This window comes from Perognathus longimembris, chromosome 4, assembly GCF_023159225.1.
Source record: "Perognathus longimembris pacificus isolate PPM17 chromosome 4, ASM2315922v1, whole genome shotgun sequence".
NCBI classification, from domain to species: domain Eukaryota; kingdom Metazoa; phylum Chordata; class Mammalia; order Rodentia; family Heteromyidae; genus Perognathus; species Perognathus longimembris.
In genome coordinates this window covers 91,114,058-91,644,701 of record NC_063164.1, presented here as the reverse complement: position 1 = coordinate 91,644,701, position 530,644 = coordinate 91,114,058, and the positions used below count along the sequence as shown (strand labels likewise).

Sequence of the window (530,644 nt, the reverse complement as noted above, 5' to 3'; positions counted from 1 at the left end):
TAGTAGTGTTCCCTTTTGGCCACATCTCTGTATCTATTATTATTAGTTTTCTTGATAATGGCCATTCTAACTGGGATGAGGTGGAATCTAAATGTTGCTTTGATTTGCATTCTCTTTATGACCAGAGATGTCAAACATCTCTTCATGTGTCTTTTGGCCATTCTTGATTCTTCTTTGGATAAGTCTCTTGTTAAGTCTTTAGCCCATTTTTTGGTTGGGTTGTTGGGTTTTGTTTTTGGGTTTGTTTGTTTTTTTTTTCTATTTGTTTGGGGGAGTTTTTGTTTTGTTTTGTTTTGTTTTGTTTTTTTTGGCCAGTCCTGGGCCTTGGACTCAGGGCCTGAGCACTGTCCCTGGCTTCTTTCCGCTCAAGGCTAGCACTCTGCCACTTGAGCCACAGCGCCACTTCTGGCCGTTTTCTATATATATGTGGTGCTGGGGAATCGAACCCTGGGCTTCATGTATAGGAGGCAAGTACTCTTGCCACTAGGCTATATCCCCAGCCCTGTTTTGTTTTGTTTTTTGCCAGTCCTGGGCCTTGGACTCAGGGCCTGAGCACTGTCCCTGGCTTCTTTTTGCTCAAGGCTAGCACTCTGCCACTTGAGCCACAGCGCCACTTCTGGCCGTTTTCTACATATGTGGTGCTGGGGAATCGAACCCAAGGTTTCAAGTATGCGAGGCAAGCACTCTTTCCACTAGGCCATATCCCCAGCCCTTTGGGGGAGTTTTAATTTTTCGAGCTCTGAGTATATTTGAGATAGCAAACCCTTATCTGATACTAGCAAAGATCTTCTTCCATTCTGTGGGCTTTCTATTTATCTTGCTATGTCCTTTGCCATGCAAAAGCTCTTCAGTTGTGTTGAGAGCCGAGCTAGCAGCTAAGCTCATCCTGACCTCTGGCTGTGCTGATGTCGCCAAGATGTCGGGAGCCAAACTTGCAGCTAGGTTCATTATCACCTCTGGCTGTGCTATTATCACCAGGATATGCTAGATGCAAAGATATTTGTCCACAGCCACTATCTGGAATTGCTTTGTTACCTTGTGTTTACTGTAATCAAATGTTGTAAACTTCTAAGCCTCTTTGTGTTCTGGAATTTTAACAACCCTATGCTATCCCTGGTTCCAAAACTGCATATAAGCTGGGAGTTGAGAATAAACTGCTGCTGCAGTCTTGAGTTTCAATCTCGAGATGCAGACCTCCTGTACCCTATCTTTGCCTCTTGTCTTTTTTCTCTTGTCTTGTATTTTTCCTTTTCCTTAATCCTCACCGCCCCCATTCAGGATTCCCGTTCACTGCCGGCTGGCTCGGCAGGCAGTTGGATGCAATCTCATTTATCTTGTCTTTCTTTTATTTGTTGTGATTCTGGATCTTTACTTAGGATGTTTTGACATGAGCCAAGGAGCCATAGTGTTTCCCCTATCCTTCCTGTAATATTTTCAGGGTATTTGGTTTTATATTGAGGTCTTTGGTACATTTGGAGTTGATTCTGTTGCAGAGTGATATATGAGGATCTAGCTTCAATTTTCTGCATGTGGATAGCCATTTCTGCCAGCACCATTTGTTTAAGAAGCTGTCTTTCTTCTATCCTGTGTTTTTGGCTCGCTTATCAAATATTAGGTAGCTATATGTCTATAGGTTCATTTCTGGGTCTTCAATTCCATTGGTCCTCAGACCTAGTCTGGCTTCATTAACAAGTTGTTTTTATTACTACAGCTTTGAAATAGAGTTTGAAAGTTGGTATTGATATTCCTGCAGCACTGTTCTTCCTGCTAAGAATTGTTTTTGCTATTTGGGGTTTTCCTAGTATCTCATATGAATTTTTTGATTGCTTCTTGTAAATCATTGAAGAATGTTGTTGAAATATTGGTGGGTATTGCATTGAATTTGTAAATTTCTCTGGACAGTATTGCCATTTTCATAATGTAAATCCTTTCCATTCAGGAGCATGGGAAGTTTTGCCATTTCCTTAAATCTGCTTTAATTTTGTTTTTCAGGTTTTTAAAGTTTTCATCATGGAGGTCCTTGTTTGTTAAGTTAATTCATAATTATGAGTTCATAATTCAGGCTATTGCAAATGGAATTGCTTTCCTGATTTCACTATCACTCTTCTCATGGTTGGCATACAGAAAAGCAGCTGATTTTTGTGGACTAATTTTATACCCTGATACTTTGCCAAAGATTTGGGATAGCTCAAGTAACTTGGGAGAGGAATCTATGGGGTTCTTTAAATGCAGGATCATGTCATCTGTAAAGAGGGAGCGTTATACTTCTTTTTTCTTCATTTGGAACCCCTTTATGTCTTTCTCTTGCCTTATTTCTCTATCAAGGAATTCCAGTACTATAGTGAAGAGGAGTGGAGAGAGTAAACATCTTTTTCTTGTTCCTGATTTGAGAGGGAATGGTTTTAACTTTTCACCATTAAGTATAATGCTATCTGTATGTTTGTCATGTACAGCCTTTATTATATTGAGGAATGTTCCATTAATTCCTAGCTTCTCTAGAGATTTTTTTATCATAAAGGGGTGTTGAAACCTGTCAACTCTTTTCTCTGCATCTGTTGAGATAATCGTGTAGTTCTTGTCTTGCTTCTGTTAATGTGTTGAATTACATTAATTGACTTGCATATATTAAACCAGCTTGTATCCCTGGAATGAATCCCATTTGATCATAGTGTATGATTTTTTTTTGTTAATTGTTGAAGTCAGCTGGTCAGAATTTTATTGAGAAAGTTTACATCAATATTTAACAAAGAAATGGGTCTATAGTTCTCTTTCTTTGATGAGTCCCTAACTGGCTTTGCAATGAGGCTTATGCTGGCTTCCTATAATGAGTTTGGTAGTGATCTTTCACTTTCAATTTCATTGAAGAGTTTGAAGAGTATTGGAGTGAGTTCTCCTTTGACGGCCTTATAGAATATAGCTGTGAATCTATTTGGTCCTGCCTTTCTTGGATGGGAAGTCTTTCATTGCCATTTCTATTTCATTACTTGTTATGGGTCTATTTAGTTGGTTTAAATCTTCTTGGTATAGGTTGCGTATATCAATATTTGCTAGAAATTCTTCCAGATTGTTCAATTTGTTAGCATAAAGATTTGCAAATTTCCTTTACAATGCTCTGGATCTTGCTTGTTTGTGTCATGATGTTCCTGTTCTTGTCTCTATATTTATTTGGATGTGTTCTCTTCTTTTTTTGGTTTTAGGCTCTGTCAATTTTGTTAATTTTTCAAAGAATAAACTCTTTGTTTTGTTAATTCTTTCTATGGTTTTTCTGGTCTCTAATTCGTTTATTTCTGATTTAATTATTTGTTTCTGTCTACTGGTTTGGAGTTCGGCTTGCTCCTCTTTTTCAAGGAGCTTAAGGCACGTCGTTAAATTGCTGATTTGAGATTTCTCCAATTTGTTGATGTAGGCACTCAGAGATACAAATTTTCCTCTGAGTACTACCTTTCTGTGTCCTGGAGGAGCTAGTATTTTGTGTGTTCATTTTGTTAAATTCCATAAACATTTGAATTTCCTTTCTGATCTCTTCAGTGACCCACTGGTCATTCAATAATGTGTTGTCTAGTCTCTATGAGTTAGAAATTTTTCTATGGTGGCTTTTGGTGTTGAACTGTAATTTTATTCTTTTTTGGTCTGACAGAATGCATGGAATGATTTCAGTATTTCTGAATTTTCACAGATTTGCTTTGAGACATAAAATATGATCTTTTTTGGAGAATGTTCCATGCACTGCTGAGAAGAATGTATATTCTGGTGCTGCTGGGTGAAATATTCTGTAGATGACTGGTAAGGCTAGTTGGTCAATGCAATTGTTTAGTTCTGAGGGTTCTCTGTTGAGTTTTTGCCAGGTTGATCTATCCAGAGGTGAGAGTGATGTATTAATATCACCAGCAGTCAGTGTGTTTGTATCTATGTGTGTTTATAGGGTAAGTAGTATTTGTTTGATGAATTTGGGTGCTCCAGCATTTGGTGCATAGATATTTAGAATGGTTATGTCCTCCGTAGGAATCCCTTCTTTATCTCTTCCCACTAATTTTAACTTGAAGTCTATTTTAGCTGATATTAGGTTTGCAACTCTGGCCTAATTATGGGGGCTGTTTGCTTGATAGATTTTATTCCAGACTTTCACTTTCAGAATAGGTTTTTTTTATAGGCAATATGTGTCTCTTGAACACAGAAGATAGATGGGTCTTGCTTTTTGATCCAACTAGTCAAGTGATGTCATTTAATTGGAGAGTTAAGTCTATTAATATTGAGAGTTAGGAGTGAGAAGTGTTTGGTAGTTCCTGCCATTTTATCCACCTTCTTAGGGGATATGCCTCATCAATTCTTTCTATATTTATCTAGTTCTCTGGTAAATGTAGTTTCTCTGCCAATATTGTGTTCTTGTTGGTTTTCTATACGTAGTATGTCTTTAAATATCTTCTGTAATGCTGGCTTGGTGGAGCTAAATTATTTCAATTATTATTTTCCTTGTGGAAAGTTTTTATTTGTCCATCAGTTATGAAAGAGAGCTTTGTGGGGTACATTATTCTTGATTGGTAGTTGTTTGCCTTAAATTTGGCATACCCCTTTCCAGGTTCTCCTTGTTTTGATGGTCTTGGCTGAGAAATCTGTAGTTATTCTGATTTTTCCTTCATAGGTAATTAATCTTTTCTCCCTGACAGCTCTAAGAATCCTTTCCTTGGTCTCTTTTGATTCATATTTTGCAGATTACAATGTGGTGGTGAGATGTTTTGTTCTGGTCTGATCTCTTTATGGTTCTAAAGGGGCCCACATAAACAACCACTCAAGGTCATGATGAAGAGAACATTTTTGCCCTGATCGCCTTGCCAGGCTCTTTTTCTTCCCTCAGAAGTTTTATGAACATTGGGTACTATTAACTTCTAGTTCTGTAGCAATGATATAAGGTTGTCAGACTGCCTCCCATCTCTCTGCTTCTCTTACAAAGCAAAAGAACTGGAGCAGTGGGACAGTCCCCATGAAGGTCATCAATCCTTGTACAGCACTGCTGGACCTTACCATATTGTCCCTCTGTTCCTAGAGTGACAAACACGGCTGTGTTTGTTATTACTCAGCCTCAGCCATAAGCATGGCTTTCCACAGCTGGTGAACTCTAAGACCTCATGTAAGAACTCTTGAAGGTTTCACCAGGAATAGAAGATCACCATCTTTTGTCTGTGGCTTGAACTTAGTGCCTAGATGAAGTCTCTGCGCTTCTTTCCTTATTGGTCTATCACTTAATCCACAACTAAATTTCCAGTTTTTTTTCTTTTAGTAGTTAGTTGTAGATAAGAGTCTCACAGAATTTCCTGCCTGGTCTGGCTTCAAATGTGATCCTCATATCTGAGCCTCCTAGGTAGCTAGGTTCAGGTGTAAGCCACCAACGCTTAGCTTTTTTCTCATCCTTTATGTGGGTGATGCATGCTGTGATGGAACTCGGTGTCTTGTCATGCTTATGTAGGTGTTCCACCATTGACTTATTCCCCAGTTCATCTTTTTAATTTTTTTAACTCTAAAATTTGGTCCAGAACTTCCCACACTCATAGGATTTTTGTTTTGTTGATACCAGAACTTGAACTTGGAGCCTTGTGCTTTCTTGGCTTCCTTACTAGATTAGCACACTACATTTCAGCCTTGCCTCTAGCCCTGCCTTTTGCTGTTTATTTTGAATATGCAGCCTAGCAAACTTTTCTTTCCAGGATGGCTTTAAACCACAGTCCTCTTAAATAGCTAGGATTACAGGCATGAGACACTGTTATTCAGCTTCATCCATAGTTTTAATTTTTTTCAGTAAGTATATTGGAAATGAAACATGTAAGGTAACAGTCATTCTCCCTTTTAGGGTATCAATCTCCCATGATTCCTCATATACTAGAAGACTTAGGAGAAACATTCCTCTTGTTGGCCCTCTTGTTTATGGTGCCAGGGTCAAATCTGGACTTGAAGAAGGCCTGGGTCACATCCTCTAACACTGTTTACAGTTGAAGTATACCAGGAGTGGGAGTGTGCAGTATATGGATGAGAGCCACATAGCTGGAGAAGGCTATTTAAGTCCAAAGAGGTAGAAGTCACAGGTTTTATGATCTCCAGGGCTCTGAGGAAAGAGAGCAATCTCCTAGTTCATAGGAAATTACAGCTTCAACCTTAACAGGATTACAAGGTCAGTTAGTATTCCACAAGGAAAATAGAGGCCACTTTGGACAGACCATGAAAAATTAGAGGTCACCTTTGGAGTCTAGGAAGACTCCAAGATGACCCCAGTGATTCTACTCGGGGAATTCATATCACAAGTAATCCTCTCTCCATGAAGGTGAAGCAGACTAGCAATTTGCTTCTGACCAATACCCTATAACAAAGGTATGTTTTGTTGGGTGCTGGTAATTCATGCCTCATAGATACTCAGGAGACAGAGGAATCCTAGCTACTCAGGAGACTTGAGATATGAGGATCACAGCTTAAAGCCAGCCCAGGCAGAAAAGTCTGTGAGACTCTTATCTCCACTTAACCACAAAAAAAACAAAAGTGGAGTTGTGGCTCAAGTGATGGAGTACAAGCCTTGAGTGAACAAGTTAGAGTTTTGATACCCTGAGTTCAAGACCTAAAACCAACACGTATGTACTCACACATAAAGGTGTGTTAGATGAATGATGATGGCTTAAGCCTGTAATCATAGCTACTTAGGAGGCAGATATCTGAGGTTTGAGGTTTAAAGCCAGCCTGGGCAGGAAAGTCCTTGAGACGCTTACCTCCAATTAACTACACACAAAACCAAGTGGTAGAGTACTAACCTTGAGCATAAAATCTCAGGACCTGCCCCAGGACTGGCAAGAAGAAAGAAAGAGAGAAAGAGACAGAGACACTGAGAGAGAGAGAGACAGAAAGAGAGAAAGAAAGATGTGATATATTCTAATGACAAGGGTGTCATCATGATAATTACAAGGATTTTGACTTCCTTTTTTCTCCAAGATTCCATTGCTTCTCTGTTTGTTTGTGTTGATGTAAAGAACAGCTATGTATACCAGATATGAAGCCCTGGAAGTAGCACTGTGGCTCAAGTGGTAGAGTGCTAGCCTTGAGCAAAAGCTCAGGGACAGTGCCCAGGCCCTGAGTTCAAGCCCCAGGACTGGCAAAAAAGGAAGGCAGGAACGAAGGAAGGAAGGAAGGAAGGAAGGAAGGAAGGAAGGAAGGAAGGAAGTTCTGAGAGTGGCCTTCTGCCAACAGCCACTGGGATGAGCTCTTTCCACAAACAGCTCTTAAGGAATTGAGTTCTGCCAACAATCACTGAATCCTGGAACTGAATCCTTCCCTAATCAAGCCTCAGAAGAACCAACCTACAACCCTGGCCAACATCTTGACTGCTGTCTCATGACAGACCTCTAAGTTGAGGCTCCAGTTGAGCTATGACCAGTGTCCAGATTTTTAAAATCTATGGTTTATTGAAGCTATATAGTTGCATTCACTTGTTTTGTAAAAAAAAAATAATAATAAAAGATCGGGACAATTACTGGAAGGCTCAAAGAGTGCATGTCCAGGAGGCTGCTCCTGATCATTTTAGGAACGTAGTGCCCCCAACGTGGTTAAGAGCTAACTACTTACCCTGGATCTGCCTGAAATTGTTGCAAGACATTCTCTCCTGTTTTCAAAGTCTCATGCAAGGGAAAATACAAGTCAAATCTCGAATATCTTCTGATGACATAAAATACAGAGTGCTTTAATAAACAGGAAGGAATATCAACAGAACATAGAGCCAACCTGAGGAGTTCTCTATGGCCAAAGCTAGAACAATTTGGAAAATATTAAACAATAATGGATGATTACTTACAGAATTATATATCCATGATTCCATGTTGATGTAAGTAATAATTCAATTAATAAACTAGTGGCAGAGAAGGGACAGACAGTCCTTGCTTAAGGCAGAATGCCAATTATAAATGTAGAAGTAAAAGAAATACAGACTAGGGCTGGGAATATGGCCTAGTGGCAAGAGTGCTTGCCTCGTATACACGAATCCCTAGGTTCAATTCCTCAGCACCACATATATAGAAAAGGCCAGGAGTGGTGCTGTGGCTCAAGTTGGCAGTGCTAGCCTTGAAGCCAGGGACAGTGCTCAGACCCTGAATTCAAGCCCCAGGACTGGCAAAAAAAAAAATACAAAATAACCAGTGGTGACCACCATATCAATAGCTGGTTGGAGGCAAAATTCACCAAGTGGGACTAAAATTATTAGGCAAACAGGACATTAGCATAATTGAAAGTATCTCCCCAAGACAGTAATCAATTGAAAAGAGGAGTACTAATTCTACATTGGACACAGCCTGCTGATACCATCCATTCATTATACTTTGGATCTGAAATGTTCCCCAAAGGCCAAAGTACTAAAGGCTTGGTTCCAAGTTTGATGCTATTGAGAGGTAAGAGAGACTTGAAGAATAGATCCAAGTCTTCAGGTAATTGACATTGTACCCTTAAAGAGGAAAATGAAAGCTCTAACCCCTTCCTTCCTCCCTCCCACCCCTCCCTTCTTCTTCCATCTTCTTTTTCTCCCACCCTCTCCCTTTTTCTTCCTTCCTTTCTGTGCTTGGGATAAAACCCAGAGCTTTATACATGCTAGGCCAATGCTTTACCATTGAGCTATATCTCCAGCCAGCCACTATTCCCCATTATTCTCTCTGCATTATTCTCTTCTCTCTTTCTCTTTCCCCTTCTCCCTCCCTTCTTTCTCTTTCTCTTTCTGTCCTTTTCCCTCTCCCTCTCTCTCTTTTTCTCCTGAAATACTAGGGATGGAAGCCAGGGCCATGTGCTTGCTTGGAAGCACTCTACCACTTGAGCTATATACCCAGACCCTTTTGTTTGTATTTGGGGTAGGGGACATACTGGGGCTTGAATTCAGGACCTCTCACTCTTCCTTGGCTTTTTCTGTTCAAGGCTAGCGCTCTACCACTTGAGCCCACCTCTACTTCTGACTTTTTGCTTCTTAATTGGAGTTAAGGATCTCACAGATTTTTATGCCTGGGCTGGTTGGTTTTAAATTTCCATCCTCAGATCTCAGCCTCCTGAGTAGCTAGGATTTCAGGTATGTGCCACCAGTGCCCAGCTAAATGCCTAGTAATTTTTGATATATGATCATTTGAGACTAAGTTATAATTAATGTATTAACAAATACAATAAAATAGTATTCTCTTATTATGCAGAACCACCTACCTATAAACCAGGCCTGAGGAATAAAGCAGTGTGTTTCAGTGAACTGGTCACAATGATTGTTGAGACAAGTGTCAATACAACGATAGTAGCTACCATAATAATTTAAGTCATTTGTTTTTACAATGCACTCATGAAGTCAAGACACTTGAAGGCACAATCTCATGTAAACTGTGGGCTCTTGATGATGCCTGATTAACTTTATGACACCATGGGCCCAATAACACTCAGATCTTGACAAGCAGCTGAGGTTGAGTGTTAATTATTCAGGAGATGTTCCTCAATAAGAGAACAAGTATCTTCATAAAGGTCCATAACTTTGCCCCCAAAGCCCCTGAAAGTCTGAGTGGAGATTCTGCATTGAGCTTTACAGGAGTCTCCATCAGATGTGCCAGAGACACTTAGGAACCATTGGGTTTGCTGAATGTTAAGGTTCAACAAAGCTCAACAAAGGCTGAGTCCAGCATAGTGCCTTCACTTGCTCTGTTCTTCACTCAAAATGGAAGCACACAGTAAAGAGATATGAAACAGAGTTAGATAGTGTATCTTGCCTTCAGAATACAGATCAAAAACCAAATGCTTCACCTCCTTATTAGTAGTAGAAATACAGATGAAGGAACTTGTCTTTCATTTGAGAGGTATATCTCAACATACCCCTAACTATAGAAGCTTTAGAAACTTCAATACTGTGGATAATTTCCGGGTTTTGTTGGGATTTCTTTCTGTGATTGTTTTATCAGTTTGTGTGTTGGTTTGTTTTTTGTGGGTTTTGAGGGTTCCTTTTGCTTTTGTTTTTGAGACACAGTTTCACTGTGTGGCCTAGGCTGGTATTGCATTTTTCCTGCCTCAGCCTCACAAATACTGAGATTATAGGCCTGCACCATCATATCCAGTGTCTTTTGCTTTTGTTTGTTTGGGCTTGTTTAATTTTGGTGGTATGGGCATTTGAACTCAGGGACTCATACTGGCCTTGAATGCTCAGCTGGTGCTCTCCTACTTGAGCCACTCCTCCAGCTGTTAAAAAAATTATTGCTATTATAAAGGTGATATACAGAAGAGTTAAGAGTTACATACATCAGGCAATGAGTACACTTCTTCTTAGGCAATGACACCCCTTACCTCACTCTCTCCCAGTTTTTCCCTCCTGTATACACACAAGTTATATAGTTCATTTTCAACATAGTGTCTAGTATCACTGCTGCATTTGTTCACCCTTTGTCCTTCCATTTCCATGCCTCTCTACCCTCCCCCAAATAGATCAAAGAAACAAGACAAAAAGGAAAGAAAACAACAACAAAGAAAAAAAAACCTCTTTTGTTTCTCTTTCCTGGAATTCATTTTGATAAATATTATTTTATATGATCAGATGCACATAGGCATTGTGCCTTTGTATCCCTCTCCTAAGGATATCTATCCTCCTTTGGTCTCACTGTGTGCAAATGTATAAAATCCCCTCCAGCTCATTGCTGGTTATTTTGGAGATTGATTCTCGCAGATTTTTCTGCTTGGGCTGGCTTCAAACCACAGTTCTTTGCATCTCAGCCTCCTGAGTAGGATTATAGATATAAGTGTCAGTGCCTAGCTTCTTTGTGTTCTTTGCTGATCTCTGGTGACAAATTTATATTCAATTAGAGAGAATACACTAGCTACTTGGAAATGGACTGGGACAGAAACTCCAGCTACTATCTGACTCTGAAAGTCACCGCTTTGCTTTTATTGTTTTTAGGTTTGTCTTTGGCAGTGCTGGAGATGGAACCTAGGTCTTGTGAATGCTATACAAGCACCTACCACTAAGTACAAAAGCTACCAGCTTGATTAGTAGAATACAAAATGTTTAGTTTGGGAGGTTAGAGATTCAGGGGGTTAATTTCCCAGCCTTCAGCTGATAGAGCTGCTTATATTGCTCAGATAGTGGCTTGTACACACACTCCAAACTTTTTTGTCATAGCATTCTCTTCTCCTCTCTCTCTCTCTCTCTCTCTCTCTCTCTCTATTTCTCTCTCTTTCTTTCTCTCTCTCTTCCCCTCCCTCCCTTCCTTCATCTCTCCCTCCTGATTCCCCTTCTTTCTCAGGAAATAGGATCAGTTAAGAGATAAGCTTGGTTTTAGTGGTTCATGCCTATAATCCTAGCTACTCAAGAGGCTGAGATTCAGAAGATACTGGTTTGAAGCCAGCAGAAAAGTCCATAGAGTCCATCTTCAATTACCCAGCATAAAAAACTGGACCAGAAACATGGCTCAAGTGGTAAAGTACCAATCAACCCCAAGCAAGCTGAGCAAGCATGAGACCAAATAAGTTCAAACCCATTATGAGAGAGAGTCCACCAATCCCTGATCCCATACAATTCTGTGCATTTTCCTATCCTAAACATGGTCATTTTGTAAGTGGCCATCGATCCCATAGGAAAGCCAGGAAGAGAAGCAGCCACACTACAGGGACTTTTTTTCAAGAGCACTTCTTTCCCATTTAATCAATAGATTCTAAACCTGCAAAGTGGCTATAATGTAAGAATGCAGTGAGGAATAATCATTGACCTCACAACACGGTAGCACAAATCTGTTCTGCAATACCACAAAAAGACCATTTCCCTCACTTGAAGTCAATGAAGAACTGGATGGTTTTCCTATCCAATTCAGTAAAGCCATCAGAGAGAAAATCTTGAGTGACACCATTTTTTTGTGGTGGGGCAAATAGTGGTACAGAAATGACCCCCACGCTACTTGTTGGGCTGTGGAATAAAGTCTTCTGCTATGCATAAAATAGTCACAGCTAATGGGTAGTCTTGTGAGGAATGAGGATCAAATCAAATCCTAGAATCAATTAGATGGAAAGGGCACCATTCCAGCATAGGAAGGAATCTCAGGAGAATAACGTGAGGACACAGCTGCTAGGTATCAGATGGCCCTCTCCCTCAGCAAGCAGCACCTCCACAGATAAACACCTGTCAGAAGCTCTCGGGATCTTTAAAGGGAACCTATACTCATGAGTATATTTGCTATAGAAAAAGAATGAGCAATAGCCCCCTATATGGGCAAACCTTGAAATATAAATAGTTAATGAACAGCAGCAAGGCAAAATTATGAAACTAAAGAAACAAACTGGGTTTCCTGGGAGACAAATGTAGAGAAAGCTAGGAATAATCTAACAGTCAATATTCCCATCTTAGATGTTGCTTCTCTAGAACTTCTCTCCCAGCTGTTCTCAGATTGTGCGTGTGTACATGGGCACCTCCTGGGGTTTGAACTCAGGACCTTACATTCTTGTTTGGCTTTTTGCTCAAAGGTAGTTTACTACTTGAGACAAAGCTCTACTTTTGGCTTTTATGCTGGTTAATTTGAGATAAGAATCTCATGAACTTTTCTGCCCATGCTGGGTTTGAACCTCAACCATCAGATTTCAGCTTCCTAAGTAGCTAAGATTACAGGCATTAGTCACCATTGCCCAGCAGCTCTCAGATTTTTGTTTTGCTATCTAGACAAATTTTCTTGAAATATACAATGTATATATACTTGCCACTACCTTGAATTCATAATTTAAAAATTATAAATATTTCCAGGTGCCAGTTACTCACGCTTGTAACTACTCAGTAGTTGAGATCCATGGATGACAGTTCAATCCCAGTCTGGGAAGGAGAGTCCATGAGATTCTTATCTCCAATTAGCTAGTATAAAAGCTGAAAGTTGCTGGGTGCCAGTGGTTCACACCTGTAATCCTAGCTACTCAGGACGCTGAGATCTGAGGATCAAGGTTAGAAGCCAGCCTGGGCACAAAAGTCCCTGGGAGACTCTTATCTCCAATTAACCACTCAAAAATTAGAAGGAATGAAGGAAAGAAGGAAGAAAGGAGGGAGGGAAGGAAGGAAGGAAGGACTGAAGGAAGGAAGGAAGGAAGGAAGGAAGGAAGGAAGGAAGGAAGATTCCTACATATTTAAGTTGCATACTTTAAAGTAGATTTATGTGGTATAATTCATGTAATAAACAATTCACCTACTTAAAAATGTACAGTTAATGATGTTTAATATATTCACAGAGCTAGGTGCTGGTGGCTCATGCCTATAATCCTAGCTACTTAGGAGACTGAGATCTGAGGATAACAATTCAAAGCCAGGCCAGGCAGGAAAGCCCATGAGACTCTTATCCTCAATTAAGCACTAAAAAAAGCCTTGAGCAGAAAGCTCAGGGACAGCAACGAGGCCTGGAGTTCAAACCCCATGACTAAAAAATATATATATATATATATATATATATGCATATATATGTTTTTTCACAGAATTGTACCACAAATACATTATATATTCATAAATATCTATTTAGGAATATTTTGTCACGCCAAAAGAAACTTCACACTCAATTAACAATCACTCCTTAGTTCCATTTACTAAAATAACTATTCTTTTCCTAGTGAGTTAACCTAGCATTGAAAAAACAATTGCCCTTAAATGTAACAACTTTTGTCAGTGGCTCATGCCTGTAATCCTAGCTACTCAGGAGACTGAGATCTGAGGATCACAGTTCAAAGCCAGTCTGAGTAGGAAAATCCATGAGACTTTTATCTCCAATTAAGCAACAAAAAGATGAAAATGGAACATGGCTTAAATGGTAGAACACTATCCTTGAGCAAAAAAGCTTAGAGACAGCACCTAGGTCCTGAGTTCAAACCCAAGGACCAGAATAAAAATAAATGCTTTAGTGGGACTTTCAATTCTGTTCCATATAAGTCTAGTCCTATGCTAGTATCCTCTTCCTTTGTATTGTTATACATTTATACTAATTCTCTTATTAGAAAATGTCAAGTTGGGGGCCAGTGCTTCATTCCTATAATTCTACTCAGGTGACTGAAATCTGAGGATCACAGTTCAAAGCCAACCCAGGCAGAAAAGTCCACAAAATACTCTTATCTCCAATTAAGAACTCAAACCCAGAAGTGTGCTGTGGCTCAAAGTGGTAGAACACTACCCTTGAGCAAAAGAGTTGAGGGTCAGTGTCCAGGTGCTGGGTGCAAGCCCCATGACCGAGAAAAAAAAAGTCTAGTTCTCCAACTTGGTTCTTTGTTTGTGTGGGTGTATGCTAGTTCTGAGGCTTAAACTCAGGGGCTAGGCATTGTCACTGAGCTTTTCACTCAAGGCAGATGCTCTTCTACTTAAGCCTCAGCTCCACTTCTGCCTTTTTTTGTTGGTTAATTGGGGATAAGAGTGTCACAGACTTTCCTGGCTGGGCAGGCTTCAAACCACTATTCTCAGATACCAGCCTCCTAAGTAGCTAGGATTACAGGTATGAGCCACCAGCATCTGGTTGGGTTTTTTTTTGTTGTTGTTTGTTTTGTTTTGTTTTTAATTAAGGCAGGTATGTAACTCCAACTAGCCTCCAATTCTTGTTTTTCTGATTGTTTTTGTTTTGTTTTTGCAATCCTGGTGTTTAAACTCAGGGATCTACACTTGGTTGGCTGACATTCTTCTACTTGAACCCTGCTTTTTGCTGATTTTGGAGAGGAAATCTAGCAAATGTTTCTGCCCAGACTGGCTTTGAATATGATCCTCTAGATCTTGGCCTCCTTAGTAGCTAGCATTATAGGCATGAGCCATTGGTGTCCAGCTGGCTCAAACTTGGTCCTCTTGCCTCAGTTTCCAAACTGCTGAAGTTAATGTATGTGATGAAACACCAAGCCTCCAATTTTGTTCTTATAAAATTACTCACTAAACACTATGTTGAAAATGAACTATACACCTTGTGGGTAGAGGCAGGAGGAAAACTGGGAGATAGCAAGGGAAAGGATGACATTATCCACAAAGAAATGTACTTATTACTTGACTTACAAAACAGTAACTTCTCTGTACATCACCTTGATAATGACAATAAAAATTAAAAGAATTAAATTTAAAAATATTTTGGACAGGGTGCTAGTGGCTTTTGACTATAATCCTTAGCTACTCAAGAGGTTTAGTTCTAAATATCTTGCTTCAGACCCAGCGCAGGCAGGCAGGGTCTATGAGACTCTTATTTCCAACTAACCAAGAAGAAACTGGAAGTAGATCTGTGACTCAAGTGGTAGCACACTACCTTGAGCACAAAAGTTTGGGGACAGTGCCCAGGCCCCAAGTTCAAGCTCCAGAACTAACACAAAACAAAAACAATAAATACTTTGACCATTTTAGGTTCCTTGTATTTCCACATGAAATTTTTTGGTAACTTTATGAAAAAAAAAATCTACATGAGGACTAGAGGTAAAGGCTAGGAGACTGGAGAGTAGTAACAGGGTAGAGGCTAGGTGTGCTCAGTCATAGAGCACTAGAGCGCTTGCCTGGCATATGTGACATACTAGGTTCATTCTCAGCACTACAAACAAAGCAGAATAAAAAAAAAAACCTTAAGTAACAATCGAGGGGGATGGATTTCAATACTTTATTGACTCTGTAAATTTTACTTTTCAAGATGAAATTAGAGCCAAGTACCAGTGGCTCATGCCTGTAATCCTAGCTACTCAGGAAGTTGAGATCTGAGGATCAAGATTGAAAGACAGCCTAGCAGCAAAGTCCATGAGACTCTTATCTTCAAGTAACTACTTTAAAAAATTTACAAGTGGGGCTGGGGATATGGCCTAGTGGCAAGAGTGCTTGCCTCATATGCACAAAGCCCTAGGTTTGATTCCCAGCACCACATATATACAAAATGGCCAGAAGTGGCGCTATGGCTCAAGTGGCAGAGTGCTAGCCTTGAGCAAAAAGAAGCCAGGGAAAGTACTCAGGCCCTGAGTTCAAGCCCTAGTACTGGCAAAAAAAAAAAAAAATTTACAAGTGGAGCTGTGGCTCAAGTGGTAGAGTGCTAGCCTTGATCAAACAGCAGCTCAGGGATAGTGCCTAATCCCTGAATTCAAGCCCCAGGACCAAGCACACAAAAAAGTAAAAGAAAGGATGGAACTAAATGTTTTTCTCTGAACTATGAATTTTTGCTTTTTATTTTGAGACAGAGTTACGCTATATAGCCCAGATCTCTGTATTTCAGGCCAGCCTGGAATTCTTGCTCTTCCTGCCATTATAACCTCAGCAGGATCAAATGTGTATGACCAGCTATTTACTATATGTGTGTGTGGCAATACTGTGATTTGAACTCAGGCCTCTCACCCTTGCTCCATTTTCTTGCTCATAGCTAGTGCTTTACCACTTAAACCATGCATGAAGCTCTGTCTTTTGTTGTTGTTTTTTGAGACAGTCTCAGGGACCTGTCTGCCTGAACTTGGCTTCAAACCTCAATTCTCTCATCTCAGCTACAATTGAGCAGGTACAATTGTAGGCTTGAGTCACTGGCTTTGTCACTGCTCTTTATTGTTGTTTATTTGCTTTCTGTGTGCCAGACTTGGGGCTTGAACTCTAGGCCTGGGCACTGTCCCAGAACTTTTTGTTCAAGGCTGTAACTCTACCATTTGAGCCATAGCTCCACTTTCAGCTTTTTGGTGGCTACTTGGACTTTCTTGGCTAAACTGGCATTGAACCTTGATCCTTAGATCACAACCACCTGAATAGCTAGGATTATAGGTGTGAGCCACCAGCTCCTAGCTACTCTTAACAGGAGAAAATATGAAGATATTCAAGATGTGGTTAAAAAATTACTACCTTTTAATATTTTAATTTTTTATTGTTATTGTAAATAAAAGTGATGTACAAAGGGGTTACAATTACCTAAGTCAGGTAAAGAGTATATTCCTTTTGGCATAATATCACTCCTTCCTTTCTCCCAGCTTTCCTTCCCAGCCCCACCCACAAGTTGCATAGTTCATTTTCAACCTAGTATCTAGTGAATATCACTGCTGCATTTGTTCACTCCATTTCTGTGCTCCCGTGACTTCCCAAAGACAGATAAACAAACAAGCCAAAACAGAAAAAGAAACAGCAGCAAGAACCTTGTTTCCATTTCCTGGAGTTCATTTTGATAAATATTACTTTATATGATCAGATGTACATATGCATCATGCCTGTGTTCCTCCCTTGAATAAATGAATTATTGCCTTTTGAAACGTAGAATTAGTTCAGGACCATGGGACTGCATTCCTAGCCCAAGAAATCAAATTGTTAATTATTATTTCTTTTCATTTTATTCTTTTTCATTTTTATTCTTTGGCAGTACTGGTGTTAGAACTCAGGCCACCTGCTTTTGAGGCAGGTGCTCTAGCATTAAGCCAGGTCTCTAGTACTCTTCCCCTTCTGGTTATTTTGAGATATATCTCACTTTTTACATAGTGGTCTTCCTATTTTACATTTCTTGTCATAGCTGGGATGACAAGTGCACACTGCAGTGCTGAGCCATTGGTGTTTTGAATTGAAATAGGGTCTTGCAATTTTTTCCCCCTTTTTGCAGTATTGGTGTTTGAATTGAAGGCCTCACATTTGTTAGGCTATGTGAGCCACCTGAACTATGTCTCTAGCCCTGCTTTACCAAGCCGGTGGTTTTGGAGATGAAGTCTTGTGGATGTTTCTTCCTCAGGCTGGTTTCCAACGGAGATCTGGATCTCAACTGCCTGAGTATCTAGGATTATAGGTATGAGCCACTTGACTCAACTTGTTATTGACATTTTAAAAAATGGGATATATTTTCTTGCACTGTTGTTACAAAAAAGAAAGAGAAGTTTCAGTTGTCTCTACCGAGTGCTGTCTTTTGTTTCACATGGAGAGATTTTCTGGCTCAGGCAACTGAGAAAAACTGTGGACTATTCTCAAGGTTTGCTCTCTAGGGAGAGGCTGTTTTTCTAGGTTGCAGAGTAGGGATGTGATGATGTAGTATGCAGACAGAAATGAAGCTGATAGACTGGGATTGTCTCTTCTAAAATGTTACTTTGTTTCAAAAGCTAAGGGGACTTCATTACAACAAATAAAGCTGTGTATTAAATGATAACCTAAGCAATAATAAACTGTTGTGTATTTGTGTGTGCAGGTATGGGGGTTTGAACTCAGCATCAGTTCTCTGCTTTTTCACTCAGAGCTGGCACTCTAGCTCTTGAGTCACATCTTCACTTCTTGCTTTTTGCTGGTTAACTGGAAATAATGGTTCCAAGGATTTTTCTGCTGGAGCTGGCTTTGAACCTCTATCCTCCAGTTCTCAGTCTCCTAAATAGTATTACAGATGTGAACCACTGAGACATGGTTCAATGTAGTTTTACGCAGAAGAAAATTTCTTAGTGGATACATACTGAAGTTAATACTCATATTTACTTTCCAAAGGTCCAGAAAAAAAAAGTGGAATGAGTACAAACATAATCACATGCATATGAAGGCAATGAAGGACACAAAGAAAACATGTAAAATGTTAAAAATTATTTGTGGTTACCAGTGGTGGTCAGGGGGAGTGCAATAGAAAAAAGAAAAGGCCAAGAAATGACTCACAGGGTTATGATTTCAGGACAGCCAAGACCCATCCGGAAGAAGGAGTTACTGATGCTCTGGGCCACTTCAGTAGCTGATGGCATTAAGGAAAACAACTACAGAAGGTATAGCTGGGGCTCAAGTGGTAGAGCACCAGTCTTTAGCAAAAACGCTAAGGGACAGCATTCAAACTCTGAGTTCAAGCTCTTGTACAGTATGTGAAAAATAAAGAAAAGAGAAGAAATAAAACGAAACACAACTACAAAGGTAAGAAGGTGAATGTGATCAAATTGTATGTATTTTTGAAAATAGAAGAATGAAAACCTGTTGAAATTGTTTTAAGAAGGAGGATGAGTGAGATAGATGGAGAGTGTGAGTTAGAATATATTCTAACTCGAAATATGGAAATTCACAATGAATTCCCTTTGTACAACTATGTGCTAAAAAATCTTGAACAGTATTGAATGTAGGCAGATGGAATATTAGAAGCTATTTATTATAATTTCAAATCTTCTGTGCTACTTGAAATATTTTGAAATAAGTTAGGAAAACAAAAATAACACAGTGGCATTCTTTTAATAGTCAACCTAAAGAGAAAGTCAAAATATAACCAAGCATTATTTCTCTTTAAATATAAGCCCAGATAAGATTGGAAATAGATTTGCCACAGACTGGTTGCTTTCCAGATACACCCAACTTCTCTGTTTACCTAAATCCAGGAACTCCACTATGGGAGAACTTGGTTCTGATGGTAAGGCCAAGGCTCAGCCAAAGTAGTTAAGTTTACTTATCTGAGCCAGGCACTGGTGTCTTACACCTGTAATCCTAGCTACTCAGGGGGCTGAGATCTGAGGGTCATAGTTCAATGCCAGCCCAGGCAGAAAAGTCCTCATGAGATTCTTACTTCCAATTAACCACCAGAATTCTGGACATAGAGCTGTGGCTCCAAGTGGTAGAGCACTAGCCTTAAGCAAAAGCGCTCAGGGACTGAGTGCACAGGCCAGAGTTCAAGCCCCTCAACTGACAAAAACAAAGTAAAACCAAAACAAAACAAAGAGACTATCTGGTCATTAAAACAAATAGATAAATGTTGGTAGTGGGCAAGGACTTAGGGAAAACAGACTAAACAACATTCTTGCTCAAAGGACAGCAAAAATGTATCAGTGCACTTAGGGTATATACTCAACAGATGCTCTTTTCTCTAGGATGGCTGGTGATTCAAGCTTCTGACAACCCTACACACATACACATGCACACGGACATACAAGCACACCATTTCATTTCCTGATGTTTCAGGACTGCTCCTTCTCTTCCCTGTTCCTGGGGATCCCTCTAGAGGCCAGAGTGAGCCACTGACATATGAGTAGTGCAAAGGCCAAACTAAATACATTTCTCTTCCAGATGTTCTTTCTTATGCTTGCACCTGACTGGTTGGAGACTTTAGCAGAAGTCCTTTCTGTTCCCAAAGGCAATATTTTGTTCTCATGGGAGATTAGAATTCTTCCAAGGATTGGCCAGGTTCCAGAAGTTGAGTGCTATGTGGATGGGGAAACTGAGGGACAGACAAGCCTAGTTACTTGAGACTATGGATCAGGTGGGCAGGTGTTCAAGAGGCTTGGAGATACACTATATGGCCACTGATGGGGTAAAGTGGGCATGGGACATTTTATGCCTTTGGTCTAGAGGGCTTTGTGTGGTGCTAAAAATTCATGTCATGAACCAGGATTCTAAAAAGAAGTGATGTGGTCAGGGAAGCCCAAAAGGCTGGCATACATGGGATGTGAAACTCTGTGTGTACTATTCTAAACTGCTACTGGCATTACTATAGCTGTTCTTCTAAAAGTCTGGGGTGGCTCTGGGCATTTCAACTTCATTCAGCTGTCCTGAAGTCATGCCCTATGGATCATTTTTTTGAAATCTCTATTAGGGACTCATAGGCTGCACCGCCATAGCAGAGGTAGTAAATGAAGAGGCATCCTTAGGAAGATGACAAGGCAGTTAGGACCAAAGAAGTTCTCAGTTCAACAGAAATTAAAATCTTACTGTATTTAATAGTAAATAGACAAATTGTATTGTTTATTTCTATTTAGGAGTTGCATTTTTGTACAAAACTTTACATATAAATTGTTAGTTTGATTTTCCATATAAAAAGTTGCTTTGATGATGTATGATGATGTAATACTAATTTCTTGTATGACAGTTAAATATGTCAGTTTTAAAACCTAATCTCTAGCTCTGGCTGCCATCTCACAGATATGAATGAATGTTCACCAGGCACGTATTTTGTATTGTTGCACTGTTTACTGCAACTGATAAGCCAAGGAATTGGTATGTTTTAGGTTTATGCACTGTTTCTAAAAGCCATAAACTAATAATAAGAAATTACCAATATAGTAATTAAAAGTATACCAATTTGTTACATTTAGAATACTCCTTTGTTATATATGTCTAAGAAAGTCATAGAGATTATAAATTCGATTTTATGATAAAGGGCCTTTAACATAATATAGCCAAAGTACTAGTAGGTTTTCTGTAAAAAGAATTAGAACAGTTTTACTTTTCTAATGAAGATTCCTTAAAATAAAGTAAAAAAGGGGGGCTGGGAATGTAGCTTAGTAGTAGAGTGCTTGTCTAGCATGCATGAAGCCCTGGGTTGGATTCCTCAGCACTATAAACAGAAAAGGCAGGAAGTGGCACTGTGGCTCAAGTGGTAGAATGCTAGCTTTAAGCAAAAAGAAGCCAGGGACAGTGCTCAGGCCCGGAGTTCAAGCCACAGGACCAGTACAAAAACAAATAAACAAAAATAAATACAATAAAAAAATGGAGATTGACGAGGAGAGTTCTGGTAATAGCCAATGGACAGAAGGTGGAAGAAACAGATTGGACTCAGAACTTAAAGAGAGGATTGAGTCAGTAAGACCATAAATGAAGGAAAGAGAATATGAGTGTGTGTGGCTGGCTTTGAACCATGATCCTCCGATCTCGGCCTCCTGAGTAGTTAGGATTATAGGTGTGAGCCACCAGCGCCAGGTGAGAAAATAGTATTCTCATCTGTTCTCTGCTGTAGATCCTGCTTTGACACTACAGCCCCATCTCAAAAATATTCTTAAGTCCATAAGATAAAATACATAGGGTACCATAGATGACAGATTATATATGTATGTGATTATCAAAATATATTTAAAAATTTTAATTTATATATAATAATATCCTTACTTCTTTTTCTTATTCTGTTCTTTTCCTCCTTTTTTTTCTTTATTGGACAGTCACCCTTTCCCTCACTTTCCCACACCCTGGGTGTGTGTGTGTGTGTGTATGTGTGTGTGTGTGTGTGTGTGTGTGTGTGCATATGCATGTGCACTAGATGGGAACTTGAACTCAAGACCTAGGTACTGTCCCTCAGCTTTTCTGCTCAAAGCTAGCACTCTACCATTTGAGCCACAGCTCTACTTTTGGCTTTTGCTGGTCAACTGCAGATAAGAGACTCTCAGATTTGTCTGTATGTGCTAGTTTTATGCCTTAATCCTCACATCTCAGCCTCCTGGATAGTTAGGATTACAGGTATGAGCTATGGGTGCCCAGCCAATTTGTAAGAATTCTTCATATATGCTGGCTACCTTTTTGTGTGTGCCTGTACTAGAGTTTGAATTCAGAGCCTGGGTACTATCCCTTAGCTTTATAGGTAAAGGCTGGCATTCTACCACTTAAGGCACATCTCCATTTCCAGATTTTTGGTAGTTAATTAGACACAAAAATCTCACAGACTTTCCATCCCAGGCTGGCCTGGTACTAAGATCCTCAGATCTCAGCTTCCTAACTAGGAATTCAGAGCTACTAGCACTTGATTTTCTGATAAATTAAACTCAGCCTGAAGCATAAAGGATAATATAACAAAGTGGGGGCATGGCCAAGTCCTTTTCTTCCTCCCTTTCTTTTTTGATAATTTATTTATTAATTAAACAAAAATTTTTTGACAAGGTGTTGTGAAAAAGGGGTACAGTTACATAGTAGGGCAGCGTGTATCTTACACCCTGTTTTTCTTTCCCTTCCCTAGGTCAGATAGACATATATACAATACAAAATGTACCAAGAAAATATACAGTAGCCACGTGGCCTACGCCAAAGGAAATTCGCCTAGGGCTTTAAATGTATTGCCAAAAATAGACAATATGTCGACAATAGTCTTATATGAACACACATACATAGCTTTTGAGCTATTGTGATCCACTGAGAGGTCAATTTTTGACCTTTATATGTTGAGTAGTTGTTTGGATTTAGTTACATAATGTAGGGTCGCTGACCCAAACCTGTGGGAAATACCATTTGACAATAAGCTTTTGGTTTCACAGACCTGGTCTCTACTGTCTCCTCCTCCCCCCACCTTAACAGTCATATATCAGGGAGATTATGCCCCTTTGTTTTCTGTGTTCTAGGCTTATCTCGCTCAACATTATTTGCTCAAGTTCTGACCATTTCCCTGAGAATACTAATATTTCACCATTTCTAATTGCTATGGTATAGGTACCATATTTTTTGGATCCATTCGTCTGTGGAGGGGCATCTGGGTTGTTTCCATATTTTGGCTATTGTGAATTGTGCAGCGATAAACATGGAAGTACAAATGTCTTTTAAATATCTTGGGGTTTGCTGTTTAGGATAGATGCCTAGGAGTGGTATGACTGGGTCATAGGGTAGGTCTATATTGAGCTTTTCAAGGAACCTCCATACTGTTCTCCAAAGTGGTTGTACTAATTTGCACTCCCACCAACAATGGAGAAAGGTTCCTCTTTCCCCACAGCCCCTCCAGCATTTGTTGTTTCCTGAGTTCAGAGTATAGGCCATTCTAACTGGGGTGAGGTGGTATCTCAGGGTTGTTTTTATTTGCATTTCCTTTACTACCAGGGATGTTGAACATTTCTTCATATGTTTCTTTGCCATTTTTATATCTTCTCTTGTGAAGTCTCTCTTTAGCTCCTTTGCCCATTTCCTGATTGGTTTACTGCGGTTGGAGGGGCTTAGTTTTTTTAGTTCTCTGTAGATGACAGATATTAGGTCTTTGTCTGTTGCTGTGCTGGTAAATATCCTTTCCCATATGGTTGGCTGTCTTTCTAGTTTGGTGGCTATGTCCTTAGCTGTACAGAAACTTTTTAATTTGTAGTAGTCCCATTTGTCGAGTCTCTCCCCTATCTGTTGTGCCCCTGGGACTCTATTCAGGAAGTTCCTTCCTGTGCCTATAAGTTCTAGCATCTTTCCTACTCTGTCCTTCAGTAGTTTCAAGGATTCAGGTCTGATATTGAGGTCCTTGATCCATTTTGAGTTGATCTTGGTGCATGGTGATAGGCTTGGGTCTACTTTGAGTTTTCTGCATATGGCTGCCCAGTTCTCCCAGCACCAGTAGTTGAAGAGACTATGTTTATTCCATTGTATGTCTTTAGCTCCTTTGTCCAATATCAGCTGACTGTAAAAGTGTAGCTTTATTTCTGGATCTTCAATTCTAATCCATTGGTCTTCCAGTCTGTTTTTATGCCAATACCAGGCTGTTTTTGTTATGATAGCTCTATAGTAGAGCTTGAAGTCTGGTATTGTGATACCTCCTGCACTGCTTTTTTTGCATAGAATTGCTTTGGCTATTCTAGGTTTTTTGCTGTTCCATATGAATTTATGGGTTGCTTTCTCTATTTAAGTGAAGAATGTAGCTGGGATTTTGATGGGGATTGCATTGAATTTGTATAACAATTTTGGCAATATGGCTATTTTCACTATATTGGTTCTGCCTACCCATGAGCATGGGCAGTCTTTCCACCTCCTTGTGTCTTCTTTGATTTCCCTTATTAGATTTTTATAGTTCTCATTAAATAGGTGCATCATGTCCTAGGTTAGGTTGATCCCTAGGTACTTTATTCTTTTTTTGGCTACTGTAAATGGAATTATTTCCATAATATCCTTTTCTTCTTGTACATTGCTGGTGTACAGAAAAGCCGTTGACTTTTTTGGATTGATTTTGTATCCTGCTACTTTGCCAAAGTGGTTTATTAGATGTAGGAGTTTGGGGACTGAGTTGTTTGGGTCCTTCAGATATAAGATCATGTCATCTGCGATTAGGGATAGCTTGATTTCTTCCTTGCCGATGTGGAACCCTTTGATATCTTCCACTTGCCTTATTGCTATGGCTAGGGAGTCCAGCACTATGTTGAAAAGAAGTGGGGAGAGTGGGCATCCTTGTCTTGTTCCTGAGTTTAGGGGGAATGATTTAAGTTTCTCCCCATTTAATACGATATTAGCAGTTGGTCTGCTGTATATGGCTTTTATTGTTTTGAGGAATGTTCCATCTATTCCTATTCTCTCCAGAGCTTTTAATAAGTATGGATGTTGTATTTTGTCAAAGACTTTTTGGGTATCAACTGAGATAACCATGTGATTCTTGATTTTAGTTCTGTTGATGTGGTGAATTACATTGATTGATTTACGGATGTTGAACCATCCTTGTGACTTTGGGATGAAGCCTACTTGGTCATGATGTATAATTTTCTTGATCAGTTTCTGGATCCTGTTAGCTAATATTTTATTAAGGAGTTTTGCATCTGTGTTCATTAGTGATATTGGTCTGTAGTTCTCTTTTTTTGTTGGGTCTTTGCCTGGTTTGGGGATGAGTATAATATTAGCTTCATAGGATGAGTTTGGGATTTCTCCCTCTGTTTCTATTTCACGGAAGAGTTTGAGGAGTATTGGAATGAGCTCCTCACTAAAGGTTTTATAGAAGTCGTTGGTGAATCCATCTGGGCCTGGGCTTTTCTTTGTTGGGAGGCTCTTGATTACCCCTGTATCTAGCTGTAAGTGATTGGTTTATTTAGTTGATTTATTTCTTCTTGGTTCAGTCTGGGAAGTTTATACTTCTCTAAGAATTGATCCATTTCTGTAAAATTATTGTTTATAAGTGAATAGAGGTTCTGGAAATAGTTCCTTATGGTTGTTTGAATATCGTGTGTATTTGTTGTAATTTTTCCGGTGGAGTCCATGATTTTACGTATGTGAGTCTCTTCTCTTCTTTTTTCATAAGTCTTGCGAGGGGTCTGTCAATTTTATTTATTTCCTCAAAGAACCAGCTTTTAGTCTTATTTATTTGTTGATTGGTCTTTCTGTTTTCAATCAGATTTATCTCTTCTTTGATCTTTGTGATCTCTCTCCTCCTAGTCATTTTAGATTCTGTCATTTCTTGTTTCTCCAGTTGTTTTAGTTTCATTGTGAGGTTATTCACCTGCTCTGCTTCCATTCTTTTAATGTGAGTGCTGAGGGAAATGATCTTGTCCCTCAGTACTGCCTTAGCTATATCCCATAGGTTTCTTTGTGATGTACTTTCATTGTCATTGTGTCTTATGAATTCGTTAATTTCATCCTTAATTTGGTCTGTTGCCCAAGTGTTAGATAACAGTGAGGAGTTTAGCCTCCAAGAGTGTGTATAGCCTCTGTGGTAACCGTTGTTATTGAGGGTTACCTTTATTCCACTGTGGTCAAATATAATACATGGGATGATGTCAATACTTTTGTATTTGCTGAGGTTCTTTGTGTGGGCTATGACATGGTCTATTTTGGAGTATGATCCATGGGGTGCTGAGAAGAAGGTGTATTGGGTCTCTGTAGGGTGAAAGATTCTGTATAGATCTGTGAGATCCATTTGGGATATGGTGTTACTTAGGTCCTCAGCTCCCTTGCTGATCCTCTGGGTGTTGGATCTGTCTCTTGGAGAGAGTGGAGTATTAAAATCACCCACTATGATTGTGTTTGGGTCTATGTTGTTCTGTAGTTCTGTGAGAATTTGCTTGACATATGTAGGGCCTCTTTTGTTTGGTGAGTATACATTTATAACTGTGATGTCTTGATTCTGGATTTTTCCTTGTATTAAAATGCAGTGTCCTTCTTTGTCTTTTTGAGTTGATTTTAATGAGAAGTCCAGCTTGTCTGAGATCAGGATAGCTACTCCTGCCGTTTTGGTAGGTGCGTTTGCTTGGAAGATCTTGCTCCATCCTTTCATTCGGAGCCTGTTTTTATCCCTTGCTGTAAGGTGGGTCTCTTGTAGACAACAGATGGCAACTTTTTGTTTGTGGATCCACTCTGCCAGTCTGCTCCTCTTTATCGGAGAGTTTAAACCGTTTATATTCAAAGAGATCAAGGATAAGGGTGTTTATTTCCCCTTCCATTTTCCTGTTAGGCTGTTTTTCCTCTCTCTCTTTTTTTCCTGTCTTTAATGAGCTGCTCTTTCTGTTGGGCTCTGGCTATTATAGTTTCTTTCTGTTTCTGTCTGTGTGTCCTGTACAATTTCTGTTGGGTGGGGTTCCCCTCTTAGAAGGCTGGTGTTTTATTCACATACTCCTTTAGATCCTCTTTGCTATGGAAAGATCTGGTTTTTCCCTCGAATATGAATTGTAGCTTCGTTGGATATCTTATTCTGGGTTGGCAATTGTTGGCCTGTAGGACATGGATTGTGTTCTTCCACTCTCTTCGTGCGTGGTAGGTTTGTGTGGAGAGGTCTGCTGTTATTCGGATCCTTTTCCCGTTGTAATAAATCTCTTTCTTTGCTTTGGCTGCACTCAAAATTTGCTCTTTATTCTTGAGATCTGAAATCTTGATTATTATGTGCCTGGGCGAGGATTTTCTAGGGTCTGGTCTGCCAGGCGTCCTATAGGCTTCCGTTACCTGGGTGAGGTCCCTTGTGAGATTGGGGAAGTTTTCTGCAATAATTTTATTGATAATATGTTGAAGCCCTCTGCTCTAGTATTCGGCTCCTTCTTCTATTCCAATTATGCGCAGATTATATCTCTTGTCTTTGTCCACTAGCTCCTGGATTAATCTGCCCTGGAGCTTTACCGTTTCTTGGAGTGTGGTAATTTTCTGGTCCTTATCGGCTGCATCATCGTCCAAGAGAGAGATTCGGGATTCAATATGGTCAATTCTTTGTGCTGTGGATTCAAGCATGGAGTTTATGCATGTCAGGGAGCTATTTATGGTTGCCAGATCAGCTCTGATCATGGAGATTTCTTCTTTTAAAGAGTAGTATTTTAAATCTATTTTTTCATGCATTTCGCTTCTCAGGATGTTAAGGTCTTCTTTAACAGAGGTTTGCACTGTATCCATTTTTGCTTCCATTTCTTTCTTGATTTCCTGAAGGTCCTTCGAGACTTCCATTCTAAACTCCTGGAATTGTTCTCTGAATTTGTTGCTGAGGCTTTCCATCATTTCTGCTATCACAGCCTGAGTTGTTTTTTTATTCTCCATCTCCTCTTCGGTCGTACTGCTTTTTGGAGCTGGTGAGTTGGCTTGCCCTTTGATGTAATTTGTAATATTTCTTTGTGATTTGCACATCTGGAGATCTGTAGGTGGCTTCCTTGTGTTGGCTTTGTGCTGGTTTCCACTGGTCCGTCAGTGGGAGACTTGTTTGTGTCCTAGCTCTGGATTTGAGTTTGGCTGTTGAACCTTACTGCCCAATGGGTGAGCGTGACCATCTCGGTTGTTGCCGGGGTGGTCACCCTCCCTGCGTTTGGGGGTCAGTAAGTTCTGTGTCTTTCTCTGCAGGATAGTGACTTGCCACTGTGTTGTGCTGACCCTAGCGTGCCCCTGGTGGGGGTTTACGGGTACTGACTCAGCATGGCATGGAGGCTTTTCTCTTCTTTGGTTCTTTTTTCCACTTGGTACTTTGGTTAGAGGAGCTCACATCTCAGATTGAGATTTGCCACTGAGAGGCGGCTTGCCCCCCTGAGCGGGCACTGTTGCTGGGAGGCTTTGCCCTCCTGTGCGGTGTGCGCCTATCAGAGCGGTCGCTGCCATTGGGGGGGCTTCTCACCTGTGTGGAGTGTGCCTATCAGAGTGGGCGCTGCCGCTGGGGGGCCCTACCCACCTGTGCGAAGTGTGCCTATCAGAGCGGGTGTTGCAGCTTGCCAGCTTGTGCGTTCCCGCGGAGGTTTGGGCAGGAGATCCTCCTACTGGGGGGCTAGCACGCTGGCCCACTGGCCCTCCGGGGGGCACGTGCGTGTGCACTCTAGTGCTTCCTTTGGGGACATGTTGCCCTGAGTTGTTGGAGAGTGCTTGTGTCCTCTCACAAGTTTGCTGTGGGGGGCGGTATGCGTGGGCCCCAGCAGGATCAAGTGTCCAGGCACGGGTTGGTGCCCACAGACTGAGCTTTTGCTGTGAGGGGAGCGTGTGTTCAGGCCCAGGTGTCCCTGCTGGGCTGGTGTTGCATGCCAGCGAGCCTGTGACTGTTGATCAAAAAGTCGGCGAGGGCCAGGCGCCTCAGGTGGGGCTTCCAATGCCTACCAGTCCCCGGGCCCCTGCTGGGGAGGGGGCAGGGCCGGTGCGGCCAGGTTCTGGCTCCTCTGTTGGGGCTTTGGGGCGGTGGTGCGGGGGGACGCCTTGGCACTGCTCCTTTGTTCCCTCGGGGGAGGGAGGGAGCTCTAGCTTCTTTGTAGGTTTTGGGTCTCTGAGAGCTGGTCTCCAGTGGTGGGGGTGGGGGGGCGGCAATGGGGAACTTACTGATCCTGGGTTGTGTTTGTGTCCCGCGCTGCTGTTGGCCCTTCCGGGGTGGGGTGTTGGGGTGTGGCGACTGGCCATTTGGTGGTGGCGGCCCCGGCTCTCCCCTTCTGCACAACCTGGTTCCCCTGCCGCTCACGTCCGATCCCGGCCGTGCAGTTCCGCACCTCTGGTCCCTCGCCGCCACCTGTCTCGGTCGGTCCGCACTCCCCCTGGGGTCCGTGGAGCTCCTGCTGTCTGGACTCTGCACTCCTGGCATGACTTTTCGGCAGTTGGTTTGCCGGTGCCCAGTCCCCTTTCCCAGCCTGGCCCTGTTCGGGCCAGGGTCAGCAGGTGGGGGGGGGGTACCCCGGAGATTTTCCGGCTCCATGCAGGTTATAGGATCTTCTTTTTTTGTTTTTTCATTTCCTGCCTTTCTCTGTTGCTTCTGGCTGCTGGGTTTGCTGGGTTCTTGATGGGGTGTTGGGTGCTGGAGTTCCTAGCTTGCTATTCCATTGGAACGAGTTGGGGTACCTCCCTACTGTGGCGGCGCCATCTTCCCTCCTTCCTTTCCTTCATTTCTTCTTCCCTTCCTTCCTTCCTTCCTTCTTCCCTCCCTCCCTCCCTCCCTCCTTCCCTTCCTTCCTTCCTTCCTCTTTCTTTCTCCTTCCCTTCCTTCCTTCCTTCCTTATTGTACTGGGTATTTTGAACTCAGGGCCTTACATTTGCTAGACAGTTGAGCCATGTTCCTAGTCCTTTTTGCTTCAGTTATTATTTTTTGTTGTTGTTGTTACTACTTAGTTACTTACTACTTAGTTTTATGGCATTAAAACTTGACAAATTTAACAGTATACAAGCAATTACTTTCATAGATGGACATAAAGAATCTTAACTTAGGAAAAAAATCTTTAGGTTAGTAGTTAATCACAGCCATCTTAATTACATACCAACTTCACTAACCTTACTAATAAGCTCTATCATAAAAAAGACATATTCATACCATCTGCTACTTACATGAACATTTGGTGGTTAGTCTTAATTTCTCCCTTTCTCTATTTTGGAACAAACATTAAGACAACTCTTTTTTTTTCTTGGACTCAGGGTATGGGTGCTGTCTCTGAGCTTTTGTGTGCAAAACTTAGTGCTCTACCACTTGAGCCACAGCTCCACATTTTTTGTGTGTGTGTTTTTTTTTTGTAATTAATTGAAAATAAGAGTCTCACACACTTTTCTGCCCCAGATGGCTTCGAACCTTGGTTAGCAGATCTCAGCCTCCTAAGTAGCTAGGATTAAAGGCATGAGCCACTAACACCCAGCTTAAGACAATTCTTACTTCCCCCAATTTTTTTTTTAAACAGGGCTTGGGCTCAGGGCCTGGGTGCCATTCCTAAGCTTTTTCCACTCAAGGGTAGCATTCTACCACTTTGAGCCACAGTTCCCCTTCAGTTTTTTTTGGTGATAAGAGTCTCATGAAATTTCCTGGCTGGGCTGGCTTCGAACCTCAATCCTCAGATCTTAGCCTCCTGCATAGCTAGGATTACAGCTCTGAGCGACCAACACCTGGCCTTTCTTATGCAAAGAAAACCACTTTTCCCCCCTCAATTTCCTTTCAAGTCTTTCTTTACTAACTTCCTATTTCTTTTTCTTTTTGCCAGTCCTGGAGGCTTGAACTCAGGGCCTGGGCTCTGTCCCTGAGCCTCTTTTGTGTTCAAGGCTAATGCTCTACCACTTGAGCCACAGCACCATTTCCGGCTTTTTCTGAGTAATTTATTGGAGATAAGAGTCTCACAGACTTTCCTGACTGGGCTGGCTTTGAACTGTGATCCTCAGAACTCAGCCTCCTGAATAGCTAGGATTACAGTGTGAGCCAATAGTGCCAAGCTTAAGGTATTTTTTTAAGAAATAAGTATTGTAGGTGGATATAGTGCTATTAGTCTCTGCCCACAGCAGGATAAGGTGAGGAAGATGTGTCTGAAGGGTAAGTTCAGAGCAGCCCTGATGACATAGTGAGATATTGTCTCAAAAAAAAACCCAAAATAAATGAAAACAAACCTTACAGAAGGTAGAGGAAGACCAAAAGCAAGTCTCTGAGCTTGGGAAGCCCACTGGGCTTTTTATACGGCTGCACGGTCTGGGTCTAAGAATGGCTTACAGATCCCAACTGTTATGAGAGCTTGAGCTCAGAGGCCACTACAGGAAAAAGGAACTTGGCTAGGATGGGCACTGGAGTTCTAGCTACTCAGGAGGCTGAGGTCAGAAGATCAAAGTTCAAAGCCAGTCTTGGCAGAAAAGTCCCTAAGACTCTATCTCCAGTGAACTACCAAAAATTTCAAAGACAGAGCCTAGGCCTTGAATTCTGGCTCCAAGTATGACACAGAAAAAGAAGAAAGAGAGAGAGAGAGAGAGAGAAAGAGAGAGAGAGAGAAAGAAAGGGGAGGGGAGGGAGGGAGGCAGAGAGGGAGAAAGGGTAAAGGAAAGAAAAGAGAAAAAGAAAAGAAACCAGGTTGGACATTTCAAAAAGCCAGCAGGGAGACCAGGACCCAGTGAGTAGGCGTGAGACCTGGCCCTGTGCACTGAGTTCCCACTCCTGGTGTGGTGCACTTAGTATGGAGAGCTCCAATAGCACACCTCTCCCAACCTTCACAGACAATCAACTTCAATGTGCCAAGCTGTCTGACATCTTGCTAGTGTCAGCTCTATAACCCAACAGCTAATAGGCTTCTCCAATCTGTCCTATACCTTTGTTTTTGTTCTCAGGCTTTTCCTCCCCTGATGTTCCTAGATCAATGACCTGCTTCCTCTGCCTGGGTCTTGAATCTTATCTCAGTGTCATAGCTTCCCAAGACACAAACTTCTGATAAGACTAGATAGCTCAATACAGAATATCTGAACTGGTGTCAGTTACCAGTGCTAACTAGTAGCAGAGCTGGAAGAGAAATGAGATTACCTAGGAATTTAAATGTGTAGTATGGGAGGTAGAAATGCCCTCCTCCCCAAAACGTACATCCTGATCCCTGGATGAGACCTGTCAATGTATTGCCTTCTGTAGCAAAGGGAAGCTGCAGAAGGATGGAAGGAGTAATCATTGGGATACAACGAGTAGCTCAGAGCACCCAGGCAGGATCACTTTAATTATAAATCCCTAAAACTCTCAAGAATGAGTCAGGTAGTCAGAGTCTTTTGTAACCACATGGCCAGGGGAGTATGTCTCAGCATCTTTGTCATATGCTACTGAGTAGAAAAAAACCATGGGTATCACCTTCACTCAGGGGAGTGGAATGACAGAAGGGAGTGGACAAGAGGACCAGTAAATCACAAGGGACCATTCTCAAGGACGTCTGCTAAACCCAGAATAGGTGCACTTGGGATCGAAACTGTGATTTACAGCACTATCCTGGGGGTTGAGGTAGAGCACTTGCTGAGTTTGTGCAAGGCCTGAGTTCCATCCCCAGCATTGCAAAAACAAAAAATGCACATCAGTGACTTGTGTCTGTAACCCTTGCTACTGAGGAGGCTGAATTCTGAGGATTGTGATCCCAAGTCAGCCCAGGCAGAAAAGTCCATGAGATTCTTATATCCAATTAATCATCAAGAAGCCAGTAGTAAACTAAAATCACAGGCGCTGGTGGGCAATACCAGCACAGCAGGGACACCTGGGCCTGATCACGTTCCCCCTCGCAGTGGAGGCAAGGTCTGAGGGTGCTAACCCACACCCGGACAGTCGATCCCACTGGGCCCCACACATACCGCCCCCCCAACGGACTCGCGGGAGGGCGCAAACACAACCCAACAACCCGGGGCTCGCTCTGGGAGGCATATCCCGCTAAAGTGCCTGTTGTAGTGGACAACAGCGCACAGGAAGGCGGGGCCCCCAGCGACAGTGCCCGCTCTGGTAGGCGTACCCTGCACTGGTGGGCGGGGCCACAGCGGCAGCACCTGCTGCCGTAGACACGCCTACACAGGAGGGAGGGAAGAGCTACAAACCAAACCTGAGAAGCTATCCACAGATCTCCAGATGCGCAAATCACAAAGAAACATAACACAGTTCATCAAAGGGCAAGCCAACTCACCAGCTCTAAAAAGCAGCACGACTGAAGAGGAGATGGAGACTAAAAAAGCAAATGAGGCCATGTTAACAGGAATGATGGAAAGTGTCAGAAATGAAATCAGAAAACAATCCCAGGAGTTTATGTGGGGATGCTGGCCGGATACGTGGAGGGGAGGTTCCCGATTGACCACCCTTCCTCCCGCCCTGGGACCGAATGGCCGGAAGCCACTCCTACGCCTCCTGGGTCCGGAACCGGAAGGAGTAGTTCTGGCTTGGCCCGCCTCCCATCTCTATCTCAGGTCCATGTGGATGCCTCCAAGATGGCGCCGCTGGTGCCCAGGGGCGGTCCTATTGGGGCGTGACGTCAGCCCATGGGGGGAGTCCCAAGATGCCACTCTGGCCGAGACAGCCCAGCTCAGCCAATTAGAGAAGCCTACCTTCCCGCCTTCCCCACCATAATAAAAACCTTCCCCCACCCCTTGGGCGATGAGTTCGGTTCATAACCTCAGACCGTCTCCCTGGAGTCTTTCTTTCTCTGCGCTGATCGCCGACACGTGAGGAGGGGCAGGGACGGGAGACTTCAGTAGTTCACTCTCCTCGGCTAAACACAGCCCAACGAGAGCACGCCTTCACCTTCTGCGGGCAGAAGATAAGGTCGAGTGCTCTCTCGTAGTTTTTTGGAGTTCGGACCATCCTCCCCGAGAATTTGGGGAGAAAGGGATCATTCAGATTCTGACATCTGGCGCCCAACGTGGGGCAAACCATACGGCCGGGAAGTTTGGGGTGTAGTATCCCCACAGACTGCGTTTAGCGATTGGGTTGGAGGAGAGATCCCACCGAGATGGGTCAAGCGCATAGCAAATGGAATGAACCAACGGTTAAGATATTATGGTTCATGGTCAAAAATAGTGGACAGCGCATCTCAGATCCTACCATCAAGCGGATCTGGGAGAAGCTGACCCAGGCCATCCCGTGGTTGGTTAAAGCTAACCCGCTTTCCTGGGAAACCAGGGACCAGATGGGGAGGGAGTTGGACGGCAAGGAAGAGGAGATAGGAGATGATCTCCCTCTTGTGATTTTTCCAATTATCACCTCTCTCAAAGATTGGCTTTCTACAGGAGAGATTCCATTGGGGCAGGCAGAAGCCGCGGAGGAGAACCCTGGGGGAGAAGGAGGAGATCCCCCTGCGGACCTGCAGGAGGAGGGCCTGATGCCCCTTCCTGATGGGCCCGAGGAGGGGCTGCAGGCCGATCTCGATCATGGGCCTAGTTTCCGGGATTCTGGACCAGATGCCGCACTCCCGAGACACATGGCCAGGGAGGGGGGCAGCCGGCAGCCTCTGCCGTCGCCCCCCCTACCCCCTCCAGACAGGTTGCACTGAACCCGCGATGGCCTGCCCTGCTTTCATCACAATCGCCACCAGCGTTGCCGTTTCTGCAACTCGATCAGCCGCTGCCGGACTTTCCACCAGGTATAGAGACGGTAGACTTTGATGTAGCAAGCATCACGGCTGGGTGGGAACCTGAGGAAGTCAAGGAGTTCCGAGATCTTAGAAAAATGGTCACTGAGAAGGGATCGAACTCTCCTTGGGCTCACGCCCTACTCCGTGGCCTGAGCAACCGGTTTTCCAATGCACAAACGTGGGGACGCGTAGGTCAGACTGTGCTAGATAGGAAAGACTACAAGAGGTGGTGTGCATCTTTTAGGAATGCATGCTCTGATCAGGCTGAGAAATTTCTTGCAAACATTCCTCCAGTCCCCATCACCTTCGAGATGATGTATGGGCCCGCCAATCCACGTCACTGACTTTCCACAGGTCCCTCTTCCCGCAGCCTACTGGAGGCGAGTGTGGGCCTTGGGGATGTGGGCATGGACATCCTTAGGGAAGGGACCCTCAAGGACCACGTCATTAGAAATTACTCAAGGGGCGACAGAGGATCTCGTCTCATTTATTGAGAGGGTGGAGGAAAGCATTCAGGTGAAGGCTCCTTGGTCTCAGATAGATGAACTTGTCAGGTCTTTGGTGTGGGACGGAATGGCCCCAGACCATAAGATAGCTTGTGTAGGTATGAAGGACAAACCTCTAGAAAGCTGGATATATGCCTGTCGGAATCTCCATACTCAGACCCGCCTGACACAGGTGCTGACTGCCTCACTTAATGAGGAGCCCGCTTCTGCAACGGCCAATGGGGTAGGCAGAGGGCGATGTTATGGGTGTGGCGGCCGTGGCCATATCAGGAGAGAATGTCCTTCAGGCTCTGTAAAACCTAGTGCCTCATCAGGACGAAACTCTGGCCAAACCAAGTTGCCGCCTAAGACACCTTGCCCCCGATGCAAGAAGGGATATCATTGGCAGAGCGAGTGCAAGTCCAAGTTTGAGGCTGGGGGAAGCCTTTAAACTAGTAGTGGGGCGCCCTCCAGCCCCGTCATCCAAAGGAGGCAGCCAGTCCAACCCGACGACCTGCCTGATGACCAACCTGAGATCCATTGGGTGGTCCCAATAGTCTCAGAAGACAGGCCAAGTATGGTGGTTACTATAGCAGGGAAAAGGTTCCGATGCCTAATCGATACCAGAGCTGACCGGACTGTATTAAGGAAGGAGGAAGTCCCTCCTTGGTGGGATTTGATGCCCGGGCCCCAGACGACAGGAATAGGGGGCGATGTTGCCAGTGAAGTAACTAGGAACTGGCTTGCCTGGACAGATCCGGATGACAAAAGGGGAGAAGTGCGTCCCTTGATAATGACTGGCTTACGGGACAATCTGGTGGGTCGGGATATCTTAGTGAAGACCAAGGCCGTGGTCTCGTCAGGCCGTGACCTGACAGGTGACCCTAATAACCATCAGGGAGTGTCTCCACCTGAGACCTCAAGCCAGGAGACTCCTGTTTCTTCTACAGGGCCTCACCCCCAATCCTAGGGGCCACTGTTCCCACCGTCCCTGCCATTCAATGGCTTCCGGGACCCCCAGTGTGGTTGGAACAGTGGTCAATCCCCTCAAACAAATTAGAGAAATTAAAGGAAATAGTGTCAGAGCTACTGTCCCTAGGGCATATTAGACGCTCACTGAGCCTTTGGAACAGCCCAGTATTTGTTATACAAAAGACCTCAGGTAAATGGAGGATGGTACAGGACCTAAGAAAGATTAATGAGCGAATAGTTCCTGTAGGCACCCCCCTACGGGGGCTGCCATGGATCCCCTCTATTCCTCGGGATCTTAATATTATCATACTTGACATCAAGGACTGTTTCTTTTCCATTCCCCTTAACCCCCAAGACTGTGAAAAGTTTGCCTTTTCCGTGCCCTCAGTTAACCACCAGGGGCCGAACCAAAGGTATGAGTGGGTGGTTCTGCCCCAGGGCATGGCTAATAGTCCTGCCTTCTGTCAACAATATGTGTCACAGGTTCTCCAACCCCTTCAGAACCAGTCAGATATTGTTTTGATCGTTTACATGGATGATATTATTATTGGATCAGCAGATGTTCAAGTGCTAGACTTAGCATATAGCAAGGTACAAACACTCCTACAAAGAGGAGGGCTGCGCATAGCCAGTGACAAGGTTCAGAAAGTATACACCTTTAAGATCTTGGGGGCAGAGCTTAAATTAGACTCTGTGTGCCCCCTTAAACCCCAGTTGTCCTTCAAGCCATCTTATACTACGGTAGAGATGCAAAAATTGCTAGGTGAGATTAACTGGTTAAGACCCTGGCTTCACCTGCCTACAGAGCAGCTGCTTCCGCTCCATGACTCTTTGAAGGGCAAGGCACCCAATGATGTTATTACAATAACTCCATCACTCCAAGCAATATTCCAGAAAGTCCAAAGGGCCCTAGATGTGGCACAGTTAGCTCGCTATAAGCCTGAGTGTCCACTCTGTCTTTGGGTCCTCCCTGGATCAGAGCTTTTTTCAGCTGCCATTACCCAGTCTGGCGAACCCCTTCAATGGGTGCACGCGTCAGTGGGAGGAGCTCCCAGGGTTTATTCCCAGCTGGACCAGCTAGCTGACTTATTAAGGGTAGGGATACCTCCCTGAGGCATTATGGGAAGGATCCTGATGTGATAACCATCCTTTACCAGCTGGTAGATATTGAATGGGTCAGAAGAAACCATAGCAGGGTATCTAATGCCTTAGAGGGCTTCATGGGGACAGTAGATTGCCATTATGGAACTTCGAGGTGGGTGACCTCATTCTCCAAGCTACGTTGGATCCCTCCTATGCTTTTTTCTACCAGGCCTCTTGTCAAGGCTGTAAATGTTTTTACAGATGGGGGACGGGTGGGGTCTTCCGTGGTGGTATGCCCCGCCTCCTCCCCTGCCTGTGAGAAAAAAAACACCCATTATTTTGAGGCCGTTACTGGATCTGCGCAGTTTAAGGAGCTGTACGCAGTGGCCCTGGCACTGACCCATGTCAAACAGCCGATGAACCTGTTTTCTGACAGTTTGTATGTGGTGAATTTGCTACCAAACCTGATGTCCTCATACATCAAATTAGATGAGAAGCCAATAACCCCTTTGATGATCCAAGTTAGATCCCTGTTAAAAGAGCGGGCTGAGCCTATATTCTTGCAGCACCTTCGTGGACACCAAGGACTGCCTGGGAACCTGGCACAAGGTAATCACATGGCCGACCAGCTGGCCACTAATGGGATTGTTATAGCAGTGGCTGTCTTACAGCCTCGAAACCTTCAAATGGCTCAAGGACTCCGTGAGCGTACACATCTAAACTGGAGAGGGTTACATCAGAGATTCCCTTCGGTTCCTATAAAGGATTTAAAAAAGATTATTAGGACTTGCAAGGAAAGTATGCCTTTTGTGCAAGTCCCTCCCCTGCAATCTCCGGGGGTGAACCCAAGAGGGTTAAAACCTAACTCAATTTGGCAGACTGATGTGACGCACTACGCTCCCTTTGGAAGGCTAAAATATATATTTATGTCTATTGACACATGCTCGGGCGCGTGTTGGGCCTCTCTGCATACCGGGGAAAGAGCACAGCATGCTGAAAGCCACTTCTTACAATGTTTTGCTATCCTAGGACTCCCTTTACAGGTTAAAACAGATAATGGACCTTGTTTCACCAGTAAGCCTTTACAGGCATTTTTCCAAACGTGGAGTATTAAACATACCACTAGAATACCTTATAACCCAAAGGGTCAAGCCATAATTGAGAGGCATAATAAGACCCTAAAGGATCAATTATTAAAACAAAAAGCGGGGGAAGCCCCCATGACCAGCTGAGGACAGCGATGTTTACATTGAATATTTTAAATTTCTCTAAGGACCAACCTCTGTCAGCTTTCCAGAGACACTGGTCAAGCCAAACACCCTACTTAAAAGTGGAGGTCCGGTGGAAGGATCCCGACAGGGGCGTGGCGTGGCCCAGACCCACTTATCAGTGCCGGAAGGGGTTTCACCTGTGTTTTCCCCACTGGGGAACCGAATCCAATCTGGATACCGGCTAGAGATGTAAAATATTGTCCATCAGAATGACCACCCAAGGGCACTTGCCCTTGAGGGATGTCTCTCTTTACTCTCTCTAGGAAAGGGAAAAAGAATGGAAACCCTGATGGATCTTCAATGGGGAGACAGAAGGCCTGCCTGTGTACATTGGCGATGGACCAGTGCCAGCTTACGTGCTTCCTGGACATCACCTGGCGTCCCGTGGTGCAATGTTTTGCTGTGGCATCGTCTGCAGCATTGCACAAGGACTAAAAAGATAATTTTGCACACTGTTGTTCCTTCCTTTGCTCCCCCCCTTGCTGCTTACCTTGGGGGCCCCATTGGTGGGAAATAGGAGCTAAAGGGTTTTGACACCTTAATGTTTTATGTGTTTTATGATAAATGTTTGCAATAAGCAAGGAAATTGGCACCTTGCTCCAAATGTTTACTAACCAGTGCCTTAAGCTATCAGCGCCTTGGCTGCTGTGGTCCAACGAAAGCCGCTGGAGCCAAAGCTTGGACCTGTTACTACCTCGCTACTGGAGAGAGGGAATGTTGTCTGCGTCGTCCTGGGTGTCACCAGAACGGACCAGGACTTCTCTATCTCTTATGGACTGAGCCAGATAAGAGATCTTCCATTGCATTGTACCTGTGTTATAATCGCTCATGTGTTAAAACTGTTCATGTTTGCATCTGCTCTATGTTGCAACTGTTCACGTTATGAGTATCTTATGTTCACATTTGCACCCTGCTTACCTTACCCTATGTTAGCCAAAACAGGTCTTCATTTGTGGCGACGACTAGGGCTGTTCGGGTCAACAGTGGCTTTGTTTTGACCAATTGGGAACCCCATGAGGTTAGGCATAATGCCCATTAGGATCCGCTACTGGCCGGGGCCCACAGGCGTGGAGCAAAAGCATCAGGGCTTTCTCTCGAATGCCAATCCCGCTCTCCCCAAATTCTTTCATCGGGCTGGCCGCCGGGCAGGTAAGTCAGCCTGAAGTGCCAGTGCGTTCTTTTGCCTATGACAGGTACGATCTCCCATGGGGGAGGCAACCTAATACAGGCACGCCCTCAAGTAAGGCACCCCTGCTATTTAAAAAAATAAAAGAAGGGGAGATGTGGGGATGCTGGCCAGATACGTGGAGGGGAGGTCCCCGATCGACCACCCTTCCTCCCCCCCTGGGACCGAATGGCCGGAAGCCACTCCTACGCCTCCCGGGTCCAGAACCGGAAGGAGTAGTTCTGGCTTGGCCTGCCTCCCGTCTCGATCTAAGGTTCACGTGGATGCCTCCAAGATGGCACCGCCGGTGCCCAGGGGCGGTCCTATTGGGGCGTGACGTCAGCCCATGGGGGGAGTCCCAAGATGCCACTCTGGCCGAGACAGCCCAGCTCAGCCAATTAGAGAAGCCTACCTTCCCGCCTTCCCCACCATAATAAAAACCTTCCCCCACCCCTTGGGCGGTGAGTTCGGTTCATAACCTCAGACCGTCTCCCTGGAGTCTTTCTCTGCGCCAATCGCCGACATGTGAGGAGGGGCAGGGACGGGAGACTTCAGTAGTTCACTCTCCTCGGTTAACACAGCCCAACGAGAGCACGCCTTCACCTTCTGCGGGCAGAAGATAAGGTCGAGTGCTCTCTCGTAGTTTTTTGGGGTTCAGACCATTCTCCCCGAGAATTTGGGGAGAAAGGGATCATTCAGATTCTGACAAGTTTAGAGCGGAAATCTTGAAGGACACCCAGGAAGCCAAGAAAGAAATGGAAGAAAAATGGATACAATGCAAGCCTGCTTTAAAGAAATGGAAGCAAAAATGGATACAATGCAAGCCTCCTTTAAAGAAAATCACCACATCCTGAGAATTGAAATGCATGAAAAAATAGATTTAAAATACAACTCTTTAAAGGAAGAAATTTCCACGATCAGAGCTGATATGATAACCATAAATAGCTCTCTGACATCCATAAACTCCGCAATTGAAACCATAACACAAAGAGTGGACCATATGGAATCCAGAATCTCTCGCCTGGACGATGAAGCAGCCGACAACAACCAGAAAATGACCACACGCCAAGAAAAGGTGAAGCTTCAGGGCAGACTAATCCAGGAACTAATGGACAAAGACAAGAGATATAATCTGCGCATAATTGAAATAGAAGAAGGAGCCGAATATCAGAGCAGAGGGCTTAAACATGTTCTCAATAAAGTAATTGCAGAAAACTTCCCCAATCTCACAGGGGACCCCATCCAGGTAACCGAAGCCTATAGGACACCTGGCAGGCCAGACCCCAGGAAAGCCACCCCAAGGCACATAATATTCAAGACTACAGACCTCAAGATTAAAGAGCAAATTCTGAATTCAGCCAAACCGAAGAAGGAAACTTTCTACAATGGGAAGAGGATTCGAATAAGATCTGACTTATCCACACAAACTAACCAAGCTCGAAGTGAGTGGAAGAACACCATCCAAGTACTTCAGGCTAACAATTTGCAACCTCAGATCAAATATCCAGCGAAATTGGAGTTCACATTCGAAGGGAAAACCAGATCTTTCCACACCAAAGAAGGGCTAAAGGAGTATGTGAATAAAAAACCAGCCCTACAGCGACTATTAAGAGGTGAACCCCATCCAACAGAGATCGTAAAAGACACACAGACAGAATCAGAAAGAAACTTCAATAGCCAAAGTCCAACAGAAAGAACACCTCACTAAAGACAAGAAAAAAAAAAAAGAGGAAAAAACAGCCCAACAAGAAAATGGAAGGACAAAAAACACCCTTATCCTTGATCTCTTTAAATATAAATGGTTTAAACTCCCTGATAAAGAGGAGCAGACTGGCAGAATGGATTTGCAAACAAAAAGTTGACATCTGCTGTCTACAAGAGACCCACCTTACAGCAAGGGACAAAAACAGGCTTCGAATGAAAGGATGGAGCAAGATCTACCAAGCAAATGCACATACCAAAATGGCAGGTGTAGCCATTCTGATCTCAGACAAGCTGGACTTCTCATTAAAGTCAACTCAAAAAGACAAAGAAGGACACTACATATCAATACAAGGAAAAATCCAGAATCAAGACAACACGGTGATAAATGTATACTCACCGAACAAAAGAGGCCCGACATATGTCAAGCAAATTCTCACAGAATTACAGAACAAGATAGACACAAACACAATCATAGTGGGTGACTTTAATACCCCTCTCTCTCCAAGAGACAGATCCAACACCCAGAGGATTAGTAAGGGAGCTGAGAACCTAAATAACACCATTTCCCAAATGGATCTAACAGACCTATATAGAACCTTCCACCCTAGAGAGACCCAATACACCTTCTTCTCAGCAGCCCATGGATCATATTCCAAAATAGACCACGTCATAGCCCACACAAAGAACCTCAGCAAATACAAAAGTATTGACGTCATCTCATGTATTATAACTGATCACAGTGGATTAAAGGTAACCCTCAACAACAAAGGATACCACAAAGGCTATACACACTCTTGGAGGCTAAACCCCACGCTGCTATCCAACACTTGGGCCACAGACCCAATTAAAGATGAAATCAATGAATTCATAAGCCACAATGACAGTGAAAACACATCACAAAGAAACCTATGGGACACAGCTAAGGCAGTACTGAGGGGCAAGATCATTGCGCTCAGCACTCACATTAAAAGAATGGAAGCAGAGCAGGTGAATAACCTCACGATGAAACAAAAACAACTGGAGAAACAAGAAATGACAGAATTTAAAACGACTAGGAGGGGAGAGATCACAAAGATTAAAGAAGAGATAAATCTGATTGAAAATAGAAAGACCATTCAACAAATAAATAAGACTAAAAGCTGGTTCTTTGAGAAAATAAACCAAATTGACAGACCCCTTGCAAGACTTACAAAAAAAAGAAGAGAAGAGACTCATACGTAAAGTCAAGGACTACACCGGAAAAATTACAACAAGTACACACGATAGTCAAACAATCATAAGGAGCTCTTTCCAAAATCTCTACTCAGCAAAAAACAATAATTTTACAGAAAACGATCAATTCTTAGAGAAGTACAAACTGCCCAAACTGAACCAAGAAGAAATAAATCAACTAAATAAACCAATAACTTACAGTGAGATACAGGAGGTAATCAAGAACCTCCCTACTAAGAAAAGCCCAGGCCCAGATGGATTCACCAACGAATTCTACCAAACCTTTAGTGAGGAGCTAATACCAATACTCCTCAAACTCTTCCACGAAATAGAAACAGAGGGAGAAATCCCAAACTCATTCTACAAAGCTAATATCATACTCATTACCAAACCAGGCAAAGACCCAACAAAAGAAGAGAACTACAGACCAATATCACTAATGAACACAGACACAAAGCTCCTCAATAAAATATTAGCTAACAGGATCCAGAAACTGATCAAGAAAATCATACATCATGACCAAGTAGGCTTCATCCCACAGTCACAAGAATGGTTCAACATCCGTAAATCAATCAACGTAATTCACCACATAAACAGATCTAAAATTAAGAATTACATTGTTATCTCAGTTGATGCCCAAAAGCCTTTGACAAAATATAACATCCATACCTATTAAAAGCTTTGGAGAGAACAGGAATAGATGGAACATTCCTCAAAACAATAAAAGCCATATACAACAGACCAACTGCTAATATCATATTAAATAGAGAAACTTAAATCATTCCCCCTAAACTCAGGAACAAGACAAGGATGCCCACTCTCCCCACTTCTGTTCAACATAGTGCTGGAATCCCTAGCCATAGCAATAAGGCAAGAGGAGGACATCAAAGGGATCCACATCGGCAAGGAAGAAATCAAGTTATCCCTATTCGCAGATGAAATTATCTTATATCTGAAGGACCTAAAAAACTCAGTACCCAAACTCCTACACCTAATAAACCAATTTGGCAAAGTAGCAGGATTACAAAATCCACAAAAGTCAGCAGCTTTTCTGTACACCAGCAATAGACAAACAGAAAATGAAATTATGGAAACAATTCCATTTACAGTAGCCAAAAAAAGAATAAAGTACCTAGGGTTCAACTTAACCAAGGACGTGACGGACCTATTCAATGAAAACTACAAAAATCTAATAAGGGAAATCAAAGAAGACACAAGGAGATGGAAAGACCTCCCATGCTCATGGGTTGGCAGAATCAATATAGTGAAAATGGCCATATTGCCCAAATTGTTATACAAATTCAATGCAATACCTATCAAAATCCCAGCCACATTCTTCACTGAAATAGAGAAACCAATCCATAAATTCATATGGAACAGCAAAAAACCTAGAATAGCCAAAGCAATTCTAGGCAAAAAAAATACTGCAGGAGGTATCACCATACCAGACTTCAAGCTCTACTACAAGGCCATCATAACAAAAACAGCATGGTATTGGTATAAAAACAGATCGGAAGACCAGTGGATTAGAATTGAAGACCCAGAAATAAAACCGCACTCTTACAGCCAACTGATATTCGTCAAAGGAGCTAAAGACATACAATGGAATAAACATAGCCTCTTCAACTACTGGTGCTGGGAGAACTGGGCAGCCATATGCAGAAAACTCAAAGTAGACCCAAGCCTATCACCATGCACCAAGATCAACTCAAAATGGATCAAGGACCTCAACATCAGACCTGAATCCTTGAAACTACTGAAGGACAGAGTAGGAAAGACACTAGAACTTACAGGCACAGGAAGGAACTTCCTGAATAGAGTCCCAGGGGCACAACAAATAGGGGAAAGACTCAACAAATGGGACTACTACAAATTAAAAAGTTTCTGCACAGCTAAGGTCATAGCCACCAAAATAGAAAGACAGCCAACGATATGGGAAAGGATATTTACCAGCACAGCAACAGACAAAGACCTAATATCTGTCATCTACAGAGAACTAAAAAAACTAAGCCCCTCCAAGCCCAATAAACCAATTAGGAAATGGGCAAAAGAGCTAAAGAGAGACTTCACAAGAGAAGATATAAAAATGGCAAAGAAACACATGAGGAAATGCTCAACATCCCTGCTAGTAAAGGAAATGCAAATAAAAACAACCCTGAGATACCACCTCACCCCAGTTAGAATGGCCTATACTCTGAACTCAGGAAACAACAAATGCTGGAGGGGCTGTGGGGAAAGAGGAACCCTTCTCCATTGTTGGTGGGAGTGCAAATTAGTACAACCACTTTGGAGAACAGTATGGAGGTTTCTCAAAAAGCTCAATATAGACCTACCCTATGACCCAGCCATACCACTCCTAGGCATCTATCCTAAACAGCAAAACCCAAGATATCAAAAAGACATTTGTACTTCCATGTTTATCACAGCACAATTCACAATAGCCAAAATATGGAAACAACCCAGATGCCCCTCCACAGACGAATGGATCCAAAAAATATGGTACTTATACACAATGGAATACTATATAGCGATTAGGAATGGTGAAATATTGTTATTTGCAGGGAAATGGTCAGAACTCGAACAAATAATGTTGAGTGAGACAAGCCTAGAACACAGAAAACAAAGGGGCATGATCTCCCTGATATATGACTGTTAACAAAGGGAGACGGAGAGACAGTAGAGACCAAGTCTGTGAACACTGTATATGTGCTTGATACATTGTATATTGCATATGTGTCTACCTGACCTAGACAAGGGATGGAAAAACAGGTTGTAAGATATCACAAGAAATGTACACACTGCCCTACTATGTAACTGCACCCTCTTTGCACAACACCTTGTAAAAAAATTATGTTCAATTAATAAAAAATATATATATACAAACAGAAAAGGAAATTATGGAAACAATTCCATTTACAGTAGCCAAAAAAAGAATAAAGTACCTAGGGATCAACTTAACCAAGGACGTTACGGACCTATTTAATGAAAACTACAAAAATCTAATAAGGGAAATCAAAGAAGACACAAGGAGATGGAAAGACCTCCCATGCTCATGGGTTGGCAGAATCAATATAGTGAAAATGGCCATATTGCCCAAATTGTTATACAAATTCAATGCAATACCTATCAAAATCCCAGCCACATTCTTCACTGAAATAGAGAAACCAATTCATAAACTCATATGGAACAGCAAAAAACCTAGAATAGCCAAAGCAATTCTAGGCAAAAAAAGCAGTGCAGGAGGTATCACAATACCAGACTTCAAGCTCTACTACAAGGCCATTATAACAAAAACAGCATGGTATTGGTATAAAAACAGATTGGAAGACCAATGGATTAGAATTGAAGACCCAGAAATAAAACCGCACTCTTACAGCCAACTGATATTGGACAAAGGAGCTAAAGACATACAATGGAATAAACATAGCCTCTTCAACTACTGGTGCTGGGAGAACTGGGCAGCCATATGCAGAAAACTCAAAGTAGACCCAAGCCTATCACCATGCACCAAGATCAACTCAAAATGGATCAAGGACCTCAATATCAGACCTCAATCCTTGAAACTACTGAAGGACAGAGTAGGAAAGACGCTAGAACTTATAGGCACAGGAAGGAACTTCCTGAATAGAGTCCCGGGGCACAACAAATAGGGGAAAGACTCAACAAATGGGACTACTACAAATTAAAAAGTTTCTGCACAGCTAAGGACATAGCCACCAAAATAGAAAGACAGCCAACCATATGGGAAAGGATATTTACCAGCACAGCAACAGACAAAGACCTAATATCTGTCATCTACAGAGAACTAAAAAAACTAAGCCCCTCCAAGCCCAATAAACCAATTAGGAAATGGGCAAAAGAGCTAAAGAGAGAATTCACAGGAGAAGATATAAAAATGGCAAAGAAACTCATGAGGAAATGCTCAACATCCCTGCTAGTAAAGGAAATGCAAATAAAAACAACCCTGAGATACCACCTCACCCCAGTTAGAATGGCCTATACTCTGAACTCAGGAAACAACAAATGCTGGATGGGGTGCGGGGAAAGAGGAACCCTTCTCCATTGTTGGTGGGAGTGCAAATTAGTACAACCACTTTGGAGAACAGTATGGAGGTTTCTCAAAAAGCTCAATATAGACCTACCCTATGACCCAGCCATACCACTCCTAGGCAGCTATCCTAAACAGCAAAACCCAAGATATCAAAAAGACATTTGTACTTCCATGTTTATCGCGGCACAATTCACAATAGCCAAAATATGGAAACAACCCAGATGCCCCTCCACAGACGAATGGATCCAAAAAATATGGTACTTATACACCATGGAATACTACATAGCGATTAGGAATGGTGAAATATTGTTATTCGCAGGGAAATGGTCAGAACTCGAACAAATAATGTTGAGTGAGACAAGCCTAGAACACAGAAGACAAAGGGGCATGATCTCCCTGATATATGACTGTTAACAAAGGGAGACGGAGAGACAGTAGAGACCAAGTCTGTGAATACTGTATATGTTCTTGATACATTGCATATTGTATGTATGTCTACCTGACCTAGAGAAGGGATAGAAAAACAGGACGTAAGATATCACAAGAAATGTACACACTGCCCTACTATGTATCTGTACACTTTTTGCACAACACCTTGTAAAAAAATTTGTGTTCAATTAATAAACAAATAAAAAAAAAGCCATTAGTAGCAAAAAAGCTCAGGGACAGACAGTGCCCAAGCCCTGAGTTCAAGCTCCAGACCAACACACACACACACACACACACACACACACACAGACACACACAAAGTGGAGGTATGAGTCAAGTAGCAGGATACTATTTTTCGTTTTGTTTTGCCAGTCCTGGGGCTTGAACTCAGGGCCTGAGCACTGTCCCTAAGTCTCTTTGTGCTCAAGGTTAGTGCTCTACCACTTGAGCCAGAGAGCCACTTCCAGCTTTTTCTGAGCAGTTTGGAGATAGGAATCCACCTTGGCTGGATTCAAACTGTGATCCTCAAATCTCAGCCTCCTGAGTACCTAGGATTACAGGTGTGAGCCACCAGCCTAGCCAAACTGTCTTAAAACAGAATGATTAGTGAATGGCAGGTCCAAAGTCTAGTAATGTAAAAGTGGTTGAATCATCTATGTCCTTTAAGTAGTTACTAGAGAAAGAGATGAATTGACCTAGGTGCTGGTGGCTTACACCTGTTATCCTAGGTACTCAGGAAGCTGAGCTCTAAAGATTGCAGTTTGACTGCAGTCAAGACTGCTCAGACGGGCTGGGAATATGGCCTAGTGGCAAAGTGCTTGCCTCGTATATGTGAAGCCCTGGGTTTGATTCCTCAGCACCACATATATAGAGAAAAAAGCCAGAAGGGGCGCTGTGGCTCAAGTGGTAGAATTCTAGCCTTCAGCAAAAAGAAGCAAGGGACAGTGCTCAGGACCTGAGTTCAAGCCCCGGGACTGGCCAAAAAAAAAAAAAAAGACTGCCCAGGCATGAAAGTCCATTAGCCTCTTTATCTCCAACTATCAGAAAGACGAAAGTGGAGCTGTGGCTCAAGTAGAAGATTGCTAGCTTGAGTGAAAAAGCTCAAGGATCCAGGCCCTGAATTCAAGGCCCGGTACAGGAACAACAATAAATAAATAAATAAATAAATAAATAAATAAATAGACAAACTATCACACTGTACCTAGGAAAAGAAAGATTTCTAGATGTGTTTGTGATATATTCAGAAATTATGCATTGCCTGGATATTAAATCCTGTTGATGGAGACATAAAAGTTAGTAATTTTCCAGAGAGGAATACAACTAGACATAGAATAGTGCTGTAACAGAGGTTCTGAAGATCTAGTGAGAAAGAAGAGGAATTTAGAAAAGGATTTTGTGTTGTTGTTGTTGTTGTTTTTTGCTGGTCCTGGGGCTTGAACTCAAGGCCTGGGCACTGTCCCTGGCTTCTTGCTCAAGGCTATCACTCTACCTCTTGAGCCACAGCCACCTCTTCTGGCTTTTTCTGTTTATGTGGTGCTGAGGGGTGGAATCCCTGCTTGCATGCTAGGCAAGCAGTCTAGTAATAAACCACATTCCAACCCTCAGAAAAGGCTTCTTGAACAAGAAATTATTTTTTTTCCAAGTAAATCATCTTCTAGATGATTGCCAAGGGTTGAGGCCTATAATAAAAAGGGCTTCAGGCTAGACCAAAACTGCAGCAACCAAATTATGCAGAGAATCAGTAGAAACAATTGGTATCACACTTCTTCTTCTTCTTCTTCTTCTTCTTCTTCTTCTTCTTTTGCCAGTCCTGGGCCTTGGACCCTGGGCCTGAGCACTGTCCCTGGCTTCTTTTTGCTCATGGCCACTTGAGCCACAGCGCCACTTCTGGCCGTTTTCTATATATGTGGTGCTGGGGAATCAAACCCAGGGCTTCATGTATGGAGAGGCAAGCACTCTTGCCACTAGGCCATATTCCCAGCCCACTTATTTTTTCTTTTAGGACAGTACTGGGGCTTCAACTCAGGACCTAGGTGCTGTCCCTTAGCATATTTACTCAAGGCTGGCAGTCTATCACTTGAGATGCAGCTCTATCTCTAGATTTTTTGTGGTTAGCGATAAGCGTCTCATAGACTTTCCTCCCTGTGTTGGCTTCAAAACATGATGCTCAGACTCCACCAGCTCCTGGATACATGGAAGTAACTGGTCAAGAAGTATAGAGGCACACATCAATGAAATATGGTGATTCTTGAGGTGGGGGAATGTGAAACAAATATGGAGCTGCTAATACTCAGATCTAGGATTCAGGAAAAATATAGGTAAGGCAAATCAATAAAGGTATAATTATCCTTTGCTATATCACAATTCACTTATTGTGGCTTCACTATATCATGGGTTTTAAAAAATGTATCTAATTCTGTATCACAGAGTTTTTGCTATATCACAGGATTTTGTGGTATGCTATGGGTATTTGTATAATATTTATAATTTTAGTTATTTTTACAAATTTAAAATATAAAAAATGTTCATTAAGGTTAATAAGAGAGTGGGAAAGATTTTCTTATTGAGTTTAAGTTACTACACATATGTCACAGTACACATTTTAACCTTCACAATGATGAAAATTATTCTACTCTACATAGCTTACGAAGTCTATGAACTTTAACAATAAAACCATTTCTTCCACTTCCAGTGATACATACATACATTACTTTCCTTTTGTTTAGTAATGTCTGTTGAGAGTGGGAAAGGTTTATAGGAGAGTGGGAAGGGTTTATAAACCTTAAATATACATAAATAATAAAATAAATATAATGCTGCTACTTTGTGGGTTTTCACCTATCACAGTGTCTCTAGAATATAACTTCTGCCATGGGTTAGGACTTTCTGTACTGAATATGTTGCATTCTAGCACCTAAGACTTTTATGCAGATTGGGAAGCTGTAAGAGTGGTTACCATGCAGATAAAATCTGCAAGGGTGATAATTGAAACTGTAGGAGTACATCACACCATTTGAATAGCATAGCATTAAATGAACACTGGAGGCTGGGGACAAAACTCACTGGTATAGCTCTTGCATAGCAAAGACAAGACTCTGGGTTCCATCTCCCAACACTGAAAAAAAATAGACCATTAGAGAATGTTGTATTTGTGAAGAAGAGGAGGTATGTTGGAGCTTGCTTTGGATAGGAATAGAACAAGGAGAGCCCACAGAAAAGAGTGCTGAAAGGGGAATTACTTGTCAGTAAGCTGAACAAGAGATCTGAGCAAAGACCACAGGGGTTAATGTTGAGTAGGTAATGGCCACTTTGGGATAGCCTTGAGAAAGGTGGCAAAAGCAGCATCCAACTAAGTATGGAGAGTGCCAAAGAGAGAAGCTAACATCTAAGTGAGTGAAGTCATCACGGGATAAGGTGAGAAAGAAAATGTGAGAAAGGAAATGTTGGGTGCACACCTGAGACTCATTCTAGCAGCAGTAGTTGGCTAACACACTGTGCATGACAGGAAAGAACACTCTTTCATTCTTTATATTTGGTTGGGCTTGGGGCTTGAACTCTGGGCCTGGGCGCTGTCCCTGAGCTCTTCAGTTCAAGGCTAGTGCTCTACCACTGGAGCCACAGAGCCACTTCTGGTTTTGGCAGTTAATTGGAGATAAGACTCTCAAGGACTTTCCTGATCGGGCTGGCTTTGAACTGCGATCCTCAGATCTCAGCCTCCCGAATAGCCAGGATTACAGGCTCCGGGCTTTGAACCCCTATTTATTCCTGAACTAGTCACAAACTCCAGCTCTAAATAACCACCTGGGAAGGAAAGAGGGAAATACTGAGATCAAAAATTTACTTTGGCAGTTCTGACTAAATCTTGTAAGGTGTGTAAATGCCAACCTGCTAAAGCCCCCCCCACCCACAAAAAAAAAAAGAACACCACTACCATCACCGTCTTTGCTTTGTCATCCTGCCGACCACAGCAGGTGCACGGTTGTCCCGCTCAACTGTGTCCGGAGCCCCCACGGAGGCCGGCCTGCTGGAACCCACCAGAGCTCAGGTCGGCTCGGCTCGGCACAGACCCGACACAGCCGCCCCACACAGCGCGCCCGCAGCTCCCGCGACGCCTCTGCGTTCCGTGGGTGACACCTCGACCCACGCGGCAGGAGAAGTGCATACCGTCCACACCTCCACCACGCCTGAGGCCTTTCGGCCGCCGCAGGCGTACTGCATGACACTTCCCCGTCGCACCGCCCCCACTTCGGGAAAATGAAACTCAGGACTGCCAGGCTGAGGCAGTCTTCTCTTCACTCCGCGAAGAGAAATGGCAGAATTCAGCCCAGGCGGCAAAGGGGTGTGTAGCCTCCGCTGGCTCGCCGAGGCTCCGCCCCGACGCCCGCCACTTTTTTTTCGGCCCGCCTTCCAGGCATGTGGACTACACTTCCCAGAGGCCTCTGCGGTCCTGCGGGGCGGGCCGCCTTCTAGCCAGTTCCCACCAGGAGAGGACTGGCTTTCAGGGGTGAGGGCGGGGCTTGCACCGACCAATCAGTGAGAGGCTCGTTACGGCGGCGGAAGCAGCGGCGCTGGAGTGAGGGGTGGGGGGCCGAGTGCTTGTGCCCCGGCGGCTACGGCGGGTCCGGAGCTTGAGGACGTCGCCCCTACGAGCGGAGGGCGCACGGGAGCAAGCTCGAGGTGGCGTGGCGGCCACTTGGCGCAGCAACCAGGTAATGGCGGGACGGGCGCCCGGGAGGGAGGGGAGGAGACGAGGGGGCGGGGCGGCAGAGCAGGGCTGCAGCGTCCGTCCCGCTGCGCGTCCCTTGAGAAGGGCAGAGGTGCCCCGGCTCCGGCGGCTCGGATCCCGGCTCTTTCGCGAGTTGGGCACGGCGGTTGAGCTGGCGGCAGGGCCCGAGCGTCCTGTGGCGAGGAAGGGGGAAGCATCGAGAGGGGTGGGCTGACCCAGGCGTGGGGGCGTGGCACTCAGGCCTGGGCCGGGTTGGGGACCCGCCGGAGGAGCGCGGGCGGGCGGGCGGCCCTGGGAGTTTGGCTTCTGAAGCAGTTTAAAGTGACTCTCCACATCCGGGCCCTGCGCCCGCCGCTTTCAGACCCGGGCCGAGGCGGGGCCTCCCCGCTCCCCGCCTCCCTTGCCGGGAGCGCCGGTCTTTTCCTGCCATTGGCCCAGCCTCGAGGGTTTCGGGCTGCCCCAGCGAGGCTTGAGCCTAATTGGCTGTCAGTCGGCGGGAGGGTGGGGCGGGCTCAGAACGCGCAGGCCGCTCAGGATTGGTGCTGCGCCTCCAGTGACGCGGGGCCAGTGGACGGGCGGGGGAGATGGGGGCAGGCTGGGGGGGGGGGGAGGGAGGGAGGGAGAATGCGGGCTGGGAGCTAGCGGCGGCCGGGCGGTGGGGTGAGTAGGGCGGCAGGCGGGCGGGCTGGACAGCGGCGGCCCCAGGCGCGCTCCGCCTCGGCACGAGTCCTCCCGGCGTCCCCCTAGCCCGGCGCTGACTCGGGCCCCCCGCGGCACCCCCAGGCTGGCGAGATGGAAGAGGGAGGGGCGGGTGGCTGGCGGAGGCTACAGGTAAAGAGGCACACCGCTGTCTTGTCTTGGGGCTCCGTAGAACGCCTCTCCCCCGGGAGAGGGAATCTCTGACACCCCAAGTGTCTGGAAACCTGTTTCCTCCGTTCTCCGCGGGGGTTCGAGTGGGGTGGGGTTGGGGATGAATCGGGGAAGACCGCAGAGCTTGGCTCCTAAGAGAAAAGTGGGGGGCGATTTTAGATAATGTGGAGGTCTAGGTAGGGTTCCTCTGGCTCAGTTGGGGGGGTGAAGGTGCCTGAGGAAGGTGAAAAGGAGAACCATAAATGGAGGCCTTTGCAAAAAGCATTTGGAAATTCCTTGGCATCAGATCGTAACGTAAGATTTCTAATGCTTTCTTGGGGCTGAATATTTCCTTTCTTATGACATACTCATTACTGTTCTGTTTACCTTGCTGTGAGGTTTGAGTCTTTCAAAAAGACCTGTTATTTCCCATAAAACTTTACACAGATAGATGCGTGTGTGTGTGTGTGCACGCACACGGGTGCGCACCTGCCTGCCTAGTGGTAATAATACCTATCATATGGACAATTCATGATAGTGTTCTTTAAAAAGTACAGCCATCTACAAATATATTAGAAAATCAGAAAATCCTTCAGCACTGTATAAGCAATGTTATTACTAATTTAGCCCATATACACAAAGCCTTCACCCTTTAGATAATGTCTGCATTTACATTGATCACAACTCAATGTCTCCAGTAAATGATGCTGCATTTGCTTTTTGTAGAGAAGATATCATGGGTAGTAAAGATGCTTTATTGTTCAATATTGGTTCTAATTTCAGAATCTAGTAATAATTATGTGACTATGAACTGCAGGTGGAAATGAGTTCTCAACAGTTTCCTCGGTTAGGAACCCCTTCGACTGGGCTGAGTCAGGCACCTTCACAGATTGCCAACAGTGGCTCTGCAGGATTAATAAACCCAGCTGCTACAGGTGAGACGTGTACTATTCTCTGTTGTTTTAAGAATTTTGCCGGTTTCTCACTTAAAAGTTAGCAAATTTCTCCTCAGATTCTGGTTAAATACTAGTTTATTGATTTGAGCAAAGGGTATATTACTATAATTATATAAGGCACTTTTTTTTCTTCTGTTTTAACCACTTCATCCACATATACTAGAGTATATGTGCAACCTATAGTAAAGTATACCTGTAAGAATTTTGTTTTTCATCCAGACCTGGGGCTTGAACTCAGGGCCTGAGTACTGCCCCTGAGCTGCTTTTGTTCAAGCACTCTACCACTTGAGCCACAGACTTCCAGCTTTTTCTACTTATGTAGTACTGAGGAGTTGAACCCAAGGCTTCATGCATGCTAGGCAAGCACTGTACCACTAAGCCACATTCTCAGCCCCCCATAAGAATTTTTGTAGTGCATTAATATGTTCTCATTTAAGTAATGGTACCTTGAGAGAAATCAACAGTATGTAAGAGGAAATTTTGCTTCTGAAGAGTTTACTATCTAGGAAAAGAAGTTTTTAAAAAGTACATATAGGATGGGACTGGGAATATGGCCTAGTGGTAAAGTGCTCATCTCGTATACATGAAGCTCTGGGTTTGATTCCATACCACATATATAGAAAAAGCCAGAAGTGGCTCAACTGGTTGAGTGCTAGCCTTGAGCACAAAAGAAGCCAGGGGCAGTGCTCAGGCCCTGAGTTCAAGCCTCAGGATTGGCCAAAAAAAAAAAGCTCAGGGACAGTGCCTAAGCACTGAATTCAAGCCCCAGGACCAGCATGTGTGTGCACACGTGTATACACACGTACATATACATGTATATCAACTTGGTTCTTGTAGTATATGGTTTTTCAGTGGGGGGGGGGGCAATTTTGTTTCCTTGGGAATATTTGACAATGTTCAGAGACATATCTGGTTGTCACAACTAGGGGGTGCTATTGGTATATGACAGGTAAAGGGGAATGGCTGTTGCTTAATATCCTAAAATGTATCACTCAGCCTTCTTGCTTACTTACCCCTCAAAGAATAATCCAGGCCAAAAACTGTGCTGAAACTGAAAAACTTCAAATGATGTTTTTCTCTATTAAAAAGATGGCATTATAAAGTGAATTAAACTCCCTTTTCTGTTCTTTTTCCCCCTTAACCACCACTCAATTCTTGTGTTCCTTATGGTAAACGACAATTGTCTGATCATAGTGTAAACTGAGTTGAATTTTTTCTCTGTCTCTAAATCTCTGTGTCTCTGTTTCTCTCCTCTTTCTCTCTTGAAGATAGTCTTAATCTGTAACTCAGTCTGACCTCAAACTTTTAATCCTTTAGCCTTAGCCTCCTGAAATGCTGGGATCATAGGTATATGCAATCAGGTTTGGCTTTGTTTTTAGCCATGAATTGTGGCCCTTGTGAAATATTTTAGGCCCATTTCCTTTTGCTTTGCCTACCCCTGCTAACTTCAGTTTTTGTTACAAATTTATTTCGTTCTTTAGACTTGAAGTTATTTTAAGCTACTTTATGCTTACTGCTAGATAGTATCTACTCATATTTTTTGTGTGAATGATGAAAAAAATTCCAGTTTTCATGACCCTGTAACTTTGCTCATTTTCTCCTCTGCCAAACTTTCTTCCTTCCAAGTCATTTATTTGGTTAATTCTTATTTTTCCTTGAGTGTTTATAGATGTCATTTTCTTAAGAACTCTTTGCTGACTCCATCTTCCCTAACAGTTCTGATAGAGACTTCCCTGGAATCAAGGCTACTTGAGAGCTAGGGCCAGGTTTGTCTCGTGCACCTTTGTATGTACAATACTTATTATTTGAAGAGCATGAAATTGTGGTCAACAGTTTCTTATAGAGCCACCTAAGGGTTTGAAAGGTGAACATTTTTAAACTTATTTTCTTTCCAGGAGTGAAACTGCTCATTAAAATAGCTGGGTCCTGGTGGCTCATGTCCATGATCCTAACAACCCAGGAAAATGAGATCTGAGACTCATGCATGGTTCTAGCCAGTCTGGGCAGACAAATATGAAAGACCAAAAAGCCAGAAGTGGAGTTATGGTTCAAGTGATAGAGTACTAGCTGTGAGCAGAAAAGCTGAATTCAAGTCGCATTACAGGAACCAAAAAAGAAATGGGGGAGGTGGTAACAATAATTGTCTTCAAATTTCATTGAAAAAGATATCACTGACTTATGCCAAAAATTTCTTTGGCATAAGAAATTTTGACTTCTGAAAAGTATGAATGTGTGTGTGCATTTATTTTTTGATAACTTTTAAGAAAGAAAGTAGATGTTTTTTCTTGAGGAATTAGGTGGCTATGGTTTTTTGGCTTTTTTTTTTTTTTTTTTTGTCAGTTGTGGGGCTTAAACTTAGGCCTAGCTGTCCTGAGCTCTTTTGATCAAGACTAGCACTCTACCACTTTGAGCCACAACTCTATTTTCAGTTGGTTATGTTTTCTGTATGTGTGGGGTTTTTTGTTTTTTGGATTTTTTTGTCCTGGGACTTGAACTCTGGGCCTAGGCACTGACCCTGCACTCTTCAGCTCAATGCTAGTACTCTACCACTTTAGCCACAGTGCCACTTCTGGTTTTCTGATGGTTAATTGGAGATAAGAATCTCATGGACTTTCCTGCTTGGGCTGGCTTTGAACCCCGCAATCCTCATCTCAGCCTCCTGAGTAGCTAAGATTACAGGTATGAGCCATCAGTGCCCAGCTATGTTTTTTTTTTTAATTTTAATTGCTCATATTACAAGAGATGACTTGAGATCCTAAGCATGCCAGGATTTCAGATATATATTCATAGTTAAGTATAGTTAATATTTCAAAGTATTTTTTTGTTGTTAAAAATCAACTGAAACAAATGCAGATACCAGGAAAAAATTGTAGGTGAATTCCCAAAGAGTCTAACAGGAAATAATCGATACAGTCTATTACAAATCAGTATTCCTGGACAAATAGGTTTAGGAAAAAGTTGTGGAATTGTATGTTTTCTTTATTTATTTTTGTTGGTCATGGGGCTTGAACTCTGGGCCTGGGCACTGACCCTGAGCTCTTCAGCTCAAGGCTAGCCCTCTACCAGAGCGCCATCTACAGTTTTCTGGTGGTTAATTGGAGATAGGAGTTCCACAGCCTTTTATGCCTGGGCTGGCTTTGAACCACTGTCCTCAGATCTCAGCCTTCTGAGTAACTAGGATTACAAGGCATTAGCCACTGGTACCTGGCTGTGTAAAATTTTTATTAGAGGAAAATCTATTTGGAAGAGAGGAGGTTAAAAATCTCTGTAAAATTGAAGCAAAACCAGCCTTATTCAGTTAAAACATGATGTTGTATACAGAAAATCTTAAATCGGAAATGCTCATAGAGTTGGGTGCTGGTGCTCATTTCTAAAGCTCTAGCTACTCTAAAGACTGAGCTCTGGAGATTAAGAGCTTAACCAGCCTGAGCAGACAAATCTGAGAAACTGTTATCTCCAGTTAACCAGCAAAAAGCTAGACATGGAGGCATGACACAAGTGGTAGAGCACCAGCCTTCAGTGGAAAAGGCTAAGCATGAGCACAAGATCCTGAGTTCAAGTCCCAGCACTGAATAAAATGAACTGAATGAAATGCTATTAATAAGTTGTAGTATACAAAGTCAATGTATAACCGTAAGTCTACTGGAAAAGAATGAATTATTTAAATGTCATTTATAATACTATAAAAAATAAAAATATCGATGGATGAACAATATGAATTCTGGAGTCCGAAGACTGACACATTGCTGAGAGAAATTAAAGAACTAGATAGATGAGAAAGTCTAACATTGAATTGAAATACCTTTGAACAACTACTTAAAAGACAGTGAAGGGGCTGGGAATATTGCCTAGTGGTAAAGTGTTCATCTCATATACATGAAGCCCTGGGTTCAATTCTTCAGCACCACATATATAGAAAAAGCCAGAAGTGGTGCTATGGCTCAAGTGGCAGATTGCTAGCCTTGAGCAAAAAGAAGCTAGGGACAGTGTTCAGGCCCTGAGTTCAAGCCCCAGGACTGGCAAAAAAAAAAAAAAACACCCCAAAACCCAACAAAAGACAATGAAAAAATAATAGCATAGCTTAGATAATAAAAAAAATGTCTATCATGTCATGAATTTGAGCACAACTTTTAACACATCACTTCTTCCCAAAATGATCTATAGAGTGGGGAAAAAAATCCTAATTAAAATCTCAGCAGATTCTTTTGTATGACTTGACAGTCTGACTCAAAATGTTATTTGAACTCCAAAGAACTTAGAATGGTAAGGCAATTTTCATCAAGAAAAAACACGTTATAACCTCATTTCAAAACTTACTACAAAACTATACTAATTAAGATGATATAATATTAACATAAAGATAGAAATATAGATTAGTAAATATATTAAAAAGAACCAAGTGGAAGATCCAGAAATAGACCCAGACATATATGGTCAATTGATGTACAAAAGAATATACGTAGAAATGTATCCAATGCCTAAAGTATGAAACTGTAACCGCTCTGTATATCAGTTTGACAATAAAAAATTAAGAAAAAAAAAGAATATACGTAATTCAATACTAAAGTGATAAGACACTTCAACAGTGATAGTGCTAAATACCAGAATATCCATGTGGGGGAAATGAAACCTGATCTTTAACTTTCCCCATACACAAAGGTAAATGCAAAGTGTTTCATAGTCCTAAATATAAACTTCTAAATCTCTAAGATAAAACAGATTGCAAACATGGGGTAAGTAAGAAATAGGACACATAAAACACTAAATAAAAAGAAGCAGTTATAAATTTATAAATGTCTTTAAAAGACATATTTGTAAACAAATCTATGAAATTGTTGTGGGAAGGAGACCTGGAAATATAACAATATAAAAATACCTTTTGAGAAAACCAGAAGGGGGAATGGAACTGTGGCTCAAGTACCCTAAATTCCAGCCCAGGCACATACACCCTCCCCACACATGAAAACAGGATTGCCCCAGTCATTTTTAAACATATATGAATATATAAGGAACTATTATAGCTCAAAAGTAAAAATATTAAAACTTAATTTTGATGAGGAAGGGTAGTGGTATTATGGTATTAGGGTTTGAACTCAGGGCCTTGATCTTGCTGGACACTAAGCACTTGTGCCATCCCTCCAGCCCTTTTTGCTTTCATTGGTTTTCATGTATCCCTGGACCATTTATGCTTGAACTTTATGTAAACACTCATAGCAAGTACATTCCATATAGGTGGGATGACAAGCACACTGTATACAAGTCTTTATTGAAATGAAGTCTCACAAACTTCCTGCCTACACTGGCCTCAGACCATCATCTTGATCTTAGCCTCCTGAGAAAATTAGTTACAAACATAATCCACTACACCTGATCCTAATTTTTTAATGGGAAAAATATTTGAATAGCTAACTTCACCAGAAAAACTATATGAATGCCACAGAAGTACATGAAAATATACTTAATATTTTTAATCCCAGGGCAATACAAATTAAAGCCACAGTAAGAAATGAGTAAATGTGCTTAGTGGTAGAATGCTTGCCTAGCATTGAATGCCACAGAAGTACATGAAAATATACTTAATATTTTTAATCCCAGGGCAATACAAATTAAAGCCACAGTAAGAAATGAGTAAATGTGCTTAGTGGTAGAATGCTTGCCTAGCATGCATGAAGCCCTGGGTTTGATTCCTCAGTAACACATAAACAGAAAAGGCTGGAAATAGCACTGTCCAGTGGTAGGGTGCTAGCCTTGAGCAAAAGAAGCTCAGGGACAGCGCCCAGACCCTGAGTTCAAGCCTTGGGACTGGCAAGAAAGAAAGAGAAATGAGTACCCGTCTACTAGAATGATTAAAATTACACTGAGAATATCAGCAGTGGGCATTGGCTCACACCTGTAATTCTAGCTACTCAGGAGTGTGAGATCTGAGAAAGCTTGAAGCCAGCAACCTAGGCAGACAAATCCAAGAGACTCTTATCTCCAACTAACCAGCAAAAAACCCTACACACAAGTGGTAGAGCACCAACTCTGATTAAAAAAGCCAAACAAGAGTGTGAAACCCTGAGTTTAAGCCTTAGTACTGGTACCCAAGGTGGTGGGGGGCAGGGGACAACAACAAGAATTGGCATAGACATGAAGTAAATTGAACTGTTACTATTGCTGCAATTGCAAGGTGGTCTAGCCACTTTGAGAAATAACTTATTGAAGTAATAGGAAGCGTGTTTCATGATTATGTTATAGTTACACTATATGCTTTTGTGAAAAATTCTAATTTGAGGGGCTGGGAATATGGCCTAGTGGCAAGAGTGCTTGCCTTATATATATGAGGCCCTGGGTTCGATTCCCCAGCACCAGGGACACTGCTCAGGCCCTGAGTTCAAGGCCCAGGACTGGCCAAAAAAAAAAATTTTTTTTTAATTTGACACAAAGAATTGATTATATATAAATTTCTACCTTAGTAAAGTTGGTTGATTAAAAATTAGTAAAAGGAATGACTTGACCAAGATTCATTTAACATATAAATGGTCATGTTTTAAATTAAAACCCTCTTATATAACTATTTAAAGATAACTTAAGAAAATTTAAATCTTAAAAAATCAAGGATGAGGGGCTGGGAATATGGTTTAGCGGTAGAGTGCTTGCCTTGCATGCATGAAGCTCTGGGTTCAGTTTTTCAGCACCACATACACAGAAAAGGCTGGTTGTGGTGCTGTGGCTCAAGTGGTAGAGTGTTAGCCTTGAGCAAAAAGAAGCCAAGGACAGTGCTCAGGCCCTGAGTTTAAGCCCCAGGACTGGCAAAAAAAAAAAAAAAAGAGGGGCTGGGAATATGGCCTAGTGGCAAGAGCGCTTGCCTCCTACACATGAAGCTCTTGGTTCGATTCCCCAGCACCACATATATGGAAAACGGCCAGCAGGGGCGCTGTGGCTCAGGTGGCAGAGTGCTAGCCTTGAGCGGGAAGAAGCCAGGGACAGTGCTCAGGCCCTGAGTCCAAGGCCCAGGACTGGCCAAAAAAAAAAAAAAAAGACGAACATTTACTTTACAAAAGAAGATATACTTGAAGTGCAATGGCCACATAAAAAGACGTTCCACATTCCTGTCATTGAGGAAATACTAATTAAAACCACCATGAGATACAGACACACTCTTACTAGCAAGGTTATACGTCAAGCACTTGTGAGGATAAGGAGCAGCTGGAATTCAGGCACTGCTGTGGAAACATAAAATGGTAAAACTGCTTTACAAAGGTCCATGTCTACTTAACATTTGACCTGAGTTGCCAAAGATCTTTCTTTTTTTTTTTTTTTTTTTTTTTTTTTTTTTGCCAGTCCTGGGCCTTGGACTCAGGGCCTGAGCACTGTCCCTGGCTTCTGTTTTGCTCAAGGCTAGCACTCTGCCACTTGAGCCACAGCGCCACTTCTGGCCGTTTTCTGAATATGTGGTGCTGGGGAATTGAACCCAGGGCCTCATGTATACGAGGCAAGCACTCTTGCCACTAGGCCATATCTCCAGCCCCAAGATCTTTCTTTAAAATAACAATTTTATTGTAACTCATATACCATTTTATTGTAACTCATGGTGATTGTATAAATCAGAATTGTAATTCTGAATTACCTGATAAAAAAGACAGTATGTAGTAAAATAGGAAATCCCATTTGTCTTTTACCCAGTATTTCCACTTCTAGAAACTTTTCCTAAAGAGATCACTGAAATTGTGGTTAAAAAGTTACATACATCTCTGCAGTAGAGTCCCATATACCCTTTTTTAAAAATGATGCAGTATATGTATTCTGTATTAGTACTTCCATTCTTACGTTTCCTAGGTGTGTATATCCAAAAGAAATATTCCTTATGCTCACTGAAAGATACTATATGAGAATATTGGTTACATTACTATTTATAATAGCAAGCCAGTAAATTATTTCAATGCATAGTTTGCAGCTTATTCACACAAAGGTACACTATGGCATTGAGAATGAAACTTTAATGCTGCTTGCAGTACGATGGAACAGTCATAGCTTATGAAAGAAGAGTCCACAGCAGGGTGTATTTGCTATGAGTGCTTATATACCACACTAGCATAGAGTTTTACAGGTTAGGATAGTGGGCATATGTGGGAGAGAAGGTGGAGTATAGCTGAATTGAAAGTATCCAGAAACCAGAAATGTTTTACTCTTGTTTTTGGTGTACTGGAGTTTGAACTCAGGACCCTGCTCTTGCTAGAGCTGGTGCTGTACCGCTGAACCATGCCTCTTGCTCTTTTTTCACTGATTATTTTAGGGTAGGGTCTCACTTCCTGCCCAAGCCACAATCAGCTTACTTTAGGTTTTCCATTCTTGCTGGGAACACAGGTGCTCACTTCTGTGTCCAGTTTCCCTCTATGGAGATGGAGTCTCCATAGTGGGGGGGGGGGGGGGGGAGAGGTCAGCTCCTCAGCCTTATCTCCAAATGCCAATATTGTCTGTGCTGCTACATTAACTAATGTTGGGAAACTGTAACACTCTGTTTCCCCTCTTATATCTTCACTAGTCACTGATGAGACTGGCCGAGATGCGGATGTTGGTGCCAGGGAGCACACATCCTCCAGCAGCTCCCTGCCACCCCGGGAAGAGAAACAGGAACCTGTTGTGGTAAGGCCTTATCCACAGGTGCAGATGCTGCCTGCACACCATGCTGTTGCATCGGCCACACCTGTTGCAGTAACAGCCTCACCAGCACACCTGACACCAGCAGTGCCACTTTCATTTTCTGAGGGACTTATGAAGGTAATGGAGACCTTTCAAATTTTAGACTGAAATCACAGCTTCTTGGGTGGTAGACGTAAGAGGATTATGGTCTGAGGCCACCTGGGCAAAGTTAACTTGAGATCCTATTTGAAAAATAAACTAAAAAACAAAAGAACTCTGGGTGTAGGTCAAGTGGCAGAGCACGTCCTTAGCAAGTGAGGCATTGAGTGCAAGTCCCAGGACCAAGAAAAAAGTATTCACAGTGAATGACAGCTGAAGACTGCTAGTGCTTATTGCAATTTTAACAGAATCTAGGATTCTACTTCATATTTTCTATTTTGCCTGTTTAGCTCTTTGGAACTCAGCTCAGCTGTTTGCAGTGTCTGGCCTGTACTAGTCAGTTGGCATGACAGGGTCTTTGATATTACCCATTTGAATGTGGATGTTATTCAACTTAAGGGCATACTAAGTTCTGTCTTGGAGTGACACTCTTCCAAAAGAGTGATTAATTTGGGGATGTGTGAGTGTATCACCTCTATGGTATTGGAGCTGGGAATTCTGTCATGGGCTCTGAGCTATACAGACTGGGACTTTATTTCTAGCACTGGTTTTTATTATCTGTGGTTCTGAGCAAGTCACTTAGCTTGGCTTTGGATATTTCCTCCCCTGTAAAATGAAAATGCTAGTGCGATAGAAAAGCTGTGGCACTAACAGGTAAGCCATGTAAGGCATACGGCATCTTTCCTGGAACTGTCCAGGTTTGATTTGTGTAATTTTAACTATGAAGTGAAATGTTTCATTAGAACAAGACTACTGATATGTTTCATGTGGTTTTCTATTTGCAGCCACCCCCAAAGCCCACCATGCCTAGTCGTCCCATTGCTCCTGCTCCACCTTCTACCTTGTCACTTCCCCCCAAGGTTCCGGGGCAGGTTACAGTTACCATGGAAAGTAGCATCCCTCAAGCTTCAGCCATTCCTGTGGCAACAATCAGTGGACAACAGGTTTTTGTTTTCTCTTAAATTGCTGATTTTTGAACTAAGATGCCATACTATTGATCATTATTTATTGAATGTTAGTATTACAGTAGGCAGTGTTCTAATAAAAGTTTAAGTGCTCAGTGATGTCTGGACAGAGAAAGTAGTAGATTCGAAAGAGGAGTAGGGAGTAAAAGCCAGCCTGAATAGTGGTAGCATAGCTGATATTTAATGAGTGTCTGCTATGTGCTAGGCATTACCTTTGTTACCTTCAGTGTGAGACACACTGTAACCTTCCATGTCCTTGAGGAGACAGAGTCCACACTGTCTTTCATTAGAGGAAGATAACACTGAAGAGTTGAACATTACCATGCCATATAGCGGCATCACTGAGCAGTGCTCCTCTAGGATTTTCTTGGAGGAGAGCATATGTGTAACTTTTAGGTTTCCTGTACTTGTGAAGGTCTATATTGAAATCTCTTGTTTTTAACTTAAAATTTTTATAGTTTTAAAATCCTACTATATGTAGTTGACTCATTAAGTATTTAAAATTAACTATGAAAAAACTAAGTCCCAGAACACTTTCCCTTTGTTTAAAAAAAAAAAATCATGCCTTATGCTGGTTTTGGGGGGGGGATTTTTGGTTGTTGTTGTTATATTGCTATTGCCAGAGTCTTGGAATGCCACCTTAGAAGCATTGATATCAGAAAATTGGAACATTTAAAGGGTAAACTGAAGAAGGGCTACATTAACTTAAAAATCTTTGGTAGCATAAAGAACAATGGATGAAGAGAAGTATTAAGGAAATAAGAATGGAAGAAAATTAGCTATTGGCCAGGAAAGAGAAAACAAGTATGAAAGTTCATTGTTGTATATGAGTTTCTAAAAGTAGAAGTTCAAGTATGTCAACTTTTACTGAACCTAGCAACTATGGAGGCCTCCTGAATGCTTTTTTTTCTTTCTCTCTAGTCCTGGGGCTTGATCTCAGGGCTTGGGCATTGTCCCTGAGCTTCCTTTGCTCAAGACTAACATTCTACCACTTGAACTACAGTGCCACTTCTGGCTTTTTCTGTTATGTGGTACTGAGTAATCAAACCCAGGACTTCATGCATGCTAGGCAAGCACTCTATCACTAAGCCACCTTCCCAGCCTCCTGTATACTTCTTTTTTTTTTTTTTTTTGGCCGTCCTGGGCCTTGGACTCAGGGCCTGAGCACTGTCCCTGGCTTCTTCCCGCTCAAGGCTAGCACTCTGCCACGTGAGCCACAGCGCCGTTTCTGGCCGTTTTTTCTGTATATGTGGAGCTGAGGAATCGAACCTAGGGCCTCGTGTATCCGAGGCAGGCACTCTTGCCACTAGGCTATATCCCCAGCCCCTCCTGTATACTTCTGATAGGCTTGTTGGCATGGGTCATTATACTCTACAGGGGGTGAAAAGGCTCAGTGTTTTTAGCTCTCTTCATTGGGATGAGAAAGTAGCTTACTGGCCCCATGTGCACACACAGAGCCTTCAGTTTAATCCCAAGCACCACAAAATATGTTGTTGTTGTTTTTTATTTAAAAATGAGCTGGGCTCCAGTGTCTCACACTTGTAATCCTGACTACTTGGGACTGAGGTCTGAGGATTATAGTTCAAAGCCAGCCCAGGCAAAAAAGTCGATGTGACTTATCTTCAATAAACTACAACAACAAAAGCCAGAAGTGGAGCTGTGGCTCGAGTGGTGGAGTGGTAGCTTTGAGCAAAAGAAGCTCAGGACAGTGCCCAGGCCCTGAGTTCAAGTCTCAGGACTGGTACCAAAAAAAAAAAAAATACACACACACACACTCCTGACAGGCAACATGACTTCCTAGAGGTAGTAGCTAAGACCAAGCAAGTGAAAATTACATTCTATTTCATTTTTTCTAGGGACATCCCAGCAACTTGCATCATATTATGACCACAAATGTACAGATGTCCATTATCCGCAGCAATGCTCCAGGGCCACCTCTTCACATTGGGGCTTCTCATTTACCTCGAGGTAAAGACTGTATGTTTTGTTCAAATTCTGAAAGGTTTGATGACAGAGTATATGGAGAATCAATTTGTTGAAATTACAGGATGATAAAAAATAAAAGTTTTTAAACAGTGTGCTTTTTTTAGCATTGCATTTGACTAAATGAATATACATAAACTTAAAGCTGTATTGCCCAAGGTGGCCTTGAATTCTTGGTCCTCCTGCCTCAGTCTCAAGTGCTGACTGCAATTCAATTTTTAGTATGGTCTAAAATTTTTTCTTTATTCTGAGGAATTCCTCATGGCAATTTAAAAAAAAAAAATTCAGTGCTAGGGATGGAGCGCAAGTCCTTGAACATGCTAAGCAACGTTATCATTGAACTATACCCTCAGTTTAATACTAAATGCTTTCAAACTTTATCCATGTTTGTGAAATTTTTTAGCTCATATCTCAGAAAGATTGATGTATTCTTATAGCTAAGTTCAAGTAAGCTGTAAGATAGTAAATTTAATAAATTTTGACCAGAAATGTAATGTTCTGTTAGAAAGTGTAAAACTGTTGGAGATACTTGGCAAAACCAAGTTAACAAATGTCACATCAGGTTTGCTCAGTCATAGTGTAACACACTGTTCCTCAGCTTTGAGTTCACTGGCTCTTTTAGGGGGTCTGTAGCATCAAAACTACCTTCATGAAATCACAAAGACTAATTTGCCTCTGACACAGTATTTCTGTCTCAAAGAACAAAGGCATGGTAGGTAGGCTAAAGTGTCATTGTCTGGTAATTAAAGTACTCAAGCCTTAGCCAGAAGTAGGTGCTGTTGTGTGGTTCTTGTTTGCAAAACAAGCCATGGACTTACACAGCCAAAAGAAAAATTAAACCAAGCCATTTGCAGGAAAATGAAGGACTTAGATCATCACGTAGAATGACATAAGCCAAATTCAGAAAGCCAACTAACATGTTTTGCTCATTTATGGAAGCTAGGTCGAAGGGATATATCCATTTACATTTATATATACACATACAACATGATTCTAACTCTGGGACTGCTTAGAGAGATGAAAGTGAGAGGAGAAGGGATAGAGCACCACATAGGATGAATAATTTTGAAATACATTGCAATTATGTGTGAAGAGAACATAATAAAGCTGTTGATCAGTATGGGGCTGAGAACAGTTTAAAAGCAATAAGAGGGTTATTCTGAGTAAAACAGTATATCCGTGTAAGAAATACTATGGTGAAAAACCCCTGATACAATTAGTACACGCTAAACAAAAAAGAATGACAGGAAAGTAAGACAGGCTCTGGCAGTTATCAGCGGGAAAGGGAGAGCAGATATGTGAATGAAGATGAATACGGTTGAAGTAGTTTATTTGTGTCTATGAAAACAGAGCAATGAAACCTGCTGAAATGTCAACAGATTTGTAAGTGGGAAAGGGATAATTGTGAGGCTAGAAATGTCAGAATTAACTTCTCCCTTGTGCAACTAATGTATGCTAGTGAAACAAATGAAAAACAAAAGCAAAAAGTAACTAGTTTCATTTAAGAATGCTCTTGAAGCTGCAAAAAGTTACTAATCTTAACCCTTGAGTATACAATTTTAAGTTTTCTTTGTGACCAAATAGGAAATATATGTAATTTCAACCAGATACCAACATACTAAATTTTAGTAAGTATTACTTTGCTAGGAAATATAGCTGTGTCTATTTAAATTGTGAACCCATATGCCATACTGTTTTTTTGTTGTTTTTTTTTCAGGTGCAGCTGCTGCGGCTGTGATGTCTAGTTCTAAAGTAACCACAGTTCTGAGGCCAACTTCACAGTTGCCCAATGCTGCCACAGCACAACCAGCAGTCCAGCATATCATCCACCAACCAATCCAGGCATGTGAGGCGGGAGTACTTAGCCAGCAGTTTCTTGTTTGTTTTTAATATTTTTATTATCTCTAAGTAGTTATACAAAGGAATTACCATTTAACAAAGCAATTCATGAATATGGTGCATTGATCATTGTCACCCCTTTCAGCATTTTCACCCACCCCTCACAATTCACCCCTCTCTTCCCTCACTTTTCTTAATTTTAGGATATGGGTTGTTGGGGTTTTTTTTTGCCATTTAACAAGGCAGTTTATACATACAATGAATCTGTGTCATCCCTTCAACCTTTTAACACCACAGTTGTTGTTTTTTTCCCCTTCTGCCGGATACTGGGAGAGTCCATAACCACAATGAATTGAGCTTTCAAAAGTTAGTGGCATTTGAAAGATACCAGGTGTCATGTGGTGTATTGGAGAGATAAATATAGAGGAGAGATAATTAGGATGTGATGGGTCAGTGTGCAAATAGGGTTTAGACATGTAAAGATGCAGTGAAGACAACAGGCTAAATCATAGGGGAGATGAACAGAAGAAAAAAAATTTTTACATAGTATGACTTAAATAACATCAATGATAAACCACTTGTTTCTATACTTTGGAGATCATTTCTCTTAGCATCACCTTATCTGATTATATGTACATAACTGTTTAGCTATTCTGATCATCTGCTAGGACTATCCTAGACATATATTATTTTATGTCTGTCTGACTTAGGAAAGGGGAACAGTAGGATGGTAAGACAAAGGGTAAAAGGCAAACCAATGCAACAGCAATACTTACAAGATAATAATGTAAACTAACTGTACAACTGGGGGGAGGATGAGAGAGGGGGCAACAAGTTGGATAAGAAATGTACTACCTAACGTATGTAACTGAACCCCTCTGTATTTCACCTTGACAATTTTTTTTAATTTTTTAAAAAAGATGCAATGAAGAGACAGTAATGGTTATGGACAGTTTCATAAAGGCTAGGGAGATTAGAAAAGGCTTGAAATTCATGTCAGTAAACATTTTCTTAGAAAAATGGACCATGCCTTTCAACTTCTTTTTTTCCAGTGCTAGGTCTCAAGTTTATGCTCGCAAGTGTTTTATAACTAAGCTATATACCCAACTTCTCCTAATTTTGTTTCTTGTATTAATCCTGGGGCTTGAACTCAGGGCCTAGGTACTGTCTCTGATCTCTTTTGCTCAACACTATTGCTTTACCATTTGAGCCACAGCTCCACTTCTGGCTTTCTAATGGTAAATAGAAGATGAGAGTCTCACTGGTCTTTCCTGCCTGAGCTGGCTTCAAACTTCGATCCTCAGATCTCAGCCTCCTGAGTAGCTAGAATATAGGCTTGACCCACCAGCTCCAGCTCCTTCTAATTTTTAGTCATGGGTCAGTAGTATCTATAATATAATAGAAGGAGATACTGTGGTATCTATAAACAGGATTTTTTTTATTATTATAAAGGTGGTATACAGAGGGGTTACAGTTACGTAAGTCAGATAGTGAGTACATTTCTGTTTTGACAATGTCACCCTAAACTGAGGATTCTTTAATGTGTGGAATGTAAACTTATTTTGTAGTCATTATAGAGCTATTTTGAGTTTTTCTTTGGTTTTGGTTTTTGTTTACTTTTTGTGTGTGAAAGTCCTGAGGCTTGAACTTAGGGCCTGGGCACTGTCCTGAGCTTTTTAAATTTTTGCTCAGGGCTACTGCTCTGCCACTTGAGCCATAGCTCATAGCTTTTTGGTGGTCCGTTGGAGGAGGTAAGAGTCTTATAGAGAGGGCTGAGAAAATTGCCTAGTGGTAGAGTGCTTGCCTCATATACGTGAAGCCCTGGGTTCGATTCCTCAGCACCACATATATAGAAAAGGCCAGAAGGGGCACTGTGGCTCAAGTGATAGAGTGCTAGCCTTGAGCAAAAAGAAGCCAGGAACAGTGCTCAGGCCCTGAGTTGAAGCCCCCGGACTGGCAAAAAAAAAAAAGTCTTACCGACTTTCTTGCTTGGACTGGCTTTGAACCATGATCCTCAGTCACCCTCGTAAGTAGTTAGGATTACAGGCATGAACAACAGGCTCCAGCGTTTTTTTGTTCGTTTAAAAAAACAACAACAACAGTGTTTTTTGACTTAAAAAAAAATCTTTAAGCAAGATGTAGGGCGGGATAAGGAGTGACTAGAGATCACTGATTTAATTGCATGTGTCTGTTTAAAAAAAGGAGCAAATTATTAGGACTTAGATGATTGGAAGTAGTAGAGAAGTGCGTGAATCTTCAGGTGGAACTTATTTTTTAGATGAAGGGTTTTTTTAAAAATTATTATTATAAAAGTGATGTACAGAGGGGTTGCAGTTACCTCTAAATCAGGTAAAGAGTACCTTTTTTTTTCGACAATATCATCACTTCTCCAACTCTCCCAGTGTAGGATTTTGTTTTGTTGTTGTTTGGTACCCATACTGGGGCTTGAACTCAGGACCATATACTCTGGCTTTACATTTGCTCAAGGCTGGTCTTCTACCTTGAACTATGTCTCTACTTCTGGCTTTCTAGCTAGTTAATTAGAGATAAAGCGTTCACAGACTTTACTGCTCTGGCCCTTTGAACCAATCAATATCCTCAAACCTCAGCCTCCTGAGTAGCTAGGATTACAAGACTGAGCCACCAGTACCCAGTTAAATGAAGGTTTTACACATAGATAATCTGATACAGGTTAGGGCTGTGTATAAAAACGGGGAAAGAGTCTGAGTACCCTTAGGTTATTTTTCTTTGAGCACAAGGACTCTGTTACAACATAGAATATTATTACTCTGTTTTTGCCTTTTACATGCTAATTTGTCTTGGGGGCATCAGCTTTATTCATTAGATTCATGGGATCTCTGTAGAAGGTAATTGGTTTGGTTGTATAGCAGGTTAAAATATCTTATGTCAAGATCCATGACAAATCATTGCAACTTCAGATCTGAAGGATTAAATCTCAGTTCCTACTAAGAGTAAGGCAGTATTTTGATTCTTGTCATATTTGAAAAGGAGAAACTTACTGCCTAATAACTTTTCCATTTTATTTTGGTAGTTGCAATAGTGTTTCCTAAATTCAACTTGCCTATTGAGATGTTTTATATAACCCACGAACATCAATAACAGAAATTGTTTAATGCACAAATGACCCTAAAAACGGGAGTCTAGCAATATGTAGCCAAATTTGTACAAATTTCATGTTGTATAATGCTTGAAATTTTATAGTAGCCTATAAATTTACATTCCTTCAGTCATATTCCTTATATGTGAACATCACAAGATTAAAGGTCATAATAATGTTTGCAACTCATATGACTATTTAAAAATGTAACATATAGACACTTCCTAAAAAAGCCTCCCATTTAGTGGAAGAGAGAACAAATGAAGAAAGTATAGGTATCATATTGAATTACCTGGCTTAGACCATGAGACTAGAGTAGATTCTGGTGATAATTTGCCTAGACCATTTGGGCTTCTACAGTTCCCCATATTCCACTTAATTTCTAGATGGTGTTGATAAGCTTCTGATTCTCGGGCCTAATAAGGACAGTTCTATTATTGTTGAATAAAAATGAAACCTAACTTTAAGGATATGGTAAAGACACTTACATATTCATGTTCATTGCTGCTATTCACAATAGCCAAGTTATAGAAGCAGCCCAGATGCCCTACAATGGATGAGAGAGGATCAAGTTAAAACATAGTACATGTATAAATGGAATTTTACTCATACTTAGAAAGAATAATATTATATATCATTTGCAAGGAAATTGACAGACCTAGAAAAATCATGTTAATTGAAGTAAGCCAGGCTCAGAGAGACAAATGGTGCATGTTTTTTTCTCATGTGGAAACTAGATCTAAAATACAACTAGACATGATAACATATAACACACAAACTGATTAAAGGCGGTACACTTAGAGGAAGAATCCAATGGCATAACTCCTCTGAAAAACTAATTCATTTATCAAAACGAATATCAGAAAGTGGAAGCATGTTTGGGGTGAGGAATGGCAAAGGGGGAAGCACAGGAATAGAGGGAGGAAGAATGAGCAAATGGCATTATATTTGATGTACATTTTGTTAAAATTGAACTGTGTAACTTGAGGTTAGAGAAGGGAGGAGGAGATGAAGGGAGAAGAATGAAGGAAGGGGTGATATTGACCAAGAAGCATTGTACTCATTACCTGACTTATGGAATTGTTAACACCTTTGGACAATGACAATAATAATAATGAGAAATAGGTTAATTAGTTTAAGAAAATGGGATTGACTTTAATGTGATTTTCTTCAGTTTTTTCTACTTGTTTCTTTTGTAGTATTTTGCATCTAGTTTATTTTTCTGGATTTTTTTTTTTTTTTTTTTTTTTTTGGTGGGGAAGTCAGAATCAGTAAGTACAATAGTTTTGTTATTCTTTCCCCTGGCAGTTGGTACCATATTGGCCATAACTTACATGTGTTGTTGGTCAAGAAAACAGAAAATTTCAGTCGGGCACTGGTGGTTCACAGCTAATTCTAGCTATTCAGGAGGCTGAGATCTGAGGATCATGGTTCAAAGCCAGGAAGGAAAATCCATGAGATTCTTACATCCAATTAACCATCAAAAAGCTGGAAGTGGAAATGTGGCTCGTGGTAGAGCACTCGCCTTGAGCAAAAAAAAGCTTAGGGACAGCTCTCAGGCCCATAGGTTCAAGACCCAATACCAGTGCGCACGCATGTGCTCGCACACACGTGCTCGCGCACACACACACACACAGAAAATAATTTTTTTGATATTTTAATTTTTGGCCTTAGACCAGTCTATCTGGAAACATGCTTAGAATGGGGAAGATTTACTGTCATTTATATCATCAAGAGGTGAAACTTTCAAGTTTTCCTTTTAGCTATCCTTTGGGGTTTTGGGGTGGGGTTTTTGGGGGGTTTTTTGCCTTTTGTTTTAAATTAAATGTTGTCTCTTTTCTCTTTGCAGTCTCGGCCACCTGTGACCACCTCCAGTACAATGCCCCCTGCTGTAGTAGCAACTGTCTCAGCCACCAGAGCCCAGTCTCCCGTCATTACAACAACAGCTGCACATGCCACTGACTCGGCACTGAGGTATATTTGTGGGGAAAAAATGTAGTCTTCTTGCTGCCTCCCTGTATTCTACTTTTTTTTTTTGCCCTTCCTCCATTCTTTAATTTAGTTTGGTAGATATTGTAACATGGTGTTCTAGACAGTGTGAATAAAGTAGTGAGCAAACAAAGCAATTCCTGACTTCGCAGAAAGTCTATTTTTAGGGACTGGAGTTAGTATAATTAAACATATCATTTTGTACATGGTTAAAAAGATTTGGAGCCAGACACTAATGGCTCACTCCTGTAATCCTAGCAGCTCAGGAGGCTGAAATCTGAGGATCAAAGCCCAGCTTAGGCAGAAAATCCATAGGACTCTTATCTCCCATTAACCACTAAAAAACCAGAAGTGGAGCTGTGGCTCATAGTGATAGAGTGCTAAGCACAAATGCTCAGGGACAGTGCCCAGTCCCTGAATTCAATCCCCATGACTAACAACAATGGTAGCAAAAAAAATTGGAGAAAAATTAGTTTGTGGGAGATTTGGTGTGGTAGATTGGCAGTTTAGGAGCTTATACAATTAGGCAGAAAACTGCAGTATGTAATGAATGAGCTATATGATTGTGTAATAGAAGAGTTATTTAGGCATCTGAAACGGTGCAAAAACCCTGAGACAAGTATGCTTGTGGGCTGGGAATGTGGCTTAGTGATAGAATGCTTACCTAGCATGCATGAAGCCCTGGGTTCTATTCCTCAGCACCACATAAACAGAAAAGGCTGTGTCTCAAGTAGTAGAGTGCTAGCCTTGAGAAAAAAAAAAAAAAAGCCAGGGACAGTGCTCAGGCCCTGAGTTCAAGCCCCAGAACTGACAAAAAGAAAAGTAGTATGAAGTATATTTGCCATATATGAGAAGCAGTAAGGATGCCAGCAGTGGGAGAACAGCAAGAGGTCAGGAGATGGCAGGGTCTCCTGATCACCAAGGGCCTTTTGAAGCACTTCATGGATTTGGGCTTTGCTAGAAGCCTTAGCACAGTTTTGAGCAGAGAAATGTGATGGTCTGAAGTTGTAGGTAAATCCACTTGCTACGTAGAATAGATGTGGAGTGGCAGAGTTAGAAGCAGAGGGATCATGTAGCCAGAGTGAGAGGATGACATGGTTAGGTTCTGGGTAGATTTTTGAAGATAGAGTTGAGAGAAATACGGAATAATTACATGGGAGCACGAGAGGTAATTATGTTTTGGTGCTTGTTGACTTTGATATAAAAATTGAAAGTGGGGTTGGGATTTTTATTTAATTATTTATTTATTTTTGCCAGTCCCAGGGCTTGGGCTCAGGGCCTCAGCACTGTCACTGGCTTCTTTTTGCTTAAGACTAACACTCCACCACTTGAGCCATAGCACCTACTTCCAGCTTTTTCTGTTTATATGGTGCTGAGGAATTGAACCCAGGGCTTCATGCATGCAAGGCATACAGCTAAGCCATATTCCCAGCTCAGAATTTTTTTTTAATCTATTTTTTTTTATTTTTTGTCAGTCGTGGGGCTTGAACTCTGGGCCTGGGCACTGTCCCTGAGCTCTTCAGCTCAAGGCTAGCACTCTACCACTTTGAGCCACAGCATCACTTCTGGTTTTCTGGTGGTTAATTGGAGATAAGAATCTGAAGGACTTTCCTTCCCCAGGCTGGCTTTGAACAGTGATCCTCAGATCTCAGCCTCTTGAGTAGCTAGGATTACAGGCATGAGTCCCTGGGGCCCAGCGAGATTTTTATTTTTAATGATTATTGAAGTATGTCTTCTCATATATTGTTAATTATTTTGATTGAAAGTGGACCTTGAATTTTGCAAGATGCATATACTTACGGTGTACCTTCTATAATCAGGGAAATACGCTAGTGAGTTACACAGACAAAACCCTAATGATCGGATGATTTTTCTGCTTAAATCTATAATTATATTAAATTTCTAATTTCTAATGTCCAACTTCTTTGGTCTTTGGTGATAGGAAGTTTATCTTGGGGATAAATTTCTGTGGAAGAAGCAGAGGAAAAAAAACGCAGCCCTGTCTTCCAGAAAAATTTCAGGCCCCAAGTGGTTCTATCAAATTCTAAAAGACCAGATTAACCAAATGTAATGAAATTGGTTCAAGGCATACAAAATAGAAGTGAAATTCCAGAAAAATATAAGTGAGAAATCTGACTCATTATGCTAAATACAGTTAGTTTTTTTTTTAAATACCTTTTTATAAAAAATACATGGCTTGGATGATGAAATTTGCACATTCTTCCAAAAGGAATTACATTTATTTTTCTTTTTTCTTTTTTTACAATTCTAGGGAATCATACATGTAAGCATGTACACAATTGCTGAACCATAGCCTCTGCCCCAAAAAGTCCTCTGTTGAAAGAGTGATAAATTGAATTTTCACATATTCTGAATTAATGCCTAGATATCGCTATAAGTCATAGTTTGGTTGATACAATTGTTTAGTTTCTGTGTTTTTTTCCTTGAATATGTTGTATATTTATTGCCTGTCTTTTGGAGTTGGATGATCCTATAGAGGAATCTGAAGCCAAGCCTGTTTATTACCTAACCTCTAAAAGACCTTGATCTATTTATTTGATTGTCCAAGATTATTTTTGAGCTTTAACAAATTTACTGAGCTATGTTTTGTAATGACTATTATTTATGGTTTGTTTTGGAAAATATTAAATACCCTTTCAAACTTTAGCATAAAACTGTATTTATAAAAAGTTTCTTTGAATTTTTTTTCTTGAATTCTTCCTTTATGTGTTCATTCAATTCTATTTTACTGAGTGGGAATGCCCAATTATATGTATCTTGTCCTTTTTACTTGACTTCCTTATCTCTTAAAGCTTTTTGTTTTCTCTGTAGATTGTGCTCATGATTCTTTCCAACTTTTACTGATTTATTTCATGTTTTGAGATGGAATTGTGTAAGTTGCCCAGGCTAAGACTCCTGAACTCAATGCCAAGTGACTGGGAGCATGCTTGGCTCCTTTTTGTACGAGTTCAGCATTGTTTCACCATGTTCACCTTAATTTTGCCTTTATTCCTGAAATAACTGAACAGTTGGTTTCTCCTGTTTCTTTCTACCTCTTTTTGCTTCCTCTATTTTCTTTATATAGATCCTATGCTGGCTCTCTTCTGAGTTGCCATCTTGACTAAATATTCTTTATTGTGAATCACCTATTTGTAATTAGTTCTTAGCATAGCCTGGGCTATAAACTAGATGAAGAAGTTTTGTTTTTGAAAGACTATGTCTTATTAGATTGCTGTTGGTCACTATTTCTCTCCTGCCTGTGAAAATAGACCACTCAGGCAGCAAAGCCTCAGTTGGAAACTTGTGTTTATAATCCTAGTTACTTGGGAGGAACAGGTTGGGAGAGTTGTGGTCAAAGGCTAGTTCAGATAAAAAGTTCATGAGACCACCTCAACCAGTGGGGCACACCTGTCATCCCAAATACATGAAACCCTGACATCAAGAGTACCACAGTTCTGTGCTAATCCTGGGAAGAATTTTTTTTTTTTTTTTTTTTTTTGCGCCAGTCCTGAGCCTTGGACTCAGGGCCTGAGCACTGTCCCTGGCTTCTTTTTGCTCAAGGCTAGCACTCTGCCACTTGAGCCACAGCGCCACTTCTGGCCGTTTTCTATATATGTGGTGCCGGGGAATTGAACCCAGGGCTTCATGTATGGAAGGCAAGCACTCTTGCCACTAGGCTATATTCCCAGCCACCCTGGAAAGAATTTTGAGAGACTTCCATCTCAGTAGAAAAACAGCTGGCCAGACACTACACCTGTCATCCTAAATATGGGGGAAAGCTTAAATGGGACCATCATGGTCCAGACTAGACCAGGCAAAAATTAAGACCCTGTTTCGGAAATGACCAGAAAAAATGGGATGGAGATGTGGTTCAATTGGTAGAGTACATGTCTAGCAGTGATGATACCCTGAGTTCATATCCTAGTACTACAAAATGAAAAACTCAAAGAAAAGCTCTCATTCCTGGGTTGCAGTACACACTGTGTGTCCCACTTAACCCTTGTCTGTGATTCCTGGCTCATTCCTATGTCCTTTGCTTTATACCTTTTGAACCCATGCAGATCCTGCTTTACTACCACCTCTTGTTTTCACTGTTACTGCTAGGTGTGGTGCTTCATGTCTGTAATTGTAGTACTGGGGAGGTTGAAGCAGGATGCCAGTTTAAGAGACCCACAGGGTCTACGTAGTACACAAAACAAGCCTGGCTTTCTTAATTGTGGTTTTGTGTGTTTTTTTTTCCTTGCACTCAAAAATCTTAGGGGGTTTTTTTGTGGTTTTTTTTTTTTTTTTTTTTTTTTTGTTAATGAGGCAAGCACTCTTGCCACTGGGCCATATTCCCATCCCCTGTTTGTTTGGTTGATTTTAGAGAAAAACATTAGCATAACTTTCTCCTTTTTTCCATCATATAAGTTTTTTTGTTTTTTTGTGTTTTGGCTGGGAATGTGGCTTAGTGGTAGAGTGCTTGCCTAGCAAGCATGAAGCTCTGGGTTCAATTCCTCAGCACCACATAAACAGAAAAAGCCAGAAGTGGCACTGTGGCTCAAGTGGTAGAGTGGTAACCTTGAGAAAAAAAATTAAAAAAAGAAGCCAGGGACAGTGCTATGGGACATATGTCTACTTGTCATAAATTAACCCTTCACTTTCTGTGTATCATTAGTAATGATTAGACTGTTGAGTGAACTTCACAATTCCATCTCCTATCAGAGTGGGAATGTGTTTGAAGATCACTTGAAGTGGAATTTTTTTTTCTAAAGGTTATTCAGCAGTCTTTCTTTTTTTTCCAATTTACATTCACGTGGTTCCAAAATAGGAACAGGTACATAATAAGTAGTATCTGTTCTCTGTCCCCTCCTAGTATTAATTTATTGCATTCTACTCCTTTTGCCTTGTGAGGCAACATACTGTTAGGTTGTTGTTGTTGTTTGCCAGCCCTGGGGCTTGAACTCAGGGCCTGAGCACTGTACCTGGCTTCTTTTTCCTCAAGGCTAGCACTCTACCACTTGAGTCACAGCGCCACTTCCGGCTTTTTCTACATATGTGGTGCTGGGGAATCAAACCCAGGGCTTCATATATACGAGGCAAGAACTCTTGCCCACTAGGCCATATTCCCAGCCCCTGGCTTTTTCTACATATGTGGTGCTGAGGAATCAAACCCAGGGCTTCATGTATGTGAGGCAATGACTCTACCACTAAGCCATATTCCCAGCCCCGTACTGTTAGCTTTTTTGCTATCCTTTCACTATTTCTTATAACACAAGATAATGAGAGTTGTCTGAATTTGTTTTACAAAGTCAAAGCTGCAAAAAAAGATGGCCTTGTGTATCTTTCTGTCCCCTCCCAAGTTTTGCCATCTGCTCTTGGTAGGTCACCATTTTATTCTCTGCTTTGCCCTTTCATTGTCACTTTCACAAAAATGAAGTCACATACATTTTCCTATTTCCTCTTTTGTGTGTGTGTTTGTCATGAAGCTTGAACTCAGGGCCTTGGCTCTGTCCCTGAGCTCTTTTTGCTCAAGACTCTACCACTTTGAGACATAACTCCATTTCTGGTTTTCTGGTGGGGTTAATCAAAGATAAGAGTCTCATGGACTTTCTTGGCTAGGCTGACTTTGAACCAGGATCCACTGATCTTGGATTCCTAAGTGGCTAGGTTTATATGCATGAGCCACCAGCACCTAGCCTAATTCCTTTCTTGCAAAAAAAAAAATGTAGTATATACTATATACTTGCAGTATACATACTGTTTTGTTCCTTATGTTCTTCTTTTGTTGTTGTTGTTTTTGCCAGTCCTGGGCCTTGGACTCAGGGCCTGAGCACTGTTCCTGGCCTCTTTGCTCAAGGCTAGCACTCTGCCACTTGAGCCACAGCGCCACTTCTGGCCGTTTTCTATATAGGTGGTGCTGGGGAATCGAACCCAGAGCTTCATGTATACGAGGCAAGCACTCTTGCCACTAGGCCATATTCCCAGCCCCCCCCTTATGTTCTTCTGTGACAGTATTTTCTGATGGTGACTCCAGATCAGTACGTAATGCTGCATTATGAGTCATAAAGTCAGTAAACTTTATTTTAGTAGTAGGCATACGCTCTAGAAAAATGAAAAAAGTACAATACATAAACCGATGGCAGTTATTAATTGTCATCAAGTGTATACTGTACATCATTGTATATACTGATAATTTTATACAATTGAATTGACCCCAGGGCTTCGCACATGTGTTAGATAAGCTCAACCACTTGGTTGTGGCCCCAGCTCCTTTCCAGATTCACATGCTTCCAAAATGCAATAGCATAATAAGGTGTATGATAAATTACTCTGTCCTCTATCACTCATCTACCAAGTTCTTTGTTTCTGTTGCTTTGCCTTATCCAGTGTAATTTCCAGCTCTCTCAGAGGATGGTTTTCTTCAGTAATTAGGGACTTAGTTCCTTCTATGGGCTTTGTGAGTTTTGGAAGTCCTGGGGCAACACGAGCATGTCTAAATCAGGACAGGACTATTCTGTCTTCAAGCATCACATGATTCATTCCTGACCATCTGGCTGTGACTGGCACAACTCAGTAGCATCACTTCAAACAGCTTGGGAAGCACATAGGCAGGCATCAAAGATGTTCACTTTGCAAATGTCCCTGACAACTGTGGCCTCTACAGTATTTCAAGTGATTTTTGTTTTGTTTTAATGCTGTGCTAGGTCCCAGGATTCAATCCTGAGCTTTGCACATGATTGTCATGTGCTACTGAGCTCAGATTACTTCTTTTATGAAATTGGGTCTAGCTATTCAGCCCAGGCTGGCCTCAAACTCATGATCCTCCTGCATCAGCCTCCCAAGTGCTGAGATTACAGATGTGTACACTACAGTGATGGGCTAGAATAACTTAACTTCTCAATAGCCTTGTCCTCAGGTATGGATACAGTTGCCCATGTTGCACATAGCCTTACTGCTTTTTTGGTTTTTTGTTTTTGCCTGTCCTAGGACTTGAACTGTCCCGGAGCTTCTTTTGCTCAAGTCTAGTACTCTACCACTTGAGCCACAGTGCCACTTCCAGCTTTTTCTGAGTAGTTTATTGGAGATAAGAGTCTCATGCACTTTCTTTTCTGCGCTGGCTTCAAACTAGAACCAGGATCTTCAAATCTTATCCTCCTGAGTAGCTAGGATTACAGGTGTGAGCCACTTGCATCCAGCCCTTGCTGCTTTTGACATGACATTGTTCCTTTGTCTTTTTTTGTTCCTGATACTGGGCCTTGAACTCATTGGCCTCACACTTCTTCAGCTTGCTTGTTCACAGTTGGTACTCTACCAGTTGGGACATACCTCCAGCTTGATTTTTTTGCTAGTTAATTGGAAATGGACTCTCAAAGACTTTTCTACTTAGGTGGATTTGAACTATAGTCCCGTAGATAACAGCCTCCTGAGTAGCTGGGAGTCTTTGTGGGGTGTTTGTTTTTTCCAATCTCCTTTCCATCTTAGAAGTGACAGTCCAAGAGAGCTCTTTGCTTTTTTGAGACCTCTGGCTATACAGGCTAGGATGATCTTGAGCTTTGCCATGCTTCTGCCCCATCTTCCTGAGTAGTGGGATTATAGGTGTGCACCACCACATTTGGCTTGACTTTTTGCTTTCAAGGCCACCTATTCCTGCTATTAGTGTATGGTTTATATGTTTCTTAGTGCAAGTACAATCAGATTCAAATGCAATTCTTATTTTTTATCCTTTTTAAGCTCAAAGAATGTTCGGAATCTGTATCTTGTCTTGCTTTGCATAGCTTATTGAAAGCTTTTCATTTGGGTTCCATTCTATTAGTAGACAGTATTGAGCCATTTGAAGTTTTTCAGCCCTTTACTATGACAGGCGAATAACCATGTATTAATGTCATTATGCATATATGCAAGACTGTAACAAATTCCCAAATTTGGTCAAAGGGACCATTAACTAATTGTAGTTTTCACATCTGCCATCTAATTGCCTGCCTTAGGGTTTATGTCAGTCTATACTCCCTTTACATTTTAAAAGATCTGCTAGGTGAACCTTATCTGTATATTAAATGTTGCTTCTTTCTAATTTTATTTTTACTTTTGGTTTTTGAGACAGGGTCTCCCTATATAGCCCAGGTTGGCCTCAAACTTTAAAACCTAGAACCATCAGTAGCCCCCCTGCCTATAATCCTAGCTACTCAGGAAGCTAAGATCTGAGGAGCAGGGTTCAAAGCTGGCCTAAGCAGGAAAGTCCATAAGACTCTTATCTCCAGTTAACCACCAAAAAAGCCCAAAGTAGAGATGTGGCTCAAGTGATAAAGCACTTGCCTTGAGCAAATCTCAGGAACAGTACCCAGGCCCTGAGTTCAAGCCCTAGGTCTGGCACCAAAATAAAGCCTTACCTCACCCAAGTGCTGGGATTACAGGCTTGTGCACTGCATCCATCTGTGTTTCTCATTTTTAAAATGTGAGAGTGAGGGGCTGGGGATGTGGCTTAGTAGTAGAGTGCTTGCCTAGTATGCCTGAAGTCCTGGGTTCGATTCCTCAGCACCACATACATAGAAAAAGCTGGAAGTGGCACCGTGGTGCAAATGGTAGAATGCTAGCCTTGAGCAAAAAGAATCCAGGGATAGTGCTCAAGCCCTTGAGTTCAAGACCCAGGACTGGCCAAAAATAATTATAATAATAATAATAAATGTGAGAATGAGCTTGTAACATGCATCTGTAGTACGAGCTATTTGAGAGGAGGTTCTTTTCAAACCAACCTGGGCAACAGAATGAGACCTTGTTTAAACAAAAAAAGAGAGAGAGAGAGAGAGAGAGAGAAGAATACATTTCCTTCCCTTTGTCTACTTGCTTACAAGTTTTGCAAAGGGGGAGGTTTGCTTGTTTGTTCATGTAATCAGCTTTATCAATATTTTCTTTGATAGCTTTTAAATTTAGGAAGCTTTTCTTTGTTTTCCCTGAGGCTGAAACTCCAAGTCTCATAGGCACTGTAGCATTGTAGTATATCCTCATACCTGAAAGCTTTTGTAGAGTAAATTCTCCCCTTCTTCAAGCTTCTTAAAGACTCCATCTTTGCTTCATGTGCATTTTTAGTCATCTTAAGTTGATTCTTTTAGTTTTCTTTCTTGGTGGGCAGTGTATTTTTTCCAGATGGCTATATAATTTTCCTAAAACTTTTTTTCCCTTGAAACAGTCTATATGTTGCTCAGACTGGTCTCAAACTCTTGAGCTCAAGTGATCTTTCTATCTCAGCCTTTCCAGTAGCTGGAATATGAGGCATATGCCAAGTAAACCTGGCTCCCAACACTATTGAGTAGGCCCATTTTTGCTTCTGATTTGAGAAGAAAGTTTATTCTAATTGTTAAGTGGTTTTGTGTGTATGTGTGTGTTTTTTGTGTGTATGTGTGTGTTGTTGTTGTACTTTCTTTACTTGCTGTCAATTTGGCTTGCTGGTTTGGTATCTTTTTGTTTGTTTGTTTTTGCCAGTCCTGGGGTTGGGACCTCTTGAGCCACAGAGCCACTTCGGCTTTTTCTGTTTATGTGGTGCTGAGGAATCAAACCCAGGGCTTCATGCATGCTAGGCAAGCACTCTACCGCTAAGCCACATTCCAAGTCCTTGGTACCCCTTTTAATCATTAATCATAATTTTAAATTCATAACCATCTTAAAATGTTCTTCCATCTGGTAAGAAATTATATAAAATTAGATGAGAGGGGCTATGTGTGCCTTAGTGGTAGATTTCTTGCCTAGCATGCATGAAGCCCTGGGATTGATTCCTTAGTATTACATAAAACAGAAAAAAAAAAAAAATAGTGCTGTGGCTCAAGTGGTAAAGTGCTAGCCTTGAGCATAAGAAGCTCAGGAACAGTGCTCAGGACCTGAGTTCAAGCCCCAGGACTGGCAAAAAAAAAAAAAAAAGTAAAATTAGGTGGGAAACATCAATCATTCTAGGTAGGGTTTTTGTGTTTGTTTGGTTTGGTTTGGTTTGGTTTTTGTTTTTGCCGGTCCTAGAGCTTGAACTCAGTGCCTAAGTACTGTCCCTGGCTTCTTTTTGCTCAAGGCTACTAGCATTCTACCACTTGAGCCACAGCGCCACTCTGGCTTTTTCTGTATATGTGGTGCTGAGGAATTGAAACCAGGGCTTCATGCATGCTAGGCAAACACTCTACCACTAGGCCAGATTCCCAGCCCCTCATTCTAGGGTAATTGCTCATAATCATGATTGTCTGTAATCTTTTCTTAGGAAACTTGTCAAAACTCATAATGTGAGAATCCTATTGTATATCTTTTTCTAGAGTGACATTATAGAATGTTTACTCAAGGTTGTTTTGGAGTGTGGCCCAGTGGTAGAGAACTGGCATAGTATGTGTGAAGCCCTAGGTTGCACCCTCGGTTCTACTTGGGGGTGGGAGTTAAGAGGTATTGGAATTGTTTGTTTGCAATACTAGAGATGGAAGTCAGGTCTTTTAGGCAAGTGCTGTACCACTTAAGCCATGCCCCCAGTTCTGTTATAGAGTATTGATTAGTTGTATCATGACTAATAATTTATTCAGTTTGTAGTACACATTGATATTTTCAAAGACTTTTGGCAATTTCAGGAGAGAAATTCAACGAATCACTTATTTTATTGATATTATTGAAAACCAAGTAATGCTTTAGCTGTGGACTTCACAGACCGATGAAAAACTAGAATTTATATTACTATTATCTAGCATAAGATAGTAAATGACCTTGGCTGCCTGAATTGTGTACAAGTTATGAATCACAAAATATCTTTTTTGTCTTTTCAGTCGGCCTACTTTGTCTATCCAGCATCCACCATCTGCAGCAATTAGTATTCAGCGTCCTGCCCAGGCACGGGATGTGACCACAAGAATCACTTTACCATCTCACCCTGCCTTAGGGACACCAAAACAGCAGCTTCATACTATGGCTCAGGTAAAACTGTAGGTGAAGAACCACATGTGTGTTATATAGAGTAATCCAGAATTACACACAGCTTCCTAAGGTCTTAGCAATATGCCTTAATGATCACTTTCAAACTGAATGGAGTGGGTAGGGTTCTTGTTTGTAACTCTGTGATGGGGTTCCCTTCACAGAAAACCATCTTCAGTACTGGCACCCCAGTGGCTGCAGCAACAGTAGCACCTATTTTGGCAACCAACACCCTTCCTTCAGCAACCACAGCTGGTAAGTCAGTGGCCCTGCTCTTCCTACTGGGAGAAAAGGAGGTATAAGTGGGGACCTTGTTTTTCATTTTACCTTCAGAGAAAACAAGCTAGACAAATTCTTTCTTAAAGGCTTTCATAAGGATCTTTATAATGTGAAATGTGTACAAAGACCATTGCTAAAGAATTTCCTTTTTTTCCTCTTTTCAGGATCTGTGTCACACACACAAGCTCCCACCAGTACAATTGTTACCATGACAATGCCCTCCCATTCATCCCACGCTACTGCTGTGACCACCTCAAACATCCCAGTTGGTAAGTGTGTGCCTTCATATGGAAACCTATGAGGAATTTTTCAGCGTAGGTGATCAGCCCTTCACAAGAGAGGCTTGTATTATCTTATTATTTGTGATTTCCAAAGCAACTGTGATTTGGTTTTTAATATTTTCATACAGATCTGGTACTGATGGTAGGGGAAAAAAGAGGATAATGATTTTCTGAGTAGTCTGTAATTGAATGTTTTCTGAGTTTTTTATTTCCTACTCATTAAACCTCTTCTTCTATGTGAACTTTATGTAGGAATAAGATAACTTTACTAACAGAAAAAAAGGAAAAGCAAGAACTTGATAGTCTGATAGTAAGTTAATAGTCTGTTTTAGGAAAAATTCTAGATGATGGAGAAAAATCTCTAGGTGATAGAGTAGTAGAAAAGGCACTGAGTGTGAATTGGCCACCTTCAGTTCCCACTTGAGTGTGATCCCAAGGATTCATGACCATCCTCTAATTTCTTTTGAGCTCCGTTTATCCATCAACCTACCCTTGTATTTTCATTTGCAGAGGTGAAGGACTGAACTCAGAGCCTTCCACTTGCCACATCCCTAACCACTTATTTATTCCCTTTTTAAAGTAGTAAATACATAGAATATATAAAATAAAATCTTTTGCTGGGCATGACGGTACACATCTGCTATCCCAGCACTTGGAAGACATAGGCAGGAGGATCTTGAATTAAGGGCAACCCAGACTACATAGTGAAACCTTATCTCAAAAACCAAAACATTTCTTAAAAATATCTGACTTTTTTCAAACTTGATAGCCGCCAAGAACAAAGATTGACTTATTTTTCTGAGAGGCCAAATAGTAAGTTAGGTTTTTCAAACTACAAAGCTCTGTGTCACAATTTCTTGATTCTACTTTTATATCATGAGAGCAGCTATGTACCTGTTGTATAAGCATATGTATAAACAAAGGATGTGACTACCATCCCAGAAGACATTACTTGCAAACATAGAAATTTGAACTTCATATCATTTTCATCTATCATGAAATATTGTTCTGATTTTCTTTCTCCTAACCACTTAAAAATGTAAATAAACCCAATGTTAGTTCACAAGCCATTCAGAAAGTGACAGCAAGATGGACTTGGCCAATGGCTGATTTTTATTGCCACCATATCAAAGCAGAGGCCGTGGCCTAGGAGGCAGAGAACGTTGTGCTCTCACCTGTGACCCACAGGTTTTAGTCTCTAGTGTCTTATGCCTCCATTCTTTTAATCAGCATGTCATTCTGTACGTGGAATTTTTTTTTTTTTTTCCAGTCCTGGGCCTTGGACTCAGGGCCTGAGCACTGTCCCTGCTTCTTTTTGCTCAAGGCTAGCAACTCTGCCACTTGAGTTACAGCGCCACTTCTGGCCATTTTCTATATATGTGGTGCTGGGGAATCGAACCCAGGGCTTCATGTATATGAGGCAAGCACTCTTGCCACTGGACCATATTCCCAGCCACTGGAAATTTTTTTATTTCTAAAAGTACATTCTGCTTTTTGTGAAGAGGATGTCCTGACATACTGAACTGTCAGAAGTCTGGTGACCTGATGTTGGCATATGGCTTCCTTCCCTTCCCAGTTCCTTCCTTCTGTACCTGATAGGATAGTTTCCCCTTTCAGAAAATTTAGAGGATTCTTTCCTGGAATAATGATAGGACCCAGGAAGTCCCTACTTCTCTGGGTAGGCAGGCCATGCCAGCCTTACGTATGTGCTCAGCCCCACACAAGGCCGTTAGCTGGTGGCCTTTTCCACATTATTGCTCATCATAACAGTGAAGAGACTGAACTCTCACATGCAAGTTAATGCACTTTTATTTTGTGTATTTGTATTGCTTTAGCATTAATCTACTCATTGGAAAGACTGGATTGTTTCACATTCTGAAAATGATTACCAGACCATTTTCAGTATCATCAACTGTCCTCAGGGCTTTATGATCAGAGCCAAGCCCCATTCTCTTTTTGTGTTCGGGAGCTTCCCTATAGGGTATTGGCAGCTCTGAAGAAGCTTAAAAAACAGAGGGCACTATACAGGCAAGCCTAGGTCTTCCTGACCCACCACTCTGTAGAATTGCCTTACTAGTGTCCTGTGCCTTCCTAAGAAACCACACTGGAAGTATACTCACTAAAAGTACTATAGAGCATAAATGTGCTTATTCCTAAATTCCACCATTTGTGCTCTAGTTTATTTGTTTTAATGTAGTAATTCAAACCTTTCTTTGTTACTGAAAGGATCACTGAAAAGGTATATGATTGAGAAAGGAAACCTGGTATAACCCTGGGATACTGATTTTTCACGTTAACAATGTATAGAGTATATTAAGTAACTCCTTCCAAGTTGTACTTGGCTTCTCCAAGGGAGATTAAGTCTGGAATTCAGCATTTGTTACCAATAAGAATGGGCTGGGGGATGGGGATGTGGCTTAGTGGTTAGAGTGCATGCCTAGCATGCATGAAGCTCTGGGTTCGATTCCTCAGCACCAAATAAACAGAAAAGGCCAGAAGTGGTGCTGTGGCTCAAGTGGTAGAGTGCTAGCCTTGAGCAAAAAGGAAGCCAGGGACAGTGCTTATGTCCTGAGTTCAAGCCCCAGGACTGGCAAAAGAACCAAATGTGTTGGATCATGAAAGAAAAGCCTGAGTCCAAAGTAGAATCATTTTTGTTGATTTTTGTCTTTTTAAAATAGTTTACTTTTTCGCTTCTTTTTTTTTTTTTTTTTTTTTTTGCCAGTCCTGGGGCTTGGACTCAGGGTCTGAGCACTGTCCCTGGCTTCTTTTTGCTCAAGGCTAGCACTCTGCCAATTGAGCCACAGTGCCACTTCTGGCCGTTTTCTAGATATGTGGTGCTGGAGAATCGAACCCAGGGCTTCATGTATACGAGGCGAGCTCTCTTGCCACTAGGCCATATTCCCAGCCCCTAATTTTTCGCTTTCATTCCTTCTTTCTTTCTTTTCTTTTTTTTTTTTTTTTTTTTTTTTTTTTTGGCCAGTCCTGGGGCTTGGACTCAGGGTCTGAGCACTGTCCCTGGCTTCTTTTTTTTTTTGCTCAAGGCTAGCACTCTGCCACTTGAGCCACAGCACCACTTCTGGCCATTTTATATATATGTGGTGCTGGGGAATCAAACCCAGGGCTTCATGTATACAAGGCAGGCTCTCTTGCCACTAGGCCATATCCCCAGCCCCCTTCTTTCTTTCTTTCTGTCCCTCCCTCCCTTCTCTCCCTCTCCCCCCTCCCTCTTTCTTTCTTCCTTCTTTCCTTCCTTCCTTCCTTCCTTCCTTCCTTTTCCTTCCTTTCCTTCCGTCCTTCCTTTTCTTCCTTCCTTTCTTCCTTTCTTCTCTCCCTTCATCCCTTCCTCCCTTCCTTCCTTCTTCCCTTCCCCCTTCCCCGTTGCCCCTTCCCCCTTCCCTTCCCTTCCTTCCTTCTTATAAATACCTACAAGAAGCCAGGTTAAAAGAGCCTCATGCTCCTTTTTTAAATATTAACTAAAATAATAGTATGAATATCAGTGGATTGTTGCATGGAAATAATTCAGTTAAACCTTTTGTAGTCATCTTTAATTTTTTGTTTTACTTAAAACTGAAAATTCAGGCTTAAAACTATATGTATTTGTAAGCATACTACAAAATATTTATTATAGCATGCCAATGGAAGCATATGAATGGTAATAGAATTGAACATTACTATTTTAGCTAAAGTGGTACCTCAGCAGATCACACACACTTCTCCTCGAATCCAGCCTGACTACCCGGCCGAGAGGAATAGCCTGATTCCCATCTCAGGACATCGGGCCTCTCCAAATCCTGTAGCCATGGAAACCCGAAGTGATAACAGGTAGGCAACACAATGGGCCAGTTATGCTACTCCTTTGACTTTTTAATCAAGCAGAAAAAAAATCCCACAGATCTGGCATATGTTCATGTTTTCATATTTTCTCCATAACAGTAACACTGTAATTTTTTTTGTGTTTTTGCTTTTAGTCGTGGAGCTTGAACTCTGGGCCTGGGCACTGTCCCTGAGCCCTTCAGCTCAAGGCTAGTGCTCTACCACTTGAGTCACAGCACCACTTCTGGTTTTCTGGTGGTTAATTGGAGATAAGAGTCTTTCTTGCCTGGGCTGGCTTTGAACGGCATGATCCTCAAATCTCAGCCTCCTTAGTAGCTAGGATTAAAGGCGTGAGCCACCTGCACCCCGCCAGTTTCTTTTTCAGTGTTATAAAATGTGCTGTTTTTATTAAGTCATTCTCCTTTTAATGGATGTTCTCTTAGTATTCATTTTTTCATCTGTATTTAATTTGTTTAATTTTTAGAGGAAAAGTTGTAATATCTGGCTTTTATCCACTTATTACTCCTGAAAACAATACATTCTCTTACTTAACCAGTTATAGACACCAAACATGGTTCTTTAGCTTCCTTATATTGACATTTTTTTAAGAATACATACAGGCAGGTTATATAATAGTCTTCGGTTCAGTTTTGTCACATTGTTTCCTCATGGTTGGATTCCAAATATTCACTTTTGGAGGGATTATCCTTAAGTGATATATTCTTACTGTTATTACCTTAAAGAGCTGCTAGTGTTTTATGTCTTTACTAGTTATGTTAATATAAATTAGTGAAGGTGATATTGGCACATTTTTTCTATTATGAAGGCACAGTTTTCTCCTTTGTTAACAAATACTTTGTGGAAATACTGGCAAACTATAAATATCCCATCTCAGAATAAGCTTTCACTTAATTTTAATATTTATTGGTCATTTTTATCACTAAATTATTAGTGTGATAGTTGCAAAGAAGTGAATTTCGGGGCCTAGGCTTAATGGCTCATACTGGTAATCCCCATTACTCAGGAGGTAGAGATTGGGAGAATTGGGAGGCATTGTGGCTCCTGTTTGTCATCCCAGCTACTCGGAGTTGGGCAAAAGGAGAGATTATCTGAAAAATAACCTAAACCAAAAAGGGCTAGAAGTGTGGCTCAAGTGGTAGAGTGCTTGCCTGACAAACTACAAGGCCCCAAATTCAAAAACCCCAGTATTGAAAAAAAAAAAAAAGTAACTTTATGTTTCTCCAAATTTATTGATTTGATGTTCTGATATGAAGCTACTTATCTACCACATTTATTGATTTTGAACATTTTATTCTTCTAGGTCAGAATAGGCTTATGGATTTTTTTTAACTGATTAATCTATTTTGGTGCTCACTCTAATTTGGGCCTTAAGGTGCCTTCTATTTTTATGGAGGCTACCGTCTTGCTTTCACATACCTTTCCTTATTTTCTACCAAATGATAATCAGCCCTGGAACATAGTATTTTGCAAAAGAGCCTCTGCTTTTGCTATAAATTTGTCCATTTGTCTAGGTCCTTCCAACAGATAGAGGTAGGAAGCAGGTAACATCAGAACACCTGAATGTACACTAATACCTCCAATTCAACCTATTCCTTCCCCATTCATGTTTGTATCTCTTCCAATGATGAGAGCCTTCTACAGTGTACATAAAGCGATTTCAGATTTCTGAGATTTAATTATTTGATCTTAATTTAATTATTTAATTGTTCTTAATGTGATCATAGTGTGTATAAGATGCTTGTGGCTTTCACATTGGTCTTGCTCCTTTTAGCTCTAAGAGTTCATACATTCTCATCTACAAACAATGGCAGTTCTTTTGAAAATGGGCAAGGTGGTCTTTCATTTCCATTTCTTTATACCATTTTTTATGTAATGATTACTAGAGTATAATGCTAGTATAGTAAAGCAGAGATAGTAAAATTCTTTTTTTTTTTTTTCCTGGCCTTGAATGGGAAATTTCATTGTAGGTTTTATAACATACCATTTTCAATTTGAAGTTTAAAGTTTCTTTCCTACTTTCTTCTAGTATTTATATCATGAACACTAGCAGATTTTATATGTATATAAATATGTGACATGTATTAAGCAACATTTCAAATGAATGCTTTCTCTAGATTTGCAAATATCTGAAACATTAATAGAAATAGGGATGTTGGATTATTCCTATCTTTCTGTTAAACCTTATCTGGTCATGTTGTATTTAATTTTACATGGCACTAATCTAGTTTTATTAGAAATTCTTGTATCTGTAGCAAATACTTTTCTCATGCTCTCTTTCTATTTCTCTCTTTTCAATCCCTTTCCAACTTGTTTTAAGGATACATGTCTTAAGTTCAAAAACAAGGTGGATCACATTTTTCTCCTCCTCTGTGAATCTTGTTTGTATAACGTTAGGATTATCTGGCTTGTGTATGTTTGATAAAAATTTGCCATTAAAAATCTAAGCTTTAGGGGCTGGGGATATGGCCTAATGGCAAGAGTACTTGCCTCGTATACATGAGGCCCTGGGTTCTATTCCCCAGCACCACATATACAGAAAATGGCCAGAAGTGGCGCTGTGGCTCAAGTGGCAGAGTGCTAGCCTTGAGCAAGAAGAAGCCAGGGACAGTGCTCAGGCCCTGAGTCCAAGCCCCAGGACTGGCAAAAAAAAAAAAAAAAAAAAAATCTAAGCTTTGTGTATTTTAAGTGGAATTAAGCAAAATACTGGATTACTGAGTGTGTGTATGAGACAGGGTCTCGCTATGTTTTCCAGGCTGCTCTCAAATCATCAACTGCCTTAGTCTTCTGATTACTAAGTTGTTATTTTGTTAGCTGTTTGGGAAATCATTATTCTCAAAACTCACCAATAAAATGTTTTACACTTGTTGACCTAGATATTTGTAGAACCCACACAGCTTTTAAAGGCTGCACTTCCTCGGTTGTATGTCCTGTGATCTAAGGTTGAGACACATTTGGGAGAAATGGGCATAGTGGTTGTGAAGGATGTCAAGAGGAATGGGGTAGCATGATTAGAAGCTAAAGAAGAAAGTAATGACTTTGTTTCATATGATCTGTGCTGCATTTCTAGACCGTCTGTTCCTGTTCAGTTCCAGTACTTTTTGCCAACTTACCCACCCTCTGCATACCCACTGGCCGCACACACCTATACCCCAATTACCAGTTCTGTGTCCACTATCCGACAGTACCCAGGTATGAGCCCTGCTTTTTAGAAGACTCTTCACATTTTCATTTCTGATAACGAGAAAGAAATTAATCAGTGCATATTTCTGGTATGGGATTTAATTATTCCAGCTTCTGTTTTCAGACTGAGAAAGACTAATGTGACAATGTATGGCTTTCAATCACTACCTTTTTGATCTCTAAAAGGATTGTTACATATCAGTGATAATGGAATAGTTTTATCCTACTCTGTGTAAAATTGTGTTAATAATTTTTTTAAGCTTTAAGATAGTAGTGCAATTACAATGACTAAAGCTGTACTCTTATGAGGCTCTGTTGGTTTGCAGAGTATCTGTTATATTTTGTTTTTAATCCAAATATGTTTATCTTTTACCAACCTGATTTGTAAATAATGTTCTTTTTGCTAATATGGGAAGAACAATCAAATTTGAGCTTGTGTAATCTTTTGACATTTGGGTCACTCTGAACCTCAGGAAGCCTTACATAGATTTTGTGAGCCAGGTATTGTGGCACATACATGTAATTTCTCCACTTGAGAGGCAGATGCAGGAGAATTGAAAGTTTGAGGTAAAGCTTGAGTTACATGGTGAATTCTAGGACAGGCTGGATTTCTTAGCAAGACCCTGTTTCCAAAAAAAAAAAAAAAAAAAAAAAAGATTAAAAAAACCTGACTGCTGACATTGTTATCCTGTGGTCCATTGTCAGCCAGGGCTACGTGTCCATGAGCACATGGGGGGACTCTACTTTTTTTTTTTTTTTTGTCCATCATGGGACTTGAACTCTGGGCCTGGTTGCTATCCCTGGGCCCTCCAGCTCAAGGCTAGTACTTTACCACTTGAGCCACAGTACCACTTCTGGTTTTCTAGTGGTTAATTGGAGATAAAAGTCTCACGGACTTTACTGCTTGGGCTGGCTTTGAACCTCGATCCTCAAATTTCAGCCTCCTGAGTAACTAAGATAGCACCCGGCAGGACTGAATCTTTTATCATTAAAATTAAAGAATTTTTGGAATAATTTTAACAGTGTTACACTACTTTCAATCATATGCTTGATGAAACTGAAATACAGGTTAAGTATTTCTGAGATGTACTTTAAAGGTGAAATGTACCTTAGATTCTAATATATATATAAAGAAAATGTAAAATATCTTATGGTATTTATAGTGGTTATATTTTTAAATGGTTATATTTTGTGTATGAGTTAAGTAAAAATTTATTATTAAAATTAAGTTCAGGAGTTAGAGACCTGGCTCAGATGGTAAAGTGCCAGCCAGTGAGTGAAAGCAAACATCAGATACCAAGTTCAAGTCCTGATCTTGTACAAAAAAATAGAACATTGAATGAGCTAGGAGTGTAGCTCAGGCAATAGAGTGCTTGCCTAGCAAACATGAGTTCCTGAATTCAAACTCCAGGACCATAAAAAAAAAAAAAATGGATACTGTGTGAATGAAGATAGAAAACTAAACTCACTGAAAGCTGTTTCATAGTAAGAGGTAGTGGGGATGGCAGTGGTAAGTGATTTAATCTGATTTAAACACTATATATGAGCCCCTTTGAGCAGCTAGTATGGACATAAACAAGACAAGAATGTAAAGCAGGTTCTGTATGCTGTATAGGCACTCATGGTAGAGGAAAAGGAGATGGTGAAGGAGGGTAAATGCTTTATGTACCTCTGTGAACATGGAACAGTGAAGCTTGCTGAAACTGGTTTGAGAAGTTTGAGGGATCCAGAAGAGTGATTGATGTGTATTAAGTCTGATCAAGGTAGATTGCATACATATTTAGACATGTCAAAATGAAACCCCTTATATAATTGGTAGATGCTAATTGTAAAATGGGGGGGCAATTAACTTGACTTGTTTCTTTTTATACTTGTCTTTAAAAACAAATTTTATTTACTGCTTCTGGGATTTGAACTTGGGATCTTACAAGGAAAGCTTGCCTAGCAAGGGCTCTTTACTTGAGCCATGCCCAACTCTTCACTTTAGTGTTTGTTTGTTTTTTCAGATAGGGTCTCATGTTTTTCCAACCGAGCCTGACCTTTGATCCTCCCATCTATAACTCTGGTATAGCTGGGACTCCTTGTTTATTTTGTTGAGATAGGTTCTCTCTAACTTTTTTTGTGCCCTGGCTAACCTCAAACTTCAATCCTAATCTGTATTTACTAACAAGTGTTCATTGCCATGTCCAGCTGGCATATTTCTTTTTACTTTTTTTGAGGGGCAACTGGGAATTTTAAATTGCATATGACTTTATATTTCCCCCAGATGATGCTAGCCTAAAATATTAAACATTGTAAGGTATTTAATTGCTTTAAAAACAGATTTCTTCTTCTTTCATCTCTGACAAGGAGTAAGATTAGTATTTTTTCTTTCTTATTCTTCTTTTGGTGCTAAAGATCAAATCTGAGGGCCTTGTACATGCTAGGCAAGTGGTCTACTATTGCACTATATCCCAGCCCCCAAATACTCTCATTTCTTTTTGTTGCTTTCTGAGATATTTGTTGTTAGACATCACCTACAGTGGCTGGAATTAACATCTGTGAGAGAAAGAGAAAGGATACTTTTTTGATACTATCTAGAATATGTATATTTATGTGTGTGTATACGTATATATGTATATATGTATGTACATATATATATATATATTTTTTTTTTTTTGCCAGTTCTGGGCCTTGGACTCAGGGCCTGAGCACTGTCCCTGGCTTCCTTTTTGCTCAAGGCTAGCACTCTGCCACTTGAGCCACAGCGCCCCTTCTGGCCGTTTTCTGTATATGTGGTGCTGGGGAATCGAACCCAGGGCCTCCTGTATACAAGGCAAGCTCTCTCGCCACTAGGCCATATCCCCAGCCCCCCTGGCTTCTTTTTGCTCAAGGCTAGCACTCTGCCACTTGAACCACAGTACCACCTCTGGCCTTTTCTATATATCTGGTGCTGAGGAATCGAACCCAGGGCTTCATGTATGCAAGGCAAGCACTCTTATCACTAAGCCATATTCCCAGCCCCCTACAGTAGATATAATTCATTAAAAGTTCATAACTGCTATATTTCAGAAATGCCTGAGGTAGTGAACCTATCAATTTATTCTTGACCTGAATTAAAGACCCATTGATTTATCTCAAAAATTCTATGCTAATTATTAATATTTAACAGTTGCCTGGCTAATATTTGGTATTTAATAGATTTTTTCTTGTTTTAATATATTTCTGTTATTTTTCAGAAAGACTACCAAATTGGGAGGAAGTGATAGAACAATTTCAAGCAGCCATGCCTTTTTAATTTTGGTTTTCTGTTTTTGTGTTTTTTTTAATAATACTGAGGATCAAACCTGGGCCTTACATATATTAGGTGGGCACTTTACTGCTGAGCTACACCCTCAACTCTGTTTTTTCTGTTATGGCTATTTTTGTTTGTTTTACCAGTGCCAGTCCTAGAGCTTGTACTCGGGACTTGAGCACTGTCCCTGGCTTCCTTTTGCTCAAGGCTAGCCCTCTACCTCTTGAGCCACAGCGCCACTTCCAGCTTTTTCTGTTTATGTGGTGCTGAGGAATTGAACCCAGGGCTTCATGCATGCTAGGCAAGCACTCTACCACTAAGCCACATTCCTAGCCCCTATTTTTTGTTTTGTTTGTTTTTTATGCCAGTCCTGGGACTTGAACTTAGGGCTTGGTCTCTGTCCCTTAGCTTCTTTGCTCAAGGCTAGTACTCTACCACTTGAGCCCAAAGCTCTACTTTTTTTTTTTTTTTTTTTTTTTGGTGATTAATTAGAGATAAGAGTCTCTTGGACTTTTCTTCACCTGGCTGGTTTCAAACCATTATCCTCAGATCTCAGCCTCCTGAGTAGTTAGAATTACAGATGGGATGTTTTGTATTTTAAACCAAGAATTTAGACCTTGTATAGTGAAAAAAAATCTGGCTTTGTTTTTCTATTTTTCTTCATATGTGGACTGGGCCTGATTAGAGCCAACCTTCATGTCATACCCTTTACATTTTTAGTTTCAGCTCAGGCTCCAAATTCCGCCATCACTGCTCAAACTGGTGTTGGAGTAGCATCTACAGTCCACCTAAACCCCATGCAGCTTATGACAGTGGATGCATCACATGCTCGACATATCCAAGGGATCCAGCCAGCACCCATCAGTACACAGGGAATCCAGCCAGCTCCCATTGGGACACCAGGCATCCAGCCAGCACCCATTAGCACACAGGGAATCCACTCAGCAACCCCAATCAACACACAAGGGCTTCAGCCAGCACCAATGGGTACTCAGCAGCCACCTCCTGAAGGAAAGACTTCAGGTAAGTTTAACTCTTTCCTTGGACAGTGATATCGAAGGTAAAAATATACCTGAACTTTTTGTTGTTGTTGTTGTTGTTCTTTTCATTTCTTTTTAATTGTTATTCTAAAGGTGATCTTGTTATAGAAAGGTGATTCCAAAAGGGTGCACTTGGGTTTTAATCCTGGCTCTCCCACTTACTATCTTAGTGGTCTCAGGTAGTTTGTCTAAGCCTTAGTTTCTTTTTTACAACATGAGTTGCTTAGAACTTTTTTCCAGGGGTTGGGAGGGATGGTGCTGGGACTTGAACTCTGAGCCTTATGCCCTTGGCTTTTTTGCTGGTGGCTGACACTCTACCACTTGAGCCATACCTCCACTTACGGCTTTTTTCGGGTTAATTGGAGACTCTCTCCAATTTATAACAGTTAATGAGAGTCTCTACCTGATTTGGGTTGGAACATTGATCCTCAGATCTCAATTTCCTGAGTAGTTAGGATTATAAGCTAAGCTTTAGGATCTTATGTTAATAATACCTAACATTGTCAGTGCTTACAAAGAAATAGTAGTGGAATCATCATTGTGTAAAATGGAGCAAGCCACTGTTGGTGGAGTATTAATTAGCTGTTTCTCTGATATAGTTAAAGATTGCTGTACATGGTGGCACATGCCTATAATACTAGCACTTGGGAGATAGATCTTGAATTTTGAACCAGCCTAGCCTATATGCAAAATGCTCCCTTACAAAACAAAAAGAGGCTGGGAGTTTTGGCTCACCCTTGTAATCCTAACTATTGAGGAAGTAGGTTTCAGGAGGATCATGGTTCAGAGCTGTCTTGGGCAGAAAGTTTGCAGTACCCTATCTGAACCAGTCTCTGAGTGTGGTGGTACCTATTTATCAACCTATTTATCAATACATGAATTATGAATAGGGACATTATAGTCTAGGCTAGCCTGGGTCTAAGCTCGAGACTAAAGCATAAAGAGTGGTTGAAGTAGGCAAGCACCTGCCTCGTAGTAAGCACAAGGCCATGAATTCAAACTTCAGCACCACCACAGAGAAGGGAGGGAAGGAAAACACAGGTTTTTTTTTTTTCTTAGCTTGTTTTGGTCTTCAAATGATTATCTTTTATCAATAAATGGTTGTCATGGAGGTACAGTTTTCCTATAGTGTCCTATCTAGAAAGATCATATACCTACCTCTTTAAAACTTACTTCCCAGGAAATTTGTATTAGGTTGCCTTGACTCAGATTGCCATTTTTGTAGGTCAAAATCTGCCAAACACAAAGGGTAAACAAATGCAGCAATGATACTCACTAGACATAGACTATATTGAAAATGAATTTTACAACTGACAGGTGGGGAAAGGAGGGTAAAACTGGGAGAGGTTGAGAGGGAAAGGGTAACTTTGTTCAGAAAGAAACATACTCGTTATCTGTAACCCCTCTGTATTTCACCTTTACAATAACAATAAAAAAAATTTAAATCTGTCAAAACATTAGAAATCTCAGATTATTATCTCATGGTCACCAGTATTTTGGTGCTAACTATAAGCCTGTGGTCATTATCTATTGATTATCTTCTAAAGATAGACTTGAAGTACTATCCCTAGGGATTCAAGTCTTAGTTTACAAAAGCTGCCTTTAAACATTTTTTTGAAGAATACTTTGTAGCATGTTATCCAGCAGATCCTATTTTCTGTTTGTGGCTTTTCCTTTTATTACATTGTCTTGACTCTCAGTTTTCCCATTTCTAAAATAAAGGGATAGTAAAAGTTATGTATTATGTAAGTAAAAAATGTTAAGTGATTGGTTTTTGAAATATTCCCTTTGCCTATTCATACATTAGGATTACTGTAAAATGAAAAAAAGCAAAGATGGTGTGGATCTGCATCAACAGATTTTGTCATCTTCCCCCATTGCACTTTTTTAGACATGTGAACATTGTGGCTCTGTGTTTCTCATCCGTGTGTGTGTGTGTGTGTGTGTGTGTGTGTGTGTTTGTGTGTTTGAGAGTGAGCTCAAGGCCCCTCACAAATTCTAGGTATTGGTTCTCCCACTGACCTTTATCTCTAGACTCCCTTTAATTCTCTTGAAGTGGGACATTTATAAGATAAATACCTAGTGCTGATGGGCTAGTCATCTATTCACGTCTTTTGGGGTTGTTTAGTACTGGGGCTTGAAATCAAGGCCTCAATACTCACTTCTCAGCTTTTTGTTCACACTCGAGCCATGCTCCAGTCTGGCTTTGTGCTAGAAAATAAGAACTTTCACAGACTTTTCTGCTGAGACTGTATTTGAAACATGGTCTCCTAGGTTTCAGCCTCCTAAGTAAATAAGATTATAAACATGAGCTCCTAGCTCCCAGATTTTATTCATATCTTGTATGACATTCTAGTAACATTTCTTCTGTTGTTTTATCTCTTGTCCTTTCCTGCTGTCTCCTTTCCTCTAGCAGTGGTGTTAGCAGATGGAGCCACAATTGTAGCCAACCCCATCAGCAATCCATTCAGTGCTGCCTCTGCAGCAACGACCGTGGTCCAGACTCACAGCCAGAGTGCTAGCACCAATGCTCCAGCACAAGGTTCATCCCCCAGGCCAAGCATACTTCGAAAGAAACCTGCCACAGATGGGTGAGTGCACCAGGAAGCGCCAAATGACACCTCTGTTTCTAAACCATCATTGCCAATGCCCATCACAACCAAATCACTAATTTCCTCCAAAACAACTTAACCATTGGGTTATTTATTGGAACCTTGCCTAGCTCAGACCATAGAATATTAACCCTACATTCAATTTCTAAGTATATATTGCATATTGCTATACAAATTCTCTCTAGTTCTGGAAGTTTAATCCTTGAACCTTAAAAGTAGATTATAATTAGCTCTTCAGGCTTATCTGTACTTTTTATTTATTTATTTATTTATTTTTTGGTGCCAGTCCTGGGGCTTGAACTCAGAGCCTGAGCACTGTCCTTGGCTTCTTTTTGCTCAAGGCTAGCACTCTCCCATTTGAGCCACAGTGCCACTTCTGGCTTTTTCTATATATGCGGTGCTGAGGAATCGAACCTAGGTCTTCATGTATACGAGATGAACACTTTACCACTAGGCCATATTCCCAGCCCCTTGTCTGTACTTTTTATTAAACACTCAACGTAAATTGTTGCTAAAGGAAAATAGTAAATATCAGGTAGGGTTTTATGTTACCTTTTAGTTGATAGTTGATAGGACAGAAAGGCATGTACTAGGGCTGGGGATATAGCCTAGTGGCAAGAGTGCCTGCCTCGGATACACGAAGCCCTAGGTTCAATTCCCCAGCACCACATATACAGAAAACGGCCAGAAGCGGCGCTGTGGCTCAAGTGGCAGAGTGCTAGCCTTGAGCGGGAAGAAGCCAGGGACAGTGCTCAGGCCCTGAGTCCAAGGCCCAAGACTGGCCAAAAAAAAAAAAAAAAAAGAAAGGCATGTACTGACTATTGCAGTGGAGATGTGCAGTCATATAGAGAGAGCTCATTTGAGTTGATAGCATCAACATTAGAGGTTAAAGCACAACACAGATTGCTGAAAGTATGATCCATACAGCATTGTGTGTACCCAGAGTTCACATAGACTATAGCATCTCTACTTTTGAACATTATGAGCTTGTAAAGATCTTTCATTGTTGTTGGATTTTGTTTTGTTTTTTCATGTCAATATTGAGTATTGAACTCAGGGCTTGGGCACCATCCCTTAGGTTTTTCATTCAAGGCTGTCACTCTACCACTTGAGCCACAGCTCCACGTCCAGCTTTTTGGTAATTGAGATAAAAGTCTCACAGACTTTCCTGTCTAGGCTGGCTTTGAACCACGATACTCATATCTCAGCCCTCCTTAGTAGTTAGGATTATAAGTATGATCCAGCAGCACCCAATTTAAGATTGTTTTTAAAGCATATGTCAGCTTTTTGTAACCCTATGAATAAGTACACAAACATAATTTGTGATTAAGATAGCAGATTGATCAGGCACACCTAAATTTGTTCCTTAGAAAATCCTAAAAACTTATGTATGGGTTAGGTTTTGTTTTGTTCTCATTTCATTTGTGGGGGAGTAAAATGAAGTCCTTTGTCAAATATAAGGATAGCTACTCCTGCTTGCTTTAGGTTTCACTTTACGTATATCATTTTCCATCCTTTCACTATCAGTTTCTGTGTCTGTCTGAGATGTATATATTGCAAATAACAAATAGTTAGATTTTGTTTTTTAATCCAGTCAGACAATCTGCATCTTTTTTGTTTCTATTGGCTATACTAAATTTGAACTCAGGGTTTTGCGCTTACATTTCACACTAAGCCATGCCTTTGGCCAGTGTGCATCTTTTATTTTGGGCAGTACTGAGATTTGAACCCAGGGCTTTTGTGTTTTCTAGGCTGATGGTGTACCACTGAGCTAGGCCTCAAGCTCTTTTTTATACTGGTTATTTTTTAGAGTATCATTTCCTGCCCAGGTACTTGACTGGACTGCCATCTGACAATTTGTGATTTCCTACTGTCACCATGTCTGTTAATTGAATCCTGGCCTAGTACTATGATCCTCCCAGTTTCAGCCTCCCAAGTAACTAAGATTGCAGCTGAGAACCACCAACCTAGGTAAAATTTAGGTTTGTTGTTTTTGTTTTTTTTTTCAAAGATTACAAGCAATACAAGGATGGGGAAAACAGAGATCTTAAAAATTTAGGGTAGGGGGCTGGGGATATAGCCTAGTGGCAAGAGTGCCTGCCTCGGATACACGAGGCCCTAGGTTCGATTCCCCAGCACCACATATACAGAAAACGGCCAGAAGCAGCGCTGTGGCTCAAGTGGCAGAGTGCTAGCCTTGAGCGGGAAGAAGCCAGGGACAGTGCTCAGGCCCTGAGTCCAAGGCCCACGACTAGCCAAAAAAAAAAAAAAAAAAAAAAATTTAGGGTAGGGCTAAGAAGGTGGCTTAGTGGTAGAGTGCTTGCCTAGCATGTGGGTTCAATTCCTCAGTACCACATAAACAGAAAGGCCAGAAGTGGCACTGTGGCTCAAGTGGTAGAGTGTTAGCCTTAAGCAAAAAGAAGCCAGGATCAGTGCTCAGGCCCTGAGTTAAAGTCCCCGGACTGGCAAAAAAAAAAGATTGAGGCTAAAAATAGCATGACAAATGATTACAATCTTCTGTAAGAAACTTTTGTGTTATGACTATCCTGGAGGAAGCTAAGGACCATCTTTATTTAAACTGGAGAATTTCACAGGGTGCCAGTGGCTCATACCTGTAATCCTAGCTACTCAGAGGCTGAGCTCTGAGGATCCCAGTTCAAAGCCAACCTGGACAGAAAAGTTTGTGAAAACTTTTGTCTCCAATTAACCAGGGGGAGGTGGGAAGGGGGGGGAACAAAAACACAAAAGTAGAGTTGTGAGTAGAGTGCCATCCTCGAGCAAAAGAGCCAAGCCCCAGTACTGGCACATTAAAAAAATAAAGGACCAAGAATAATAATATCTAGGAGAGAAGGGAGACGCCCATCTTTTTTTTTTTTTTTTTTTTTTTTTTTTTGCCAGTCCTGGGGCTTGGACTCAGGGCCTGAGCACTGTCCCTGGCTTCTTTTTGCTTAAGGCTACCATTCTACCACTTGAGTCACAGGGTCACTTCCGGCTTTTTCTGTTTATGTGGTGCTGAGGAATGGAACCCAGGGCTTCATGCATGCAAGGCAAGGCTCTCTACCACTAAGCCATATTCCCAGCCCCAAGGCCCATCTTTTTTAAGGAGAGTAGGCTGAAACTAATTAGAGCACAGAATCCCATCTCTACCCACACTATGGAGTACACTGCCTCTTCCTCATTCCTAGAGTTACAAAATCTGCACATTGTTTACTTATTAGTCAACCATCTCAGTAGAGGCTGAAAGTCTTTTTTTAAAAAAAAACCAGAAATGTCCTGAGTGACCAGCTAAGGATGAAATATGCAGATTTTTCGGACCATTTCCTCTTTTAGCTGATAGAACCTGGGCAGTTGATCTGTACTTTTTTGAGAGAACTCCCCTTTCCTTCTGAGGAATTTATGTAACCCAGTGGGAAAGCTCTAAATATATCAAAACTAGGGGTTCCCAGAGAATAGGGGTAGACTATCCCAGACAGCTTCTTCTGACAAGCCCTTTCCATGTGCTTAGAGCTTTCACCCAGCGTCTTCAATCTTCTATGCTTATTATAAACATGCCACCAAGGATAACCAGGTATCTGAGGGCCCACTAACACTATATGATAGAGACCCTGCTAAGAAACACACCAAGAGCCTACCAGAAAGCTGCAGAGGCTAGGCAGGAAAAATAGCACTAAAAACAGAACAGACAGAACTTCTCGATGATATCTTCAGACAAAGGAAATAATTTTTTCTATGCAATAGGAATGTTGCATGTGAAAGGATGACTCAGAGAACATAAAGAGCTTGTCATAGCTAGATATGGTGTTGCTTCCTCTAATCCACAGAGGACAGAGCAAAAGAAGCAGAAGTTTGAGGCCAGTCTGGGCTACATAGCAAGACTTTGTCTCACAAAGGGGAGTGGGGAGTGGTGAGAGAAGGAGATAGGGAGAGGAAAAAGAGGAAAAGAGAGATAAGATCTTACCCTGAAATGTAAGATGTAATAGCAGAAAGTGAAAACACAGTAGACCGGATGGAAGATATGAAATATGAAAGGGGGAATAAAAACAGGGAAGACAATGAAGGATATAGGCAGGAGACAAGAACCTACTGAGGACAAGCTTCCCAACAAGTAGAGAATTTCAATAAGGGAGATCAGAAAATTTAAGGGGAATCATTCTGTCAATGTGATTAACAGAAAATGACCAAAACGCAAATGCACAAATTTCCTTATTTAAAGACATTCTCTATCTTAAAAATGGAATCTCTAAGGTATCACAGGAGGTATTCTCAAGCTGCCAGGCCAGTACCTCTCTAAGAATGCTGATGGTTCTGGGGAAACAGTAGGTCCTGTTAGCTGAGGGTAGGGAGCCCCACCTAGCTCCTGCTTGCACTTTTCTGTTTCAGTGAAGTCTCTTCTAGAATTCTTTTCTTTAGCTTAAGAAATTATCTTAAAAAAAAAAAAAAAAAAAAAACAGGAAGAAACAAGTTTGGTGCTGTTTGAACTAAGGGATTTGCATCTACCAGGCAAGGTTTCCCCTGCTGAGTCACACCTTCAGCTCTTTTTTGCACTGGTTATTTTTTTTAGTTAGTCTCATTTTTTTTCCCCCCGGGGCCCATGCTGGACCACAATCCACTTACTTAATGCTTCCTGTTGTGTCTGGGTGAGAGGCATGTACCAGTACACCCAGCTTCTGTTGTGATGGAGTCTCAAGGACTCTTCTGCCTGGACTGAGTTGGAATTGTGATCCTCTCAAACTCAGCTGTCCACTATACTGGGATGGTAGATATGTACCACTGTGTTCAGCTGTTGGTTGAGAAGCAATCTCCTGAGTGTGTGTTTGGACTAGGCTCAGACTGAGATCCTTCTGATTTCGCCTTCCAGGTAGCTAGGTATGAGCCATTGGTGCCAAGCAAGAAATAATCTTAATTGTTCTTATTACCTAAACAATACATTTTCATTGTAGCAATCCAAGAACTTGAAGGAAAAGGGAAAAATATTTACAAACTCACTTGTGTTGTCAGCTATCCAGGCAACTTTGGTGGTCTGGAAGTGCCTTTAGTTCCTGTGCTGTCACGTATATAGACATACGTTTATATTTTAAATTTTTATTAGCATAAATTGTACAAAGATTTCATTGTGATATTTTTGCATATGTTCTTTAATCAGATTCCTCCATCTGTGTGCCTTTTTCCTAACCACTCTACCTCCTCATTTTTAACTTCTTGATGTTTAACTGTGCTGTTTGTATACATATATATATATAGTTGTACCTATGTATAACATATCTCTAAAACCTTCACCCTATACCTCTTTTTCCCCTCCTCTTACTGATTCAAACTCATTTTTCTGTGTATTATGTCAGTCGTTGAATAAAGATATATATTTTTTTTTTTTTGGACTCAGGGCCTGAGCACTGTCCCTGGCTTGTTTTTGCTCAAGGCTAGCACTCTGCCACTTGAGCCGCAGCGCCACTTCTGGCCATTTTCTGTATATGTGGTGCTGGGGAATCGAACCCAGGGCTTCAAGTATACGAGGCAAGCGCTCTTGCCACTAGGCCATATCCCCAGCCCGAATAAAGATATTGATGTATTTTTTTTTTATGGAATCGCTAGGGCTTTTCTGCCTGGACTGGTTTCAAACCATAGTCCTTGGGATCATAGTCTCCTTAGTATCTAGGATTACAGGTATGAGCCACTCATACCCAGCTCCCTTTCTTCAAATAACTGAATCCAGTATCTCGGGGGTTTTTTGGGGGGGTGGGGGGAGGTTGTTTTTGTTTTGTTGTTAGTCGTAGGGTTTTGACTTAGGTCCTGAGCACTGTCCCTGGCTTCTTTTTGTTCAAGGCTAAACCCAGAGCTTCGTGCATGCAAGCCCTCTACTGCTAAGCCACATTCCCAGCCCCTCCCCCTCAAAGTATCAATTAATTAAAGTTCACATTAGCAGGACTGTAATGTAGGTCTATAGTGGAACACTTGCACAAGTCTCTATGTTTGATCCCTGGCTCCACAAAAAATAAAAGTAACATTGCAATTGTATTCCTCCATTTCCCTCATCACACTTGAAATGTGGCTCTTTTTGGCAGGATAGATTCAGAAGCTTGGTTAAATTCAAGTTTGATATTGTAGATGTATTGTGTGCCTTTCATAAATAAATGTTATCTAACTAGCATTTCTATCTTTACCTTTAATACAAACAAAAACAACTTTCCAGGCTTCTGACTCCTCGGGTTCTTGAATGCTTCTTCCCTTTCGCCTTTTCTAAGCAGTGTATGCATATAGCTTTAGTCTTGCCAGCATTAAGTCCAGCAAGCCATCCACAACCTCATATATTAGTTGTACAAAACAGGTCTTATTGTGATATTTCCACACATGATTGCAATGTATTCCCAGTCAACCTTATCCTTTCCATCACCCTTCCTCTCCTGCTCCCCCTTTCCCAAAGCAATATTGAGGAGTTTCATTGTTGTGTTTTCATACATGTGCACAATCCACTTCAACCATGTTCTTCCTCTTTCATCTCCTTCCTAATCCTCCCTTCCCAGTGACACCCCACTCAGTGGAACCTGCCTCATTTTGCTCTCATTCTTTTTGTCTTTTTTTTTTTTTTTTTTTTTTTTTTTGATCCTGGGGCTTGAATTCAGCGCCTGAACGCTATCCCTGGCTTCTTGCTCAAGACTAGCACTCTACCACTTGAGCAACAGTACCATTTCTGGCTTTTTCTACATATATGTGCTGAGGAATCGAACTCAGGGCTTCATGTATATGAGGCAAGCACTCTACCACTAGGCCATATTCCCAGCCCCTATTTTTGTCATTTTTTAATAGTGTCTTATGAAGTACCCCCAAAAGGCTCTACCATGCTGAGAAAACAAAGGAGTTGTCTTTGATAACTCCAATTCTTCTGTCAGTGTATATCAACATTTTTATTGAAGTACAAAAAAATGCCCCAGGTAATTCATGTACAGCCTAATGAATAAACACAGTGTCCATGCACTACTTTGCTAGCACTTTCTGCCCACAGTAACTAACCAGTTTTTCTAAGTTTGGGTCTGGTAAATTAAATTATGTAATAGTCATTTTTTTGTCTTTCAGTTTTGTGTAATCCACATTATTACATGTGATTATATAATATTTTTATTTAGAATACCATTGTATAACGTGGCCATAGGTATTTGGTTATTTACAGGTTTGCCTGTAGTATTCTGAAGCTTTTTGTGTATGAATTTGAGCATATGCAAAACACATTTGCCACATACTGTTTGCTAGGTGGTGGTATGCTTGTGCTCACCGATAATAGTCCTGCCTGTGGTTAAAGTACTTTGACAAATTTATACTCACCAGGAGACAGGATCAGTACTGCTTCTTTATTGCTATTTGTTTCTAGCATTCTTTAGGTTTGTTCATTTGGGGTTTGTAATGGTTTATCTCATAGAGATACCTCTTTGCTGATGGAATGTGGTTGGGCAGAGAGGCTGATCTTGGTTTTTGTTTTCTCTTTAGGAAAAATATTAATATATATCCATCTCCCAACTTGAATTAGTATCTTATGAGCTTACAGACAATTTTGCTTTATCTATATGTCCAGCCTCCATCTTCTACCATATAATTTTGAAACAAATCATGACCATCATGTTATTTTATTTGTATTTATTTTAACATGTCTATCGAAAAATACATACTTAAATTTTAAAAATGAACTCCTTATTATCAAATATTGTCATTATTCAAATTTGATATGGTCTTGACCCTGAATCACAGTTCTGATTTTTTATATATTTTGGTTTACCAGATCAAAACTTAGAAAATGTGGTTGGTTACCCTTGGTAGAAGTTGCTAACAAAGTAGTGGGTAGACATTGTGCTTATTTATTAGGCTATACATTACCCTGAATATATGTTATATTAATATATATAATATAATATATATATAAGCTAAGACACTTTTTCTTTATTTTCCCTCCTTTTAACACGTGTCTTAAACCCACGTTTCATGTATGCTAGACAAGGACTCTACTACTGAGCTAAGTCACCAGCCCATCCAAAAATGATTTTAATATATAGGTTTCGTCCCTTTTGGGAGGAGGGTTAGAATTTATGCTTCCTAGGTAGGTGGTCTATCACTTGTGCCACACTTCAAGGCCTTTTTTGCACTGTATTTTAAGTATAAGCTAGAAACTCTCTAGTGCCTGGCTAGAAAGTTGGTCTTTTGTCCCTTATTCTCTGGATTTTGTCAGAGGCCATCACCATTTTATGAGTTTCCTAAAGCTGTTATAATAAATTGCCCACAAATTGATAGTCTGAAAGAACAGAAGTTTATTACCATACAGTTCTGATGACTACAAGTTTAAAGTCAAGGTGCTGACAGAGTGGGCTCCTTCTGAAGGTTCTCTGGGAGAATCTTCATCCCTCTCCTAGCTGTTGGTGGTTGTTGGCAGTTTGTTACAGTTCTAGGCTAGTGATCACATCACTGCCATCTCTGCCTCCATATTCACATGACTTCCCCTTTATCTCAGCTCTTCCTCTCCTGTCTAAGGAACAACTTACTGGATTTAGGAGAAACCCTAAATCTGGAATGATCGTTTCTCAAGATCCTTAATTGAGATACACTTGCAAAGACCCTGTTTTCAAGTAAGATCACATTCACAGGTAGAAGTATTAGGGCTTGAATACATAATATCTTTACAGCGGCACTCACAGTGCAGTTTTATTTGCTTATAACTTTGCATTTTTTTAATAAGTTGTTACTTGAATCTAAAGGTGTGATTAGCCTCCCTTCCTTCCTTCTCCCTCCCTGTCTCTCTTTTTTTTCTGCTTTATGATACCTAGGGGTTACCTTTTTTGAGATGTTAGTATCCCAGTAATTAGGTACTTTCTAGTAATTCTGGATCCAGTCACTTTCTTTCAAACCCATTCATGTCTGCTACATATTCCCACCACTATACTCAGACTAGACATATCAAGATCACTTGTGCTGGGTGCTAGTGGCTCACGTATAATCCTAGCTACTCAGGACACTAAAAGCAGAAGGATCACGGTTTGAGATCAATCCATACAGAAGAGTTTATAATACCTCTGTTGAAATTAACCTATTAAGGGGCTGGGGATATGGCCTAGTGGCAAGAGAGCTTGCCTCGTATACATGAGGCCCTGGGTTCGATTCCCCAGCACCACATATACAGAAAATGGCCAGAAGTGGCGCTGTGGCTCAAGTGGGCAGAGTGCTAGCCTTGAGCAAAAGGAAGCCAGGGACAGTGCTCAGGCCCTGAGTCCAAGGCCCAGGACTGGCCAAAAAAAAAAAAAGAAATTAACCTATTAAGAACATCTTGATAGATACTATGTTGAAAATGAACTATACAACTTGTAAGTGGGTATTGGAGGGAAAAACTGGGAGAGCGTAAGGAAAGGAGTGACATTATCCACAAAAATGTACTCTTTACCCAACTTAAACTTCAACCCCTCTGTATATCATCTTTATAATAACAATTTTTTAAATAATTTTTGAACAGCTTGTAATGGTGGAGTACTAGCCTAGGATGTACAAGGCCCTGAGGTCAAACCCTAGTACCATCAGAAAAAGGAGCTCACTGGTGATATCCACATTGCTAAATCTAGAGATATATTCTTACTCAGAACCTTATTGTGGCCTCCCATGGGTTTTTTATTGTTGTAGGTTTGGGGGGGGGGTGTTTGTTTTTTGGTCAGTCATGGGCTTTGAACTCAGGACCTGGGCACTGTCCCTGAGGTTCTTTTGCTCAAGGCTAGTGATCCACCATTTTGAGCCACAGCGCCACTTCTGGTTCTCTGGTGGTTAATTGGAGATAAGAATGTCATAGACTTTTCCTCCCTGGGCTGGGTTTGAACTGTGATCCTCAGATCTCAGCCTCTTGAGTAGCTAGGATTATAGGCGTGAGCCACTAGCGCCTAGCTAACACCCAGGGTTTTTTTGTTTGTTTGTTTGTTTTGGCTGATTCCCATCCATTTAGGTCTGAATCAATACATAGACATAATGAATATTTAATACAGATGTTGTTGTTTTGGTTTGGTTTTTTGCCAGTTGTGGGGCTTGGACTCAGGGCCTGAGCACTGTCCCTGGCTTCTCTTTGCTCAAAGCTAGCACTCTACCACTTAAGCCACAGCACCACTTCTGGCTTTCAGATGTTAGTTTTAATAACAGAGAAAGCAGATACAGAATGCTAGAAGCAGCTGTTGAAAGTCATTGTGGTTGCTTCCTAGAGAAAAGTGACAGGAAGTGAGCTGGGATTGGGAAGGAACATGCTGCATTTTGTTGAAAACCATTAAGCTCAACATAGTGGTACCTTCTGTAACCCCAGCATTTGGGAGAATGAGGTGGGAAGACCAAGAATACTAGGCCAGCCTATGCTATACTAGTGAAAGCTTGTCCTTAAAAAAATGTTTTTGGAAAATAAGCCATATAAACAATAAGCAGTGGAATGCATTTATTTGCTATGAGTATGCCTGGCAAATGTGCTTATTATATTTTGTATCTTTTATGGCTCTCCGGCTAATTTCTCGTTTGTCTCTTGTCTCTTATAGAATGGCAGTTCGGAAAACTCTCATTCCTCCTCAGCCTCCTGAAGTGGCTAGTCCTCGAGTAGAAAGCTCCATGCGGAGCACGTCGGGGTCTCCTAGGCCTGCAGGGTGAGCACACAAATGTTATTATCACTGTCACTTTCAGTTACACATCATTGTTTCACATCAATGCCTCATGTCCATCGTGTGTGTGTGTGTGTGTGTGTGTGTGTGTGTGTGTGTGTCTTGGGACTTGAACTCAGGGCTTGGGAACAGTCCCCAAGCTTTTTTGCTCAAGGCTAGCACTTTGCCACTTGAGCCACAGCTCCACTTCCAGCCTTTTGGTGGTTAATTGGAGATGAGAGTCTTACAGATGTTCCTGTCCTGGTTAGCTTTGAACCTACTATCCTCAAATTGTAGCTTCCTGTATAGACGGGATTACAATTGGGAGCTAACAGGTGCTTAGCTCATAATGACCTTTGATACCATTGAAACAGTCTTGATTCAAACTTTTTTTTTTTTAATAATTATTGTCAAACTGATGTACAGAGGGGTTACAGTTTCATACGTAAGGCTGTGGGTACATTTCTTGGACAATTTGTTACCTCCTCCCTCATTTGACTCTGATCCCTAATTAACCACCAAAACAAAAAAACAGAAGTGGAAGTATGGTTCAAGTGGCAGAGTGTGCTAGCCTTGAGCAAAAATAGTCAGAGACAGTTTCTAGGCCCTGAGTTCAAGCCCTAAGACTAGCACAAGGGAGAAAAAAGGGTTTTCTTTGTTGCAGTTAACTTCAACACTTTGATGTTGGATGATTGTAATTATTTTTATTATTCTCTTCAATCCAAAATATCAGTAAACGATCCATTTCTTCCATAAATGATATTTTTGTTCTTAATGCAATTTAAAATGGTAATATTAAATCAACTTAGCCTTTGTTTTTATATTCATTGGACTTTCTATATAGTTCATTCCACACCTTGGAGAAGTCTAGATCTTGTCTTTCCTTAACTTTGCTGGGGCATGTGTGTGTATGTATGCGCATGCACGCACACATGCATGCCTATCCTAGAACTTGAACTCAGGACCTGGGTGCTATCTTTCAGCTTTTGTGCTTAAACCTAGCACTCTAGGTACCTACACACAATGGAATACTACATAGCGATTAGAAATGATAAAATATTGGTATTCACAGGGAAATGGTCAGAACTTGAACAAATAATGTTGAGCGAGACAAGCCTAGAATACAGAAAACAAAGGGGCATGGTCTCCTTGGTATATGACTGTTAGGGGCGGTGGGGGGGGACAGTAGAGACCAGGTCTGCAAAACCAAAAACTTCTTTTTTTTTTTTTTTTTGCCAGTCCTGGACCTTGGACTCAGGGACTGAGCACTGTCCCTGGCTTCTTTTTGCTCAAGGCTAGCACTCTGCCACTTGAGCCACAGCGCCACTTCTGGCCATTTTCTGTATATGTGGTGCTGGGGAATCGAACCCAGGGCTTCATGTATACAAGGCAAGTGCTCTTGCCACTAGGCCATATCCCCCGCCCCCAAAAACTTCTTGTCAAATGGTATTTCCCACAGGTTTGGGTCAGCGACCTTACATTATGTAACTAAAACCAAACAACTATTAAACATAAAAAGGTCTAAAATAGACCTCTCAGTGGAACACAATAGCTCAAAAGCTATGTATGTATATCATATAAGACAAGGATAAGCAAACTCTATTGTTGACGTTATATTTAAAGTTCTAGGTGAATTTCCTTTGGCGTATGCCACATGGCTACTGTATATGTTTTTGGTACACTGGGTATTGTATATATGCCTACCTGATCTAGGGAAGGGAAAGAAAAACGAGGGTGTAAGATATCACAAGAAATGTACTCACTGCCCTGTTATGTAACTGTACCCCTTTTGCACAACACCTTGTCAACAAAATTTAATTTATAAATTTAAAAAAAAAAAGCTAGCACTCTATCACTTGAGCCACAGCTCCACTTCTGGTTTTATTTTTGTTTTTCTGTGCTTAATTAGAGATAAGAGTCTCATAGACTTTCCTGCCTGGGGTGGCTTTCAACCGTGCTTTGGACCATGATTCTCAGATTCCAGCTTACTGAGTAGCTAGCATTACAAGTTTAAGCCACTGGCACCCTGCTTTTCTGAGGCATTTTTAAATCTAACTACACTATCAGTATTGTATTTAGTTTGATATATTGGTGGTGATTTGCTTTGTTTTTTTGCTGTATTTTCATCTTTTGGTCAGTTCTGTTCTTCAGTCTTCCATGTGTGTCATTTTGATCTATCACTTTGCAGCCTTGGTGGTGGTGATGTGAAAAGTTACTGATCATGATTCTCATCTTCATTTCATAGTGATTGAGAACTATAGAACTATCTGCTTTTATGCTTTGTGCATTTGCAGTTCAAGTATAGTAGTGACTTAAATCTTAGGCAGTGTTGTAATGTAGCTAAACATTACATAGGTGACATTCACATGTGGACAATTTGAAAAATAAGGACTGCCTATTTATTAGGAATATAGAAGGAGCATGGAGGGAAACCAGCCAAGAACAAGGGAGAGTGTGGTACAAGATGGCTTACTGGTATAATTTGAGAGCCAGGTTGTAAATGGCCTTGTGAGCCATTCTGAAGCCTTTGGATTTTATTCTGTATGAGATGGAGAGCTATTAGAGAGTTAAGTCAAAGGAGTGAAATGACTTAACATTTTGTGTGTTTGTTTTTTTGCATGGGGCTGGAGATTGAGCCCAAGTCCTCACATTTGCACAAGCTAGGAAAACACTCTTACATACCCAGCCCTACCTTCCCCTTTTTTTCTCAAGATGAAAGTGCTTCTGCTTCGCAAGTATCTACATTCTACCACTCAGATGAACCCTCAGCTTCTAGTTTGGTTCTTTTTTTGGAACGTAATACTAACAATAGAAGTAAGCTCCAACACCTCTCACACATAGTACATGTTTATGACCTTGCTATGGATTGAATTATATAACCCCTGCCCAAATTCATATATAAATGTCATATGTCAAAAGACCTTTAGATGGAAATAGGGTCATCAGAGATGTAATTAGTTAAGGTGAGGTCATACTGAGATAGCAGGAGCCACCAGTTCTCGTATTGTTATAAAAAGGGAAATGAGGATACAGACAAAAGAGAACAGTATATGAACATAAAGGCAAAGAAACAGTATTGAAATTTAGCCAAATGCCTGTGGCTTACATATATAATAATATTTGAGACGCCAAGATCAAGGACAGTTTCTTAATCTTTACCATTTAAATTTGGTAAACTGTACTATACTTACAATTTTAGGTATGACAATTGTGATATATAATAGTGTACATACCAGTTATTTTTCCCAAGTAAACATTTTTTTAACTGAAGAATAAAACTAATGATGGGCTGGGAACGTGGCCTACTGGTAGAGTGCTTGCCTCATATACATGAAGCCCTGGGTTTGGTTCCTCAGCACCACATATATGGAAAAAGCCAGAAATGGCACTGTGGCTCAAGTGGTAGAGTGCTAGCCTTGAGCAAAAAGAAGCAAGGGACAGTGCTCAGGCCCTGAGTTTAAGCTCCACAACTGCAAAAAAAAAAAAACCCAAAACTAATAAAACCAAAAATAACTGAAAGGTGTGATTCAAGTGGTCAAACACCTGCCTAGCAAGCACAAGACCCTGAGTTCAAACTTCAGCATTACCCCTCAACATTGATAGACTATTTATTCTAGGAGAGCAGCTATATCATTTTGACATCATGGGAGACATCCTTTTTTGACAACATTGCTATTAGACTCATTACTACTGTGAAGTTCTTTTTAATAGATCTGGTTGCTCTTTCCCATACTGGATATTGTTGTTTTTCTTTTATGTAAAACTTTAGTAGGGTTGGATACCGGTAGCTCGTGCCTGGAAGTCTAGCTACTAAGGAGGCTGAGATCTGAGGATCTGAAGCCAGCCTGGGCAGAAAAGTCCATGAGACTCTTACCTCCAATTAACTACAAAATCCAGAAGTAGAACTGTGGTTCAAGTGGTAGAGTACTAGCCTTGAACACAAAAAGCTCAGGGACAACACACAGGTCCAGGAATCAAGCCCTGGGACTAACAAAACAAGCAAACAAATAAATAAAATAAACTTTAGTAGGAATTGTCATATTGAAACCCCTTTGTACAACTATTGAAAAAGAATGAAAAATATGTTTTTTTAAACCTTAGTAGGTATAATATATATGCAAATGGGCTGATTTGCATATTTGTCATCTGTATATTCTCTTTGTTTCCCCCTACCTTGCACCAATACTATAAATTGAACTCAGAGTCTCACATATTGCTTGGCAAGTACTCTACCAGTGAGCTACAGTCTCTGGCCCTTTTTAACTTGTTTTTGAGGCAGAATCTCACTGTATTGCCTAGGCTAGGCTAGCCTAGAACGTAATAACTTGATATCCTCTAAAGTGTCTGGGATTTACAGGCATGTCCTGCCCAGCTCTTTGTCTGTTAATTATTCATATTTTTTTGTCTCCTTTCTCTTTGGCGTTTTTTAGTTTTACTTTTTTGTTATTTTATTTGCGGTTTTTATTTTGTAGGTTTGGTTTTGTTTTTTTAGATCAGGTATATAGTCCAGACTGCTCTCAAAATCGTTATCCCCCTACCTCAGCCTCACTAATGCTGGGATTACAGGTGAGCATCTTTTTCTTCTTTTTTTTTTTTTTTTTGCCAGTCCAGGGGCTTGAACTCAGGGCCTGAGCACTCACTGTTCCTGGATTCTTTGCGCTCAAGGCCAGCACTCTACCACTTGAGCCACAGCACCACTTCTGGCTTTTTCTGTATATGTGGTGCTAAGGAATCAAACCCAAGGCTTCATGCATTCTAGGCAAGCACTCTACCACTAGACCGCATTCCCCTCCCCACGAGTGAGCATTTTTATGCGCAGAATTTTAGGATTACATGCTTTTTTTTAGTGTTGAGTTTTCAGGGCTCTTTACATTTATTCATTTATTTATTCATTCATTTTTACCTGTCTTGGGGCTTGAACTTAGGACCTGGGCACTGTCCCTGAGCTTCTTTGTGCTCATGGCTAGCACTCTACCACTTGAACCACAGTGCCACTTTGGACTTTCTTAGTAGTGTATTGGAGATGAGTCTCACTGATTTTCTTTCCCAGTCTGGCTTTGAACCCTGATCCTCAGATCTCAGCCTCCTGAGTAGCTAGGATTACTGATGCAAGCCACTAGCACCCAGCTTCTTTATGTATTCTATCTGTAATCTCTTTGTTAGATATGTTTCCAAGTCTTTTTAAACTAGCTGAGTCCTGGGGCTGGGAATATGGCCTACTGGTAGAGTGCTTGCCTCCCATACATGAAGCCCTGGGTTTGATTTCACAGCACCACATATATAGAAAAAGCTGAAAGTGGCACTGTGGCTCAAGTGATAGAGTGCTAGCCTTGAGCAAAAAAGAAGCCAGGGATAGTGCTCAGGCCCTGAGTCCAAGCCCCAGGTCTGGCAAAAAAACAAACAAAGTAGCTGAGTCCTTTGAGTGCAAAGCTGAGTTAAGTAGAACTGTGCAGTATTACTTGCAATGCTGTACTTAATGCTGGGCAAATGCTGCTGTTCCATGGCAGATCTTCAGATCCTGCTCATCTTCCCAAATGGATATTCTACCCACAAAACACCACTTCCCTTCTCCTTTTTTCCCCTAACTTCTGGCAGCCACAGTTCAACTGTTCATTTTATGAATTTTTCCAGGAACTTCATATGTTCAAAATCAAATAGTATTTGTCCTTTGTGACTGCCTTATTTTACCTAACTATAACATCCTTCATCTTGTCAGATATTTGTATTGTAAATATTTTCTTCCAACCTATGCCTCAGGTTTTTTTTCAACCTATTACAATGGTCTTTAACAAAGCCAAAGTTTTTCATTATGATTAGGGTATTTTTCCCCCATGGCTTATGCTTTTAGAACTGTGTCTAGAAGTTCTTCATTTAATCCTAGGTTTTCTTTGTTGAGATGGAATCTTGACTTATTGCCTAGACTGGCCTCAAACTATGATACTCACAATCTCTGCTTCCTGAATAGCTGGGATTACAGGTGTGCATCATCGCACATACCAAGATATGATTTGTTTTGTTTTAGGGGATAGGGTTCCTTTTTTGTTGTTTTTGGTAGTACTGAATGGAGTTTGAACTCAGGATCTTGTACGTGTTTGGCTGGTCTTCTATAATTCCTCTACCCAGACCAGCTTCAAAACTGAAACCCACTGATTCTTAGCCTTCTGTGTAGCTAGGTTTACAGGTGTGCGTCATCAGCACTGGCTTGCATTTTTCTCTTTTTGGTCAGTCATAGGGCTTGAACTCTGGGCCTAGGCGCTGTCCTTGAACTCTTCAGCCGAAGGCTAGCTAGCGCTCTACCACTTTGAGCCACAATTGCCACTTTGGTTTTCTGGTGGTTAATTGGGGATAAAACAGCCTCACAAACTTTCCTGCCCAGGCTGGCTTTGAACCACAATCCTCAGATCTTAGCCTCTTGAGTAGCTAGGATTACAACAACTATGAGCCACCGGCGCCCAGCTGGCTTGCATTTTTCAGCAGTATGCTTATAGCTACTTTTGATGACTGCATTATCTGTTGAAAGCTCTAGGAGGGTTAGTGCATGGCTCAGTTGGTAGAGTGCTTGCTAGTGAACAAAAGTGGCAGGTACTACATTCAAGAAAGCTGTAAGAGTGGTACCTCTGTGTGGTACGGTGTGTGAAGTAGAAAAAACTTAATTTCCCATTTGTAATCTTTTGGAACTTTATCACTTGATAAATTTATTTTTTATAAAAAAAGAGGCATATAAAAACTGTGAAGTAGAAATATAGCTATAATTTAAAAAATAAACTCTAAAGGCAATATGCCTTTAGTTCTGTGGAGAATAGTACATAGATAATAGTACATAAAAGTTGGTAGTTTGTGTATGGTGTTACTTTAAGTCACAATAAGTGTTCTTTGTCATTGTCTTGTTTTTGTTTATGCCTTTTCTGTGGCTTGAACTCAGGACCTCAAACTCTCTATTCTTTTTAGCTCAAGGCTGGCACTCTACCATGTGAGCCACACCTCTACTAACAAATATTTTTTGTTATCTTAAGTTAATTGAATCACTGCTTATAAAAAGTTGATGAAAAGCCAGGCACCAGTGGCTCACACCTATAGTCTTAGCTATTCAGGAGGCTAAGATCTGAGGATCACAATTCAAAGCCAGCCCAGGCAGAAAAGCCCCTGTGAGAATCTTATCTCCAGTGTAAACTACTCAAAATATCTGGAAGTGGAACTGTGACTCAAGTGGTAGAGCAGTAACCTCGAGCACGAAGACAGTCGTAGGCCCTGAGTTCAAGCCCCAGGACCTGTAAAAAGAAAAAAAATTATGAGAAATACATAGAGTATTTTCAAAAGCTGAATCCTGGACTAGAATGTGTAGATCAAGGTAGAGCACATATTTTGCCTGCTCAGGGCCCTGATTGAATCTCCAGCACCAAAAGTAAATAATATTTGAATTGCCTTTTGAAGTTACTTTAAAAGTTGCACATGTAGAAAGAGTAAAGTTTCATTTGTATGCTTTACAAAAATATCCCTCCCCTAAATTATTGTAATGTTCTTACCTGCTGCATGTGCTTTTCTTTCAGTGCCAAACCTAAATCCGAAATCCACATGTCCATGGCCACGCCAGTCACTGTGTCCATGGAGACCGTATCCAATCAGAATAATGATCAGCCCACCATTGCAGTCCCTCCCACTGCCCAACAGCCTCCACCGACCATTCCAACCATGATTGCCGCAGCCAGCCCCCCATCCCAACCAGCTGTTGCCCTTTCAACCATTCCTGGAGCAGTCCCCATCACTCCACCCATCACCACCATCGCAGCTGCACCACCACCATCAGCCACTGTGGGTAGCACTCTGTCCTCTGTTCTGGGTCCTCCTATTCCTGAGATCAAAGTGAAGGAAGAAATAGAACCAATGGACATCATGAGGCCAGTTTCCGGTAAGTTCATTCACAAACATCCTCCCTTTTTCTGTTTCCTCTGTAGAGTTCAAACTCTTGTGCAGCCATCAGCCAGAAACCCCAACTTTCTGATGCTCATTTTAAATGATGTATTTTACTCGTTTTTTTTTTAATAATGAAACTGCTTTTGAAAACTAAAGCCTTTTTTTTGCTGTCATTTTATGATTTTTATTTCAAACGAAACTCATGGGAGAGATTTCCTAGGCACATTCTTTATTATAGAAAACTAGGCAAGATGTTGTGGTTCATGCCTGTAATTACAGCAATTGGGCAACCAAGCAGGTGGATTTCAACTTCTAGGCCAACTTCAGTCTGGAGAGTAAGACCCTTGCTCAGAAGGAAGGAGCGCTCATGAAACAGATTAACATATGGTCATAAATAAGCTGATAATTACAATTTGTTCATTGTCAAATTTTACTGTCTTGCTATGTGGTAAGATTTACAGTTTTGAAAGTATTGATAAACATACATGTGATTAGTAAAATCTTAAAAATTATTTATTATTCCTTATTCTTAACTCCAGGCTTTTCCAGTTTGTGAAAATCAAATCTGTTTGAAAGCTTGCTTTTTTGTTTTCATTTTTGGGGATTTAGTTAAGTGGCTTACTGTTGTTTTTAAAATAATAGATTGTGGGGTGTTTTCTTAGTACAACAGTAATCTTGTGTTTAAAAAGTAGGCAGATCCACTGTGAAAATCAAGTTATTTTGTGCTTCAGTTACCCAATACTCCGTACCCTTTCAGTGTGGAGGCCTCCATTTCTTCTGGTTTTTGTTCAGTAAGAGGTATGGTTCTACTGTCTGTAGTTTCGTAAACCTGCTATTTGCTTTCTTTCTAGTTGTACAAGAGCAATTTCATTGTGATGTTTCTATACATGTACACATGTATCCCAGACCACCTCACCTCCTCTGTCCCTGTCTCCACAGCCCCATTCTCCTTCTCACTAAGAAACAACTTCAGTAGATTTTATTTTTCTTTCATACAGGTAAATAAACTGCTTTGACCATGTTCATCCTCATTTACTTTCTTCATTAGCCCTTCCCACTCTGGCTCCCCCATCAGAGCCTTTTTTTTTTGCCAGTCCTGGGCCTTGGACTCAGGGCCTGAGCACTGTCCCTGGCTTCTTTTTGCTCAAGGCTAGCACTCTGCCACTTGAGCCACAGCGCCACTTCTGGCCATTTTCTGTATACGTGGTGCTGGGGAATTGACTAGGCCATATCCCCAGCCCTGGGAGCCATTTTTTTTTAAGTGTGTACTAATTGCACCAAGGGGGTTCACATTTGTATTATTTAAGCCATGAAAATATCCTCCCATGATCCCAGAGGGGAAATGAAATGCTCTCAATTTTGCTGTTTGTCTCCTCTCTCATTTACGTAGTTCTCTTTTCCTGCCTGTGCTAGAAAGCTGACAGTAATCCTGCCTGAACCTGTAAGGAAGAATTATTCTCATACCAACAGTGCAGCCTTACATAAAACAAGTACCTCTCCATTCTTATAGCTTCTGTTCTAATTGGGGAGACAAAATGACTATTACAGATACACGGTGTATGTATGTATGTATGTATATGATAAGTGCTCTGTCTACAACAGATAAAGCAGAGACAAAATACAAGGGAAGGTTGAGGTTTATGATTTATAGTAATCAACTTTTAATACTGTGACAGAATAATTACTGAGAAACAATTTGAAAGGGGAAGAATTTATTTCAACTCAAGACTCAGAGATTTCCTCCTTCGTGATAGGGAGGATGTAATGGAACAAAGCACCTCACATGAGAGTGACCAGGAAGGGGAGGAAACGCCTGTGCTAGCAGGCCTTCTACAGCTTCCACCTTTCCCACTTTTATTCCACCTTTCTTTTCTCCTTTTGTTCTATGTGGGCCCCAGGCTGTGGGATATTGCCACCCACATTCATGACAGGTCTTCCTGCCTTAGTCTCTCAGCTTCATGGCCCTTAAGGTAGGAGATCTCTGCCCTACCCTATTCTTGCTGCTATATGCTTTCCCCAACACAGTGGAGCTGGTCAACATGGACCAAAAGAAACTTCTACACTGTGAGCCAAAATGAAGCTTGCTTCCTTAAGGGGTGCTTTCCTTGTCACAGCAGTTGAAAAAGACTAGCACAGGGCTGCAGCTTTAGTAAGGTTTTAAGAGAATGGCTCACTGTGGAACTGACCTTGAGTAGAGCCATGGCATCAGTGAGGTGGTGGTTCTGACCATACCTGGCGAAACAGCTTCCAGGCCTAGGAAGCAGTTAAATGCAAATGCCTAGGGACAGGAGTTTCCCTGATAGTGCTCCAAATTAGCAAACAGTGGTATTTGGAGCCAAGTCAGGAAGTAGAGTGAAGGTGGCAAACAAGTCAGAGAAATAAAGACATGGCCAAGCACATACTTGTGTAAGAACTTTGAAGCTGTCAGGTTTGATGGGAAGCTGACAGAGGAATGCCTAGAGCTCCCTCACTTTTGAAGAGCACATGTGGTGACTGTGTAAAGAAAGACTGTTGGAGCAAGAATGGAGCCAGGAAGACTTGCCTAGAGGCTGGTGACTTTATTTCAGGAAAAAAGTAAAGGCTTATTAACAAGTAGTGGTGGTAGTGGTATTAAAAGGTAGTTGGATTCAGGAGGTTTTGTTGGTTGTTTTATTTGTTGTTTTCAGTGCTAGGGATCAGACAGGGCCTTGAGCATGTCAGGCAAACTGAGTTACACCAAAGATGGGATGCTGAGTGTCAGGGAAGAGCATTTGATGCAACTCCACAGTATTTGGCCTTAGCACATGGAAGCCATGGAGCTTCCATCACCACCTGATATAGGGATCACAGGACTATGTTTGTATGGAGAGAGTGAGTTGGAGAGGGGGGTGTGGGGGGGGGGAGTGTGTGTTATACAAAGTTACAATCCCATAAGCCAGGTTATGAGTACAATACTTCTTGATCACTGTCACCTTTTCCTTCATGTGTTCTCATTCTCCCCCTCCTCTCCCTACCCTCAAGTTACATAGCTCAATATTTACATTATTTACATTGAATGTAATGATTGCGTTTTCTCATCCTTCCTCCTGGAGGTTCATTTTCAATATGGTAAACTGGAGGTGTCTGATAAACATCCACATGTAGATATCAGATAGTTGGATCCATGGTCCTGGCTTTGGAATGAAAAAAAGGAAGCTGCAGATACAAATGTAGGGGGTGACAATATATGTATTTGTTGTATTATTTAAAGCTGTGAGCCTGGATGATGTCATTAGAGAAATGAGTATCAATAAAAACAGAAGCAGTATTTAACCTGAACCCTAGAACCCTGCATCATTATGAAGTAAAGGAAGGACATTTAGTAAAGGAGACTGAGGGGCTGGGGATATGGCCTAGTGGCAAGAGTGCTTGCCTCGTATACATGAGGTCCTGGGTTCAATTCCCCAGCACCACATATACAGAAAACAGCCAGAGGTGGCGCTGTGGCTCAAGTGGCAGAGTGCTAGCCTTGAGCAAAAAGAAGCCAGGGACAGTGCTCAGGCCCTGAGTCCAAGCCCCAGGACTAGCAAGCAAGCAAGCAAGCAAGCAAGAAATAAATAAATAAATAAATAAATAAATAAATAAATAAATAAATAAATCTGAATAAAGTGATAAATAAATAAATAGATAAATAGATAAATAAATGAGACTGAATAAAGTGACCAAAGTGATAAGAAAATGGCTGGAAGTATGAAGTGGTCTGTGAGGCAAGAACTAAAATATTTCTGGGAAGAGGAATGAGTGACTAGATCATACGTGATTAAGAAATCAAGGCAGTTGAGGACTGAGCCGTGCTTCGGATTTAGCTATGTAAGGCCACAAACAAAATCACAGGAATGCCACCAGCACAACAATGTTCATCGCAGCACGATTTGTCATAGCGAGAATCTGGAACCAACCCAGATGCCCCTCAGTAGACGAATGGATCAGGAAAATGTGGTACATATACATAATGGAATTTTATGCCTCTATCAGAAAGAATGACATTGCCCCATTTGTAAGGAAATGGAAGGACTTGGAAAAAGTTATACTAAGTGAAATGAGCCAGACCCAAAGAAACATGGACTCTGTGGTCTCCCTTATGGGGAATAATTAGCACAGGTTTAGGTAAGTCACAGCAGAGGATCACAGGAGCCCAGTAGCTATACCCTTATGAACACATAAGATAATGCTAAGTGAAATGAACTCCATGTTATGGAAACAATTGTTATATCACAGTTATAACTACTTTCAACATGCCATATGTAACTATAGCCTCTATTATTGATGATCTTCCTGTATCACCTTTCTATGGTTGTACCTACACTATCTCTGTATCCTCTCTGAGTATATTGGAAACCGGTATACTGGTATTAGAACTAGAAAATTGGAAGGGAATACCAAAATCCAGAGACACGGGGTAAAAAAAGACAAACAACTACAAAAGCAAACTGTTTGGTGTAAATGAACTGAACAACTGAACAACTCATGGGGGGGAGGGAAAGGAGGAAGGGAGAGGGGGGAATGAGGGACGAGGTAACAAACAGTACAAGAAATGTATCCAATGCCTAATGTATGAAACTGTAACCTCTCTGTAATTCAGTTTGATAATAAAAAAAAAAAGAATAAACAGGGCTGCAGTCTTAAGCTACAGTCTTGAGCTGTAGATGTCCCGACCCCCCCCCCCCCAAAGAAACAATATAGACAGGTTCTTTGCCAGAGTGTAGCCCAGGTGGCCTCTAGTCCATTTCCCAGGAGAGTCCTCATCTCTATCTGGAGCCTCATAAATCTGCCTTTACTGTGCTTTTCTATCAGTATTCTGGTTTTCTCAGCTCCCACCAAATGTAACTATCAAGCTTAGCTTACAAGGCTTTTCTAACCTTTTCTTTTTTTTAATTTTTGTTTATCTTTTTGTTTTGTTTTGTTTATTTATTGCCAGTCCTGGGGCTTGGACTCAGGGCCTAAGCACTGTCCCTGGCTTCTTTTTGCTCAAGACTAGAACTCTGCCATTTGAGCCATAGTGCCACTTCTGGCCTTTTTGTATATATGTGGTGCTGAGGAATCGAACCCAGGGCTTCATGTATATGAGGCAAGCACTCTTGCCACTAGGCCATATTCCCAGCCCCATTTCTAACCTTTTCAAACCCCTCCTGAAAATGAATTCCAGACACTTCTGAACCACCCGATCACGTATAGTCACAAAAACTACCCCACTTATCAGTAACAACTTCCTACGTTAGCTTTGCCATCACTGTGACAAAATACCCAAGGGAAAAAAAATTAACGTACAAGGAGGAGTGACTTATTTTGGTTCAGGGTTTCAAAGGTTCATAGTTGCTTGGCTCTATTGCTATCAGACTGTAGTACAACAGTACCTCAAGGAAAAGCACATGGTAGAGCCTAATCTTCTCATGCTGTCCAGGAAGCAAAAAGAAGGGAGAAAATTTTGTCTTTTTATTAAAGATGAGACAAGGAATATTAATGTAAATTATATCCTCTACAGAAGGGAGAATTTCTGGTAGAAGAGAAAAAGCAAACTGGACACAGGTGGCTCATGCCTGTAATGCTAGCTACTCAGGAGGCTTAGATCTGAGGATCACCATTCCAAGCCAGCCCAGGCAGGAAAGTCCATGAGACTCTTATCTCCTACAAACTACTCAGAAAACTAGAAGTGGCACTGTGGCTCAAAGTGATAGAGTGCTAGTCTTGAGCGAAAGAGCTCAGGGAGCTCAGTACCACATAAACAGAAAAGGCCGGAAGTGGTGGCTGGTGGCTCAAGTGGTAGAGCGCTAGCCTTGAGCACAGAGAGGCTCAGGGATAGAGCCCAGGCCCTGAGTTCCAGCCCCAGGACTGGCAAAAAGAAAAAAAAAAAAGGCAGGGGGAGGAGGGAAGAAGGAAAGGCAATGAGAATTGCTAGAGCAGCATTTGAAGAAGTAAACTGCAGGAGCTGGGAATATGGCCTAGTGGCAAGAGTGCTTGCCTCTCCATACATGAAGCCCTGGGTTCGATTCCTCAGCACCACATATATAGAAAAGGCCAGAAGTGGTGCTGTGGCTCAAGTGGCAGAGTGCTAGCCCTGAGCAAAAAGAAGCAGGGACAGTGCTCAGGTCCTGAGTCCAAGCCCCAGGACTGGCAAAAAAAAAAAAAGGGTGTGTTTCTGAAGGGTTGGCCTTTGCTGGAGGAATGGAGAAAGGGAGACCAGTCATAGAACAAGTGGGAGATACGATGTTGGGAATTTATGGACATTTACTTCTGATTGATTCCACTTCCGTGAAATAGTTGAGAAATAATCTTCAAAGGGTATTGGTAGAGTTAGGGGAGGTGAAGGTTTGGAGGTGTAAAAGGTCATCTGGAGTGGTATAGGATGTGTCAAGCATGACAGAATTGCATGAAGGTGAGGCCAATCAGCATTGTTTTGTCTCTCCAGCTGCATTGAGCTAAAAAGATGCAGCTGCTCAGCTAAAAAGATTATACCTCTTGTGTATTGCTAAGTGAAAACAATAATGCAAGAAGAGGGACAAGTCAACTCTTAATAGAGAATTAGGTGCTAGAAATTGAGATGGGGTGTGAAGCAATTTACAATTACTGATGATAACCAAGTTTAGGATGTAATTATTGGTAGTGGGTAGCTCAGGTTGGGTAGAGAAGACAAGTGAAGCAATTACTGGCAGAATAAAAGTTCAACCCTGAAGGCTTTTTATTTGAATTCAGTGTAGTGTAGTTGTAAAGAGCCTGCCTCTGTCAACTCCCAACCCTGCCACTTCATACTTGTGTGACTTGTGCTACATTTTCTCATCTTTGAATTTGAGAAATTGTGATGATCTCTACTTATTCAAATTGTTTTCAAGACTCTGAATTAATAGGTTACCTAGTAGGAATTTGTGTTTAAAGGCCAAATGAACAATCACTTAAACATGTAAGCTTTTATCTCCCTTGAAGCAAGCCAAGGAACTTATTCAGGAATGGTATGTAGGCTCCAGGTCACTAAGGATTCGGGCCCTGCCCAGTTTTTACTGCATAACCCTTCATGCTTTTAATTCAAGATAGCTGCTGGAGCTCCAAACATGATATTTGGGGTCTAGGGCACAGAAAGAAAACAAGGAATAGTAAGTCTTCTGTTCGTTTTAGGAAACTTCCTTTAAGTTTTACAAAACTCTGCTACTTCCATCTTATCTGTGCACACTTGTGAGGGAAGCTAAGAAATACACTGTTTAGCCTGAGTGGCATGTCAGAGTGTGGGGGCTCTAAATTAGGCAGGATGAAGATATGGGACATTAAGAAGCCATTGGCAGCTTGGCACCAGTGGCTCACACCTATAATCCTAGCTATTCAGGAGGCTAAAATCTGAGGATTGTGGTTCAAAGCCAGCCCAGGCAGGAAACTCTGTGAGACCCTTACCTCCATTTAACCACCAGAAAACCAGCAGTGGCACTGTAGCTCAAAGTGATATTGCACTAGCTAGCCTTGAGCTGAAGAGCTCAGGAACAGCACCCAAGCCCAGAGTTCAAGCCCCACAACCAACAAAACATAAGCCACCATTGGCAGCCTCTGCATCCATTAGAGTCTTACATAGTGTTGCGTCTATTGAAGACAGCACAGGTGTTAACCATCCACAGTGTAATCATGCTAATGGGTGCTAGTGGTGCAAGTCAAGTGAAGCTTCCCATTATGTTTGAGTTCTCATAGATGTGTGTGCTCCATTTCCTCTGACAGCAGTTCCTCCATTAGCTACCAACACTGTGTCTCCATCTCTTGCATTGCTGGCAAACAACCTCTCCATGCCTACAAGTGACCTGCCACCTGGTGCCTCCCCAAGGAAGAAGCCTCGAAAGCAGCAGCACGTGATCTCAACAGAAGAAGGGGACATGATGGAGACGAACAGCACTGATGATGAGAAATCCACTGCCAAGAGTCTGTTGGTGAAGGCAGAGAAGCGCAAGTCTCCTCCCAAGGAGTATATTGGTAATAGCCACTTAGGCTGATTGTCTCCTGGCCTTGTGCACTAAGTCCAAGTCCATCCCAGAGGGTTCTTCCATAGACATTCTTCATTTGAAGCTCATTTACTGAGAGCTAACTTGGAATATTGTTAAAAGTGTATAATCTATCTAAATACCTTCTTTCATCCTTTCTGAGTAGATGAGGAAGGTGTAAGATATGTCCCAGTGCGTCCACGACCTCCCATTACTTTGCTTCGTCACTATCGGAATCCCTGGAAAGCTGCTTACCACCACTTCCAGAGGTACAGTGACGTCCGGGTCAAAGGTTAGTTTCCCCAGAAACAGTTTTAATTCATGACATTGATATGACACTTCACTATGTCTCACAATAAAAGAGAGTAACAGAATCACAGCTCTCTACCTAAAACTAAACAAAACCACAGGAACCCTGTACTGGTGGCTCAGGCTTTTAATTCTACCTACTTAGGAGGCTGAGATCCAGAGGATCATGGTTGAAAGCCAGCCTGGCAGAAAAGTCCATAAGACTATCCAAATAACAGAGAAAAGAAGGGCTAGAGTGATAAAAGTGGTTGAGCGCCAGCCAGGCAAGTAATCTATGATGTAGAAGTCCTGAGTTAACACACACACACACACACACACACACACACACACACACACACACACACACACACACACACACACACACACACATACACATATAAATATAAATAGTTGTGTATAAAATTTGGAAAAATTTCCTTTGCCCCAGAAAGCTTTATGTAATTATCAGAATCCTGGTCACGTAGATAAAAGAATTGTACAGCCTTGGTTTTAATAAAATCTATGTTAACAGTTCCCCAAATGTTAATAGACTAACCTTAGTCCACTGAGTAGTCAGAAGGGCTGTGTTAATTCAGTCCTCAGTCTGCATTAGTTCCTCAAATGCTATGTTAAATGTTTTACCAAAAGACCTGTTTAATATATATATGAAGCTCCTGGAATGATCTAGGGCAAGCCTACAGTTGTTGAATCTGAGAATCACATTTTAATAAATGTGCATATAATGAAAATGACTTACAAATAGCTGTGCTACCTGGGTGCTAGTGGCTCACACCTGTAATCGTAGCTACTCAGGAAGCTGAGATCTGAGGTTCGTGATTCATAGCCAGCCCTGGCAGGAAAGTCTGTAAGACTCCTATCTCCAATTAGCCACCAGAAAACTAGTAGTAACTCTGTGGCTCAAAGTGGTAGAGCAAAGTGGTTGAGCTGAAGAGCTCAGGGAGAGTGTGTCCAGGCCCAGAGTTCAAGCCCCATGACCGACCCGCCCCCCCCCCCCAAAAAAAAACCTTTTGTCATTCATCTCTTACTTCACATTTCCTAGTCTCCATAAATCAAACCCAGAAACTTCTCTAACAGACACTCTTAATAATTTACCTGACAAATCCAGTCTGGATAGGTTATGTCTCTGAATAGCCATAGTTCCCAGTTACTCTTCCTCACGCACATACAGTGATTTCTGAACATCACTGGGGAATTTTCTCCAGAATCATCCTCAAATACCAACATCTACATACCCAAGTCCCTTATATAAGTGACGGGATTTTCATACAACCTATGCATATCTTTTTTGCTTCAGTTTATCCCTTTAGCTGGGTGCCAGTGGCTTACACCTATAACCCTAGCTACTCAGGAGGCTGAGATCAGAGGATTGACGTTTGAAGCCAGCTCAGGCAGGGAGAGTCCATGAGACTCTTAGCTCCAATTAACCACCAAAAATCTGGAAATAGAGCTATGACTCAAGTGGTAAAGTGCTAATCTTGAACATAAAAGGCAAGGGACAGTGCCCAGGCCCTGAGCTCAACTCCAGAACCAGCACACACACGATAGACAGAAATACATGGTGCTATCATTTGTGCTGCTTGAATGCAATGACTTGCCTTTTTCTTTCTTTTTCTTTTTTTTTTTTTTTTTTGGCAGGTCCTGGGGCTTGAACTAAGGGCCTGGGCACTATCCCTGTGCCTCTTTGGCTAGTGCTTCACCACTTGAGCCACAGCACCACTTCTAGCTTTTTTTCTGAGTAGTTTATTGGAGATAAGAGTCTCATGGGGCTGGGAATGTAGCTCAGTGGTAGAGTGCTCACCTAGCATGCATGAAGCCCTGGGTTCGATTTCTCAGTACCACATACACAGAAAAAGCCAGAAGTAGGCGCTGTGGCTCAAGTGGTAGAGTGCTAGCCTTGAGCAAAAAGAAGCCAGGTATAGTGCTCAGACCCTGGGTCCAAGCCCTAAGACTGGCAAAAGAGAGAGAGAGAGAGACTTTTCTGCCTGGGCTGGTATTGAACCTCAATCCTCAGATCTCATCCTCTTGAGATTAGCTAGGATTATAAAAGTGAGCCACTGACATCCAGCAACAACTTAACTTTTATAACAATTTAAGTGTATATTTATTTTTATGTGATTTTAGAGGAGAAGAAAGCTATGTTGCAAGAAATAGCTAATCAGAAAGGAGTGTCATGTCGTGCTCAAGGATGGAAGGTTCACCTCTGTGCTGCCCAGTTACTACAGCTGGTAGGTGCCACCCTAGAAGCTGCTGCATCATACTAAGACAAGAAAACATGGGAGACCTCCATCTGAATACATTGCTTTTGCTCCCTACTAACAATAGCAGGGGTTCTGTGTGCTGCTCTATAGTGTTATAAGCATTGTCGATTATGATTCTGTTCTAAAACCTTTTGTTTTTCCGGTTGTGGGGCTTGAATTCAGGGCCTGGGTGCTGTCCCTGAGCCTATTTGTGCTCAAGGCTAGCCCTCTACCACTTGAGCCACAGCGCCACTTCCAGCTTTTTTGAGCAGTTTATTGGAGAAAAGAGTTTCACAGGGACTATTCTGCCTGGGCTGGTTTCCAACCATGATCCTCAGGTCTCAGCCTCTTGCTCTCAGGTAGGATTATAGATGTAAGCCACTGCACCTGGCTATCTGTTCTAAATCTTAGTTCTGGTAACCCAGATCCAAAATATAGGAACAGCTCTAGCATAAGATCTATAGTTAAAATTCAGTGGTATGTGCTGTTGTGACACTTGCAGCAGGGAGAACCTCAAATGGCGCATTGTTTTAGTGTGTGTGCCAGTCTTAGGACTTTACCTTAGGGCATGCTCAGTAGGCCAATGCACTACCACTGAGCCACAGCTCTACTTCCAGCTTTTTTTTTTTTTTTTTTTTGCCAGTCCTGGGCCTTGGACTCAGGGCCCGAGCACCTTCCCTGGCTTCTTCCCGCTCAAGGCCAGCACTCTGCCACCTGAGCCACAGCGCCCCTTCTGGCCATTTTCCATATATGTGGTGCTGGGGAATTGAACCAAGAGCTTCATGTGTAGGCGGCAAGCACTCTTGCCACTAGGCCATATTCCCAGCCCTTCCAGCTTGTTTTTATGGTTAATTGGAGATAAGAGTCTCACTGACTTTCCTGCCTGAGCTAGATTTGAACTGAGATCCTTCTATCTCAGCCTCCTGAGTACCTAGAATTATAGGTATGAGCCACTTACGCCTGGCTTCACATGGCCTACTCTTAAGCCTCTTCTTACACTCCTTCCTTAGGGAAGGCCCTCTAGCTGAACAACCTGCTCCCCTTCAGTGACCAGTGCTTCTCACTTGAGTGAGGGCTTCATTTACCTACCAGATTCCAAACCAGTCACATCCTGCCTTAGAGGGGAAGGGGTCCTTCTGTCTCAATCCTACAAATCCTGCCCACGGTTCCTACTTTTTTGTTCTGTTCCTAAGAGTAATCCCTGGGACTGGAAATGTAGCTTAGTGGTAGAGTGCTTGCCTAGCATGCATGAAGCCCTGGATTCAATTTCTAAACAGAAAAAGCTGGAAATAACACTGTGGCTCAAGTAGTAGAGTGCTAGCCTTGAGCAAAAGAAGCTTAAGGACAGCACCCCAGGCCCTGAGTTCAAGCCCTAGGACTGGCAAAAAGAAAAAAAAGCAATCCCTGGATGATGTGCCATGTTCTCCTTTCCTAAACCATGAGTGTTTGAAAGTTGCTAGCATGTCATCCAGGGGTGGCTCTTCTACATTCAGCCATTTCTGAGACAAGAATCTATCCTTTTTTTTTTTTGCCAATCCTGGGCCTTGGACTCAGGGCCTGAGCACTGGCCCTGGCTTCTTTTTGCTCAAGGCTAGCACTCTGCCACTTGAGTCACAGCGCCACTTCTGGCCATTTTCTGTATATGTGGTGCTGGGGAATTGAACCCAGGGCTTCATGTATACGAGGCAAGCGCTCTTGCCACTAGGCTATATCCCCAGCCCAAGAATCTATCCTTTATCAGCTGGATGAAGAGGTTATAGACAAATTAACAGACTCTCATGAAATTTTCCTATCTTTGAAGTAGGGGTGATTCCAAAAACATTGTTTACTGTGAGTATCCAAAATACGTAGTACCTTTTCACTTAGCAGAAAATCATTTTATGAAACTAATGGAGTTAGTTTTGAAGGGTTGTGAAATAAATGTTATATTAAGTTATCCTTGCTGGTTGTGGTGGCACATGCCTGTCATCACTGTACACAGACAGAAAGTAAGGCAGTATAGTCCTGAATTCAAGAGCAGCTTCAGCTATGTAGCAAGTGTGGGCTCACATATAAATCACTGTTGATCAATTTCCTTTATTGGTAAAAGTATCACCTTAATCCTTGGGAGAAAGGATTTGGGGGAAAAAACACCTCTTTTTTTTTTTGGCCAGTCCTGGGCCTTGGACTCAGGGCCTGAGCACTGTCCCTGGCTTCTTCCCGCTCAAGGCTAGCACTCTGCCACTTGAGCCACAGCGCCGCTTCTGGCCGTTTTCTGTATATGTGGTGCTGGGGAATCGAACCTAGGGCCTCGGGTATACCGAGGCAGGCACTCTTGCCACTAGGCTATATCCCCAGCCCCGAAAAAACACCTCTTAACCCAGTTTGCAAAGCTGATCAGAGGTGAGTTCTTTTGCTCAAGATTCACATAGAAAAGTGTCTCTGAAGTCAAATACATTCCCCTTTGTATGTTGCAGACAAATCTAGAACATGATGTTTACGAAAGACTTACCAATCTACAGGAAGGGATTATCCCAAAGAAAAAAGCAGCGACTGATGATGATCTACACCGAATAAATGAGCTGATACAGGTTTGAATGAGCCCTTTCCCTGCTGTTACCCACTCTAGGAAGCTGTTTATGATGGAGTTCTGCTCTCTGTTTCCTCCCTCGTGCAATAGCACCTTTTGTAAAGCTTACTTATTTCAGCCTGGTTAACAGCCATGCAGATATTTTCTCTGTGGGGGAAGCCTTGCGGCCTCTGCAAGGACACAGTCCTCTAGAAGTAGTGTCCTCCTGCCTGCAGCTGACCATATCATGTCTTCTGTTCCAGGGAAACATGCAGAGGTGTAAGCTGGTGATGGATCAAATCAGTGAGGCCAGAGACTCCATGCTTAAGGTTTTAGACCATAAAGATCGTGTCCTGAAGCTTCTAAACAAGAATGGGACTGTCAAGAAAGTATCAAAATTGAAGCGAAAGGAAAAAGTCTAGATCCAGAAGAATCAAGAATTTGAAACAGAATTTATGAAGAATGATGGCGGGGGTGGGGGGAGGGTTTGGATATTTTCAAGGTGGAACATTCAAATAAAGGAAGTGTTCCCTTCAGTCACACGTGAGAAGAGAGGGACCCACGGCATCCAGTTGCACAAAAGGATCAGATCTGACATGAAACAGTGAGCCTCATTTTTCAGGCACATCCCTGTTAAGCCTATTCAGTGTCCTCTGAGACACAGGTGGCTGCTGGCATTTTCCAGCCTTACGGTTTATAGACTGTATTGACCTGGTGGATCCTGCCGGACCCATACCAAGCCTGGACTGAAAGTATCCACTTGGACCATCTGTTATCTCTTATCTACACTGAAAAGAAAACCTCTTCTCTCTCCAGTCAGTTCTGTTTGAACTTCGGATGTCCAACTTGGCCTTTTATTCTAGTGCCCCGGCACCAGGAAACCTACCATATCAATTCTTGTCCGTTTTTTAAAGAACCATTTTCAAGTGAAGTTGTTATGTTTTCTGTCCTGCGTGTGTCAGAATTGGGTTTTTGTGGAAATTCAGAGCCAGCAACACCACCAGTAGCTTTGAGGTCTCTCTTGTTCTGAAGTACATTCTTGATTTCTCTGTACTTCTGTAGCTGCTGTGATGCTGTTAATTGTATGTACCATACATCTCCAAACATTAATAAAGGACTTGAAGAGGTTTTGTACATGAGTAGTCTGTGTTGTTGTTTTTTTCTAAAGTGCATCCGTTTTTGCTCTGCTGTCTTTTTGCACACATTGTTGAGCCTACTCGCTTAAAAGTTTTGTTATTCCACATAGAGGTCCATTTATCCCAATAATTTCAGTATACTACAGTAATAAAATGTCTTAGCTCTTAGTTTTTGAAATACAAGCCTAATCAAGTGGGTCATATTGAAAGTTTGTTAAGGCTGCATTGCATGGCGCCAGTGGAGGAACACTCTCCTCACAGGATCACCCTTGCTTCTCTAACTTGTATGGTGTGGAACTTGTATGGTGTGGGCAGCCCAGCTCTCTTAGAAGATGGGCTGCCTCTTCTTCCTTTGGCCTCTGTGGCAGACCAAGAAAGATTTTCTCAGAACCCATTGCTTCTAATATTTGATTCTAATCTTCAGGACATGTATCTCAAGCTGCCAGTTTGAGACTATGCCCTTACCTGAACAGAGTTGACATGGGGATTGGATGTTCTTTCTGCCCGGGCCTGTAGGACCAACCAACCTTCCAGTTCACTGGAAACAGCCTTCCTTGTATTGGAATAGTAAGCTTTTGTCTGTTGTGAGTATAGTTAGGAAGGAGCAGAACAAAGTATTGACCTTTGACCTTGCTGTGCCCAGCCTAACGAAGGCCTACGTGATCCAGACTGGCTCACCACAGTGTTTTATTGGTACGGGCAGATAATTTAGAGATGATACCATTGTCTACTAGGCCACTGCTGGGATACTGTTTCTTTGCCTCTCATCTGTTCACATCTTGCACATACACTTCTGTGCAGATTGACATTGAGATTTTGATGGCAATTGCCTCGCACCTGTAGACTCATTTTAGTAGTGTAGCCATTTTAGTATTGATTTTGCCAATCCAGGAATTTAGAAGGCCTTTCCATCTTCTAGTATCTTCAGTTGGTTTCTTCAAGCATTTATACTTTTCACTGTAGAGGTCTTTTAAGTTTATTTAGGTAGTTGTACAAAGGAGTTACCATTTAACAAAGCTTATTACTATATCTTGATCAATGTCACCTCTTTTAACATTCACACCCATCCATACTCAACTCACATGTTCCCTCTTAATTTTGTAGAATATATATTGGATTCTCAACTGCATTCTCCCCCTTTTCATTTCCTGTGCCCCTTCCCCCTTGCCCACCCCACTCCTTTCGAGTACCTGCTTCCTAGTGTTTCATTTTCCTGAACTTTGATTTTGCCTTTTTATGGACTTATACTAAGTTCTCCCCTGAATCAATACACCATTTAAATCAGCGATATTTTAGTTAATACATTAGTATACACTAGGTGTATTTTTGCTTTATCTTTTGTTCTGCTACTAAAGCTTGAGCTGAGAGCCTGGACTAGGCCATATTCCTAGCCAAAAAGTTTAAATTTTAAAAAGCTATTGACCCAGGCCTTGAGTTCAAGCCCCACAACCAAAAACAAAACAAAAAAAAGCTATTGCTCTGAGCACTCATTTTACCTTCTCAACATTTCACAATGGTAAGGTGTCTCATCCCACCTTAGCAGGTGTAGCAGAGATGCCAAACAAAGTACAAGGGAGGGCTGGGAATATGGCCTAGTGGCAAGAGTGCTTGCCTTGTATACATGAAGCCCTAGGTTTGATTCCTCAGCACCACATTTATAGAAAAGGCCAGAAGTGGCGTTGTGGCTCAAGTTAGCAAGCAGAGTGCTAAGCTTGAGAAAAAGAAGCCAGGGACAGTGCTCAGGCCCTGAGTCCAAGTCCCAGGACTGGCCAAAAAAAAAAAAAAAAAGTACAAGGAAAAGCGACCCTGCATGCGGCCTTTGGAGCCAGATCTCCATTCAGAGTCAACCCAGGTAGATATCTGAGAGATTCTTACTTCAAATTAACTAGTAAAAAGCCATAAGTGGAGATGTGACTAGAGCACCAGCCTTTAACAGAAAAAGCTTAACAAGATAGTATTCAAGCCTGAATTCAAGCTCTACTACAAAATTTTTAAAAAGAACCTAAGATTTGACCTCTCTCCCTATATATGTGTATAAATATGTACACACACATATGCATATATCTACATATAATACATATAAATTATATAACATATTGAAGAGTTAAAGTAAACCCCATTTTCAGGAAGTCCCCATTTTGTTTGTTTATGAGCAAACCCAGGCCACCAAGCTTATTAGGGCCCAGCTAGTCAGGAAACTCCCTGCTTAACTAACCACCCCGGAATGCCTCAAGCCCTGAGCCAATCAGATTTGTACCCGTATCCTAATCTTGCTTGAACACCTGATTGCTGTAACTTTGGTTTTTTGCCTTTATAACCTCTGTGAAATCTCAGCTCAGGGCTTCCTCCTAAACTCCGCTATGTCAATGGATAGGATGAGGCCCGAGCCCACCTGAATAAAGCCTTGCTTTTGCATTTTGGAATGCCTGGCTCTCAGTGGTCTTCTTGGTGGTCTTCTCGCGACTTAGGCATAACAGTATGTGTAAATATCTATGATTTACTTATTTTTGCCAGTCCTGGCTTAGACTCAGGGCCTGGGCACTGTCCTTGGTTTCTTTTTGCTCAAGGCTAGCACTGTACCACTTAAGCCACAGCGCCACTTCTGGTTTTTCTGTTGATGTGGTACTGAGTGATGGAATCCAGGGCTTCATGCATGCTAGGCATGTACTCTACCACTAGGCTACATTCCCAGCCCCTATGTTTTGGGGGTTTTCTCTCTCTCTCTCTCTCTCTCTCTTTTTTTTTTTTTTGCCAGTCCTGGGGCTTGGACTCAGGGCCTGGGTACTGTCCCTGAGCTTCTCTTGCTCAAGGCTAGTGCTCTACCACTTGAGCTACTTCCAGCTTTTTCTGTTTATGTGGTACTGAGGAATCTAACCCAGGGCTTCATACATGCTCGGCAAGCACTCTAGCACTAAGCCACATTCCCAGCCCAACCCTTATATTTTTGTTGTCTTCTCTCAAAGTCTTCCTTTTTTATGGTACCTTGCCTTTCTGCATTGCTATTTTCTGCAAAGGTATTTTTAAACCTCAACCATCTGGCAAACTCCTATCTTTGAGAATTGATGAGATCCCTTCCCTAGGTATCCTGTGTAATCTCCCAACTTTTTAATCTGCCCACATTCATTTGATTCAGTTTTGTGTCTCGCGCTAGACTATCCATTCCTGGAAGGCAGTGACTGATTCATCTTTCTGCTCCCACAGCTCCCTGTAAAGTTCAGTAAATATTGTTCAATTCCATGAGATCCAGCTCAGTTGTCAGCACTGAAAAATCTTCTGTCAATCCCACACTCTGTGGCCACTTCCTTTACCAAGCCAGGGAAGCCCTTCTCACACTCCTGACCTGGCCTTTAGCACATGCTCACTCTGTTTCACATTTCTTTTGAACATACAATAAAATAGTCAGAAAAGCACCAGGCATATTTTGCTTTGATGTTCCTCAACTTTAGTCTGAGATCTTGTTCATATCACAATCTCAAGATGATAATGTGATGGTGATGATGTGAGAAAAGGCAAAATGTTTTCCTAAATGCAATTATATTGAACTCTGAAACACTAAGCAAGCCTCCCTTCACTACCATTTGTGGTAACAGCATTCTAGACACCCTTGGATTCCCATCCCCAGTTGTTCACTGCCTATCTCATGTCTCTTCCTTACAAGATGGTAGAGTTTCTCTCTCTCTCTCTCTCTCTCTCTATCTATCTATCTATCTATCTATCTATCTCTCTGTCTCTGTCTCTTTCGTGCTGATATTGGGGCTAGAACTAAGGGCCTGGGAACTTGCTGTCCTTAGCTTTTTAGCCCAAGGCTGGAGCTCTACTACTTGAACCACAACTCACAGGCTTTCTCTGCCTGGGCTGGCTTCAAACCATGCTCCTCAGATCGCAGCCTCCTGAGTAGGTAGGATTACAGGTGTGAGCCACAGAGTCCAGCCTTAGATTTCCTGAAATGATTAGTCACATGATGATGGTGTTAAGGCTGAAGGAATTTTTCAAGTGGAATTTAATTAAGATTAGTGAACTAAGTTAATAGAAGAGATGTGGTGATGTACCGGATCAACTTACTTGAGCCCTCTAAAAGAAGCTTCCTGCACGGAGTGCTGTTAGCCTGAAAGCTCCTTCCTGCACTTGAGAAGAGGGAAGCAGAGTCTACTCTAGGCCACTTGAGGCTGAAAGACGACGACTACCCTCAGGTGAGATGCAATTCAGGTTAATCACCGTGATTGTAACTGTGGAGGTTTTGGAGCCCCTGAGAGGGAACCCAACTAATGCATGCTTGATGGCTAAAGCATGTGAACTATTAAGTATGTCTGTGTGTTGTACTTCGTTAGGGAGCATGGGAAACAAATGGTGGGAATATGGACATGTGAAAGGAAAGAATGAGTGTAGCTCACCCAGTATGCAAGAGTTTCATCAAAGCCACAGATAAAGCCCAGAACCAGGGTTCAGAAACACCAATCACAAGCTACTAACATGAGAAATCAGTTTGTAAGTGACATTTTGAAAACACCAATGTGTTAAGTAAGGTTCCCATTTCCTTTAGGCAAAATAAAGTGTATCTGGGGCTGGGAATATGGCCTACTGGCAAGAGTGCTCGCCTCATATACATGAAGCCCTGGGCTCGATTTTTTATTTTCAATTTCGAATTTTTATTTTCAATTTTACTTTTGGTGCTGGTCCAGAGGCTTGAATTCAGGGCCTGGGCTTGTTTTGCTCCCTGAGCTTGTTTTGCTCACTCTACCTCTTGGCCCCAGCCCCATTTCTGGCTTTTGGTTAGTTAATTGCAGATAAGAGTCTCTCAGACTTTTCCTGCCCAAGCTGGAACCTCAATTCTCAGATCCCAACTTCTTGAGTAGTTAGGGTGTGAGCCACTAGTGCCTGGCTCAAGAATGCTTTTCTTCTTTTTTATTCCCCCTTTAACAAGGCTTCATGAATGCTAAGCTAGTTCTCTACCATTAGACTATGCCTTCAGACACAAATCAAGAATTTTTCTAGCTGGCTCTGGGTAGCTCACATCTATAATCCTAACTATAATCTGAAGATCACAGTTCAAAGCCAACCCAGGTAGAAAGTCCATGAGACTCTTATCTACACTAAACTAAACTAAAACAAAAAACTAGAAGTGGAGCTGTGACTCAATGGGTAGAGTGCTAGCCTTGAGCAAAAATCAACTCTTGGTCAGTGCCCAGGCTCCAAATTCAAGCCCCAGGACTGGCACCAGAAAGAAAGGAAAGAAAAGTCCATGAAACTTAACTCCAATTAACCATTAAAAAGCAAGAAATGGAGCTGTGGCCAGCCTCAAGCAAAGAATCTGAGAACTATCTCAAGCCCCAGTTGGTACAATTGCCCACATGTATAGTCTCAGCTCTTGGGAGATTGAGACAAGAGGACCTTTTTTTTTTTTTTTTTTTTTTTTTTGCTTGTTGGTACCAGGACTTGAACTGAACACAAAGCCTCGCCCTTGCTCCATTTTCTTGTTTATGGTTTATACTAGCACTCTGCAACCTGAGCCATACTTACAGCCCAGATTTTTGCTGATTAATTGGAGATGGAGTCTCATAGCCTTTTCTGTCTAGTCTGGCTTCAAACCCAATCCTCTGATTGCAGCCTTCTGAGTAACTATGATTGCAGGTATGAGCCACTGGTGCCTGATGCAAGTGGATCCCTTGAGACTAGCTCCGGGCTAACTTTCAAGAATAATTAGTATGGACGAAATTATCAGTATATAAGAACTCAAGGAATCTGAGCCCTTGTTGAGGAATCTACCAGAGAACAATGGTCTAACAACCAGAATGGCTAGGAGACATTAGCATAAAGACTGGTAATAAGCTTTACATGTGTACTTATTTCTAGAATTAATTCTGGGAGATTAACAAGTAGTGCATAATATGTGGCATACAAATAATGTTTTAGTGTTGTAGGCTCAACAAAACTATATCAAAAGTGGAAAAGTAAAATAGAGGTGTGTAGTAGTTCTCTGATGGAAAATTGCCTTGAATTTGATTCCTAGCTCCCAAACAGTAAGTGTAGGTTATAGAAAGAAGGAAGGAATGTAAATTACAGTGGCTAAACAGGAAAACACTACTGAACTAAATGCTTACTAAGACATACTAAAAATTGATTAGGGATATATCTTAGTATTAGAACACTTGTCTAACATGTACAATTTCCCTGCGTTCGATATCTATATGACTGCAGTCATACAGTAACTATCTTTCTGTGTATGGTTTATTACATTAATAAAATTATCTCCAGATCCATCCATGTCACAAGTAAGAGGATTTAATTCTTTTTTAAGGCTGAGTAGTATTCTGGTGTGTATGTACAATGCATTTTCTGTATTAGTTCATTAGCTTATGGTACTTATATTGTTTCCATTTCTTGGCATTTAATTCTTTTTTAAGGCTGAGTAGTATTCTGGTGTATATGTATACTACATTTGCTGTATTAGTTCATTAGCTTATGGTACTTAAATTGTTTCCATTTCCTGGCTGTAGGAACAGTCCCACAGTGGACATAGGAGTACAGATGTCTCCTTTTTTGTTGTTGTTGGTGGTGGTGGTCATGGGGCTTTCACTCTGGGCCTGGGCGCTGTCCCTGAGCTCTTCAGCTCAAGGCTAGCTCTCTACCACTTGAGCCACAGTGCCATTTCTGGTCTTCTGGTGGTTAATTGGAGATAAGAGTTTCACAGCCTTTCCTGCCTAGACTGGATTTGAACCATAATCCTCAGAGCTCAGCCTCCTGCGTAGCTAGGATTATAGGTGTGAGCCACTGGCGCCTGGCACCAGGTTCACCTCTTGTTGGCAGATCATCAAGCGGAACTGCTTGCATGAGATGCAAAAGTGCCATTAGCTTAATTTTAAGGTCACTCTGCTATATTTGGTATGGCTGTTTTGGCACAGTTGTTACCAGCAATAACCTTAATGCAAGTTCATGACTGCTGAAACTGCCAAGGATTTCCTTGAAGGTAAATTGGGAACAGTGTTTCGTGGAAAGTTAACTTTCTAGAACAAAATCGAAAGCATCTGCTTTGGAGGTGACAGTTGTGGAGAAGCTGCTTTCAAAGCTGTCTGCCCAAGCCTGCCTCACCCCACCAGTATCTTCATCATCACAGATGGCGACTTTAGAGGTCGAGGAGATAAGGTCCAACAACCATAGCACACAGTTCCTAGCCACTGCCACCACACCAAATGCACACTGATGCTTGCAGGGTGGATTCTTGCAGATGCCCACCTGTGCCCACTGGGGCTCCACCTGTGTCATTCAACTTAGCAACTCATCTGCCAGCTGGATATGACTCAGAGAAAGCTGTGGCTCAGAGAGGAACTGGAATTGTTCTGTGGCTAGAGGACCTAAACCAAACCCAAAATGTGTCTTCTTGCTCATGAGAACACTCTTCACTCTATAAATGTGGTTCTGTTCCTTCCCAAGTTGCTAATTTGCATATTAGCTTGACCTTTCTCCCGAGGAACAGAAGAGATGACAATGTACTCTCTGTTAAAACGTCAGGCATCTCATATATGTGATCCTCTGATCCTCACAGATGAGGTAATCTCACCTTGGAACTTTGAATATTATCTGAATAATGTGACATTATTTCTTTGGGGGATGGTTGTCTTCTTTTTTATTTTTATTTTTCCTAATACTGGGGCTAGAACCCAAAGTCTCCTGGTTTTGCTTTGATTTTCCACTCAAAGATAGTGAGCCACACCTCCACTTCAAGCTTTTTGCCGATTAATTGAAGATAAGAGTCTCTCAGATTGTCTGCTCAGACTGGCTTCAAACTCAAGTACAGCAGCCAAGCCCTGAGTTCAAGTCTCACAACTAAAAAAAAAAAAGATCTTTCCATTCAACTGCTCATGTATCTTGTTACAACTAAAAAAAACCTGACATGCCTGGGCTGGGAATGTGGCCTAGTGGTAGAGTGCATGAAGCCCTGGGTTCTATTCCTCAGTACCACATAAACAGAAAAAGCCAGAAGTGGCTCTGTGACTCAAGCAATAGAGTGCTAGCCTTGAGCAAAAGAAGCTCAGGGACAATGCCCATGCCCTGAGTTCAATCCCCAGGACTGGCAAAATATTAAAAATAAAACAACTGTGCTCAGTAAAGGTGTAAGATTTGGTGCTCAGTAAGGTGTAAGGATTTTCTGTTATACTGACTGTACCTATCACATGTAGACTCTGACAATGACTTCAAGTCTCCAGACAAGAAGAGCAATCACCTCTAGGGGCTTGTGCCCTGCTGGGCCTTTGTGAGAACATCACCACCTATTCTAACAGCAAGTGGTATACCTTGCAATCAGTTCTGACTCTCAGCACCCACCCCACAAGGTTAAGGGCTTGAGCCCCAACTACACTTCCCACTTTAGAAGCTAACTGCAAGAGGGTTCCTCAGGCACCTGCAATTCTGTTTGAATGGCTAAACTTAGGGACAATGCCCATGCTGTTGGTTTAACCACCTGATAGGTGGTTCTGTATAACTTGTAAACTTTAGACTATTTCCAGAGTTCTGCCTTTCTACAGAGCCATAAGGTGAAGTGTTTTTCCACTTTCCTCCTTTCCACATCCTGGGCTAGTCAGCTTGCTGTTACTGTAACAAAATGCCTGAGCTAGTCAATGTATAAAGAGAAGGCTAATTTTGGCTTCTGATTTCAATTGGGATTTCAATCCGTAATTGGTTCGCCCCATGCTTTTAGGCCTGTGGCAAGACATCACATGATGGCAGGAGTTCATAGTGAACAAAGCATTCACTGAGGCTGGGAACCAAAAGAGGGAGAAGAGGCCCAGCCTCCACAGCCCCGTTGAAGGACATGCCTTCTGTCACCAGCAGATCACCCACTGGGCCCCATCTCTTTTTTTATTTATTTTTATTTATTTTTTATTTTTTGCCAGTCCTGGGGCTTAGACTCAGGGCCTGAGCACTGTCCCTGGCTTCTTTTTGCTCAAGGCTGGCACTCTGCCCCTTGAGCCACAGCGCCACTTCTGGCCATTTTCTGTATATGTGGTGCTGGGGAATTGAACCCAGGGTCTCATGTATATGAGGCAAGCACTCTTGCCACTAGGCCATATCCCCAGCCCCCCCCCCCATCTCTTTTTTTAATATATCTTTTGTATCTTTCTGTCACTGTCTCTTTTTCTTTTTTTAGACAAATCTTGCAATGTAGCTAAAGCTGGCCTCAAGCTTGTAATCCTGCTGCCTCAGGCTCCAGAATACTGAGTTTACAGGTTAGTGCCACTATGCCCAGCTTGAGACCCACATCTAAAAGGTTCTACCATTTCCCAATCATATCCAAATATCAGCTTTTACAGTACATTCTAGGTCCAAACTATAGCAACTTCAACTTAAGCTGGATACTTTTCCTTTTTCACTGTTTTGGACAGCTTCACCTCAAAATTTGTTTCATTTTTCTACCATTTGTTTCTCAGTAAAAGGACAAATGGAGGGGTTGTGGCTCTCCTTGTCAGGCGGTGACTACACAGCCTGCTTCTGGCTTAGCCAGAGCTCGAGGGACCATGTTGCTTCAGAAGCCTCCAGTCCCTCAGCCCTTCCCACTCTGGAGGAAACACAAGTGTGAGGGTGGTTCTCATGTAAGCATAAATTTTGTCCTTAGAGCACCTCCCACTTCTGTCTTTTTCTTTTTTGCCAGTTATGGGGCTCAAACTCAGAGCATAGAAGCTATCCCTAAGTTTTTTCCCTCAAGGCTCACACTCTACCACAGTGCCACTTCCAGTTTTCTGGGGGTTAGTTGCAGATAAAAATCTCAGGGACTTTCCTCTCTGGGCTGGCTTTAACTGCAATCCTCAGGTCTCAGACTACTGAGTAGCTAGGAATACAGGGGTAAGCCACCAGCGCCTGACTCTGTCTTTTTTCTTTTCTTTTTTGCCAGTCCTGGGGCTCGAACTCAGGGCCTGAGCACTGTTCCTGGCTTCTTTTTGCTCAAGGCTAGCACTCTGCCAACTGGAGCCACAGCGCCACTTTTGGCCTTTTCTATATATGTGGTGCTGAGGAATCAAACCTAGGGCTTCATGTAAACAAGGCAAACACTCTTGCCACTAGGCCATATTCCCAACCAAAAAGTTTAAATTTTATTTGTTTTGTTTTGTTTTTGTTGCCAGCCCTGGGGCGTGGACTCGGGGCCTGAGCACTGTCCCTGGCTTCTTTTTGCTCAAGACTAGTACTCTACCACTTGAGCCACAGCACCACTACCGGCTTTTTCTATATATGTGGTGCTGAGGAATCCAGCCCAGAGCTTCATGTATACGAGGTAAACACTTTACCTCTAGGCCATACTTCCAGTCCCTGTCTTTTTCCTTATTGTAATATACATTATATAAATTAACAGAGGCCCAGAGAAGTCTCCTAAAGCCTCATGAAGAGATAAACACTGGGGGCTGGGGATATAGCCTAGTGGCAAGAGTGCCTGCCTCGGATACACGAGGCCCTAGGTTCGATTCCCCAGCACCACATATACAGAAAACGGCCAGAAGCGGCGCTGTGGCTCAAGTGGCAGAGTGCTAGCCTTGAGCGGGAAGAAGCCAGGGACAGTGCTCAGGCCCTGAGTCCAAGGCCCAGGACTGGCCAAAAAAAATTAAAAAAAAAAAGAGATAAACACTGGCAATATTTTATTATTGACAGAAGTATTGCTGTCATTAATTATCATGTGTGTGGCTGGTACTGTCATGAGGCTTTAACTCTATTCTCACATATAACCCATTTATCATATGGGGACTTAGAGATAGGAATTAACTTGCATCTAAGCCATACAGTTTTTTAAAAATGCAAAACAGTAGATCAATGGCAGTGTGAAGCCCTGGATTCAATTTCTAGCATGTGTGTGTGCATGTACAATTGAGAAATGGGATTGGATAGTAAGTCCCCAAAAAGCCCTTGTTCCTAGATACCATTCTATTTGACTTTGTTTCTTTACAATGTATACACACACACACACACACACACACACACACACACACACACACGCATGCTCATTTTCATAGTCATCAAACTGTTCAAATTCATTTTTCTTTATTATTAGTGTTTTTTGAAATAGGATCTCTCTGTGTTTCCCAGGTTGGTCTGGAAATCACCTTGTAGCTGAGGTTGACTTTGAACAGGTGCGCCTGCCCAAATATGTAAATCTCAGTGGAAAATAAAAAACTTCATTAATAAACAAGGTAACATATCTCCTTCAAAACCTTGCTACTCCAAAATAAGACAAGCGATAGTGAAGAGGAAGAAATTTCAAACAACCAATTTAAAACTATGATAATTAAGCCTGGCATTTGGTGGCTCATACCTGTAATCCTAGTTGCTCAGAAAGTTGAGATCTGAGGATCAGGGTTTAAAGCCAGAGGAAGCAGGAAAATCTATGAGACTCTTATCTCCAATTAAATCACAGAAAAAAATCAGAATTGGTGCTATGTTTCAAGTGGTAAAGTGCTAGCCCTGAGCAAAAGTGGCCCAGGGACTGTACCAGGCCCAGAGTTCAAGCCAAAAAATCCAGAAGTGGAGCTGTGGCTCAAGTGGTAGAGCACTAGCTTTAAGCAAAAGAAGCTCAGAGAGGGCTCCAAGGCTCTGAATTTAAGCCCAAGGACCTTCAAAAACATTTTTTTAAAGGAGAAGAAATAAAAAAGCCAGGTGCCAGTGACTCATGCCTGTGATCCTAGCTACTCAGAAGGCTGAGATGTGAAGATCTCAAATTTTTTTTTTTTTTTGCCAGTCCTGTGGCTTGGACTCAGGGCCTAAGCACTGTCCCTGGCTTCTTGTATATGTGGTGCTGGGGAATTGAACCCAGTGCCTCATGTATAGGAGGCAAGCACTCTTGCTACTAGGCCATATCCCCAGCTCCTGAAGATCTCAATTTGAAGCCAGCTAAGGTAGGTCAGTCCACAAGACTCTTATTTCCAACTAACCACCAGAAAACCAGAACTAGCATTATGGCTCGAAGTGGTAAAGTGCTAGCCTTGAGCAACAAGCCCCACAACTGAAAAAAAACTACAGAAAAAAACCCAAAACAATAAACAGCTGAATTAAATAAGGAAGACAACACAGAATATGAAAGAATTCTGTAAAATGTAGAGACCCTGGAAAGAATCTAATTCTGGAAATAGAAAGCCCAATAACTTGATAAACATGGGTGTACTAATGCCTCACTCATAAAATGGATCGACTACATTGAATTAGTCTGAATTATATTGTAAAACAAAGAAAAAAGTAAAGCAGAACAGAACATACAAGACATTTGGAATGCCATTAAAAGGCCAAACATATGAGCTGGACACCAGCTCCTGAGCCACCAGTGCCCAGTGATAAATATTATTTTATAGATCAGATGTACATAGGCATTGTGCCTTCATATTCCTCTCCTAAGAGTATCCTCCTTTGGCTTCACTGTGTGTTAATGCCTAGAGACTTGTAAAATGTATCATGTCCCAGTGAATTTTAGATCAAGCTTCTATATATGAGAGAAAGCATGCACCTGTTGTCTCTCGGGCTTACCTCACTTAACATGCCTTGCTCCAGGTCTGTCCATTTTCCTTCAAGTGACATAATATAATTCCTTCTATTGGCTGTGTAAAATTCCATTGTTTATAGCTACCATATCTTTTGGATATACTCTCTATTTACAAACCCTGTTTTATCTGCCTGCCTCAGTCCCACCACTTAGAAGGCTGAGGCAAGATGACCATATAAACTCTGGTGTTGAAGAGCAGCTTGGTAACATTGTCAGACCCTCCCTCAAATGTTATTTTTTTAACTTTTAATTGTTATTGTAAAGTTAATGTACAGAGGGGTTACAGTTACATAAGTCAAGTCAGGTACAGAATACATTTCTTTTTGGACAATGTCACCCCATCCCTCATTCTCTCCTAGTTTTTCCCTCCCATTTCCACCTACAAGTTGTATAGTTCATTTTCAACACAGTGTCCAGTGAGTACCAGTGCTCTATTTTTTCACCCTTTTCCCTCCATTTCTGTGCTCTCTCAAATTAAAAAAGAATGAGTTGGATCCTAAAATAAAATGGTATGATTAACACTAAAACCAGTATCTGTAATATAAAATAATGATATCAATGTGTTAAAGAAAGCCTTTGACTAAGTGAGCTTCAGCACATCTCCAGTTTATCTCTGCCATCATTTTACTGTGTTGTACAGGTTGGTCTCCAACTACTGAATCCTCATTCCTCAGCCTCCCAACAACAGATGTTGATGTATCCCCAATTCCTGTAAATATGACCACCAACTCAGATAAACAGGGCAAGGAGTCTTAATTGTGCAAGGGACCACACTCCACTAGTCAGTTAGCAGAGTGCAGTGGAGAGCCTTCTTTCAGCACGGTTTATAAAGGCAAAAACCACACACAGGTGGTTTACATGAAAGCAAGCAGATTTACAGAAGCAGAGCTAGCAGTTAATAATATCCAGAGAAACAAACAACTCATAACATATTTGCAATCTAAAGAGGTTATCTGGGCTCTTCCTGAGTTTCACTGTTATTTACTGAATTCCAAAAACCTGGTGTTCAGCTCCTAATTTACTCTATCACAGGAATTACTGAATTCTAATAACTTAGTGTTTAGCCATTAATTTACTCTATCTAGGAATTACCCTGGAGTAATGACTGGAGTTTTTCCCTACAAGGAAGTTCTGTTTGGCCCTGTTCCTAATCTTCAAAAACTTTTCTCTGGTTTTTACAATGTATGCTTGTGTTCATCTTAGTCTTTTTTTCTGCCTCTTCCTCCCCCTCCTGCTCTTCCTTCTTTTTCTCCTCCTCCTCCTCCTCCTCCTCCTCCTCCTCCTCCTCCTCCTCCTCCTCTTCTTCCTCCTCTTCCTCCTCCTCCTCCTCTTCCTCCTCCTCCTCTTCTTCCTCCTCTTCCTCCTCCTCTCCCTCCTCCCCACCCTCCTCCCCCCTTCTTCCTCCTCCTTGAAAAATAGGCTCGGGGGAGGGGGGTCACACATATGAAGGGAGGAAGAGTAACAAATCATATTCAATGCACATTATACCAAAATTGAACTATGTAATGTAAAGTTAGGGAGGGGAGAGGGGAAATGGGAAAGAATGATGGAAGAGGTGAAATTGGTCAAGGTACATTGTTCTCATAACCTGACTTCCTGAATTGAAATCACTTTGTACAACTACTTAATAAAAACAAATAATTTCTTTTTAAAGACAACCTGTTGTTAGCCCAGGCTAGCCTGCTAGGATTATGTGCATATGCTACCACACTTAGGTTTGGGTTATAAGAAAAGACACTCCACAGATGGACCTAGAGCCGGGATGTAGCTCTGTGATAGCATTGCCTGCCTAGCATGAGCCAGAATATAGATTCCATCCCCAGCAAAAGAAAAGAAAAACTGGGCCGATGAAAAACTGGGTTGGAAAAAGGAGCTGAAAAAATAAATCCTGCAAGCTCCTACTTTTGTGATAACAGAAAGGTGGAGTTAGGTAACACAATTTTTCTCTAACGTGTTCCCTTTCCCTGGGAAACGAGGGAACACAGTTCAGTAATAGTGCTTGCCTAGCATGCTTGAAGCCCTGGGTTCAATTCCTCAGCACCATATAAACAGAAAAAAGCTGGAGGTGGCGCTGTAGCTCAAGTGGTAGAATGCTAGCCTTGAGCAAGAAGAAGCCAGGGACAGTGCTCAGGCCCTGAGTTCAACCCATAGGGCTGGCAAAAAAAAAAAAAAAAAAGTGTTCCTTTTCCCTTACTTAAACTTCACTTCATTTGAAGCAGAGATTATTTTTGTGTGCTCCCATATGAATTTTTCTAGAATACTTTATGGTTTGTTTATGAAAGCTATCATTTTAAAGCTAGGTGGCACATGTATTTAATTCTAGCATTCAAGAGCTTGAGGGTGAACAAATGGAGCAGTGGTACTTAGTAGACACTATGTTGAAAATGAACTATACAACTTGGGTAGATCAGAACTGAAGGGAAAAAACGAAGAGAGTGAGAAAAGGGAGGGCATTGTCCAAAAAAGAAATATACTCATTATCTGGCTTATGTAACTGTAACCACTCTGTAATTGCCTTTATAATAACAATTAAAAAATATTTAAAGTTTGAGGCAGAAGAATGGTGAGTTCAAGGCTAGATGGACCATACTTTCAAATAAGTTTTCTAAAAAAGTAAAGAAAGAGGGAAAAAAAAGAAAATTTAGCTGGGTGCCAGTTGCTCATATCTGTGGTCCTAGCTACTCAGGATCTAAGTAAGGATCACAGTTCAAAGTCAGCCCAGGCAGGAAAGCCATGAGCTCTGATCTCTAATAAACCAATACACCAAACCACGTGCTGGTGGCTCACACCAGTAATCCCAGGTACTCCAAAGGCTGAGATCTGAGGATCACAGTTCAAAGCTAGTTCAAGGCAAGAGAGCCTGTGTGACTCTTACCTCTATTAAATACAGAAAAAGCCAGAAGTGGCGTGGCTCAAGTGGTAGAGTGCTAGCCTTGAGCAAAAAGGACCTCAGAGATAGTGCCCAGGTCCAGAATTCGAGCCCCAAGACCAGAAGAAAAAATGAAAATAAACCACAGGAAGGAAGGAAGGGAGGGAGGGAGGGAGGGAGGGAGGGAGGGAGGGAGGAAGGAAGGAAGGAAGGAAGGAAGGAAGGAAGGAAGGAAGGAAGGAAGGAAGGAAGGAAGGAAGGAAGGAAGGAAGGAAGGAAGGAAGGAAGGAAGGAAGGAAGGAGAAGGAAGGAGAAGGAAGGAGAAGGAAGGAGGGGAAGGAAGGAGGGGAAGGGGGAGGGGAACGGGAAGGGGGAGGGGAACGGGAAGGGGAAGGGGAACGGGAAGGGGAAGGGGAAGGGGAAGGGTTCAAAAAGAAATGTACTAGTGTTCGCAGCCACCGAGGTGCCATCACTGCTCTCCGACGCCAGCACCGCCTCTCGTTCGCCTAGCTCCAGCCCAAGGAGAAGAGGGGTGAGTAAGGCCTCTCTATACCATGGCTTGTACCAAGCAGACTGCCCGCAAATCCACCGGTGGTAAAACACCCAGGAAACAACTGGCAACAAAAGCCACTCGCAAGAGTGCGCCCTCCACTGGAGGGGTGAAGAAACCTCATCGTTATAGGCCTGGTACTGTGGCGCTTCGTGAAAGTAGACGCTACCAGAAGTCCACTGAACTTCTGATTCGCAAGCTCCCTTTCCAGCCTCCGGTGAGAGAAATTGCTCAGGACTTCAAAACAAATCTGCGCTTCCAGAGCGCAGCTATTGGTGCTTTGCAGGAGGCAAGTGAGGCCTATCTTGTTGGCTTTTTTGAAGATACCAATCTGTGTTCTATCTATGCCAAACGTGTAACAATTATGCCAAAAGATATCCAGCTAGCACACTGCATACATGGAGAACGTGCTTAAGAATCCACTTAAGATGGGAAGCATTTCATTCTCAAAGTCCCCCCCACACCTTTTCTTTTTTTTTTTTTTTGGCCAGTCCTGGGGCTTGGACTCAGGGCTTGAGCACTGTCCCTGGCTTCTTTTTGCTCAAGGCTAGCACTCTGCCACTTGAGCCACAGCGCCACTTCTGGCCATTTTCTGTATATATGTGGTGCTGGGGAATCGAACCCAGGGCCTCCTGTATATGAGGCAGGCACTCTTGCCACTAGGCCATATCCCCAGCCCCTCCACCCTTTCTTGTTATCAGGAATGTTAGATTCCTCCCCTCCCCCCCCCCCCCCGCATGGGGTCAAAAGGTACCTAAGTATATGATTGCCAGTGCAAAAATAGGGGACAAAAATCAGGTTATTGGCAGTTTTTCCATTTTCATTTGTGTGTGAATTTTTAATATAACTGTGGGGATATAAAGCATTAATGCAAGTCAAAATGTTTCAGTGAACAAGTTTCAGCAGTTCAACTTTATAACAATTATAAATAAACCTGTTAAATTTTTCTGGACAATGCTAGCATTTGGAATTTTATGAGGCAAGCTTTTTTTTTTTTTTTTGGCCAGTCCTGGACCTTGGACTCAGGGCCTGAGCACTGTCCCTGGCTTCCTTTTTGCTCAAGGCTAGCACTCTACCACTTGAGCCACAGCGCCTCTTCTGGCCGTTTTCTAGATATGTGGTGCTAGAGAATCGAACCCAGGGCTTCATGTATATGAGGCAAGCTCTCTTGCCACTAGGCCATATTCCCAGCCCCCATTTGGAATTTTAAAAAAATAACTAATTTTCTTACTGATGGCAAAAAAAAAATGTACTCATTTCCTGACTTAGGTAACTGTAATCCCTCTGTACATGACTTCTAAAATAACAATAAAATATATGTTAAGAAAAAAAAGAAAAGGACTGGGAATATGGCCTAGTGGTAGAGTGCTTGCCTGGTACACATGAAGCCCCGGGTTCAAGTCCTCAGTACCACATATATAGAAAAAGCCAGAAGTGGCGCTATGACTCAAGTGGTAGAGTGCTAGCCTTGAGCAAAAAGAAAAAGAAGCCAGGGACAATGTTCAGGCCCTGAGTTCAAGCCCCAGGACTGGCAAAAAAAAAAAAAAGGAGAGAGAGAAAGAGAGAGATAGGAGAGAGGAGAGAGAGAGAGAGGCTAGACGTGGAGGTATAGCTAAATAGAGTGCCAGCCTTAAATGACAATGCTAAGGGACAAAACCGAACACAATTTTCACTGTTTGCCAGGCTGGTCTCAAACTCTCTGATTCATGGGAATCTCCAAATTCATCTTTCCAAGCAGCTGATGTAATACGGAAATCAGATCTAGCCCAGCACCATCATTGGCCACATGTAGAGTTGCACTATCTGGCATCTTGTCTTGATGGATGTGCCTGAATTCCTAGAGGAAGGGAAGTCCCATCCCCAGGTGATGGGTGTTCCTGAATCCCTGGAGACAAGGGTGGGCACTTGGCCTATAGGTTATTGAACCTGTCAATCCAGTGACTGGAACTGGGAGCTTCCTGTGACCCAGCCCTCTGACCTGACCTCATTCATAGGGTTAGACCAGCTCAGGTGCCATTACGCCATGCCATGTGTCTCCATGTTCCCATCCTGTGTCCTGTCTCCTGTCACCATGGCTTCCGACGTCAGCTCTCCATTGGAGCTGGATTGGTTTGTTGGTACTGTTTTTGTTCTTTCTTCCCTCTCTGGCTTGTTTCCTGATACTGTTAAGTGTATTTCTGGGCTGCAGGCCTTTATACCCACTGGCTGCCTGCAGACTGCTAATTCTCTAATTAAAAACCAAGATTCGATCCTTCAAGATGTGGTTTCTCGGATAATTTACTATATAACACTGAGACTATGTATACATCGTGGTGTCAGCTTTGAAAGCATAACCTATTGAGTCATTTACCAGTCATTAGCCTGGGTTCTTTCCAGTTCCTCTGCATGTGCCACACAGTGACAAGTCACCCCCAGCAGAGCCAGGAGAAAGGCAAGCCATGACCTTGGCTCAACAGCTTTCCTTGGACTGTATTTGGGTTATGGGGTCATGACTAAGCCCCAGTAGGGAGGGACCGGAAGGAGATGTCAGGCCTGCAGCTCATGCCTGCCTTACACTGGAGAGCAGGAAGAGCCAGCCTTCATCACAAGGGGGCAGAAGGGCACAGTGTGTTCTGCCAGCACCTCTCCAGTGTGAGTGTGACTATGTCTCTCACAGACACTGCTTCAGAGGGCAGCCGTGCTGGGAATATGGCCTAGTGGTAAAGTGCTCGCCTCTCGTATACATGAAGCCCTGGGTTCGATTCCTCAGACCACATATATAGAAAAAAGCCGGAAGTGGTGCTGTGGCTCAAGTGGTAGAGGCTAGCAGCCTTGAGCAAAAAGAAGCCAAGGAGAGTGCTCAGGCCCTGAGTCCATGCCCCAGGACTGGCAACAAAAACAAATGCAGAGGGCAGCCGTTTCCACTGTTTGGGAAAATTAGGAGAAGGGTGTGTGTGTGTGTGTGTGTGTGTGTGTGTGTGTGTGTGTGTGTAGCTTTAGGCATGCCAGGAAAATGCTCTACAACTGAATGACACCCTTAGTTCTCAGAATGTCTACAGGAACACAGTAAAATTTTGATAAAAATTACATAAAACCAAGCCAGGAACCAACAGCTCACAACTGTAAGATCTGAGAACCATAGTTCTAAGCCATTCAGGGCAGGAAAGCCTGAGATTTATCATCATTTAACCACCAAAATAACTGAAAGTGGAGAGTGCTAGCCTTAAGAAAAATAAATAAAGCTCAGGGACAGTTCCCAGGCCTGTGTGTGTGTTTGTGTTGGTTGCTTGGCTTGAACTCAGGGCTATGTTCTCACTTGATTGGCTTGCTCATGGCTGGTTTTCTACCATTCGAGCCAGACCTCTAGGCCAGCCTGGAATTTTTGTTGTTGTTGTTGTTGTTGCCAGTCCTGGGCCATGAACTCAGGCCTGAGCACTGTCCGTGGCTTTTTTTTTTTTTTTTTTTTGCTCAAGGCTAGCACTCTAATTGAGCCACAGCGCCACTTCTGGCCGTTTTCTATATGTGTGGTGCTGAGGTATTGAACCCAGGGCTTCATGTGTACAAGGCAAGCACTTTACCACTAGGCCATATTCCCAGCCCCAACCTGGCATTTTGCTGGTTAATTGGACTTTTTTTTTGGCCAGTCCTGGGCCTTGGACTCAGGGCCTGAGCACAGGTCCCTGGCTTCTTCCAGCTCAAAGCTAGCACTCTGCCACCTGAGCCACAGCGCCCCTTCTGGCCGTTTTCCATATATGTGGTGCTGGGGACTCAAACCTAGAGCTTCAAGTGTAGGAGGCAAGCACTCTTGCCACTAGACCATATTCCCAGCCCCTTTGCTGGTTAATTGGAAATGGAGTCTAATGCTGGCTTCAAGCCACAATTCTCTCAACCTCTTTTTTGTTTGTTTGTTGTTGTTGTTGTTGTTTTGGTTTTTTTGTTTTTTGTTTTTTTTTTTTGCCAGTCCTGGGCCTTGGACTCAGGGCCTGAGCACAGTCCCTGGCTTCTTCCCGCTCAAGGCTAGCACTCTGCAACCTGAGCCACAGCGCCCCTTCTGGCCGTTTTCCATATATGTGGTGCTGGGGAATCGAACCGAGAGCTTCATGTGTAGGAGGCAAGCACTCTTGCCACTAGGCCATATTCCCAGCCCTCTCTCAACCTTTTTAAGTAGCTATGCCACTGGCACCTGGCTGAGAACTAAACTAACATCTTTATTATATTGTTTTCCAATCCGTGAACATAGTTATGTCTTCCCCCTTACCCCTTTTGTCAGTAGTGGGGCTTGAACTCAAGGCCTGCATGCTGTTCCTGAGCATCTTTGCTCAAGGCTAGCCCTCTATCACTTTGAGCCACAACTCCACTAAAGTTTTTTTGGTGATTAATTGGAGATAAGAGTCTCACAAACGTTCCTGCCCGGGCTGGCTTTCAACTGTGATCTTCAGATCTCAGCCTTCTGAATAGTTAGAATTACAGGATCTTTCCATTTTTAGGACAGTTTTCATTTTTATTAACTTTATAGAGACTTCTTTTCTTCTTTTTGTACTACTTGGACTTGAACTCAGAACCTTGTTTGTTTTTTTTTGTTTTTTTTTTGGCCAGTCCTGGGGCTTGGACTCAGGGCCTGAGCACTGTCCCTGGCTTCCTTTTGCTCAAGGCTAGCACTCTGCCACTTGAGCCACAGCGCCACTTCTGGCCATTTTCTGTATATGTGGTGCTGGGGTATCGAACCCAGGGCCTCATGTATACGAGGCAAGCTCTCTTGCCACTAGGCCATATCCCTAGCCCCGAACTCAGAACCTTGTGCTTACTCAAGTTGCTTGCTCAGCTGGTGGTCTACCACTTAAACCACACCTCCAGCCTGGCTATTTGCTGGTTATTTTGGAGTCTCACAGGCTTTTCTGCCCAGGCAAAAGCCAAAAACCTCCATGTCTTAGTTTCTTAAGTAGCTAAGATTATAGGTGTGAGCCATCTTAATCCAGCTATTATATCTTTCATTATTCAAATACTTTCATACTTTGTTAGATTGACATCTGGCTTTAAAAAAAATAATTGTAACTATTAGATATTTTTAGTTTCAGCTCCTACATGCAATTGTATAGAAATACTAAGCTTCTTTGCTCAAGGCTAGCACTCTACCACTTGAGCCACAGCTCCACTTCTGGCTTTTTGGTGGTTAATTGGAGATAAGAATCTCACAGACTCTTTTGCTGGCTTTAAATTGCAATCCTCAGCTCTTAGCCTCCTGAATAGCTAGGATTACAATCATGAGCCACTGGTGCCTGGAAAATCTCATATTTTACAGTCTTCTGAACTCACAAGTCTCAAGAGTAGTTTTGTGGACTGTTTAGGATATTCCATATAGACAATAATCTTATTTATCCCTTTCCAATCTGTGATCCATGAAAGGATATGTGCCATCCCAGGGGACCATATAGAGATAATCACAGACAGGAGAAGAAGGTTCATAATGTTTATTAGTGGGGCCATAGTTCCCATGGGAGAGGGAGCTACATGGCGTCTGCACTTTATCCAGGTGGCAGCTTCTCTCTGGGGGTAAAGGGGAAGAAGGTGAACTTAGTAGTGAGTACGAGTGGCTCATTAGGTATGAGTGGATTTGGGGCTAATGGGAGGAGCTGAGGACCTGAGACTAGGGAAATGCTAACAATCCATTTCTTTTTTTTCCCCATTGCACTGTATATACTTTCTAGTTCTTTATTTAGTACATATTCCACATTTTCTTTGTTTACCAATCCTGGGTCTTGAACTCAGGGCCTGAGCACCGTCCCTGGCTTCTTTTTGCTCAAGGCTAACACTCTACCACTTGAGCCACAGCACCACTTCTGGCTTGTTCTTTTTATGTGGTGCTAAGGAATCGAAGCCATGGGTGCTAGGCAAGCACTCTATGCTAAGCTATATTCCCATCCCCAAGCAGTATTTTAATCAGATTGTTTCCCTGTACTCTCACTCTTCCCAAGATGTGAATTGTTTATTCAGCCTTTTGGTTTCCCCCATCAGTGTCAATCCCTCATAGCACCACAGTCAGAAAAACAATTGTTTTGCTCTTCAGTGTTTCTATCTCTGAGATACCTAAAGTTACCATCCTAAGAAAGTTCATGTAACAACTGTAAGACATTAATTCATTTTTTCTTTTTGCCAGTCCTGGGGCTCCAACTCTGGGCTTTGGCTCTGAGCTTCTTTTTGTTCAAGGTTAGTGCTCTACTAACCTTGTGGCACTTTGAGCCACAGAGCCTTGCTTACTTCCTTCCTTTCTTTCTCTCCCTTTCTCCCTTTCTTTGTTTCTGTGATTAATTGGAAATGAGAATCCCACAGGGTTGGGAATGTGGCTTAGTGGTAGAGTGCTTGCCTAGCACACATGAAGCCCTGGGTTCACAGAAACTGGAAGTAGTGCTGCAGCTCAAATGGTAGACTGTTAGCCTTGAGCAAAAGAAGCTCAGGGGGCTGGGGATATAGCCTAGTGGCAAGAGTGCCTGCCTCGGATACACGAGGCCCTAGGTTCGATTCCCCAGCACCACATATACAGAAAACGGCCAGAAGTGGCGCTGTGGCTCAAGTGGCAGAGTGCTAGCCTTGAGCGGGAAGAAGCCAGGGACAGTGCTCAGGCCCTGAGTTCAAGGCCCAGGACTGGCCAAAAAAAAAAATACAAAAAAAAAAAAAAAGAAGCTCAGGGACAGTACCCAAGCCCTGGGTTCAAGACCTAGGGCTGGCAAAAAAACAAGTCTCAGACTTTTCTGCCCAGGCTGGCTCCAAACTGCAATCCTCAGATCTCAGCCGCCTAAATAGCTGGGATTACAGGACTTTAACTCTTGAACTGTGGTTCTGTTATGCCCAGATTTGGGGTCACCAAAAACCACCAAGGAGCTGATTCCAATGCAAACACACCAGAGTCTTTATTGCAAGCTCGAGCCTGGACTCACAACCGTTACCAATGCAGATCTGGATTGAGAGCCCTAACCCTTCAGTTAGCAGGGTTTATAAAGGTAAAAGCGTAGCACAGATGTAAGGGCTTAATGCAGGGGGTAGAGTAAGCAACAAAGGAGCAAGCATGGCACAGATGTAGTGTTATGCCCATTCTGGGTCCCCAAAAACCACCAATGCAAGTGCATGAGAGTCTTTATTTCAAGCTCAAGCCTGGGCTCACAACCATCACCGACATAGTGGATCTGGATTGAGAGCCCTGACTCTTCATTTGGCAAGGTTTTTATAGGTAAAAGCTTAACACAAATGCAGGGACTTAACGTATGGGATAGAGTGAGCAGGTGTGGCACAGATGTAGTAGGTTGACTGTTGTGCCAAGTCGTGAGACCACCACCAAGACCACCACCGAGACTCAGACATTCCGAAATGCAATAGCAAGGCAAGACTTTATTCAAGTGGGGCCGCGGCCCAAGCCTTGTTCTACCCACCGACACAACGGAGGTTAGGAGGCAGCCCTGAGCTACGATTACACAGGGCTTATAAAGGCAAAAGACAAAGTTACAGCAATCAGGTGACCAAACAAGATTAGGATACGGGTACAAATCTGATTGGCTCAGGGCTCGAGGTATTCGGGGACGGTTAGAGTTAAGCAGGGAGTTTCCTGACCAGCTGGGCCCTAATAAGCTTGTCCTGCTAGTCGGGAAAATTGGTGGCCTGGGTTACTCATAGTTTAAACAGACAACAAAATGGGGGCTGCCTGAAAATGGGGTTTACTTTACCTCTTCAGTCCCCCCCCAAAATCTTAGTTTCAGCAGATTCAAAGCAGCCTTCCAGCAGGAACCAGTTGCATGTGATGAAGTCCCATCTGCTTTTACCACAGTAGAAGCGCTCAGGGTGAAGAGGTAGTTTCCTCCAGGTGTCTCTCTGGCCATCCATGACCTCAATCCAAATGGGATGGGCAGGGGTTGTGGCTCCCAGTGGCTCCAATAGAATGTCACACCTTCTGCTGGGTTGCCTACAACTTTCTGCATAGACTGGTTAAAGAACCATCTCTCACAAGTGCAAGTCTCCACTCTTGTACATTTGTTACCACTATTTTCCATGCCTCTGAGTTATCCTGTCTCTAAGTTATCTTCCCAAAAATGAATCTGGTACCTTGATCTTAAAGGAGAGCTGATGGGCGAAGATCATCTTCTGTAACTTCTTCAGGCTTACTCAGGGATGCTGACCCTACCTAGCCAGGAACCTATACCATTACTTAGCCTACTTTACCAAGGGGTTGCCAGTATCTGATGTCAATTAAAGGATTTACTCCAGACTGGAAATTACATACAACAGTTAACAACTGCAAAGACCTCTTCTTGGGCTACAACACTGTAGTCTTTTTGCACTCTGGTTTACAGAAGCATTTTCCTGACTGGCTGGGGAAACTGATCTCTGATGACCTAACAATGCCTAAATTACCTTTGCAGGCCTTAGACAGATCTCAGTAAAAGACATGATCTCAGGTCCATAAGCTTGCTTTCCTGAACAGAGATGCCAACTCAAAATTTACTCAGTTAGAGCTTTGAGCAGATGCAGGGGGCTGGGATTTTAAACTATACCCCCATTTGACAAACTTAGTTTTACTACCCACTATCACAGATTCCTGGCAAGTTCCTGCCCAGTTACAAAGTAGACATGGGCATTAGAAAGGCATGCTTACAAGCTATTCTAGGACCTCCCGGCTCTGATTAACTTTTGAAAGGCCAAACATACATGACTAAGATCTGACACCATCTCTGCCATCCCAGCAGTGGCTTACTGCCTCTGGATGCTCCATCACTTTATCCCAGGAGTGACTTTTCCAATTTTATGGTCGCTGGACTTGAACTCAGGGCTGGAGTGCTGTCCCTCAGCTCTCCAGCTCAAGGCTAGCACTCTGCCACTTTGAGCTCCACACAACTCACAACTCTGTTCCCAGCACTCTGTTGGATGATTAGAGATGAAGACTCTTACAGGGACCTTTCTCTGCCTGGGCTGGCTTCGAACCACAGATTTCAGTTCAATGAGTATTACAAAAGGCCACTTTACTCCAATTAAAAGCGACAGGGTGGTCCACACAGTAGTTTTTAAGCATACTCTTACCTGGAACTTATTAAGGGCCAAAGCTACATCTGACAAACTTGTAGGAATCGTCTGTCCTTTTCTGTAGGCCTGTCTACAATTTTTACAGAAAACCTGCAAGGCAAACTGGAGTAGCAATTAAACAATCATCTTGGCAGCCCTAATTTTTCCTTTACCCAATTTGAAACAAACATTTAGGACAAGTATTTCTTCCAAATTTCATATCTAGAAGTGCATTCTTGATTTCTAAAGCATTTTACTAACAACCACTTTAACACACTTTAGCTTTCATTTGAAGAACTCTGAAGCCTAGACAGGGTAGGTACCCATTGCTTCAGGCTGCTTGTCCAAACCGTGCCATGAATATCTGCTCCTATTCAACAGCAAGACTTCTGACATACTGGGGAGTCAGGAACTGCCTCTTCATTTCTTTCTGTTACTTCCAGTTGCTAGCATAGTTGTGACACGCATAAATATATTCAGTGTATCCATGTAGATTCCCAACATCAAATTGATTGGATCATATCTGTTCTGTCCATACATTGGTGTTACCTCTGCACATCTGATTACTTTCTGAGTGTCATACAGAAGGAACATGCGGAAGAGAACTAGTCCACCATACATTGCCAATGAGTATAGAGTAGCACCAACCACAGTATTAGGTGGCAGATACATGGATCCCAGTGAAGACACAAACACAAGACCCAGGTCTACAATCAGGGGTGCGCCCATGTTTAAAAACTTCTTGCTGGGAGCATACATGGTCACAGTGGAGAGGCCTCCCACAATGCTGGCAGTGTACCAAGCAGCTCTTATGAGAAGAGGTCCCCCTGGTATAGTCAGAGAAGCCACCACTGCACCCATCACACCAGAATGAAGAAACCAAGCAAGATGCTTTGCACCCATATTCTGGTGATATGATATGGACTGAACTAGCATTCCAGCTCCAGTCATGGCTACAAGAGTTGCACCAATTGTCACCCAAGAGCCTCTCAGCATAAAATTCATGAGAATAGGAGATCTGGCTATTGCCAAAACTGACACACCAATACTTCCTGCTAAGTACATATAGGTAGAATGTATCCTATCCTTCACATACTGAGGCCAGATTACAGCCTTTTCAATAGCTCCAATCTCATTAGACATTCCTAAGCCATAGTAACAGTATGCCAAGACCCACAGCAGTCCCTCCAGCAACAAACCACTTTCCCATCTGTTCAGTTTTAAATACTTTTTATATTGATGGTTTGAATGCTGCTTCTTTGAGTTCTTAGGCAGTTTTCCCATGGCACATCCCAACTCTTGTCTTGGTGGCAAGTTCCCTGCTGGGCGTTAAGAGCCATTAATTCTTTGTGATGGAATTCTTCACAACATGGGAGGCCTTGGTGAAAGCGGGTGGAAAACCCTAGAAGGTAGTGTCCGGAGACACACCACCCTTCCAACCAGCATGATGATGAACCAGGTTTACTAAGCAGATCTGAAATGCTCAGCTCCCAGTGATCTCCACCACGCAGTTTCCCTTCCGAGCCTGTGAAACCATGGACATCGCACCTTCTCAGCCCTCTGCCAGTTCCTTACTGTCCCTGCACCTTGCGCAGTTGCTCTGACTCACTGCCTAGAACATCTGAACTCAATTGACGTTTTCCTTAATGCAAGAATTACAAACACCAGTTACAAACACAAGAATCTGGAATCTTTGCTTTTTCAATACATCCAAATTGCAAAATAGCACAGAAATCAAGTTACATCATACAAATAAACCTTTTTAACCTTTTTAAGACTTTCCAATTTTAATCCATTATAAGGGTCAATTTTAGAAATACCAATCAAATCATTTTTACCTTCAGGTTTCCAGAGTTCATCTGAGAACAAAAGAGACAGGATGAAGAAAGGCCTCCATTGGCCTGTCCTACAGAATGGGAATATGCCCATCTTACTTCTTGGGGCTTGGTGAATTGCCTTTGTGCCAGCTTACTTCTTTTCCATCATGCCTGGACTCCCCCTCGGGGCCCATACTTTCCACCAGGCGTGGACTGGCTAAGCTGCAGTTTTGCCAGATCACCCCTCACTCCTGAGGAGAGGCTCACAGGCCTGCCCCAGGTTTTTCCTGTCATTTCCTATTGATCTCTGAATGAGAAGGCCAAGCAGTTCTTTAACAGTGATAATCAAATATTAATATCCAAATTTCTAACATTTAGTCCCAAATTTTAACAGTAGAAATAAATTTCAAGTTCCCAATGCCTTTTGCTAAACCAGATAGTTTGATTACAGTGCAAACAGTCTTATGCATTAAGATAACAAGTTTTTCAACCATAAATGAGAAAAAAAAATTTTAACTGTTGTTTCTCTTTAAGACAATGCAATACCTAACCTTTTGGTAGTGGCAAAACTTGATGACCTTTTGAGTTTAAACTTAAACTCACCCATTCCTACATCATGCTGACAGTTTTAATCTTGGAGCATATTCACACCCACATACACATGCATTCATGCAAAAGATCTTAAAGCACGCAAAATAAATATGGGCCGTACATTTTCCAGTGGCAAGAGGTATTTTTGTCAATCTTACTCCTGCAGTAACCAAAACTTTTAACAAATGATTTTAGCATTCTCCAGTCTCATTTACCAGGGCTTGCTTGTGTTAGCAAGATATTTTAGCATCAAATACTTTTCTGCTAGAGAAAGCTGGAAGGGGGTTCCCTGGAGTAAGACTCAGCCCACAGACTGTACTTGACCCTAGTCTCAGCCCCAAACAGTGCATTTTACATATCAATTGACCCTTTAAGTACCTTCAGTTGAAAGGGCGGTTACCTGAGGCTGATCTCTTAGCTCACCAGGTGGCCTGAGTATCTTAGGCCAATTTTAGCCAGGAGCACTTCACAGTTTCAACTTGTTAACTTTAGCTAGTTGTTAGTACAATGTCCTCAGCTGCCTGCACACTCCTAACTGCCTATTACAGAAGGGGACACAGCACATTGCAGACTGATTTTTCCTCCATAAATGTGCAAATGAACAACAAAACATCGGAAACAAATTTATATTTAAAACTGGCACCAATCTCAAAGACAAAACCAGTCAAGACAAAACAGGACAGAGAAACAGACTATGCCTTGGATGGCATGTCTGGTGTCAACAAGCTGGCAGCCAGAGTGATGGAAAGATCATTGGGCCCTGAGAAGGCTCAGGGGGATCCTCCCCTGTGGAGATTTCCATCCTCCCCAGCAATCAGCCCGCTGAGGCCACCTACCAGAGGCTTTAAAATCCCAATCAGGGTGAGTGAAGGGGAAGATGGTATTTATACCGACTTCATCAGTGGGTCCGGCAGCATGCACTACAAAGTTTAATTAGTTTACCTTTCTAAATTTACACACTCAAATCTTGTGCCCTTTTTCTCACATAATTAAAGTGGTCAGTCAGAAGAAAGGAGTAGTATGAGTCTGTCCAATCTCTCAATATAGCAGTCCACACACAACACAGATAACACACAGGGATAAGGACATGAAAAAATACACGAACGACGCCAGCGCAGATTGGAAATGCAATTGCAAAAACTCTTGAGAGGTTGAAGAGCCAGAGTGAAGGACCAGAGTAACTCCATATTGTACTAAGACCCCATTCTGTACCTGACTGACCTTACTGTAAGCCCTAAAGACCATAAAACGAGCTGGGACAGAGAGTTCTCAGAAAAACCATAAATACCTATAAGAGTGACCGGCAGAGAAGAAAAACAAGTTTTAGAGTTACTCCAGAACTCCCCCACCCAGGTGTGGTTTCCAGTATCTAATTAAAACTCTGCAGCTGTGCACATATCCCCCTTGCTACACCCTTATGGCTTAACCAATCAATTTTAAATGTGTCGGTCCCTTGATCTGACCAATGACGCTTTCCAGATTCCTTCTCACCACCAAATGCACCAAACATGCTTTAGAATTATTTTATAATTTTCTTGCGGTGTGTGTTGTTAAAAGATGCTATGATGTATGCTAAGTCCCTGCCTTCCCCAAAGAATATATAAAACCTGTGCTGAATCTATGCTCAGGGCCTCTTAGTGTCACCAGAGTGCTGAGTGCATGGAGGACAGAGCTAGCTCGAAATAAACGCCCTTTTTGCTGCTTGGTCTCTGGAGGTCTTTTGGGGGATCTGAACTTGAGCATTTCAAGGTAAAACAGAAACTACTGGTCCGTCTGCAATTCTGAACGGATGGACTGTGGAGCCACAGCCCTTCCTGCTGGTCACGGGCCCCGGCCGGCAAAAGGTTGCTGGACTCCGGCTCCAGTGCAGATGGGACAGAGTTCCTAAAAAAAGGCAGATGGAACTTCTCTGGAGGCAAGAAAATGTGGAACGTTGGCCTCTCATACCAACTCCACAAAAAAGGTCAAAATTGTCTAGACAAAACTGAATGTGTAATGCGAGCCTCTCACACTGCTGCAACCCTTCAAAAAATACAAAGGGGGGACTCATTCCATGACCCCCAGTTGACAACCCACTAGTGTGTCCGCTTAGGCCAATGCCAACTCTTACAAATCCTGGTACCCAAATTACAAATCAAGACAGACAAACAAAAACTCACCGATTGGTCTAAGACTCTCTAGTTCCGGGGTCCTGGGACCTGGGGGATCCCGGATGAGCCCCCAATGTTATGCCCAGATTTGAGGGTCCCCAAAAACCACCAAGGAGCTGAATCCAATGCAAACGCACAAGAGTCTTTATTTCAAGCTCAAGCTTGGGCTCACAACCGTCACTGATGCAGCGGATCTGGATTGAGAGCCCTGGCTCTTCATTTGGCAAGGTTTTAATAGGTAAAAGCTTAACACAAATGTAGGGACTTAACGCAGGGGATAGAGTAAATGAGCAAGTGTGGCACAGATGTAGTAGGTTGACAAAGGGTGGAGCAAATAACAAGCCATTTACAGAAGAATTTTTGGGATCAGGTTGATCTAAAGAAGTCAGCTCTACTACAGTAGGAGGTTGACACAGAAGGTGGAGCAAGCAACAAACAAGAACACAGAAGCAGAATTTTGGGGTCAGGTTGACCTAATAATCAAGATGGAGTCAGCTCTATTCCCCCCAACATTTCTTACCATGTTTCCCTAATCAAGATGGAGTCAGCTCTACAACAGTTCCTAACTTCAGAAAGGGTTAAGTAGAAATAGCATAGCATCTCTTCCTCTCCTATGGTGTACCATTGCTGCAGCATCAGGAGCCTGAAGTCCAGCAGCTCAAAAAGGCCATGCTGCTAGATAGGCCAGCTTTCAGCAGTATTGGAGGAAGGCCCAGAACTTCTAAGATTTCAGCCCAGTCCAGGAGGAGCTAGCTGCTCCTGGCACTCTCCCAAACCCATTCCCAGACCCAACGGCAATCTCACTTCAGCTAAACCTTGAAGTGATAGCTGTATTTTATTTACCTATCCTCATTCAGGCTCAGCCTATCTTTCTCAGTTTAACACTGTCACCCTAGGCCCTGGCATCTGCAGCTTTTATCCAGATGCCCTCACCCAGATTCCTTTTAGGTTCTGCTAATAATGGAAGGCCCTAGGGGAAAGTAGAAGGTGGGAGGAAATAATTGGGGGTCTTTTCCCATTTCCAGTAACAATGGCACTCCATAGCAAGGCAGGCAGTTTTAGCTCCCCACTCAAAGTCCCCCAAAGCACCCCTCCGAGGCCCCAGGAACTCATTTTTGGAGCTACTTCCACTTCTACATTGTTCTCTTTTGAGTCCTAACATTTGGCCAATTTCTATAATCAAACTGCTTTTATTTGAAATGCTTCTTTTTCCTGGATCTGTAGACAATACATGGTATGTGGATTAGGGTCCATTTCCCATCTTCTGGAATACCAGTGATCCTCTCATCCTCCAATGCTAGAGTGAACCCAGGCCTCACATGAGGCACACACTTTACCACTGAGGCACACATGTGGTTTGCTTTTCTCTCCCCCTTTCCCACAACCCCTGCAGTACTGCAGGTCAAATTCGGTGCCTGGAAGATGCTAAGCTTGCTACCACTGAACTACACAACTTATCAACTTAATTTTCCTAAGATATATGATCTTTGTTGTCCCTGATGGGAACTCCCAATTTGCCTGTCTCAGCTCCAAATAACTACACCAGTTTTGCTTTTTTTTTGGCCAGTCCTGGGGCTTGGACTCAGAGCCTGAGCACTGTCCCTGGCTTTTCTTTTCTTTTTGCTCAAGGCTAGCACTCTGCCACTTGAGCCACAGCGCCACTTCTGGTCATTTTCTATATATGTGGTGCTGAGGTACCGAACCCAGGGCTTCATATACAAGGCGAGCACTCTTGCCACTAGGCCATATTCCCAGCCCTCTTACTAACTCCAGGCTGACACTACCAATTGAGCCACCCCTCTATGTCAGACTCTTGCTAGTTAATTAGAGGTAAGAGTCTTTTGACTTTATCTCCTCAGGTGGGCGTCTAACCTCAATCCTTAGATCTTAGCCCGCCGAGCTAGGTTTATAGGCTCAGTTTACACAAGCTTTTCCCAGACATCAAGGTCCCTCCCTCATCCCAGAAACTGATGTAACAGATTAGTGTGGAGTTCTACTAAAGGTCTGGAAGATTAAACTCTGCTGTCAAGATCATGCCTGAGGGAAGGGCGGGTGCTATCTTGTCTCTGAGGCTAGATCAAGTGAAGGTTGTTTTCTATTTCTGAAATCCCTTCTTCCATGCTGACTTCCCATGGACATACCAACCATCCCTACCAATGGCAACTTGGGGGTGAACTGCATTCAGTGCATATGAAGGACCTAAATCTGTGCTGCCTCCTACCTTAGACCTTCACTAAGCTTGCAAAAAATCCTGAGAGCTTGTCACAAGACTCTTGGCTTGGTGTAGTGCTGTAATCCCCAAAACTCAGCATGCCAAGGCAGGAGGATCACAAGTTTGAAGCCAGCCTGGGCTATAATGGTGAGATTCTGTCTCACAAATGAAAACAAAAACAAAACCTCTTATTTCTGCAGAGAAAGAAAGAAATTAATGTATATATTAATGTCAATGTATTCAATCAATTCACCTCCTTTAAAGAAATAATGTAAGAAAATTGTAAAAAAAAAAAAATCTCTACGACAGACTCAGGGAACAAAATTGCTTTAAAGCAATGCTGAGTGCTGGGTGCCTGTGGCTCACACCTGTAATCCTAGCTACACAGGAGGCTGAGATTTGATGACTACAGTTCAAAACCAATCCAGGAAAGTGTGAGACTATTATCCCCAGCAAACTACTCAGAAAAAGCCAGAAGTGGAGCTGTGGCTCAAGTGGTAGTGCACTAGCCTTGAGCACAAAGATGCTAAGAGACAGCGTCTAGACCCTGAGTTCAAGCCCCAGGACTGGTAAAAAAGAAAAAAAAAGAATAGAACACCTCACTGCAGAATAGTCATTAAGAGAATATTTATAGAAAAAAAAGCTGAATGGGAACCTGGGTACTGTTGTATACTGGATACTCAGGTTCAGGTGGGCCTCAAACCCATGACAATAGTCACCAGCACTCAGTCAATCAAGTCTTTTATTTAGCTGTGCACAGTGTCTGATTGCCACCACCGGTGGTGACAAATAGTACCGGGTTTCAGTAGGGTTGGGTTTTTATTGTTTGGTTTTATTTTTTTTGCCAGTCCTGGGCCTTGGACTCAGGGCCTGAGCACTGTCCCTGGCTTCTTTTTGCTCAAGGCTAGCACTCTGCCACTTGAGCTACAGCGCCACTTCCAGCTTTTTCTATATATGTGGTGCTAAGGAATCGAACCCAGGGCTTCATATATACAAGATGAGCACTTCACCACTAGGCCATATTTCCAGCCCCAAGGTTTTTTGTTGTTGTTGTTGTTGTTTTGCCAGTCCTAGGCTTTGGACTCAGGGCTTGAGCACTGTCCTTGCCTTCTCTTTGCTCAAGGCTAGCACTCTGCCACTTGAGCCACAGCGCCACTTCTGGCCATTTTCTATATATGTGGTACTGGGGAATCGAACCCAGGGCTTCATGTATATGAGTCAAGCACTCTTGCCACTAGGCCATATTCCCAGCCAAAAATCACATGTACCACAAGCAGGTGGTCTGGCAAGTTAGGCAAAACAAGCAAGCCAACATACAGAAGCAGAATTGTTGTTAGTGATCACAATTCTGATAAAGCAATCAAAGCAATACAAGTCTTGGTTCTGGGTGTGACTGCTATTTACCTATTTAACTTAATTAACCTTAAATCTTTCTTTCTGGAACTTCCCCTTAACTAAAACATGCAAACTGCGTGGTCTTCCTCACTCCTTTCTTTTGCAAAGGTCAACCAGCTCTAAATCCAGCTGCTTTCAGCTCCTGTTTTTCTGCTTAGGTTTGCCTTTCCCCAGGCCCACTACCTTGTCTAAGCTGTTTCTAGGGACTCAAAAAGGGGGGTTCCCTACACCTTTCACTTGTTTTCCACAGGTACAGTGGTATACACACCCTAATTCCAGCAGGAAGAGGCAGGAGGATTGAGGTCAGCCTGGCCTGTACAGTAAGACCTTGCCTCAAACGTGAAACAAAGGGGCTGGGAATGTGGCTTAGAGGTAGAGTGCTTGCCTAGAACACAATTCCTCAGCACCACATAAACAGGAAAAGTTGCAGGCACTGTGACTCAAGTGGTAGAGTGCTAGCCTTGAGCAAAAAGAAGCCAGGGACAGTGCATAGGCCAAGTTAGAGCTCTAGGACAGGCACAAAAACAAAACAAAAAAAGTGAAACAAAATAAATGATACTTTTTTTTTTTTTTGCCAGTCTTGGGGAATTCAGGGACTGTGTACTGTCATTGAGCTTCTTTTTGCTCAAGGCTAGCATTCTACCACTTGAGCCACAGCACCACTTCTGGCTTTTTCTGTTTACATGGTACTGAGGGATGGAACCCAGGGCTTCATGCAAGATAGCTAGCCTAGCTGTGGCTCACCTGGTAGAGTGTTAGCCTTGAGGAAAAGAAGCTCAGAGAAAATGCCTAGGCTTGAGTTCAAGCCCCAGGATTTGCCAAAAAAAGAAAGAATGGGAATCTTGGTTTCTCCAACTTTTGCTTCATTCATTAGTAAATCGAGTACAAGTTTAGCTTTTTTTTTTTTTTTTTTTCAGTCCTGGGCCTTGGACTCAGAGTCTGAGCACTGTCCTGGTCTTCCTTTTTTTTACTCAAGGCTAGCACTCTGTCACTTGAGCCACAGCACCACTTCTGACTGTTTCCTATATATGTGGTGCTGGGGAATCGAACCCAGGACTTCATGTATACAAGGCAAGCACTCTTGCCACTAGGCCATATTCCCAGCCCAAGTTTAGAAATCTTGTGTTGCTTAATTGTAAATTCAAGTAACAGAAGAGTTTAAGAACATTTCTTCTCAGGGCAACATGGTTTTAACTCTACCAGAAACAAAACACTAGGAGTCTTATCAGTGTTATTTAGATTATTTCCTATTTCTGAAATGTCCAATCTATGTATACTTCTGGTTATTCAAATGTTTATTTTAATCATAAGAATGACTGCCCCTTTGAAGTTTCAAAGTAGACTCAGTAACTGATGACAAATAGGCATTACCCACAGAGGATGTTAGTCTATCTGGGCCGAGTTTTGTGAAACAAAATGCATAACAAGGGCTGGGAATATGGCCTAGTGGCAAGAGTGCTTGCCTCATATATATGAAGCCCAGGGTTCGATTCCCCAGCACCACATATATAGAAAATGGCCAGAAGTGGCGCTGTGGCTCAAGTGGCAGAGTGCTAACCTTGAGCAAAAAGAAGCCAGGGACAGTGCTCAGGCCCTGAGTCCAAGGCCCAGGACTGGCAAAAAAAAAAAAAAAGCATAACAAGGAAATCTATTTCACCCATGAATATAGCCTGGAACATTTTCTTTATTATTGACTAGTATTTTCTTCAGCCCATAATGCAATGATCAAACAAGGTTGTAAATACAAGAGAAGCTATGGGCAACTGGAGTGCAGTTACTTCAGCCCATTCTCAACACTCACAAAGCTCACAGTGACTAAGCAGTGTGCCCTGCTCTATACGTAGACTTATTTACATCTCAGATAGGTATTGCTACAATTCCCATTTTACAAATGTTAAGTCTAACATGAACATATCAACTAGTTCGTAAGTATCCATTGTCAGGACTGGGATTTGAACCCATACAGTCTGTTTTCAGAGTGAATTATCTTAATCATTACTGTGTATTAGCCATTCAAGGCTGAAATGGGAATGGGGGATAGAGTTCTGATGAACACAGCTTTGTCACAGTAGAAATGGGATGACATTTCTGGATCGTGAAGAATAGTTTTTCCAAACTATTTTACCTGATTATTACTGTGTTCATGTACTCACAAATTTTCTCGAGTATATGCAGAAAGTGAGATTGTAAAAGTCACAGCCTTTTCCACATTGATGGCACATACAGCCCCTAATTTCTTCCTCCTGTTCATAATTCTATTCTTTTTTTTTTTTTTTATCAGTTAGGACCATGGCTTGCTGACATGAGGTGACCACCAAGTGACTTTTTCCTCACTCTTCATCTATTGCCTTTCAGCATGTTAGAAACCATTGTGGCCTCCGGATCCTCCTTCTCAAAGCAGGTTTGTTTTTGCTTTAATTTGGGAGGGTTTCAAGTCCAACTTAGCTCCATCATTTACCTTCTAGCAGACTGATAACTGGGGAGCAATAACTCCCCTATGTGTGAGATGTTTAATGACTATATACTATCATCCTGGGAGCAATAGACCAAGGCTTTTTTCCAGATGCCATGTTTTAAGGTTTTCAGCTAGAAAGACCTTCACCATGTGGAATATAATCAGGATTTGCCTTCTTATTCAGAAAAAAAAATTGTCTCTGGCTTTCTGCCTCCTGTACTTTTGGCTATAGGCCATTTGGTCATCTAATTTGTAGTTTTCTTGAGCAGCAGTTAGAAACTAGCAAATGTGGCTTCATCAGTGATAAGCACATCAAATTTGATATGAATTGTGAAAACTGCTAAGGAAGTCACTTTTTTAAAGATAGTCACCTTCCAGTTATAAAGCATAGGTGTCTTCCTTCTCCCAGCCTTTTGCTGGGTTCTTCTGCTCCGAAGTTACCAAACTCTCTCAGGCTCTGCTACCCACAGATAATTACGATAAAAGTCTGTAATAGAAAATACTATGTTTTGTACATTATACATTCTAAAGCAGAAGGGCTTTGCTGGAATGCTTCACTGTTAGATGTGATTTGCATCTTTTTCTTTTTACTACCTTTCTTTGGTCTTTGAGGACAAACATATTAAGTATGTCTTTGTGCATCAACAGAAAAGCAAAACACTCAACAATTATCTGTGTGTTTGAGTCACTTTTTCCTTCATTTCCTGTCATTCCAGGGGCTTGAACTCAGGGCCTGGGTTGTGTCCTGAGCTGCCTTTGCTCCAGCATTCTACCAGTTGAGCCACAGCTCCACTCCTGGTATTTTTGGCAGTTTCTTGGAGATAAGACTCATGGGTTTTGAACCAGGACCCTCAATTTCCTGAGTAGCTAGGATTACAGGCATGTCAACCACCCACCACTTTCGTGGAGAAGAAAAACCTGTTTTGATGCAGAGTTTAGACAAGTTATCTTTGGAAGTTGACAAGGAGAGGAGGCATAATAGAAATACCACAGCTTGATGCTTGGGCTCTCGCCTGTTATCTTAACTACACAGGAGACTGAGATCTGAGGATCTTGGTTCTAAGGCAGCCCGGGCAGAAAAGTCAGTATTTTTTTCTTGGTCCAATACGGAGACTAAACTCGGTATCTGATGCTTCCATTCTTTGGTTGGCATTCAACCAACGTCTCCAATCCCTCAGTGAGACTCTTATCTCCAATTACCAACCAAAAAAGCCGAGAGTGGAGATGTAGCTTCAATGGCAGGGCACTAGCCTTGAGCAAAAAGCCCAGGGACAGTGCTCAGGCCCTGGGTTCAAGCTTCGGGACTGGCACAAAATAAATAAGACTTCATGAAATTCAAATTCAAAATGTTGGGCTAGGAGTGTGTTCAGTAGAAAAGGCATAGTGCTCCTGTGCGCAAACACAACGAAGAAACAAAATATAAGATCACATCTTGTCAAAAAGCAAGCTTTGAATGAGAATCGGGTGCTAATTGTTCCTGAACAAGTGTTTTCTGCACGCCTTTGTTTTAGAGGCTGGAGGACGAGCTCGGAAGGCTTGACGAGCAGTCGGCGCGGGTAGGTGTCCCCAGCACCGAGGCCCTCCGGCCAGGCTCGGCAGTGTCCCCGCGGGCCTGCCCAGCAGTCCGGCTTCCTCGCCGCTGTTCCCAGCGGCTCGCTCCAAGATGTTTTCGAAGGCCGCCGCGAGGCCAGGCCAGATTACGCGGGCACGGGCAACGGACGCGGAGGCTGTCGGCAGGTCTGTGTCGGGCGGGGAACGTGGGGAGGGCCGGACCGCCGAGCCGCAGCCCCGAGGCCGCGTCGCGGACAATGCTGACGCCTGCCCGGACTACCTCTCCCGGCGTGCACTGCGCCTCCAGGAGCCAAGGAGCCCGGCGTACCCCGTGCCGGCCGGGAGGACTGCACAGCCCACAGCCTGTCTGTCCACTTCATGCCCGCAGGGACACGGACCGCTCCAGCTGCAGCTCCCGGGAGCGTCGCTCTTTATCCCAACTGCCTAGAACTCAGCCCGACAAATAGAAAACATTGTCCTAAATCCAATCGTGTCGAGTCGGCGCCAGCCAATACGATGCGTGGGCGAAGGTCACGTGACGGCAGCGGGGCGGCGTTCCCACGGCTAGTGAGCTCTATGGTGCTCCGCGGCTCGCTAGAGGGCGTGTGGTCCGCTGGAGGACTCCCTACATTCTTCCTCCATTACCTCACTGCCTCCGGTGGCTGCTGGGATACCGGAGGACTCGAGCCCCGGGTCGACTCAGTCCTCCAGCCGCCCGGGGAATACCTCCAGTTCTTCCTGGACGCCGCCGCCGCGGCCCCGCCGCTTCCTCCTCCGCCTGCCCTGCCCGGCCCGCGCCTCGCGTCCGGCCAGCTTCTCTTAGAAGCCTCCACCCAGGCGTATGGCTCCATGAAGCAAGAAGAGGAGGAGGCAGAGCTCGAGAGGTCCCGTCCGCCTCGGCCGCATCTGGGCCAGGAGAAAAGGTGGGAAACTCGGGCTGCGCCGCGCTCTCGGTCTCCTCGCCACCCGGTCCGGCCTCCCTTCGGTCGCCGCCGGCATCCCGGGTCCGCTCCCGCCGGGACAGGTGCGAGAGCCGGGCGCGGACCCCGGGGCGCCGAGCCGGGGTCCCGGGCGGCGTGGGGGAAGGGCTCCGGGCCGCCGCTCCCTGAGCCTGGCCGGGCCTCGGGGGAGCGTCCCTGCGGAGGGCCGGGCCGGGGTCCGAGGCCGGGCCGGGGAGGGGGCGGGCGGGCCGCCGCGGGCCGCGAAGCTCGGCGAGGCTCCCGGTGCAGCGCGGCTCCGGCTCTTCCCTCCTAGAGCCCGCATCTGGTCCGTGTGAAGTTTGGGGGTCTCCGGCGCCGCCTGGCGGCCCCCGCCCGCCGTCCCGCCGCCCTCCCCTCCCCCGCCGGCGTCTGGATTCCACCCCCGCGGCGCGCCGCCCGCAGCTTACCCGTCGCCCCGGGGGCTGTCCGGCGCCCCCGGTGCCCCTGCGCGCTGCTGGTGCCCTGTGTGCTGCTGTTCCGCGTCCTGCCCCCTCGCCTCTTCCTCGTTCCGCCTCCCGTGCCCTCTCCTTGCCCCATTCTGCTCTGCTTTTTCCTTAACTCTTCACTTTCGCGCTTTCTCCTTTTCCTCTCTCACCCCAGGCTTACCCTGAGCCCCTCTTTCCATATCGATCCGTAGCCCCCTATCTAATGTCCCTTCATCTCACACTCTGGATTTTATGGTCTCCTTTCTGGGGGCTTTTGTCCTTCACTGCCTGTCCTCCATTCACTGTCCTGATGTGACTCCTTTCGGCCATGCTCTCTCACCCTCCTCCCTCCGGGCCTATCAGCTTTCACGGCCCTCTCCCCAGAAAGAGTGGGTGCGGCCTGCACTCTCCTGTTTACATCTTGGGGACCAGCGCCTTGTCTAGTACTAGCAAGTAGAGAGTTGGTAAAGGGATTTATGCAAGACTTGGAGGAAGGGTGGATGACTACTTTAGTGTCCTCCTGGCTTAGCAAGATGGCCTGCCAGGGCTCTGGCACGGTGTCCAGTAATTCTTCAGGACTATATTTCCAGAGGTTTTGGAGATAGGTTTGTATGCTGAAACCAGCAGAGAGCCTCGAAATGATATATATCCTGACCTGAGAGCACATTTTGACCTAGATTGGTGGTGGAGGAAGTTTTAATATGTGTCTTCTGTCCAAGTTCAATACGGTCTTTGATCTTCAGTGTCTTCCCCTAGTGAAGACACTACAGATGAGGTCATGTTGGGCACCAGCCTGCTGTTTCTGCCTCATATTTAACCTTTGAAGTAAGGAGATCTTGCTCTCTAGCTATTTTCTTTCTCCAAAAATTGATCTCTTTGAGTTATAACTTTTCAAAAACCATATCGGACCACACTTCCTGGATTTTGTTTGTTCACTGCACCTGCATTTACATCTTAGGTACAAGAAGAAGGAATGGAATTGGAAGGAAGAAAATCCATTCCAGAGGCAGAATAGATCCCCTCCTCTGTTGTAGCTGTTCTCTCACAATACAAATTTTCTGCTTTCAGTGAGTATTATCTTGGACATATATAGAATGGAATGTCATTGGTTCCTTTTGGTTTTAGGCTTCTGTAGGTGTACTTTGTTCATTTTGTGTTTTACTTCCACGAGGGGCTGGGGATTTAGCTCAGTAGTACTTATTACCTCACACTTTCAAAGCCCTGGGTTGTGATCCCTAGCAGTGCAAGAAAGCAAGAAACCTTGTGTACTTTGTGAGGCAAAGTCCTGATGAAGTCCTGCTTGCCCTGTTTAAAATAATTAAATATGCCAAGAAATATTTATTTTTCTTTAATTCATCAGAGTAGCCAGGCATAAATGATTGGATGCCTATAATCCCAGCACAAGAGGATCTTGAGTTAGAGGCTAGATTGGGCTGGTCTTTTCTTTTTTTTTTGGGGGGGGGGGAGGCGTGTCTGTCATGGGGCATGAACTCTGGGCCTGAGTGCTGTACCTGAGTTTTTTCAATCTTGTCTAGCACTCTGCTCCTTTGAGCCACAAGGTCACTTCTGATTTCCTGGAGATTAATTGGAGATAAGAGTCTCACAGACTTTCCTGCCTGGGCTGGCTTTGAACTGTGGTCCTTAGATCTCAGCCTCCTGAGTAGCTAGGATTATAGGTGTGAGTTGCTAGCACTAGGCTCTAGGCTGGTCTTAATAAACTAAATGAAAACAAAACCATTAAGCATGATCTCAGTGGTAAAATATATAACATTGTATTTCCTTTATGATTTTAACCTGTAAGGTGTGGCTTCCCACCCTGTCCAAATTACTCACTATTTTTTTTTTCCTTAAGGAAAACTCTCTACCACTTTGAGCCAGAGCTCCATTTACCAACTTTTGGTAGTTAATTGTAGATCAGTCTCATGGACTTTGCTGCCTGGATTTGAACCATGATCTTCTGATCTGAGTCTCCTAGTAGCTAGGATTACAGGTGAGGGCCACTAGTGCCCTGCCCAAGTTACTTACTTTGTAAAGAAAAAAGAGAGATTGTTTTAAACCTTAAATTAACTCCAAGGTCAATAGAGTTTCTGATCAATTATTCATAGTCCTGAGGCTTGAAGGGCGTGGACCCTATCCTAGAGATTATTTATTTCCTCTCAAGTCTAGCACACTACTACCTGAGCCATAAATCCACTTCTAGCTTTTTTGGGTGGTTAATTGGAGATAGGAGTCTCCTGGACTCCTGAATGGACTGGCTTTGAACTACCATCCTTATATATTTCAACCTTTAGATTATAGGTGTGAGTCCATTTATATGATTTTTTTTTCTTTTGTTGTTTTGCCTGTCCTGGGGCTTGAACTCAGGGCCTGAGCACTGTTCCTGAACCTCTTTGTGCTCAAGGCTGGCATTTTACCACTTGAGTCACAACATCACTTCTGACTTTTTCTGAGTAGTTTATTGGAAATAAGAGTCTTACAGACTTTTCCTGCCCTGGCTGGTTTTGGGCTAGTTTTGAACTGCGATCCTCACATCTTAGCCTAATTCATATGGTTTTAGTCTTCAAATATTTTGGCCTAAATCTGCTATGGCAGTATTTTTTAAAATCCTGTCACAGATTTGAAAATAGCTATAATTCTACATGTAAATTTTGTTTATAAAATTCTAGGGGTGGGGCTGGGAATATGGCCTAGTGGTAAAGTGCTCGCCTCCTATACATAAAGCCCTGGGTTCGATTCCTCAGCACCACATAGATAGAAAAAGCCGGAAGTGGCACTGTGGCTCAAGTGGTAGAGTGCTAGCCTTGAGCAAAAAGAAGCCAGGGACAGTGCTTAGGCCCTGAGTTCAGGCCCCAGGACTGGCAAAAAACAAAACATAAAATTTTAGGGGAAAAAGAATGGTAATATTCTTCTGGATTCCGTGGTTGGCTTTATTTGTTCTAGTACTAGGGCCTAAAGTCAGGGCTTGGGCACTATCCCTTAAATTTTTTTTATTTTTTTTTTATTTTTTTGGCCAGTCCTGGGCCTTGGACTCAGGGCCTGAGCACTGTCCCTGGCTTCTTCCCACTCAAGGCTAGCACTCTGCCACCTGAGCCACAGCGCCCCTTCTGGCCGTTTTCCATATATGTGGTGCTGGGGAATCGAACCAAGAGCTTCATGTGTAGGAGGCAAGCGCTCTTGCCACTAGGCCATATTCCCAGCCCAAATTTTTTTTTTCTTTTGCTAGTCCTGGGGCTTGAACTCAGGACCTGATCACTCTCCCTGGCTTCTTTTTGCTCAAGGCTAACACTCTACCACTTGAGCCACAGCGCCACTTCCGGCTTTTTCTGTTTATGTTGTGCTGAGGAATTGAACCCAGGGCTTCATGCATGCTAGGCAAGCACTCTACTGCTAAGCCACATTTCCAGCCCCCTTAAATTTTTTTTTTAAGCCCAAAGCTGGCCCTCTACTAGACAGCGCCACTTCAGCCTTATTTTTTTCCCCCCTGATGAGTTGGAGATAAAGTCATACACAGCTGACTTTGAACAAGGATCCTCATATTTCAACCTCCTGAGTAGTTAGGTTTATAGTTGTGGGTCCCTGGTGCCGGGCCCTTCTGGGTTTATTAGTGATAGTATGTAGGGAGTGTTGCCTAATGGTAGAGCAGTTGCCTAAATTGCTAAACACCCCTGTTTTATGTTCTATCCCCAGGACTTTTACCTGTGAGTTTTTTCAAAGTGCTTTCCATCTTGTCAGAGTCTCCCAATCCCTCTGAGGGAGGCAAGGAACAAAAGCTTCCATTTTACAAATGAACCAAGGCCAAGAAAGCTCTGCCACCTTGCAGTAAGTCACATAGAAAAGGGAAAGAGGACTGGGGCCTGGTGGCTCACACCTGTGCTCCTCCTAGCTACTCAGGAGGCTGAGATCTGAGAATCTTGGTTCAGAGCCAGCCTGGCCAGGAAAGTCCATGAGACTCTTTTTTTAAAAAAATTTATTTATTAATTGAACACAATTTTTTTTGACAAGGTGTTGTGCAAAAAGGGTACAGTTACATAGTAGGGCAGTGTGTACATTTCTTGTGATATCTTGCGCCCTGTTTTTCTATCCCTTCTCTAGGTCAGGTAGACATATATACAATATACAATGTATCAAGAACATATACAGTAGCCACGTGACCACGCCCAAGAAAGTTCGCCTAGGGCTTTAAATGTAATGTTGATATTAGACAATAAGTCGACAGTAGTCTTATATGAATGTACATACATCGCTTTTGAGCTATTGTATTCCCCTGAGAGGTCACTTTTTGACCTTTATATGTTGAGTGATTGTTTGGTTTTAGTTACATACTGTTGGGTTGCTGCCCCAATCCTGTGGGGAATACTATTTGACAAGCAGTTTTTGGTTTCACAGACTTGGTCTCTACTGCCATGAGACTCTTACCTCCATTTAACAACTAGGAACCCGGAGGTGGCCTGTGGAGTGATGGAGCAGTAGCTTTGAGCTAAAGAGCTCAGGCCCAGAGTTCAAGCCCCATGACCAACAAAAAAAGAAAAGGGAAAGAGGGACTAAAATCAAAACTTTCAACTCCTCTATTTCATTGTTTCTTTAAACCTGGTTCCCATCTCACAAATCTTTATGATGTGAAAATGTAGTTTTTAGGGTGGGTTTAAAAAATATATATATACACATAAATTATAAAGGTTGTTTAGGTAGACCTGTATTTTGCAGGGGAAATGTTCATATATCAAATTGTGTATATGTGTTGTGCTTGACTGTTTCAAAACTATAGAAATAATTATTTGGGATGGTTACAGAATGTGGGCTCTTCGTGTGACTGTCCTGGTATAATTCCATAAGTAGGCCAGGATTATAGCTCAGGTGCCATTTCAGTGCCCATAATGTAATTATTAAATTGAATTTCAACTTGACTCTGTGTCAGAAAGGAAACAGCAGCCTATGCTTGTCTAAGGAAGGCTTGATTTCTCAAAGATACCTGAAGTCTGTAACAAAAACATAGAAACACTTTGTTCTTTTGCTTTGTCCTACCTCTCAAATCCTTTTTTGTTTTGGTGCTGATACTAAGTCTTGAACTCAAGGCATAGGTGCTGGCCCTGAGCTTTTGTGCTCAAGTCTAGTGCTCTACCACTTGAACCACAGCTCCACTTCTGGTTTTCTTTAATTGCAATTAATTGGGGATAAGAGTCATAGACTTTCCTGCCTGGGCTGGCTTTGAAACATGATCCTCATATCTCATACTCCTGAGTAGCTAGGATTACAGGCATGAGCCTGGCTCCCATCTCACAAATATTTATGAGCTCTAATAGCTCCAATAAGCTATTTTGAGGTGACTTTAAAAAAAAAAAACCTTTTAGATCTTTTTTAGGCATTTTAATCTAACTTTGCTCAAAGTGTAATACTTGGACAAAGTAGTTGCTTTAGAACTATCAAGGTGTGCAGAATAATGGCCTTTTTAGCAAGCTTACTTTCTTTTTAGTGTATGTCTGCAAGATTAAATGAGGATCCTCATAGAATAGAATTCTTGGATGTCTCAGATAGGACTGAGAACATGGCTTAGTGCTAGAGAGCTTGCCTAGCGTGCATGTAGCTGTGGGTTTGATTCCTCAGTACAAAAAAAAAACAACAACAGAAAAAGCCAGAAGTGGAGCTGTGGCTCAAGTGGCAGAGTTCTAGTCTTGAGTAAAAGAAGCTCAGGGACAGTGCCCAGGCCCTGAATTCAAGCCCCAGGATTGGCAAGAAATCCCCATATTCTTTGTTTCCTAGCATCTCACAACGAAAAGGAAAGTCATCTCTTTCCAAAGAGAAAAATCATGAAGATCATTAAAATAATAAGCTCATGTTAGCAATACATTCTGCCTATTTAATAGCTTTCAGCAAGATTTTTTTTTTTTTTGCCAGTCCTGGGGCTTGAACTCAGGGCCCGAGCACTGTCCCTGGCTTCTTTTTTGCTCAAGGCTAGCACTCTACCACTTGAGCCATAGCGCCACTTCCGGCTTTTTCTATCTATGTGATGCTAAGGAGTCAAACCCAGGGCTTCACGTATATGAGGCAAGCACCTTACCACTAGGCTATATTCCCAGGCCTCTCGGTAGAGCTACTTCTATGGGTAGAGATACTGATTATATTAGAACTCGTAGACACTTAATAGTTATGTTCCAAAGGACTTTTTCATGTTGTACCCATTGGATGTTCATAAATAACCCTCTGTAGTACCAGGTCTACAGAGATGTTAACAGCTAGCCTGGGTTTGTACTCAGTCTTTGAACATTAGAGTTGATATCTAAACAGAGTCCACAGTTACATTCCTACCCAAATTCTACATGCTTGCCTTCTGTTGCTTGAAAGAGATAACAGCTTACTGTTTTTCTTAATTGGCTTGGTAGCCTTGGAAGGTAGCAAGGAGGAAAGCCCTTCTACGTGGTAAGCTTTGTCAGTGTCCTTGCATTCTTGTTATATTCTTTGTAAACAAAAGTAGATCATGACAAATGATTTGATTAGTCACAAATTGCCACTCAGGCAAATAAACAATTTAAAAGGAAAAGAAAATTCCCACCACTGCCCAGCTATTGTACTTAACTTGATGTGGCCCTGAACTTTAGCTCTGCAAGTCACCAGCCAAGGCCTTAAAGATTGGCCACGGTATGTGCTTTAATGAAGCAAGGGTTTCTGTGCCTGAGGAACTGCCTTCACGGCAGTTCCATTTGCGGTCCATTTGTGGTCCATTTGCTATCACTGGTAGATTGAAGGTGCAGAGGGAGTGTGTGTGCAAATACTGGGGCTAAGGGGCCTTGAAATCTTGCTTTTTCACCCAAGATTTGATACTCTCCCTTTTTAGTCATACCTCAACTTCTGCTTTTTGCTGGTTACTTGGAGATAAGAATGTCTTGGATTTGTTATCCAGAGCTTAGCCTCTGGAGCAGCTAGGATTATAGGTATGATTACCAGCATCTGATCACTGAAGTTTTAGTGAATTTTGGGCAAGGATGGATACAAAGTTTTTGAAGAAATAGATATGTCATTTAGTAGAGGGGTTTGTTGTTTGTACAACTGAGTATGCAACTTGGGGTTGGTATATGCTCAACCCCACTGAGCTATACCCTAGGCCCAATAATTTGGTTACTTTGATCCATTAAAATGCTATAATAGTGAAGTGCCTTTTTAAGCTATTCTCTCAGAGTCCTCCAGCCAAGCTACTAGAGAGTGAGTGTGTTTTGATCATTACGGGAGATTCCAGAGAGCTGAGTCTGGAACTCAGAGATCAGATGACTACCTGGATGGAGTAGGTTTGATAACAGTAGATGTATTGATGTTGATAACAGTTGATGGATGAGGTGTTTAATATCAGCATTCTAGTTCATTTCATGCTGTTTACCTGTAGTTTAGTTGATTGTTGCTTTAAAGTTGCCTTGAAGATAATTCAGTAAGAGCTGGGAATGTGGCTTAGTGCTAGCGTGCTGGCCTAGTACGCATGAAGCCCTGGGTTCGATTCCTCAGCACCATGTATACAGAAAAAAGCCAGAAGTGGCGCTGTGGCTCAAGTGGTAGAGTGCTAGCCTTGAGCAAAAAGAAGCCTGGGACAGTTCTCAGGCCCTAAGTTCAAGCTCCAGGACTGGCAAAAAAAACCCAAAACATTTTGGTTGCTTTGGTCTATGTCAAATCATAACTTAGAAGGACATGGAGGGATGGTAAATGTCAATGCTAGATGTTGATTGAGATGATGGCCAGCTGCAGATGATTGTGTATAGGCAATCTTCTAGAGTTCATTGACATTGGTATGCATTAAAAGCTCCACTATTAGTGCTGAGGTCATGGCTCAAGTGATAGAGTGCCTGACTAGCAAAGGCAAAGCACCAAGTTCAAACCCCAATACCAGGGGAAAAACAAATAAAAACCCCCGAAATCACTTCTATGCAGACCAGTCAGATAGCTAGCTGCCTGCTATCACTGCTAAGGAACACCTGAGATCTTGCCACTGGTCTTGTAACATTTGGCAATTCCTTTAGAGATAGCTTGATGCAATGAGAATCATTAAAAGCTTTTTTTCATCCTTTTTCTTTGATTCTTTGAATTTTGGGACTTAGGAGGCAGAAACAAGGCCCTATTTATTGGCCTTGTTGAAATGCCATTTTTCTGGGGATAGCCCTACTGTTTCATCTGACATGTGTACTAGACCCACAACCATAGTTATGTATGTAGAGTCAAATGACATTCATTGTGGACTGAAATGACAGACAAGAGGTGAGTACTTAAAATGTTCTATGTGATGACTGAGTTATTGGCTTTGGGCTTTAGGTTTTTATTTTTTTCCATCCTCTTTATTATTAAATTAGTGTTTAGCATAACCTAGAATATAATTTGTTTTCTGATCATGCTCTTAAGGACTGAACCCAATGGATTTTATTGGCAGGTCTTACTCTTACTCTTGGTAAGGAGACCCAGCATTGGAATCTGACAGATAGATTGTAGTTCAATTCCCACCTCTGCCACTTAGTAGCAATATGGCTCTGGGAAGATGCTCTTGCTTACTAATCCTTGAGGTTCTTCCTCTGTAAACTGATGACAACATTGTCTCTCTTGCTAAAGATAAACAGGGTTCAATGAAATCCTGCTTGGTTCTTGTGCTCCGGGCAAATACTGCTGTAAGCCCTGAGTGCAGAGCTAAATCCTAGCCATTCTTAAGTTGCCATACTAGCAGAAACTGGAACTCACACGATAACAGTGCCTTGTTGTGCACACCTACAATTCAAGTACTGAGGCAGAAGGAACATGAGTTTGAGGTCAGCTACATCTGGAATATAGCCAGATTGTCTCTGTTGATGTTGTTATAACAAATATAGTGATGCTTTCCATGATGACAAGTACTGTTTTAAGGCATTATGACTATTAAACTTATTTGATTTCCTAGAAATCTCAAGCAAAAGTTAGTACTGTAATTCTTTAATTCTTTTTTAACCGTTTTTTTTTTGGGGGGGGGGGTGGTACTGGGGATTGCTAGGCAAGCACTTTGCTGCTGAGCTACCTCCCAGCCCACTGCTACTATTCTTTTTGTTTGTTTTTTTGCCAGTTCTGGAGCTTGAACCCAGGGCCTGAGCTCTGTCCCTGGCTTCTTTTTGCTCAAGGCTAGCACTCTGTCACTTGAGCTACAGTGCCACTTCTGGCCGTTTTCTATATATGTGGTGCTGGGGAATCAAACCCAGGGCTTCATGTATATGAGGTAAGCACTCTTTCCACTAGGCCATATTCCCAGCCCACTACTGCTATTCTTAATTTGAGAAAACTGGGACCAGGAGATATTAGTCTTGGAGAAAACAGAATTTGAACTCAAGCCATCTAGCTGTGGAGTGTGTGTGTGTGTGTGTGTGTGTGTGTGTGTGTGTGTGTCCGTCCGTGTCCGTGTCTGTCCTGCAGCTTGAACTCAGGGCTTGGGCACCGTCCCTGAGCTTTTGTGCTCAATGCTAGTGTCCACCACTGGAGCCACGGCCTAACTTCTGTTTTGTTGGGGGGGTTTTTTGGTGGTTAATTGGAGATAAGAGTCTAAAGGTTTTTAGGCTACCTTCAAATTGTGAGGAGCTAGGATTATAGTCCTGAGACAGGGGCACCCAACAGGAAGCAATATTTTTAACTAAGGTATTTTCTATTTTAGCAGTCAAATGAGGCAATGATATCCATGTTAGAAATGATCCAGTGATAGTGGTTTTATTTTAGCAAGTTCATGAGGGTTTTTCATAAAGTCCCCTTTTAAAGCTAAACTCGTATAAGCTATTCTTCAGCTATAGGATTTTCATCTCAGAATTGTCTAAGGTGTTACTTTTTTCACAGATTAACATATTTGTAACTTGTATGTTTATGCACTGTGTGTGTTGCTACTGGGCTTGAATTTAGAGCCTCACACTCTTGCTCAGCTTTTTCACTTAGAGCTAGCTAAACCACTTTAGCTTTTCAGTGGCTAATTGGAGAGAAGGGTCTTATGGACTTTCTTATCCTGGCTAGCTTTAAACTTAGATCTCATCCTCATGAGTAGCTAGGAGTTCAGGTGTGAGCCACCAGCACCCAGCAGCTGGAGGTATTTTTAAATAGGTTTTTGTTTTTATCAGTCCTGGGGCTTGAACTCAGGGCCTGGGTATTGTCCCTGAGCTTCTTTTGCTCAAGGCTAGCACTCTACCACTTGAGCCATAGTGCCACTTAGGGCTTTTTCTATTTATGTTGTTCTGAAGAATCAAACCCAGGGCTTCATGTATGCTGGCCAAGCACTCTACCACTAAGCCATCTTCCTAGCCCTTAAATAGGGTTTTGAATGGATAGAAATATAGAGATTGGAGTGAGCTCAGAGGAAGATCAAAGAAAAATGAGGGATGGGTTGGAAGAAGGCAGATGGGAGTCTTAAGGGAATCTAACCTTTACAAAATAATGTCAGACTCCATTCATTCTCACTTCTGTCCAGTTTTGAATCTACGTATAGATGCAAGTTAATGGTTAGGAAAATGATAAAAGAATGTCATTAACAGAAAGACTGAAAGTTCCTCTGGGGTTCTTTCAAACTAGAATGTTGGGGCTGGGAATATGGCCTAGTGGCAAGAGTGCTTGCCTCGTATACATGAAGCCCTGGGTTCGATTCCTCAGCACCACATATACAGAAAATGGCCAGAAGTGGTGCTGTGGCTCAAGTGGCAGAGTGCTAGCCTTGAGCAAAAAAGAAGCCAGGGACAGTGCTCAGGCCCTGAGTTCATGGCCTAGGACTGGCCAAAAAAAAAATATATATATATATATATATATATATATATTAAACTAGAATGTTTCAGCCAGATGCCAATGACTCATGCCTGTAATCCTAGATACTCAGGAGGTTGAGATCTGAGGATCAAGATAATGAAGCCAGCCTGGGCCAGAAAGTCTGTCTGTGAGACTATTATTTCCAATTAACTACCAAATAGTCTTTCTTGTTAACTGCCAAATAGCTAGAAGTGAAAGTATGGCTCAACCCTTGAGGGGGGAAAAAAAATCTCAAGGACAGCACCTGGGCTCTGAATTCAAGTGCACCACCACAAAACAAAATTAGAGAAAAAAGATGGTTCAAGCTGGGTGCTGGTGGCTCACACCTGTAATCCTAGCTGCTCAGGAGGCTGAGATCTGAGGATAGTGGTTCAAAGCCAGCCCAGGCAGTAAAGTCAGTGGGAGTTTTACCTCCAATTAACCACTAGAGAACAGAAGTGGCATTGTGGTAGAACACTAGTCTTGAGCTGAAGCAATCAGGGAAGAATGCCGAGGCTCAGAGTTAAAGCCCTACAACTGACCAAAAAAAAGATGTTTAAATTTGGAGGTTCTAAGATGGATGGAACCAGAACAAATCATGTTATGTGAGGTAAGCCAAGATCAGAGACACAAATGGGCACATGGTCTCCCAAATATGCGGAAGTTAGATTTCAAATGCAATGGGACATGACAAATTACACAGGATTCTACATACAATGAGACCAAAAGAAGATAGTCTTAGGGAGAAAATCACCAAGATGAAATAGCTATGTGCCTCTTTATATGTATTTAAAATATTATACATACTGAAATGAACTCCAGGGCTGGAAATGTGGCTTAGTGGTAGAGTGCTTGTCTAGCGAAGCCCTGGGTTCAATTCCTCAGCACCACATAAATAGAAAAAGCTATAAGTGGCACTGTAGCTGGCTTGGAGCAAAAAGAAACCAGGGACAGTGGCCAGGCCCTAAGTCCAAGCCCTAGGACTGGCAAAAGAAAGAGAAATGAACTCCAAAGATACGGAAACAAAGGACCATTTTCTAATTTGATTTTTCATTTTCTGGTGAGACTGTATTCTTTACCTCATATAATGAGACTGTATTCTTTTTTTTTTTTTGGCCGGTCCTGGGGCTTGGAATCAGGGCCTGAGCACTGTCCCTGGCTTCTTTTTTTGCTCAAGGCTAGCACTCTGCCACTTGAGCCACAGCGCCACTTCTGGCCGTTTTCTGTATATGTGGTGCTGGGGAATCTAACCCAGGGCCTCATGTATACGAGGCAAGCTCTCTTGCCACTAGGCCATATCCCCAGTCCCGTGACTGTATTCTTTACCTCATATAGGATGTACTCATGTGCACATCTGAGGGTAGGTGTGGGGGAAGGGCACAGAATGAATCAGTGGGAAATTGGTAAAAAAGTACAGCAGCCGAGCTCACTGGCTGCACTGGACATTGATGAAAGTGAACCACACAACTCCTAGGCAGAGATGGGAGGAAGGGATTGGATTGGGAGGGAATGAGGGACCAGATGACACTATGCAAAAGGAAGGAAATGTACTTATTACCCAACTATATAAAGGTAACCCTGCTGTAAAACAACAATAAAGTAATAATAAAAAAATTGTGGGCCGGGAATATGGCCTAGTGGTACAGCGCTCATCTCATGTACATGAAGCCTTGGGTTCGAGTCCTTAGCATCACATATATAGAAAAGGCCAGAAGTGGCGCTGTGGCTCTAGTGGTAGAGTGCTAGCCTTAAGCAAAAAGAAGCCAGGGACAGTGCTCAGGCCCTGAGTTCAAGAACCAGGACTGGTTAGAAAAAAAATTGGAGGCTCTAAAACAGTGGAGAAAGCAACCTGTGCTGGTCAGAATAGCACACACCTGTAATCCTAGTACTTGGGAAGCTGACCAGGACATTATGAATTTAAGGCCAGGCTTACATAGTGAGACCCTGTCTCAGAACAAACAAAAAAGCCATCTAAGTCTGACATGTCAGAGTCTTCTGTTGGGTATTGAAATATCTTCAACAGCCAGCTTTGGCCCCACCCTTTGTCTCTATAATGTCCTGGGGAAAGGGGGGCTGCATGTAGCCTTCTTCTGTCCATAGTGGCTATGAATGTCAGGGAATAAAAAAATAGTTCCCCTTTAGGAAGAGGTTAGGGCTTTCAACTCTAGAACTTGAAGTCTCTTCTAGGTCCTCTCCCACTTCTTTCTTATGTGTGGGGCTTGAACTTAGGGGCCTAGGTGCTGACCCTGAGCTCTCTTGCTTAAGGCTAATGCTCTACCACTTTGAGCCATAGTTACACTACCAGTTTTCTGGTGATTAAGTGGAGATAAGAATCTCACAGACTGCCTGGGCTGGCTTCAAACTGCAATTAGATCTCAGCCTCCTGAGTAGTTAGGATTACAGGCATGAGCTATTAGTGCCCAGCTTATAGCCCTTCTTGCCTTAACCTTTTTGACTATTGACTATGACTTGGAGTTCAGGTAGAAAAGAAGTTGTCTTACCTGGTCCATGCAAACTTTTTGTTTTTTCCTTTTAACCATTCAAAAATCAGTGCTTACTTGTTTTGCTTTGGTTTTGTTTTGATTTTGTTTTTGTTTAGGGTTCTGCAGCATTCCAGACCACGAGCACCAAATCAGGATGGGAAAAAGACGTTGTGTTCCTCCACTTGAGCCCAAGTTGGCAGCTGGCTGTTGTGGGGTCAAGAAGCCAAAGTTATCTGGAAGTGGAGCACACGGGCACGGGAACCAGTCCACAACTGTCCCTGGCTCTAGTTCAGGACCTCTTCAAAACCACCAGCATGTGGACAGCAGCAGTGGACGGGAGAATGTGTCGGACTTGACCTTGGCACCTGGAAACTCTCCTATCACACGGATGAATCCCGCATCAGGAGCGCTGAGTCCTCTCCCCCGGCCTAATGGACCTGCCAACACCACCAAAAACCTGGTGGTGACTGCAGAAATGTGCTGCTACTGCTTTGACGTGCTCTACTGTCACCTCTATGGCTTCCCACAGCCACGGCTTCCTAGATTCACCAATGACCCCTAGTGAGTAAAGCAGCCACTAGAACAGTGCAGAGGAAGGGCATCTTTTGGAGGCTGTTGACAGGATCTCATGCTTATCCAGCATATTTATTTTAGCAAAGGGGGGAAGAGAATGATGAGAAATGGTCAGACAGTACTTAGAACTTTCAGTGGTTTCAGTAAAGGAAGAGGGTTAGGTTTGTTGCTAGTGGTCCAGAACAGCAAGAGTAGGTCATTTAACTTGCTGTTCATTTCAGACTATGATTATCCCATTGGGGACCCCAGTAGTGTCAAAGTCCAAGTGACTTGGTGGTGCCTAAGAACCAGGAAGGAGATTAGACTATCTTGCTCATTAGAAGTTGTAAGGTTGGGATGTAACTTAGTGGCAAAGCACTTGGAAGTGCAATGTTGTGAGTTCAATCCCCAGTACCAAAAAAGAAAAGACCAAGAAAATAGAGGGGCTGGGAATATGGCTTAGTGGTAGAGTGCTTGCCTACCATGCATGGAGGCCTGGGTTCAATTCCTCAGTACCACATAAATAGAAAAAGCCAGAAGTGGAGCTGTGGCTCAAGTGGTAGAGTGCTAGCCTTGAGCAAAAGAAGCTCAGGGACAGTGCCTAGGCCCTGAGTATAAGCCCCAGGACTGACAAAAAAAAAAATTGTTAACAAGGGTCACTTTCACCTTATTCATTAGCAAACCCATATTAGTCCTAGAGGGCCACTGACATCCCATCAAAAAGTCAGTTTTACTGTTTTTATTTCAAGATTATTTGTTGGGCTGGTAGTGTGGCTTAGTGGTAGAGTACTTGCCTAGCATACATGAAGCCCTGGGTTTGCTTCCTTAGTACTACATAAACAGAAGGCCGGAAGTGCACTGTGGTTCAAGTGGTAGAGTGACAATGCCCAGGCCTTGAGTTCAAACCCTAGTACTGGCAAGGGGGGAGGGAGGCTGAAGTGGAGTTGTGGCTCAAAGTGATAGAGTGCTGGGCTTCTTCAAAGGAGCTCGGGGTCAGTGCCCAGGCCCTGAGTATTCTGTGTAGGAAAGGAAATGTGGAGAGGAATGGACTGCCTTTTTTAAGGGTAGTTTTACTCTGGGATACTGAGATAAGAAAACTCTCAACTGTTCAGGTGTAGATGCTGATCCTGGGTAAGATGTATTCAAGTCTTTGGACGAGAGAGAGAGAGAGGGAGAGAGAGAGAGAGAGAGAGAGGTTTTTGTCAGTTGTGGGGCTTGAAGTCAGGGCCTGGACACTGTTCCTGAGCATTTGTTCTCAAAGCTAGTGCTTTACTGCTCTGAACCACAGCTCTACTTCCATTTTTTGAGTGGTTAATTGGAGATAAGAGTCTCACAGGGACTTTGTTGTCCAGGCTGGCTTTGAACGGTGATCCTTGGATCTTAGCCTCCTGAGTAGCTAGGATTACAGGTGTGAGCCACTAGCACTGGCATCGAAGATTGTTCTTTAAGAAAAATCTTGGGCTGGGAAAGTGGCTTAGTATAGTGCCTAGTATACATGAAGCCATGGGTTCTATTCCTCAGTACCACATAAACAGAAAAAGCCAGAAATGGCAATGTGGTTCAAGTGGTAGAGGGCTAGCCTTGAGCAAAAGAAGCTCAGGGACAGTGCCCAGGCCCTTGAGCTCAAGCCCCAGGACTGGCAGAAAAAAAAGAACAAATCTGAATTAAAGCTGTCAGAATGGAGCACAGAAAAGGTTACAGTTTTTCTTCCTGTTGCCTTGTAAAGATTTCCTGTTTCTACCATTGCTGGGCTCCATCCAGTAAGACTGGAGTTCTTCAGATAGTTGACAAATCAGCAAACAAGAAGGTTTGGTTAATTTGGGGCTGGAGAATGTTTTATATTTTGCTTTGCTTTGTTTAGTCCGCTTTTTGTGACCTGGAAGACGGGGCGGGACAAGCGGCTTCGTGGCTGCATTGGGACCTTCTCAGCCATGAATCTTCATTCAGGACTCAGGGAATACACGTTAACCAGGTAATGAATCAAACATTAAGAATTATACATAAATTGGCTGGAATTGGGAACACTCAACCATTTCTTCTAAGTGATGGATTTTGAGCAGTCCCTTTTTGGTAATCAGGAAATGTAAGGATTTTAATCTGGTGAGACACTTGGCAGTTGTATTCACGTTGGTGTTGATGGATGGTTGATGCTCTCTGTGCGTCTCTGCATTCACCTATGTCATATGCAGTGTTGGCTTCCTACTCTGGAGCAGCCTCACTTACTTATTCTCTCCCCCTCTAGTGCACTTAAGGACAGCCGGTTTCCCCCTCTGACCCGAGAGGAGCTGCCTAAACTTTTCTGCTCTGTCTCCCTCCTCACTAACTTTGAGGATGCCAGTGATTACCTGGACTGGGAGGTGAGAACAGCCGCATTCGGAACTCTGCATTTGGGTTCGGGTTAGTACATGGTAATGTATCTCCTTCATTGAAAGAGGGTCTAAGGTGCAAGCTGAGCTTGGAGTCAGTGTGGGCAACATAGGTGACAGGAAAGAGGCTACTTACTCTTAGGAGTAGGAAAGAATATGAATGTAAAGACTTTTCTGCCCCCATTCCCAGTCTACTCTGTGATACATTCTTACATGTCTAGTAAGAAAAAAAGGGATAAAAGAAAACATTGCAAATCTTTATTGATAACTCCTTGAGAAAAACATGTATTAGTAACCATATGTGAAGCCAGGTGGATCACAAGTTCCAGGCCACCAGCCTGAGCTACATAGTGAGCCCCTATCTCAAAAACAAAAAAGGAATCAAATGTCAAGAACCACAAACTGAAATATTAATCTTTTTTATTTTTTGGCTTGCCAGTCCTGGGGCTTGAACTCAGGGTACTGTCTCTGAACTTCTTTTGCTCAAGGTTAGCACGCTACCACTTGAGCCACAGCACCACTTCCAGCTTTTTTCCCCCTGTTTATGTGGTACTGTGGAATCCAACCTAGGGCTTCATGCATGCTAGGCAAGCACTCTACCACTAAGCCACATTCCCAGCCAATATTAATCTTTTGACATGTTCATCTAATGGAATTCAAAATTATTAGATGAGCTATTTAAACAATTATCTATACAGTCTTCATATTTCCAGATAAATGACTATACATTTGACCGTTCTCTAAAACTGGGCTTTTTATAAAAGTTTTAAGTAGTTGTACAAAGGAGTTTCATTTTTACAAGTCAGATTATGAATACAGTGCATCTTGATCATGTCATCATTCTAAAACTGAGCTTTTTTTTTTTTTTTTCCTTCTGTACCTTAAGAGAGAGAGTCATGAAAAACAAGAATTTCTGTTTTACACAGTTCTGGGTTGAGCAGGTCAGAGGATGGTATCATCCATTAAAATAAGTGACTGTCATTTATTTGCTTTTTTTTTTTTAGGTAGGGGTCCATGGGATTCGAATTGAATTCATCAATGAAAAAGGTGTCAAACGCACAGCCACTTACTTACCTGAGGTTGCTAAGGAACAAGGTGAGTTGGACAATTAGGTATTTAGAGAAGGATTATACCACTTAGCAGTGCCAGTTAAAGGACAAGAGAATGAAGCATGTCATCATTTAGCCATACTGCCAGTAAGAATGCTCTGAATTCCTGTCAAATTTCTGTAGAACAAAGGGAAATTCCCCCAAAGACCTAGGAGCTGGGAAAAGGAGAAATACTTCCCTTAGTTGCTTATTTAAAACCCTTCCTTTCCGTGGATAGCTTTACTTCTACTTCTTGGCTCTCTGAGCTAGAGTGGTTAATTGTAGCAAAATTTTGTCAACCAGTATGACCACATTATAGAGTTTATTATTATAAAGTGTGTGAACATGAATCACTAGCAGTGTTATGACTTGGCAAAGGGCAAAACATACTCTTGCTGTTTTTAATGAACTTTGTGGTTAATGAATTTATATTATTGAGACATTAGAAAGTGGGTTGGGCAGGCTTTTCTCTTCAGTGTCTAGAAGAATACCTTTAAATGTTGTTTGTGCTTTCTGTGATATGTAACCCCATTTTCTTTCTTTCTTGGAATTAGTTTGTTTTTGAAAATAATATGTGAGACACAGTATTTGTTGGGTGTGAACGTGGAATAGAGAAAAATATCCAGTTAAGTATATTAATGACCTAATTATATGGAAAGAGATTGCCTTGTTGGTTTCCAATGTCATTGTATTTAAACGTCCTCAGAAGAATATGAATGTATCATTGAAAGGAAGCCTTTTAGCCTCCTCTATGAGGGTATAGATTCAACACTCTTATGCTCAAGGAGCGCACCAAAAAATGTTTTTAGTGGCAAAATATGGATGATAAACTTAGGCAAATTATCAAATTGCTTTTGCCATTTGAAAGTTAGGAAACTGGACTGAGAATGTAGCTAGGTGGTAGAGTGCTTGCCTAGCAGGCATGAAGCCCTGGGTTTGATTACTCAGTACCACATACACAGAAAAAGCCAGAAGTGGTAGAGTGCTAGCCTTGATCAAAAGAAACTCAAAGACAGTGCCCAGGCCCTTGACTTTAAACCCCAGGATTGGACCAAACAAAAAGTAAGAAAAGTAAACATTTGGGACATCATTCATGGGATTTTTTTCTTTGAGTTTTCAATCTGAGGTACATGGTTTAAAAAGCTTTGTGAGATAGCTAGGTGATTATGGCCTATACCTATAATCCTAGCTATTCATATGAGGCTGACCTTTGAGAATAGAGGTCCAAGCCAGCTCAGGCAGACAGATCTATGAAATTTTTCTCTCCCATTAACCACCAAAAAGCTAGAACCAGCCAGGTACCTTTGGTTCATTCCTGTAATCCTAGCTACTCAGGAGGCTGATGATATAGATTGGAAGTCAGCCCAGGTAGGAAAGTCTGTGAGACCATCTCCAATTAACCATGAAAATGCCAGAAGTAGAGCTGTGACTCAAGTGGTAGAACACTAGCCTTGAGCAAAAAAAGCTCAGGGACAGCATCCATACCCTGAGTTCAAGCCCCAAGACCAGCACAAAATAAATAAAGCTGAGCCATGTGCTAGGGGCTCTCACCTGTAATCAGGAGGCCAAGATCTGAGGATCTCAGTTTAAAGCCAGCCTGGCAGGAAAGTCCATGAGAATCTTGTCCCCAGTTAACTACTAGAAAAATGGAATTGGTGCTGTGATCCAAAGTAGTAAAGCACTGTCTTGAACAAAAAAGAGCTCAGGGACAGAACCCAGGTTCAGTGTTCAAGCCCTACCACTGGCCAGAAAAAAAAGCTGAAACTGAATGGTTGGCTCCATTGGTGAACACCAGCTATAAGTGAAAAAGCCAAGCAGGAGTACAAGGCCCCCCCCCCTTTTTTTTTTGCCAGTCCTGGGGTTTGGACTCAGGGCCTGAGCATTGTCCCTGGCTTCTTTTGCTCAAGGCTAGCACTCTAGCACTTGAGCCACAGTGTCATTTCTGGCTATTTTCTATATATGTGGTGCTGGGGAATCGAACCCAGGGCTTTATGTATACGAGGCAAGTGCTTTTGCCACTAGACCATATTCCCAGCCCTATAAGGCCCTTGAGGCTACAAGCATGGCTCAGTTGGTAGAGTGCCAGCCAAGTGAGCAAAGTTTCGGGTACTGAGTTTGAGTTCTGGTCTCAGAACTAAAAAGAAAGAAAAGAGTATGAGCCCTACTATTGGTGCTTCATGCTAAAATGTCTTAAGAGTGACTCAACAGTTTAGATGTGAACAATTTTTTCATCCTTCCTAAAGGAACAGGTGGGTTTATTTGTTTTTGTGGGGATCCTCCCCCCTCAGTTCTTTATTATAGAAGTCAGGACTTAGTGAAATTATCAAACTGAAGGAAGAACACTCAACTAAAAGCTACAGAATTTAAATTCTTCTCTTTCCTACTTGGATCATGCCTGTTGTCCTAGAGACTGAGGCGGGCAATACAATAATACACCGTCTTCACACAGCAGTCCTGAGTCCTAGCAGGACTAACAGGCCAGGCTAAGTTGACCCTATTTATTCCTTGATAATTATATTGGAATACTACGTTACAGAAGGGATACAGGGATGGATAGCCTGGAGACAACCATTAGGACACAAGGGTCTTTACTGGACTCAAGTGTCTCTACTGAACTGTCTGTGTAGTAGGTGTGCTCCCAGTATATGGGGTCATTGCCCAGAGTTTCCTCTGCCTCAGCAGACTTTGTTGCTTCTTAACTCCCACTTGTCATCCTATACGGGCCATATTCGAGCATATACCCCTCTTGTTGACAGTGTGACCTCTGTTCTCCTCAGACTGGGATCAGATCCAGACAATAGATTCCTTGCTCAGGAAAGGTGGTTTTAAGGCTCCAATTACCAGTGAATTCAGAAAATCAATCAAACTCACCAGGTAAGCTACTGTCTTGTTCTTGTTAATTTCATGTAGTGGGAGTTAAATAGATAATACTTTTGATAGGAAGAGGAAGAAAAAAGTTTTCTCTGCTAATGTTCCTAAGCCAAAGAAGTATAATTGAGCTGTAAGCATTAAGGAAGCAGCCCCAGCAGCGGTAAAGGCAAAGATTCTCTGGCATGCTGTTTGTCTTCACAGCTATGCTATCAGGAAGGTTGTAGCAGGTGTAGACCTACTCAATGAGGTGACGTCTTCTAGACAGACACATTTGGTTGAGAGGCTTAGGGGAAGCTTTAAGTTAGGAGGGAAGGCTGAGGGTGTGGAGATTGAGTCAGTCACAGTACAGTCATCACAGTACCGTCAAGTGTCAGGAAATGCAGGAGAGGCAGAGATGCCTTTTGCAAGAAGTTAAAAGGAAACACCTCCCACTTTGGGTATAATACTGTTGTGGGTAAACGACTTCATTTCATAGAATGCAGTGATTTGGGGTCTGAATCCCAACTTGACTACCTTGTAGCTTTGTGACCTGGGCCAGTTATCCCACCTCTCTGAACTGTTTCCTGTCTGTAAGATGTGAGTGGTAATTTCCTCGGGTTGTTTTAGGATGTGGTAAGGTAATATATAGAGAATTTCCAGCCCATGGCTAAGCAGCACTAAAGGTGATCAGTAGATGTCAGTGGTCTTCCTGTCCCTCCTGATATTGGAAACACTGAGAGGTTAGCTTCTTTGGGCCTCTTGTTTGAATCCTCATCTGAGTCATCATATAATAGCCTCACAGGTCTGTTTGGACGATTACCCAGTGTTTTTTAAATGCTTTGGATTCCAAGGATTAGGGGCTGGGGGTGTAGCTCAGTGCTTAGCATACACGAGGCCCTGAATTCCATCCCCAGCACCAAAATCTTAAAATTGAAAGAAAAAAAAAACTTCAAATACAAAGCATTATTACTATTATTATTACAATTTATTTGAACAGCCATTTCCCTGTCAAAATTCAGGAATAATCACCTTGCAGTGGAGGAGTGATTACAGTGGGAAAGAGATGGCTCTGGGTAAGGATTGTCACACCCAGCTCCTGTGGTCTGTAGTAGGCTCCATAGGTTTGTAACACCCCATGCTTCGCATCTTGACTCATGGCTCTTTCCAGAGCAAAGCCAAAGTGCTATGAATTCTGTTCTGATGACCCTGTGATAATGGCATATTCATCTGGGGATTGAGACCTGTTCCATGTAGCCCAAGGATCCTTTACCCCCGCTTCAGCAGAATTTGACCCAGAATTAGGTATCTGTGCCCCCTTTTTAGTTATAATAACTTACTTGTTGCTGTTCGCCAAATTGAGGTTGCATTTTTGTCAAATTTTATCTCATTTTAACCTGAAAGTAGATGTTCAGTTTACACTGGGTTTTGGTGTAGCCATCTTCCAATTTGCCACCCATTTAATTTGACTTTGAAATTCTTCATCCAGACCCAGTAGCAGATTGCTTATGAGCAGCCTGATAATAAGCATATGTAGTGTTTAAAGGTGGGATGTGCCGGAATACATTCTCAGGGGTGAATTGTGATTGTGCTTTCTCATCTTGTTCATTTGTAATAACAGCATTGTTTTCTTGTGCTGTCTTTCATTTTCTGTAAGTAAGATTGCTCTTGGTCTTCCATTTTATTCTTTCAATATATGAGATGAGCTTTTGGTTTTCTCTGCTGAGAGACTTCAAAATGAGATGCTCGGGGTTCCTAATACCCCTGCCTGTTTCCTTATACAGGTACCGAAGTGAGAAGGTGACAATCAGTTATGCAGAATATATTGCTTCTCGACAGCACTGTTTCCAGAATGGCACTCTTCATGCCCCGCCCCTCTACAATCATTACTCCTGACACACGGCTGCATGACCAGTCCCACCCCCCTGTGGCCACCAGTGGCTATGACATCATTGGAGCAGATGCCTCCTCTTCTTGGTCCAGTTACTTCTATTACTGCACCATTTTATGATGCTAGCTTCCGTTGCCAAGTCTGCCTCCCACTGACTGAAGGGGTGTGGGGTTACACTGAATGAAACAGAACTTTAGGGGCCCAAGCCTTATCTCAGCCTTTCCTCAATATGGGGTCCACTGGATTGGGGCTCCTCCATGACTAGTGAGAATTACTGTGGGTTCGGAAGACCCTTGTCTGATGACTTGCTGCATGAGTGCCGGCTACACTCTGGAAGCTGGAATTGATGATCCATGAAAGCTTACTCCACACCCAATCCCCCACAGCTTTCCCATCAAGTAGGTGTATTCCCCTGGCAGTCTGGGCAACGGAGACCAACAAGAAACATTTTTAGGTTGTTTTAAATTCCTTTTTTTTTAAACTTACAGTTTATTGCATACCAAGAGTTGATCACAACCTCCATGCTTCATAAGTGGACGCCATGTTGGGGTCAAATGTGGGCACTGTGAGTCCTTCCAGGCTCCTGGACAGAGGCCCACACGCAGATCGGAAGCCCTTTGGATGGCGTTGCAGATCCCATTGCTCAATAAGCTGTGGAGGTTTTAATGCTCACCCCACTCAGCTGGATTTTCTGGCTTTTTCCTTCATCAAGTCTCCTAGTATTGAACAGAGCTGTGTGGTGTAGCCTGCTGAGAAATTGAATGGAGATGCCTATAGAAGGTCTTGATGTCATCGCTGCAAGCAGGTGTGAAAGGAGAGACTCTGCTCACCTCCTGGCTACCTCACCCTTCTTCTGGTAGTAGTGCCTATGTAACTGGATCTGAGTTCTCAGAAGCATAGATGTGCAAATAGGCATTTGGGTTATGTTGTCATAGGGAGAATCCATTGTCTTCTAGCTGGTTTTCTCTTAAGGTAAACATCCTGAGGGACCTTTAGGCAAGGGAGTTTCTTTTTCCAGTTTGCCTATAGAGGTGGAAAGACAGTTGATATTCAGACACTAGAACAAAGCTGTGTAATTAAAACAAGGTGAATCTTTATGTTGCCTACCATGCTGGGAATTTTTACCCCATCAGGGCAAATTTCCAAATAACTCATGATTTTGAGTCATTTAAACTCATGACATTTCCTTTTCTCCTTGTTGCTGATTTCCAGTAGCCAGCAGCAAGTTTTCCTCCCTTGCCTATTCTTGTCATTCGGTGGCAAAATTCATAGAACCAGGAGACTTGGGAGATGTTCTGAAAGCACTGTCACAAAGGCACTACTAAAGTGATCGATCCACAGAAGAGGTGGCCAGCTGGAAGAAAGGAACCTGAGGATGATACACTGGTTTTCAACACATGCTTAGAGAACTTTTGCGGTGGATTGGGTTTCAACCCAGTGAACACATTTTTATTTAATTTATTTTTAGTTTATTATGTGATGATAGTGTGGCTTTCCAAAATGAGCAAATACTTGTCAAAAGATCTTTTGAATTTTCTTCTGCCAGGAATGGAGGGCAAGAGAAGGGACACTTGTGCTATTCTAGGTATTGCTTCCAAGTTCCTGGAAAGGAATGTGAGGGGCAGGTTGTTGCTAGTGAAGACCCGGGGTGAATGGAATGGGGGAGATGCAAATAGCATTGGAGTGCCCAGGCTGTGCCCCTTTCCTGCCAGGTTGGGTTCCTTCAGCCTGCCATGTACCCTTGCTAATGTTGGTGAAGGTGATGGGGTCTCTTGGTTTCCTGCTGATGAAGGTGATACAATACATGTATTAGAGATAGATGTTACAGCAGGTACACAGGTGCCATGATTGATGTCGGTCGGGGTGGTCAGCTCTGGAGTGAGCCACCCACCTCAATTTGTACAACAGTATTGACACATAGGGCTACACTCATTACTGTTCAAGTGTTCTATGTTAAAAGTTGTGTTTAATTTCTAAAGATTAAAAAAGCAAAAAAAAAAATGGTGCTAAACTTAACCCCTGAGCACGCTCAGTGAGACTGGTCATGCAAACATTACACAGTGCCATGCTTTTCAAGCCTATTTTTCTTGTAGAAATGTTGCCCTATTTGTCTTCCCCAATGTATAATATGTATTTTATTTTATTGAGGGTGGGGTAGGATACCTGCCATTTAAGAAAATGAACAGAAAAATTTAAACCCAAGAAATGGGGAAAAAAATCAGTGCACAAGAATCGGGCTGGTGAAGCCCAGCACCACACTGAAGTGGGCTCAGTGGTTTTGGAGTGAAGAAGCCTTACTCCCTGCACATTCCCTCATGCTCCCACACGAGTCCAGCCATGGAGACGCTGAACCATGGAGGCGCTCGGGTTCCTCTTGCCTTGTCAAGGGGACTCAGGAGTCAGCCAAGGGAAATTCTTTGGCCCCCTAAGGAATAGGCACTGTTAAATGCCTGTCCTGACCAAGGCCTACGCAGGAAGAAGTCTGGAAGTGTTTGATCAGTGTCACCTCATGGAAACAAGTGGCAGGTGACTCTCAGGAAAACTACTGTGGCTCATCCATGTGGCAGCTTTGCATAGGGAGGTAACAGCTCTGAACTGGAACTGAATTGCCTTCCTCATGCTTACCAAAACCTTCATGAGGGTGGCCAGTCCATGCTGAGTGAGTGGTGGGTAAAGAAAGGGAATGTTTCCTGCGCAATGTTTCCTTTGCCCTTAGGCCACTCAGCTAACAGTTGATAACCACTGTTGTCAAGGAACCAACCCAATGTTGCTAGCTTGGTTCAGAGTTCGTTTCATCCCTAGCTGTGAGTGCCTTTTGGTCTGGAAAGTTGGCTTGTCTCATCATACCCACAGCTAGGACATTCTCTCTGTAATTATGAATTGTCCTTGTTTTACATGAACTAAAAGAGAATGTCTTTGATCACTAGAGTTTGTCAGTGTTGGATTGTTTCAACTGTGAGGTTCTTAAACTTTTTTTGCTTCATAATATCAAAACAATTCATGTTAGAGACCCTTTCACGTGAAAGGTTTGTAGTTGAGACATTACATATATTTTACTGTTTATAATAAAAATAATCTATACAAAACAAGTCCTGGGTGTTAATTTTAATATTTTGCACAAGATCTGTTTTCCATATGTTAACATCTACAGTTTTCACTAACTCAATGTTGTTTTCTATTGAGATTTCTGGAGCCTAGGGAGCTACATGTTCTGTTTCTTTCTGTTCTTATTTCCTTGAAGCAAGAGACTGTATGGCCTTCAGTGCAAAGACTCCAGACCAATTCTTTGTATTACACTTGGTTGCCTCTTGGCTATATAACTTCTGAGTGCAAATCATTGAACTCTTTAACAAAGTATTGTAGAGAATAAATCATAATGGGTAAAAGTTGGTTGTCTGCCTCTTTTTTTATAACCTGGTGACTTGAATTATCTGAAATAATGGTTAACAACTGTCTTAGTTTTGAAGATAGCCAACCAGATGGTAAGTAGTGAGCCTAGGTGTTTTGTGTGATGTTCATAACACCCCAGTAATCTTGTGGTGTTTTTTTTTGTTTGTTTGTTTCTTGTTTTGGCAAAGGTTGGTAGCTTTGCCCTTGTTTTTTTTTTTTTTTAATAGTAAGTTTCCATCATTAATTAACACACTAAAAATCAGATTTTTCCAGAATGAAGGTTTAATTTTATCTGATGAGGTTGTCAACCTTCAGTCTAATTCTGGAAGACTTTTTTTTTTTTTTTTGATAGGGGAAGGTGTGCTGGTACTGGGGCTTGAACTTAGCCTGTCCCTTAGGTTTTTCTCTCATGGCATTCTACCACTTGATCCACAGCTCCACTTGTAGCTTTTTGGTGATTAATTGGAGATAAGAGTCTCACAGACTTTTCTGCCTGCCACTGGCTTTGAACTGTGATGCTCAGATCTCAGTCTCCTGAGTAGGTAGGATTGTAGGCATGAGCCACTGGCTCACAGCTATGGGGGTGAATTTTTAATATGCTTGATTCTGAAGTCCTTATTCTTGGGAAAACAGTAGGTGAAAACAGGTGCTGGGATAATTGTGGGAGTATGTGACAGCTTGTTAATGACTAATAGATTTTGATAATGTACGAAAAGGAAATCTTTAGGAGAAATTGATGTTGTATTTATCACATTCCTTACTACCTGCAGCAGTGCTTGTAGTGAGATTAAGCATGGAATTTCCTCATTTATTGGAAGTGTTGAGAATGCATAAAAACTATTGGTGTTTTAGCCATCCCTGTTCTTGCAAATGTGAAACAAGTGATCCAAGTAGAGGTTAGTGTGCTGATTTTTATTATTATAAAGATGATGTACAGAGGTTATGGTTGCACAAGTAGAGTGCTAATTTTTGTGGAAATTGGAAGGTGTTTTGGTGTTGTTTTATGTGGTGCTGGGGAATCGAACCCAGGGCTTCATGTATATGAGGCAAGAACTCCTGCCACTAGCCCTGTTTTTTTGTTGTTGTTTTTTTTTTTTTTTTTTTTTTGCCAGTCCTGGGCTTGGACTTAGGGCCTGAGCACTGTCCCTGGCTTCTTTTTGCTCAAGGCTAGCACTCTGCCACTTGAGCCACAGCGCCACTTCTGGCCGTTTTCTGTATATGTGGTGCTGGGGAATCGAGCTCAGGGCTTCATGTATGCAAGGCAAACATCCTTGCCACGGCCATATTCCCAGCCCCCCGGAAGGTGTTTTAAAGTTACTTCCAGATCAGTATAGGGGTCTGTGATCCTAGCATGAGTGTTTGGCATTGAAGTTGTTTGGCTGGAAGACTTGACTGAGGATAATGATGCCAAGTGCTGTTTTCCTTGCTGTCCATATAAATTCTGTATGCTATGGCATACAGACAAATCTAAATCTCCAAGGTAGCCTGTTGGAGGGGGAAAAAAAGTAGTTGTACAGGGGATTTTAGTTTGAAATCCTTTGCCCATACCTCAGCACACAAGGTAATGACCAGATGGTGCTGGTCATCTGACACTTAATCCAGTACTGTGCAGATGGAATAGCCAAGTAAAATGGGCTTCTCTGGGTGGTACTTCAAGTCAGGACAGGCTTGCTGAGTCATGAGTGCTGAAGTAAAAGTATGCCCTTAAGGAGGTCTGAGATGCAGATGTAAGTGCTCTGCTGGGACAGCACAAGGTGAGTGTGCCCTTGTGTCTCAAGAGGCCACACTGCCACAGGTCAGATAGACTTCAGAGTCCCTATCTCTGCTGGGTGCTAGTGGCTCATGCCTGTTGTCCTAGGCTACAGAGAGGCTAAGACCTGCGGATCATAGTTCAAAGCCAGCAGGGGCAGGAAAGTCTGTGAGACTCATCTCCCAAGTAACCACCTAAAAAAACAAGTGGTGCTGTGGCTCAAAGTGGTAGACCTTTGAGTACAAGAGCTTAGGGACAATGTCCAGGCTCTGGGTTCAGGCCCCATGACCGACACTTCCCCCCCACCCGCTCCAAAAAAAAGTCCCTATCTCTGCTGAGCCTTTATCTCCCTGGTAGAGTACTTGCCCAGTAGGTGTGAGGGTCTGGGATTGATCCCTAGGGAACTCCAGTCTCTATTCCCCTTATAAAAACTCCAGATCTCTTAGCCTGAGTTTTGAGGTTTAGACTCCATCTCTCGTATTGTCTTTGCCACTTATGATACAAACTGCATTAGTAACTAAGGAGACAGGATAATGTAAATATCACACAATCACCTATCAATTTATTTGATAACATTTACCTCTAATTTTCCAAAGAAAATGTTGAGTTTGAGAAAATTGTAGATTACCTTAGACTGGAAGTATGTATATTAACTGAACTTGGGGCCTTGAATTTACAAAGCAAACACTCTGCAAGGCAAACACTCTATTATGTGACCCATACTCCCAAGTCCTTTTGCTTTTTTCCCCCTTAACTATTTTTATTTATTTTTAAGCTGTTATGTATGGAGGGGTTAAAGTTTCCTAAGTCATGAGTTACATTTCTTTTGGGACACTTGTCACCCCTTCACAAAGTGAAGTGTATCAAAGTGGCCTGGTGACTTGGCTCTTGTTCAGGAAAAGAGGAATTAATTGCCTTGGCTTCTTGCTTGCTTCCTTTTTGACGGACCTGGGGCTTGAACTTCGGGCCTGAGCTCTGTCCCTGAGCCTCTCCAGGCCCAAAACTAGCACTTTATCAGAAAGCCACTTCTGGCTTTTTCTATGTGGTACTAAGGAATGGAATCCAGGGCTTCATGCATGCTAGGCAAGCACTACCACTATCACTTTCCCAGCCCTGCCTTGCTTTCTTTTCAAGGTGGAATTATGACAAGCCCCAGACTGTCCAAAAAATAGCAGAGGGTGTAGGTATATTTGAGATTACTTGTGAGCTGCTAACCTTACTTCAAAATCACCTTATGTGAATATTTTCCCCTATTCAAACAAGCTAATCTCAAGCAGATTGTGAACCTGAACTCAGCCAATCTGAGCAGAAGGGCAGGGCCTCCTGGGTTAGTGGTAAATACCAGAGCAGACTGCTTGCTCCCTATGTGTGCTTGCCTGCCAGGCTTTTGGCTGATGGCACACCCTTCTGCACAGAAGTCAACTGCCTTGCTGAGACAATTCTTTATTTTCATGCCTTTTGTTGTGACTCTAATAATTCTTGGGAAGTATATAACAACTCACTCCCAGTTTTCCCCTCTCGTTCCCACCCTCAAGTTGTATATTTCAACAGTATCTAATGAATACATTGCTGCATTTGTTCATCCTTTGCCCTCCATTTCTGTACTTCCTTCCCACCCCCCCTTACCCTCCCAAAGACAGATAATCCCCCCCCCCCTTTTTTTTGTTTTTTAGGTAAGAGTCTAGTGCTTTTGTTCAGGAAGGCCTCAGAGACACTGATCCCCATTCTTATGTCTCCCATGTATCACTCATCTAGCATATATTTTATAAGTCAAAAGAATACTTATGGAGTTAGAAGTGTTGGCTCAGGTGGTAGGGTGCCTGACAATGAGTGAAGGAAGCATCAGCTATCAGGTCTTAATAGGAAAAATACTTTTGTTGGGTCTGTTGGTGCACCCCTGTAATTCCAACCCTCAGGAGGCCAGAGGTAGGAGGATCATGAGTTACAGGACAGCCTGAGCTACCTAAGATCCAAGACCCGGTTTCAAAAAGCTTAGGGGATATGGAAAATAGGATTGCCTTAAGTCTACTTAGCAGCACTGGGACTGGGAATGTGGCTCAGTGGTAGACTGCTTGTCTAGCCTGTATGAAGCCCTGAGTTTGATTCCTGGCACCATGGCCCAAGTGGTAGACTGCTAGCCTTGAGTAAAATAAGCTCAGGAACAGTGCCCAGGAACTGAGTTCAAGCCCTAGGACTAGCAAAAAAAAAAAAAAAAAGTTCATTCTTCATTAATGCAGATGCTTACTACTGTTCTCTAAATGGCAGGAAGAACGAACAATGATGTTTTTGTGAAAACAATCATTTTTTACTTATTATCCAAGGAGTCCGACAGATGGGTATTACAGTCATCTCTATATTACTACCCTCAAGCTTAGAAGTGTTAGATAATCCACTAGAAATCTATCAAATGTTTTAAATACTCAAGTCAGGGACTGGGAATGTGGTTTAATGGTAGAGTGCTAACCTTGAATGCATGAAGCCCTGGGTTCGATTGCTTAGCAGCACATACACAGAAAAAGCCGAAAATAGCACTGTGGCTCAAGTGGTAGAGTGCTAGCCTTGTGTATAAGAAGATCAGGGACGGCCGTCTAGGCCCTGAGTTCAAGCCCCAGGACTTGGGGGGAGGAAGGGACCTCAAGGCATTGGAGAAAATTCAACTAGTCACCCACGCAGTTCCTGTCAATGGCCATTCCTGTCAGGAACTTAGCTTATGCTTGTATCTCACCTAGTCACCGCCTCCTGAAGAACCCCATCACAGGCGCCCGGCGGGGGCGCTTCCGAGTGGAGAAAAGACAGGTTATCTCCACGCCTACGGGCCGGGACACCCCTCCCGCCTCTCTCCACACCCTATTCTCACCTCGGACCTAGGCGGGGCCAACAAGTCCGCCACCTCCCCCGGGGCTTCGGGTCCTGCCTATTCCGGGGCGGGGCGGCCCTTTCCTTCCGCTTCCGGCGGTTTCTGTGGCGGCGCTTGGTAGAGATGGCGGCAGGCGGGAGCGATCCTCGCGCGGGCGACGTTGAGGAGGACGCCTCGCAGCTCATCTTTCCCAAAGGTGGGGCCAGAGCCCGTTTACGTGCGCTCTCCGCAGTCCAACGCCGCCGTTCGCGCACTCCGGGCCGGGCCGAGGCTGGGGCCGGGAAGGATGCCCCGGCCCGGGAGTGGTCCGGAGGATGCGGGCGGGCCCCGGCGAAGATTCGATCCCACGCTGAGGTCCTCGGAGGCCTGGCCGGTCCGGAGCTCACTCGGCAGCTTACTCCGGGCCCCGGGCAGCCCCTGGCTCACCTCTTGAGTCGTTCATTGTCTGGTAACAAATCGCGAAGTCTCAGGCGGATAGGTCTAAAGCAAGCCAGTTCAAATGTTCAGGATAGACTAAACAGTAATTCTGCCTTCTGGAAGTCCCTCCTTTCTATATAACCTCTTAGTGTTTTAAAGCTGAGTGATGTTGGATAGGAAGGGAGCCCCCAAGGAAAGGCTAATTATATATATTTCTGTCTCTGTGTGTGCGCGTGTGTGCACACGCTGATCCTAGGGCTTAAATTGAGGGCCTGGGCAGTATTACTGAGGTTTTGAACATCTATCCTTTGATCTTCCTGGCTAGCTAGGATTATAGGCTTGAACCCAGCTATTATGTTTCGTTGGGTTTTTTCTTTTGGTTCTGCTTTTTTTTGGTCGTGGTGCTTGAACTCTGGGCCTGGGCGCTGTTCTTGAGCTCTTAAACTCAAGGCTAACACTACCACTTGAGCCACAGCTCCACTTCCAGTTTTCTGGTGGTTAATTGGAGATAAGAGTCGGTGATCACCGCCTTTCCTGCCCTGGCTGGCTTTGAACCACGATCCTCAGATCTCAGCCTCCTGAATAGTTAGGGTTACTGGTGTGAGCCACTGGGGCCAGGTCTGTTACGTACTTTTTTTTTTTTTTTTTTTTTTTTGCCAGTCCTAGCGCTAGCTTCTTTTGCTCAAGCTAGCACTCTACCACTTGAGCCACAGCGCCATTTGTGGCTTTTTTTGTTTATATGGTATTGAGGAATGGAACCCAGGGCTTCCTGCATGCTAGGCAAGCACTCTACTGCCATGCCACATTCCCAGCCCCATCTATGTACTTTTAAATATTAGAATATTGAGAGACATATAGAAGCAACAGTGAAGACTGAAGAAATTAGGCAAACTTTTGCTACATGGGAAGTGAACATGACTGATTCAGACATGTCTGCTATATGTTGAGGGATGGGAAAAATTGATGTGATGACCGAAAGTTGGAAGTACATTTGTATTTTCCTCACTGTTGCTTCCTCAGTGTGGGGATATAAACACAAGTTCATGTTTGCAAATAACTTATTCTAGGAGAACTCGCAGGAAATGGAAAGGTAGATAAAAACCAGCTTTAACAGTTTGAAAGAATTGTTAGAACTTATTCTATGGAAACTTGATTTTCTCAAGATGGCAATAGCATTTTAAATAGTGTTATTCTGGATATACAGGCAAAGATTGCTGTACATTTATTATAGAAAAAAAAACTTTTAAACTTGATTTTTAAAATTGCTTATATTTAGCATCCACTTATAACCCAATTCTACTCAGGAAGTCAAGGCAGAAAGATCTTGCAAAAAGATCGTGACTGGTAATGTGGCTTTCTGGTAGAGTGCTTACCTAGCATGCATGAAGCCCTGGGTTTGATTCCTCAGTACTAGATAAACAGAAAAGGCTGGAAGTAGTGCTGTTGCTTAAGTGGTAGAGTGCTAGCCTTGAGCACAAAGAAGGTCAGGGACAGTGCCCAGGCACTAAGTTCAAGCCCCAGAACTGGTGCATCTATAAATGATTCATCATGACACCCCAGAGAGAAGAGAGGGAGAGAACATTAGTATTAGCATTGTGAGACAGCTGCTGGTCTCCCATGCCTGCAATCCTAGCTACTAAGGAGACTGTAATCTGAGGATTGTGGTTCAAGGCCAGCCCAGACATGAAAGTTTGTGAAACTTAGCTATAATAAACTACCAAAAAAGCTGGAAGTGGACCTGGCTCAAGTGGTAGAGGGCTAGCCTTGAGCAATAGAGGCTCAGGAACAGTACCCTGACCCTGAGTTTAAGCCCCAGGACCTGATCCCCTCAAAAAAAGAAATTGTAGAGCTAAAGATAATAAACCCATGGAGATTACAGGGAAGTAATTGTTGGTGCTCAAATTTGAAATCAGTAACTGTTCTGATTGAGATAATGTGTCTAGGTCAGTCCTTGGTGTTAAATCTTACTGTAATGAATTTGCTTACTCCTGTGTGTTGTGAACAAGGGCAGTAAAATACACCTGGTTCTCTGTAAAAGCAGAAAAATAGTCAATGCAAATCGAACGTAATAGAAGCTGATTTTAAAGGCAGACTATTTTCTGACAATTGTGTTTCTCAGAGTTTGAAACAGCTGAGACACTTCTGAATTCAGAAGTTCATATGCTTCTGGAGCATCGAAAGCAACAGAACGAGAGTGCAGAGGATGAACAGGAACTCTCAGAGGTCTTTATGAAAACTTTAAACTACACAGCTCGTTTCAGTCGTTTCAAAAACAGAGAGACCATTGCCAGTGTCCGTAGGTAAGTGCCAAAAGAAAGCTTTTACCAATCCAGATTCTTTGGCATCTGCGGTAGGTTGTTGTTCTCTGACTCCTTTCCTAAGCATCATTCAAGTAAAATGTTTTTGTTAAAAACTGGAGGGAGGGGCCGGGAATATGGCCTAGTGGCAAGAGTGCTTGCCTTATATATACATAAAGCCCTGGGTTCGATTCCTCAGCACCACATATATAGAATATGGCCAGAAGGGGCGCTGTGGCTCAAGTGGCAGAGTGCTAGCCTTGAGCAAAAAGAAGCCAGGGACAGTGCTCAGGCCCTGAGTCCAAGGCCCGGGACTGGCAAAAAAAAAAAGTAAAAAGTGGAGGGAAAAATTGGGAGAGAAAGAGGGAACGGGTGACACTGGCCAAAAAGAAATGTACACATGGGGAGCTGGGGATATGGCCTAGTGGCAAAAGTGCTTGCCTCGTATACATGAGACCCTGGGTTCAATTCCCCAGCACCACATATACAGAAAATGGCCAGAAGTAGCACTGTGGCTCAAGTGGCAGAGTGCTAGCCTTGAGCAAAAAGAAGCCAGGGACAGTGCTCAGGCCCTGAGTCCAAGGCCCAGGACTGGCCAAAAAAAAAAAAAAAAAAAAGTGGAGGGAAAAATTGGGAGAGAAAGAGGGAACGGGTGACATTGGCCAAAAAGAAATGTACACATGGGGAGCTTGGGATATGGCCTAGTGGCAAGAGTGCTTGCCTCATATAACAGCAAGAAGTGACGCTGGGGATCAAGTGGCAGAGTGCTAGTCTTGAGCAAAAAAGAAGCCAGGGACAATGCTCAGGCCCTGGGTCCAAGCCCCAGGACTGGCCAAAAAAAAGAAATGTACACATGGGGCTGGGAATGTGGCTTAGGAGTTGAGTGCTTGCTTAGCATGCATGAAGCCCTGAGTTCCATTCCTCAGCATCACATAAACAGAAAAAAGCTGGAAGTGGCACTGTGGCCCATGTGGTAGAGTGCTAGCCTTGAACAAAAAGAAGCCAGGGACAATGCTCAGGCCCTGTGCTCAAGCCCCAGGAATGGCAAAAAAAAAAGTAATCATTGCCAGACTTATGTAACTATAATCGCCCTGAATATTACCTTTATAAATATTTAAAAGCAAAACTAAAAATAATTTATTCTTTTATTTATTTATTTTTTTCTTTGCCAGTCCTGGGCCTTGGACTCAGGGTCTGAGCACTGTCCCTGGCTTCTTTTTGCTCAAGGCTAGCACTCTGCCACTTGAGTCACAGCGCCACTTCTGGCCATTTTTTGTATATGTGGTGCTGGGGAATTGAACCCAGGGCCTCAAGTATACGAGGCAAGTGCTCTTGCCACTAGGCCATATACCCAGCCCCACAACTAAAAATAATTTAAAATTGAAGCTGCGCATCCAGCGACTCAGACCTGTAATCCTAGCTGCTCAGGAGGCTGAGATCTGAGCTTTACAGTTTGAAGTTAACCTCCAAAAAGTTAACACCTGAAAAGCCAGAAGCAGAACGGTAGGTCAAGTAGTAGAGCACTAGCTTTGAGCAAGCAAGCTCAGGGACAATGCCCAGTCTCTGAGTTTAAATCCCAGGACTGGCATCAAAATAAATAAATGGTCATGCACAGCTACCTCACATCTGTAATTCTATCTTCCTTAACTTCAAGCTTCAGAACAAGCAGTATTTTTAATACTAATTATTATTGTTTTGTTTTTTTGTTTTGTATTTTTGCCAGTCCTGGGGTTTGAACTCAGGGCCTCAGCACTGTCCCTGGCTTCTTTTTGCTCAAGGCTAGCACTCTACCACTTGAACCACAGCGCCACTTCCAACTTTTTCTGTTTATGTGGGGCTGAGGAATCGAACCCCGGGCTTCATGCATGCTAGGCAAGCACTCTACCACCAATCTACATTTCAAACCCAGAAAAATAATTGTTTAAATACATTTCTTTTTGTACAATGTCACCTCTTCCTCACTCCCAGTTTTTCCCTCCCATTCCACCTACAAGTTGTATGGTTCATTTCCAACACTTATTTTAAAGTGGAGGCTAGAGGAATGTCTCTTATGTCAGAGTACTTGCTTATTAGCTTTAATCTTCAACACCACTACCCCCGAATTAAATAAGGACAGAATTCCCTTTTGACACTTTTTTTTAAAGCTGGCTCTCACTATGTAGCCCAGATCAGTGTTAAACTTTTGATACCTCAGCCTCTGCCTGCTAAGTGCTGGGATTACAGATGTGTACCACCACACTTAAAGTAGAAAATAGAAATTTTGATTGTACCAGTACTGGGGTTGGAACTCTGCACTCTCACTTTGCTCTTTTGCTCATGGCTGGTACTGTACCACTTGAGCCTTTTACCTCAAGTATCTTGGAATTTTTTTTGCCCAGACTAGAGTATCAGCATCCTATTTTGTTGCTAGGGTTATAGGAGAGAGCCACCAATGCACAAATGAAAACAGATTCTTTTTTGGTGTGTGCTAGTCCTGGGACTTGAACTCGGGCCTGAGCACTATCCCTGGCTTCTTTTTGCCCAAGGCTAGCACTCTGCCAACTTGAGCCACAGCAGCACTTCTGGCCTTTTCTATATATGTGGTGCTGAGGAATTGAACCCAGGGCTTCATGTATATGAGGCAAGCACTCTTGCCACTAGGCCATATTCCTGGCCCCTGTCCCTGAGCTTTTGTGCTCAAGGCTAGCACTCTACTGCTTTGAGCCACATTGCCACTTTTACTTTTCTGGTGGTTAATTGGAGATAAGAGTTTCACAGACTTCAATCCCTGGGCTGCCTTTGTTGCTCCAACCTCAGATTTCAGCCTCCTGAGTAAGATTACAAGGCATGAGCCACTGGCAACCAGCAAGGTGTAGCCTAGACTGGTCTCAAATTGATCCTGAATCATCCTCCTCCTTGATTACCAGCATGCACCACCCCAGCTACTAGAATTTTTTGTTTTGTTTTGTTTTTTGCTAGTCCTAGGGCTTGAACTCAGGGCTTGAGCACTGTCCTGGCTTCTCTTTGCTCAAGGCTAGCACTCTACGACTTGAGCCACAGCGCCTCTTCTGGCCTTTCCTATATATGTGGTGCTGAAGAATCGAACCCAGGGCTTCCTGTATACAAGGCAAGCACTGTACCACTAGGCCATATTCCCAGCCCCTAGAAATTTTTAGTAGATCCAGCCCTGAACGTCAGAACCAAAACATAATGAGCTCTGTTTTACAATGTGGAAAAAGGAGTTCCATGTCAAAATACTTAGTAGTTTGGGACAGCCCCTGTTCTTGACATATAGTGAGTAAGGTTGAGCTAGAGTAACAGTAAAGAACAACAAAGTTGTTTCTTTTGTTTCTGTTTTGGCTCTATGACCTGGAATCAAACAAAGTTGTTTCTTCTAGGAAAGATTGTATAGTCCTTGAGATGGTAGATTTTCACAAGCTGGGTGACATATACTTTTGCACTATAGTATGCTCTCTTCAATTTCCTTGTCTCTGCTGGGTTTTCCCTTGTCCACTTACAAAAACATACTCAGAATTTTCTGTTCTTTGGAGATGGGCACAGGAAGAGATTTGAAAGTGGGAATCAGTGACTCAAAATGTCCAAATCAAAGATTGAAAAAGATAGCTGTTGTTTTCTTCTTCATTGGTAGACATTTGGTCTCTTTTTTCCTATTGAACATACTTTGATTTTTTTTTCTTCTTTTATAATCAGCTTACTTCTCCAGAAAAAGCTACATAAGTTTGAGTTGGCCTGTTTGGCCAACCTTTGCCCAGAGACTGCTGAGGAGTCCAAAGCTCTTATTCCAAGGTTAGTACCAGTTGTGATAAGGCCTATATGTAAGATTTAGGTAGATATTGTGCAATATGGAATAAGAATTCCTTTTTTTTTTTGCCAGTCCTGGGGCTTGATTCAGGGCCTGAGCACAGTCCCTGGCTTCTTTTTGCTCAAGGCTAGCACTCTGCCACTTGAGCCACAGTGCCACTTCTGGCTGTTTTCTATATATGTGGTGCTGGGGGATCGAACCCTGGGCTTCATGTATACGAGGCAAGCACTCCTGCCACTAGGCCATATTCTCAGCCCCAGTGTCCCTGTTTTTGCTCAGTGGTAGCACTCTACCACTTTAGTCAGCACTTCACTTCCCAGTTTCTTTTGTGTGTGTGTGTGTGTGTGTGTGTGTGTGTGTGTGTGTGTGTGTGTGTGTTTAATTGAAGATGAGTCTCCTGGTTTTCCTCCTTGAACTGGCTTCAAATTGTGATTCTCAGTTTCCTGAGTGGCTAAGATTACTGGTGCCTAGATTTCCAAAATGAATTTTTACAGAAAAACAATTGCAGGATTCATACAGTGTAATATTCATCCCCTCCCTGTCCTGCCAGTGTTGGGACTTGAACTCGGGGCCTGGACATTGTTCTTTAGCTTTTTCCACTGTGGCTGACATTCTGCCACTTGACCCATAGCTCTACTTTCTACTTTTGGGTGGTTAATTGAAGTTAAGATCCTGTTTTTGTTTTGTTTTATTTTGTTTTCCCCTGCCTTTAGCCTGCTTTATATTAGAATCCTCAGCTCTCAACTTCCTGAGTCTCTAAGATTGCAGGCATGAACCACCAATGCCTGATATTACTTTCAGCTTTTTTCTGGTTAATTGGAGATTAGCGTTTCAAGGACTTTTTTGCCCAGGTTTGCTTTGAACTGAGAGCCTCAGATCTCAGCCTCCTGAGTAGCTAGAATTACAGGTGTTAACTACTGGTGCTCAGCCCTATTTTACTTTTGTGTAATACTTGGGTTAGTAATCAGGGCATTGCAAGGCAAGTGCCCTATCACTAGGGCGGATTCTCCCAGCCCTGGTGATTTAGTAGGATCTCACCTCTCTGCTTTTAGGTAGGCCATCACACCTACTTTTTCTTTCTTTTTTACTATTTGAGATGGAATCTTAGAAACGTTTTTGCCAGGACTAGCCTCAAACTGCAATCTCCTGATCTCTGCCTTCCAACTAGTATTGATTATGAATGTGAGCCCCCATGCCTGATAGCATTTTTTTATATAAACATAAGATGTGTATCACTTATGGATACAATACACACACATACATACATACGTAGTAAAAAAATATGTGTGGAAATGATAAATTCCAAATTCAGGATGGGGGTTACTTCTAGGCAAAGAAAGGAAATATTGGACTGGGCTATCAGTTGTTCCTCTTATAGTTATTAAAGAAATGTTGGAACTAGAGAGAGGTATGGCTCACAGGTAGAGTGCCAGATGTGAGGGGGGAAAAAAGCCAAATGAGAGTGCAAAGCCTAAGTTCAAGCCTTACTACTGGCGGGAAGGAAAGGGCCTTACCTAAATTGAGTAGGGCTGTGGAATCTTTGTATCGTCAATATATTTGAACATTTTGTGCATTTTAGTAAAGGAGCAGTAGAAAAGTAGTACACTTGAAATGTAAAGGTAAATGTGGAATTACAGGTAAGTGGTCAGATGTATGCTTCAAATACAAATGTATGAAAATTGACAGGTACTAAGTCACTTATCTTTTGATCTTGCAGCCTAGAGGGGCGATTTGAAGATGAGGAGCTGCAGCAGATTCTTGATGATATCCAGACCAAACGCAGTTTTCAATATTAAAATCCAGATATCACTTTCTTCCTTGGGGGGAACAGTGTTCCCAGAAAAGTTCCACCTTCCCAGGGGCTATGTCTACCTTGCCCAGAAATTATATCACAGAAGACAGTTGGGCTTCTTCTGGAGCAGACAACTTAGCTTTCTGTTCAAGTGTGGCTGTGAGACCATGAGAACCATGGGATTTTGCTGTGGCTTTGCAAGTGTCTGTAGGGCATGCCACTAGCTAGGAAGGTTGCAGCAGGACAAAGTGAAAGCCACACTGTTGACTACCTCAAATTGTGTTTGTGGACCCCATGCTGTTTTTTTAATCTCTAACAATTCATGTTAATTTCAACAGTTTTTGAACAAAGCTTAAAGAACATAGTGTTATAGAGTAAGAATGCTCTTACCTAGGGGGTAAGGGAAGGATTAAACCTGACTAATTTCATTATTTGGAAGGACAAGAGTGATTTTCTATCACTATGACTAACCCAGCAAATAAAAAGGAAGCCCACCCTAGGAAGTATGGTAGGATGATGTCTCCAGGTTTTGGCCCTGGGCTCTTAGCCTTGAAGTATAAATACTTTACTTCTTTGGCTGTTTTGCAGCATGTAAATTTGTATTGGCCCTGAGGCACTTGTTTTGTCATCCTCAAATTAAGATTTTCCTTCATAGGCCAAGCTAAAAGAATTAAACACTGAAGTTTCCTCCCATAAGTTAGCTCCTCAACCTCTTCCCTCCTACAGGTGTTTCTATGATACAAGGATGAGGAGGGCGAGGTGTGCTCTTGCCTGAGCAACTGCAGTTGCTAAGTGGGGGAGATGTAAATACCTAAACATTCTGGCTTTGATTTTTCTGAAGGGAAATACATGTTTTCCTTACAACTTGGGCTCTTTTTTTTTTTAATTTAATTTTTGCTCATTCATTCTAGTACTAAGAACTCATGCATGTTCAGCGAATAACTCAGCAAATACTAAGAAGAAAACAAATTTTGATTTTTTTTTTTTTTTTTTTTTTTTTTTTTTTTGGCCAGTCCTGGGCCTTGGAATCAGGGCCTGAGCACTGTCCCTGGCTTCTTTTTGCTCAAGGCTAGCACTCTGCCACTTGAGCCACAGCGCCACTTCTGGCCGTTTTCTGTATATGTGGTGCTGGGGAATCGAACCTAGGGCCTCGTGTATCCGAGGCAGGCACTCTTGCCACTAGGCTATATCCCCAGCCCCCAAATTTTGATTTTAAAGTGCATGATAGCAAGATACTGGTGTTTCATGCCTATAATCCTAGCTACTCAGAAGGCTGAGGTAGGAGAATCATGGTCCAAAGCCAGTTCGGCCAAGAAAGTACCTCTTAATCACCAAAACGAGGTAGAGCTGTAGCTCAGGTGGTGAAACTCTATCCTTGAGCACAAAAGCTCAGGGTCAGTGCCCAGACCATGAATTCAAACCCTAAGACATCCCTCCCCTCTCCCCCCACAACATGGAAAACTTTAAGAATCAGGATAGGCTTATATTTATATTAGCGACTTTTTATGGCAAGAATATCTTCTATTAATTCTTCCAGTGCCCCCCCCCCCTTTTTTTTTTTGCCTTGGACTCAGACTCAGCCTGAGCACTGTCCCTGGCTTCTTTTTTGCTCAAGGCTAACAGTCTACTACTTGAGCCACAGCACCACTTCTGGCCTTTTCTGTTTATGTGGTGCTGAAAAATTGAACCCAAGGCTTCATGCATGCAAGGCAAGCACTCTACCACTAATCCATATTCCCCCAACCCCCTCCTTTTTTTTGTTAAGGAATTTGAGCACTATCCCTGAGCTCTTTTGCTCAAGGCTATATTACTCTACTACTTTGAGCCTCAGTTCCACACTGGAGATAAGAATCTCATGGACTTTACTGCTTGAGCTGGCTTTGAACCATGATCCTCAAATCTCAGCCACCTCAGTAGCTAGGATTTCGAGCATGAGCCACCAGCACCTGGCATGTTCTTCCAGTTCCTTAAGTAGCAGTTACTAAAAATTTCCTCCAAGGGCTGGGAATGGTTTAGTGGTAGATGGCTTGCCTAACATGCATGAAACTCTGGGCTCCATTCCTCAGTACCACATGGACAGAAAAAGCTGGAAGTTGTCCTGTGGCTCAAGTGCTAAGAATGCTAGCCTTAAGCAAAAGAAGCTTAGGGACAGTACCCAGCCCTGAGTTCAAGCTCCAGGACTGGTCATAAACATTTACCATTGTGAAGCAACAGTTTTTGAAATGCATCTTTTTTGAGTACAATGCTGATCAATACCATTGCTTCCATTGTTGTCCCCTATTCTCTCGTTCCCATACCTACCCTCAAGTTACATAGTATAATTCAGTTATTGCAAAATGCGCATTGGTAATAATGACTTCTCACCCCAGAGGCAATAACTTTTTTTTTTTGGTACAGTCATGGGACTTGAAATCTTTTACCCGGGTGCCATCCTGATCTCTTCAACTCTAGGATAGTGCTCTCCACTTGAGGTACAGCACCACTACTAGTTTTCTGGTGGTTAATTGGAGATAAGAGTTTAATGGACTTTCCTGCCTGGGTGGGCTTTGAACCGACATCCTCAGATCTCAGTCAACCTCCTGAGTAGCTAGGATTACTTAGGTGAGTCACCAGCTCCCAGGTAACATTTTTATTCCTGGACAACTTTGTTTTGTGTGTGTCTGCCAGTCTTGAGGCTTAAATTCAAGGCCTGGGCAATGTCCCTGAGCTTTTTTGCTCAAGACTAGTGTTCTACCACTTGAGCCACAGCTTTGGTGGTAAAATGGAGATAAGAGTCTCACAGTCTTTCCTTCCCAGGCAAGAAATATGACTGTCCAATATACAATAATCCCCAGTAAGTACAAAGCATTATTACCATTGGGCAGGTTGGCAAGTATAGATAGCTGGTAAGTCAATGGCATCATACAGATGAGTGAAAAATTTTGATAACCCTGAACAAAAACAAGTTGTTTATCCCAGGTAACTTTTAGTGCAAGTAGTTATTTATATGTGCCAGATGGAACAAAATCGGTGGAAGAGAAAGACCAGACTTGGAAGGCAGCTGGAATTTGGGTCCAGGTATGTGCTAGATTTGGGGAGGGAAATGTGCTTTCTTTTAAAAAAAACAAAAACCTGGTGGTTTTTTTTTTTAATTTTGTTTGTGTTATTATGAAGGAAATGTACAGATGAGTTACCATTTCGTGGCAATGAGTACATTTCTTTTTTCTCATTATTTCAAGATACTTTATTTTCAAAATGGTCCTAACACTGAGCTTCTAATGAGCACACTTCTTGTGAACAGTATCTTCCTTTGCTTTCCTAGCTTTTCCCTCCTGTCCCCACCTGCAAGTTTTACAGTTTATTTTCAGCATAATGTCTACTGAGTACCACTGAGCTGCAAGTGTTTTCATTTTTATTCACATGTCCATATATCTGTCATGACTGGGGTTTTTTTTTATCATTATTATTTTTTATAGTACAAGTGTTTTCAACTTTGCCCCAAGCTTGTTAGACAAGAGTTTTACCACTTAGGCTATGTCTCAGTAGAATCTGTCATGAGTTTTATGGGCTATTACATTAAAATGTGTAATGCACCTGGCATGTATAATTGTAAATTTGTAAATGGGAATTCCCAATGTTATGTCTGGGCACAGTGGCTCACACAATCCCAGCTACTTGGAACGTGGAGAGCAGGAGGATTGTGGTGTGACTTTCACGATCAGCCTAAGCAAAATGTGAGACTGCTTGTGAACAACAAACATCCAGGCCTGGTAGTCCTTGCCAATCATCAGGTCTGTGTGGGAAGCATGTATATCTATATGTGGGAGGGCCAGAACTTTTTTCAAAAAATGACCAAGAGCTGGGGGGTGGGGGTGGGATGACACTCAAGCAGTAGAATGCCTGCCTAGCAATCCCAAAGCCCTGAATTCAAACCTCAATACAGTAAAACCTTAGTTATGCAAGGTGGTACCACTGACTCATGACTATTCCTAGCTATTCAGGAGGTTGTGATCTGAGGATTGAGGTTCAGAGTCAGCCAGGCCAAGAGACACTACCAAAAAGCTTGAAGTGGCGCTGTGGCTCAGGTGGTTAGAGTGCTAGCCTTGAGCAAATGGAAGCTCACAGCCTGAGTTCAAGCCTCAAGACTGGCAAAAAAAAAAAAGACTCTCCAATCAACCATCAAAAAGCTGTAAGTGGAGCTGTTGCTCAAGTGGTAGAAGGGCCTTGAGTGAAAAAGCCAAGGGACAGCATGAATCTCTGAATTCACGCCCCAATACCAGCATTTAAAGAGTTGTGTGCTTCATTTCCTTTGGGTAGCATTTGTAGGTATTAATTAGTAAATGCTTATTAAGTAAATACTCTGTCCCTTTTAGAAGGGTCATTGTGGAGCTTCAGAGAAAAGAAAGCATTTGCTTGAAATAAAATAGGAAGAGTTCATTAGGGATCAATGTTAGAGGTACAAAGAGGAAGACATCTGGGAGTTTGAAGACTAGTAAGGCAAAGCAGTGCTACCACTTTCTGTGAGATGGAAGTATCCCCTATTTGGATTGCACTGTGGTAGCTGCTAGCCACAGAGCCATTGAACATCTGGGGCTAGTGTGACAGAAACCTGAATTTTATAAAAGTTGTAAGCTGGGTGATGGTGACTCACACCTGTAATTCTAGCTACTCACGGCTAACACCTAGCCTCTGAGTTCAAGCCCCAGGACTAGCACCAGAATGAAGAAGGAAGAGGACTTGAGGCCAACTGCCTATGTCTCATTCCTGTAATCCTAGCTACTTGGGGCTGAGATCTGAGGGTTGCAGTTTGTTTTGTTTTGTTTTGTTTTTACCAGTCCTGGGGCTTTAACTCAGGGCCTGAGCACTGTCCCTGGCTTCTTTTTGCTCAAGGCTAGCACTCTACCACTTGAGCCACAGTGCCACTTCCAGCTTTTTCTATATACGTAGTGCTGAGGAATCGAACCCTGGGCTTCATGTTTGCAAGACGAGCACTTTACCAGTAGGCCATATTCCCAGCCCCTGGGGATTGCAGTTTGAAGCCAGCCAGGATAAGAAAGTCCGTAAGACTTGTCTCCACTTAACCACCAAAAAACCAGAAGTGAAGTTGTGGCTGAAATGGTAGAACCACTAGCCTTGGGAGAGTTGGGGTGAGCAAGCCACCCTCAGGGCCAGCACCCAGGCTCTGAGTTCAAGCCCTAGGACTGGTCCATACAAAAAAATTGGAGTTCTGGGCTGGGAATGTGCCTTAATGGTCGAGTGCTTGTCTACCATGAGTGGAGCCCTGGGTTCAATTCCTCAGTACCACATAAGCAGATAAAACCAGAAGTGGCAATGTGACTAAAGTAGGAGAGCACTAGCCTTGAGCAAAAGAACTTAGGGACAGTGCCCAAGTCCCATGATTAACAGTGGAAAAAATGGTCCAGTTTAGGAACAATGGTTGTGAGTTAAAGGTCAACCTGAGTTACGTATAAAAATCCTTATTAAAACAATAAAATGAGCTTCATTTCAGAAACAAAGTAAGACTACAAGGACAAAGAAGCAAAACAAGTAGCCAGAGCTTTGAGATGAAGGCAAACCCTGGAGAGTTCCGGGACTGACCACATACTCCCTCTCTCAGAGCATAAATATACCTCCCCAACACAATAACAGGAGACTTTAAACTCCACTCTCATCAAAAGACAAATCAGCCAAACCAAAGATAAGCAAAGAAGCCTCTGAAGTAAATATAACCCAAATGGACTTCATAGACATATACAGAGTATTTCATTCAAAGACCACCCAATTCAAATTTTTCTTAGCAATCCATGGAACCTTCTCCAAAATTGATTACATCATAGGACACACATAACCCAAGCAAATACAAAATAATCAAAATAGTTCCTTGTATCCTATCTGAATTAAACTAGTTCTCAACAACAAAACAGACTGCAGAAAATACTCAAAGACATGGAGACTGAACAATATATGGGTCACTGAAATAAAGGAGTAAATTGGGAGGCTCTTAAAATCCAGTGAAAATGAAAACATACTGATACCTCTGGATACTGCAAAAGCAGCATCAAGAGGAAAGTTAATATCTCTAAGGACACAAACAGCTCAAGTAAATGACCTGCTGCTAGAAATGAGCTGCTAGAAAAACAAGAAAAAGCCAAAACTACTAGATGGAGATGAGATTACAACAAATATCCAAGAAGTCTGAAAGATTATGAAGGACTACTTTCAAAACATGCAAAAGGGCTGGGAATATGGCCTAATGGCAAGAGTGCTTGCCTTGTATACATGATGCCCTGGGTTCGATTCCTCAGCACCACGTATATAGAAAAGGCCAGAAGAGGTGCTGTGGCTCAAGTGGTAGAGCAAAAAGAAGCCAGGGAGAGTGCTCAGATCCTGAGTTCAAGCCCCAGGATGGGCAAAAAAAAAAAAAAAAAAAAAAATAAGGAAAATCTAGTAGAGATGGTTAAACTAGAGATACAAACTTAGCCAAGAGGTTATGAACCACTTAAATGTGACCTTTAACACAAAATTAAGGAAGTAATCAGGAGTCTTCCAACAAGGAAAAGCCCAGGTCCAGAAGGATTCAAGGCTGATTTCTATAAGATTTTTTAACTTGAACTATCCTGTACGCTTCAAAATTTTCTGTGAAATAGAACCCAAAGGATCACTTCCAAACTCATTTTATGAAGCCAACATCACATACCCAAAACCAGATAGGGATTCAATGAGAAAAGAAAGGCAACTGTAGTCCAATCTCTGATGAACACTGGTGCAAAGCATTACCCAATAATCCTGGTGGCTCACATCTGTAGTCCTAACTACTCAGGAGGCTGAGATCTGTGAGGATTATTACATCCCTTTACCCACAAATGTCCTCAGACTCAGATGAATGGGGCAAGGAGACTATTGCTTAATAGCCGCCTCTGCACTCTATTCGCATAGAACTTAGCACTAAGCCTTTGTTCAGCAGGGATTTTAAGGGAACAGCCATATGCAGATGGTGATGTGTTACCGCACTGAGATTTACAGAAGTCAAGCAATCAGTGATTACAGATAGTAGTCCTCAAGGCTACAAAATAACTACACCATAATTACAGTAAACAAGTTGTCAAGGTTACTTCTAAAGGTACATCAAGGCTAATGGCTACAAATATTCCAGCAAGTTTACATTTGTGCTCTCCCATACCTTATCTGGTTTTTATATTCGAAATTTATTCCTGGGGCTGGGAATATGGCCTAGTGGCAAGAGTGCTTGCCTCATACACATGAAGCCCTCGGTTTGATTCCTCAACACCACATATATAGAAAAGGCCAGAATTGGTGCTGTGGCTCAAGTTGGCAGTGCTAGCCTTGAGCAAAAGGAGGCCAGGGACAGTGCTCAGGCCCTGAGTTCAGCCCCAGGACTGGTAAAAAAAAAAAAAAAAAAGAAATTTATTCCTGTTGACCAAATGAGATTTACTGTTGTTGACCAAACCACATCTCAGATCCTTCTGAGTAGGTGTGAGCGAGCCACCAGCACCTAGAGTGTATTTCAAGCTTTGGATTTCTTATGATCTTTGGTCTACATCCTCACTTTCTGTTGTTGTTATTGTTGTTGGATAGACATATTTGTTCAGTCTCCTCTTTCCTTCCTTTTTTCTTTGCTATCAATATCACAAAGGTCTTCTATCACTAATACCTGAAAGTTTTATTTATTTATTTTATTTGTTGTCAAAGTGATGTACAGAGGGGTTACAGTTTCATATGTAAGGAAGTGAATATATTTCTTAACAACTTGTTACAACTTGTTACTTCCTCATTTTTCTCCCACCTTCCCCCCTCCCTAGTTTCCACCTCCTCTCCAGTTGTACAGTTAGTTTACAGCATATTGTCTTGTAGTATTGCTGTTGCATTGGTTCACCTTTTACCCTTTGTCTCTCCATTTTGATGTTCCCTTCCCTTCACTAGTTTCTTTTTTTTTTTTTTTTTTGGCCAGTCCTGGGGCTTGGACTCAGGGCCTGAGGACTGTCCCTGGCTTCTTTTTGCTCAAGGCTAGCACTCTGCCACTTGAGCCACAGCGCCACTTCTGGCCATTTTCTGTATATGTGGTGCTGTATATTTTCTGTATATGTGGTACCAAAATCCATTACAGTGATGTCAGGGGTAAAACAATAGGGAAGAAAAAGAAAAAGGCATAATTTCACATGGTATGTTGAAAATAACAACAGTGATAAAACACTTATTTCCAGAACTTGGAATTAATTTTGCTTAACGTCATCTTATATGTTCATAAAAGAAATGCAAATCAAAACAACATTGAGGGGCTGGGAATATGGCCTGGTGGCAAGAGAGCTTGCCTTGTATACATGAAGCCCTGGCTTCTATTCCCCAGCACCACATATATAGAAAATGGCCAGAAGTGGTGCTGTGGCTCAAGTGGCAGAGTGCTAGCCTTGAGCAAAAGGAAGCCAGGGACAGTGCTCAGGCCCTGAGTTCAAGCCCCAGGACTGGCAAAAAAACAAAACATTGAGACTCCACCTCATCCCAGTAAGAATGCTCACTATCAGCTCACTAATAACAGATGCTGGCAGGGATGTGTCCAAAAGGAACCACATTACCACTTGTTCAACCACTCTGGAAAGCAGTGTGGAGGTTCCTCAAGAGGATAAACAGGCCTGGGAATGTGGCTTAGTGGTAGAGTGCTTGCCTAGCATGTATGAAGCCCTGGGTTTGATTCCTCAGCACCTCATAAACAGAAAATGTCAGAAGGGGCACTATGGCTCAAGTGGTAGAGTGCTAGCCTTGAGCAAAAAGAAGCCAGGAACAGTGCTCAGGCCCTGAGTCCAAGCCCCAGGACTGGCAATAATAATAATAAATAAATAAATAAATAAAAAGATGGTAAAGGTGAAGGGCAGACAAAGACATTGTGGCATGGGCAAAAACAAGAGGAGGCTAAGTAAGCAAGAGCTTCAGCTCATCTTCAGCAAGAAACTTTTGGTTTAAATAGACAAAGAATTAGGACAGATGGTGAAAGGTATGCATACTTATTAAACAATTCCAATCACTGCTGTGATCTGGTGAACAGAGGCTATGGCAGGTGGTCCCAGCAGCACCTTTGTCTCAGGACTGATATGGTGGGACCTCATTAACCTTCATCTCAGTCAGTCCTGGTTCTCCCAGAGAAGTTATTGCTAGCCTTACTTAATGGGAGTGTAAGGATTCAAATTAGCATAACTACTTTTTTTTACTCTTATTTTGTAAAGGTCTTCATTATATTTGGTAGAAAAGCTATATAATGTCTTTGCTGGAGCATTTCTGAATGTTTTAAGAACATATTCTTGAAAAAGATTGTACAAGAGAATAAACAAACATGTGGACAAAACATTGAGACACTGACTACCCCAGCAGCTTCCTGAAATAGCCAGTTGATCTACAACTATAAAATGTCATCTGCCTTTCCATCCTTCACTTCTTTCTTTCCTCTGCCCAGTACTATGGTAGCCCTTCTCTTCTTCCTCTTTATCCTCTTCCTCCCAAATATTTGCTTGTTATTTCCAAGTTTATGATTATCCCTGCCTTCCTGGAATCCAAGGAGTGAACATAAAATTCTTTCTGCCTTTTTATTTATTAATAATACCCAGGTTCTTCTAAGTTGGATGGAAACTTTAGTTTCCACTGTTGTATACTAGACACTCAGGTGGGCCTTTGAACCCACAACCATAAACTCACCAACATTCAGTCAATTGGGCTAGCATTCTTTATTTAGCTGTACACAGCATCTGATTGCCACCACCAGAATGGCGAGGAACAACTCTGGGCCTCAGTAGGGCTCGGTTTGTAAAGGCAAAAATCACATGTACCACATGCAGGTGGTAGTGCATGTGAGAGCAAACAGACATACAGAAGCAGAATTAGCAGGTTGCTAGTGCACATGATTACAAATAGTAACTATAATTCCAGTAAAGTCTGATAAACAAAGCAATGAGCCATTTAAGCAAACAAAATACTCTTTGTTTAATTTTTGGTTCTGGGTGTAACTGGTATTTACTGACTACCCATTTAACTTCTATATTTACCTTAAAATCTATAGTCTCTGGATTTTCCCCTAAACTAAAACATGCAAATTGGGTAACAATTATGCTTGATCTTTCTCCTTTTCTTTTGCCAAGGTCAAGCTGCTCTAAGTCTAGCTGCTTTCCACTTACTTGGGATGGCTCAGCCTCTTTAGCTAGGACTAAAGGTGAATTTCTTAGTCCGGAGGTCTTAATGCTAGTTAATGCATTTCTGCATGTTTCTCCTACATTTTTAATGTTTATAAACCACAGCATCACTCTCAGCCAACACTGCCTATGGTGTGTGGTACCTTTGCTGTCTTTGCCTCTTGGTAAACTCTTTAAACTCTTAGCACCTGCTGAAGCCCCCAAACTTCATAGGGAGGTACCTGGTTCCTGTGTGATTACTTCAGCTCCAGTGATTGTTCTCATTTAGATGGTTGTGCGTGCTGGGAACTTCACTGTTGCTTGGAGGTAGTCTCCATTTCGCATCATGTAAGGTTAAACAGCAGTAGACAGAATGGATTACAGCAAGATGTGCAAAATGAAGGTAGGGAGCTGGGAATATGGCCTAGTGGTAAAGTGCTCACCTTGTATAGATGAAGCCCTGGATTTGTTTCCTTAGCACCACATATATAGAAAAAACCTGGAAGTGGGGCTGTGGCTCAAGTGGTAGAGTGCTAGCCTTGAGCAAAAAGAAGCTAGGGAGAGAGCTCAGGCCCGGAGTTCAAGCCTCAGGACTGGCAAAAAACAAAACAAAACAAAATGGAGGTAAGGACACCAAGATTTTTTCTGCTTTTTTGTTGTTGGTCATGGGGGTTGAACTCTGGGACTGGGCACTGTCCCTGAGCTCTTCAGCTCAAGGAGAGGGTTCTACCATTTGAGCTACAGTGCCACTTCTGGTTTCCTGGCGGTAAATTGGAGATGAGAGTCTCACAGGGCTGGGAATCTGGTTTAGTGCTAGAATGCTAGCCTTGCATGCTTGAAGCCCTGGGTTGGATTCCTCAGTACCACATACACAGAAAAAGATGAAAGTTGTGCAGTGGCTCAAGTGGTAAAGCATTAGCCTTGAGCAAAAGGAGCTCAGGGACAGTGCCCAGGTTCTGAGTTCAAGCCCCAGGACTGGCAAAAAAAACAAAACCCAAAAAACAAAACAACCAAGGTGGTATCTATTTATTCAAGTCCCTTCCTTGGTTTCCCTCCAAGTCTGCATGTAGGATCTTCCCTCTGTCTTCCTTAAGGATTGCATACTGCAATGGCAGCAGGGGCTTTGCCAGGCTGTTTAGTTTTGTGGAGTCTGGGCTGACAGCATTCTCAGTTGTATGGAGAATATTCATTGTAATGCTCACATCTGTTCTTCATATACCAAGGTTAGGCCTTATCAATAGAGAAAGAAATCCTATGAACACATGGCTAAAATAAGAATCGCAAGAGAAACACATTCTGAGTGCAACTGTCCAGCGGAAATGTATATTTACCTTTTTTGTGAGATCAAGAGACGCTCTAGAAAACCAAAAGAAATTTTGCTTTTAAGAACTCCACATGAATTTATATAACAATTTGGGCAATATGGCCATTTTCACTATATTGATTCTGCCTACCCATGAGCATGGGAGGTCTTTCCCTCTCCTTGTGTCTCCTTTGATTTCCCTTATTAGATTTTTATAGTTTTCATTAAATAGGTCTGTCATGTCCTTGGTTAAGTTGATCCCTAGGTACTTTATTCTTTTTTTGGCTACTGTAAATGGAATTGTTTCCATAATTTCCTTTTCTGTTTGTATATTGCTGGTGTACAGAAAAGCTGCTGACTTTTGTGGAATGATTTTGTATCCTGCTACTTTGCCAAAATGGTTTATTAGGTGTAGGAGTTTGGGGACTGAGTTTTTTTGGTCCTTCAGATATAAGATCATGTTGTCTGCGAATAGGGATAACTTGATTTCTTCCTTGCCGATGTGGATCCCTTTGATGTCCTCCTCTTGCCTTATTGCTATGGCTAGGGATTCCAGCACTATGTTGAACAGAAGTGGGGAGAGTGGGCATCCTTGTCTTGTTCCTGAATTTAGGGGGAATGATTTAAGTTTCTCTCCATTTAATATGATATTAGCAGTTGGTCTGTTGTATATGGCTTTTATTGTTTTGAGGAATGTTCCATCTATTCCTGTTCTCGCCAAAGCTTTTAAGTATGGATGTTGTATTTTGTCAAAGGCTTTTTGGGCATCGACTGAGATAACAATGTGATTCTTGATTTTAGTTCTGTTTATGTGGTGAATTACATTTAGTTCTGTTTATGTGATTGATTTACAGATGTTGAACCATCCTTGTGACTGTGGATGAAGCCTACTTGGTCATGATGTATAATTTTCTTGATCAGTTTCTGGATCCTGTTAGCGAATATTTTATTGAGGAGCTTTGCGTCTGTGTTCAGTAGTGATATTGGTCTGTAGTTCTCTATTTTTGTTGGGTCTTTGCCTGGTTTGGGAATGAGTATGATATTAGCTTTGTAGAATGAGTTTGGGATTTCTCCCTCTGTTTCTATTTTGCGGAAGAGTTTGAGGAGTATTGGTATTAGCTCCTCACTAAAGGTTTTGTATAATTCGTTGGTGAATCCATCTGGGCCTGGGCTTTTCTTAGTAGGGAGGTTCTTGATTACCTCCTGTATCTCACTGTAAGTTATTGGTTTATTTAGTTGATTTATTTCTTCTTGGTTCAGTTTGGGCAGTTTATACTTCTCTAAGAATTGATCCATTTCTGTAAAATTATTGTTTTTTACTGAGTAGAGGTTCTGGAAATAGCTCCTTATGATTGTTTGAATATCGTGTGTACTTGTTGTAATTTTTCTGGTGGAGTCCCTGATTTTACGTATATGAGTCTCTTCTCTTCTCCCTATCAAAATCCCAGCCACATTCTTCACTGAAATAGAGAAACCAATCCATAAACTCATATGGAACAGCAAAAGACCTAGAATAGCCAAACAATTCTAGGCAAAAAAAGCAGTGCAGGAGGTATCACAATACCAGACTTCAAGCTCTACTACAGGGCCATCATAACAAAAACAGCCTGGTATTGGTATAAAAACAGATCGGAAGACCAATGGATTAGAATTGAAGATCCAGAAATGAAACCGCACTCTTATAGTCAGCTGATATTCGACAAAGGAGCTAAAGACGTACAATGGAATAAACACAGCCTCTTCAACTACTGGTGCTGGGAGAACTGGGCAGCCATATGCAGAAAACTCAAAGTAGACCCAAGCCTATCACCATGCACCAAGATCAACTCAAAATGGATCAAGGAGGGGCAGGGGATATGGCCTAGTGGCAAGAGAGCCTGCCTCGTATACATGAAGCCCTGGGTTTGATTCCCCAGCACCACATATACGGAAAACGGCCAGAAGTGGTGCTGTGGCTCAAGTGGCAGAGTGCTAGCCTTGAGCAAAAGGAAGCCAGGGACAGTGCTCAGGCCCTAAGTCCAAGGCCCAGGACTGGTAAAAAAAAAAAAAAAGGATCAAGGACCTCAATATCAGACCTGAAACCCTGAAACTACTGAAGGACAGAGTAGGAAAGATGCTAGAACTTATAGGCACAGGAAGAAACTTCCTGAATATAGTCCCAGGGGCACAACAAATAGGGAAGAGATTCGACAAATGGGACTACTACAAATTAAAAAGTTTCTGCACAGCTAAGGACATAGCCACCAAAACAGAAAGACAGCCAACGATATGGGAAAGGATATTTACCAGCACAGCAACAGACAAAGGCCTAATATCTGTCATCTACAGAGAACTCAAAAAACTAAGCCCTTCCAAGCCCAGTAAACCAATTAGGAAATGGGCAAAGGAGCTAAAGAGAGACTTCACAAGAGAAGAAATAAAAATGGGGGGCTGGGGATATGGCCTAGTGGCAAGAGTTCTCGCCTCGTATACATGAGGACCTGGGTTCAATTCCCCAGCACCACATATATAGAAAATGGCCAGAAGTGGCGCTGTGACTCAAGTGGCTCAAGTGGCAGAGTGCTAGCCTTGAGCAAAAAGGAAGGCCAGGGACAGTGCTCAAGGCCCTGAGTTCAAGCCCTAGGACTGGCCAAAAAAAAAAAAGAAAGAAAGAAAAATGGTAAAGAAACATGAGGAAATGTTCAACATCCCTGGTAGTAAAGGAAATGCAAATAAAAACAACCCTGAGATACCACCTCACCCCAGTTAGAATGGCCTATACTCTGAATTCAGGCAACAACAAATGCTGGAGGGGGTGCAGGGAAAGAGGAACCCTTCTCCATTGTTGGTGGGAGTGCAAGTTAGTACAACCACTTTGGAGAACAATATAGAGGTTTCTCAAAAAGCTCAATATAGACCTACCCTATGACCCAGCCATACCACTCCTAGGCATCTATCCTAAACAGCAAACCCCAAGATATCAAAAAGACATTTGTACTTCCATATTTATTGCGGCACAATTCACAATAGCCAAAATATGGAAACAACCCAGATGCCCCTCCACAGACGAATGGATCCAAAAATTATGGTACCTATACACAATGGAATACTACATAGCGATTAGGAATGGTGAAATATTGTTATTCGCAGGGAAATGGTCAGAACTTGAACAAATAATGTTGAGCGAGACAAGCCTAGAACACAGAAAACAAAGGGGCATGGTCTCCCTGATATATGACTGTTAAGAAAGGGAGACGGAGAGACAGTAGAGACCAAGTCTGTGAAACCAAAAACTGCTTGTCAAATAGTATTTCTCACAAGATTGGGGCAGTGACCCAACAGTATGTAACTAAAACCAAACAATTACTCAACACATAAAGGTCAAAAATTGACCTCTTAGTGGAATACAATAGCTCAAAAGCTATGTATGTACGTTCATATAAGACTACTGTCGACATATGGTCTAATATCGACATTACATTTAAAGCCCTAGGCGAACATTCTTCGGCGTGTCCACGTGGCTACTGTATATGTTCTTGATACATTGTATATTGTATATATGTCTACCTGACCTAGAGAAGGGAAAGAAAAACAGGGTGTAAGATATCACAAGAAATGTACACACTCCCCTACTATGTAACTGTACCCTTTTTGCACAACACCCTGTCCAAAAATTTTTGTGTTCAATTAATAAATAAATTAAATTAAAAAAAAAAAGAACTCCAAATGAGGCATCCTGGCTCAGGCGTCCTGGCTCAGGCATCCCGGCTCCCACGCCCCGCCTCCCGCTCCCCGGCTCGTGAGTCCCTGGCTCCGCGCCCTGGCTCCGGCGTCCTGGCTTTCGCACCCGGGCTCTGCGTCCTGGGCAGCTGTGCCCGCAGGACATCTGAGGAGCAAATGCAGGTCTTGAGGATGTTGTGTCTGTGCCCAGCCTGCCCAGGCCTGAGCACTGTCCTGCCCTCCCGGTTTCTGGGTATCTCCCCCTGGCAAATTCCAGCAGGTGCCAGCTTCCACTCCACCTCTTTCTCTGAAGCAGACTTTCCAAGGGTCTTGATTACAGAGGGTCTGGGCCAGCAGGGAATGGGGCTCGCCAACCTCCTCAGGAGACAATTTGGGAAGGACAATGTGATTTTATCAGACATAAAGTAACCCCCTGCTCAGGTCTTCCACAGTGACCCATTGGTCTACGCCTACATCTTGGACTACAAGCACCTTTGTGAGATGGTGGTCAACAACCGCATCACCTGGCTGTTGCACTACAGTGCCTTGCTCAGCGCTGTGGGAGAAGCCAACGTGTCCCTAGCCAGGGCTGTGAGTATAACTGGATTGCATAACATTCTAGACGTGGCAGCAGAACACAATCTATGATTGTTTGTGCCCAGTACAATTGGGGCGTTTGGACCTACCTCTCCCTGGAACCCAACCCCAGACCTCTGTATTCAGAAACCCAGAACCATCTATGGTGTGTCCAAGGTGCACTGGTGCTCATGGGAGAATATTATCATTACTGGTATGGCCTAGATTTTTGGTGTATGCAATACCCTGGGATTATTTTAGCCAATTCCCAGCCTGGTGGAGGAACCAGGGACCATGCAGTTCAGATTTTCCATGCTGCCGCAAAGAGCGGCAAGTTCGAATGTAACAAATGAGGAAGTTCTTTCACCCAGAAGTCAGACAGACCTTCATGTTCATCAGAGAACACACAGGAGAGAAACCTTATGAATGCAGCAAATGTGGACAGACCTTGGTATGCAGGATAGAATTCACACAGGTGAGAAACCTTGTAAATACAGAAAGTCTTTCAACCAAAATTCATACTTTAGCAGGCCTAAGAGAATTCACACATGTGAGAAACGTTAGGAAAGTAATAGATGTGGAATGTCTTTTACCTGGAAGAAAACTCAGTTTGCATTGGAGAACCCAAACAGGATAAAATCCTTGTGAATGTAAATCCTTTTTTAAAAAAGAACTCTTAAAACAGGCTCAGAGGGCTGGGGATATGGCCTAGTGGCAAGAGTGCTTGCCTTGTATACATGAGGCCCTAGGTTCAATTCCCCAGCACCACATATACAGAAAATGGCCAGAAGTGGCACTGTGGCTCAAGTGGCAGAGTGCTAGCCTTGAGCAAGAAGAAGCCAGGGACAGTGCTCAGGCCCTGAGTCCAAGCCCCAGGACTGGCCAAAAAAAAAAAAAAACCCAAAAAAAAACACAGGCTCAGATTGTGTGGTGAGCAGCATCCAGAGTAGAGAGAGCTAACAAAGACTATTGTTCATAAAGTTTACTTGCACATATGAAAAAAAAAAGTCTTACTCTGTAGTCCAAGCTGTTTATGAATTCAAAATCCTCTTGTCTCTGCCTCCTGAGTGCTATTACAGGCATGTGCTGCCACACCTAACTTTAAGCAAACTGTATATCTTAAAACATACATTAGCATTATCTTGCAGTAAATTCAGATTCATAGAATTCATAGATAAAACAATCTTGGAGTATATCTGAACATTTTCAATATTATAAAAAAAAACTTCCACTTGGATATAAAGGTTAAATCACCAGGTACAAACAAGACATGAGGGAGAAAAAAATGAAAAAATATAATTTCTCCAAAATCCAACTACTCCACATTTCCAAAAACATCATTAAAGGCTAGGAATATGGCCTAGTGGCAAGAGTGCTTGCCAAAAACATCATTAAAAAGCAGGGTTAGAAGCATGTCTCAAGTGGTAGAGAGTCAACAGAGCAAGCAAACCGAGTGTGAGGCTCTAAGTTCAAATGCCAGTATACATGCACACATATATAGTATATACCACACTATTCACAATATTGATACTACAGAATCATCTTAGGTCTCCATCCACTGATGAATCAACAAATAAAATTAGTTATATACACACAATGCAAAGCAAAGTCCATGAGAATCTTATCTCCAATTAACCATCAAACAGCCAAAGGTAGAGCTATGACTCAGGTGGTAAAGTGTTAGCTTTGAATGAAAAGGCTAAGGGATAATACCCAAGCACTGAGTTTAATCCCAAATACATACATTTAAAAAGGAAGAAGAGGACACTATGTTGGAAATTAACTATACAACTTTGGGGAGGGGAGAAGGGAGGGCTAAGCAGCAGAAAATATGGTGGGGTAACTGTTTAAAAAGAAATGTACTCATTATCTTACTTATGTAATTGTAAACCCTTTCACCTTTACAATAAAGATAGATAGAAAGAAAGAAAGAAAGAAAGAAAGAAAGAAAGAAAGAAAGAAAGAAAGGAAAAAAACCAAAACCGAAAACAAAAAAAGCTGGTAGTGTGGCTTTCACTTAGGGCTCGGGGACTGTCCCTGAGCCGTTTTGCTCTTGACCCCATTTACTGCTGTTTGGTGATTAATTGGAGTCTCATGGAACTGTTTTGCCTGGGCTGGCTTCAAAGGGAGACCCTTAGTTTTCACCCTCCCGAGTAGATAGATTTGAGCTATCAGTGCTTGTTTCAAATGCCTCAATTTCGAGGGGATTTGTATCAGTCTAAGAAAATAAACTCAGGCACAGTTTACTTGGGAGAATGTAGGATTCCTGAATTGTGTGCCTGACTCTGCTGCGTGCTTCCATTCATTTCATAGATGGTACAGATTTTTGCAAGATCAAATGGTCTGCTCACAATATGGCTTAGTGTGCTTTGGCTTATTAGTCTACCATTACATCACCTCTGAAAACGTACTCAGATTTTGCAAAATACTGTGTGTTCAGAAAAAGAGAGGACCGGCAGGGACTCAACCGCCAGATCAGGTTTACTGGGGACAAAACAGAGGGACCCTCTGCTACCTGAGCAGAGAAGGCACCTCTCTTTACAGGCTGAGTTTTTTAGGGGGGCATGTAAGGGGAAGTGAGGCTGGGTGTTTGCAGTTTGTTCACAGAGCCTGGGGACCCAGATGAAGAAAGGAAACTCAATTGACAAAACCCTAATAGGATAAAAAACAAATTATGTGTAAGTAGTTGAACAAAGAGATTTCATTTCAACAAATCAGTTTATAGTAGTACACCGAATCTTGATCAACGTCACCCCCATCGTTCTCCCCAAATAGGTTGTTGAGAGCACCCAAAGCACTGTTTAAGAGCCCAGCCTCAAACTTGCTCTGGACAGGGGTGGGCAGGCCGCAGCGGAACAAAGGAAGTGCTGGGCCTCAGCACTGAGTTCGGCGGGACGGCGCTAGCCCCGCCCCTCGCCGACGCACGTGCGCAGTTCTCGGTCTACAGGGGCCGGCGGTATGGCCGCGTATGACGTACCGCCGTACAGCGGCGCGTGATGACGCAGGGGCGTGCGCTCGGAGACTCGTCGGGGAAGATGGCGGCTGCTCCTGTGGAGGAGAGGGGTTGAGAGAGGTGAAGGAAGGTGGCTAGTCGGAAGAGGTGTTCTTTGACAGCGAAGACGGACGTTGCGCTTGCCCTTAGGAGCTCTGCTCCGCGCTAGACGGTGAGTGCGGCCGCGGCGCGGGAAGGCGCGCCGGCCCCAGGCGGCTGCGCTCCGCCATTTTCAGGCCCGGCGGTTGCGTGCTTTGGGAGGCTGGCGAGAGGACCGATGTCCTGTAGGGCTGATCGGGACCGGCGTGGGCCTTAGCAGAGGGGCTCGGAACCTGGAGGCCGGCCACAAGAGAAGGGCAGTGGAGGCCCAACCGGAGTCTGGCCGGTGGCCCGGAGGTGAACGGGTCCCGCGGGCCGGGACGGCCCGGAGGGAGAGGAGGGGGTCCCTTGGGCCGGGGCGGGACTGAAGTTCGGGGTAGAGAGGACGTTTAAACACAGCTGGCGGCTGAGGGGTGGGTGACCGAGGGGTGGACGGACTCCGTGCGGCTTGGAATCGGTGATTCTCGCAGGAATAAAATCCGTTCCTTTGGAGTAGTTAGATTGTCCCTCCAATCACGCCTGATCCCCAATTTTCAGCTACCTTCAGGCAACCGCAAAGCAAAATCGCCTTCTACCTACTTGATATTTAGTACTTTATAAAACATCCAGTCTTATTTTTTCCTGGAGACGGGCTTTAGATTGGCTCCGGTTGACCTGAAGCTTCTGCATATCATACTTTAGAGCAGTTGGGGTTATAGGAGCGGGATTACTAGTGTGCGCCGCAGAGTAAGGGCTAGCATTTCTGTGATAAAATAAATGCAGATACTTGGTTGTATGTAATCTTTGTGGCTGGCGATTTTTCCCAGGCGAGAAGGCAGGTTCACAGGGAATTCCGCAATTTGATTTCTTCCGTAAATCAAATGTGAAATGTACAGGTTACTTGTGGAAAGACTGTCAAATTTTTGGTCTTAATTTGTTTTGAGACAAGGTCTCGCTGTGTAGGTCCAGCTGGCTTCTAACTCGGGGGCTCCTTCCAAGTACAGAGATTACAGCTTTTTCTCTGCGCTGGACGAGCATGCTTTTAAGTAGTTTTCTACACAGAAATTAAGCTAACTGTAAGAATTTTGGAAGACAGTATATGAACAAGATGCTGGTGTTGCCAGGCACATCTCTTGGGAGCACAACTTTTAAGCACACTCTGGAGATACAATACACACAGAACTTTCTTTGTTTTTGAAAGTGGTGCAGTCAGTGGTAGATCTAACTCAGACAAAAGGTTTAGTAACTGTTAAAAGATGTTACTTGTTTCACTTGTATTTTCCTCTTATTTTTAGTTTTGGTGCTGGGCCTTGAATTCAGGGCCTGAGTGCTGTCTCAGGTTTTTTTTATCAAGGCTCTAGCACTTGGGCGCCCCCCCCCCCCCCTTTGGCTTTTTGCTGGATAATTGGCAATAAGAGTGTCACAGACTTCCGTCCTGGCTACCTTGGAAAAAGGATCCACAGAGCTCAGCTGCTTCCTTAGTAGGATTGCAGATGTGAGCCACCAGTACCCAGCTTCCTAATTTTAATTGTATTTGATGCTCAACTTTTATTACTGTAAGTTGTGTTTGTTTTGGTGCTATTGGGGTTTGAATGCAAGGCTTCCCATTCACTGGCCTGGCTCTCTACCACCTGAGAAACACCTCCAACCCTCCTTTTTGCTGGTTATTTTGGAGAGTCTCATTGACTTTTCTGCTAGGGCTGGCTTGGGATATTTGTCTTCTAAAATTTAGCCTACTGAGTAGCTAGGATTAGGAGTGAGCCACCAGCACCCTGCTGTGCTGTAAGATACATTTCCTATTTTTAAGGGGTCTCTTTGCTCTGTAGAAGGTAAATATGGTGTAGATTTGAGTTTGTGCTGGAAGCTGTTCCATATTTAAACAATTTCTTAGCATCTAGGGGAAATTTTAGTCCCCCCCCTCCTGGGAATAATGTCAGTGCAAAGTTGATTTACATCACAATAAATAAATCTCTGAAATCTCTGAAGATCACAGATTAATTTCACATTCTGTCCTTTGGTTGGTGGAAATGCTAAATGATCGTCACGGCTTTATGTTGACATAAGCTTTTCATCCTATTTTTACTAACCAGTTTAGGGGCTTACTCAAAGTCTATATCCCTTCCTTCCTTCCTTCCTTCCTTCCTTCCTTCCTTCCTTCCTTCCTTCCTTCCTTCCTCCCCTCCCTCCCTCCCTCCCTCCCTCCCTCCCTCCCTCCCTCCCTCCCTCCCTCTCTTCCTCTCTTCCTCCCTTCTTTTTTTGTGGGGCTTGAACTCTGGGCTTAAGCTCTGTCCCTGAGCTTTTCTGCTCAAGGCTAGTGCTCTACCACTTTGACCCACAGCTCCACTTCAGGTTTTCTGGTGGGCTAAATTGGAGACAAGAGTCTTATGGACTCTTCTGCCTGGGCTGGCTTTGAACTGTGGTTCTCAGATCTCAGCCTCCTAAGTAGCTAGGATTATAGGCATGACCCAACAGCGCCTGGCTGTACTTTATACTTTTTTACTCCTAAAACCTAGGCATACAAATTGGGGAGTGAACAAATTTCTTACAAATTCGTGGCTTCTACTGAAGTCTGTATCCACACTGATCATTTTTATTCTACTCTTTAGCTTTCCCTTGTGATTGAACCTGGACTGTCTTCTTCCTTTCAGGCCACACATTCACATCTGTTAATTCCTCAAAATCCAGTTAAGTCTCATCCCATTGATAAGGTCTTAAATGATTGTTCTGTCTTATAATCTATTCTGTTCTATTCTCAAGCTTGCAATTTAGTGTGTCTAGGTCTGGCTCTGCTTGTTTTTTTGTCTTTTGCTCCTAGCTGGTAATGTACCACTTGAGCCATGTGTTCAGTTTGTGTGTGTGAGTTTTTTTTTTTTGTTGTTGTTGGTTTTTTTTTTTTTTTTTAACCTATCTGGAGCTTGGACTCGGGGCCTGAGCACTGTCCCTAGCTGCTTTTTGCTCAAGGCTAGCACTCTACGACTTGAGCTACAGCGCCACTTCTGTTTTTTTCTATATGTATGTGGTGCTGAGGAATCGAACCCTGGGTTTCATATACATGAGGCAAGCACTCTACCACTAGGCCATATTCCCAGCCCCCTGTCTTTTATTTGTAACTTTTCTCTAGTCAATCTAGGATCTGCACAACTGTCTTTTCTGTTACTTTATGTCCTATAGTACATACATAGCATTGTTAGTGGGTTGATGAAGCTCAAAACTGCCTCTAGCTAAGTTTGTGAGTTTTTTTTAATGCCAGGTCTAGGGCTTGAACTGAGGGCATGGGCACTGTCTGTGAGCTGCTGCTGCTGCTTTTTTTTTTTTTTTTTGGCCAGTCCTGGGGCTTGGACTCAGGACTTGAGCACTGTCCCTGGCTTCTTTTTGCTCAAGGCTAGCACTCTGCAACTTGAGCCACAGAGCCACTTCTGGCAGTTTTCTGTATATGTGGTACTGGGGAATTGAACCCAGGACTTCATGGCAAGCGCTCTTGCCACTAGGCCATATTCTCAGCCCCCGCTGCTGCTTTTTTCAAATTATTTTAGAGGTGATGTACAGCAAGGTTAACTTTACATATATTGTACATTGCATTCCCTTTGGTTAGTATCAGCTGTTCCTTCCTCTCTCATTCCCTCCCCCTCCCCTGAGCTTTTGCTCAAGGCTGACACTCATATCACTTGAGCCACAGGGTCACTTCTGGATTTTTCTGATTATGTAGTACTGAGGAATCAAACCTAGGGCCAGTACTCTACCTCTAAGCCACATTTGAGTTTGTGAGTTTGGTATAAGACCCCTGCTCTTCTCTGTTAGCCTTTGCCATTTTGTAGATTACTGTAGGTTTTTTTTTTTTTCTTTCCTTTGTATGTTGGTTTTTTTTGGGGGGGGGTGTCAGTTGTGGGGCTTGAACTCAGGGCCTGGATGTTGTCCCTGAGCTCTTTTGGTCAAGGCTTTCACTATACCACTTTGAGACATAGCTCCACTTCCCATTTTCTGGTGGTTAAAAGGAGATAAGAATCTCCTGGGGATTTTTCTGCCTGGCCTGGCTTGGAGCTGTATTCCTTAGATCTCAGCCTCCTGAGTAGCTAGGAGTTACAGGTATGAGCACCTGGCTTTATGTTGGATTTTATCATAACTTTTTAACTTAAGAAACGTTTTGTTTTGAGAGTTTTCTTTTTTTTGTTTTTGTATGTGTGCCACTCCTGGGCTTGAATTTAGGGCTTGGAAGCTGTTCTTGTGAGCTTTTTTGCTCAAAGCACTAAAGGTGCTCTGCCACTTGATCTATATCTCTACTTCTGGCTACTTTTGGTGGTTCATTGGAGGTAAGAGTCTCCTGGACTTCTTGCCTGGGCTAGCTTTGAACCCTGACCCTCAGATTTCAGCCTGTTGAGTATGTGGGATTGCAGACTTGAGCCACTGGTGCCTGGCAGTCTTCCAGCTTTTTTTGCTCAATGCTAGCACTTTACCACTTGAACCACTGCTCCGTTTTCAGCTTTTGGGGGATTAATTGGAGATAAGAGTCTCACAGACGCTCTTGCCCTGGTTGGCGTCTAACCTCGATCCTTGGATCTCAGCCTCCTGAGTAGCTAGGATTATAGGCATGAGCCACTGGTGCCTAGCTTAGAAAATGGTACTTACTGATAAAAATTTGGATACTAAGCTGGGTATAGTGGCATGTGTGTGTAATCCTATCAACTAGCAAGGGATATCTTTGCTTCTAGGCCTTTTCTGGTGGTCAGAGTTAGAACTGTTTGAGAACATATTTAATAGTGGTGTTTTAAATGTCAAATCAAAGTTAATTTAGGAATTACCTACCCAGAAAAAGGAGATTTACAATAACTAGCAAATATACTTGATTTTTCATGTCTTTTTAATTTTTTTTTGTCTTTTCTTTTTTTGGTACTGGGGATCGAACCCAGGACGTTGCATTTGCTAGGCAAGCACTTTGCCACTGAGCTACATCCCAGCCCTTGTCTTTTTAATTTTTAAAATTGTTACTATAAAGGTGATGTACAAAGGGGTTACAGTTACATAAGTCAGGTAAAGAGTACATTTCTTTTTTATTGTAGTTGTTGATCGTGGGGCTTGAACTCTGGGCCTGGGCACTGTCTCTGAGCTTCTTTTGCTCAAGGGTAGTATTGCTCTACCTCTTGAGCCACAGCACCACTTCAGGTTTTCTGGTGGTTAATTGGAGGTAAGAGTCTCATGGGCTTTCCTGCCCAGGCTGGCTTAAAACAGCGATCCTCAGATCTCAGCCTCCTGAGTAGCTAGGATTACAGGTGTGAGCCACTGGTGCCTGGCAAGAGTACATTTCTTTTTGGACAGTTTCAGTCCTTCCTCGCTGTCTTCCAGTTTTTCCCTCCCATCCCCACCCACAAGTTGTATAGTTCCTTTTCAACATAGTATCTTGTGAGTAAGTACAGTATTTGTTCACCCTTTGTCCATTTCTGTGCCTCCCCTACCCTCCCAGACAGAGACAAAAAGAAAAGAAAAACAGCAACAAAGAAAAAAACACCTCGTTTTCATTTCCTGGAGTTGATTTGGATAAATATTATTTTAAATGATCAGTTGCACATAGGCATTACACTTTTTTGTTCCTCTCCTTCGATCTCTGAGTGAATGCCTAGAGTCCTGTATAATTTATCATGTCCCAATGTATTTTAGATTTAGATTCTGTATATGAGAGAAACCGTGTTCCGTTTGTGTTTGTTTGGCTTACCCTTTCATGCCTTGTTTCCCTTATAATATATTGAGCTAAGTACAGAGGACTTTGTTCAGAACTTATTTGAAACAGTATTTTCTGTTTGATTCTTTGACTTTTTCAGTTTGCAGTTTTGATTTTACTTTGAGTACTGGGACTTGAACATAGGGCTTTATGCTTGATAGAACTACTCCCACTTGAGTTGCTTTTCAAGTTCCCTTTTGTGTTGGTTATTTTTTTTTTTTTTTTTTTGGCCAGTCCTGGGCCTTGTACTCAGGGCCTGAGTACTGTCCCTGGCTTCTTCCCGCTCAAGGCTAGCACTCTGCCACTTGAGCCACAGCGCCGCTTCTGGCCGTTTTCTGTATATGTGGTGCTGGGGAATCGAACCTAGGGCCTCGTGTATCCGAGGCAGGCACTCTTGCCACTAGGCTATATCCCCAGCCCTGTGTTGGTTATTTTTGAGATGTGGTCTTGTTTTTGCCTAGGCTGGCCTGGCCTGCTATCCTCCTTTTTGTGCTTGAATGTGCCCCTGGAATGACAGGTGCATACCACAGTTGCTTAGCCCCTACTTTCTCCCCTATGGCTTGGCATCTACTACTTTTTTTTTTTTTTTTTGGTCAGTCCTGGGGCTTGGATTCAGGGCCTTAGCACTGTCCCTGGCTTCTTTTTGCTCAAGGCTAGCACTCTACCACTTGAGCCACAGCGCCACTTCTGGCTGCTTTCTATATATGTGGTGCTGGGGAATTGAACCCAGGGCTTCATGTATACGAGGCCAGCACTCGTGCCACTAGGCCATCTTCCCAGCACCAGCATCTACTACTTGACCCATACTTCAATTCTGGCATTTTGCTGTTTCATTGAAGATAGTCTCAGGCCAGTTCATGTCTCAGGTTTCAGAGTAGCTAAGAATATCCGTAATCTGGCCCATGTCCCTTTTTTTTTTTTTTTTTTTTTGCCAGTCCTGGGGCTTGAACGCATGGCCTGGGCACTGTCCTTGAGCTCTTTTTGCTTAACCACGTGAACCACAGCGCCACTTCGAGCTTTTTCTGTGTATGTGGTACTGAGGAATGGAACTTACTGAATTACCTACTAGCTTAATTTTACCCTTACAACCTACTAGTAGTAACATTCAATTACTACAGGTATTCAGCTTTTTTTTTTTTCTTGCCAGTTGTGGGCCTTGGACTCAGGGCCTGAACACTGTCCCTGGCTTCTTTTTGCTCAAGGCTAGCACTCTGCCACTTGAGCCACAGCGCCACTTTTGGCCTTTTTCTATACATGTGGTGCTGGGGAATCGAACCCAGGGCTTCATGTATACGAGACAAGCACTCATATTCCCTGCCCCAGGTATTCAGTTTTAAAAGTTAGATATTGAAGCTTTTCCTAATGAACTTTCACCAGTTTATTGTGGAAATACCTGAATTTTATCAAAATCAGTTTCCAGTAGAAGGAAGGAAATTTTTGTGTTAAGGAGGATACCTTGAAAAAGCTGTAATTTCAGTCTCATATGCATTGGTAAGCTTAAACTCACCTTGCATCAAGCCAAGTATCATTTATAAAAATTTATGAGTTGTATAGTGCTTGAACCTATATCACTATGAGGCTTTGAGTTTTTGTTTATAGAAAAAGTTTTTTCATTTTGGTCACATGCTTGCTGTGATTTGTGTTCTGTGTTTTTACTAATGAAGGTTATTAACAAGGGGCAAGACGTGGCAACAAAGTAGTGAGGTACTGGGCAGGAAAGTAGGGCAGAGTGGAGCTCAGACCCTCGGGATTCAAGAGGAGACTGATGGCCTGGGAGGGGCTAAGGGGACTGAGACCAAGCACCTGGGTCATCAGATGGTTTTGTGGGTTGGAGCTGGAAGCCCACAGTAGGTTAGGCTGTCTTGCAATTTCACTCAGGCCATCTTGCCTTGGTCTTCCTAGATTATCCACTGGTCTTGATCTTGTTTGTTGCCTTCCATGTCTACTTATTGACCTCCATCATCAGGTGACTATAGTCATTCATCTCATCCATGTCCTGTACATCCTCATCATCCTCTGAATCTTCTTCACAGTCTTCATCATCTTCATCCTCCTCCTCTTCCTCATCATAGTACTCAGAGGCTGGCATGCCAATAGGTACCAGGTTGTTGTCATTTTCTGTAGTGCTTTGGAGCCAGGCCTGATGTTGCTGTTCCTGCTGCTGTAGTTCAGTCTCCTCTACACTGGATCAATCCAGATTATTAAACCATAGTGTCTCAGTCATATGGGGGAAGAGTGAGGGGAACAATGTGGACATGGCTTCTAGACTGGATTTGAGTTCTTACTCCCGTACTTACTGCCTGCTTGACTTTGGCCAAGTCACTTTTCTGGCCCTCAGTTTCCTCATCGCGCTGGGAGGTGACCTGGAAGCGCTTCACCTGGTCCGAGTGGAAGAACCCACCAGAGTCTGGGACCCACAACTTTTTTTTTTTTTAAAGAGTCTCACAGGCATTCCTGCCCAGGCTGGCTTTGAACTGTGATCCCCAGATCTCAGCCTTCTAAGTAGCTAGGATTATAGGTGTGAGCCTGTAAACCTAAAAATAAAAAAAAAAGCCATTTCTGTGACATACATGCATATGTATGTATATATGTATATATATGTATATATACACACACACATACACATATGTTATATCAGCTACTACGGGAAGTCTAAAGTAGGTGGGTTACAACTCAGGTGCATGCTTGGTTAGGAAAGAAGACCCTATCTCTGAAATAACTACACAAAAGGGATAGCTTGCTAGACTGACAGCCTCGCAAGCAGGAGGCCACTGATTTCAAACTTATTGTTGTAAAGAAAAAAAACTGGTTGACCTGTAGAAGGCAGTTAAGTCTTGAGAGTGGAACCCTAATAGGACCTTAGGATTTAAGAAGTTTGCAGTAGTCTCAGCACTCAGGGGCCTAAGTAACTTCAAGTTCAAGGTCATCTTGGGTACATAGGGTTATTTAAAAAAAAAAAAGAAAAAGCCAAAAAGAAAATAAAACAAAGACCAAAAACATTTACATTTGAAGACGAATACAGAATAAAAATGTTCGGCCAGAAGTGGCGCTGTGGCTCAAGTGGCAGAGTGCTAGCCTTGAGCAAAAGGAAGCCAGGGACAGTGCTCAGGCCCTGAGTCCAAGGCCCAGGACTGGCAAAAAAACAAAACAAAACAGAATAAAAATGTTTGTAACCTTGACTGGAAGATTTTCTGGGTAGGACCAGTCATGAATAACAAATAGACAAATTGAATTTCATTAAAATTAAAAACTTCAGTGTTTCAGGGGTGATGGGTACACAGCTTAGTGGTAGTGTTTGCCGGGTGCGTACAAAGACTCAAGTTTCCATCTGCAGCGCTGAAGGAAAAAGATAAATTTAAGCAATCATAACATCTCCCCTCCCCTCGAGAAATCTTATGCTTGTGGTGTGTGTGTGTGTGTGTGTGTGTGTGTGTGTGTGTGTGTGTGTCTTGAACTCAGGACCTAAGCACTATCCCTGGGCTGCTTTTGCTCAGGGATAGTGCTCTACCACATGAGCCCACAGCTCCACTTTCAGCTTTTTGGTAGTTTATTGAATATAAGATATTCATGGACTTTTTTTTTTTTTTTTTGCCTGGGCTGGCTTTGAACCTCAGTCCTCCAGTCTTCTGAGTAGTGAGGAGGAAAGTTTGAGCATCTGGCGCCCAGTGCACTTGTGGTTTTTGTTGTTTTGTTTTTAAAGATTTGGAAAGAGTGTCAGTGGTAGGCAGGAGCATTGCAAATTTTAGGACACCCTGGGTTACATAGTAAGATCCTGTCTAAAAAAAACAAACCCAAAAACAAAACACTGGGAAGAGAATGGGAAAGAGGTGTTTACTTCAGATTACTTATAGAAAGCCCAAAACTTAACAGTGAAAAAGCTATCCCGGGCTGGGAGGATGGCTTAGTGGTATAGTGCTTGTTTAGCATGCATGAAGCCCTGGGTTTGATTCCTCAGTACCACATAAGCAGAAAAAGCTGGAAGGGGTGCTATATGTCAAGTGGTAGAATGCTAGCCTTGAGCAAAAGAAGCTCAAGGACATTGCCTGAGCCCTGAGTTCAAGCCCCAGGACTGACGAAAACAACAACAGAAACTACCCCAAGCCAGGCACTGGTTGTTCATGCCTATAATCTTAGCTACTCAGGAGGCTGAGATTTGAGGATTGCAGTTACAACCCAAGCCAGCCTGGGCAGGGAAGTCTATCAAGAGTTTTTGTGTCCAGGTAAACACTTCAAAAAGCTGGAATATAGAGGTGTGGTTTGAGTTGGACTGTGGCCTTGAATGAAAAAGCTCAGGGACAGCAACCAGGACCTGAGTTCAAGCCCCAGGACCACCTCCCCTACCCCCTCCAAAAAAAAAATGAGAAAAGAAAATCTGGGGCTGGGGATATAGCCTAGTGGCAAGAGTGCCTGCCTCGGATACATGAGGCCCTAGGTTCGATTCCCCAGCACCACATATACAGAAAACGGCCAGAAGCGGCGCTGTGGCTCAAGTGGCAGAGTGCTAGCCTTGAGCGGGAAGAAGCCAGGGACAGTGCTCAGGCCCTGAGTCCAAGGCCCAGGACTGGCAAAAAAAAAAAAAAAAGAAAATCTGGACACTTGCCTGACAAGGTAGCTCATGACTGTAATCCCAGCTACTTAGGAAGTAGAGGTTGGAAGGATCACAGTTTGATGACTTCTGCCAAAAGGGCTCCATCTCAATAGAAAAGATGGGTATAACCACAAAATTGGCTCTAGGCTCAATGCCCAAGACCTTATCAAAAAACGAACTATAAAGTAAAAAGGGCTGCATGTATGGTTCAAGTTAAGAACACTGGCCAAGTTTGAGGTCCTGACTTCAAACACCATTAGGTTAAAAATCAGACACCCTGGGCTGGGAATATGGCCTAGTGGCAAGAGTGCTTGCCTCGTATACATGAGGCCCTGGGTTCGATTCCTCAGCACCACATATACAGAAGATGGCCAGAAGTGGCACTGTGGCTCAAGTGGCAGAGTGCTAGCCTTGAGCAAAAAAGAAGCCAGGGACAGTGCTCAGGCCCTGAGTTCATGGCCTAGGACTGGCCAAAAAAAAAAAAAAATCAGACAACCTTTATACATACATACATATGTATATATATAAAACATATACATAAAACATATTATATGTATACATATAAAATATATATTTTGGGGAGTGTTGGTCATGGGGCTTGAATTTAGGGCTTGGGTGCTGTCCCTGAGCTCTACTCAGGTCTCAGCCTCCTGAGTAGCTAGGATCACAGGTATGAACCACCAGTGCCCAGCTACATAGATGTTTTTAGTAATTTTGTTCAAGTTACTAAACATAACCAATGTTCCAAACGTCCTGGCATGTGGGTAAACTAGTGGTATACCACTACACAGTTTAGTAGTAAATGAAATGAATTATTGATCCAGCAGCATAGTTGATTCTTCAAAGCAGCATTTTTTTTACTGTATCTTTTTTTATTATTGTCAAGATGATGTACAGAGGAGTTACAGTTACATACTTGAGATAGTGAATACATATATATTTCTTGTCATACTTGTTACCCCCTTCCACCTTTTTCTCCCACCTTTCTTCCCTCCAATTCACCCCCCCTTGCTTTCATCATTTTTTAAAATCTTCCCCATGATGGACATTGTCATTCTAGTCTACAGTGCTTATGAACTCTATGATTATTAACAATAAAACAATTCCTTCCAATATTTACAATATTGGGCAATATTTACATTTCTTTCCTTTTGCTTAGTATTGGCTGTTCCCTCTTTCTCATTCCCTCCCTCCCACCACCACCCTTGAGTTGCTTAGTTCGCTTTCATCAATGTCCAGTACAGCTGATGGACCCCTCTGCTGTATCTTTTCACCCGCTTTCCACTCATTCTGTGCTCTCCTCCCATCTTCCCTCAGAGGTGCATGTATATACACCAGATATGAGGTAAAGAATATAGTCATGTAAAAGCAATAAGACAAGATCCTTTGTTTCCTTATCTTTGGGGTCCTTTTCAGTCTGTTGTTTTATGTGCATATGAAGAGGTGCTTAGGTATTGCAATTTGGTGATTCTTTCCTCTTTTGGTCTCACTGTGTATTGGTATCTTGAGTCCTGTATGCTTTGTCATATCTCTGCATTTTAAATCTAACATCCATGTATCAGAGAGATCATATGCTGTTTGTCTCTATTCTAGGCTTGTCTCACTTAACATGATTTGTTCTAGTCCTGTCCATTTCCCTGATAATGCCATTCTTTTGTCATTTCCAATAGCTGTGTCTAATTCCATTTTGTACTGGTACCACATATTTTGGATCCATTCCTCTGTAGTGGGGCATCTGGATTGTTTCCATATCTTGGCTATTGTGAACAGTGCAGCGATGAACATGGAGGTGCAGGTGTCTTGTATACTGGATCCTGTTGCTCAGGGTATATGCCTAGGAGTGGCATGGCTGGATCATAGGGTATGTCTTTATTGAGGTACCACTAGGCCATATTCCCAGCCCCCTATACTGAGTTTTTTGAGGAACCTCTACACTGCTCTAGTTTGCATTCCCACCAAGCAGTGCAGTAGGGTTCCTCTTTGTCCGCATCCCCTTCAGCATTTGTTGTTGCCTGAGTTCAAAGTATAGGCTTCTGACTGGGGTAAGGTGGTATCTCAGGATTTTTTTTTTTTTTTTTTTTGCCAGTCCTGGGGCTTGAACTCAGGTCCTGAGTACTGTCCCTGGCTTCTTTTTGCTCAAGGCTAGCACTCCTCCAACTTGAGCTACAGCACCACTTCTGGCCTTTTCTATATTAGTGGTGCTGAGGAATCGAACCTAGGGCTTCATGTATATGAGTCAGGCACTCTTGCCACTAGGCCATATTCTCAGCCCCTCAGGATTGTTTTTGCTTGCATTTCCTTTGCCAGGGATGTTGAACATTTCCTCATGTGTTTCTTTGCCATTTCTATTTCTTTTGTGAAGTCTGTCCTTGCCCATTTTGTTTATTAGGTTTGGGAAGGATTCGTTTCTTGAACTCTATAGATGATGGATATTTGGCCTTTGTCTGTTGTATAAAACAGCATTCTTATTGAAAAAGACTGCTAGACTTAGAATGCTTTACAGTGGATGCTTTTACTTGTATAGCATTTGAGAAAGAACTAACTAGAGTAATGGGAAACAGGCCATTGGTTTCAAGGGGCTAGAGGGAATTGGAAAGTCCAGGAGGTTGATAAAGGTGGCAATGTAAAGGAAGCATATATGGGGATAATGGAACAGTCCCATGTTTTGAATATGCTTGTTCCTTGAAATTGAGTTTGTTAAAATGCAGAAACAGGGGTGGGAATGTGGCTTAGTGGTAGAGTGCTTGCCTAGTGTGCATATGAAGCCCTGGATTCCATTCCTCAGTACCACATACATATAGAAAAGGCCGGAAGTGGTGCTGTGGCTCAAGTTGTAGCGTGCTAGTTTTGAGCAAAAGCAGCTAGCCCAGGGACAGCTCCTAGACCTGGAGTTCAAGCCCCAGGAGTGGCAAAAATAAAATAAAATAAAATGAAGAAATGTATTTTTTATTTTTAGTTGTTTTGGTCCTAGAGTTTGAACTCAGGACCTGAACCCTGTCCCTAAGCTAGCTAGCTCTCTTTCGCCTTCCTTGCCCCTCTCCTTCCCCCTCCCTCTCCTGTCCCAGCTTCTCTCCTCTCCCTCTCCTGCTCTCTCTCTCTTCTTCCTCCCTTCCTTTCTCTCAAGGCTAGTGCTCTACAACTTGAACCACAGCTCCATTTCCAGGTTTTTGGTAGTTTATTGAAGAAAAGAATCTCATGGACTTTTCTGCTCTGGCTGGCATTGAACTAAGACCCTCATATCTCAGCCTCCTGAATAGCTAGGATTGTACACTTGAGCCACCAGTGCCTTGCTTATTGCATATAATTTCTTATTCTTTTTCTTTTTTTTTTTTGCCAGTCCTGGGCCTTGGACTCAGGGCCTGAGCACTGTCCCTGGCTTCTTCTTTTTTTTTTTTTGCCAGTCCTGGGCCTTGGACTCAGGGCCTGAGCACTGTCCCTGGCTTCTTCTCGCTCAAGGCTAGCACTCTGCCGCTTGAGCCACAGCACTGCTTCTGGTGGTTTTCTGTATATGTGGTGCTGGGGAATCGAACCTAGGGCCTCGTGTATCCGAGGCAGGCACTCTTGCCACTAGGCCATATCCCCAGCCCCCTGGCTTCTTTTTGCTCAAGGCTAGCACTCTGCCACTTGAGTCACAGCGCCACTTCTGGCCATTTTCTGTATATGTGGTGCTGGGGAATCGAACCCAGGGCTTCATGTATACGAGGCAAGCGCTCTTGCCACTAAGCTATATCCCCAGCCCCTATTGCATATAATTTCAAAATGAAATTTAATCAATAGGAGGACAAGCAGACAAACGACTGTGATAAGATATTTGCAGACATACAGATTTTTAAAAATGCTTGTTGAGGTTGGAAGCATGGCTCAGTTGGTAGAGCACTAGTCAGCGAGTGAAAGGTCAGATATGGAGTTCTGGTCTTGGACCTAAAAAAAGTGAACTTGCTATCTAAAATGTTCAGTGCACTCATAGCACTCAACAATCAGGAAAAAAAATCCAAATTCTTTAAAAAACAAGCAAAAGCTCTGAACAGATACTTGAACACAGATGATATACAATATACATATGGAAAGATGCCCAACATCATATACTTGCATACTATGGAAATGTAAAATGAAAATGAGACTCCACCGCACAGCTGTTATTACAATGACTTACCATAGAAAGCACTGGCCAGACCACAAGTTGTCAAAGTTGTGGAACTACAGGAGCTGTCATTCATTGCTGGTGGGCTGTGACATGGTATGGTCTTTTTTTTTTTGGCCAGTCCTGGGGCTTGTACTCAGGGCCTGAGCACTGTCCTGGCTTCTTTTTGCTCAAGGCTAGCACTCTGCCACTTGAGCCACAGCGCCACTTCTGGCTGTTTTCTGTATATGTGGTACTGGGGACTTGAACCTAGGGCTTCATGTATATGAGACAAGCACTCTTGCCACTAGGCCATGTTCCCAGCCCATGATACAGCCATTTTGAAAGACAATTGGACAGTTTCCTACAAGACTTACGAATACTCTGGGAGTTTGGTGCCTGGGCGGGCTCCTAGAATGGCCGAGGAGGAGGAAGACCCCAACTTTGAGGAGGAAAATGAAGAAATTGGAGGAAGTGCAGGAGGTCGACAGGGTAAAAGAAAGAGGCTTTTTAAGAAAGAATTACATTGTATGATGTATGGATTTGGGGATGACCAGAATCCTTATACTGAATCAGTGGACATTCTTGAAGACCTTGTCATAGAGTTCATCACTGAAATGACTCACAAAGCATTGTCAATTGGAAGACAAGGTCAAGTGCAAGTTGAAGATATTGTCTTCTTAATTCAAAAAGATCCAAGAAAATTTGCTAGAGTTAAAGACTTATGAATGAAGAATTGAAACGAGCTGGAAAAGCATTTGATGAAGCAAAGTATGGATCTTGACACCTTTTTGAAATTTCACTATCTTCTGTGGAAACCATACATAATGACTGTGTATTTTCTTCAGGGTTATCCTGATATCTAAGCATGTAAGTGAAAGATTGAGAAAGTCTTTATTTTCATGTCCTTAATTTTAGAGTTACACTTGAGCCTTTAATTTCGTGCCTTTATATGAATGTACTTGAATTCTTTATTGGCCTTTAATGACATGTATCTTAAAGTGTTGTAAATCATGCTGTATTTATGTGTTAGGTAGATTTGGGCCACTCTAAAATATAACTGTAGCTTTTAATATGTGAAATGAGGATGTCCTTTCTTAACTCTTAAAGCTGAGACAGTGTTTCATGTGTTCTGAAAATTTTAGACAACAGTGGTGTGAGATTATTAAAAATAGTGAATTGGTTTGTCTTTCTTTTAAGGAGATGACATGGGAAAACAACTCATTTGGATGTTTATTTGTCTTAAAAGATAATTTGTTTTAATATTCTTTTGTAAAGATAACAAAGTGTTTTTTTTTTTAAGGTTTCCTATCATGTTTCTGTGTTTAAATTTTAAAACCTTATTGAACTTATACTATTAAGTTTTGGGAGATCTCATTTTCCCAGATCCGATTAAAGCTTCTAAAAATAAATGGTTTCAGCAGTAAGAATGGCAGGGTAGGAATTTAGGGTAGAGTTTTATTAACATAGCTGTAAGTACATGTTTGATGTGGAAATGTCTTCTTTTTTTAAATTTTTTTTTGCCAGTCCTGGGCCTTGGACTCAGGGCCCGAGTGCTATCCCTGGCTTCCTTCTGCTCAAGGCTAGCACTCTGCCACTTGAGCCACAGCGCCACTTCTGGTCATTTTCTATATATGTGGTGCTGGGGAATCGAACCCAGGGCTTCATGTATACAAGGCAAGCACTCTTGCCACTAGGCCATATTCCCAGCCCAGAAATGTCTTTTTAATTAGAACCACATGTAGCTACAAACCACTTTTGTAGTTCAGATTATACAAGCTTTTTGATTACAGCTTATTGCATTTATTGTATTTAGCTTCAAATAAGGATTAAAGTTGCATTTAGAGATCACTGAATGTTATTTTTTGTTTTTGTTATTGTTTTTTTTTTGCCAGTCCTGGGCCTTGAACTCAGGGCCTGAGCACTGTCCCTGGCTTTTTTTTTGCTCAAGGCTAGCACTCTGCCACTTGAGCCACAGCGCCACTTCTGGCCGTTTTCTATATATGTGGTACTGCGGAATTGAACCTGGGCTTCATGTATAGGAGGCAAGCACTCTTGCCACTAGGCCATATTCCTAGCCCTTTTTTTAAAAAAAAAAAAAAATTATTTTTTGTTTTATTTTCCTTTTTTTTGGCCAGTCTTGGGGCTTGGGCTCAGGGCCTGAGCACTGTCCCTGGCTTCTTTTTGCTCAAGGCTAGCACTCTGCCACTTGAGCCACAGTGCCCCTTCTGACCGTTTTCTGTATATGTGGTGCTAGGGAATTGAACCCTGGGCTTCAAGTATACGAGGCAAGTACTCTACCACTAGGCCATATTCCCAGCTGAATGTTATTTTTTGTGAAACGGAACTTTTTGGTGGCAGTTGTAAACATTATCTAAAAATCAGTAATTTGAGAAATTTTACTTTTTTCTATTGATGTACTTGAAAAATTAAAAAAGAAAAGAATACTCAGGCATTATGATTGGAATAGCAGTTGTGCTTTTTGCTTCTACATAAAAGACTGTATAAATGTCTTATTCAAACCATACTTGCCCAAACTTTGAAACAATGTTCTTCAGTAGGTAAATGAATGGTAACACATCCATATGATGGCAAGAGGCCATCAAAAGAAAATGAGCTTCATTTAGAGACCTGGAGAAATCTTTGAAGCGATTCCACCCCCCCCCCTTTGATACTAGTTCTGGGTCTTGAACTCAGGGCCCGGGCACAATCCCTGAGGCTTTTTTGTTTTGTTTATTGCCAGTCTTGGACTCAGGCCTGAGCACTGTCCCTGGCTTCTTTTTGCTCAAGGATAGCACTGTACCACTTGAGCCACAATGCCATTTCTGGCCTTTTCTATATGTGTGGTGCTGAGAAATCAAACCCAGGGCTTCATGTATACAAGGCAAGCACTCTACCACTAGGCTGTATTCCCAGCCTGCCCTGAGATTTTTTTGCTCAAGGCTAGTGTTCTGCTGCTTGAGCCACAGCTCTATTTCTGGCCTTTGGTGGTTAATTGGAGATAAGAGTCGTAGGCTTTCCTTCCTGGGTTGGCTTTGAGCCGTGATTCTCAGGTCTCAGCCTCCTGCATAGGTAGAATTACAGATGTGAGCCACTGGCACCAGGCCCTTTCGTACAGCTATTTATAAAGAGCATGATAAATAAAAAATGCTAAAAACAAAACCCATGTTCATATCATAATCAAAGCAACATGCATCTGGCAAGTTTAATGTATCACTTAAATGTTTCATTAACTTTATAGTTAAGTATACAGTTGGAAATTGCTTTTCCTGAGTTATACAGCAAGACTTATACAGGTAAAGCTGTGTCTTAAATGCTATGCAAGAGGAAAATAACTACACTGAAGGTTAATAAAAATTGAGCTTTCAGTTGAATACCAGTGGCTCACTCCTGTAATCCTACTCAGGAGGCTAAGATCTGAGGATTGTGGTTTGAAGCTAGCTGGGTTTGAAGCCAGCCCAGACAAGAAAGTTCATAAAGACTCTTACTTCTAGTTAATCACTAGAAAATTGTAAGTAGCACTGTGGCTTGAAGTGGTAGAGCACCAACCTTGAGCAAAAGAGCTCAGGGCCAGTGCCCACGCCTTGAGTTCAAGCCCCTCCATAGATAAAAAAGAAAAAAAAGAACTTTGATTATGATATATTCAGTCAACAGTTTATGCTGGTTTTATATCTACCTTATCTGTGTGTAGTATATATATGGTAGTTTATACATGATAACATACATACATACACATGATCTCTCCCTGTAGGACATGCTGATCTTCCCAAGAACTGGGATAACAGGCTTGCCATGCAACTCCAGGATTATAATAACAATCTCCGCCCCCCCCTTCCTGGGGCTTGAACTCAGAGCCCTGTCAGCTTCTTTTGCTCAAGGCTAGCACTCTACCACTTGCCACAGTGCCATTTGTGGCTTCTTTTCTGTTTATATGGTATTGAGGAATCAAGCCCAGGGCTTCTTGCATGCTAGGCAAGCACTGTATTGCTAAGCCACATTGCCAGCCCGATAACAATCTTAAAAAAGTGCTTGCCTCATATACATGAAGTTCTGGGTTTGATTCCTCAGCACCACATATATAGAAAAAGCCAGAAGTGGCACTGTGGATCAAGTGGTAGAGTGCTAGCCTTGAGCATAAAGAAGCCAAAGACAGTGCTCAGGCCGAGTTCAAGGACCAGGACTGGAAAAAATAAAAAATGTCTTTTGGGGAGAAAGTTTTAGCAAGGATTTATTTTAGTATAACATAAAGTAGTGAGAAATAGAGGAGAGAAATATTTCCTGCTCTCTATACATGAAATGTGAGTTAAAAAATCAAAGTGCTTTATTTGACTTTTTTTTTTTTTTTTTGCCAGTCCTGAGGCTTGAACTCAGGGCTTAGGCATTATCCCTGAGCTTTTTTTTTGCCCAAGGCTAGCACTCTTCATTCATGCTAGGTAAGTACTCTACCACTAAGCCAGATTCCCAGCCCCATTCTTTAATTTTTTTTTAAAAAATTGTTATTAAGGTGTTATATAGAGTGGTTACCATTTCATAAGTCAGGTAATGAGTACATTTCTTTTTTTTTGTGCAACCCTTCCTTTGCTTTTTTCCCTTTCATTCTTGTGCACAGTTAGATTTTCTACATAGTATATACTGAATAGAATAATTGCATTTTCACCCTTCTTTCCTCCCTTTCTGCATTCATTCTACTCTTTACCCACCAAAAGAAAAACAAAAAACCCCAAAAAACCCCAAAGCAAATACACATACACTACTACTACTACTACCACCACCACCACCACCACCACCACCACCACCACCACCACCATCACCACCACCATTAACAACAAAATCCTCATCTTTCCATTTCCTGGGGTGTGTTTAAATAAATAATATTTTAAATGTTTACAGAAATTACGCCTTTGTATTCCTCCCTGAAATCTATCTTCCTTTAGTCTGACTGTGTGAGAATGCCTAGAGACTTGTATAAGTTATCTTGTCCAGCTATAATTCAGCTCTAGCTTCCCACATATGGGAGAAAATGTATGCCATTTGTTTCTCTGGGCTTTGCTTATCTCACATAGCACAATTTGTTCTAGGTCCATCTATTTCCCTGCAAATGATATAATCTTATTCTTTCTAATGGAAGAGCAAAATTCTGTTTTGTGTATATGTCACATTTTAAAAAAAGTTCTGGCCAGGTGCCTGTGGCTCATGTCTGTAGTCCTAATTGCTCAGGTGGCTGAGATCTGAGGATTGCAGATCCAAGCCATCCCAGGCTGGAAAATTCATGAGACTGGTCTGCAATTAACCACCAGAAAGTTGGAAGTAGAGGTTTGGTGGCTCAAACCTTGAGCACAAAAGCTCAGGGACAAGGACAGGTCCCAAGGCCTGGGATATGTACGTGTGTGCGCGTGCACCCACACAAGCACACACACACATACACTAATAAAAGCTTTGTAGTAACTATCTGCTTTTTTTTTAGTTACTTTTTCCATTTTATTTACTTATTTATTTATTTGTTTACTTACTTACTTTTTGCCAGTCCTGGGCCTTGGACTCAGGGCCTGAGCACTGTCCCTGGCTTCTTTTTGCTCAAGGCTAGCACTCTGATACTTGAGCCACAGCGCCACTTCTGGCCATTTTCTATATATATGGTGCAGGGGAATTGAACCCAGGGCTTCATGTATACACAAGGTAAGCACTCTTGCCACTGGGCCATACTCCCAGCCCCCTGTATCTGCTTTTCTAGTTAATTAATGCATTAATAATTTTCTGCCGTCTTAGTTTGGGAAATCTGCTGTTTTAGTTTGGGAAAGCAAGTTTTTTTTTTTTTTTTTTTTGTTTGGCCTGCCCTGGGGCTTGGACTCAGGGCCTGAGCACTGTCCCTGGTTTCTTTTTGCTCAAGGTTAGCACTCTGCCACTGGAGCCCCAGCGTCACTTCTGGCCATTTTCGGTATATGTGGTGCTGAGGAATCGAACCCAGGGCTTCATGTATACGAGGCAAGCACTCCTGCCACTAGGCCATATTCCCAGCCCCAAGTTTTTTTTTTTCCCCCTGACCAAAATCTCTGTAGTTATTAGTGGTTGATATGGTAAAAATTTTGGATTTGGTAATTTGATCAAATACTGATGCTGTAGCTTCTGTGAGCTAGACACACACAAGTAGACAGAACTTACTTGTCTGTAATCAGAAGATTAATAGGGAGAAAATGCTTTGTAGTTGTTTGTATTAAGCGCTCAGATTTCACTTGACAGATTCCCATGAAGAAAAGAGCTTCATATTGTGAATTAGCACACCCTCATGGTAACAGAAGTTTCACAAAAATGGTTCTTTCCAGCAAGGTCATTGGTAACTCATGCCACCAGGAGGTAGGAGATCAGGAGGATCGATCACTGTTTGAGACTAGTAGGGGGAACAGACTTGTGAGACTCAAAACCAGTAGCTATGGATGGTGGTGCACATTTGCAATATTAGCTGTGGTGGAAAGTGTAATTAGTATTTTTCTTTAGGCCAGCTTGGGTAAGAAGTGAGACCCCTTCAACTAGAGTAGGGGTTTGAGGTATGACTCAATAGTAGAGTGCTTGCCTAGCATACGTGAAGTCCTGAGTTTGAACCCAGTACTGTTCCTGTTTCTCTCCAAAAACAAGTTCTTTCTAATGTACAATTCAGGTTTCTATTTTTTCCCTCTGGTGGTATTGGGTTTTGAACTGAGTTTCATGCTTGCCCCATTAGTATTCTACCACTGGAATCAAGCCTCCAGCCTTCTTTAATGCTGTTTATTTTATTTTTAAATTATTATTTTTGCCAGTCTTATGTCTTGAACTCAGGGCTTGTATGCTTTCTCTGAGCCTGTCTGTGCTCAAGGCTAGCTAGCGCTCTACCACTTGAGCCACGGTGCCACTTGTGGCTTTTTCTGTTTATCTGGTACTGAGGAATGGAACCCAGGGCTTCATGCATGCTAGGCAAGAACTCTGCCACTAAGCCATATTATTCCAGCCCTATGCTGTTTATTTTAGAGCCAGTCTCCCAGCCTTTTAGTTAGTGCATGCATTAATTATACCAAGAGTGACTAGTTGTGATGTTTCCATACATACATACACTATATTCATTAACCTCATTCCCTCATTTACTTTTCCTTATTCCCTTCTTCCATTCTTAAAAACCAATTCCAACAGGTTTCATTGTATGTAAAGTGTTTCTACCATGTTCACTCTTGTTCACCCTCCTGCCCCTCACAGGTATTCCTCTCCCCCAGATCCTGCTTTACCCTCATCAGTTTTTTATGTATATTAATTGTATCAAGGCATTTCATTTTAAATTTTGCACATGCCGTATATTTTAATCAGAGCGATCTTCCTTTATTGTTTTTTTTTTGGCCAGTCCTGGGGCTTGAATTCAGGGCCTGAGCTCTGTCCCTGGCTTCTTTTGCTCAAGGCTAGCACTCTGCCGCTTGAGCCACAGCACCATTTCTGGCTTTTTCTATATATGTGGTGCTGAGGAATCAAACCCAAGGCTTCATGTATAAGAGCCAAGCACTCTTGCCACTGGGCTGTATTCCCAACTATTGCTTTCTTTTCTCTATCCCCTCACCTGCCTATTTAATAGCTTTCAGCAAGATTTTTTTTTTTTTTTTTTTTTTTTTTTTGCCAGTCCTGGGGCTTGAGCTCAGGGCCTGAGCACTGTCCCTGGCTTCTTTTTGTTCAAGGCTAGCACTCTGCCAGCTTGAGCCACAGCGCCACTTCTGGCTTTTTCTATATATGTGGTGCTGAGGAATCGAACCTACTGGAAGCTCTTGCCAGTAGGCCATATTCCCAACCCCTCAGCGAGATTTCTTATGCTGTCCCCATATATAGATGCAGTGTATTTTTAAAAAGGTTATTTTTTAATTAAACATTTTTTATTATCGGGCTGGGAATATGGCCTAGTGGCAAGAGAGCTTGCCTCGTATACATGAAGCCCTGGGTTCAATTCCCCAGTACCACATATATGGAAAATGGCCAGAAGTGGCGCTGGGGCTCAAGTGGCAGAGTGCTAGCCTTGAGCAAAAGGAAGCCAGGGACAATGCTCAGGCCCTGAGTCCAAGGACCAGGACTGGCAAAAAAAAAAAAAAAAAATTATAAAGATGATGTACAGAGAGGTTACAGTTACTTAAGTAAAGAATTCATTTCTTTTTGGACAGTATCACTGCTTCCCTCGCTCTCTCCCAGATTTTCTCTCCTATCCCCACCCACAAATTGTATGGTTCATTTTCAGCATAGTGTCTAGTGAGTACCACTGTTGCGTTTGTTCACTCTTTGTCCCTCCATTTCTGGAGCAGGGCATTTTGATATTATTTAACTCCATAAAGCTCTTGCCTCGCAAACACAAATCTTTTAACTCCATAAAGCTCCTGCCTCGCAAAAACAAATCTCTACATTTAAACAAACCTAAGTACACAAAATTTTTTTCAAGTGTGCAATTTTATTACATTTTTTTATAATCATTAAAATTATGTATCTGAGGCAAGCAGTCTACCACTAGGCCATATTCCTAGCCCAATCATTAAAAATCATGTTGCTTGTTACTCCCATTGATTTCAGTGACAACCAATAAGATGTGACATGAGCCAGGCTCTAGTTGCTCATGTCAGTAATCTTAACTACTCAGGAGGCTGAGATCTGAGGATCATGGCTCAAAGTCAGCCCAGGCAGGAAAGTCCACGAGACTTTTTTTCCTCCCTCCCCGCCCTGGTCCTAGGGCTTGAACTCAGGGCCTGGGCACTGTCCCTGAGCCTTTCTGTGCTCAAGTCTAGTGTTCTACCACTTGAGCCACAGCACCACTTCTGGCTTTTTCTGAGGAATAAAATCCAGGGCTTCATGCATGCTAGGCAAGCACTCTACCACTAAGCCATATTCTTAACCCGTGAGACTCTTATCTCTAATTAACTACCAGAAAACCTGAAACAGTACTGTGGCTCAAGTGATAGAACACTAGCCTTGAGCCAAAGAGCTCAGGGACAGTATCCAGGCCCAGAGTTCAAGCCCCACAACCCACCAAAAAAAAAAAGATGTGATATATGGTGTAAGGAGAAAAATACTATAGGCCTGTTGGTGTTCCTTTAGGGCACGATTGGTTTTTAGTTGGGTATTGGTGTTTCAAGGTTGCTAGGCAAGTGCTCAGATATTTGACCCAAGCCCCCATCCTTTGTTGCTTTGGTTAGTTTTTGACCCAGGAAGGCCTGTGGCCTCTCATATAGCTGGGGTCATAGGCACTCACCAGTACTTCCTGCTTGGCTTATTCAGATGGAGTCTTGACAACATTTCTGTCCCAACAGGCCTCAAATTAAGATTCTCCTGGTCTCTGCTTCCTAAGTTGTTGTGATTACAGGAGTGAAACAGCTTGTGTGGCCTGGGTTTTGATGCCAGAACCTCAATTCTATAAACTTCTGAATCTTAATTTGAAGCTCATTTTACTTAGTTGTGTGAAGAATTTAGTAAATGGACTTTTGATTTAATTTGTGAAATTATTTGAGCTTTAGGTAGGCCATTTTCCTATAAGAAAGATACCCCTTGTGTTGGATATATAGTACAGTCAAATATTTCTGTATTATAATGTGAGATATTTGGTTGAATAGGTTATTTTGGATTATTATTATTTGTGTCCTGGTACTGGGACTTAAACTCAGGGTCTCTCACTCTTGCTTAGCTTTTTGGCTTATTAAGACACATGTACTACAGTTGAGTCACAACTCTACTTCAGGCTTTTTGATGGCAAACTGGAGATGTGTCTCTGACTTTTTTTGCCTAGGCTGGCTTTGAGTGGTAATCCTGAGGCTTTAGTCTCACAATAGCATGAGCCACTGGTGCCCAGCTTTTGAATTGTGTTAGGTAGTGAAAAAGTTATGCTGTCCATCATATTTTCACTGAATAAGAAATAGCTTTTTTAATGTCTTTTCCCAGTCACTTTAAGCTTCCTCTATTCATGTATGTATGTATGTATGTATGTATGTATGTATGTATGTATGTATGTATGTAGTGCTGGCCCTGGGGCTTGAAATAGGCCTGAGAACAGTCCCTTAGATTTGTCAAGATTTGTTAATGCTTTACCACTTTTGAGTTACAGCTCTACTTCTGACTTTTGCTTGGTGGTTAACTGGAGATGAGTCTTATGGACTTTCCTGCCTATGCTGGCTTTGAACTGGATCCTTAGAGCTCCCCTTGCTGAATAGCTAGGATTACAGGCATGAGCCACTGTTCACTGGTGCCTGTTTGTTTTAAAGACATGTCTTGTTATGTCTTTAGCCCAGTTTAGTCTGGAATTTTTGATCCTCCTGACTCAACCTTCCAAATGCTGGAATTACAGATTGGAGTCTTGGTTTTCACCTTAGCTGTGTGTGTTTGTGTATGTATATGTGTGCACACGCATGTGTGTGTGTTTGTACACATATAGATACATGGGTAGTGGGAGTTACATTTGTCTTTGTGCTCTGAATCCATTTCACAGGATTCACATCTCCAGTCTAGCATTTCTGCCCATGCTGGCTTTGAACTTTGACCTCTCATTCTCACCTTCTCAAGTAGCTAGGATTGTTAAGTTTGAGCACCCAGGTGATTAGTTTGGACATAAATTCATTTCTCATTTTATATCCCTTTGTCACAGGGGTTTTTCAACTATTTGGTAAGTCTTAAGTGTGTACTAATATGTGTATAGTTATTTTAGTGTTGCCTGTTCATAATACCATGAACTGGTAAATCTGTGTGTGATTTCCAAGTCTGATATTTATTGTTGCTCTAATTTTAAGGTTTTTTTTTTTGCCCATATATAATTTTTCTTACTATTGGTGTAGGTGTTCTACAATGTGGAATTTGTCATAACATTTTTCTTTAAGATAAGCATTTATATTTTTCCCTATCTGCTTTTGTCTTCAACTATAGTTTTGGTTGCATCACGTGACTAAGATTATACATGAAGATACTATGTGAGCAGTTGGGACAAGAAACAGAATTACAGTAAGCTCATCTTGTAGATTTACTACATGCTTTTTCTTTGTGTGTGTGCGTGTGTGTGCGCGCTTGCTTGTGTGCATAGGCACTGGGGCTTGTACTTGGCTTGGACTCTGTCTTTTAGCTTTTGTACTCAAGGCTAGTGCTCTACCATTTGAGCCACAGCTCCTCTTGCAGCCTTTTTTGTTGGTTAATTATAGATAAAAGACTCATAGACTTCCCTGCTTGGGCTTGTTTTGAACCATGATCTTAAAATTATAGCCTCTGCAGTAGCTAGGATTACAGTCATGAGCCTCTGATGCCCAGCTACATGCAGTTTTGACCAAGTACAGTTAAAAACAATTAAAATAAAAGCTTTAAAACAAATTTAAAGCTTTTGCATTTGTATTATGCAGTTCCGTTAATGTGGAGTCCTGTTATTTTCAGTTGTAAATAGTTGTGTGACTTGGTGAGTTTTTCCTCTGCCTTTAATTTTGTGATATTAAACTTCACAAAAACACAGTAGAGTGCTGGGGATATGGCCTAGTGGCAAGAGCACTTGCCTCGTATACTTGAAGCCCTGGGTTCGATTCCCCAGCACCACATATACAGAAAATGGCCAGAAGTGGCGCTGTGACTCAAGTGGCAGAGTGCTAGCCTTGAGCAAAAAGAAGCCAGGGACAGTGCTCAGGCCCTGAGTCCAAGGCCCAGGACTGGCAAAAAACAAAAACAAAAACAAAAACACAGTAGAGGGGCTGGTAATGTGGCTTAGTGGTAGAGTGCTTGCATAGCATGCATGAAAGCCCTGGATTCCATTCCAAAAAAAGTAGATATGGGGTCCAGGCACCATGGAATCTGAAAATTAAATTCTGTGTCTCATTTCACATTAGAGCAATGTACTGTACTTGATGTACTATAAAGTAAGCACTTGATAAAGAATTGTGCTTATGGCTTGAGACATTGAATATTAATGTATATGAGAATGATAAAGTGAATTCAGTTGTTTTCCTGTTTATTAGTTACATTAGGAGGGTCTTATGATATTTCCACACATGTTTACAATGGATCTGCATCTACCTTATCCTCTTTATCATTGTCCCTCATCACACTCCTTCCCCTTCTTAAGACAATTTCAGCAGGTTTCTTTTGATTTTTTTGCCAGTCCTGGGGCTTGAACTCAGGGCCTGAGCTTCTTTTGCTCAAGGCTAGCACTCTACCACTTGAGCCACAGCACCACTTCTGGCCTATGTTACTGAGGAATTGAACTCAGGACTTCATGCATACTAGGCAAGTGGTCTGTCACTAAGCCACCTTCCCAGCCCCATTTCAGCAAGTTTAATTGTTGTATTTGCTTTTCTTTGTTTTTTTGTACTGGTCCTACGGCTTGAACTCAGGGCCTGGGTCTTGTCCTGGAGCTTTTTTTTAACTCAAAGCTAGAGCTCTATCACTTTGGCTAAGGCTCTACTTTATTGGTAGTTTCTTGGGGAGAAGAGTCTCATGGAGATTCCGAAAGCCCAGGTTGGTTTTGAATTATACCTTTAGATCTCAGCCCCATGAGTAGCCAGTATTACAGGCCTGAGCCACTAGCACCCTGCCATTGCTCTATTTTCATACTGGCAAATAAAGTACTTTGGTCATATTTATCCTTATTCACTATCTTCATTAGCTTCCTCCCCCTCCCCCCTGCTGGTCCTCCTCCCCCTCCCCACACCCCCTCCTCCTTCTCTCCCTCCCCCTCCCCTCCTCCACCATCATCTTTATCATCATGATCATTATCATCATCATCATCATCATTTGCTGGTTCTGGGACTTGAATTCAGGGTCTGGGTGCTGTTTTTGAGCCTATTTGTGCTCAAGGTTAGTTCTCTACCACTTGAGCCCCAGCACTACATCTAGCTTTTTTTCCTTTTAAATTTATTTTTTGTGTTTATGTAGTACCAAGAAATCAAACCCAGGGCCTTCATGCATGCTTGGCAAGCACTCTACTAGTGGTAGAGTGGCTTAGTAAGCCACATTCCTTGCCCAACTGTGAGACTTTTATCCTAATTAACCACTGGGAAGACTGGAAGTGGCACTATGGCTCCAAGCGATAGAGCAGCCGCTCAGGGACAGTGCCCAGATCCCAAGTTCAAGCTCCATTATGGACCCCCCAAAGAGTCTTGTGAACTTTTTTGGGGGGAGGGAAGGGTTTTGTGTGCCTAGGTTGTCATTTATGAACCCCTGATGTCTGCATCTAGGTAAGATTGCAAGTTTGAGTTACTGTGACTGGCTTAAAATGTATTTGCTCTGTGTGTGCGTGTGCGTGAGAACTCAGGACCTTGGGTTGTGCTTGGTTTTCTTGCTTTTGGCTGGCCATTTGAAATGTTTCCAGTCTGGGTTTTTTTGCTGGCTAATTGAATATAACATCTCTTGGGCTTTTTTCCTGGGTTGGCTTTGAACCAAATCTTCAGATCTCAACTTCCTGAGTAGCTAGTATTACAGATAAGACGGACATTGGTGCCTGGCTTAAATATGCTTTTTAAGAGCAAGGGTGTGATGGCGCCTATCTATGGTCCCAGCACTCAGGAGGCTAAGGCAAAAGGACCAGTGTTACAGTGTAGCACAGGCCCATAGAGTTACATAGTGTGAGACCTGGTAAAAACAATACCCCCAAAAAGCCTTTCAAAAGTAAATCCTTTCAGGAAAATTGGCTTAGAAAACTTGGTGTTGCCAGGTGCTTGTCATGCCTGCAATCTTAGCTACTCAGGAGGCTGAGATCTGTGAGGATCATGGTTTGAAGCCAGCCTGCACAGGAAAGGCTGTGAGACTAACCTCCAATTAAACACCAGAAAACTGAAAGTGGCACTATGGCTCAAGTGGTAGACTGCAAGACCTTGAGCTGAAGAGCTCAGGGACAGCGCCCAGACCCAGAGTTGAAGCCCCATGACCGCCCAAAAAAAAAAAAAAAAAAAAAAGTGTAGATGTGATTTTTTTTTTTTGGGCCAGTATATGCATGCATGCATGTTAGGGACCAAAACTGGGGCCATGCACATGGAGGTAAGCACTATCCCACTGAGCTAGAAATCTTAACTATTCATGCCCTTTTATTTAGTTCTTAAGAGTGAGAGAAAGCAAATGTAAGAATACAGCAAAATAAAGGAGACCGTAAACTGCTTTTTGAAGTAAAAATAATTGTCAAAATGCTTTAATTTCTTTTCATGTGTCAGTTCTGGGCATTGAACTCAGGGCCAGGCCACTGTCCTTTAGCTATTCCTCTTAAGGCTCTATCACTTGAGCCACCGCCCCCATTTTTTTTGGTAGTCTAATAGCATCTGGCTTCCTCAGCCTTCTGAGGAGCTAAGATTACTGGTGTGAGCTACAAGCTCCCTGAACTTCTGATTTCTAGCCTGTGTGTTTTTAATGGACTAATTAAAAAAATATGTGTTTGCCTGGTTCTAATGGCTCCCACCTGTAATCCTAGCTATCTAGGAAACTAATTGTTGGGATGACAGCTCCAGTAGAGCAAAGTGTGAAAGACTGCTTCTCAGTGAAGAGCTGCACACTGCACAACATGGACACTGTGCAGACTTGTTATTCTGGCTACTGGGAAACCTAACAAAGATGGATTTAGCTCATCAACATATCCCAAAAATAGTGAGCAAGGGGGCTGGGAATGTGGCTTAGTGGTAGAATGCTTGCCTAGCATGTATGAAGCCCTGGGTTTGATTCCTCAGTAACAAAAACAGAAAAAGCTGAAAGTGGTACTGTGGCTCTAGTAGTAGAGCACTAGCCTTGATCAAAATAAGTTTAGGGACAGTGCCCAGGCCCTGAGTTCAAGTTCCAGGACTACCCCACCCCCCCCCAAAGGAAAAAAAAAAGGGTGAGCAAATGAGGGCTGGAGGTATGGCAGTAGTAAGAGCGCCTGCCTTGCAAGCTCTAAGAACTAAATTTAAGAAAATCCCACTACTGCCCCCCCCCAAATGCTTGAAATAACTAAAACATTTTTCTTTTACATTTTTAATTTTAAAATGGTTTTACCCTCTGTATGTGTATGATAAGCCTTAAAATTACTTAAAAGTCATGTATATTTGGCTACGCATATAACTACTGGTTGAACTCATTTATAGGAATCTCTGAGCTCAGTCTCCCCACTGGAAAAAATGAAACTAAACAAAAAGCATATTTATAATATTAACAAATAAATTTAAATTTAGAACACTGAAGATGATAAACTTGAAGGTCTTGACTTTTTTTCTCTTGTGCCAGTACTTGAACTCAGAGCCTCTTGATCTTGCTTGGCTTCTTGCACTGAAGGCTGTCATTCTACCACTTTAGCCATACTCCCATTTTTGGCTTTTTCTTGTTTTTGTTGTTGTTAATTGGATATTAGAATCTGTAGGATTTGTCTGGGCTGGCTTTGAAGCTTGATCCTTAGGATACCAGCCTCCTGAGTAGCAAGAATTACATGCATAAGCCACTGGCACCCAGCTTAACAATTTTTTTCTGCCTTTATTTATTCATTTATTACTATTTATCCAGTCCAGGGGCTTGCACTCAGGGCCTGGGTACTGTCCCTGAGTTTCTTGCATAAGCACAGTGACACTTCTGACTTTTTCTGTTTATGTGGTATTGAGGAATTGAACCCAGGGCTTCATGTATGCTAGGCAAGCGCTCTTCCAGTAAGCTATATTCTCAGCCCCTATAATGTGCCTTTATATATGTAAATAAACATGCTAAGAAATAAGTTTCTCAGTAAATTTTCAATAATTTCAGAAGCAAGTAAGTTTGCTTTGCAAATTAAGTCCATATGCTTTTTGAATTCATTGTAGATCAAAATGCTTCCTGGTTATCTCTTTCTATACTACTAGGATATTTGTTTTGTTTTGGTAACAGGGTATTGATATTTAGCTCAGATTGGTCTTGCATTTGTGATCCTCCTTTCCTTCCTGGTGCTTTAATTAGATGTTTGACATCATTTCTGGCTACTATTATTACAATTCAAAGCATAAAATCAGATTTTAAAATTATATAAAATTTGTCAATTTTGTTTAGTTCTTTTTTTTTTTTGGGCAAGTCCTGGGCCTTGGACTCAGGGCCTGAGCAATGTCCCTGGCTTCTTTTTGCTCAAGGCTAGCACTCTACCACTTGAGCCACAGTGCCTCTTCTGGCCGTTTCTATATATGTGGTGCTGGGGAATTGAACCCAGGGCTTCATGTATACGAGGCAAGCACTCTTGCCACTAGGCTATATTCCCAGCCTAAAATTTGTCAATTTTGTATGAAATTGCTTTCTTAATTAATTTGATGGTTGAAGGCATTAGTCAAGTGTAGAATGCCTAAAATAGATGAAGTCCAGGCTCAAACAGACAAGAAGCAAAACTTTACCTTAAAAATAACCTGCGATAGGCTCGTGGTAGAGCATCTGCCTAGCAAGCATGAGGCCCCGAGTTCAAAATCCAGTACTGCATTTAAATGAATAGGTCATTAAAAACGTTAATAGTTTATACTTGCTTATTCTGTTTTTTGTTTTTTGGTGTTTTTTTTTTTTTCTTCTTCCCCTTTTCCCTTGGTTGTGGGGCTTGAACTCTGGGCCTGGGCATGTCCCTGAGCTCTTCAGCTCTACCACTTTGAGGCCCAGCACCATGTATAGTTTTCTGGTGGTTAATTGGAGATAAGTGTCTCATGGACTTTCCTGCTTGGGCTGGCTTTGAACCATGATCCTCAGATCTCAGCCTCCTGAGTAGCTAGGATTACAGGCTTGAGCCACTGTGCCTGACTGTATTTGTTTATTCTTTTTTTTTTTTTTTCCATCCTGAGGCTTGGACTAAGGGCCTAAGCACTGTCCCTGACCACCCCCCCCCCCAAAGCTGTTATAGAATTGGGTTGTTTTATAAGAAATGCCTTCTAATAATATTTATGATCTAAATTAGCATTTTTCCAATTTCATTTTCTTGTTTTGGTGCCTCATGTATCCTAAGCAAGCTCTATAGCACTGAGTCTGCAATCACAGCTTTTATAGTTGATCTTGTAAGTATCATGACTGAAACATACATTGCATATAAATAAAAAATGATCACTGGTAATTTTGTAGTGCTGAGGTTTGTGATGAAAATACTTTTTTTCCTCTCCTAGTGCTCTAGAAGGAAAACATCACGATGGCTACAGAAATTGGCTCTCCTCCACGTTTTTTCCATATGCCAAGGTTCCAGCACCAAGCACCTCGACAATTGTTTTATAAGCGACCTGATTTTGCACAGCAGCAAGCAATGCAGCAGCTTACCTTTGATGGGAAACGAATGAGAAAAGCTGTAAACCGAAAAACCATAGACTATAATCCATCTGTAATTAAGTATCTGGAGGTAAGTTTCATTAACATATTTCAGATGATCAAAGTTGCTTTTCTTTTTTCTTTTAATATACTGGGGACTAACTCAGAACCTTACACATGCTAAACAAGTGCTCTACTTGGGGCTCGGGATGTGGCCTAGTGGTAAGAGTGCTTGCCTCGTATACATGAGGCCCTGGGTTCGATTCCCCAGCACCACATATACAGAAAATGGCCAGAAGTGGCGCTGTGGCTCAAGCGGCAGAGTGCTAGCCTTGAGCAAGAAGAAGCCAGGGACAGTGCTCAGGCCCTGAGTCCAAGCCCCAGGACTGGCAAAAAAAAAAAAAAAAACAAGTGCTCTACTTGCTCTACTGCTCCAGCTATACTCAGCCTTTTTTTTTTTGCTGGTCTTGGGGCTTAGACTCTGGGTCTGGGCACTGTCTCTGAGCTTTTTTTTACTCAAAGTGAGCACTCTACCTCTTGAGCCACAGCACCACTTCTGGCTTTTTTGAGTAGTTTGTTGGAGAAAAGAATCTCATGGACTTTACTGCCTGGACTGGCTTCAAGCAGTGATCCTCAGAGCTGGGAATATGGCCTAGTGGCAAGAGTGCTTGCTTCACATACATGAAGCCCTGGGTTCGATTCCTCAGCACCACATATATACAAAAAGGCCAGAAGTGGCACTGTGGCTCAAGTGGCAGAGTGCTAGCCTTGAGCAAAAAGAAGCCAGAGACAGTGCTCAGGCCCTGAGTCCAAGCCCCAGGACTGGCAAAAAAAAAAAAAAAAAAAAAAAAAAAAAAAAAAAATCAAAAACAAACTATGGTCCTCAGCTCTCTGCCCCCGAGTAGCTAGGAGTACAGGCATGGGCCACTGGCACCTGGCTTTGTATTTGGTTTTTGAGGTGGAATCTCATTCACTTTGTCCTGACTGGCTGTGGAATTTGAGATGTCTTATACTGCCTTCTGAGTATACGGGTGTCTGCCTGCCTGTATATCAAGTTTGATAATTTTCTGAATGAAGGGTATTAGTGGAATTAAGTGAATTTCAGATTAGGCTATTTAAGGAGAAACTAAGTGTACTTTTTATTTTTACTCTGTATAAATGATTTTCTGAAAAATTATTGCAGTACTGGGGTTTGAATTTAGGACCTCATACTTATTAGGTTGATGCTCCTACCACTTGAGTTACACCTCTAGCCCATTGCTGATTGTTGTTATTATTTTGTTGTTTTGCCAGTCCTGGTGCTTGGACTCAGCCTGAGCACTGTCCTTGGCTTTCTTTTGCTCAAGGCTAACACAGCCACAGTGCCACTTCTGGCCTTTCTGTTTATGTGGTGCTGAGGAATCAAACCCAGGACTTCATTTATGCTAGGCAGGCACTCTACTGCTAAGCCACATTCCCAGCCCCTGCTGATTATTTTTAAGATGGAAGTCTCACTTTCTCTGTGATTTTGGTGGTTTGCAGTCCCGCAGTTTTAGCTTCCATTAGTTTCTGGACAGACATGGGCCACAGGCATGCATCTAGTTTTCCTCTGTTGAGATGGAGTCTTGTGGACTTTTCTGCCTCGTCTAGAGTAGAGCTGTGATCCAATCTCAAAATCTCAACGTCTGCATCCACCTATGGATTGAAAAGGAGTTATCATGCACTTTTCTATCTGGATTGGCCTTGACCCACAAGCTTCCCATTTTTAGCCTCAGCCAGTAAGCACAGCTGAGAGTTACTGTTTTTTTTTGTTTTTTTTGTTTTTCTTTTTGTCGGTCATGGGGCTTGAACTCTGGGCCCCGGCCCTGTTCCTGAGCTCTTCAGCTCACGGCTAGTGCTCTACCACTGAAGCCACAGCACCACTTCAAGTTTTCTGGTGGCTAATTGGAAGTAAGAGTCTCACTGACTTTCCTGCCTGGGCTAGCTTTGAACCATGATCCTCTTCTCTCAGCCTCCTGAGTAGCTGGGATTATAGGCATGAGCCACCAGCACCTGGTGAGTTACTGTTTTTACATAAAGTCTTGTTATGTTCCTCAAGTCTAGCCTTGAATTTCTGGACTGACTTAAGTGATTATTTTACCTCACTCTCTTCAGTAGCTGATAACGCAGGGAGCCCTCATCTCGCCTCTGAAAATGATGAAAATCAGACTCCAGTTTAGAAATGGAATTTGTTGGGCTGGGAATATGGCCTAGTGGCAAGAGTGCTTGCCTCCTATACATGAAGCTCATGGTTCGCTTCCCCAGCACCACATATATGGAAAACGGCCAGAAGGGGCGCTGTGGCTCAGGTGGCAGAGTGCTAGCCTTGAGCAGGAAGAAGCCAGGGACGGTGCTCAGGCCGAGTCCAAGGCCCAGGACTGCCCCCCCCCCCAAAAAAAAGAAATGGAATTTGTTTTAAAACTTCACAGCAAATCAGAAAACAGTAATCCCTAGTCTAAGCATAAAGGTCTTGTTAAATCCATAATGTATATGAAATCTTAAAAGATTACCAACATAACAATATTTCTGTGAAAAAGTGGTTCTGGGAACATGATTCTCCCATTTTCAAACTCCTAGTGGTAGGAAGTTCTTCAGTCTGGGGAAAAAATTCTGTTTCCTCAAGGACTGAACAACTACTATAGTCCTGTAGGATTGAAGCAACTCCAAGATGGTCAAGGTAAGGTATAGGGATCTGCCTCAAATTTTCTCAGTATAGGGGGCTGGGAAGATGGCCTAGTGGTAAAGTGCTTGCCTCGTATATATGAAGCCTTGGGTTCGATTTCTCAGCACCAAATATATAGAAAAAGCCAGAAGTGGCATTGTGGCTCAAGTGGTAGAGTGCTAGCCTTGAGCAAAAAGAAGCCAGGGACAATGCTCAGGCCCAGAGTTCAAGCCCCTGGACTGGCAAAAAAACAAAACAACAACAACAAAAACCAAAAAAGAAACAAACAAAAAATTTTCTCAGTATTGTTTCTCCATTTTTGAGTTCTTCACTCTTAACCCACTAATGTTACTGTTACATTAACTGGATTTCTCTGTTTTTATTACCCTAAACCCTTTAGTTCAAGACCTATTTGCACTTAGGCCTGATTAGAGTCTTATTAAATAAGCACGTGATAATCAGAAGTAAGAACAAATTGAGACTGTCCTAGAAATTTCAGTTGTGAAACCAGAGTAAAAAGCTAGGATATGGGCTGGGAATGTGGCTTAGTGGTAGAGTGCTTGCCTCACATGCATGAAGCCCTAGGTTCAATTCCTCAGCACCACATAAACACAAAAAGCCAGACTGGTGCTATGGCTCAAGTGGTAGAGTGCTAGCCTTGAGCAAAAATAAGTCAGGGACAGTGCTCAGGTCCTCAGTTCAAGCCCGGGGACTGGCCAAGAAAAAAAAGCTAGGATATGAGAGGAATCAAGAAAGCCAAACAAGATAGGCATTGTGGGCCCATGTCTGTAATCCTAGCTACTCAAAAGGCTGAGATCTGAGGATCACAGTTCATAGCTAGCCTAGGCAGGAAAGTCCTTGAAATTCTTATCTCCAGTTAATCACCAGAAAACTGGAAGTGGCACTCTGGCTCAAAGTGGTAAAAGAGCTCAAGGACAGCTCCTAGGCTCTGAGTTCAAGTCCCACTACTACCACCCCCCCCCCCAAAAAAAAATAAAAAGCACCAAACAAAAGATACAAAGAAATGCTTTGTACAAAGGGTTTTGAAGGAATTCAGCATGCCTGTGTATCCTCTCTGCCTTGTTACTTTTATTAAGGTATGGTTGGTGACAGTGTTTTGGATCAACAGTATTTTGTATGAGTAGAGTAGAGGCTAAAAATGAAGATGGTAATTCTAAGCAATTTCAGTAGGAAAAACAGAAGTTGTTTTTAAGAACCGGAATTAGTAGTTTTAGAAAACAGTGTTTTTGAAACTCCTTTTCTCCTTACTCCAATATACCTTACATTTTTGTTAATAACTTAAGTTTACATTGAGCGTAATTAGACTGTACTCTCTAACTAATTAATCAATTTATCAATTTATTTTAAACAGAATAGAATATGGCAAAGAGACCAGAGAGATATGCGGGCTATTCAGCCTGATGCAGGTTATTACAATGATGTAAGTACCAGTCATGTCTTACTAGTTTAATAAGTGCCTTCTTGGTTTGACAATCATAGAAATGCATGAATGCAAGTTCAGAATGGTCTTTTCTATTTACATTTTTTTTTTTTTTTTTGGGCCAGTCCTGGGGCTTGGACTCAGGGCCTGAGCACTGTCCCTGGCTTCTTTTTGCTCAAGGCTAGCACTCTGCCGCTTGAGCCACAGCGCCCCTTCTGGCCATTTTCTGTATATGTGGTGCTGGGGAATTGAACCCAGGGCCTCATGTATACGAGGCAAGCACTCTTGTCACTGGGCCATATTCCCAGCCCCTTCTGGAATTGAACCCAGGGCTTCATGTATACGAGGCAAGCACTCTTGCCACTGGGCCATATCCCCAGCCCCCTTCTGGAAATATTTTAGTTATTAAAATGTAAATAGAAGGGGCTGGGGATATGGCCCAGTGGCTAGAGTGCTTGCCTCGTATACATGAGGCCCTGGGTTCAATTCCCAAGCACCACATATACAGAAAATGGCCAGAAGGGGCGCTGTGGCTCAAGCGGCAGAGTGCTAGCCTTGAGCAAAAAGAAGCCAGGGACAGTGCTCAGGCCCTGAGTCCAAGCCCCAGGACTGGCCAAAAAAAAAAAAAAATCCAAAAGGGAAGTGTAATACAACTCTATGAACTGTGCATTAATTTTGTCTTAAACATTCCTTTTAAGTCTAATACTAGTTAAACTTTTGGAACGAACTTTTGTCTAGAACTAGATGGAACTACTTAAAAGTCTTTTAATAGGAAAGGTAACTTTAAACATGGCTTATTGTGAACATGTTTCATTGTATTGACTTCAGAAGTACTTAATAAGTCTGATACTTAGTCTAGTACTTGATTTTTCTTATTTACACAGTAATATTATTTCATTTTTCTATATGTCAAGTTTTGTTCTCCTTAATCTTAATTATTAAAGATTTAGTGGAGTCCTGAATTTGTCTTTAGAGGTTGAAATAATTATTTTGTCATGTACCTGGTTTCTTCCTTCAGGAGCTCTAACAACTAAATTTGCATTTTATTGTAGTTAGTCCCACCTATAGGAATGTTGAGTAACCCAATGAATGCAGTAACAACAAAATTTGTTCGGACATCAACAAATAAAGTAAAGTGTCCAGTATTTGTTGTGAGAGTAAGTATTCTGTTGGTTTTTTTAAATGAAAAAAATATATCCTGAGCTTGTCTGCAAATGTATTATTGTTGTTGTTGTTATTGTCAGTTGTAGGGCTGGTACTCAGGGCCTGGGTGCTAGCCCTGAGCTCTTTTGCTCAAGATTAGCACTCTACCACTTTGAACCACAACTCCACTTCCAGTTTTTGAGTGGTTAATTGGGGATAAGAGTGTAATAGGGACTTTTCTGCCTAGGCTGCCTTTGAACTGATGTCCTCAGATTTTGGCCTCCTGAGTATCTAGGATTACAGGCATGAGCCACTGGTGCCTGGCATGCATGTTTAAAAAAAAAAAAGTATTCCTTTTGTGCGGGTTGTGGGGCTTGAATTCAGATCCTAGGTACTGACCTTGAGCTTTTACACTCAAGGCTGGTGCTCTGTTACTTACCCATTTGTTAATTGAGTTCCATTTGTTAGCTCTATTACTTACCCATTTGTTAATTGGAGCTCCATTTGTTAGTTGCCATGCTGGTTTTGAAACTCAGTCCTCAGATCTCAGCCTCTTGAGTAGCTAGGGCTACAGGGGTGAGCCATCAGTGTCTAGCTTGTATTTTAAATTAAGCAGTGGTAACTTCCTGCCTACCTTTATCCAATAGTAATTATAAATCCTTTATTCATTCTTCTGACTTTTTCTGGTAACTGATCAGTTTATTTACATTTATCTACCATGTAACCTTAAAAAAACGAGGTCTTTGCATATTTTGTTTGAAATGATTATTTAGTAGGTGTATACTTTCCTGTACTTTTAACCGAAAATTAGTTAATGAGCTAGAATGCTAGTGCTTTCCGTCTATCGTGTTAATGCATTCTTTTCTTTTTTCTTTTTTTTGGCCAGTCCTGGGCCTTGGACTCAGGGCCTGAACACTGTCCCTGGCCTCTTCCCGCTCAAGGCCAGCACTCTGCCACCTGAGCCACAGTGCCCCTTCTGGCCGTTTTCCATATATGTGGTGCTGGGGAATCAAACCGAGAGCTTCATGTGTAGGAGGCAAGCACTCTTGCCACAAGGCTATATTCCCAGCCCCTAATGCATTCTTTTCTGAGGAAGTATTTGATTATAAAGCTGAGCTACACTTAAGTGAGAGAGAGAGTCAATGTTGTCTTCTTAATGTTGACTCTTGGATTTTTTTTTTTTTTTGCCAATCCTGGGCCTTGGACTCAGGGCCTGAGCATTGTCCTGGCTTCTTTTTGCTCAAGGCTAGCACTCTGCCACTTGAGCCACAGCACCACTTCTGGCCATTTTCTATATATGTGGTGCTGGGGAATTGAACCTAGGGCTTCATGTATGTGAGGCAAGCACTCTTGCCACTAGGCCATACTCCCAGCACCCCCCCCTTTTTTTTTTAACTCTTGGATATTTTATAAGTAGAAACTTGGTAAATGTCTTCAATGATGGTGAAGTTAGAGCCCTGGTATCCTTGTGTAACCTGATCTTTTCCTTACTCAGTGGACTCCAGAAGGAAGACGATTGGTCACTGGAGCTTCTAGTGGAGAGTTCACCTTGTGGAACGGACTCACTTTCAATTTTGAAACAATATTGCAGGTAACAGTAATCACAAATCCTATGTTATTTTTTTTATGGAACCTGAAATAATCAGGGTTAGAGATGTTGTGAAACTTAACTGGAGGGTTCATATAGAGTTTATATAGATAGGCTCCTGAAAGCTTCAGTCCTATGTTCTTTGACTCAATACCTTACAAAAGTTTTCTATTTTCATAGGCTCATGATAGCCCAGTGAGGGCCATGACTTGGTCACATAATGACATGTGGATGTTGACAGCTGACCATGGAGGATATGTGAAATACTGGCAGTCGAACATGAACAACGTCAAGATGTTCCAGGCACATAAGGAGGCGATTAGAGAGGCCAGGTTTATACACAATATACCATTTTCTGTAGTCCCTATTGTCATGGTTAAACTATTCTCTAAGTGTATTCTGGGTGCAGAGATGCATGGGCTCTATCAGGTTCTGGGAAGCTTTCTGCACCCTATAAACACGGCATATTTCTTTGTTTTCACACATTCACCATTTTGCTGGCACCTTTCTGAAGTAGTGTGTTCCAGGTATCAGCCTTTGCAATGTGTTAGAGATGTATTGTCTGCCACATTTTGCACTGGTTTTCTCTTTATATTTATGGTTAATAATGTATATACGTTACTCCTTTTTATCTACTGTGTAAGACAAGAATATTTTATTCCAAATAAAGGATTCAGTCTTTAATTATACAACTGAATAAAATCTAAAGCCTACAGAAAACACTTCAGAATTCACACAAAATACAAGGGAAAAAGAAGGCTTAAATGAAGACCTGGTTGGCTTGGTCATGCCATGACTTCAAAAAGAAAGTATAGGACCCAAAACCCTCACAGATAACTCCCTGGATGTGGCAAACATTAACGGCTTATTGAATGATTGAATGGGTTCTACGTGCTTTCCGGCTGTAAGCAGACCTTGTCAAGAAGACTCTAGGACTTCTGATTCACGGTTGATAACATCAGCTATGTACACGTATAATAAGTGGAGTTGAAAATATTTTCAGTGAGTTGTGTGGTTTTTGCATATCAATGAGATATGTATAGTAAAGTGGGGATAAGTTGCAAGAGCAATCCTGAAGAATTACTACAGCCTCAGAATAAAGCTAAGCAGGAACATTCTTTAAGGTTGTGCCACCCATGTGTGGGAGGTTGTCTCTAGAAATACTGTCTACTGCACACTGCAGTCACTTGTTTCTTCTTTCAAAATCAACAGAATATATGTGGATATATGTGCTTCTGCTTTATGGACTTGGCCATATTGTCCTGCTCTACCACCCCCCCACCTCCCCCCTCCACAGTTGGTCCTTACTTAGTTATAAATTCAAAAGCTTAAGGGAGTTTTTACAGTTAATTGAGAAACTTGATATTCTTTTACTGCTGGGAAGAAAAAAAAATGGCTCTCACTTTTGACTTTGAACAAAATTCAGAACATCCATATTTTAGTTTGCCTCCAAAGGTACATTCATGGGGTAGCTTCATAGCAGGAAGAAGATGTGAACGTTTCCCATAGACTTTTTTGAATGAATGAAAACATTGTATGTAAAGATGCTTAGCAATCAGTCTTATTGCCTGCTTAAAAGGTTTCAGCTTATATTTCATGTGCCATTGGGGCAGAAAACGGTGGGTTTTTGTTTTTTTTTTGAGTAGTATTGATTCCTATGTGACTTAAAGAAGTCTATTGTGGATTACTGCAAAAATAGAATTCATTTAGTTTCAACAATACCAACAGCTGTCATTGCTTTACTGGTTTGATTGGGAAAATACTGTAAGGAGCATAGTAGTATTAGGATTAGTAATACACCAGTACTGAATATTTATGGTTGTAAACTGAAACAACTTCTCTGTGGAAGTCTTCTTTTGATGAGATGCTTATGTGAGCTGACAACAAGCATTCTTTTTAAGGGCTTCTTCAACTGGATACTTCCCTCTCCTGTTTATAATGCAGCACAGTGTTTTTATTTTTCCCTGTCTGAGAAGAACAGATAATCTGTTAAATGCTGACTTCTTTCCCCTGCTGTGTGTCTTCATGTAACAGTTTCTCACCCACGGATAATAAATTTGCTACATGCTCTGATGACGGCACTGTTAGAATCTGGGACTTTCTTCGTTGCCATGAGGAAAGAATTCTCCGAGGTATGTGTACTAACAGTACTGATTGGAATATTTAAATAGGAAAAGGTATTTGTGGTTAAATAATCACAATACCACAATACCTGCTTACATCTCCATTCAAGTTTTTTACCTACACACCATCTCAAGGAGACTCTAAAGAAACGAAGACACTAGTTCACAATTATTCTGTAGAATTTACTACTAATATTATCTTTCAGTTCTTAACTATAAATTAAATACAACTCCTTTCCCATGACTTGCTCGTTTTATGAATCTCTTAGGGCTATATTTCTTCTCCTGTCTTAATCGCAAAATATCTTTCCTACTGGGCACTGGTGGATCACACCTGTAACCATAACTACTCCGGAGGCTGCGATCTGAGGATCAGGGTTCAAAGCCAGCCCAGATAGGAAAAGTCCGTGAGAGTCTGATCTCCAAATAACCACCAGAAAACTGAAAGTAGAGCTATGGCTTAAAATGGTAGAGCTCTATCCTTGAGCAAAAGAGCTCAGGGACAGTACCCAGGCTCTGAGTTCAAGCCCTATAACTGCCATTAAAAAAAAAGAAGAAGAAAGAAAAGACAACCTTTCCCAATAAATTTGACACTTCATAATTTCATTTAGCTAGCTTACATTCTTTTGCCAGTCCTTTCACATATAATAAATTGACAAGGTACAAATGGCTATACTTCCTCAGTGTTACATTTCTAAAAGCAATTTGATAGTCATTGCTCCACACTTGTACTTTGTGGCCCATATATAGTTTGAGGATGATTACTTGTTTATTGAGTTCATAATGAGAAATAACTTATTCCTACCCTACAAAAGAAATACTTGTAGTATTTTAGTAATTAATTAGACTTTATAAATAAGGCTATTACAATATTTATAGTATACTTAGGCTATTTGTTGGAACAATAATTAGTAATTTGGGAATTAGCTATGTGTTGTATATATGCATCACAACAACAAAAACATTTCCAAGCTGCTCTAAAAATGTATGTATCAGGAATATAGCATATTTATAGTCTATATTTATGTACTATGCATATTAATATAGTATAGATTAGAAATATAGTATTCTTAGGTGCTTAACTTGGACCATACTGGCTTAATAAATAGAACTGTGCTTTCATGCCCTTAATTCCAGTATACCACAGAAGTAACATACATTCCTCTAACACGTAAGTTCAGGGTGGGAGGGAGAATGGGCACAGTGATACTGGATGTGAAGAAATTACCGTTCAAGTGGCTGGGGACATGACTCAGTGGTAGAAAAGCTGTGTAACGTGAGATATCCTGAGTTCAAACCCTAATACTGGAAAAAGGAAAAAGTGAGAGAAGTAAAGTTTGTTACAAGTTTGTTAAGGTTTTTACATATTGTAATCCATATTTCAACTCAGTATCTTTGATCCTGTTTGCCTGAACATTCTTTTTGTACATTTTCTTTGGGTTCTGCAGTCTTCCAACACTGTGGCTACCAAAAGGATATAATACCTGTTACATTAAGGTAATAAATTCACCATGAAGGTCCTAATATTGTGCAGCTTCAGCGTAGATGGAGGGATGAGAAACTTGACCAGAAAGTTTTACACAATATATTCAAAATAGAATAGATTCACAGTCACAACTAAACTCTTATCCCTTAACTCCTAGCCTATTGCCATATTCACATTTTCTTTGCTCACTAGCAGTAGAAATCTTAGTTGCTAACTAGGAGAAACATAAACAACAGTTTATAGGTCTTGAAAATTCTTAGAAATTTAGAGGAATCTATTTAAATTCTAATATATCAAGATGATTAATTTCACCATGGACTGAAGTCTGATATAAAACCTCTCAAGTTTGAATTAAAAGAAAATTTGTTATATGATAACATTTTTCAGTCATTTTTCCAGTGAATGAATTCCATTTTTTAGCTATTGTTTTATAATGAAAATGTTTTTGCTTATTTACTTATTTAATTTCTTCTGTTCCTGGGGATGGAATTCAGGGTATGAGTGCTGTCCCTGAGCTCAAGGCTAGTGCTCTACCATTTGAATGACAACTCCACTTTTAGCTTTTTGGTGGTTAATTAGAGATAAGAGTTTCAAGACTTTCCTATTTGGACTGGCTTTGAATTGTAGTCCTTAGTTTCTAGCTTCCTGAGTAGCTAGAATTACAGGCTATGAGCCATCAGTGCCCTACTGAAAGTGTGTGTGTGTGTGTGTGTGTGTGTGTGTCAGACATGGGTCTTGAACTCAGCTCTTGGGCCCTATCCCTGAGCTCCTTTGCTCAAGCCTAGCACTATATCACTTTGAGCCACAGCTCCACTTCCTGTTTTCTGGTGGCTAATTGGAGGTAAGAGTCTCATGGACTTTGCTGACTGGCCTGGCTTTGAACCACGAACGATCCTTAACTCTTAGCCTCCTGCAAGAGGTAGGATAACAGGTGTGAACCACCAGCTCCTCCTTGAAAATCTTTTTTTTTTTCTTTATTGTCAAAGTATGATACAGATGGGTTACAGATTCATGTGAAAGGCAGTGACTACATTTCTTGTTCTACTTGTTGCCTCCTCCCTCATTTCCCCCCTCCTCCGAAAATCTTTTTAAATTGTACTTAAGAACTTCTCCTGAAATTGAGATTGTATAGGAGATAATAACTAGCAATTATTTTCAGATTAAAAAATAGGTAATGTAGGTCAAGAAAGTTAACTGGTATCAGCTCTGATTAATTGAGGATTAAGTTTTATTTGTATATGAGAGCTCTTTTAGATTTTCAGTTATGCACAAGAGTATAATGATTCTGTGTACTTTTTGTTTATACTAGGATTTGAACTCAGACCCTCTCCCTTTTGCTTGGCTCTTTTTTTTTTTTTTTTTGAGCATGGCTGGTGTTATGACACTTGAGCCACATCTCTACTTGTGGCTTTTTTTGCTAGTTGATGGAGATGTAAGTCTCTTGGATTTGTCTGCCTGGTCTGGTTCTGACTGAGGTCTTTAGATCTCAACTACCTGAGTAGCTGGGATTATAGGTGTGAACCGCTGGTGTCCAGTTTATTTATTTGCTCTTTTGTTGATACTGGGGATTAGGGATTGAACTCACTGCCTTGAGTTTGCAAGACAAGAGTTCTGCCAGTTGAGTCACCACTGTAGCCCTAGCTTATTTATGTTTGCCTCTTTGTAAAAGCTACTCTGCCTGTTTTAGATTTTAATGTTTTCTTAGTACTTCAGTGAAAATATGAGGTAAAAATGAAGATAGTAATCTAAGCTTTGTACCATAGAAAGTCTTACTAAGAGCAAAAGTCATGTGATATGTAAGTTGTTAGATTCCATTTACCCATTTTCTTTTTCTGTTCTAAGTTTTGTGAAACTAAATGATTTCTGATTTCCACTTGTAGTTGGCAGTCAGAAGGTTAGTTATTGTGCGGATACTGTGAAATTGGTCATATGAGATTAGAAAGGACTACTGAGAGGAAGAAAATTGAAAAAGTCTGAGCCTCTTATTTCGAATCATCTATCAGGAAACTGGAAGTGGCACTGTGGCTCAAAGTGGTTGAGCACTAGTTTTGAGCAAAGAGCTCAGGAACAGTGCCCAGGCTTTGAGGTCAAGCCTCATGACCCACAAAAAAACAAAACCAAACCCCAACCACCCCAAACCAGGAACTTTCCATGCTCCCTGTCTTTCCCTGTACTCTCTTCTGCATGTCAGTCCATTAAATATTCAAATGAGTCAATAGAATATTCTTTTAGCTTTAGTGTTTAGTGAATGATTGGGTGCAGAAATCATTGCTCCATTGCTCTATATTAGGCTTTTAACTGAGATCCTGTGGCTTCTAGATATTCTACCACCCCAGCCACACTCTTCTCTCTTTTGCTTTTGTTATTTTTAAATAGGGTCTTGCTTTTTTTTTTTTTTTTCCTAAGCTGGCCTAGATTGTGATTCTCTTGTTTATACTTCTCACTATGTCTGAGATAACAGGCCACATACTTTTTATGAAGATGGAGTCTCAAGCTTTTTCTGGCTGGCCTCAAACTGTCTCTACCTCCCAAGTAGCTAGGCTTACAGATATGAATCACTGTGCTCAGCAATACTGTACCTTCAAGCATAACATTTTCAGTCTTTTTTTTAGTGTAATTTAAGAAATTAGACAAAAGATTACATAGGAAAAAGTAGTTAAAATTTTCTGAGATTTAAAAATGGGCATATATCTATTCTTGGAAGTTTTGCTATGCAGAAAGATTTGTTGGTGATTCATAGCTTGAAAAAAGTAGGCATTATATAGCGCAGAATTGAGAATACCATATTACAAAAGCATGTGTTGAAACAGTTCTTTTTCTTTTCCTCTAATATAAATTAAGTACTCAATTTATAAAATGGGATTAAAATAACCTCTCAGGAAGATATTAAGCAAAATGTGCCTCTTGGTTAAAAATGTTTATGCATTTGACATCAAGTGAGGTAGCACCACTAAAAGATGCATTTTGTAATAAGCAGTATTTCCAGTGTGCAATATATCTAGTTTTTGAAAAATAAGGTTCATACCTTATAATCTTGTGCTCTAGGTTTTGTGGGTAAGGTATTTTTTATAAGGTTTTATATGAACGTACATACCTAGCTTTTGAGCTATTGTATTCCCCTGAGAGGTCAATTTTTGACCTTTATATGTTGAGTAATTGTTTGGTTTTAGTTACATACTGTTGGGTCGCTGCCCCAATCCTGTGGAGGTTTTTTTTTTTTTTTTTTTTTTGGCCAGTCCTGGGCCTTGGACTCAGGGCCTGAGCACTGTCCCTGGCTTCTTCCCGCTCAAGGCTAGCACTCTGCCACTTGAGCCACAGCGCCGCTTCTGGCCGTTTTCTGTATATGTGGTGCTGGGGAATCGAACCTAGGGCCTCGTGTATCCGAGGCAGGCACTCTTGCCACTAGGCTATATCCCCAGCCCCCCTGTGAAGGTTTTAATATGGAAGTTGTATTAGAAGTGCACTTTTGTCAAAATAGATAGGGAAATGTGTCACTTTTGGGTTTAAACTGTAGTCTGTAAGAATAAAATTTTAGCTAGGTGCTGGTGGATCACAGCTATAATCCTAGCTATTCAAAAAGCCGAGATCTAGAATCAAGGTGCAGTGCACGCGCGCATGCGCACACACACACGCATGCGCAGTGGTAGAGCTTACATTCTAGCAGTTGAGCCATGCCTCTACTGACTCAGATTTATCAGCACAGATTCCTTTTAACCTTGATCCTTAGACCTCAGCCTCCTGAGTAGCTAGGCCACCAAGACCCAGTTTAGAAATATTAAAATTTCAATTTAAAATTCAGTTTAAAGTTTTAAGCTATTTATTTCAGTGTGCTTGATTTTGTTTTACTTTCTTGATTTTTAGCAATAATAGCTGATAGTATGATTCCTCTTAGTGTTTATCAGGGATGTTGTAACTATTTCATTTAATCCTTTAAGGGTCCTTTAAGTAGTTTCTCATCTTACATGAGTAAAGTACCCAAAAGATGAATAAACCTGCCAAAGATCATACAGTACATAAGGGGTCAGGCTAGGATTTGAACCTAGGCTGTGTGGTTTCAGAATTTATGTTCTCAACTCGTGGTTTAAGCTTTCTAATTTAATTAATAGACTTATCGACCAGCCCATTTCTTTTCATATGAGGGTTAGAAATCAGGGCCTAGTGTTTACTTGGCTTGCGTTTCTCCGCTGGTGCTCTACCACTTGAGCCATACTTTAGTCCATCTTTTTGTGGATTATTTTGTTGGTGAGCATTTAAACATTCATCAATTACAATTTTTAGTGTTTTTTTTCCATAATAACTTAGAGATATCAAGTGAGATGGAATTTCTCTGGGCGGGGGGGCTCGGTTATGGGGCTTGAACTCTGGGCCTGGGCGCTGTCCCTGAGCTCTTCAGCTCAAGGCTAGCGCTCTACCACTTGAGCCACAATGCTACTTCTGGTTTTCTAGTGGTTAATTGGAGATAAGAGTCTCAGGGCCTTTCCTGCCTGGACTGGCTTCAAACTGTGATCTTTAGATCTCAGCCTTCTAAGTAGCTAGGATTACGGGCGTGATCCACTGTGTCCAGCTTGGAGCTTAATTTTTTTTTTTTTTTTTTTTTTTTTTTTTTTTTTTTTTTTTTTTTGCCAGTGCTGGGGCTTGGACTCAGGGCCTGAGCACTGTCCCTGGCTTCTTTTTGCTCAAAGCTAAGCACTCTGCCACTTGAGCTACAGCGCCACTTCTGGCCATTTTCTGTATATGTGGTTCTGGGGAATTGAACCCAGGGCCTCATGTATATGAGGCAAGCACTTTTGCCACTAGGCCATATCCCCAGCCCTGGAGCTTAATTTTTTTTTTGGCCAGTCCTGGGCCTTGGACTCAGGGCCTGAGCACTGTCCCTGGCTTCTTCCCGCTCAAGGCTAGCACTCTGCCACTTGAGCCACAGCGTCGCTTCTGGCCGTTTTCTGTATATGTGGTGCTGGGGAATCGAACCTAGGGCCTCGTGTATCCGAGGCAGGCACTCTTGCCACTAGGCTATATCCCCAGCCCCCTGGAGCTTAATTTTTTAATCAGTATTATCATTTTTTCTTATAATTAAAAATTTTTCCTTTTGTCCTTGACTGAGTTGTGGACTTAGCAGTGTGGCTTTATATAGAGCTTAGCAAAATGACTTGTGTTTCCAGCCACGTTCAACTGTGCATCTACCATTCTTTGCTTGTTGGTTATTTTGGAGATGAATTCGAGTGAACTTTTCTGCTCAAGCTGACTTTGAACCTATATACTCTGGATCCTAGGCTTCTGAGTAGCTAGGATTACAGGTGTGGGCTACCAGTGCTTGGTTTTGCATTCCTTTTCAGAAGAAAGTCAGCCAGGAGATTGTCTTTCTGAGCTATAATGAGAAAATTGTGAAATGATATTATTTTTGTGTTTGAGGTATTAAGCCATAATAAATCATTCAAATACCATATAGGTTATAAAGTATATACTAGGTTGTGTAAATAGAAGGGGTTACACTGAGATTTATTCAGGAGGTAAAGACTAAGCACCGATAGGAAAGGAATTAGAACCCAGAATACCACCTCTTAGCTTAACTTAACCACAGCTTCGAAAAAAAGTTCCTGTGGATTTTCATTTGCACAATTAAAAGGTCATACCCAAAGTAAGTTTTCATTGAACATTTGTTTTCTGGCAGGCAAGTATACAAGTATACAGGGAGTTCTGTAAGACTCTTTACTTGGCCCTGTCTGGTGAATACTTTTTTTTTTTTTTTGCCAGTTGTGTTGCTGCGACTCAGGGCCTCAAGGCTAGCACTCTACCTCGAACCACAACACCATTTCTGGCTTTTCTGTTTAAGTGGTGTGGAGGAATTGAACCCAGGGTTTCATGCATGCTAGGCAAGCACTCTACTGCTAAGTCATATTTCCATTTTTAAGGAATCTAGATAGCTTGCTTTATAAGTTTATAGATGATTTAGAAATACAGAAACGTTTCAGTATTATAGATAGTATGATATAAATTTTAAAATGTGAAATTTAAGAGAGAAATATTGATGTCCTGCATTTGAATTTTTAATTTGAATTCCAAAATTTATTAGAATGATTTGTTAGAGATCATGTGAAAACTATCCTGAGTTTTATAGGATTGGTGTGAACTTAAGTTATTGTTCATACTGGTTAAAAGAGACTTCAGAGGTAGAGTAAGTAGCATGTACATGACCTACCTAGGAGGTTGAGACAGGAAGGATCATTTGGGTTCTGGGGTTCTAAGGTCAGCCTGGGTTATGTAGTGAGATCTATTACAAAATTGCAAACATAACTCAGCACAACCCAAACCAAAATCCCAGTCCTTAAGAGACCATTGTAGGTATTTTCACATATTTAGAAATTTAAAAAAAATAAAATTGAGTTTACCTCGTTCAGGTCTAGAATAGGGGGTGGGAATGTACAGCATCATATTTGCATTTAGTTATATAAAGTCTTTCCCAGACAGTGGAGAATGGGCTGTTGTGGATCTCTGTTAAATTGTGCCATGTGTAGCTTACCAGCTATTGTGGAGATTATTGAAGGTAGAAGGTCTCAGTTTTAGATGAATGGTTGGATTTAATAATATTTAATCTGAATTAAGTTTTCTGTTACCTGTGTAATTTCATGTTTTAAGGAAGACTTTAAAATTTTAAGTTAAGGGGCTGGGGATATAGCCTAGTGGCAAGAGTGCCTGCCTTGGATACAGGAGGCCCTAGGTTCGATTCCCCAGCACCACATATACAGAAAACGGCCAGAAGTGGCACTGTGGCTCAAGTGGCAGAGTGCTAGCCTTGAGCGGGAAGAAGCCAGGGACAGTGCTCAGGCCCTGAGTCCAAGGCCCAGGACTGGCCAAAAAAAAAAAAAAAAAAATTGAAGTTAAGGGCTAGGAATATGGCCAAGTGGCAAGAGTGCTTGCCTCATATACATGAACCCATGGGTTCGATTCCTCAGCACCAGATATATACAAAAAGGCCAGAAGTGTGCTGTGGCTCTAGTGGCAGAGTGCTAGCCTTGAGCAAAAAGAAGCCAGGGACAGTGCTCAGGCCCTGAGTCCAAGCCCCAGGACTGGCCAAAAAAAGAAAAAAAATAAAAAAAAAATCTGAAGTCAAGAGTGCTTGCCTTGTATACATGAAGCCCTGGGTTCGATTCCCCAGCACCACATATATAGAAAATGGCCAGAAGGGGCACTGTAGCTCAAGTGGCAGAGTGCTATAGCCTTGAGCAAAAAGAAGCCAGGGACAGTGCTCAGGCCCTGAGTCCAAGGCCCAGGACTGGCTAAATAAATAAATAAATACTGACCTTTGTTCTTGTTAAAAAAAAAAAAAAAGTCAGCCAGCCTTCGGTGGCTCATGCCTATAATCCTACCTACTCACGAGGCTGAGTTTTGACAATCGAAGTTCAAAACCAGCCTGGACAGAAAATTCTGTGGGACTATTTATCTCCAATTAAACGTCAAAATGCTGGAAGTGGGGGCTGGGAATATGGCCTAGTGGTAAAGTGCTCGCCTCGTATACCTGAAGCCCTGGGTTCGATTCCTCAGCACCACATACATAGAAAAAAGCAGGAAGTGGCGGCTGTGGCTCAAGAGCCACAGGCTCAAGAGCCTGAGTCCACGCCCCAGGACTGGCAGCAAAAACAAAACATAAACAAAAAGAAGCCAGGGACAGTGCTCAGGCCCTGAGTTCACGCCCCAGGACTGGTTTAAAAAAAACAACAACCAAACAAAACAAAATGCTAGAAGTGGAGATGAGGCTCAAGTGGTAGAGTGCTAGTACTGAGCAAAAGTGCTCAGAGAGAGTGCCCAGGCCCCAAGTTCAAACTCTAGAAGTGGCACAAATATGAAAAGTTTGGAGAGAGTAAGATGAGATACATATCTTAGAAAATGTTGCCAAATGTTTGTAGAGACATTAGATAATATTTATCCTATTGTTTCAAGTAGTGAAGGCAACCCCCAAATCCTAATCTCAAAACAATTTAAAAGATTTATACTACTTTGTAGTTGTTATGTACTTAAAGTACACAGATCTAAATATAATTTTACATGTAACTACCTGTAGATAAAGAATGTCATTATTCTAGAAATTCCTTCCTCTTCTCAGCCTTAGTATTACTACAGGATTTTGGTTATATTTTCATTAAATACTTTTTTCTCTGCTTTCCTTCAAGTTTTATGATTTTGTGGTTTCTATTATCTCAGTCTCTGTTCTTTAAATTTCTTTTGTTGATTTGCCTCCAATTTTTGAAGACTATTTTCTGATTAACTTCACCTGGTAGTTTCCTGCTAGTATATTACCACAATGGAAGTTAGTACATTAGGCTCTCCATGGTGGTTTGTTCATGAAGGAGGATAACATAGCAAGATATCACCCCACCCCACCCCAACCTTCCCACTGAAAAAAAAGAAAAAGAAAAGATATATGAAGAGATAATACTGGGGCTGGGAATATGGCCTAGTGACGAGTGCTTTCCTAATATACATGAAGCCCTAGGTTCGATTCCTCAGCACCACATATATAGAAAAGGCCATAAGTGGCGCTGTGGCTCAAATCGCAGAATACTAGCCTTGAGCCAAAAGAAGCTAGGGATAGTGCTCAGGCCCTGAGTTCAAGCCCCAGGACTGGCACCCCCCCCCCCCCCGAAAAAAAAAAAACCAAACCAAAAAAACTAGTAGCCTCATTGACTTAGGAACATTTAACTAATTCTTGAGAAACACATATTGCTGTTTAAGGACTAAAATGGCTATTTACGAAGTTGCAGTTATCCCTTCAGATCTTGGATGGGTTCCAGGACCCTTGCTGATACCTAAAATTGTAGAAACTCATGTCCTTACATAAAACCTATACACATCTTCTCATCTACTTGATTTCCTTTGGTGGTGGAGGAGATCAGACTCAGGGCCTTGAATATGCTCAGCATGCTCCATTGTTCACCTCTAGCCTCGCTGCTACAAAACCTTCTCTAGAACTTATGTTTCTTTTTTTGTTGTTGGTGCTGATGTCTCAGCTAGATGCAGTTATATTACTCAGGGAATAAGGACAAACAAAAAGCATATGTGTTTAGTTTATACTCAAATTATTCCCAAATGTTTTCTGTCAGAAGTTGAAGACTAGGTATGGAACTCACAAATATAGATGGTGGACTTTGTTTTATTTTTCTCTTGTTTATTGATGATTGTTACTGTCGTAGAATGGGAATTTTATTTACAGACACAGTTGTCCTGATTTTCTATTTTGAGTGTCAAAATGTCAATAGATTTGTACATAGAATGAATATATATGAGTGTGTGTGTATATATGTAATATATATATATATATTTTTTGCCAGTCCGGGAGCTTGGGCTCAGGGCCTGAGCACTGTCCCTGGCTTCTTTTTGCTGAAGCCTAGCACTCTGCCACTTGAGCCACAGTGGCACTTCTGGCCTTTTCTATATATGTGGTGCTGACTAATCGACCCCAGGGCTTCATTTGTACGAGGAAAGCACTCTTTGCCACTAGGCCATATTCCCAGCCCTGTACATGGAATTTACAGTTGTTCTTTTTAAGTTCACACGAATGCACTCCTTTTTTTTTTTCTTTTCTTTAAAGCAGTGCTGGATTTTGATTAGCTAGGTTGGTTGCTCTATACCTGTGCGGCACCTTCAGCTCTTTTCTGCACTGGTTATTTTTGAAATAGGGCCTTCCTTTATATGCAGGCAGGCATCTAGACCATAACATCTGCCAGTTTCTAGTAGCTGGGATAACAGGTGGGCACCAGCACACTTTGTTTCTTTCACTGAGATAATCTTATGAGCTTGAATGTACAAAGATGGTCTGGCACTATGATTCTCCCGACCTTTGTCTTCCCCTCATAGCTGGGATAACAAGTATACACCACTACACCCAGCCTTGAGGTTGGGAAAGGGGTCTTGTGAACTCTTTTGCCTGGGTGGATTTCAAACCATGATCTTCCCATTCTCAGTCTCCTAACTACCTAGGATTATAGGCAAGATTTACCTGCTAGTGATTTTATTTTATTTTTTGCGAGTCCTGGGACTTGAACTCAGGGCCTGGGCACTGTCCCTGGCTTCTTTTTGCTCAAGGCTAGCACTCTGCTACTTGAGCCACAGCACCACTTCTGGCTGTTTTCTGTATATGTGGTGCTGGGTAATCGAACCCAGGACTTCATGTATGGGAGGCAAGCACTATTGCCACTAGGCCATATTCCCAGCTTTTAAGATCATTTTTAATGAGGGATGGTGCTGGTCTTGGGGATTGAACCCAAGGCCTGTGCACTGTCCCTGAGTTTCTTTTGCCCAAAGCTAGCACTCAAGCTACCACTTGATCCAAAGCATGACTTCTGTTGTTTTTTTTTCTGAGTAGTTTATTGGAGATGAGAGTCTCATGGATTTTTTCTGTCTTTGAACTGCAGTTTTTATGTCTCAGCCTCCTGAGTGGTTTAGGATTATAGGCTTGAGCCACCAGTGCCTGGAAAAAGTGTGTTTTTTTTTTTTTGTTTTTGTTTTTTTGTTTAACTATTGCTCAGCTGGATGCTGATGGCTCACACCTGTAATCCTAAATACTGAGGAGGCTTAGACCTAGAATATGGTGCTTCATAAGCATCCCTGGCAGAAAAGCCTGCAAAGGTTAGTCTTTGTTTAGCCAGCAAAGTGCCAGACTGGAGACATGATTCAAGTGGTAAAGTTCCAGTTGTGAACAACAAAGCCATAGAAGAGTGAGTACCCCTGAATACAAGTTCTGGGGAAGTTCTCTATGGGAATGACACAGACTTGTAATCGTATCACTTGCAGGCTGAGTCATGATGATTTAAGAGTTTGATGCAAATTAGAGATGCTAATTAGAAACTCTTTGTCTCCAGAATACACAAAAAAAAACTGGTTCTCATACATTGAAGTTGAGATTTTGAATTTGCATGGCAACACCAGAAGATGAGTTTAAATCATATCAGTTCACTAATTTTCATGATTAAAAAGAAGAAAAGATTGTAGTGAATGTATGAAACATTTTATATCCAATACCAATAAAATGTGGTGAGGTACTTGGTTTTCTATCAGCAGCTAAAAAACTGCTACACATTTCAGAGACCTACAAAATGATGTTCTTTTGAAGACAGTATTTTAGGTCTTATAACAAGTTCCCGATTCATATCTTCTAGAGTCAAGATGAAACAGTAGGAACTTTTGTAGCTGGATATTCTTAATCCAATGCCTTAGGTAGAGAATGGGTGTTTTTCTCATAAAAGCTGCTTTGGGTGTGTGTGTGAGTGCATGCACAAGCCAGTACTGGGAGCTTGAACTCAGGGCCCTGACACTGTCACTGAGCTTTTTTGCTCAAGGCTAGAATTCTACCACTTGAGGTTTTTTGCTGGTTAATTGGAGATAAGAGCCTTATGGAGCTGGGTGCCAGTGGCTCATGCTTATAATCCTAGCTCCTCTGGAGGCTGAGATTTGAGGATTGCTTCAAAGTCAGCCTGGGTAAGAAAGCCTCTGAGACATGTCTTGTAAACTACTCGAAACAGAGCCGGAAGGGGAATTGTGGCTCAACTAGTAGAACTGTACCCTTGAGCAAAAAAACTCAGGGATAGCACTCAGGCCCTGAGTTTAAGACACAGGACCAGCACCCCCCCCCCCCCCACCAAAAAAAAAAAGTCTCATAGACATTCCTACTTGGGCTGGTTTCCAACCTCTATCTCTGAGATTGCAGGCATTGATCCACTGGTGCTAAGCTCTATAAATCTTAGAGGAAGGGTAGATTTGAGAGAGAATAATTTTGTAGTTAGTGAAGACCTCAGGTAAGAAGGGAGGAAGCCAGGAGGGGGAGAGAGTTCTCTGTTTTTGAAGACTATGTATTTTATTTCATTAGTTCTTTACAGCTGGGTTGAGTCTTGTCTTTATTTTATATATGGCCTAAGTTAATACAAAACAGCAAATGTAAAATTGATTGTTAAAAGCTTTTCATAAGTATGATCTGTTACTTACTTATAAGAGTATACTCTTACTTATAAGAGTATAAACTAGGTTCCGGTGGCTCTTGCTGTAGCTTTTGCTTATAATCCTAGTTAAACAGTAGGCTGAACTCTGAGGATCACAGTTCAAAGTCAGCCTGGGCAAGAATGTCTGTGAGACTCTTATCTTCAATTAATCACAGAAAAAGATGGAAATGGCGCTGTGGCTCAAGTGGTCGAGTGCTAACCTTAAGCAAAAGGAGTTCAGGGACAGTGCCTAGGCCCAGAGTTCAAGCCCTGGGGCCCCTCTTCCCCCCAAAATATACATACATAAAATTGTCAAATTATCTGAATTGGGGCTGGGAATATGGCTTCGTGGCAAGAGTGCTTGCTTCGTATACATGAAACCCTAGGTTCGATTCCTCAGCACCATATATATAGAAAAGGCCAGAAGTGGCACTGTGGCTCAAGTTGGCAGAGTGCTAGCCTTGAGCAAAATGAAGCCAGGGGCAGTGCTCAGACCCTGAGTTCAAGCCCCAGGACTTGCAAGAAATAAAAATAAAAAAAAATTAGCTGAATTATCAGTCTGAGTTATCAGACTGTAGGCCTATATAATCTTTTTCCTCTGTGCTACAGACATGTTAGACAAGTCTCTACTTAAAAGAATCACATTTGTACAGTTTCACTCTAGCTTAGGGGTCTAGCAGGTGGTCATTCATGTATTGATTTAACTCCTATGTTCTGTGTATCAGGTGAAGTGCCAACACGGGATTTTATTTATTTTTTGCCAGTCCTGGGCCTTGGACTCAGGGCCTGAACACTGTCCCTGGCTTCTTTTTGCTCAAGGCTAGCACTCTGCCACTTGAGCCACAGTGCCACTTCTGGCTGTTTTCTGTATATGTGGTGCTGAGGATTCGAACCCAGGGCTTCATGTATATGAGGCAAGCACTCTTGCCACTAGGCCATATTCCCAGCCCCAACACAGGATGTTTTTATGAGCATAAGCACTGTAAGTGATGAAGAAAGCTGCTTGCTTTTGGAACCCAATTAATAGTTATTTATCTTAATTTTTACATAATATGTATTTTAAAGTAAATGTTGAAATATATGACAGTAAACAAATTTCCCTAGAACATAAACATGGAAACTTTAAAACTATGTGCTTATAAAGCATTTCTCATGTAAGTGTGGGATATCTTTAAAATATGGAGGTTTTCCGATTCAAATTTGTTTTCCAATATGATTGAAGAAATGTTTCCTCTGTAGCTTCCCCCTTGATTGATAAATTGAAAATTCTTAGTAGTGAATCTTTTTTGTCAATATGTGAAAACTAAATCCAGGAAAATTAGTTTTGTAACTAAGACTGAAGCCTTAATACTTACCAGACATCTAGATTATGTTCTGGTAGTGTTCCTCAAGTAAAAAAAGTTGAACCTCCATTTGACATATTGTAGATACATTACAGACCTCTTCAAGTAGAACTACACTAATATTGATTTAGAGAATTTCTGTATGGAAATAATGTCATTTCTGTTATTGAAACCAGCATAGCTCTTTTTTTGATGTGTGTGTGTGTAGAGGAAGATCTTATTATTTTGCTCAGGCTCATGAGTTCATATGTTGCCTCCAATTCCTAGGCTCAATTAACCTCTTATAGTTAGATATCATGGCACCCAGCTTTGTCAAATTCTTTCATGTTAGCTCTGAATGTTTATAAGAACCCTGGAAAATTTTAACAATGGATTTAGATTATAGAGACATTGTATTTTTATTTTTTCATTAGAGCCACAGTAATGTTAAAATATTGTTGATTTGAAACAAACTTAAAAATGGAAACTTTTGGCTGGGAATATGGCCTAGTGGCAAAGTGCTTGTCTGGTATACATGAAGCCCTAGGTTCGATTCCTCAGTACCACATATGTAGAAAACAGCCACAGGTGGCGCTGTGGCTCAAGTGGTTGAGTGCTAGCCTTGAGCAAAAGGAAGCCAGGGGCAGTGTTCAGGCCCTGAGTCCAAGCCCCAGGACTGGCAAAAACAAAAACAAACAAACAAAAATGGAAACTTTTTACCCTGCTTTTTGATATTTGGTCTAATGAAACATTTTGTAGTCCAAGCAAGCCTCCAATATGAGATCCTTCTTCTTGTAGCTTTTCTTTATATGTAGTAAGATTAAAACTTTTTTTTTTTGCCAGTCCTGGGTAGGGCTTGAACTCAGGTCGTGGACACTGTCCCTGAGCTGCTTTTTGCTCAAGGTTAGCACTCTAAACTTTGAGCCACAGCGCCACTTCCATCTTTTTGTGAGGAATTGAACCTAGGTCTTCATGCATGCTAGCCAAGCACTCTACCACTAAGCCACATTCCCATTCTGCAAGATCAAAACTTTTTAGAACAAGGTTCTTGCTAAAAATTTTACAGCAAAATACTTGCTATTTCATGCTGGGCAGTGGGCTCATACTTATAATCCTAGTTACTTAGGAGACTGTGCTATGAGGATTGAGGTTAGAAGCCAAAATAAATCTGAGACATCTACAATTAACCATCTGGAGTTTTAGGTATGGCTCAAGTGGTAGAATGACAGCCTTGAGCAAAAGAACTAAGCAAGAGTATAAAGCCCTGAGTTCTAGGCCCAGTACAAATACTCCCCCACCCCATTTATACAAAATGTTCATTTTTGGGTCCCCTTCCCCCCCCCCCCCCTCCCAGGCATGGGGCTTGAACTCAGGGCCGGGACATTGTCCTTGAGCACTTTTACCCAAGGCTGTTGCTCTGCCTCTTTGAGCCACAGCTCTACTCCCAGATTTTAAGCGGTTAATTGGATGTAAGAGTTTTATGGGGACTTTTCTGTCCAGGCTGGTTTCGAATCCTGATCCTCAGATCTCAGCCTCTCAAGTAGGTAGTATTACAAGCATGAGCCACCAGTACCCAGCTTGGTCGTGTGTGTGTGTGTGTGTGTGTGTGTGTGTGTCTGTACGTACACACTCTGGGCCTGGGTGCTGTCCCTGAGTGTGTGTGTGTGTGTGTGTGTGTGTGTGTGTGTGTGTGTGTCTGTACGTACACACTCTGGGCCTGGGTTCTGTCCCTGAGCTCTTCAGCTCAAGGCCAGCACTTTACCTCTTGAGCCACAGAGCCATGTTGGGTTTTCTGGTGGTTAATTGGAGATAAGAATCTCATGGCCTTTCCTGCCCTGGCTGCCTTTGAACAGTGATCCTCAGATCTCTGCCTCCTGAGTAGCTAGGATTACAGGCGTGAGCCACTTGATCTTTTTTTTTTTTTGTGGGAGGGGGCAGTGCTGGGGCTTGGACTCAGGGCCTGAGCATTGTATCTGGCTTTTGTTGTTGTTTTTTCTTTTTGCCCAGTTCTGAGCTTGGACTCAGGGTCTGAGCACTGTCCCTGGCTTCTTTTTGCTCAAGGTTAGCACTCTACCACTTGAGCCACAGAACCACTTCCAGCTTTTTCTGTTTTATGTGGTGTTGAGGAATTGAACCCAGGACTTCATGCATGCTGGGCAAGCTCTCTACCACAAAGCCACATTCCCAGCCCTGTCTCTGGCTTCTTTTTGCTCAAGGCTAGCAGCACTCTACCTCTTGAGCCACAGCACCACTTCAGGCCTTTTCTGTTTATGTGGTCCTGAGGAATGGAACCCTGGGCTTCATGCACTGTACTGCTAAGCCACATTCCCAACCCCTTGGTCTCATTGTTTGTTTGCAGTTTTGGTGAATGGAACCCAGAGCCTCACACATGCCAAGCAAGCTCTCTATCACTAATATACAGCTTTTAAACTCCATAGTTGTCATTTCAGATTTTTACGTGTTTGGTACAGTACATAATTTTGCATTGAAAAAATGTTAGTACAGTCTAGAGATACAACAGATTTCAAGATTAGTAGAAAATTTATTGTATGCTCTCTGTCTAGATGAGATTTTTTTTTGAAGCTAAATATGTTTTGAGTAGAAGCATATGTTGTGCTTCTCTTAATGGTCCTATGATCTACTATAATCTGGAGGTCTGTGTTTGGTGTGTATGTAGTATGATATGTTCAGGTTTCAATCTAGTTCCTGGTGAATCATGTGCTCTAGTGAGCTAAACCCCAATTCTAGTGGAGGATTGCTATAGCATAGTACCAGTTTGCTATATCTTTGCAGAGTCAATAACCAGTGCAATGGAAGGATAAGGCTAGTCTGAACAACACAGGAAGACTTTAAAATTGAGCTGGTTGTGGTGATGGTGCACAACTGGCAGAGGGACGAAGGATCCAGAGTCGGTCCGGTCTGGGCTTACATAGCATGGCCCTGTCTCAAAAGAAAGAAAAAAAAATAAAGAGGGAAACTATTAGAAATATTGTTGTCCTACATTTTAATGACAGAAATGGAAGAATTACTTTTTATCATGATTCAATAATAAGGATAAAGAAAAGTTTAAATTCTAGCTCTTTCACAAGTCACAATATATAGATTATACTTGGTGCAATCTTCATTCTTACTCTGTTATGCAAACATGAGCTACCTACTCATCAAACGCCAGCAATCTGGCTTTGAATCTTCGCCCTGCCACTGGGCAAGGCTTTCCCAGCTTACATCTCCTTGCTTTTAAGTTGGACTAATGGTACCACCATGCACAGAAGGCATCCCACAAAGTCCTGGATAGTAACACGTGTTATTTAAATCGTATATGTCAAAGAATGATACTAAAAGGAATAGCAGGAGTAAAGAACATATTGAAGTACATGGTTGATATGGGTGGATAGATAGTCTGGAGACTCTGTCTTTGAGAAATACTTCAAGTGTTCTGGATGCACAGAGTACAGTGTTGCACTGTGGTTGCTTCATTCATTTTTATCATAACATTGCCCAATTTTCACTGAGCATATACCATTTTCCCACAAACTAAAAATTTTACTTTACCACTTCGATTGAGCACATTATGTTCCCTTTTTGGCTTGGGAGGATGACAGTGACTTTTCCTTCATTTTGGGGTACCATTTGCTTCCTGGTCAGCACATCTACAAAATCAAGGGTAGGGAAACACTTGTGATAGTTCCCACAATGATACGAACACATCTGATGATACTGAACTCACATGAGCCTCTCCGCACCAGCTGTGCTGTGGCATATGTGCGTGGGAATGAACAACTTTTGGTTTTAGAATTTCTTTGGATTTTTTAGTTTACTGTTTCCTTGAGTGTGCCGGACAAATTCATGTACAACAAAGCCACAAGTAAGGTATATTCTAGTTTAATTTAAGAAGAGGTTGGAACTGATGAGTTGATTTAAGGGAGGAGATTATTGCATTAAGTTTGGATACTTAAGGGTACTATTTTCAACAATGAGTTTTGATAAACTTTACTGTTAATGTAAATCACATGTAAATAAATACCATTGTCTTGAAATGGAACTGTGACTTAATCTTTTAAACTTCACTAGTCTGCATACCTCCACTCTGCATCTCAGTCTTAGCTAAGGACAGTTTCACTCACAACATTCATCATGCATTTTCCCCAAATTTGGCCCATGCTGGCCTTGAAATTACCATGTAACCAGGGATGGTTTTCAGTTGGTGATCATGATTGTTGGGATTAGTCAGACATTTTCTACCATACCTGTCCTCTTTATTTTTGTGAATAATGTATTTGAGTATTTCCTGAGAACCACTGCCTGTTTTGTTTTTAGTTTGAGTTAGGTAAACATAGGTCTGCTGAGTTTATCTTACATTGATTTATATAGATTAAAAAAAATTCCATGGTCATTTGTGGGACTTGAACTCAGGGCCTGGGCACTGTCCCTGTGCTTTGGCTCAAGGTTACCACTTTGAGCCACAGTACCACTTCTGGTTTTCTGGTGGTTAACTGGAGAAAAGAGTCTCACAGATACTCTTGCCAGGGCTGGCTTCAAACTGTGATCCTTAGATCTCATCCTCTTGAATACTTAGGAATACAGGAGTGAGCCACTGGTGCTGGCTTTATTATGCGAATTTATAGCAGAATATTCTTTTCAGTGCCATATATTATTGGGTTTGTAGTATCTTGGAAAAAAATAAAAGCCCCCTATCCAGTGATGTATATCTTTGTGATGTGAGTTGTTTACTTGTACATATTTAATAAGACATTTTAATTTGAGTTGGATCAAGATCAAAATTTCGTGATAAATATTTGTATAGCCTAAAATTTGGTTGCTTTTTAAGCCATCATTTAGTGTATTTTTCATGAGTCTTTGATTTTTCTGCTTTTATTATTGGTGCTTCAAACAATATATAGTGAACCAGGTGCCATTGTCTCATGCCTGTAATCCTAACTACTCAGGAAACTGAGATTTGAGGATTGTGGTTTGAACCCAGCCTGGGCAGGAAAGTCCATGAGACTCTTACCTCCACTAAACTACAAATGAAGTCAGAAGTGGAGCTATGGCTCAATTGATAGAGCACTAGCCTTGAGCACAAAAGCTCAGCGACAGCACCCAGTCCCAGAGTTCAAGCACTGGGACATACCACCCACCTCACTCCCCAAAAAAGTACAATGAAATAAAAGTCATTTTTTTGTTCATATACAGACTTGAAATCAGGTCTTTGGCCTTGCTAGGCAACTGCTGTACTGAGTCACACCCCCAGCCTTTCTTATTTTTTAAAAGTATTTTCTCAAAGATTGCTTGTAATATAACAGGATTATAGTAGTGAGAAATAAATAAAAAGAAACATTTCCTTTAAGGTGAAGACTCAAAATGGCAGTGGTTATTGGTGCCTCTTCTCTTTCTGAGCTGGAGAATATATTGTGTTCATGTGTCCAGTGACTCCTATTCCTTAGACAATAAATACTTTGGTCATTTCTCAGACAGGTCTGGCTTTTACGCTGGCCCAGAGCAAGATTCTTCTATTGATACCTCCTATATTACATGGATGACAGGAGTATTATCGTTGCCCAGCTTTTTATTGGTTGAGATGGAATCTTTTACTTTTTTTTTTTTTTTTTTTTGGTGCCTTCTGGCCTTGAACTGCAATCTTGATCTGTTTTCTGAGTAATTGGGATTATAAGTGTGAACCGCTGCATGCAGTCTGAAAAGTTATTTTTTTGGTTGTTTATTTTTTGCCAGTCCTGGGGCTTGGACTCAGGGTCTGAGCACTGTCCCTGGCCTCTTTGCTCACTCTGCCACTTGAGCCACAGCGCCACTTCTGGCAATTTTCTATATATGTGGTGCTGGGGAATCAAACCTAGGGCTTCATGTATACGAGGCAAACACTCTTGCCACTAGGCCATATTCTCAGCACACCTGAAAAGTTATTTTTTAAGCACAGTGAAGACAAGAGTCCTTCATTCTGCCACAGTGCTTTTGATTTACTTTCAGTGGCCAACTGAAGATGAGAAGATGAGACCACAAACTGGTGCCTCTGTGGTCTGCACATCCTAACATCACAGATTTTCTAGAGTAGAAGGGCAGTTCTGCTTGTACATACCATCTTAACCAGTATTTTCTCTCTGGACAGGAAGCATTAATGAATTAGCACAGTATAGAATTCTTTGTTCTTGCCTCACCAAAATAATGCAGTTTGTTTGTACATATACATTGATGTGTTCTATAGAACACAATAACCACGCCATCAACATGTTTTTTCAGTATGGATTGTAAAGATGTGTTCCCACTACTTGGTTAACAGGAGTCTACTTAGACCTTTCTCCTTGTCTTGGCCTATGACTGGGAAGGTGGGAAGGCAGGTTGTGTAACATTTCTGGCCCTTTGAGTTCTTCACTTTCACAACCAGCTTCACTAGAACTACCATTTTCCATCAACCATGCTGAAGACAAGAAACACTGAGGTGCATTTTGTTCTCAACAGTCATTCCAGGCAACAAGTATATTCTCTATTCTGTGACTCCAGTGGAAGTAAGAATTGGAAATTGTTGTAAGGTTGATTCACACTGTGTTCCCTGGAAGGCTGAGCTCTGTATTGGGGAAATGCAAGGGTGGAAAGGTAAGGAAACAGTGTGCTGGATGGAGGAGGTGTTTTTCTTAAGGATTTCCACCTTTTGCAAAGGTAATAAACATTCATTGTAAAGTTTAAACAATTAGAATTAAAAAGCCAATCTCTTTTTCTAAGTTCACTACTCTTAATGGTTTCATGTGTATCTTTCCAGAGCTCATCTACATATCCAATTAGAAAAATCTCAGGAAGGGGCTAATACACATTTGTTTTCCTTACTACATACATGCTTTATTATTTTTCTGTAATGTTACAACTTTCTCTGTAACATTCCATAGTACATAGCTTCCACAACTTAACCATTCCTCATTGATAGGATTTGCAAGAGGGTTTCGTTAGGACAAAGTTTTGCACTATAGCTTCTTTGTCCCTTTATCTTTGTGTCTCCTTGTATGCATTTTCCTTTAGGATGAACTCCTGCCAGTAAATCAGTGGATCAAAGGATGTAAACTATTAAACGATGATGATGATGATGATGATGATGATGATGCCAGTCCTGGGGCTTGAACTTGGGGCCTGGGCACTGCCCCTGAGCTGCTTTGCTCTAGGCTAGCACTCCACCACTTGAGCTACTTCTGGCATTTTCTATTAATGTGGTACTAAGGAATCAAACCCAGGGCTTCATGCATGGTAGGCAAGCACCCTGCCACCAAGCCACATCCCCAACCCATACTTTATTTTTTTTCTTCTTTTGGTGGCTCTGGTCTTTCTACCTCCTAGGCAGGTGTTCTGCTTGAGCCATACTCTGGTATTGCCCCTACTCTTCCAGGCTTTTTTTTTTTTTGCCAGTCCTGGGCCTTGAACTCAGGGCCTGAGCACTTCCCTGGCTTCCTTTTGCTCAAGGCTAGCACTCTGCCACTTGAGCCACAGCGCCACTTCTGGCCATTTTCTATATATGTGGTGCTGGGGATCGAATCCAGGGCTTCATGTATAGGAGGCGAGCACTCTTGCCACTAGGCCATATCCCCAGCCCCTGCCCTTACTCTTCCAGATGTCATTGAAGATAGAGTTTAAAGTAGTTACAGTTCTGGAAAATCTCCACTATTTAAGTTTTTAACCTTATTAAAAATTATGAAATGGTATCCATAAGTAAAATTCTTTCTTTGCTATCATAGGACAATGAATTTTGAAATATGAAAACCTTTCAATCCTTTATCTTTCCCCAGAGACAATTCTTTAGAAACTGGTTTTTAAAATTTTTTGTCATAATTTTTTTTTTTTTCCTGCCAGTCCTGGGGCTTGGACTCAGGGCCTGAGCACTGTCCCTGGCTTCTTCTTGCTCAAGGCTAGCACTCTGCCACTTGAGCCACAGCGCCACTTCTGGCCATTTTCTGTATATGTGGTGCTGGGGAATCGAACCCAGGGCCTCGTGTATACGAGGCAAGCACTCTTGCCACTAGGCCATATCCCCAGCCCCATGTCATAATTTTAAATAATACTCTTTTCTGTCTTTGAATCTACGTGCCATGGAATGTGTTTTCTTTCAGTCCTGAAATATGAGGAATTCAGTGGTCTTACCTCTACCTCCTGGTTTTGTTATAATGATAAAATGTACTTATTTTAGTGGTTTCTTTATAGCTTGAAACATTCTTGAACTAAGTGCTTTAGACTACCAACTTGAAACTATTTTCTCTAATCATTAAGTACCAGAAAAAAATATATCTCACACTTTTTTTTCTACTTTCCTACCTTTTATTTCCTTTACATTGTCAGTGATTTTCTTTTTTTTGTGTGTGCTAGTCCTGGTGTTTGAACTCAGGGCTAGGCACTGTCAGTTAGCTTTTTTGCTCAAGGCTAGTGCTATACCACTTGAGCCACAGCTCCACTTTGGCTTTTTTTGGTAGTTAATTGGAGATAAGTCTCGTGGACTTTCTTGCCCTGCCTGACTTTGAACTGTGAACCTCAGATCTCAGCCTCCTGAGTAGCTAGGATTACAGGCTTAAGCCACTGGTTCCTGGCCATTGTTAGTGATTTTAAACCATTTTTATTTCTTCAATTTTCTGTTTTGTTTTTTTTTCTATTTAGAAATTCTAAGCCATGAAAATCAGAAGACAGTTTTTGGTATGAATAGTTATTGGTCACAAAGACAGTGTGATTGGGGTCTGAAGAGGAAATACTGTGGAAGTTGTTCTGCTTGAAAAATAGAAAGATCAAGTTAAGATTTCCCTAAATCTCACCTTATCTGCTGTTGAATACCATGCTACTATTTAGCATTCTGTTTTTCTAAAAACTGAATTGCTTGTCCATTTTTCTTAATGATACTAAAATTTTTCTTTTGTAAAAATTTCAGCTAATATTGCAGTTTAAGGAAAATATTTTTGTCTTCGATAGCATATTTCAACAAATTTTCTGCCTTCTCTAATTTTAACTAGCTTTTTTCCTGTGGCTGTGATTGCAGTTTACTGATTTTTGATGTGGTATCCTCGTAAGTCCACAATTTCTTTTAAGTTTAATAAAATTCAGTTTTTTCCCCCCTCTCAAAAACAGTACTTGGAAGGTAAGTTTCAAAATCCTTGTTTTTTTTTTTTTTTTTTTTTTTTGGCCAGTCCTGGGGCTTGGACTCAGGGCCTGAGCACTGTCCCTGGCTTCTTTTTGCTGAAGGCTAGTACTCTGCCACTTGAGCCACAGCGCCACTTCTGGCCATTTTCTGCATATGTGGTACTGGGGAATTGAACCTAGGGCCTCATGTATATGAGACAAGCACTCTTGCCACTAGGCCATATCCCCAGCCCCTCAAAATCCTTATTTTTTAGAGGTCTTCAGTTTGTCATTACATTTGTCTCATGGTTTGTCTGGTTTGTGAGTTTTTGTATTGAAGTCCTTTACATTGGAAATCTGATGCCATTCTACTTCTGATTTTCCTCTGAACATTATTTATCCTTTTTCTGTGAATTTCTATTTTTTTAACTATAAGTTTAGTTAAAACAGTCTGAGCGTCTTTCTTAGAATTCTTTAATTTTTGATGTCCTCTGTCATTCTTCTTTTTTTTTTTTCCATTCCTGGGCCTTGGACTCAGAGCCTGAGCACTTTCCCTGGCTTCTTTTTGTTCAAGGCTAGCACTCTGCCACTTGAGCCACAACACCACTTCTGGCCATTTTTTATATAGGTGGTACTTGGGAATCGAACCCAGGGCTTCATGTATATGAGGCAAGCACTCTTCTTGCCACTAGGTCATATTCCCAACCCTGTCATCTGTCATTCTAAGGATATTTGTTCTTTGCCGTTTCCCATTCTACTTAACCTTCTGGAATTCTTAACTGATAAGTATTGGATATTTTGGCAATGGCTATCTTGTGCTACTTTTTCTTTCATATTTTATGCCTTTTGTCCTTCTAAGTATTAGGAGAGAGATTTATCTTCTAACTACTATTTTAGTCTTCAATCTTTTTTTTGGCCAGTCCTGGGCCTTGGACTCAGGGTATGAGCACTGTCCCTGGCTTCTTTTTGTTCAAGGCTAGCACTCTGCCACTTGAGCCACAGTGCCACTCCTGGCCATTTTCTATATATGTGGTGCTGGGGAATCGAACCCAGGGCTTCATGTATATGAAACAAACACTCTTTCCACGAGGCCATGTTCCCAGCCAGTCTTACTTACCAGTCTTACTTAGCATTCTGATGAAATTTTTGTTTCATAAATCACATAGTTTAATTCCAGCAACGCTTAGTATTTTCCTTTTCCTTTTTTTACCAGTCCTGGGGCTTGAACTCAGGGACTGGGCACTGTCCCCGAGCCTCTTTTGCTCAAGGCTAGGAGCCACAGCAACACTTCCAGCTTTTTCTGTGTATGTGGTACTGAGGAATCGAACCCAGGGTTTCATGTATGCTAGGCAAGCACTCTACCACTAGGCCACATTCCCAGTCCCTCTAGTATTTTTCTAGTCCTGCCATTTTTCTTTTCTTTTTCTTGAGGCTTGAAATCAGGGATTCACACTCGCTAAGCAGGTGCTCTGCCCCTTGAGTCACACCTCCAGTCCTTATTGCTCTGGCTGTTTTTTTAGATAGAATCCTGTCTAAAAATAGGCTTTTTGCCTAGGTTGGCCTGGACCACAGCCCTTCTGTTTACATGCCACAGCTGGGACCATGCCCAGCCTTTTCTGTTTAGATGAGATCCTTTGAAGTTTTTTTGTCCTGGCCGGCCAGGAACCATGATTCTTCTTTGTAGCTTGGATGATAGGATCATGCCAGTATACCAAGCTACTGGTTGAGATGGGGGCCATAAAAATTTACTCTAAGCTAGCTTTGAACTTTGAGGTTCATGGTCTTTACCTCCTAAGTAGCTTGGATTACTGGCATGAGACTTTAGCTCTGGTTAGACTCCCCCCCCCAGTCATGGGGCTGGGGGTGGGCACTGTCCCTGAGCTTCTTTTGCTCAAGGCGAGCACTCTGCCGTTTGAGACACAGCACCACTTCTGGCCTTTTCTGCTTATGTGGTACTGAGGAATCAAACCCAGGGATTCATGCTTGCTAAATAAGCATTCTACCAGTGAGCCACATTCCCAGCTCTTGCCCTAGACATTTTATTATGGATAGTGGCTGGTTCTGGTTGTTTTTTTTTTTTTTTTTTTTTTTTTGGTTTGTTTTTTCTCCCCCCCCCCCCCTTCTTTCTGTCAAGATTTCTTTAAGCTGGGCAGGCTGCTACACCAATGAAAATAGAACTAGTCCTATATTTATTTTCTTTTTTTCTTTCTTTTTTTTTTTTTTTTTTTTTTTTTTGCCATCCCTCAGGCCCTGGGCACTGTCCCTGGCTTCGTTTTACTTAAGGCTAGCACTCTGCCACTTGAGCCACAGTGCCACTTCTGGCTGTTTTCTATATATGTGGTGCTGTGGAATCGAACCTGGTTCTTCATGTATACAAGGCAAGCACTCTTGCCACTAGGCCATATTCCCAGCCCTATTTTCTTTTTCTTTTTGGTCAGTCCTGGGTCCTGAACTCTGGGCTTGGGTACAGTCCCTGAGCTTTTCAGCTCAAGGCTATCACTCTACCACTTAGAACCATATCTGGTGGTTAATTGGAGATAAGATTCTCACGGACATTCCTGCCCAGGCTGTCAGATCTCAGCCTCCTGAGTAGCAAGGATTACAGCTGTGAGCAAGCCACCAACTCCTGCTTGTATGTCTGAAATCTCCAGTTATCTTTGGTTATTTGAATGGTAGGTTAGTATAATTTGTTAGTTAGCTTCTTGACATTTCTTTTGCAGTTAAGTCCACTCATCTAAAAGACTTACTTTTGTGTATGCATGTGGGGGGGGGGGGTAGAAGGGAAAGGACAGTCTTGACTGTGGGAAGCTGCCCTAATTGCCAAAGTAAGTGTATTGTGTTCTGAAGTGAATTGCTTAATTTTGTTTTCAGTCTCAGGTAGACTGACATTCTCTTTCTTTCCTTGTTCCCTCTTCTCTTCCCCTCCCCTTTATTCTTTTTCTCCTCTTCCCTTTCATTTTTCTATTTCACAGGGTCATGATGTTCTATTCCCTGGTTCATGCTTCTTTATTGCTGTAAGGCTTTTTCCAAGTTACTCTTGCTTAGTTTTTGCTTAGTTTTGAAAGCATTTGTCTAGCTATAGCTGAGGAAAGCTGTTGTGTTATATTGGGGATTAGGAGGTACCATCTGGACAAGGTTCCCCATGAAGAGTTCTGTTAGTTACTCTCTGAGCTGCTGAATCAACCCTTAACACAGCCCTGTCACTGTATTTAGAGCCTTTTTGAGGTCCAATAGTGATATATATTTGGGGGTTAATTTTTCTTTGATGTAGCTTAATCATCAGTCTGAGGACAAACTTTCCAACAATTTCTAACATTTGTGGTCAGTGTGTATCTGTCACTCCTTAGGAACTTGGTATGTCTTCTGCAAACTGTTGAAAGTAAATTCAGTAAGGACTTGTGTCGTCACTTGGCACAGAGACTCCTTTCACAGTTGTTCGCTTGTGAAGGTTTCCCTCACTTCCTTCCTTCTAGTTTCCCTACTTAAGAAATAAAATTTTAATATATGCTAAGGATTGAACGTGGGGTGCTTTCATGTATTAGGCAAGACCTTTACCTGACATAATGAAATGTAAGGTGATCCCTGGCATTGGAGGATCTGGAGGTAAGGTAGCAGTTAAAACAAGAAACTTTACAAATACTTTAAAGATAATACCTTTTTTTTGTGTGTTTCTTCCACCTACCCTCTAAAATGTTTTAGTATTCTTTAAAAATAGAGAAAATGTATAGAGAATGATTGGAAATTTATTCTGTAAACAGAAAGGAATGATTGATATATTCTTTGTATTGAAGAAGAAATTTTAGTTCCTTGGAATTTATAGTTGTAAACACATTATCTAACCTTTTTTCACATGGGTGTCAAACTCAGGGCGTTGTACATGTTGGAGTGCTGGGAATAAGATAAAAGGACCGTTTTAAGGGATCATTTAAAAACTGAGATTTATCATCTTTACTTTGGGGAAGTGCTCTCAAGTTCAGTGTTTACTATTTTCCACACTCTTATTGCTAGGTAATAGGTCTGTATGGAATAGGTATCCCATTTTGAGCTTTTCCAAGGAAACGATTGGGTCAAAATGAATATCTCACTCATTGAGTGTTGGAAACATAGGCAAGGCATGATGCTAAGTACCACATAGTTTATTTAATTTTTGAAATAATCCAATATTTGAATAGTGATCTCCACACAAAGGATTATCAAGGATTTAAAAAAAAATTGCACGAGGACATAACTAGTAAGTAAATCTGAGGTTTAAACAGATATGGTATACTCAGAATCTTTTATTACCAAGAGCTGTAGCATATGGATGTATATTAAACATATCTTTTTCTGGGGGGGGGCAGTCCCGGGGCTTGGATTCAAGGCTGGAGCACTGGCTTCTTTTTGCTCAGGACTGACTTGAGCTGCAGTGCCACTTCTGACCCTTTCTGTTTGTGTGGTGCTGAAAAATTGAACTCAGGGCTTGTAAGGCAAGCACTCTACTGCTAAGCCATATTCCCAGCCCAAACATCCTTTTTTAATTTCACATGTGACTGATTTGATATTGTCCTCTTGAGGAAACCTAATCTTTTGGCTGTTTCTCCCACAGTTCTGTTTTTGTTGGTCTTGAGACTTGATCTGAGGGCCCTGTGCTTGCTAGGCGTGTGCTCTACCACTTGAGCTGTATACCCTAGTTCCCCCAACCTTCTTTTTTCCCCCTCTTGCTGTGTAGACTAGACTGGCTTCAAACTTGATTTTCCCAGATTAGCCTTTCAAGTGTTAGGATTATTAAGTGTTCACCACACCTAGGAGTTATTTCTTTATGGAAGGGAAACTAGTTTATACGTAGGAATGAAAACTCTTAACAGTTTTTGATACTTCTCAAAGAGGCAGGCAGAGAAAAATAATGTTTTTGCATTGCTGGAAATCAGTTTCCTAGTAGGCTTCACTAGGTAAGTGCTCTGCTCACAGAGCTACATGCACAGCCCATAAATTTGGTATTTAGTAAAATATCTATAGTTCCATTCTTTGTTCTCTAGGCTTTTATTACATATTCATTTAATAAGGAACAAGAAGATGGCAATTTATAATACTTCCAAAGGAAACACTGATAATTTAATGCTTATGATAAAGTTTAATCTGAGTGACTGGGTTAGTATTTCCTTAATAAGGTATACTTTTTTTCCTTATTGATAGAACAGGTAGAATTTTTAATGCAATTTATGAGCAAAGAATTTTAAATTTCTTTTTCTTTTTGGCCAGTCCTGGGGCTTGGACTCATGGACTGAGTACTGTCCCTGACTTATTTTTGCTCAAGGCTAGCTCTCTGCCACTTGAGCCACAGCTCCACTTCTGGACATTTTCTGTATATGTGGTGCTGGGGAATTGAACCCAGGGCTTCATGTATACGAAGCAAGCACTTTTGCCACTAGGCCATTTCCCTAGCCCATAAATTTCTTATGTAGTTTTATTTCATGTCTACATGTATAATAAGGCCTTGGCCAAATAAAAGATTCTGTATTCAACATCCTTTCCCAACCCCACTTTAGAATAGTCAGAATTTTGTTCCACTTTCTTTTTGCAGCTAGTGAATTTATGAGGCTTTATATTTGTGAAGTGTTCCTTAGCAGAGATGTATTTGATAATTTTCTCAAGATCAGACTTGATGCCATGGATTTTGGGGAGAAAGATCACAGCAGTGCTGTTTGATCATAAGTGACTTGATCTTGATCAACTGCTTGAGGCAGTGTTTGTCCAGAAGGTCTGCTGTAATGGTAATTTTTCTTCCTCTTGATACTGTTTTTTTTTTAAAAGAGTAATGATATATAGTCCCCCCACCCCCTTTGACAGATGGGGAGTTACATTCCATCTTCTTTTGGTGGAGTGAGCTGCATGGGCAGTGGGGGGTGTTGGTCCTAGGACTTGAACTCAGGCCTGAATGCTGTTCCTTGAGCTGTTTTGGTCTACCATTTGAGCTGTAGCTCTACTTTCAACTTTTCAGTGGTTAATTGGAGAGTGGCTTTGAACCACTCCTCATCTCAACCTGCTTGAGTAGGTAGAATTATAGGCATGGACCACTGGCTCCTGGTTATTTGGTTTTGTTTTAGTTGAGTTTATTCTTTGAGTAACACAACCAAAAGAACTAAAAATTTAAGAAAGCCACAAAAATAAAGTCTTACAGTCATATGCAATATGGGGATGATTCTGTTGCACATTATTAGTATTTTAAGTGTACCAGCCACTGTGATCATTGCAAAATCAGAATATCTTGAATCTGAGAATGTTCCATTCATACAGATTGAGCTAGGATTATTACGAATTAAGAAAATGGAACATGTCCTTTTTTTTTGCCATTCCTGAGGCTTGAACACAGGGCCTTGGCACTGTCCCTGAGCTTCTTTTGCTCAAGACTAGCACGCTTCCACGTGAGCCACAGCACCACTTCCGGCCTTTTCTATTTATGTGGCACTGTGGAATTAAACCCAGGCTTCATGTGTGCTAGGTAAACACTGCCACTAAGCCACATTCCTAGCTCCTAAGAAAGGAGTTGGTGTTGATTTGAGTATATTAATTTGCTAGAAATATTGCTGATTGTTTGTTAAAATACATGAATTGATCAATGAAACAAACTGTAGGTAGCCTTTTATAGTTCTCAGGTATACTTGTCATGCTTCTGAGAAAATAATTGAAAGAAAATGTGAGAATATTCTTGAGTCACAAATTTAAAACTGTACATGAGTTAAAACAGCTGGTACACATGAAATGTGTCTCAACAACTAGAAAAATTATAGTGAAAATTTGTAATTTGTAGGGGAGACAATGATAATGGAAGTATAATAAGGCTCAGTAATTAAAATATAAGCTTAGATTTATTTTCAATTTTTGTTTCAGTTAAAACATTTCATGTCGGGCTGAGAATGTGGATTAGTGGTAGAGTGCCTAGCACTCCTGAAGCCCTGGGTTCGATTCCTCAGTACCACATAAACAGAAAAGGCTGGAAGTAGCACTCTAATGGTAGAGTGCTAGCCTTGAGCAAAGGAAGCTCAGGGACAGTGCCTGGGCTCCGAGTTCAAGTCCCAAGACTGATACTGAAAAAAAATTGTCATGTCTTTGTCAAGTATTTTCACACACATTTTTAGGTACTGTGTGATGTAGGATTTTAGTGCCATTTACTTAGGTGAGGAGGAACATTTTTGTCAGTCCAGGTAATCCAAGGTTTTGACCCTTAAATTTCTGAGTTACTGTTCAGTAATCCCTAAATCTTTACATTAGAATAAGAAACTTTCCTCATCCTGTCAGGCCATGTAAGACCCATAAAATTGTTTGGTATATGATAGCACATCTGTCATGGCTATCCTTGGCTCATCTGTACTGGCTAATTTTGTATGCCCCTAAAATGATGTTATCAATACCCAAATGGCTGTAGTCAGAAGAAAGGTTCCCCCTACCTGTTTTAATAATAAAGCTTGTGTGTGTGACATCAGTGCATAATTATTCCAAAATAGTACTTTTAATTACTTTACTAATTCAGTTCAAAAAGTCCCCTTTCCAAGGACTTTGGTACATATTAAGAAGTCTGCCATCCAATCAGTTATTCAGACAAATATTGCCGCCTCCAAATTTTCATTCTTTCTTTGCCAATTATTTGGAATTCTTATGCATTGTGATTTGATTTTTACTCTGACTTGTTTATTCAGTTATTTAGTTAATATGGACTAAACGGATAGTGATATTTAGGACTATATCTTTAGTATGATGGAAACTAATATATAAGCATCTCTTGGTTGAATTTTTCTTAGCTACGTATGCCTTCTAACAGAAATGGAGATAATTATCAAAATCCAATTGGAAGCCAGGCACTGGTTTTGTGCTTCAAAGCCACCCCTCGCAGGAAAGTCTATGAAACTTTTTTTTTTCCCCAAGTAAAAAGATGGATTTATTGGGGAAGTAAAAATTATACTTACCGGCCAGGGTCACTGCCCAGACTCAGGAGCTGGAACTGCAACTGTAAAAAGCAGGCCTGGCAGGCCAGGGCCGCAGCCCAGACTCGGAAGCTGGGACCGGGAGCCCCTGGTCACGCGTGGGGTCGGGTTATAAAGGCAAGCACCACATGGTCAAGCTTGCCACACACAGGTGGCCAATGAGGTTACAACACTTACAGAGCATGCCAGGTCACATGCAGGTGGCCAATGGGGTTACAATCTGCCTCATAGCAACTGTCTGAACCAACCTATCATTTTAGTTAGACTTGGTGCATGGGTTTGGCTGGGCTCATATGATGTAGGCGGATATGCCTACTCATGGCAGGGCACAGGTTTAACCTTGAATGTTTTACTACTCAGGTGGTCAAGCAGTTTACACAATCTTATCACAGCAAATGGGAACTTCCCTGGATAGGGTGGGGAAGATCTTAGTGAAGATGGAGTCAGCTTCTGTTCTCTTTAATCTGAGATGGAGTCAGTCTGACACAGCCAATGATGGCGCTGGCCAGATCTGACCTCCATATTACATTCCCCCCTTTTTTTCTTGTACATAAAAATCAAATCATTGATTTTTCTTTTGGAGAGCTTAATCTTGCCTGGATTGTAAAGTGACTCCACCCACAGGCTGCTGGGGAGAGCAAGGATGAGACAAGAGCCAGTCCAATAGGACTGCTGCTCTTAAGCTTGCTCCCAGAAAGAAACAGGTTATCTGTGAGGTCCACCCCCCAGGAGGGCTGCAGATGTTTTTACCTGTTTAAGTTTCCATCCAGTTACCTAGGTATCTGGCACACCTGGTGGCAGTTATGTCCTTCCTTTCTCTGAGGTCACACCCTAATCCATCTGGACACACTATGATACACTTGAACACACCTTCTACCCCAGGCATCGTCTGGGAGTGACTCTCTAGCCTGCCACACATGCTTTCCAATTTTCTTAATAGAGTGAGTCAAGTCCAGTCAACTCAGAGTAGTGGGAAGGTTACCACAGAAAGAACATTCCCCTAAAATCTTAGTTTCAGCAGATCCAAAGTGGCCTTCCGGCAGAAATCAGCTGTGTATGATGGAGTCCCATCTGCTTGTTCCATAGTAGGAGTGCTCAGGGTGGAGATGTAGATTCTTCCAGATGGCTGTCAGGCCGTCCTTGATCTTAACCCAATTGGGACGGGCAGGGGAGATGTAGTGGCAGCAGGCAGCAGCAGTGTCTCCAATAGAATGTTACACCTTCTGCTGCGTTGCCTGCAATGTGAAACTCTTATTTCTGATTAATCACCACCATCCCCCCCCCCCAAAAAAAAAAACACCTCAAAAAAACGAAAGTGGAGCAGTGGCTCAGAGTGGTAGAATCTTGCGCAAAAAAAGCTCAGAGAGAGCACCTTGCCTTGAGTTTAAGGGTCCTGAGTTTAAACCCCACCAATGACCAAAAGAAAAAGATCCCATTGGAGCTGGACACTTGTGTCTCATTCCTGTAATTCTAACTCCTCAGGAGCCTGAGATCTGAGGATGGAGCTTTGAAGCCAGTGACAAGCCTGTAAGACTCTGGCTTCAGTTAACCAACAAAAAAAGCTTTACTGGAAGCATGGCTTAAGTGGTAGGGTGCCTGATACTCCAGTATAGACACTTCTTCCCAATTTACACAATTTGTATACCTTTCCTTAGCAGTATTTAGTGTTTTCTGTAACCTTGTTCATGAACCTAAGTTCTTATTGTTTTTCTTCTTGATTACTGCTGTTACCTTTCACTCATCATGTGAGCACTGTGAGGCAGAGAAAATGATAGCGAGCCATATTTACCAAATATGTGTAAATAAGCTTGCCTGATTGTGGCATCTTAAATTCTTCTACCTTGGTTAGGATTATCTGTTGGCTTTATTTGTATAACCTTTGTATAACTTTAAGTTATAAGGAAATGCAGCCCATTTTCTGACCAACTGGAACTGTTCACCTTTTCACGTTGGTTTGGTAAAGGATGCTTACTGTAGAAATACCCCTAGAATATTACTTCACTGTCTTTTGGTTTTCTTCCTGGTAGTTTTTTCTGCTTAGGACTCTCAGTCATGTCTTCTGTTCATTTCTTGGTCCTGGTTGTCTGGTGGCACTAATGATTATTAATATAGCATAGGTGCAGCCTCCCTCTCTTCTCCCCTCCCCTCTCTTCTTTTCCCCTTCATACTAATCTTTACGAAATAGTATTACTTTGTTGTCCATTGTGACCTTGTATTATGGGCTCAAGTGATCCTCCTGTCTCAGCCTCCTCCATAGGTGGGACCATAGGTGCTATCACTGTGCCTGGCTTGCTACTTTTGTTTACCAGGCTTCCATCAGTCTTGTAAATATGTGTTTCTCTAGTTTTTCAAATCATAATTGTGTTCACTTATTTTTCTTGACCCTATGCTTCTATTCAGTTAGGAGCTCGTAGAGCTTATTTGTCCCCCCTGCACCCCCCTTCCTGTAAAGGACTTAGTATTACTATTTATGCATCTATGGGACACAAGTAACTCCCATCTCAGACAATTTCCCATCTCAGGCGAATTACCTTAAGATACTAGTGTTGAGGTGGAGGCCCTGGGAGAACACAGTTGCTATGCAGTTGAAGCATATGTGGTTATTACCTTCCTTCCCTTAATCTTTGATGAACACTCTCCAAAATAGCCTTTTAAAATAAGTGATTTACATTTTTTGAAAGCCAACAAAGAGGATTTTCTGGCTGACACAAAACACTGCAAATTGTTTCTGGTTGTTTTACTAGAAGCATATAGTTTTGGCACACAATCGAAACATGTTTGGGGGAAATATCATAGGTTTTCCTATTGTATCAATCTGATTGTATCTCCTTTCTAAGATCCTGAAAAATTTTTCAAAGTCTAGTCATTCAACTTGGCCAACATGAAAGTTGTGCTCTTCATTATGAATAGTACTCTTGTCAGAATAGTTTGAGCAAAATTTATGCCTGTGGGTTTTTTTTAAAACTTATTCACATTATGTATTTTGTTATACATTCAAAGAAAAATTTTCACTTTGATGTCAGCAGAACTTTAGTTTCATGGGCTAAAAGCTTATAAATTATATGCTTTATATCAGTTTTTAATCTACTTGACAGTTTCTTGTAAGACAGCCCTGTCAGTTTTCCAGGTAAGTAAATAGTTGGTACAAATCCATACAAACTGTATTATCTGCTTATGCAAGCATGTTTTAGGTAGGAATTTGGGGAGATTTTTTTATGTATCTGTGTCTCAAATAGCACTAAGTTTTTCAGTTTGATACCATATATTTCAAAGTTTATTTACCAATGTGATAACACATTTTCTGAGCCTCAGTTCTAATCAAATATATTCTATCATATTCTTGACTTTTTCCCTTCTTTTTAGAGAAACACAATACATATGTGGTAGAAATCTCGTTTGTGTTTTGTTCCACAGTCGCTTCTTTCTCTCCTTCCCCAATTATGCTTACTCCTGAATTTAGGTTCCTTATTGCCAAACAGAATACTGAGATAGCATTTTTCAGTTTCTTAAATTGGTCTATAATGAATGTAGAGGTACTCTTGACAAAAGAAGACTCAGGATCAAAGTCTCGCAAATATTTATAGCATATATTACAAGACTTGAAAGCTCTCAGGCATGGAAAAAAATGTGTTCATTAAAAAAATTCCCGACTGGGAATGTGGCTTAGCGGTAGAGTGCTTGCCTAGCATGCCTGAAGCCCTGGGTTCAATTCCTCAGCACCATCTTAACAGAAAAAGTTGGAAGTGGCTCTGTGGCTCAAGAGGTAGAGTGCTAGTCTTGAGCAAAAAGAAGCCAGGGACAATGCTCAAGCCCTGAGTCCAAGCCCCAGGACTGGCAAAAACAAAACAAAACCAACCAAAACCATCACCCACTTTAGTTGATCACCAAACCCCTTTACTATGATTGTGTGTGATTTTGCTTTGAACATACTTTGTGAAAACTCTGCAAAGACATATCTGTTCTAGAATTAAGTTTTAATTCTATAGTTTTTTCTAATGTAACTTTCTAGGTTTTGGTGATAAATATTCTAGTAATAATCACTCCTGGTACTGATTATTGGATCATGGTGAGAATCATTCCTAAAAGCAGAGTAAAGTGCTAATAAACTGCACATTTATTGACCAGTGCCCAAGTTCTTTATGCTCCTTATTCCTCCCAATTCTTTAGTCTGCAGGTCTTCTAAAGTGTTTATCAATGGTCCATGGCTTTGCTTACCCTATGCCTTAAGTTGATGTTACATTTCATGTTTTCATAGCTGGTAGTGGTCTGAGTTTACTGTTAATGTTTTAACACATTTTCTTGAGTGACAGTTCTTCAACTATTAATATTGTACATGATGGTACTTGAATTCTTTGTTTGCCTTTTTTCTTCCTGTATTAGAAAATCTTGGTGCTTTTTAAAGTTATGTATAAAAGAAAATTTTCTTAATACTTGTTCATATAATGACCTGATCCAGGAAAAATAAAATGGGAAAATGGACATTATTGCTGATCTTCAAATAAAAATTCATTATGTATTGGTTTTCAGACTGTTTGCCGAGCCTTTTGGTCAATGCCCTGTCTTAAGGCAGAGCTGCCTGCCTATGTGGGTAAGAGGCACTTTAGGATCGGATGAAATTGTGGAGGAGGGATGAGGTCGTGGGAAGATGCACACGGACACAACATGTACAGTACATTTTCACAGAAGCCAGGGAATCTCCTCTGAAAAAGAGTGTCCAAACTCACACTTGTGCTCACTGTCTTCTAGCTTTTGTCACACATTTCTGATGCGTCTAGGATGAGAATAATGAGTGGGAAGCCTTCCCTGGCTGAAAAATTCCATCACAGCCCTTCAACAAATCTTTTTAAATTAAAAAAAATTAAAGTTGCAGATTTACATTCTGCACTTGGCTATTTAAGGCATGATTTGTGGTAAACTGTCTCTAAAATAACTGCATTGGGTTTTTTTTTTAAAGTTTGGTTTCAGTTGATTTAGAAGACTAAACTTTTTTTAAAGTTAATGTTCCAGGGTTTCATAATCCCTACAAATACCTTATCAATTTCATTGTTCCTTTCTTTGAGTTTGAACATCCATGACAGGAGCCCAATAAATACTAGTATTAAACACACTAATTTTGAATTAATGAATGAGTGAACTAGTATATTAACAGATGCATGAAGAAGTGACCCAGTAAAATCCCTGAAGTCATTGTTTACCTTGTTTGATTTCAGTTTTAATGCACAATTAATGGCTGCTTTCTGCAACTAATAAGTTGAACATAATTTCTTTATTTTAATGCACCTCTAATTTAATATGGTAATAAACTTAAAAAAGCACTTCTATAGAATTTTGAAACTGAATGTGATAAGGTTAAAATTATGGATAAGATGATGAAAAGAATAAGTTAAAAAGAAGACACATGTGAATGATATGAACAGTAGAGAAGGAGGAAGAGCTCTTGTGCCTGACAATATGCACTTCACCTTGCTCTGTGTTGGGATACCAAATATTCCAGGGGGCATTCTAAGATATTTATGATGTGTTCCTCTAAAGGCAAGGAAAACAACAACAAAAAAAGATCTTTCTGGTGTTTAAGCCACCTTAGCTTTTTCTAAAAGCAACTTGAACACAATTTCTGGTGTATTAGGTACATAGTATACACAAAGCAGTATCGCCTGCCTTCAAGAGATGCTTAATTGTGTCATTATTTATGTAGCTGCAGTCCCAAGGGAACTGTCTTAGCACGCTAAGAATTCATGGAAAGTATCTTTTCCTCAGGCTTAACCTTCAAACATAACCCAGTGTGATTAGATTTAGAACCTCTTGGTGGATTTTTTTTTTTGGTAAATATTTTCCTTCCATATACTGATAACACAAAACAGAAGCTTTTCTCTGGGGGAGATACTTACAACTGAATACACCCAAATAATGCATATGGAAGGTGGATTTTTTTTTTAAGCAATGGTTGTTTTTGCAACAGTCATTTAGTATATAAATGAAGAAGTAATTGAAATCCCAGTCTTTCTACAGGGGTATAGACAGTTAAATTAATGAACTGCTTAGTTTAAAAAATGATATTTAGTTGGCTGGGAATGTGTCTTAGTGGTGGAGTGCTTGCCTAGCATGCATGAAGCCCTGGGTTTGATTCTTCAGCACCACATAAACAGAAAAAACTGGAATTGGCGCTGTGGCTCAAGTGGCAGAGTGCTAGCCTTGAGCAAAAAGAAGCTCAGGGACAGTGCTCAGGCCCTGAGTTCAAGCTCCTGCCCTGGGGAGAAGAAAGGAAAAAAATGATAATTAATGACATTTATAGACTTGGATTGCATGAAATGTTGTGGAAAGAGGGAGGGCTGAGAAAAAGAGGCTAAGCACTGGACTAATGCCTGTAATATTAGACACTAAAGAGGCTGAGATCTGGAAAATTGAGATTGAGGCCAGTCTGGGTAGAAATGTTTTCTAGATTCTATCTCCAGAATAACCAGCAAAAAGCAGTTGCTCACCTGGGAAAGTATCATTTGATGGGTGTTGCTGTGTTTTATCCTTAGCAAGAATCAATCTGATTACCTCTCAAAATAGTTAAGACAATTCTTTATTTGCATATTTTTTGGTGTATTATCCCTAAGTGTTTTTGAGAGATGGAAACCAAGTTATTATATTAGTCTCACCAATTACAGTTGAGCAAGTAGGGACATTTTATACTCACTTTTGTTTTTTGGATTTTTTTTTTTTTTTTTTTTTTGGTCAGTCCTGGGGCTTGATCTCAGGGCCTGGACTCTGTCCCTGAGCATCTTTTGCCAAGGCTAGTGCTCTAGCATGTGAGCCACAGCACCACTTCTGGCCTTGTCTGTTTATGTGATACTGAGGAATCGAACCCAGGGCATTTCATGCATGCTAGGCAAGCACTCTACCGCTAAGCCACCTTCCCAGCCCTAGAGAAATTTTATAATTGAAACAAAAGGAACTATTCTGCCACTTGATTTGGATGTTAGGTTTAGTCAAATGAAAATAGATTTGGCTCAGAATGAAGGTGGTGGCCACCACGGGACTGTTAACTCAGGCTTCATTGTTCTCATTGGTAAGAAGCAGGGCTGGATAATTTTATAGCTAATTTTGTAGATACCGTAGCTCTAGTACTGTTAAAAGATAATGTTTTTGTAGCTGCTGCTGATTGTGTAACTGAGATAGAGAATAAGAGTAAGTGAATAAAAGATATATAAATTTAAAGAGAAAATCCTACCTACTGAGATCCAAGGATCATAGTTTGAATCCAACTAGAGTAGGAAAGTCTGAGACTGTTTATTTCTAGTTTACCATAAAAAAGCCAGAAGTGCTCCAAGTGGTAGAGCACTATCCTTGAGCTATGGGACAGTGTGCAAGCCCTGAGTTCAAGCCTCAGTATTGGCACTAAAAGAAAAAAAATAAAGAGAATTTTTCCTCACAGCTAATTATTATCCAATAGGTCTCTTTGGACTGCCTTGTTCATTATGGTAGTCACTAGTCACATGTGACTTGAGTACTTAACAAATCACTAATAGGCCTGAGGAGCTAAAGCAAATTCAGATTGCGTGGTGCTAATAGCTAACTGCTTGGGGCTAATAGCTACTGTATTGGATTATTCATTGGTATTTGTGTTTTAAATCATTATATAAAATCTGTGATTAATAAAAGTTTTTTTGTAATTTATTTATTAAACAAATTTTTTTTGACAAGGTGTTGTGCAAAAAGGGTACAGTTACATAGTAGGGCAGTGTGTACATTTCTTGTTATATCTTACACTCTGTTTTTCTTTCCCTTCGCTAGGTCAGGTAGACATATATACAATACACAATGTACCAAGAACATATACAGTAGCCACGTGGCCTACGCCAAAGAAAATTCGCCTAGGGCTTTAAATGTAATGTCGACATTAGACATGTCGACAGTAGTCTTATATGAACGTACTGATAAAAGTTTTGATATAATGATTTAAAAATAGGAATCTTAAATTCAAAATTTTGCCATTACATCTCCAGTCTCACTGTTGGAATCTTTTTATAAGCTGCTTCCACTTCCACTTGGTAAGAGCTAAGGTCCTTTGGCCTTCCCAGAGATTCAAGGCTCTACTTGGTAGCTGGGTGCATGTGCTACCACCTTCTTTAATGCTCTGCCACCTCCTGAGGGTTGTATGTGTGTCCTACAGCCTGCCTATGGACTCCTGTGCTCCAGTAGGGCACAGTTTGTCTCTGCAGTAGGCCTTATTAGAGTGTTGCAGGTTTTGTAAGAAGTCTTTCAATGGCAGGCAACTTTTAGTTCTAAAACCATTCACCATGTTAGCAAGATGTTCTTATTATAAAACAGCTCAATCACGAGATTATAAAAGCAGTTACCCCTGAGTGAATCTCCATCAAGTCTGTAAGTGGTTGTTTTAGTGTTGCACAGTTTCCATGTTTAGGGATACAAAGAACATAATGCTTCTATCTCAAAATTTTTGCTCTCAGAAATGATCAAGATTAGTGTAAATACATTCTTAGAGATCACATTTAAAATTGATAAACCCTGTGCTTGGTACATAATTGTCTTTTACTCTTTATTTAATTTTGTTGGTCGTGGGGCTTGAACTCAGGGCCTGGGCACTGTCCCTGACCTCTTGCTCAAGACTAGAGCTCTACCACTTTGAGCCACAGCTTTATTTCTAGTTTTCTGGTGCTTAATTGGCAATAAAGGTCGCACGGAATTTTCTGCCTGTGCTGGTTTTGAACCGCTGTCCTCATATCTCAGCTTCCTGAGTAGCTATGATAATAGGTGTGAGCCACCAATGTCCAACCTCATTTTTTTCTTTTAAGTTATATAAGATCATGTTTTTGTATATGGTTTGTCAGTTCACAAGTATTTTTGAGACTTTAGCCAACCACTCTGCCTCTGAGTGAAAACCCTGCCTCTCGACTGAGAATTATCTTCTTGGGACCACAGGCAATGCTGAGCTCTGTCTGGCAAGCTAAAGGTAACAAGTGGTGATGGTCATTCCCTTAGTATTTGAATAGAGGGAAACCAAAGGTCATTACCGTTAAATACAGTGGTATAAAACACAGAGAGGCAACTTAAAGTAGTACAGGAGAGTTGTGTCTTCTTAACTCCATGTTGGTTTTTCCTCTCTAAAATATTATTTGTTATAATTTATATAAGGTAAATATTTTGTAGATGTCTAGACCTGTGACTTTGACAAATACACATTATAACCAAGGACACAGAAAATTTCCAGCATCCCCAAATCCTGCCTTAGGTTTTAACAACTGATACTGCATTCGATTAATGTAAGTTTATCTTAGTTTTCCTAAATAACCTCTCAATTCATATTTAATGTTGGCAGTATTCATAGTTAGCCTTGATATTATAAGCAGTGTAGCAAATATCTTTGTACATCAATTCTGAGATGTTTTTCAGGTATAGTATACATTTTGACTGTGTGCTTTTAAGGTTTTGATAGTGCTGGTGGCTCATGTCTGTGAGCTACTTACTCCTGGTTATGGCCAAAAGTTTCCCCATAAAATTATAGTGAAATGAAAGTGTTATTTTCTCTTACTTAAATGGAGCAGCACCAAGTATGTATATTGCTAAACTGGCAGCGAATGTAACTTAAAAAGATAATTTATCCTCAGTGTTTTTTTTTTTTTCCTATATTGTTTTTGTTCTGGTCTTGGGCTTTAACTCAAGACCTGGATGCTGTCCCTGAGCTTTTTTGCTCAAAGCTAGCATTCCACCATTTGAGCTACAGTTCCACTTGTGGGTGTTTGCTAGTTAATTGGAAATAAGAGCATCCATGACTTTACTATCTGTTTGGGTTCCAGTTGCAATCCTCAGATATCAGTTATGAGCTACCAGTGCCTAGCATTGGGATTTAAATTTTTTTATTGGTATTATGAAGCTGATGTACAGCTGGATTATAGTCACATAAGTGAGGTAATGATTGCACTTCTTTTTGAAAAGTGTCACCCCTTCCCTTGCTCTTTCCCAGTTTCCAACATGAGGGTTTTTTGTTTTGATCTTTTTTTTTTTTTTTTGCCAGTCCTGGGGCTTGGACTCAGGGCTTAAGCACAGCCCCTGGCTTCTTTCTTTCTTTTTTTTTTTTGGCCAGTCCTGGGCCTTGGACTCAGGGCCTGAGCACTGTCCCTGGCTTCTTTTTGCTCTGGGCTAGCACTCTGCCACTTGAGCCACAGCGCCACTTCTGGCCTTTTCTATATATGTGGTGCTGAGGAATTGAACCCAGGGCTTCATGTATGTGAGGCAAGCACTCTTGCCACTAGGCCATATTCCCAGCCCTGAGGTGTTTTTTTTTGTTGTTGTTGTTTTTGTTTTAATCGAGATTAAGTAACTACATATATTTCACTATGCATGTTTTAACCTTCAGATTGATGAAAATCACATTCTACTTTACAAAGCTCATGAACTCTATGAACTTTCACAGTAAAACCATTTCTTCCAGATTGGGTGATACGTACATTTCTTCCCTTTTGTTTAGTATTATCTCTTTCCTCCTCTCTCATTTCCTCCCTCCCATCACTGCCCTTGAGTTGCTTAGTTCATTTTTTTTTTGGGGGGGGGGCAGTCCTGGGGCTTGCACTCAGGGCCTGAGCACTGTCCCTGGCTTCTTTTTGCTCAAGGCTAGCACTCTGCCACTTGAGCCACAGCGCCACTTCTGGCCATTTTCTGTATATGTGGTGCTGGGGAATTGAACCCAGGGCCTGATGTATATGAGGCAAGCACTCTTGCCACTAGGCCATATCCCCAGCCCCTGCTTAGTTCATTTTTATCAATATCCAGTGCAGCTCATGGGCTGCTCTGTTGTATTTTTTCACCTGTTTTCCACTCATTCTGTGTCCTCCCAGCTTCCCTCAGATGTGCACAGGTATACACCATATGTGAGGGAAAGAATATAGAATCATCTAAAAATAATAAAATAATTTCAGAAGAGGTCCTTTGTTTCTTTTAGGGTTCTTTTCAGTCTGCAAGTTATTTTATGTACATGTGAAGAGGTACTCGGGTCTTACTATTTGGTGCTTTTCTCCCAAGACTGTCCTCTTTTGGTCTCTCTGACTCCTTGTTCTTGAGTCCTGTTTTCTTTGTCATATCTCATACTTGTTTAAGTCTTAACACCTACACATCAGGGAGACCATGCACCGTTTGTCTCTCTGATCTTGGCTTTTCTCACTCAACATGATTTGTTCTAGTTCCATCCATTTCTCTGCTAATGCCATTATTGTATCCTTTCTAATGGCTGTGTAAAATTCCATTGTATATAGGTACCCCATTTTTTGGATCCATTCATCTGTAGCGGGGCATCTTGACTATTATGAATAGTGAATATTGGAGCAGTGAGCATGGAGGTGCAGATGTCCTTATTGTATCCTGGTTGCAGTTGCTCAAGGTAGATGCTTAGGAGTGGTATAGCTGGACCATAGAGTATATCTATGTTTAGTTTTTTTTTTTGAGGAACTTCCTGACTGCTTTCCAGAGTGGTTGTACTAGTTTACATTCCCACCAGCAGTGCAGGAGGGTTCCTCTTTCTCCATACCCTCACCAGCATTTGTTGTTGTCTAAGTTCAGAATTCTGACTGGGATAAGGTGGTACCTCATGGTTGTTTTTATTTGCATTTCCTTTATGGCCAGGGATGGTGAGCATTTCCTCATAAGTTTCTTTGCCATTTTTACTTCTTCTGCGATGTCTCTCTTTAGCTCCCTTTAGTGATTGGCTTATTAGATTTGGGAGGGATTAGTTTCTTGAGCTCCTCATATAAGATGAATATTAGGCCTTTGTCTGTTGCATCCAGCATGAGGTTTTTCAAGGTGGGTCTCACTTTAGTAGCCCAAGCTGACTTTGAAACTTCAATCCTGTCTTAGCCTCTGAAGTGTTGTGTTTATAGGTGTGCCAGCATGACTGTATTAAAAACTATACAAAGGATTGGGTCATGCCCCAAGTGGTAAAATGCTTGCCAGACAAGGCTTTGAGTTCAAACAACAGCAAAGAACAAAAAGAACACGACCAAGAATTCATGTACAAAATTGAACTTATTCGGCTGGGAATATGGCCTAGTGATAACGTGCTCTTCTCTTATACATGCAGCTCTGGGTTTGATTCCTTAGCACCACATATATAGAAAAAGCCGGAAGTGGCACTGTGGCTCAAGTGGCAGAGTACTAGCCTTGAGCAAAAAGAAGCCACAGACAGTGCACAGGCCCTGAGTTCAAGCCCCAGGACTGGCAAAAAGCAAAACAAAAATTGAGTTAAGTCTTTTTTTTTTGCCAGTCCTGGGGCTTGAACTCAGGGCCTGAGCATTGTCCCTGGCTTCTTTTTGCTCAAGGCTAACACTCTGCCACTTGAGCCACAGCCGCCACTTCTGGCCTTTTCTATATATGTGGTGCTGAGGAATCAAACCCAGGGCTTCATGTATATGAGGCAAGCACTCTGCCACTAGGCCATATTTCCAGTCCTGAACTTATTCTTAAAAATGCAGTATCACCTTAGAGGAAACATGGACAGATGACTGTCTCCTCAATATAATGTTTGTTTTCTGCTTATCTGTATCAGCATTTTTGTAACTATGTACATTTAATAGTCATCCTCAAGATAGATATAGTTTGCTTTTTAATATATTTTATTTCATGAGCCTTTATTTCTAGGGCCTTCATTTTCATAACAGTAGGATTGTTCATTTGACTAATTTGTTTGACTAATTTTACCGTTCCTCTTTTAAAATTTGTTTTCTTGTTCCCCCCCTCCCCCCTAGGAACAAAGTTTCTGATACGATCTTTTACACATATAAAGCTATCTCACTCCCTTTTTTAAAAAAGAGCAGCTTGCATGCATTGTCCAGGCTGGCTTTGAATTCCTGGGCACAAATGATCCTGCCTGTAGATGGGACTTCAGGCACATGGTACTGTACTCGGCTATGTGTAAAAGTTAACAACAAAGAAGTTCTCTTAAATTATCTTAGGTTAGCCCAGGTGTCAGTGGCTCACACCTGAAATCCTAGCTTCTAAGGAGGTTAAGATCTGAAGATTGTAGTTTGAAGCCAGCCCAGGGTGAAAAGTCATCTGTGAGACTCTTATTTCTAGTTAACCACAAAAAGCCAGAAGTGGCGCTGTGGCTTATGTGGTAGAGCACTAGTCTCAAACACAAAAGCTCAGGAACAGTGCCCAGGCCCATGAGTTCAAGCCCCAGGACCAGCCAGAAAAAAAGGTAGAACTAAAACCTAATAGAGACATGGAGAACAAAAACTTTTCCTACCCCCGTGTAGGAAATGAGAAAGACTAAATGTGTCAGCCTTGTGTCGAGAGGATGACCTTTTATCATTGGATATCATTTTTGTCAGTGCAGTGGAGTTCATGCTTCCTTCCGGAAGCATGAATCAGGCCCTGTGTGGTGAGCTTCTCCCTCAGTGCTTGCCGCTGGTGGTGCTGTGTTAAAGCCCAGTCCTGTGTGAGCTGCCACCCGTACACATCACCTCCAGTGCCCAGAGTCTATCCCTCCCACTTCCATCCACTCATCCTTCCAAGAGCTGGGCAGAAGCTATTTGAAATGGTTTATTCTTTCCTTGCTTTTCCATGCACATATTTTTGAGAGTCTGAATAGCACCCAGTTTTTTTCATTTTTGTTTCAGTTCTGTTAATTCTGATTTTCACAGTTGTGGTTTTAGTAACTTGTAGTATGTGTTAGTTAATCTGTGTGTGATCCAGGCACACGTTATTTTTCTCCTTTTGCACTTGAGAAAGAGCAGAAGTCAAAAATGTTGGCTGTCTTCCTATCTACAAAGTTGTGATATGTAAACCTGGATTTAGCTTTTGGCCTATAAGGATTAATGACCACAAAGAAGGAAATGTGAAGTGAATGAGAAGGCTCTGGTCTAATAATGAGGATACTTGAGATTAGCTTGAAAAGCTTTCAAAACATGACATGTTAGGGCTTGAGGGTTGCAGCTTACAAAAACTCTGATTGACCTCCAGCAAGGAGTGGGTCAGTTGTGCTTAGGTCCAGGGGATAAGGGGTGGTGTACAATGAAGCTTCAGACGTGAAGGCCAAAATTTGAATCCACAGAGCACTATTAAAAGATTGGATAAATTCTCGCTTTGGTTTAAATTAGAATGGAATTTTGCTTTAAATACACATGACTGATAAGGTTTTTAATGCTAACTTGTTTCTGACAGGCCATGGTGCTGATGTGAAATGTGTAGACTGGCATCCAACCAAAGGGTTAGTTGTTTCAGGAAGTAAAGATAGTCAACAACCAATCAAGTTCTGGGATCCTAAGACTGGTCAGAGTCTGGCAACACTGTAAGTGATTGGAATCCTACCTTGTCCCTGAACAAAGGAAGCAATGCAGCCTGTGTTCTTTAACCTTCAACTTCCTCTGTTCTCATGTATTCCTGAAAAAGTAGGGTAGACAACAGATGGACCTGCATCTGTGGTCTCCTAATGAATTAAATATGATTTTTGTCTCAACATTCCTCATGGAGTAAGGTTTGGTATTCTTCGGCCTAAATCTAAATTTAGTGGGGTTATTCTGGGAGTGGGCAAACAGGAGAATGAGGTCGACATGTTCTTCCTGTTCTGTCCTCATTGGAATATCGTTTGGCACTTCATAGATAGAATGTGTGTGCTTTTTACTAGTCACAGCTCAGCCTTCTCTGTCCATTTCATGCAATTACAAACATAGTAGTGTCCCCGCCACCGGGCCCCCCCCCCCCAATTTTGAGACATTTCTCATTTTTTTATCTGACATGATAGAGCTGCATAGTGTAGTTTTCTATTTGGTTTATTTATTTACTTATTTATAACTATTAAGTGAACATACCCATTTTGGGGGTGTGAGGGACATATTTTAAGTTGCTGTATCCTGGTCCTAATGGGGAAATAAACGTCCCACAGCTAGATGGATTGGTGCAAGGTTAACTTCAGTGGCCACAGCCACACACAGTGCCTTAGGAATAATATTCCCTGGAGATGTGCATTGTACAGGCCTTGGGGCAAGATGTCAGTTAACTATCCCTAAACTAATATCTGTTTTTATACTTTCTCTTGTCTCTTACAATTTTTTTTTTTAATTTGACAATTTGAACTCAAGGCCTTGGCTTGTTAAGCCAGGAGTTGTACTATTTGAGGCATGAATCCAACACTTTTTGCTTTAGTTATTCTTCCAATAGGGTCTTGAATTTATGCCGGGGTTGTGGAACTTGATTTTCCTATTTATGCTTCTTGCACATCTGGGATGAGAGGTGTATAGGCCCCCAGTCATTGCTTGAGAATGGGGCTCTTGTGAACCTTTTGTTCCATCTAGTCTCAGACTGTGATCCTCCTGAGAAGCCAAGATTATAGGCGTGTCCCACTCTACCTCTCTCCTTCCTTCTCTCCCTTTCTACTTTCCTTGTTTTGGATTTTCAGGGCCTTTTGCTTGGCTTTCTTGCTCATGGCTCAGGCATGGCACTTAAGCTGTGCCTCCAGTTCAGCTTTTTTTGTGTGTGTGTCTGTCATGGGGCTTGCCCTCAGGGCCTGGATACTGTCCCTGAGCTCTTTTTGCTCTACCACTGTGAGCCATAGTGCCACTTCTGGTTTTCTGGTGGTTTATTGGAGATAAGGTTCTGGAGGACTTTCCTGCCCTGGCTGGCTTTGAACCACAGTTCTTGGATCTCAGCCACCTGAGTAGCTAGGATTACAGGTGTGATTCCCCCAGTGCCAGGCTCAGCTCAGTTTTTTGCTGTTTTGGAAACAATGTTTCAGGACATTTTCTGCCTGGGCTGGCTTTCAACCTACATTCATTAGATCTCAGCTTCCTGAGTAACTGCCACTACAGATAAAAGCCACTGGTACCTAGCTTTTTCCTCATGAGAGGTATGTCACTGGATTTTTAGAATCGAATAATAGGCTTTATTGCATGCATTCATGCAATAAATTCATGCATTCCAAGTACCTTCTGAGCTTCACAGATAAACTTTTCTGGCAAAATTTGCTTGTATTTTGCCAGATAGAGCTATCCTTAGGTAGAAGTTATTTTTTGTCATTGACCTGTGATTTTCAAGTATACAGATCCCCCCCCCCCCCCCGCCTTTGTGATCAGGATCTGAAGTCAGGGAATCCTGCTTGCTAGGTAGAAGCTTTCTCACTTAGCAGTTCCTGCATTCCCTGAAGTGTCCTTTCTTTTTTTTTGGTCAGTCCTGGGGATTTAACTCAGGGCCTGGGCACTATCCCTGCGTGTCTTTTGCTCAAGGCCAGCACTCTACCACTTGAGCCAGAGGGCCATTTCTGGTTTTTCTGTTTATGGGGTACTGAGGAATTGAACCCAGGCTTCATGCATGCTAGGCAAGCACTCGACCACTAAGCCACATTCTCAGCCCTCAGGTGTACTTTTAATAATGGTCCTATAATATATGTTATGTGTTTTATTACTTCTATGTCACACTTCTTACTATCTTAACCCATGTGCTTTTCAAGAAAAATTATCATTGTATTGCTAATGTTTTTGTGGGATTCTGACCAATTATTTTCTTGGTGCTTTGCTTCTAGTCATGCTCATAAAAACACAGTAATGGAAGTTAAATTAAACCTCAATGGCAATTGGCTGCTCACAGCATCACGTGACCACCTCTGTAAACTTTTTGATATCCGAAACCTGAAAGAAGAGCTCCAAGTATTTCGAGGTCATAAGAAAGAAGCCACAGGTCAGTGGCTGCGATGTGCTTCTCATTTTGTCGACTGTACCTCTTCTTTTCAGACCTTACTAATTTGTCTTTTGTCCATGTATTTTTAGCGGTAGCCTGGCATCCAGTTCATGAGGGGCTTTTTGCCAGTGGAGGATCTGATGGTTCTTTGTTGTTCTGGCATGTTGGGTATGTAGCCTTTGTGATGTAAGGGAGCAATCTCTGTTTACACACCAGGATTAGTCTCTGCTCTGTACTGTTTGGGCTGCCAGCTCCCAGTGGTTGGTGCTGGAATAAGTGGAGTCCTGCCTCCACAGGAATGGTCTTTTTGGAAGTGTCTCTACATGGCCCCTCCATGTGGCTTGTTCTTCCCCAGGCCTGTCAGCTGGGTCCCGCCAGGAAGCTTTTCAAGAAAGATGGTACACCTTTTATTTTCTTGGCTAACAATGCCTGCTCTGTTCTGCCCTGCCCTCCACATCCTGCTGTGTGGCTGAGGCACTGGGAATTACCCATGCACCTTAGAATCAGTCTATTTCACGAAGAGCCTCTGAATGCATGCACACATGATAATGTCTTGGATTGTTCTCTGAGTGGTAGTGGTGCTTTTGCAGAGACTGCCTACAGTTCTCAATTTTATATATCCAGCTTTGAATAGAAAACAAAGCCACTTGCATTTTTGGATGCAAGGGGCATTGAGAGAAGATAGATTTTCTAGTTTCTTAGAGGTGAGATGATTCTTTTTTTTTTTTTTTTTTTTTTTAGTGGGTTGTGGGGCTTGAACTCTGGGCCTGGGCACTGTCCTGAGCTCTTCAGCTCAAGGCTAGCTCTCTACCACTTGAGCCACAGTGCCACTTCCAGTTTTCTGTTGGTTAATTGAAGATAAGAGTCTCATGGACTTCCTGCTGACACTGGCTTTGAACCAAGATCCTCAGATCTCAGCCTCCTGAGTAGCTAGGACTACAGGAGTAAGCCACCAGTGCCCAGCTGAAACAGTTCTTCATTAGAAAAAATAGTATGAAGAGTTTTCATTGTGATATCCCTCCCTCCCTCCCTCCCTCCCTCCCTCCCTCCCTCCCTCTCTTTCTTTCTTTCTTTCTTTCTTTCTTTCTTTCTTTCTTTCTTTCTTTCTTTCTTTCTTTCTTTCTTTCTTTCTTTCTTTCTTTCTTCCTCTCTTTCTTTCTTTCCTTCTTTCTCATTATTTTTTCTTTTTGCCAGTCCTGAGGCTTGAACTCAGGGCCTGAGCACTGTCCCTGGCTTCCTTTTTTTGCTCAAGGCTAGCACTCTACCACTTGAGCTACAGCACCACTTCTGGCTTTTTCTATATATGTGGTGCTGAGGAATCAAACCCAGGGCTTCATGTATGCAAGGCAAGCATTTTACCACTAGGCCATGTTCCCAGTCCCATTGTGATATTTCTATATATATATACATACATACATACATATATAATTTATTATGATCAAATTTATTCCTGCTTAGTGGTGAAATCTTGAGGTATTTTTCTCTGATTCTTTCATTTATGAATGAGAGAATGTATTTGTGATAATGAATCAAGACCCTGGAACCTGTTGAATTGACTTGATACAAAGTAATAAATGTTCATAGTGTGGTTCTAAGGCCTGAGAACACATTTTTCTTGTTATTGTTACTATTTGTTTTTATAGCTTTTGTGATACAGGTTCTTTCATTGGTGCCGTTGCAGAGTGGAGAAGGAGGTGGGTGGGATGGAGATGGCCCATGAAGGGATGATCTGGAGTTTGGCTTGGCACCCTCTCGGACATATCCTCTGCTCCGGCTCAAATGACCACACTAGGTGAGCTCTATGTTGATAACAAGCTGGGGCTCCATGTACTCTCTCACACAGATGTGCACATATATTTTTAATTTATTGATCAATATATTGGTTTGTATTCCCAGTGTGTGTGTGTGTGTGTGTGTGTGTGTGTGTGTGTGTGTGCATGCATGCGTGTGCTGGTCCTGGGACTTGAACTGGGGCCTAGGTGCTGTTCCTGAGCTTTATTTGCTTAAGGCTAACATCCTGCCACTTGAACCAGAACTCTACTTTTTACTTTTTGGTAATTAATTGGAGATAAGAGTCTCACAGATTTTCCTACCTGGGCTGGCTTTGATCCTCAATTCTCAAATATCAACTTCTTGAGTAGCTACAATTATAGACATGAGCCACTGGTGCCCAAATTTACCTCTTACTTTTAAAAAGATTTGCTTAGTAAAAAAGGTTTACCTTGGATGCAGGTTGTCTTATGCCTGTACAAAGGAGGCTGAGATCTGAGGATGTGGTTCAAAGCCAGCCCAGGCAAGAAAGTCTGCGAGACTCTTATCTCCACTTAACCACTAGAAAACCAGAAGTGGCGCTATGGTTCAAGTGGTAGAGCACTAATCTTGAGCTGAGCAGCTCAGGGACAGCGCCTAGGCCCAGAGTTCAAGCCCCATGACCAAAAAAAAAAAAAACCAAAACGAAAAACAAACACTCACATTGTAATAAGACCATTGTTTATTGGCCTTGGTTATTTGAATTCTGCCTCTGATTCTGCCTCTGCCTCTGATTAAAAAATTCATGAATACATTTTAAATATTTGGAAGAAAAGCACTGTTTACCCATGGACTGGATAGCTCCATTAAGTGCCTAGAAAAACATTAAAACCACCTTCTTCACCTCCATTACTTTTATTTGACAGCAAATTCTGGACTCGAAACCGACCAGGTGACAAAATGAGAGATCGATATAATCTAAATCTATTACCTGGAATGTCTGAAGATGGAGTAGAATATGGTGAGGCTTGTATATTTGCCTTTCTTTGAAATCTGGTCTTCTAGTCCAAGAGTATTAATTATTAGTAAGGTTGTATGAAACTAATTTTGGACTGGGAACATAGTTCCAGATTACAGTGCTTGCCTAGTATGCTTAAGTTCCTAGCACCAGAAGAAGGAGAAGGAGGAGAAGGGGGAGGGGGAGGGGGAGGGGGAGGAGGCTGATGTTAATGTTGTAATTTATTGATACACAATAAGTCATCAGTGATATCACTCAATTATATTGGTAGGCTTTCCATTATAGGCTTTCCATTACTATATCATACCAATAACATCATTCTCATTGTTGACAATGAATATATTATTACTTGTAGATGACCTTGAACCTAATAGCCTGGCAGTAATTCCAGGAATGGGAATTCCAGAACAACTAAAGTTAGCAATGGAACAAGAGCAGCTGGGTAAGAAGAGTCACATATATGCATTACACTTCCCTTTTCTTTTTCTATCCATTGCGGGGCTTGAACTCAGGGCCTGAGCGTTGTCCCTGAGCTTTCTGGCTCAAGGCTAACACTCTACCACTTTGAGCCATAGTGCCATTTCCAGTTTTCTGGTGGTCACTGGAGGTAAGAGTCTCAGAGACTTTCTGCCCGGGCTGGCTTTGAACTGCAGTCCTCAGATTTCAGCCTCTGTGTAGCTAGGACTACAGGTGTGAGTTGCCAGTGCCAGTTGTTTTCATAATTTTTTGGGGGGGTGGGGGGCGTCATTCTTAGGGCTTGATCTCAGGGTCTGGGCACTGTCTCTGAGCTTTTTTGCTCAAGTTTAGAGCTCTGCCACTTGAGCCACAAATCCACATATAGAAGAATTTCACAAACTTTCCTGCCTGGGTGGCTTTGAATCACAAGCCTCAGACCTCAGCCTCCTCAGAAGCTGCAGGCATGAGCACTGGCAGCTGGCTATTGTAATATTTTTGTGGATCTATTCTTATTTCCATAACAAATTTATTAGTTTTTATTACTTAATTAATAAATTCTGTCAAAATGCTAATATGATACATGTTGAACAGTTTTTATGGAAATAATTTAAACTGTATACAATATTTTAAAATCTACTCTAAAAATGTTCATCAGTCAAGTGGACAATTTCATTTACAAAACTAAGTAGTTCTTTATCTGGTTACAGGGAAAGATGAATCAAATGAAATTGAAATGACAATTCCTGGTTTAGATTGGGGAATGGAGGAGGTAATGCAAAAGGATCAGAAAAAAGTACCCCAGAAGAAAGTCCCTTATGCAAAACCTATTCCTGCTCAGTTCCAGCAGGTAAGTAACTAAAAGTGAGCCCCACTTCATCCTTGTGCTGAGAGACTGGAGTTGTTCAGAAATAGATGTCTCTTGGATCATCCCATCTGCTGATGGCTTTTCTATACTATAAATTATCTTGGAGCTTCCTTCCTTATTCATATGTTCTTTGGTATAGTTTCCATCTAATTTTCTGTATATCTTACTTTATTCTTTTATCTTTGTCTGCTCAATATCATCTAAGTTGTCGGAAGGAAGAGAAAGACTCACAGAACAGAAGAGACTGTCTTCTTCATTGCTCTGGCTTTTGCTTTACTTATCTTCTCAACATAAGATGCCTTTTGACAGTCCTGGGGCTTTTTTTGGTGGTTAACTGGAGATTAGAGACGCATGGGCTTTCCTGCCTAGGCTTGCTTTGAAGGATCCTCAGATCTCAGGCTCCTGAGTAGATAAGATGATAGGTTTGAGCCACTGGTGCCCAGCTCAACTGCTGTTTTGAAAAGGATAGGAATCTTTACCATCTTAATAATATGCAATATGTTGCTGTGTTAATCTGCCTTGTTGCACAAAATACATGAAATGTGAGAAGAAGGAAAGGTTTGTTGTTTGCATTCTTGCTTTGGTCCTTTGGCAAGGCAGAAGATCCTGGTGTAAAGTTGTTCACTTTATGGTGGCCAGAAAGCAGAGAGGGCAGCGGAACTAGCTTCACTTCAAGTCAGTGTCCCCTATGACTGACTTACTCCCAGAAGGCTTTACCTCCTCATGTTTCCACTGCCTTCCAGTGGCACTATCAGCTAGAAATCACACTTTAACCCATGAGCTTCTGGGGGACATTTTTTCCGCTTCCCCTTGTTGCAAAGAATAAGCCTTAGAAATAAAGACAGGCAGGTTGGATTGAGCAGGTGAATTTGTAGAACAACTTTTTGTTTCTTTAAAAGTAACTGATTGCTAGTTTTCATGCTTGAAGTATATTTAATTTTATCTTTTTCCAGGCTTGGATGCAAAATAAAGTTCCAATTCCTGCTCCAAATGAGGTTCTGAATGACAGGAAAGAGGACATTAAGTTGGAAGAGAAGAAGAAAACACAAGCAGAAATTGAGCAAGAAATGGCTACATTGCAGTACACCAATCCACAGCTCTTGGAGGTGTGTCACAAGAATGAGGAGTGCAGACAGCTCAGTAGAGTAGACTGAGCAGATGACATTGTAGAATGGTTTTCTCAGCCTGCCATAATTTTCATGCTATGTGTGCAGTAATATAAGAAAGTGGTTATAACTTTCTTTTTTATTTCTTTGTTATGCTCTTAAGGCAAAGGAAAGAAACTTTCGGGTAGTTCTGATGAGCATCACCATTTCATATTATGTAAGGAAGTTAGTTTCTAAAATAATATATTCTTAGAAATTTAAAACCACACCCTTGGAGTAGTAAGCAGATCCAATATTCATTCATTCATTCATTCATTCATTCATTCATTCATTCATTCATTTATTTATTTATTGCCAGTCCTGGGCCTTGGACTCAAGGCTTGAGCACTGTCCCTGGCTTCTTTTTGCTCAAGGCTAGCACTCTGCCACTTGAGCCACAGTGCCACTTCTGGCCATTTTCTATATATATGGTGCTGGGGAGTCGAACAGAAGGCTTCATGTATACGAGGCAAGCCCTCTCGCCACTAAGCCATATTCCCAGCCCCAGATCCAATTTTAGTATGTGTTTTTAGTTGAAAACAAAAGTCAAGAGCAGTGACATTCATGTGCCTATGGCCTCATCTGCTGTGGATGACTGCAAATGACTTTGTGAGTCCAGGAATTCAAGATCAGTCTGGGCAGCAGGCTCATTTTGTTTGATCTCATTTCCAACAAAATAGGGGCTGCTTAGGGTTTTTCCCATATGTACTTCCAGCCGCTTGAAAGGCTGAGGTAGGAGGACCCTGGTCAAGGGTCCCACGCAACAGTGAAAGACCTATTAGAAAAATAAAGGGAAAAGCAAAGGAGTGGAGCATGGCACACATAGAGCACTTAGGCCCCATGTTCAACCCTTACTACTACAAAAATCAAATAAACTTAAAAAAAAATAGCCAGGCACTGTTGGCTCATGCCTATAATCTTAACTGCTTAGGATGCTGAGATCTGAGCATTTCAGTTCTGAGCCAGCTTGGGCACACAAATCTGAGAGCCTTTTATCTCCAATTAGCAAAATGCTGGAGGCTGTGGTATGGCTCAAGTGGTAAGGCACTATGAGTGAAAAGCAAGAGCTGAGGCTCAGAATTCAAGTATCAGTACTGGTCCCCCCCCCAGTATATTTATGCATATTTATTTGTATCATATATAGCAATGAAAGTGACGAACAAAATATTAGCAATATTGTCATCTTCAAGGGCTCTAGATTCTTTAGCATGCTCATTTTGTTCTCTTTCTTTCCAGCAACTTAAAATTGAACGACTTGCACAGAAGCAGGCTGAGCAGATTCAGCCTCCTCCCTCATCCGGTACCCCTCTCCTTGGACCCCAGCCCTTTCCAGGACAAGGCCCAATGTCTCAGATTCCTCAAGGCTTTCAGCAGCCTCATCCATCGCAGCAGATACCAATGAACATGGCGCAGATGGGGCCTCCAGGCCCGCAAGGACAGTTTAGACCCTCTGGACCCCAGGGACAAATGGGACCACAAGGTCCTCCACTGCACCAGGGAGGTGGGGGGCCACAAGGGTTCATGGGACCACAGGGGCCCCAGGGCCCACCCCAAGGGTTGCCACGGCCTCAGGATATGCATGGGCCCCAGGGAATGCAGAGGCATCCTGGACCTCATGGCCCTTTGGGACCTCAAGGGCCCCCTGGACCACAAGGTGGTGCTGGTCCTCAAGGTCCTCTGGGTCCCCAGGGTCACATCGGCCCTCAAGGTCCACCTGGTCCCCAAGGCCACTTGGGCCCACAGGGGCCTCCTGGTACTCAAGGGATGCAGGGACCACCTGGTCCCAGAGGAATGCAAGGACCTCCTCACCCTCATGGGATACAAGGTGGACCAGGATCTCAAGGGATCCAAGGTCCTGTGTCTCAGGGACCTCTGATGGGTTTGAATCCAAGAGGGATGCAGGGGCCCCCAGGCCCCCGGGAAAATCAAGGTCCTGCTCCTCAAGGCATGATGATGGGCCACCCTCCGCAGGAAATGAGAGGACCGCACCCCCCTGGTGGACTGCTGGGACACGGCCCTCAGGAAATGAGGGGTCCTCAGGAGATGCGCGGCCTGCAGGGGCCTCCACCGCAGGGATCTATGCTGGGCCCTCCCCAGGAGCTGAGAGGGCCTCCCGGCTCTCAAGGACAGCAGGGTCCTCCCCAGAGTTCCATGGGACCGCCACCCCAGGGTGGCATGCAGGGGCCCCCTGGGCCTCAGGGACAGCAGAACCCAGCAAGAGGGCCTCATCCATCGCAAGGGCCAATACCATTCCAGCAGCAGAAAACGCCTCTGCTAGGTGATGGACCCCGGGCCCCCTTCAATCAGGTATTATGCATTGCCAGCTGTAGGCATTAACACATGGGGAAAACACACTCACTGATGAATTGGGAATGCAGTCACAGCTAGCTAGAACTGTTTCTCAAGTAGTGATGATGGCTTAAGCTAATGGGATCCCAGCTGAAGAAGAAAGAAATTAATAAGACTGAAGAAAGTTAGATTATACCACCATTAAGCAGATGTCAGGGTTAGTCCTTCTCATCTTATCATTTTGAAAGATGATCTTCCATCAAAGATAAGTTCTTAATCAAATACAGTTTACAACTAACTGTTCCAGGGTTGTGCTGACCAAGTGGCTCAGAATGGAAGAGTACAGGTCTAACAATCACTAGTCCTTGAGTTGAAACCCTACTACCTCCAAGAAAGTGGGGGGGGGGAAAAGCAGAAAAAAACAAAAAACAAAAATCATCCTAGGGCTCCAAGAGCCTTGAACATCAGGGCCTTGTGATTCTGAGACTCTGGCTTCTTTTCCAGGCCTTTCATCTGGAGTTCAAGGGCCTTCCATACAGCCTGCCTCCACCTGTTTGTTGGCTTTATTTTTCCATGTAATACAGGGTATTTAACCCTCAGCATGTTTGGGAGCACACCTCACTATTTCATTTCAGTGAGTGAGTGATTGAGCTAACATTGGCTCTCTAGGTGAGCAGAGAAAGGCAGTGGTACACATACTGATGAAGAAAGCAATTCTGCTTTGTTCCGTTTTCTCTTTCCTCTTGGAGATTGGTGGTACTTAGAGTTGAACCTAGGACCTCACACATTCTAGGCAAGCCCTCTACCACCGAGTTACATTACACCCCAGCCCTGTTTCGTTTTTCAAACACCAAGTGGGAATCTGTAATCAAAATCATTGGAGGTATGAGATAAATGAAATAGCTAAGTAACTCAATTATGTGGTGCTTTTCAGTGGGTCTTCCAGAAACTAAAGATGTCATAGCAGTGAAGAATCCTGTGAATTTTCAGTTTTTTATGAGGCACTTTACAAAATTTAGGATGAGTTAAATGAAATTTCAAATTATTGTCATCTTAAATTCCCCTAAAATTTGAATTTATATTTTATCACTTCACTGTGTACTTGTATGTGCATAATATTTATTTGTTATATTTTTATATTCCTAACCTTATTAACATGTTTAAAAGAAATAATAATTCTCATTTTGCTAGGTAAAACAGCTGAATTTATAAACATGTTAGAGATAAGAGGACAACAGGTCCACATTACTGAGAATCCATTATGTGTTCTTATTGTGCCATGTAGTAAAAGATACTACATATGAAAAGCATTATGATTCTAGAATTGTAGTTACTTCATAGGTATATCATAGAATGAGTCCGAAATTTGGTGTGCTGGACAAAGTGTTTCATGCCTATAATCCCAAGTACTGAGAAAAGACTGCAGTTCAAGGCCTGCCCAGGCAAAAAGGTATCACAATCCTGTCTACATCAATAAGGCAGGCATGGTGGTGTATACCTGTCACCCCAGCTATGGGGGAGGCCATAGGTAAAAGGGTGGAGGTCTGAGGTTAACCCTGAGCAAAAATATAAGTTGCTAACTAGGGGGAAAATAATAAGCAAGAAAGAGCTGGAGCCATTGCTCCCTTGGTAGTAGAGGGCTTGTCTGGCAAACTTCAGAGTCAAGGTATTTCAGATCTCAAAGGGTGTCTGATGGAAACCTTGGCTTGTATTTTATAAAACTAAAATCTTAGTGTTCTTTATTTTTGACTAAAGCGTGTATTTAAAGCTACAGTTTCACTGGTTTAATTAAATAAAGGTAGAATTGCTTTCAGGTATTAAAGTAGCAGCAAAATGATGTTGATAAGAGCTGTCCTGAGATGTAAGTGGCTGGCAACCAACCAGTGTAGAAATTTGCTACAACTTTGAGTTCAATGAAGGATACTCCTCCCAAAACTCCCATCCTGGTTTTTGACTTGGTCTCAACATATAGCCAGGCAGAGCTTGAACTGCCTGCACAGCCCTAGCTCATCTTGATCCTCTGGATTCTCCTGCCTCAGCCTCTCAGCTCACTGAAATCACAGGTGTGAGCCACCAATGGCTATTTTAAACTGGTAGTATCACATCTCTTCTCAGACTATTTTTGTGACTGGTTTGAGACATGAAAACACTATTGTTATCAATGTTTCTTGAAATTGCTTTTCTTTATTTTCTTATTAGAAGTAAAAGCCAGATATTTATTTATTTGTTCATTTGTTAAGAGCCGTGCAGTGGGCAGCACCAGAAATCAGAACTTAGACACAGCTAGGTAGAAATACAGAATATTAGGGCTAGGGACACAGTGGAGTTGCTCTGAATTCTAGTCATATGGCCAAGAGATCAAGGGTGCACATTTGTATTGGATGGAAGCTGCATGAATGCAATGGACCCAGCAGGATGGCTAGACTGACACAACTGTCTCAGCAAGGGGACAGTGGGCTGTTGGGAGCAGAGATGAGAGGGAGGTGCCTGGGAGTCAGGAGCACACTTTTCTTATCCTAAGCACTGTGGAGAAGAAAGCCCCCATCCTAATGATACTTGAAGTGTTGCTCACTCTGTTACTGGCAGTAATCAGTATGACAACCAAGTTTGCTTTTATTTTATTTATTTATTTTTGTGGTTGTAGCGCTTGAACTCAAGGCCTGAGTGCTGTACCTGAGCCTCTTTGTGCTCAAAGCTAGCACTCTACCACTTTAAGCCACAGCTCCACTTCCGATTTTTGAGTTTTAAATGGAGGTAAGAGTCTCATGGAGACTTTTCTGCCTGGGCTGGCTTCATACCTCAATCCTCAGATCTCAGCCTCCTTAAGTAGCTAGGTTACAGGCATGAGCCACTGGCACCTGCCTATTTTTAATTTTTTGTAAGGCCCCAAAGAGGAGTCCCTAGGCCTTTCCTTTTGCCAGTCATTCCTCTGTGAGAGGAGATGGTACTACTGGGCTGATTCTTGGTTTTCTGTTTCTCATTTGACATTATGGGAGAAGATCGAGCCTTAAATAAAATGTGTCATCGGGTTTAAGATACCAGGGATTTCTTTATTATGGCAATATATATCCATTGAATTTGTTTAGGAATAAATTTGTAATGTCTAATTTAGCTAAATACTTGGTACTGGTGGCTTTAGGGGCAGCCTAGTATTTGTATCTTGTCACATTATCATAGACTTTTCTTCATAAAGCACAGTCTTCGATTTCATACCCTATTTTAAAACCTTTTCTCAGGAAGGACAGAGCTCAGGCCCTCCACCCCTGATACCAGGCCTGGGGCAGCAGGGAGCACAAGGCCGTATTCCCCCTCTGAACCCTGGACAAGGACCTGGCCCTAACAAAGGTAAATATTGCTGGCTGTGGCACAGATTGCACTCTAGTACCGTTGTGTGCATTTCACATTAAATAGTTGTTGGTAAGTAATGGACAGAATGATCACATGAACCACAGGGAAAAGCAAGGCATGGTCATTGCAGGTAATAGCTTTATTTGATGTTGTTGTCATAGACATATTGAAGTCAACAAGACATATTAAGTCGACAATGCTGGCTGGAGGAAATAAGAGATGAGCTTCTAAACTGAGGCTGGTTTGTGGTAAAGTGGCTTGGACTAGCCTTGGCAGTAGTCCTGTGTCTAGGACTTCCTGTCCACTGCTGGGAAGGAAAGCTGTTCCTGTGCCTGTGGGATACTGGTGCCTGTGTCTGGCTTGCCTAGACAGTAGAGTTACCTCTGCTTAAATTTTTTGACAAGGCAAAAGATTCAGAACTTTCACTATCTTTATTATCAATTCTCTTGTCCCCCAAGATGTGTCAAGATTGGGCTTTTTGTTTGCTTCCGTTGTTATGCGCCATTTGAAAAGAAGGAAATAATGTAGTGAAGTTTGGTGCCTGAGGTTTCTCATATTTGGGAGTGGGACCCTCAAACAGCCCCCCCCCCCACACCCCGGCATGGAATAGAGGTAGAGGTGGAGTGGCTATAAGATGGGCACACTTTTTTTTTTTTTTGGCCAGTCCTGGGCCTTGAACTTAGGGCTTGGGTATTGTCTCTGAGTTTCTTTTGCTCATTGCTGGCATTTTGCTCAATGCTAGCATTCTATCACTTGAGCCACAGCAGCTCTTCCAGCTTTTTCTCTCTACTGAGGATTAGATCCCAGGGCTTCATGCATGCTAGGCAAACACTCTACCACTAAGCCACTTTCCCAGCCCCTGGGCACACTTCTGAAGGGAGAGTTAAGGAGGGACACTGAGGAGGTCCACTAGCCATTATGTCCAGCCCTTCTAGGGAAGAGAAATCACATATCTATGCATCAAGATTCTGAGGAGACTGCACCTCACAGAACACAGTGTTACATACATAGTAGCTGTTTTTGCTTGCAAATGATCAATCTAAGAGAAGTCCTTGTCAGTATTTATAGCCCTGGACTTCTGGAATTTATGTGTTGGAGGTCAGTGTTGAATTTCTGTGAGACCAGAGGTAGGAAAGAGAAGATAAGGTTGCTGAGAGAGCTTTTCTTTCATCCCATTGCGTGAAAGGGGTGGTTAAGGATATACAGCACAGAGAGAGCCACAGTAGAGAAAGCATCAAGAACCATTTCTGAAGCTCATGGACCTTAAGGAAAAAAGTGCCACTATACACAAACTCTTTTTCCTGTGTGTTCTGCTTTGTACTTGCCTTTCCCCTTTCTCTGCTCTTCTCTCTTCCATTCCCCTCTCTTCTTGCCTGCCCACCCTCTTCCTCTCCCTCCTTTCCTCCCTGCCCAGAGCCCAAAGAGAGAAGGGAGAGCCAGGAAAGTCCCTGTCATCCCCACCTGGATTAGCTGCCACTGCTGCCACATCCCAGCTCATGTAGAGGTGGGCCTTTTTCCTCGTAGGAGCAGGGTACTTTTATGCATATAGAGGAAATGGAGGACTGAAGTTCATTAGTGTGTTCCAGAAGAACATTTCTAGCTTCCTCAGGCCAGAGGTCAACTGGGTGAGGTTTCACTCAGTTAAGCAACATGAACCCAGAGAAGCCCATAACTGCAGGGCACACTGAGCATTGAGAGCCGTCTCCTTGAACACATAGGAATCACTTAGAAGGAGCTTTCCTTGGCACAAGAGTGACACAAGAGTGAAACTTCCCAATGGCATGTTTCTCTACTCATCTTTCTATTTTTATCCATGATACATGGTGAGAGGAGTAGTTGAGATGGGGAAGAGAAGAGAAATGCAAGGGAGCACACCAGGAGGTCAAGACACGAACCCAGCTAGTCATTTTCATCTTAAAAGCCTAGCTGATTTAGAAGTATGTGTCCCTTTGTGCCTCTTTTTGAAAAAGATGTCTGATTTAAATTGTATGTTGACAGAAAATAGGTGTACATTTGCAGCATCCCTGGCCTTCTTTGATGCTTATTTATCTGTTTGGTGTTTTTTTTTTTCTTGTTCCCTGTGGTGCTGGGAATTGAACCCAGGGCCTGACACATATTAGACAAGCCCTCTAGCACAACCACTAGTTCAGGTACTTGGCACATATTACATACATTCAAATCCTTTGAAAGATCTTCAGTGAGATTCCTGTCTGCAAAGACTGGTGAACATATTGTATTTGAAGCACACCATTCATCATAAGGGGCAGAAAAGGTGTTCATGCAAACTGGCGTTTGGTTACCAGCAGTTAGAAGAGGGCCTGTGGTTCCATGAGCCCTGGGGAAGAATGTGTTTAGATTCCCAGTGTGAGTTAGGAAATCGTGTCAAGTGAGCCAGGGGTGAAGAGTGGCGTCAGCATGCACAGACGTGGAAAGACACTCTGCAGTACCTTCCTGGCCTTCACAAATGCACAGGTGAACTCTGGGCCTCCTGGCTAGCACCATTGCTTTTCTCTGTATGTTTGTCCTCAGTGTGGAGTCTGCCTAATGAAACCCGAGGGGAAGGAAGGGAAGCTCGTTCTTATCACCAGAAGGCTTGCTTAAGCTTTTTATTTTGTTTATCTGTTAGTTGCTTGCTTATGCTTTTATAGCATGTAGTAGGAGGTGGCCCCTGCTGATTGCATTGGAGGTTAGTGATTTGTCCTGGTCAAGTTGCTCAAGTGGTAAGCGATGGATATGATCTGTACTCCCAAGGCTCTGGTCTCCCTGTCCTGTGATGCAGCTAGGCATGTCGTCTTAGCGTTCTGAGAAGCCAGAGCTCGTCCTGAGGAACAGTGCATTTTGAACCGTGCAAATACTGCAGATCAGGCACACCGGCGTCCCAGAAGTCATGGTAACAGTCAGCTTTGTTTTCTTTAGGTGAATCCCGTGGCCCTCCCAACCATCACCTGGGCCCGATGTCAGAAAGACGGCATGAGCAGAGTGGTGGCCCTGACCATGGGCCTGAGAGAGGGCCTTTCCGGGGTGGCCAGGACTGCAGGGGTCCCCCAGACAGGCGTGGCCCTCACCCTGATTTCCCAGATGACTTCAGACCAGATGACTTCCATCCCGACAAGCGCTTTGGCCACCGGTTGCGGGAGTTTGAGGGTCGAGGAGGACCTTTACCACAAGAAGAGAAGTGGAGGCGAGGGGGGCCTGGGCCACCATTTCCCCCTGATCACAGGGAATTCAGCGAGGGGGATGGCCGGGGTGCAGCCCGAGGCCCACCAGGGGCATGGGAAGGCCGCAGACCTGGAGATGAACGATTTCCCCGGGATCCCGAGGACCCTCGTTTTCGAGGGCGCAGAGAAGAAAGGTGGGAAGCACATGGTGTTGGATCCACTGCACCCTCCCTGGGATGGTTATCTGTTTTTCTTGCAAAGGTGTTTTCTCGCTGAGGGAGAGTAGGATAAGATTCACTAGTCCTATTCTCTCGAGGGTTTGCATTTAGGTGTTAAAGTTATGCCTATGTGGGCTGGGGATATGGCCTAGTGGCAAGAGTGCTTGCCTCGTATACATGAAGCCCTGGGTTCGATTCCCCAGCACCACATACATATATAGAAAATGGCCAAAAGTGGCGCTGTGGCTCAAGTGGTAGAGTGCTAGCCTTGAGCAAAAAAAAAAAAAAAAAAAAAAAAAGAAGCCAGGGACAGTGCTCAGGCCCTGAGTCCAAGGCCCAGGACAGGGGGGAAAAAAGTTATGCCTATGTCTTTTTTATTTGCTGTTCAGAAACATTTTGGGGAAGGGGCTCTTTTAGGGAAATGAGAGAAAAAGAACAAAAAATAGATCTATGTGTTGGATCTGTTTTTTAAATTTCCAGGTTAATCTTCATTAGGAACTGACATATCAGCCAGATTCCTTGATTAAAAATAAATACATTTTTTTCCTTGATTGGGAAATAAATATAGTTCTGTTTAAAGATCTTAACAAAGTCAAGTTGAATTGAAAAACAGACTTTGTGTTAAGTTTAGAACAGACTTGAATACTCCCTTTGCTCAGAACATAAAAAGAATATACCAAAAACCCATGAATTGGGCTGGGGATATAGCCTAGTGGCAAGAGTGCCTGCCTCGGATACACGAGGCCCTAGGTTCGATTCCCCAGCACCACATATGCAGAAAACGGCCAGAAGCGGCGCTGTGGCTCAAGTGGCAGAGTGCTAGCCTTGAGCGGGAAGAAGCCAGGGACAGTGCTCAGGCCCTGAGTCCAAGGCCCAGGACTGGCCAAAAAAAAAAAAAAACAAAAAAAAACCCATGAATTGGTTTAATCTTGTGAGACTCAAAATAAGTAGTGATGACTATAATTCTGATAATTGTTTACTATGTGCCAGTTTCTGTCATCTTCTTTGACTTGTACCAGAAGTCTGTGAATTAGATACTAGTCAGCATTCTCTTGACATAGGGCAGATACCCAGGGCTGGGCTTTTTCATTTGCAGGGGGGTGTGATTGTTGGAAGCCAGCGGTAAGGCCCCTTCATTCAGCATTCCTGCCTTGACTGCTCTTCTGATGTCCGACCCTTGTCTTCTTACATTTCCCAGTGCTGTTGACAGTATGTGATACACTCAGGACTGGCCAGCTCTCACACTGGAGATGGCTGAGGCTGGGTGGCTCTTGCTTGTAATCCTAGTTACCCAAGAGCCTGAGATCTGAGGATTGCAGCTTGAAGCCAGCCTAGGCAGAAAAGTCTGTGGGACTCTTATCTCCAGTAAAACACTGTAAGCCACTTGATCCACACCTCTACTTTGAAGCCATAAGTGGAGCTGTAGCTCAATTGATAGAGTGCCAGTCTTGAACAAAAAAGCTAAGGGACATCACCAAGGCCCCACGTTCAAAACTACCAGCAACAAAAAGAAAAAATGATAAGTCTCTGATGGTTAAGGGAGCAGAACAAAGTAGTCTCTCTGTCTCTCTCTCTCTCTGAGTCGAAGTGTGTGTGCATCTGCATATGGGGTGGGGAGGGGGAACTGAAAAGGAAACATTTAAGGGCTTTGAGTTTTCTCAAGGGCTTCTCACTGATGCTCAAGCATTTTCTGAATGGCTACAAGAGCTTAGCATCTGTGTAACTGTCACTGATTACTTGACTCTCTCTTCTGCAAAATTCTCACATTTTGTTATATCTTATTGAATTGTATTTTATCCATCAGTGACAGGCCCACAGCCTGCCTAGGCTTGTGCTATCCCAACTTTGTGCTGCTTTTCAGACACACTTTTGCTCCTGGGTCTTGAACACCCTCTCTAGAATTGTCGCTCACTCTGGTTAGACCTTACCTTCTGCCCATCTTTATATTTCTATGTAATACTTAGCACTGCCTGACATTAATAATATAGTTGTCTGCCAATATTTGAGAGGCATTGGTTCCAGGACATACTAAAATCTGAAGTTGCTCATATCCCTTCTATAAAGTAGTATAATATTTGTATGGAATTATACAGTCTTTTTCTATATATGTATGTATGTATGTATATATGTACACATATACACATTTCTATTGTTGTGTCTGCAGAATGAGCCCTGTGCATCAGTTTGTTATGGACAGTCAGCCTGGGAGAGTCCCTGTCTCAAAAAACCAACCAGCTTGGTAGTGGAGCTATGGCTCAACTGGTAGAGCACTAGCCTTGAGTAGAAAGAGGTTCAGGGACAGTGCCCAGATCCTGAGTACAAGCCCCACAACCAACCAACCAAACAAACAAAACCCCAACCAACTAAACAAAGCAACAATAGTAGTTGACACTGAAAAGTATTTGGGAAGCCGTGGTAGTGAGTCTGCGCAAAATGTCAAGACTAGTTGATAGCTGGGTGCTGACGCCTCACCCCTGTAACCCTAGCTACTCAAGAGGCTGAGATTTGAGGATTGTGGTTCGAAGCCAGCTGAGGCAAGAAAGCCCATGAGACTTCAATTAACCACCAAAGTCTGGAAAGTTAAAGTGGTAAAATAAAAGTAAGGGACAAGTTCCTAGGCTTTGAATTCATGCCTAAATACCAGCATGTGCATGCGCGTGCCTTCCTCTTCTTCCCCCTATAAGACTGGCCGAGTACAAATCACAGCCTGCACTTTCTATGGCTTTGCATCTCAGTCCTCAGCATACTTATCAGAGAAATAGTAGTACCAGCCATAGATCGTAAGGCGGGAGGAGGAAATGACACAAAATAACTCATGGAAAACACTTGGTGTGATGCATTTTGGTCTCCTTGAGATACCTTTTGAGTATGAAGTGGGTACTTTAAAAACCATGTCATTTTATCTTGTTTTTTTTTTTTTCCTCCCCATTATTCTTGTACCTGAGCTCCTCCTGCTGCTCCTCTGGTGCCCATGGAGTCACAGGGCATTCCAGGAGGTGGACATACGTGGTCTTCTGTTACAGCTTCAGAAGAGGAGCCCCCCCAAGACATGAGGGCCGAGCTCCCCCCAGAGGACGGGATGGCTTTCCAGGTCCCGAAGACTTTGGTCCAGAGGAGAGTTTTGATGCTTCTGATGAAGCGGCCCGAGGACGAGATCTCCGAGGACGAGGTCGGGGTACCCCACGAGGTGAGCAGAGCCGTGCTGAGGAAGGGGTGGCTGTGAGCACAGCGGGACAGCCTGTGACAGGCTTGTCTGCCTTGTGTGTAGGAGGAAGGAAAGGTTTACTGCCTACTCCTGATGAGTTCCCTCGCTTTGAAGGAGGACGGAAGCCAGACTCGTGGGACGGAAACCGAGAGCCAGGTAAGAAAGACATGCATGCTATCTCTCCAGGCATGTAGTCTCTAGGCCAGCTGTTTACAAAGCTGAGGTCCCAGGGACCACCACCAGGTCCTTTCTTGTCTTCTTGTCCCTCTACCACAGCAGTGTACCATAGGAAATGGAGTTCAGAAGCAGGTGACAGAATTCAGCCTTTTCTTTCAAGTCAGTTGGTAATTTGCCCAATTATAAAATAATGCCATTTTTTCACTGGTTATGCATTTTGTTGTTGTTGTGCCAGTTCTGGGACTTGAAGCTAGGCCCTGGGCACTGTCTATAACCATTTTTGCTGAAAGCTAGTGTTCTATCCCTAGAACCACAGCTCCACTTCCAGCTTTTTGGTGGTTAATTGGAGATAAGAATCTCACTTTCCTGGCTTGTTGGCTCTGAACAATGCTCCTCAGATCTCAGCCTCCCTGAGTAGCTAGCATTATAGGTGTGAGCCACTGGCACCAGACCTAATCATCTTGTTTTTGTAAGATAAAGGTGGATGAGTTAAAAATTTCTTTATCTTTATTTGAAGATACCGTTTATTAGAACATTATTAGAACCTCTCTGGGCTCCTCAGTATTTATTTTATGGTTGCAGGGGGCTTGAACTCAGGGCCTGGACACAGTCACTGGGCTTTTTTGCTCAAGGCTACTACTTTGAGCTATAGCTCTACTTCTGGTTTTTAGGTGGTTAGTTGGAGATAAGCATCTCATGGACTTTCCTGCCTGTCCTGTCTTTGAAGCTTGATCCTCAGATCCCAGCCTTTTGAGTATCTAGGATAATAGGTGTGAGCTACCAGTGCCCTGTCTCAGAAATTTTAAGAATATAAAGCATTTTAAGAATACGAAGAATATGAAAACATCCTGAGCCAGGTGCCAGTGGCTCATACCAATAATCCTTGCAACATAGGAGGCTGAGAACTGAGGTTTAACTTTAGCCTTAGCAGAAAAGTTCATGAGGCCACTTGTGAACCACAGCTGTGGGAGGCTGAGATTTGGAGTGTTATGGTTTGGGGGCAGCTTGGCCAGAGATGTCTCTGAGACACCATCTTCATGAAAGGAAGCTGGATACAGTAGCACATCTTGTCATCCCAACAAAAACAGAAACCCTAAAATAGTGAGGTCCTAGGCAGTGAAAAACAGGGATGGAAGCAAGGCTTCAGTAGTAGAGTGTTGGTCTGGCAAGCTCAAGAGTCCAAACCCCCGGGGCTGGGGATATAGCCTAGTGGCAAGAGTGCCTGCCTCAGATACATGAGGCCCTAGGTTCGATTCCCCAGCACCACATATACAGAAAACGGCCAGAAGCGGGGCTGTGGCTCAAGTGGCAGAGTGCTAGCCTTGAGCAAAAAGAAGCCAGGGACAGTGCTCAGGCCCTGAGTCCAAGGCCCAGGACTGGCCAAAAAAAAAAAAAAATGTATCTACAAGAGTCCAAACCCCGGTACCACTAAAAAAAGGATTTAGGAAAAAAAAAAGACACCCTATGACTAAAATGACTGCTATTTTGGGGCTGCACCTGCCTCTTATTATAGGAGTTACAGTAATTTTATGAACTCATAGCATGACTTACACCTGGACTGTCAGGCAGATGTTTCCTGAGTGAATGATTTTCAAGTTTGCTCTGTAGTCTCTGTCATTTCCATCCATTTTCTTTCTTCCACCCTCTCTCTTTTGTCTAAGACTGGGACTCTAACTCTGTATCTGATGTTATTGCTCATTAATAGGCTGACATTTTAACCACCTGAGCCAAGCTTCCAACATCTCATTTCCATCTGTTCTCGATCACACTATACTTTAATGGTATTATCAGGCTCTTAGAAACTTCATTATCATATGCTTCTTGTTTCAGGGCCAGGTCATGAACATTTTCGTGATCCCCCCCGCCCTGATCACCCCCCTCATGATGGCCATTCTCCAGCCAGCCGAGAACGGTCCTCTTCTCTCCAAGGCATGGATATGGCTTCCCTACCACCTCGAAAGCGCCCCTGGCATGATGGGCCAGGTACTTCTGACCACAGAGAAATGGAGGCCCCAGGGGGCCCTTCTGAAGACCGACAAAGCAAAGGTAGGAGGCCAGCAGTTCCAGCTGTAGGAGCTGAGTGGGGATGAGAGGCTCTGGGCTGTGTATCATCTCATGCTGTAAATACACTTTGGGTCCATCCTGTAGCTGCAGTTACACCCAGAAATGGCAAGCTCAGCTTCCAGACATCCCTGGTTTACTCAGGATTTCCAGTTTGACTCCTTAAGTTGCAAAGAGCTCCTCCACTCTGCCATGCTTCCTTCCTGGTGACTGATCAGCAGTTATGCCCTCCACCAGTGACTGTCTAGAGCTTTTGAAGTTGTCTGCTTCGTGTGTGTGTGCATGTGTGTGTGTGTGTATGCTGGCTCTGGAGTTTGAACTTAGGGCCTGAGTACTGTCACTGAGCTTATTCACTCAAGGCTGGTGGTACTCTTTTATCACTTGAGTCACAGCTTCACTTAAGGTTTTTGGGTGGTTAATTGGTGATAAGAGTCTCACAGATATTCCTTCCTGGGCTGGCTTCCAACGATAATTCTCAGATCTCAGCCTACTGAGCAGCTAGGATTACAGGTGTGAGCTACTGTCTCTCAGCTGAGAAAATGTTCTCTCCTTTTTGTTTTCTTTTGCTACTCCTGGGGCTTGAACTCAGGGGCCTGGGCACTGTCCCTGAGCTTCTTTTGCTCAAGGCTAGCATTCTACCACTTGAGTCTCTACCACTTCCAGCTTTTTCTGTGTATGTGGTGCTGAGGAATTGAACTCAGAGCTTTATGCATGATAGGCAAGCACCCTACCACTAAGCCACATTCCCAGCCCCTGAGAAAATGTTTTCAAAAATAAAATTAACATGCTTGTCCAAGGCTAAAACAAGTTAAGCCAAACCTAGTGGAATTAATTGTGAAAGCCAGTGTGTTTTGCTTTTCTTTCTTTTTTGGTGGGGGAGGGTGGTTTTTCAAGAAATAATTTTGTTTCCTTAAACTGTTAAATCCAAAGTGCCCCACAAGTAGTCATGAAATAGTCAAAGTAAACACTGGTCCTGTCTGGAACCCTGTCACTAACATAATATCAGTCATTTTTTTTTTTTTTCTTTTCTCTCTCTTTTTCAGCCAGTCCTGGGGCTTGGGACTTCAGCCCTGAGCACTGTCCCTGAGCTTCTTTTTGTTCAAGGCTAGCACCCTACCTCTTCAGCCACAGTGCCACTTCTGGCTTTTTCTGTTTATGTGGTGCTCAGGAATTGAACCCAGGATTTCGTGCATGCTAGGCAGGCACTCTACCACCAAGCTACATTCCCAGCCCCTCCTCCCCCTTTTTAAAAGAAAAACCTGGTTTCCATTTCCTGGAGTTGATTTCGATAAATATTTTATATGATCAGATGCACAGGAATTTCCATTTAACAAAGCACTTTATGAATACAGTATGTCTTGTTGAACATTTTTACCCATTCTTCCCTTATCCACCCTTCCCTCACTCTTCTTAATTTTGTAGGCTATTTATTAATTGGGTTCTTGACTACATTCTTCCCCTCTTCTCTTCATTTGCACACCCTTTCTCTCCCCGCCTCCCCTCACCCCTTTAAGTACCCATTTACTCCGGTATTTTATTCTGCTGAACTTTGATTTTGCCTTTCTAAGAAATTAAGATTATTTGAGTTCTCCCTTGAATTTACTGTATTTGTTAATACAGTTGTATACACTTGTGTTCCACCCAACACATTTACTTATATTAGTTTATAGGCTAAATCTAGCTTCTGCATTTAAGGCAAAAAATGCATCCTTTGTCTCTCTGGACCTGACTTACTTAACATAATTTTTTTTCAGGTCTTTCCAAATGGTACAATATCATTCTTTCTAATGGATAATTAAAATTCCACTGTTTTTATATAATTAGATTGCCTTTTTGTGTATCCTAACTGCTTCCAGAGTCCAGCCGATGCTTTTGAAACATTTCCTTGAGTTACATGGCAAGGAGAGTAGACCCATTTCCATAGGTGGAGGCCATGTTCCAGTGTGGTTGTTTCCTCTTAGCTTTTTGTTTTCTGTCACACAGCCCTGGGGACTGTGGCCCAGTGGATGCTGAGGACCATGGCCACATGCCAGGCTAGGGATGGGGCAGGGTCACATCAGAAGCCAGGGTGGAGACATACCCTTTAGTGCCCTGAACCTCTTTAGAACCTCCCAGAAATGATGTACTGTAATCAGTGAAAACCTGTATACTAGGAGTGGAGAAATGCCTAACACAAAAAGTCACTTGTGAAATCAATGTTTCGTTTCAGGCCGAGGGGGCCCAGGACCCTCCCAGAGAGTGCCAAAATCTGGGCGCTCCAGTTCCTTGGATGGAGACCACCATGATGGATACCACAGAGACGAACCTTTTGGGGGCCCTCCGGGCAGTGGCACCCCTTCTCGAGGGGGCAGGAGTGGCAGTAACTGGGGCAGAGGGAGTAACATGAACTCTGGGCCTCCAAGGAGAGGCGCTTCAAGGGGTGGTGGTGGAAGGGGTCGGTAGAAGAGGAGGCTAAATACCCCTAGGCCTCTCTGGACAGTGTTTAAGAATTTGTGCAGACTTAGCAAGCAAAGCCTGCGTGCAACAGTGTAGCTCTGAACTCTTGTGAGAGTCCCAGGAGCCCTGTTGAGGTCTTGGAGATGAAGAAGCTGCCACTAGCCACCTAGACTGGCCGGCTGTTTTGTCCTGTCCACCTTCATTGCTCCGACTCCATGTTGTTTTGTGAAGATAAAAGCTGGAATCCACCCCTCCCCCCTTTTTTTTAAGTGAACAAGACATGGGGCACCTCTACAAATTTAAGTTCATGTCCAATTGGAAATTTGTTTCTATATGTACAGTTTGTCAGGGGAAAAAACATTGTTTTTGTATGAATACAGAATGTGATTTACGCAAGAATTAACAAAAAAAAAACCAAAAAAAAAAACCCACCAAAAACTGTTTGTCAAGTGCTTGCCTTAAGAAAATCCTTGCTTTCCATCCCATCTGACCTGCCGGGCCATGGTTCACCTACTGTTAGTGTTCTTGCACAGATCTGATGGGAACTGCTGTCTTCTAAATGGATTTCATTTGTGAACTCTGTACTTTCCAGCAAAGTTCTATCTATCTGTCCTCTCACAGTGTTGTTACAGAGGGAGGATGAAGTCCCATCTATCTGTTCTGTCACATTGTTTTTACAGAGGGAGGGTGCTTTATAACTAGAATAGTTGGAAGCAGGCTCAGTGCCTCACACGTGCTCTGGCAGATGGGAAATCCTCTGAAGAAAAACCCAAGCTCTAGCTGTCCAGCCAGGGGCCTTGCCTTTGGTGCATCTCCTGCAGTCTCACTTTAGACTTAAACTGCTTGGTATCCATGAGGAAAGGAACATGCTGTAAGCCAGAAGTTAATGACACATACTTTTACCGATAATCACTTCACACACTAAGTTGAAGAAGGAATGAGCAAGATATCTCCTAATTTTTTTCAAAATATACTCTCCTACTTTTCTATTATTAGTTTTGGAAATACCAATGTTGAAAGTAGAAAATAATTCTAATTTATAGTAAGATAAAAGTTCTTATCCATGACATGTTCTTGCTTTAAATAAAATATTTGGTTCCGTTTGGACTAAAAGAAAAAAAAAATTCAGTTTGAGACACACCCCTCCCCCATTCCCATGCTGATGTTGAGCCTTTTTGTTTTATGAGGAATCTTTTACTTTCATTTGTCTGTGGCAGCCTGCATTGCCAGCCTCAGCTTGGCATTGGATAGGTTTACTGGAAGTCTTGGTGGTTGCTGAGAAAAGGGATGGCATAGTTGGGTCCTATTAATGGGAAAATTGTAACAGCTAAGTTATTTCCATAGAGTGAGAAAATGTTGACCATTAGGAGTATTAGAGATCCAAACATAAAGAATTTATTTACTTGCTATTGCAGTTTGAATTCAGGACTCTGAACTTGCTAGGCAGGCACTACTGCTTCAGCCATGATCTAAACCGTTTTGGGATAAAGACTGTGTTTTGGCTTAGACCCTCCTATTTATACTTCTTGCTGTAGCTGAGGTGACAGGCAGGAGCCAGTGTGCCTGAGCAGGAAGTGTTTTGTTTAAGCTTGCCTGGAACCATGAACTATCTCATTTCATCCTCCCAGGATTACAGGGCTATCAGGCACCCCTCTCATGTAAGTAGTCTTTCATTTTACTTCAGAATTAAGAACATTACTCATCAGTACTCTATCAAAAACACAAAATGCTCAGGATTGCTTTAGGTTTGTGGATAGGTTTTACTTGCCCTCCACTGAGACTCCTGTCCTTTATGTGGAAAGAATTTATCAGTACCTTGGAAAGCAGATGAAGAGATCACAATCTAAGAATTCATTTAGAGAAAATAGAAATCTCTACATTAAACATTACGTAGACTATATATGGCATTTTAAGAGAACACTATCAAAATACACAATATTGTGCTTTGAGATGTTTCAATGAACAAATTCTTGGGAAAATGTGGAAGCAGAATTTTAAAAAATCTAGACTTAAATATAACATCAATATAAAAATGTGTTAGACATTGTAAAATCTTCAGCCATGAAAATTCTAGACAAAATTTGTAACAGAAACTTTAACTGGGGGGAACTAAAAAAGTGACCAGTGACACAAGCCTTTCCCATTTAAAAAGTAAATCTCTTCTTGGGAATACAGCATTTATTCTGAGGGAGGCAGCTTTTTACCAATACTGGAACAAAGTGGCCCACTCCTGCTTGTCGCAGGGTTCCAGTCACAGTGTGGGGAGGGGCTTGTGGCCTAGGAGCACACCTTTGCAGCTGGAGGAGGTACCAGTGCTCTTGTTTCTGTACACTTGGTTAAGGTAACATTGGAATCCAACAGCAATGGCTTTCCTATTGTGCACGCCAATGCAGTGACCCCTCACCTATTGCGGTTCCAGAGACCCTGCCATAGATGAGAATCGCCGAGATGGTCGTCTCTTTATGTGTCAAGGCTCACTTATTGCTACTTCGTGGATATTCACCTGCACTATTTACATTTTTTTTAAGCCAGTAATACAGTGAAGCCACAATAAGTGAACTGCAATATAGCAAGGAAAGACTGTACTCAAAGGAGTTCTCAACTCTGGCTGAACATGAAATCATCAGGGTTGCTATATATCTATGCGTATGTATGATGTCCAGTCCCACCCGAGATTATGAATTCACACTAAGCATGGCTCCTCATTCTGCCAGCCAAGTGAGAACTACTGGCATATAATTCTGAACATTTTATTTTGTAGTTTATAGTTGGGGGCTGGGAATATGGCCTAGTGGCAAGAGTGCTTGCCTCGTATACATGAAGCCCTGAGTTTGATTCCTCAGCACCACATATATAGAGAACAACAGAAGTGGCGCTGTGGCTCAAGTGGCAGAGTATTAGCCTTGAGCAAAAAGAAGCCAGGGACAGTGCTCAGGCCCTGAGTTCAAGTCCCAGGACTGGCAAAAAAAAAGTAATTTTCCTGGGCTTGTCAGTATACTGGATCCATATTTTCTGGCAACATACATAGATGTGGGGTTTGTAAAAGCAAGTGGTGAAGATCCCCTGCACCACAAAATAACACCCCTCCCCACCAAAACAAAACCAGGCTCAGCCTGTGAAGTTAGAATAAAGGAAGTAATAGCATTTCCATAGGAAAAGCATTTTCCACCTGCCGGCAAACTGCAAACAGCTTTCAAAAGCAAATGGCAAAATACGAATGAGAATACAGGAGAAACTGCTCTTCATCAAACATGGCACTCTGGACATAGAATGATGTCCGGGATTCCATAGGTCAGTCACGAGGAGACCTCTATAAACGTTACCTGCATTGAATACCAGGTATTTTAGAGTGGCACATTTCCCTTTCGGTCCATTGCATTCCTAGTGTAATTTTCCTTTAATATTAAAATAAACCATATTAACAATTTAGTTTTTAAAAGGGAGTAAGCCGTTGTTGCGTTTCAGAATCCAACAGCTAAACCTAGTGTTTAATCTCGGGAGTTCTTTTATGTTCATTTACATAGAACAAGGGAAAGTCTTGAGCATAGCCAAAAGGATCTACGCCGACTGCATTTCACTTTGGGTTTCCCAAGCGACAAAGTCCGGAGAAGCCACGAGAGCAGCCAATCCAAAGGGCTTTTTTCCCCCAAAACTCGACACAGTCTAAGGGCTTCTGCGGGTGAGTCCACAGCGTGTGGTCACCGCCTCCACTCCGGCACTGGTCTTCCGGAGCTCCTGCTCCCAAGACCGCGGCGAACGCGGGAGCTTCAGCTCCGGGTGCGGCTTTGGTCCGGGCGTCGCGGGGCAGGTGGCAGCCGGGAACAACCGCTGTCGTCTGTGGCTCGGCCGGTGGCTGATCCCGATGCCGGATCCAGTGCCGGTTCTGGGTCCAGTCGGGCTCGGAGACGGCGGGTCCGGCGCGCTCACACTGGCAGCGCGCCGGCCAGGCCCGTGCCGCTGCCCAGGCGACTGACCGCCAGGCGCAGCGCGGCGGCACCGCCCCAGGGCATCAGGCCCAACAGCGCATACAGCAGCGCGGCCACCTGCGCGCAAGCGCCGAGCGCCGTGAGGGGCGTACTGCGCAGGCCCAGCGCGGCGTAGAGCGTGGCGCCCAGCGCCGCAGTGTACAGGAGCGCGGGCCGCGACGGCATTTCCTCGCCGCGCAGCAGGCGCCTGCACGCCGCGCCGCCTCTCAGCAGCGCCCCGCCGATTAGCGCCAACACGGAGCCTAGCGACCAGAGCAGTGCGAACTTGCGAGCGCGCAAAAGCAGCACGGGTGCGTAGAGTGCCGCCAGGCTGAAGCAGAGTGCGGCCAGCAGCAGGCAGCCGCCGCCTGCCGCCCAGCGCTGCCCCCGCGTCACGCTCGGCAAACATCCGGGCCCGGGCGCGGGCTCCGCGGGGCCCGGCGGCCACGTCCATCGCAGGCCTGCGCGGCCGAGCCACGCCCCCGCCTGTCCGTTCCCACTCGCGGGCGCTTCCGCCGCCCCCGAGGTGAGCAGCGGCTCCGCATCTGCAGGCTTGCTCGCTTTCCCCTGCGCCAGGTAGTCCTGCAGCTGGCGGTGGAGGTCTGCCATCCTTTCCTGGGAGATGGGGGGGGCGAGGGCTCACCTCGCGCTGCTTCCGGCATTCCCGGGTCCTCGGGCGGCGGTTGGCCCGCCGCGCAGGAAGGGGCGGGGATTGTGGAGCACCCGGAAATGCCGGTGCGGGTCCATAGTCGAGGGGGCGGTCTTTGTGGAGCAGTTGTCAGCAGTCATTCTTCCGTAACTCCACGCTCGTGTTCGTGGTCCAGCACAGCGTTTAAAAAAAAAAAAAATAGGGGATGGTCTTCTCAAAAGGAGAGTCTTCTTGATGGAAAGATTTCGTTTCTGACTACCTGTGAAGGCCCGACACTCCCCTATTTTTTTAATTCTTTTTTGGTCAGTCCTGAGGCTTGAACTCAGGGCCTGGGCACTGCCCCTGGCTTCCTTTTTTGCCACAGCACCACTTCAAGCTTTTTCTGTGTATGTGGTGCTGAGGAATCAAACCCAGGGCTTCAGGCATGCTAGGCGAGCACTACCACTAGGCCACATTCCCAGCCCTGTAATAGGGAGGTCAGATCTGGCCAGTGCCATCATTATCTGTGGAGGGACTTCAGGTTGACTCCAGCGCTCGGATTAGAGCAGAAGCCAACTCCATCTCCACTAAGCCCTCCCCCACCCTATTCAGGGAAGCTCCCCTTTATTATGTAAGTTATGTAGATTGACTACCTGAGGCCTGGGAGCTTTGAGAGACTCTTCCCGGCCAATGCACCAGTGTGAAATAGAGTGGGGGTTCGCTACAATGAAACGGGGTCCCCCCCAAGGGAGGGAATTCCTGGTTCCCGCAAGAGTCCACCACACAGTCTCCAGCTACAAGATCACAAAAAGACAGATTTATTGGGGAAGTAAAAAGTGAACAAAAAGTGAGCCTACCGGCCTTGGTCGTAGCCCAGACTCGGGAGCCGAAACTGCCGACCACGTGTGCAGGAATTATAACATGCCCCAGAATGTTCAAGAATTAACAAGAGGGTGTTTTTTTATTTTATTTTTTATTTTTTTGCCAGTCCTGGGGCTTGAACTCAGGGCCTGAGCACTGTCCCTGGTTTCTTTTTGCTCAAGGCTAGGACTCTACCACTTGAACCACAGCACCACTGTCAGCCTTTTTTGTTTATGTGGTACCAAGGAATCTGTAAGGTCCTCTCTCCCAGAGGGCTCCATGTAGATGCCCCACCTCATTAAGTCTCCACCCAGTTACCTGGGTAACCAGCAGACCTGGAGGCAGTTACCTCCCCTTTCCCTGAGGTCACATCCTAATCCACCTGGCTACACCCCTTACCCCTGCCCTAAATAAAGCAGGGCTGGGTGGGGGTCGTCCCTTCTCTCCCAGTTCTCCCTGCTCTCCCTTCTCTCCCCGCTCTCCCTGCTCTCTCTCTCTATCCCTTCTCCTTGGCCATGGATCATCTCGGCCACAGGCCAGCAGTTCAGTAATAAACTTTCTCTCCTGCCTGAATACCACGTGGTGTTCTCCTTTACCGGCTACCTACTTTAAAAAACCTAACAGAATCAAACCCAGGGCTTTGTCGATGCTAGGCAAGCACTCTACTGCTAAGCCACATTCCCAGCCCCAGTTTGGATATATTTTGAGATTACTTGTGAAGTGTTCATCTTATTTCAAAATCATCTTATGTAAGTACATTTTATCAGACTAGCCAGTCTCAAGCAGATTGTGAACCTGAGCCTAGTCAATCTTAGCAGAGGGGCTACAGTGATAAATAACAGAGCAGCCTACTTGCTCTATGTGCGCTTGCTTGCCAGGTTTTTGGCAGGTTTTGGCGCACCCTTCCACAAAGTCAATTGTAAGCTTATAGAATGCCCCCGGCCCAGACATAACATCTGCCCTTTGGCAATGTGACCCCGCCCTTGGCTGATGGTACCTGAGGGGCAGGCGGAGTACCTCCCACCTTAGTTGCATGAAGGTATAAAGACCCCCCTGAGAGAGAGTTCCTGTGCCATTTTCCTTTACTCCTCTGTGAGAACTTGGCCTTGCCCGCCCTGCTGGCAATAAACTCTTTTGCTCTACGTGACTTCGTCTATGGTCTGTGGTTTTCTGGGATAATTTTCCTTTCATAAACTACCTTGCTGAGACAATTCTTTATTCCTGTGTCTGTTGTCATGACTCCAGTGGTTCTTGGAGAGCATGTTTGGTTATAACATTTCGCTACCATCAATAAATCTGATGAAAGGACCGCTGACTCCAGTGCCCAGCACTGCAGAGACTGGGCATGTTTCACTCTTCCTGTTCCCCACTGTGTTATCTTAATAAAGTCTGCCAGCCTTTCATGTAAGTGAGTTGCCTGAATTATTTTCTGTGGTATGTTCAAGAGCCATAGGTGATGGATTTATTTTCCTCTGCCAACCTTCCCAGTCTGTGAGAGAGACATTTTTTTTTTTTTTTTTTTTTTTTTTTTTTTTGGCCAGTCCTGGTTCTTGGACTCAGGGCCTGAGCACTGTCCCTGGCTTCTTTTTGCTCAAGGCCAGCACTCTGCCACTTGAGCCACAGCGCCACTTCTGGCCATTTTCTATATATGTGGTGCTGGGGAATCGAACCCAGAGCTTCATGTATAGGAGGCAAGCACTCTTGCCACTAGGCCATATTCCCAGCCCCCGAGAGAGACATTTCTAACCACACCCTTCCAAGGCTTACTCCTGCCTGCCTGCTTGTACTACTTTCCAAGTTCTGGTGTTCATCTTTCACAGATGTGATACTTGGTTTCCAACCATGCCTGTTGCTGCTTGTGGACAGGGGTCTCCATCCCCCTTCCCAGAACCAGCCAAGCTTGCAACAGGATATAAGCATTGTGTCTGAAACGGCTGGCCATGGATGCTCAGGCAGTAGGTATCCTGGAAAGGCTTTGGAGATGTTTCCTGAAGCCACTGGCTACAACCTCAGCCTCATTTGCTAGACTATATAAGTAGCACTTGCAAATTGAGGAATATGATACGTGGAGGTCTTTTGTGTCATGTAAAGTATGATTCAGGTAAGGTGCACAGATCTTACACAGATCCTTGCACATTTGCTACTGAAGATTGCTCCTTCCTTCCCAGCTCTCCTGTGTTGGTGATAGGCTGCAGTGTTGACGTCCATGGCCAATGGGGGGCACTGATGGGAAGATGAAGCTGTTTTCCCTGTCTCTGCTTTGGGCTGCCTCCACTGCTCCCTTCACCACTGAGGCTTTCCCAGCCAGCCTTAGAATGTACTGGGAACACTTCTTTGTTCCCTAGCTTAGGTAAATGTATTAATAAATCCGTACTATGTAGTTTCTCAGCCTTTCTGATGCCTGGGTAATTAGTCTGTCTCATTAAATTCCTTTACTTTTTTTCCTGACAGCATTCTTTTCAAAACATCCCAACTTCTTGTCTCAGTAATGTTAGCATTTCCCTAGCCTCAGGTCCTCAGCTCCTCCCACTAGCCCCCAGATCCACCCATACCTAATGAGCCACTCCTACTCACTACCTGCCTACTTCCCCTTTACCCCCAGAGAGAAGCTGCCACCTGGATAAGGTGCAGATGCCATGTAACTCCCTCTCCCGTGGGAACTATGACCCCACTAATAAACCTCCTTATGAACCTTCTTCTCCTGCCTGTGATTATCTCCGCCTGGTCCTCTGGGATGGCCGATACCTATGATTTCAAGTAGTGATTGTCCTAATAATTTAGCTCGAGCTAGACCATTAGGATGACTTTCTGTCAAAACAAACCATAAAATTTCCATTGCTGACAAGGATGTGGAAAAATCGAAACCCTGTGCATTGTAAATGGGAATGTAAAACAGTAGAGCCACTTTGGAAGATGGTGTGAAAGTTTCTCAATAAAAAAAGTAAAATTGCCACCATGTGTGGTGGCTCATGACTGTCCACTCAGGACATCCCAGCCACTCAAGGGGTTGAAAATGGGAAGATCACAGTGTGATGCCAGACTGGGTAAAAGTTAGTGAAACTTCATCTGTTAACCAGTTGCTGGTGTGGACACTCACCTGTTATCACAGCTAAATACAAGCATAAATAGGATTGTGATACATGCTAGCTCAAGCAAAACAGGCACTACTAAAACAGGCACTAATAAAGAATGCAAAAGGGCTGGGGTATTGCTCAAGTGGTAGAGTGTGTAACTTGAGGCCCCGAGTTCAAACCCCAGTATTGTCCCCCATTCACAAGATAAAATTACCATAGGTTCTAGCAATTCCACTCTGGTCATATGCCTAAAAATGGTAAAATCAGGATCCCAAAGATACTTACACACCCATGTTCTTAGCATTATTTCCAGTAGTCCAAAGGTGTAAGCAACCAAATGAATAAACAAAACGTAATCTATACAATGGAGTATTATTCAGCCTTAAAAAGAAAAAATTCTGACACATGCTACCACATTGAAGAGCCTTGAGAATGTTGTGTGCAGTGGAAAAAGACATCCAAAAGAAGTCATAATAAGAAGTAGAATAGTACATGGGTGGTGTTGCCTAGTCACTTGAGCAGCTGTGAAGTAGAGGGAGGTCAGTACTGACACTATAGACAAAAAATAAGGAGACCTCAAGGTCAGTCAGAAAGCTGGTGGTATTCCACTCCCCTCTGGAGTCCACCACACAGACTGTCTCATGCAAGAAGATCTTTTTGGGGGGAAGGGTAAGCTGATGCGCCAGGAACACAGCACAGACCCAGGAGCTGTAACTGCAACCCTGATCAGTTTTCAGGCTGGGCTTATAAAGGAAAAAAACACAGTGCAGGTGGTCAAACAATACTACACAATCTTAGTACAGTAAGCGGTGTTGGGAGCCGAGCTAGCAGCTAAGCTCATCCTGACCTCTGGCTGTGCAGATGTCGCCAGAATGTCGGGAGCCAAACTTGCAGCTAAATTCATTCTCACCGCTGGTTGTGCTGTCACCACCAGGATATGCTAGATGCAAGGACATTTGTTCACAGCCACTATCCAGAATTGCTTTACTATGTCCTCACCTTGCTATGTCAGCTGGAGTAGATTCCTATGTTAATCAACCTTATCCTGTAATCAAATGTTGCAAACTTCAAAGCCTCTTTGTGTTCTTGAATTTTAACCCTATGCTATTCCCTGGTTCCAAAACTGCATATAAGCTGGGAACTTAGGGCTGGGGATATGGCCTGGTGGCAAGAGTGCTTGCCTCGTATACATGAGGCTCTGGGTTCAATTCCCCAGCACCACATATGCAGAAAACGGCCAGAAGTGGCGCTGTGGCTCAAGTGGCAGAGTGCTAGCCTTGAGCAAAAAGAAGCCAGGGACAGTACTCAGGCCCTGAGTCCAAGCCCCAGGACTGGCCAAAAAAAAAAAAAAAAAAAGAATAAACTTGGCTGCAGTCTTGAGTTTCAACCTTACGGCTGCAGACCTCCGGTACCCCATCTTTGTCTCTTGTCTTTTTTCTCTTGTCTTGTTTTTCCTTTTCCTTAATCCTCGCCTCCCTCATTCAGGATTCCCGTTCACCATTCAGGATTCCCGTTCACTGCCGGCTGGCTCGGCAGGACTATCCAAATAGTTTGGGTAGTTTTGATATTTCCTGGAATCCAAGGTGCTTAGGAAAACTGGCTGTTTTCCAACAGGGATGCAATCACTGGAGATAACATTTGTGCAACAAGCTAGTCAGTTGTTTTCAATTCTCAAGGGCGGGTGAGTTCTCAGTGAATTTAAGATGGAGTCAGTCTTACTCTCCTCTACAATAACCCCTAACATTCCGAGGTGCTGCCTTCTATTTTCTAAGCTTGTGAGCTCCCCTCTCTAAAGAGATCTTGCCTAGGAAAAGCAGTGTATGGAAGCTGTAATGGGGTCCCCCCAAGGGAGGGGACCACAATGTAATGGGGGCCGAGGGGGAGGACCCCCCATCCCTCCAAGAGTCCACCACTCAGAAACAGTCTCAAGTAAAATGATGGATTTATTGGGGAAGTAAAATGTATACTGACTGGCCAGGGTCATGGCCCAGACTTGGGAGCTGGGACCATGCACCCTGGGCCACACTGGGGGTTGGGTTATAAAGGCAAACACCACATGGTCAAGCTTGCCACATGCAGGTGGCTGAAGAGCCAGAGTGAAGGACCAGAGTAACTCCATATTGTACTAAGACCCCATTCTGTACATGACTGACCTTACTGTAAGCCCTATCCCCCACCCCTCGCTTTCCAGTAAAGACCATAAAATGCCCTGGACAGAGAGTTCTCAGAAAAACCATAAACACCCATAAGAGTGACCGGCAGAGAAGAAAAACAAGTTTTGGAGTTACTCCAGAACTCCCCAACCCAGGTGTGGTTTCCAGTATCTAATTAAAACCCTGCAGCTGTGCACATATCCCCCTTGCTACACCCTTATGGCTTAACCAATCAATTTTAAATGTGTCAGTCCCTTGATCTGACCAGTGACCCTTTCCAGATTCCTTCCCGCCACCAAAGTGCCAAACATGCTTTAGAATTATTTTATAAATTTCCTGCAGTGTGTCTTGATTGTTAAAAGATGCTATGATGTATGCTAAGTCCCTGCCTTCCCCAACGAATGTATAAAACAGCTGGAAGCCCTAGGCTTAGGGCCTCTTGGTGTCACCAGTTTACTGAGTGCACGGAGGACCGAGCTAGCCCGAAATAAACGCCCTTTTTGCTGCTTGCATTGGTCTTGGTCTCTGGAGTATGTAGAGCTCATTGGAATAGGTGGCCTTCATTGGAGTAGGTGTTGCTGTCCATCTCATGCAACTTGTGCATGAGTTGAGCAGAAACATGCCAAATGTGGTCTTCTAACTCACAACAAGCTCAATTCCTCCAATTTCTGAAGGTGAATTCATTGCATTAGGTTCTTGCCCTTCAAAGTAGAATCTCTTCCACACAGCAGCAAATTAATCTAAGATGTAATCCTGAGGAAAGCACTGGCATGCCCTGTTTCTTGTCACAAATCGCCTCCAGACCACATAATACTTTCAAAATTGTTGATTGCCAGATATCATGCTCACACGTATAATCCTAGCTACTCAGGAGGCTGAGATCTGAGGATTGCCATTGGAAGCTATTTGAAGTCTGTGAGCTGTTGTCTCCAATTAACCACCAAAAAAGTCAGAAGTGGAGGTATTGCTCAAGGGGTAGAGTGCTAGCATTAAGAAAAAAGCTCAGGGGCAGCCTCTCAATCCTAAAGTCAAACCCCAGAGCTGCACACAAAACCTGATTAATTGAATGAAAAGCATAAAGTTTGCAACTTCCAAAACAGCATATCCTTTTAAAAATAAAACAAAATATTCAGTCATGATTTTGAATTCTTTTTTTTTTTTTTTTGGCTAGTCCTGGCCTTGAACTCAGGGCCTGAGTACTGTCCTTGCTTCTTCCCGCTCAAGGCTAGCACTCTGCCACTTGAGCCACAGCGCAGCTTCTGGCTGTTTCTGTATATGTGGTGCTGGGGAATCGAACCTAGGGCCTCGTGTATCCGAGGCAGGCACTCTTGCCACTAGCTATATCCCCAGCCCATGATTTTGAATTCTTATTGCTACCTTTCAGAAGTAAAATGTTCAGCTACAAATGATAGTTCTAATTGCTTTTTTTTTTTTTTTTACAGTTTTTAATTTTAATAATAATGATTGTTAGGAAATTGGATCATGAGGATATTAGAATAAAGAAAGAGCAGAAAATGACCTCAACAGATCAGATCAATGTTAATGGAGAGTTGAAGAGTGACATGGTGACCTGAGAGAATCTGGAGACAGGAGGTGTAATGGTGGCATCGTGGAGGGGCTTCAGTGGGGCACCAGGTGGGGGCAGTGGGGGAGGCGCGGGGGGGGGGGGAAAGGTGCCTGCAGAGTTGCAAGGAGTTTGGGGACATGCAGTTCATGGTAACAGCCTGAAATGGCGGTAATGGAGGAACTCAGGTGCCTGCCATTGGAGGGATTGGGGTGGGGAAGAGGTTTTTTGGTTTTTTTTTGTTAGAACAACTCAGCAAAATAAAATTCCGGTTTATTGTTGGACAACATCATTTCACACATACATCAAACAGGCCAAAAAAAAATAAACAGCAACTTCATAGACAAAAAAAAGGAAAAAAAGAAACCTTTTTATCTTTGGCCTTTTTAACCATCTCATACAAACCAACTACTTTATAATACAGCTAAGTACATACACAAAAAAAGTTACTGGAATGCTCGGAATAAGATTTTTTTGTTGTTGTTTTTGCTTTTTTTACAAGGTTTTTTCTCCTTTGAGATTATAATGAACATGGTCACACCACAAGTAGTCAGAAGTAGGACAGAATGCTCTGAAGGCTGGTTTGGTCATCCGAGATCATTAAAAATGGCTGACCCCTACAATATGTACAAAAATATAAAATATAAATAAAAAATACAAACAAATTTTCCTTTTTAAAGTACTTTTAAGAAAAAAAAGCAGGCCTTGGAAGTTTTGGTATTTTCTCCCTGTTGCAAATTCTCGTTGTGGTTTTGGTGGGGTGGTGGAGAGCTTGGTGACGCCGCCCGGCGGGCCTCTCTACTGGAAGGTGACCACGTATAGATTCTGAGACGGGAAGTGGAGGGTGAATAGTCACGGCGGCCTTTTTTGAGTTAACTTTTCCTTTTTTGCTGTCTAGTCATCCTCATCAGTCTTCTGCTTCTTGTATCAGATCATCATCCTCATCATCTTCAGCCGCCCGTTTGCCTGTAGCCTCCTCCTCCTCCTCCTCCTCCTCCTCTCCTCCTCCTCCTCCTCCTCCTCCTCCTCCTCCTCCTCCTCCTCCTCCTCCTCCTCCTCCTCCTCCTCCTCCTCCTCCTCCTCCTCCTCCTCCTCCTCCTCCTCCTCCTCCTCCTCCTCCTCCTCCCCTCCTCCTCCTCCTCCTCCTCCTCCTCCTCCTCCTCCTCCTCCTCCTCCTCCTCCTCCTCCTCCTCCTCCTCCTCCTCCTCCTCCTCCTCCTCCTCCTCCTCCTCCTCCTCCTCCTCCTCCTCCTCCTCCTCCTCCTCCTCCTCCTCCTCCTCCTCCTCCTCCTCCTCCTCTCCTCCTCCTCCTCCTCCTCCTCCTCCTCCTCCTCCTCCTCCTCCTCCTCCTCCTCCTCCTCCTCCTCCTCCTCCTCCTCCTCCTCCTCCTCCTCCTCCTCCTCCTCCTCCCCTCCTCCTCCTCCTCCTCCTCCTCCTCCTCCTCCTCCGTCTCCTCCTCCTCCTCTCCTCCTCCTCCGTCTCCACTTCCTTCGGGACTCGGGCGAGGGAGCTGCCGGAGTCGGCGGCGGCTGAGGAGGACGCAGGAACAATGCAAAGATGGCTTTTCAGAGCAGCCAGTGGGCGGGAAGAGGGTTTTCAGATTGCCATTAAGGTCCTGGGCTGGAGGATTTCACGAAGGTCCCTGGGTAGTCAGTGCACCAAGCCATGGAGGACACTGAGTTATGAGAACAAATGCGCATCAATGATGACAACAACTATAACAATATGAAAACCTCTCCGAGGTCATGTAAGGAGGCTGTGAAGTCCACAGTCAAGGTACCAGCAAGCCATGGTTTGTGGCCAGGCCTCTGCTTCCACAATGGTGTTTGCAAAGCTCCTTACTCATGTTTTAAGTCTGTCTGTTTCTATCAGTATCTGCTCATAACCATCCATAGGAACATTTTCAGTTCTCTCCCTCTTACCTGACTTGAACCCAGAACCAAAGCCTGGCTGCCCAAATGCCTGCTGGGATGTCCAATACTTAACCTTTTCTTCCAGGATGTAGAGAAGCCCTGCGTGCAGAGGATGAGCTGAACACTGAAGGACCCCCACACCGCAGGGGCCTGGAAACTGCATCCTTCCCTGGACAAGTGATCAGAGAGTTGGTGCACTTATTTTTGAAAGGCAAACAAGATTGTGACAGCCCGAGAACTGGTGGTTCACGCTTGTAATTCTAGCTACTCAGGAGGCTAAGGTCTGAGGATCATAGTTCAAAGACAGCCTTGGCAGAAAGTCTGTGAGATTCTGATCTCCATTAACCAGCAAAAAGCTGGAAGTGGAGCCTAAGTGGCAGAGCACCAAGTGAGCACATGAGGCCCTGAGTTTAAGATCCAGTACACACACACACACACACACACACACACACACACACACACACACACAGTTTAAAGGCGCCATTAGTTCCAAATGTTAGAAATTGGCATGATGCATGAAAATGAGGATACTAACTGGAAAGTTTACTTCTGGGCAGAAGGTCACACCAAAAGGGTGCAAAGCCAATCACAGACAAGTGTGCACTCCAGCACCGTCTGTTATCCTGATGCTGGGAGTCTTGCCCCTTTGCTGGGATTGGTCAGGGTCAGGTTTCACAGTCTCTCGTGATTGGCTAACATCCAGCATTTGAACCAAGGGCGGGGAGCTTTGTTGGTGAGCTCTTAACAAAGAAACTAAGGGTTGGAGGGGAAAAGTTGAAAAAAGTTTGGCAGATCCATCACAAACAAAGTCTCACCAGTCTGGGCAAGTTTCATGGGTTTTCACAGATAAGAAGGAGGGCTTAGCAAAGCAAGTGTCTGGAAAAGAACTGGATGGAGGACTATAGCACACTTCAATAGAAAAAGTTTCTCCTACACAATAGCAAGGAGTAAATGACAGGGCTATGAGGAATTTGACAGATGTAGAAAAAGTGGCAGCCTGGAGATGACTCCTCCATGCCCCACAGTCACAGAACTATGTGCAGCATTAGACGTCACCTGCTGGGGAGCAAGGAGCCAGATGCAGGGCAGCCTCGAAAGTGCCCCAGGCAGCACAAAGGGCTGTCCATGCAAGCAGAAGCCCCACCTGCATGGGGACTAAAGCACGACCTCTGACTCAACAGTGGCTGAACAATAAGCTGGTCTGATGCCAAACAAGGAAGTCTCAGGAAGCCGGCTCAAGAATAATATCACGTGCATTCCCAGAGCCTGGAAGATGGTGCGCAGGTTGGAGACAACATTCTTGGTGATGATCCAAGGGGGGCGGGGGGAATCTAGTATTAGTCTCTGCATGAACATTAAAAACAAAAAAGAACTTTCAATTATGGTAGCAACATGGAAGCTACACATATATGCTAGTGGTAAAACAGAACAGAGAAAAAGCTAACTGTCCAAGAAATCTTTTAAAAAATATATTTATGTGGCTGGGAATATAGCCTAGTGGCAAGAGTGCTTGCCTTCCATACATGAAGCCCTGGGTTCAATTCCCCAGCACCACATATGTAGAAAAGGGCCAGAAGTGGCGCTGTGGCTCAAGTGGCAGAGTGCTAGCCTTGAGCAAAAAGAAGCCAGGGACAGTGCTCAAGCTCTGAGTTCAAGGCCCAGGACTGGCAAAAATAAATAAATAAATAAATAAAAAATATATTTACTTATTTATTGTCAAAGTGATGTACAGAAGGGTTACAGTTTCATACATGAGGCAGTGAGTACATTTCTTGTTCAACTTGTTCCAAGAAACCTTAAGCACAATCTTTGACTGAATAAGGATGTTTCATAGACCCTAGGGGTGTAGCCAGGCCAAAAGATAAAAGTGAGACTGAAATCCTGGCGTGGACATTGGAAGCTGACTTCGTGAAATCACTAACCTAGTAACTGACAAAACATCAAAAAAAGCAACCCCCAGGGAATGTAATGTCCAATTTCCAACAGAAAACCTGAAGACATGCAAAACTAAGGATGGTGTGACCAATGCGCAGGGAGAAGCATCTGCGTTGGAGCTCTTGTTCAGGATTTTGCACTGGTGAGGCAAGTATCCTGCCACTTGAGCTGTATACCTCCAACCCAAAACAGAGCAGGCAAAAGAAAAAAAAATGTACCCAAAACTTAATTGAAAAGATCATAGTAAACAAATATTTAATTACATTAGTCAAGAAGAAAGAACACTTACCTATATTTACAAGTGAAAACAGTGTGGTGGCTCACACCTGTAACCCTACCTACTCAGGAGGTAGAAGTTGGAAGAACCAGAGCTAGAGGCCAGTTCAAGTGAAAAGTTCTTCAGAACCCTTTCAATCAAGTATTCAGTAACATAAATATGAGAATCAAAGGTTAGGCTTTCCCAGGTATAAACATGACACTGCTCCCAGTACTGCTTTACAAGGAGGAAGAAGAGAAGAAAGCAGGAAGAGGAGGAGCAAGAGGAAGGCCTAGCACAGGTGGCTCACATCTGTAATCCTTAGCTACTTGGGGGCTGTGATCTGAGGACTCTGGTTCAATGCCAGCCCAGGCAGAAAAGTCTGTGGGACTCTTATCTCCAATGATTCAGCAAAAACTGTAATCAGAGGTGTGGTTCGAATGGTAGAGTGCCAGCTTGGAATGAAAATGTCTAGCAAAAGTGAGAGGCCTTGAGGTCAAGTCCCAGTACTTGCACATACAACAACAAAGCTCAGTACTGAAAAAAAGAGAGAAGGAAAAGAAAAGGAGGAAAATAACACACACACACACACACACACACACACACACACAATATTGAGATCCAAAAGTTTGAGAAAAACCTCTATGCCTGTTTGCTTCTCACAGCACCCGGATGAAAAAGGAATGATTGTTTCAGCCCCTATGAACCTGTTTACAGACAAGGAGGCAGAGGCCCAGAGAAGTGAAGCTGGGGTCCCAGGTCACATAGTAGTCAGTGGAACAGAATGGGAAACATACTGCTGGGTCCATGGGCTCCTCAGCCTTCTATGACATGCTGCTGCTAGCTGTATATCTCCCCCCCCACTGCCTCCCACCAAATTCTGGGGCTTGAACTCTTGGCCTGGATGCTGTCCCTGGGCTCCTTTTGTTCAAGGCAAGTGCTCTACCACTTGAGCCACAGCACCATTTCTACCTTTTTCTGTGATTAATTGGAGACAAGAGTCTCATGAACTTTCCTGCTTGGGCTGGCTTTAAGCTGTGATCTTCAGATCTCAGTCTCCTGAGTAGCTAGGATTACAGACTTGAGCCACTGGAGCCCCAGTGGTATGAACTTTTAAACTTCAGAGCATCCATTAGATTCGGCCTGTCCTTTGTCTCTCCAGGTGGCCACAGCCCTTCCTTGTCCAGAAGAACACTTAGAGTCTTCACTTTGGCCAAGTTGGTGTCCCAGGCAGAAGAGGCGATCTATGCTTTGTCCCCACCCCTGGGTCTCATACTGATCTAGCACCAGAAAAATACAGATGAAATTGCAGTTCCCATTGTGGCTTACTGGAGGCGCTTGTCTTCTTGTAGGTCCTCAGCCCTTTGCACTTGTACATTTAGTGGAACTTTAGTGCTGGTCCCAGTGACTGGGTTTTGGAATCACCAGACAACCTTAGAAAAAAATCTCAAGGTAGTGTACAGGTATGTGTTTAGAATATGAATTAGGGAATTTGAGCCTGAATTGGCTTTCCAAGCAGATCCAGGGGGCTTTATTTAAAAGGTTTATTGCAAGGGCTGGGAATCATACTATTTCAATAAGGAGAACGGACTCTTGCAATTAAAAAGAACATTCTAACCATGAGATGCAAACACCTCAAAATGTCAAACAGAAAAATACCAGATGTTTTTTTTTTTGGTCAGTCCTGACACTTGAACTGTGGTCCTGGGTACTGCCCCAAGCTTCTTTTGCTCAAAGAGAGTGCTCTACCACTTGAGATACAGCAGCACTTCCAGCTTTTTTGAGTAGTTTATTGGAGATAAGAGTCTCACAGAGTTTCCTGCCCAGGCTGGCTTTGAACCATGATCCTCAGATCTCAGCCTCCTGAGTAGCTAGGATTACAGATGTGTGAGCCCCCAGCCCAGATGCCATTTTTAAAAGACACTAAATTCCTTAGGTTTAAACTGTTTTTTATTTATACAAATCCAGTTCTGAAATAGGAGTGTTGAGTAAAATGCTGCCTGAGTCCCTGAGGAAGAGGTCTGATATACACTGTACATGTAGGCAGTTTGTCACAGGTGCAAACAACTTGTCAAGAATGTTTAAAGCTTCAAAAAGAAATGTACTCACTACCTGACTTATGTAACTGTAACCTCTTTGTATATTACCTTTACAACAAAAAAGAATGTTTAAATCATGTCTTTAACAAATGTTGAAGAAGGGACAGGATCTGTTGTTGGTGAGTTTAAGTTCTGGTGGAGAGTGCATTTCTAACACACAGCATGGCAATGTGGTGTCACCTAATTTCTCAATAGCTACCTACCTACTGTGTATCCAGCAGGCTCACTGTTGGTTATCAACCCACATTTCACAAAGGGTGTACACTTTCATTTCAAGACTTCAGCCGATTTTGTTCATAGCTGGTTATACAAAATATGTACATATTCCTGATGACTTGGGGCATCTCTTCAAAGAACACAGGGCTCTGTACTGGGCAGCACATGAGCACTGTGTTGGGCGGCACTATGTTAGTGGCGCTTGAGAAGCCACGGGACCAGGGCAGCCATGATTGGCACAGAGGACATGGGGCCCTGAAGAAACGACATTGCAAACAAAGTGCTCAGGGCCCAGGGTGAAGCAAGGTTGTGCCTAGAGAACTGAAGCTAGGTGTTGTGTAGTTGGTTGGTACTTGCCTTTAGTGGTGAGACTTGAGGCAATTAAAAAAAATCTTTAAACCTCAGTTCTCATCTCCTATTGCAATCTCATCTTCTATGAGAAGACCATGAAATATTTTATTCAATAACACAATCATAGTACCACATGAATAATTAATGAGTTGCATGATTAGGTTATAGTATTTGGCCGGAGGGCGTCCTGGGCTCCTGGGGTAGGTTGCTGCAGAGTTCTGTTCCTGTTGTTGTCGGGCCCCAGGGTGGACTCGGGGCTCATTCCCGGGGTTGTAGAGTCCACACCCCATCAGCTGGCTCTTCCTGCGCTCTGATTCACGGGGTAGCTGTCGTTACTTTGTTCTATGGCTCGCTCCCCGGGGGAAGCGGCCTTTCCGTCCAGGCTTCCAGTGTCCTTGCCTGACCTCCAGGTGTTCCGGCCGCTTCCTCGCCTCTGCACATCTGGCCGAGCGTCTGGCCAGGGAACCTTGAGACCGGAGGCCTGGGACCCCGCCGGCCCGGGCACCCCGGCTCCGTGCCCGCTTCTGCGCGTCGCGCCGGGCAGGCAGCGCTGTCCCGGAAGGCTGGTGGGCAGCCGGCGGGAAGGAAGCCGCAGGGGAGACGAGGCGTCCCGGCTACCAAGGTAGAGGAGCCGTGATGGGCGTGGGCCCGCAGCCTTGTCCACTGCAAGGGGGGCTCTCTGCCATTCTTCCCGAATGACCCCGGGCGCCACCACCCCAGCTTCCCACACTGCCCAGCCGGGCTCCGCCACCGCCACCACCGCGGAAAGCTGGGGCTGGGAAGTGATGCTGGGGTTCGGCTGCGCGTCAGTTAGGACCAAGGTGGGAGAGACTGATGGGAAAGTTGTTGGTTGCTCGTTATGATGAAGAAGAAAAAGCAAATTGCGGCTTGATACCTAGAGAGGGGCTTTTGTTTTTTAAGCTGGAGATTGAATCTAACGCTTCTCACAAGCCAGCCACGACCCTGCCAGTCCTGTGCTATGTGTACGCTTACATGGTTACATTTGTGCACCAGTTGATAGTATGTGCAAACCGACTCCCCTCTCCGCCCCCCCCCCCACCCCTTTTCTGGCCTCTTCCCCACACCATTCCAACAGGTCATGTTCAGTTTTCTTAATTGTGCGCAATCTATTTTGACAGTATTCATCCTCCTTCAAAATTCCTTACCTTCTATTATTCTTTTTCCCTTTCCCATCTCCTCCTAAATAGTCCCTTAGATTCATGTTCTGTGTTCATCCATCCATCCATCCATCCATCCATCCATCCATCCATCCATCCATCTATCCATCCATCCATCTATAGTTGTATACATGTCAAAAACTTGTTCACTGTAGATATGTGGTCTTATTTTTGGTTCTTCTGTAGTTCCATTGGCCTTCCTTCAGGTCTGGTTTTATGCCAGCACCAAAATGTTGTTAACATGGCTCTGCAGTAAAATTTGAAGTCTGGTGTCACGATAGCTCCAGAGGAATTCTTTAATTTAGAATTAGTTTTGCTATTCCAGGTCTTTTAAGCCTCCATATGTATTTCCTTAATTCTGTGAGGATTGTTATTGGTTAATGATTTTTGTCTTATTTATTTATTTATTTATTTATTTATTTATTTATTTTGGTACTGGGGATCGAACCCAGGACATTGCACTTGCTAGGCAAGCGCTTTGCCACTGAGTTACATACATCCCAGTCCTGGTTAATGATTTTGATGAGTATTGTTTTGAATCTGTAGGTGGCTTCTGGCAGTGTATTTTCACAATAGTAGTGTTACTAATCCATTAACATATGTCTTTCCATTTTGTGATGTCTTCATTTCTTTCTTCAGTGTTTGTAGTTTTGATTGTTGAGGTCTTTTACTTCCTTGGTTAATTTAATACCTAGGTATTTTATTGTTTGAGGGGATACTGTGAATGGAATTGTTTTCCTAGTTGCTTTGGAGCCTGTTCATTGTTTGTATATATATAGAAAAGCTACCGATTTCTGAGTATTTAGTTTATGTCCTGCTACTTTCTACAGATATTTATCAGTTCTAATGCTTTTTTGGTGGAGTCAGTTAAGCACAGGATCATATTATCAGAGAATAAAGATAATTTGATTTCTTCTTTCACTATTTGAATTCCTTCCCCCCCCCCCCCCCCGCCTTATTGCTCTAGCTAGGAATTCTAGTACTACTATATTGAATAAGAATGGTGAGAGTGGACATCTTTGTCTCATTCCTTACTTCAGTGGAAATGATTTTAGTTTTCGCTACTTAATATGATATTAGCAATAGGTTTCTCATAAATAGCTTTTTAAAACTTCAGGAACATCCTTTCTATTTCTGAGCCTTTTAAAAAGGATGCTGAGTTTGTTTTTTTGTTTTGTTTTGTTTTTTGGCCAGTCCTGGGCTTGGACTCAGGGCCTGAGCACTGTCCCTGGCTTCTTTTTGCTCAAGGCTAGCAATCTGCCCCTTGAGCCACAGCGCCACTTCTGGCCGTTTTCTATATATGTAGTGCTGGGGAATCGAACCCAGGGCTTCATGTATATGAGGCAAGCACTCTTGCCACTAGGCCATATTCCCAGCCCGATGCTGAGTTTTGTCAAAGACCTTTTCTGCATCCATTAAAATTACTGTGTGATTTTGTTTTTGTCTTGTTTATGTGTAGTATTACATTTAGTGATTTACATATATTGAACTGTCCTTGCCTCTCTGGAATTAAATCAATTTGACTGTGACTTATGATCTTTTTGATGTATTGTTGAATTCAGTTTACAAGGAATTTATTGAGTTTTTTGCATCAGTGGTTATCAACAAAATAAATCTATAATTATCATTTTGGTTGCATGTGACTGTTTTTGCAACATGTATAATGCTTACTTCGTAAGATGAGCTTAGTAGTGTTCATTCCTTTCCTAGTTCATGGAAGAGTTTGAAGAACACTGATGTTAGTACTTAAGGTCTGGTAGAATTCGACTAAGTCCATCTGGCTCTGAGCTTTTCTCTTTCCTTCCTTCCTTCCTTCTTTCCTTCCTTCCTTCCTTCCTTCCTTCCTTCCTTCCTTCCTTCCTTCCTTCCTCCCTCCCTCTCTCCCTCCCCCCTCCCCCCTCTCTCTTTCTTTTCCAGTTATGGGGCTTGAACTCTGGGCCTGGGCACTGTCCCTGAGCTCTTCAGCTCAAGGCTAGTGCTCTACTACTAGAGCCATAGGGCCACTTCCCATGTTCTAGTGGTTAATTGGAGATAAGAGTCTCATGGCCTTTCCTGCCCAGGATGGTTTTGAACCATGATCCTCATATCTCAACCTCTTGAGTAGCTAGGATTACAGGCACGAGTCACCAGTGCCCGGCTGGGCTTTTCTTTGTTGAAAGATTACTACTACTTCAATTTCAATACATGTTATAGCTGTTTAAGTGGTTGGAGAAAAAGTTTTCCCTCGGGATTGTTTGCATTTCTTTGTTATTTATTGTGATATTTTCATCTCTAATTTTACTGATTTGATTCTCCTTTTGGTCAAATTATCTAGGATTTTATCAATAATTTTATTTGCTCTTTGGGGGAAACATTTTTTGGTTCATTGATTCTTTGTATAGTTTTTAGATCTTGACTTCATTAATTTATGACCCTCCCCCTTTTTTTTCCAGTCCTGGGGCTTAAACTCAGGGCCTGAGCACTGTCCTTGGCTTCTTTTTGCTCAAGGCTAACACTCTGCCAACTTGAGTCACAGCACCATTTCTGACCTTTTCTATATATGTGGTGCAGAGGAATCAAACCTAGGGCTTCATGTATATGAGGCAAGCATTCTTGCCACTAGGCCATATTCCCAGCCCCTTATGACCCATTTTTAAACCATTTCTCTCCATCTACTAGCTTTAAGATTTGTTTGTTCCTATTTTTGTAGAAGTTTTAATTGCATCATAAGACCACTTATTGAGTGCTTAAAATATATTTTTAATTTTATTTTTGTAGTTGTACAAAAAATTTGTCATTCAACAGAGTAGTTTATGAATACAGTGCCTCTTGATCAATGTCACCTCTTTCAGCATTCTCACCCCCCACACCACTCTTCCTTCACTTTTCTTAATTTTTAGTTTATGTGTTGAACGTTTTCCATTAACAAACAATGTATACAACACATGGTGATCTGTGCCATTCCTTCAATATGTTCACCACCCCTTCCACCCACCCCTTCCCTTATTTTTCTCAGTGCTGTGCCATCTACACTGCATTCCTTAGTGTGTTCTACTCATTTCCCCAGGCTCTTTGGAAAGTTGGCTCAGTTCAACCTCTCAGTTGATCCTAGTCCCAAGAAGGGTTCTATGTTTATCTTAGATGGATGCTTGGCTTTTGTTCTCTCCACCTTGACAGAATTAGTTGCTGCCATTCTAGCAACGTCTGTCTGAGCTATTGGTGGTCCAGAAGGAAGTAAAGCTACCCCACCTGGTGATGTGGTGTGTCTAATGCTGGTTCTGAAGGCACACTCTCATTTTCAAGGAGAAACTATGGACTTCAACCCAGCAGGTGTTCTTAACTCTGGCATCAGAAAGTTAATGTTGTAGGTAATTGCTTGTCTTATCCCAGGAGCCTGGTGAGGGAAATGCTATGGTTGGGAAGGCCCAACGTCTGATCTTCTCTGCACTTTCACAGCCCACTTCCTAAATGCACATTAGCCCCGGAGTGGCTGGCTGACTGATTTATGGCCTAATGTTCAGCCAGCTCCATTTGCTTCTCCAGCGGAGAAACACCTGAGCCAGATTCATGGATGACATCACCTTTAGAACAGCTATCAGTGTGACTTCACCAGGGTTGGCTCCAAACAGACTCCTGCTGTTTGGGAGGGCACCTGTCTTTTCCCCCAAGACTTGGCCATGACAGGAAACCCTGATATCTTAGAAGGGCTACAACTCATTCCCGTGTCCTGTGGGGCCAGGCTTGGGCTCTGGGTATCAGGTGAAGGTTACTTACTTGAGGTGCATCAACAGCCCTCATCTCCATACTGCTGCACATAGGAGTTTGGCCCCTCTGCCCCAGGTCCCCTCAGCTTATGAGAGCCCTAGGCCAGTAGTGGGTTGGAGAAGGAATAGGCTGGGTTCCTAGGGGGTGCCTACCTGCCCTGAGCCCCAGAGGCAGGGGATCTTAACATGGGGAGCCACTGTACCTCCACATCCAGCCCTTATGCCACTCTGTGTTCTTCACTTTGTGTCTCAACCTTGCCATGTCAGAACTCATCTGTTCTCTTGGAATCACAGCGTTGAGGGTGTGCCTTGGGACTTTCTCTTTGGGTGATGCACTCTCCCTATTCCTGTCCTAAACAACTGCACATTTCTCTGTCTCCCTTTAGAACAATTACAATGCTTCCTGCTGCCTGCTTCCTAACTAAGTGCCTGGGACCCCCTCCAGGAAGAAGCAGCTACATATGTTACCCTGGGCTCCTGTGAGCCAGTAAACAGGCTTCTTCCCTTTGTTGGATGGCTGGGTGTAGGGTCCTCACTCCACTGACCTGCTCTTGATGCCACACCCCAGTTTACCTGTTCTCTGGGTGGGGCAAAAGTAACCCTCCTCCTTGCAGTCTTCCCCTGGCTGCTGTAACTCCTACTCAGTGCCGCTGCCCTGCTTAGCCCCCTTCTGCTTCCCGACACACCAAGGTCACCTTCCCAAGAAGCAAACCCCTTGGAAGGGTCTTGGCTGGCACAACATTCTCAGGGGCCCCATGGAATCCTATGGTTGAAATACCATCCACACCAAACCTTCACATTCATGTCAGGCACCAGCCCTCTCTTCTGAGCTCCAGATCCATGCCCTCCCCTCCTCTGGCACCTCTGCCACTCACCATCTTCTCCCATAAGTGCAGAGGACTTCCTGCTGCAATGCTGAGGCATATCACCCCTCACCCCCCCTGCCTCTGCTGTCACACTATGCTCCCACCACCACCACACCCAAGTTGCACTTGTCAGATTTGCACCTGTCATGCCCTACACCCACCCACACAGGACACACCCATCTCCAATTCCTCAGAAATAGATCCTGCATCTGATCCCTTCTCATCATCCTTCTACTCCTGGGGCCAGGGCCCAAGGCACCGCCTTGCTTTCCTGAGGTGCATACCGACCTGTGTCAGGCCACCCGCTTCAGCTCTGCCCCTTACCACGCTGCTATGAAATATGGTAAGCACTCATCAGTGCTGAATGCTCAGGTACCCACCACCTAGAGTTTCTTACTAATATGAAGTTGGTTAATAAAGTTATATATTTTTAATAATTAATAAAGCCAATTAATTTTTATATGAATATTTCTCATCTCTATTTTTACCATCCATCTACCCATTTTACATGTATTTTTATCATTATCTTCAAATAGCTTTACAATGGGGTTTAAATTTAACATGTTCATTTATGTGTACACACATCTTGATTAGAGTCACCTCTTCCGCTATTTTCCTCCTTTTACCTACACTTCCCCCACCAGTCTCATCCAGTTTCTCTCTTCCATTTTCAGGTACATATAGTGGGTATTATGATTGTATTCACTTGCCATTCCTCTTTCCTTTTGTCTGCCCCTCTCACGAACCGGCCTCCACCGTCAAAACATTTTTCAGCGTCTTGATTTTCATTTTGTTAAACTGTTCGTTAATTGTCCAAAGGGATTTCACTATGGAGTATCACTCTTGTATATTATATAGATTTTTTGTTTTTGTCTTTTGCTAGTCCTGGGGCTTGAACTCAGGGCCTGAGCACTGTCCCTGGCTTCTTTTTGCTCAAGGCTAGCACTCTACCACTTGAGCCACAGCACCACTTCTGGCCTTTTCTATATACGTGGTACTGAGGAATCAAACCCAGGGCTTCATGTATGCGAGGCAAGAACTTTACCTCTAGGCCATATTCCCAGCCCTATACTATAGTTTTGTTAGAAAGATTGCATATATGCATATATATATGCATATGGCCCTGTATGCTTTTACATATGTTTATAGTTTAGGTCTAATATCTACATGTGAGAGAAAACATGTGCCATTTATCTCTCTAAGCCTGACTTTGCTTAGCATATTTTCTGCCAGATCCATTCATTCCTCTGAAAATGGCATAATTTCATTCTTCCTGATGGATGAATAAAATTACATTGTGTGTATACACATATATGTGTTACATGTGTATATATGTATACATTGTATATATATGTATCTATCACATTTTCGCATATATGTATACACACATACATTTCTTCATTCATTGATTGGAGGGTATCTAGGATGTTTATATAACTTGGACATTGTGATCAGTGCTGTAATGGGTATGCAGGTGCTTTTAATTATAAAGACTTTCAGTCTTTCAGATAAATGCCCAAGAGTAGAATTGGTGAATCATACCATCTATTTTGAATTTTTTGAAGATCCTCTGTAACTCCATAGTGGCTGCTCTAATTTACATTCCCTCCAACAGGATATTAGGGTTCATTTCTCCACAATGTCACTAGCATTTGCTGATGTTCATTTTCTTTTTTACATTTATTATTTTCAAATAGTTATATAAGAAGCTTACAATTTGACATGGCCATTCATATGTATAATGAATCTTGATTAGAGTTACCCCTTTCCCCATCTCTTCCACTGTCAATCTTTTTTTAAGTTTAATTTTATCATGAAGGTGATGTACAGAGGGCTACAGTTACATATGTAAGGTAGTGAGTACATTTCTTGTCAAACTTGTTATCTCCTTCCTCATTTTTCTCCCACTTACCACCACCCCCATCAGTCTTCTTCTTGTTGGTATTCTTGAAGATGTCATTTTTGACTCAATGTTGTTTTGATTTTTTTTTCCTTTATGGCCAGGGATGTTGGACATTGTTTTTGCTTAGCTCTTTCACTGACTTATTAATTGGGTCATGGATTGGTTTAGTTCTTTAGGATCCCTGTATAATCTGACTATTAGTTCCTTGTTGGCTGTATAATCTGCAGAGCTCTTCTCCCCCACCATAGGCTATCTCTTGAGTTTAGTGGCTACATCTTTCATGGAATTTCATTTCTTGCATTTCCAAGAGAGGTGCACACCACTAGTAGCATTTCACCTAAATTTGCCATTATGCACACCACTGACCAGAGCCTAAAGTTACTCTGCTTTCTTTCAAGGAAGAATTTATACACAATGAAATGGCCAAATCTTAATCATATATGTCATGAGTTTGGATGAGCATGTCCATGATTGTGTGATCCTATTCAAATGTCAACACCACCAGGAAATTCCCTGAAGGTGCCTGTCAGTTCCTGTTCCCACACACCACCTTGAGGCGTCACTGTTTTTATGCTATTCCACCATGGACTAGTTTTTTTTTTTTTTTTTTTTTCCTATTCTAGGACTTGATATAAATGGATCGCAAACCCATGTCGTTGTCTGAGAGCTGACGGTCTTTCTTAGAACTCTCCCACCCCTTAAAGTGTCATGGTGGAGTCCAAGTGGCTATGGCCCTGGTTCTTTGAGCTTCTAGGCCTTGTTTCCATGCTCCCTCTTGCCTGTTTTCCAGACACGTTGCCCTCTTTCTTCTGGCCCACATCTTCTGGCGTTTGCCTTCCTCTCAGTCCCGTGGGACATACCCACTCCTAAGTGAGCAGCTGAAGGAGTTGGTGAATGGTTGAATGACTGCCTCTCCGCGGGGGAAAATGGGTGGCTGCTCTGTGACACTTTGGGAACTTTGCATTTCCAGATGGGCTGAGCAACATCCTCAACTGCCACCGGCTCCACGTTCCCCCAGCTCAGAGAGGTGTGCTGGCTGGTGAGTCAACAGAGGTTTGACCACAGGCAGATCCACGTGTGCCCTGAGCTGAAAGGAAGGGAGGCTACCCGGCAGGTGTTGGGTTCTGGAGGGGGACAGAAGGGACTCTGGGATCTGCCTTCCAATCCTCGTCCTCTTCGGCTCCTAGATCTCAATATCTGGTTTCTGAGATCTCCCAGTAGTGGGGTTCTGTTGGACAACCTCTTCATATCTGTTTGTTTCTGGGCTGGCAATCGCTGAATGAATTTACACTCGAGTGAATGGAGAAATTTCTCGTACTCTGCGTTTAATGAACCCTCCAATTACACATCTACAGAAATGACCAAGGCATTTGCCAAAAGAAACAGCTGAAAACGGCACTCATTTCAAGACATCAACGACGGGGGTTGGGGGGGGGGGGGTCGGGGCGGGGACGAGGGATGGGGAATGGGGGCTTTGCCCAGCACATGTCTGCAGTTCACTAACTGTTAACTCGGTGCCCCAAATCCCATGGCCCTGACCTCGTGCGCTCCAGGAGCCACGCGCCACTGCTCAGCCTGGCCAAAAAAAAAAAAAAAAAAAAAGCTTTTCGGCAGGGCGAGGGAGTTGTTTTGTTCATTAATTAGTTAATTGATCTTGAATCAGGAAACAGTCACAGCCTCGTGCGTCCTCACTGGAGTCCCTGCCGCTCCCCTTGGCCAGGCCTCTCGCGGCTTGGATAAAGCAGCTCTATTTGAAGGGCACTAACGTGGCATCAACGCGTGCAACATGAGGCTCTGCAGGGAGGAGGCATGGAGCTTGGGCCTCCCGTGGGGACCTGCACCGACCCCGGGTCCCTAGTGCCGCCGTGGCGGCAGGTGATGCTCAGAAACGTTTCCCAAAGGCGCAGCGCCCAGACGGCGCCGCTGCGTCCCATCTAGGCGGCGGGAGCCTGGGGTGGGGTCCCCGTGTCTCCCTCCCCGGACGCCGTCGCGAGCACGCGTGCCCGTCCCGGGCGGGGAGGCCTCGCGGCGGGGGCGGAGGCCCGGTTCTGTTTATTAGAATTTCATTCCCTTTAAAAGGAAAAGTATGCCCGGAATCCGGGAGGTGGCGGCCGGGGCCCGGGCGAGGACGGGGCCCGCGTCCGCTCTCCGGTGTCCCCGAGGCGGGTGCCGAACGGGCAGTGGCGGTCACCCTCAGTCCCCAGCGCCCGCTTCCCCACCCGCACCCGCTCCGGGGCCCCTTCCGCTCCCACCCCGCGGCGGGCGGAGCCGCGCTCGCCTTTCTCGGGCGGCGGCAGAGGCCGCGGCTACGGGCCGAGTTCAGTGCCGCCTGCGCCCCGAGCTCGCACGCCACCATGACGGGAAGGTAACGGCTCCAACTCGCGGCCGGACGGGCGGGACGCGGGACGGTGGGACCCCGCTCCATCCCGCGCTGGTGGCCCCGTACCCGGACGGGAGGGGCGGGCGGGCTGGGGTCCCAGTCTCAGCGCGAACAGGGGGCGCCCGGGCAGCCCCACCCTCCCTCTCCCCACCCACCCCACCCCGCCGGCGGTCTGCGACAGGTGGAGCTTCGCGCACCCCGCCACGATCCTTTCAGACAGACACTGTGTTCTCTCCATCACCAGCCGGCCGAGGCAGAGCAGGGCGCTCGCCCCACGTCACATATATTACAGAGCATCGGCTGCGGGCGTTCCCCCATCCTCCCCGACCCTTCTGTGTGGTTGTCCCGCGTGAACTGAGGGTAAAATGGTGCGTGGTGTGCAGGGAGGGCAAGAAGTGCAGATCTGCCCGAAGCCAGGCGCGGCGGCTGGGGAGGGGCCGGGGTGCTCACACCCTCCTCCTCCCCCCCGCAGCCTGGCAGGTGCTCTGGGGTGCCTGTTACCATTTCACAGATGAGGTAAGCCGGGGTTATGGTGCTGAGTGACTGGGGGGGGGGGGGGGGCGTGTCACATGTCCACCAGCGTCCTTTCTGGAACATGACTCAGCTCAGAGGGAGGGCTGGTCTCTGAGGACCAAGGCCCCTTTTAGTCACTCTCTAGTTTCTCACCAGGCCCCGAGTTGCCCTTGGAGCCGAGGACAGTGTCCAGGAGTGCAAGCTGGTGGCCTCAAGTCTTTCAGGCACAGAGCAGGTCCCTGTTCACAGGGGCCACCGCCTCGGTCACCCCTGAAGCTGTGACCTGTTCTGCTTCCATCCCAGCTTGATGATGATTGTCTGTGTAGTGAGATGGAATGGACCCGCCACAGGAGGGTAGTGTCCTGCAGACTGCCTGGGGGCCACACTCTCTGCAAGCCCCCAGCCAGCTGCCTGATTCCATATGCTTCCATATGCTTCCTGTTTGTGGACAGAAAGCCACAGAGCAGGTGATGGGCTAGGATGTGTAGGGAGGATCCCCATCTGACACAGAGCTAGGCACAGAGCATGGCAGCTACATTCTTAGTGAAGAGTCAGGGTGGCCTTCCCACTCATGAGGTGAGCCTAGGAGAGCTGGGAGGGAGCATGGGAGCCAGGACCAAGGAGATGTGCTGGTCATCGGATCACACAGGGATGACAGACACCATTCCTGTGGACGCAGTGCTGCTCAGCTCAGAAGAAAATTCTAGATACCCAGGAGGTGATGGAAACCTAGAGGAGGTCCCCTCCACAAACATTGTGGCAGCTTTCTTCAGTTCTCTCACCGTTTCCCTGCTGCTGTAGACAGTCCTTGAGCCTCAGTTTACCCTTCCCTTTGAAGTTTTTTCTCCTGCCTGCCTGTCACAGGGGCAGATCTGATGCCAGTGATGGCTTCTCTCCCCTCCAAACGAAGGGGCCCAGGTCAGTCTTCTCTGAGGGACAGGCACCTGACTGTTTGGGGGTAAGGGAGACCTTTCCTGTCCTAGGCTGTGACACTCCTCCATGCCCACTGCCCACGTGATACTTCATACTTCCATATGCTTACATCCTGGGACCTTGCCCCCTGTGCTACATAGATCCAGGCAGGTGATTGCAATCACCTTTTCTTTTTTTTTTTTTTTTTTGGCCAGTCCTGGGCCTTGGACTCCGGGCCTGAGCACTGTCCCTGGCTTCTTCCCGCTCAAGGCTAGCACTCCGCCACTTGAGCCACAGCGCCGCTTCTGGCTGTTTTCTGTATATGTGGTGCTGGGGAATCGAACCTAGGGCCTCGTGTATCCGAGGCAGGCACTCTTGCCACTAGGCTATATATATCCCCAGCCCTGCAATCACCTTTTCTGCTCACATACTTTAAGGCCTCTCCTTGCCACTGTGGCATGAGCAGGTGGAGGGCAATGGGGGAATTCGCCAAAATGGCCTGGAGTGGCATTTGAAGAAACTGTCCTTGTCAAATAGCACCCATTGTGCAGAGAAAGGGCAGTAAGGAGGTTGGGAAGATGACCAGAAGGCCAGCAAGCAGAGGCTCTTTTGTGTGTCTGAGTGGATAGAGCAGGGGAGGCAGAAACAGGGCTGCTGCCAGGTGGAATGATGGAGACTTGACCTGGCTGTGGGGTAGGCAGCAAGGAGCAGAGTGCAGGGAGAGGGGGTCTGGGGCGCAGTGTAGGAGGAGAGGGTGTATTGGATGGGGCCATGAGACATCTGAATTGCTCGGCATGTATAAAGGGAGCTGTCACAACTCATCATGACTAGTCTACAAAGCAGAGACAGAGGACTACCTGCCCAGGGATGCAGCCAAACAGAGTTCTTCTCCAAATGGAGCTCAAAGCAAGTGTAAGCTCAGGGGCTTGGCCTACTGAGAATGGTGCCCTACCACATGACTACCATACCCTGAGGCCACATCTCTGCCTGCTTGTACACTGAGCTCCAAGCTTGGTACAATGCAGTGTGGGCTGCTAGATCCCTCCACTCACATCTTCTAGCCTTGCTCATTCTCTTCTAGGGGAGGCCTTGGTGGCAGGAGTCAGCCATGCTTAGTTCTGTGTAAAGCCAGAGTCCTCAGGACAGTGCACGGGCTCTGATACAGTGAGGGGCCTGGGCGAAGTGTGGAGTGGGTGACAAATGCCATGATTTGTGGAGTTGTTTCACCCAACACATGGGCCAGGTGCCCAATTTCCGTGGCCCCTCACCTTACTCATGTTTCCTGAGTCACTTGGCCCTGACAAGCCATTACTGTACTGTGTGCCAGCTTTGTGGTGTGAGTACCCCCACTACTGCTTAGTCCAACTTGATGTTTAAAAAGTCTGAAAATTTAACCATGAATACGTGTGAGTCAGTGCAAGATGTTTGCATGCCTCTCCAGCAACCTTTCTTTTCTTTTCTTTTTTTTTTTTGCCAGTCCTGGGCCTGGGACTCAGGGCCTGGGACCCAGGGCCTGGGCCCTGTCCCTGGCTTCTTCCAGCTCAAGGCTAGCACTCTGCCACCTGAGCCACAGCGCCCCTTCTGGCCTTTTTCCATATATGTGGTGCTTGGGAATCGAACTGAGAGCTTCATGTGTAGGAGGCAAGTGCTCTTGCCACTAGGCCATATTCCCAGCCCGACCTTTCTTTTCTTTGATCTCGTCTCTTATACTTGATAGCAGGTAACTTATAAAGAACAGAGATGTATCTGGCTTATGGATCTGGAGAGCTGCAATACATGGTGCATATGCTAGGCATTTTCTTAAATCCTAACAGTGGAGGGTACCATTGTGTGAGATTGAGCAAGTGTCCATAGTTTTGGCCTTTCCTCTTGATTTGCTTTTGGAATTACTGGGAACTGAATGCAGGACCCTGCTTGTTCTGCCTCTGAGGCATGCCCTCAGCTCTCTTCTTCTTTTTATAGCACCTCTAATGCCACTATGCTCATGACCTCATGTGTTCCTAATTGTCTCTTGTAAGTTCCACCTCCAATACTATTACTGTATGAATTTGGGGATTCAGTTTCCAACACACAAAGCTTTGTGGAGCACATTCAAATGATAGCAGAACATCTTTTTTTTTTTTTTTTTGCCAGTCCCTGAGCACTGTCCCTGAGCTTCTTTTGCTCCAAGATAGCACTCTACCACTTGAGCCCCAGCTCCACATCCAGCTTTTCATTGGAGATAAGAGTCTCTTCTTGGGCTTTCCTTCCCAGGCTGGCTTTGAACCTCGAGCCTCAGATCTCAGCCTTTGAGTAGCTAGGATTACAGGCATGAGCCACCAGTGCCCAGCAGGAGTGCTTTAAAATTTCTGAAAGTGAATATTTATTTGAGATGATTTAGTTAGGTGATTTTTTTTTTTGTCCAGTCCTGGGCCTTGGATTCAGGGCCTGAGCACTGTCCCTGGCTGCTTCTTCTTCTTTCTTTTATTCCCACAAATTTTCCTGCTCTGGTTATTTTTCTGGTATGTGTGTGTGCAGTCCCAGGGATTCAACTGAGGGTCTGGGCACTGTCCTTGAGCTTCTTTTGCTCAAGGCTAGTGCTCTCCACTTCCGGCTTGTTTTGGATAGTCTATTGATGATAAATCTCACAGACTTTCCTGCCTGGGCTGGCTTCAACAGTCCTGAGATCTCAGCCTCCTGAGTAGCAAGTCTTGGGGCCTGAGCCACTGGTGGTCAACTTCTGAGTATTTGGTATGAATGGACCTATGTATTATGTGGCTTCTTTCATTTAGCCTGTTTCCAAGGTTCAATATGAATCAGCACTTCATTCCTTTTATTTCACTAAATAATATTCTATTGTTAGGATGTACCATCTTTTGTTTCTCCAGTTGTTTATAGGGCTATTTGAGTTGTTTCCACTTGTTGTTTATTATGGATAATGATGTTATGCACATTCTTACACAAGTTTTTATGCAAACATATTTCTCTCATTTTCTTTTTTATCAGTAATTCTCTATCTCTCCCTCTCCTTTTCTCCCTCTGTTTCTCTCTGTTTTGGTACAGGAGCTTAACCCAGAGCCTCATGCTCTTGCTTGCTTTTTTTGCATACTGGTGTTCTACCATTTTAGCCACATCTCCAAATCAGACTTTTTTTCTGATTAATTGGAGATAAGAGTCTCTCAGATTTGTGTGCCTGGACTGCTTTGAGCCATGATCCTTAGATTTTAGTTTCCTGAATAGCCAGGATAACAAGTATGAGCCACCAGCACTCAGCTCTCATTTCTTGATAGTGTCGCTAGGACTGAAATTTCTGGGTCATATGGTAACTATGTTTAATTCTGAGAAATTGGCAAGCTGTTTGCCATGTATTTATACAATTTTGAGCGTGGGTGTGTATGTGTGTGTGTGTGTGTGTGTGTGTGTGTGTGTGTGTGTGTATAATTTCTATTCCAGGAATGCATGAGGGTTAATGTCAGTTTTATTGTTTGTCGTCTGGTTTAGTCAGTGTAAATTGGTGTCACATTGTGGTTTTAATTTTCATTTCCCTTAAGAACTATGTGGGTATTGACTATTTGTATATTTTTTTTTTGAGAAATGTCCATTTAAATTCTTTGTCCACATTTAAATTGGGTTTTCTTTTTGTTGTTGAATTGTAAGAATTCTTTGTATATTTGTGTTAACCTAACAAGAGAGATTTTCCAAAGGATAATACACACACACACACCTTTTTTGTCAGTACCAGGGTTTGAATTAAGGGCTTCTCACTTGCTTGGCAGGCACCCTAACACTTGAACCAGGCCTCCATTCCCTTTCGCTTAAGTCACTATGCAAGTAGGGTCTTCAGTTTTTTGTCCTGGATGGTGTGGACTGCAATTCTCTTATTATAGGTGTGAGCCATTACATCGAGTAGAATAATGATATTTGCTTAGGAAAAAACATAGTAAACTGGGCATATTTGAAGAGATGGAGGCAAGAGAAAGTTTTAAAAGATAAAAACCAAAAAGAATTACATCACACACTTTAAAAACAATAACCTTTAGGGGCTGGGGATATAGCCTAGTGGCAAGAGTGCCTGCCTCGGATACACGAGGCCCTAGGTTCGATTCCCCAGCACCACATATACAGAAAACGGCCAGAAGCGGCGCTGTGGCTCAAGTGGCAGAGTGCTAGCCTTGAGCGGGAAGAAGCCAGGGACAGTGCTCAGGCCCTGAGTCCAAGGCCCAGGACTGGCCAAAAAAAAAAAACAAAACAAAACAAAAACAATAACCTTTAGATACTGAAGCCATTTGGTCCTTGGCTTTTCTTTTTGTTTTGTTTTTTGCCAGTCCTGGGGCTTGAACTCAGGGCCTGAGCACTGTCCCTGGCTTCTTTTTGCTCAAGGCTAGCACTCTACCACTTGAGCCACAGCGCCACTTTTGGCTTTTTCTATATATGTGGTGCTAAGGAATTGAACCCAGGGCTTCATGTATACAAGACGAGTACTTTACCACTAGGCCACATTCCCAGCCCTTTGGCTTTTCTTTGTGGGATGTTGTTTGTTAGATTAATATCACCGTGTTTTACTTGTTACTAGTCTATTTAGATTTTATATTTCTTCTGGAGTTCATTTTGGGTAGTTTGTTGTTGTTATTTTATTGACATACAATTGATTATACTATTTAGTTCTGTTCCCTGCTTATAGCTGTTATATTTCAAAGCAGCCGTGGAGTTAGGAAGCAAGTAAGGGACTAAGACAAGTTAGACCACAGCACTCACCCTTCTTAGCAAGATTTACCTGTTAGGAAAACAGAAATGACCAAATGTTTCCAGGGTTACTCTGAACCTGTAGTTAATCTTCTGGGTTCTGAAAATGCAGACTCAAACCATGTTTGCAGGTGTTTTTCACCACTTTCATGGAGGGATAGGCTTCTAGAGGTCCTTGCTCTGTCACTTGTGGATGATGGCACTCTACATCTGGAGCTGTGCCCTGTGGAGCCAAAGAGATGGCTGAAGAGTCCATGGTGGCCCCCAGCCAGCTCCTTCAGCAGAACCGGCAGCAGAAGTGGCTAGGCTGTGCGGGGACTGTGTGGGGACTGTGCAGGGAGCGGCTTAGTCATACTCAGGGGAGAAAGCTCAGTCCCTTTCTCAATTTCTCTTGGTGTCACCTTTCACGGTAAATATTTGTCAAATAGATGGGTAGTTAGTAACCTTGTACTTAAACTGCACTAGATATTACACTGAATGAAATATTTGTGGCTATTGATTGTGTTACTTCTCCGCTACTGTCAGAAGTGTTCAAGTCCATGGCCTGGGAATATGGCCTAGTGGCAAGAGTGCTTGCCTCCTATACATGAAGCCCTGGGTTAAATTCCCCAGTACCACATATACAGAAAATGGCCAGGAGTGGTGCTGTGGCTCAAGTGGCAGAGTGCTAGCCTTGAGCAAAAAGAAGCCAGGGACAGTGCTCAGGCCCTGAGTCCAAGGCCCAGGACTGGCCAAAAAAAAAAAAAAGTGTTCAAGTCCATCCACTTAAAAAGAGAAAACATTTATTTTGATTTCTGGTTTCAGAGCTTCCAGGATGTGATTGTTCAATTCTTCATTTTTGGGTCAGTTGATCCACCCTGTGGCAGATGTGCACGCAGACCAAAATCACTCACTTCATGGCCAGAAAGTAAAAGAGGAAGGGGCTGAGACCCCTTCTCTGTCCTTCCAGTGCAGGCTCAGAGTGACCTGAAGACTTCCTATTAGGGCTCACCTCCCAAGGGGCCATTACCTCCTAATAGTGCCCTGTGCTGGGTCCAAATACATTAATCACGGACATTCCAGATCCCAACTATACCTTTCTCTATCCAAGGCCAATGTGTGGCCCTACAGACCCTGAAGTAACATTCCCTCTATAATGAAAATGGTGGCTTACTTGAGAATTCTGGGTCCTAGTATTCAGGATTTTTGCATGGGAGGGGCTGAACTAGGCATAGAAAGAGGGCACAAGCCCTGGGCACTGACTTTGAGCTGCCCAAACAGAACTACCTGCCTGACCTTGTATCAGGCTTCAACCATCCACATCAGAGTGAACGGATTCATGTTCTTTTCGGCTTTTTCAGGCTCAGCCTCTGTATGCCCGTTAGTCCCTGGGAATACCTTCAGAAAATATTTGTTGAATCAATCAGTGTTTGAGTAACTTTGTAATTGAACTGCATTTACACATTATATTCTGACCAATACTTGTCACCTGACTGCCACCAGGGTGGTTAATGAGTACTGTCCTGTCTGTGTTGCTGGATTGCCTTGCTCTGTGGGCCTGGCCTCTCAGTGATGGCCACCTGCTTTTCTCTTGCTCCAGTCAAGGACGCCAGCTGCTATGTCCATGGCTCCTCTTTCTTTGGAAAAGGCTGTTCATGCTTTCTGACCTCTCCGGTTTGGTTTTCAGGAAAATAGAAAAAGAGCTAAAGATTTCCACAAGTGCTCGGAATCTTTTTCTTCAGACTATAGTGACTGACTATTGTTGCCACAGCTCCAACATTGACCTTGGGTACTTGCACTTGGATAGCAAGTAGCTCTGGAAATTTCTACAGGTGAAAACTCTCCATTCTGCCTCAAAAACTGGCCACTGCCTCTCCTCTAAGTTTTGGCAGTGTGGACTTCCTGTGGGGTGTGTGGCTTTTTGTTAGCAGACCCTAGGGAACAGAAGCTGCTTGGTCTTTGTGTCCTAAGGTGACATCGTGGCCTACAGCTCTCAGGGAGGTGGGGGGGGGGGGCGGTAAGATGGAATGTGCTCACACAATGGTTCTCCTCAGTTCTTTTTTCCTTCCCTTATCCCCCTTCTTCGTCTTCCTTATTTTTGTGCTGGTCCTGGGCTCGAACTCAGGGCTTACACGCTGTCCCTAAGCTTCTTTGCTGAAGATTGGTGCTCTACCACTTGAGTTATAGCTCCACTTATGGCTTTTTTGCTGGTTAATTGGAGATAAGAGTCTCCCAGACTTCCCTGCCCTGGCCGGCTTCAAATAGTGATCCTTAGATCTCAGTCTTCTGAGTAGCTAGGGCTGCAGGCGTGAGGCACGGATGTCCAGCCCTCATCAGCTTCTCTAGCATGGCCTGGGCTCATGCTGCCCAAGTGCACAGTAAGTGCAGGGGCTTCGGAGTCCGGACCTGCCTGGCCTCCCTGTCCACCTCCCGGCCCAGCCCGCTCAGCTTTCAGCCGCTGCCCCCGCTGCCCCGCTGGCCCAAACAATGTCCTTTCTATTCGGAGTTGACCCGGCCGCCCTCCAAGAGCCAGCGAGTAACGTGAGCCTCTGTCCGCCGCCCGGGGAAGCTCACGCGCCCACTGGCCCCGTCGCCTCGTCGCAGAGGGGCTGTGCGCGCTGCATCCCCAGGACCGTGGTCCCACCGGCCCGTCCCTCGGCCCGCCAGGCCCCGTCTGCCAGGACACCCGGGACGCCGAGGCCATGGCGGCCCGTCTGGGCGCGCTGGCCGCGTCGGGGCTGTACCGGAGGCGCCAGCGCCGGCCGAGCCCGCCGCCGGCTGCGTCCGGGTAGGTGGCAGGCGGGTCCCGGGCGGGGTCGCCAAGGACAAAGGCCGGAAAGCCGCACTGGGGACTGGCCGGGAAACCCGGCCCGGGTCTTCCGTCGACGCCACTGGCCTGGCCACACAGGGCGCCGGCAGTGCTGGGCTGGCGAGGCTGCGCGGCTCGGGATGGAATCGCTGTGCTCCACCTGTGCCCGGGCCCCGTCCCCCAAGGTGGCCGAGGGTGGGCACCGGGGGTCAGCTCTCCACGGCCACCCTCATCGCTTTCGCTAGGGAGTCCAGGTATTGCTACCTTGTGGAGGAGCGAGCTGGGGCTAAAGTGGTCAAAAACATCAACGCTCAACCAAAAAACGGCAGTTGTGGTTCAGTCCAGCTGGGACTGACTTTAAAGCCTGAGCCAGGCCACTTGGGGAGAGCTGTCTGCGCAGGGCTGGAGGTGGAGGCGGAGGCTGACTTTGGGGTAGTGGTTCGAATCCAGGTGGGAATGACTTTAAAGCCTGAGCTGGGTCATTGGGGAGAGAGGTCTGCGCAGGGCTGGAGGTGGAGGCCGGCTTCAGGATGGTTCTGGGGTCTCAGAGGGTGGTTAACCCGGGATTCCGAGAGTGCCAGGGGTGCCTGGACCCGCCGGGAGGGCCGGAGCTCGGGCTCCTGGATGTGTTCTGGGCCCCTGGGTGGGAATAGCCAGCAAAAAGCTGGGGGATGGTGGAAACAGCCCAGACGCCCCACAATAGATGAGTGGATACAAGAAATGTGGTAGCTACACACAATGGAATTTTACACAGCCATTAGAATAATATTATGTCACTTTCAGGAAAATGGATGGACCTAAAACAGATCATGTCAAGTGAGGTAAGCCAAGCTCAGAGAGACACATGGCACAGATTTTTTCTCTCATGTGTGGAAGCTAGATCTAAAATACCCGGACATAATAAATTATACAGGTCATTAGGCATTCACACACAGTGAGACCAAAGGAGGATGCTCTTGGGAGAGGAACAGAAAGGTGCAATGTCTATGTGCCTCTGATCATACAAAATAACATTTATTGAAATGAATTCCAGGAAATGGAGACAAGACTTTTTTCCTTTCTCTTCTTCCTTTTGTTGCTGTTTTTGTTTCTCCCATTTTTGTTTTGTTTTACCAGTCTTGGGGCTTGAACTCAGGGCCTGAGCACGGTCCCTGGATTCTTTTTGATCAAGGCTAGCACTCTACTATTTGAGCCACAGCACCACTTCTGGCTTTTTCTGTTTATGTGGTACTGAAGAATTGAGCCCAGGGCTTCATGCTTGCTAGGAAAGCACTCTACCACTAGGCCAGATTTCCAATCCCTTTCTTCCATTTTTGTTGTGTTTTTCACTTATTTGTCTTTGGGAGTATCAGGGGAGGTGCAGAAATAGAGGGATAAAAGGTGAACAAATGCAGCAATGATACTCACTGGACACTATGTTGAAAGTCAACTATACAACTTACACGTGGGGATAGGAGGGAAAAACTGGGAGAGAGGGAGGGAAGGAGTGACATTGTCCAAAAAGAAATGTACTCTTTATCTGACTTATGTATCTTTAACCCTCTGTATATCACTTTTACAATAATGGTTTTTTAAACTTATTTTAAAATACAATGCATTTGTGTTCTGCTGGGGGAAGAGAGCAATGGGAGCAGAGGATGTGGGGTAGCAGGTACTTTCTAAAGAAGCTCAGGAGGAAGCCTGGCTGTCCAGGGAAGAAGCTCAAGCCCCAGTCCCAGTGGGTGGGAGGGGCCTGAAGTGCTTAGGGAGAGGAGGAAGTTCATGGGCTAATACCACCCAGTGAAGAGAGAGCCTGCTCAGAGCTCCTATGTGGCATACTCCAGAAAGGCCTTGGCGGGAGGCATGGTAGGACATAGCCCTCAAAGGCGACTTCAGCTGAGAGCAGAAGCAGAGTGAAGGAATGGAATGGGCACTGGGAGCTGCAGTCACAGACATCGCTGAGCACCTGCTGCACTCTGGTCATACCTGCAGGCCCGTTATAAACCAGGCCTGGGCAAGTCTAGGGCTCAATAGGGAAGCTGAGGCACAGGAAACAGACTAGCTCATCTGCATATGGCCCAGTGGGTCATCTTCACTGATGGGCTCCTGGACTCTGTGGTCATCTGTGGGTGAGGGGTGGCCAGGCACTGACTGTCCAAAAGTTACGGTATAGATAGACCACAACATGGCCAAAGGGTGAAAAACATGGACCCAGTCATGAAAATCAGGTCTTGGAAAGTACCATGCAGCATGTGTACCACTTGGCTTCATTTTTCCTTGAACTGCTGGTTCATACTGTTTGACAGTTTTCTAATGTCAGTGTGACATGTCTAAGATGTGCAGGTGGTCACGTGCGCGCAAGCGTGTGTATGTGTGTGTTGGTATTGAGGCTTGAACTCAGTGCCTTGAACTCTTGCTTAGCTCTTTTGCTCAAGGCTGGTGCTCTACCACTTGAGCCACACCTCTATTTCCAGCTTTTTGCTGATTAATTAGAGGTAACAGTCTCATGGACTTTTCTGCCTGGGTCATCTTTAAGCAGCATATCAGCCTCCTAAGTAGCTAGGATTACAAGCTTAGTGATTGGCACTGGCTTAAAAAATACTTGATAACACCGGGTACTTGGTGGTTCATGCCTGTAATCCTAGCTACTCAGGAAGCTGAGCTCTGAGGATCATGGTTCAAAGCTTGGCCGGGCAGGAAACTCTGTGAGACTCTTATCTCCAATTAATCAGAGAAAAAGCTGGAAGTGGCGCTCTGACTCAAGTGGTAGAATGCTAGCCTTGAACAAAAGGAGCTCAGGGACAGCATCCAAGCCCAGGGTTTAAGCCCCAGGGCAGGAAAACAAAGAAAGAAACAAACAAAATATACTTGATAAAAGGAAACTGAGCTGCTAGAGTAAAGAGGTCGGTTAAGGCCTTTAAAAAGCTGCCATTTCAGCAGGTCTTCTTGGCATATGTTTCTGGTGGTGTACATACATCATATATATAGCTGTCTAAGACAGAATGTTGTTGTTCTTCTCCTTTTAGTCCTTGAACTCAGGGCCTGAGCCCTGAGCTTCTGTTTGCTCAAGGCTAGCATTCTACCACTTGAGCCACAGCGCCACTTCTGGCTTTTTCTGTTTATGTGGTTCTGAGGAATCAAACCCAGGGCTTCATGCTTGCTAGGCAAGCACTCTAACACTAAGCCACATTCCCAGTCCCAGAATGTTCCTTTTCTAGTCAGGCTAGCCCTATGTGGTTCCCCACCTGCTGTGTGCTCCTGAGTGCTGAGTGCCCCGCTGAGCTCAGGAAGCACAGCTGGCCTGTGCAGGGTGTGGGCTGCTGTGTGTGGAAGCTCCTGCTGTCTCCCCAGTTGGCCATGCTGCAGTGGCGGACTCCTCTGTTTCTACACCTGGAATCTTGCCTGGAGCAGCAGGCACCATGTAGAAAGAAAGAAAGCCAGCCCATGTGCAATGTGGTCTGTGCTTGCAGGCATCTCCTTGCTCAGCTCTCTCATTGTCCTTGGAGACAGCTGTTGTTGGCCCATTTTATAGTGAAGGAAGATGAGATTCAGAAAGCACTTGATTGCAAAGTTTCACCTCTAGGAAGGATACTTAGCCAGGACTGCAGCCTGTTTGCCTGGCTGAAGACCGGCTCACTATGGCATCACTGGACCTCTTTTGGCTAGCCTCTTATAGCTAGCCTACCTTTTCCCAGGCCCCATCACTAGCTTTCAGTCCCCTGTGTAGGGGAGGCTGGGGTGCAGGAAGGCCTGGAACGGCCTTGTCTGTGTGAAGAGTTGGGAGCTAGGGAGACAGAGGGAGGAGGGACTGGAAGTAAATCCCTTAGCAGCCAGCCCTTACCCTCTCTGTGGTGCAGTGTCTAAGCTCCCCTCACAGGAACCTGGCAACGAGGTTCCCACTCCCCGCTTCCGCTGCAGAGTGTGTGCTGTCAGACTCAGGGGCATCTGGCTACCACTTGGCTTATGCTGGCTGTTCAGATGAGTGCTGGGAGGGCACCCCTGATTCTCTGGCACGCTCTGGCTCCTCTGGCATGCTCTGGCTCTCAGCCGCAAGCTGTGCTGTGCCCTGGGGGTGGGAACTGGGGTTTCCCTGGCAAATGGCTGGGCAGACTTTGTGCTCTGAGCTCTTGGGTGGAATGTGCAAAGGAGGACATGGAATGTCCATGTCTTTGACCTGCTGCCCTCTCACAGGGACTGCAGTCCTTCCTGCACTGTTGGCTGCCAGGGATTCTGGAAGGCTCGCAGTGTTTCTGGAAAATAGCAGCTCCCTTTCCACAGCCATGGCCTGCCTGGCCTGAAGCTCTGTGCATATGCTGGGCTTTGTGCTTCACATCAGCACCCCTGGCCCACACTGGTGTCCCTCTTCACTGAAGAAGAAATGAGTAGGAGAGGCTACACCTTTTTCCAGGTCCAGCGGCTGGCGGGGCTGTCAGAACAGGAGTGGACTGGTGAGGGGGGACTCAGCCGGCTTGGCTACCTGGCTGCTTCCTATCTACAGGACAAGGCCTTCGCCTTGCTGGGACTCAGCATCCATCCCGAAGGTGTTCCACATTCCCCAGTAGGATACCTTGTGGGTGCTGCTGTGGAACTTCCCACGGAGCTGTTGTCAGGATTCTACTCCTTAAGACTTGCTCTGGAAGGCAATGGGGAAGAAGCCAGGGGACTGTGGGCATGCCACACCTGACTGTGCTGGTACGCAGTGCACAGGAAGCAGAGCTTTGGAGCGGGAATGAGGCACACCTGAAGGAGCTGGCCAGCTCTCTTTAGGGGCCAGCTTCTGGGGACCAACTTATAGGCACATGGAAGGTAGGAGAAGCAAAGAGCATGGCTGAGATGCTGTTGGGTCCTGGTAGGAAGGCAGTACATTCCAGTCGAGCAGAGGGGCAGCAATGTGAGGAGACATAGAGAAGAGGACACAGCTATCAGCGGCACCAGTGAGTAGACAGGGTGTCATCTGAGCTCTCTTGGAGGCCAAAGGGCGAGGAGCCTGTGGTGTCTGCCCCCAACATCAGCACCTGAGGTGGAAGTTCAGAGTCTACAGGGAACCTTGAGGACCAGCTAGAAGACAGGCTGTGTTGAGCATTGTCTCCATGAGGGTTCAGGGGTTCGGCCATATCCATGGTCTGTGAGGCCAGGGCTGGACATGGATCCTTAGTTTGGCTCCATTTCTGGATCCTTGGGGTAGGGCTTTCCACAGCCACAGGGCTATCTGTTGATTTCTGACCTCTCTGTTTTTTTGTTTTTTTGTTTTTTTTTTTGCCAGTCCTGGGGCTTGAACTCAGGGTCTGAGCACTGTTGCTGGCGGCTTCTTCTTCTTCTTCTTTTTTTTTTTTGCTCAAGGCTAGCACTCTACCACTTGAGCCGCAGCGCCACTTCTGGCTTTTTCTATATATGTGGTGCTGAGGAATCGAACCCAGGGCTTCATGTATACAAGGCAAGTACTTTACCACTAGGCCATATTCCCAGCCCAATTTTTGGCCTCTCTGGAGCATGAGGTCATGCTACAGTCACGTGGTGGAATGTCTTTCCTGACAGACTGCTGCATGCCTTGGGAGAGATGGCTTATAGCATTTTTGGGGCCTGGGGCCTGGAATGTTTTAACCAAGTCCTCCATTCTCACTGGCCTGCCCAACCTGCTGCAGGTACTGACAGGGAAGGGGGAAGGCTGAGGAGGGCCTGGTTGGCGCTGACTTTCCATTATCTTTGGCTCTTCTGGGATCCTGCTCCTTTCCTTGTTCCTCAGGTCTAAACACACATGCTGGAAGTGGCCTAGAATAAGCACACAGTTTTGGAGTGAGGAAGGAACCACTGAGCACTAGACAATCTGAGTCCACCTCTGGACTTTGTCACTTACTGTGTGAGTTTGAGCAAATCACTTAACTTTCTGAGTCTTAGTTAGGACCATCACCTGGAAGGCCTTAGTAAAAATAGTATCTACAGGGTTATCTCAGTATTAAAGACAGTAAGGATGCAGCCTATACCTGAGTGATGGTTTAGACCCAAGACCCTGGTCTGCTGATTATGGGTCAATAGGAGGCACAAGATGAAGCTGAGCTAGGTGAACAAATGTAGTCATTATATCCATTGTCGTCGTCGTCATCATCATCATCATTATCATCATCATCATCATCATCAAATGTAAACATTGAACCATAAAACTTGAAGGTAAAGGATGGGAAGGGGAAAATGGGAGATAACAGGGAAGGAGTAAGTAACATTGATCAAGAAGCATTGTACTCATGACTTGACTTACAGAATTGTAACATCTTTGTACAACTACTTAATAATAAAATAATGAAAAATAAATACAGGAAAAAAAAGGAGCTAAGCTGGGCTGACACCACTAGATGTCCCAGCATCATTTGGGATGAGCAGCCGGGGGCCTGGGCCAGTGATATTGGCCACCTTGGTGCCATTGTGTGTGGGTCCTGCACATGCCCAGGTTGTCCTCATCTCACTAGTCTGAATTTGGCCACAGCTGTGACTGAAGCCCACCTGCAGCCAGGCATGCGCCCAGGAGGGAAGGAGGGAAGGACTGGCTGGGCGATGTGGGAACTGGGTGCCTCATTCAGGCTCTGCCTGCCCCATCAGGCAGTGTGTGCCTCTGTGCACAAGAACTGGGGGAGGGGAGCTTAACAAATGACACAAACATTGGAAGCTTTTGTTTATTTATTTTTTTGTCAGTCATGAGGCTTGAACTCAGGGCCTGGGCACTGTTCCTGAGCAGTTCTGTCTAAGGCTAGTGCTCTACCACTTTGAGCCATAGTGTCACTTCTGGTTTTTGAGTGGTTCATTGGAGATCAGAGTCTCACAGGGACTTTTCTTCCCTGGCTGGCTTCGAACTGCGACCCTCAGATCTCAGCCTCCTGAGTAGCTGGGATGAGAAGCGTGACCACTGGTGCCCGGCTGGGGAGCTTTTGATTGGAGGGCCAGTGTAGGCTTTGGGCAGCACTCAGTCTCCAGGCTTCCGCTCCCTCCTCAGGAAGTGGAGTTGCACAGTGGCCCTGCAGGTGGCCACAGGGATGGTTCCTCGGCCCTGGCCCATGCGCAGCAGCTATGCTGGCAACCCAAGATTATGGCTTGGAGGAACTTGGTGTAAGCTTCTGAGCCCCACAGTGCCCAGGTTGATGCTGGGGCAGAGTGATTGGTTTTCTACATCTTGTGGAGAGTCTTAGCCCTAAGAAGGGATGTGTCTGCAGGCACAGCCTGCTGCACTGACTCCATCTGGCTGACTTGGCCCTGGCCTTTTTCTTCCTCCAGCAACATGTCTGATGCGTTGGCTAATGCCTCCTGCCAGCGCTGCCAGGCCCACTTTGCCCCTGCAGAGCGCATTGTCAACAGCAATGGGGAGCTGTACCATGAGCAGTGCTTTGTGTGTGCCCAGTGCTTCCGGCCGTTCCCTGAGGGGCTCTTCTATGAGGTAAGGATGTTGGGGGGGGGGGTGGGAGTCTGGGTCTGACCAATGACAGGGCTGGGCCTTGACCTCACTGATCCCTGTCTGCCACACCAATAGGGCCCAGCCCTCACTTGGGACATGTGAACCTAGTGTGTTACCCTCCCCTCCCCAGCTCCCCTTTCCCCCTACCCTGCTTCCCCTAGGCAGGGCTGCACAGACTCTGGGAGAAGGAAGGCCCTACCATGGTGCTTCCCCTCTTTATGGATCATACTGTAAATTTAGTGACTAAATGGTCTGTCAGACAGATAGCTGAGGTCTTGTTAATATGGAATCTCAGAGCAAGTGCTCAGGGAAGGAACATTTGAGGATAACTGAGCGGAGGAGAGCCACATACATTCTGTAAGAAGAGCACATGGTAGGAGTGCGGCACGTATAAGGGCTCTGTAGTGGGAGCAGCAGGGAGGCTGGTGTGATGGAAGCAGAGTGAAGGAGGGGGAGAGGAGGGAGAGGAGCTGCAGGCAGAGGCACAGGGTAGCTTTCATTTGGTCCTATGGAATTCATGGGCCCCAGTCTTCCTCTCTGAGGGAGATGAACCGCTCAGAATGAGAGCAGAGGAGTCCCACCATCTGCCTGACACCCTCTGATGCTGGTACAGTGGCACACTCCTGTTATCCCCACAATCAGGAAGCTGGAGTAGGAAGGTAATGAATTCAAGGCCAGCCTGAGCTAAATAGTGAGTCTGTCCCAAACAATGCAAAAGGAAGGAAGGGAGAAGAAAAGCACCTCTTTAGTCACAGTGTTGAGCAGAGCCAATGAGCAAGGCAAGAGCTGGAGTTGGGAGACCAGGTGAGAAGAGACCAGGAGCGAGTCTACCTCCCAGCCCAGAAGAAAGTGAGATGGTGAGCTGACTTCCCCAGTGTCTCACAAGTGCAGGTGGGTAAATCTTCAGTTATACAAATTGGTTGTTAGACACAGTCATTAAAAAATTATAGAAATGTGCAGTGAGATCATATTTTTATTTAAAATGAAGGTAACAAATACTTAAGAGGGCATTTTCTGATTGCTTTGTAACATTTTCTGTCATCTCTGCTTCTGAGGTTTTATTTCTGTCCATCCTGCCTGTGGCCACTGCACGCTCTGCTCATCCACAGCAGTGTCCTATTACTAGTCTGGGATCAGTCCACTGGGAATATGTAAATTGTAGCAATTGGCTAATATTGGGCATCAAGGCTGTGTGCCCGCCCCCACCAAGCCCCACAGAGCTGGTGTTGAGCCCTGGGAAGCACTCCATGGGGGCTGTCAGCAGTGAAGGGAGGACCAGCTTGGAAGCTGATGTGTTCTGAGGGGGAGCTATGGGCTGGGCTGGTGAGTGGATATGGGTGTGTGACCTGCCCAGCAGATCAGGACCTGCAGCTTGCCAACCTCCTGAGTGTTCTGGCTAATGGGTGAAGCAGTGGGTGGGATGGGCAGAGCTCTGGAAGGGGACTGTGTACCCAGAAGGAAGCTTAGTACGGAATGGGCATTCAGGAGATATTGTTTAAATCTTTGCTAAGTTCTAGGCTCCTGGGAAGGGCTGTGCTAATGTCTAAAGACACTCATTAGAGAAAACTGGAAAGCCAACTTAAAAAACAACAAAACAAAAAAAATGGTTAAGGCAGAGGAGGCAGAGGAAGGATTTAACCACATCTTGGGAGGGCGCATGGGCATCACAGTCTGGACACTGGTGGAGCCCATATAGGGCTTTTGCTTGCTGACAATCTGGGTGTCTCTTGCTCACCAATCTTCCTGGATTACAACCAGTGGCCCCTGGCGGAGCTGCTCACACAGAAAGGTCTCAGGAAGCAGAACAAAGGGACACATGGTATTTAAGCTCAACCTCCTCCTGCTCCCTCCTGCTACATCGACTCCCCCTGGCCCACTCTCAGGAAGCACAGCACCAAGATCCTTTGCACAGCAGGGCCCCTGGGAGCACTGGCTTGGGGGTCTTGTCAGTGCCTACCACAGCCCCTTACTTTGCACTCTAGTCCCCTGCCCAGCCTCTGTCTGAAGGCCCCTGCTCTCCCGCTTTACCCCATTCCCTGCATCAGGTACTAGCTGACAGAGATTCATGAATGCTGGGTGACTTGTTTGACTTCTGTCTCTGGTCCACTTTCAGTTTGAGGGCCGGAAGTACTGCGAACATGACTTCCAAATGCTCTTTGCTCCATGCTGTGGATCCTGTGGTAAGGGCTGGCAACAGCACACACCAGGGGCTGCCCTGGAAGTGTAAGGAAGGTGGGAGGCAGGTGGGGATGTAGCAGAGGTTGGGCTTCCCTGACTACCTCACTCCATCTCTCTGAGCATTGCTGTTCATCTCTCCAGCAGCATGGCAGGTGGACACCTTGGACCAGGCTGCGCCTGGGTGGGGCATGGTATGGATGGTAGATCTTGGGGAGGAACCTGAGGCCAGGGGCAGCAAAAACTGCTTTTTTTCTAGGTGAATTCATCATTGGACGTGTTATCAAGGCCATGAATTCCAACTGGCACCCGGGATGCTTCCGCTGTGAGCTGTGTGACGTGGAGCTGGCCGACCTAGGCTTTGTGAAGAACGCAGGCAGGTGAGGTGGCTGTGTCTGTCCAGGACAGAGAGGGCCTCTCACGAATGCCAGGTGCCAAGGGAGCACCAGGTACCTTCAGGTACCTTCCAGACTCTGCGTCCTGTCCTGCCATGGCTGTGCACTCCCTTCAGTTCCTACAAGGTGGCTATACCACTCCAGAGTTTGGGTCAGAGAGCCTTCCCACCCCTGCCCTGTTCCGTCCTCACACCTCCCATCTGCCTGTGGAGTAGCTGGGGGAGAGCCCCAAGCCCAGCACCCTCCTTCACATCTGTGCTCATCTGAGGGGGGGCGGCGCTGTATCCCTCTCTTCTCCATGCAAGGGGTCCCCAACTGAGCTGTGCATTTCTTCTCCACTGATGATCACGTTTCCTCCTCTCCCCATCCCTATGGCGGAAAAGGCAGCATGATCTGGCAGACACCCCCAATACGTCCATATCCCAGGCACTTGATTCACTATCACAACACCTCCATTAGTCCTTCCCGTCACTCCCTGCAGTGAGCCTATGGGATCTGTTCTAAGAGAGGTGTGTGGCCTTGTGGCAAAGCTGTCCTGTAGGGTTCACACAGAGCATGGTCCTCAGCCAGGTGTTTTGATGAGGGGCTACATGGCCATGTGGTACAGTAGAATGGGCCAGTGGTAGCACTGGTGATGGTGGAGAGAGGAAGTGCTGATCAGCCAGAGAGGCCCTGGGAGAAGCAGTTGTTGGCCCTTGGGGGGAGGGGGAATTCCTGGCCCCATCTGGAGCCAAGGCTTTCTTGGGGCTACTGTCCACCTTGCTGGTTGGGAAATTGGTGAAGCCCAGAAGTCCTTTAAAAAGTCAAATGTGATAGGAGAGTACAGTGCTGCTGTGGTGACAGTGCCAGAGGCAAGGTGGCTGCTAGGGGTGAGTAAAGTGAGCCCTCATTCCCACCCTCCGGCCACACTCATGTATGCATGGGGCCAGATGCCTCTGGGCCACCAGAACCACAGCAAGAGAGTTCACGCTCTGCTCACTGCTCTCGGCACCAGGTTGCTGTCCCTGGGTGGAACAGAGCGTGTCTGCCACATTGAGCAATCACAATAACCTCCTCCATCTTACAGCTCCAATTACAGTCACGATCAGTACACGTACATAAAAGGATGTGTTAGAGCAATGTGCACACACTGCCAAGTGAAGCAGCTTCAAGTGGAGCTGGTTGAGGCTGGCAGAGGCCTCTTGGGAGGGATGAGGCTCAGGCTGCCTCTTCGGGGTCTGGGTTAGTGGGAGGCAAGGTCAACATTTGGCTTCTGGCCTGAGGTCCGCTCCTGTGACTGCTCATCTTATCCTCCTAAGAGGCTGGGGAGTGTCAGGCAGCAGGAGGGATCTGGAGTCCAGAGCTGAGATCAGTGTTCCCAGGCCAGGAATGCTGGAGGGTGGGGGGAGGAGGGTCCCATACAACCAGTTTAAAATATACTTCCAGAGCTCAGCTGTCATTTAACAGTCCCCCTCTATTCAGGAAGGAATCATTTGGCCAAAGGGCCACAAAGGGAACTCACTGTACCTTGCATTTCAGAAGAAATGTTCAGATTCTGCCCCAGCTCTCCATGTCATTTGTAAGTGACCAACTGCTGGGCACTGAGTGGCCTGTCTTTTGGATGCTTGTGCAGTGTCTGGAGAGGGAAGGAGGCCTTGTGGGGAAAGAAAGATCCTTTTTGTTTCAGAATCACTCCTCTGTCTCTCTTCCCCTGAGCTCGGGTGAAGTCATCAAGTGTTGGGGCCTCAAGGAGGGAGGGCTGGCTCAGCCCCTGCAGAGGGGCAGCCTGCCCATCCTCACTGTTCCCTCTTGTTACTGGTTGTGTGTGGTTAACATTGGTCTTTCACAGTGCCCTTGATGTTCAAATCTTGGAGGGAGGATGGCAACCTGCAGAGATTTCATGTTGCTTTCTCAGAACGTGTTGGGAGAAGATACCCTTCTTTTGCTGGGTCTGGTGGCATGCTCACCCAGGAGGTGGGCCTCCTGTGGCAGTCCATGGCTGGCTTGGGGGCAGAACTTGGGGCTCACAGCTCTGACCTGGCGCTCAGTGAGCTCTCGTTGGTTTTCCCTTCAAAGCTGGGGGGTGGGCCTGTGAGCTTCTTGCCACAGAGCAAGTTGCACAGTGCATGGCGGAACTTCTCAGCCACAAAGAAGTACATGATGGGGTCAAGGGCCCCATTGAGGCTGGTGAGGCAAGAGGTGATGCGGTTTCCGAGGGCCAGGAGGCGCTGGGCAGTGCAGGAGGCCCTGCTGCCTTGGTAATGCAGCACATAGATGGAGCGGTGGATGTGGTAGGGCACAAAACAGATTAGGAAGATGGCCAGAACAATGGCGATCATGCGCACAGCTTTGTTCTTGAGGCGCTTCTCTACACGAGGCCCCTGCCGCAGGCTACGGATGATCAGCAGGTAGCAGGTGACTGTCGTGACAAAAGGGAAGGTAAAAGCCACAGCCAATGATGCCAGGGCATGCTGCGAGGCCTTCTCCCGGTACAGCTGCAGGCACACTACCGTGTGGTTGGTCTGCACCGTCTGGGGGCTTCCCAGTAGTGGGGCCATGGCCACGGCCACCACCACCCACAGGAAGGCACAGGCCAAGTGGGCATAGAGGGGCCTGCGCAGCTTGAGGGACTTGACTGGGTGCACAATGGCTAGGAAGCGGTCAGCACTGATGCAGGTGAGGAAGTAGATGCTGGCGTACATGTTGAGGTAGAAGAGGAAGCCAGTGAGTCGGCACGGGATTTCTCCAAATGGCCAGTGGTTCCCGGAGAAGTGGTACACCAGGCGGGTGGGCAGGACCAGCACGCAGGACAAGTCGGCCACAGCCAAGTGCATCAGGAACACATTGGCTGGGGTGCCGGACTTGCGGTCCCGGATGAACAGCCATAAGGCCAGGGCATTGCCCACAAAAGCTAAGATGAAATCCAGGAGGTAGAAGCAAGCAAACAGCATGTTCTCCAGCGGTGTCTCCTGCCCGCATTGCTTGGCCTCGGCCAGGGAGGAGTTGTCGGTCAGACTCCAGGAGGCCACCCCCAGGCCATTCATGTTTCGGCTGCAGGAAGAGCTGGGTCCAACCTGGAGGAAATACGTGACTAGGTGATGGGAGCCCAGGATGGCAAAGCTCCCTACTTCCTGAGTTAGAGAACAGACCTCCAATGCCCCAGAGCCTCCCTCCCACCCTAACTCGAGACCAATGGAGCCGCTCCACATTCATCACTGTGCCAGGATGTGGGGATGTCATGAGTTATTAGGAGGAGGCTGAGCACCAGGGCAGTTGAACCTCAGCCAAAACACAAACAGAACTGGGATTTCCCTCAGCGGTTCCCTCCAAGCAGCTGTATCCATGCTGAGCACCAGCATCTTGAAGCTCCTGCTGTCTGCTCAGATTGCTAGCCCAGCACCTGAGGCATGGCCTGGGCCTTGGGCAGGATTGTCCCCGGGGCTGTGGAGCATCTGGACACGGGACTAGGGCCTCCATGGAGGGGTGTGAGCAGGTTGGGCTATAGCAGGATGCTGTGGTGGCTGCTCTGTGGTAGGCAGCGGTGGCGTCCTCTATATTGGGCACCTCTCCCACCCTGCTTCCAGACACTGGCTCCTGCACCTGGCTTCTTCTTGAGCCAAGTGAGGTACCCTAATGTCTAGCAGTGTGGGTGCTGGGTTCTGAATGACTGTCATTGAATCCCGATTCTTGAGCAAATCTCTCTCTGACCCAAACAGACAAATAAGAACACAGTGTTGTGGATTACACTGAGTTCAGACTGTGATACTTAGGTCAAATCATTATTAAAGGAACAGAAACAAAAGATCTCCTCTGCACCAGGTGACTCTGCTCTAGGTTGATTTTTCCTGGCTCTAGGTTTCCCTTCCCCGTCTCCCGCCCGCACACCTGTGCCCTTACCTCTTTGCAGCTGAGGAAAAGGCAGGTCTGAGATGGCAGGTGGACTACAGGCTGTGGTGGTAACAGTGGCAGTAGTGGTAACGGTGGCAGCGCTGGCAGGGGACTCTGTGGAGCTGAGGATGGGAAGCTGGCTATTTAAGGGAGAGCTGTAGCCCTTCTGGCTCTAAAAGGCCACTTCATTCCCGAGGGGTCCCTTGAAGGGTGGGCTGCACCTCTGGCTGCCTGTGCTGCCACAGGGGCTGTGAATATTCCAGTGTGTCCCCAGCCTGGGCACTCCCCACCCCCAACTTGGCCGCAGAGCATCACAGTGTGTGACTCTGTCGTGAGCCGAGAGTAAGCAAGGGCTGGGGGCTGGGCGTGGGGGTCTCTGGCTGGACCCAATGAACACAACAGGACGTTTCAGAAGGAGATGATTCCCTACTAGGGAGGGGGAGGCCACAAGGGGCCAGCCACCATGGCAACAGGCCAGGCTCCCAGGCCCGCTGGGCCAGGGGAGGGCTCGTGAATGGAGAGGACGGGAAGCTGAGGAGGCTGCTTTGCCGAAAGAGAGGGGATTCTTTCAGGGTCCATGTGTCCTGCCCTGTATAATTAGGCACCGCTCTGGCGTGTGGGATAAATCATGGCCTTTATGTGGAACCCAGCACAGCTGCAGGCCAACTCATAATGGGGTGCTGTCTGTCTTACGAAGACTCAGCCCGTGGCCCTGGCCCTCGCTCCTGCAGGCCCCTCCTCTACCCAGGGGAAAAGAGTCACTGTGGCCCTCTGATCACTGTTCCCCAAGACTCCCCCAGGTGGCTCAAGGCTTGAGTGGCACTTTGAGGTCTCAGGGAATCAAGCTGGTTTAGTCCACCTGTCTTTCCACTAGTTGGGGGTGGGGGTGGTGGTAATAAAAACCAGCCTTCATAGTTTCAAAAGACTTCCGTGTTTTAGTTAAAATACTTAAACTGTATGTGGCTCGTGAGCACTTGGGGAAGGCCTACCACCTCATCATCTTACATTTATCTTTTCACATAACCCTGTGCAGCTGGGACTGTTGTTCCATTTGACAGGGAAACGAAAGTTCAGAGAGGTGAAGTAACCTACCCCATGGCAAAGGCTAACGAGAGGCAATCATGTGACACTCCACCAGCTAAGCTTCGTGTGTGTTTGTTTTGTTCTGTTTTTCTGCTGTATCTCTTTGCTACATGTTTGTGGTTCCATTTGAATCTACCTGATTCTGTCTGTCCCGAGACTGCTTCCCCTGTGCAGGAGCATTTCCTGCAAGGCTGACAGTTTGCTTAGCCTCTCCTGCAGGGAGTTAGAGGATATGCTGGTGTTTGAGCTCAGGTCATGTCTCTCTCTTCCCTATCTGTGTCTCAGGAATTATTTTCTAGAAGAACTGACTTATCCTGGCTATAAGTGGGGGAGTGAGAAAGTGGCTGCTCTGAGCTGGGTGCTTCCAGAGTCCTGGACTTTCTGTTGTTCTGTGGTGCTCAGAATGGAACCCAGCATCTCACACTGAGCCACATTCCCCACCACCCTGATGGGGTCTATCACTACAGACACTGACCATTGCAAAGAATTGGGGCACTTGAGTGGATGAGGGGTGTGTGTGTGTGTGTGTGTGTGTGTGTGTGTGTGTGTGTGTGTGCATGCGCTTGTCCTGGGGCTTGAACTAAAGGCTTGGGCACAGTCCCTTAGCATTTTTCCTCAAGACTTTACCACTTGAGCCACAGCTCCACTTCTGACTTTGTAGTGGCTCATTGGAGATAAGGGTCTCATGGACTTTCCTGCCTGGGATGGCCCTCAAACTTCTAGTCTCAGATCTCAACCTCCTAAGTAGCTAAGATGACAACTGTGAGCCACACTCCAGGACAAGTATATAGGGTTTTGTTTTCTTTGTTTTTGTTTCTGAAACAGGGTCCCACTATAAAGTCTAGGCTGGTCTTGAACTCATAATCCTCTTGCCTCAGCCTCTAGAGTGGTGGGATTTCAGACTTGTACCACCATGCCCAGCTGTGTGGAGCTACTTTCTACAGCTTTGAAACCATTATTCTATATGGTTGAATGCTATCCTCATGCTAGGGAGGCATTGCAAAATTATGAGGAATAAAACTGTGATGTGACAGAGTCACAGGAAGAGGGTAGGGGCTAGCCACAGTGGGAAGGGCCATTGGCCCTAGGCTTACTATGAATGCAGCTTGGATGGGTTTTGTGGCACAGGTGTCTTAGTGAGAGTGGGTTCTGGTGGTCACCGTGATCAAGGCTACAGTCACAGGCCACATTGGCTACCATTATGGGGTAGGGAGAACTAAAAGTCCTGGGCTCCTGTCTTGGCTTGGGCTATGGTGCCACAAGGAGGTGATGTTCGCTGCTCCTACCTTCCTCTCTTGCACAATCATTTACTCACTCACACAATTGATACACTGATCTTGAACCACTCTCCATGCTGTGCATCAAGGGCCATCCAGTAGCTGAGTGGCTCCTGGGTACCTCAATTGTACCCCTTCCCCTATACACCAGCTGGGAAAATAAGAGCCTAGGACAAGCAGAGAGAGCAGGAGTTTGCAGGATGGAGTCCATACTCTAGCTGATGAGTAGGTGTTGGGAACTGGATGGGGATACTGAGTTGGCTGCCCTGGTAGTAGACTCACACCCCATACCTGGTTGGGAGTTCCTTACTGCAAATCAATTTCTTCTGTACACTCCCTGACTGGCCTATACAATGAAACTCCGTCGAGTGGTCCTGGAGGCCAGTGGTGGGGGTGTGTGGAAAGATACCCTTTGGATTGGGGGCCTGGGAAGGAGGGCTTGGCTACATCAGAAGCGCATTAGATTGGGGTGGCAGGTGGGGACCAGAAACAAGAGTGTTGAATCCAAGTCTTTGTGAATCTTAGCCTGGAGACCATGAATCTAAATTCTTCCCACCTTTAAGGACAGGGAAACAGAAACCACGTTGATTTCTCTCTCTGTTTAGATCACAGCTGTCACCCAGGGTGGGAGCAGCATCAGAAATGATTCTGAGGTATTTACAAAAAAAAGACTGTGTGGTGATAGTCCTTGGTTCAGGGGCCTCGGTCTGACACAGCTGCACTGTCTCTGGAGACAGAAAGTGCCTGTGCTTGCTCAAGTCCTGCTTCATCCGGCGGAGCCCAAAGGAAGGGGCTGAGGAGCTGCCTAGTCCTGACTGGGTTGGCCACTGTGCTAGGCACAGTGTGTTTTTAAAGTTCATATTCACTTCAGATCATCTGTTGAAAGGCATATGGAAAATAAAACTCATTTTTTCAGCAAATGTCAACCCAACATCTCCCCTGTGCCACATAATATCCTAGGCTCGGGAAAACTGAAAAGAAGAAATAGAATACGATTTGAAGACAGTGCCTATGCCTGTTCTTTCCCTGAGCATAGGAGCACACCCCTTTTAGAGGGAGCACCTAGTGTTCCAGGCCTCATGATTGGGCAGCTGGCTCTTCTGTGCCATTGGCCATTTCCCTTTGAAGCACCCAGATTCTCAGAGAGGCCCCAGGCAGGGTCCTGGGCTCTCTTATGGATCTGGTCCTACCTCTAATCTTGGTCTCCCACAGGCACCTCTGCCGGCCTTGCCACAATTGTGAGAAGGCCAAGGGCCTGGGCAAGTACATCTGTCAGCGGTGCCACCTGGTCATTGATGAGCAGCCGCTCATGTTCAGGAATGATGCTTACCACCCGGATCACTTCAATTGCTCCCACTGTGGGTAGGTGCCCAGCCCTGTCTCTGTGGAGACCCAAGGATATACAAGCGTGTGAGAAGGGACCAGGGCTGGCAGAGGGGTGCAGAATCAGAGTAGGGATTTTTCTCTCCAGGGCTCTATTCAGAAACACTGCTGCCCTTCCCTGCACTGCAGGAACTATGATTAAGATAGGGGAGAGAGGAAGGGGGAGAAATAGAGATTGGCTCTGGAGATGGAGAGGGAATGAGAAGAGAGAAACTCCAGATCCCTTTTGGTCCCCTCCTTAACCCTGCTATGCCGATTCCAGACACCCTTTCTGTGTGAAGGAGGAGGAGAGCCTGAGAACACACTTGTTCCTCAAAGGGCAGAGGGGGCAGAACACAGGCATCCTTTTGCAAGGCTTGGATAGGAATTTTGTGCTCCAGGGCCCATCTGGGACACACACAGGAAATCCCTCCAAAGACCAGAGATCACAGAAGGCTGAGGGCTTAGCCTGAGAGGAGCCCCTGGCTATGCAGTGCTGGGCTGGAGCGGGTACAGTGACCCTGCAAAAGGGCAGGGAAGTAATGGTGGCGGGGGGTGGGGGGGAACTCTGTGCTGTCTTGTAGGAAGGAGCTGACTACCGAGGCCCGAGAGCTGAAGGGGGAGCTCTACTGCCTGCCTTGCCATGACAAGATGGGTGTTCCCATCTGTGGAGCATGCCGTCGGCCCATTGAGGGCCGGGTCGTCAATGCACTGGGCAAGCAGTGGCATGTGGAGGTGAGCTAGGCAGCGGCACCTGGCTTTGGGTTGGAAGGTGCCTGGTTCGTGGATCCCTGCATATGGGAGCTCAGGCCATTCACTGGACTTTGTTCTGCTTGTGGACTCTCCTTGAGCTGGCCAAGGGGTCCCAGCCCATCCAAGGGAGTGGGGAGACCTAAGCCCACAGGCACACCCAGATTCTGTCATACCCCTAGAAGCTTTCTAGAGGGTTTCAGAGTCAGGAGCAAACTTTGGACAACATCTTCCTGGAGCCCCCGTGGCTGTGGTGGTAGCTATGGCACACACAATCTCACACAGATGAGGAGCACAACTGGGTCACCTGGAGCTCTTGTCCTTGGACTGAGGGCTGTGATACTTCTAGGGATATATTTCGCATGGAGGTTTGCATAGCCAGTGGTCTGGCTATCTGTGTGTCCTGAGCTGTGCCATGGTAGCTTGTTTGAGAAGGCCATGCCAGAGGTCCCTGCCCTTTGGGGAGAATATGCTCTCCTGTGCTGACTGGGAGGGAGGGTGCTTCTGTTACTCTGAGCTTGTGGGGTACACAGGAGGTACCTGAATCATAGAAGGGTAGCTCTCATCAGGTCACAGTTACTTGCTGGTATTGGTTTCTTAGTTGAAGGGTGCTGAAGGAGTCTAAAGACATGGGATGTCACCACTGTGTCCCATGAGGAGCTCTGTCAGGCCTTCTGCCCAGTTGTGAGCCCTGCGTGCCCTGTTCTCTGGGGTCTCTGTGTCAGTCCTAAGGCCTCCCCTACTGTCCTCTCTCCCCAGCACTTTGTCTGTGCCAAGTGTGAGAAGCCCTTCCTGGGACACCGGCACTACGAAAAGAAGGGCCTGGCCTACTGTGAGACCCACTACAACCAGGTAGGGCCTGTGGGCCTGCCAGGACATGGGGTGGGGGAAGGCTGGGGCTTCAGGAGCCTGGGGAAGGGCTCAGGCTGCTGTGTGAGCCGGAGGACTGCTCTAGGGACTGAGGCTGGGCCTGTGTGTTCACGTCCTTATCTGAAAAGCATGCCCTGTGGTCCTGGAGACTGCTAACATGAGGGGCCTTCTTCCATCCTCACCCTTTCACCCTTTCAAGACATCAGCATGAGCAGCAGGCCTTCAGGAGCAGTGATGCATTAGGCTGTGGCCCTTCCTTGGCGTGACTAAGAAGCCAGATGCTCTCACCATAGGCAGGAAGGGCTTAGGACACGCCTGAGAGTGGCCACTCAGGGAGGCACTGGGCAAGGGCACGATGCCACAGCCAACAATGAGAGCCTTCTCTGTTCACAGCTCTTTGGGGATGTGTGCTACAACTGCAGCCATGTGATCGAGGGAGATGGTGAGGCTCCTCTGTCCCCATGCCCTTCCCTCCCTGCCCCTGCCTGCTTGTTTCTCCTAGGGCTTGGGGTCTGCAGCTGTAGGACCAGCTGGCCCTGTTTTTGCACAGCTAGGCCTGCAGCTGGCTTGGGAAAGGCCTGCTCACTCATCCTCTGTCTACCCTCATAGTGGTGTCTGCCCTCAACAAGGCCTGGTGTGTGGACTGCTTCTCCTGCTCCACCTGCAATAGCAGGCTTACCCTGAAGTGAGTTATGGTGGGCTCTCCATGGGCCCTTCCTTTCCTCAGCCTGCTTTCTGCATGCCTGTGTGGCATGTGGTCAGGCTCTGGAGATTTGGGGAGGCAGGAGGCCGTCGGGAGGTGAGGGAGGCCCAGGGACCCCAGGGGATGGTGATAAGGCAGTGATGCACCTGCAAGGATTCTGGGCTCTGGGGAAGGAAGTGCTTTTTGTCCCGGGGCACAAAAGGAAGTGCTGTTTTAGGGCATAGCATATGAGTCACAGGAAGCCCAACAGGTGAAGAGTGGGAGTCCAATTTCCAAGAGCACTAGGGTATCAAAGAGAGTTCTGGATTGTCAGAACCTGAGAGAAGCCTTTAGAAGAGAGCAGAGGCTTCAAAGCCTAGCCATTCCTTCTTGTGTCATCTAGTCAGAGGCTGACCTTGGGGCCTGCTCTGCTGGCTGGGGCAGGCTGGTGTAGGGTGGTAGGGCCAAGGGCAGAGGAAGCCCACCCCTCTTGCTCTCAGTCATGGTGTGGGATCCGCATTGGTAGGGCATAAACTTCTGGGTTTGGTCCCCAGGAACAAGTTTGTGGAGTTTGACATGAAGCCCGTATGCAAGAGATGCTATGAGCGGTTCCCGCTCGAGCTGAAGAAGCGGCTGAAGAAGCTGTCTGACCTGAGCGCCCGCAAGGCGCAGCCCAAGGCTGTGGATGTCAACTCTGCCTGAGGCCTTCCAGCCTCCTTCTTGGGACCCCTGCTGTCTCCTGGCTGACTCTCATTTTTGTTCTGGGTTCTGCCCTTTCTGCGCTGCCTTTCCTTCTCATTTTCGCCCTATCGCTCCTATCTGCACACCCTCTCTTTTCAGTCCCATATCTTTGCCTGCTTAAGTGTCTTCTCTCTTCCTTGCCAGCTCTTCTCTTCCCGTCCATGCTGAGGCCTAGCCTACACCACAGTCATGCCCACAACCTTCAGAGACAGAAGCAAGCTGATGCCAAGTTCACCACCTGCTCCCACCTGTCTGACAGTTGTCTTTTCCCACAGAGGACTTGTTGAACCCACTCACCTGCAGAATCTTGGTCCCAGAAAGGCCCTGCCAAGTCACTTCGGGGCCTTAACCCCAGAGTGGCCTGGCCCACCCTGTGCATGTGGAGGCTTTGCCCTCCTCTACTCTCAGTCACTAGGATTCCCTGTGCCCAAGCTGAGGTGGTAGTGTTTTGCCACTCCCACCCCTGAACCAGCTGGAGGGACAAGGACTCCATTCAGGCCGTCACTTGGGAGGCCTTGCAGAAAACCTGCCCTGGCTGCCTGCTGCAGCTGAAGTCTTCTCTCCCCACTCTAGAGCCAGTATGGCGCTTCTAGATATGGTCAGGAACCAGAGAGTGATAGAGAAAGGGATGGCTCATTCCCACACATAGGGGAAACCTTTCCTCCACAGCCAGAGCAGATGTGGCACTGGACTCACACGTGTACAATAAAAGCAGATTCACACACCCATGGCAGCCTGTGTGCTTTGTGGTGGAAGGGAGGGGGAGATTGGCATGGTCACAGCTTGTGTGGAGTACTGCTGCTGTAGCCACACAGATCCAGATCCCAGGCAGGCAGGCCTGGATCGTGTAGGACCCAGACCTTTCCAAGCCAGGTGCCAAAAGGGCTTGGAAGAAGGACTGGCCTGGTAGGTGAAGTGGGCATCTCTCAGATAGGGCCTGGGAGTGAGGCATCTGTGTGTGTGTGTTGGATCATCCAAGCCCCCAATGAGCACTCACCTGAGATCCAGGTCTGCCTCTAGGCCAGGCACAAGCTGTCTTTGGGTCCAGCAGGCGTCTCCACCAAGGTCTCCTGCAAGCAGAGCAGACATCCACTATCCCTCAGGGTGAGGAAAGAATGTGCAGAGGGCCTGGAAGCAGGACTCTCCAGGGAGCATCCCATCACCCTTCAGCAAACAGGAAGGAAAGAGGGAGGGCAGCAAGGAAGGGAAGAAGCAGGGTTAGGACGGATGAAGTAATTCCTGGAGAATGCAGTTGCTTCTGGTTTGGAAAGAAGTCACCATGCTCTTTGCTTTTCTCTGGAAGAGACTCTCTAGGGGGCCCGAATCTGTGTCAGGCTGCAGCCCCTCTCACACTCCCGCCCTTTCCCTCACAGACACACTTCCACTGCTTATGTGATGTTTATTGAACATTGTGGGGCGGGGAAGGGACAGCCATCCACCATCAGCCAGAGCCTGAGGTCTCCTTTGGCTTCCATAGTCAGCACTCAGGTGAAACCATCTGGAGACTGAGTGGCAGTGTACAAGGCTGTTTGCAGTGGGTTGGCATGGAGCTGAGGGACTCCATGTTGGGAGGGTGACTGAGGACAGCCAGGAGCTGTCCCCTGTTAGGAGTGGGTGAAGGCTGGAGCCCGGGTGCCCCGCCCTTTGTTGACCGTGTTCAGGATCTGCTGCACATACGAGGTCAGCAGGTCATCCATCTTGTAGCCCTGCACAGAAGATAAGGTAGGGTCAGAGGCTGTGTGCGCATGGAGGACGGATAGGGCTGTAGGCATTGGGACCTGGGGGCATCTAGCACTTCTGCTACCACACAGCAGGCCAGGGCATGGGGAAGAGTAAGGAAAGGTCTGGCTCCTGGGCCGTCCCCACTGGGCCCAAGCCCTACCCCTTTTCAGAATAGGCTGGGACTGCACAAAGCCAAAGACCTTCCCACCATAGCTGCTGCCTGTCCCCAGTCTCCCTGCTGGCCTAGGCCTGCCTGATGCCACGTGTTGAACATGGGCAGTGCCCAGGACTTCTGAGGGGTGTGTCTGCCCCTCAGAGTGGGTTCAACAAGTCCCCTGTGGGAGGGCAGGCCTGGGCTCACCAGCGACGTCTCACACAGCAAGCGGCTGCCTCGGCCCAGGCCCCCCAGGGCCATATGGAAGTAGGTGCTGCCACTGCTCCAGCTGGCAATCTTGGTGAAGGGATAGGTGGTGAGTAGCTCCTGGGGACAGAAAACAGAGAGCAGGGAGCCAGGATAAGGTGTGTGTGTGGACCTGGAGGCCAGGGTGGTATGCTGAGTCCAGTGACTACAGGCCCATGTGCATGGGGGTTGTGACCCTTGGGCCCAGTTCTGCTGTTCTACCTTGGTTTTGGGGTGGATGAGCATCACCCCATGTCGGTTGATGGCAATGACGACAATGTCTGGGTAGGATGGCTCTGATGTTTGCTGGGGAGGGAAAGGCATGATGGTCACACCCAAACTGGGAGCCAGGTAGATGCTTTCTAGGCATCACCTGGGGCCCACATAGTTACACACATGCATGCACACTTTCCCACCAAACGTGGTAGCCAGTCCCACTGCTGTGGATGTTTGGGGTCCGGCTGAAAGGGCCTGGCCTGCGGTGCCTACCTTCACCTCGAAGAAGGCAGACCCAAAGGTGGGCCAGCGGCAGATCCACTTCAGGAAAGCCACCTTGGTCTCCTGCACTGTTCTGTCCCTGTGCTTCTCACACTCCAGCAGGAGGCTCTGTGGGAGAGAAAGGATGGTGAGGGCCTGGGAAGAGCTCTCCTGACGAGACAGCCTTTCTTGCAGGGCATGGACACCTCAGCTCTCCCTCAGCCTCTGGACAGGCATCATCCACACAGCTGACAACCAGCTTGTACTAGAGCAGAGGGGCATGGAAAGTGTCTTAGCACTGTGAGTGTGAAAGGAAAATGTGTGATTTTCATACCTACCTCTCAGCTCAGCAATATGCCCATCGTGCCCAGGTAGGGGCCCCTCCCTATTAAGAACCTTTTTCCATTCATCTGAGGACATCAGGCGTGTTAGGTTCTCAGGCACCAATTCCTTCAGGATCTTGGGGAAGCTAGCCAGGGGAGACCGGTCATTGTCGAACTGAGCCTTGTAGATGAGGCCTGCCAGATGGATGGCATCCTCCCGGGAACACTTGTGGAAGCCACGCAGATACTTGGGAAGCTCCTGAGAAGTGGACATGTTGGCCTCAGTCTACTAGCCAGCCTCCCATCTTTATGCACAGATAGCATGGGCCCAGTGTCAGCCCACCCTCATTGGGGAACACTGAGCAAGCCAAAGGCTGTATCCTCAGACTAGAGCTTTTGGCCAGAGGTGATGACTCCCATGTCAGGGAATCCCCGGCATCTTACTACAGCAGCTGTGGCCTGCTCTGTGCACATGTAGCTGTCCTTTCAAGGCAAGGCCTCTGAGCCAGGACTTCAGCTCCCCCGCAATGTGCTCACTCCCCCAGCATCATGCTTCTGGGAGCAGTGTAGATGCTGTCTCAGAAGCTGCTGTGCTCTGCCCCCAGGTCCAGAGCTCTCGGGGGCTTGGTCCACCTTGCTCCTTGGATCCTCTGTGCTGGTTCCTGGGGCCAGGTGGTTCCTGCCCAGATATGGTCTAGTTCCCCAGGCCTCAGGGCAAGTGTGGGATAGAATAGGTGTGGCCTGAGTGCCTGCCACAGGACAGCCTGCTGGGTACCTGGTGGTAGTGGAGGATGGTGTCTGCATTGATGTCTTTCCCTGGGGTCACGTTCAGCCACAATTTCCGCATGAAGTACACCTGGTAAGGGAGGGTCACGGGGGCCCCTGGGAGAGGGGCAGCAGTGGGCACCATGCCTGTCCCAGCAACTCCACGGCCCACTCTGGTGGCCCATGGCCCCAATTCCTGCCTGTAGTATCACTTCTGCCACCCCCCCCCCCCCAGCTCCACCATTCCTACTGCCTCCTCATCTGGAAAGCCTCCATTCTGCCTTCTCCCTAGCCCTCAACCCCTCCTTGTTCTTTAGAACTGGTGTAGGAGCTGCTCTTCCAGGAATGTCCCTGACTCCCCATGGAGTTGAGCCTGGAACCTTTGTCACCCTGCAGAAAGCCACCTCCATAGCCAGGACATGCAGAAGAGTTTGCATGAATGACTAGACAGACTTGGGGCTCTGCAGGAGGTGCCAGCAGCCTTTCTCTGCCCTCTCTGTCCCTGCTTCCCCTTCACAGAGGCCCCTCACCTTCTTTCTGGGGCTTGTTCTTCTTTATCCAGTCAGACACCTGCCTCAGGCTATCAAAGAAGAAGTCTCCTTCCTTCTGGCTGATTACCTGGGATGGAAGGATGGTAGGTTCAGGGACTTCTGTGGGAGCAACCTCCTGTGTGATCGTCAGGGGTTTAGGTCATGGGTTTGGCCTAGAAGTAAGTCTTGGTGTCCTCTCAGAGCTGGAGTTGGGCTGCCTATGGCCATTTGTGTCTGGAGCCAGGGTTTGGGCTCTGTGACGCCACCCCCTTTGTGCAGACGATGCAGCTGTGCAGAAATCCTGCGCATGCAGGCACATTGAGACCACTCAGTACAGGAGACCCTCCCAGTTCATCCCTGGGTCTGCCAGGTTGGTTCACCTTGTCTGCAATCTTGATGAAGAGGCTGCAGCCTTCCCAGGAGGCCAGCTGGAGCCGAGCCACGATGGCCTCACATACATCTCGAACCCGGAAGTTGCTACCCACCTCTAGGATCTGGGCAAAGATACGGCAGGTAAGGCCAGGGGCCCAGCCTGGGTCCAGAATCTCCCCAAGCAGATGTTTTAGGGAACACGGCACAGCAGAGATGATTCATCACCTGGTGCCTTGGCTCTTTTGTAACACTTGGACTGTCCTATGAACAGCAGGCCTCCTTCCAGAAAGCTGGCCAGATGTCAGCCTGCTTAGTCATACATTCCTTGTCCAGTGTCCAGGCTGGACCCAAGAGACCCTTTGAGTGTACTTTGGGAGGCCTGGAGCTAGACTGTGGGAAGTTTTCATGATAGGAACTCAACAGTGCCCAAGACTTTAAAGGCCACTGCCCCGGGGAGGGCATGTTAGGGTGGCCCCACACAGCCTAGTCCCTGCTCTAGCTGCTTCTTGGCCATGGGAGAGAGTGTGTGTGTGCTGTTCTTCCATCTCTTACCCATCCCCTTCAGCCTCCCCTGCAGCCAGGAAAGGCTCTGCACACAGGCCCATTGACTGTCTCCTGCTCAGCAAAGCCTGACAATTGCCTCGGGCACCTGGGGGTGGGTGACACTTACCTTGATGGTGTCATTGCCCCAGTATGGTCAGATGCCCCTCGGGGCCTCTAAGCCCAGGAACTTAACCTTGTCAAGCCTTCTCCCTCCTGGCCTCTCTCTCCTTCCTTAGCTAGAATCCCTAATCCACATCTTTTGGGGGAGTCCCCATTCCTACTTGCAACAGTGGCCTCCCATGGCCCCTCCCCTGCATCTATTCCTTCTGGGCAGCACTGCACTGAAGCCCCTGAGGCAGATAAGCTACAAATCAGGAGGAGAGAGGTAGGCAGGAGAGTGGGCTTCCCACCTCTGGTGGTGGTGGTGAAGGTACGATCGTCTTGACATTGAATGTGGCTCTGCTCAGCTGATCACTGAGCAAGTTGGGCCAGTGGAAGGTGACCTGCAACCATTCAACTTGGAGGCTTGTGGGGCACTGGCGGGAGGACTTACCTCACTGGTGTCGTTGGGGAAGTGGACTTGATGGGACAGGTGGGAGACATTCTGCTCAGCAGCTGTCACCTCTACCTGGTGTGGGGGCTGCTTCCGAGGCCCTGTCCTAAAGCAGGACAATGAATGATGCTGATGCTACCTTTCCCTTTACCACCCTCCCTCACCCCTACCTCAACCCATAACCCACTATTTCATCAGCCACCAGCCTTCACTTGAGCCCTAAGCCAAGTGGCAGCAATGAGAACACCCGTCCTCCAGTGACTCCTACAGGGAATGAGTGGGTTCAAGCCCCCACATTTCTCCGAGAGGCTGCCCCTACTTGGTAGGCCTTTCATATAGCCCTGAGGAGGCTTCTAGTTCCAACAGGACTGGGAAGGCTCGGGACACAGGAGGGGAGGGCTCCTGGATGGGACACTGTGGGAGGGCTGGTTATTTATTTATCATTGTATGCCACATTTAGGGCTTGAACTCAGGGCCTCATACTCTTGCTTGGTTTTTCACTCAGGGTTGGTGCTCTACCACTTGAGCCACAGCGCAATCTCATTAAAGAGTCCATATCCACTTCTGACTTTTTTGGTGGTTAATTGCAGGTAAAAATCTCATGGATTTCCTGCCTGGGCTGGAACCTCAGTCCTCCTACCTCAGCCTTCTGAATAGCTAGGATTACAGGTATGAGCACCTGGCTCTGGCAGTGTTCTAGTTCTTACATATCAGAACATTGGGCCAAAGGTGCTCTAGGAATATCCTTTCAATGGGGAAGAGGAGGGCAATGGTGCATGTGCTGGAAGGGATGGATCACTAGGCCATGCTGAGGCAAGCTGGTCACCTTAGACCTCCAGATGATTTCTGAGCCCAGAGTAGGCAGTGCAGGGGCAGCAGAGCCATAAGCAACTAGGCCACAGCCTCTCAGACCACCCAGGCCTCCCTGACACCCTCTTGGGTCTTGGTCCTCACTTCCTCTCTGGTGGCTCAAGCCTGGTCCTGCTTCCCTAGACTGATGCCAGCTGTGTGAGGTCGTGAGCCTCTGGAAGGCTGTGTCTGTCTGTACCCTGGCTGGGCTGAGGGTGGTGATCTTACCTCAGGATCCTCTGCAGGCGGCGACTGCACTCAGGAGCCAGGATCTTCTTCCTCCGTGTGTCTATGAACCTCTGGGTGTGGGGCAGCAGTGCCTTGCTGGGTGGGAAGAGGCCTGTGCAGAGCCACAGCAGCTGCCAGCCTCGCTCTTCGCTGTACCTGGAAAGTCAGCCTTTCAGGAGACATGGCTCTCTCCTGGTGTCCAGGCCCATGCCTTGGGGAACAGAGATGTGCCACCTGCCTTGGCCTGGGGCCTGGGGCTGGGGCCTGGGGTGGGAGGCAGTGGGTACCAGCAAAGGCTATGTTACAGTGCCTGTGACCAAGGTGCACCGATATCACCATACTTTCACATAGTGAGGATGTCATTGTGCCCATTTTTGTAGGCTCAGAGGTTCACATAGGCCAAGGCCTGACCAGATGAGGCAGGAAAAGGGTGGGGGTGGGAAAGGTGCAGGAAGGCCTCTTCCCTGGGCCGAGTGCAGGGCAGACCTGTTGGAATTGTTTGTCAGCTGCTTCAGGATTTGGCAGTAGACCTCCTCCTGCAGAGCGGAGTCCTGCAGGGCCAGGGAGAAAATCTGGTCTGTGAGCTCCAGGGTGGGCCAGGCCTGCCGGGAAGGGTAGTCACCCATGTACTTGAGGATGGGTGTGACTGTTAAGGAGCACAGTGCTGAGGGCCTCAGGCTGGCAGTTTAACCAGGGCTCCCAGTGCCACCGTAACCCAGGCCCTACACTCAGACAGCATGCATGCAAGGGTGCTGCCCTGTGCTGGGAGGCAGAGGCCTGGCCCTTTGCCATCACGGTGGGGCCAGTGAGCACTGACAGCAGGGTGCTGGGGAAGGATATCGAGGAAGATCTGGCAGGCAATGTCCCTCAGGTCCACTTTGTCATGGACACGCTTGAGCAGGGGCTGCCGGAGAGGCTCTGAGGAGTAGGCCCACAGGTGGCCCCGGCTGCGGGTGGAGGGCAGCACAGCTTTGCTGATGGTCTCCTTCTCCAGGGCCCTGTCAGGGATGCAGGTAGCATGAGACCCTGCCCCGAGGCTTTCTCTGCATTGTGCTTCCTCTGTCCTCCGCTCCACTGCAGGTGGCTGCAGGAGGCTGGAGTGTCTCCTTGCTATCAGTCCCCCTCCCTTGCCCTAGGGGCCTGGTGGGCCATGCACTGATGCCTTCTTTCGGCCCTCAGGGCACGGTGGGAAGAGCTGGGCACCTGAAGAACTGCAGGGAGAACTCCTCCAGGGTGTGCGGTGCCTCCTTGGGCTGGTCCTCAGGCAGTAGCTCTGAATGCTGTATCTCCTGGGCTGCCACTCTCCGCTTCTCTGGTGACATGGCCAGCAAGCTCTAGAGGGGCACAGGCCTGTGGGTGCCCAGCAGCCACTGCCCTCAGGACCCTTTGCATAGACTGCCCTGGCTTGCCTCCCACAGTGGTGATGGAAGGGTCAGACCATAGGGCTGGTGAGATCGCAGCCTAATCCCTTTGCCCCAGTGACTCAATCTTTCCATTTCCATTTCCTTAGCAGGAGTGGCGGGCCCTCCACTTCTCTTCCCTAGGGAAGGGGCATCCCTCCTCAGAGGCGCGCTTCAACCTGGCCCTATCTGCTTTATCCTCACAAACTGCAGTCCTCAACACAAACATGATTCCTTCAGGGATGCCTCCCCAGACGGTGAGGTCCCACTGGATCTTTCACTCCCACAACTTGTGCTTCTTCTTGGGGGGTACTGTGCATACTCATCAATCCATCACTATCTGCCCAATGTCTGCACCCTCTCCAGACTACAGGTGCTGTTGAGTTTAAGCCTCAGTTACAGGCTCAGGACACATGGTTGGCCCTTAATGTGCTCATTGTAGAAGGCTTTCCCATTCCCTGCTCTTGAGAAGCTTTTTTTTTTTTTTTTTATAGGGTGGGACTCAGAGCTGGTGGAGACTTGAACACCCCAGGGTCACAAGTTAACAGAGGCAAAGGTTGGATTTATCTCCAAGACAGGCCCATGAAGGATGAGGGAAGGGGCACCCATTTATTTCACACCTACTAGGGGCATGGAGCTGCCATGAAGCTGGAGATGCCAGCTTCATGATCATGCTGGGAATGCTGGGGGTGGAAAGGCCACCCCCATGTACAGCTAGCCCCCATCTCTTTATGGAGGGGGGCATGCTGCTGAGTGAGGCCCAAGCTGGGCCTCCCAGGGTTGTGTGGGCAGTGTGCAGATGGACAGAGGCGAGCACAGGGCATACCAGCAGCTGGGCGGAGGGCTTGACGACCGTGGGGATGGAGTAGAGGCAGGCTGTGGGCACCAGCCCCGTCTTTCCTGTTCTGTCATTCTGACCCATTGCCCAGTTCTCAGAGGCCAGTAGCCCCTGATTCTTCGTTAGGATGATCAAATCCCCCTTCTTAAAGGGCAAAAGTGTGACATCATCTGCAGGTTCAGGTCAAACATGTGGAGGAAAAATACCACATTTACTGAGGGTTCTGTGGTGGCCCAAGGCTGCTCCTTTAGAGATTGTTTGCTTTAATAGATGAGGAAACATAGGCATAGGATGGTGAGCTAAAGGCCACTCCGAGTGGTATTGGACCCTAGAATAACAATATCTCTCGAGAATAACTGTGAGGACTGATGAGGTGACAGGGTGACATTTTCTGGGGGGAATTTGTCCCTGCTGTAGGATCCTGTATAGCCACTCTGTGCCCCAGCAAGGCCCTCCAAGGACCTGTACTTCCTGCTCCACGGTCATCCCCTGTGATGCCCACCAGTCAGCCTGGTGGCAGGATTACTGGTCCCAACCACCCTTTCTCTTTAGCGGCAAGCTGTAGCTCAGTTTTTACAGAAGCACTGCTTTCAAGAATGAGGTTGCATCTCCCTGAGCTGTGTGACCTTGGGCAAATCCCTCCCTGAGCTTTTGGGTTTCTCCCTGTAAAGTGGGGAAACAGGATGATTGTGGAGATGGTGATCATCTCCCCACCCCAAGTAGAGCCTTGCCCATTCCAGTGAAAGCAAAGGGTTGAAGCCACCACAACAGCTGACAGAGGCTAGGCATTGCTCAGAGTGGACCCCACAGTGCTGGGACCTTCCTTCCTCCTCTCTAAGCGCTGCTGTGTGTCACATGACTGCTGTGACACCATGGGCAGCCTCGCTCTGCTCTTCCACCCTTACAGTACCTGTGGCCCTCCTGTCCTGCAGGGCCATGGCAAACACAGACCTCTCCTTCAGTCCCCCCAGGAACAGGGCCACCATCTCCGCAATGGACACGCTGCTGGGGGACACAAATTCATACTCTTCACGCAGCGTGGACAGCAGCAGTCTTTGTCCACCCAGGGCCTCCCTGAAGGCATAAAAAGTAGAGTGTGACAAGAGGCCTCCCTGGTACTCCCATGTTCAGTCCCTCAACACCCGCGGGTGACTCTCTAGGACTATGGGTGAGAAAAAAATAACAGCTCCTCCAGCACTAGTGGCAGTGTGGGGCCCGAGCCCAGGGTGGACAAGTACCAAGTCTCAGGTACTATTGCAAGTGTTAGATAAAGTGACTGCCAAAGCCTCACTCTCAGAGGCAGTGGAGGTGCCAGGTCCCAGTGAGTCTGCTTTGGATGGGGAGCAAGAGGGATGATGGGCAGAGATACCATAGACAATGTTAGCAATAGGACGCACTGGCTTTGCTGTGGGCTTCCTCTGGAGTGCTATGCACCTCAGTTTTCTCATCTGCAGATTGGGTGACTGTGAGGATGCCATATGGTATAGAACAGCTCCCTGCTCCAACAGCCTCAGTGCAGGGCAGGAGAGTGAGAGGAAATGTATGCCTGGTGTAGTCACTGTCCTTCTCATCTCCTAGACTGTATGCAGCAACCTTGTGGCTCATTCTTGCCCACCAGAAGGCAAGGAGCTGGACAGATTGCATTTGACTACCTCCTTTCAGGTGGGACTTGGTTTCAGATCAGCTGGCAACACAGGGTTGGGAGGCCCTACATCCCATGGCAGCTTGTCCCTTAACTCCAGCCTGGCTCTCAGGGACAATACAACTTCCCCTCTCTCTGTCTCTCCTTGTGCCCAGATGTGTCAAAACCAAGAATTCAGGCTGTGAGGAGAGAGAGATTTGAAGTCTCTTCCTCAGGGCCCCTACCTATTGGTAACCAGACCCATGACCTCTGGGAAGGACAGTTCTAGCAGTGTCTTCTCCCGCTGGTCCAGGAAATACAGCCCCTTCCAGTTAACAGCTAAGATCAGCTGTGTCTTGGGGAGCCGGGGGCCTGTAGGGAGGAGATCACAAGAGTTCAGTCTGTGCTGGCCTGGGGTGCCTGCCCCATCCCCAGTCCCATTGTACCTGACACCATTACCAGAGACGGCGGTGACCTGGAAGAGCCGGGAGAAAAGTAGAGGCCACTGTAGGAGAGCTGCATCTACCACGTGCGCCCTTACAGCCTGTGGCGTGGCTTGCTGCTGGATGTGTGGTGCCTGTGGAGACCAGACATTACCTCCATCACTTTGTCTCCTATAGCCAATATCTCATCCAGAGCCCCAGGTGATGTGGGTCATTCTGTGACATGCTACCTAACATGTACCAGTGTCCCAGGGGCAGACTGGAGATGTGTGGGAACAGCCCAGTCCTATTGGATCCTGGGGAGAATTGGTTAGGTGAATTGAGAGGGTGGAAAAGCCTTTTTCTCATTCGCTTGAGAATACAGAGGCTGAGGGCCAGTTCCCCTGGCTGTTTGAGCATGAGAGGCTTGGCATGTCTGCAGCTCAGTGTGAGCTGTTACGCTTTGGATCTTTAGTGTATCACAAAGGCCATGTGTTGAGGCTTGTCACCAGCCTGTGATGTTGCTGGGAAATGATGTAACCACGAGAGGCAGGGCCTACTGAAAGGAAGTTAGGTCATTAGGATGTGCCTGCAAATGGATATGGTCCTCTTCCTCTCTCTGCTTCCTGGCACGAACAGCTTTGCTCTACCATGTGATACTCTGCCTTACCACAGGTCTCAATAATGGAGCCAAGTAACCATAGACTGAAACCCTGAGCCAAAATTCACTTCTCTTCCTTTTAATTGATTACCTAAGGTGCTTTGTCACAGAGAAGGAAAGCTGAATAACACAGGCTTGCTCTTGCCAATATAAGCCTATCAGTCTGTGTCATGCGGGGTGCATGAGGGCCATCTTACCATGTGCCAAAGTGGCCTGGATGCCTGTCTTTTTCCCCTGGAGTTCTTCTGCATATTTGGGAGAATCCTCCATGTTCACTTCATTTTCAGTTCCTTTCTCCCTCTGGTTTGCCTCTTTCCCTTCTTTATCCTCTTTCCTGTCTCTGCTACACTGTGCAACTGGCTATCATGTCCCATCAAGTTTTCTTTATCTCTGTTTGTTGTCTCTTTCTCTTGTTACTACTTTAAAAAATAGCTAGATGGAGGGCCTGGGTGTGGCTCAAGTAGAGTACCTGCCTCACAAGTGTGAGGCCCCAGGTTCAAACCCCAGTACCACCAGAAAAGATTGGCTGGATTACACCATGCTACATGTTTGAGTCTTATGACTGTCGAACCCATAGTGTTCCAATTCAGCTCTCCATTGGAGCTGAATTGGTTTGTTGGTACTTGGAAATCCTTCAGAAGTAAGTCTCTGTGCCACTGTCCTGTTCTGTGTTATATGTTTTTCTGAAGCCTGGGACCAATCCATCCGGAACTTCCCCAATAAATTCATCTTTTTACTTGAAAAAAAAAAAGATTGGCTGGGTGATGTTCATGCACTGGCTTTGGTAATATAAATGGGTGCATTCTATCAGAAAGGTGACTTGTTTGGAACCAAGAGGCCAACTTGGACGGGCAGCCAAGTAGCAGGAGACCATTGATAAGGTGATCACAGCTGTTTACATCTTGAGTAGGAACTAGGCCTGTCAGGCTGAGCTCCCTGCTTCCAGTGAGTGGTCTTGCAGGGAGGCTCTTGAGGGAGGGAAACCACCTCTCTGCACAGCCAGTGTCCCAACACCCTGAAGAAGAGCTCAAGTGACCAGGGTGCTGAAGGCTGACCTTAGTGTAGGCAGCAGTGACAAGGCCGGCCCACGTCTCTGGGGTCTTGGTCTTGTACAGCTTCAGGGGAAGGCAGCTGGGCAGCAGCTCCTGGACATCCTTGGTCCCTGCCGAGGCACCCAGCTGCACGTAACAGTGCTGGGCCATCAGCTCCACCAGTGGCTCCTCCTGTACAGGCGGGGGAGGGGTAGAGTGGGGAGGGGAGGGAGAGTTGACTCTCTCCAAAAACCTCCTCTATTCCTGCCCCAGGGCAGGGCTGACTAGCAGTTCAAGCAAGACTGTGGGGGAGGGGGAGCAGAAGCAGTCCTCCCATCTTGCATAACCATCATGACAGAGATCCCAGTAACCCACTCTCTTGAGAAGCCAGTCTCAGAGTGCCCCCAGCTCATGCTGCTTGCTGCCCGTGCCCTTCCCAGGCTTGCTACAGCCACCTGGTCTTCAGAGCAGCACTCTCCTCACTCACAGGAAGCTCTGCACCTGCTTCCAGAACTTCAGTTGCATTGCCTCCCCACATCCCTGCCCCCCACCCCAAGTTCTCACAACTACGCCATGAAAAGAGTTCTGAGCACCCCGCACATTCTAGATGTGGGGGCCAAGGTACTAGGATGTGATAGAACTTCTCAAGGTCACACTGCTAGGGATAGTTTCCAAAATAAAACTTGAACAGGGTGCTGGGGCTCCAAGGCCATGTTCCTAACTACCACCCTATGCTAGTCCATAAGCAGCCACTGGGGAAGGCCAGGCCAGGCCAACCCAGGGCTGACAGGGAGGCCTCCTCAGCCTCCTCAGGCTCCTCAGCCTGTGCTGCTGGTGCTAAGTGTCCCAGATATCCAACAAATATGTGGCCCACAGGAGGAGGAAATGCAGGCTGGGTTTGGATGGGACAGTGGTGCCCAATGAAAGCCTCAGGACATGTTCCCCAGTGACTACCTTCCCATTTCTCTGTCTGCTTTCTGCTTGCCATAGTTTGCACTGCCCTTGCCAGCTAGGTCCTTTCTGTTGGAGTATCCCCGATGGCCAAAGCCCAGGCCATCCCTGCAATGTGAGTCTCTCTCGGGCCCCTCACCTTCTCAAAGCTGTACTCCCCGGACCACACTCCATGGAGGACCTGGCGATAGATGAGCTCGGTGCTCACAGGATCCTCCTGGGAGTCATGCCAGGGTGTGAAGAACTCCTTCCGGAAGTAGATACGCCAGGGTGACTGGCGCTGATTCTCGCCCCTCTCCTGGGCCAGCTGCTCACACTGGGCAACAGCGTCCATCAGGTGGTCTCGGCCACTACCCAGGGACCAGAACTGAGGGCAGAATTGTGGCCAGGATAAAGACAACCTAGATCCCAGGATAGCACCCATCCTCAACACCAGTATGTGATGGGTAGTGACTGGGACCCTTGTAGTCTGGTGTGGGTAGAGTGGACACTGGTGAGTCTACTTGGGTGACTGAGAGGCTTCTCTGCATGAGTGTGAGCTGTCCAGCACTCCCAAACATGCCTCCCTGCTGCCCCGGATGTTGATGGTGTGAGTTGGACTGTGTATTTGGCTGCTGCTGATGTGAATATGCCTGAGTCTCAGAGCAAGGGCCTTTAGAGGTGGTGATGGGGCTCTGGTGGGCTGTGACAGTGTGAGCCTCTGTGTGAGAGGCAGTGGTGTGAGTGACATTGCAGAAAGATGCTGATGTAAGTGTGCCAGATGGAGGGAAAGGCAGAGAGTGACAATGGGTGCTTGGGCCCTGTATGGAACCAAGGCACATCCACTGGGCTGATGTATATTCCCAGTGTGTATGTGTGTGTGTGTGTGTGTGTGTGTGTGTGTGTGTGTGTGTATGTCTGCCCTTGTGCAGTGTGCCTGGTACCTAGGAGGGCAGACGGTGGGCAGGCTGCTAGGTGTGCGGGTTCCAGCTTCAGGATGCTCTGGCCCAAGTATGTGAGGGAGGCCCGGGATAGATGGGATGCATGTCGCTACCTTGTCGTACACAGCAACCTGGAGGGAAAAGCCCAGGTGGTCTTTGAGTCCCAGCTTTTGGGCGATGTGCAGGCAGATCTCCCGGGACGTGGAGGCTGAATCAACTGTGATGGTCAGGCTCTCTCCAGCCACCAGGATGACTTGAATTGGGATGTGCTTCTTGGATTTAACAGCCTAGGATGGATGAAGACTCAGAGCCCACCAGCCCAGGAGCCCTTGGATTCAAGCACCCTGGAACCCAGAACACTTGGGCCAGAAGCTGGCAACCCACCCCGACCTGGCTTCCCTCCCAGCCCAACTTCCCCCATGTGCCTACACCTGTGGAGTCCTGAGGGCAGAGCAGGATGTTCAGAAGGCCCAGGCCTCAGTACTTAGGTATATGTGTGCAGGACTGGAGCCTGCCAGGAGTGAGAGAAGTTTGCCCATGCATACCCAGTGATTTGTGGGCTTCTCCGAATTCACTTCAGCAACCCCATGGGGTGCAGCATGTACCTTGCGATGGCCCCATACCCAGATCTGAACTCTGAGCTTATTGAAGTTTAATGAGCAAGACTCTTAGCAGTTTGGGTCCTGAGGTCCTAGTGTGATACTGTAAATCTGTGTGTGTGTGTGTGTGTGTGTGTGTGTGTGTGTGAGAGTGTGCGCCAGTACTGGGGCTTGACTTCAGGGCCTGGATGCTATCCCTTCACTTATTTTTTTCTCTCAAGGCTAGCCCTCTACTACTTGAACCACAGCTCCATTTTTGGTTGGGGAGTGGGATTAATTGACGTAAGAATCTCAAGGACTTTCCTTTCTAGGCTGGCTTCAAAATGTGATCCTCAGATCTCAGCCTCCCGACTAGCTAGGATTACAGGCATGAGCCACAGGTGCTTCACACACTGCAAATATTTAGTTGCCACAGTTCAACTACAGTTCCGATGCTGATGAGAGGCAGACCTCACAGGTGTGGGCAGCAAAGAAAGAATAGGAATGAAATGTGGCCAGAGGTGATTTACAGCCCCCAATACAGGTCCCCACAGGGTCACAGGGTGAGCACTCTCTGGGCTTGGGCTGGGGCCAGAGATGGAGGTAGAAGCAGTATGGGGGGGCGTCTGTTTCAACCCTTTTGATCTGAGAATGTACAACAGGTAGAGGTAGCATCTGCCCCCCAAAAGCAGTGCCTACATCATACCAGGAGTGTAACCACTGCTTTCTTCATCATATGTGTGTGCATGTGTATGTGCATCCGTGTGTGTGTGTATGTGGTATTGAAGTTTGAACTCATGGTCTCACACTTTCTAGGTAGGCGCGTTACCCATCTGCTATGCATTTTTCTCTGGTTATTTGTGAGGTGGAGTCTGGGCCAGCCTGGGCTGTGATCCTCCTACTTATCAAGAACTGGGATGACGGGGCTGGGGATATAGCCTAGTGGCAAGAGTGCCTGCCTCGGATACACGAGGCCCTAGGTTCGATTCCCCAGCACCACATATGCAGAAAACGGCCAGAAGCGGCGCTGTGGCTCAAGTGGCAGAGTGCTAGCCTTGAGCGGGAAGAAGCCAGGGACAGTGCTCAGGCCCTGAGTCCAAGGCCAGGACTGGCCAAAAAAAAAAAAAAAAAAAAAAAAAGAACTGGGATGACAGGCATGATACCACTGCAGCAAAATTTTATCAGTTAAGATAGTATATTTTACACTTTTTATCTGGGCTATTCTCAAACAGCAATCTTCCCACATCTCTGTGTTGTGAGCAGCTAGAGTTACTGGTATCAACCACTGCTTTCTTAACAAGTGTAAACTAGGAAGGGTAACACTTGAAGTAATTTGCTCATCTACACTGAGGTCAGGCATCGGTGAGTATGGAATTGGAGGTGGGGAGGGTGGCTGGCTCTGAAGCCTGAGCCCCTTGAGCCCCAGGGGACCTCACAGGGACCATTTACACAAGGTGCTGCAGAGGAGGTAGAGAGGTGCTGATGAAAAAGTCACCCCACAGCTGTGTTTCAGGAGACATAGGGCCTGCACCATCCCATAATCCCCCCTACTCCCCACACCAGCACCTACCTGTAGCTCCAGCCAAGTGGGGGGCTCTGCGCGTACCCCGTTAGCACAGGTACGCCACAGGCGTTCAGCACAGAAAGGTCCATAGCTAGCCGGCCCACTACCAATAAAGTTCAGCAGATACTGTGGGAACAAGAGGAAGGGTGGACATTCAGAATGGAGGCCAATGTCTAGTGTCTACCCTGACTTTAAAATGATCAACCTCTGTTTGGAATGTGTTCAGATGGCTGTCCTCTGTTTGTCTTGAGAAGGAATATAAATTGGTGTCTGAGGAATGGTCTGAAATACACTTTAAATATATAGTTTAAAATATGCTTGTTGGGCTGGGGATATAGCCTAGTGGCAAGAGTGCCTGCCTCGGATACACGAGGCCCTAGGTTCGATTCCCCAGCACCACATATGCAGAAAACGGCCAGAAGCGGCGCTGTGGCTCAAGTGGCAGAGTGCTAGCCTTGAGCGGGAAGAAGCCAGGGACAGTGCTCAGGCCCTGAGTCCAAGGCCCGGGACTGGCCAAAAAAAAAAAAAAAAAAAAAAAAAAAGATAAAATATGCTTGTTGTTTGACTAATTCGAACCATTCTACTGGACACCTGGGGCTCGTGTCTATAATCTTAGTTACACACAGAGCTGAGATACAAGGATCATGGTTTGATGCTGGCCTGGAAAGAAATATTTATGAGACTCTTATCTCCAATTAACTAGCAAAAAGCCAGAAGTGGAGCTGTGGCTCAAGTGGTAGAAAAACGAGCCTTGAGTGGAGAAGCTAAGAGTCAGGGGCTAGGCCCTGAGTCAAGGCCCAGTACAACACACACACACACTATCTTAAAGGCAAGCAAGTATTTTTTTATGGTATTAGTGGTATCTATGGAAATGAGTGGTATCATAAATGCCTATCAGTAGGTTCAATTCCTTCACACCAGGTAAAAATATAGTGGAGACAAGGAAGGGCAAAATGCAGCATCCAAGATAGGTTTTGGACAGTTTGTGTGGAAAATTTTTTTGACTCGGAGATGTGAGAACACATCCTGGGAAGGGTTTATTGGTGTTTGGGAGTGGCTTAAGTGCTCAGGACCTTGTTTCTGTTTTCCTGAGTTTTTCTGTGACTATGTCACCAGAACACCACAAGAGAGAGGAAAGGAATGTTAATGCAGGTTACTTCTGGATGTGGAGATGGCTTACTTTCTGCATTTTCATATTACGTGTGTGTGTGTGTGTGTGTGTGCACATGTTGAACTCAGGGCTAGGGAACTCTCCTTCAGCTTTTTTTTTTTGGCTAAAGGCTGATGCTCTAGCACTTGAACACAGCTCCACTGCAGGCTTTTTGGTAGTTAATTGGTGATGAGAGTCTGATGGGCTTTCCTACCTAGGCCAATGTCACAACCTTAAATCTCAACCTCCTGAGTAGCTGGGGCTGCGGGAGTGAGCACCAGCACCTGGCTCACATCACTTTTATCACCAGAACCAAAGGTGTATTAAGGCAGCAACACCTTGGACATTAGGCCTGGGGAGCTCGCACTACCACACTTTCATTTTCAGTTCTAAAGGGGCAGAAAAGGTGTGGCCAGACTCCAGTGGGCTCCATTCCCAGGGCCCATTTCTGGGCTCATTTCATCTGCTGTCTCAGTATTGGTCCCCAAGAGCCACCTTTGGGACTGAGATCCAAGGAAGAGGCCCTGTGGATGCTGGGGAGGCGCTGTGAGGAACGGGGCACAGCCCCTCCTTATAGATGGGGAAATGAGGCCCAGAGTGGTGCACGCATGGCTGGCTATCAGCCCACAGGTGCAGGAAGACCTAAGTGTGAAGCCTCCTGGGCTCCTCCGGGATCCCCGGTCCCATTTCTCTTGAAACGAACCCACTGCTCCCACTTCCCCGCCCTCTTTCTGGCCTTCCTACCTTCATGAACCGCTCAGAAGGCGGGAAGCAGCCAAGGCAGAGGCTCAGCAGGATCCAGCCCCGGGCCAGGCTGCTCTTTTTGAAGTTCTCTGAGAGCTGCTTGCAGATCTGGCAGTAGATCTCATCCCTGAAAAAAAAAAAAAAAAGGACTGCTGAGCGGGAAGTTTGGGAGCTGGCTCTGGGGGAGGAAGGAGCCAGGGCAGCAGGGTCTCTTTCTGCATCCCTGGTGGGCTCCCTTCGCCAGGGAACCCATCCAGTGCTCAGGCCCTCCCCAGCCTCCTCACTGATCAGAACTATGCCCACCTAATGTCTGCCCAGTGCTTCATTCTGTGGCCAAAGCTTCCTAGCACATCCATGTCCTGCCCTCAGTTCTCTCTCCCCAAACCTGTGCTCCACCCCCTCTGCCCCACCCCGCCCAGGTCTACATGCTCTTGTCCCTGTGATGCTGCTGCCTTGGCCTTCCTTTTCTCTCCATTTCTAGCATAATCCACCCCACTGCTTTCTCCAAGCCGGTTCTGTCAGATGGTATTCTCTCTGTCTTTTACAGTTTTTGTTTTGTTTTGTTTTCCAGAGCTGAGGACCGAACTTGGGGCCTTGCGCTTGCCAGGCAGGCGCTCTTCGGCTGAGCCAGATCCCCAGCCCCATTCTCTCTGTCTTGAGACCATTGTCTGAGGATATCAGCTCTTCAGTAAAGAGAAAAGCGAGGCTTTCATGGGAAAATCCCTAAATCTCAACTCTTGATATATGTGTGAGTTACTGGTGCCCATCTCTCAGTCTTCTTTTTGAGAATGTATGCCCAGGTCCTTTCCCAGGGGCTTGAGCCTCTATTACCTTATAAAATGGTCCCCTCATCCCTCCAAGCCCCACAAATCCAGTAGCCAGCATCTTCTCTGTAACACTCAGCAGTGTGCTGGTACACATTTATCGATCAACTTTCTCAGGGGAAAAAGCTCACATTCATTGCATTTGCCATGTTCTCAGCAGGGCCCATTTCAAGCTCCCAATAGGATGTCTGAACAGAATTGGGAAGACATGTGTGCAGCTGGCCCAGGAGAGTTGGTAGAAGTCAGTTCCAGCACATCTCCTTGTTCCAAAATCTGCATACACTCAGACTTGAAGCCTGGAAGTCCTCCTAAGTATCTCACATCCCTCCATTCTTCAAGTCCAGTGAACCACTACCTGCCATCTGTCTCCTGGACACTTTCTCCTGTTCCTACGTCATCACTTCTGTTCCCTGAGCCATTCTCCATTAGCTTTCTTGATCACTTTTGCTGACATCCTAGCATCCCATCTCAGACTCTGCTCTATGTCTCTGCTAGAGAGAGGAGTAATCTGGAAGTCACAAGTGCTCACTCATGACTTTCTCTTGCATAACACTTTGCTCCACTGCTCTTGGGGTTGAATCCAGATTACAGGTCCTGGTGGCATTTGGGATCCTAGACTCTTCGGGTTGTTTCCAGCTTTGTGACACCTGTTCCTCTCTCCTTCTGGTCTCCAATTACCTCTTCTTCTTCTACATTGGATGTTTCTGGATGGCACTAAGACAACTCTTTGGTGCCCCATTTGATCTGAGCATAGCCCTATCTGACAATATACTCTTGTGGCAGGTTTCCTGAGCCTCTTATACTTACTGCTGGGTTTGGATAAAGGCTCATGTGTTAAAGGCTTAGTCACCAGTCTATGGTACCATTTTGAGATGACATAGCCATCAGAGGTGGGGCTTAGGAGGAAGTTAGGTATTGAGACATGTTTTTGAAAGGATATTGGGATCCTGGTTCCTTTCTGCCTTGCTTTGCTTCCTATTGGTCATGAGTTGCTTTCTCTGCCACATGCTCTTACTGCAATGTACTACTACTTTGCCACAGACCCAAGGACACCAAGGCCAAGTGACCAAGGGCTGAAACTATGATCAGAGCAAACAAGTAAGACTTTCTTCCTAATCAGTGGACTATTTTGGTATCTTGTCCCATTAATAGAAAGCTGACTAATATATTTCTCAACTAAAGGGTGAGATTCTCCCTTCCCTTCCCTTTCTTTTTCTTCCCTTCCCTTCCTTTCCCTTCTCTTCTCTTCCCTTCCCTTCCCTTCCTTTTCTTTCCCTTCTCTTCCCTTCCTTTCTCTTCTTTTCCTTCTTTCTTTGTGTCTTGTTATGTGAGTTTTAACTCAGGGCCTTATCCTATTACTTGGACTTTTTGTTTCAGGCTGGCACTGCAACTTGAGCTACACCACTACTTCTGGCATTTTTGTGAGTCTGACAGACTCTTCTGCCCAGGCTAGCTTCACATTGGAGACAAGAATCTCTGGATGTATCTGTCTGGGCTCACCTTAAACCTTGACCCTCAGATCTCAGCATTCTGAGTAGCTATGATTACAGATGTGAGTCATTAAAGCCTGGACATAGGGTGAGTTTCTTGAAGCTAGAGAAATGTTTTCTTCATTTCAGCATCTCTCAGCCCTTATCCAGGGCTGCATTCTGAGCAGGCACTTAGTAAGTATACATCAGAGGTGGATGGAGAATTATCTTTGTCTCAGAATTTATTTAAGGCTCCAGAGCCAAACACAAGTGGATATTAATATCCACCCTGCTAAAGAAACATGTTCTTATAATGTTTACTAAAAATTGGCAGAGCTAGTCCAGTCATCATGATACCCCTATACAACAGAAGATGAGAAATTTGGAAAGTGACTCCTGGAAGGGACTTTAATGGAACAAAGAGATCTGTAGCTAGTTTAACTACTTACAAATGATAAGGGAGAAAGAATGTCACCAGAACAGCTAGGAGGGTTGAAGACTGACTACCTAAGACGAGACCTTCCTGATCTCTCCTTCCTGCCACATCTAAGGCATGCAAGACCTCAGAATGCCATGGTCCCTTTCAGGGTACTGAAATGGAGCATGGTGACAGAATTGTCACAGATGGACTAACTTCCCCTGGTAGAGGACCTCTGAGAACAAACAAACTAGAGTCTACTTTCTTTTGGACAATTTGGAGACACTCCAGATGGGCAAGGTAGAGATAGATTTGTGCGGTGAGGCATTCCTATTGAGCATGAGGATGCCATGGAAAGCAGCGGGCTGCAGGCATCTCCACAAAACCCCACAAGCAGGTAGCCCATGATTCCAGATGACCTTAGGTAAGAGGCCATGGGATATTCCCATGGGGGTAGAGTCATCAGGAGCTCTCAAGGGATCTGAGAGAGGTATCAGCCAGATGTTGCTCTGTATGAGACTGCTTGTAGAGGTTTCTGAAGGCTGATTCATCCCATTTAAACATGGCTTTTGTGTCTTTCTGTCTGTCATATTGGAGGGTGTGATGGTTGGAAAAATTGCCATGGGCGATATGCCAACATGACAGTCACATGACTGATCCATACAGGACTGGTGTAATAGAGGAAGCAAGCTTAGGTAGAGGCCCTGTGGCTTTACTGGCTTAAAGAACCAGAGGACACAGAGTTTGGGGTCTCCTGTTTGACAATATAGAACCAGAGAACAATCCTAAAATCTTCATGTCATCTTAGCTAGAAGGCTAGCTAAAGTGAAAATAGCAGGGATTCCAACTGCTGTTTGTGATAAGGGGGACAATTTGAATTCAGCAAAATTAATTGCTTAGCAAACCAAAATGCCAACAGCCTTTGAAAAAAATGCAATAGAATCCAGAGTCTCTAAATGTATCATTCCCAATGCCTAGGATGCAATCCCCAAATACTAGACTTTGGGGAAACCCCAATAATTTAATGTAACTTTAATTATAACATGTAAAATAAAGTTATTGAATGGGTATATTGAGTGAGTATAAAAGTAGATTAGGAATGTACTTAGAGCTCAAAAGATTAAATCCTCCTCCACAAAAAAAAAAAATCCTCAAAGAAACAACTACTCTATTACAAATGGGCTAAAGATTAAAGAGAGACTTCTCTGAAGAGGAAATAGGAATGGCCACTAGAAACAAAGAAATATTCAACATCTCTGGCCATGAAAGAAATGCAAATCAAAACAGTGAGATTCTACCTTACCCCAGTTAGAATGGCCATTGTCAAGAAATCTAATAACAACAGATGCTGGTGGGGATGTGGCCAAAAGGGAACCCTACTTCACTGTTGGTAGGAGTGTAAACATGTTTAACCACTCTGGAAAGCAGTATGGAGGTTCCTAAACATAGAGCTCCCCTATGACCCAGCAAACCCACTCCTGGGCATGTTCCCAAATGACCACAAACAAGGCCATAGAAAAGCTATCAGAACAACCATGTCCATTGCAACATTATTTATCATAGCTAGGATACAGAACCAACCCAGATGCCCCTCAGTAGATGAATGGGTCAAGAAGATGTGGTATATAAACACAATGGAATTCTATGTTTCCATCAGAAGAATGAAACTTCCCCATTTGTAAGGAGGTAAAAAAGACCTGAAAAATACTATGTTAAGTGAAGCAAGCCAGGTCCCCCAAAATGTAGGTTGCATGTTTTCCCTCACTTGTAATAACTAGAATATGTCTATGATATTCTTAGCAGTGGATCACAATAGACCAATCGCTAAGTACATAGGACCATATATCATGAAGCATATCAATAAGAACTCCAAGAATTGGAAGCAAGAGGTTCTTGTTATGTCCTATATAGTTATTTCTATTTTTTCTGTTTTGGTTTACTGTACCCTTTTATATATGTTTATCTGATCTGTGAAGGGAAAGGGAATCACAGAAACAGCAGGACAAAGGATGAACTAATGCAACAATGATACTCACTAGTCACCAAGTTGGAAATGATCTTTACAACTTCAGGGGTGAGGGGGAGTAGAAAGGGGTAAGTGGGAGAAAATGAGGGAGGGGTAACAGTGTTTAAAAAGAAATGTACGGGGCTGGGGATATGGCCTAGTGGCTAGAGTGCCTGCCTCGTATTCATGAGGCCCTGGGTTCAATTCCCCAGCACCACGTATACAGAAAATGGCCAGAAGTGGCACTGTGGCTCAAGTGGCAGAGTGTTAGCCTTGAGCAAAAAGAAGCCAGGGACAGTGCTCAGGCCCTGAGTCCAAGCCCCAGGACTGGCCAAAAAAAATAAATAAATAAAAAATAAAAAAATAAAAAGAAATGTACTCCTTGCCTTACTTATGTAACTGTAACCTCCCTATTCATTACCTTTGCAATAAAGATAGATATAGATGTAGATATATATGTAAAAGTAGAGTAGGGAAAGGAGAGATAGATTCAGTTACTTAAAAGTTAGACTATCAGAAACTACCCAATCTAAACAATAGACAGTAAAATTAATAGAACCTTAGGAACCCGAGGGACAAATACAATGGGTTTTACATAGTGTTAAGCAAGGTTAAATAGGGTTTAGGGGTGTGTGTGACTGAAGATAGGTGGATAGGTAGGTAGATACATAGGAAGACAGATGGTAGGTACGTGATAGGTAAACATTAGATGTTAGATGGATACATACATGGACAGGTTAGAGAATATTTGAAATTTGGTAATAGAAATTGCCTGTAAAATTTACGTGAAAATCTGATTCCTGCAGAGCAAATTACACACATATGTAGTGTAGTGAAGGAACTTGCTCATTTACAAGGCCCTGCACTGACACCTATCCTATTACAGAATGAATTCCCAGCCCCAAATCTGTTTTCCTCAGACTCCTGGGTTTTCTTAATGCAGAACAAGTAGAGAGCCTTGGGTGGCAGTAATGTGTGCTTTACTGAGACCCAGCCCACAGGGCTCAGGCCGGGAAGTTAAGCAGAGTGAAGGGGGCAGGGGAAGGTGATCGTGGCCTTGGGTTAAGAGCCATGGAGGAGACCTGATGTTCTGACAAGGGAGAGTGGGACTGGAGACTGACCTGAGCCCAGGCCGCAGGATGGCATAGCCCACAATGAAGTGCACCTTCTCCAGGTTGGACATGGGTCTGTCTGAGACAGGACCATCAGGATCAAATGCCTCCTCTCCAATGGTCAGCTGGCTGGCCACCTAGAAGCCCAAAGATGGCCATCAGAAAAGCTGTAATTCTTCCATTTTGCCAAGAAGGAAACTCTGACCTGGGGATGGACTGCCTGGGATGAAATAGGCTGCCACATACCTGGGAGCAGACTAGTGTAGATAGGTATCCCTGGCCCTGAGCTCACCTGGCCTGTGATCCTAGAGGAACGCTTTAGCTTCATGGAGGAGATCTGCTTGGTTCCTCTGTCCTTGCGACTCAGTCTCTGTGGAAGGAGACAGGTACCAGAAGGAAGGAAAGCATATAACCACTTGCAATGGAGTAAATGTCCCTGTCATTCAGCCATTTCCTGGTCCAGTTTACAAAGCCAGGATGGAAGGGCTTGACCCAAGCCCTTCTGATCAGTTGGTTTCTTTAGACAAGGAAGTTGCTCTTTGTCATGATGAAAATTTGCTGCCAAGACTAGAGCTCAGTATGGGTTTGGGTTGGATTTGGCGACCAGAGCTAGGGTTAGGACCAGCACTGGTTCAGGCTGTAGTAAAACTTGTTTTCAACACAGGCCCTTAGTGTGAAACACTGGCTAGCAAGCTCTGGTAGGCTGGGCAAGGCTTGTATAGCCCACTTCTCTCTAAGTGAGGCATAGGTAGATATTTAACAACCACATGTAGGCAAGAAAATATGAGGTATAATCTCCAGGAGGCAGCATGGCCAGACTGCTTTCTAAAATCCCTTCCCTGGGGATACTGCTAGTCTTTAAGGTGACTTCCAGCAATGCTTGCCTTCTCACATTCTTTTCCTGAGTAATCCTGAGCCTCCAGAAAGTATGTGACTTCCAAAGCCAACCACTGAATCTTCCTTCTTTGGTACTCATCATATGGTGAGGATGCTCAAGTAGTTCTGTGCTGATGCCTGTGGGGCATGGAATCAAGGCCTCCTGCCAATGGCCATGCAAGTGAGCCGTCTTGGGAATAGACCCAAGCCAAGCCTTTAGACAACAGCTTGGTGGCAACCTCCAGAGATCCTGGACAGAACTAGAAAGCCAAGCTATTTCTGACCTTCAGAAATAATAAACACCTGTTTATTGCTGTTACACAGCAATAGATACTTAATAAGTTTTGTGAGCTTACACTTCCAAAGATCACAGAGTTAGAATCTGAGCCTGGGGCTGGGTTGAGGATGCAGACTCCCTTAGATTTCTTTGCAGTTAACATGCACATAGGATCTCAATCAGTTACCTGTAACATGAGACACTCCTGCCTCCTGTTGTTAGTGAGCCTAGGTGCTGTCATTCTGTGTAAGTCCTTTAGACTGCTCTTGGTTAGTTCCACCAAGATTACAGCATGAAACAGACCAAAAATGAATGTGAGTTAACCTTCCATTAGAGTAGTCTGTAAACACAGTTAAAAACTTGGTCCTTGGGAATGGGCTTAAAACCAACTACCACACATGTGTTCACTGTGATTTGGGTGGTGAATCACTTTACTTCTCTGTTTTATTAGCTCTAAAGCTACTCTGTAGAATTGGCTCAGCTTAGAATTAGATGAAGAGAAACAATTGGCATATAGTAGGTTTCCAGGAATGTCACAATTATGGTATCTGTTGTTGTTATTATTATTACATGCACTTCAATTTAGTTCAAGTCAATATTTAGAGTTTATAGGACATTCTCCATTCATGACTTCATCATTCAAATGGTCTTGTGTATGAGTCTCAATTCATGAACTTCCCAGTGCAATCCAAGACTGAAAACACCCAGGCCCAGGTTAAGGGGCTGGGCTTAGTGGCAATACTGCAGACACAACTCCCTGTTTAGCGTCCTGGGCCTGTGCCATGGTACATGCTAACCTGTCACCCTCACCACTCACCTGTGCAGCTCCAGCAGGCTGTGGCTCCCTGACAGTGCTGTCCTTGCCCAGCCTGTCATGGATCTGCCGCATCACTGAGTTGTCACTAAGACTGTTTCTGGCATATAGCACTGGCTCGGGAAGGTCACCCATGAACCTCAAGATGATGTTCCATACGTCTAGCGCAGCCTGGGGGATGAGATAGGGGGCCTGGGTAGAACGCAGGTCCCAGCACTGGGGCCCGCATGGGGGCCAGGCCTTTTTCTTGTTCCCTCTCAGCCTCTGGATCTGGGTGGAGAGGTGGAAGGAAGGGTTTGAGAACAACTCAGAGCAGAGAACAACTCAGTACCGAATAGTCTGTGTCATTCTCATGGAAGAGCAGCGGGTAGCGGAGGGACCGCAGGATATGTGTATGTGTGGCTGATTTTTGGAAGTAAGTGGCAGCAAATTTGGGGAAGGTGTACTCATCCAGGCCATTGACATGCTCTTCTGCCTCCTCCACTATGGGGACTGTGTCCAAATCAATCTCAGGCAGTGTCTGGGTTTTTGCTTCCAGATCCTGAAGTAGAGATGGGAGATGCAGTGAGAGGAGTAAGAGTGGAGCTGCCAGCCAGCTTCCGGGGCAAGCAGTGCTGGGCATAGGGATTCCAGAAGGCTACATCTGGCTATCTGTCGGATTCGTAAGGTCATTCTGGCTCCCTGGAGTTGGAGACCTCTCTGACCCCTCGCTTAGAAGTCTGCTGTAGACAGGAACTTGAGGGCCTGGCCCTGACAACATAGGTGTCTTCACTGCTGCTGCAGCCCTCCTCCCCACTCCTTCCCTTTTCCTCTCAACATACCAGCAGCCCCAAGGCTCCAAACACATGCAGAAAGTGCAGTCTGCCTGGAGGCATTGCCACCTCAGCTGACACAGAACAGGCACTAGGCATCTTTGTAAGGAAGTTCCCAGCCTAGTTCCCAAGGGTTCCACCATGAGGATTTGGGCAGCTCCCTGCTTTATTTGTTTACATTCAGGCATCAGAATGTGCTTGGAAACTCCCTCTGGCAGCTTTAGCAAAAATCCAAGCAGTTGACTGAGGTCAAGGCCTGGGTCAACCCTCCACCCAGGTGGTCTTACCTCAAAGCGAGTTGGGGCTGGGCCCTCCTGACCCCCGATCATGGATGGGAGGAAGCCAAACACCTTCTCCACCATCTCTGTGTCAGTGATGGTGTCGTAGATGGACCTGCGCTTCCTTTCAGGCAGAGTTGTTTGTCTCCATTGTTCTTCCTCCAGGATGACCAGAGGTCCCTGTGCATACCCCCACAGGAACAAGGTGACCCCAGTTCTGGGCCCAGCTCTGTCTATCCTCACAGAACAAGCTCCTCCCAGAGAAACCCATCCTGTGGTCATTTGCCCAAACAAGATGTTTTGCTTTAAAATGTTAAATTTTAACAGCTGTAAGAGTAGCAATCAGCCATCCAGGGCTTCCCATTTTTCAAATGACAATGAGGCATCTGAGCAACTGCCTTGCTGGCTTGATGTCTGAGGTACCAAACTTCAGGACCTAGAACCCAGTGTAAAACCACTGCTCAGGCCCACACACCCCTTCATTCACAGGAACCAGGGAGGGACCTGAGGCCTATACTAACAAATACAGAGCTCTCTTAGTAGCCAGACTGGGCTCACTAAAGCACAAAGTATGTTTCGGTCCAATGGCCTGTTCTCTTACTTGTTCTGCTCATTATACAGGAAGTTTAGGTGGTAGACCCAATTTTTATTCATGGAGCAAGGGGTAAACATCATCTCAGCCCCTTTGTCTCATCATGACTTCTAGATAAGCCAAATGAGAAGAAAGAGGTTGAGTCTCATGTATTTGTGCAGATAATGGACTCCTTTGTAGGAGAGATGCAAAATGCATCTTGCTGTTCTTCTCCCTACCCTCCTGGCCTTCCAGACACCCCATAATTCTCAGCCGTTTCTCTACCACTGGAGTTGTCATGCATACACTTGTAACAGAGACCTCACTCTCCTCCAAGGTATGCTGGCCACCCACAGCACCTCTGGCTCAGATGTTCTGCCCCCTTTGTGGGATTGACCATCATCCTAGGCAAAAAAGGACAGAACCAAAGAGTTCCACTTCCAGATTCCAAGTCTGTCTAGGTGATCTGCTGCCTGTCCCATGCTATGCCCTGTGAGTGCCAGCTAGTGCCATAGGCCCCTACAATTCTGACTGTGTACAGGGAGAAGGAAGAGGTCCTTTGTATATCTACGCTGCAGTATGAGAGGCGGCTCCTAATTTATCTCCTGTAGTCTTGCTGTGTTCTTGAGTAGCGGGCACAGATTTAAACATCTTGGCTCAAGAGCTCAGCCTTTCCAAGGGGGTTTCTTTTTTTTTTTTTTTTTTTGGCCAGTCCTGGGCCTTGGACTCAGGGCCTGAGCACTGTCCCTGGCTTCTTCCCGCTCAAGGCTAGCACTCTGCCACTTGAGCCACAGCGCCGCTTCTGGCCGTTTTCTGTATATGTGGTGCTGGGGAATTGAACCTAGGGCCTCGTGTATCCGAGGCAGGCACTCTTGCCACTAGGCTATATCCCCAGCCCTCCAAGGGGGTTTCTATGAGAGCTCTCTTTTGCTGTTCACTCCTCCTGCCTACTCTTCTCACTTATCCCTGGCTAGCCTCACCTGCACAACATGGTAGGTGATTACCTACATTGGCCTTTTGCTGCTTTAATGTCCGCCGGGCAGCCATGCCCCTGGTATGTGCCTGGATGAGCACCACTGCCCTTCTCTTGGCTTGGACTTGCTGGCGCACCAAGTATCCTCTGCAGCGAGCTTGCAGTTGGACCACTCTCTGCCGCATGGCCTGGAACTGCCTTGTTAGAGGGTGGCTCCGAGCAATGGCCTGCAGGCGCTCAAAGCCCACCAGGATCTGCAGGGTGGGGGTGGAGAAGAGGGAAGGAAAGAGGTGGGCTCACTGCAAAATGCCTTCCCAAGGGACTACAGTGGCATTTCCAGGAGCCCTTGGAAGTTGGTTTATAATGGACTGCTTCCTGATACAGGGCTGATGCTGCTATTATACATACCCACTAGCCTAAGTCTATTCAGTTATTACTTAAAGCAGAGCTTACCATGCAAATAAGTGCTGAAAAGAACTTTAAAGAGCATAAATAATAAATAGCCCTCTGGGACTATGGATGGAGAGAAGTAGCATGGATCTCATGTGGGTAACTAGATTCCACAGCTTTGATTTTTATACCTGTCAGCTAAGACCAGCCACCTTGTTGGGCAGAGGCTAGTACATCTGTCTGGTGGTTTGAGGCTGGCTCTATTAAGCTAACTTAGTCTTTGAAACAGAAGGAAAGAGCCAGCACTAGTGGAACATGCCTGTAATCAGCAGGCTGAAATATGAGGATCATGGTTCAAAGCCACCCCAGGTTAGAAAGTCCATGACTTTTATCTCCAATTAATCACTGAAAAGCCAAAAGTGGAACTTGGCTTGAGTGGTAGAAAGCACCAGCCTTGAGTGAGAAAGCTAAGGGTTAGTACCAAGGCCCTGGGTTCAAGCACCGATACTAGCACAAGAAAACATCATCAGCAACAACAATGAACCAGAAGGAAAGTATGAAATGGCCCACTTCTGTATTGAGCAGTTCCCGAGTCATAGGGATGAAGCTGTGGGCTTCTTAAAGATCAACTCAAAGGGTTTCAAGTTTGGATATAACAGCTACCTACTAATGCACATACCACCAGCTACTTCCTAACTGCATGCTCTGGAGAGTCTACTTTAACCTCTTGAGGCCTCAGTTCTTTTAGTGGCTGGAATAAAGCTAAATAAAATAGGATCTGCAAACCAACAGGCCTCAACTAATCCTTCCGTACACATGAGCCATCACACCTCTTGTGAGTGTGCAGTGCAGATGGGCCTGAGACCAGCTTTGCTGATGCGACCATTTTATATTCCAGCCACAGTCATGTCCATAACCAAGATAAGCAAACAAATGAGGCCCTAGAAGGCACAGCTATGTTTGTCCTGCTTCCTACAATGGTGAACAGATACTCATTAGCTAGTGTCTGTGCTTGGAAGAAAAATTAGAAAGGGCATGAAACACAGTATCAGTCCATTTACTTATTTTGTTACCTATAAGACAAGAAAAAGAGTGTCATTCAGAGAAAGACACTTCAGTCCAGTACTGGGAATGCTCAAAATTCTGTATGAGACAATTTCTGGTACTTGTTTTTTTGTTTTTTTTTTTTTTTGCCAGTCCTGGGCCTTGGACTCAGGGACTGAGCACTATCCCTGGCTTCTTCTTTTTGCTCAAAGCTAGCACTCTGCCACTTGAGCCACAGCACCACTTCTGGCCATTTTCTATATATGTGGTGCTGGAGAATGGAACCCAGTGCTTCTTGTATATGAGGCAAGCACTCTTGCCACTAGGCCATATTCCCAGCTCCATGAGACAATTTCGGAAGCCCACAGACAATTGGGGCCTGAGACCATACCAAGAATAGTGTGTGTATACCAATGCCTGGCCATTGACAATCTGTATCCTGTGCCTGTTAGAGATGAGACCTTCCTACATGAGACCTCGCCTTCAGAGAAACAGCATGTACAGTTTGTCTTCTATTGGGCCACTATCTACTACTTCCAAAGGTCCAGCCTCTTCAGTTCTCTCTCACCAACTTGAAATTCCTCCTGTTGTAATGGCCTCGCCACTCAGCCTGGAGGGTCACAGCTGCCTTTCTCTGCCTCAGGAATTCCTTCCTAGGGAGAAAACACAAACTAATGTGAGTAACAACACAGATGCTGGAAAAAGCCTTTGGGGAGAGAGGGGAAGTGACAATATATAAAACCTGCTATCAACAACCCAAACTTAGGAATGAAGTTTGTTTGTTTGTGGTACTGAGTTTGAGCTCTGGGCTTGCTACACTTGAACCACACCTCCAGGCTTTTTTGCTGAAGCTTTCTGAAGGCCTTTCTGGGGTAGAGTGGGGTGAGGGGGGGAGGTGTTGGCCTGGTTCAGCGTGGACTGTGATCCTTCTATTTATACCTGGGTTGACAGGCACATACCACCATGCCCAGTTATTGTTTGAGATGGGGTTTTAAGAACTTATTACCTAGGCTGGCCTCAAACTACAGGTATAAGCCACCACATACAGCTGACAGTCCACTTTTTTTTTTTTTTGGCCAGTCCTGGGCCTTGGACTCAGGGCCTGAGCACTGTCCCTGGCTTCTTCCCGCTCAAGGCTAGCACTCTGCCACTTGAGCCACAGCGCCGCTTCTGGCCGTTTTCTCTATATGTGGTGCTGGGGAATCGAATCTAGGGCCTCGTGTATCCGAGGCAGGCACTCTTGCCACTAGGCTATATCCCCAGCCCTGACAGTCCACTTTTAAATAATATAAAAATCTTTCTTCAACACTAGAACTCACAGGTATAAGCAGAAACTTTTGAAATGAGTCCCAGAGGCACAGTAGATAGGAGAGAGACTTGAAAAATGGGATTACATCAAAACAGAAAGGTTCTGCACAGCAAAGGACATAGGGAAAGCACAGAAATGGAGGGACAAAGGGTAAACCAATTTAGCAGTGGAATTCACTAGATACTGTGTTGAAAATGAATGGGGAGAGTGGTTGGGAGGGAAAAAACTGGGAGAAATTGAGGGAAGATGTGACATTGTTCAAAAAGAAATGTGCTCATTACCTGAACTATGTAACCATAACCCCTCTGTACATCATCTTTACAATAAACAAAATAGAAAGGCAGCCAATGGGCTTGGAGAAAATCTTTACCAGCAATACATCCAATAATACCATCCAAAACATCCAAGGAACTCACCAAGAAACTAACCTTTTCCAAAGACAATAAACCAACCACTAAATGAATGGGCAAAGGAGCTAAGGAGAGACTTCTCAGAAGAACAGGCAAGAATGGCAAAGAAACACAAAAAGAAAGGCTCATCATCCTTGACCATAAAGGAAATGAAAATGAAAACCAACATTGTAAATTTGAGCAACAAATGTTGACAGGGACGTGGGGGAAAATGATCCCTACTGCACTGTTGGTGGGAATGTAAACTAGTACAACCACTCTGGAGGTTCCTCAAAAAACTAAACATAGGTCTTCCCTAAGACCCAGCCATACCACTCCTGTACATCTACCCAGAACATCATGAGCCAGGATACTTTCAAGACACTTGCACATCCATGTTCATTGCTGCACTATTCACAATAGCCAAGTTATGGAAACAGCTCAGATGTCCTACAACAGATGAGTGGATCCCAAAAATGTGGTACACAATGGAATTTTACATAGCCATTAAAAAGAATAGTATTATATCACTTTCAGGAAAGTGGATGGACCTAAAACAAATCATATTAAGTGAGGTAAGCCAAGCTCAGAGAGACAAATGGAGAATGTTTTCTCTCATATGCATAAGCTAGATCTAAAATACACTGGGACAAGATAAATTATATTATACTGAACTCGAGGCATTCACACACTGTCAGACCAAAGAAGGATACTCTGAAGAGGAACAGAAAGGCACAATGCCTATGTTTATCTGATCAAATAAAATAATATGTATTGAAATGAGCTCTAGGAAATGGAAACAAGAAATTTTTTCCTTTGTTGCTGTTTTTTTTTGTCTTGTTTGTTTTTCTGTCTTTGGGATGGTAAGGGGGGACACAGAAATGGAGGGACAAAGAGTGAACAAATGCAGCAGTGGTACTCATAAGATACTAAGTTGAAAATGTATTATGCAACTTGTAGGGAGAACTGGAGGGGAAAAGTGTGAGAGAGTGAGGGAAGGGCTGACACTGTCCATAAACAAATATATTCTTTACCTGACTTATATAACTGTAACCCTTCTGCATATCTCCTTTATAATAGCAATAAACATCTTTCTTCACCTTTCCCCAATATCTGTGAAGGGATAAACCTATTTCCAGCCTTGTATTTCTTGCCAGACTCCCTTTCTCTTGTTATTAACTCAGTGCAAGAAACAGGAAAACTCAAAAATTGGCCTGGGGTGGGGGTGGAGGTAGGGAAGACACTTCAAGGTGAAATTAGTCCATGCAATCTTTGACTCAACTCAGATTCCTTTCTACTTCTCAGTCTTTATCTGAAAACATTCTTAGGTTTAGAACAATCAGTCTCAACCATGTTAAAATTATCTGAAGAGCCTCAATCTTCAGTGATGCTCGGGTCCCAATTAAATCAGAACTTCATTATGTGTCTGAAGTATGTGCATATAGTCATACACACACGCATACACAATTAATCCTTGATCATACATACCTCTATACACACAGGCTCTGATTCTAGATCCAATCTCCCACAGATTGAAAATTTTCAGAAAAAAAATTGCATTGTACTGAACCTGTACAGGCCTTTTCCTTGTCATTTCTTCTAAACAACACAGTATGACATCTATTTACATAACATTTGCATTGTATTCTTATGAAGAATCTAGAGCCAAACATGATAGCATACAGCTATAATCCTAGCACACTGAGGGCTTAAACAGGAAGATGGTGAGTTTGACACAAAGAGTTTGAGGCTAGTCTGGGTTACATAGTGAGACCGTATGTTAAAAAACAACCTGCCCCCAAGGAAAAACCCAAAGCCAAAAATAAATAAGTAAAAACAGTACAGAGATCATCAGATCAAATTATGCAAGAGGATGTTCATAGGTTACATGCCAATATTATATGATTTAATTATAAAAAATTTTTGAGATAGGGCCTCACTATGTAGCCCAGGCTACCCTCAAACTTGAGATCTCCCTACCTTCTGAGTGCTGGAATTACAGGTATGTGCCACCACACCTGGATATGCCATTTTACCCAAGGGACTTGAGCATCTGTGGACTGGTATCCTTGAATGGCCTGGAACCAACTTTCTAAGGATAACTGGACATATTTAAGTGTCCAGTATTTTAACATGTGGCCAAAGCAAACAGCAGACTTACCTTAAAATGAAGAAAATCTATTTATGTTCCAGTGTCTAAACTAGTAGCTCCTGACTGGAGGTCACCACCCTCCAGAGGACATTTGGCAAAGCCTAGGAGGATTCTGGTTGTCATGATCACAGCATAGAAGATAAGGATACTACTGGTACCCAGTGAAGGGAGCCTGATATTTCTAGGCTATGCAGTTCATCTGAGCCTTTTCAGATAATCACAGATTTCCAAAACACTAAATATGTAGCAAATGAACTCATACTGATTAACTAATTTACCTAAACTAAGCTGGCTATGACATTATGGGGTGGCACCAACTTACAGGAACATAGTACGAACAATGTAATACCAACAACATATACAACCTGTTGTACACATACAGCAGGTACTGCAACAAGCTTAGGGACATTTTCTCCCTAAAAACCAAATCACCCCATAACTTAGACCTGTACATTCTCCAAGATGAGTAAAGTAGAACACCAAAATGTAACTGGACAAAGAACTCACATCTCTTGCTTATAAAGAGGATTTTATTCTTACCAAATATTTCAATAACATATTAAAATTCTCTGGCTAACACAAGTTGCAGGGTCTCTGGCCTTGGTTTCTCTTCCAGACCTGCTGAGAGGGTAGCAGGCAGGTGCAGGACTCTGTGGGTTTGGGGATGGAGGGTGATACCTGTATTTGTAGCCCCGCAGGACTCTCTGGATTCTGATTGCTGCTCCATCCAAGGCGTAGCCCCGCTGAATCTCCAGTTGAGTGTCCTGGTGATCCTGAGGGTGGGGCGAGGCCATTACCTGGTTGCCCCACCAGCACCCCTCTCACCCTGCCTGGAGGGACTTTGTCTTCAGGGGTCAGTATCTCCCAGACTTTTCCCACAGGGCAAGTGCAGAAGGGGCCCATAGGCTGATCCTGGTATGGCTCAAAGAAGGAACTGCAATTACATATTCCACCCTGTCCCCCAAAAAACTCTTTGTTCTTGCTAATTGAACCTGACAACCTTCACTTCTGCTCTGGAGAAATCCATCGGTAGGTCAGAAAGTTTCCCAAAAATGCAGGAGATGTTTGCATCTGACTGCTCAACAGACCCATGCTTGTTTCAGTATCAAAATACTTCTCATCATCCGTGAGAGGATTCATAGCATGAGAGGATATTGTATTGTGTGTGTGTGTATGTGTGTGTGTGTATGTGTGTGTGTATGTGTGTGTATGTGTGTGTGTATGTGTGTGTGTGTATGTGTGTGTGTGTGTGTGTGTGTGTTGGTACCAGGGCATGAACACAAAACCTGTCCCTTAGCTGTTTCACTCAAGGCTCTAGCACTTGAGCTTCAGCTTCACTTCTGGCTTTTTACTGGTTAACTGGAAATAAGAGTCTCATGGGCTTTCCTGTCTCAGCTGGCTTCAAACTGCAATTCTGAGATCTCAGCCTCCAGAAGAGCTAGGATTACAGTCGTGAGCAGGCCTCCTCCTGGAGGTGCCTCCACTTCCCTCCTCACTGTGTTGACCCTCTCAAGGCTCAGGGCCTTCAGACCGATGACCACTGATTCCCTGGGGTCTCACCTTTAAGAAAATTTTAGTCTTTCCCACTTTCCAGTCTTTGTCTGTCTGCAGGCACACATCAAGGATGTGCAAGGTCATCTGACGGAACTTGTCTTGAAGCTGCAGAGGAAAACAGGGGTGGCCCAGGCTGGTTGGAACAGAGACTCTGGGAGGGTGAGGAATGGGGGTAGACTCCTCCAAGGTCCCCTCCCCATCTGTGTCCCTCTTCTCCTCTCATAGGCTTCACATCAGGGGTTCCCAGGATGGGCACAAGTACACCAATGCAAGTAACGCAACCAGTGCAAGTAGTGAGTGAGGGTCCCTGGCAGGGCACAGGTCTTCCGGGCGCTTTGAGGGCCTGGAGCCTCAAGTGTGCGAGGTTGCGCACTTGGCCTCAGAGCTGCTTACACTTCAGGATGGCTAATGGTTCCAGAAAGAATGTGAAGCATCTCCCGACCCATGGTTTCCCTAGCACTCCTCAGCTCCCAAACCTTTTCAGTAGGAGAGGCCAGCTGTTTGTAGCACACCTTCAGACATCTCCACGGAGTGAGCCATCAAAGTCATCAGTTGCCTGAGTGTCCCCACCCCCCACCTTGATTTCATCGCACTGAGAGATTAAGAGGCAGCAGAAGACAAAGAGAAGGACAAGGTTGGGGTTGGGGTGTTCAGGGAGGGTCCTGAGTATCTCTAGGGCAGGAGGAGGATCCCCTGGGATAGGGATCTGGAGGTGCCAGATGTGGGGGAGTGGACGGGCAGAGGCGCAGGCACAGGCTTGCAGCCAGGACCAAACGCACCTGGGCGCGCTGGGCACTGGGCAGCAGCACTTGGAACCGCCGTGTGAACTCCTCAAACGTGTAGCGGATGGGGAAGCCCGACTTGCGGATGTGCACCGTTTCCATCATGCCGGAGTAGCGCAGCTGCTGAATGCACAGCTCCCGGTCAAAGAGCTGTGGGGGAGGCGCAGGAGCTGAGGGCAAGATCCACCTGATGGACCCACCGCCCCAACCACCGTGACTGCTCAGAGGGCGCGTTGCCCAGCGACTATGGGCTGCCCCCAGAGACAACAAGAGGTAAATAAGTGCTTGGTTGAACGAAAATGACATTTCAAAGAACGTAGTGGAAGTGGCTGAAAGTCTGTGAAGTGCTCCCCATTAGAAGATCATATTCCTAGCTACACAGGAGGCAGAGATCTTGGGGTCTCACGAAAATTGGTTAGAATCTCATTTCCAATTAATGACCAATAAACTGGAAGTGGAGCTGTGGCTCAAGTGGTAGAGTGCCAACCTTGAGTTAGAAAAATCAAGCAAGGCCCTGAGTTCAAGCCCCAGTACTGGCACCAAAAACAAAACAAAACAAGGAATCCCACCATAGTTCCCTAAGTCTCAAGGCATGCAATGTATTATGCAAAAAGGTCAATTGCATATGCTTCTGAAGATGTTCTCAGTATCCCCTCCCCAGATGGGCACCAGGGAGCTGGTGGTGGCAGCTGGCTGTGGGGAGCTGAGATGTCCCTGCTATGAGGTGGTATGGCTGAGAGGAATTTGGCATCATCTTTTTCCCTAGAGCTCCAGGCTCTAGGTTCCAAGACTGCCAAGCTTGTATTCTGGAAAGTCTCCTTTGACCCCATATGAGAGTAGACACCCTGCTACAGGGCAACTCCACCAACAGGTACTCTTGCCCCACCTGAAATTAATGTTGAGTAGGTAGTCACCTGCTATTTATCACATGTTTTCTGTAGGCCTGTGTGTTTCACATTTAATCTCTACAGCAGCTTCTATGGTGGGGATAACTGATTCTGATTTAAAAATGAGGTATGAGTCAGGTGCTGATGGCTCATGCCTGTAATCCTAGCTACTCAAGAGACTGAGATCTGAGGATCAAAGTTCAAATCCAGCTGGGGCAGGAAAGTCCATGAGACTCTTATCTACAATAAATTACTCAGAAAAAGCTGGAAGTGGCATTGTGACTCAGTGGTGGAATGCTAGCCTTGAGGCAAAGATGCTCAGGGACAGTGCCCAGGCCCTGAGTTCAGTCCCTCCGCCCCCAAGAGGTTCCTAATCTTCACTGCCTGAGCAGGCTTCAGAGTCCAAGCCTGCTGGGCTCCTTGGTGTGGGCTCCCACTCCATACTTCACACCAAGCATCTGCCCCTGCTGAGCTGCCATAGAGCTTGAGCTTCAGCTTGGACTTGCCCACTTGGCTTGCAGATCCCAAGGTGAGCAATGTGGACTTGGACAGGGGTCTCTGGGAACATTATGATTTCTCCCAGTGGTAAAGGAACAAGAGAAGTTGTCTAAGATCTGCCTGCTGTTCCTGAAAGGAAGTTACACCCCAGCTATATGAGACAGCCCCAACTTACATAACTACATCATTTTCAAATAGCACTTCATTTAATAGAACACATATTTTTATTCATTTATGATATTTTATGTCTTTTATCTTCTCATTTTGGAAGTCCCTGTGCTTGCAGCTTCTGGGTAGGATTCTACAAAATCAACAATTCCCCAATCTCCTAGTCCCTCACCACACCATGTAGAGAAAACCCCTCCTGATCTCAGCTACCATGGATGACAGTTGACTGTGAAGTCCTAGTCCACTCCTACAGGTAGGAATGAGTCTAACCTTGTGGAAGAGAAAGTTAAGACTCATAGAAGCCAAGAGCCTGGCCAGGCATACATAGCACATGATGGCAGAGCTCAGAAAACTATCAGGGAGCTCCAAAGCCTTTCACATCACTGCCCTGCATCTGACCTACTGATCTTGCCACAGTATCCTTATTTGTGACATGAACAAATATGACCCTAGATCCTCAGACTTAGCCTCTTGCTCCCTCCCTGGGCCATAGTCTTCCCCTAGTTACCAATGGCTTCTTGTACTCGTTGGGTTTGATGCAGCGGATGAAGTAGGGCTGGCAGTTGGTCAGGATTTTCATCAGTTGCTCCAGGGACTGCTTGAACTGGCCGGCTAGGGTGCAGGGCCGCTTGGTGGAGTCTGCAGGCTATGGGAAGAAGCACAGGATGGGGGTGGGGCTGGGGATCTGTGGCCTGGGACACAGTGAATCCAGATGCAGTGAAGGCTTCTGCCAAGGTTCGTGGACTTGCTCATTCATCCACTCACACATTTGCTCATTTACCCTTCCACACAGGCATCCCAGGGCCTGTGGGGGTGCAGGCTCCTTCTGTGTGGGGATTCATTGGTGTATAAATAATGTTCCTTGGGTGTACCAGTCATGCCCCGAGCCCTCCCCTTAGGAGGCATGGGGGTTGTGGGGGCACTGAGAGCACACCTTGAACAACTGGCTCCCTGCTTTTGCCTGGCGGATTGTGCCATGGCCCAGCTTGATCTCTGCGGATTCCAGATTGAATATTTTCCTCAGGAACTTGTTTTTGGAGGAGTGAACCAAAGTGAGGATGTCTGTGCTCAGTACATCTCGGTTCTTCTCCAGGAAGCCTGTGAAGACACCCCCAGACCAGCTCAGCTGTGCCTTTATACCACAGGGAAGGTGAGCATGCCCATAGGGACCCCACAGTGGCCCACTGAAACCATGCTGTCAGCCCCTCAACCAGGCAGCAGCCCCATTGTCTCTACCTATTACTTTAAAACTCTGTCTCTTAGCTTTCCAAACCATCTCCATCCTGCCTCTAAGTGGACATGGTTCCTCTGCCTCTGGGGCCTTGTAGAGTGCTGCTAGAGCTAGGGGCTCCTCTAACCTGAAGACTGAGCCTCCAGAAAGGGGAGTGAACAGAATGGTGTCTGCCTCAAAAATTTTAAAGCTGGGATCTTAACCCTCAGTACATTAGAAGTGTAGAGAGAGGATCTTAAAGAGGTAAGAGCTAGGTGCCAGAGGCTCATACTTGTAATCCTAGCTGATCAGAAAGCTGAGATTTGAGAATCTCAATTTGGAGCTAGCCTGGAAAGGAAAGTTTGTGAGACTCTTATCTCCAAATAGCCATCAAAAAGCCAGAAGTGTATGTGTGATAGAGAAAAAGCTAAGGGACAGGGCCTAGGCTTTGAGTTCAAGTCCCAGTACCAGTACACACAAACACAAAAAAGAGATGAATAAAGTAAACTGAGTTATGAGGGTGTCCTGACCAGGAGATCACATGAAGACACAGAGAGGAGCAGAGAGACTATGCAAGGACACAAGTAAAAGACAGCTATATAAGGAGAGAAGCCTCAGAAGAAACCGTCCCAGTGCCATTGATCTCAGGCTTCCAGTATCCACAACTGTGAGCCATTTATTTCTGTAGTTTTTGTCATGGCTGCCTTAGCTGACTGAGACAAGTACAGATGCAGGGGTGAGACGACCCCACCTCCCTCCTCCAGCCCAAAGTGGCACACACTGAAGTAGATACAGAAGTACACTGAGAAGGTGCTGAAGATGTGTTGTTTATGACAACTAGGCTAGAGGAGGTCCCCAAAGATATGACTTCTAGCTCTCCCACTCTGTCCTGTCTAAGGCACCCCACTTCTGAGTGGCATGCTTTGTGCACATCTACACAGCCTGGTATATAGAGAGGAAGGGTCCTGTTTCCACTCTTTCCTGCAGAGGGACTCCAGGTGCTCAGTGAGAGCAGGGGGTCCTCACAAACTTGGGTATGATGGAGGGGCATGTACTGAAAGGAACAAGGGCAGCACCAGACCACCCTTAGAGGAGGCACCTGGAACCCCTTTTGGGCTGTGCACTGGGAAGCGGCCTTCTGAAGAATGAGGACTAGTAGGGCCTACACTCAGTGACACTGTGTCTTTTAGGGCTCAACCTGAGCAGCTCCACCTAGGGGAAAGGAGTTTCCTGAGAATTTTATGGGGAGGCAGGGTTGAGGGACCCCCTGGCTCAATTCTCCACCAGGCAGTGAGTGGAACTAGCGCATAGGTCCAGCAGGGGAACATAAAAACCAGTGTTTAGCATTAATAAACATTTCTAGAATTTTTCAATAAAAAATTAGAAAGATGCTACCTGGATCTTAGCATACATATAAGTTTCATGTCACTTCAAAAAAATAAAACTCTAAATTTTCTTGATCCATTTATCCATTGAGGGGCATCTGGATTGATTCCATATCTTGGCTATGGTAAATAGTGCTACAATGAACATGGTTGTGATGGTGGCTTTACTGTAACCTTGTTTGTGTTCTATTGGATAAATGTCCAGGAGTGGGCATAGGGAATCTCTATGCTTACTTTTTTGAGGAACCTCCATACTGCTTTCCAGAGTGGTTGAACAAGTTTACATTCCCACTGACAGTGAAATAGAATTCCCAGGAGAACTATAAACATACATCCCCACAGAAATTGTACATGGTTATATGGATGTCTATAAGCTGTATTACATAGAATAGCAATGTAAAAACACAAAAGTCCATCAGTGAAGAGATAAACAAAGTGTGATATATTCACACAGTAGAATATTATTCTGCAATAAAAAGAAATAAAATATTACAACACAGATGAAGCTTGAAAATATCAGCACAGGTGAAACAAGGCTGCACATCCTATGCTTCTGTTTATATGACATGCACAGACTAGGCCAATCCATAGAGATGGAAATTAGTTTTTACTTAGGGTTGAGGAAAATGGGGAATGTCTGATAATGGGAAAGTTTCTGGGATAATAAAAATGTTCTAAAATTATGACAATCATTGCATAACTCCATGAATATGATTTAAAAAAAAAAACCCTAAGGAACCAGATGTGGTGGTGGTACACATCTATAATCTCAGCACTCAGAACGTTGAGGCAAGATGCCTGTAAAAGCAAGGCCAGCCTGTGCTATACAGCAAGACACTGTCCCAAAAATGAGCAAAACAAGCAACAAAAATCCCACCGAACAATCCACTTGAAATGGGCAAATAACATGTGAACTATATCTCAATAGAGCTATTGCTGAAAAGGAAAGCAATGACTGCCTAGTCCATTCCTTTTCTTCTTCCAGTAAAAGCCATGCCACCCATCTCCCATCCCATTACCACATCTTAAAGCATCCTGTTCCTTCAGCCTCCCTGTCCTGGTCTCCTTGAAACCAGTTCTGGGGCTGGATGGGGTAGGAATGGAGCAGAACTCACCTTCTGCCTGGTAGTACACCTGGCCAGCAAAGTGGGAAATGCCAAACCTGGCATCGTGGATGCTCTTGGGCTTTAGGAAGGCCTTGTTGTTGGAATGAACACTGGTCAGTTTCTGCAACATGGTCATATCTGTCCCCTAGAAGAACCCAGATTTCCAATGAGCTAAGGCCCCAAAGTCCAGTCATGAGGAGATCAGGCAACATACCCAAAGGACTCGGGGGCGGGGGGGGGTCCCCTTTAGGGACAAAGCAAACTGGGCTCTAAGTACACGGATTACTACAGATAGACTGGTGACTTGTATAAGTGAAGGACAACTGGCAGGAGAAGCTGGGTCAGCTACCCCCATCACTCGCTCTCCTTTCCACCATCTGGACAATTACCCAGGTACCCAGCAGTCAGAGAAGCCTTCCTGCAGGAGGCACTGAACCAAGCCTTGAAGAAGAGGAGGAGGATCTGGTTAGTCTTGAACTCATCTACTTATTCCTGACAGAGATTCTGACAGTCCCAGGAAGAATGGTGTTTCCCAAACACCAAACAGGAGATTCCCTAAGCAGGAAAGCAGGATTCCTCCTGCAGGCCCTGACACACACCTGTGGGAAGCGGCTCTCTTCGTCTAGGAGAGAGATGATGCTCATGGGTTTGAGGGCCAGCAGCTCCAGAGTAGGCCGGTTATCCGTGTAATGGATGTAGTCCCAGGTGATGTTCTCAGAGTGGTACTCCTCCTGCTCCATGGTGAACACATGCTGTACAAAAAACTGCTGCAGGTGCTCGTTGGCGAAGTTGATACAGAGCTGCTCAAAGCTGTGGAGGCAATTCCACCGCCGGGGATGGAGCAGAGTCAGCCTGGCCCTTCTGCAGCTGGGAGAACCCTGTGATTGCTGGCTACCTACTACCAATATAATATACAGATACCCCCTCACCCCAGATCCACATTCCTATGTACACAGAGTGCTGGAGTGCCCATAAGTGTACATGTCCCTGCACACACCCTTACTTTGCTCTTGTTACCCTCATCTTCCCTACCTCATTGTTGGGGATTCATCTTGGCCTTAAGGGGGGAAGGGTGATAAGAGCGCTCCCGAGACACTGCCCTTCCCCCAGCCCTAGGGCAGTGTGGAAGTGAGCCACACATATCTCCTTCTGGGTCCAGAACCAGAAGGGATAGCTTTGAGACCATCCCCCCACCTTGCACCAGCAAGCACGTGTGCTCCCCTTTTCGCGGGCTTTTCCCAGAGGGCGGTACTATGGGAAGTGACGTTAGCCCATGAGGGAGGTCCTTGGGAGCTGCTCTTGGATGGACAAGCTTGCCAGCCTATCGCCAGCTCCTGCTCAATCCTCGTCATCATCATTTTATTACTGTAAGCCCCTCCTGATTAAACCGGATTGCTCTCTGAAGCATCTCTGAGATCCATCTGTGCCTGGCTTCCTTGGTGGGTAAGGAGGGAGGAAAAGGGGATCTTGTTCGGCCGCGTGCACTTTAGGCTTGCCTGTGTCCTTTCGCTCCACCTTGGCCGCCCGCAGGTCGGGCGCCCAGGGGAGAGGGTGAAAAGGGGAGCACTGATAAGGGAGTAAGCTTAGCATCCCCGCACCAGGGGAGGTAAATCTAGCCTGGCACCTCATGGCACACAAACTGAGAGAAACAAGGTGGCCCAGTGTAGCATCAAGTCCTGGTCTAGAGTTTCTTAGGATTCCATACAGGCCTACAGGTTCCTTTGCCACCTGCCTGTCCTGGTGCAGACTAGCCCCAGGGGACCAAGAGGACACAAGAAATCCTAGCCCCGTGGGCAAGTGCCTTGCTGTTGAGATGAACTTCCTGAGACCCAGTGTTGTCTGCTGGGCCTTCCACACCTACCAGACTCACCAGCAATACCACCCTCCAACCCGCTGCTCATCCCAGGCGTCCTGCCTCTAGATGTGTCTCCTTCGCTGACCATCTTGGATTCAAATAGGAAATTATGGAGTCATGTTTGACCTTCTCAAATCAGATCATACCCTCCACTCCTTTAAGTCCTCCCCGCTGACTTGTGTTCAGGGTTCAGAAGGCCAGCACAGGAGAAGCACTGGTGATCTCTCTGGACTCACGGGTGCCATCCTCTGGCCACTTTGTTATTCTTGCAGCACCCTGCAGGCTCCTGGTTCTTTCCTAGCACAGAATCTGCACGTGCTTGGTGTCCCTTGTTTCTTTTCTCCTGAGTCAGCTCGTTCTGCTCCTCTCAGGGGCTCTCTTAGACATTTCTTCTTTAGGATGGGTCATCTACTTAGGTACGACCTTATTATTCTTTTTTTTTTTTTTTTGGCCAGTCGTGGGCCTTGGACTCAGGGCCTGAGCACTGTCCCTGGCTTCTTCCCGCTCAAGGCTAGCACTCTGCCACTTGAGCCACAGCGCCGCTTCTGGCCGTTTTCTGTATATGTGGTGCTGGGGAATCGAACCTAGGGCCTCGTGTATCTGAGGCAGGCACTCTTGCCACTAGGCTATATCCCCAGCCCGACCTTATTATTCTTGAGACTACTTTGTGTGACGTGTAACAGTCCACCATGACCCTCATACTCAGCACAAACATTTTGCAGTGTAGGACCACTGTGGGATCTAAAGTTTTCCAGCACCTTTCCCAGGCCCCCATGTTGGGGACAGCTGTGCCTTTAAGAGGCCACAGCTGGCTTTAGCCCATCCCCTCCCCTTCCGCCTTTAACAGGAAGAGAAGCCCCCGCCCCTGGGGTCGAGCACGTGTCTGATGGCCGGGACCCCAGAAACCCAATCCTTGGGGGGCTGGGTCTCCGCCCACAAAGGAAGTTCCCTGACATCACTTGATGGACAGCCCTTGTGGCCAACCTGTAGTCCTTCTCTGGTGCCTGCCTTTGTGGGTATATCTGTTGGCTCCTCATTTGAATAAACAGAACACCCCAGAGGCATTCTCCAAGACCACCATGCGCCCGTGTCTTTCCTTGGGTTGGCGGGCATGGGGTCTCGCAACCACACGCGAACCAAGGCTGCATGGGGACCCCGCTTCTGCAATTAACCTCTACTGGCCAGGAGGCATGAGAGAGCGAGTATGGATCCCACATGGAAGAGACAGAAAAGCCCAGGAACCCCCTCCCCCCACGCAGATGGGGGGTGGGTAGAGCAAGGCCTGGCAAATGGCGCCCAATGTGGGGCATAGAGCCCATGGTAGTAAGTCCGCGGCTGTCGGTAGCCCTCGGGAAAATTGGAGAAAATGAATTCTCCGGGCGTGTGGTCCCCATCGAAAGAAAGAGGTGGGGCAAAATCGATCCGTGTTCCAAGCGGCAGCAGTGGCTGCGTGTTTGGGGCCTGGGACGAACAGTGCGAATTCCACGTCCGCCGTGAGAGATTGTGGCCCCAGCAATGTTGAGACATGGCGAGCATAAAGGCTTGGGGGGGTGCCTGGAGCGGCTTGCCCTTACACCGGCCCCTGCTTTTCTTCCCACTTCTGGGGGTCGCTGAGTGTGACGGCGGCGCCTAGCACAAAAATCTCTTAAAATTATCACCCTGTTTAAGCCAAAAGGGCATCTGCCTACAAGGCCAGGTAATACTCAGCAACCAACCAGAATATGCTGGGGGATTTAAATGTCCTTAACAAGTCTACTTTTCTGGCTTATGCCCAGGATATATTTTATGTCATTCATGCCAACCAGCTCTGAGAACTTGTCAATACTTTGCTTGATCTTTTCAAAAGTCTCTTTTAACAGAAAAACATATCCCTAAAGTCACCACCTGGAAACTTGCGGTTCAAAGCCATTGTTTTTCCATACTGCTGTGCCAAGCTACAGGGTGGCCAGAGGAGACCAGGACACCCATTGGCCCGGATGGCCATTCCATTCTCGTGGTAATAATGGAAACTTTTGCCAGCAACATTGGACAGTACCAAGCTGACCAGGGGCCCTTGACCACCTCGCCCCCTTTCAGCAGGAAGTAGCTCCAGAAGAAAGACCTTTGCCCTTATCCCCAGCCCAGCCTGGTGCCCTGCCATGTCATAAGAAAAAAATAAAATTGAAAAAAAAAAGGGGAGAGAGAGGGGGGAGTAGCCCCTGTGATTAGTAAGGATAGCTATGCTTATATTATATATCTTAAGAAAATATCTTAAGAAATTTTAAATCTTCCCAAAACAGTGGGAAAGAGCCTGTATATGCTTTTACAGATTGGAAAACTAAACCCAGAGCACTTGCTCTGGAGAAATGTCTCTTCTTGTTCTCTTCAGGAAAACAAGGACCATACTGTTTGGTTTAGGGGGGGTCCCATTAGAGGGAAATAGGAGCTGAGGGTTTCACACCCAACCTCAATATTTCATGATAAAAATGTTTAAAAAAAAAAAGTAAGCGCAAAGGTTTAGCACCTTCGCTTCAATGTTTATAAAAAAAAGAATGTTTTACTAACCACATGTGTTTGAATTTCTAGTGGTGGACTACCAGAGATGCCAGAACTTAAGCCTGCTTCTACCTCACTGCCAAAAGAGGGATGATGTCTGCACTTCCTGCACTTGGTGCAAAAACCAGCTAAGGACTCTGACTTCTCTGGACAGACCCAAACGGATGGCCACTTTACCTACCCCTTCCCTTTGTGAAAGAGGCCCTATATATTTATATGTATATGTCTTATGTCAGCATTTGCCTTATGTCTACATATGCCATATGTTTACAACATCCCCTGCTAATTAAAAAAAAAAAAAGGGAGCAGATGTTGGGGACAGCTGTGCCTTTAAGAGGCTTTAGCCCGTCCCCTCCCTTTCCGCCTTTAACAGGAAGAGAAGCCCCCGCCACTGGGGTCGAGCACATGTCTGATGGCTGGGACCCCAGAAACCCAACCCTTGGGGGGCTGGGTCTCCGCCCACAAAGGAAGTCCCCTGACATCACTTGATGGACAGCCCTTGTGGCCAACCTATAGTCCCTCTCCTGTGCCCGCCTTTTGGGGTATATCTGTTGGCTCCTCATTTGAATAAACAGAACGCCCCAAGGCATTCTCCGAGACGAACACGCGCCCGTGTCTTTCCTTGGGCTGGCGGGCATGGGGTCTCACAACCACACTCGAACCAAGGCTGCATCGGGACCCCGCTTCCGCAACTAACCTCTACTGGCCAGGAGGTGTGAGAGAGCGAGTATGGATCCCACAGGGAAGAGACAGAAAAGCCCAGGAACCCCTCCCCCCACGCAGATGGGGGGGGCGGGTAGAGCGAGGCCCAGCACCCCCATACTGCAGCCCCATCACAAAACCAGCTAATCATCTTCCTTTAGGAAGGAGTCCCTGCATATATGCTAGATTTCTACAACTAACAACTCATTCACTTCCTAAGTGTCCGCAGGTATACGGGCCTACTTCTCTGCTCCTCTTAGGACAAGAAGCCAATGATATACTGTGCTTTAGAGTTCCTGTGTATTAGTCTTAGGTCTGCTAGTCCTGCATCCTTCTATCTGACTAGTGCAAGCAAGCCTCTTTTCCCAGCATGCTTGCCCTTGCAATGGCCTGTATTTGACAATCCTGGACCTAAAGGGCTTTTCTGACACTGCCCCTCCATTGTAATGTATTGACTTGTTTCCTGGGCACAACCCTTCAACTGCTGATCATGCTGAAACATAGGACCAGAGATATCCTGCCTCAGTGTGCTTCCTTTTAAACTCAAAAGTCAGAAATAGTCACAAACACCACTAGATGAGTTACACTGTCGCCCTGACCTTGCATGACAGTCCTGGTTCATGAAGAGAGCTTATGGCTTCATAGCAATGTAGCCCTGAGGCCTCAGCCGGCCTTTTGGGGATGGCTTTTGGCTCTGTAGCCATCTCTGGATGTGTTTGGGTCCTGGAGGTGTACACAGGCCATTTCTGCAGAAAGATTTATCCCTGTTCCCAGATACCCTGGCATAATGAGATGGAGGAAGAGGGCCCTGCAGTGAGGGGTTCCTGCTCAGTAGTAAGGGGTGGGCGGGATCAGAAGTAGGGATGATCCACCCTGACTTGCTCAGAGTTGCTATTCATTTTTTCACTTTCTGAAATTAGGAGTACTAAGGTCTTCATACCTATTGTTCTGGAAATTCTCAAAGCCAAATATGTCCAGGAGGCCAATGGCCCTCCGTACACTTCTGGGATCCTGGGAAGGTGGTGGGAAGATTGCAGCATTGATCTTCTGGGTGATCCACAGGAAGAGGCGCCCATAGATGCCCTGGGGAGATAGTGGATGAAGGCTACCCCTTTTCCAAGTTCAACCAGAAAGGCTCTATGAGGGATGTTACCCCTACTTTAAAGACAAGAAACCCACACCAGAGAGGATGAGGAATCCACAGCCACCAGGCGGGTGATCAGCAGAATTGGGACCTGCCAACAGTCCCAGCTCTTTCCTGCCCCTGCAGCTCTGTACCTTGACAAAGGCATCCCTCCGGTCTGCAGCCTGGGCAATGTTCAGAGGTCTGGTGACGTACTCTCCACGGATGAGGATAGTGTGTTTGATGAGACAGTCTCGGAGTGCTTGGTGCTGCACCTGGGAGGGCAGGAGGGTTGCATTATATCTGCAGAGCAGGGCATGGCCCAGAGCTTATACCAGGGAAGGAGTAGGTGCTCCTACCGTGTTTAATTTCCTCTTGTGATCAAATATCCCATACCCAGTATATATAGGTGTAAGGGTGGGAAGTTGCCTGTACCAAGGTTAGGCCAAATAGGGCAACAGCCACGGTCCCAGGAGTGCTGGGTGCAGGGTGTATAGGGAGGGTGCATCTGAAGGGAGTCCAAGCATGCTGCTCTCCTGGCATCTGGGAAAAGGGCTGGTATGGGAAAAGTTCTAAGACCAGGTCTCAACTATATGCCAACAAAAACACCCTCACAGAGGCTGAAAGCCTGGAGGAACAAGGGGAAGTCTGGAAGGGCTGCCCTCTACACACATTGTGAGAAAGATTGCACCAGATAAACTCAGTATTTCTAAGTACTTGCAAAAAACTTGGTGAGAATCTATTTTAACTAGTAAGCTGGAAAGGTGGCATGCACCTGTCGTCTTGGCGACAAGGGGTGTAGGTAGGAGGATCAGAGTCCAGGCTGTCCCCAAGCACAAGGCTTGATTTAATTAAAACAAACAAACAACAACAAAAAACACCTACAAGCTGAGTGCTGGCATTTCACACTGGTAATCCTAGCCATGAAGGAAGCTGAGATAAGAAGGGTCATGGTTGGAGGCTATTCACATCAGAAAACTTTAAGAGACTCATTTACTGACCAACAGCTGGCATGGTGATGCTTGTCTGTCATCTCAGCAAAGAAATAAAAAAAGATAGGAGAATCATTATTCAGGTACATGACCAGATATGAAGTTAGACTATCTCAAAAAAAACAAAAACAAACAAACAGACAAAAAACAGGGCCAAAAAGGATTCGAGGCATGGCTCTTTGGCAGAGTGCCTTGTCTAGCAACTGCTAGACTCTGAAACCAACCCCAGTATTGCCAAGAGTAAACTAAAACATCATACTGGTCATTTTACTGCCTACCCTCAGAGTTACAAACTGGGCAGAGGGTACAAAGATTGGACTTAGACCCTAGAAGAGAGAAGGGGGCAGGTAAGGGGGCCAAGGTAGGACTATAAGATGCTAGGAGTCCACCAATCTACACCCCCCCAAACCTTATGAAAACAAAAGGTAGAAGACACAACAGCCAAGTACCTCCAGTAGCTTCATCACAGTGGGAAAGGCAGATGACTCCATCACATCAGAGGAATCCAGGTTCTCGAATACTGCAGCTAGAGAGAGAAGTAGCAATCCAGAGTGGGAAAAAGCCCTACATCTGTTCCCTAGTAACCACTGTCCTGGAGGGTGAGCCACTGTGTCTCTAGATACCATCTCTTGAAGGGTGAATGTCCTCAGTGATCATAGTTGTGGGCACCTTTGCTGTGAGTAAATTGATCAGACCAGGGCTACCTCTGCCTAGTGAGGTCAGGCCCCCAAGCAAAAGGGGAAGTTTGAAGAACTGCTGACTAATTGGAGAGAGAAGACTGGGCTGGAATACCCAGAAAGCACTGGTACTGGTGGGACAGACAGGGGCTAGTTATAGGAGAAGTTAAGCTACCAGCTCCCCCAAAGTACTTATTTATTCAAATAAACTACTGTAAGCAATAGTCTCCTGGCCTCTTTTCTACTTCTATTTCTTTCTGGAAGGAAGGACCTGGTGACCTGAGTCAATGTCTACCTTAGGATGGATTGTCAGGAGGTGTGGTTTAGTTTCCTTTTGTAAACTTAAAAAAAAAGTGAAATGAAACATACAGATAAGAAAAGCTCATCAGTCAGAAAGGGCTCCCAGGTGCTAGTGGCTCATGCCTGCAATCTTAGCTACTGAGGTGGCTGGGATTGAGGATCATAGTTTGAAGCCAGCAGGAAAATCTGTGAAACTTTATTTCCAATTAATCACCAAAAAGCCAGATGTGGAGGTGGGGCACAAAGGGGTATAAATGTCAGCCTTGAGTAAAAAAATCTAAGGGAGAATGCCCTGACCCAGTACTGGCACACACAAACAAAACAACACAGGGTGTTGAAATGAGTAAAGTCATTGCCTTGTGATAGCAATGACAACCAAACAGACCCAACTCACATGGGAGCCAAGCATCTGTCCTTTTGGATAAGATGATGTTTTCTCTAGAGATAACTATGCTCCTGACTTTAATAGAAATTACTTCCATGCTTTCTTGTCATTTTTTTTAATCACCTCTGTAGAGTCTCCACACAGCATTTAGTTTTACTGTATTTCCCTGGCTGAAGTGCCCAGTGTGGCTGATAGATAGCAAGTCCTCCCCTCTACCCCACTACTTACCTGGAATAGGTTTTCTGATGTAGTATAAAATAATGTGTATCTCACTGTCTGCTCCAAAGCAGTTTCTTGAAAGTTGTCTTTCCTATTGTTCTAAGGGGATGCCTCCCATTAGTTCTAGAACCTGCCACAATCTCTCCAAATACTGCCTGTTTTCTATTAGAGCTCCTGTAAAAGATTTGCTGTGTTTTTCATTGCTTTTTTCAAGTTGTCCACCTTTTGTGTCTCCTGTAATCTCACAGTTTATTTTGACTTTTTCTTTAGCTCAAACATTGCCTTGACTACTAAATATAGCCACATTTTTAATGTTAGAATTTCCATGTGGCACCTTTAAAAATATGCAATCATGTTTTAGGCTTTCCAGTTTCCTGTCCAAAATTTCAAGCTTGTTGCTTCCTTTTCTTGAACACAGCAGTCAAGAGGCACTCTGTGTTCTATATCCACTAATGACAATATATTTGTGAATCTATTTTGTTGTTATTGGTGGTGGTGGTGGTGGTGGTTGTGGGGCTTGAACTCTGGGCCCGCACTGTCCCTGAGCTTTTCAGCTCAAGACTAGCACTCTACCACTTGAGCCACAGAGCCACTTCCAGTTTTCTGGTGGTTAATTGGAGATAAGAGTCTCACAGACTTTCCTCCCAGGGCTGGCTTTGAACCTCAATCCTCAGATCTCAGCCTCCTATGTAGCTAGGATTTCAGGCCTGAGCCAACAGCTCCTGGCTGTGAATCTATTTCTATTGTTATTATTCTATTATTATTCTGTTGGTTGTTGCTCATGATATCTTTTTCCTTGTTACTATTTATTTCTGGCTGCATGCTGGATGTCATGTTTGGATGATTGGAAGGAATCATCAGTAATAGATTTCTGGCATTTTCTTGCAGAGGCAATTGTCAGCAATTTCTGTGAAGTACTTGGTTAAATCAGATCATGGTGATACCTGGATTTGTTTACCCTGACTAATGACCTTGAGGTATTCCAGCTAAAAAGTAGAGGCTATTGACCATGGTCTCTACTTTTGGGGGTTCCCCTGAAGCATCCTGAAATCACATTTTTCAGGTGTATTTTTCTAGGACAAGGTTGGACCACATGGATAGTGGGCCCTTTGGGTGCGCTGCCCCTCTGCTGCTGCTCCTCTGCCTCCAACCCCCGGGAGATGTCCTTTGTTGCTCCCATCCCCCACTGTTCTTCTGTGGGAGCACAGAGTTTACCCATAAACTCCACATTCCCTAGGTGGAGGATGGCGGCCAGCAGCTTGCTGATGTCCCAGTTCTCAGAGTCGGAGAATAGGAGGATCTTCATGGCTGAGCGAATGTGGGCATAGTCTTTGGCGTCATTGAGCCCCTCATAGGACGTGCAGTTCCCCTACAGGATAAGATATCTCAGCCAGTGGAGTCAGTCCAGGGCCCACTTCCTCTATCCAGGGGCCATCAGGGTCAAGTCCCACGAGGACTCAACAGAAGACCCTCTAAAAAACATAACTCTAGGGTATTAGTGGACCCTGAAAAGCCACATCCAGGCACAGGTTGAGAAAACAGGTAAGAGTAGCTGGGTATCCATGTTCCAGGGCTTTAATCCTAGCAACTCAGGAGGCTGAGATCTGAGGATCACAGTTTGAAGCCAGCCCAGGCAGGAAAGTCCATGGAGACTCCAACTAACTACCTAAAAGCCAGAAATGGAGCTGTAGCTCAAGTGGTAGAGCACTAGTCTTGAGAAAAAGAAAAAAAAATAAACACTAGGGACAGTGCCCAGGCCCTGAGTTCAAGCCCCAGGACAACAACAAAGAGAAGTGTTCCCAGAAGCAGAGCCCCAATCCCATGGATATGACATGCCAGGGCCTTGTTGCCAGTGGAGGCAGTTTTCTTCTATGTCTCTTGGAAACCCTGTGGGCTCTCAGTCCTTTTTCATTTCCAGTCCTGGGGACTTGAACTCAGGGCCCGGGCACTGTCCCTGAGCTTTTTTTGCTCAAGGCTAGCACTCTACCACTTGAGCCACAGTGCCACTTCTAGCTTTTTCAAGGAATTGATCCCAGGGTTCATACATGTTAGGCAAGCACTCTGCCACTCAGCCACCTTCCCAGCCTTCTCATTTCTTTAATGCAAAGGCTATTTGCCAAGCCCTGAGTATTTGCTGGGAATTTAGAAATGGTGAGCCCCAATCCTGCCCAGCTGCTTTGTATCCAGGATGGACAGGAAGGAAGTAAATGACTCTATCACAGCTATTACTGGTGCTGAGACCAAAGAGGCATGGGGCAACTCCACTGAGAGGTGGAAAGAGGCCCTCTGGAGGAGGTGTCTGAGCTGACCCCTCAAGGAGATCCTCAAAGCAGCATAGGCTGGAGAATGGCTTCAAGGCAGGTCTCAGAGACAGGGACTTTGAGGAAAAGTCATGTCTAGGAGCTTGAATTTCCACTAATTAATTGTCATGAGAAGGTGACATGATCAGCTTTGTACTATAAGATGTTCCCCTCAGATGCAGGTGGATGACAGATCAGAGGTCAAGACTGGCCACATGGGACCTCATGAAAAGATGACTGCCATGTTTCAGTAATGGACTGATGAAGACTTGCGACAGTGACCTCAAGACAGAGAGTCATACAGAACAGAGATCCACTTCCTTGTCAGGTAACTAACAAGGTGCCCCCACTACCTTAGAAAGGAAGACACACTTATAAGCAGGAGCAAGGCCTTTCTTTCTGAGAGCTGGTGTCCTAAAGGCAGGGCAGGAGCAGGAGGCTTTGATGATTCTCCATGGCCCACAGCACAGGGACCCCTTTGTGGATTAAGAGAGGACCAAAGGAAATGGGCTCACAAGGAAGGCCCAGGGGCTCTGCTTAGACACTCTGTCAAGGACAGGTCTCTGACCATCAGCAAATTGTTTTCAAATAGAAGGAACTGATGTGGAGGAGGAAAAGAGGACCCTTGTTCCAGCCTCCATAACAGGTAAGAGTAGCTGGGTATCCATGTTCCAGGGCTTTAATCCTAGCAACTCAGGAGGCTGAGATCTGAGGATCACAGTTTGAAGCCAGCCCAGGCAGGAAAGTCCATGGAGACTCCAACTAACTACCTAAAAGCCAGAAATGGAGCTGTAGCTCAAGTGGTAGAGCACTAGTCTTGAGAAAAAGAAAAAAAAATAAACACTAGGGACAGTGCCCAGGCCCTGAGTTCAAGCCCCAGGACAACAACAAAGAGAAGTGTTCCCAGAAGCAGAGCCCCAATCCCATGGATATGACATGCCAGGGCCTTGTTGCCAGTGGAGGCAGTTTTCTTCTATGTCTCTTGGAAACCCTGTGGGCTCTCAGTCCTTTTTCATTTCCAGTCCTGGGGACTTGAACTCAGGGCCCGGGCACTGTCCCTGAGCTTTTTTTGCTCAAGGCTAGCACTCTACCACTTGAGCCACAGTGCCACTTCTAGCTTTTTCAAGGAATTGATCCCAGGGTTCATACATGTTAGGCAAGCACTCTGCCACTCAGCCACCTTCCCAGCCTTCTCATTTCTTTAATGCAAAGGCTATTTGCCAAGCCCTGAGTATTTGCTGGGAATTTAGAAATGGTGAGCCCCAATCCTGCCCAGCTGCTTTGTATCCAGGATGGACAGGAAGGAAGTAAATGACTCTATCACAGCTATTACTGGTGCTGAGACCAAAGAGGCATGGGGCAACTCCACTGAGAGGTGGAAAGAGGCCCTCTGGAGGAGGTGTCTGAGCTGACCCCTCAAGGAGATCCTCAAAGCAGCATAGGCTGGAGAATGGCTTCAAGGCAGGTCTCAGAGACAGGGACTTTGAGGAAAAGTCATGTCTAGGAGCTTGAATTTCCACTAATTAATTGTCATGAGAAGGTGACATGATCAGCTTTGTACTATAAGATGTTCCCCTCAGATGCAGGTGGATGACAGATCAGAGGTCAAGACTGGCCACATGGGACCTCATGAAAAGATGACTGCCATGTTTCAGTAATGGACTGATGAAGACTTGCGACAGTGACCTCAAGACAGAGAGTCATACAGAACAGAGATCCACTTCCTTGTCAGGTAACTAACAAGGTGCCCCCACTACCTTAGAAAGGAAGACACACTTATAAGCAGGAGCAAGGCCTTTCTTTCTGAGAGCTGGTGTCCTAAAGGCAGGGCAGGAGCAGGAGGCTTTGATGATTCTCCATGGCCCACAGCACAGGGACCCCTTTGTGGATTAAGAGAGGACCAAAGGAAATGGGCTCACAAGGAAGGCCCAGGGGCTCTGCTTAGACACTCTGTCAAGGACAGGTCTCTGACCATCAGCAAATTGTTTTCAAATAGAAGGAACTGATGTGGAGGAGGAAAAGAGGACCCTTGTTCCAGCCTCCATGGCCCAGCTAGAGCTAGGGTGTTTCTGCAGCTGTAAACCAAGGCTTAAACTGGCTTTCTTCTTTTCTCTGTTCACTATTGAGGAGCTGGAAGCGGGGGGGGGGGGGGGGGGGGGGGGAGGAGGGGGTGGCGGCTCACCATGGTCAGGTAGTGATACTCAGAAGGTGTTCCTAGGCCCAGCAATGACTTCTCCTCTGCGTTCATTCCCATGAGCATGCAGTAGAAAATGTGATAGTTGCGTTCCTCTGGAGCCTGGAAAGGAAGATATTCACAGAGATTGTAAGCAAGACTGCTGACTTTCACTAGGCTTTTGGGGCTGTCATGGCTTCAGCTCTAAGGTCTCCTACCCAGACATGTCTCAGGCATTAGTGCAAGAGCCAGCTTTTATCCTTGACCTGACATGTCCTGTATGTCCTGTAAGTGTATGGGGGCGGGGTAGGGGTTCTGGCACTGGAGTTTGAACTCAGGGCCTTGTGCTCTTGCTTAGCATTTTTGCTCAAGGCTGGTGCTCTACCACTTGAGCCACACCACCACATCCAGCTTTGTACTGGCTTACTGGACATAGAGTCTCCAGGATTTTTCTGCTTTGTCTAGCTTTGAACCTCTATCCTCAGAATTCAGCCTCCTGAGTAGTTAGGATTACAGACATGAGCCACCAGTGCCTGGCTGTGTCTGGTCATTTGGTCACACCTCCTAGCATGGAAGCGGTCATGCACAAAGCCACCTGAGACTTTCTGACTCCCCATCCCATGTTCTTTACAACTACCTCAGTGACTCCCTGGAGAGCTGATACACATGGACTTACATGGGCCCTATGGGATGTCCCTTAGCACTTTTGCTCAAAGCTAGTGCTATACCACTTGAGCCACGGCTCCACTTTGGCTTTTTGGTGGTTCACTGGAGGTAGGAGTCTAACAGACTTTCCTGTCGAGGTGGCTTCAAACCATAATCCTCAGATCTCATCTTCCTGAGCAGCTAAGATTACAGACGTGAGCCACCAGTGCTCAGCTGTCCCTTGGAGTTTTTTTTTTTGCCCAAGTTTGGCACTTGAGCTACAGTTCTGCTTCTGGCTTTTTAGTGATTAACTGGAGATATGAGTTTCATGGACTCTCTTGCCCAGACTTGTCTTCAAACTAAAAACCTCAGATCTCTGCCCCTTGAGTAGTTAGTATTAAGTGTATGAGCTACCAGCACCTGGCTTTGTAATTTCAAAACTAGGTATTAATGTATCCCTACTGTACAAATTCAAACCATCTGAAATGTATAGTGCTATGAGAGTTCTTTCCACCTTGCCCTTCTCCTCCTCAAAATTTCCCCCATTTCCTCCCCAGAAGCCCTGGAAGGTCTGTGTTCCTTCCAGACATCTTCAATATATTGAATATATTGAATATATTGAATATATAATAATCTGTAAATCATTCTTTTCTTTTATAAAATGTTTTATATAAAATGTTCTACTTCCTTTGTACTTATCTGTTTCTTGGTGATTCGTGTACACAGGCTTTCTCTTTTGTTTTTCAAACTACCCAGCATTCCACAGTATAGACATGTCATAGTGTGTGTGTGTGTGTTTCTGCACATGGTGCTAAGGATAGACCCAGGGCTTTGCTCATGCTAAGCAGGTATCCTACCAGTGACCTATACCTCCAGCCCAAGCTATGACTTGTCAGTCTCTGTCTCTGGACAAGGCTTGTTTCTAACCTGCTTTAGAAGCTTCTCATTTGATTTGGGATGTCATTTTAGATGGTAAATTCTATGAACTCAGCACCACTATGTAAGAAAATGTGGATCTCTAGGAAGGCAACACACTGGTCTCAGAGAGACTGCCACATAGTAGCTATGAGATACAGGCCAAACTGTTCACAGAACCTATCTGGACTCAGTTTCTTCATCAGTAGAGACCGCCCTCTTGTGGTGGTTGTGAAGGTTGGGCAGGATAGTGCCTGGAGTGCCTCGCACGGGTGCTGAGGGGAGGAATGTGCACTAAATGTTTTCCCACAGTGCCACACTCAGCAATGTCCCCTCTGTCGGGTTTCCTGCTTTGGGCTGTTGTGTCCATGCACATGTGTGCATGCACACACCTGTCTTAGGTTTTGCACCATGTTACCAAAGCCCCCCACCCCAAGGTCAAGACTACACTGGTTCTTCTGTTTGGGTGCCACACACAGGATCCTTCCCTGCCCAAGGACCCCCTCCCCTGCCCACAGAACCCCCTCCCCTGCCTACGGGCCCCCTCCCCTGCCGGTGGACCCCCCCTTACCTGTCCACAGGATCCACTCCCTTGCCCACAGAACCCCCCTCCTCTGCCGGTGGACCTCCCTCCCCTGGCAGCAGGACCCCCTCCCCTGCCCACAGGGCCCCCTCATCTGCCCACAGGACCCCCTCCCTTGCCCACAGAACCCCCCTCACCTGCCCGCAGGACCCCCTCCCCTGCCCGCAGACCCCCATCCCCTGCTCACGGGCCCCCTCCCCTGCCCGCAGGCCCTCCTCACCTGCCGGCAGACTCGGGACTTCTCCAGAAGGAAGTGCTCAATGCGCGCGCCCTCGATTACGCCTCTGGGGGTGAAGTAGATGTCGATGTACTTGCCAAAGCGGCTGGAGTTGTCATTGCGCACGGTCTTGGCGTTTCCAAAGGCTGTGAGCAAGGAGCACTGACAGTGAGGGGCCAAGAGGAGAGCATTTACCTGACCTTGCAGGCCAGTTTCAGGGTGTGACCTGGAATCGGGACCGGGAAGGTGGAGGGGCAGCGGTGGCACCAAGGATCAGAGTGTACAGGGAAGGCTAGGCGAGCAGGCTGTGGTCTACATGATGGATGCCAGTCAGCAGAAACTCAGCAGGAGGTATACAGAGATCATGAGAGTGCGTGGCCAGGTGGCACAGAGGTCTAGTGTCAGGCCCAGAATATGCCTGATGGATGCCAGTCAGCAGGAGAGCAGCAGGAGGTGTACAGAGACAGTGAGAGGGAGCGGCCAGGTAGCACAGAGGCCTAGTGTCAGGCTCAAAATCTGGGGGTTCTTTCTGCAGGCGCTGGAGAGGCCTGCAGGCTTCTGAATGTGGAGGCCGATGCTCAGCATCCGGGAAGAGGCTGGGATGGACAGTGAGCTGGTAGGAGGACTGGTCCCTCAAAGGACCTGGGCTTCTCTTTGGATTGTTGCTGGGAATGTAATCCTCTGCCTCCCCCAAAACGCTCATATTCCTTAGAATCTCTCTGTGTTATTTGGTTGACCATACACATTTCCACATGTACACACATGACTAAAACAAAATGCGAAGTACTGGAGCTGAACACAGCACACACTTGTAATCCCAGTACTTGGGGGAGGCAGAGGCAGGAGTTTTTAAAGATTGAGGCTGCTTGGGCTACATCAGGGACTATGTTTTAAAAAGAAAATCACTGCTGGTTCTTACCAGAGTATGTTCTACTCTGTGATATTTCATTTGTTCTAAAAGACTAATTTCATTACCCACTAAAGATATATTTTGAAAATACCATTAGATTAGTCCCATGAATGAATAGTGTATCTTGGTGAAATTAGTTTAGGAAATATTGCATTTTCTTCCTTCCTCCCTCCCTCCCTCCTTCTCCCTCTCCCACTCCTCCCTGTCTTTCTTTCCTTCTTTCTTTTCTTTTCTTTCTTTTTTGTGCCAATCCCAGGGCTTGAACTAAGGGCTTAGGTGCTGGTGCTGAGGTTTTGTTTGTTTGCTCAAGGCTAGCAGTCTACTACTTGAGCCATTGCTCCATTTCTGGTTTTCTGGTAGTTTGTTGGAGGTAAAAGTCTCATGAACTTTCCTGCATGGACTGGCTTTGAACCACAGTTCTCAGATCTCAGCCTCCTGAGTAGCTAGGATTATAGGTGTGAGCCACTGGCACCTGGCTTCACTCTGTCTTGTCTCTGTCTTTCTCCCTCTCTCCCCCAGAATCTCAAAGCTCAATGGATTCTCTGAGAAGTACCAGGTATAAAACTTAAGTATTCTGGGGACTGGTGTCTCACACCTGTATTCCTAGCTACTCGGGAGGCTGAGATCTGAAGATCATAGTGTGAAGCCAGCACGGGTAGGAAAGTCTGTGAAACCCTTATCTCCAATTAATGACCAAAAAGCCAGAACTGGAGCTGTGGCTCAAGTAGTGGAGCACTAACCTCGAGTACAAAAATCTCAGGAACAGCACTCAGACCTTGAGTTCAAGCACCAAGACTGGTGTGCACACACGCAAGCACACACATACACACACACACACACACGTTTGTTTAACACATTGAGCTGACTATGTATCTCAAGAAAAGAATCTGATGAAAGACTTCTTTTTTATCAAAATGGGAAAGCTGATTTTATCAAACAAAGGACCTAGAATAGCTTAGTTGGAAAAAAGAAAGAAAGAAATGTGAGGACACATACTGCCTGACTGCAAAACTTCTTGTAAAGCTAATAAGTTTGGGCAATGCTCTGTTAGAACAAAGGACAGATAAAGAGCTGCTGAACAAATAGAAATCCAGAAATAGACCAAACTATGTATAAACAATTGATTTTAGCAAGTCAAAAGAGAAAGGTCTCTGACAAGCAGAGTGAAACTCTTGGATATCCACATGCAAAAATGCAGGGAATGGAAAGAAGGAGAGAGGAGAAAAGAGAAGACAGAAAGCAAGCAGAAGAAAGACTTCTCATACCTTACATCACTGGAACAAAAACAAGACCAAACTGTATCATAAAACTAATTGTAAGGGGCTGGGAATATGGCCTAATGGTAAAGTACTCACCTCGTATACATGAAGCCCTGGGTTCGATTCCTCAGCACCACATATATAGAAAAAGCCAAAATGGGTGCTGTGGCTCAAGTGCTAGAGTGCTAGCCTTGAGCAAAAAGAAGCCAGGGACAGTGCTCAGGCCCTGAGTTCCAGCCCCAGGACTGGCAAAAAAAACAGAATAAAATAAAAACAAATCGTAAGACCTTAAAAATTACAAAATATTTAGAAGAAAACATGGAAGAAGACCTAAGGGTTTGATAAAAAATTTCTTAGACATCATACCAAAAGTATGATTCATAAAAGAAAATTAAATTATTTAAACTAAATAGCAGCCTTCTGCTGCTAAGCTAAGAATATCACCAGGTCTGCAGGGGGATTTCCCTACCCAAAAGTACTTTTTCTCCTCTTGCCTTGCCCAAGTGTCCATTCCTGTCTGAAGGCTTGTCTCACCCTTTTCTGACTCTTCCTTACCACCCCACAAACCACTTATAGAAACACAGCTACTTCTCCAGCATTTCCAAAATGGATTTGAGGGGACTGGGAATATGGCCTAGTGGCAAGAGTGCTTGCCTTGTATACATGAAGCCCTGGGTTCAATTCTTCAGCACCACATATGTAGAAAACCGCCAGAAGTGGCTCTGTGGCTCATGTGGTAGAGTGTTAGCCTTGAGCAGAAAGAAACCAGGGACAGTGCTCAGGCCCAGAGTTCAAGGCCCAGGACTGGCCAAAACAAACAAACAAACAAACAAACAAAATGGATTTGATCTCAGACTCCTTTTTTTTTTTTTACAGTCACAGAAAAGTCAGAATTCAATTTTATTTCACATTGATAGAAACCGTGAAAAACATTTAAATATTCCCACATCACAGCACATTTCACTGGAATATTTCTTGCCATAAAGACCTTACTGATTTGTGTAACTGAAATAACTATGTTCTTCAAGGCAAATGATTGTTTAAATTTTCAAATCCAGACACAAACATATGGCTTCATTATTAACATCCTATGTAGTCCATTACTAAATTCCATGATCAACTAGCACCCATTTACAAAGATGCATTCTTAACATTGTTTTGGTCAGTTGGAATACAGAAGAAAAATTAACATTGTTCAGAAATATCAAGCATACACCTTTGCTACATATTAAACTGTGGGATAACTACACAGTAGTATGGGGTTCTTATCTTTATTACCCATAATTTGTTCTTAAATAATTTTTACTGGTAATCCAGACATTTTGGCTACTTAAAAATCAAATGATTACTATTTGTATTGTTCAAAAGACCTTTTTTTGTGTGCTGGTACTAAGGACTGAACTTAGGACCTGCGTGCTGTCCTTTAGCTTTTCGGCAAAGCTCAGACTCCTTTTTAAGATGACCGCTTTTTATATCCTATGGAGAACACATAGTGAAAACTTATAAAGCCACCAGTCTACCCCCTTCCTGGAAGCGCCACACTCCTAGCCACTCCATTCTTGTCCCTACTGAAAGGCTACTTCCTGCTGAAAGGCTAACACCCCAAGTTCTGGGGCAGAGAGTGAGTACCTAGGATGACCTCTTACCTTCCAGAATGGGGTTGGCCTCCAGGACCTGCTGCTCAATCCACGAATGCTGGCCACTGACAATGGCCAGAAACTGTAGGATGAGTTTGGTGGTCTCTGTCTTCCCAGCCCCAGACTCCCCACTGCCAAGAGAGGATAGGGACATGACGTCAACATGAGAACAGCTTTCCATCAGACACCGAATTCTCCTGCTTTGGGGCCAGACTCTCAAGCTGACCCTTTCCCCAAGCAGAAGTTCCACCATTTGCCTTAAAATCCCCTTTTGGGTCTCAGATCGTCTGTGTTGCAAATTACTCAAGTGTTTGTCTTTTCTTCCTACTAAGCTATGAGATCCTTGGCCCAGCAGATTTGGCTCATGCCCAGTGTCACCTAAATATGTGAATGAAGAAGAAGACTCATTGTCTTGCAAATGAATGTGACAGTTAGAAGCAGACTCTCAGAGTCCACTCCCTAGGCAACACCTCCCCCAAGACCTCTATACTTCCAAATTTGCATAATGAACCCTCAAAATCCCTTAGCCAGCTGCAATTTCTGGCCAATTTTGCTCTCTTTTCTTGCACTTTTTTCAAGTTTCTCAAAGACAAACGTTGTTTCCTCTGAAATTACAACCTTTGGGTTTTGGGGTTTTTTTGCAAGGGAGGTACTGGGATTTGAATTCAGAATCTTCTACTTGCTAGGCAGGTGCTCTATCACTTAAGTCAGGCCCTCAGCACTTTCTTTACTTTTTCTTTGGCTTGCCTAACTGAATGTGTGTCCTGGAAAAGGATGTTCACAGTAGAATGAGAAGAGCTCCTATCATACCCGCCTGGAGATGCACAGAGGCAACCCTGACCTGAAAGCCCCAGGAACCTGAGTCTGAGTCCCACCTGATGACACAACACTGGTCCCTCTTGTTCTTCTTCATGTTGAAGTAGCAGCTGTTGGAGATGGCAAACACATGTGGGGGCAGCTCACCCACATGGCGGCCATAGTAGAGCTGTACCTGCTCTGTGGTATAGAGGGGCAACATCTGGAATGGGTTCACTGCCACCAGGATGGAACCTGTATATGTCTGGAGAAGAGTAGCACGTTAGCACCCTCTGCACAGCAGAGCTGCAGCCCCAGTCCAGCTCCCTCAGGGTTTAGTGGGGTCTGACTCTGCTCAGCTTGGAAAGCTAGCTTCCCTGGTGAAGCTCAATCAGCTCCACAGGAACACAAGCTTCTTTGGACCCATTTCTAGTAAGATGAAAGGGGTAGAACCCTGTCTGGTTCTTAGAAGAAACTCATCACAAATGAGCCAAATGTGTGAAATGTGTTTTGACCTGCATCCCATGGAGGTCTCCATGAAGGCTGGCTGACACAGACAGCCCTCATCGATCCCAACCACATGTCCTATGTACTCCAGGTTGCTGGTCCCACCTGTTCCCCAGGAGCTCCCACTAGGCCTAGCTGCTCCTTTGAATGTAGAGCCTGGTCTTCAAGGCTATGAAAGCTGCATATAGGATACACAGAGGAATGCTTAGGTGGGAAGAGTGAGATCAAGGTGTCTAATTGTAGTCCCGGAGTTCTGATGCACATTCGGCCATAGCAGACACAGCTCACCTCATCTTTTCCTTTCTCTGGCATCTCTCCTTCTTTCTTTTAGTCTTCCCTTCTCTTCAGGGTCTCCAACTCACTCCTGGCCTCCTCTGAGCAGATCAGAGGGCAAAACATAGCTAAACTGGCTGCTTCTCCAGATCAGGCAGGAGAGGCAGGCAAGGACTTCCCTGGCTACACCCACTCAAGCCTGACTCTGATTGTCCCTGGGTACTGGTGTCAGTGTTAGAACCCTGTCTTTCTTGGGGATCTGGGTGCCCTGGGGCCAGAACAGGGCAACTCCATTCATTGTTAAGTTTAAGAAAAGGGTCTGCATTTCTTCACATGGCCCCTCTCAACTGGTTGTGGAAGGGGACTCTGAAATCCCAGCTGTTGTGAGACTTGCTCTCAGAATGGCCAGAGCCTTCTGTCAGTATCCCTGTCTGTACAACATGCCTAGGAATTGGGGACAAAAGGCCATACCCACACCACAGTCCTTTAGTGTTCACTCAGCCTGGCAAAGCAGGCCTGTGCACAAAGACAGAAGGAGCAGCATTCACTGAGCACCTATTGGATGCTACATTCTGTGTCATCACTATGCATCAGCATTTCATCTTCAAGAATGTAATGCACCTGGTTCTTTCCATTTGGAACAGAGACAGAAAACTTTGCCCACTAAACTCAGTAAGGACATGGGGAGCTGTGCCTGGCTTCAGAGTTCTAAGTGCATTGTTTTTTCCCCCGCTAGACACAGGGTAGGGACTCACGTAGATGTTGTTTTGCTGGTAGCGGATGAAGAGGTTGTGCACCATGCCTGCCTCATTCAGGTCCCCCAGGCGGATCATGTCATCCACACCCTGGACTGAGTTGGGATGCATGAGACTGAGGGCATCAAAGTTCTCTGCTGGGATCCAGTGTTCCTGGAAGGACAGGCACAGAGTCCCCTGAGCAGTGGCCTCCACATACGCCAGCTTCCCATACCCCTTAGGAGTGAGGTGACCTTTGGGAATAACAGATGAGCTGGCCAGGGGCTGGTGGAGAGTCTCTGACAAGGCTCAAACTGTGGAGAACCTCAAAGGACAGCTGTGACAAAATCAATTCCATCTATGGCATCAATTCCATCTATGGTCAGCACCTGCCTAAGGCCCAGGGTCCAGGTGTAGCTAAGGGTGAGAGGGGGACTTCAGCTGGGGGCAGAGGAACAACTAGCTAGGAGCTAGATTTAGGGACAGGTTGCAGCTGGGGCCTTCTGATTATTGGAATCAAACATGAAGTAGAATGAGTGTAAGACTGTTTTTTGAAAAACACTAGCATTAGGCAAATAGAAGATACTATTGTTACTATTTTACTTTCTATCATCTGGAGCACCTAGGCTGTGTTTGCATGTGCTTCTCCTGCATTCCCTAACTGGGCAGGGAATTTGGCCTGAGATGAAGTTAAATGACCATCTGGCCATGTGCCCTGCAGATCCTGCCTCCTCTCTGCCCTTGGCTGCTGTTGCCTCTTCCAGGTAGATGAGCTTCCTGCCTGCAGAACTCCCACCTGTGCATATTGCCTCTTCTTCTCCCTCATTCACATTCTTCACCTAGCTGTCATTTACACATGAGCTTTGGGCCCTCCCTCCTCCCTGTCTCAGTCTTTCTCCATCTTACCTCTTCCTGTTCCCCTTGTACTCTTCAACTCTTCAACAAGTCCCAGGATAAATATACTGTGCACAAGGACAGGGCTCTACTACCAAGTGTCTGCTACTGAGGGCTTAGGAACCCCTGATGCTTGAAAGAGAGGGAGGAGGCTCTAGGGCCCTGAGGGAAGCAGAAATCTGATAGGACACTGCAAATACTGACCTTGCCCTCATCATCTTCAACCAAGATCTTGCCTGGCTTTGTTTCCTTGATGATGCCTCCAATGGCCACGGTAGTCTTGGTGGAGGAAGAATCCAGCCATACATGGTCACCCTGCAGGACAGAGAGGAATCACTGTTCTCCACTCCCTCTGTTGCAAAAGACTTACCTGCCCTGGAGCTGTCACCTTCAACCCAAACTTCAGTAGCTGGGGCTCATTGCTCCCTCCACTGCTGTCTCCTCTCCTCCCTTTTCTGCTTCCCTTTGCATCTCTTCTAAGTCCTTGTCACCTGCAATGCTCACTGAATATTCTCTGTCTCTATCCTACCAGGGACATTAAGCTCACCAAGAACAGGATATCAGGAGATCAGCCTTCTTCACAGCCCCTCTCACAATGGAACACACACACACACACACACACACACACACACACACACACTCTTTTTATGAAGTCAACAAGGAAGAGTGGTTTAGAGAGAAGATTGCTGCCTCTCACTTGAGAACAGCAGCAAAAATGTTGGAGTAGATACAGAATTTTAAATACAAGCTCACTAAGCTTCTACCCTTTATTCAGCCACCATTTGGATCTGCAGAATCCACCTGTGAGTAAGACCATCCTTCAAAGTAGATATAGCAGGCCCACAAAAAACCTGTGAGCAACCTCCAGCAATATTTTTCCAAACTCTCCTTCAAACTCTCTTTCGACTGTTGAACTAACGCACTCATTAAGGCTTTGCCTTAGTTAAACTTTAACAGGGGAAGCAGATACATTGACCTTGGTTTGAGCACTACATATGTATACACGTATCAAAACATTACATAGTATTAAAATAAGGATACTGGGTCTAAGTAACAATGTCTTGTTCTCACCGGCCGCCATCCTGGTGCCTTGCTGGGTGGTGGGGGCTTTTCACCCAGCTCTGAAAAGCCTGGAGGTGAGAGAGGCCATTCTTTGAACTGCAGATGCATCATGCTGTTTAGCCCCAAGAAAGCTTTACTACAGAGAATGCTGGCCCTTGATTATTCTCCTAGATGGTTTGGTTTGCTAGCTACTGAGTATTTCCCTATATGGTTTGGTTTGCTCTCCATGAGGATTCCCCTATATGGTTTGTTTTACTTAACATTTTTGTTAAGACTTGATTCCCACCCCAAGCATGTGGATTTTGTCTTTAAAAGCTTTGTGTTAACAGCATTCGGGGCTGCAGGTTTTTGAGACAGGAGTTCACCCGTAGGCACACCGGCTTCCTAATAAAGACTCACAATTCGACCTCTCAAAATGTGGCCTCTGATCTGGGAATGTGGCTTAGTGGTGGCGTGCTTGCCTATCATGCACAAAGCCCTGGGTTCGATTCCTCAGCAGCATATAAATAGAAAAAGCTGGAAGTAGCACTGTGGCTCAAGAGGTAGAGTGCTAGCCTTGAGCAAAAAGAAGCTCTGGGACAGTGCTCAGGCTCGGAGTTCAAGCCCCAGGACTGACAAAAAAAGAAAAAAAAAGAAAAGGAAAAGTTTATCTGTTTCTCATGACTGAATTCCTGCATAACAAAATCTCATTAATATATACAGTTTTTTATATATCAGTTAAAATTAATCTGAAAACAAACTAAGACAAGACAGATTAAGGACAGGAAACTGAAGCATGGTAAAGGACATCCAGGAATTAAAAAACTCGGAATCTTTACCCATCAACTTCCTTTAAGATTAAGGGACGACGGGCTGGGAATATGGCCTAGTGGCAAGAGTGCTTTTGCCTCCTACACATGAAGCTCTTGGTTCGATTCCCCAGCACCACATATATGGAAAATGGCCAGAAGGGGCGCTGTGGCTCAGGTGGCAGAGTGCTAGCCTTGAGCGGGAAGAAGCCAGGGAAGGTGCTCGGGCCCAGGACTGCCCCCCCACAAAAAAAAAAAAAAAAAAAAAAAAAAAAGATTAAGGGACAAAGATATTTTTAGGGGAAAATGAAGCAGGATAGACTAGGGAAAATAAGGTGAATGGCAGCCAGGAATCTAGAAATAGTATATTTAGAAACATGGCACTATCTTCTTTGTTTTAACCTGTGCATTCACTCCTTCATAAGCTTCAGTATTAACACAAGGGGAAAAAAAAACAAGCAAACGTAGCTTTCTCCATCTGACCTTGCCTGCTGGCCCTAAACAGTGGGTTCTAAGAACCCAGAAAGGACACCACAGAAAAGACATGTATCCTGGAGAAGCAAATACTTGGAAAATGGCTCCTCTTGGCACAAAGTACAAAGGATAAACATTTGTAGCAGGATTCGTTCTCTCAAGGATAAACACAAGTTTTAAAATATATGGCAGGATGTATTCTTTCCTAAAAGGGATGTCCATACATAATGGTCATATATTTTAAGTATGGGTCCGTCTCAAAGCCCCTGAGCCCAAGTGGTAAAAAGTATAATACCAAGAGTGATTAGGAGCAAAGATAGAATCTATCTGCATAACTTTAAGTGAGACCCTGACTTTATCATATAAATAACCCTGATGTCAAAGAGCCGCATATGTCTTTCTCCCTTTGAGAGTACCCACACTCTGTTAGAGTGTGTCCCTGCCTTTTTGTTTGTCTGGTTGTCTGCTTGCCTGCTTGCTTACTTATAATGAAGCTCTGCCAAGTTTTCTTACCGCTGTAACTTGTCCAGAAATTCTTATTCAGTGATCAAAGTCAAGGATCCTAAGTGGAGTCTTTATCTTTAAAGGGCAACTTGACAAACATTCACCTGTATCTGGTGATATGCTGAGTGGAAGGAGTGTGATGTAGACCCCAGAGTAGTGTTTTGGCCTGGGGTCTGAGTCACACCCTGTCCCATGGCATCCAGTCACCTATTTTCCCTGCGCAGGCTCCCAGAAAGGATCATAATGAAATGACAAATGAGAACTACCCTTTTAAGCCTTCACTATAAGTGAGATCCTTATGTACATACATGTGACCACCTTGAGATGCCAAAAGGTTGCTAAACTCATTTTCCTTTGCCAATAGAATACTTTTCATTCCTCAAACTCTTTTGTCTCTGTGATATTCCTTCTAAGGTTTCTCTCTTTTTCTTTCCTTGGAAATAACTGAACTCAGCCTTAGACTTATATAGCCTAAATCAAATAAATGCATTTCTTACCAGTCTGAACACTGCCATCCTGGGCCAGCAGCTCCCTGTGGCCTGTAAGTGGGAAGAAAGCAGAATATCAGCATGCAAGTACTAGATACTCTTGTAAGGATACCACAAGATTGCATTAGGCCCACCTTAATGGCCTTGTTTCATTTTGGTCATCTCTTTAAAGACTTCTTTTCTTCCTTCCATCTTGTCCACCCTCCTTCCTTCCTCCCTTCTCTCTCTGTTTCCCTGTCTCTTTTTCTCTCCATTTTTTTGGTACTGGAGTTTGAACTCAGTGCTTTAGATAAGCTCTTTTACCTCTGTGTCAAACTGCCAGCCCTAAAGATCTTATCTCTAAATACATATTCTGAAGTCCTAACTGGACTTCAACATATGAATCTTGAGAGCATTCAGTTCAGTCCTAGCCTGCTCCAGAAGGCCTTGGTAAATGACTCCAGATCAGCTTATATATTAGAACAACTGTATGTTTCTCTAGTACTTTCCAGTACCCATGGGAGGGATGTCACAATGAGGGAGGATATTAAGAGGATACCACTCTGGTGCCCCCCCATTCTATAGGTGAGACCGTGGAGACTGCAAAGGATTGGTCAGGTGTGGTGTAATCCAAGATACCTGAGAGACAGAGACTGGAGGATACATTTTGAGGACAGCCCTGGCCAAACAGCAAGATTCTACTTCAACAAGTAAGCTGGTGATGGTGGTACACAAGAGGCCATAGGTAGAATTACATTAAAACTATCTGAATGACATTGAGGGCTTCATCTGCACATGGCTCAGTTTCAAATATTGTATACTCATGACCTCATTTAATTCTGATAACAGCTATCATCATCCCCTTTTAAGATGAGAAAACTGATGCTAAGGAAACATCTAGTCAAAGGCAATACCACTAATAAGTATTAGACCCAGAATTGAAGTCTCTCTTATTTGATACATAATTTCATTTATTTTTTAACAAAATATGTAAAACTGCTTAATTGTTGAAAATTAAAAACTGATCTTAGTAAAGCATTACTAAAAAAAAACTATCTGAAAAATATCTAAAGCAAAAAGAACTAGGGGAGTTAGGAAACCGGAGGAGAAAGGAACAGGCTAGACTTGATCTCAACAGACGAGGACTGTTTACTGAGGCATAGCAGTGAGGCGCAGCAACCTTTCTGCAGGATGAAGGTTGGGCAAGGAGATGAGCTTGGAGTTGGGCTTTTATGGGGTCTGAGAAAGGAGACAGAGATTACTGAAAGGCTATTAGAGGTGGGAGAGCAGGGATTTTCAGTTAGGTCCACAATGAGATGTTTATGGCCAGGCTCAAGTTGGATTGTCCTTCCTGTGTCAAGTACAACTAGACATACCTGGTTTTTGCCTGATGTCTGTATGCACCTGGGATAATAGAGTGGGGGTCAATCCTTCAAGGGGAATGGCTGAAGTGGGAGAATGCCTGCCTAGCAAGTAGGAGGCCCTGAGTTCAAACCTCAATACTGCCAGAGAGACGGGGGGAGGGTGGGAAAGGAAGAAGAAGGAGAAGGAGGAGGAGGGTAGGAAGAAGGAAAGTGCCATCTTGAGAGGGAGCCTATTGTTTGAGACTGAACTATGAACTACTCTAGGGAAAGAATGATATTGTACCATTCATAATTACATTAAGCAAAGTAAGCCAGATCCAAAGAAACATAGGTTGCATGGTTTCCCTCATTTGTGGTAACCAGAATGTGCCTATAAATATATAGAAATGCACACTGAATAATTTAAAGAATACACTCAGGCATGATAAATTATACAGGTCTCTAGACAGTCACACAGGGAGGCAAAAGAAGGAAATGCATAGGAGCAGATCACAAAGGCTCAATAGCTATGTGCCATTTTTATTGTTGCAGTTGTCACTGTTTTTGTTGTCTTTTCCTTTTGTCTTATTTTTTAGTTTGTCTTTAGTTTATTTGTCTAAGGAGGGCACAGGGTGGAACAAAGGGTAAACAAATACAACAGGAGTGCTCACTAGACACTATGTGGAAAATGAACTGTACATCTTGTGAGTGGGGAACAAGAGGGGAAAAACAGAGAGAGCAAGGGAAGGGGAGACATGGTTCTCAAAGGACTGTATTCTGATTGTACCTGACTCATGTAACTGTAACCACTCTGTATATGACCTCTACAATAACAATAAAATATATTAAAATAAAAATAAGTCTTCTAGTGCCTATAGTAAAATCAGAGACAGGCTAAATGATCTAGTGATATACCTGAAGCTCTTAGAAAGACAAGAATAAGCCACAGCCAATATTAGTAGATGGAAAGAAACAATAAAGGCCATGGAGGAAATTGAATGGAGACTAAAAGAACAATGTAAGGATTGATTAATGAAATATAGAATTGGTTCTTTAAAAAGATCATCGAGGGCTGGGAATATGACTTAGTGGTAGAGTGCTTGCCTAGCATGCACAAAGCCCTGGGTTTGATTGCTCAGCACCACATAAATAGAAAAGGCTGAAAGTGGTGCTGCAAGTGGTAGAGTGCTAGCCTTGAGCAAAAAGGAGCTCAAGAACAGTGCTCACATCCTGAGTTCAAGCCCCAGAACTGGCTAAATAAATAAATAAATAAATAAAAAGAGCATCAAGATTGGCAAACCCTTAGCTCAACCAAAAGAGAGAAGACCAAATTATTAAAATTTGAGAGGATATACAAATACTCCTGATATAAAGAAGCTCATTAGACAATATTTTCCAAAACTTATATAGAAACTCTAGACTAGATGGATATATTTCTAGATACATATGACCTACCAAAACTGAACCAAGAGATTATGAAAAATCTAAATAGATCTTTAATGAGCAGAAATAAGGAATGTCTCAACAAAGGGATATAATAGGAAGAAAGAAGTAATAAGAATTTCTCAACAAAGTCGAGGATTGGACTATTTTACTTCTGAATTCTACCAAGACTTTAAAAAACAAACACCAACAGTCCTCAAACTTTGCCATAAAATAGAAATGGCAGGAATTCTCCCAAACTCATTCTATGAAGCCAGTCACATATTAATATCAAAAGTGAAATGAGTAAACCAAAAAGAATAGACCAATTTCCCTGATAACTATATATGAAAACTATCAATACAATATTTACAAACCAAATTTAATAACATTTAAAAAGATCGTATGCTACAAGTTACTTTTGTTCCGAAAATGCACAGATTGTCCTACATGTGCAAAACTAAGTACAGTACAGCACATAAATTGAATCTGGGACACATGATCTTTTAATAGATGCAGGAATAAACCTTTGACAAAATTCAACATTTCTTCAGGATAAAAGTAGTGAAAATCTAGGAACAGAAGAAACCTGTTTCAATATAATAAAGGCTAAATCTGATAAACCTGTAACCAACATTGTACTGAGTGGGGAAAAACTGAATCCACTTCATCTGAAGCCAGGAATGAGATTACTTAATATAGTACTTGAAGTATGAGGCAAACAGATAGACAGACAGATAATCTGCTAGATAAACTGATACAGATAGAGACAAAGACAGAACTGAAGGGATACAAATTGGAAATTAAGAAGTTAATCATGCCTATTTGCAAATAGTCTGATCCTATATTTAAAAGTCCTGAAGGGGCTGGGAATATGGCCTAGTGGTATAGTGCTTGCCTCATGTACTTGAAGCCCTGGGTTTGATTCCTCAGCACCACATATATAGAAAAGGTCAGAAGTGGCACTGTGGTTTAAGAGGTAGAGTGCTAGCCTTGAGCAAAAAGAAGCCAGGGACAGTGCTCAGGCCCTGAGTTCAAGCCCCAGGACTGACAAAAAAAAAAGTCCTGAAGGACTCCACCAGAAAACTCCTAGATCTGATAAATACACTCACAATTGGGTTCAGGTGCTATGGCTCCCTGTAGGTTCATGAAGTGACAGTCTGTTTAGCTTCATCTTCAACTCATTCTCCTAGACCTGGCCAACTGTTCCTTTAGCTTCCCCTATCTAAGGGATGGAGTCTGTTGCTCTGTGCTCCCAGCAGATCCTATGCAACTCTCAAGAATAACCCTCATGGGCTGGGAATATGGCCTAGTGGCAAGAGTGCTTGCCTCCTACACATGAAGCTCTCAGTTCGATTCCCCAGCACCACATATATGGAAAATGGCCAGAATGGGCGCTGTGGCTCAGGTGGCAGAGTGCTAGCCTTGAGCAGGAAGAAGCCAGGGACAGTGCTCAAGCCCTGAGTCCATGGCCCAGGACTGGCCAAAAAAAAAAAAAAAAAAAGAATAATCCTCACCACCCTGCATTGAAATGTGAGGCTTACGTCTATCCAGAGAATCTTTCCTCAAGCTGTCAGCCTGCCCAGAGATAGCCTGAAACACACAGGCCCACAGAAGACCCCTTTCATCCTAGAGATAGCCCTTAAGAAAGTCTCTTTAGTTCTAGAGACAAGCTGTGGGGCACCTCCCTCTCAGATAGCCCTTGAGACACTCTTCTCCATCTTCTACAGGCAGCCTTTAGAAGCCCTCCTGGATTTATTGTGACTGCAGATGCCATTCCTCCTTTGTGCCCACTTTTTGATCTTCCACTAGAGAGCTGGACTTCTCAGAGACTGACTTACTCCAAACTCGAGGGCAGCATTACTCTGCCACTGATTGTACTTCTGCACTAGTCTGTACTACTGGGAAGTGTGGAATAAATTGATCATGGATACCTTGCAAATGTATGGGGCTTTCTTTTTTATTGTAAAGGTGATATAAAGAGGGGTTACAGTTACATAAGCCAGGTAATGAGTACATTTCTTTTTTAACAGTCACCCCCACCCTTATTCTCTCCCAGATTTTCCCCTTCTGACTCCCCCTCCTCCAACGTTGTACAGTTCATTTCCAACATGGTGTCTAGTGAGTATCACTCCTGAGTTGGTCCAACCTTTGTCTGTATAGGGCTTTCTAATGTGTGTTTTGTTTGCTAATCTTTCCCCGGCTGTATCATCTTTTCTTCCCCTCAGTTTTTTACTCTCCTCTCTTTCTCACTTATTTTAGATTCTGTGCTGGTATTGGTATATCTGTAAGCAATTTCAAACAACTGTTTTGTTTGCTCTTCAAACAAGGTAGGCAGTAGATGGAAGAGAAATTGATAAAGTATTTATGAAACCAAAAGGAAATGACTTTGTAGTCATGTTTTCTGCTTTTAATAAGAAGCTAGTTTAGTCCTACATGTGCTACATGCTTCATTTTATGTTTGTAAAAATTATTTGCTGAAGCCTCCAAATGCATAAACTGCTGGGTTCTTACTGCTGTATGATCTTACTGGAGGGTGGTCATCAGCCCCTCAACCATGTATCTGCAAGTGCAAAAGGACACATGCATTCCCAAGTGCTGACCCCAGTGTGAAGAACAAAGATCAAATGAGACCTTTGCAGAAATCCTGAATCAGGCACAATTACCACCAGTTCATGTCTTTGTGAACATCAAACAAACTATAAAAAAATTTTCCCAACATCTGTTTGAAGAGCCAGTCCAGGAAATACTACCCATACACAGGCACAATAAAGCCTTGTTCAGTTTGTATCACTTGCATCTGTGGTCTCTATCTTAGATTGAGAAAAATAAAAAGACAAAAAAAAATCCACCTTGGACAGATGGGCAACATATATACTTGTGTATTCCACTTTTCCACTGCAGTGGGGTTCCTTTTCAGAATCATAGCACTCTCCCCCCAGTCTCCCAGAACAGAGACTCTTATGCTGGCACCATGCTAAACATTTCCAGTAGTTGCTTATTAATTTAATCCACACAACAACCTCTTCAAGGTAAGGCTTAACTTCACAACCATGGGTTAAACCACACTGATGACAGAGTTAGGATTTGAATTCAGAGCTGTCTCTAAAGTCCTTTTTTATCCTACGTCTCTCTCCTCAGTTTGACTTGGTAGGGCCACACTCTCCAAGATGGTACACTAGTTACATGAATTTTAATTTAAATTAAAATTCAGCTCCTCAGTTTTACCAGCTACACTTAGAGCTCTCAGTGGCTGTATGTGGCTGGTGGCTATTATTTGAGACCATAAAGCATTCTGACCATTGTGGCAAGTATGGGTCAAATGTGGCTTGTCACCTCTGAATCGCATATTGAAACTGAGTCCTCTTGGTGAGTTATTGAGAATGTGTTTGGAGGTTTGGGGTTAGTAGGTGATTAGGATCAGGTAATATCATCATGGGAGTCCCCATGAAGCCTGATGACTTATAAGAAGAGTGAAGGGGGCTGGGAATGTGGCTTAGTGGCAGACTGCTTGCCTAGCCTGCATGAAGTCCTGGGCTTTATTCCTTTGTACCACATGAACAGGAAAAGCCAGAAGTGGCTCTGTGTCTCAAGTAGCAGAGTGCTAGCCTTGAGCAAAAGGAACACAGGGACAGTGGGCCCAGGACTGACAAGAGAAAGAAAGAGAGAAAGAAAGAAAGAAAGAAAGAAAGAAAGAAAGAAAGAAAGAAAGAAAGAAAGAAAGAAAGAAAGAAAGAAAGAAAGAAAGAAAGAAAGGAAGGAAGAAAGAAAGAGGAAGGAAGGAAGGAAGGAAAAAAGAAAGAAAGAAAAGAAAAGAAGAAGAAAGAAAGATCAGAGGACACAATTTTTTTTCTGTGCTGGTACTCGGGCTTGAACTCAGGACCTGGGCGCTGTCTCTGAGGATTTTTGCTCAAAGCTAACACTCTACCACTTGAGCCATAGCTCCTCTTCCAGTTTGTTGGTGATTAATTGGATATAGGAGTCTCACAGACTCTCCTGCCAAAGTGAATTTTGAAGCTTGATCCTCAGCTCTCAGTCTCTTAGGCATGAGACATTAGTGCCAAAGTCGCATGTGCTTCTTATCTCTTGCCATGTGATGCCTAGCACCACTTGAGGACTCTGCCAGGAAAAACACAGTCACCAGCCCTTTGACCTGATACTAGAACCATGAACCACAATCAACCTCTCCCCACCACTACCCTTAAAAAAAACATACAACTTAGCTGGGCGCCAGTGGCTCACACCTATAGTCCTAGCTATTCAGGAGGCTGATATCTGAGGGTCACGGATCAAAGCCAGCCCAGGCAGGAAAGTCCATGAGACTCTTACCTCCAATTAACCAACAGAAAACTGGAAGTAGTGCTATGGCTCAGAGTGGTAGAGTACTAGCTGAAGAGCTTTGGGATAGCACTGAAGCCCAGAGTTCAAGCCCCATGACTAACCAAAACAAACAAGCAAACAAAAAAAAACCAAACAAAAAAAACTTAACTGTGGCATTGGGTTATTAGCAACAGAAAGCATACTAAGATAGCAATAGAGAGTCCTCCAGTGTTTCTCTACACCTGCACAGGGTTTCTGCCAGGCACTAGCCAGTGTTCATGTTGAATGGGTCCTTTCTTCTAGCATCTTTGTGGATGGCATTTCCTTTTCCTGGACCATCCTCTGCTCTCCACTATTGTTCTTGTGCCTTTTTCTCCTTCAACGCCCACTCATGTTTTTACCACCTCATTCCCTCAGCTGCAAGACTTCTCATGGGCTCTTGATGCCTTTGGGGGTTCATGGGTCACTTCTTTCCACTACTTCACCAGTCCCACAGCTAGCAGTGAAGAATCTTGATCCACACAGCTTGATTAACTCAGGAGGTATAGAAGAGTCATTCTGTACCATTATATCAGATTGGAAAGCATAACTCCATCCCTGGCTGGCCTTCTGTCCCTACCCTCATCGCTCATTCACTTGTCATTCCTACGTGGCACTTATTCTCTGTTGAGTCCTGGCAGTACAGGCACAGTGAAATCCTAAGGAGACCCAGCCCTGGTCATCAAGGAGCTCATATCATAGTCTAGTGATTCCGAGAACATTGTTCTACCTAGCTTGATCTCAGTGTCCTCCTCCATGAAAATCATACAACTATTTCTTCTAGAGTGCATGTTATATGAATGGAGGAAGAATAAGGAAGCTAGAGACATTTAAGACAAGTAAAATGCAGAGCACTGTAAGCAGCTGGTATAGCTGCAAGGCTTTCTCACAGAGTCCTACACCGAGAGCCTGGGTCCTAAGCAGGTGTTTGTGGAATATCCCTTTGAGAAATATCACCTGAAGAGCAGGTAGCAGGGCCCAAATAGCTCTTGAGCTGAAGGGTTCACAGTGTTTGATGAGCTAGTGTGTTCAAGAGCCACATTCAGAGTTCTGGTTTTCTTCTAACTAAAATTCTGAACAGAGCTCCAGAATCTTGAGGATTAAGGCAAAATTCAATTCCATAGTTACAAAGTGGAACCTGAGGGGGAGTCCCACCTCCACCAACTTAAGAGATGTAGGATGGGAGCCCCACATTACCAGATGCCCAATCCTGGCCTGTCTCTCTTGACTTCTGTGTGTCAACTCCACCTCAGTGAAATGGGGGTATGTATAGCACATTGTGCTAGCAGCCCAGGGCCCCACAGGCTATGCCTCTCTTCTCAGCCACCCATATTCCCCCAACACTCCTAGCAGAAGGCTCTGAGCCCAGCTAGGCCTTGGCCTTCCACACCAGGGCCTAGGCCTTTCCAAGGCTGCCAAACACAATTTTCTAAGGTTTGTGTCAGCCAACCCAATCTCTAGAGACAACCCAGTTCTGTGTCATCTAGAGGGTTCCCTAAAGCCCTTTATTCAGTCTCTTGTCCATAAGGATGAGGCATTGCATCACCTTAGCCTGAGGAGGAATTGAGCCTCCTCCTATGACACAGTAGGACCTTGCTGTGGTTCCTGAGCTAGTCTCATCCCTCTAGCTGTGAGAAGGCAGCATAGCCCAGGCTTGTCTCAGTGTTCACCTTCCTAGAGCAGGAGGCCAATATATCTTTTCCTTCTCATATGCCTTTCAGAAAGGGCCTTGCAGCCCAGGGGACTAAACCTGACTGAGGTTTCTAGTGTCCAGGGTCCTCCACCAACCCTCCTCCCCACAAGCCTGTCCCACTGTTCTTGAGTCTGTGCCTCCTGATCTGCCACCTGCCCAAAGACCCTCCTCCTTCAGCTGGGCTCCTCCTCCTGCTCAGCTGGTGGAACCTGTCCAGGGTTCTCTTACCTTGTCAGGATGGGGTCCAGCTGCCTCTTTCCCCTCTGCCCTAGGCACCCAGAAGGAAATGGGAAAGGCAGCACCAAGACTCTGGTGTGGGATAGAGTAAGAGACAGCAGAAGTGGCGGAAGGGCACCAAGAGGAAATGGCTGAGTGCTCCTAGCCCACGTAATTTATTACAGGACTTTGTCCTCAGACTCCAAGCATATCCACTCCCACATGCCTCCCGCAGCCCCAGCCAGCACTGCCTCACAGCAGTCTCCTCTTTAACAGAACAGCGAATACTTGCTTCCTGGTGGCCATCAGGGTGTGTTCTCTGCACACCTGCTTCTGGCCAACAAACAAATCCTGGTAACAATTAGCTGATCATCCAGGCAGCTCCGCATCTTCCAGGGGTTCTGGGGGCTCCTAGGAAGCTCCTGCAGGAACTCTGCTCTCAACATCCCTGGGCTAATGGAAGGCTGTATGTAGCGTGGAATGTATTGAGTCTTTGTGAACTCCTAGCAATTCCTAAGTGGGTGAAGTATATTTTGTTATTCAGAAATCATAAGCCTTTGGCTAACACCTGACTATGCTAATGAGGCAAATTAGGCTGGCCCTTGATGGCCTCAGGGTGGGGCCAGTCACAAGAAGGACCATTTGAGTAGAGGGTTGGAACCTTCAGCCCCATTTACTGACCTCTATGAAGAGAAAACATGAACAACAAGATTACTTAGCTTCTAGGTAGCGGACATCAGGAGGTGCCTAGAGGGTGGCACTCAGAGCAGTGTGGGAGCCTTGTGTCCCTTCCTACATATCTTGCCTATCGATCTTTTCACTAGCTACTCATCTGTTTGTTTGGTTTTGTTTTTTTTTTGCCAGTCCTGGGGCTTGAACTCGGGGCTTAGGCACTATAGCTGAGCTTCTTTTGCTCAAGGCTAGCACTTTACCACTTGAGCCACAACACCACTTCCAATTTTTTCTGTTTATGTGGTACTGAGGAATCAAACCCAGGACTTCATGCATGCTAGGAAAGCACTCTACCACTAAGCCATATTCCCAGTGCTAGCTATTCATCTGTATCCTTAGAAATATGTTATAATAAACTGGTAAGTGCAAAGTAAGCATTTCCTTTGATTTTTGTGAGCTTCTCTTGAATGGAACCTGAGGAGGAAGTGGTGGTAGGTAACCCCTGATTTACAGCCTACTCTTTGGACTTATTGCTTGTCATTGACATCTGAAGTCCAGTCAGGCTTGGTGGAATGAGAGCCCTTAGTCTGTGAGAGATGACTCTAAATCCAGGTAGACTGACAGGATTGAATTATAAGACACCTACAGGAGTCCATGGGAGAATTGCTTGGACAATTGGTCACTAAAGTGTTAGTGTTAAAAGAATAGAAAGGGAAAAAAACTATTTAATTTTATAGGGTATACACACTGGAGATGCCTGGAATGGTTGGGGAATCTAACTGCAGAAACAAAGGCCACCCAGCACCTAGATTCCCATGAGAGTCCTTAGGAGCAGAGGGCTGGCTGACTGAGGGTGAATTGAGCTGTGTGGGAAATATAGATGTTTGAAGGGATGAATGAATGTCCCCAGTGGTGATATCAGACAGTGTGCTCTGGGAAGGACCAGACTGAAGGGGCTGACAGGCCCTGAGAGTGACTGTCCACACAAGGGGAGCCTATCTGGGCAGGCATGTAGGCAATGGGTCCATGGGAGATGCTTCCCATTCTTTGGCTGGACAGCCCTCCATGCTCTTCCAAGTTGGGCCAAGTGAAACAAACCAGGTTCCTTCCTCTCCCACAACTAGGGAAAGATGCTGGCCTTGCAGGCAGAGGTGCAGATGGAGCTGTTATCTTTTAGAAAGAATTGAGATAAAGACCAGGCAACAGCCAGGATCATGGGCTTTTCTATGGACACAGACTAAGCCCTGGGTGCAAGAAGGTGGAGACTTCAGTGGGTTGAGAGAAGTAGACTTGCTGCCTGACAGTTTCCTGTGCTTCTGCGGGGCGGGGGGGGGGGGAGCTCTATGGAGGCCCCCAGGCTGCTCCTACTAAATGCTCCTTTCGTTGAGATGGTTGTAGATGTTTTTGTATCTTCCAATCCAACCTCCCATCACAAGGACTGGGGGCTGAAGATGATGTGAGGGACTACTTGTAAGCAGCCATGTGCTCTGAGACTTTCAGCCAGATCCATAGCACTACCTTGGAGCCAGTGCTGTGCTCCAAGCTCTACTGCTGCTCTGACTCGTTTTCACCTCCTAAACTCCCATCCAGCTTCGGTGTCAACACTTGCTTTGATGACTAAAACAGGCCCATTTTTTTCTGTCACACAAAATGGCAATCACTGAAATTTTCACCAGAGAAAGAGTTAAAGAAGGTCTCAAGAGAAAAATCCTCAACTTACTCTGTCCTCTAGTTTCTGGCTCGTGAAGCCACTTGACGAAAAGTAATTAAGTAGAAAGTGGGCAAAGAATTGATTGGTCAAGTAGTATAGAGCAAGGGAGAGATAATGGAGGAAGCATACTCTATTTTTTTCTGGTCCTAAGGCTTGAACTCTGGGCCTGGGTGCTGTTCCAAGTGCTCTACCACTTGAGCCACAGCTCCACTTAAAGCTATTGGAGATAAGACTTTTCTGCTTCCAACTGCAGTCCTCAGATCTCAGCCTCTTGAGTAGCTAGGATTACAGGCACGAGCCAAAGGTACCTAGCTGGATACACTCTTAGATCTTCCGGAGGCTGTCTCCCAATAGAACTATTTATACTGGATAATGAGGGTTAGCTTCAACTTTCCTCTATATACATATGTTCTTTATGTTAGACACTCACTAACAATCATTTTGCTGTTGCAAAATTCTGACTTTATCACCCAAGCATTGAGACATCAGGTCCAAAGTCTTATTAAAGGGTCTTGTTACATGGGTTTCTGTTTCTTGTAGAACTTTTATGGGTATTCTCTATCAAAATATTTGCTGTAGTAGGCATTTGTATATGTGTGGATGTGGGGTGCTAGAGCTTGAACTCAGGGCTTGGATACTGTCCCCTAACATTTTTTGTTCAAAGCTGTTGTTCTACCACTTGAGCCACAGCTCCACTTCCAGGTTTTTTCTGGCTAATGGGAGAAAAGAATGCCATGGACTTTCTTGATTGGGCTGATTCAAAGCACAACCCTCAGATGTCAGCTTTGTGAGCAGCAAAGATTACAGGCATTTTTAAGTCCTGGGTGCACTAATCATCTGGGATGAAGTCAGATGGACTATCTCTAGTGTGTATTCTTCTTAGTGGGAAAATGAGAGTGCTGGGGAAAGGAATGTGTGTTCTTTCTTTAATACAACCTTAATGTTGCAGTCCTAGCAATTTTGCAGCTTAGCTCCTGCTTCTAGCTCACATTGAGTTTTGTTTGTTTGTTTTGCCAGTCCTGGGGCTTGAACTCAGGACCTGGGCACTGTACTTGAGCTCTTTTGGCTCAAGGGGAACACTCTATCACTTGAGCCACAGTGCAACTTCCAGATTTTTCTGTGTATGTGGTACTAAGGAATGGAACCCAGGGCTTTAGGCATGCTAGGCAAGCACTCTACCACTAGGCCAAACTCCCAGGCCCTCATATTGACTGTTTATGCTTTTGTTTTAGCTTGCCTTTTAGTTTTCATGATATGTGTCCCTACTAGCCCTTCATTTTGAAAAAAGAAAGGAGTTTTGTTTTGTTTTGTTGCCAGTCTTGGGGCTTAAACTCAGGGCCTGAGCACTGTCCTTGGCTTCTTTTTGCTCAAGGCTAGCACTCTACTACGTGAGCCACAGTGCCATTTCTGGCTTTTTCTATATATGTCGTTTCTATAAATATGAGCAAATATATGAGGAATTGAACAGGGCTTTGTGTATATGAGGCAAGCACTCTACTAGAGGCAAGCACTAGGCCATATTCCCAGCCCCAAAAAGAGGTTATTTTGAAATTTGTTTTTGACAGTACCCAGGTTTGAATTCAGGGCCTTACACTTGCTAAACAGATGCTGCTATATCACTTAAGCCATCTCCTTTTTGGATTTTTTTTTTTGCCAGTCCTGGGGCTTGGACTCAGGGCCTGAGCACTGCCCCTGGCTTCTTTTTGCTCAAGGCAGCACTCTGCCACTTGAGCCACAGCACCACTTATGGCTGTTTTCTGTATATGTGGTGCTGGGGAATTGAACCCAGGGCTTCATGTATACGTGGCACTAGGCCATATTCCCAGCCCTTGGATTTTTTTTTTTAGATGGAGCACGTTTTCTCTGGTCCAGTCTGGACTACAGTTCCCCTATTTTTGCTTCCATTTGATGCTGAAATGATAGGTGAACACCACTATACCCAGCCATTGGTTGAGATGGAGCCTCACAAACTTTTATGCCTGGACTGTCTTAAAACTGTGATATCCCAGTCTTTCCTGCAAAGTAGCAAGAATTAGCGGCTTGAGAAACTAGTCCTTTGCTATCCTGCACAACGCCTCTGGGAACAAATATGTGTTCAAATCTTGGTGTATATTTTGTAATTCCAAGAACATCCAAAGGAAGCTATTGAAACAGGGACTGGAATGTTCTATTAATAACCTAGGATGCAAGTCCTCCCTCATAAACTGCCCTGACTATGGGTGGACCAGCAGGGTACAAAGGTAGACACTTGATGGATAGTTATCCTGAGCCTCAACTTTCCAAAGCTGAGGGCCTCAAGCCTTGAAAATGAAGAATAAGAACAGACAGGTGAAACCCAGCCCAGTCACACTGCTGACAAATTGTGGTTCTACCCCCATCCCACTACCACTTCTAAAACATGTTTCTTTAAAAACATGTTTCTGTGTGGTGGCACACACCTGGAATCCCAGCTCTTTGGGAGGCCTAAGTAGGAGGATTTGGGTGTGAGGCCAACCCCAGGCCTCAAGTCTGCTTTTTCAGACCCAATTTGAAAAAACAAACGCAGTAGTGGTGGAGTGCTTGCCTACCATGCATGAAGCCCTGAGTTCAATTCCTCAGTATCACATACACAGAAAAAGCTGGAAGTAGCGCTGTGGCTCAAGGTGTAGAGTGCTAGCCTTGAGCAAAAGAAGCTCAGGGACAGTGATCAGGCCCTGAGTTCAAGCCCCAGGATTGGAAAAAAAAAAAAAGAAAACAAATAACAAACAAAATAGCAAAAGTAGAAAATGGAGGTGTAGCGTAGGTGTTCAAATACTTGCCATAGCAAGTCTGAGGTCCTGAGTTCAAACCCCCAGTGTGTACGTGTGTGTGTGCGTGTATATACACACATGTGCACATACATGCTCACACACATACGTGTGTGTGTATATATATATAGAGAGAGAGAGAAAAAAAAACCTATGGTTGTATATACACAGGTTGTTATTAAACCTGTGGTAAAGTCCATTCCTGTCCTTATTAAACCTGTGGTAAAGTCCATTCCTGTCCAATGATGAGCCAACTGTAGCATAGTTATCAGCATAGATCTCTACGACTGAGCCACTCTTCAGGACATGTGAGTGCTGAAGCAGGATGACAGATGCTCCTCCCCATCTCATAGTGAGGATGCTAAAGTCAGAGGTTAAAAGTCCTGCAAGGGTCACTTGGGCCAAAGTGGCAGAAATAAAATGTGAATCAAGATCTCCTTGAGTCCACGCCTAGGGCTTACTGCCTTGTGTCACACCATAACACACACCATAACCTCAGCTGAACCTGGACACAGTTATGCACACACCAAAAGCACAGGTCACAGAGCACATTTTGTACCCACAAAGCTCAGTTAACACTGAGCTTTTAACACTGACACTATTGATATTTTGGCTTGGGATGTTTTTTGCTGAGGGCCTGGGAGGAGCAGCCTATGCACTGTAGCCTCTATCCATTGCTATCCACTATCCTCTACAGGCTGCTGCTTCTAGCTGGTAGTGACAGGTCAACATGCCTCTAAACATAATTGCCAAATGTCTCTTGGGTGACAAAGACCTCTAGCTTGGAACCAATGTGTGCTTCACTGGCAAAGATGAACTCAGGTTGGGAGAAAAGGAGGCCACCAAGGGCCTGGAAAAGGCTCTTGTCCACTTTTTGGTGTTTGTATGCCAGTACTGAGGCTTGAACTCAGGGCCCTGTGCGTTCCTTTGGCAAGGCTGGCACTTCATTATTTTCACAGCTCCACTTCCAGGTTTTTTTGCTGGTTAATTGGATATTAGAGTCTTTTGAAGTTGTCTGTCTGGCCTGGCTTTGAACCAGGACTCTCAGGTCTCAGCTCTTGACTCTTTGTCCACTTTGAATGGCAGCAAAGTTTGGTCTAGGGGTAAGTGCAGAAAAGTGGGGACAGACTTTGTTTCCAAGAAGACTTTGGCTCCCACATACCAAGGACATGAGTCTGCCTGAATACCTCTTCCTCCTGGGTTGGCAGCTGCGAGATAATCCTCCCCAGTCAGGCTGGACCTGGAATTCAAAGTCCCAGGGAGCCAGGGGTACCCACAGGCTCCCTCAGGAGGGAAAGACTGTGATGCACTGTGTCTCTACCATCTTGAAGAAGAAAAAGAAAGGGTACACAATGAAAAGGTCCTTGTCTCCTCTGCAGACAATGTGGGGAAGTCCAGTGAATAAATGTGCCTTAGACTCTGGCATTTAAACCTTGGCCTCAGGTATAAACAGGAGATCTCTGTCATTGGTGCCACCAGGATTGATGGCACTTTGAGAAATGAAAAACAAAACTTGCTAATGTATCAACTCAATAGCTAGGTAAAAGATCTCTCTCTCTCTCTCTCTCTCTGTGTGTGTGTGTGTGTGTGTGTGTGTGTGTGTGTGTGTGCATATATATGTACATATAGGGTTTGTTTTTGTTTTGCTAGTCCTCAGGCTTGAACTCTGGGTCTGGGCACTGTCTTTGAGCTCTTCAGCTCAAGGATAGCTCTCTACCACTTTGAGCCACAGTGCTATTTCCAGTTTTCTGTTGGTTAATTGGAGATAAAAAAAAGTCTCATTGACTTTCCTGCTGGGCTGGCTTTGAACTGTGATCCTCAGATCTCAGCCTCCTGAATAGCTAGGATCGAAGGCATGAGCCATTGGTTTAGGTAAAATATTTTGCTGATAATGACAGTTACCTGGCTCTTTGGAAAGATAGAAGATGGAAAGATAGGCTTGTTGCTAATACCTTTGTGGCAAAAAAAAAAAATGAGGCACTGGGGCCAAGTATGTTATTGCACACCTATAATTCCAGTCAGTGCTTGGGAGGCTGAAGAAGTAAGGTCATGAATTTGATGCTAGCTTGGGCTCCATAGTAGAACTTTGTTTCAAGAAAAAAGAAAAGAGGTATAGGGATGGATTTTTAGAGTGTTCCATGTATACCAAAATCAATTGCCTTTTATTTTTCCTGCCACAACAGCTGAAATACTCTTTAATTTTCCTTTTTTTTTTACCAACCAACACTTGTAATTTTTTCCTTACTATTATTTTAATTATGATTTCACTATATTCATAAAATCTATGTAAAAGACAAACTGAAAAATGAAATGTACTCATTACCTGACTTATGAGATGGTAACTCCTCTGTCCAACATCTTAATAATGATAATAAAATTATATTTTAAAAAGGCAAACTAGCAGGAAAACATGTGAGTATATGTTCTCAGAACAAGAGACATGCTCACTAATTACAAGTAGGGATATTAAACAACTTAGCTATCACACAAATCCAAATGCGGATACCAATGACAGATCAGTTTTATGGTGAGGATTCAAATATCTCTTAGCTCTTAAATCCTCATAGCACTCGTTTTCTTAACCACATGCAGTCTTGTATATAATGCATTCCTACCATCTAGATCCTGGATGGACCTTAGGTAAGGGGTTAACTAGTAGTGCAGTACCATAATTAGGAGTGATTTACATTTTTGAGGATAGGGAATAAATAGAAGTTATCATAGATGCTTTTGAGAATCTTTTTGTTTTCTTTTTCTGAGACTGGGACTCAAACTTCCGCACCTGATGACTTTACTCTTTAGATGGCTTTTGAGAATCTAATGACCTGGAGTTAATTCAAATCAAGTCTACTGTTGTGTACTGCTATGGTTTGAATGTGTCCTCTCCAAAACTCATGTATTGTCAATGTGATAGAATTAAGACATGAAGCCAGGCACTGGTGGCTCACGCCTGTAGTCCTAACTACTCAGGAGGCTGAGATCTGAGGATTGCGATTCACAACCAGCCTGGGCAGGAAAGTCTATGAGACTCTTATCTCCAATTAACCACACCAGAAAATCAGAAATGGCACTATGGTTCAAGTGGTATGCCCCGGCCCGCGGGGTTTCGTCAACAGGAGCCCGAGGGGGAATTGACCTGAATGAGAGACAAACCAGACACAAGGAGGGAAACCAAGACAGGATTCTGATCAAGGTCTCGAATTTTATTTTTGCACGGCAGCTTATATAGTAATCAGCAAAGGGTAACTCACGTAGACAGGGTCGTTAGGTTGCTAGGTTACAGAACCATGGAATGCTCTTTCCCGGGACAAGGACTGGGTAGAAAGTTCACAAGGTTGTTCATCAAAACCAGACAGGGTGTTAGGCTTAACAGGCAAGATTGTAAAAGCATCAAGTGTTCTTATCAGTTAAGTTTTACAGTTTCTATATGTTATACCATGACAGACAGCGCCAGAGTCCTTATCAGTTAAGTTTTATAGTTTCTATATGTTATAACATGGCAGCCATTTGGCTCCCGGCAGTGGTAGAGCACTAGCCATGAGCTGAAGAGCTCAGGGACAGTGCCCAGGCCCTGAGTTCAAGCCCCACAACTGCAAAAAAAAAAAAAATTAAGACATGCACTCTGTCTTTAAGAAGTGATTGATTAGTACATAAGGACCTAATTTTCAGCACTGGAGCTAGGTTGCTAGCTTTCCCTTCTACCTTCTTACTGGGTTGTTTCTATTAACCTGTGGCCAATCTCAAATGCACCATAGCTTAGTACAAAATGGTATCCCATTGTGGTTTTGTGGTTTTTTTGCATATTCCTAATTAGTTCCTAATTTGGAGCATCTTTTCATAGCCATTTTTTAGTCATCTTATTAGCCATTTATTTATGTTCTTTGAGAAAGTTCTATTTAAGTCTTTTGTTCATTTTTGAATTGGATTGTTTGTCTTCTTGTTACTGAGTTTTAGGTGGTCTTCACATGTTTAGATATTAAACTTTAAGAGAGTTTTTGTCTTTTTAAAATTTCCTAGTTAATTCTCTTTTGAATTGCTAATGATGTATGGTCTTTGCATAGGTCTTTGTGTTTTAATTTTTAAAAATTATTTTTAAAAATTAAAGAATAATATTTTGCAATACTAGTGATCAAACTGAAGGTTTTATGCACCAAGTGCTCTCTCACTGAACTTTACCCTCAGTCCCCAAAAGTTTGTAAATTTGTCACCACATTTTTCACATTTTTGTTTTATGTAGTTTGGCTTTCGAGTCATGATGGAAAAGTCCTTTCCCTTTTATTTTTATTTTTAAAAAATCTTTAGGTTGTAATTTTGTTCATTTGAAGTTTGGATTGTTCACATGAATGACATTATAATGTTGATAGCATAATATATACTGATATAATATCGATGGCATTGGCTTTTTTTTTTCCCTTGGTTTTTTGTTTGTTTGTTTTGCCAGTCCTGAGGCTTGAACTCAGGGCCTGAGTACTGTCCCTGGCTTCTTTTTGCTCAAGGCTAGAACTCTGTCACTTGAGCCACAGCACCACTTCTGGCCATTTTCTATATATGTGGTGCTGAGGAATTGAACCCAGGGCTTCATGTATACGAGGCAAGCACTCTTGCCACTAGCCACTATTCCCAGCCCTGGCACTGGCTTTTTTAGCTTAGTAGTATTTCTCTAAATATCCTTCCATGTAAGCAGCCTAAGAACCACATCAGCTGTGTTATTAACATCATGTGCCATAGTGCTTACATTTTTTTTGTTATCCATTATTAGTGGGATTTAACAAGGCCCCAGCTTTTCTGTATTACAAACAACCTTGGTGGAATAAATTTTACACCTGTGTCCTACTGAATTTTGAGGGTAGGTTGCTGAGAAAGAACACACAGCCAGACCTGCAGGCTTAGGCACAATGTTTCTTCCCTGACAGCACCCCCTCATGAGTACAAGCTGTGTCTGACTCAGAGACCTGGCTTCTCTGATACAAAAGAAGGAAGCTAAACCACTCAAGGAAGGAAGCTAAACTATTGGAGGCTCACACCTGTAATCCTAGCTGCTCAGGGGGCTGAGATGTGAGGATCACAGTTCAAAGCCAGCCTGGGCAGGAAAGTCTGTGAGACCCTTATCTCCAAGTAACTACAAAAAAAAAAAAAGCCGTAAATGGCACTATGGTTCAAGGACAGTGCCCAGACTCAGAGTTCCATCCCTAGGACCAGCACACACACACACACACACACACACACACAGAGAGAGAGAGAGAGAGAGAGAGAGAGAGAGAGAGAAGGGCACACCTGTACAGCTCCCAAACTTCTCTACTAGGGACCTAAGTTACAGCTAGTTATAAGAAAGGACTTCTGGAAAACTCTCTTGAAGCTGTATTTACACTGACAAGCACCCTGCTTTAACCAAGACTGCATGTGTATTTGAAAGGGATGTCATGCTTCACTACATTGTTGGCTTTCTGAATGCAAAAACTAGATTTGATGCTTCCTTGCAGCCTTCTAGGGCTCAGCACATTGTTGTGTACTGTCTGTTTCTATTCCTCCATTCGCCAAACCACCAGGACACTTAGCTGTTATGTCAAAATTCAGTAATTACCCACTTGCGTTGGAGATAGCCAAGTCACTTTCCTATCTGTTGGTCTTATATTTCTGGTGAAACTTGAGGCAGGATTTGCATTTCATTCTCCTCCACTGATTGTCTTCCTGGACCTCCTTATTTCACCTGCCCTGTTGACACAGGTATAATCTTATCCACTACTTAGAAAATAACTTAGGTTCTGTGGTCTCTTCTATCACATGGAAAAAAACCCAAATATTTTAATTTTGTGCATTTGGTTTCAGGCCTTCTTACTGTTCTAATGTGTGTGTGTGTGTGTGTGTGTGTGTGTGTGTGTGTGCATATGCACGCGAGGTTCTGGGACTTGAAGTGGCCGGGAATGCCTTTCCTGAGCATTTTTTGCCGAAGGCTAGCTCCCAACCACTGGAGCTATGGCTCCACATTCAGCTTCCCCACCTCCCCCCCCCCCCCCACACACACACTGATTAATTGAAGATGATAGTCTCATGGACCCTCTGGGCTGGCATTGAGCCACAATCCTCAGATCTCAAAATCCTGAATAGTTAAAATTACAGATGTGAACCACTGACATCCAGCTACTCTTCTAATTCATATGACAGTTTCAGATGTCTTTCTCACAGCTCAAGGAACAAAACTTGGTTCTAAATGTGTTTCCACTATACTATGGAAGGAATACCCAAAGCAGGATAGATTAGGGGAAGGCATGGTGAAAGGCAGCCAGGGATTTAGAAACAGTGTATTTAGAAACATAGAAGCACTAATCTTCTTTTTTAAAAACCTTGCACTTCTTCATAAATTGCACTATTATCACAAGAAAAGAAAAAAAAAGGAACAAGAGCAGCTTTGTTCAGTTGATCTTGCCTCCTGGCTCTAAACAATTAGTGTGCTCTGAAAACTAGTTAAGAATTATTATTTTTAAAAAGAGAGAGGAGGGAGAAGAGAGAAGGGAGGGAGAGAGGGAGGGAGGGAGAGAGGGAGGGAGGGAGAGGGGTGTACTGGAGAAGCAAATTCTTGGGGGAAAAAACCCGGCTCCTCACACTTAGGGCTTTGAGCAAGTTTGGGAGCACTTTTGATTTTTTTTTTTTCTTTCTGGGTGTAGTCTCTGAGCATTTTTGCTCAAGGTTAGGACTACCACAGTGTCTCTCTCCCTCCCTCTCTCCTTCTCTCTCTTCTTTCTCTGTGCTCGCGCGCTCAACTGGAGATAAGAGTCTTTACTTCCTGCGCTGGCTTCGAACCTCAATCCTCACGTCTCAGCTTGCGAGCAACTAGGATTATATGCGTGAGCCACTCGCTCCGGCCGCTTTTGATCTTTTGATCATCGGAAGGGGCAATGCATCTAAACCTGTAGCCTGTGAACTACAAGTCCCAAAGAGCAACGCGCCATTCTCTTCCGGGAGGAAGGGCTAGAATCAAGAGCCGCGCTGCACGATGGAAATGCTTGTTATTTGTACAAATGACGGAAAATGTAATCTTAGCGGTTTTTCATCATTCAGAAAGGCAAATGAAATGCTCCTCCACAGAAGGAGTGCACACAGGAACAAGCAAGTAACAATTTTCGTGGAAAGACCTGGCTACTCCTGAAGAAACCACTAACAGAAGCTAGCCTTCCATTCAAATTTTCCCAGCAGGCTCCTTTCTTTCTCGTCATTTCTGTTCCGTCTTTTCATTGGTTAGTTGGTGGGTGACGGCGCATGCGCACTGCGTACCTTTGAGGGTCATGAACAGACGCCATTTTGGCCCCAGAGGTGCTTCTGGGAGGTAGAGCCCCGGCCCACACCCTACGCTGCCTCCTGGGTACGGCCTTCCTTGTTCGGGCTTCCACGGAGAGCCGTTTGCCCTGGTGGCGGCTGCTTTCTCGTTCTCGGCACCGTCGGAACTCTCTGACCAGGCAGGATTTGTGTGAGCGCCGGCCGCCGTGCGGAGGGTCACACGGTCGGGAAGGACGCGCCGAGGGCGGCGCGGGGCGCGGACACTCCCCGCCGAGAGCCCGCCCGCCATGGACTCGGAATACTACCGCGGCGACCAGTCAGGTGGGTCTGGGGCCCGGCGGCGGGGCTGGAAGGGAGGCCGGCGCCAGTCCCCGCGGGCCGGGCTGCGGGGGTGCGAGTCCGGGTCGGAGCGAGTCCCGAACGAGCGAGAAGGACCTCGCGGGCAGCCGGGGCTTGGGCACTCGGGGAAGCCGCTGGTGCCGAGTGCCGGAGGAGGGATTTCTGGTGAAGAGATTTCCGGAGCGAGTGGGGGGGGGGGGGGGGGGAGCCGGCGGTCCTTCTTGCACGTCTCCCTCCGAGCTTGGGCTTTCACGGAAGAACGTGCAAAACCCTTGCAGGGGTTGCACGTACGTTAGGGCAAAGAGTGCAGAGCTTCTCTTTCCTTTTTCACTCAGTTTTTGTCTTTCTTCTTGTTTATTCGTGTACTCACCATGGACCTCCCCATGTTAGACACCGAAGACCCAAAAGGATGCATACCTTTTTCTTAGTGTCACATCTCGCCCTTCTTTATCAAAAGTGCCTACATGGTTGTTTAAACATAAAGAAAGCTCTTTTGCGATCTGAGTTCAGTATGTATATATATATATATATATTTATTTATTTATTTATTTATTTATGACAGCAAATAATAGTGATGCGGATGCTTTGTGAACACGCACTGCTGTTTTACTTAAAAGCTGTTCAGTAGTTAGTCAATTCCTTTGTGTTTTGAAAGAAGTAACAAAAATTGGGGTGATAAAAAAGGAAGCAGTTTCCAGACAGCCCTAATTTTTTTGCCTTGATAAATGTTACTGTATATGATCAGAGGCACAGAGACATTGTGTTTTTGTGTTCCTCTCTAAGACTGTCTTCCTTCGGGCTCACACTGTCTGTTCCTAATTTATACTCTGTTCTTGCCTCAATTTTAGGCATTCTGAAACGATTTCCTATTGTGGCAGGACAATGTTTTAACAAAACCTTCAAGTGTGCTCTTCTTCCATGGTCCCACTGTTGTAACATAGCTGTTAAACATCAAAACTATTCATTTTTTATATAACGTATTTTATAACGTTTTATATAACATTTATATAACGTTTTGGGTTTCCTGTAGTTGGCTGCCTCATTTGTTTGTTTGTTTGTTTTAGCCAGTCCTGGAGCTTGGGACTCAGGGCCTGAGCACTGTCCTTGGCTTCTTTTTTGCTTAAGGCTAGTACTCTACCTCTTAAGCTACAGTGCCACTTTTTTTTTTTTTTTTGGCCAGTCCTGGGCCTTGGACTCAGGGCCTGAGCACTGTCCCTGGCTTCTTCCCGCTCAAGGCTAGCACTCTGCCACTTGAGCCACAGCGCCGCTTCTGGCCGTTTTCTGTATATGTGGTGCTGGGGAATCGAACCTAGGGCCTCTTGTATCCGAGGCAGGCACTCTTGCCACTAGGCTATATCCCCAGCCCTACAGTGCCACTTTTGGCCTTTTCTGTGTATGTGGTGCTGAGGAATTCATACATGCTCGGCAAGCACTCTACCACTAAGTTATATTCCCAGCCCTTGCCTCATTTATTTTTTATTTGATCATTTTTAAATTAAACCTCTAACCAACTCTTCCTGTGTCCTTAACACTACTATAGTTGACTCAGGACTGTTTTACTTTAAGGTATAGGTTAAGTTAGGTAGCAATTCATATTTACCATGCACTTTGTAATATAGTGCATTCTTTAAAGAGTTTTTACTATTTCTGGACCAGAGTTACTTATATTCTTCATTCAGAAAAGGGCACATTTGTAAATACTATATTAGGCTTCTGGGATCCAGGGTTCTGAGTCCAGCAATTCAGAAGTGAATTGAAAGCCACAGTAAACAAAGTACCTTGTAAATTATGTAGACTAGAATGTGATTAGTGGTGAGACTGTATGAAGTTGAAATAGTTTGAAAGCACAGTATTTAGAAGCTCTTGTGTTGGTGTTCGGTGCTGTTTGTTTTCTCTCTTTCTTTCTTTCCTGGGGCTTGAACTCAGGGCCTGGTTCTGTCCCTGAGCTCTTTGCTCAAGGCTAACACACTCCCACTTTGAGCCACATGTCTACTTCAGTTTTTTGGTGGTTAATTGGAGAAAAGAGTCTCACTGACTTTTCTGCTCTGGCTGGCTTTGAACCACAATCCTTGGATCATAGTCTCCTGAGTGGCTAGGATTACAGGTGTGAGCCACTGGTGCGCGGCATTCAGTGCTGTTTGTTAAGTTTGACATTTTTTAAAAGAGCTGTTTTGCTATTATAGCTGTCACATTACATGGCAATGACTGTTGGATTTTGAGTGGATATTGTTCTGTTTTGTTACTCATTATGCCTCTTTAATGGCAGAGTAGTAACTTGAGCTCTTACTATTTCTTGATATACTGTGTCCAGGTTAGCTGTAGATGTCATCCATCCTACAGCATAAGTGGCCTTGTGCTTTGTTTTTTAAGCAGATGATGGTGGTGCTACTCCAGTACAGGATGAGCGAGATTCAGGATCAGATGGTGAGGACGATGTAAACGAGCAGCCCTCCGGATCAGACACTGGAAGTGTAGAACGGCATTCAGAGGTATCAGCTAAACAACTTCTTTGGGGAAGCTTTTTCTTTGTATTTCTGTGAAGTCTCTTATTTAGGACTGGTAGACAGCCTGCCACACAGGGTTTAGGATTTTATTCTTTGGAGTAAATGAATATAAATTAGTAGAAAACTATTTTTTGAGATAAATAGGATTCCTATGGTTACTGATGAAATCAAAGTCGTAAGTTCTAGTTCTTAGATTTCAAATATCAGGGAGTTTCAAACTGAACATATGTATTCAGAAAAATGAGCCTGTCTTTCTGAAATTCCTTATATAAAGTGACATAGGATGTAGAGGTTCAGAACGCTCAGTGGGATCGAGCGTGTAATTAGCATGCTCGAAGTCTTGGATTAGGTCCTATTCCCCACTTTCCCCTCCAAAAAAAGTTTAAAATGTCATAGTGTTAGGATATAATCTATGTACAACCTGTATACTTCATCCTCTCTAGATTCTTATAATAACTAACACAATGAAAATGCTTCGTAAATAGTTGTGGTACTGTGTTATATGAGTACAGATAACTTTATAGTACATGTCAGCAACATGTAACATTGATTTCTTCAAATATTTTTTGATCTTAAGTGTGTGGTTGGTTGAGTGCTTATTCACAGATTCCCTAATTGTTGATATTTTAGACATCAAGTCTCTGTTTCCCCCCTTTCTGGCCATACCTGGCTATTAAATTCTCTTGTGGCCCCTTGATTGTGGTTTTGTTTTCAACAATGCACTTGGGAAAAATTGCTCTGCAAACTAATAGCACCAAATTTTGGCTCCTTTGATAACATTCTAACCCCAGATGTCTCCTGCTAGCTGTTTTAGTCACTCATTTGGTCGTGCATACTAGCTGACCTTTAGATTGTATCTTGATTCTCTTACCAAGTGCCTTCTACAGTCTCTCCAAATCTGGTTGCAAATGAAGTCATTTTCTTTGGGGAAGGATTTGGAGCTATCTGATTTGTGGCCTTCATTTTCCCCAGGCAAAACTCTGTGAGCCAGGGCTCTGGAGTTGATGGGAGAGCAATGGTAAGCTTCTCCCTGAATGGTGCCCTAACTGCAGAAGTGGAGTTCTCAGTGAGAGGTAGGAAAAGGTAGCAGCCACTCTCTGGACAGGTTCTTGGGTATGATGAGAGTCCCAGTTTTGTCAGTGGGCTGCATCTAAGGTAGAGCCTTCTTTCATGGTCAGACCCTTCTAGGCAGAAGATAGAGAGCCCTGACTCTCAAGTGTACTCACCCTAGGCCTTGGTTTTATAACTGGCATCTTAGCCAGGATGCCTTCCTCTTCCTGGGAAAAAAAGCCCTCTCACTGGGAGAAGGGGAAAAGGAGGTCTTTTGTTTTAGGTTGTTGTAATGGAGTGAGGTTGGAAGGAGAGGGTGATGTTGATTCATATATCTGAGATTAGCCACTTGCTGAATTTTCACAGATGTTTCATTTGCTTTTTACATTTAGGCTCATTTCCAGGAGGTCTTAAATGATTGGCTTTAAAATGATTTCTCAGGGGCTGGGAATGTGGTCTAGTAGCAAGAGCGCTTGCCTCATATACATGAAGCCCTGAGTTCGATTCCCCAGCACCACATATATAGAAAATGGCCAGAAGTGGCGCTGTGGCTCAAGTGGTAGAGTGCTAGCCTTGAGCATAAAGAAGGCAGCAGGGACAATGCTCAGGCCCTGAGTCCAAGGCCCAGGACTGGCAAAAAAAAATTTTTTTTTTTCCTTTGGGAGCAGGTGATGTTATAGTGTCACAAGCCTTGATTTGGCTTAATTTTTATCTTTTCTGATGGGCTCTAAGCTTTTCCATATTCCTCCTTTCAAAACGTGAGGGACCCAGTATGTTTTACCGAGTCCTTTGGGTTCTTTTCCTTGAATCATTTTCTGTATGTGGATGAATCAGGTCTCCAAGTCCTGTCCATGGGCCACCTCTGCACATAGGGTGGCCTTACATTGCTGGGTACTGGTGGCTCATACCTGTACTCCTAGCTACTCAGGAGGCTAAGATCTGAGCATCATGGTATGAAGCCAGCTCCAGTATGAAAGTCTATGAGACTCTTGTTTCCAGTTAACTACCAGAAATCCAGACATGGAGCTATGGCTCAGGTGGTAAAACCTTGAACAACAGAAGCTCGGGGACATTGCTCACACTGAGTTCAAGCCCCACTATTGGCACCAAAAGAAAATAAAAAGTCCTTGAGATTTACCTTAGTTCCCTCCCTCCCTCCCTCCCTCCCTCCCTCCCTTCCTCCTTCCCTTCCTCCCTCTCTTTCTTCTTATTCTTTTTATAAAGGTGTACAAAGGGTTACAGATACATCTCCCTCCCTCTCTCCCTCCCTCCCTTCTTATTCTATTTATAAAGGTGTACACAGGGTTACAGATACAGATACAGATGAGTACAATCTTTTTGAACAGTGTTACCTCTTCCATTGCTTTCTCCCAGTTTTTCCCTCCCATCCCCACACACAACTTTTATAGTTCTTTTCGACATAGAGTCTAGTGAGCACAACTGCTGTATTTGCTCACCCTTTGTCCTTACATTTCTCCACCCCCCTTACCCTCCCAAAGATAGGTAGATGAACAAACAAGACACAAAAAAGAAACCAAAAACAGCAACAAAGAAAAGTCTTCTTGTTTTCTTTTCCTGGAGTTCATTTCTATAAATATTATTTTATATGATCAGATGCGCTTAGGCATTGTGCCTTTTTGTTCCTCTCCTAAGAGTATCCTCTATTAGCCTCACTGTGTGAATGCCTAGAGTTCTGTATAATATAATTATTTATCATGTCCCAGTGTATTTTAGATCTAGCTTCTGCATATGAGAGAAAGTATTCCCTGTTTGTCTCTCTGAACTTGGCTTACCTCACTTAACATGATTTGTTTTAGGTCCATCCATTTTCCTGAGAGTGATATAATATTTTAATGGCTGTGTAAAATTCCATTGTGTACCACATTTTTGGGATCCACTCATCTATTGTAGGGCATCTGGGCTGTTTCCATAACTTGGCTATTGTGAATAGTGCAGCAATGAACATGGATGTGCAAGTGTCTTGAAGGTATCCTGGCTCATGATGTTCTGGGTAGATGTACAGGAGTGGTATGGCTGGGTCTTGGGGAAGACCTATGTTTAGTTTTTTGAGGAACCTCCAGACTGCTGTCCAGAGTGTTGTACTGGTTTACATTCCCACCAACATTGCAGTAGGGATCCTTTTTCCCCACAACCCTGTCAACATTTGTTCCTCAAATTTATAATGTTGGTCAATCTAAACAGTTAGATGGAACTTCAGAGTTTTCATTTTCATTTCTTTTATGGCCAAGGATGATGAGTCTTGTGTGTTTCTTTGCCATTCTTGCCTGTTCTTCTGAGAAGTCTCTCCTTAGCTCTTTTGCCCATTTAGTGGTTGGTTTATTATCTTTGGACGTGGTTAGTTTCTTGAACTCTTTGTATATTTTGGATGTTAGGCCTTTGTCAGAGGTATTGCTGGTAAAGATCTCCCAATATGCTGTCTTTCTAGTTTAGTAGTTATGTCCTTTGCTAATGCAGAGCCTTTCTATTTTGGTATAATCCCACTTGTCAAGTCTCTCTCCTATCTGCTGTGCCCCTTCAACTTGATTCAGAATGTTTCTGTTTGTTCTACTCCCTCTTGCAGTAATTTCAAAGTTTCAGGCCGGACCTTGAGGTCTTTCATTCACTTTAAGTTGCTTTTTATGCTCGGTGACAAGAATCCACTTTTAGTGGGCAGTAATTGGGGGAGGGAATGCCATACGGGTTCGAACTCAGGTGAGGTCCTTGTGCCTGCTAGGCCAGTGCTCTTTTGCTTAGCTGTGCCTGCAGCCCTATTGCTTAGCTTTTAATGTTACATCTTTTTGGCACAGTTATGGGCTATCCAAGAGTGTTTATCCACTGTAGAGTACTTAGCGAACTCACTCTGCGAGAGCAGAGCTGAAAAGGGGAGAAATTGGTAAGTCTTTTTGAATAGTCTTTTAGTGAACCAGTTTGAGAACCTCTTGGGTGGTCCTTGAATGTGACATAGTTCTGACTTGTTGCCTGCCAGTTCTAATTTTTGTTGTTTCACTTTAATATTTTCTTAGCATGAAATTAGCTGTGGGTTTTGGTCAGCTGGTGTCTTTCTCATGAAAAATATTATTAAAAGAAATGTTTCTTAAATTAAAAAAAGTATGGATTTCACCTAGTAAGAAAAGTAGATTCTCCTGTAGGTTCCATAGGCAGATAGCACATGACAGTTAAGGAAGTAGTTGTTTGAAAAAAAACAAACCTAGCTTCTCATTTTCTGACTACAGGCCCAATGCAGTGGGCCCAGTTATCCATCTGCTGTTGAAGTTGGCATCAGTCCCTTTAGCTTGTCATCACCTTTTTATTTTTTGTGATACTAGGATTTGAACTCAGTCTTGAGCTTGCTAGACAAGGTATTCTACCACTTAAGTCACACCTCCCACCTTTTTTGCATTGATTATCACTTTTTTCCCTTGAAAGCCTGGAATCCTATTCTCCTACTCCTGCCTCCCCATAATGCTGGAGATAAGCTCACACCACTGTGCCTAGCCATTGGTTAGGATGGAGTTTCATGAAATTCCTTTGCCTAGGCTGGTCACAAACCACAAGGCTCATCTCTTCCTCCCACCTGGCTTGAGTAGGACTTTTGTTACTGCAGTCATTTCTGTTCCTCCAACATGCCATACATAATAAAAGAATATCCAAGCTTTTTCAGAAGCTTCTTAATATTGATGGAAATTCATTAGTTAAACAATCATTGTCATATGTAATGTTCTCATAATGGCTGCTTGTTTTGCATGTGTCATGAGATCCGGGGCTAGAGAGGATAGGAGAGAAGTTTTGGGTGACTGCCAGTTTCTAGTGTGTCCCTGTTTTGGGAGTGGTTCCATGTTGACTGTGCTTTGCCTGTAACAAATAGAGTCCTTGGAAAATTGGATCATTTCTTTGGGGAATTTAAAGTTGAGGTTCTTGACACTGAAATTAAGCATGCTTAGAGGTAAAGCCATGTTTCTGACAGACTTCGCTCTCTGAGCTGTCTTGGTTCTTACCTATTCTGTCATTCATCGTACTTGGATTCTAAGAAGATGGTTCCTTTTTCTGGATGTAGGCAGAGATAATTCCTATTTGCAGTTGAAAAAAACTGAGTCAAACATAAATATGATTATGAGAGTTATGTGACGAACGGGATTGTAACCTCTGTACAACTGCTCAATAATAATAACAAGAATTATGTGGTAGGTATGTCATGGAAAGCATTTCAAAAGCAGTTTTATTTTCCCTTTTGCCTCCTGTTGGTTCCCGCAGACTACTGTCCCCCATTCTAGTTAACTTCTTTTTTTTGGCCAGTCCTGGGCCTTGGACTCAGGGTCTGAGCACTGTCCCTGGCTTCTTCCCCTTCAAGGCTAGCACTCTGCCACCTGAGCCACAGGCGCCCCTTCTGGCCGTTTTCCACATATGTGGTGCTGGGGAATTGAACCGAGAGCTTCATGTGTAGGAGGCAAGCACTCTTGCCACTAGGCCATATTCCCAGCCCTCTAGTTAACTTCTTGACTCAGTCATTGTACACCAAGTGAAGAAATACTTTTTGTCTATACATCTTTTTTTTAAGGTGTAGCCCAGGCTGGTCTCAAACTCGTGATCCTCCTGCCTCATCCTCCTCGTTGATTACCAGCGTGTGCCACCACGCCTGCTTGTCTATACATCTTTGCAGCTCAGTTTCACATAGATCAATCAATATTCTGTGAAAGTTTTTAAAATATACTAGTGCATATCATACTAGTGTTTAGTTAGTGATATGTTTGAGTGACTCATGGTTTCTTAGGACCAGCCACTGAAACATTCTGGCCATTGATTGCTAGCACCTTGTACATAGAAGACATTTAATAAATGCTTGTTGAATAATTTATTACCTGCTTTATGCTATCCCTACTTCTATTGTTCATGCAACAAGTACTGTGAATAGTTTGTTCTACCAATGAATGGTTCTGAGCTCTAGAGATATTTTAGTGATGAAAACAAGCAAAAAAAAATGCTTGCATTTGTAGAGCAGAGTTCGAGATAAAAATTTTCACCTACTTTCTTTTAAATTGGGACTTATGGCTGATATGGAATAGTATTTGGAGTATGGTATAATAGTTACAAGATTCTATGTTCTCCCAACAGTGCCACTTTCACTGGTGTGCCGCAGGGAAGTGAGTGGTGCTGAGTGCCAAGTGAGAAAAATGCCTTTGGGAGTTTTGAAAAGATTATCCTTTTGGAAAGTTTCCTGAACCTGTTTTATTTTTACTTTCATATGTAGGAATTGGAATGGCTTGGCAATGATGGGATGTCTTGATGGTAATACAGTATGAACACTTCAGACTAGCTTTCTAAGCTTGCGTATTTTACAATTGACTAAGCACAGCATGCTTAGTCGTCTTTAAATGAGCCTAGGGTAAGTTGAATGTCAGTTTTCTGAGATAGTTTCCTGCTGTTTATCACTAGTTAGCTATGCTGTGACATTGTTGTAATTCCTCACTTTATGTTATGCTCCTGTCCATTGTCATATATGTTTAGACATTCTTTGCTCCTTGAAAATAGATCTGTGGTAATATCATGTAAGTATTGCCATAGTCTAACAAGAAATATTTGGCCCAGTAGACTTGGAAGATGGGACATGCAAATGTTTATTTAGCAGTACTGCAAAGTTTGCATTAGTAATTTTTCAGATTAGGTTTTGCAGTATTGGGCTAGCTTCAGACTGTGACATTATCTACATGTCCTGTATAGTAGGTGTTAGAATTACGCATCACCACACTTGTCTTGTTGATTTGAGATGGGGTCTTGTTAACTCTTTTTCCTGGGTTGGCCTCTAGCTTGCAATCCTCCTGCTTCAGTCTCTCTAGTGCCCTGGGATTGCAGCACCATGGCACCATGCCCTGCTTGCTTTTACTTTTTTTTTTTTATGCCAGTCCTGGGCTGAAGCTCAGGGCCTGCATGCTTGGGGGGGCTCTCTCACGCTCACTCTCATAGTACTCTACCATTGGAGCCATAACTCCAATTCCAGCTTTATGGTGGTTTATGGAGATAAAGAGTCTTATGGACTTTCCTGCCTGGTTGGCTTTGATCTTCAGCCTCCTGAGTAGCTAGGATTATAGTTTTGGGCCTCTGGCATGCAGTCTTACTTTGACTTTTTAAATCAGTGTTAATGAAAGCTGAGATTCTAATGTTCTTAATCCTAACATACTTAGGCCGATTTGTTTCATTTTGTAATATTTTTCGGCATTTTTATATGATGTCTTATATCTTTGAACATGTTTTTAAGGTAGTTATTTCAGGTTACATTGTGTATTTGTTCAATTAGACTAGTCTGTTCACCCTTCTACTTTAGAATTACTTGATGCTTGACTGTAACTACTTCAAACTAATTCCTCTTCCCTTCTCTCTCCCTCTCCTTTTCCCTTTCTCCCTCTCTTTTTACAACAGGATCTCACTATGTAGCTCAGGCTGGCCTCAAACTTTTGATCTTCCTCAGCCTTATGAGTGCTGGGGTTACAAGTGTGGGCCAGCACACCTGGCAAAAGCCTCTTTTCTTACCATGAGAAGTACTGTTGTGAGAAGGAAGTGATCCAACAGGAGAGAGCCAAGCATGGTACTGAGGAACTTAGGAAAGTTAATAGGTACTCAGGAGATGGTTGTCTAGATTTACTTGCCTGTTTAGATTTTCATGGGACACTGTATGCTATTTAAATAAAACTAAGTTTTATAATTTTTTTCTTTTAATTTCAACTTTATACCTTTATACCTTTGTAAAAGAACTTGATTACGTATTTGCTTGCATTTTTTTTGAGACTAGAATTTTATAAGGAAAGCATTTTGTTTTTAAAAAATTGGCCTTAGGAGTATGCTTTTCAACTTTTTGGGGGGGTGGTTATCTTTCCCCTTTTGGAGAATAAGAATTCTAGAATTACTTTTTTCATCATTTATTTATTTATTTATTTATTTATTGCCAGTTCTGGGGCTTGGACTCAGGGCCTGAGCACTGTCCTTGGCTTCTTTTTGCTCAAAATTAGCACTCTACCACTTGAGCCACAGTGCTACTCCTGGCCTTTTCTATATATATGGTGCTGAGGAATCAAACCTAGGGCTTCACATATATGAGACAAGCACTCTACCACTGGGCCACATTCTCAGCCTGAGAATAAGAATTCTACGTTTAAGTGTACACATTTATCCATTTAAAGAATTGTTGAAATTTTTTTTAATAGTTCATTACCAAAGTTTTTTTATTTTTTTAATTTTCTCCTCATTCTTTCAGAATGAGCCTAGTGATGGAGAAGATGGCCTGACCAAAAGACATCACGTGACAGACTCTGAGAATGACGAGACTTCAAATCTTAATGCTAGTGATTCGGAGAGTGAGGAGCTGCACAGGCCCAAGGACAGTGACTCCGAATCTGAGGAGCGAGCAGAGCCTCCTGCAAGTGACTCTGAAAATGAGGATGTCCATCAGCATGGGAGTGACTCTGAGGGTGAGGCACCCCAGAAATTACCTGGGAGTGACTCTGAAAACGAAGAGCTCCTTAATGGGCATGCAAGTGACTCTGAAAACGAAGATGTTCAAAAGCATGTTGCCAGCGATTCTGAGATAGAAGAGCTCCAGAAGAGTCCTACCAGTGATTCTGAAACGGAAGATGCTCTAAAGCCTCAAGTCAGTGACTCTGAGAGTGAAGAGCCCCGCAAGCCCCAAGCCAGTGACTCAGAAAATGAAGAGCCTCCCAAACCTCAGACGAGTGATTCAGAAAGTGAAGAGCTTCCAAAACCCCCCCAGATCAGTGACTCAGAAAGTGAAGATCCCCCAAAGCACCAGGCCAGTGACTCCGAAAATGAGGAGCTCCCCAAGCCCCGCATCAGTGACTCAGAAAGTGAGGACCCCCCAAGGCATCAGGCCAGTGACTCTGAGAATGAAGAGCTTCCAAAACCCCGTATCAGTGACTCAGAAAGTGAGGACCCCCCAAGGCAACAGGCCAGTGATTCAGAGAACGAAGAGCTCCCCAAACCCCGAATTAGTGACTCAGAAAGTGAGGGCCCCCCACGGCATCAAGCCAGTGACTCAGAGAATGAGGAGCTCCCCAAGCCCCAAGTTAGTGACTCTGAGAGTGAGGAGCCTCAGAAGGGTCCTGCTAGTGACTCAGAAGCTGAGGATGCCCCAAGACACCAGCAGAAGCCAGGATCTGATGACAGTGAAGGGGAGAATAAGGAAGAGGGTACAGGAACGCAGAACAGTTCCTTTCATTCAGATACCCATACAGACAGAAAAGGATTTCATAGCTCCGACAGTGAGGAAGAAGAAGCCAAGGGGCACAAAGTGGACAGTGACGACGATGAAGAAAAAGAGGGTGAAGAGGAGAAAGTCGCAAAGCGAAAAGCTGCTGTACTTTCTGATAGTGAGGATGAAGAGAAAGCATGTAAGGAATTATTTAGGCCTGAAGCTTTCCTTATTGCCTAAACTTAGGACTGCAACTATGTGTCCTTTTTTGTTAGATCTGTCCTTGTTATTCAACAGATACCTTTTTCTGGTTACCATTGGCTAAGCTTAAATTTTCTTTGACTTCTTCTAGTGGCACCTACTGGTTTCTAACTGCCTTGCAACTTGGGTAGGTTAGACTAGGAATGAGGTGTAAAACATTCTTTTGGAGGAAAGGATGTTTCAAAGAAATGTGTTAACATCAAAACCCTTGACTGGGGCTGGGGATATAGCCTAGTGGCAAGAGTGCCTGCCTCGGTATACCCGAGGCCCTAGGTTCGATTCCCCAGTACCACATATACAGAAAACGGCCAGAAGCGGCGCTGTGGCTCAAGTGGCAGAGTGCTAGCCTTGAGCGGGAAGAAGCCAGGGACAGTGCTTAGGCCCTGAGTCCAAGGCCCAGGACTGGCCAAAAAAAAAAAAAAAAACCCTTGACTGTTTCCAAAGTTAGTAAGATTCTCTGAGACAGCTATTTCACTAGGTCCCATCCAAGCATAAACTGAACTTTCCCCAGTTACTTTTCTTCATATGCTAAACATTGTCAAATATCCACATATGGGCAGGTTTTGGAAGGTTCTGTTTACACACTCCAATGGTTCTGCAGATGATTCAAGTCTTTACTACCCAGTATCACACTTTCACAGGTAATAATATTTATCAAATGACTTTGAATGAAACCTGTTTTAGAAAAGACATATTCCCTTGTAACCTGTTGGGTACAGTGGAGCAGTAAAGGAGCACTGTGTGTGCTGTCTTTTTGCCAAGAAGATAAATTTCTAAAATGACCAGCAACAACTAAGAAACATGGAGAACATTCATAAAAAGGAATGTCCAGGACTGGACAGCATGATGGAAAGTCTGCCCACTAGGCTTTTCTGTATTCCCCCAAAGGAAGGGTAGCTATTCCATTGGTACCCACTTTATGTTGATGATTTCTTTGATCTTTTGGTCACTTTCCATAAGCAAAATAAGATACCATGTAAGATGACTGAACCGTTTAGGTTTTCGTTTCTAGTGTTGAAAATGGAATCTAGGGCATCATGCATGTTAGGCAAGTCCCAGTCTACCACTAAGCTACAGCTAGTTTTAAAAAGTTGTTTCTTTAATTCTAAATTCTATGTTAGGGTGGTTCTTTGGTTTCTTTTATTCCAGTTAGTGGCATTTTAAATCACCAATTGTGCCTTATATAGCGGTGATGAGGTAAGAAGATGATTTTCTTTTACAGTAGCAGCAAAGAAGAGTCGTGTTGTATCTGATGCTGATGACTCTGACAGCGATGCTATGTCAGACAAGTCAAGCAAAAGAGAGAAGACTGTAGCATCTGACAGTGAAGAGGAAGCAGGGAAAGACTTATCTGATAAGAAAAATGAAGAAAAGGATCTGTTTGGGAGTGATAGTGAATCAGGCAATGAAGAAGAGTAAGTAACAGCATAATGTGACTTTTCCAAGGTTCCTACTAAGTAGTAAAGAGGGTTTAAATATTTTTAAACTTGTTTTAATTTTTCTTGGTGAGGTGTATTTTATACTTGACTTGCCTAGTTCTATGATTTGGGGCATTTAGAATTTTAATTTGAGGCTGGGCACCGGTGGCTCACACCTGTAATCCCAGCTACTCAGGAGGCTGACATCTGATGATCATGGTTCAAAGCCAGCTTGAGCAGGAAAATCTGTGAGACTTATCTCCAGCTAACCAGCAGAAAACCAGAAGTGGCGCTGTGGCTCAAGTGGTTGAGTGCTGGCTTTGAGCTGAAGAGCTCAGGGACAGCACCCAGGCCCAGAGTTTAAGCCCCACAACCCATAAAAAACAACAACAACAACAAAAAAAAAACACTTTAATTTCTACTACTGCTACCCAGACTACAACATGGATGGATCTCAAAAATAATATGTTTTGGAAGAAAGCAAATAAAACATGCTCTATGATTCCATTTCCATGCAGTTTAAGAAGACAAGATTAACCTATGGTGTTGGAAGTCGGTAGTTGCTTATAAGATGCCAATGTCAGAGAACTGACCAGAGGAGCAATAAGGAACCTCTCTACATCACTATGGTGCTACTTACATGAATACACACATTTGTAAAAGCTTAATGAACTGGACACTTCAGAGCTGCACACTTTACCAAGCATAGATATGTCCTTTTTTAAAAAAGGGTCATATGCATATGGGAAGAAAGCAAATGAATGTGTTTTTTTTCCCCCCTAGAAATCTTATTGCAGACATATTTGGAGAGTCTGGTGATGAAGAAGAAGAAGAATTTACAGTAAGTATAATTGGAAATGAGAGTATTTTTTTTTTACTTTTGTTTTTATGGCATCAGTTCTATGATTAGTGATACCAATAAGGAGGAATAAACAACTATACTGTATTGGGGGGGGGGGGACCTAGAGTAAAAATTTAGAAAAAAGGACATACAAAGGCATAAAATGAAAGTAACAGGAAGAAGTAAATTAATGAGATGAGGGAACATAGTAAGAAAAAACAAAAGCTACTATACTTAAGTGGGGACATGTGGTAATTATGGAACTTCTTAGGTGAGAAATGGATGTCTAGGTAATCTGGAGTAGCCCTTTCTTCTGCTGTGGACAGCTAGAAAAGTATTGAGAGTTTAGTGCTAGTAACTCAGTCCTAGGTATTTAGGAGGCCTAGGTCTGAAAGAGTGTGGTTTGAGGCCAGCCCAGGAAGACAAGTCTATTAGATTCCATCTCCAAAGTGATCAGCAAAGAGCAGAGTTAGAAGCATAACTCCTGTGGTAGAATGCCAGCTGGGCAAGCCAGCCAAGCTAGCGCAAGGCCCTGAGTTCAAACTCAAAGAAAAAGAAAAGAAAAGCATTTGGAAATGAGCCCATCATCTGAGGAATAAGGTAGCAAGAAATAGCTAGAAAACAAACTTAAAGTGGTAACTCGACATTAAGGTGTGTGTGTGTGTGTGTGTGTGTGTGTGTCTGTCTGTCTGTCTGTCTGTCTGTCTATTTGCGTAGGAGGCTGCTTTTATTTTTGATAGCCTCAAAGCTTGGAGATAAAATCTGAAATGCAAGGTTGAAGTTAGGGGACCCTGACAACTCCATACCCTGGATTAGGACTCCAAAAAGCAGCACCATAGAATTAAGGTGAACTTAGAAATAAAGTATTCGGTTTTAGGTCAGTTCTGAATTATATTTCAGACTATACAAACTTGCACTCAAATCTGAATATGATTACTTAAGTTTTAAATATATACAGTATGGAATATATATATATATATATTACACAGCTAACAGTAAGGGAATGATAGTAACAAAGGACAATAGAGACAGGCATGAGGTTTTAGATGCAGGAGTTTTAAACAGTGCCTTGAGATGTGTATTTGGGTAGAGGAAAAGAATTCATTAGAGCCAAAAAAGTTTTAAGGGACAAGATAGACTTGTCAAAGAACAAAGTAGATATTTCAGAAGTATAAAACTGCAGCAATAAGTACACTGGTCTTCTAGCTACTTGGGAAGCAGAGACAGGATATTAAGTTTGAGATGAGCTTGGGAAAGTTAGGGAGACCTTAGGGGCATGGCTCAACTAGTAAAGCTCTTGAGGCCCTGGGATTCAATCCTCAGTACTACAAAAGGGGAAAGTTTTTGTAAAAAAAAAGAAAAATTGGTAAACTGGAAATAAGGAACTTGAAGTAGGAAGATATTTGTATGAAAAACAAGATAAAAGATAGATGAGCTACATGAGAAAGGTTAATATGAACACTGAGGTGCCAGAGAAAATGAAAAATACAAATAAAGCAGAGGCAGTATTTGCAGAAATGATTCATGAAAGCCATGCATTATAGAAATTACACAAATTGCAAGATAAGCAGAAAGAAATCTACTTAAATACATTAATAAAATGTAATAAATAAAATAAATAGGGTAGATTAATTTAGAGTTTAATTCACATGATAGGAAAATAACAAAGGAAACCATGGGAAATAATTCATTCAAGAAACTAGAGATGAGGAGATTAGCTTCAAGTGGTAGAGTGTTAGATGTGATTGGAAAAGCAGAGCCAGAGTGCAAGGTCCTGAACGAGCACCAAGCCAGAGTTCAAGCTTCAGTATTGGTATGTGTATAACTCCCCACACATGCCTGCACACGTGCCAGAGGCTCCAGACAGTGTCCTCAAGAAGCTCATACACAATTAAGCACTATGTTATAAAATTATTTAGCTTGGAGAATAAACATAAACTTGTTTTAGTGTTATTTCAAGGCAAAACAGCATATTAAAGTAAATCATCCAGGAGGCCACCCTGTGACCACAAAACAAAAGACATCTCAGTGACTGTATCTGCATTCTCTTACTGAGTAAGTTGGGACAGTTTTTCATGTTTAAAAAGGCATTTATAGCCAGGTATTGGTGGCTCATGGCTGTAATCCTAGCTAGTTAGGAAGCTGAGATCTGAGGATGGAGTTCAAAGCCAGCTTGGGCAGGAAAGTTTGTGAGACCAAAAGGCTGGCAGTGGAGCTATGGTTAAAGTGCTAGCTTTGAGCAAATAAAAGCTCAAGAACAATTCATGCCCCAGTACCAGCACCCCCCCCCCCCAAAAAAAAAAGACATTTGTAGTTCTTTTTTCTGTGAAATCTGTTCTGTGCCCCTTTCTTTGTTGGTCTACTTTTCATGGCATATTAAAAATAAACTTAGCTGGGCACGCCAGTGGGTGCCCAGTGGTGGGTCACGCCAGTAATCCTAACTACTCAAGAGACTGAGATCTGAGGATCACAGTTCAAAACTAGCCCAGGCAGGAGAAGTCCATGAGACTTACCACTGATTAATTACCAAAAAGCAGAAAGTGGAGCTGTGGCTCACATGGTAGAATGTTAGCCTTAAGCAAAAAGGGGATAGTACCTAGTCCCTGAGTTCAAACTCTAGGACTGGCGTACACACAAAAAGAAAATTAAAAATGAAGAAAATTAGCCCTCTGTGACAGGAACTACACAAAGCTATAGTTGTACACTTTGAGTCTGTTTAAGCTAATGTTTGCCAAGTGTGTGTGTGTGTGTGTGTGTGTGTGTGTGTGTGTGTGTGTATTTATTGGCAGGACTAGGGTTTGACCAAGACTTCATCCTTGCTAGGCTGGTTTTTCACCACTTAAACCATGCATGCCTCTAGCCTGTCTTTCATCTGCTATTTTTGAGATCAAGTCTCTTTCCCACTCAAGCATGTGTGCAATCAACCTTCTTGAGGCTTCCCATCATTATTGGGATCATAGAGGTATGCTACCATATCCTTCTATGAAGATGTACTTTTTCTATCAGGTCTGGCTCTGGAACCACATTCCCCCAATCTTAGCTTCTCATATCGCCTAGGGTGACATGCTCGTGCCATTGCACCCAGATAAGGAAAAAGAAATGATTGTGGTATCAGTAGGCAAATGTGTAAACAAATTACAGCTATAATTACTTGTAGTTGTTTATAGCTATATTATTAAGGTGAATGAAGCCTTAAAAAGAACCATTCTTTGTTTTGATAGGGATCAGGGTTATGGAACTTGGAAAGTGCAGACCAACGCTGCCATTTGGATAATATTCAGTGGATATTTTCTATGGAAAATATTACCTTTTGTATATAGAGTGGCACTTACATAAATGTAGACTCTATCTGGAAGGACACGAAATTGCTAATGCTAAGAAGGGAGCTTTTGCTCTTTGATACGCTTTTTATTCTTTGTGGATATATTATTTTTTTTAATGCCAAAAAAGAATTATATAGAAGTAAATAAAGGAGATTGTGATAACTTTGACTAATTCACTGTGGCTTTAGGGTTTTAACCAAGAAGATTTAGAGGAGGAAAAAGGTGAAACACATGTAAAAGAAGAAGACTCCGATTCGGATGATAACATAAAAAGAGGAAAACAGTAAGTTGTCCTCTATCACTCCCATCCTTCCTCCTCTCTTCCTTCAAGGAATTTTAAAGAGAACTAAAAAAAATGAAGGTAGAGACTTGTTTTTCATTTGGTCTCCTAAATTTAGAAGGAAACCTGTTCCTATTTTTTTCACTTTCTCTATTTATCACTGTCAATGAATTATTTGCTATTATTTTCCTGTTACTTAACCTATGCTTAGATTGTCTTCATTTGTGGCATGCTATTTATATAATAGCAAACTGTTAATAAATCTTAATTCCTAGCAATATGCAAGAATTACGATGAATACTGATTGTTAGGCAGTGCTTTTAGAAATTTGAATTTTGAGTTTATTTGAGTAGTAGTTGGAAGTGAGTTGATTCTTTTTCTTAGACATGATTTATCTTTGTAACCCAGGCTGGCCTGGAACTCATGACCTTCCTGCCTCAGTCTCCTCGGAGTGCTGGGGTTACAGGCATGTACTACTTCCAGCTCTTAACTTTTTTTTTTTTTTGGCAATACTTAGGTTTGTTTGAACTCCAATGTGCTTGCTGAAGGCATGCTGCTACTTAAGTCATGTCCCTTAGCTCTTTTTTTTTTTTTTTGTCCTGGGCTTGAACTCAGGGCCTGAGCACTGTCCCTGGCTTCATTTTGCTCTGCCACTTGAGCCACAGCGCCACTTCTAGCCATTTTCTATATATGTGGTGCTGGGGAATCAAACCCAGGGCTTCATGTATATGAGGCAAGCACTCTTGCCACTAGGCCGTATTCCCAGCGCCCTTAGCTCTTAAGTGTGGTGATTCTGATGAAAACTATAGAATTCTGAGACTAGTAGGAAACTGTATGTTTCTGTCTTTAGCTCAGTCAAACTGATCTAAGTTATGCTTCTTATTCCTAAACACAGAAGGTTATCTTTTCATTCTTTTAATATGATATGATAAAAAGCATTCAAATTATACTGCCCTACTCCCAGAAAGGCAGTACAACTAAAACTGAGGGAGGCCCTGAGTGAGAACTTGCAAGTGTTTCTTCTCAAGTGGATAGGTGCAGGTAGGAATATGGTACGTGAAATTTTAGGGCTGTTAGTAATGAATATTTAGTAGTTGACTTAGAATAGGATCAGCTTTTGCCTAATAGTAAATTCAAAAGTTAGCTCTTCATTGAGTTAGAATTTGGCAATTGGGTGTTAATTGTAAATAATAAATCTTAATAATAATTGTAAATAATACAAATAACTTGTATTTCACTTGATTGTTTTGTTACTGTTTAGCATGGACTTTCTGTCAGATTTTGAGATGATGCTGCAGCGGAAAAAGAGTATGAGTGGCAAGCGCAGACGTAATCGTGATGGTGGCACCTTTATTAGTGACGCAGATGATGTTGTGAGTGCCATGATTGTCAAAATGAATGAAGCTGCTGAGGTGAGATGGGTCACTTTTAGGCTCCCTCTTCTTTTCCTCACCCAATTGGCTGAGGGGCTTTTTATAAATTAACCCTTAAACTACCTTGAAGGTATTGTCTTTTTGAAATAAGGTATTTACTGTTCCATATTTTAAGCATGAAATAATTTAATTTCAAATTAATCATATGTAAGAAAAAAGTGAAAAGCCTGTTAAGTAAAATAATCATTTTGGGTGGTGCTGGGGTTTGAGTTCATATTCTTCTGCTTGCTAGTAGGTAAGGATTCTCTTAGTCCTTGTGCTTTAGCTTTGTTTATAGTCCTTGCTTTTGTGTAGGACTCTCCTACCTCCACCTTTAATGTAGCTAATATTATAGGCATGTGCCCAGTATGCTGGGCTACAATGAACATTTTTAGGTACATGGCTTGCCAGTTTTATGTGGGAATGGGTTGTCTCATGTCTGGTTAGTTTACCCTCAAGTTTGATGTTTGTTCACATATAAAAAGGGCTATAGAATTGTATGTTATTCTCTTATCCTTGATCAAGAGACTACAACTAACTCATTGTATTAAAAAAAAAATCTTGGGGCTGGGGATATAGCCTAGTGGCAAGAGTGCCTGCCTCGGATACACGAGGCCCTAGGTTCGACTCCCCAGCACCACATATACAGAAAACGGCCAGAAGCGGCGCTGTGGCTCAAGTGGCAGAGTGCTAGCCTTGAGCGGGAAGAAGCCAGGGACAGTGCTCAGGCCCTGAGTCCAAGGCCCAGGACTGGCCAAAAAAAAAAAATCTTAGCCAGGCTGTGCTTGCTCATGCCTGTAATCCTAGCTACCTAGGAGGTTGAGATCTGAGAATCGAGATTCAAAGCCAGCCCGGGCAGTAAAGTCTGTGAGACTTTTATCTTTAATTAATCACCAGAAAACCGGAAGTGGCACTGTGGCTCAAAGTGGTAGAGAAAGAGCTCCGGGTCAATGCCCAGGCTCTGAGTTCAAGCCCCAAGACTGACAAAAAAAAAAAAAAAAAGAAAGAAAGAAAAATTATCAGATTGTAAAAGTTGGCTAAATTATCTTTCAAGCATTTGTTGATGTGTTAATGGATTTATAATCTATCTGAAATTTGATTCCAGATAATTCTAAGGTGGGAGAGATTTAGCTAAAATAAGAGTGTTCCTGTGTGTTTGGTTATTAAAATGTACATGACAAATATATATATTAGACTCGGCTCAGGCCCCGCGTCTAAGCCCCAGGACTGGCAAAGGCCTGAGCACTGTCCCTGGCTTCTTTTTTGCTCCAGGCTAGCACTTTGCCATTTGAGCCACAGCACCACTTCCGTTTTTTTCTGTTTATGTGGTACTGAGGAATCGAACCCAGGGCTTCGTGCTTGCTAGGAAAGCACTCTACCACTAAGCCACATTCCCAGCCCTAAAAAATCATTTCTATTAGCTAAGTAAATACTGAAACGCTTCTTTGATAATATGTTACACAACTCATAAGCCTGAAAGATTACTCCTGAAGATGAACCAAAATTTCCTGGCTATAAATTTTCCCTTGAGTGAAGTTTTCGAAAACATTTTAGATTAAAATTGTGCCTCTTAACTTGCTGTTCTAATGGATTTGACTGCCAGACAGTGCAGAAATAGGTGTTGTGCTATACTAAATTCCTTTCTTGTGGGAAAAAGTGATAATTTCTTTGAGAAGCTGCTGCTTTATTTTAAAAGTTCAGAATTATAGTAGCTACTATTCATAGTTAATAACTGCTTTGTGTTTTAAATCTTTTTTGTGATTAGGAAGACAGACAGTTAAATAATCAAAAAAAACCAGCACTGAAGAAACTAACTTTATTGCCTACTGTGGTTATGCACCTTAAGAAGTAAGTGTTTTGTTTTGTAAAAATGTATTTCCTTTTATTGGAATGATATTCATCCTATATACTGATATTTTAGGGAAATTAAATAATGATAGCCTTCACAGATAAAAGAACAATATTTCCTAAGTTATATTTCTTTGTAGAATTTTCTTAAACCCTAATACAACAGACCAAATAGAAACCTGATACTGTTGAAAGGAAATCTTGTTTGTTTAGTTTTTGTTTGTTGGTTGGTCATGGAGCTTGAACTGGGGACCTGGGCACTGTCCCTGAGCTCTTTTGCTCAAGGATAGTTCTCTACCACTTTGAACCACAATGCCACTTCCAGTTTTCTGGTGGCTAATTGGAGATAAGAGATAGTGTCACAGACTTTCCTGCCCAAGGCTGGCTTTGAACTGCGATCTTCAGATCTCAGCCTCCTGAGTAGCTAGGATTACAGGCACAAGCCACCAATGCATGGCTTAGTTTTATTTTTTATAGACACTTGGGGTCTGGTAAACTGCACCTATTTTCCTGATGTGATTGATAAAAACAAATGTGCTACCCGGGGGTGAGTGAGGTTCATGTAAGGTCTACAGTCATTTTCAAAACTCCACATGGTCCTTGGTTGAAAAAGAGATTGCCTACCTCTCTTGTGAAGCACATATTGTCTTAAGACATATATCACTATACATCACAATCATTGATCATTTTGTGATGATGCCTTTCATATTAAGTCCTTGTAATAAAGTTCTTTTTTGGTTTGATCATAGTCATGAGCAACTTTGCTTTCTCTGGTAATATAGCTGCAGCCTACATCCTAGTTTTGACAAGTGAAGAGAGGCATTAGTACATCAGTGAGCACCCAGCATGACTTAGGACATGTATACATAGAAAACAACTTAGAGCTGGGCATTGATGCCTTACCCCTGTTACTAGCTTACTCAGGAGAGACAGATCTAAGGATCCTGATTCAAAGCCAGTCTGTCTAGAAAAGTCCATGAAACTCATATCTCCAAGTAACAACTAGAAAGCCAAAAGTGGAGGTATGACTAATGTGGTGGAGTACTAGCCTTGAGCAAAAGAGCTCAGGTACAGTGCCCATGCCCTGAGTTCAAGCTCCAGTAATGGCACTAAAAAAAAGTTTCTGCCATTTCAATAGGCAAAACTATCAACAAATCCCATTCATATATACACATACGTATACGTGTGTGTGTGTGTGTGTAAGTGTAAAATACCGTTTTCATTTTTATTTTGTCTTGTGACAGTACCATGTCTTGAACTCAGGGTCTCATAGTCTTGGCTAGACTTGCTTATTCATAGCTGGCACTCAGCCTTTGTAGCTAAGCCTTTTAGTCGAGCAATTTTGCTGGCTAATTTGAGATGGAGTCTCTGGGATTTCTTTTGCCCAGGATTCTTCAAACTGAAATTGTCTGATCTCAGCCTCCTCCAACTGGAATGATAGGTGTGAGCCACTTGTACCTACCTATATAGTTTTGTTTTACTATAATTCTATTGCATAAAGTAGAATTAAAATGTCTATTTCATTGAGACCTTTTTCCTGCCTAGAGAACTAAATTCTCCTTGGTTTCCTCAAAACTTGGCTAGTTTTGAACCACAATTCTCAGATAGCAACTTTATAGTCTTCAGGATTATAGGTGTGATTCAATTTGAGAACATTGCTGTATTAGGAAAGTCAGGGAATTACAGTGGAACCAAAGCTAATACTTAACTTTTTACTATTATCATTATTGCAGGCAGGACCTTAAAGAAACATTTATTGATAGTGGTGTGATGTCTGCCATCAAAGAATGGCTCTCACCTCTACCAGATAGAAGTTTGCCAGCTCTGAAGATCCGGGAAGAGCTGCTGAAAATTCTACAAGAGGTTAGTGGCAGACAGTCCGTTTATTCTTCGTTTGTTACTTAGTGTGGTTTTGTATTATCAGGATCTCTGTATTTTGCCCTATGTTTGTACATTGCTCTGATGAAGCCTGTCAGAAAAGGAGTTTGGAAAAAGGAGAACATATCTAGAAAAATGAGTGTAAATTTTTTTATAACTATAGTATTGAAGGAAAGTGATCTTGGAATACTTATCTCATGTCTGAGAAGAGTAGACCATAGTTGTTCTGGGGATGCACTTGAAGAACACCGAATTTAGGGTCTATAGAATTTCATTGGAGTTGATTTTGTTGGGCTTTGACCTGGTCTTTCTAAAAGATTATACTATTTGCACTCTAGATACATGCAAGAGCAGTAGTGGTGCCCAAGTGAAGAGAGGAATCAGGGAGAATGTAGTCAAGAATTTATTATACCACAAAATTAGGAAAAGGAAGGGGAGTGGAGTGAGAATGTTGAAGGGGGTGACACTGATCATGATTGTATTCTGCTTTGTTATATGGTACCTCTTTTGTACAACTCAAAGATAATGAAAAATTTTTAAATATTGAAATCTTGCTTGGTGCCAGTGTCTCCTGTAATCCTAGCTACTCTGGAGGCTGAGATCTAAAGATCACAGTTGAAAGCCAGCCCGAGCAGGAAAGTCTATGAGACTCTTAATCTACAATTAGCCAACCCGAAAACTGGAAGTGGCACTGTGGCTCAAGTGGTAGAGCACTAGCTTTGAGCTGAAGAGCTCAGGGACAGTGCCCAGGCCCAAAGTTCAACCCCACAATCGACTAAATGAATTATTGAAATCGTGGAGCTGGGTGGGCTCCCTTTGTGTAGTCGTGATACCTTGGGCAAGCTACTTAACTTCTGAAGGAATTATTGAGTATACTGCTATGTACCAAGCACTGTGCTAAGTGCTTCATATATTGGTTCATCTGTTCCTCACAAACATCCCATAAGGTAGGTGTATTGTCTCCATTTTACAGATGAGGAAATTAAGACACAGAAGTTAAAATGACTTGTCCAAGATCATGTCACTAGAAAATAGCTATGCTTGTGTTAAGTCTTGGGTCTGCTGGCTTGAGCCTGGGCTAACTAAATAATTGAACTCTAAGTACACTTAGCTTACACACTCCCATAGTTAGATCTTACTTTCAGTGGTAATACCAAATTCAGCTCTTGATGCAGACACAATCTGTGTTCTGTGTCAAGTAGATCCTGAAAAATGGACTCTCTTGTTATTCTAATATGAATGAACTAAGTCTAAATGGGCCTTTAGATTAGCAAGCCTTTAGCTTCTGAGTGATTAATATGTGTGTATGTGTTTATGTTCCCCAGCTACCTAGTGTGAGCCAGGAGACCCTGAAGCATAGTGGGATTGGACGAGCAGTGATGTATCTCTATAAACACCCCAAGGAATCAAGGTCCAACAAAGACATGGCAGGGAAATTAATCAGTATGTAAATTTTCCTTTGTTTGTTGTTTTTATGTCTACATGTAGAGAGATGTATTATATTATCTAAAGTGTTTTAGTAAAGTGGAATAGAAAAAATTTAGTAGCTGGTTAATAGGTGTCAGCTGTTTTACCCTTAAGATGCTTGTCAGCATGTGTCTTCAACTTAATAGGCCAAGCGCATGGACACAAGGTAGAATGTAGTTAACTACACCTAGTTTACATGACTTTACCTACCTACATATCCTTAGCTATTGATTTAAACACTTGGTCTCCTCCTCTGTAAAATTGAGATAATTATGTTTTTTTTTGTGTTATTACAGAGATTAAAAGGTTGTGTAGAAAGCACAGTGCCTAGTACGTAGTAAGTACTCAAGAATGTTAGACACTGCTGCTGTTGTTACTTGCATGATGGTCTTCAAAACCCTTCCATGTTCATGTTTAATAATGGCAGAGAAATACAGATTCTGAGATAGATGTAATATAGTACCACATTTTTAATGGCACCTTTCAGTCTTAAAGTGAAATTCATATTTTCATTATCCTAACTACTACACATTGGGAAAAAATTTAAATAAAATTTAAATAACTTTCTGTATTTGGATAGAGTAGTTACTTTTTTGTTGAATTTTTTAAATTATCAAAAACTTAGAGAAATTTAAATTTCCTTTATAAAGCAGAGAGAAATACTTCAATCTTAATTGTTAATAAATAATTGACTACTTACTGAACAATCAAACTTGTGATCACTTTTAAGCATTGATTTGTGACTTCTTCATCCATCTAGATTGAGAGTATAAGAATGTTCTCTCTGGTGCTTATAATTTTAAACAGAGTCGGAATGTAGGGGTGAGGTTGTTTTAGATGATAAGGTGGGTTCCCTGGACATTAGTCCTTTTCATGTTTGGCAGTACTGGAAATTGAACTCAAGGTTGTATGCATGCATTCTACCACTTGAGCTATGCCTCCAGCCCTTTATAGTACATGAATTCAACAGTAAGCTTCATTATGGTTGCACCAAAACAGCAGTCAGCACCTCTGAACTTCATCAAGTATAGATTTTATATTCACAATTTTTATTTATTTATTTATTTTTGGCCAGTCCTGGGGCTTGGACTCAGTGCCTGAGCACTGTCCATTTGAGCCACCGCACCACCTCTGGCCTTTTCTAATTGAACCCAGGGCTTCATCATGTATATGAGGCAAGCACTCTTGCCACTAGGCCATATTCCCAGCCCTATATCTACAATCTTAAAATGCAGTTTTAAAAATTCTAGATCATTTTGATAAGAGCTTGTTTTGGTTAAGATTTTAGAAGTAGTTTTAAGGGCTGGAAATGTGGCTTAGCGGTAGAGTGCGTACCTGGCATGAATGAAGCCCTGGGTTTAATTCCTCAGCACCACATAAACAGAAAAGGCCTGAAGTTGGCACTATGGCTCAAGTGGTAGAGTGCTAGCCTTGAACAGAAAGAAGCCAAGGACAGTGCTCAGACCCTGAGTTCAAGCCCCAGGACTGGCAAAAAGTTTTAAAATTAGCTGTTTTTAGAGGGGAAACTTAAAAATTAGGCTGCATTTTAAAGATAAATGATTTTTGTTAGATAAAGTGCATTTTAATGCTTTTCTTTTATAATGATGATGATAACCCAGTGCAAACAAAGGTGTTCTCTTTTTTTTTTTTTTAATGCCAGTTGTGGGGCTTGAACTTAAGACCTGGGTCCTTTACTTTAGTTTTTCCACTTAAGACTGGCATTTTACCACTTAAACCACAGCTCTTCTTCTGGCCTTTTTTTAAAAATACAATTTTTATTATTAAGGTATTGTACAGAGAGGTTACCATTTCATAAGTCAGGTAATGAGTACATTTCTTTTTGGATAATTTCACCCCTTCTTCACTTTCCCCCAGTTTCCCCCTCCCATCCCTGCCTACAAGTTGGATAGTTCATTTTCCATGGTGTCTACTGAGTACTATGATAAAAATGTTTTTAAAATATAGTTAGATCTAGGCACTTGATGGTTTATACCTATAGTCCTAACTACTCAGGAAGCTGAGAGCTAGAGGATCATCACAGTTTGAAGCCAGTGTAGGCAGAAAAGTCCAGGAGATTCTGTCTCCAAAATAAACAGCAAAAAATCAGGCCTGACCGGGGGGGCGGTGGGGTTGTTGGGGGGTGGGAAGGTGGGAGAAAAATGAGGGAAGGAGTAACAAGTATGACAAGAAATGTACTCACAGCATTACATATGTAACTGTAACCCTCTCTGTACGTCACCTTGATTAAATTAAATTAAAAATTAAAAAGTCAAGGCTGGAAGCATGGCTCAAAGTGGTAGAGCACCCACCAAGCAAATTTGAGGCCTTGAGTTCAAACCCATAGACTGTCAAAAACAAGACAGTGCAATAGTTTGTCATACAAAAGTTCCATCATTTACATGCCCATCTTCTCTGGGTGGGTATTAGAAAGTATCTAGTCCTTTGTTATGCTACATAAGACTTCTGTGAATTAATCCGTGAGACTCCAGCTCCAAAATAACTAGCAAAAAGCTGGTAGGAGTCATGGCTCAAGTGGTCAGCCCATCAAACAGGCTGAGCAAGCCTAAGGCACTTGTTATACTGAAGTACCACTAAAATAGCTAGAGAAAATTAGGCTGACTTGATGACATACCAACTCAACAACTATATGATTATTCTTTTTGTATTTCTCTTTTACAATTATTGGTTTTACAGCACTTTAGGTTGGTTCAGTTTGATTTTTGGGACAGGGTCCCTCCATGTAGCTCAGGCTGTCTTTGAACTCATTGTATAGTCTGGGCTAGCTTCAAACTTGCCATCCTTCTGTCTCCACCTGGGTTGTAGGTCTGTGCCATCAGGCCCAGCTTGACAGGTCTTTTTACAGTATTTTCCAGAACCAGTTCTTCTGATGTTGCTGTTATGCTATATTTATCCTAATAATGTCATGAAATAATGAAATCATTATAAAAAAGAATATTAGAAACACATAAGAGCATTAGATTGTCTGAAGATATAATTTGTTCACGAAAGAAAATGCTGTTTTGTAGACTAAATAATGGTGGTCTTTTTCTTGTAGATGAATGGTCTCGGCCGATATTTGGTCTTACCTCAAACTACAAAGGAATGACAAGAGAAGAAAGGGAGCAGAGGGATCTAGAGCAAATGCCTCAAAGACGAAGGATGAGCAGGTATGAGGGAACAGGTATGAATGCAGTCACTGTTGCCAGTAATCAGGTAAATAAGACTACTAAGATTTTGTTATGTCTGAGGAAAAAAACAATAGTTCATAATATCCTTTTAGTTTAAGTGGTAGTGCATTATATAAAAGTCTTCCCCCTACACCAACATCTTTCTAGCTCAACTTGGTTAAATATAGTACTTCTCAAAGTTTTGGAGATTGTGTTTAGCCACTTGCAGAAAGCAACTTTCTCTTTCTCAGTCCCATTTCTGAAGTCTAATATTACTAGTTCAGTTTGTATGAATGTACTAAATAAGGTTTCATCCAGGAAAGCAGGGTTATTAGTAACAAATATGGGAACTCTGGCTTTCTCAAAATGAAACCTATTATGCAAATGAATACTAAAGTAAAGCAGTTAGGAGTTAATTTGGATGATTCAGTTGTTAGGAACTAATTAGGTTCTAAGTTTGATATTTTGGCCTTTTTTTTTTTTTTTTTTTTGCTTAGTTATAAGGCTAAGATTCCCAGTATCTCACTGTTTACTTTTTTCCCCAGCACTGGCGGTCAGACACCCCGAAGGGATCTGGAGAAGGTGCTGACAGGAGAGGAGAAGTAAGGGTTTTATATTAAACTTCCTTAGAGTATATAAAGTATTTCTGTTTGCTACATTGTGTCGAGAAAAATATTGAATGAAATGATGTGTTCACATTGGCAAGGCTGATTTTCAGTAGGATATCTACAAAACACTATATTAGGTACTCTAGAATATTAACAAAAATCGCTCATACAATAAAGATTTATTTTCTTATTGGTTCTGGGGCTTGAATTCAGGGCCTGGGTGCCCTCCCTGAGCAAAAGCTCAAAGCTAGTACTCTTCACTTTGAGCCACACCTTAAAGTTAATTGAAGATAAGAGTATCATTGATTTTTCCTGCCCAAGCTGGCTTCAAACTGTGATTCTCTGGTTTCAGCCTCTTGTGTAGCTATGATTACAGGCGTGAGCCACTGGTGCTCAGCTACAATAAATATTTTATTGCTACTTACTAAGTTCAAGAATGTCTTATAAGTTTTGAGAGTATCAAAGCATACTAAAAGTAGTTTATGTTTTAAAAAAGTGTACATCTGTAGAGAGATGATAGGCCAGATAGGTGGAGTAAGTGTGAAAGGTCTACTTTCAAAAGTAGTTGGGCAGTAGTGTGGTACCATATGATGGAAGGAAGACAATATTGGAAATACAGATGAAGACCAGTAACAAGATGTGGAATTTTCATTCTCTTTTTGATATATTGAGCATTTTTGAGCCTAGGTATGAAGCTCTCAGATCTGGCTAGAAGTGCTGATTCTGAGGGTAATCATATAGGACTGATTGGGGACAGTAGAACTGAAGGCATTTGGATAAGGCTTGAGGGCACTGGTAAGTTCTATTTTAAGTCACTCAATGTGAGGTTCCTAATGAGCTAATCCTATAAATATCACTGGAATTTAGACGAGACTGGTTACTTCCATAAGAAAAATGTGTGGATTCGAGTATAAAAGAGTGCACCCAAGCAGAGTAGCCAGTGGAGAATAAGAGGAGATATGGCTGTGCACATTGGAGAAGATGTGAGGCTGCACTGCAGGTGGGCAGTGGCAAAAGCATGGGATTTGGCAGGTGGTACATAGGGGTATTTGAGAAGCTTGGAATGCTGATGGTACCCAGTCTGCAGAAGGGGAATGGGAGGTGAGCCAGAGGGAGCAAAGTAATAGGTTTGTTCTCTATACCCAGTACACATGTGGACCCACTCTCCATTTACCTTTAGTGTGTTATGGGGTCCGGAAACCAACGATCAATGAGACCACTCAGATGACAATCAGGGATGAAAAAAATTGTATTGAGCAAGAAAGTACTGATGCACCAGGAGTGTATCTGTGGTCAGGATCTCTAGGTGCAGCTGGAGCTGTCTTGGCAGGCTGCGTTTAAACCCAAAAGGCACAGGAATTTTCCCTTTTGCCTAATTATAGTGGCTCATTAATTTCGAGAAGTGTCCAGGAACTAGTTCATTACTTGCAAGGAATGTCCAGAAACTGGTTACAAACAGGGCATCTTGACTGTAATGAAACCATCTGGCCATCTAGTGACAAAACAGGATGTAAGCTGCGGGGGGGGAGGGGGGGGAGGTTACAGGTATGGGTAATATAGACCAATATAGACAATTGGAACTACATAACTTCACAGCAAGGGCCAGCTTCAGAAAAGTTTCACATTGAACAATGACATGAATACAGAACAATATTAGCAATACTTGTTGTTTAAACTTAGTATAGTAACAGATTATTTACATAATTTTATGTAAACTTTTTTCCCCTAAAAGTTGAGTTATTTGGGTGTCAGATATCTACAGCAGAGCTTTACTTTTGAAGGATGGTAATGTGTGTATCTAGCATGGTTCTCAAATCTGCATAGAATCAAATAATACACACAAATAGGCGTAAATAAAATTAGGGAAATGAAATGAGATCAGTAGATTGTACATGAATATCCTGGTGGTTATGCTTCAGTTCCCCAAGTTATTACCATTGGGAGACATATTGGATACATCTGTGTTATGTGTGAATATATCTCTGTAACTATGTGTGAATCAGGAATTGTCTCCGAAGTTTTCTACAAAAAGAAACATGAAAATTAATGTATGTATTACATATGCAAATCCATGTACTAAGTTTTGAGGGGTCATTTTGACTGCCTGATTTTTCACTTCTCACATCAACTCCTGAGTGACTCCACTAGACTAGAGAATTTAGGATTCAGAGTCCTGCTGGAGGCACTAGCCTTGGAAAGGAGAAGGTATGATTGCCTATAAAGCTGAGGAGAACCAAAAGGGGTCAAGTACACGCAGAAGCAGTTGACTTTAATTGGGGATTGAGGAGAGTTAGGAATTCCTATAATACAGCAGTGTGTTTTACATAGCTGGGTAAGAGAAGAAAGGAGACAGCAGGAGGAGGGTGGGTTGGGTGACTTAACAGTTGGAACTGCGAAACATAGTAGTTGAACAGTATGGATCCAGAAATAGGAATCCAAAATGTAGTTTTTACTGTGGCATTACATAAACAGCATGTGCTTTCTCTTTTTTTTTCTTTCAGGGCTCTTAGACCTGGAGACCCTGGATTCTGTGCCCGGGCAAGAGTCCCAATGCCCTCAAATAAGGACTATGTCGTCAGGCCCAAGTGGAATGTGGAAATGGAATCATCCAGGGTAAGCAAGTGGAGAAAGAGCAGAGTAGATTTCACATGCAATTTGACATTGGAGTTTTTTCGGGTTTTTTTTTTTTGTGTGTGTGTGTGTCAAGTGACCTTTAAAATAATTAAGGTTTATCAGATTCAGAGAGATCTGTTTTCCAGTCTCTTACCTGGCCAAATCACCAGAGAAAGAGAAAAATATTACTAAGACAAAAGTTCATTGCTTATGATCTCGTCTTCGGACTTAAAATGACATTGCCAAATTTGGACATTTCTTCTTATTAATCCCATTTTTAAAAGTAAATTTATTTTTAAGTACCACGGGAAAGAGTTTATTTACCTGCTTCTGCAGATCTCCCCTTTTCTGTTCAACTGTATAATAGTTCTGTCATGAAATTATCAGAGCAGACACAGTCTCTGTCTTCTTGTAGACATTAACTTAGACATTTCTCGATAATCTTTTTTATTCTCCAATCAAATCACTTTCTAGCTAGGTATTCATAAAAAAGGCCTAAGTCGATTGGAAAAACATAAGAGGCGATTTGCGGAACAGAAGCGACTCAGCAAAGTGCACCGTGCTGTCAAGTTCAGCATCGAAGGCAACAGAATGCCTTTATAGTCCTGGCTCTCTAGTGTATCCAAGAGGTATCCCCAAGGAAGCATGGGCTATGCATGGACTTGAATTGTTAGTAGAGTAGAAATGTGTGTGTGTGTGTGTGTGTGTGTGTGTGTGTGTGAACCAGAAGAAGCCTGGCATACCTTTTGTTTCTTAAATAATGACCCCAGCAGGCATCCTTGGTCATTCAGGACTCTTGGATCTTTGGAAGTTGATATGGAAATCCTTTCCTTTGTCAGTACCACAGAGAATAATAGATCACTTCCCTTACAGGCTTTTTTTTTTTTTTTTTTTTTTTTTTTTGCCAGTCCTGGGCCTTGGACTCAGGGCCTGAGCACCATCCCTGGCTTCTTCCCGCTCAAGGCTAGCACTCTGCCACCTGAGCCACAGCGCCCCTTCTGGCTGTTTTCCATATATGTGGTGCTGGGGAATCGAACGGAGAGCTTTATGTGTAGGAGGCAAGCGCTCTTGCCACTAGGCCATATTCCCAGCCCCCTTACAGGCATTTTGATCCCCTTAACTGGTACTATTTTTATGAAAAAGACTTCTGTTAAGGCCCTGAACCATAGGGCTCTGTATTATATAAGCATAGAAACGATGAAATAGTTTTTTAGTGGAAGGGAGGTGGACTGCTTTCTAGTTATCAGTGGCTTGCCAACATGCATTTAAGAACTCATTATGTAAAGACTTACACTGAGTATTTACTAGAGGTATATTTAATGAGTAGATATTCAGGACATGGAAGTGAAAAAGAAAACTTGAAGAGGTCATAAGCACTGACCCGCTCTGCTATGCTTTGAGATTGTGTGCAGAGTACATACACATAGCACATTTTGTGTGTATTGCCTGCCTTTTGTTCTTCTTGGTCTCTCCATGAACTTGACTCTACCTTACTGCTAGTTTTCCTTACTATAAAGTAACTATCAAGACAAAGCATACTTTCTTATTTTATTAAGATAAATAAAGGACAGAGGAAAATAATTCTGTACCATGAATTTCTCTGTGCTTTTTGTACCTTATCCGTTTTCCTTGGTCACTTTTTTTTTTTTTTTGCCAGTCCTGGGTCTTGGACTCAGGGCCTAAGCAATGTCCCTGGCTGCTTTTTGCTCAAGGCTAGCACTCTGGCCACTTGAGTCACAGCGCCACTTCTGGCCATTTTCTGTATATGTGGTGCTGGGGAATCGAACCCAGGGCTTCAAGTATACGAGGCAAGCGCTCTTGCCACTAGGCCATATTCCCAGCCCCTCACTTTTCTTTTTTAAAAAGCATTTTCTATTTGTAACTTTAAAAAATATTATTACGATTTTTAAGAAATTGTTCAAAGGAGTTGCCATTCAACAAAGTTTATGGAGGAGGGAAGATGGTGCCGCCACAGTAGGGAGGCACCCCAGCTGGCTCCAACTTGAATAGCGAGCTGGGAACTCCAGCACCCAACACCCCATCAAGAACCCAGCAAACCCAGCAGCTAGAAGCAACAGAGAAACGCAGGAAACGAAAATGAACAAAAGAAGAAGAGCCTATAACCTGCACGGAGCCCGGAAAATCTCTGGGGTACCCCCCTCCCCCCACCCACCAACCCTGGCCCGAACAGGGCCAGGCTAGGAAAGGGGACCTGGCGCCAACAAACCGACTGCTGAAAAGTCACGTCAGGAGCACAGAGTCTGGACAGCAAGAGCTCCACGGACCCCAGACGGAGTGCAGACCACCAAAACAGACGGCAGCAGCAAAGGACCTGAGGTGCGGGGACCGAACGGCTGGGATCAGACGTAAGCAGCAGGGGAACCCAAGGTGCAGATGGGGAGAGCCAGGGCCGCCACCACCAAATGGCGGATCACTACACCCCAGCAACACAGCCCCAAAAAATTCACAGCAGCGCGGGACACACACTCAACCCAGGACCAGTAAGTTCCCCACTACCCCCCCACCCCCAAATGAGAGACCAGCTCTAGCAGAGACCCAAACCCTACAAAGAAGCTAGAGCTCCCTCCCTACCCCGAGGGAATAAAGCAGCTCCATAGCTGGTGGCACTAAGACCTCTGGGAGGACTCGGGAACTAACAGAGGCGGAGTAGCGCCAAGGCATCTCCTGCGCCCCCCAAGCCCCAGCAGAGCCGCCTGAACCTGGCCGCACCAGCCCTGCCCCCTCCCCAGCAGGGGCCCAGGCTTTGGAAGCCCCAGTCTCTCTGGTGAGCAACACCAGCACAGCAGGGTCACCTGGGCCCGAACACATGCCTTCCTCACAGCGGAGGCACAGAGAGTCTGCGGGCACCAACCCACGCCCGGACACTTGATCCTGAAGGGGCCCACACATACCGTCCCCCCACAACAAATCCGCGAGAGGACACAAGCACCATTGAGCAACTCGGGCAACTCATCCCCAAAGGAAGCACTACAGTGCACACGCATACACCCCCTGGAGGGCCAGCGTGCTATTCCCCCCAGCAGGAGGACCTCTTGCCCAAACCCCCGCGGGAGCACACAAACAGGCACAAGTGAGGGTGACCACCTCAGCAACAATCGAGAAGGTCACGCTTACCCATTGGGCAATAAGGGTCAACAGCCAAACTCAAAACCAGAGGCAGGACACAAACAAGTCTCCCACTGATGGACCAGCGGGAACCAGCACAAAGCCAAACCAGGGAAGCCACCCACAAATCTCCCGATGTGCAAATCACAAAGAAATATAACAAATTTCATCAAAGGACAAGCCAACTCACCAGCTCCAAAAAGCAGCACGACTGAAGAGGAGATGTAGAATAAAAAAACAACTGAGGCTATGTTAGCAGAAATGATGGAAAGCCTCAGAAACGAAATCAGAAAACATTTCCAGGAGTTTAGAGTGGAAGTCTCAAAGGACATCCAGGAAGCCAAGAAAGAAATGGAAGCAAAAATGGATACAATGCAAACCTTCGTTAAAGAAGACCTTAACATCCTGAGAAGTGAAATGCATGAAAAAATAGATTTAAAATACAACTCTTTAAAGGGAGACATTTCCACGATCAGAGCTGATCTGACAACCATAAATAGCTCTCTGACATCCATAAACTCCGCACTTGAATCCACGGCACAAAGAATTGACCATATGGAAGCCAGAATCTCTCTCTTGGACAATGATGCAGCCGATAAGAACCAGAAAATTACCACACTCCAAGAAACGGTAAAGCTCCAGGGCAGACTAATCCAGGAGCTAGTGGACAAAGACAAGAGATATAATCTGCGCATAATTGGAATAGAAGAAGGAGCCAAATACCAGAGCAGAGGGCTTCAACATTTTCAATAAAGTAATTGCAGAAAACTTCCCCACTCTCACAAGGGACCAGGTTACCGAAGCCTATAGGACACCTGGCACACCAGACCCTAGAAAAGCCACGCCAAGGCACATAATATTCAAGACTTCAGATCTCAAGAATAAAGAGCAAATTTTGAATGCAGCCTAAGTGAAGAAAGAAATTTATTACAATGGAAAGAGGATCCGAATAACAGCAGACCTCTCCACACAAACCTACCACGCACAAAGAGAATGGAAGAACACCATCCAAGTCCTACAGGCCAACCACTGCCAACCTAGAATAAAATATCCAGCGAAGCTGGAGTTCATATTCGAGAGGAAAACCAGATCTTTCCATAGCGAAGAGGATCTAAAGGAGTATGTGAATAAAAAACCCGCCCTACAGCGAATTCTAAGAGGGGAATCCCACCCAACAGAAATCATACAGGACACATAGACAGAAACAGAAACAAACTACAATAGCCAGAGCCAAACAGAAAGAGCAGCTCACTAAAGACAAGAAAAAAAAGAGAAAAAACAGCCCAACAAGAAAATGGAAGGAGAAAAAACACTCTTATCCTTGATCTCTTTGAATATAAATGGTATAAACTCTCCGATACAGAGGAGCAGACTGGCAGAATGGATCCACAAACAAAAAGTTGGCATCTGTTGTCTGCAAGAGACCCACCTTACAGCAAGGGATAAAAACAGGCTCCAAATGAAAGGATGGAGCAAGATCTTCCAAGCAAACAAAACAGCAGGAGGAGCCATCCTGATCTCAGACAAGGTGAACTACTCATTAAAATCAACTCAAAAAGACAAAGAAGGTCACTACATTTTCATACAAGGAAAAATCCAGAATCAAGACATCACGGTGATTAATGTATATTCACCGAACAAAAGAGGCCCTATATATGTCAAGCAAATTCTCACAGAACTACAGAACAAGATAGACCCAAACACAATCATAGTGGGTGACTTTTTTTTTTTTTGGCCAGTCCTGGGCCTTGGACTCAAGGCCTGAGCACTCTCCCTGGCTTCTTCCCCTTCAAGGCTAGCACTCTGCCACTTGAGCCACAATGCCCCTTCTGGCCGTTTTCCACATATGTGATGCTGGGGAATTGAACCGAGAGCTTTATGTGTAGGAGGCAAGCACTCTTGCCACTAGGCCATATTCCGAGCCCCATAGTGGGTGACATTAATACCCCACTCTCTCCAAGAGACAGATCCAACATCCAGAGGATTAGCAAGGGAGCTGAGGACCTAAGTAACACCATATCCCAAATGGATCTGACAGATCTATACAGAATCTTCCACCCTACAGAGACCCAAAACACCTTCTTAAATAGACCATGTCATAGCCCACACAAAGAACCTCAGCAAATACAAAAGTATTGACGTCATCCCATGTATTATATCTGACCACAGTGGAATAAAGGTAACTCTCAATAACAACGATTACCACAGAGGCTATACACATTCTTGGAGGCTAAACCCCACACTGTTATCCAACACTTGGGCCACAGACCAAATTAAAGATGAAATTGAATTCATAAGCCACAATGACAATGAAAATACATCACAAAGAAAACTATGGGACACAGCTAAGGTAGTACTGAGGGGCAAGATCATCACGCTCAGCATTCACATTAAAAGAATGGAAACAGAGCAGGTGAATAACCTCACAATGAAACTAAAACAACTGGAGAAACAAGAAATGATCGAATCTAAATTGACTAGGAGGAAAAAAATCACAAAGGTTAAAGAAGAGATAAATCTGATTGAAAATAGAAAGACCATTCAACAAATAAATAAGACTAAAAGCTGGTTCTTTGAGAAAATAAATAAAAGTGACAGACCCCTCGCAAGACTTACAAGAAAAAGAAGAGACTCGTATACATAAATCAGGGACTCCACCGGAAAAATTACAAGTACACACGATATTCAAACAATCATAAGGAACTATTTCCAGAACCTCTACTCACTAAAAAACAATAATTTTACAGAAATGGATCAATTCTTAGAGAAGTATAAACTGCCCAAACTGAACCAAGAAGAAATAAGTCAACTAAGTAAATCAATAACATACAGCAAGGTACAAGGAGTAATCAAGAACCTCCCAAAAAAGAAAAGCCCAGGCCCAGATGGATTCACCAACGAATTCTATAAAACATTTAGTGAGGAGCTAATACCAATACTCAAACTCTTCCGCGAAATAGAAACAGGGAGAAATCCCAAACTCATTCTATGAAGCTAATATCATACTCATTCCCAAACCAGCAGGCAAAGACCCAACAAAAAAAGAGAACTACACACCAATATCACTAATGAACACAGATGCAAAGCTCCTCAATAAAATATTAGCTAACAGGATCCAGAAACTGATCAAGAAAATTATACATCATTACCAAGTTGGCTTCATCCCACAGTCACAAGGATGGTTCCACATCCGTAAATCAATCAATGTAATTCACCACATAAACAGAACTAAAATCAAGAATCACATTGTTATCTCAGTGGATGCCCAAAAAATCTTTGACAAAATACAACATCCATACTTATTAAAAAGCTCTGGAGAGAACAGGAATAGATGGAACATTCCTAAAAACAATAAAAGCCATATACAACAGACCAACTGCTAACATCATATTAAATGGAGAGAAACTTAAATCATTCCCCCTAAACTCAGGAACAAGCCAAGGATGCCCACTCTCCCCACTTCTTTTCAACATAGTGCTGGAATCCCTAGCCATAGCAATAAGGCAAGAGGAGGACATCAATGGGATCCACATCGGCAGAAAGAAATCAAGCTATCCCTATTCACAGATGACATAATCTTATATCTGAAGGACCCAAATATCTCAGTCCCCAAACTCCTACACCTAATAAACCATTTTGGCGAAGTAGCAGGACACAAACTCAATCCACAAAAGTCAGCAGCTTTTCTGTACACCAGCAATGTACAAGCAGAAAAGGAAATTATGGAAACAGTTCCATTTACAGTAGCCAAACATAAATAAAGTACCTAGGGATCAACCTAACCAAGGACGTGACGAACCTATTTAATGAGAACTATAAAAATCTAATAAGGGAAATCAAAGAAGACACAAGGAGATGGAAAGACCTCCCATGCTCATGGGTAGGCAGAATCAATATAGTGAAAATGGCCATATTGCCCAAATTGTCATACAAATTCAATGCAATCTCTATCAAAATCCCAATTACATTCTTCACTGAAATAGAGAAAGCAATCCATAAATTCATATGGAACAGCAAAAGACCTAGAATAGCCAAAGCAATTCTAGGCAAAAAAAGGCAGTGCAAGAGATATCACAATCCCAGACTTCTAGCTCTACTACATGGCCATCACAACAAAAACAGCCTGGTATTGGTATAAAAACAGACCAGAAGACCAATGGATTAGAATTGAAGATCCAGAAATAAAACCACACTTTTACAGTCAGCTGGTATTCGACAAAGGAGCTAAAGACATACAATGGAATAAACATAGCCTCTTCAACTACTGATGCTGGGAGAACTGGGCAGCCATATGCAGAAAACTCAAAGTAGACCCAAGCCTATCACCATGCACCAAGATCAACTCAAAATGGATCAAGGACCTCAATATCAAACCTGAATCCTTGAAACTACTGAAGGACAGAGTAGGAAAGACGCTAGAACTTACAGGCACAGGAAGGAACTTCCTGAATATAGTCCCAGGGGCACAACAAATAGGGTGAGACTCGACAAATTTGACTACTACAAATTAAAAAGTTTCTGCACAGCTAAGGACATAGCCACCAAAACAGAAAGACAGCCAACCATATGGGAAAGGATCTTTACCAGCACAGCAACAAAGGCCTAATATCTGTCGTCTACAGAGAACTCAAGAAACTAATCCCCTCCAAGCCCAGTAAACCAATTAGGAAATGGGCAAAGGAGCTAAAGAGAGACCTAACAAGAGAAGAGATAAAAATGGCAAAGAAACATATGAGGAAATGTTCAACATCCCTGGTAGTAAAGGAAATGCAAATAAAAACAGCCCTGAGATACCACTTCACTCCAGTTAAAATGGCCTATACTCTGAACTCAGGCAACAACAAATGCTGGAGGGGGTGCAGGGAAAGAAGAACCCTTCTCCATTGTGGTGGGAGTGCAAATTAGTACAACCACTTTGGAGAACAGTATGGAGGTTTCTCAAAAAGCTCAATATAGACCTACCCTATGACCCACCCATACCACTCCTAGGCATCTATCCTGAACAGCAGGTCCCAAGATATCAGAAAGACATTTGCACTTCCATGTTATCGCTGCACAATTCACAATAGCCAAAATATGGAATCAACCCAGATGCCCCTCCACAGATGAATGGATCCAAAAAATATTGTACCTATACACAATGGAATACTACATAGCGATTAGGAATGGTGAAATATTGTTATTCGCAGGGAAATGGTCAGAACTTGAACAAATAATGTTGAGCGAGACAAGCCTAGGACACAGAAAACAAAGGGGCATGATCTCCCTGATATATGACTGTTAAGATGGGGTGACGGAGTGACAGTAGAGACCAGGTCTGTGAAACCAAAAACTTCTTGTCAAATGGTATTTCCCACAGGATTGGGTCAGCGACCCAACATTATGTAACTAAAACCAAACAACTACTCAACATATAAAGGTCAAAAATTGACCTCATTGGAATACAATAGCTCAAAAGCTATGTATGTACGTTCATATAAGACTACTGTCGACATATTGTCTAATGTCGACATTTAAAGCCCTAGGCAAATTTTCTTTGGCGTAGGCCACGGTGTGTCTACTGTATATGTTCTTGGAACATTGTGTATTGCATATATGTCTACCTGACATAGGGAAGGGAAAGAAAAACAGGGTGTAAGATATCATAAGAAATGTACACAGTGCCCTACTATGTAATTGTACCCTTTTTGCACAACACCTTGTCAAAAAAATTTTGATTAATAAATAAATTACAAATAAAATAAAATACTATTTTGTGTTAAAAAAAAAAACAAAGTAGTTTATGAATATGATGTATCTTGGTCAGTATCACCCCTTTCAACATTCTTAACCCATCCCTCTCCACCCACTTCTTCCTTGATTCTTCTTAATTTTTTAGCATACACATTAAAATTTTTATTTCATTCCCCCTCCCTTACCCACTTCACTTTGGTATATCTCCTCTGTATCTTGTGTAACACTTTTGTGTTTTTAGAAATTAGAAACTATAATTTGGCTAATAAAATGAAACACTTGAGCTTGTCTGCTTTCAAAGCATGCAGTAGGGCTGTATGCCCATCTGCTGGTGTTGCTCGCTCTATACCTACCTCCATGTAGGTGGAGAGGATGAGCTGCTAGAGCATGAGGAGAGAGAGAGGGGTTGTCCTCCAGGAGAGCTCCCTTGTTGTATCCCAAATGATTTACATGTTCATACTGTGCTGGTATTTATCAAGGCCACCAAAATAAGACTTTTTCTTTGCTAGAGCTTCTATGGCCAGACTATCATGTTCAATTTGGGTCATTTTTACATGTTAAACCATTTTTATAGATTCATCATTTTTAAGTATAGCATCTATGTGATCACTATATGAATATATAATTTATTCATTCTCTGGTTTCTGATTTATAAGTGCAGGAACCTGTACTATACTATAGCATGTATGTTCTATGAAGTGCATTTTATAGGAGCAATGCATGTTTTTGTATAAACTTAAAAATATATATAAAACACAAAATGTATCATAACCTGAATTCTCACCACAACTTAATATTAATATTTTGGATTGTTTTGGGTTCTTTTTATTGCATGCACAAAACTTTAATGTTTTTAAAATACATTAAACAATTTAAAAATGATCTTTACGTAATTGTATAAAGGAGTTGCCATGTTACAAAGCAGTTTATGAATAGAAAGTATATCTTTTTTGGGAGGGGGAGTGCTGGTCCTGGGATTTGAACTTGAGTGCTGTCTCTGAGCTTCTTTTGCTTAAGGCTGGTGCTCCGCCACTTGAGTCACAGCTCCACTTCCAACTTTTTTTAGTATTTTATTAGAGATAAGAGTTTCATGGGCTTTCCTGCTCAGGATGGCTTTGAACTGTAATCTTTAAATTCCAGCCTTCTGAGTAGCTTGGATTATTATAGGTGTGAGCCACCGGTGCCTGGCTTGAATGCAGTGTATCTTTTAAGCAACACTATTACCATACTCCTTTATACCTTGTTGGGTTGGGGTGTGTGTGTGTGTGTATGTGTGTGTGTTTGCCAGTTCTTGGGCTTGAATTCTGGGCTTGAGTACTGTAGTGCCCTGAGTCTCTTTGTGGTTGAGGCTAGCACTACCACTTGAGCCTCAGTGCCACTTCTGGCTTTTTCTGTTTATGTGGTACTGAGGAATTGAACCCAGGGCTTCATGCATGCTAGGCAAGCACTCTTAACTTGGCCACATCCCAGCCCCACTTCATTTATAAGCACTTGCATACCACCCATATATTTACTTAATGGATTTATAGGTATATTCTATCACAGATGAGGGAAACATTGCAGCCTTTGTTTCTCTGGGTCTGACTATTTCACTTAATCTTTTTCCAAGTCTTTCCACTTCCTTTTGAATGGTACAATACCATTCTTTTGAATGTATCAGTAAAATTCCATTGTGTGTGTATATGTGTGGATATATGCATAGACACACATCACTCACATTTTCTTAATCCATTTGATCACCATTCTTCATCACTTGGATTGTTAGCACCACAGTCAGCAAGAAGGTAGCTTAACCTTTGACATCAGTACCTTTCTCCTATTTAATTTCCTAACTCACTTTTTTGGAAACCACATCTTTGCATTATATATAGTCTTCAGAATATAAAGGAAATAACTAAACCATCAGACATAACAGGTAAATGGGAGAAGTCCTGGCAGGAGTGCAGGCCACAACATTGTTTGCCCAAGATTAAAGACTGATGAATCAGTGCAGGGACTTACCCCAAGTCTGAAACTCTGCTATCCTTGCATGTAGGGGCTACCTATCGTTCATATGCTTAAGATGTTTTCACAGATGACCCAACTTTCCTTTGGAATATTGTTCTTTTTTATGCCTTCACTGTTGGAAAATGTATGTCGTATAGTTAGCTTCATATTTGGTCTTTGAAGGGGAAAGCATACAATTAAATGAACTCAAATTATGGAAATAAGATTATAGGGGCTGGGGATATGGCCTAGTGGCAAGAGTGCTTGCCTCGTATACATGAGGCCCTGGGTTCAATTCCCCAGCACCACATATACAGAAAACGGCCAGAAGTGGCGCTGTGGCTCAAGTGGCAGAGTGCTAGCCTTGAGCAAAAAGAAGCCAGGGACAGTGCTCAGGCCCTGAGTCCCAAGCCCCAGGACTGGCCAAAAAAAAAAAAAAAAGATTATAGTCTCAATATTTCCTCTTAAGTAGGTTTCCATATAACTGTGTTAAAATTAGAAATAAGGCATAAACAAAAACAAAAGGAGTCATGGTTGCGTGTAATCGGTAACACTGCTTGTGTATATTCACTCTGTTCCTGAGGTCAGTAAAGCATATTCTGGTTATTTTAGAGCCAGGAGCTCTTCTAATGCTAACGTTCGGATATGAAATTATGAAAGACAATACTAGACTGGTATATTTCAATAATTTTCTTTTAATTTTTTTCCCTATTAGTTTCAGGCCTCTTCTAAGAAAGGTATCAGCCGACTGGATAAACAGATGAGAAAATTCACAGATATAAGGAAAAAAAGCAGATCTGCACATGCAGTGAAAATCAGCATCGAGGGCAATAAAATGCCATTGTGACCTTGCCTGGCCTGTGTCCCCCATGTCGCTCTGTGTGCACAGTGGACTCTTTGGAGAAAGATATTTTAAATTTTTTTAGTGTGTCTGTAAATGGTTTAGCTTGTATCAAACATTATCATAGGGCTCCCATTTCTTTCATTTGTATTTAAAACTGTTGTGTGCTTTGTACAGAAGAATACTAGTCATACTTCTATAAACTTTACACAATAAAATTTCATTCTGGTTTTGGTGGGATGTCTCTTCATTGTCTTAGGGATTGTTCTAGGGCAAAAATTGGTCCTTGATAAGTGAAGAAATTCTATTGGTACTACTGTGGTTTGTGGCCCTATGAATTCAGTTCTACTTACTATGCAATAATGAGGAATTTGACCTTTGTCCTTAGTTGGTGATTATTCAACCCTTTAGTTTCCTAAGTGATGAAAATGTCCTTGTTATGCCAATGAATTGGTTCTCTTCAGTCATGTGGTGGCTGAAGTCCTGTCACATTGCCTGTTTGATATAACAACAATGTCTGCATAGTGAAACCTCAACCTCGACAAGACTCCAGAAGAGAGGAGAGCTTCAGAAGCCACACTTGAGGACACTAAGTAAAGATGCCATCAAAGGATCCCCAATTGGAGAAGGAGACCTGACCCAAGGCTGCTTCCAGTGTGCCCTGTGGCTTGGCAACCTTGTCAATGAATAGCTCCAGAACATGGATGGCCACAATGAGCACAGATGGGCCAATCAGCACCAGCAAGCCCAGCATGGCCAGAGGTAGTCCAGATTTCTCTGCCAGGCTGAAGCTTTCCACTGCTGCTCCAGCAGGACCTCTGTGTCTGAACAGCCAGTGCCTGTCTGCCGTAGTTCTGTGTCTGAAGGCAGCCAGCAAAGGGTAAGGTTACTGGTCCTGCAGGTCAGAGCTGCCTCCTTGGGCTGAGCGTTTCAGCTGTTCAGGTCTTCTGACAGCTGTGGCTTAACCAGCAGCTTCCAACTGATGGGAGAACATGCAGGCAAGACCTAGTGGGGTGCACACCAAGAGTAACCCCAAGGAAGGAGATGCAGGAGTGGGGATATAGGAAGAGGTACTCCCAGAAGTCAGTGACTCCCTGCTGGTTTTGTCCACAGTGGCTAATGCCACTCATACCATGCCCAACACTAGCAGAGTAGGGAGCATCAACATCACATCTCATAGACCTGGCTCAAGATACCCTTTTTGCAGCCAGCAAAGCCCTCAGACTCCATGAAGGGTATGAGAAAGATGAGAGAGATTGGAGAAGACTAAGGTTCCAGAGGCCATGAATGAGGGAGCCATTGAGCCACTGGATGTAGTTCTGTGGGAGTGAGAGCACCACCTCATTGCTGATGATGGACAAGGGCAAGCGTAGGATGTCGCCCGGGGTGCCTGCCAGGCACACAGTTCCAGTGCAGTCTGGTTGATTGGCATCATTGTCATCTGTTGTGAATTCAGCAGGTTTCTTGAAGCCGGTCAGGAAGACGAGGTAAAGGATGTAGAGTATAGAGATGATGCACTTGTGGATCCTCTCACAACATAGCTGCTCTTGCGCACTTCATATGGTCAGCTGCTTCCAGACTGTTCAGCATGACTGGGGTGGGGGTGGGGGTATCTGGGCCCAGGGAGAGGACCGTCAGGGGTGAGGCCACCAAACACTTGGACCCTCCAGTGAAGTGTCCAAAATGCTTTATTACTTAGAACCACTCAACTCATTTCCATTTAATTTTGAACAAGTTACAAGCACACATATGTAGCAATTTGTATATGAAGACAAAACACTTTCTGCAGTGTTCCCTTATTTACTCTCAAACACTTGAGAAAAAACAGCTTGTCCACCTAGTGAAGCCTTTCCAAAACAACTCAGTTTTTAAAGATTTTAAAACTATTGAACAGGGCTGGGAATATGGCCTAGTGGCAAGAGTGCTTGCCTCATATACGTGAAGCCCTGGGTTCGATTCCCCAGCACCACATAATACAGGAAATTGCCAAGAGTGGCGCTGTGGCTCAAGTGGTCAGAGTGCTAGCCTTGGGCAAAGAGAAGCCAGGGAGAGTGCTCAGGCCCTGAGTCCAAGGCCCAGGACTGGCCAAAAAACAAACAAAAAATATTGAACATTTTGATCTTTGTTTGCATAGACTGAAAAAATGTAATTTGTATAGGGTAAAGCCCTTAATGATGCCAAGTAATAAAATGAGTAACTGGGGAATTCAGAATGAGAAGGAACTATTGCTGAAAGGAAAAAAAAAGTTTGTGCATAAATTATCCTTGGTGCATCAAGCATGGCCTGTCCAAACAACTTCTATAATTACAACTGATAAGAGTTTTGAGAATAGAGTAATAAGGTTAACTCCCTTATACCCGCCATCACTTTCTTCTTTAATCACTCTCTGTATATAGATTGGAATTTTTGCAGACCCGTGTACATTTATCCTGTTGATAGGTTTCTCCCCAAACCTCAAGTACTTCATGTTTCTCTTGACGTATTTTAATTTGTCCTGGGATTGGTAGTGTTAACTTGATCACTTGAATAGGATATACAATTGCTCTCAGTTTTTCATAAAATGCTTAATGTACTAAAAGATATGTAACAAAGTTTGCCATTTTAACTGTATTTGAAGGTATGGTAGCATTGTGTAGGTTCATACAGTCACCACTATTAGTGTCCATCTCCAGAACTTTTTTCCCTTGCAAAACTAATTATA

General features: G+C 43.7%; 11 protein-coding genes and 4 pseudogenes across 32 annotated transcripts; 9 read left to right on the top strand and 6 right to left on the bottom strand.

The window, feature by feature from the left end:
• The first annotated feature begins 51,496 nt into the window (after positions 1 to 51,496).
• On the top strand, positions 51,497 to 130,274 carry Sap130 (Sin3A associated protein 130). Of its 6 annotated transcripts, none has more exons than XM_048345674.1 (21): positions 51,497 to 51,635; positions 53,319 to 53,436; positions 61,982 to 62,217; positions 63,099 to 63,182; positions 65,060 to 65,171; positions 66,904 to 67,028; positions 71,993 to 72,117; positions 82,896 to 83,043; positions 83,205 to 83,295; positions 83,484 to 83,588; positions 87,281 to 87,422; positions 90,502 to 90,623; positions 94,609 to 94,911; positions 97,342 to 97,519; positions 108,070 to 108,174; positions 115,716 to 116,074; positions 123,790 to 124,038; positions 124,213 to 124,338; positions 126,477 to 126,580; positions 129,049 to 129,162; positions 129,404 to 130,274. In XM_048345674.1, the coding sequence occupies exons 2-21, from the start codon at positions 53,325 to 53,327 to the stop codon at positions 129,560 to 129,562; spliced, it is 3,099 nt and encodes a 1,032-aa protein (XP_048201631.1). In that variant the 5' UTR covers positions 51,497 to 51,635; positions 53,319 to 53,324; the 3' UTR covers positions 129,563 to 130,274. The 6 variants fall into 6 exon arrangements, with proteins under 6 accessions (XP_048201631.1, XP_048201630.1, XP_048201628.1 ...); XM_048345673.1 differs by having other exon boundaries at positions 63,024 to 63,182; positions 97,345 to 97,519; XM_048345671.1 differs by having other exon boundaries at positions 63,024 to 63,182.
• Positions 130,275 to 146,104: 15,830 nt separating this feature from the next.
• LOC125350057 (histone H3.3C-like) lies at positions 146,105 to 146,679 on the top strand. The gene has a single exon (XM_048344308.1). The coding sequence runs from the start codon at positions 146,208 to 146,210 to the stop codon at positions 146,616 to 146,618; it is 411 nt and encodes a 136-aa protein (XP_048200265.1). The 5' UTR covers positions 146,105 to 146,207; the 3' UTR covers positions 146,619 to 146,679.
• Positions 146,680 to 155,580: 8,901 nt separating this feature from the next.
• Positions 155,581 to 156,670, bottom strand: LOC125350790 (annotated as a pseudogene).
• An 11,510-nt stretch (positions 156,671 to 168,180) lies between these two features.
• On the top strand, positions 168,181 to 194,331 carry Ammecr1l (AMMECR1 like). 2 transcript variants are annotated; one of them, XM_048345664.1, is made up of 8 exons: positions 168,181 to 168,318; positions 169,759 to 169,867; positions 182,143 to 182,587; positions 184,440 to 184,550; positions 184,821 to 184,935; positions 185,949 to 186,039; positions 188,810 to 188,906; positions 190,664 to 194,331. In XM_048345664.1, the coding sequence occupies exons 3-8, from the start codon at positions 182,181 to 182,183 to the stop codon at positions 190,773 to 190,775; spliced, it is 933 nt and encodes a 310-aa protein (XP_048201621.1). In that variant the 5' UTR covers positions 168,181 to 168,318; positions 169,759 to 169,867; positions 182,143 to 182,180; the 3' UTR covers positions 190,776 to 194,331. The 2 variants fall into 2 exon arrangements, with proteins under 2 accessions (XP_048201621.1, XP_048201622.1); XM_048345665.1 differs by lacking the exon at positions 169,759 to 169,867 and having other exon boundaries at positions 168,186 to 168,318.
• On the top strand, positions 180,409 to 207,386 carry Polr2d (RNA polymerase II subunit D). Of its 2 annotated transcripts, XM_048345667.1 has the most exons (5): positions 180,409 to 180,414; positions 198,889 to 198,963; positions 201,304 to 201,484; positions 205,172 to 205,267; positions 207,001 to 207,386. In XM_048345667.1, exons 2-5 carry the CDS (start codon positions 198,891 to 198,893, stop codon positions 207,077 to 207,079), a joined length of 429 nt encoding a protein of 142 aa, XP_048201624.1. In that variant the 5' UTR covers positions 180,409 to 180,414; positions 198,889 to 198,890; the 3' UTR covers positions 207,080 to 207,386. The 2 variants fall into 2 exon arrangements, with proteins under 2 accessions (XP_048201624.1, XP_048201625.1); XM_048345668.1 differs by lacking the exon at positions 205,172 to 205,267.
• Positions 207,387 to 222,393: 15,007 nt separating this feature from the next.
• LOC125350900 lies at positions 222,394 to 223,157 on the top strand (annotated as a pseudogene).
• A 2,488-nt stretch (positions 223,158 to 225,645) lies between these two features.
• On the top strand, positions 225,646 to 337,421 carry Wdr33 (WD repeat domain 33). Of its 5 annotated transcripts, XM_048345658.1 has the most exons (23): positions 225,646 to 225,968; positions 251,189 to 251,263; positions 257,347 to 257,573; positions 261,535 to 261,603; positions 262,656 to 262,760; positions 264,242 to 264,337; positions 264,515 to 264,666; positions 266,369 to 266,466; positions 312,440 to 312,566; positions 314,793 to 314,947; positions 315,037 to 315,115; positions 316,629 to 316,739; positions 317,623 to 317,717; positions 318,070 to 318,156; positions 318,878 to 319,017; positions 319,989 to 320,141; positions 321,417 to 322,487; positions 325,706 to 325,814; positions 328,734 to 329,169; positions 332,217 to 332,380; positions 332,462 to 332,554; positions 334,406 to 334,621; positions 336,846 to 337,421. In XM_048345658.1, exons 3-23 carry the CDS (start codon positions 257,370 to 257,372, stop codon positions 337,076 to 337,078), a joined length of 3,993 nt encoding a protein of 1,330 aa, XP_048201615.1. In that variant the 5' UTR covers positions 225,646 to 225,968; positions 251,189 to 251,263; positions 257,347 to 257,369; the 3' UTR covers positions 337,079 to 337,421. The 5 variants fall into 5 exon arrangements, with proteins under 5 accessions (XP_048201615.1, XP_048201618.1, XP_048201617.1 ...); XM_048345661.1 differs by lacking the exon at positions 328,734 to 329,169; XM_048345660.1 differs by lacking the exon at positions 251,189 to 251,263 and having other exon boundaries at positions 225,647 to 225,968.
• Positions 233,233 to 233,997, bottom strand: LOC125350795 (annotated as a pseudogene).
• On the top strand, positions 240,709 to 241,300 carry LOC125350796 (transcription initiation factor TFIID subunit 13-like). Its single transcript, XM_048345669.1, has one exon. The coding sequence runs from the start codon at positions 240,709 to 240,711 to the stop codon at positions 241,018 to 241,020; it is 312 nt and encodes a 103-aa protein (XP_048201626.1). The 3' UTR covers positions 241,021 to 241,300.
• Positions 337,422 to 340,508: 3,087 nt separating the features above from the next.
• On the bottom strand, positions 340,509 to 341,857 carry Sft2d3 (SFT2 domain containing 3). The gene has a single exon (XM_048345666.1). The coding sequence runs from the start codon at positions 341,644 to 341,646 to the stop codon at positions 340,996 to 340,998; it is 651 nt and encodes a 216-aa protein (XP_048201623.1). The 5' UTR covers positions 341,647 to 341,857; the 3' UTR covers positions 340,509 to 340,995.
• A 14,827-nt stretch (positions 341,858 to 356,684) lies between these two features.
• Positions 356,685 to 396,434, top strand: Lims2 (LIM zinc finger domain containing 2). 7 transcript variants are annotated; one of them, XM_048345656.1, is made up of 11 exons: positions 367,215 to 367,219; positions 367,743 to 367,752; positions 382,331 to 382,490; positions 384,622 to 384,688; positions 384,943 to 385,063; positions 392,518 to 392,667; positions 393,252 to 393,402; positions 394,177 to 394,269; positions 394,681 to 394,729; positions 394,897 to 394,972; positions 395,524 to 396,434. In XM_048345656.1, the coding sequence occupies exons 3-11, from the start codon at positions 382,335 to 382,337 to the stop codon at positions 395,669 to 395,671; spliced, it is 1,011 nt and encodes a 336-aa protein (XP_048201613.1). In that variant the 5' UTR covers positions 367,215 to 367,219; positions 367,743 to 367,752; positions 382,331 to 382,334; the 3' UTR covers positions 395,672 to 396,434. The 7 variants fall into 7 exon arrangements, with proteins under 7 accessions (XP_048201612.1, XP_048201607.1, XP_048201608.1 ...); XM_048345653.1 differs by lacking the exons at positions 367,215 to 367,219; positions 367,743 to 367,752 and adding exons at positions 375,372 to 375,425; positions 375,530 to 375,541; XM_048345655.1 differs by lacking the exons at positions 367,215 to 367,219; positions 367,743 to 367,752 and adding an exon at positions 356,685 to 356,708.
• Gpr17 (G protein-coupled receptor 17) lies at positions 387,082 to 388,104 on the bottom strand. Its single transcript, XM_048345657.1, has one exon. The coding sequence runs from the start codon at positions 388,099 to 388,101 to the stop codon at positions 387,082 to 387,084; it is 1,020 nt and encodes a 339-aa protein (XP_048201614.1). The 5' UTR covers positions 388,102 to 388,104.
• Positions 396,435 to 397,095: 661 nt separating the features above from the next.
• Myo7b (myosin VIIB) lies at positions 397,096 to 472,762 on the bottom strand. Its single transcript, XM_048345648.1, has 48 exons — positions 472,626 to 472,762; positions 463,611 to 463,652; positions 460,490 to 460,600; positions 459,413 to 459,565; positions 457,958 to 458,142; positions 457,092 to 457,213; positions 453,280 to 453,422; positions 450,926 to 451,039; positions 447,659 to 447,812; positions 445,312 to 445,388; positions 444,026 to 444,145; positions 443,688 to 443,830; positions 438,255 to 438,465; positions 437,665 to 437,800; positions 434,889 to 435,052; positions 434,463 to 434,600; positions 432,399 to 432,551; positions 431,626 to 431,724; positions 430,744 to 430,838; positions 426,784 to 426,868; positions 424,817 to 425,035; positions 423,247 to 423,417; positions 422,479 to 422,688; positions 422,151 to 422,318; positions 420,473 to 420,550; positions 420,190 to 420,317; positions 414,353 to 414,479; positions 412,465 to 412,584; positions 410,430 to 410,603; positions 409,536 to 409,763; positions 408,470 to 408,637; positions 406,791 to 406,908; positions 406,577 to 406,703; positions 405,621 to 405,784; positions 404,699 to 404,880; positions 403,676 to 403,806; positions 403,313 to 403,470; positions 402,959 to 403,112; positions 402,473 to 402,628; positions 401,396 to 401,501; positions 400,308 to 400,421; positions 399,928 to 400,015; positions 399,408 to 399,514; positions 398,706 to 398,891; positions 398,322 to 398,438; positions 398,055 to 398,138; positions 397,794 to 397,913; positions 397,096 to 397,416 (listed from the first exon to the last, which is right to left on the bottom strand). Exons 2-48 carry the CDS (start codon positions 463,626 to 463,628, stop codon positions 397,315 to 397,317), a joined length of 6,426 nt encoding a protein of 2,141 aa, XP_048201605.1. The 5' UTR covers positions 463,629 to 463,652; positions 472,626 to 472,762; the 3' UTR covers positions 397,096 to 397,314.
• Positions 472,763 to 485,202: 12,440 nt separating this feature from the next.
• Iws1 (interacts with SUPT6H, CTD assembly factor 1) lies at positions 485,203 to 528,178 on the top strand. Of its 5 annotated transcripts, XM_048345646.1 has the most exons (15): positions 485,203 to 485,375; positions 487,767 to 487,882; positions 496,191 to 496,821; positions 496,972 to 497,340; positions 498,625 to 498,817; positions 499,604 to 499,661; positions 503,173 to 503,267; positions 504,526 to 504,676; positions 506,442 to 506,524; positions 508,258 to 508,387; positions 509,728 to 509,845; positions 512,925 to 513,036; positions 513,582 to 513,638; positions 516,146 to 516,257; positions 527,818 to 528,178. In XM_048345646.1, the coding sequence occupies exons 1-15, from the start codon at positions 485,342 to 485,344 to the stop codon at positions 527,947 to 527,949; spliced, it is 2,391 nt and encodes a 796-aa protein (XP_048201603.1). In that variant the 5' UTR covers positions 485,203 to 485,341; the 3' UTR covers positions 527,950 to 528,178. The 5 variants fall into 5 exon arrangements, 4 of the variants coding, with proteins under 4 accessions (XP_048201603.1, XP_048201601.1, XP_048201604.1 ...); XM_048345644.1 differs by having other exon boundaries at positions 496,191 to 497,340; XM_048345647.1 differs by lacking the exon at positions 527,818 to 528,178 and adding an exon at positions 516,732 to 517,134 and having other exon boundaries at positions 496,191 to 497,340.
• Positions 528,179 to 528,342: 164 nt separating this feature from the next.
• Positions 528,343 to 530,410, bottom strand: LOC125350899 (annotated as a pseudogene).
• Positions 530,411 to 530,644: the final 234 nt, after the last annotated feature.

Bases quoted from the DNA above. Each gene is read 5' to 3' on its own strand.
- Sap130 (XM_048345671.1), top strand. From the start codon at position 53,325: ATGAGTTCTCAACAGTTTCCTCGGTTAGGAACCCCTTCGACTGGGCTG. The intron at 67,029-71,992 runs GCATGTGAGGCG...TTCTCTTTGCAG, and splicing joins TCATCCACCAACCAATCCAG to TCTCGGCCACCTGTGACCAC. The intron at 116,075-123,789 runs GTAAGTTCATTC...TTCCTCTGACAG, and splicing joins CATCATGAGGCCAGTTTCCG to CAGTTCCTCCATTAGCTACC.
- LOC125350057 (XM_048344308.1), top strand. From the start codon at position 146,208: ATGGCTTGTACCAAGCAGACTGCCCGCAAATCCACCGGTGGTAAAACA.
- Ammecr1l (XM_048345664.1), top strand. From the start codon at position 182,181: ATGGGAAAAAGACGTTGTGTTCCTCCACTTGAGCCCAAGTTGGCAGCT. The intron at 186,040-188,809 runs GTGAGTTGGACA...TGTTCTCCTCAG, and splicing joins TGAGGTTGCTAAGGAACAAG to ACTGGGATCAGATCCAGACA. The intron at 188,907-190,663 runs GTAAGCTACTGT...TTCCTTATACAG, and splicing joins AAATCAATCAAACTCACCAG to GTACCGAAGTGAGAAGGTGA.
- Polr2d (XM_048345667.1), top strand. From the start codon at position 198,891: ATGGCGGCAGGCGGGAGCGATCCTCGCGCGGGCGACGTTGAGGAGGAC. The intron at 201,485-205,171 runs GTAAGTGCCAAA...TTTTATAATCAG, and splicing joins ACCATTGCCAGTGTCCGTAG to CTTACTTCTCCAGAAAAAGC. The intron at 205,268-207,000 runs GTTAGTACCAGT...TTGATCTTGCAG, and splicing joins TCCAAAGCTCTTATTCCAAG to CCTAGAGGGGCGATTTGAAG.
- LOC125350796 (XM_048345669.1), top strand. From the start codon at position 240,709: ATGGCCGAGGAGGAGGAAGACCCCAACTTTGAGGAGGAAAATGAAGAA.
- Wdr33 (XM_048345658.1), top strand. From the start codon at position 257,370: ATGGCTACAGAAATTGGCTCTCCTCCACGTTTTTTCCATATGCCAAGG. The intron at 314,948-315,036 runs GTCAGTGGCTGC...ATGTATTTTTAG, and splicing joins TCATAAGAAAGAAGCCACAG to CGGTAGCCTGGCATCCAGTT. The intron at 317,718-318,069 runs GTGAGGCTTGTA...TATTACTTGTAG, and splicing joins TGAAGATGGAGTAGAATATG to ATGACCTTGAACCTAATAGC.
- Sft2d3 (XM_048345666.1), bottom strand. From the start codon at position 341,646: ATGGCAGACCTCCACCGCCAGCTGCAGGACTACCTGGCGCAGGGGAAA.
- Lims2 (XM_048345650.1), top strand. From the start codon at position 364,679: ATGACTGCCTCTCCGCGGGGGAAAATGGGTGGCTGCTCTGTGACACTT. The intron at 364,747-382,330 runs ATGGGCTGAGCA...TTCTTCCTCCAG, and splicing joins TGGGAACTTTGCATTTCCAG to CAACATGTCTGATGCGTTGG. The intron at 393,403-394,176 runs GTGAGCTAGGCA...CTCTCTCCCCAG, and splicing joins GCAAGCAGTGGCATGTGGAG to CACTTTGTCTGTGCCAAGTG.
- Gpr17 (XM_048345657.1), bottom strand. From the start codon at position 388,101: ATGAATGGCCTGGGGGTGGCCTCCTGGAGTCTGACCGACAACTCCTCC.
- Myo7b (XM_048345648.1), bottom strand. The intron at 409,764-410,429 runs GTAGCGACATGC...TTCTGCCCTCAG, and splicing joins AGGTTGCTGTGTACGACAAG to TTCTGGTCCCTGGGTAGTGG. The intron at 406,909-408,469 runs GTCAGCCTTCAG...TGGTCTCCACAG, and splicing joins TCACTGCTGCCTACACTAAG to GCACCACACATCCAGCAGCA.
- Iws1 (XM_048345644.1), top strand. From the start codon at position 485,342: ATGGACTCGGAATACTACCGCGGCGACCAGTCAG. The intron at 487,883-496,190 runs GTATCAGCTAAA...TCATTCTTTCAG, and splicing joins GTGTAGAACGGCATTCAGAG to AATGAGCCTAGTGATGGAGA. The intron at 499,662-503,172 runs GTAAGTATAATT...CTGTGGCTTTAG, and splicing joins AAGAAGAAGAAGAATTTACA to GGTTTTAACCAAGAAGATTT.